Genomic DNA, 467,223 nt, shown 5'->3' with positions numbered 1-467,223 from the left:
TCCCAATAGATTTTGTGGTTGAAGTTGCTCTCCCCACCATATCTAAAACTCCCTGCTTATTCCACTGCCACCCTCCTGCAAGTCTTCGTGGCAGCTGTGAGTCGTGGTGGCGGCTGACAACTACAATTCCCAGGTACAACACAGAACCAGGAGACAATTCCCAAATTATCTTTGCTGAGAAATCAAATAAATCTTAACTCCACAGTAACTTGAGTTGAAGAATGAGTTTGCTCCAACCTGGTTTGCTACAATCATAAGGGATGTGAGACAATAACCCCGGGGAAACCTCTTGCTGTTTCCTGGAATGTGATTTCCACGAGGGCAGGATGATGTAATCTTGGTTAGTCTGAATTTAGAGAAAGCTAGGTACTACAGTTGTAGCCAAAAGACTCTCTCTCTCTCTCTCTCTCTCTCTCTCTCTCTCTCTCTATTTATATATTTGCAATTTGCTAATATGGCTAGGGTGCTGTCACTTATCATTTAGATTGTAAATTGCCACACACACCAACAACACAAAAGTATGAAAGGGCAAGTTGCTGCCCCAAAGAGTTAACAATCTAAAATTTGACACAGGTGATTTCAACATAAAACAATTCTGTTATTCCCGCTGTTGCAATCACATGGGTTAATGTTGACTATATGACTGACAGAGCTAACATTTTACCGAACTTCGCATTATGACTTCAATATCCTTTTTCCTGATTGGTTACAGACAAATAACCTAGAGCTGACTAAGTGAACTTGGAATTTTTGGCCGAGCTTGGACTCCCGTTAGCTATTTGGCTGCTATGCTGGGTTACCATATTTCAAAAAGCTTTTTTAGGAAAACCCCAAAACTGATGACTTGCCTAAGATCCAGGACAAAGCACCACTTTCGGAAGTCCCCACTGGACATCAATTCTGCCTTTGAAATTCCATTAATGTCTGGGATAATTCAGGTGTGTGCCAGCCCTGTGCTGTGCTTTTCTATTAAACAAGTGCTCCTCAAATTATAATTTTCTGCACTCCTTCAAGGATGACATCCACCAATCAGAGATGATGCCAGCTCTGACACTGCCCATCAGCTTTTCAGACTCCATGTGGAGTCTGGAGTCAGTCCTTCTAATCAGGGAATGTCAACACTAAAAAGTCTGCTGATAATCTCTTTGGTGGTGCAATAAATGCCCAGTTCTTTCCCCTTAATAAACTAAAGGATAATTATCATGATTTGCTGTGTCTCTTTTTTGAGGGGGAAATTATTATTGCTCCAAGGTCACGTTATCACTCCCATGGCATGCATATTATCACATCCTACAAGAGGCATATGGGATTATGTTAGCACAGCTGTACATCAAAAGGAACAGGAAAGACTTTGGTTTTCCATGCTGGAGGGAAGACATGATTTTCATTTGTGTTTAACAGGCCACTTCAGCTTCATAAATCCACAGATGGTGTTTTGGATGTGCATATCCTTATAGCTGCTTTTTGACAGGTCGGAGAAGCATGGATTAATGTATTTATCTAGAAGAAGTTATTTCCTCCCTCCTTAGTTAAATATGGCCCAATTAATTTTGCCACCACTTCATATAATGCTGCCATGTATCTGGGTATGTTTTAGCAAGCCCAAATGGGTTTTGTTTGTTCCTTTGTTAGTGCTAGTTGCTAACATCTTCTGTAAACGAAAAGGTGGAGAGATTTTCACTGAGCAGCTTACAGATTTTGAAAGTCAATTCTCGCTCAGCAGGGCTTTTGAGAGACTTGAGGGTAGAGAGGAACGAGAAATCAATCAACTGCTAAGGCACTATTATAACCGAAGTGTATCCTTGTTTAGCTAAAGAAAGACCCCATCTGCCATGATGCTTAAAAAACAAGGAAGGATCAGCTATTGAAACATTCCAAAGGTGTCAATCACATCCATCACTCTGCAGCTGACGTTGTGTGTGGGCCAAGGTGAACTTGTCTTCAAACCTAGCATGGCCCATGATTATTTTTTCTGGCCCAGCCTTTCCAATAGGCCTAGATATAGCTCCAGCTGCCTCTTCCTGCTTCTTTAGTTGCTCCTTTATTACCTTATATTCACCGGACCCAACCAGGATGGCTGTTTATTCTAGTTTACAGAGTACAGTCCACTGATTGAAATAATCCTCCATCTGAAGGGCTGTCCAGTCCAAGCCTGTTTTAAAGAGAAAGTACCGTAAGAGACTCTTGAGAGTCCCATTGACTGCAAGAAGATCAAACCTATCCATTCTTAAGGAAATCAGCCCTGAGTGCTCACTGGAAGGACAGGTCCTGAAGCCGAGGCTCCAATACTTTGGCCACCTCATGAGAAGAGAAGACTCCCTGGAAAAGACCCTGATGTTGGGAAAGATGGAGGGCACAAGGAGAAGGGGACGACAGAGGACGAGATGGTTGGACAGTGCTCTCGAAGCTACCAGCATGAGTTTGAAAAAACTGCGGGAGGCAGTGGAAGACAGGAGTGCCTGGCATGCTCTGGTCCATGGGGTCATGAAGAGTCGGACACAACTAAACAACTAAACAACTAAACAGCAACAACCGTAAGAGAGAAGAGCAGGGGTCTTGGAGTTGCACACAAACAGTTAGTACCTGGACAGCAGACTGAGAAGGCTCACATACAGTCTTCCCTACCATGTTGTGATATATTCCTGGTTAAATGATGATAATTATTTCCAAATCTGCACTGTGGAGAAAGCAGATAATCAGGGCCAGACTGCAACATGGGAAAAATCTTCTGTAGGACAGATACAGAAGAGAAAATGACAGGCCACCAGTGGTTGTCACTTAAGCTCCCAGTTAATGTAACTTCAGTAATCTGGACAATAATGCTTCCCTCTCCCAGGTCTTGAGTGGTAGTATACCCTCTAACATTTCTCTGATGAAAATAGGGACGTCCCGTTCCGTAATGATAATTTTACTATTTACCAGTATACCACACACATCTTATTGGATTGCCCCAGCACTCTGGGCAGCTACATAATAAAAGATTAAACATTTTAAAAACTTCCCTATACAGGATTGCCTTCAGATGGCTCAGGGGGTGGATAACTCCATACCCTCCAACATTTCTCCAATGAAAACAGGGACGTCCTAAGGAAAAGTGGGGCATTCCAGGGTCAAAACAGAAAACTTATCTAAATTAGGGGTGTCCCTAGAAAATAGAGATACTTGGGGGGGGTCTGTGGTAGGCCTGCACTTAACTTACAGACAACCCCACAACCTAAGACAGGTATTCATCAGAGTCAACAGGTCACAGAATAAATATACAGTGGTACCTCAGGTTACATACGCTTCAGGTTACATACACTTCAGGTTACAGACTCCGCTAACCCAGAAATAGTGCTTTAGGATGAGAACAGAAATCTGGCGGCGCGGCAGCAGCAGGAGGCCCCATTAGCTGAAGTGGTGCTTCAGGTTAAGAACAGTTTCAGGTTAAGAACGGACCTCTGGAACGAATTAAATACTTAACTTGAGGTACCACTGTACAGACATAGAGACTAGATCCTGTGGCAGACCCAGATGTGAACTCTGTCCCCAGGTCTACTCTGGCAAGACTATTGTAGGACTTTATAACGCCATCCACAACAACAGGGTTCGTTCATCTGCTCATCTTCTACTGGAATATATGGCACCATCTATCTATTGCAATATTTCTTCCTTCTTCAATGCTAACTACTAGTTTGTTTAGGCATAGCAGCGTAATCTAAACTTCTAGTAGGCTTAGGATTCAGTCCAAAGCCCTGGCTGGCAGTGGCAAGGGCTTGATGGAATGGTGTATCCATCAATGCTTTCATGGTCCTGCCCCTCACACTGGTCAGGGGTGGAACAAGGAAGTGAAGACTCATTTGTTGTACTACCTCCTAGGCTGGCTTAGCAAAGAGGCCCAGAGTGTGCTCATTGCTGTTACGTGACAGCAACAAGGTGGGCACAGGATCTATCAAATCCTGTGCCAGAATAGTTCACTCCCTCAAAATGCCCCATCACTGGTTACCACTGGTGGGGGCACTGCCAGCTGTAGCTTCTGCCTGCCCACAAATTGGTTGGTTGGGTGCACTGGGGTGCTCCTCACGAATGGGATTTCCTTGCTGACTGTGGAACTCCCCCAGTAGCAAAGGCCGACAGATCTGGCCCGTGCTGGGTAACAGGGCATCTCTGGCCCATCCAGACCCCCTTCAGCATGGTGAATCAGGTGTTTCAGTTGTTCTGTACAGGATTTATAGATTGCCTTGAAATCAACCATGTAACGTTTTACCATCACCTGCCTTCTCAATGAAACGCTGTATGTGTTCATATTTCATACAACATATGAGAGGATGAAGTAAGTGAAATATCAAATATTCATGATAGCAAATTCTTTTGATGTGTGTTTTAGGTGAAAGCGTCTTTGAGGCCTTGTTTGTTTTAACCGACTATAACAGAGTTCGTCTGCATAATGCAGCCTCAGGCAGTCCTGGGATTCTGTGGTTTTTAGAATCCCCTCCTGCCCTTTAACAAGTTATCATCAGGAAGTTTTGAAATACCCCTTCATTTTGAGAAAATTACAGAGTGCAAAGCACTAACTACGCCTCGCAATGTTGTATAACTGCTTTGTCAGCAGCACTGGAAGCAAAGCTGTAACCCTGTAATTTTTAAAAATTAGCATACCTTTTCCCTTTCTAGAAAAATACTATATCCTAGATTCCTTTTTCAACTCATGTTTCATTACAGTCATGCCATGTTAAATTTGATTATTTAAACAATTTCTAAGTCTCATTACACCTATTTCTAAGCATCACAATACCATGTCATAATTTCCCGCATTGGCCCGAATATAAGCCAAAAGGTTGAGAATATAAGCCACACTTTAACTTTTCATGGTCGGAATTTGGGGGGAAAGTGAGGCTTATATTCAGGCCAATACAGTATATAGCACTTTTCAGTCAATCATCAGAAAAAATATATTGGGAGAAGCCTTTATTTCCTCCTATTTTCTGAGTCTTTAGTATAGAAACATTTCACAACTCCATAAATATATGGAGAAATGAGAAATCTATGTCCTTCTAGATATTGATGATCTCCAATTCCCAGCAGCCTGCACAAAATGTTAGCCTACAAACGTCACCCACCAAAACCCATGAAATAACCCATGGTGGGGGAATTAAAGATCACATTTATTCTTCAGTGCAGCATCCATTCATTTAAGTGGCACACAGACAATGGATGCTCACAGTGCATTGAACCTCAAGTGAATAAGAGACGTAATATTATGGCCACTTTGGGTGTGCTGTGCAGGAGATTCTGTTGAATCTGCAAGTGCTAGCTATGAAATGCGTATGAAGACTCTCCCCACGATTTTCAATATTGAACTTGGAGTCATGTTTTCATGTTAAGTAGGCAGGGGTGGCCCAGCCCATTTTGCCACCTGAGGCAAAATGGGAAGTTGCTGCCTCCCCATCCCTTACCCCACAGAAGTCGGGGTCCTGTTGCTGCCACCTCTCCTTGCTTGTCTGGCAGAAGAAGAGGCGACTGCAGAACTTGGGAGCCGTTGCTGGAAAGGGAGGAGATCCAGCAGCAGCAAGAGCTCACGGAACCCGGCTGCTTCTCCTTCTACTCACTTCTCTGGCAAGAGTAGAGACGGGTGGCCTCAGCGGCAAGCAGGCACACTAGTGGGATTTTCCACCTTTAGATCCTGGTGGGATCCAACCGCTTGAGGCAATCACCTCAGCGTGCCTAATGTTGATGCCAGCTCTGTATATTAACTCGCCTGCAGATCACTTACTTAACAGAAAGTTGACATGTGCTTTTTTATTTTGGTATGATGTAATTGTACTCTTTGGGACGCGGGTGGAGCTGTGGGTTAAACCACAGACCCTAGGACTTGCCGATCAGAAGGTTGGTGGTTTGAATCCCCGCGACGGGGTGAGCTCCTGTTGCTCGGTCCCTGCTCCTGCCAACCTAGCAGTTCGAAAGCACGTCAAAGTGCAAGTAGATAAATAGGTACCGCTCCGGCGGGAAGGTAAACGGCATTTCTGTGCGCTGCTCTGGTTCGCCAGAAGCAGCTTAGTCATGCTTGCCACATGACCCGGAAGCTCATCTCCCTCGGCCAGTAAAGCGAGATGAGCGCCGCAACCCCAGAGTTAGTCACGACTGGACCTAATGGTCAGGGGTCCCTTTACCTTTACCTTTAATTGTACTCTTGCCAGGTTTGCCTAATTTAGCTCAAATCCCTTTTGTGTCCTCTTTGTGTGAGCAGAGAAGGTATGTTTGTGAAAGACACTCTCAGCTTCAGACCTCTTCATGGGCCTTGAGGTATCTGCTGGAAACATTGTTTTAGGCACAAAAGAAGAGGGCTTGACACACTTTTCACTGTGGTTTTGAAAAGGACTAAAAATAAAAGGTCCCTTGCACCCTTCAGCCTGATATCATACCACTCTTATCTTACCGAGTGAAACTTGAAAAGGTTGACTTGATGGTGAGAAAGCAGCTTTTCTTGCTACATATACCACAAAGTGTTTTAAAGTATAGTATTTGAAATGGTTGAGAGTGCCTGTTGCCACATGGAATTGTCTCTTCTGCTTGAGAGTCAGCTCCACCTATTCATGAAATTACTTTCCTTCAAATTCACTTGTTAAAGATTTGATCATCACAGGGTGAAGTAAAGGGTGCAGTTTGCTGAAAAAGGCACTATAAGTGTAAATGCCTGATAGGAAGGTTTTTTCATACCACACATTTAAAGCACAAACCCCACAATAATCCTGGGAGCTGTAGTTTGGCCCTCAGAGAGCTACATTACCCAAAATCCTTAATAAATTACAGTTCCCAGGAATTTTTGGCAGGGCTGGGGAAAGCTTGCTTTAAATGTGTAATTTATATACATATACAGTTTAGCATAGTTTAGCCTCACACATCACCAGGGCCTAAATGAAGAGCTTTTCTACATATCTGTAGCCTTGTCTGAATAGGTATCTGAAGCTGAGACCAAAACCAACGTCAGGTAATATTGCTGCATTAGTGTACATGTGAGAAATGTGGATGAGTGTTTATAAACTGTGAGACAAGTAAAGAATGCGGTGAGATAAAATGAGGGCACAGCAGGAAACATAGATAGGAAAGTGAGAAAATAACATAGGTGTAGAATTAGAAGTCATGCCGTTTTACAGAGGTTGATGATCTGAAACCTGCATTTCGTTCTAGCCTATCCTAGTTGCCCTAGTCGTCTCATCTCGGCTGGGTCAGTTTGTCCCAGTCCTCTCATCTCAAGGGGTAAGCTGGTTAACTCCTGGAATTCAAAATGCTGATACCTCAGCACAGTGTGAAGAAATAAGCCTATGTGTCCAGCAATGTGAGATGGGATCGTGGACACAGCGAAGGACATAAGCTGATATTTCTCCTAAATACGCCAAATGAAATAAAAGCCCAGAGGGAGAGGAGCAGACTTGACAACTAGTCTGAAGAACAAACAAAATATATTCGGTGTAGGCCTTATTTTAAGGAGGAAGAATGTTCCAGGTGGAAGGAAAGGCATGACTCCAGAAAGACCCAAGATTAATCTCAAGGGCATGTGGCACCCCTGTGAAGGCCTTCTCCTCTAATGATGTCAATAATGAAGACCTCCTTCATAATGATGTCAGCGGATGGACAAAGGCAGCTTCTCAGGTAACCCTTGTCACTTGTTATTGTCTCTTAAAATATACATTTAACGGTTGCGTGTGTGGGAAGATGAAGGGAGCTTTATTTATTTATTTATTTATTTTGCACTTTTCTGATAATCAAAAAGGGCATCTCTCTTTCTGCGAGCCACATGAGGGAGCTGTGGTATCTGAAAATGCAGATAGGTGAATTAAGGGGTGCCTTCTTCCAGTGAGAATTAAGCGCTTTTATTTCCTTTGATTTAGATGGCAGAGACACTTGCTTGAAATCAACAAAACTTATAAAACGCTGGAGACGTGTATCTGTTTACACTTGTATCAAAAGTGGCACATTTTTACAGACCCTGGTCCTTGTCCATATGCTGTGATCATGCCATGGTGACGCCTGTCTGTCACTTTAGAATATCTTTATCTGGGCCACAAGAATGGCTTCTCCATGCCATGAGCCTTCTCAAGTCGTGCCCTAGGAGGCCTCTCAAATACACAAACTTTGTCTGCTGGGAAAGAAAGGACCTCCCCTCTGATTTACACCTTCTAAAACTGCCTCCATGGTCTGAGCAAGGTGCTAACCGGTGTTATCTCTCTGCATAAGGACCTGGCAAACTCTGGGACCCCAAACTGTTTGGATGCCTTCTCCCCACCCAACTGTTCATTCAGCATAAAATGAAGTTTTCCCATTATGTCTCTCAAGAATCATCAAAAGATTATTGAGTCCCTTGCGTCTAGCAAGTCTGATGCTGTGTAATTACTAGTCTCTCTAAAGATAAGAGATCAGAAATGTTCGTTTGCATTGTTTGCCACCTCTGTTTAATCCATGGTCTGTTACTGATCTTAAATAAACCTTTCAATTTATAATTTGAACTCTAGTGGCCGCGAATTTTTACTTAAACCATGGATCTGCCCTATTCATGAACTGCAACAGCTTGTCTCTGCTACCGGTTTGGAAGGACAAGTAAGTAAATAAGTTGCAGATTGAGTCCTTCTTGCAGAGACAAGGAGGCCTGCCCATTTCCCTACTTTCAGTCCTCACTAGGCTGCTTCCCCCAAGCCTGTTAATACCTCCCCTCCTTTAGGTGGGTGGTACAATTAGCTACCTAAGTATCTACACCTGGAGAATGGATCTGCTATTAGTAATATTTAAAGGTTTTATGATGGTCATTAATTTTTTTGTGATGCAAAACTTTGGATTTAGTTATCTATGCCAGTAAATTGATTTGCACTCTTTTAAATAGACAAATTAAATAGTCAAAGTGCAAGTAGATAAATAGGTACTGCTCCGGCAGGAAGGTAAACGGCGTTTCCGTGCGCTGCTCTGGTTCGCCAGAAGCGGCTTAGTCATGCTGGACACATGACCTGGAAGCTGTACGCCGGCTCCCTCGGCCAATAAAGTGAGATGAACGCCACAACCCCAGAGTCATCCGCAGCTGGACCTAACGGTCAGGGGTCCCTTTACCTTTACCTAAATAGATCATAGGAGGTTCAGTAATTTTGAAGTTCTAGAAGCGTTAAGACCAATATGCTGGAAACAAGAGAAAAAACTACTAGCACAATAATTTCCATTTTCCTCCCAGCATATTAAAAGTAAAGGTAAAGGGACCCCTGACCATTAGGTCCAGTCGCAGATGACTCTGGGGTTGCGGCTCTCATCTCACTCCATAGGCCGAGGGAGCCGGCGTTTGTCCGCAAACAGCTTCCGGGTACTGATATTTAAATGTTAGCGCTATATGGTAGTATATTGTTCAAAAAGCCACCTTCCCAATACTCAATATGCACTGCCGTGTAAAAGGAACATCAGAAATTGGAACAGAAGGGGTACCATTATAACCAGTAAAACTAACATAATAAACCCCACGTTTGAATGGAGTCATCTAGGAACCTGTGCTGGAAAATGCAGCCAGTGGTGTTTGCCCATTATAACAATACAACCTTAGGTTGCAAGCATGCATCTTCCATTCAAACAGTAATGTGTTCACTGGTTGGCTTACTAAAAATGCACTTAGCCCTCAGTAGCATGAAGTGATTCATTTTTCATATAGACTTTTGTCTTATTAATAGTTAATAAGAATATGGATTCAAGCTACAGTTCTAAAAACACTCAATGAGTAAGATAGATGGGCTTTCCATTTTTATTCTGAAAGCCCACTTCAGATTAAAACAAGGCTCTAGATTTCTGAAAGATTCCCACTGCCAAAAGTGACCAGTTCTTTTCCGTGTAGTTCCTCTATAGTCACACAAGTATAGAGGGGAGATGAAAGAAAACGAGATTTTTAAAGATTTCTAGGTGCATGAATCAGATTTGTGTACACACTGAAAAAAACTATCAAGTCAGAATTTAGCGATGTGGCATTATTATTTACTTACACCCAAATCACAGTTGTTTCTTTCAGCTTTTCTTTTGGTAACTGAGAGATTTATGCACAGTGGAACAGCAACTGCAACAAAGAATGCACTTGTACATTAAGTAACACCTTTTAAATAAATAGCCACACTCTAAAGATACAAGACGTCTATCAATGTTGTTGGCATTGCACATGGGATGCATCTTACAACGCTGACAATTATAGGATTCCTCTTATTTGATATACTAATAAAAGGTCTTGCTTTTTAAAAGAGGAAGAGTGTTTTATGCAGGCTACATACAGCCAGCAGATAATTTATTAAAGATTTTCACAAGGCTTAATTAATTTATTGCTGTCATCTGCCCATTCCTTGAAAAATTAGTGTCTGGCTTTCTCATTCAAGGAGGCTGATAGGATTCATTATGCTGGATACTTCGTCTCTCAGTGTTATTCCAGGAAAAGCACTCAGCTAGAGGGTGTCTTTTTATAAGTAGAATCGGTGATCAACTATTCCAACAGTTAATGAGAACATATATTAGTGTTAAGTACCATCGGGATGTTATTCTTTTGTATATATGTATAAAATATATATGTTTAAACTCAAGTCATTGCATTGAAATGCTCCCAAATCTAGGTGCCCTCAGATAATAATTGCTACATATATCCACAACACAGCAGTACAAAGTGCCCTTTGTGTATGTACTGAATATTTCAAACCACTAACAAATCCTTTGCTAACTGCTACCTTATTACCGTATTGGCCCAAATATAAGCCACACCCGAATATAAGCCACACCTTTAAAATTGGAGGGGGGGGAAATACCCGAATATAACCCACCCCATTCCTCATTTTAACTTTTCATGGTCAGAATTTGGGGGGAAAGTGAGACGTATATTCAGGCTTCTCCCCCCCTCTGTTTTTTTAAATTTGCTTAGTAACATTATTTTATAGAATATTTATAATAACATTATTATAAATATTCTATAAAACAAAGAATACAGAACAAGATTCATTCATACTACAATGCCTAACTACATAGCATTAATATATATGGTTTCTGAAAAAAGGCTTACATAACAAAATCAATTCAAAGTACCATCCGGTTTACTTTTTTCTTTTTCTTTCCCCTCCCTCCCCACTCCAGCCCTCCCCGCCCCCTGTCAGGCCTTCCTTCTTCATATCTTTATCCATGTACACAGTCTGTTCATTCGAGTTTGTATGTTAGGGTTAGCTTCCCCTCTTTCTATCCAGTTCCTGTAAAATGCCCATTTATTTGTGATTCTTTGGCATTTATTTTCTCATCTATCCTCTACCACTATCTGTGTGAATATTTCTGTACGTATTCAAAAACATAATCATTCCATTTTTCCATATTCCATTTGGCATATTCAGGCTAATACGGTAATATCCGCTCACCCCCTCCCTTGGGTGGGCGGGGTTTGCGACACCAAGAGGCTCCTGGGACAGGTGAGCCACCCACCTTTGTTCCAGGGAGGCCATCGCCCTGCCCCCATCTTGGAAGGCCTATGGGCAGCTGGCTGGGGGTGGGGCAAGGGCCAGCATAAGGGGCCGATGCCCCTCAGCCCAGGCTTACTTACAACGAGGCATGCGATGGGGTGCGCGGATGCCCAAGCAAGCGGTGCAGATCTGCGAAGGCAGACCTGGAGGAGTATGCCCTAAGTCCGGCAACAACCATCCTATGGTTTGAACTCCTCCCTCAGAAGTGCTTTGATGGGCCACAAAACTCACCAGGGCCTCAGGGATTGGTGGGTGGCAGGGTCTAGTCCTTCTCCATAGGAGATGATGTTCAGCTGTAGGAATCTTGGCGGCGAGACCCTAGCTAGAGTCTCGGGTGGCAGTTTTAGGCCTTAACTATAGTCTTATCTGTGAGTCAGGGGCAGCATATTGATGCACCAGTGATTGCAGGGCCTGGTAAAGGGTTGATTGTGGGGGTCACTGGCCCTACAGCAGCGGCATATAGGTCAAACTCCCAGCTAGGTGAAGTGGGAGGGCATGTTGGGTACACGTGAGCTTTCCAGTCCCCTCCCACAACACCTGATTGCCCTGCGCACCTCAACCCATTGGGTATGAGAGATGCGCCTTCCAAGGCCTAAGCCAAGGTTCCTATACCTGAAAATAAATAAAGTTGTGGCCTAATTTAAACCCATGCATTGTTGTCATGTCTCATCTCTTGGGGGTGTGGAGGGCACCGGGGACAGGGTTTAGTGTGTGAGCTTACAATTGTCTTTACAGGACTATCAGAACACATGGAACTTTACAGAGCTTCTTATGGATGAACCAGGGGTAGCTAACATGGTGTGCCCTTCAGATGCCTTGGACTCCACTTCCCATCACCTCTCACCATTGGCAATGCTGGCTAGTGCTGGTGAGAGCTGGTGTCCACAACATCTGGAAAGTGCAACATTAGCCACGCTGGCATGGACAAATCCAAAGGATCTTCCTTTTGAATACTTTGAATAAAGAATGCACATGTTCTTTCAACTCAGCTGGCAACAAAATATATCATAAAAAGCACCTCTGATTTTATACACATATTTGCCATGATGAACATGTACTTTTCACTTTGCTATTGGTACCTAATAAAAAGCATCTCTGCGGAAGTAAACTTTGTATGGAGATTTAAATCACATGGGCTATACAATAAATGCACCTATATTATATTATCCTGTTAAATTTGATTTCATCTTATGCAGAAAATACAGTGTTATTGCAAAACCTATTCTGCCTTGTACAGTGTAATCCAAAGTACTCAAAAGTAAGTCCCATGGAGTTCAGCTAGGGATAGGACTGCAGTCTCAATTATACTGTATTTCCTTTTTACTGTGCTATCTAAATAGCTGACCATTAAGTCTCCACAGTAATTTACAGCCTAGCCATAAGCCAGACTGTGCCAGCCCACAAGTAGTTGGAAACTAGACACAAGATTACACTGATATCACAACAATACACAAGTATATGTTGGCACAAATGTCACTAAGTACCAGTCTTACAAATACCACTACAGTATTCATATTTAACATATATTTATATACTGACAACCATATCCCAATACGAGTGTTAACTTCGAAAGGGTGAACACTGGTACAAATCACAACAGATTTATAGATCAATTTATTAGATTGGGTAAGTTGTGCTACATGTAATGTCACAGAAATGTAGAAGAAATAAGTTATCTCTGGGCACTGTGTATTGCATCTTAGAAAATAAGCTTCTGTTCGGTTTCCATTCTTTTTATACGGCAGAAAGGTTTAATAAGTATATGAACCACTATATACTATGTACTATATTCTGAACAGGATACAACATGTATAAAGAAGGACCGCAGTTAGTAAAAAGGAAACTAGCCCATGAGATGTGACAGACTGTGACACTTACTCTAGGAGGAAACTTAAGAAGTCCTGCTGTCCAGTTTTAGATAATTATTGCCTCATTATCTCTTGCAGCCTCATTCATTCCCATTATGGTGTGTTTATGTGATTTGCATCAATGACTAGGCACAGACTATCCTGCTCTAGATTTTGCCTGCTGGCAGATGGACTTCCTTTTGTTACTTGTTAAGTAAGCAGGATTCCGGGGCAAATGAAGAGATTTGCATTGTCTGATGCTGGACCAAAAACGCTATCAAAAAACAAAGTTTGACTAGTGAGGCTTCAAGACAAACTTGGGTGTGGGTGGAACCAAAACACAACAATTTTCTGTCTCTCAGTGTATTTTAAATGAAAGCATTAATGAAGTGCCTTCCTGAGCCAGCATATGTAAAAATAGGTTTTCTGCAATAATCTTGCATGTGTCCTTAGAAGTTCTTCCCATCTTTGCCTCTGGTATTTAAAAGCCTAAATGCTCCTGGGACTTACTCTCTGTGATCCAAGCCACCGCAATGTGATTGCGTGGCATGTAAGTCAGAGATGACTTTAGTCTGAAGCCCTGAGCTTATTGACTCCTTCAAACATCTTGGAAGAAGATTACACCAATGTAATAATGTACAATCCTTCTGCAATCCTTAAGAGAGGGGAGGGAAATGGTTACTGTGGTTAATTCAGCCAAGCTGCCCTAGAGTCCAGATATAATCCAGAAACTAACATTTATCTCTGTTGCTCAAAGAAAGCTTCGACCTCTGGCATGTTCCCAAGCCTACTGTGAAACATGAATGTATACGTCACCCTAATGGCCATATATGGAACGTGGCTTCCGCTGTAACACACGAGGAACTCTGCTGAAAGTACTGCACAGTTAAGGTTTAATAAGTATATGAACCACTATATACTATGTACATCAGGCAGGAAAGCAAGCAAGAGATCCCAGAATGGCTGTCAAATTTCTGTCGTCATAGACAATTTGGCACTTTCAAATGTTTTTTTTTAATCATTTTTATTTGGTTTTACAAGTACAAAGTTATATACAAAAAAGAAAAGAAAAACATCCATATCCATATAAAGAGATTCCTCCAAATCTCAGGACTTTCTCCCACCTCCTCCATGGAGTCCCATTTTAAACATTTATTACTGCATATTCTTCCATACTCTGATTTTTATATCAAACCATATTATCCATGGTAATTGTTACACTATAAGTGAGATCAAAATCCTGCTAATGTTTCCATCTGCTTACAGCCGTCTCCTAACTAACTTATAAATTTTCCCCATTCTTTTATAAAGTTATTGTCCTCTTGATTTCTGAGTTTTCCATTCCGTTTTGCAATCTCGACATAGTCCATTAGCTTGGTTTGCCACTCCTCTCTGGTAGGGAAGGAACTTTGAAATAAATAAATGAATCTTCTTCTGCTTTAAATGAGTGATTCTCAATTAGCCAAGTATTGCAGACCCACTACTTTTCTAGGGTGAAGCTGTGAACTCAGTGGTGAAGCTGCATGCTCTGCTACGGGGTGGGTGGGGCGTAGAGCAGGCGGGGACCTGACGCACATCCCGGGGGCGTGCCGCCCGCAGGGGTGTGGTCACATTCTGGGGGCGTGACATGCCACCTGTGGGGGCATGGTGCACGGCGCGTGAGTGTCTGGGGGGGGGGGCGGCTGCCGCGATAGCACCCTACCGGAATAGTGGTGCCGGGGGCGATCTGCTCCCTCCACACTCCTGTTCCTCCGCCAGTGCGTGGACTGCTTACTTTTTAGAAAATGTTGTTATGTCTATGGTAGTTTTTGTTATGTGAATGGTGCCACACACACCCTGGGTGAGTTACGTTGACCCCTGGGGTCCGTAGACCACTGAATGGGAAACAATGCTTTAAATTATATGGACCGGGGCGGGGTGTGACTCAAAGCATGAGATGGGCTTCCTGGTGGAAGCACAAGGCAAAGCTCACTCCTGACTTCTCTGAACCCAGATTTCTTCCCACCACTAAGCCCTCTGGGATGGGAGCTGGTGGCAGCCGCGGTGGTACCTTGGGTTAAGTACTTAATTCGTTCCGGAGGTCCGTTCTTAACCTGAAACTGTTCTTAACCTGAAGCACCACTTTAGCTAATGGGGCCTCCTGCTGCCACCGCGCCGCCGGAGCACGATTTCTGTTCTCATCCTGAAGCAAAGTTCTTAACCCAAGGTACTATTTCTGGGTTAGCTGAGTCTGTAACCTGAAGCGTATGTAACCTGAAGCGTATGTAACCCGAAGTACCACTGTACATCTTGGGCTGGCCCATATCTGACTCCTAAACTTTCTATGGAATTTTAATGCTTTGTTTATATTAGAGAACCCTTGAGGTCTAATAAATTAAGTGTCAGACTAGCAGACCTGGGTCCACATCCCCACTCAGCTCACTGACCTTGGACGAGTTGCTATATCTCTCAGTGTAACCAAGGGCTGTTTTATTCTCAGAATAAAAGAGAGGGGGAGGCAAATGTTTGCCCTTGGAAGCTGCTTGGAGCAAATGCAGACTAAAAATGAAACACTGTACAAAAATACATAGTGAGAGAAAAACTCAAAAATACTCCTCTCCTGCAAAAATGAACAATTATTGACCTGATGTTCAGTCACTGCCAGAGCCAGCCTGAATAAAAATGTTATGAAAGGCTTGGTTGATTTTGCTTCTTATTGAGCAACAATAGCCAAATCCCAGCTGCTTTATGTGGGTCCGTGCTGCTTTAAATACACACTTTTGAGATCCACAGGCAAGAAGGGCCTCGCCTCCTATTCAGATTTCAGTCTACCGAGACTGTGCGTGCGTGTGTGTGTGTGTGTCCCCTCCACAAAGATGGGTGTGGTCACTTCGCATCGAGACTGTGGTCACATCAGAAGGGAAGCTGCCCGCATCTCAGGTTATATAGAGGGAGCGAAGCTGGGTGAGTGAGATTAACCCTTGAGCCCCGCTATCGCCTTCTAGCAGTTTCAACGCAACGTCTTGGTGGCAAGCGATTCAAGCAGGAACCAGCCTGAGGAACTGGGGCTTCCAAGCCAATACTGTAGAACAGAAACAATGCTCCGGCGGTCGCGCGGCAAGGTTGCAAAAGCGTGATCCCCAAACTAAGCAGCCTTCCCCCTCCCAGCCAGACAGCGGGGGGCTGAACTTTCCACGCCAGGATCAAGGGCTCTTGCAACACCTTATCTCTGCCTCGCACCCCTTCCCCCAGCAAAGCCCCGCTCACCATATGCTCCTGGGGCGAGAAACCGGGAGGAGGAGGAGAACCCCCCCCTCCTCTCGGCTCGCCGCTTCCCCTTTTGCAGCTGCTAGCAATAACCCTCCCTTCTCCTTCCTAGCGGCATCTCGCCCGGCAAAGCGGGCGCTTTAGGCGCGAGCCTGGGCAGGGTCCGCTCCTCGCTCACCCCGGGAGGCATCCGGGCAGCCTGGCCCGCTAAGCCCCGCCCTCCGCCCGCCTGTCATTGGGCAGCAGCCGAGGCGGCGCGGCCGCCATTGGCCGCGAGGGGTGTCGGCTCGGCGCAGGGGAGGGGCGGCAGAAGGAGAACCCGCGAGGCGCTTAGAAGCTCCCGGGCTGGCGGCTTAGTCTCTTGCCTGCGCGCGGCGGCTTCGGGTGGGCTGCGCGCCTTCGCCTGCATTCCCAGGCCAGCAGCTGCGGATAAGAGGCGGAGAGGGCGGCTGAGGCGGCGAAGGCGTGGTAGCAGCAGCGGCTGCGGCGGCGCAAGGGGCTTGGCTCCGGAGAGAGCGGGAAGGCGGAGAAGCCATTAGGGGGGAGCGAGAACTTTTGTTTCGGAGCTCTGAGCCGCCCCCTGCCCGAGTCCCGCCTGCTTGGCTCTCGCCGCGCTTGCAGCCGCAGGCGAAACTGCTGGCCCGCAGGCGAAATTTCGCTGCCTCGGTCCCGCGATGCTGCGAGCTGCCGTCCAGGCTCTGGCGCGGACTGAGTGAAGGGCAGCGGCCGCAGGAAGAAAAGAGCGAGGGATTTGCCGAGACTCGAGGGGAAGGGCTGGTCCCGGCTGCTTCGACGCCCAGCCTTTGGTTACTGCTGCTGCTGCTGCTGCCGCCGCGCCCCGGAGATGGTGCCTGCTCCGGGATTAGCCTAAAAGTCCCCCCCCCTTCTCTCTCTCGCCTTTCCAGCTACCATCGCCGGTAGATCTAGCTTGGGACGCGCGGCGAAGTCCTTCCTACCTCGAGGAAGATCTCTGCTGTAAGCGCCGCAATTACAAATTGTGCCGCGCGAAACTCTGCCAAGTGTTTTCCCTACCCTGAAAGAAGAACCGGGCGGATAATATGTCAACCCCGAGCAGATTCAAGAAGGACAAGGAGATCGTGGCTGAATATGAAAGTCAAGTGAAAGGTAAGAAGTCCGAGGTGGCCGTCGGGGGTGGGACTGGGAAGCCTCCTCCTCTTTCCTGACTCTCCTCTTGGTTTTTACCCTGCCTTAACTCCAATGCAAGGAGGCGAGCGCACATCTTTCCATTCCGAGTAATTGCCCCCCCCCCAAAAAAAACTGGCATCCTCAGATTATAACGGGGGTTATAATCCTGGCTAAATCCGATCCCCCCACGCCCCAACTGAAAGGGTGGGGGAAAGTCCACCTTTGTACTGCTCAGGCCACTCGCTGATTTGAGAGTGTGATAAATTGGTAGGCGAGTGTGTGTCATGGGGGATAAGCTTAAACCATTTTAGGTGATAAGTGTTCCAGCTGAAGACTCATCACAGAGTCATCTGGTTAATAGAGTCACAGTATCCAGTGTGGAAAGGGAAATGGGCTTGCACAGCAAGAGGGAAGCTGGGATTTGAATAGCCTTCTCCAGCCCCTCTCTTTCCAAGCCACAGTTAAACTGGAAGTGAGGACTCTTTTCTTTTTTTCTTTTTAAAAATACTGCTTGATTGCACAGTTTTAACAGCGTAGATTGCAATTGCTACACTTAATTTACTTCCAGGATGTCCTTTGATTTGGCAAAGGGAGGGTTGTAACTGATTGACAGCTCCCATGTATCTGGAATGGCTGGCTTAGACCATGCACCTTCTGTTTAATCAGTTACAAATGTTCGGTAGCCTTTTAAAAAGCAGTCTTTTAACAGTAGAAGCAATGCTACAACATCCTCCCTGCCTAAATTGTACATCAGTTCTGTTTCTCCGTGATTGCTTTTTTATTTTAATGTCACATCGGAAGACGGTGTTTATACAATCATACATAATATTTTAAGAGTTTCACTTTCCTGTTCTGTAGCTTCATTATATCTGCAGCTTCTGTTTTCTAGCACTTGGCAGCTTTTGAATAAAATGTCTCTTGGAAACAAACAAGTTCTTCCTTCTAGAAATATGCTAGTTCATGTTCCGTGCTGATTTAAGGTCTTCACTTCATTGGTTGAAAACTAATGTGGGCTATATTGGAGCATACAGATTAATTTGCTCCGGCGTGCGTACATAATAAAAGTTTATATTGCAATTTTGAGTTTGTCCATAGTAATGAAATACCCTTTGTATATGCAAATCCAACATGTGATGTCATCAGGAACTCCATTTCACATAGTGTCCTGTTGGCTTTGGTAGAACTCTGTTCATCTACACCAGGGTTTCCCAAAAGGGTCTCCAGCTGTTTTTGGACTACAGTTCCCATCATCCCTGACCACAGGTCCTGCTAGCTTGGGATGGTGGGAGTTGTAGTCCAAAAACAGCTGGAGACCCAAGTTTGGGAAACCTTGATCTCTACACTAAGGGTTCCCAGACAAGCAATTGTGTACCTATGCTATAGTTCCACCCTACTAGCTTTTTAATGTGGCGTAGCAGCCAAAAAAAGACCAGGCATGCATTGTCTGCTGTACAGTCACACGTGGCTTTGAAATGTATGACTGGCCTTCCAATTCTTTGCCAGAACTGTCTCAGAATCTTACGTGACTGTGTTCAGCTTGAAGGATGAGTGCCTAGCTGGCGCCTCCAGAGTATGGGGGTATGAAAACCCCACTTTCTTCAGATATGCAATTGCTGCACAGATTACTGAATCAGATCTTGAAGGAAAGCCGCCTTAAACAAAAAGTTTCAATAGGTGGCTTAATATCGCAACGCTAGGAGCTTATCTAGTTTCAGCTGGTAATTTAATCCAGGCCACTTCCACACTATGTATTTAAAACACTATTCTATTGCTTCAACAGTTGTGCCTTTCCCCGAAAGAGCTCTGGTACTGTAGTTTAAGGATGCTCAGAGTTGTTAGGATACTGTTTTACCCCTTGCCGAGTGGTTTAACCATCAATCTCTTTTCCTAGGGAACTCTGTAACACAAACTGCCTGGGAGTTCTTGTACAAGCCAAGTGCACCTCTGGGACATGACTATACTCTCAGCAGTGTACCATGGTACTGAGGAATTCAGTTGCTCGGCAGGGATATATGGGACACCTATCAGAACACAGATACAAAGTAGCAGTACTAGAATAGAAATAATTTAAATGGTTGTGTGTATTGCGTTGAAAACAAATTAAAACTTTAGTGGGAAAAGTATACATTATTCAGATGAAACAAACTTATGTACAGTTTAATGGGTTTTGTTTTTGCATTTGATAAATATGGGAAAGAAGAAAACGCTACAGAGGTACTAAATTCTCTGACAACTAATAACATCAAACTACCTAAACCACCAAATGATTTTTGGCTTGTGGATTCTGTGAGCATACTAGATTGAACAGATCATTGGGCAATTTTTAAAAAGAAAATATTCTGTTATGAGCAATACCAGACTTGATGTTGACTTGGCACATAAAGTCCTACACAACTTGGGTCCCAAGTACTTGATGCAGCACCTCTCCCAGCATCTGCTAGTCTGAGCTCCTAAGACCTGCAGGGGAGCCCTATCTGTGCTCCCATCAATGGCCATGATTTGTTTATGATGACGAGAAACTGGGCCTTCTCTGTTGTGGAACTCTTATTGTGGAACTCCTTTCCATTGAAGGTACAGTTGTGTCATCACTTCCAGGCTTGTGAAGTCAGAAGAAGACATTTCTTCCCCTGAAGGCTTGTGGGGAGAGTTTGACCCAAGGGCTGTTGGTCTGTGGTTTACAATTTTGTATTAGAATGGTTTTAATATGTTATGAATTTTATTGGAAATATTGCTTTGGGCCAAAGGGTGGTCTAGGAATGTATGTATATATTTAATACATTAATATACCAACCTTCCTCCCAAAGTAGGAATAAATAATAATAAAATAACCATACAAGGAAGAGGATTTGGGCTGTCATGTTTTTAGATAACTAGCTATATCGTTGAATTCAGGAATAAGAACAAACGTGGTAAATAAATTGGGCCAATTAAGTGGTTGCTGGGGCTGTTCTTTGCAGTACACTTTTAATAAACAACAACAGTCTCAAATGTGTAGTTTATCCCAGTGGAAATAATTATCCTATTTTTCCTCAGTTATTTTCCTTACAAAACACATGAAGAATAAGCTCCACTCACATGGCTGTAGCATGTCAACATGGCAGTCTAGTTTCCTTTTTCTTCTATTTGGCCACAAGAAGTGAGTAGACAAAATGAAGTGTTCAGTTTGCAGAAATAGCCTTTGTTAATAAAGAACTATGATGATAAATGCCATAGCTGGCAAGTGAGATATGTACAGTGATATTTTTCTGTGCCTTCAACTAAGGCAGGTGGAAATGTGTATCTTGATCCATGGTTGTGGTAGCCCCTGTTGGACCAGTTGGATATGTAGGGGTGTGCTTTGGGGATGGATGCCCACATCCTGAAGCTGTTGATTGTCTTTGGCTAGATGTGCATGATTGTAGCTGGGTCTAAGCCAAAGTATACAAGGCTGCCGTTGTATGCAGAATTAGGTATGGCATGCTGAACTCTGCACCCGAATGGGCGATCAGACTGGTAGTTTACCAAGTGCATTTTGCCATTCTGCTTCAAGTCAGTCATCTGTGTTTTTCCGTGTCCTGGTAAAACTTGAAAAGAATACTTCAAGAAGAGCAGCATGGAACCATTGTTAACATGTAACAATTTAATGATATTTAACCTTAATATATAAACAGAGTTCAAAGTCAGTCATTGTGTATGAGATCTACTAGTATAAGAATATGTAAAAGATTACCTGTGTTCCACAGTGTTCTACAGGGGCTGCTAGAGCTTGACTTCGTTCAAGTCTTGTATTTTGACTTATTGAAGAAACACCAAAATAATTAGCATGACACGTTGAGAGAATGTGCCTTGCATTTCATTAAAACTAGTTGGATAATTTAGTGAGAAGTTTCAGTTGGAGGACTGAATACAAGGAAATGCCATAGGTCACTGGTGTTTTATTAGTATTTTTTTAAAAAAATCTTAGGTTTTAACTGCAGACCGAGGCCTAGCCTAACCTATGGAGTACAAACTTTTATCTATTAATCTTTACAGGAACCCAGCAATTATACTTCTGAAGGCCAATTTATGCATTACAGCTGCCATTTGAAAGACGTTTCAGATTACTCCATGTGGCAGCTGTTGGCATATAACAAGCTGTATTTATTCAGTAATTCGAGGTGCTGATTTGGCAGTCTTCTCCAGGTCACTGCAAACTTCCTGAAAAAGAAAGGTTTGTAGTGAATATTGTTAAGTCTACATGGTGAAATGCTGTACTTCACATTTGGTAACTGCTGTTCAAGGCAGTATCTGTGTGGGTGACCATATAATGTACAAAACATCCCAATATTATAATACTGCTTCTGCATAGCAATTTCCTGTACTTCCTGAAGAAACAGGAATTATCTGGAAGAAACAGCAGCAGTGTAGTTTAGAAATACTTTTCTGACCATGCAGTCTGTACTTGCCATTGTAACCCATCCGGTATCCATTCCAGTCACAGTGCAGATGGTACAGGAGGCAGTGTAGACTCAACACAACATCGACGGGAAGGGATGGAACATTATCATCATTGTTGTTGTTTAGTCGTGTCCGACTCTTCGTGACCCCATGGACCAGAGCACGCCAGGCACTCCTGTCTTCCACTGCTTTCCGCAGTTTGGTCAAACTCATGTTGGTAGCTTTGAGAACACTGTCCAACCATCTCATGCTCTGTTGTCTCCTTGTGCCCTCAATCCTTCCCAACATCAGGGTCTGTTCCAGGGAGTCTTCTCTTTTCATGAGGTGGCCAAAGTATTGGAGCCTCAGCTTCAGGATCTGTCCTTCCAGTGAGCACTCAGGGCTGATTTCCTTAAGAATGGATAGGTTTGATCTTCTTGCAGTCCATCGGACTCTCAAGAGTCTCCTCCAGCACCATAATTCAAAAGCATCAATTCTTCGGCGATCAGCCTCCTTTATGGTCCAGCTCTCACTTACATACATCACCACTGGGAAAACCATAGCTTTAACTATATGGGTCTTTGTTGGCAATGTGATGTCTCTGCTTTTTAAGATGTTGTTTAGGTTTGTCATTGCTTTTCTCCCAAGAAGCAGGCGTCTTTTAATTTCGTGACTGCTGTCACCATCTGCAATGATCATGGAGCCCAAGAAATAATGCACATTATCATATGCACCATTAAATGAATTTGTTTAAATAGCTGGAGTTTGTCTAACAACAATGACCAGGTTCTTAGGTCAGAGGTGTGCGGTGCAGATGTTTCTTTTTCTGGATTTTCTCCAGATAAGTTGCTTATAATTGTGTCATCATTTCCAGGCCACTTCATGATATAGTGTTGTGAAACAAGAGAGATAGTGATTTGCCCATTTTGTCACCCGATGAATTACTGGCCATTGATTATCTGAACGGACTTGAGCTTCTATATACAAACCTAATATTCTAGTCATTGCACCATGATATTTCTCTCAAACACAAAACATCTACGTCTAAATTATAACGTCCAAAAGCTGCATTGCACAATTCTGAAAATTATGGAAGTGACATTAAAGTATATTGCTTTTTCTGATCTTGGAACGTTTAGTATTTGCCTAAGCCTCAGTGTAATAATTAATATTTACTTGAATCTTCCGTGCCCTACTTTTAAAAAGATTTTGTATTAGCTGCAGCTGTTTAGGAAAGAAGTTTTAGCAGAACAAATTATACAAAATCCATGCTATGTAACTGTCTTTTTCCAAGAATCTCAAAGTAGATGAAAATTTGTTTAAACTAGAAGAGAGCTATCATTTTTTCAGGGAAGAAAATAAAATTGTGGTACAGTTAAATTTGGTCAAATGTATCATGTGTGAGAAGGCAGAAAAAATCCATTTAAGTTTGCAATGGACAGTTTCACATGCAAACTTGAGAAAACCTGCAAATTTTCTCTATTCAATGAGGTGCAGGAGTTTGGTTCTGCTTGTCCCTCTGAATTGTATTAAGTAATGTGCCCATTCATTTAGGCTCCAGAAGAGGTTTGTGTGCCGCATTTCAAAATAGCACACTGGCCTTGTTCTTCTGTGATGCTAAACCATGGTTTGACCCTACATGCATGACTAAGAAGAAGCCTAACCAAAGCCTTGGGTCTGCATACTCCTCCTTACAACCCCCATGTGGCCAGCAGAAGGACATCACCAGTTCTTAGCTTCCATGGCTGTTGTGCTATATGATTTGGAAATCATGGTTTAAACCAAACTAGTTAGTTAAGCAAAGCAAGCCATGTAACCCATTGTTCTGAGTCAGTTTTAAACAATGATCTGTGGTTCATAGGACACACCAAGCCAGAATTTGTGGAAAGTGAAATTAAATGTGAGCAAAGTCCTCCTCCTGGCTGTGCAGCAGAAGACTCTGAGGTGGGAACGGGAAGGAGACTGAATTTTTGCTTAGGGTCCGTTCTGCTCATGCATGTTACACTATACAGTGGTACCTTGGTTCCTGAACTTAATCCGTTCTGGGAGTCTGTTCAACTCCCAAAACCATTTGAAAACCAAGGCACGGCTTCAGATTGGCTGCAGAAGCTTCCTGCACTCAAGCGGAAGCTGTGTCAGATGTTCGGCTTCCAAAAAACGTTTGCAAACCGGAACACTTACTTCTGGGTTTGTGGCGTTTGGGAGTTGATTTGTAAAGACAACTAAGCTGTTCGAGAACCAAGGTACCACTGTACAATTATTTAGTGTTGTGTGTAGCCACAGCCACTGGTCAGACATCAAACACTGAAGCTATCTTTCCCTATTCTTACTTTTGATTGTTTAAAAGGCAGTGCTGATATTTCACACTTGCTTTATATTATACTTCTTAAGCTTGCTTCTCAGAAGTAAACACATATTGTAGGGAGAACATTTGCTAACACTTATTGCAGAAGTGTGAAAGGGAGAGCTGTGAATTTCTTTATGGCTGTGTTTGGGTGAGAGACACAGCTGCTGTCTCAGACGTCCAGGGTCTCTGGCTTTTTTGCAGCAATAAAATTGTGCTTTATGTTTTCAGACAAATTTGTCCCAAGATATTTAGGATCTCTAGGTGACAGTTTTTGTTTGGCACAAAATTGTAACCAAAAATAACCAACTTGATTCTGTGGGTAGTATTGTGGCAAAAAATACGAATGAGGACAAATTTTTCCTTAATTGTTTGTAAGATGAAAATGAATGGCATCTTCAAACATGATTAAGCAAAACTTACATTTTAATAATCTTCCCCTTTTTTTGGAAGGGAAGCTAATTATTTTACCTTCTGGAGCACCCCAAGATAAAATTAGCATTTGGCTATCATACTAGCATTTTGCCACATAAACCACAGTAGACCCACACATTACATGTCTCCTAGTTATTCATGCCATAGTGAAAGAGAGTGGGAAAATGTTATTATATTCACACTTAGTGGATATAATGGTGTCATATGGTTGAGAAATACTGGGGAAGCAGTGGATATGCTGTGCAGCTCTGGAAAAACCTGGGTGATGCTGATATCACCCAGCCATACTGATCCATCATGTTTCGCTATAAGCAGTTGAACTGCCATCTACATGTAGAATGTGGCCAGTTTGGAGTATAAAAAGAGCGCTTGGGTCCAGTTCAGAGGTTTCAAATTGGAAATATTTCCTTGTGAACAAGTCACAGTGCCAAGGCTCACATGTTCAACCTTCCACTCTCTTCCTCTTTCAGAAGCAACAGGTCCCCTGCAACATCCAGGCTTGGGAAACTGTGTAAACTACCATTTGAGAACAAGCCAGTATCTGAATCAATGATTCCATATCCTGAACTGTTCTTGGACAGCACTTAAAGTGCAGTTTCCTAACTTTAAAACAGAAAGTGGATGCTTCCATCCTGGGTGTGCAAGAGAAGATGGGAAGTTTGAGCACCCAAGTCTTGCCATAGTTTATTCAGAAGGTAGGAAGTCATGTTTCCCCATTAAATCTGAATTGGGCCTCTATTTCCTCACTGTAGCTGACACACGTCACACTTTATAGACGTATTAATGAGAATTTTGGAACTAAGTTATGATGTTTTGGAACTATTATTAATAGTTTTGGAACTATTCCTGTTTCTAGCCGGCAGGATCCTTTGCTTTTGCCCACAAACATTGCTGACTGCAATTGCATGCACTTTATGTTGTGGGTGGATAGAGAAGAAGTGGTGTTACTGAGCTCAGTGATTAAAAGAGAATTTAAAGATGCCCTCTATAAAATTGTTGCAGGGAAGGCAGAAGTAGTAGTTTACAAGAAGAGTGCTGTAATTGAACTCTTTATGATGTGGCAGTTCTTGTAAACCATGTTTGGAATTACTACAAACACCGTCGGATTTGCCAGAAGATGATTTCCATGAAGTAATAATTGTAACTCTTTACATTTGGCCACAGTGGGGAAATAACGGGAGTACAGTAGATCCATGAATATTGTGTCTCCGGGCTCTTAAGCAGATGTAGTCTTTCTTCTAAAGCACTGCATATAATATCTATTAGCAGAGAGCATTGAGTTGGGAGTCTTGCTACTTTGACAGCATGTATATATGCTTCCAAATCACTGTTCACCAAAGATAATGCCATATATACTGGCTTAATACATATTTATTATGTTCTGTCTCTCATACCTGGATCCTAAACACAATGCTTTAGAAGTTTATCTATTACCTTCACTATAAATTACTCTTGTAATTTAATAATGCAGGTTCTATATTGTAAGCATTGCACAAACCAATAGAGTAAGCCCTGCCTATGTGCCTACTATGTAAACATTTCCAAATAAGTTTCTCTTGGAACTTGCGTTTCATACACCTCAACCCTGTTTCAGCATTCTTTGCTCCCATGTCGAGCGACGTAGGTTCATGAACAGCCCCACCCCTGTTGTTGTGCATTCCTTCCTTGACATCTCTGCATATGACTCGTGAGTATCCCTGAGAATGGACATTACAAGCTCCTTCTTTGGTATTTGGACATACAATGAAAGCATATGTTCCAGGGACACCTTCATGTATACGGTTATGCATGTAATAATAAAAATAATTATTATTATTTATACCCCGCCCATCTGGCTGGGTCCCCCCAACCACTCTGGGCGGCTTCCAACAAAACACGAAAATACAATAACCTATTTAACATTAAAAGCTTCCCTAAACAGGGCTGCCTTTAGATGTCTTCTAAAAGTTTGGTAGTTATTTTTCTCTTTGACATCTGGTGGGAGGGCGTTCCACAGGGCGGGTGCCACTATCGAGAAGGCCCTCTGCCTGGTTCCCTGTAACTTGGCTTCTCGCAGTGAGGGAACCGCCAGAAGGCCCTCGGCGCTGGACCTCAGTGTCCGGGCAGAATGATGGGGGTGGAGACGCTCCTTCAGGCATCCTGGACCAAGGCCATTTAGGGCTTTAAAGGTCAGCACCAACACTTTGAATTGTGCTTGGAAACGTACTGGGAGCCAGTGTAGGTCTTTCAAGACTGGTAAAGGCCTTCATGGAATCTGCAACCCTTCTTAAAAACACATTAGAAAGGGTATAAGAGAACAGGCCTTACCAACCTGGTGCCCTCAAAAGGCTTCTTTTTGACTGTGACGCCTTCCAGCCTCAGCCAGTGCATTGTGGGAAGTCGTGTCTAGATGCATATACCAGAGCATTAGAAATACTGTATGATTATAATGGCAGCTTGTTTGGGAAAGAGTTATAGGAACATCAGGCTCCACAGGAGATGCGCAGCTAGCTGAACTATAGCAGCATTCGGGTATTTCAGAATGTAGATAATGGGCACTCTAGAGCCTATACTAAAATTGTCTTGCGTTTTCGCATTTTTCCTCTGTTTCCTTCTTAATTTGAGATTTGACACACTTTCAAAAGACTGCTGTCACACACTTGTGGTTTAACAGATCAAGAAAGCTTATATTTTTATGCTATGTGAGCAAGAGCATTAGAGATGATAAAGAAACGATACATTTCGAACCCAGAGTGTCTCCCAGTGGAGCAGCGCGCACACACACATAAATATATATTTCTTGTGTGGCATTAGTTTAGAATTTCTGCCTAGCAGAAACTGGCTGAGCCAGGGCATGCTGACGTTTCATCATGAATGATTATTAGCCTGAAAGCTTAAATTCCCTTTCACTTACCAATGTCTTTATTATATATTAAGTTCCTGCAGCTCATCAAGAAATGTGTTTACATACTCTTTCAAGCTGATCACATTTGTATTTATGTATTGCATAGCTTACAGAAAGCTACCACAGTTCAAACACCATTTTTTTAGCACAGCTGTTCTGCTAATTAAAGAGCTGGTTATCTAGCACAGCATGTGCGTAGCTGAGTGTCCTGACTTCAGCTACCCGGAGTAGGGTAGCTTCTGCCCTGTACAAAGAGGGAACTTGCTCTGCGAGACCTTTTGCCCTTGCAATTGATTTTAATAATGTTAATGGGTCAATGTAGCCACAGTGGGTCAGAAGGTTAAAGTCAGTGAAACATTTGGTAAACGAGAATTCTCTAAATCTTTAATTCCCTTATGGACTGTGAAGCAGAATGCTAATAAGATAGTTCCAGAACGGCTTGGGGGAGATTAGTGACGGGACATGGAATATATAGGCTAAAGGCTGCCAACTAGAGTCTTGCTTAGGTCGGTAATAGATCAGAGGCTCACTGTATCACAGGATTTCACAGTTGTATTTTACAGGTTTATGGTTTTGCATTGGCTTTCATAGTCGTCTCTTTCTGCGCTCCAGTATCCCAGGCAAGTTTTTATCGTTCACAGTGCCCATATGTACATTGCTATGGTAGAATAATGATCAATCCCTCCGGCTGGATGAGTAGAGGGTTATGCATTCATGTATATACTTGCAAAGCAAGTATATTGAGAACAGAAGGCTTATGAACCAAGTGGATAATGGGCTTCTATTTGTAGATACATCTGCAAATTTGTGTTCCAGATACAAAGATGGGACAGCAAAGACTGGTTTACGGTAGAAATGGATTGAGCAGTCATTGTCACTTCTGCATATTTTCTTCTTAAGTCTGTTCTGTCCTATTCCTATGATTAAGAAAAATAGTTAAAATTAGCATTTAAACATGCCTTCCAGAACAGCTTATCACAAAATACACTTATTTTTATACGTTATTTGAATGTAGGTGTCATGAACTACCGACTATTGCTCCATGTGGGAAAGTTATCAGGTCAGAACTTTCGGATCGCAACATGGCTGCTTCTGGGCAGGCAGGAAAACACAAGTACTTTCTTGTTTCAATTGAGCCTTGCTTAAGCTCCAGTGAAGGGTGGGGAACCTCTGCTGCATGGGTCAAGCTGGGCCTACCATGTCTCCCCATTTGTCCCACCAGGCTATTTTCCCTAAATCACACACAGCTGCCCCACACCTGATGCCATATGTGATGTCAGGTATGGGGCAGGTACCAATGTGGCTACAAAGGAAAGCTCCTGATTGTTCCTACACTAGTAAGGCATGCTTCTGCTGCCCATCAGCTGATGGGTGTTGAAAGTGCATCTTCCTTCTATAGACCTGTGGTTTCCATTGCTCCTTCTAATCAGAATTGCTTTTCAGTTCCGAGCTGTCTCATGGTTCTTGACTCACCTAGGCTACTGCCCACGGCTCATGCCTGGCAGATAAGAGAACTGTGAATAGCTGGTGGTTAACAAGTTCTGGTTCTTACATTAAATTAATCAGAACAGCTCTTCAATTATGTTGCCAAAAAGCCACCCATGAATTAAGTGGGATTTACAGCTCTTACTCGCAGCGATTGGGCAATTATTCCAGAGGCTTGAGGCAATTGCAATTGAGGCCTGGCCCCTAAAAGCAGACTTATTTAAACTCCTGTAACAAAGATATACAGAGCATGTCCTCATCAAATTATCATAATGCGTCGGGAGAGATTGTATTTTAGGAATGTTGTATGTAGGCTATGGATTGCTTTAAAAGGGTAAACATGCACCTTGAATTGGGCCCAGAAGTTCACATCACAGTCAACTAGTGCAGCTGCTACACAAGTGACAGAATAAATAATCTCCTTCCAGTATGTGAGATTTAGCATTCTGTACCACCTGGGGATTGTACGTCATCTTCAAGGGGAGCCTCATGTCAAGAATATTGCTGTATTTGGTCCTTGATGTTACAGTAGCATGGATAAGATCAGTGTGTCAAGATCTCTGCTGGTAACACAAATGCAAGTGGTAAAAGGTGCCCGAAAACCATAGCCACTCTGATCTGAGCAGAATTCAGGAGCCACCCCCAAATTCCACACTATAGTCAGATGGGGAGATTACTACCACCTCATTTCAAACACTAGACAATAATATTTTCTTTCTGAGCATTGGAATTGCCCATCAGCGTTGCCTCCATCTTAATGATCCAATTTCAGTTTAACTTCATCCGCTGATCTAGATTTGTCATTTGCTCCTGAATGCTTATTTAATGAAAAGCACAGAAGCAAGTTTCATCCGGACTCTGATGACATTTCACTCAATGCTTCAGATTACTCAGTGGCTTCATAGAGATGCTAAACAACATCTCGCTGAATCTTCCAGAATATTGCATAATCTGTTCCCATAGACCTGTTTTCACAATATTTAAACAGCATTTACTTTCATGCGGAGGTAAAGGCCCTGCTCAGTCCTACAGTCTGTTCTCTTTTGCCATTTTGCACCCATAAGAGATTGTGGGTTATGTCTCAGTTCTGCTGCTATTTCAGCATACAGGTATGGGCATTCTACTTCCATATGTGTGTGTAAACAAGTTTCTAGTCCGTAGGCTTGCTACTATGTTCTTCACAAGGTCACATCTGTCAGACTGTTCTCAGCCACCTGTGGTCTCTGCTCTTGGGCCTAAGAACCACAACTCATCAGGTAGGATTGAGCACAGCCTATCCCTGCGAGATGAGCGCCGCAACCCCAGAGTCGGTCACGACTGGACCTAATGGTCAGGGGTCCCTTTACCTTTACCTTTATCCCTTCTAAACACCTGTTAACCATTCTCACACTCTTAACTTCGTTAATCCTTTCTTCTCTCTTCAGTTTGCCTAGTGATTTCTTTGCTGCATATAAACAGCCCCTCCGTGTCTCTATATTCTTCCACCCCCCACACCCCTTCAGCACACCTGGACTTCATTCCAAACAGCTGCCGTGGGCAAGAAGCCAAACTGTTTTGCTGTCATCCCCAGCTACATCATACTTGCATATATATATGTGTGTGTGTGTGTGTGTGTGTGTGTGTGTGTGTATATATATATATATGCCTGAAAGTTTACAGATGTTTCCTCATGAAGTGGCGTAAGCAGTCTTCCAGTGGAAGGAGGTGACACCACTGAGAACATCAAGGCCAAGACCTTGAAGATAAAGAAGGCATTCCCCATGACCAAACAGGCTGATCTCTGTTGGCAAGATGCTGGAAGATATCCGCACCCTCTCTGACTACAACATCCAGATGGAATCTGCCTTGTGCCTGCTTCTTCGTTTAAGAGGAGACATTTAAATTTGCTGCTTGCCACCCCAGTAAACTTCATTGCCTTAATTCCATACATGCGCCTATGTAGAGTATAATTCCTTACATAATTTTTTGGGTTTTTGTGCTCATCCTCTTGACAAGGGGAATCAATTGCAAATTTCAGTTGCATATTTCATGTGATTCTACACAAGTTATATAAGGCACAGAATATGCGTTGCCCTTTATAACCCAGCCTTCCTGACCTCAGAAGGAGGCTGAAGAAGACTTTTTGCGCAGGTCCAGGGACCTTGGGGCCACACAGGCTTCCCAGTGTTCACGTTCTGCCTCACAACCCTCTGCTCACCTACCACCAATGCCATCTGGTTGGGTTTCCCACACCAGGCCATTTGCCTCAAGATCCAGCTTTGCTTTTCCTGCTTTCTTTCCTTCTCAAGAAACATGGTTGTACCTACCTACACCAACCAGTGCTGTTCTTTCCCCCCTAGCCATGGAAATCCCATTCTGCCTCCTGTAGTGAAACACTACAAAGCAATTGTGTGATTTCCATATTGGCTGAAGCATGGTGTTCCCTTGAAATGTGTCACGTTACATTTTGTGACTTTTAATGAAATACTAAATAGAGCAAAAGATTTCTGTGACGGGCCTAGCCATACAAGTTTTTAAGCTGAACTACAATAAGGAAGATGAAACGTGGGGAAACCGTTTTGCTTATCTGCACATAACTGTTCGTATAAAATGCAAACCTACGAACCAACCAAAAAAGGCTGACATCTTGACATTTTAATCTTTTAAAACCTATGTAACATCAAGAGACCTACTTTTGCATTTACTGGAAGGTTTTTCACTGCTTCAAGAACAGCGCTATAAAATGGTTACAGATAAAAGCTTAAACTGCATGGAGCATAGTGGTCTATTACATAAACAAACACATGGCCATTCCTTTCCAGCTGCTGTCTGCAAATGTTAACAACATTCTGTCAGCTGCGTTGACTGTCTTTATTGCATAATCGGAATGCTTATGGCTCCATTAACACATGAAATGTCAATAGGGCCAGAACAAAAGTGTGCAACAATGAATGTGATGCAGAAAAGTTTTATGAAAAAAAGGACAAATAAGGAAATTTAAAAATATGTCGTGCTCATTAATGGAAATATATCAGTGACTTCATATAGCTAATCAGTGCATTATATGACTGCAGATATTGTCAAAACAGTCCATGGTGGTGTATATTTGGGGAAGGGCTGTAGCTCAGTGGTGGAGGAACTGCTATGCAGGCAGAATATCCCTCATTCAATTCTCAGCATTTCTCAGTAGGACTGAAAAAACCCAAAAACTCCTATCTGAAACCCTTGAGAGCTGCTACCAGCCAGTGTAGACAGTATTGGGTTAGATCAGGGTTTCGCAAACGTTCGTCTCTAGCTGTTTTTGGACTACAACTCCCATCATTCCTAGCAGGGTTGCCATCTTGAATAAAAGATTGTGGGGGCCCAGGTAAGCCCCACCCTCCATAATCGATCACATGACACAGTGCACACACATCATTTGAATGGGAATGCCCACAAACTTTGTGGGGCCCAGCCCCCTCAAATATTTTATTGTGGGAGCCTTGGCCCCAACATCCCCTAGGAGTTGGCTCCTATGAGTTCTAGCTAGCAGGACCAGTAGTCAGGGTTGATCAGAATTGTAGTCCAAAAACAGCTGGAGATCCATGTTTGGGAAACCCCGAACCAATGGTCTCATTCTCTGTACATAAGATTTGGAATCTGTTCTGTTTCCACATATTTGATACTCAATCTTAACCCCTTGAAGTGGGCTATCTGTCTTTGATGCCATAATTCCTTGGGTATTGTTGGTATAGTGCCGTAATTTGGAAATATGGTGATAAGAGACAGGTTAGCTTTCACAATTCTAGAAATGTTTCATTTTGGCAAGGAAGTCAGCAATGAGCTCTTTGATAAAATGTATTTAGCTTATAGATTACTGTGTCAACTAAACAACAGAAGTTTAGTTAGCCTTTTCTTGCCTCAGGAAAGTCTTGATCATGTCCTGCAAAATGCTTGCATTTTGTCTAAAGGTTGGGAATTGTGGTTTTCACTTTCCCAAAAGCCAGCAACCCATTGGTACATTTTTCTACACTGTAGAAATTTCATAAATAACCAGCTAATGAATTCAACAACCCTTTCCATTCAAAATAAAAAAATTCCTTCCAGTAGCACCTTAAAGACCAAATAAGTTAGTTCTTGGTATGAGCTTTCGTGTGCATGCACACTTCTTCAGATACATGCACACGAAAGCTCATACCAAGAACTTAGTTGGTCTTTAAGGTGCTACTGGAAGGATTTTTTTTTTTATTTTGACTATGGCAGACCAACACGGCTACCTATCTGTAACTGGAACCCTTTCCATTCAGTTTTCTTGATGTTAATGGCACCGGTTTTAATGTCATTTACCTGAGATGGGTAACAAGTATACTGTAATCATCAATTCCTTTTTTTACGTGCAGGGGATGTAACTTTTCCATCACTGTATTTCTCTTGTTTGGGCACTATAGCCAGAGGTTTAGTACAGATTGACAGCCTTGAAGAGTACATTACTTCATTTCCTTCTGCTTCTTTAATATTCAAAAAAGTAGAAAACATATTTGGCTTACAGAAAGAGTTAAGGCACTTAGAATTGCAAATTCACTCATGCACTAAAAAGTATGGAAATTGTAAGATACCCAAACTTAACTTTCATTTTATGTTAGCAGCAGGCATATTCTTAAATTGCTGTATTTTCTCACTTACAACATAATCTCCATGCTCCCACACTTCCTTGGCCTTTCAGCCCCAATATTTTTCCACCTTGAAAGCTCAGGACGCTATTGAGAAAGTGGCCATCCTCTACTTTGGATTAGCAATGATATTGGGATAGAGTCAAGATTAGTAGCTCCATGGAGAAATGGTTCCCAAAATTTCCCCCCACTTGACTAAGGGTCTTCACAGACCACCTAATGATTTTTCTGCCTGTCGTAGCAATTGTAATGTGCTATGCTATGATTTTAAAGTATATTTTTATTGCTTCTATTATTTATTATATTTTATTATTGAATTGTAGTTCGCATTCCATGCAGTTTAAGAAATAAGGAAGCAATAAAAATACAATTAAGTGGCAATATGGAATATTTAATGCAGACATGCCACGAACCACCTGAATAAAGCTCACGGACCACTGCTGGTTCATGGACCACAGTTTGGCAGCTCCTGCTTTAGAGGGCATCAGGTTTAGGGTTAAAAGAGCACTGGTGTGTCATCATGAGATGATGCACGTCAGCAAGTGAAAGGAGATGAGTGAGCCCCTTTATGACTAAACATGCATGGGATCAGCTTTTGCAGTAGCTGGGTTCTGATTTATTTTAAAATGAATATTTTAGAAGCCCAGCCAAGTACAGGAAGTCTGCACATTTGAGGTCCTAAACTTGAATACAGTGGTACCTTGGTTCTACAACTTAATTCATTTCGGAAGTCCGTTCGACTCCCGAAAAAGTTCAGAAATCAAGCCGCAGCTTCTGATTGGCTGCAGGAAATTCCAGCACTCAAGCGGAAGCCGCGTCGTACATTTGGATTCCAAAAAACGTTTGCAAACCGGAACACTTACTTCCAGGTTTGCAACATTCGGGAGCCGATTTGTTCGACGACTAAGCCGTTTGAGAACCAAGATACCACTGTAGTTACTTTGCTAGATTTTATTATGGTGAAACATGCACAAGAATCTGTAACTTAAAATAAGGTTTTTTCCATGAGATTGGTTGTCTAAACTAAATGTTTACAGTGGTACCTCAGGTTAAGTACTTAATTCGTTCTGGAGGTCCATTCTTAACCTGAAACTGCTCTTAACCTGAAGCACCACTTTAGCTAATGGGGGCTCCTGCTGCTGCCGCGCCGCCGGAGCACGATTTCTGTTCTCACCCTGAAGTAATGTTCTTAACCCGAGGTACTATTTCTGGGTTAGCAGAGTCTGTAACTTGAAGCGAATGTAACCTGAAGCGTATATAACCCTAGGTACCACTGTAATGCCAGCAGACGTAGGCTAAATTCAGCAGTTTATTCTGTTTTCCTGAGGTTTCCCTAGCCGTTAATCTTTGCATTATATTTGAGCTTTCACATGTCATAAAAACCCCTTCCAGAAATACAGTGGAATATCATGCACATTTAAGAGTCGTTTTCATTTAAGAGTCATATCAACAGAATTTTTCTGGAAGCAAATAACACAGAAATGAACACTGAACTTGAACTATATTCCACTATATTTTATGTTTTTTTAAAAAAAACTGTATCTGTCGCTTTTGTGCGGTTGTATTTTTTTTACTTTATTATTTGGTGGGTTGTGTTTCTTTTCTTTTTTTGCAGTATTGAAATATAAAGGCTGGGTATGAATCTTTTACTTGAATAAATAAATATTTAATATGACATTTAACTGTTTAAAGTATAACTCTCCATCCTAAGGCTGTCACTCTTAAAAGAGTAACTAAAGATACCGACTTTGCAAAGTTTGGGAATTCAAAAGATTCCGTAGGCTAGTTTGTTCACAATCAAATCTATAATGAAATGCTCTGCATAAAAATTATACAATTTTCTGTAATCTGGTAGCATAAATAAAAGTTGAAACTTTTGTATATTCTGTTAAGACTTGCACATGTGAGACAGACAAACAGGATGGAAGCAGAGATTGTACAAATCTGTCTGGAGATGAAAGTTAGTAAAGACCAACATCTGCCATGCTGTTACAATGATGTCTGCTGTTGCTTAAATTCAGGGTCAGGCCTGATGAGCCCCCTCTCTCTTTCATGTCCTGAATATATCTGTTTTCTTTACATTTTCAAAGGGCCTGAAAGTCTCAGCAGGAAAGAATGTGGTGGCATTGAATTCAAATTTATTATAGAAGCTGCAAGAATATATTCTGGAGTCACAGATGGTCACAGCAATTGTCCCCCCACCCAGCTTGCTACCAAAACTGCCATTCAAGTAAAACAAAACCTGTGACAGGAAAGGATATTTATTTGACCTAAAATTGGAATAAGTCTATTTGCTGTGTAGCCAACATTGTTAAAGACTTTGTGCCTGGGAAAAATGGCTTTTTGACAAATGTGTGCTTATTTCTAAATGCAGAGTTCCTCCTGAGGTGAATAATACTTTCTGACTAAGTGTGCAGTGGCTGTGTGGCAGTCTTTTTCATTCAGAGCGGAGATGACTGTTATACTAAGATATGTCTGGCTAAGATATGTTTCTTTCATAGCTTAAAACAGAATGTATATCTGTTCTTGAAAACTCATCAAAGGAAAATTTTTCATGAGATATACATTTACAGTTGTTCGGGTTCTTCGTCATGCACGTCTTGTTATTTGAATGATTATTTCAAATAGTGACTAAACTTGCATCATTATGTATTTTTTTATTGGCATTTAATGAAGCCTTACATGATATTGTGTGGGCTCAGGAGAGTTAGTACATTAACAGCACCAAAATTAACAGCATAAAACCAAAGTACAGTCATACCTCATGTTGCATCCGCTTCAGGTTGTGTTTTTTTGGGTTGCAGACTGCCAAAACCTGGAAGTACTGGAATGGGTTACTTCCGGGTTTTGGCAGTCGCTCATGCACACAATGTGCAGAAACGCCAAATTGCAACCCACGTGTGCGCAGACACGGGTTGCGAACGTGCATCCTGCATGGATCACGTTCGCAACCCGAGCGTCCACTGTATTTTAAAACAGCTGTACCCCAAAATGGCTACATGCAAGTCAGTAAAGAATCTGTAAAAGATATACGCTGGTGTGGACCCCGTGAAGGCTGATTTGCACATGCGTTGGTTTTGGCTGGATGTGAAAGCTGATTGAACCAAAAACCATTGGTTTTTTTAAGTGAGGTGAGCGAATATGAATGTTCTGTTAGTGGCCTTTGACTTGTGATGACTCATTCACACATGCAATTCAAGAGGTGAACATGCATATGTGAAATGGTTTTATGAATGGCAAAGGCATCCAGAGTAGCTAACCATCACAACAGAGAGAGGCTGTGATAGAAACAATTCCTTCAGTACTAATCCTTATTACAGGTTTCCAAGTTCAAGACTGACATCTCGCAAAGTCAATCTGCCAGATATTTGCAAGTACTGTAAGTGGTTTGGGCAGTAGCCAGTGTGCTGTTTCTGTAGTGTTTTGATAATTTTCTTTCACTGTTTACTTAAGTAAAGCTTCCAATGACTATGGGGTTGTTGTTGTTTTGGTGCTAACTGGATACCAAGTGAGGTAGAGGGTCATTTTCTTTCAACAAATGCATTTTCAGTTTTCTCTGCACTTGGACAAAAGCTCTTCTGACGGTAGCCATAAACAAAACAGTGCCAAAATATTGTTTTAGTTTATCTGCACAGGAGGCTTCATCTGTGACTTTTTGGAAATAAGCATGCTTCAGTACAAGGTGGAAGGATTTCAATGGCTACAGAATTTTTGTTCAGGCCTTCTCTTTCCAGGAGAAGGAAGACATATTTTCCCACAGAGATTGAACCTTATTTTCACTGTGTTTGTAAATTTCCCTTCCTGTTTTTGAGCTCATTGATGACTGCCTGTCACTATTTCTTTCTAAATGCTACTGTGTCTTAGATTTGGATCCTTCTTCTGCATACCATTGACTACTCTGTTTTAATGGTTTTTTTCTGGATATGGCTTGACGGGAAGGGGGGATTCAGAAGACACAAAGGCAGCCCAAAACTGGTGCCTAAGCTCTATGAAAAGAGGTATTCAGCAACGTGAGGCTATATTGTGTCTTGCATCCTCTGCACAGCTGCTTTGCAATGATAAGGAGGCAGTGATGTATTCATGCTGACCTTGTATCCAAAGAAGCCCTGTTCTGGAACTACTGAAAATAAGGAATAATTTCCTGTGACATGCTACTAATGTGGGCATTTAAAGGGGAATAGAATGAAAACCCGGTGCATGACACATACTGTGTCTAACTACACAGGATTTCCTGTGTTGGAAGGGAAGCTTTGTGGAAGTCACATTTTTCTTTTCCTCCTCTTAATTCATTCAGAAAAGCAGAGGTCAGCAGCATGAATGGATGTTGCTACTGTTGCTACTAAAAGCTTAATTCATCAATTGCTAATAGATGCAATGTGACACCAGCAGGATTGCAAGAGAGTATTGTTATATACCAGTATCTCTCTCTCTCTCTCTCTCTCTCTCTCTCTCTCTCTGTGTGTGTGTATCTTTATATAATAGAGCTGCTGCAGTTTGCATTATTACTGCTTTTCTAAAAGAACCAAACCCAAAACTTTTTGTAAAGGAATACTCTCTGTTGGGCTGAGGACTGTAAATATATTCTGTAGATGAATAGAGGTAGATAACTTGTAAGATTTGTTCAGCTGTGTTGCTTCATGTCTGTCCTGTGGAAAAGGCTGCGCAGAAATGCCATTTGTAATGCAAATCTTGGGTGTGTTCGTTCAGGGTGCACCTGTGGTCAGCAAAGAAACAAACACCCTATTGTGTATCAAAAGCCGTATAGATTTCTGCATGTCTTGCATGCAGTGCTACAGAGCTGAATCCTTGATACTGCCTGGAAAGCAAAAACATTTGTGACTTCCTCCTCCTAACATTAATAGCAGGGCTGGGTAACCTTTTTGGAGAGACAGAGCACATACATTGGTGGGTCGGGGCTGCACAAACAAAAACACACACACACCCTTTCCCCTGTATCACAAACAGAGAGAGATGCATTCCACACTGTTAACAAGATCACTGTCCTTTCTCTGCTCAACAGCAGGGAATAGCAATACCCCCAAAGTGTGATTTTATATCATGAAAGGGTAGTAAATTTGAATTAAATTAAGGGAACCATTTTTTTATTAGGCAAGCATGATTAATTTTGTGTGTTGAAGACTACTGTAATCTGCAACTTTTTCATACTTTGGCAGTCCATCTAACTTGGAAGAACAAGAGAAAGTGCTTTATAGCCATATGGGCACAGTTTTAAAAGCAAATAACTAAGAGCCTTCACAGATTAAATTATTTTCCTGGCTTGGTAAAATATTTCCGTTCTATCTTTCATCCTAGCATTATTTAGCACTAGCCGTAGCAAGTCAATGGTGAACTTGAGAGAGAGGATCTTGATTAGGAATCCTAACTGTATACCAGTCTCTGGTCCCTTTGCGACCTTCCAATCCACCCTGACCTAGAAGGGGGACTCCAATTAACGTGGACTTCCTAGCCTCTCTCTTTGGTGCAGGCATCCCCAAACTTGGCCCTCCAGCTGTTTTAGGACTACAGTTCCCATCATCCCTGACCCGATCCTGTTAGCTAGGGATCATGGGAGTTGTAGTCCCAAAACAGCTGGAGGGCCTGCTCTGGCGTTTGTCTGTTCCCTTTCCTATTTGTTGTGTCCTGCCTCCATCCCTTCCGCCTTTCTGTTTCATTCATAGGCATGTCCTTTTATTTTTCACTCCTGTGTTGGATCCTACTGCCTTAGAGATTTAACAAGGACTTGAACAGCTGTCCACATATAGCATGGGAATCTGCTTTCTACTGAGTCAGACCATTGGTCCATCCAGCTCAGTGGCTCTCTTGAGTTTTAGAAGGGACATTGCCAGTCCAACTTACAGATGCTGGAGATGTTCTTCCACTGAGATACGACACATTCCCCAGCTCTCAAGTGGAAGGCAGCTTGCACAAAAAGTCTTTTCTGTGCTCTCCTCCCCATCTGCAGCTTTCCATGCCTTTGGGCCAGAAAACCTTGTAGGTTGTGTCCTATGGGGCTGCCGTGGGAGCGGGGATTACCTGACTGTTGTAGGGAGGGATATTACACTCTGGTGGTGTAAGATCTCTCTGTCTAATTTCAGGGGTTTCCCACTGCAGCTCCATAAGACACAGTCACTGGCTGGGTGTAGTAGCTGTGGCGCTGTGATCTAAAGAAGAAGAAGAGGAGGAGGAGTTTGGACTTGGTATCTCGCCTTTCACTCCCCTTAAGAAGTCTCAAAGCGGCTAACAATCTCCTTTCCCTTCCTCACCAACAACAAACACTCTGAGGTGAGTGAGGCTGAGAGACTACAGAGAAGTATGACTGGCCCAAGGTCACCCAGCAGCTGCATGTGGAGGAGTGGGGAAGCGAACCTGGTTCACCAGATTACAAGTCCACCCTCTTAACCACTACACCACGCTGGCTCTAAACCACTGAGTCTCTTGGTTCGGTGGTTCAAACCTCTGCGACGTGGTGAGCTCTCATTGCTCTGTCCCAGCTCCTGCCAACCTAGCCGTTTGAAAGCACGGCAGTGCAAGTAGATAAATAGGTACCACTGTGGCAGGAAGGTAAACTGTGTTTCTGTGTGCTCTGGTTTGTGTCACGGTGTTTTGTTGTGCCAGTAGTGGAAAGTTGTCTGTGAACAAATGCTGGCTCCCTCAGCCTGAAAGCGAGATGAGCGCCACAACAGCACAGTCTCCTTTGACTGGACTTAACCTTCCAGGGGTCCTTTTTACCTTTTAGTAGCTGTGAAAGTATATTCCTCGCTGACCCCAGTGATGCTTTGTTGGGTGATGTTTCCTAGATGGTTTGGGGATACTTGTGTGGTACTTCTTAAGGATGTGCTTTTAAACAAAGCAATTATTCATTCACTGTTTTCTCGCTGACCTTTTCCTTAATAATTAATTCTGGGGGGGGGGGGGGACGACTGCCTAGTGTTTACTTGTTTTGAAAACAATAGAAAGAAATGATTTGCTAGCACCAAAGGGGGAAGGAGACCTAGTAGCCTTTGTTTATTCCCCTTTATAAGCTTCTTTAAAAATAGGAAAGTCACATTAGTTATGGAGATGCTTTCTGTGCAGCAAATAGTGAAAGAAACACTTTGAAACGAGTGGTAAAGGAAGCACAAAAGATTCCTTAAAGGAAACTCAGTGGCGTACCGTGGGTTGTCAGCACCCGGGGCAAGGCAAGTAATTTGACCCCCTAACCCATGGATTTGCGCCCCCTAACCCTAACCCCCAGATGTTGCGCCCGGTGCAGCCGGCCCCCCCTGCACCCCCCACGCTACGCCACTGAGGAAACTTAAGCATTTCTTTCCCTGTTTGGCAGCTCAAATGAAAGACAGGCAAGAGGGCGACGACTGTTTTCTATTTTCTATCGAGGTACAAGAATGATACCCTTGAACAAACTTTACGACTCATCTACCTTGTCAAAAATGGGAAAATGACATGGTTTGGTTCTTCTCTGACACAACTGTATTTATTACAAGCCCTGCTATAGTTTAATTAAGTCTCTGGGTATTTTCCCCATGCCTCTTCCTGTGTTCTTAGGGAAACAGATCTTGGCATAAACAGGGAGGGCTTGGGTGGAGGTTGGAATCCTTTATTCTAGTGAAATGGGAAATTCATTTCCCCCTCTGACTCCCTTGCATGGTCTGTAGTAAGAGGTTTGTGTACTGCCTAGTCTATAATCTTAACCCCCCCACACACATTTGGGGGCTTTACATGATAGTAAAGCAACATTTAAATTAAAGCTACATTTTTGTTTCTCATAAATTCAGTATCACCTGGCATCCTTTCAAGCCCTGTTTTTCAGGAGGTTAAAAAAAGCAGGTTACAGTGTGGAATGACAGAGCTTAGTATTTCTTTACCTCTTTTGCCCTGTGCAGCCTTTGGCTTGCTGATCCTATTCAAATAACCACAGAGTAATTCAACTTTCCCTAGCACTTAGTCTGTTTCAATCAAGGGAAATTCCTTAATCCAGATACAAACATATGAGCATCGACAGCTTGACACACAAATGGTTGTCTGTTTAGACTCTTTATTGTAGTTCCGTGAAAAATCTGTGAAAACCCAAGCTATGTTTGTGTTCCGAATGAATGCTTTCATTTCAGATGTCATTTGAGAGACAAAACTGGCTAACTTTGACAAAATTGAGTTTTTTGTTTTTTGCTACCTGCATGTCCATCTGAAATTCAATTTAAATTTTGAGTGTGGTTTTATGAACACTTGTTTGGGGGTCAGTCCCGTTAAAATAAACAGGACTTGCACCCGAATTTTAGGATTGGGCTGTACTATTTATTTTGGACAAAATGCTTGTTTCCTTGCTGAGCCTTCCTGCATTTAAAAATAATAATAGTGTCCCCCTTTTGAAAGTACAGTCCCTTCCCCCTTTTTAGGTGTTTCGGGTTCCAAACTCTCAGGTATTGGCAGCTGTTGCTTCTGTTTACCAATAGTATATACTTTTATTTGGTATATTTCAACCCTCCAAATAGTTAATGGTCAATAGTTATAAGGCATCAGGTCTTTGAAAAACCAAACTAAAGTCAAACAAATTCTACATATCAGTGCTTCAGTTTCTGAGGGGTGATATTTATCAAGTGATAACTGCAACTTTCACACAAAAGCTTGATTGTGTGAAATAGCTATCACAGATACCTATCTCGAATAGGTATCCAAATGTGACTATCAATGGAGAAACTATTTTATCTAAGTGATGATCACTTATCACTTGAACAACTCCTGTCCCACATGTTTGAGAATCTGCCCTGAGAACAATGAAGGTTCAAGAGGCTGATATTGGTATGGAACTAGTTTCAACAAGTTAACTGAAATAAATAATCCCATCGGGTTCTATGGGATTAAGATCAGGAATTTTGATGGGTAGTCTTGACAAGCACACAAACTAATCCTGAGCTTGTGTAAACGCCTTCAGTTTCAGCAGTGCAAGGTGGCTGTATATGATGAATCAGACCTATAAACCAGACAGTAAATCAGAATGTTTTTACAGAATGCATTGGAAACAAATAAGAGTTTTAACAGCCATGTTGAAATACTGGCACAAATTCAGCTTCCTGGTGCTAAATCTAATGAAAAACACAAGAATTATGTGATTTATTTTCCAGACAGCAGCATTGTAGGGGGTGAGGCTTGAGGTTGTCTTGCAGGACAGCTACCTTCTGAGCACTGAAAGTGATCTTAGCAACTATTTCCAGGGAAACAAATGAGACTGCAAAAATGCAAAGGCCTGGCAAGAACAATGAGAGAGATTCCGTCTTCTTTGTATTGCCTCAAGATCTATCAGTCTTTTCAGGACAGGATTGCTGAAATAGGGCACAATCCTCGTAGAAAAGATTTGCTGACCGAGAGTCTTGGTTCTGGTAATGCCAATGGAACTTGAGATATGCAGCTGGCATGACAGGCCATAGAATTGTAGGGTTGGAGGGGACCCTGAGGATCATCTAGTCCAACCCCCTGCAATGCGGGAATATGCAGCTGTCCCATACAGGGATTGAACCTGCAACCTTGGCATTATCAGCACCATGCTTTTACCAACTGAGCTAGATGCAGCCGTGGAAGTCCCACAGCATATTCTGCAAGACTCCAGTGGTGGACCCCTTCCTGCCAGTGAACGCAGTTGGTAGACCGAATGGGGAGATTTGATGGGCTCTGGGGCAATGGCCTCTCCTCTCTCCTTGCTTAGGTCCCCAGGATGTTGAAGGGTGCAGGCCTCTCTGGGTATTCAAGAGGCATGGGTGCTGCTGTCATAGAGAATGAGGCAGTTGGTTGACGTGAGGGGGGAGAAGGAGGGACAAAGAGGCATAGGATAGGCGTTTAGGTCTGTTGGGGTGCCTCTTTGCAGCGCTGGCCTATTGGGAAGCTTGAGAGGTTTGCCAAGGGAAGCTGTGAGCCCAAAGCACTGGCTAGTACATGCAGGAAGCAAGCAATTTGTCCACGAGTACTCCTCTTTATTGGCCCAGATATACCTGCGTAACCGGGGCCTTCTCTCTGATGGGATTTTCTACTCTGCTGTGGGTAAAACCTCAGCACCTAGGACTTGCCGATCGCATGGTCGGTGGTTCGAATCCCCGCGGCGGGGTGAGCTCCCTTCGTTCGGTTCCAGCTCCTGCCCACCTAGCAGTTCGAAAGCACCCTTAAGTGCAAGTAGATAAATAGGTACCGCTTTATAGCGGGAAGGTAAACGGCGTTTCCGTGTGCTGCGCTGGTGCAGGCTCACCAGAGCAGCTTCGTCACGCTGGCCACGTGACCCGGAAGTGTCTCCGGACAGCGCTGGCCCCTGGCCTCTTAAGCGAGATGGGCGCGCAACCCCAGAGTCGGACATGACTGGCCCGTACGGGCAAGGGGTACCTTTACCTTTTATTCTGACCAGGGTCCCCCTGTATGTGAAACATGGCCTGTTTACTTGGCTAGGGCTCCTTCCGGTGCTGCTGGCATTCATGGGTTCCTCTGGGATGGGGAAAGGCCCATGATGTGTCCGATAGCTGTCTGCTGCTGTGGTTGGCTGGCCAGGGACCTTGCAATGTGGGGTTTGCATTCCAGGATTTCCCTCTCTTGGAAAAGGTTTGTGTGGCTAAATTTCTCTCTACCCTTCGCCCTTGTGAGGCGTGAACATCCATTCCCTACTTCGCAACCATGTGCTGTGTCGCTTGAATAGATGCAGAGTTAGGCAGCACAACTGGTTCCCCCTCACTGGCTGACAAGCCGAGTGGGTTGCAGCGGGGCATTGCAACTCTGGTGTGTGCACCACTGAAATTTGAAAGACTATAGTCCACAGCTGCCTTGAGCCAATGGAGTCTGCTGCTGCTGCTGCTGCTGCTACTCTCTCTCTCTCTCTCTCTCTCTCTCTCTCTCTCTCTCTCTCTCGCCACCCTTGTTTCTTGTCCTGGTTGCCCCCTCCCTTGGCCATTTGGCAAAAAGATATTTTTCTTCCAGGGTCAGTCTTGAACCTTGTCATCCATCTCCCCCCCCCCCATAGGGCTGTGTGTGAACACTGTGCCCAGGAAACAATGTGGGTGTTGTGTTGTGTGTCTTCCCATTCCTTCCCTTGAGGTGTGGTATCATGGCACTTGAACCCTTTGGAGGAATTCCTGACGCCTGGCTTAGCCAGGGCAGCTGACAGGGTTGTGGTTCTCTGGCATTATTGTGTGTGTCGTAATGCAAGGGCCTGCTGTGTCATGAGTTGATTGGTTGCCTCCGCGTGGGGGTGGTATTTGGGGGTGGCATCACTAGTGCAGACTCTGATTGGTGTGCTATGGAAGTGTTTGCAGGGATGTTTTGAGTGTCCCTCTCATTACTCTGCCCTTTGGTGAGTGAATTTTCCTGGGCTGAGCACATGTTGAATTTGATTGCCATCCCACTAAGATAACAGTGGGGCTTCTTCATATACGGCATAATGCAAGTATAGGGTTGTGCATCCTCAGAATAATTCCTACAAAAATTGAAAACCGGGTGTCTGCCTTCAAAGCAAGAAATTAAGTTAGGTTTAAATACAGTGGTACCTTGGTTTGCATACGTCTTGGTTTGCTTATGTTTTGGATTACAAACACATAAAACCCGGAAGTACGTGTCCCGGTTTGCAACCTTTTTTTGGATTACAACCCTTTTTTGGGGGGGGGGATTACGAACAATTTTTTTTGGGAGGCCCCATTGGTGAAAGCGCACCTTGGGTTACAACCTGTTTTGGTTTACAACCAGACCTCCAGAACGGATTATGGTTGTAAACCAAGGTACCACTGTATACAAACATAATTTCAACAATTGGAAAATGTTTTATACAGTTTTGTTTCTTTGTAGACAAAAGATGATCAGTGCATATGCTTTTCCTGAATATTTAAGCCCCTTAATAAAGTTACGTGCCATCTATTATAATAAGTCAGGGTCCCGTTATCTTTACTAAATTGAACTATCAAGTTCATATAATGCATGTATGGAATTATGTTGGAGATTATTATTTTACATACCAGACAAGATGAGGACTTTGCATAGTACTGCTGAGTTAGCATGCTAATTAGTCAGTCAAAATAAATCAAAATAAACAATACAAACAGATGAATGTTCACAGCTCTTTCATTTGACCTTGGTTATGTGGCAGATGCTATAAAAATAAATGCTTGTGAATTCTTAAATTTAATGTTTAGCTGATTGCAGGCTATCAAATCCTCCCACGGTTTTCATGCTGCGACTGGCATGTCTAACAAATCTTTCCATTCTTGCGCTTTTGATAATCTCCTTTGACTGCCCACCCATAGCCCTATTGCCTTGGCCCTGGCAGAAATAGCCTAGCCCTCTTCTCTCATTTCTCCACTGAGTCTGCAAAAAGCACAATATCTTCGGCCTTTCTGTCACCCCGATGTCATTCCAACAGAATTTGTGCACAGCGCCTGCTCTCCTCTTCAGTCATCTTTAGCTCACATTGGAATAATACTGTGATGTCTTAGGGATGTTGCTTGTTTAAGGGGGGGGGGATGAAAAGTGTGTCAGTCACTGTGCTCAGGTTAGCTTTGAATGCTGCTGCTGCTGCTGTAGGTGTTCTGCTGGTTTCTGGACTTCTAAATAAGAATGAGCCAGAGAGAGGTTCAGGTCCATGGACACACTTACTTCCTTTTAAGACAGAGATGGGGAACTTGTGACATCATCTCTGATGAATGGTCATGTGGACTGGGCCTGATGAAGTCCAGCCACATGTCTGCAGAGCTACCATTCATCCCTGCCTTAGAGGTAGCGAAGTTATTTGGGGCCAGGGAGAGCAGCTCCTGATTAGGGATGGCTGGCCTATATGTGTGCCATGAGAAAAGTCCTAGAAGGAAACAGCATGGCATAAACCAGGCATAGGCAAACTCGGCCCTCCAGATGTTCTGGGACTACAACTCCCACCATCCCTAGCTAACAGGACCAGTGGTCAGGGATGATGGGAGTTGTAGTCTCAAAACATCCGGAGGGCCAAGTTTGCCTATGCCTGGTATAAATTGTGTAACATATACTTTATTATTTATTTAGCTATTACATTTATATACCACTTTTATCTTCCAAAGATCTCAAGGTGCTGTATATGGTTCTTTACCCCCATTTCATCCTCACAACAACTTGGAGAGGCAGGTTAGGCTAAGAGATGGTCACTGGCCCAAAATCGCCCAGTGAGCTTCACAGCTGAAGACTTGAACTCTGCTTTCTCAGGTCCTAGACCAACACACTAACCATTATGCCATTCTTTCACCACTGAGTTTCTTATACCTACCACCCTTTATCCTCAAAAGAACCAAAGCATGGTAGGTTGAGCTTAGTGACTGGCTCAAGGTCATTCGGTGAGCTTCACATGCAGAAGTTGGATGGCCATCTGTCATGGATGCTTTAGTTGAGATTCCTGCATTGCAGGGGATTGGACTATATCACCCGTTGGGGTCCCTTCCAACTCTACAATTGTATGATTCTATATCTTACGTTTAAGTCACATTGACTTCCTCTCGTTTTCCTTACCCTCATTATCACGGGTGCTTTCCTGAGTGTCAACATGGGTAGGTACCTGTCTTTTAGAAATGTGCACATCTGCCACAGCTGGCGTAGCCATACCCATTTAGATATACCTGCACCGTTATATGACCTGATTTGGATTTCTGCATCAGTGTATTAAGAGGATGGTCATAGTTGTCCTATTATATTTTTTTTATAAAACATGCTGCTATTGAGCTGTTTCTTTTGAAGGAAATATTGGAGCTTAATTTGCAAGCGCTTTTGCTCCATCTAAGCCAGCCTTTGCCAACCCAGTGTCCTTGTGAAGGCTGATACTTGTTTGGTATTCTAGAGTTGAGTTCTATAGCATTATGACTCATTGAATTATTGTTCTTCTCCTAAATTTATAGGATTTGTGGCATGTTTAAAGACTTCGTATCATGTCATTTATCAATTTTTATTTGCCAGGAAATGTTATGTAGAAAAGCTTCCATTACCTCACCTTGTTCTTATGATAATCCTTTTAAGTTAGCTGCTTATTTTACAAATTTGCATGTATCACAGGGCTTTTACTCAGTCCAGATTTAATGTGTTGCCTTCTCACCATTGCTTTGGCATAGATAATGCTGGTGTTCCTGTCTCCTTGAGGGCCTGTCCTTGTAACTCCAGGAACTGGAATCTGTGGGATATGTTCATTTGTTTTGTAATCCTTTACATTACAGCTTGTCAGCAAATGATTGCCCCTTAGCCAAGCTACCACAAAGGTCCTCTTCTTCGTATGTTAAATATTTGCTGGGAGATAAAATCCCATGGGTGTCATTAGTAGCAGCCAAATTTTATCAGTGGGAGTGAGAACAAGGAGGCAGTTAAGCATCTCGAACTGGAAGGATCATTTTGGGAGGCTCCTTAGGGGCATTTGCTATCTTGCATCTATGTCGACTTAAGCCAAAGGTATTTATGTTGATACCTTGCTTTTTTACTTTGCCCTGTACTTCTTATAATCATGATGCAGTTTTGGTCTTTATTCTGGTCTGTTGAACATAATAACTAGATAACAATGATGGATGGCTCAGTGGGTTAGAACATGGTGCTGATAATGCCAAGTTTGCAGGTTCGATCCCCAAATGGGAGGGATGCATATTCCTGCATTGCAGGGAGTTGAACTAGATGATCCTCAGGGCCCAACTCTAGAATTCTGTGACTCTATAATGACTTCTATTGTTGTTGTCCTTTAGTCGTTTAGTTATGTCTGACTCTTCGTGACCCCATGGACCAGAGCACGCCAGGCACTCCTGTCTTCCACTGCCTCCTGCAGTTTGGTCAAACTCATGTTGGTAGCTTCAAGAACACTCGAATGACTTCTATTACTTCCCATCATACTATTTCAGAGAATGTGGCAGTTTAGCTTTAACTTACATTAAAGTTTAAGCTTAACCAAGTCCCATATTTCATTCCATACCTAGTCCCCAAACGCTTAACACACTGCACAACCATTTTAAGACAATTACAGTTTTTGCCAAGTTATCCACAATGCAGCAGGAAACATACCTATTTCTGTTATGATCTCGTGGGTAAAGTGTATTATAAACCACATCCACAATGTGGCTTATTCTGTGGTTGTGCTTTGAATAATGCATACATGAAAATTAATTCCTGTTACCCAATAGTTTTGCTTCCTTTGTATATACAGAAGACCATATTCTTGTCTTTTAAGCATCCAATTGACCTTTGTTTTAGAGTTTCCATGCAGAAGCAGGTGGGTAGAATTCTTGTGTGCCCTATTTTAGTCTTCAGGTCAGGGGTGCCTTTTTATGTTAAAAGGATTCATGGGGGCATTGCATGTATGACATCTTACCTGCAGCATGTGGTGGTATGCATCTGAATTTTACTTCCTCAAGTCTGCCACACCCAGTTCTGCAAAATGTTTGCAAACCATACACATAGAGCAGATTCTGCTATCATAGCGGCAGGTTCTGAACCCTACTGTGTGTTGATTCCTAAACACATCTGCAGAGCATCTACACATGTTGCAGACATGCAAAAGAACATGCATATGGGATGAAGCCTCTGCCTGCCCAGAGTATTGTATTTCGTAGATGAAGGAGCACCAGTAACATCTGTAGAAGTCTATTTTACCAGAGGTCATAAACAAGCTGCCTTATCAATTGATGTGAACAGAGAAGCCTTCCTAAGTGAAGAATTGTGCTCATATGTGTTTTGTCTTCGGAGACAGTTACATATATCTTCTGGAACTAATATATATCTATTCAGCTATATTCCTCCAGAGGCCTGATGCAACATCACACTGGGACTCATAACACATTATGAGCTTCAGCAATACGAAAACACATAGTGTGTGTTTTATGGCTAAAAGGATCAAGCTTGTATTACAAATTTATGTCCAAAGGCAAGAAGCAATCTTCTTTTAGCTTCGTTAATGACATACCTCTTAGAGCAAACTGTTTTTATCATTTCCAATAAAAGGACATAAGTAATCATTAAAATAAGCCATTCAAGGAAAAGAAAACTTTAACCACATGGAGCTGGACTACAGCGTACCAAAATCCCATGGAACTTATAAAATGCTAATGGAAGTGAGACAGGAATTTAATGAGGCAATCATACAACTTGGATTGTACCGCCGGTGAGTCACCAAGGCATCAAGTAATGAGTTGATAATAACATTGAAACGATATTGGCATAGCAGCTACCGGCAGCAATGGACAAAATAGTTTTAAATGTTTTAATTGCTTTTAATTTGCAGCACCTTAAATGGGGGTTGTTGTTTTTTATAATATTATATTATTTCATTATCTGCTGCAAATGTTAAAGATGTTTTTATATATTTTAAGGTGTTTTAAAGGTGCTTTTATTGTTTACTTTGTTGTACCACCGTGAATGGTGGTTTTTATTTATGTATTTTTGTTTGTTCCATTTTGTTTTGTTTTGGGGGGGTGGACACTGAGTGGGGCGGGGATTGGTTTTGTTTGGGCATAATTGTTTTGGTTGTTTTGTTTTCTATTTGTAAATGGAGGTTAGTATGAGGCTTGGGATTGCGACCGTGGAGGGGCGAGGGAGGTATGGCGGTGGGGGCAGATGTTATAGGCGAAGGGGATCGAGATATGGATATGCTCGTACCCCTTCCAATCTGCGCCCCATCCCGAGAGACGAGGGTAGGGTGAGCAAGGATTACTCACCTCCTTCACTGGTGTTGTGCAATGCCAGGTCTATAGGCAACAAAACTGCTACCCTGCGAGATTTCTTTATCTCGCAGGGAGTTGACCTGGCTTGTGTGACGGAGACCTGGGTGCGCGAAGGGGTAACTGTTACCTTACGAGAGATGGCGCCCCCGGGTTTCTCCGTCCTCCACCAGTCACGGACTGTGGGCCGGGGGGGAGGGGTGGCAGTATTAATCCGGGAAGATTGTTCTTTCAGGGCTCTACCATCGCCATCGATCCCCGGCATTGAATGTGTTGGCCTAGTGTGGGGCTCCGAGGAGAGCTTGGCTGTCTGGCTGGTGTACCGGCCACCTAGCGCACCAGCAGCCACCCTGTCAGGCCTGCTGGAGGCGGTGGCCGGCTGGGCCTTGGAGTTCCCTAACCTATTGGTATTGGGAGACTTCAACTTCCACGCTGATGCCACTCCCTCCTCACAGGCTCTGGACCTGGTGTCTTCCATGGCGACACTAGGGCTCTCCCAGTTTGTTTCGGGCCCCACACATCAAGCAGGCCACACGCTGGATTTGATCTTTGGCGCCGGTATAGATGTGATCATGTCTCCTTCGATGAAGGTGCCATGGTCTGATCACTACGCTCTGAAAGCCAGGATTGACTTTCCACCCCCACCCTGCTTAGGTGGCGAGCCGATTTGGGCTCGCCCGCAGAGGCTGATGGACCCAGATAGATTCCGTCAAGCCTTGCGGGACCTTGCTCCCCCTGGCGACTCATTGACTGAGCTTGTTGAGGGCTGGAATACCCAGCTCCTGGCAGCCATCGATGAGATCGCACCTAAGCGCCCTCTGCGACCCCGCAGAAACCGGGCTCCCTGGTTTACCGAGGAGCTTCGGAAAATGAAGCGGGACCTCAGACGGCTAGAGCGAGTATGGCGGGGTGCCCGTGACGGAGCCTCAAGAACATCTTATAGGGTTTTTATGAAAACCTATGAGATGGCAGTGAAGGCTGCTAAGAAGTCTTACTTCTCGGCCTCCATTGCATCCGCTAGCTCTCGCCCGGCGCAATTATTTAGTATAATCCGGTCTTTAACGTCCCTTGAAGGACAGCCAAATTTAAATAACAATCTGACACACAGCTGTGAGGCATTTGCGAGCTTTTTTGCGGAGAAGGTCCTGTTGCTCCGCCATGACCTCCCTGCCAATTTGGATACAATAAAGGAACTGGAGGCCCCTCGTCTGTCCTCGGGTCCAGTATTGGACCACTTTGACCGGATATCTCCAGCCGATGTGGACAGATTCCTCCAAGCTGGAAAGCCCACCACCTGTCCTCTTGACCCGTGCCCGTCATGGCTGATTAGAGCGTGTCCAGACGAGGTGCGGGGCCCCCTGGGGGATATCATCAATTTGTCCCTTGGCACCGGGATATTCCCAGGGGAACTGAAGGAGGCGGTGGTGCGTCCGCTCTTAAAGAAAACATCATTAGATCCCTCAGATCTATCCAATTACCGCCCGGTCTCAAATCTTCCATTCCTGGGTAAGGTGATTGAGAGAGCGGTTGCTGAACAGCTTGGTAGGTTTCTGGATGAAACATCTGCTCTGGACCCATTCCAGTCCGGCTTCCGCGCTGGTCATGGGACCGAGACGGCTCTGGTCGCCCTAACAGATGATCTCCGCAGGCAGCTGGATCGAGGCGGGTCAGGGCTGCTGATTCTTCTAGATCTGTCAGCAGCCTTTGACATGGTCGATCACGAACTCCTGGACCACCGCCTTGCCGACGTGGGGATCCAGGGCACAGTCCTTCAATGGCTGCGCTCGTTTCTCTCTGGTCGGGGACAGAGGGTGGCGCTTGGGGGGGAATTGTCATCACGCCACTCCTTGGTGTGTGGAGTGCCTCAGGGTGCAATTCTCTCCCCGATGCTTTTTAACATCTTTATGCGCCCCCTCGCCCAGCTTGTCCGGAGTTTTGGGCTGGGTTGCCATCAGTATGCTGATGACACCCAACTCTATCTGTTGATGGATGGCCATCCTGACTCGGCCCCAGACACACTGACCAGATGTCTGGAAGCTGTGGCTGGATGGTTACGTGGGAGCCGGTTGAAGTTAAATCCTTCGAAGACAGAGGTCCTCTGGCTGGGGCGGGACGATATGGGATCGAGGGGGCAACTCCCATCTCTTGCGGGGGTGCAATTAGTGCCAGCACCGGCCGTTAAGAGTTTGGGTGTAATCTTCGATACCTCCCTCTCTATGGAGTCGCAGATTACAGCTATAACAAAGGCGGCATTTTTTCATCTCCGCCAAGCTAAGCAGTTGGCCCCTTATCTCTCTCGTCCTGACCTAGCCACTGTGATCCATGCGACGGTCACCTCCAGACTGGATTATTGTAACTCGCTCTACGTGGGGCTGCCCTTGAGACTGACCCAGAAACTCCAGCGGGTGCAGAATGCCGCGGCGAGACTCCTTATGGGGTCTTCGCTGCGAGAGCACATTCATCCGGTATTATACCAGCTGCACTGGCTCCCGGTGGAGTACAGGATCAGGTTTAAGGTGCTGGTTTTAACCTTTAAAGCCCTATACGGCCTAGGACCCTCGTACCTACGGGACCGCCTCTCCTGGTATGCCCCACAGAGAAACCTACGGTCTGCAAATAATAACATCCTCAAGGTCCCAGGCCTCAGAGAGGTTAGGCTGGCCTCAACTAGAGCCAGGGCCTTCTCGGCTGCAGCTCCAAACTGGTGGAATGCTCTGTCAAAAGAGACTAGGGCCCTGCGGGACCTGACATCTTTCCGCAGGGCCTGCAAGACAGAGTTGTTCCGCCAGGCCTTTGGTCAGGGCGCAGCCTGACTCCCTCCTCTGGCAACCTGCACATAATTCTGCTTAATTGGTTGCCATCAATTTGATTTAATTAATTTTTATAATGAAATATTTTTAGATTGTGTGATTATTTGACTGATTGTTTGATTGTTGTTAGCCGCCCTGAGCCCGGCTTTGGCTGGGGAGGGCGGGATATAAATAAAATTTATTATTATTATTATTATTTAAAGAGTGAGAGGAAAATCCAAACAGGAAGTTAGGTTACAGAAGTGTAAATTATTCCTCTGATTAACGGAGGAATAGAATTAAGGTTATCTGGGGCTATACTTTGCCTAGAGCACGGCAGTTATTGCAACTCAGGGTGGCTTTGCCATTAATTTTGCTCTTTTCTTTGCATGAAGCTTTCACTAGCTAAAAGTAGCCCCACAGCTGTTGTCTATGGGTACTGTAAAATGTGTGTTGGTTAAAGATAGATACGGTCTGCCATTTCTTATGAGCTTATCTCTGTAAGGTAGCGAACTGTGTGTGTGAAAAGCTAAGACTTGCAAGTGGGCTATGCTCAGAAAGGTGAAAGCTCTTTTTTTTTTTTTTGCTTTTTGTTTGTTAACCTGAAACAATTTGTATAATCTGGGGGGGGGGGATTTCCACTGCAGTGCTCTTGAGGGCAGAGATTCCCAAAATCAGAAACTTATCAGCTGTGAGTTGCAAAGCATGGTGAGAAGAGTTCCAGGTGATAATGGATTTATTTGCAGTTATGCAGTTTTACTTCTAATATTCCCAGTTTTTCAGGCACTAAATTGGAAAAATAAAAGGAATATATTATTCATTGACCTCAAGTCAATATTTGAAGATGAATGCCCACCTCTGTCTTTACTGATGTTGCTGTGAAAAGCAATTTTCACTTTCATTTTTTTATCAACTGTGGCTTGTTGTGTGATCAGAACCTTCTAAACTGTTGCCAGTCTTAACTATGATTTGTTTCAAATAATGAAACCTAAAACCATGGATTGATATTGTTGGCCCATCATGATAAACTGCAGTTAACCTTAAGTTTGAGAGGTTTACCATGAGTGCATCAGTCTTGGCCATTTTGCTCCTCCCTGTTAGCATGAAATGGAAACAAAGTACAATCACTTGCTTTAGGATTGTGTCCGAACTGGGAGTGGTGAATTGCTTCACTCCCAGCACCACAGTCTGTAACCAAGGTTTGTTCCTGGATTACTGGTTATGGTTTGTTAGACAAAAGAAATCACATACCCTCGTTTGGCCATAACACACTGCCAGGGATCATGGTTTCTTTCTTTCATGCTTCAGCAGACCCAAGAGCAAGAGAACCCAGATTGGCTTCTTTAATGTATAAAACACTATGGAATTCTGATTTGCTGTTGTTGTAAACAATATCTGTCCTTCTTCCCTTATGGGGTATCAAAGAGCCCGTATAGAGTCCTTAAGTGGGTTCCCTATCGGTAGGAGAAAATAACAGAGGCCAACCAGAGAATATTGAGAAGCAAAGCAGCTAGTAAGCCTGATCTTTAACAGGGTGCTCCCCTCACACGCAGGAGGATGGAGGAGGACCCAGAACAAAGGTGTTGCTTGCCCTTATATAGACATTTTAAATTCCCTGCCCTGGAGCTCAAGGCCACCCCTTCATACATCATACATACATCACAGAAGGGGTGTAACCCAAGACCACCCCCACAAACATCATACCTACATCACAGAAAAGGCAGTCTACAACAGAAATTTGAATGTTGTTTTTCCTGTCTGCCAGGTTATCTGATAATGCCTTATCTGATTGCCTTTCCTGGTAGTCTGGCCATTCCTTTGAGATGGTGATTAACCAATTCCTGAGACACTGGGAAGGTTCCCTCACCCGCTCCCTCCTTGCAGAGAAAACATTTGGTCAGTTTGGGAGTCAAAATAGTTTCAGAACGGTCTTCCTGTGCTGCTCCAGACGTGTGGTCCACATATCTATGTACATGCTTGGTTGGTACATTTATGAACATTATAATATATATAAGACCTTAATTTTATTATTATACTGTGATGTGTGAACTGGGCTGTTATGAAGCTGCAATGTTTCAACAAGCCACCGTTTGGTGCTTGTATGTAATGCTAAATGTGGTTAATAAAAAAAATGGAAATGAAAGCTTCCAATCTTCATGTTTGCAATGAAGGAGGGAAAGGAAGGGGGAGTATGCAAGCCCAAGACTCCCACAGTCTCATTCTCATCCCCATAATGGTTTATCATGATGTCTGATTGTCGACTCTTGTCTAATACTTCATAATAAACACATAAGAGAATAAAAATGAAGTTTGCAATATGTTATATTCTTATTTTGCTACCCCCCCTCTTACCCCATCCCCTTTCATTATCCTTCCTGATGGTACACAAGCTTGTTTTTTTGTTAAGGACAATGCTGTTTCCTTTTGACTCATGGACCATTTTGTTTTCAGTTGCAAAATACCCTGGCCTAAATCTAACACTTAAGTTAAGCTTGCTTTAGCACATTGAAATGTAGGCACTTACCCCCCCCCCCCCCGCCCACAATCCATTTGTTTATGCAGAGCAGAGTAATGGACATAATTGTTTGGTAGAACAGTCTAGTGAGCAGAGAGCGATAATAGAACATAGGAATCTGACTTCTAGTGAGTCAGACCATTGGCCCATCTGTAGCTCAGTATTCTTGTCTACCTCTAGCATCCAACAGATCCTCCAGACCAAACCTTAATTTCTGTGTGGCTATTCCTGAGCGCCCTTTCTTATTAGCTCATACTTCGTTCAAAGTCTCCTCAAGCCTCCATTGTGCTTTCGAGCTGGCCTCCTTAACTTTAGAGATGACTTGATTTACCTTTTTAAAAATAAATAAAACCGAATGCATCCAATAGGCAAATTGGACTGCTGGTGTATTAGCTTAATGGCCTACATGGGTGACTTGATAGTATAACTTGAGGATTAGTACATCTGTGTAGTATTTAGGAGGCTGCAGTTTTGTGGAATCGTATTTTTGTGGCATGTAATTAACAGTGGCGTGTCTTCAGTAGCGCAGCGAATGTTTTTAAAGGGTGCTTCCTTAAGACAGCATCTGGTGTAACCTATGAATTATGCACATTCGGCATATGGTGAATAGCAAGAGTATGGAGGGAATGATTAGACCTGTTATCATAGCAGTAGTTATATATTGCTTTTACATGTCTAGATAAAGAAGCTTCGCCATAGATCAAGACTGATGGTAGCCTCCAAATGCATAGCTAACATTTCATATGAATATTTAATGTCTGAAAGATCAGGTAGTGTTTTTTTTAATATCCTTTAGCTTTGAGCACAGTTCATGAAACGGTTGGGATGCGCTTTTTGAAGATTAAACGTTGCATTTTTTAAAGTTGCAGTGTTAAAAATATTTTTTGTTGTATTGTTTTCCTGATTTTTTTGGGGGGGGGGTTATTTTCAATCTGTGTTAAAGCCTATAGTTATAATCTAACTAAAACTGCAATCCAGATGGGGAGCTTTTAATCATGCAAGTTTTCATTTGCTGATTATTGTTAGGAATGGCCTTTTTAAGTGAAGAACTAAATGTTCTTAAATCAAGTTTTCACTTTTAAATAAAATGTTTGTTTATCTGTAATCCTGAAATATTGGAATAAGTTTGTTTATGGAGTAGGTTTTATAGCCCTGGAGAATAATAGTTTACATTGTTCATTTCATAATGGGTGATTACATATTTGTAATGTGTGCATGCTTGTGTTTGTTATTAAATGCAACAACTCATTTACCCAGTTTAATTGTTTTTGTTTTATGTATTGTTTTAAAATTAGTTCTGGAATTCTAGTGCAGCTGAGCTTCTGAAATACCTCTATAGTCCTGAGAGTGTGTTGGAAGATGGTGGGTTTTCCTAATGTGACACTGTGGAAGAAGATAAGAATATTTTCAGCGTTGAATTAATACTAAAATTCCCAAATGTATTCCAGTTTAGAGGGTTTTCTCTTTCTATTAATATGGCTATTCTTATTGCTGAACTCTGAGGAACTGGAAGCAAATAAGGAATGGGGAAAGATAGAATATATGAAAAGTATATGAATAATTATTAATCCCAAAAATGTTTTGAGCCCAAACACCATTGTATTCATTCGTATGAATATAGGTCCAGTTACCAAACAATGATTGGTTGAGTAGTCAGTTCTGCTTGTCCATGTTCAAAGCATAGGTCATTGCAGCTACAGTGGTACCTTGGGTTAAGTACTTAATTCGTTCTGGAGGTCCGTTCTTAACCTGAAACTGTTCTTAACCTGAAGCACCACTTTAGCTAATGGGGCCTCCTGCTGCTGCCGCGCCACAGGAGCACGATTTCTGTTCTCATCCTGAAGCAAGTTCTTAACCTGAGGTACTATTTCTGGGTTAGCGGAGTCTGTAACCTGAAGTGTATGTAACCCGAGGTACCACTGTACTTCTGTTTGTCTCAGCGGTTACATTTTATACAGTAAACGTATGCAAGGACAGTGGTGACTTGAAGGAAATAGTGCTGTTTCCTCTGCTGCAGTTTGAGATATACAAGTTTCTGATGTGGGGTGAGTTGGACAGGCCATCAAATATGTGATTGTCACACCAGGTGCCTGACTTTTAGCAATTCTGCTCTGCATTCAGCATTGAGATTTTCACTTCCAAAGCCCTCTGCTTTCCCCTTTGCTGCCTAAGAACTTCCTTGTGCAGATCCACAAAGCGAATTCTTTTATAGCATCACACTTTTCACATGTTGAATATGGCACTTGGAAATAAAAGGCGACTGGGGAAAAGGAAAAGTTTTCTGCAAACCGTTCAAAACGTTCCAACAAGAACAACCAGAATTGGGTATCATCTGTGTCAGCACAAATTAAATTTGGTGCAGATTCGTAGTAGCTCAGATTAGTATGATTTTTGGAATGAAGTCACGCACATGTACAAAGGCAAATAGTGTTGGGTATTTCTGTTGACTGGAGGGGTTTTTTGGGGGTGGGAGGGGAGCCGTAATCATTATGGGAATTAGTGTTGACCTGAGATATGAGGCAAACACAGCCATCTGATGAAGCAGATGAGGATTTGTGAAAATGCGCCGGAATGTGATAAAAAGGTAGTTAACTTGAATATTCCATAGGATTTAAAAGCCTGTACCCAATCTATCAAGAAGCTTTCCTGTGCAAGGCGAATAAATAAGGGGAAACAGACCGCTGTGCAGTTTGTTTTTCAGGATGAGAACGCACATATGCATATCAGATGCAGATGGGGATCAGAAGCTCTATGCTGTCATTCTTTTCCAAGTATTTAGTCATCATGTGGAAGGGCAGCAAGATCATGGCTGTCCCCGACTTCTTCCTCCGCAGGATTTCCTGTCATAAATATAGGGCTTACAATTGCACAGCCTTTTCTCACCTTTGTCCTAATGTGTGTTTAGAATTTGGTGGCAAGTCCAGCTGTTAAGTCCAGCCAGACATGATTCCGTAGCATTTTGAATACCTATCAGCCTTTGAAAGCTCCAAACATTTTGACCAAATTTGTGGAGAACATCTTTAACTAGGTTAAAAAGGTGTTTGCATTGAGATGCACATCTGGCTACAAAGGAAGGAAAGTAACATGTGGCCTTCCAGATGTTCCTAGACAACAGCTGCCACCATACCTGACCATTGGTCATGCTAGAATGGGCGGATGAGAATTAAGAGTCCAACAACATATGGAGGGTCATAAAGCACCCAATTCAAGCCTTGTTAGCACTGCATTCACTTCCGTCTTGTGTTACAGGATAAACATCAACTCTTTATCAGGTTAGAAACCACTGTTTCTGGCTTGGAGTCAGTAACATTGAAAATGCAAAGTTATGTGGAAATAATTCAGCATCTTGATATAATAATCACAAATAGATTTTTAAAATCGAGATCTCTGGGTGACAATTTGGGGAACAAATGTTATTTACAAATAAAAAACAGCTGTAGACAGTTCTTAAAATGAGCCGATACATATTTTATTGAGTTGTTTTATTTTCAAACAAGCAACAAAATCATTTTACAGACTATCCAACATTAGTTGTACTCAAAGTAGACCCATTGCAGTGAATGAACCTTACTAACTTAGGTACATTAATTTCAGTGGGTCTGCTCCAAGAAGGACATGATTGGATGCAACCCTATACAGTGGTACCTCAGGTTACATATGCTTCAGGTTACATACGCTTCAGGTTACAGACTCCACTAACCCAGAAATAGTACCTCGGGTTAAGAACTTTGCTTCAGGATGAGAACAGAAATTGTGCTCCGGCGGCATGGCGGCAGCAGGAGGAGGCCCCATTAGCTAAAGTGGTGCTTCAGGTTAAGAACAGTTTCAGGTTAAGTATGGACCTCCAGAACGAATTAAGTACTTAACCCGAGGTACCACTGTACATGTGTCCAGAATGACTCTTTTGATATTTAAAGCAGCCTTTCTTTATTTCCGTTCACAACACACACTCTTGTTCTGTGTAATAACCTTAGTTCCATCACATCATCTCAGTTGTTGAGAGTGCAGTTTCTGAGTCTGCAGGTGTAGACAGCTGCCAGAAACTCCTGCCTTTTAAAGTTTAGACAACGCAGCTTTCAAGAGCCAGGAGATGTTTGTTGTTTTTTAAACTAAAGGAAGCGTCTAGGACAGTTTTCATCTGTCCCTGTGACAGTCGATTTGAGTGCATAAGGGGAAAGGCTTCCCGTGTTCACTCTTGAAAGAGAAGAACAATGTAAACAGGTAACGCTAGATCTTGCAAATGTGTTTGTAGAACAGTAGAAGCACTTGAAAATGTGTTTTGCGGATCATTTACCGTATCTTTTGTTTTCTAAGTATTGAACTATGGCTCAATCAGTAGTATTATTTCTTGTGACTGTTCTTTATTTTGGAATGTATGTGTTAAAAAATATGTAAGAGGGCATGTTGCTTTTGAGGAGGTATCCAGAAAATGGGCATCTACTCAATCTTCAACCCTGGGTGGTATCTAAAGGACATTCAAATCAATACTTCTCCAAAACAAGGGCATGTCATGGATGCCTATGTAGTTGGTTCTTCTCACAAATACCATTTTTAGAAAGAAGGCAGGCCGTGACCTAGCTAAAGTTAAGCACCTCTTTGTACCCTAGATTTCAGTGGCAGAGACTCTGTTCACATTTAATGTCAGTGTTTGAAAAAGAAAAGGTTCTGACTTCCTTTGTCTCCTCAGCCTGGTCCTCGGACCCTTGTCAGCATAAAAGAGTCCACGAGAAGAGGGTCCTTGCAGAGTACTTTCTTCTTTTATTCTTAAAAGTCTTTATCTGCAAAACGACCAACCAACTGTACACACATCAACACTACCAGCTTTCACTAACCAACCAACCAACCAACCAACCAACCAACCAACTCACCACCACACCAACATTGACCACTCTATATATACAGGTACAATTAGGTGAAAGGTTGCATGAATCATTGTAGGCTGCTGACTCGTGCTGACTTAGTTCTTTTAGCATTAAAGAAACAGTGGCCAACTTTTAGCCGTGACATTTAATCTGAGTACTTGAGTGAGACAGGACGTGGGTGGCGCTGTGGTCTAAACCACAGAGCTTAGGGCTTGCCAATCAGAAGGTCAGCAGTTCGAATCCCGGCGACGGGGTGAGCTCCCGTTGCTCGGTCCCTGCTCCTGCCCACCTAGCAGTTCGAAAGCGTGTCAAGGTGCAAGTAGATAAATAGGTACCGCTCTGGCGGGAAGGTAAATGGTGTTTCCGTGTGCTGCTCTGGTTCGCCAGAAGCAGCTTAGTCATGCTGGCCACATGACCTGGAAGCTGTCTGCGGACAAACGCCGGCTCACTCGGCCTATAGAGCAAGATGAGCACGCAACCCCAGAGTCGTCCACAACTGGACCTAATGGTCAGGGGTCTCTTACTTGAGTGAGACAGTCTGAACACTCACTTTTCCTCTCATTCCCTTATATGTGCTTTGAGTTTCTCCCTGATTTACTATGGAGTGCAAGCCATAGTTTTCTATTGCATCTGAATTAGGAAACAGTGGTTTGCCCTTTTAGCCACAACTGGAAACCACAAATCAAAATGTGTTTTCCAGTTCTGGGTTGGTGACCATAATTTGCCTGTTCAAGAGTAAAGACAGTGGTTTCTGCTAAACAGGAAGCTAGGCAGAAAGCAATGCAGAAGCACAAACAGTGGTTTGGCGTTATATATGAATAGAGACAGAATTTAGTTTGTGCTTAATACTCATTGAAACAAATAGGTCTTCAAAGTGCATAACTTTGGTTGGGTTTTGCCCAAACATATTAATACATATTTCACGCTTCATTTATTTCTGCCTATGAACGCCTAGTTTGATTCCCTATTGCTTTTGCTTCCCTATTATATTTTGTTGTAAATTAGACACTTTTTTTAAAAAAAAGAAAACCTTTTTCCTCAATGACTCATAATTCAGTGGATTACTATTATATACTCCTCTTCCTAACACAAGAAGAGAGAAATCAAATGTGACCATGCCTCTTCCTTCCTTACAGTGGTGCTGGGGTTTTTTGTTTTGCTTTTTACAGCTTTTTTTTTCATATGATTGTGCTTTTCCTCAGTACTTAATCCCAATGACAGCTGCTGGGCCTCTCTGCGGGTTGTTTTCTAGCAGCACAAGACAAAACATTTTTTACAGAGACGCTTATTTCTTTGCACCTTAAAAAAAAAATCGATACAGGAGGCACATACGCTGCGTGACACCTTGCTCAGCCACATACCACTGAAAATAAAAGTGGGAAAGTTTGTTCTGTAGAAAATTGAGCAACACAAAGAGACTCTGCACAATCAGGATCTGATACCTATTGTGACAATGAATCGTTTCATTTTACTGTGCAGCATTCACTTTAACTCCAATTTTAGTGAGATTCGGGGCATTGGAACTCTAATTTCAGCTCTACAGAACCTGCTTAGTGCCGTCTTCAGTCAGTAGAGCATGAGACTCATAATCTCAAGGCTGTGGGTTCAAGCCCCACATCGGGCAAAAGATTCCTGCATTGCAGGGGATTGGACTAGATCAGGCATCCCCAACCTGCGACCCTCCAGATGTTTTGGCCTACAACTCCCATGATCCCTAGCTAACAGGACCAGTGGTTAGGGATGATGGAAATTGTAGCCCAAAACATCTGGAGGGCCGAAGGTTGGGGATGCCTGGACTAGATGATCCTTGTGGTCCCTTCCAACTCTACAATTCTATTATTCTTCCTCTCTTTCCTACCCCAACCAGCCATCCTATTAGCCTCCAAGAACAGCAGGTTTCTGTCTTAACCGTTTATTGTCCAATCCATAGCAATTCATTTTGAAGCTACAGATAAAAATATCACACTTGGGCAAGGCAGTATTATGGTCCCATGATACGAGGCAGCTGCTGTGCTCTGCTGAATATGGGCTGGATCAGGACAGTATTCAAAGCGGTACCCTCCATACATTGTGGACTACAATTCCCATTGACCTTGGCCAGCGTGGACACTGGGCATGGAAGCTGTAGTTTTTAACAACTGGCACATCCGGCATGTGTCTCGTTGGCTACATCCGGCATACTCCCAGCCACAAAGTAGGTGGCAAAATGAAACCTTTTTAAAGAGGAAATGACATATTGTCAGAGCTGCTTCAAGATCCTAGCTCACAGAGGATCACGCTAGCCAGCGATCATTAAGTAAAAGTCTTTATTGAGTTACAGTTTCCATTCCCAAGCTGCTGCGTGCAACTCTACGTCTAATGGCTAGATCGGCGAAGCTCCGTCTGAGTCTCCGCCCCTTGTGCACCAACTTAATATCCTAGCCCTGCTCCACCTTTTCCGCCTGACTGCTCTCCTCTGGGTCCCTCTGCCCCCCGGGGTCTCTTCCTTCCGGGATTCTTCTGACGCCGACCCCCCGGAACTCCCTGTCTCCTTGCGCCGGGCTTTAGGACCTGGCTCCCTTTCCTGGCTGCCTACTGCGTCACTTTCCTGTGCATTTGAACTTGGCGCGCGCGCCCAACCTTCCACTTTCCGTCTGACCGTTTCTTCGCTCCCCGATGGAGGTGTGGCCACTCCTGACTCGTGCCCTCCCCCCTGTTGTGAGCTGCCAGCGCTTGATCTCTGGCGCTCCTCCTCTTCCCTGCTCTCTGGCTGTGACGCTGGTCCCGATTTCCAACTGCTCTCCTCTGAGTCCCCTCTGGCTCTATCTTCCTGGGGTGTCCCCCTAGGCTCCCCCCTTGCCCTGACCACTGGTGCTCCTTTCTGTGAATCTTCTGATTCACTGGAAAGACTCGGAGATCTCGGGTCGTCGTCATCACTCATCTTTTCTTCTGCCTCCTCCCCCTCGCTCTCTGTTTCCTCCCTTGCCCTTGCCTCTGCTCCTGAACCCCTGACATCCATCCCCCCCTCGAAGCCCCCCGTTCCCCCCTCCCCTCCTTCCGGTGCGGGAACTGGGTGCTGCTGTGTCAGAGGGACGAACGTCGGATACAGTTCGCTTCCCGTGGCGGGCCTCCATCTGAAGTCTCCCGGTTCTGCCTCCCTGCTCTCGTCGACGACGGTCACCTCCGCTTACATCTCTGTGCCGCCGTGCTCGAAACCAGGGTCGTCCCCGAAAACGTCCATGTCCGTCTCTCCCTCACTTCCTCCTGGCGGCGTTGCTCGTCCTGGACCTTCCTGCCACTTCCTGCGCCACTGCTCCTCTGGTCTATCGTCCCACCAATACGAGGGTTCTGAGGCAGATCCCGAGGGTGATCCCTCCGGGGAACGGGCGTCTCGTATCGGGTCCTCGTCCGAGTCGAACCCCCGGAACATGCTGGCAGAAAGCGTTGGCGTGAAAAGCCAGTCGTCGAAAAATTCTGCTGGCATTGGTCTATGTGGGAAGAGGGCATGAAACTCGTCTTTGAGCAGAGGTTCGTCCAAGGCGTAGCCCGGCACCCAGCTGTTCGCACTGGCCGGGGTGCCCTCCTTGGCGAGAAAGTATTCTACCCCCTTCTTCCCCCCATCTGGAGTCCAAAATCTCCGTGACTTCGTTGATGCGTTCCTTCTGTGCCACTCCCGCGTGCCCGGTTCCTTCTCTGAGCGGACTCGGTGCCGTTCCAGGTTCCTGAAACCTGTGCGGTGCCTTGTAGGGGGTGAGCACCGATCTGTGGAACACCGGATGCATTCTGGAACCCTCCGGAAGCGCCAGCCTGAAAGCCACCGGGTTGACCTGCTCTTCGACTTGGTAGGGCCCCAGTTGCTTATGCCCCAGCTTCTTCTTGGCCAACGACCTGGCCGGCACTGCGTGGGCTGCTAACCAGACCCAGTCTCCCACATGGATCTCTTCGCCAACCCTTCTGTGTTTGTCCGCTTGCACCTTGTATGCATGTTTGGCCAGCTCCAGGTGTCGCCGCAGCTGATCGTGGACCTCCAACTCCGACGCGAACGCATCTGCTGTCTGCGGCTCCCCCTCCCCCATCCTTTCCAGTCCCGGGAAGGTTCTGGGGTGCCTCTCGTTGTTAGCGAAGAACGGCGTGACCCCCGTGGACACGTGCTTCGTGTTGTTGTAGGCAAACTCTGCAAGCGGCAGGTAATCCACCCACGTCACAGGCTGTTGATTCGCATAACATCTCAGGTACTGCTGCATGATGGCATTGACCCGCTCCGCCTGCCCGTTGGTCTGCGGGTGTCTCGCCGACGCCAGGTTGATCTTGACGTTCAGGAAGCCCATCAGCTTCTGCCAGAAATTCGAGATGAACTGTCGCCCCCGGTCGGACAGAATAGACCGTGGCAGACCGTGAACCTTGAACACGTGGTCTATGAACAGTTTGGCGGTTTGCTCCGCCGTGGCCACCTTGGCACACGGAATGAAATGTGCCATCTTGGAGAACAAGTCCACCACCACCAGCACGGCCGTCTTGCCCCTCGAGCTGGGCAGATCCGTGACAAAGTCCAGGGCCACCCTCTCCCATGGTTCGACCGGAGTTTGCAGCGGTTCCAACAGTCCGGCCGGTGGTTTGTGCACCGGTTTGGCCCTCTGGCAGGTGTCACACCTCGCCACGTAGTCCGCGACCTCCCCTCTCATTCCGGGCCACCAGAAGTCCCTGGCGACTAATTCCACCGTCTTCTCCTTGCCAAAGTGCCCGGCAGTGGGCGCGTCGTGCAGCTGCTGCAGTACCTTGGCGCGAAGTTCGTCTCCCGGCACGTAGATGGCCCCTTTACGAATGAGCAATCCATCTCGCAGCTGGAACTCGTCGGTCGCTGCCGTGCCCCTGTGCACCTCTGCCATCTTCGCTTGCGCGAAGGAGTCATCCTGCAACGCTCGCCGCACCGCCTCCAGGTCCACTGTTGCCGCAGTGCACGCCCACACTGTTGGTGCGAAGATGTGCATGGCGGCCGCTGGCTTGGCGTCCTCCAGATATTGTGGCTTACGAGAGAGAGCGTCCGCCATGATGTTGGTGTCCCCCGGGACATACTCTATTCGGAAGTTAAAGTTCGCAAAGAACTCAGCCCAACGTATCTGCCTTTGGTTCAGGAACTGTGCCGTGCGCCAGTGCTCCAGATTCTTGTGGTCCGTGCAGACCTGCACCGTGTGCTTGGCGCCGATCAGGAAGTGCCTCCATGCTTTGAATGCTGCATGAATGGCCAGCAACTCCCTGTCCCAGATGGTGTAGTTCTGTTCGGACTTGCTGAGCTTCCTGGAGTAAAACGCTCCCGGCCGCCAAACCCCCTGCGGGTCTTTCTGCAGCAGGACTGCTCCCACGGCTCTGTCCGAGGCGTCTGTCTCCACCCTCATCGGCCTGCTGGGGTCGACATGCAGCAGCTGCTCTTCCGACGCGAAGAGACGCTTGAGTGCCTGAAAGGACTGCTCCGCCTGCTCTGTCCAGATGAACTTCTTTTTTTTGGAGCTGAGCGTGTCCGTGATGGCCGCTGTCTGCATAGCGAAGCCTTTGATAAACTTGCGATAGAAGTTCGCGAAGCCGACAAACCGTTGGACCTCCTTCCGGTTGCGTGGGCTCTTCCAGTCCAACACCGCTCGAACCTTGGCGCTGTCCATGGCGAGCCCCTTGTCAGACAACTTGTAGCCCAGAAAATCCACCTCCGTCACGTCGAATTGGCACTTCTCCAGCTTGGCGTAGAGCCTATGCTGCTGTAGCCTGCTTAGCACTTCTTTGACGTGTCTGTCATGCTCCTGCTGCGTTTCCGAAAAGATCAGGATGTCATCTAAGAAACAGACGCACGTCTTGTAGAGGAGCCCCGCCAACACGTGATGCATGAACGCTTGAAAAACGTGGGAGCCATTTTGCAATCCAAAAGGCATAACTCTATATTCGTAGGTGCCCAGCGGCGTGAACATGGCTGTCTTCCACTCATCCCCTTCCCGCATGCGAATGAGGTTGTACGCCCCTCGCAGGTCTAACTTGGTGAACATGCTGCCCTTCCGTACCTTTGCGAGGAGGTCGTCGATTCGGGGCATGGGGAAGTCCGATGGCTTGGTCACACTGTTTAAGATGCGATAGTCCACCACAAGTCTTTTTTGGGGCGTGTCCCGCTTCTTAACAAAGAATACAGGACTGCCCCCCGCTGCCTTGGACTCCCGGATGAAACCGCGCTCCAAATTATGATCTATGAACTCTTTGAGTTCCTGCAGTTCGTCCTCAGACATGGAATACAGCTTCCCTTTAGGCAGCGCTGCCCCCGGCAGCAGGTCAATTTTGCAGTCATATGGTCTGTGGGGGGGTAGCCTGTCTGCCTCCTTCTCGCAGAAAACCTCCAAAAATTCTGCGTACTTGTGGGGAATCGCTTGCAGCGTGCCTAGCAGCAGCTGTGTCTCCTCTTCCTCTCCTTCCTGCCGGGGGACGATGCAGTGTTCAGCACAAAAGGAAGAGCCGAAGGTCAGCTGCCTCTGGTACCAAGCCAGCGTTGGGCTGTGCTTGTCCAGCCAACTCATGCCCAATACAATGGGCGTGTCCGATAGTTGAGTGACGTTGAAGCTGATGATTTCCTTGTGATTCCCAAGGCGCATCACCATTGGTGGCGTCTGCTTCACCACTTGCCCCCCTAGCAGCTCCCTGCCATCCACCGTGACCACCTGCAGGGGCAGCGTGGCCGGCAGCAACTGTATAGCGTGCCGGTCTACAAAGTCTTGCCCTATAAAGTCCGCATTGCTTCCCGAGTCAATGGTGAGCGGCACGTCCATGGTGATTCCATTGGGCAGCTGGAGCGATGCGGTGAGCCTCACTACTGGTTTGGGCGGGAGGGGGTCCATGGGCTGTGAAATCTCCGGGGACTTCTTCACTGACACGTCTGGCTGGGCCCCATTGCCTCTTCCTCCAGCCAGACATCGTCGTTTCCCTGCTGTGGTCCTCCTTGTTGCGTTGCTGCAGTTACCATTGCTGAGGCTGCAGTGTGCTTGTGGAGCCTCCGGGGACACTCTTTCGCCATATGCCCTGGATCCTCGCAGATGTAACACTTCCTGTTCCCTCTAGGAGGCTTCGCTTTCACTGTTAGCTAGGGCTCTGGCTGCTGATTGAGCCCTTGCACTTCCAACCTCCATAGGTTCCACTCCTCCTCCTGGCGGAGGCGTGGATTGCGCACGCGCTGCTTCTCTGGGAAGGAAGGAGGAGCCCCTGGCTGGTTCGCGCCCTCCACGCCCCTCGTCCCTGCTCCACGGACGTTCTTCCAACCGCACCCCCACGGCTAGCGCCCTCTGAACGATCTCCTGCATGGTCCGGGGTCTCTCCCCCCTCGCAATTTCATCTTTAACAGAGCCGTGCAATCCCTCCCAAAACAGGTCTCTTACAGGAGCCGAATCCCTGTCCCATTCCAGAGCACTGACCAAAGCGAAAAAGCGGGCATGATACTGCCTTACGCTGGCCCTCCCTTGTTTCAGTCCATGTATCTGCTGCCGAGCAAGATCCACGTCAATGCTTGATAAGAAACACCCATCCATCGCTTTAATAAAGGCATCCGCATTTTGGAGCGCCGGATCCTTATCCCTCCACAAATTGCGCAGCCATGCTTTAGCTTCCCCATGCAAATGGGACATGATGAACCCCACTTTCTCTTGCTCATCTCTAAAGTCTCTTTTCAGCAGTTCCAGTGCGCACATTACATCTGCTCTAAAGTTGGGGTACTGCTGCAGGTTCCCATCGAAGTGAGAGACCAGACCGCCTGTTCGTCTCGCCAACCCAATTCCCTCCTGTCTGGGTGTCAGTTGCCCGTGCTTCGTAAGCATGTCCAACCTGACCTGGAGATCCCTGCAGGCGGCAGCTGCCTCCTCCTCTCTCTTCCTGGATGCGAGAGCCTCGGCATTCAGTTGTGACACTGCTTTTCGGAGTTCCTCTATCTGCTGCTCAGCCGTCATGTTGTCTGCCGTTCGTGAGCTAGCTAGTAGGCACCTGCTTCTCTCCTCTCCTCGAGGCTGTAGATGCCCACAATTTTTGAGACGGAGCTTACTGTCAGAGCTGCTTCAAGATCCTAGCTCACAGAGGATCACGCTAGCCAGCGATCATTAAGTAAAAGTCTTTATTGAGTTACAGTTTCCATTCCCAAGCTGCTGCGTGCAACTCTACGTCTAATGGCTAGATCGGCGAAGCTCCGTCTGAGTCTCCGCCCCTTGTGCACCAACTTAATATCCTAGCCCTGCTCCACCTTTTCCGCCTGACTGCTCTCCTCTGGGTCCCTCTGCCCCCCGGGGTCTCTTCCTTCCGGGATTCTTCTGACGCCGACCCCCCGGAACTCCCTGTCTCCTTGCGCCGGGCTTTAGGACCTGGCTCCCTTTCCTGGCTGCCTACTGCGTCACTTTCCTGTGCATTTGAACTTGGCGCGCGCGCCCAACCTTCCACTTTCCGTCTGACCGTTTCTTCGCTCCCCGATGGAGGTGTGGCCACTCCTGACTCGTGCCCTCCCCCCTGTTGCGAGCTGCCAGCGCTTGATCTCTGGCGCTCCTCCTCTTCCCTGCTCTCTGGCTGTGACGCTGGTCCCGATTTCCAACTGCTCTCCTCTGAGTCCCCTCTGGCTCTATCTTCCTGGGGTGTCCCCCTAGGCTCCCCCCTTGCCCTGACCACTGGTGCTCCTTTCTGTGAATCTTCTGATTCACTGGAAAGACTCGGAGATCTCGGGTCGTCGTCATCACTCATCTTTTCTTCTGCCTCCTCCCCCTCGCTCTCTGTTTCCTCCCTTGCCCTTGCCTCTGCTCCTGAACCCCTGACACATATTAACACAGACACTGACAAATGCTCAATTACAGTGTTGTGCATGGAGAGACTTAACGAAAAACAAAACAGCCCTGTGATGTAATCCAACGCCGTACGCAAACAAAACACAACCTAGTAGGCACAAAGGTACTACAAGTACGTATGACAATGGCAGAGTCCGCAAGAGCCCACAGCTGACAACTCCCAGTCCCTAACAGACAGGAATTTAATTTTCTGGGGAGCATAACCAGAAGAAAGCATATGACTGGCAAACACAAAGGGTAGGAAGAACGGTTGTTCCTGTAGCCCTACACTATTGAGAGACAGGCTGCATGGAGAACCTACGAGAGTTCAAGTTCTGCTAGGGAAACCAATACTGTTGCATGGATATTAAAAGATACAGCGTTTTTATGAGAGTTTTTTTGGTGTGTTTTTTAGGAAGGAGGAAGCCTAGCTGCGTAAGCTATCCAGTTCCATGAGGGCTTAAGGCTTAGTGTCCAATGAAACCAAGGCAGGTCACAGTCAGAGGGCAGACAAGAGCAGAACCTTGGACGGTTCCAAGGGTTCTGTGCTGGCTGAAACGTTCTCTTTCTAAGGCAGCTACATGAAGATGTTGTCTCTGCAGGGAGTTATGGAAGTTGGCAAGGAGTGTGGTAGGATCTGCCTCTCAGGGAAATCTGGTTGGGTGGTGCAGGGAAATCATATTAAGAGGCACCTGGTAGTTCATAGGAACATAGGAAACTGCCTTGTGCTGAGTCAGACCACTGGTCCATCTCGCTTAATATTGTCTATGCTGACTGGCCCCAGCTCTCCAGGGTTTTGGACATTCCCAGTCCCACTTGAAGATTAAACATGGGACCTTCATCATGCCAAACAGATGCTCTACCACTGAAGTATGGAGCCCTGTTGAAAGTTCGGTAGGAAAGAGAACTGGAAGGGGAAACGGGAAGATTGTTCAAGTGAAGAAACATTGAGATCAGCAGCAATTCGGGTGACCACTGTGGCTTGACTTTTCTGTTCACCCAGTGACCAAGCCCCAGCCATCTTCAAATATCACATGTATAAAGCTTGTTTTACAATGCTCTAGAGCAGTGGTTTTCAACCAGTGTGCTGTGGCACCCTGCAGTGTCTTGAATGATAGTCAAGGGTGCCATGGGCAATACTGGCCAATGTGCTCCTTTCCTTCCCTTCCACCTGTTTTGCGGGGGGGGGGGGATATGTCCCAGTTTATTTTGATTATACACCAAGTAACCAGTTACAGTCATACCTCGGGTTGAATGCGCTTCGGGTTGAGCGTGTTCGAGTTGCACTTCACAGCAACCCGGAAGTAACGGAGCGCGCTACTTCTGGGTTTTGCTGCTTGCGCATGCGCAGACGCTCAAAATGACGTCATGCGCAGAAGTGGCGAAAAACGACGCGCGCAGACGTGCCATCACTAGTTACGTTTGCTTCTAGATACGAACGGGGCTCCGGAACGGATCCCGTTCGTATCCAGAGGTACCACTGTACATATTTTCTGATTGGATATGAAAGATGATTTTGAGAAGAAGAAACACGCATCTTTATACATAATATTAATTGAAATGACAAAGTTAAATTTGAATATTACAAATTCCCACTGTGGGCCTCTCTGGTACATTTCTGTGACAGAAAAATAAAAGCAAACTGGAATTGTCATAGAACTGTTGCATACAAGTAAAGTATTGTATATGATTGTTTTAAAAAGCTTTCTGGGTTTGGTGCCCCCCCCCCCAAGAATCTTTGGGCCCTCATGTACTGCGGGCCTTGGCTTTCAGCCTGAATAATGTAATACATGCCCCTTATCGCTTTGTGGCATTTTAAATAAGTACATTACCTAAGCAAATGGCTCTTACGGTAATCCAGATGAAACGTGACCGTGAGTGAATTACAACCAGCAAGTGAACAGAAATTTGGCATTCTAACTAAGCAGCTGCCAAGCTGTGTTCTCTCACACACACTTAAAAGGAAGAACAAGTGCAAATATTCAGGCTTTAGTGCCTGAGATATGGCAGAGCACTTTGGAATGATTAAACACAGGGTGAATGACAGTTCGAAAAACAAGGGGGTGGTTTCCTTCGTTCTGTGAAACAAATCATTTGACTTAAAAAAAATGCAGATGGAAAAGATCAAAAAATGCCTAGGAGCAGTGACAGGTTTATAAGCACTCTCTGCACCGAGCACTAAAATGACTGCCTCTTTAAGGAGGTCTCCTCACTCGGCTTAATAGTTACATGTCTTTGGCTTGCTGTTTTAGATAATGAAAATTCAACGAGGTCTATATTGGGCAATCAGCCAGTCTAAGTGCTTTTCTAAGTAATTGCTGATTATTTTAGTCTGTTAAAATTAAAGTATTTCAAAATGGGTGATATTGTGAGGATATTTTATGAGGGTACTGGCCCCCCCCAGCAGCTAGGTAGTAAAGACTGTTAGTGGTTTGGGAAATTATTTGCAACAGATTCAATAAAATCCATGGTTTTAAAAATGTGTAAAATCATGATTTTTCATTGGTGAACCAATCACACTGGCTAATGTGGGTTTTTATCCCAGAGATGATTCAGTGTGTTTCTTGGAACATGCTGCTGAAGATGTCTAAATGGTGACCGCGTGAGAGTAAAGACATGGCAATAAGCAAACTGATTCACAACCCCCCACTTTTAATTGTTCTCTGAAACCTGCTGCTTGGAGTGGGCAACCTCCCCTTCCTCATATACAAGGGCAAACTTTAGAACTGCATACATTTCTGAACTCCCACATGCTCACTGAATGTATGGAGGGGGAAGTGGGCCACACATATTACATCTCCACATTTTAGTATCCGTGTAAAAGGGACCTACTACATACATGCATACATGTGCAATTGGAGGAGCCCAACAAGTGCTCACTGGAAGGACAGATCCTGAAGCTGAGGCTCCAATACTTTGGCTACCTCATGAGAAGAGAAGACTCCCTGGAAAAGACCCTGGTGTTGGGAAAGATGGAGGGCACAAGGAGAAGGGGATGACAGAGGACAAGATGGTTGGATGGTGTTCTCGAAGCTACCAACATGAGTTTAACCAAACTGGGGGAGGCAGTGGAGGACAGAAGTGCCTGGCGTGCTCTGGTCCATGGGGTCACGAAGAGTCGGACACGACTAAATGACTAAACAACAATGCACAACTACTTGTGTAGGACCCTTTCAGTCTAATGCTAAATGCACAGGTGTTGGAGATGGGGTCATATGGCTTCTTGCTGCTTTCCCACACATTTTTCTTTTTTATTTGTGTGTGTGTGCGCGCACGCACACGCTTAGCCCTCCTTTGAATTTTTGATGCTTTCTCTCTTGTCAGTGGAAAAGCTGACAGATATTAGCAGGACACAAATATATTCTTCTTTTCTCATCTCATTGTCCATCTCCTATCCCTGGCTTAAAGAAAGGTGTATGCAGTCAATGTTCATTGCATTTTACGCTTGGATAATCTAAATCTCCTTCAAAGGCACGTTTTATTTTTAACATTCAGTAGAAGAATTTTAGCTGTGCAGGTTTCCAATAATTTATGAGGATATGAGTTGCACGTAACCTGAAACAGAGTCTGCATCACAAAATATGTCTGTGCTATGCAAGGTTGGAAATGACAGGGAGCAGAACGATCCTTCTGGCTAGGTGATCTCTCCGGAGTAGTCAGAATACCAAGGACACCTTCAATAAAGATGCCTGTTTCAGTTCATACATGCTCATAGGTGCACTTTAATTATAAATGCAGGGTGCCTGCAAATCAGAATTCACATCGATTGCATCAGTCTTGAGGAAGGTGACTTGGAAATTTAACAGTCATTTAATAAAGAATAAAGAGTGCATGGTGTGGCTAAGAGCCCATTCATACAAGCATCTGAGGTGATACAATTTTATGATAAACTTGCCTTTGATTAAGGAGTATTGCATATGACAAGGCTTGCTTTCATTCAGCACCAGACAGACAGGGAAGTATGTTGTCCTTTATCAATCTGGCTTCTAATGCAGGGTGAGAGTGTGTTAACCTTTCCCATGTCCGATTCTTTGTCGAATATGATGTCTCTTGCTTGAATAATCCAGTTGTTGCATATGTGGGAGGAATGGCACTCCAGCAAGTTGCACATGCAAATAAAACCAAGTGTGCTACTGCTTTTCTATTCATTTCTGCATTGTGTTATTGTGCCTTAGGTTGCAAATGGTGACTTTTGTATTTCTTTCTAGGTATAAAACAAATTTAAAATGTTTTAATAAAGCAAAACAAAGAGTGTCACTATGTAGCACCTTATGTTTTAAAAAAAATTGTCACAGTGTCATATGTTAACAGGGACAGGAGTGATTTATATTGTTCCAACTTGGACTCCGTGCTTTCATATATTCTGCGCTGTATCCTTTCGTACGGAGGCTGAACACGGCTGCCATTTCAAGAAAAGAATTCAGGTTGGCAATTACCTACCTAGGAAAGAGTGTTGGACGGTTAGTGCAGTATGCCTCTTTGAAGAAAAAGATGTGATGTGGGTGAGATGATTGAGGTTCAGTTTACTCCTCTTAATATTCCATTAGTTTTGCATTGACGTTTAACATCTTTTAGTTTATTCTTTAAAAAAAATATTCTTGCAAACTGCACATGAACAATACCTTATTTAGGCCACTGGTATGAGAGAAGAAGGGGGCAGCCTGTTGACCTCTACTTTGGGCGTTGTTCAGTGTCATAAAAACTCAAGTTCTGGATACTAATTCTTTCTTTTCCTGTGTATGCCATTAACTCCAGCACCCAAGGGGACATCCTCTCCTTCCTTTATAACAATGAAAGCTACATTTAATTAAATAGGCTCCTCAATCCAATTTAAGCTCCCTAGCAGTGGGAAGCTAGAATTAAGCACCTTCCCAACAATAATCAAAAGTGTTTCATCCTCTCACCAGCTCCTTTATCCTCTCAGCAGCCATTTTTCGACTGTCCAAACCTACCCTTCATGTTTCATTTTAGACTCTAAATGAGTTCAGAACCTAGCTTTCTGACTCAGAAACCACTCAAGTCTTGCAACATCTTTATTAAGTTAATAATACAGTACAGTATTTTATAATTCTGAAAGCATGGCAGATTTGTCAGCCCTAAATATTAAAAATAATTAGAGAAGGGCATGGTTTTATGCTGATTTCTTCCTAAGCAAATCTCACTACAGTTCCTGGGATTTCTGAGGAAGGGATTTGTGAGGAAGTTTAAAATAAAATACGTCTCAATTGCTTGTTATTGCCTTCTAAATGTGTGCTACAGTTCAGTTGTGCTTTCAAACTTAGCAAGCAAACTGTAATATTACAGGGGTTTTTTATTCTTTAAAAACAACACTACAGTTCTCATAAACAGCAATGAGCATCTAGAAGCCGCTAGTTTCTGCTGTAACGTGGCTCCTACACTTGTACTGTATTATCCAAATTGTGTACAGCTTTCTGCTTTGTTGGGGCAGAACTTATTATTAGTTTCCAAGGAAGCAGTTACATTGTGGTGCTTTGTTTTATTTTAACTTGGTTACAGTGGTGCCTTGGGTTAAGTACTTAATTTGTTCCAGAGCTCCGTTCTTAACCTGAAACTGTTCTTAACCTGAAGCACCACTTTAGCTAATGGGGCCTCCCGCTGCCACCGCGCCGCCGGAGCACGATTTCTGTTCTCTCTCTCTTTTTTTTAATAGATATTTATTGAGATTTTCAAAGATTATATATACACACAAACAAAACACAAACAGAAAACAAGTGTAATTTCAATCCCTTATTTTCTTATACCTTAGTTCGCTGACCTCCTCCTACCTCCCCTTTCTGTATTCCAATTTCCAATTATTTATTCAGCAAGTCCTCTCCCTTAATTTCATTTAGTTTTTGCCCTTTCTTTTCTTTTAACTTAAACATTACTGCTGAAAACCATTTGACTTTTAAACTTCTAAATTTGTATTTTGATAACCTTATTTTCATTTAGTATAATTCCTTTTTTATTTTTTATTTTTAAAAAACCAACTTTACATTATCCAAACTTAAACAACAATCTTATACATCGGTTCCTATTCTTGAAGCATTTTTTTCCCTAAGGTCGACCAAAATTCCCTTCCACGGATTTCCCAATTTACATACCAATAACAAACAAAATTGAAATGAAATATATTGTAATTATAAACCCTTTGGATTCCCAAATTCCACCCCCCCCCCTTTCCCGGTTTCAGCCCCCAATAGTATCCATCAGTCTTAATCTATTATCAGCCTGGAGATCTCACGTCCGAGGCACTTAATTGTCTCTCAATTCCTTTCTGCCGGTCTTTTTGATAGTCCTTGATATTAACCACCAAATCTTGAAAAGGTTCCGGCCCAACATAATCCATGTTTTTTCCAGCTAGGCCTCCATACTTAAGGATAAAGCTTATGGGGTGTTCCATTTCTTGTTTCTTGCTCCTTTCAAATCCAAAAGTCCCCAAAGCTCTAGCCTCCACCACGATTTCTGTTCTCATCCTGAAGCAAAGTTCTTAACCTGAAGCACTAGTTCTGGGTTAGCGGAGTCTGTAACCTGAAGCGTATGTAACCTGAGATACCACTGTACATATCTCCAGTCCTCAAAACAACATTTCTAAAAGATTCTGATTTCTTCCATGAGGTGATCTTAATTGTTCTCCTGCCCAGGGGTGGAGGAGGTGGGGTGCGGTGGGGGCGGGTCTCCCCAGGTGTCACCACTGAGGGGGGTGACAAAATGCTGGGTGGCACTCACCGCAGGGCCTGCAGTGTGCCCGAGCCATGCGTCTCTCCTGGGAGTGACGCAGTGGCTTGAGCGCCCGCAGGCTCCGCACTGCCCCAGGGCGGCTGAGTAGGAGGAGGCAGGCAGACTCCTCAGAGGCCCTGCGGAGCGTCCTGCCCCGGCTGGCCCTGCCCCTGGTTGCAGGGCACACACGCCACCCCATGTGCCCGATCAGCCTGCTCTGCCACTGCTCTGCCAGCAAAGCTGGAGGTATGCACAACTATAATGAGGTCAGCTCAATGTCTGAGTCCCCCAGTTCTCATTTCTTACATCAATAAAAGTTAAGTGTGTGTTTGAAAACAACAAGAGAGTTTTGTGGCACATCGGAAACCCAACAAATTTCTTGTGGCACAAACGTTTATGGGCTGAAGTCCACTTCATCAGATGCATGGAGTGTTACCCTAAGTGGCAGGTATGTTTGTGCATGGGTGGGCATGTGGGGGAACTGTAAGCAGTAGAGTCAGCAAAAAAAGTGAAAAAAGTACAGAGACAATTACATTAGAGCTTGACAGTGACCATTCACAGACGTTGGTAAACTAATTATCACATGTAGTGAGTAAAAAAACTGTTCTCCTGATTCAAACCACAGTCAGTAGAATTAAACTTCATGATAAATTGTAAATCAGCAGTTTCACAATGCAGTCTCCCTTTGAAGTTCCTTTATTCTGGGATGTCCATCTTACGGTCACTAACAGAGCATCCTGGGTGGTTGAAATGCTGCCCTACTAGTTTTTGAATACAGTATTGCTGCTTCTGATGTTGGATTTGTGTCTGTAAGATAATCATAGGGGGAAGTCTGTAACAGTGTGTTTGGCAGAACCATTTGCAAGTCCTTTAGGCTAGGAGATTGTCATCCCATGATAAAAGAAACCTTTAATCCAACATACCCATCCATGTGTGCATGGAGTTCAGTATGCACTTCTGCATATTTGAAAGTTTAGTCCAAGTCTCATGTCCTGGGAAAAACATAATTTGAACAAGAAGGAATCAGGGAGGGAGATAAGATGCACAAGTCCAACCCAATGCAAAAGCTATACTTTTGGATTAATGAGATAGAGATGGTGCATTAATTTTTTTTGTTTATCTTAATGTTGTGTTTTAATGCTGCACCCCACACTGGGACCTTAGGCTGTAGCAACGGAAACAAACAAATTAATACAATCTTTCCCATATGATACATCAGATGTCTACCTTCATCTCTGTCCCAAATCCTGGCAATGAAGCAATCCTGCATCGTGTTCAAGAGCTGTCTTGCTTCTTTCATATCAAAGGATTCACGAAACCTCAAAAATACCTAGGACTGTTGATGGATCCTCATTCTTCTGCACCTTAGATATTGTTTCTTGCCAGAGAAGGCTTTTCCCTCAAGGGAGAATGTCCCTCTGTATCCTGTGGCTTTTCAAGAAATACTCCTCTTTGATACACTTCCCCTCAAACCAGCTTCCATCTGATTTGAAAATGGAAGCCATGATTCTGTTGTGAACAGCGCATGTGCAGACGAAAGCTTTACTCAGAAGAAATCACTGGGTGAAGGCATCTCTGCTCCTGTTATGATGTGGCAGGAGAAAAAGCAACTGGGAAACCCACCACCTTGCAGAGTTTCCAGCTACTAGTGTGAACAAAACCCGATACATTATTCTGCCTTACGGTCCACAAAGAGTAGCTTTTCTAGCAATTAGGTTGAAATTCCATGCTGAACTTAAAGAAATCTGATGATAACAGCACCATGTATCAGATACCAGTGGCCTTATAGCTAATTTCTAACACTGGCCCTATACCCCCTCCAAAGCCACTCTTGGAGACCCTCTAGAATACTATGGGATGTGGTGGAGGCACTGCATGCAGGTAGGGGGAGGCATTTGGAACTGCCCCCCCCCATATTGTAAAGCCTCAGAGCAGCTCGCTCATAGAATTGATTGGCATTTATCCCAGGTAAGCATGCTTAGTATTGCAGCCTTAGGCTCCTGATTAAAAAAAAGATCATGACCCTAAACACATTTTACTTGGAAGCTGGTCCCACAGGTTGTAGTTAAAGGTTGCAGTCTGATAATCCAACACGAGGTGCAAGTCCCACTGTGTTTAATTGGGCTTTAAGGCTGCCTAGGCTTGCCACCTCAAGCACTGATTAAAACAACCCTGACTGAAGTGCTTAGGGAAGTTTTGCAAATCTGGTCTCACTAGTGCTTTATAGTGACTTTAATAATTTCTTAGCTTCCCTGATAATTTATTTTATACCTAGTGTCATTGCTCTGTCATTAAGACTGCTTTATGCAGTATGGTTTGTCTCGTCTCTTTGCCATTATTTACCCTTTTTATTTTAATTGTCTTTGGCAGTGTGCCTCAAATGCAGAGGATTTAGTATCTATCCCTTGGAGAGAATAGAACCACCAGCAAAATATGTTAAATATTTTAATAAATGTAAATCAATCTTACAGCACACCACTGCAGAGGAGTGGAAGATTGTCCTCCAAAATGCTCTTGTCAAAAGATTTGCAAGTGCTTGGTATTTTTAACAGTGCTACAAAAAAAAGGAGGGGGGGAGAGTCATTTGAAGGAGAGTTATTGAAGTAATTTTCTCTCCTGCTTTTAGAACTCTCAGAGCATAAGAGGGGTGATAGATAGATAGATATTAATTCTAAAGCACCTCACAACTGAAAGCAGATTGTCAAGTACATTTTGACTGCTCTCCTGTGTTTGCAAGGCATCTATTGCAATTCAGCCAAGTTAGCTGTAGGCAGAGGTTTCTACAGGGACTTGATTATAATACTGTAGTAGCTCTGCTTTTTCAGCTTTCCTTCCAACAGTTGTCAAGAGTTCTGATAGTTCTGACCTTGACGGGAGCCTAAGATATCTCTGGAGGATTGTGCTCTTATACGTTCGTCATATCCAAAAGTATATCTTCACTAGACAAAATAGGAGGCTACATTCTAGTCCACTATGTCTCTGAACACTGCTGATAGTGCATTATATCAAACCTACCTGAGTGCAGTGCAACCATTGTGAGATTAAGGAGGGAACAGAGTTTGTTAACCGGCATGGAAGCAGTGACTGTGAAAGGGTCCCTCCCTGTAGCATTATTCCTTCTCAAAGCATCATCTTACCTACTCCAGTTTCATTTCCAGTGTGAATGCGAGAGAGCAAAAACGTTGCTCTTTATTGATACCCAGGCTCTTGCCTCAAGCTGAGAATTTTAAGATAAATATGAAAGGATATTAGAATGCATCTCTGCATTGTTTGGGCAGTGACCCTTTGAAATCAAGACAGTGCAAGAGAAGATTCTGTTCCTTCCCTTGATTTGACCTCAGGTTCCCAGACCCCACCAGCCAAAGAGCAGAATACAGACTTTTCTGTGTGATCAACATGAAGGACAGATGTAATGCCAGCACTTAATTGCTGGCACAGATGGCCAGTTTCTGCAGGGGGGATGGTTCCCAAATTGTAACTCAGCATAGCCGCTGTGATGTTTCAGACCTACCAACTTGTGGGCAGGCAAAGTGCCATCAATTCAGATGCCTCTGGGTGTAGGCAGCCAAATGACTATCAGCTGTAATTATGAATAGCCAAGAACAACAACAATAAAAAACCCCAAAGGTTCCTGCAGCTACATGGAGCATTTTGGCACTCCTAATATACCTTAGTGAGTAGCATCTTAATATAGTCTAAGCAACCGTTTTGGATTTTGCATGCCAGGATCCATTTGGTTTTGTGGGATACAAGATCCATATTTAATTCAGAAGAGTAGCTGCATTTGTCTGCAGCAACAAAAATAAAAGTAGTTCTGTGGACCTCCAGCGACTGACTGGTTTACTTGGGCAAGTCCTTTCCATGGCCAACTCTACATAATAGATGGATGAAATGGGTTGAGAAGATAAGTATGTGTATAGTATATATAACTCAACCTCATATTTCAGCACACACCTGGTAGTCCAAGGCGACAAGAAACTGCATGCAGGTGAGTGAGTGAGCTGGCAGAGGAGGGATTGATCACTCTGTTCCGCCTCTGGGTACAGCATAGAAACCAAGTGGGCTACCAGAGGAGGGAAGCCCTCACCATGCCCAGAATAGAAATTCAAGGAGCTGCTGCATTGAGCAATGAAGTTGTCCATTCCTTATTTTGCAGCCTCCAGCAGGACAATACTTCTTCCTCCTGCCCTGCTTTTTCTTTTTTGCAGGCTAGTAACTTTTGTGGCCTTATTAGGCCAATGTACATATGGGTTGAAAACCAAGTTATCAAAATTAGAAAGATAATGTAGCAGTCTTTGTTTCAGGAGTACTAAATACAGTAGGTGTACCACATTCAGCTGAGAAACCTTTTGAAGCGAGAAAGCCACCAATAATCCTTATGCAGCCCCTCAGAAGTGGTGTCTGACTTGTTAGTGCTTACAGGCCCTGAGGTTTCCTGGACCATTTATTATAAAGGCAAGTTTGATGGTTGCTGGATCCAAATCCAGGACAAGAATTTGAATCTTTGCCACAAGGTGAAGTTGGTGAATACCACTACCACTACTAGCTGTGGCCTGAAGATGTAGGCCACAACAGTCCTAGAGACAAAGTAGGTCTTCAAAAACAACCAGTATCAGCAAGAAAGTGGTTCAGCCCTCCCCAAACTGGTATCTTCTACAGTAGATGTTTAGGAGCTAACAATCTGGTGCTAAAACATCTGGAGGGCACCAGGTTGGGAAACTCAATGCCTAGAATACTCCCTGCCTAGTTTGTGTGCTGACTGCTTTCAGACCATCAAACATGATAACTATCTTTGCCTCAGAATTACCAAGTCTGATTGACTTCCGGCAGTCCCTATTCCATATGTGTGATTCATTGCAGGACTGAAGCCACTTGTATTTAAATAGACGTGTAAGCTATTCAGCTAATAAGTTTTAGTTTTTGCCACCACATGAGACAATCTGGCAAATGAATGTGACAGAATTTAATCTACACACACAAACTAAACATGCATTTCTGTTCATGTTTACTCAGAAGTGATGGGCGTTGTGTTCAGTATCACTCCCAGATAAGTGTCTATAAGCGTGTATAGGGTTGCAGCATAAATATTAAGGTCCTAGAGGCAGAATGTGTGTCAGACTAGACTGGTTTGAGCTTGTATGTACGATGAATGAGCAAGCACACTTTACTGCTGCTTACCAGATGCCAAATGACTCTGCTATTACAAAATCTTTTGACAGATCCGCACAGTACAAGGAGATTCAGGTGCATCACACCGCTCTTGGAGAGCACCTAGTCATAGATGATAATTACTATGTAAACAACCACTCACAGCAAGCTGCTGTTGCTTTCAGGCTCTTAGAGGGTAGGAATACTCATAGGATTTTGTTTTGCTGGTAAGTGGACTGGTTGATGGGAATACAGTCGTCTTGGTGGAGTTAAACATAATTCTGGGTCCATAAAATCCCCATAGTAATTAGCAGTAATTTGGTGTTTACCGTTAGTAATAACAGGGCTCTGCAGTTTGCTTTTTGTTGTGTCAGCATTTAAAGAAAAACAGGTTGTCAGACCCCACCCCACCCCAAAACAATCACCTTATTTCAGCTGGTATATGTTTTTGTAAGCTAGCTCATTCATCGATTGTAAGCTAGCTCATTCATCGCTCATTCATCGATTATTTATTTTTATTTGATTACATTTATACTCCATCTTCCCTGCAAGGACCTGAAGGTGGCATGCAGTACATGGTTATTTCCTTCCTCGTTTTATCCTCACAACAACCCTGAGAGGTAGGTTAGGTGGAGAGACAGTGAGTGGTCTCCAAATAATTTCACTCAAGAGTACACCCCTTGAAATTAATGTGCATGGCTAAGTTAGCTCTGTTAAATTCAGTAGGTCTAAGTAAAACTTAGTTGGCTGCCACCCTGTGAACTTCATGGCAGAATGGGGATTTTTGGACACTGGTCTCCCAGTTCCTAGTGCAATAGGGGATATAAGAGAAGAGAAACCAAGGGAATGCTGTAATACTCCCATAGGAATGTCTTTCTCCAGGTGCACTGCAGGTTATAAACAATGCTTTCAGCACCTGCTGAGCAACTGGTCTGCTCAAATAACCTAAAACGAGAGTGCTGAAGGAGCTGCCTGAGCGAAATTCTGACTTAAGATTCAGAAAGCCAAAGATAAATCAGAACAATAAGGATGCACGGGAGACACGCAAGACAGGCATGCAGTGTTGAAAGGTGAGAGTAGGCAGAAGTATCAAGGGCAGGTGCCAAGCTAGGGATAAGCAGGGGAGGAGCTGGATCTGTTTCTGCGCACGCTGTTGATTAATACATTAATGAGTGTTACTCTGTGTTTCATCACTAAGTGACTTACAGCTGAATTGTGTCAGCTGCCTCCACAGAGAAATATTGTGCTTCAGGTGATGGCAGGTGATATGGGAAAGCTCTCTAGACTTTGGAACTACGAGCTGCTTTGCTCCTGGAAGTGTGACTGCTTGGTGTTTCAGTCATTGCAACATGCACATCTCAATTCACTCTAATCCCAGTTCACTCAATTCACTGAGGGCCTTCTGGCGGTTCCCTCACTGCGAGAAGTGAGGTTACAGGGAACCAGGCAGAGGGCCTTCTTGGTAGTAGCACCCACCCTATGGAACACCCTCCCCTCAGATGTCAAGGAAATAAAACAACTATCTGACTTTTAGAAGACATCTGGGCAGTCCTGTTTAGGGAAGTTTTTAATGTTCGATGTTTTATCGTGTTTTTAATATTCTGTTGGGAGCTGCCCAGAGTGGCTGGGGAAACCCAGCCAGATGGGCAGGGTATGTGTTTGTGTATATATATTATACACATATAATTAAGTTTGGACCAATGAGGCCAGTATCCACAGAGCTTGACAACAGTAGAGTGGGGGGGGGGAGAGATGGAGGAAAATAATTTGAGTCTTTAGTTTTATAATTTCTCCTCTACCCTGTTGGGTGTTTCAATTGTGTTTGAAAAGAAATGAAAAATAAAATATGTTTTAATGGCAACAGCATTCCTAATGGTTTAATTTTAGGTGGTCTCGTGTAATCAAAGACATACTTAGCACTCGGTTGCTACAGAAATATGAGTGCTAAATAAAGGTTTCCAGATGCTAATGTGTGTGTGCCAGATTTCAGGATGAAACTGTAGTGGGAACTGCAAAGCACGTGTTTGTTTTTCCCCCTTTCCAGTCTGTATAAAGGGGATAAATCCACCAAGTTCTCCTACTAGATGTATTTCATGCACTTCCAGGCCAAAGTAGATTGGAGCTGCCACCCGCTTCGTGTCTCGTTTCTCTTGCTTCCTTGTACGTACAGTGGTACCGTGGGTTAAGTACTTCATTCGTTCCAGAGGTCCGTTCTTAACCTGAAACTGTTCTTAACCTGAAGCACCACTTAGCTAATGGGGCCTCCTGCTTCCGCCGCGCCACTGGAGCACAATTTTTATTCTCATCCTGAAGCAACGTTCTTAACCCGAGGTACTATTTCTGGGTCAGTGGAGTCTGTAACCTGAATTTTATGTAACCTGAAGCATATGTAACCCGAGGTACCACTGTAATTACAAACAGCATGTGACATTCATTGCACTATGCATTCCTCTGCCCTCCTCTGCAAATGATATGAGGAAAGGAACCATGCAGTGCAATGGCATGTCACATGTTGTTTGTGTTAGATGTTATAAAGAAGTGAGGAAGAAGAGATGTGGAGCTCTGTGTCTCTTAAAACATCTAGTTGGCACTTGCTTGCACTTCTTCAGTACCAACCCATTTTTCTTAAGACCATAAACCACTCACCATTTGTTTATTATCATTTTAACCGAGCCTTTTTTCCATGATAGGACTCAAAAGGTATAGCTCAAAAGCACTAAAAACTACATAAAACAGAATCTGAAATTTCCTTTGAAAGCTGACAAAGAAAAAATAAAAATAACAACCATAATCCCCCCATCAAAAGTAAGAGATTTCCAGACCTATTCAAATATGAATAAAGCTTGAGAAGTGAACTCACTTGAAACCATTCTAGAATGAAACCAGTCCTGACTCCTGTGGGATAGAAATAAGAGTAAGTTCAACAAAAACCTCTGGGAGGGCTCTCCACAAATTGGGAGAACAAATTCTATTCCCCATAGCCACCAAACAAACTTCATTGGCTATGGTACTCAAAACAGGACTTTTGGGGATGACCAGAACACACAAGGGAATTTATAAAAAAATTCCTTCCAGTAGCACCTTAAAGACCAACTAAGTTAGTTCTTGGTATGAGCTTTCGTGTGCATGCACACTTCTTCAGATACACTGAAACAGAAGTTGCCAGATCCTTCTATATAGTGAGAAGGTGGGGAGGGGTATTACTCAGAAGGGTGGTGGGAATGGGAGATTGGCAGGTAGCTGAGATGAGCCTGTTGACGACTCTTAACGACTGCAATAGGTCTTACAGGAAAAGGCAAGGGGTGAGAAGGTGAGAAATGGCTTAGTCATGTATAATGAGATAAGAATCCAATGTCTTTGTTCAGACCAGGTCTCTCCATGGTTTTGAGTTTGGTAATGAGTTGCAATTCAGCAGCTTCTCTTTCCAGTCTAAGGGAATTTATGTTCATTTAAAAGATGTTCCTTAAAGTTTAAAACCAGCACTTTTAATCACGCCTGGGAACTAACTGGGAACCAGTGAGGTCTTTCTAACACAAATGCAACATGTTTCCTATGACCAGCCCCAGTTAACTTTTTCCCCCCTTGAGGCCATATTCTGAGTGCGCTAGCATATTATAATGTGATTCTTGCTCAGTGGTGTAATGTACAGTGTGGTAAAAGTATAATGCAGTGCCTTCATGATTTTATAAAATATTATTTGCAGGGAGGGTTGCTGCATTTATACTTAATTTGTCGCCTTCTGTGTGTTTCTTTCCAGAGATTCGAGCTCAGCTAATAGAGCAACAGAAATGTCTGGAGCAGCAGACGGAGATGAGGCTGCAACTTCTTCAAGACCTGCAAGATTTCTTTCGCAAAAAAGCGGAAATAGAGACTGAATATTCTCGCAATTTAGAAAAATTAGCAGAAAGGTTCATGGCGAAAACAAGAAGTACTAAGGACCATCAACAATACAAGTGAGCCAAGAAACCTTATACACGCAATAGCCCAGTTCAGCTATTGTAAAGTCTGATAAGCCCATGGTTCATTGGAGTGGGCACGAGCTATGTGCCTGCCCACCTGGCTTTGGCAAATATATCCTGGTTTCCTTTAAAGAAATAAATCAGTTTCTTATGATGTCATAGAATTGTAGAGTTGGAAGGGACCCAGAGAATCCTCTAGTCCAGCCCCTTGCAAAGCAGGAATCATAACTAAATAGTCTCTGGCAGATGGCCATCTAACCTCTGTTTAAAAACCTTAAGTGAAGGAGAGGTAGTTGGTTGTTCTATTACCAAACAGCTCTTGCTGTGAAAAAGTTCTTCTTAATGTTTAGCTGGAATCCCCAAATGAGGAAACTGTTTTAAGGGCTCCTTCCACTGTGAAATGAAGACTGTATTCTGGTTACATGTCCTAGTTTGGAGGGAGATTTTAAACCAGTGTCACAGGAAACCAGTTAAAGAAACCACAATCTATTGGGTAAAACCAGGCAGGCAAGGAGGAAGTGTGCAGGCATGTGACCTATGCTTAGTCCAATTGGATCAAGACCATGATATTTCAATGTTGTTTAAGTGCTTTTTTCTTGAAATGAAATTACTTGGGGATCAGTTGTTTTTTGTTGGAGGGAGGAGTCAGTTTTATATAGTATTAAAACAGCAGTATGCATTTATTTGTATTCTGATTTTTAATGTGTGTGATTACCATAGAATTGGTTGGTCCTCCTGATAACTCTGGGAGGTATCTGTGATTGTCATTTGAGAGAAGGAGATATGAGGTAGAAAGATAGTGACTGATGCCGTTCTGTGAGTTTATGATCACTAAACAATGATCCAAATACCGAATCCCCAAGGTTCCTGTCAGCCAGATCCACCCAACCATCTCTTGCACTAAGCTGGGCAAGGGGGTAGATTGGGCAGCTCAGCTGAGTAAGACAGCTGACTACCACCAATGCAGTAATGCAAACAAACATCCACTTCATCACACACATCTTTCCACCATCAAACATGTGGGCAGGGCAGGAGTGCCATCAGCAGGATGCCTGGCAGCAATAGTCAGTGGAAGGTGCCGAAATAGGGTGTTTCACAGGTGGAACTGATCTGGTCTGGGATGGTTGGCTCTCAAGTCAGTCACGCTGCCATTATTCATTGGCATGATGGCCAATCTGGGCCTGGTCACGGCAGCAGCTCAAGGCCGGGGCAGCTATGTTACTGCTTCTACTTCGGCAAATGTGGCAGTGGCCCTGTCACTCTCATAAAGCCCTGGCGGGGGTCATGGGTTTAAGTTTAGATTGCATCCTAAACACCATCTAACTGACTGTGTTAGCTGTATCTGCTGGCTATAATTTAGGTAGTACATAAATTTACAACATTTCCATTAACCAAAGCACTATTTCTGCAGTAATTCTATAGCCAGGTTGTTGGGAAGTGGTGTAGTGAATGGGACCATTAGTTCCCTCCATGAAATCAGAGTGTAGAAAGCAGAAGCATGAAACAATCGTGTGTCTTTTTGTGCGCCTTTTCATTCATACTATTAGTCTTTCCACCTGATGTGACCTGCTTTCCACAAAGAAGCGTGGTGACATCCTGTCCCCAAGATATGTCCTTGTTTCCAGTTGCACGCTACAATGTTCAACTGGAAGCATCGTACTTTGTTGTTTGGTGACTCTGCATGAATATGAATGATGCTGGCAAATGGAGTGTCATTTAAATGGTTATATCTTTAAAAATACATACCGTATTTTTCGCTCTATAGGACGCACTTTTTCCCCTTCAAAAATGAAGGGGAAATGTGTGTGCATCCTATGGAGCGAAGACGCCATAGCCCCACGACCCTCTCCCTGCTGGAGAGGTGAAGCGCGGCTATGGCAGGAGCCTCTTTAGCCGCGCGCTACCTCTCCAGCCGGGAGAGCGCGCGAGGGGCTAAAGAAGTCCCGCTTACCCTCTCCCAGCTGGAGAGGTGACACGCGGCTATTGCAGCAGCCTCTTTAGCCGCGCGCCACCTCTCCAGCTGGGAGAGTGCGCGCGGGGCTAAAGAAACCATAGAAGCTTTCCGCTGCTCCCTGACCTGCTCTTTGGGGCTGGTGGTGGGCTTCCCCCCGCCAGCCCCAAAGAGCAGGTCGAAAGGAACCTGAAGCCTGGAGAGCGAGAGGTGTCGGTGTGCACCGACCCCTCTCGCTCTCCAGGCTTCCAAGGTAGCCGCCTGAAGGCAACTGAACGCACCTTAAACGGCACCTTGTTTTAGAGGGGGAAAACAAGAGGGGGGAAATTCTCCCCCTCTCTGCGCAGAGCCTCCTGTCGCTTCGCTGAAGGGGCGCTGGGCAGAGAGGGGGAGAATTTTTTTTTTCTTTTTCTCCCCCCTCTAAAACAAGGTGCGTCCTATTGTCCAGTGCGTCCCCTTGGTGCGAAAAGTACGGTACTTTTGTTTTATTACTAATGTAATAGACAACCCCTGTCAAGTAAATCTGAGATTCTTAACATTTCCTGGTTGAGGACAACCATGAAAGATTAGAATCTCCACCACCCTTAAATATGCATTGTACTAATCCCTTTTGCAATCCTGCAGTCGCCCTGATGTCCACTGTCAGTGGTTGCTTAAAGAGTGTTAAGAAATTATTACTGCATATAGTAATACAATTCTGGATATGTTTCCTTAAGTTACCCATTCCTTAATGTACTTATACAGATAAATGGTTGTAATGTTCTTATTGATGCTGGTAGTAAATACAAATGATGTAAAATATCTGTACTCAACAGGAAAGACCAGAATCTGCTGTCTCCAGTAAATTGCTGGTATTTGCTCCTCAACCAAGTGAGACGGGAAAGCAAAGATCATGCAACCTTGAGTGATATCTACCTGAACAACGTCATCATGCGATTTATGCAGATAAGTGAAGATTCCACAAGGATGTTCAAGAAGGTATTGTATTTTGATCGCTCGGGTTTTATCTTGAAATCATAAAATTGTAAAGTTGGAAGGGAACCCGACGATCATCCAGTCAAACCCCCTGCGATGCAGGAATATGCAGCTGTCCCATCGAAACTGTAAGCTTGGTGTTGTCAGCACCACGCTGTAACCAACTGAGCTATCCAGGTAGTTTATGAGAGCAATCCTGGCCCCTAGATCCCAGCTGGAGGGAATCAGCATGGGGTTGGAGCCTGTGAGTAGCTGGGTGCTTCTATTCTAGAGGCCACATTTACACCCCTGGAAAGAAAGCTCCACAGGCACAGATCAATAATAATAATAGTAATAATAATATTTTATTAATACCTCGCCCTCCCCAGCCAAGACCGGGCTCAGGGCGGCTAACACCAGGTAAAACCAATTGATTAAAATACAACTTCTGCTGCTCCAGAGAAGCGGACACGGAGCAATGGGTCCAAACTACAAGAAAGAAGATTCCCCCTAAACATTAGGAAGAACTTCCTGACAGTAAGAGCTGTTCGACAGTGGAATTTGCTGCCAAGGAGTGTGGTGGAGTCTCCTTCTTTGGAGGTCTTTAAGCAGAGGCTTGACAACCATATGTCAGGAGTGCTCTGATGGTGTTTCCTACTTGGCAGGGGGTTGGACTCGATGGCCCTTGTGGTCTCTTCCAACTCTATGATTCTATGATTCTATGAACTTAAAAACAAGATTAAGTACAACATTAAAATGCAGCCTCATTTCAATAGAAACTGAAATCAAAAACTATTTGGGGATGAAAACGTTAAATCTTCACCAAGGCCAACTATCCAGACTGGTCCTACGTGGGCCAGAAAAAAGCCAGGGAAGTCCCCAAATAGGAGTTCCATCGCAGAAGGAGAAAGGAAAGAGGAAAGAGGGGAGGGGATCAAGTTGATTCCAAGCCAAAGGCCAGGCGGAACAACTCTGTCTTACGAGCTATCTACTGCTGTTAGCTTATCCAAACCTCCTTCGTTCCCTGCAAAGCCCAACCTGAATCTACCATACTTTTTTAAAAAACACACTGCAAAAAGATAGGCAAAACTTACTGTCTAAAAAAGAAATGTGTGGCTGGTGTTAGCTGACAGGGCTTAGGAAACCATCCACTACTTCACTCTCCCCCCAGTTTAAGAGTGCTATGCCATAAAGCAATTCTATACATGTTTCCTCAGAAGTAAGCCCTTCTGAGTTGAGTGAGACTTAATCCTAGGTAAACGTGTGTGGGATTGCAGCCTAAAATACAAAATTTTTCAATGAATACTGTGCAGGAGGATGTAATATCCTCCATTAGGGTATTACTGTCTCGCTGACAGCATTTCTTACTGTAAATGTAGACCATAAAGTGCTTTTCGTGATGAAGGTTTTTCTTAAATACAGGAAGGGTTAAAAATAAGCCCCACACTTTGTTATTAAGAGACGTATTTGTCGTCTTCACAATAGGGAGGGAAGTTCATAGATTGAACCTACCAAAGTAGAATAATACTCTATTCTTCTTAAACTACTTGAAAGAGATTCCATTTGTAGAGAATTGAGAAATAACTGGTTGAAGCAAGAAACCTCCATGCTGTGCTATAAGCTTACTGGCTGGGGCAACCCAGTCAGATGGGTGAGGTGCAAATTATTATTATTATTACTACTACTACTACTACTAGGGATGCGGGAGGCATTGTGGGTTAAACCACAGAGCCTAGGACTTGCCGATCAGAAGTTTGGCAGTTTGAATCCCCGCGACGTGGTGAGCTCCCGTGGCTTGGTCCCTGCTCCTGCCAACCTAGCATGTCAAAGTGCAAGTAGATAAATAGGTACCGCTCCGGCGGGAAGGTAAACAGCGTTTCTGTGCGCTGCTCTGGTTCGCCAGAAGTGGCTTAGTCATCCTGGCCACATGACCTGGAAGCTGTACGCTGGCTCCCTTGGCCAATAAAGTGAGATGAGCGCCACAACCCCAGAGTTGGTCACGACTGGACCTAATGGTCAGGGGTCCCTTTACCTTTACCTTTACCTTACTACTACTACTACTACTACAAGCTTCAGCTGCTCTTTCTTGTCCAGATGACAATATATTAAACTATTATGGGTTTTCTACAGTCTGTATATGTTGTCCTCAGGGCCAGACCAGACCAGATGGTAAATACACATTTTCTGATTTGATTATAAAATGGGTTGAGGGTGTGTGTGCCCATTTTTCACTAAATGGACCATGTGGTGGATGGGTGTGAACTCTCTCTTATGTCAACATAATCCTGCTGCTTGAAGAATGTACCCCCTCCCTCATTGCCGAGAGCCACTTTGGGAGACAATACTAGTCTGAAAAGAGGGATAAAAATATAATAAAATTATGTGGCAGAGTGAAATGCCTGAGGCAAAGAGAATGAATTGCTCTAAAATGGGGATCTTCAGTTCTGTGCTCCATTGCAGCTACACAACATAGTGAAGTACAACACTCTTCTTTGTATTCCAAAGAAAGAAGAAGATGAAACATATGTGCCCAGCCTCTCTGAATTTTATTTTATTTTATTTCTGTGTTATAATTAGGAGATACGGTAGTTAGCTATTAATTGTGTTTATTTCAAAACTTGCAGCAAGGTCAGAGGAACCTCTGTTTGCCATATCACAAGCTTAGATGCCTTCCAGCATGTTGCCTTTTATATTATTCTGTTTGCAAACTAAAGAAGTATTTTTAGATGATGGCATGTCCATCAGCCATATAACTATAGCCTAGTTTTTGAAGATATTTTTGGCTTTCCATTTTTATACAGAAGAGATGGCAGAGCAAGCACTGATTGGGCATTTCCAGTGGGCTTTCCAGCTGTCAGAAGATCAGCCTTTTAAAAATCCACCCTGCTTCTCCCTTCAGCTACATGTAAATTACTCCATAGCTGAAAGTCAGACTTACATTGCATGCGCCATCTGTCTGTACTCCACGTTTCTTGCCTTCCTGATTACGGTTTCCTAACAGCATTTGGAATATGTAATCCAATGCAAAATAATATTTACATGTCAAGAGCTGCAGTACTAGGCATTAAACATCAGGGCACTCAGTGGGATTTACTTCTGAGTAAGCATGCATAGGATTGTGGTATAAATCAGACAAAAAGTTACATTGCAGAATAGCTTTTAGTTCACACTTAATGCTGCTTATTTGCTTGTCAAGGAATCTAATGTTGTTCCTTGGCATGGAAGATAAAACAGCTATATAATCACTTCACATTTAATTTAATTAGAATAAGCTCTCCTTTCAATTAAGATGTTTACCACAGTTGCACTATTAATTCTATGTCAGTGATAAACATTTCTCTCTCTCTCTCTTTTTTAAAGGATTAATTAGATTAAATCTGTCTCTACTCTCTGATTAGGATCAGGGGGAAGAGAGAGACGTTCGTTCCATTTGCTGTCTTGCCAGGAATGCTGTGAGGTGTGCAGTGGCTATTGGATCCAGTTAGCTGGAAACACTGGCCTTTGTTTTTCATCATGAATGCCAAGTAGGTATTTGTGAAAGCTTTTTAGGCCATCTAAAAGTCAATAAAACTTTTTTTAAAAACTCAATTTCTCCTTCAGCTTTTAGGTCATGTACAAACTCAAGGAGATCTTAACTCAAAGGCAGTGTTACAGTGCAATGCATGTGATCTTTTGAATCTCTGCTGTGGGTATTGTTTGAGATTACTGGGCCCAGGAACTTGCTTTCATTGGTTAGAATTGAAATACACCTGCAAAAAGAAAAGCAGAGAAGGAAAAGGGTAGATGATGCTCAGAGTTAAAACTGTCTTGTCAGCAGGGCACAGGATCAGTGGTGCATTTTTTGATATGCCAAGCTTAAAGATAGGTGCTGTTCAGAGTCGTATTCAGAGAACTTGTATCTGTATTGAAGATGCTGTAAAAAAACACCCCAGAATAGCTTTTACTGTTTAGGTCAGGCATAGGCCAACTCGGCCCTCCAGATGTTTTGGGACTACAACTCCCATCATCCCTAGCTAACAGGACCAGTGGTCAGGGATGATGGGAATTGTAGTCTTAAAACATCTGGAGGGCCGAGTTTGCCCATGCCTGGTTTAGGTCATAGTGGCCTAGAAATCCGCTACGTGTAGTCTTTTTTTCCCACTGTCACGGACAAGAGAAAGGCTTCCAATATTAGATGCCTGGATTCCCAGATTTCCCATTTTGCTGTACTAGTGCCTTTGAATTGAAGTGACTCTCCAGGTTTTTGATATATTCAGCAACAGCTAGTGAACTGGGGGGCACAATATGGTCTTAGCTGCTACCACTTTTCTCACTGAGGGTGACCAGGGTGTTGGAAGACACTGGGAGTGGGTCACTGTGCAGGTGGCATGGCTGCTGCCTGGTACCCTTATTCCAAAGAGGCAGGGAGGCAGAGCGTCAGAAAGGTGCACATAAACATGACTTTGCATCTCGGGCTTCCTCTCTTCTCACATCCAAGCTGGGGACAGCCATTTCATCAGACTACTTACGTAGGAGCGATGGGAAGCAGGGCTCCCTCCATCTGAAAGACCAGCTCCGTCAGGCTCCACCCATCCCTGAAATGTGCCAGCTGGTCATTCTAGTATTATAATGACAGAAGATCTTAGACTGCGATCTTAACCCCACTTACCTGCTGAATTTTAATAGGACTTACTTCTGAGTAGACATGATTAAGAAGCAATGTCATTCCACTTAATTTACCAAGTATCAGTTTGCACTCAAACTCCTCAGTGCATTAATAAATGAAGCCAGTTACTGTTTTGACAGAAAATGTGTATTTTTTTATTACTAGATATTTTTAAAAAGAAATACAATGCAAACAGATTAATAAAATAGTGTAAACTCTGGGAAAATTAATTAGGAAGAATATAGTGGCCTTAATTTAATACAAGAAGATTGGTTTAATCTCCTTCAATGAAGTTTTAATATGAGTCATCTCTGTTAAATCCTTAAATGTATTCATTAGTGAAATTATCAATACAAGTAGGCATTCTATATCAGCAAGGTTTTTCTTTCTTTCTAAAAACACACTGAGTACCTCATAGAGTCTTGTCACATATTTGCCAAAGGAAAACAGTCATTTCCTTACATGCACACATCCTGCAGGGAGCTGTAGCCAACAGCCCTATGGACTATGGCACACCAATAAAATATAACACCAAATCCTACAATTTCAGCACAAATGTACATCATCATAGTTCCTACAAGTATGTATTCGTCTACTAAGCACTTTTTGTGGTGTTTGAACTATTTTGATCAGCAGACTTTTAGTGGCCTTGAACAAAAATGTCAGAGGGCTGGGTGTTCTCCACATATGCACAATGGAACCATTTAATAATTGGATACTGCCCATTTCTGCTTAAAAAAACCAGGACCAAGTTTAATGTAAAATCAATTGGCCTTCCTGTGGGAAGTACTAAAAGGTATAGGTTCGGGTTTCGGGGGTACAGGTACAAAAACGCAAAGTTAGGGCAAAAAGTAATGAAAGCTAAAAAAAAGGAGAGAATTACACTGAAAGTCAGGATAATGCAGAAGGCTTCATTTGGCCCCCTCTTTGTATGCTTTGGCACTGGTTTCAAGCCAGGCTTCTCAGCAACCTTTATAACCTTTGTACATGCTGCAAGTCTGCAAATAGAGAAACCCACACAATCAAAGATGTAATCATTAATTTGATTGCACATGCAAATGAGAATTGCTTGTTTCCAAAAGATTAAGTGAAGATAATGAGAGTGAGAAATTGTTTAATTCTTTATAAGGTGACATCTGGGTCTCCAATTAATAGCACAAAAAATGTAGTGTTTATAAGCTAGTCCCTCCATGTTGAATTGACTTGAAACTGCCTGTACGGATGGAAAAGCAGTTCTATGCAGTGTGGTGGAGGGGCACAGCAACAAGACTAGAGAGTGGAGAGTGTGAGAGGATTGTAAAGCAGCTAATTTCTAAGATCATGGAGAGCCAGGTTTAGGAACAATGTTGAAGAATGGTGTATTTTCAGGCAGCAGCAGAGTGTCCTAGGAGATTTAAATGCCCTTCCACTGATTCCAGGACACTCTCAGAACACTCTGCTGCTGACCTGAAAGTCAGCATTCTTCGGCGAAAGAACTTAAGCACTTTGTGCAACCTGCTAAACCAGAAGTCATCAGCAAGTTTGTTTAAATTTTCAGGCGTTTGCCTGAACACATAAATGCTTTGTGTGTGGACAGGGGCAGGACTGCACATGTAAGCATCACCCCCAACATCCTTGTGAATGTCATGCTACGTAGCATAGTGAAAATCTGCAGGGGACTTCCATTTGCCTTCACCTGAATGCAGGTAGACTCCCCTGTGTGCTCAGGGACCTGGCTTTATTTGTGTTTTCCAGCAGATGCAAATAGCAGCTGCCTGTAGGTCTTCCTTGAGCAACACAGAGACTATGGGGAGTATTCTGTGCACAGGGTTGCTGGGGGCAGTGCGTGCATATGTGCCCCTGCTGCCACCCACATGTCAAAAACCTCAAGTATGCAAGGCTGCACATGTTTATCATAAATAACATTACGTTCTTGAAAGCATTACAGTGGTGCCTCGCAAGACGAAAAGAATCCGTTCTGTGATTCTCTTCTTCGTCTAGCGGTTTTTTCGTCTTACGAAGCAAGCCCATTGACGGATTAGCGGATTAGTGCTATTAGCGGCTTATCTGCTGATCGGATCAGCTGATAAGCGGCTTAGCGGCTTAGGAAAAGGGGGGAGGGGAAAAAACCAGCAGGAACTCGCAAGACATTGTTGTCTTGCGAAGCAAGCCCATAGGAAATTCGTTTTGCGAAGCACCTCCAAAACAGAAAACTCTTTCGTCTAGCGAGTTTTCCGTCTTGCGAGGCATTCATCTTGCGGGGCACCACTGTACATGTATTGCTTTAGGCCTTAATATGAAGATGGGACGCGGGTGGCACTGTGGTCTAAACCACTGAGCTTCTTGGGCTTGCCAATGAGAAGGTCGGCGGTTCAAATCCCCGCGACGGGGTGAGCTCCCATTGCTCTGTCCCAGCTTCTGCCAACCTAGCAGTTCAAAGGCACCCCAGTGCAAGTAGATAAACAGATACCGCTGCGGCGGGAAAGTAAATAGCGTTTCTGTGTGCTCTGGTTTCCGTCACGGTGTTCTGTTGCGCCAGAAGCGGTTTAGTCATGCTGGCCATATGACCTGGAAAGCTGTCTGTGGACAAACGCCAGTTCCCTCAGCCTGAAAGCGAGATGAGCGCCGCAACCCCATAGTCACCTTTGACTGGACTTAACCGTCCAGGGGTCCTTTACCTTAATATGAAGATGGTTAGAAAGTAGACCAGGGTCCACTAGTGGAGCACTGGCCAGTTTCTAGTTGACTACACAACTCTGAGAGTCTTGTTAAAGATGCCAGGCTTGGTAGGCCTTGGTATGGTCCATCAAGGTATCTCTGTGTTCTTAGGCAAGAGTGACTTCTCAGGATCACATAACACAGAATGGTTAATTCTGACTGAGAAGAGATCCTGAGGCTGATGGAACACAAGCAGTCTAGGTTTTGCCCTTATTTTAAGTAGCTCACACAAAACTGCAGTGAGCCCACTACCGTCTTAGTAGATAGTGTGTGAGTTCCATTGGCTAACATTTAGTACTACTCATAGATAAAAGCAGGTTTGAATATAAAATGGCATCACCTGTGAATCTGTTAGATGCACAATCATTCTGTCTAATACAGCATATTTTTAATTTTCAAAAGGCTTATTACATCCTGAACTTTAGCCCTTCAGTTTGGCCCCTGTCTTCTAATTATGCTGTTCAGCTGTGTGAGAGCGTTTTTTCTCCAGCTGTTGTCTGCCAATGCATCACTGAATCATTAATATTTGGAACAGTGAAATGCTGTCAAGAGAAAATGCCAAGCTCTCCACTGCACAGCCCTTCAGATAATATGAGTGAATGGTATAAAAAGGCGCAACAGCAAATTTTGGTTGGGTTTGAAGTATGGCTGCACCCAGTGCTTTTTTTCTAGTAAGGTGTCGGTACTCACAACGACATCAGTGCCATACTTGAGTAACCCCTGGGGAAAAAGCCCTGTCTGCACCACATTTTCATCCTGAAACATTTCCAACAAAAATTTAAAAATACATTTTTTTTGGGGGGGGGAGCATCTTCTCCCTTGCTATGACTGTTGACAGCTCTTCTCAGCTACTGATTCCTCTCTGGGCTGCTGCTTAGTTTTTTCTCCAGTGTTCCTGGCTGCCCTGAGCGATAGCAGCCTTTTTAGAGATTGCTTAGAGATGTAATGGTATCACAGTGCCACATAGGCAATCAGGTTTAGCCTACAGGGTGATGTCACCAGGGGCCAAACAAAGCCTCAATGCCTTCACCCTGAATCAGCTTCAGGAAAAAGAAACGGCAGCCCATTGTTGAGCCAGTGCTGCCAACACTGGGCTGTTTTGCAGGGCTGTATGCAGTAGATTTATTTGCTTCGGAGTAGCAAAATGAAGACTGTTGGCTCAGTTGTCTTTCTAGCCGGTATGTATTCTCTTCCCTTACACCTGCCTGAAGAACAACTTCGCTCCCTTTCTCAAGGAGGCATAAAAGGTTATGTGTGTGTGTGTTTGCTCAAATTTTGTTCCCTGCAAAACTTCAGTAAAAAAAGTACCTCCCTAACCCTCTTGATTTGGTTCTAGTTTTAAGTGATTCTTCCTAATAATTTATTTTTAATTACAGAGCAAAGAGATTGCATTCCAGCTTCATGAGGATTTAATGAGGGTTCTTAATGAGCTTTATACGGTAAGCATATTGATTTGGCTTTGCTTGAAAGAATTGTTCATCGAAAATCCATTGTAACATGTTTGAATGTTTTTAATTGAGCTGACACGTCGTAGAAGAATATGGTGTGTTTCATTTGGTGACATCTTGACAAATAAGGCTGTTGAGGTGGTCTCAAAAGAGACATTCTTATGGGATTCTAATCATCTTCAAGACTCGTTGTTCCTTTGAAATCTGCCATATGCTTAACTGGACTTTGGATGGTGTCTTGAGTTCCCTAGGTATGCTTAGTACACTTAGGTGGTTCATTGTAATTTCACCTTTCCATCAATGTCATGAACCATGGTTTCTGAGTGTTCCTGGACTTAACCTTGCGTCTCCTCTCACCTGAAACATTGCTATGTCAGTCGGAGCTTTTCACTGACATACATGAATTCATAATATGGTTGCCTCTATCCTCCTTGCATGCAAGCAAATTCCTTTATTGCCCTCACCCCAGTTACTACTCTTGAGAGGGGACTTTTTGATATGAAGAGCTAAGCTTAAGCCTCTGAGGTTGGTGTACTCGTGCTCCCTGGCTTCTAATTGTTGTATGTCCTAATCTCATGGAAAAAACAGAGCGTTTTACAGTAAATGTAGTACATGGATCTGTATGAAAATTCTGAGCAAAACCCATGTTCAACAAATGAAAAAAATAAAACGCATGCCATTTGTTAGGGGTGCTGCTTCACTTGTGGTCTCATAGATGCTCGCTGTCCTAAGCCTTGCTCACTCCAGACTTAGGAAGCTGCCTTATACAGAGTCAGACCTTTTTTGGGCCCATCTAGCTCAGGATTGTCTACCCTGCCTGGCCATGGCTCTCCAGGTTCTCTGGAGATGCTGAGATTTGAACCTGGAGCCATCTGCATGCAAGGCAGGAGCTCTGCCTCTAAGCTATGGGCCACCCCATGTCTCATAGCAACCCCCCCTCCTTAAATAGTTCAAAAGAAAAGTTGTAAACAGTTGATAAATAAAATTGTGTTATTTCAGCAGGAAAAGATAATTTAATGTTTTGTTCCATAAAGCATATTATATTAGCCCTTTAGTAGAGTTCGGAGTAATTCCTTTTGATAATTTAGTATTGACTCCCCTTTTTATTGTTTTTATAATGTAAATAAGAATGTTTGTAAACAGTGCAAAATCAAGGTTAGCTGTGTAATTTAGAGTGGCTTCTGTGGTTTGTGGGTTACAGGTGTAATGAAATACAAGTCGAAATAAAAGCCTGCCATTATTCTCAGCTGAGTAAAACAGAGAAAAAGATTAACTATTTGCAGACTAAAATTCTATATTTGCCCTAACATAAACCTCTAAGTAGGTAGGTCTGATGTCCTTCAAGTTTTGCCACCACCACCATTTGGGGCAAATAAAGGAGACTGCCCACCTGTCTACCAGGTAGGGCAGCAGAGTTTGCTATTCCATCAGTGGTCCAAAACAGCAAAACAACAAGTGGGTGCTTCTAGAACACCCATGCCTAAAACACCACTCTTCCTTCGCCTAGAAATTTAAGTGTTGGAGCCCAGAGATGGGATCCTTTTGACAACGCATTTTATTTTTAACTGGTTTTAGTATACTTTAAATACGTAAATATGTTTTACCTTGTCTGAACATTTGGAGGCAAATTGATGTAAAGCTAAAATGAATAGTAAAATAAAACTCCAGCAGCTATTAATTTGTGCCTTTTGAGACATTCTATGTAGGCATATGTCCTACCAAGCAGTGTCTGTTGTTGATAAAGGGTTGTATCCAACTAAGTTCTCCTTGGACTAGACACATTGAAGTGAATGAACCTAAGTCACATCCATTAATTCTAGTGGGTCTACTCTCGAGTATGCCTAGCATTGGCTACAGCCCATGGATATTGGTAACAAAAGCCAGAAAATACTCAGAGCCCTGTTGGCACAGTGCCTTCGTAGTAATAGAAATTTGTTTCAAGTAAATGAAAGGTGAATATCTGTTTCTGCAGTACGTGGCCCCAGTGGTTTGCCCAGTTTCTTGTACTTGTTTGATGAAATGAACAGTTCCCAAAAGGACCTATTTTAAAATTTAAATGACTGGTTCCTGATTAGCATTCAGGTGTGCCATAGAACTGTGGAGTCACTTGGTGGAAAAAAAGGATTAAAGTTTTAAATCTACTGCAACAGAGTGAGGAGCAGAGATTTTTAATCTCAGTGCTGCCACAGTATAGTGGATTATTTTGTTCAAAGGTATCTGTAAAAGTAAGCATTTCTATGACATTAAAAAGTTACTCCACTTGAAAGTAGATAGAAGAATATACCAGTTTGAAATAGGAATATATTTATGGGAGGGCAAACTGGGGCAGTTGCCCAGAATGGCAAATTTGAGGAGGGAACAAGCTGATTTGCCATCACATAAATACCATATTTACTCAAATGTAATGTGCACCTTTTTTGGCCAAATTACATCGCAAAAATTAGGGTGCGCATTAGATTTGATGGCACATTAGATTTGCCTAAATACGGTACATCTGTGGCTGGGGGTTCCCTCTTCACACAACCAGGAGCAGGGGATAAAGGCTTTCAAGGCTTAGCATCACTCAACCCAGAATTGCACCTCGGCCATTATTGTTCTCCTGGCTCAACCATGCCAATGCATCAGAGCTGCATGGACTCTTCTGGAGCTTCAGAACAGGACAACAATGGGCAGCCATGCCATCACCTTGAGGTCTGTTTGTTGCCTATTCAGTGGCCTTATCAAGAGAGAGAGGAGGAAGGCTGGGGAGTGGGTGGCAGAGCATCAAAAATCAGCACTGACTGACCTCTTGTGGCCGCAAGCCTGCTGGCATGATTGGCATCCTGGGTGTGCTGTCACTTCCTCCACCTCCTGCTTGGTGGTTGCTTGGGCACAAGTCACGCCCACCCTCCTTTCTTTCCAGGCAGCCCTGTGGAGTCCACTGTGACTTAACAGTGTGTGTGGTTGGGGTTAAGTCAAGAGACCCTGCACATTCTGAAGAGCTGGGATCTGGAAGAAGGAGTAGACAAATGGAAGCAGCAAATTTCTTCTGCCCAGGGGCAGCAGACAACATTATGCACCACATTTTGGAAAGTAAATTACAAGGGGACTTAAAATCTGAAGAGAAGTCAGGCCAGCGTGCAGATAAAATAGCTTGTAAGAGTCTTGGTTGAATTATTTAAAGGGGACCAAATTAGCAAAATGGATTCTCTCAGATAGATGCATATTGTGTGGATTTCAGCTTAAACACAACCAGTGTCCATATTTCAGTCTAATACTTACTAGTTTTGGTGAATTTCACTACTATCTATAGAGATCTACCTTTTAGTATTTAGTGCAGCTCATTTGAATCCTGTTAATTTGTGGCACAGTGTTATATTGCAAGTGGTACTAATTGCTTCTTGCTCCACTTGTTGTTGCTATTTGGACTATTAACAACTCACTGCTTTAAAAATTGCACTGTGTTCTTTAGACTGTGCATTTCCCTTTGTGCCAGTTTTTTTCCCCCATTTTCAAAGACACAAGGCAGAGGCAGCTGGAAAACAAATCAAACTTTTGAGAATCAAGCCATAGTTGGTTAGTTTGTCTGTGGGACAACAACTAATAATAATAATAATAATAATAATAATAATAATAATAATAATAATAATAATAATAATATTTATTATTTATACCCCGCCCATCTGGCTGGGTTTCCCCAGCCACTCTGGGCGGCTTCCAAAAGAATATTAAAATACTGTGATACATCAAACATTAAAAGCTTCCCTAAACAGGGCTGCCTTCAGATGTCTTCTAAAAGTCTGGTAGTTGTTGTTCTCTTTGACATCTGGTGGGAGGGCATTCCACCAGATGTCAAAGAGAACAACTCATAGTAGCTTGATGAACAAACCATGGCTTAGTGACATGTGTGAACCAGTCCATTTGTCCATCTGTGGAATATGAGAACATAGCTAAAAATATGACTTCAGAATTTATAAATCAAGCAAAAGCTTCCACCCACCCCACCAAAAAAAAGCCAATAGGCAATATTATTAAATTTGTAAGACTTACCATTTGGTAAATGGGGTTAAACCGTGGTTTTTAAACTGTGTATAAGGCTTTCTAAAAAATTCAAAACAAAAGCAAACAATACACACAAAAAGAAAAGCCGGCATTAACAACAAAATAATATAAATACAACACAAGGAGCTTTTGGTGATAAAAAAGATAAAAAATCAGGAGTAAATTAACTATATAAAATTATGATATTATAAAAGGACTATAAAATAACAGCTTATATTATACAATGAAGGAAATAGAGGGAAAGAAAATGGTCTTGCCTGTTTTCAGATGCCTCCAAATAACAGCATACTTCGAAGGGATTTGCTACCTGTGTGACTGCATTGTCGTATATTTAATAAGTAACTCCTAAACAGGAATGAAATTGGAAGGCTCAGCCTTACTCATTACCACACAAAGTTTACGTGTCAGTTTCTCTGCGAGAGCAGTGAACATAACTTTCTTGAACCAGTTATCTAAGGCAGAGTTTCCCAACCGGGGGCCATGTGGGCCCTTGGGTGGCCCCAGTATATTCCAAGGAGGCCACGGGTGAAAATCACGTAAATGGGGAGCCCAAATGGGTCACAGGGCCCATTGGCAGCATTGGCCCAGCTCTGCAAGGCATGGAATGAAATCCATCCCAGGCCTAGCCGAGTGGGGTCACCTGGTGCTGCTGACTTGCATCTAGTACCGTATTTTTCGCCCTATAGGGCGCACTGGCCCATAGGGGACACCTCGTTTTTTGGGGGGGAAATGTATTAAAAAAAATTATTCCCCCCCCCAGCCGCAGGGCTGGGGTGGGGGAAGCCTGAGCTTTCCCCGACCCCAGCCCCCAGAACAGGCTGCCATCTGCAAGCCTTGCGAGCCCGACGGCAACTCCGGAGGGTGCCCCGTGTTTTGCGCTGCAGGCTGCTGCTCGCATGCCTTGCGCGTCCGGCGGCAACTTCGCCGGGCACGCAAGGCTTGCGGACACTCGCGCGAAGCACGGGGCGCTCTCCGGAGGGCGCCCTGTGCTTCGCGCTGCAGGCTGCTGCCCACACACCTTGCGCGCCCGGCAGCAACTCCGCCGGGCTCGCAAGGCTTGCGGAGAGCTTCCTGAAGCCTGGAGAGCAAGAGGGGTCGGTGCGTACCGACCCCTCTCACTCTCCAGGCTTCAGCGAAAGCCTGCATTCGCCCCATAGGACGCACACACATTTCCCCTTCATTTTTGGAGGGGGGAAAGTGCGTCCTATAGGGCGAAAAATATGGTAAATAACTAAGTATCTACTCATAAGAAGACTGCACTGAATTCAGTGGACCTTACTCCCAGGTAAGGATGTGTGGGGCTATAGTGTTTAATCTAGGCAGCCAGGAGTCCTCTGGGTGACAAGATCTTTTTGCACCAGGTCAGTAAGGACCGCTTGCTTTTTAAAATTCTCACATACATACAGAACTCCCTGTGCACTTTTTGGACTGTTTCTGTAGCTTTCCCCCTCTGCATCCGATAACTGGGGTCAAATAAGTGTTGTTTACTTTTTATAATACATGGAAGATGGAGCTCCCTTGGGAGGTTCTAGACTCTCCTTCCTTGGAGGTTTTTAAGCAGAGGCTGAATGACCATCTGTCACAGATGCTTTAGCTGAGATTCCTACATTGCAGGGGGTTGCACTAGAAAAATAACCCTCAGGGTCCATTCCAGCTCTGTGATTCTGTGTTCCTCTGATTCAACAATATTTCATTATGCACCTATTATTTTATGTATTTGTATTTTGTATAAATTGTATAAGTTATAGATAAAACATGTTCCATTTAAAAACAAAACATTTAAATAGCTACCATTCTGCTGGTAGAAAGGGGTGTATGGACATAGCCAGGATTTTTGTTAGGGCAGCAGGCTTTTGTTGGGGGGGGGGTTCAGAACCTCATATTTGTATTGACTTTTACTTACTGGGGGGCATCTGCCCCCCTTGGCTACACCCATGGGGGGCGCCACAGGAAGGAAACAATGTCGGAAGGGGATCACAGTCAGAAAAAGGTTGGGAAACACTGGTGTAAGGCATAGTATGAAGATTCTTTTCAGCCCTGAGTGATTGCTAATCAAGTAACTTCTAGAATATATACGATTAACTGCAGTGCCTTTATCAGTAATAGACAAAATACATAGTGTAGTGTCCAGGATCACATTCTTACCTGTAAGTATACTGATTTCTGTAATTACTTGTTTCCCAGACATTGGCACAACTTCACATGTGACAGTGAGATCCATGCTCTCTCACAGTGGTGATACTGATAGTTGCCTAATAGTTCTCCTTGCCTCAGTGCAGACTGAAATTTGAAGAAAAGCCATTTTAATGGGTCACGCGTTGACTACTTCCCCATGCCAGCAGCTCATTTTAGCCACCTCATTATTAGACAATGAATTGTCATATCACTGACATGAGAATTTAGTCACACACTTGCAATCAGTAAATAATGGATGTCATATGTTTAAGGAAAAAAGAACAGGTTAAAGGAGAAGAGGTCGCTGGAGTCTAGTGTGATTCCCACCTCCTGCCAACATGGTCTTGGAGCATGAAAAGCCTTTTTGATTTTGAAAAATATCTCCTTTTGCTGAAGGGTTCTTTACGCAGTTGAAAGTCTTGCGTCTTTCTGAAGCTCAAAAATCCCATCCTTTGAGATGGACTACAAAGTGATCTTGCAGCATGTTCAGTACAAAAGTAAAAAGCTAAATAGCATGTGAAGCATGCAAATGGAATGGAAAGTATCTCCAAAATCCACCTCTTCCTAAGAATATTTTAAAAAATATTCTTGGGCCCACAGGCCTTTTGCAGGATTTTAGTATTCTAAAAAGTGAACTGTGTCCCTTGACACAATTGATTTGAAAGGCTACTTTGTTTATATCTGTGTTCAAGCATACACTCTGATATGCATGTTCTTCAAGTCCATCCTCTCACTGCCGTCTTGCTTATTCATTCAATAGGAAAACACTTCAGTTTGGGGGCTTTATTTGAACTTGTGAAAGCAGAGCTACAACATGAAGCCAAGCACAGTGCATAGTAACTAGGCAAGATGTATTTCAGTGGATTTTATTTTCATTTAAATGCATTTAGTTTCACTGCTTTGACCTATGATCAGGCTTGAGACAGCGAACAAACAGCAGCAAATAAGCCTGGCCTGTAGCAGTTACACAAAAGGTCGTGTGGTTTTTTCAGGATGGGGAAAACAATCCAGAAAGCAGCCATGGCTTCCTCTAGGAGCAAACTCATGTGTTGGGAGCAGACAGAAAATGGAGCCAGGATGGGACCACTGCAAAAATAATAGGGATATATCGACATACTTAGGAGACTTCCAAGATATGCAGAACTACTACTACTACTACTACTACTACTACTACTACTACTACTATTAATGTGGCAGAACATGCACAAAAAAACCCTGCCCAATGTGGATTGAACATGCTGAGTAGCTACAGAATGGTTGACTGTTAATTGGAAAAGAAAAACAGATAACTGGAGGGCAATGGAAAGAGATGTTGGAATTTTGTAGTTGAGCTCCTTTTGCTTACAATACTTGCAGGTGGGCATGTGTGGTTGCAGAAACCCTGAACAAGAACACTCCTGCCAGGAGGTATGGAGCCCCTGCAGGATTTTCTTGGAAGTCTCATTTGTTGAAATTGTATTTATCACCCAAGGTCTGGAAACGATGGGATTGTTTTTCCTGAATAAATCATGCCCATAAATGTACTGGAGTGTATTTTATGGACTTTCTTTTTATCTTTTAAAGTAAGGCCTTGCATTTCCACGCATTTGATGTAGCCGTTCCTACTTTTAAGATTTCAAAACCTTTTCTGAAAAGGATAAAATATTGAGTTTTATTGTATAATTAACAAATTAAATATAGCAGGTACTTTCTTTTCATTTCACTATGCTCCTTATCTGTCAGGTGTTTTTTTTTTAATGATGTCTCTACCAGCTGCCTTATTTTACTTATTTACACAGTTTTGTCTCTCTCTTCAGCCAAATAGCTCCCAGAGGCAATTTTCATAAGTGTAATTTTGTAAGGGTTATTATACTTGCTTGGGCATTTTGAATTAAGGGGCAAAGTGTCCTTCTTATTTAAGCAGTCTGGGGTAATGATTCTCTACTAGAAGGGAACAACATAATGTTCAGGAGGGGAGGGAAAACTACTCACCTCTGTAAACTTAGAAAAATACTAGCTTCAGAGTAACAGACGCGAATGGCATGTAACTCATCTCTGTTAACCTGGTCATAGCTATGCAGTTCTTGCGATCAACCATGTATGCCTTGCTGATCAAGGTAGATAGTGAAGATACATAGGGAATTATTCTCTGAGCCCCACCATTATTAGGTTATTTCCTCATAAGCTGCTCAGGTGTTTGAGCTGGTGCCCATTTAGAGGTTTTATTTATCACTTGGATCTTTAAAAAAAATACTATGGCCTGCCCAGAGTCCAAAGACTAAAACAGGTAATAATTCATTTTCTCTAAGCTCACCTTTAACTTCTTCTGTCATAGGTCATGAAAACCTACCATATGTATCATACAGAAAGCATCAGTGCAGAAAGCAAACTAAAGGAAGCTGAAAAACAGGAAGAGAAGCAAATTGGCAGGTCGGGAGATCCTGTTTTTCACATTCGGATGGAGGACAGACACCAGAGACGCAGCTCTGTGAAGAAAATTGAAAAGATGAAGGAAAAAGTACATTTATCCATTAATACCACTTAATCATTTGAAGTTAGTGAATTGTAGTTCTAATATTCTTCTGAGATGGGGTCATAGATTTGTTGTAAGGATGGCCAGTCAACAGGAGGTGGACTTGGAACTCCCATTACTGCTTTTGTTGTTTTATATTATGATTAGATCTTAAATCTAAGGCAGAATGAAGCTAAGCGTACACAGTGGAGACTTGAAAATAGCAACATACAGGCATATTTTGGAAAGCAGCAGCAATTTAATACATACTGACCATGTAGTCAATTTGCTGTTACTTTTTGAACAACACTCATTCGTTTAGAATTTGCTAAGTGAGATAACCGGTGCGTTTTTACCATATTTTAATGCTATTCTTTCCCCTCAGCGTCAAGCAAAATATTCTGAAAACAAGCTGAAATCCATTAAAGCCAGAAATGAATATCTGCTAACCCTTGAAGCAACAAATGGCACTGTCTTCAAGTATTACATTCATGACCTTTCAGATCTGATTGATGTAAGTAGTTGGTATTCATGCAATTCTTACATGAAGGGGTCATAAAGCCTCTGAGCCCCCTACTCACTGCCCCCTTGGCCTTGACATGGTATGGGGGGTTTCCCTTTTCTCCCTTGACAAAGCTCACATTAATTCTGCTGGATCTAACTTGAACACAGATCCCTTGAAAACAGCTGTGTGCGTGTGTGTGCATGTACTTTCTCTTTTTCTGTCCCTCTGGGGCAAGACCTATCTAGAAGAGAGTGAAGTGACCAGTGGAGGCAGCTACTGTTCAAAAATCCAGATGTGCCCATGAGCCTAAAAAAATGTTTGATGCTAAAGTATCCTACTCTGATTAGAGCCAGGGGTTTGGAAGGACATAAGATAGTGGCCTGATTCACACATCACTTTAAAGCAGAGTTACACTAAATTACAGGGATGCAGGTGGCGCTGAGGGTTAAATTACAGTTTAAATGTGAACACACAGCATGCAGGTGCACACTGCTGAAATTGCAGGTGCTTCTCTTCTTCATGCTGTATTGGGAAGCAAGCCATTTTTTAAAAAAAAATAATTGGAGAAGCAGTTGTTTGTTGCTGAAGGGCATCCCTTAACATCTGGACGAAGTAATACTAACTAAAGTTCCATTAGATTATTATGAAGACCTACATTGGCTCCCAGTACGTTTCCAAGCACAAGTCAGAGTGTTGGTGCTGACCTTTAAAGCCCTAAGCGGCCTCGGTCCAGTATATCTGAAGGAGCGTCTCCACCCCCATCGTTCTGCCCGGACGCTGAGGTCCAGCGCCGAGGGCCTTCTGGCGGTTCCCTCCCTACGAGTGGTGAGGTTATAGGGAACCAGGCAGAGGGCCTTCTCGGTAGTGGCGCCCGCCCTGTGGAAAGCCCTCCCATCAGATGTCAAGGAAATAAACAACTATCCGACTTTTAGAAGACATCTGAAGGCATCCCTGTTTAGGAGAGTTTTTAATGTTTGATCTTTTATCGTGTTTTTAATATTCTGTTGGGAGCCGCCCAGAATGGCTGGGGAAACCCAGCCAGATGGGCGGGTTATAAATAATAAATTATTGTTATTATTATATTCAATGAATATTACCATTTGTGTGGGAAACACACAGTGTTTCCCTTATGCACAGGCACTGCAGGTCTATATGCTAACTCACTGTTATGATTAGGTTGACCATATCTCCTAAAGTTTTTCTTGTGATAATAGGCATGCATTATACGATGGGTAGCCCATTTTCATTAAATATCCTCATTCCTTATACAAGAATTACGTTTTTTAAAATAAAAAAACTGTTTAGAAGCATAAGATAAAGTTGGAATAACATAATGATCAATTGTAGTGCACAGTTCCATGTGATCCAACTTTTCTGTCTTCAAAATGTTATAATAAATTGTACTGTGGTAAAGATTAAATAACATTTGTCAAGCAAGCCCCATTGAAAGATAAAGAATTTTACTATGGATGGTTTCTCTTATTAAGTGCTTGTTTGTTCATTAGATAGTACTGCTGAAATTTGCTTTCTGCTTTTTTAAAAAACACAACTTCTTCTCCTTCATATTCTGTTAGTGTTGCGATCTTGGATATCATGCAAGCCTGAACAGAGCCTTAAGAACATATCTCTCTGCAGAGTATAACCTTGAAACCTCTCGACACGAGGGTCTGGACATCATTGAAAATGCTGTTGACAATTTGGAACCACGAAGTGACAAGCAGAGATTCATGGAGATGTATCCGACAGCCTTTTGCCCTCCAATGAGGTTTGAGTTCCAGCCCCATATGGGTGACGAGGTCAGTAGCTGTTGACTTTCCATAGACAGAAAAGGATAAAAATCCAAACAAAATTTTTGTTTGTGCCTGGATGAGCACTTCCCTCTGTTGTGAGCTATGATTTCCTTTTTGTTAGTGTCTAGCTTTTATCCACTCAAACAAAGGGTCTAGTTAGGGTAAAACGAGAGCCAACATTATCCATACAGACGCAAGAAGATCAGCAAACAAACTACACCAAGAGAATGTTTTGTGTAGAACTTAATTTGCCAGCTGCTCTAAACAAATCCCATGCCAAATGAACCCTTCATTACTGCGCATTGAAATCTGCCACAACATGGGTAAACTCTCTGCAGCTTGGCCAAGTAGCTTTCGGCATACAAACAGAGGAAAAGGAAAGTTGTTTTTATAGCACTCTTATGCTGCTCATGTTTCTCTAGAGCATCTCTGAGCATCTTCAAAAGTATGGTGAGACACTGCCTATTAACATACAACTTTTCAGAAACTTGGAGATGGTATTAGAACCATCTTCCTACAGTACACATGTCCATTTTTTGTGTCTTCCCATGGCCTTTAGTCAGACTCTATACCTGCAAATTTCCATGCTGCGTCAAGCGATGCTGGGAAAAAGATGAAACCAATATCCACAGCTTTATCCTGATTTCTGTTATAGATGTGTGAATATGTGGCTCTGTTGGGTGTTGCCTATGTGTCCATGGTGATTATTACTGTAAACTCCCCATCTGTCTAAAACAGTTCCACATGCCTAAAACAGTTCCATTTTACACATCCATGTGATTGCCGTCATTCCCGCTATTTCTTTTTCTTATATGGATTTCTCATAAACATATGTACAAACTAACACATAAACATACAGTAACAACCATACATCCCAGCAGGAGCCACTCTGCTGAGAGTCTGAGGGCATACTTTGCTGCCTCCATTGCATCCTCATCCAGCAGAGCTTTTCCGGGTTGTACGGGGCCTTTTACAGGCTGGCCCAAAGGAGGCGGTAGAACCAACGGTAGCTTGCTGTGACTTGTTTGCAGAGCATTTTGAGGATAAAATTGCTTGCATCCACCAAGACCTTGACTCTGCTGTTATAGCAGATGAATCTCATGGGGTGTCCAGAGCACAGTCTGGTCCTGTTGTGTTGGATGAGTTTCAGTTGGTAAGGCTCGAGGATGTGGACAAGGTGCTCGAATCCCTCAGGGCGACCACTTGTGCTCTAGATCCTTGCCACTCTTAGCTGATAAAAACCAGCAGGGAGGGAACAGCTAGCTGGGCCTGGGAGGTGATCAATGCCTCTTTACAAGAGGGGGTGGTCCCTGCCTGTTCGAAAGAGGCAGTGGCAAAACCACTCTTTAAGAAACCTTCCCTGGATTTGGATAACCTAACTACCTACTGATCAGTTGCTAATCTCCCTTTCCTGAGCAAGGTTCTGGAGTGAGTGGTCGCAGGCCAGATCCAGGTGCTTTTGGAAGAATCTGATTTTCTAGATCCATTTCAGTTGGGGTTTAGGCCCAGTTTTGGCACAGAAACTGCTTTGGTTGCCCAGTATGATGACCTCTGTTGAGAGAGAGACAAGGGAAACACGTCCCTGTTAATTCTTCGCAACGTCTCAGCAGCTTTGATACCATCAACAATGGTATCCTTCTGGAGCGACTGTCTGAACTAGGGGTGGTTGGCACTGCTTTGCAGTGGTTCCAGTTCTACTTGGATTGTTGTTCCCAGAGGGTGTTGCTTGGGGAATACTTTTCAGCCCCATGGACATTCAATGTGGGGTTCCACAGGGCTCAATCCTATACCCTATTTTGTTTAACATCTACATGAAACCTCTGGGTGGGGTTATCTGGAGGTTTGGAGTACGTTGTCTACAGTATGCTGATGACACGTAGCTATATTTCTCCTTTGCATCTGCAGGTGAAGCAGTGGAAGTGCTGGACCAGTGTCTTGCCTCAGTAATGGACTGGATGAGAGCCAACAAACAGACTCAATCCAGATAAGACTGAGGCACTGTTCATGGGTGGTTCCCTAGACCGGATGGGTGGGAGATCGCCTGCTCTTGATGAGTTACATTTCCTCTGAAGGAGGTTTATCACTTGGGGGTACTCCTGGATCCTTTGCTGTCGCTCAAGGCTCAGGTGGCCTCAGTGGCCCAGAGTTCCTTCCATCAGCTTTGGCTGGTGGCCCAGCTACACCCCTATCTCGACAGGGATAGCTTGACTACTGTTTTCTATGCTCTGGTAACCTCAATGTTAGATTACTGCAATGCGTTACACGTAGGGCTGCCTCTGGAGATGGTTCAGAAACTTCAGCTAGTGCAGAATTCAGGGGCCAGATTGCTCACCAGAGCAAGACAGTTTGAGCATATTACACCTATCCTGGTCCGACAAACACTGGCTACCAATTCATGTCAGGGCCTAATTCAAAGTGCTAGTTTTGACCTATAAAGCCTTAAGCGGCTCAACGACCGCCTCCTTCCATATGAACCTACCCAGACTCTGAGATCATCTTCTGAGGCCCTTATTCGTGTGCCGCCTCCTCAAGAGGTCTGGAGGGTAGCAACATGAGAAAGGGCCTTCTCTGTAATGGCTCCCCGTCTACAGAATGCTCTCCCAAGGGAAGTTCACCTGGCACCTTCATTATACACCTTTAGGTACCAAGCAAAAACGTTGCTTTTTAACCAGGTGTTTGGTTGATTTGATTGACATCCTATGCCCTTTTAAAATGTGCGGGGGTTTTTTGGGGGGTGTTATTGGGTTGTTGGATTTCTTTTGATTATGTATTTTGTGGTTTTATATTTTGATTTTATTCTGTGAACCTCCCTGAGACCTCCAGGTACAGGGCAGTATATAAATTCAGTAAATAATAATAACTAATTATAATACATGGAACAAAACCACTGACTGGACAGAACAACCCAGTGAAGACTAAGCATGTTCAGTGATGACTGACTGCTGAGGGAGTAAAGAAACACCAGGTGGGAAGTGGAATGCAGTGGCTCCCTGAACAGGGAGAACTTCACACTGCAACATTATGTTGCAGGTTCCATTAGTTTGGTTTGAATATTTATTGCCTTTAAGTAAGGCAGCATAATTTGCATCACTTATTTTATCCTTTGTCCTGACAATTGCTGAAGTGATCCATTGAATACAAGCAGAATCATAGATACATGTGTTGGTGAACTCCCCACCCCCAAATTTTTACCTAATCTCTTTGTTTGATATTTCATATTCAGGTTTCTCAGGTCAGTGTCCAGCAGCCAGTCCAAGGGGAACTCATGCTTAGGTATCAGCAGCTTCAGTCACGACTGGCCACATTGAAAATTGAAAATGAGGAGGTAAGATGGACTGCAATTCGTCAGGCAGAGCATTGACCCTCCACATAGTGTCTGACAAATATCAAGGCCTACTAACAATGACTCCAAGATTTTTGAAAATATTATATTTGGCACTGAGAAGGAGAACATCTATAGAGAGGCAGACCGTTGTTCCATATAGCTCAGTACTGCCTGCTCTGGCTGGCAGTGGCTCTCCAGGGTTTCAGGCAAGGGACCTCCCCAGCCTTACCTGGAGCTGCCAGGATCGAACCTGAGATCTTCCGCGTGCAAAGTGGATGTTTGTCCTTTGAGCCCAGGGGAAAACAAAACAAAACACCAGCATGGAAGGTTGAAGCGACTTTAGTGCCATGCTCAAAACATGCTTTGTTGGGGGCCAGATGCCATTGGAGGAAAGAAGATGCAGGTGGCATGTCCCCTTCACCACAGGGTGAATAAAGTAACACTCACTTAGGCAAGGGTACTGCTCAGGCTGACATGACCTTTTTCTTTCAAGGAAGCAGCCCTGAAAGGGGATGCGCTGGATCAAGTGGCTCTGAATCAGCTTCTGTTTCAGCAGATTGCTGCTTGCCCTGCCACCCAGAATACTCAGAGGGAGACTGTTGTAGCCCAGAGAGAGGCCAGATTGCCTGGCAGGCCCAGTTGGGCCCTTCAGAAACACCTGGCCCTGCACTTCTTTCAGGGCCAGTTTTTAAAAAAAGGGGGGGGGGGTTGACCAGCGCTGTTTCCCTTCCCTCCTTTTCATAGGACCCAGAGCAAAAAGGAGCAGCGCTTGGCAGCTCCATAGTAGGCTTCGTCTTCTGCATCTTCCTTCAGCAGCCTTCCCAGAAAGCTCACGGGACAGGGAGGGCCAGACCACAAGGGAGACATACGGAGGAGGTGCTGCCAGGGTGGTTTGGGGAGTCTCAAAAGGGTAAATTGCCCAGGGCCCACTGAGCACAGGCATATATAGGCTGTCAGGAACTAGTTTGTTTATTTTTTGCACTTATCTCATAAAATGCATTTAACTACTTTATTGCAAGGGGGAAAAAACCCTCACGAAAAAATCCCAACACAATAACATTATCAATAAAAACAGTTGAAAGCAGCTGTTTAAAACATTCAATAAAAAGAATTAAAATTGACGAAAAGATAAAAAAGAGAATAAAACACATGTCTGCAATCTAAATCTCCAGGTGGGCTTGCCTGAACAGTGAAGTGAAGGGGGCTGCCTGGTGTCGATAGGCATTCCATGTTTTGGCACTGCCATAGTAAAATACGGATTTCTTACTAATGCAAAACAAGTATTATGTAGCACCTGTAACAAGTACACTCAGCAGCTCCCTTCTTCCTACTGATGGTGGAACATAATTGGTCTGTTTTTCTGCTTGATGCTATGAAGTGCACCTTTTTAACTCCAGGTTAAGAAGACAACTGAAGCTACTTTACAGACAATACAAGATATGGTCACCATTGAGGACTATGACGTTTCTGAATGTTTCCAGCACAGTCGTTCAACAGAGTCTGTGAAGTCAACAGTTTCTGAGACCTACTTGAGCAAGCCTAGCATTGCGAAGAGAAGAGCGAACCAGCAGGAGACGGAACAGTTCTATTTCATGGTGTGTTGCCTGCTTTCCACGTGATACGCTCTCCCCAACCCCACCCCCAACGTTCTTGAAATGTAGATAGCACTTCTTCAGATGCGAAATGCATTGATCTGTGTCTTTGCAGAAATTCAGAGAGTATCTGGAGGGAAGTAATCTCATCACAAAGCTCCAAGCAAAGCATGATTTACTGCAGCGAACACTTGGAGAAGGTAAATGAATCGGAATAAACCTCAGAATAAATCTGCTAAAATATTTACAATGCGTATATTTAAACCCATGGTTCAGATGTAGCCAGAAGCCATGATTTTAAGCTATGTGAATGATCATGAGGCTCACATACTCCCTGCCCTTTTTCCTCTTTAGCAAATATGGGAAAGAGATTGAATGCGTCCGCTTCCTTTTTTGAAACTAACGACAGGTGCCCATGATATCTAAACTCAGGAAACTATGACTTGTTTAAACTACAGTTAGTATAAACAAGCCAGAATCAAACGATGGTTTCAGAACCTGGCTTGTCCTGAAACCATAGTAGATTAATCACAGAATCTATACTTCTGTTAGGAAATATTCAGGTTCCTTTTCCAGCAAACAAAAGCAAAGCAAAATATAAAACCCCAGACAGAGACCTGAAAGCCAGTTTATTTTACGTACTGGATTGTTTCAATTTGGCTTGTATTTTTGGTGGGTTGGGGGAGTACATGGCACTGTTTCAAAAAAAACCAAACAAAAAAAAAACCCCAGGCAGGGTGAATAGAACAGAAAATGGAGAAATCTTTCTTTGGCAGAATTAGACAGCCCACTGTGCAAGGTCATATGTGACCTATTTTGTGTGCGAGACATTCTAAATTATAACTCCTAGGAGTCTGGGTATCTCTGTCTCTTAATAGCATTACCTTGCATCTTCTGCTGCCGAATTTATTAACTACTTCCCTGTAGGCTGAAATAGTGCCTCATTATGAACAGAATGCATTATAAACTTTATCAGTTTGTTCATTATATTATTGAGAAAATGTGCCTTGCATTTTAAAGCGTGCTCCTTGTAGAGTAATTCTTGTAACATTGGGATTTCCTGTATTATCATGAATCACAGAAAATCTCTCTTTCATACTTTTCAGTGGGATTAATAATCAGGCTGTTGCAGGCTTGCAAAAACAAGTTTATAAATATCTGCTACCCATACGTGCCTGCCTATATTTTCTGCCCTCTGCATAGTCATATCCTCTGGCTTTCTCCGTAGCAGAGCTCAGGATCAGGCTGTAAGAATCACAAATATATATTAGCAGCTTTTAAGGCCAACCCCTTTGCTTGGTTCTGTGCTTTATTTTCCTCTCCCACCCCCTTGCAGATAATACCACGCTTATGAGAAAGTGGTGACATTTCCCTTTATGTGAAATCATAAATGTTATGAAACAGTCTGGATAGTTGTTTCTGAGCCCAATTAGCAACTTTGCACGCTAATGGAAGCCTTTATTTCAAAAGTGGGTCGAGTTGAGTTTTAGTGCAACTAGAACCATCCCATCCCTCAAAAGCACAGATAGATTTCTGTTTTCAAATCACCGTTTCATAACACATGTGCTAAACTTTTTCTGGCAGAAACTGCAGCAAATGCAAGAGTGAAAATTTATACTTTAAATGTTCTGCCACCCACGTGCCTTGATTGTGCTTGTTTAGAATAATATAGAACTAGCATCTGTTTGGTAAACGGGAACGCATTGAACTACAGATCTGTTTTATGCATGTGTGATTGAACTTCCTGTCCTAGGGTGAAAGCCAACATTTTCTGCTGCTGTGCATCCTCTTTGTTTCATGAGTGGCAGTGCTGCGGAACTGCTGTGCTGCGCCCCCTGAAATGCATGAAGGATGCATAGTAGCCGTGTTGGGCAGATGTGCACCAGGTGTTTATATTACGTAATATGCAGTTAAGCATTCTTATGCAGCACGCATTTAAATATTTACTCTCATAACTACATCTACATCTAAGGACGATGCATTTTTAAACTCTTCGGCCTTTGGCAATATGCCTTCCAGCCTTGCCAGCCCTTTCTCTTTATGTAAACTTTGAATAGCTCATTAAAATATGCAAGCCTTCAAGATTGCTTGAAATTTTGTTTCGTTTTACTTGCAAGCAAGCAAGCAAGCAAGCAAACAAACAAACTCTTTACTCCCATAAGACAGAAGCTTTAGTACAGCAGCTTCACATACCGGCTTTGCTTTTCGAACATTTTAACGCTGGAAGTGGGAAAACAGTTCCCTTGGCATGCAAGTATAACTCTTGCGCAGTTAAAAATAATTGAAGATTGAAGAGGAACTAGATGGTATATGTCTAGTTTAATAGAAAATCCACTTTTAGTTCCATTCGTTTTCAGATTATTGTTCCCTTATCTTTTAGGTCATAGAGCAGAATATATGACTACAAGGTAAGACAGTGAAACTTTTTTATGTGGTTTGTATTACAAAAAGCTGTAATGATAATAACGTTCACAAGCAGAGGAAATAAATGTTGTGGATGATGAATGCAATGTCGTTCCATACGTTTTCAAAAAGTAAATATGCACTATTAATGTTAGCACCTTCCTTGCATTCTTGTTACACCCACCATGAATATTAATACGCAAATCTTATTGAATTCCTTAACATCCTCTCAGATTTTGTGCTTTGTTACTATTTATCTTTTGCTTAATAAATCTATTCCCTTCTCTCAGACCACAAGTCTTCCTTCTAAATCTCAGAAATTCAATTTGTTTAATGGTGATTTGGAATCGTTCACCTTGATCCCCAAGCAACTCATTTCAACACCTTGCCATAATGGCCAAGGTCTGTTATACTATGCTGAGGCATACATGGCCTGGGGGTCTTATTTCCTAGCTGCTCAGTATAATGCTTCTTGGAGTCAGGACAAATATACCCACAATATATACACAGTGATGAAGGAATGCCAGAATTCTGAGGATGATTAGCATTTTCAGTCTATTAAAAGAAGGTAAAAAATTTTTGTCGGTATGCAACATTTTCTGATAAACATGTTGCTCAGTTTGACTCAAAAGACTATGTTACAACATGCTGGTTTGGAAAACCGAATGCTTGTATTGTTTTCAGTAATTCCTTATGCTACTTAAAGTACTGTTCTGTTTATTTTTTGACTGCTGTATTTACATCTTCATCCTGTGTTTCCCCCCCTGTTCTGATAACACTTATAGCCGAGGGCGAAGGAACTCCCACACAAGGCATCAGGTATAAGTCTATTAAATCGAACATTTACCATCTCTTGATTATTGGGGACTGTCTGCATTAAGAAATGAGAGGGGCATGTCACACTTTCCTGGTGTTTTTCTAGTGGGTCTCTAAATTAGAGAAATTAGCTATCCCTAATGTCTTGATGGAATCCACTTTATGCAATAAAAGGTGAAACCTCCCAGATCCATTGTACAGTGGTGCATCGCAAGACGAAAAGAATCCGTTCTGTGATTCTCTTCGTCTAGCGGTTTTTTCGTCTTGCGAAGCAAGCCCATTGACGGATTAGCGGATTAGTGCTATTAGCGGCTTTTAGCGCCTTATCAGCTGATCGGATCAGCTGATAAGCGGCTTAGAAAAAGGGGGGGAGGGAAAAAGCCAGCAGGAACTCGCAAGACATTGTCGTCTTGCGATGCAAGCCCATAGGAAATTCGTCTTGCGAAGCACCTCCAAAACGGAAAACTCTTTTGTCTAGTGAGTTTTCCGTCTTGCGAGGCATTCGTCTTGCGGGGCACCACTGTACCTCTTTTGCAGGTGTGCAGGAAGTTGACAGATGCAGGCTGGCTTTTGTTACCATTTCCTAAATGCCAGACCTGCCTACCTGTCCTCCCAGCACAGCACGGTAACTTGCTTTTTAAACCCAGTAAAGACTTACAAACAGCTTGTAGTAACACATAAAGCACTGCTACTTAGAATAAGCAAACAAAGGCCATGCTTTGTATATGGATCTTCTCACAGTTTATAAAATAAGCTATATATTTCTCATCATTCACAGCTGCGATTGGATCCAGGGTATGCATTTACTATGTGCTTTCTGGCCCATGTGTTCTTTTTATCCCTTTGTCATGGCAGCATGATGGACAGGTCATCTTTCCAAATAATATGGGATCCTTTTGAAATAAATGCGTACCCTGTTGAACTTTTAAGATCCATTGCTCTCAGTAGGTGCTGAACTTGACCGTAGCCGTTCTTCCAATCAGCTTTGTGGCTCATCAGCATGCCACATACACCTGTCATTCACACAGGGTCTGTACTGATTTCTTAACCAACTACAGTGGTGCCTCGCAAGACGAAATTAATCCGTTCCGCGAGTCTCTTCGTCTAGCGGTTTTTTCGTCTTGCGAAGCAACCCTATTAGTGGCTTAGCGGATTAGCGCTATTAGCGGTTTAGTGGCTATTAAAGGCTTAGCGGCTATTAAAGGCTTAGCGGATTAGCGGCTAAAAGGCTATTAGAAAAAGGGGGGGAAGCAAAAAAAAAATTGGAACACTGGCAAGACGTTTTCGTCTTGCAAAGCAAGCCCATAGGGAAAATCATCTTGCGAAGCAGCTCAAAAACGGAAAACCCTTTCGTCTAGCGGGTTTTCCGTCTTGCGAGGCATTCGTCTTGCGGGGCACCACTGTAATGCTAGTCCAAACAAGCTGGCAGGATCAGAAGGCATCATGCAAAAACTTGTGATGGCAACTCCAAAGTAGTTTGCTCCTTCCTAGTGTCACTTCTCTTATTTCCAGTTTGGTTCTATTTATCTGGAACCTGGAAGTGTCTGTAGTAAAGGAAATGAGCCTGTGTTCATTAATTACTCTGAGTGATTTGGCCTCTGTTTACAAAGACCCTAGGATTAATGTGCAGGGCTTCTTTTCACACAGAGATTCATTGTCTGCTCCCTTTGGGGTCCGTACAAGGTACAGGCACTCTATCAACATGCTAGCCATCAGAATCATGGAACTGGAAGAGATCCTGAGGGTCATCTAGTTCAACCCCCTTCAATGCAGGAATTTCAACCAAAGCATAATAGCAGGCATATGACTAGTCTCTAATACCCAGGAGGTAAAATTATCCTGGCCTTCTTGCACTAAAGTCAAAATCCAAACATTGTAAAAAACATTAGGAGACAATGGATGCGAAAACTATTAATCAGAAAAAGAGAGAGGATAATTGCTTTCCCCCATAGAGCTAGTGACAGAACACAGATATGCCTTCAGAATACTAACTATGTAGTTTTCATAGCAGCGGCAGGAGAACAGCTGTAGTAATACTCTGACAAATTGAGGCCAAATTATGTCTGGGCAGACCCTCCTGCATCTTGTTTGCTTCTTTGCTTGGATAACAAAATCGGCTGTGGGAGGCTGCAATTTGGGGTGAACTCATAGTGATTGGGGAAGGGGGTGGTGCTTAGTACTTCCTGGCATTTGCCCATTAAAAAAGCACACTGGGCTTTCCAGGGGTGGTGGAAAAACCCCAGGGATCACCTGTGAGAACATTTTTCTCATTAACAAAATGGTAAATGCATTATTTCAGTTCATGTCATCCCATAGTAACCTTGAGTAATGGATTCCTTCTTGTAGTTATTTCCTGTAAAGGGACTGAAAAATCTATGACAGCTTTTGTGATTGCATTGAATTAGGTAAATGTGAAATTTTAGCAAACCATTTCATAATGCCATGGAAATGCATTTAACGATACATTCATTTTAATCTTGAAATTTCTTACTGCAAACAATACCCTTGGGGTTGCTTTACATTCCTTGCATATTTCAGCTTTGCAAAGGTGAATGTGGTTTATATAAATTTCCTCTCTCCCTCCCTCTCTCTCTCTCCATATATATGCATTTATTAATTTTGTAAAACTATATGAGTTTGAGGCTGATTCCTAATAGTGATAATTCCTATTTGCAGAGATAATCTCTCTTATATTATTTGTGGTATATTTTGGGTGATTTTTCTTCCTTCATAGGACTCTGGGCAAGTAATCCCCCTCATTGTAGAAAGCTGCATCCGGTTTATCAACTTGTATGGTGAGTTCCAAAATTCAATTTTACTTAATCCTAGTTGGTGTTTCTTCAGAATATTGTGCTTATTAATAATTATGGTTTTTTCTGATGTTTAAGTCACTTTCTAATTACAGCCAGAGAAGGTTGTAAAGCTTTAATCCAGCATTAAGGAGGCTCACAGTATGGCAATGTGAGGAGCTCTAGAATAAAGCCTAGTGTGGAACAACACATTCATAAAACAACAGGGACAGTGAGGCTGTGGAAAGGCAGCAAAAAGAATGGAATTATGAATAGAATGTACACAGTATAATGGCAGAAGCAAAGAATGGGCAGGGGGAAAGGGTCAGGAGCAAGCTAAGAGAGGAAGTTGAGAGAGAGGAGGAGGGTACGGCTGCAGTCCTAACTCCACTTACTGAATTCAATAGGACTTACTTCTCAGTAGACATGGTGAGAATTGTGGCATTAGAAGTCAGAATTGTGTTTCAAAATGGTGTAAGCTGCTTTTTTTTAAAAAAAGAAACAAAACAGGTTATATGTCTAATAAATCAGTAACAAGTCAGTATTTCCTCCTGATTTGAAATAACTTGGTACCCAATTTAATGACGCATATTTCTTTCTTGCTCTTGTTTTTCAGGTCTCCAGCACCAGGGCATTTTCAGAGTATCTGGCTCCCAGGTGGAAGTCAATGATATTAAAAATTCATTTGAGAGAGGTAATTATATTTTCTGCCATGCATACATAATTGTATTTTGTTCCATTTTGGTAACGTGAGAGCCAGCGTTCTAAACCTTTTAACCACACAGAAATGCTTCCGTTCCTTGAAACTTAATCGTTAATGCACACAGTGGTGTGTCCTGATAAGCAAATATGCCGGACGGCGGCCCGTTTGACAGATTCTGCATCTCTGTCCTTGTGGGGGGCTGTTTCAGCAATACGGATGCTGTAATACCTTAGGGTAACGTGCAGATTACTGCAGAAGGAGTGTAAGCAGTTCATGGGTGCAACACATTCAGGTGGCAGCAGTTTAGTGTACTGGTTCAGCAAATCCAAAGCCAGCCATGGGCAAGGTATGGACTTTCTCTTAATGTCTTTCACACTCTGCTTAGGACTAGGGTCAAGTCCCACAAAGTGGCTTTCCAAGACATGACTTTTACTAGAATAAAAAAGATCCCATTCATAAATTCAGCATATGGTACACTCGTCCCAGGACTTAGCTAGAACCTTTCCAGCTTTTCAGCAACAAGGAGCTTTCAACAATAGCGAGAAGGGCTTCAGGCGTTTTATCTCCCATATGTATGCATACTGAAATGATAATATCGATTGTGAAAGTCAACATGGAAATTTAAGTGTGTGACCATGTCAGGATTTGAACCTTTGGGCTCCAGCAATTATCTTAGATACTGATAGAACTGTGAAAGTTACTTAAAAGTATAATAATGTGTGCCTTCTTTGGGGATATGGCTGCCCACATTTTAATTTACAGCCAGACATTTACAGATTGTTTTTTTCATTCACAATAGATCCATGGAGAAAAGTCAGTCCTTTAAATAAAATGAGGGGGGTGGGGAATCAGTTCAGGTCTCCAAATCAGGAATACACAAGAATCAAATCATGCTGAAACACTTATTTGTGGATTGTGTTTGCGCAACCATTTTTTTAAATTAATGAATTTGGCTAAGCCCTCCTTATTATTAAGGGTTATATGAAATGAAGTTGTCCCACTTGCACAAGGACTTCCCGCTTTTTCAGTGGAACTTAAACTGCCTCGCCTTCCTCTCTCCATTCCCCAAAACTTTCTTCAGACTCCCCAAACAGATTCAGGAAATATAGAGGGAGGGAGGATTCCATCGTGCAAGTGGAAGTCCTTGTACAAACTGTACATTTTAAATTATTACTGTGTCATGTGAGCAGCCAAAGACTTTAGTAATAATTGCTTCCAGTACCTTACATGTTAAGTGGCATGGGTAAATCTCTGTAAAATTGTCACCCACAAAACCTTACTTGTGTTGTAGTTTCCATGCCACGTCTTTCCTACACAGTTCATCTTTTACACATTAATATTAATACCACTTTATTCTTTTCACTTCTAGCTACTCTCTCCTTTCATGCACGTATGCCTCTTTTTCACTGCTGAAGCTTCAGGTCATGCACTCATCTGCTCACTTAAGGCAGCTACTCCCCCCCCCCCCAGCCAAAGCAAGTGACCGCCTTCGTTTCTCATTCGAACAGTTCCCACTGAAACATTCTGTGTTAAAAGGATCATTAGGAAAGAGATCAGGGACGCGGGTGGTGCTGTGGGTTAAACCACAGAGCCTAGGACTTGCCGATCAGAAGGTTGGTGGTTTGAATCCTTGCAATGGGGTGAGCGCCCGTTGCTGGGTCCCAGCTCCTGCCAACCTAGCAGTTCGAAAGCATGTCAAAGTGCAAGTAGATAAATAGGTACCGCTCCGACGGGAAGGTAAACAGTGTTTACGTGCGCTGCTCTGGTTCGCCAGAAGCGGCTTAGTCATGCTGGCCACATGACCCGGAAGCTGTACGCCAGCTCCCTCGGCCAATAAAGCGAGATGAGCGCCACAACCTCAGAGTCGGTCACGACTGGACCTAATGGTCAGGTGTCCCTTTACCTTAGGAAAGAGATCAGAAACAAAACTGCTCGTGTCATAGCATTGCAACCACTCTTGGAGAAACTATGTTCAATTCCTGTTGCCTTGTCTCAAAAGTATATATTGTAGAGCTCAAAAAGATACAGAAAAGGAGCAACAAAAAAGATCAAGGGAGTGGAGGAGCTTACGTGTTTTTATTTATTTAATCGAACAAAACTTTAGATGTTTACTCTAGTGAAATGCATATGCCGCTTAATCAAGAAATAAAACCGCTATGTGATTTGCTGATAATACAAAATATACGTTGGCTCTAAATTGTCAATAAAAAACAAAATTAAAATATGAAAAAACAGCGGTTTAAAAATACACATAATAGATTGAAATTACAGCTTAAAATGTTTGTCAACTTTATTTACATATCTGGGGCAGGCTTGCTGAAACAGAACAGTTTTTAGCAGGTGCCTCAAAGAATACACATAAGGCACCTAACTAAGTACCTATGAGGAAATATTACAGTGTTTGTCACTTAAAAAAAAAAGTCTAGGTATTAAATCAATATTAATTGTTGACTTTCTCAAATATCAGCTGCAGTGAAGTGCTAAGCATCTTGCTTTAGCTTTTAAAGCTACCTAAACTGAAAACAGTTACCCAGCCAACAACCTTTCAACTACTAGCATCCCTCTTTTAAACATATTTTACGGTCTGAAATCTCGATCTTTTCCACTGGGGAATGGCATTTAGAATCCATTTTTCTCATCACAATACACAGCAGTCCGCATGTTCTTGAAATCCTTTTAATTACTTTTTTCGGCGCTAAGAAAGATGTGCACCTTGAAGACATCTATATTTGCTTGGTATGTGACTTGATGAACAAATGGTTGTAAAGACTTACTTGACGCATTCTGCAATCCTCGTACCATTTTTCTCAAGTTTATTAGATCTTTATTTCTGTAGGACTAGTTTTGAGTAGGTGCAATAGTCCATAAACAGACCATATGGATTGAGTATTGCATGTCTGACCCAATAAACTTTTTTTCTCAGCGATGACTCAAGGCATGCCTAGCCTATGCAATTAAGAGGAATGTTTATTTTACTCTCTTGCATTCACTTTAATCGAAGATTGGACTTAACTAAACCAGTTATTATTTATTTAATACAGCTCAGGATCCTACTAGGTAGTAAAATGCTGTTCAGCTAGAATGCCTATATTAAGTATTTAACTTGATTTATTTTTGCAGGTGAAAATCCTTTGGCAGATGACCAAAGTAATCATGACATTAACTCAGTTGCTGGAGTACTGAAGCTCTATTTCCGAGGGCTGGAGAACCCTGTCTTTCCTAAGGAAAGATTTAATGATCTTATTTCTTGTGTCAGTAAGTTAAATTTGTTTTAACAGCTTGTAAAGTTACTTACTAATAAATGCACTAGCACCTCAGATGTCCCGCCAACCAATTTCCGTAAGACAGTTTGCTATCCTCTGCAGTTAATATATGTGTATTCATACATATTTCTGAATCTGCTCTCAATGTACCGTTGACCTTGTTGTAGCAGGCACACTGCCTTTCCAGAACACAGGAGATATAGTGAAATTCAGTGCTGCCCTTCTACAAACGTTTTGTTCGTGCAACTTTTTCCGCTTGCCCAATGGAAAACTTTCCCCTTGTCTCCCCCTGCATGCATCCTGACTCCCCCATAAGCCAATGGAGGGCATGTGAGGGTAGGAACTGGACCAGATTTAAGGTGAATAAATCATCTTAACAGGCTTGTGACCATAGCCAAGGTGTTTGAGAATCCTATGTATCTGCAGAAAAAGAGAATGACGGTTCCTTTGAGTGACAAGATGTTCTGGTCAGAAGGGAAGCAGAGTTTATTCCCCCAGTTTAGACTTATTCCAGATATGGGCAAAATACGCTAAAGAGTTTAATTGGCCATTTGCTACCAGCTGGAGCTTGATGAGATCAGCAATATTACAGTGGTACCTTGGGTTACATACGATTCAGGTTATATATGCTTCAGGTTACAGACTCCACTAACCTGGAAATAGTACTTTGGGTTAAGAACTTTGCTTCGGGATGAGAACAGAAATTGTGCTCCGGCAGCGCGGCGGCAGCTGGAGGCCCCATTAGCTAAAGTGGTGCTTCAGGTTAAGAACAGTTTCAGGTTAAGAACGGACCTCCGGAACGAATTAAGGACGTAACCAGAGGTACCACTGTAGTAGGAAATGTTAGAAATGATGCCCTAGAAATGAGCCAGCGTGGTGTAGTGGTTAAGAGCGGTAGTCTCGTAATCTGGGGAACCGGGTTCGCGTCTCCGCTCCTCCACATGCAGCTGCTGGGTGACCTTGGGCCAGTCACGCTTCTCTGAAGTCTCTCAGCCCCACTCACCTCACAGAGTGTTTGTTGTGGGGGAGGAAGGGAAAGGAGAATGTTAGCCACTTTGAGACTCCTTCAGGTAGTGATAAAGCGGGATATCAAATCCAAACTCCTCTTCTTCTTCTTCTTCTACATAGTGCTGTATACTGTACCGTCACATAGCCAATGATTTTACTTGTATGTTGTCTACTTGTATGTTGCAGGAATAGAAAATCTCTATGAGAGAGCTCTTCACATACGAAAACTCCTCCTGACTTTGCCCAGATCAGTCCTTATAGTGCTAAGATATCTTTTTGCTTTCCTCAATCAGTAAGTACATTAACTTCCGATCAGAAGCACTCTATTGATCTTTAATTCTCCTTCATTTTAACAGAGGAGAATATTTCAGTTGGCAGCAAAGCCATGATTTCCAAACAAACTGGAATAATTTTTACGCTGAACTGAGAGATCTCGCTGTAATAGGAATGACTTGAATGCAGCAGTTGTGCAAATGTAAAATGCATTGCCCAAAATATTTGCATAATTGAGGAGAAGAATAATAATAATTATTTGAAGCTTCAGTTGTAATAAACGCTCAAGTTATCCTCAACAGCTGCTTTAGGATGATATAGCAATATATGAATTCTCATTTCCATCACTATAGAAAGGAGATTGAAAACTGAAAGTTTGAAACAGCCCTTGAGAGTGTCAGGCTATATTTACATGAACAAAATGTAGTTTGGTTTCAATGCAGTTTTGGTTCAACTCCTGTGTCCTTGGCAGCACCAGGTGCAAGGTTTTCAAGGCTAGAAAACCTGTTGCGCCTGTTACATTTCTGCAAGTATTGTCTTCGAGCTGTAACTGTTCAGATACTGTTGAGTTGCAGCTCCTATCACTTCTCAACATTGGGCATCCCACCTGACGATCTCTGCTTTAGATCGGCTACCCCAGTGTAGTGTTACCCATGCATCTTCTCACCAATTATTCTCAGTCATTCAAGTAACCCATATATCTTCATGTCAGCCCATCACAAAAAGATCTTTTAATTAAATTGCTCTTACGGCGTTCCAGTGCAAGATTAAGCAACCCGCTTGTGGCGGGTGGGTTGAGTAATATTGTGTATGCAGCTTAAGCATGCGTTTTTGTTTCAGAAGGTCACATAACGATCCCAGAACCCTCCTCCTCTTCTTCTTCTTTCCCCTTTTTTAAAACAGCCTTTCGCAGTACAGCGATGAAAATATGATGGATCCGTATAACCTGGCCATTTGTTTTGGCCCAACATTGATGCCTGTTCCAGACATTCAAGAGCAAGTGTCGTGTCAGGCTCACGTGAACGAAATAATCAAAACTATCATCATTCACCATGAAACCATTTTTCCAGATTCTAAGGAGCTGGATGGTCCCGTTTATGAGAAATGTATGGCTGGTGATGAATACTGGTAAGCTCTTCCTTCTTTTGCCCAGGTCGGATTGCTTCAGTTTGGTATGAATGACTTTTAGTTTGTGAAAAGTTTCACCCCTGTTTACCATTATTTAAAAAAAGATATAGATGCCTGTAACTCACACCTGTCTTTTACTGAAATTTGCCCCCTGCCTGGCTCCAGATTCCTCCTTTTTGCAGTAAACAGTACAGTGGTACCTCGGGTTAAGTACTTAATTCGTTCTGGAGGTCCGTACTTAACCTGAAACTGTTCTTAACCTTAAGCACCTCTTTAGCTAATGAGGCCTCCTGCTGCCGCCGTGCCACCAGAGCCCGATTTCTGTTCTCATCCTGAAGCAAAGTTCTTAACCTGAAGCACTATTTCTGGCTTAGTGGAGTGTGTAACCTGAAGCGTATGTAAACACTGTACTTCCAGGGGCAACAAGCAGTCAGGAGGAAACAAGTGATAATGTGCTTTTCTTTTACTTTTTAATAATTTTATCTGGATAGGATTTTTGTTGCTCAAATGGATATTGTGCTGCGTTGTATATTTATGGTAAAAAGGAAATCCAAGTACATAAATATACAACACAGTTATCAGATATTTGCATGCTTGTATATTATTTACTTTTTTACGTGGAAACTAATTCAAGATCTCTTGATAGTAAGCTATCTTAAAAGTAAGCGGTTTTTGTGAACTGCGTGGAGGCTTTTGACAACCAGGCAGTATATAATTGAGCAAGTCTGCTTGTGGCCCACATGTTTTCCAGTCTGTCAGCTACGTGAAATTATGCCTAATATCATTTTAGTGGTTTTAAAAGCCAGTTGATTAAGGTCTACTTGACAGGGAAATGGTTCAGCATAAATGGCCATGTTACATAAAAGCAGATGTTTGTGCCTTTAGTAAAAGCATGCCAGTTTGGTCAGGTTTTGTGCGTTCCAGGAAGTCATTTTGAAGCAAACTGCCTTGTTATCTCTTCCTTAGTTTTAACACCATTTCATTATTTTTAAAAAATTAGTGCTTATGCTGCTGTTATTCTGTCTTTAATTATTTTATTGCAAGCTGCATTGAGGACCAATTTGTGGGAAAGATGACTACAAAGTGTCCTTTAGGGCTGAACAGATTTAGCATGATTGTTATTTGCATTAAAAATAAATAAGATCTTTTGGCTGGTTTTATTGAACATCAGCTACTCCCAGTTGGCCTATCTAGTGATAGTTAAAATAAAATTTCTCCCATCTATCTGAAAACAATTAGTAAGTTTTTATGGTACTTCGTTTTCAAGAAGCAATCTCTGAAATGGCAAAACATCATCAATTCATTCTTTTCCTGATAAATTCAGACAGCTAACCCTATCCCTGTCGCTTAAAGACCTGTCACTTAAAACAAGGTGGTGGGCTTTAAAATGAGAATAGCTGAAAATACATCAAATAAGAGCAATACTTTGTGACCCATACCATTTCCATATTGGAGCTTTTTCTGGTGCAGTTGGCCTTACACATTTTTAAAGTGTCATCAGTTCATCCCTTGTGGGTTTGAACATGAAATTGATGCCACAGAGGAAAATTGATTCTTTTTCCATTGTGATTTTCTGTCACTGAAGAGTGTTGAGATCAGGACACCAGGCGCCAGTATTCAGGGTCAAACTAGATGTTACACACAGATGCTTGTAACATTATCTTGACAGTCTTTTCTTTTTAAAAAAAATCTATAGTATCTTGAGGAAGGAGAGTTCAGAAACATCTGTTTTGGAGTAGGAAAATGACCATCAGGGAATGGATTAAAGATCTCTTTGCTTCCTCCTTTCCCTACAACCTCTTTTCTGCTCCCAGTTGCCTTCTTTGGAGACTGCTTTTGGATTTTAAACCCAGACTATTACACAGGTTTGCCTGTAACTAGGACTTCTAGTTTGTCTCTTTAGGCAGCATTCCATTAAGGCAACCTTTTGACCCTCCCCCCTTCATATGAGTAAAACATTATCCAGGTTATATAAAAGATAAAGGAACCCCTGACCATTAGGTCCAGTCGTGACCAACTCTGGGGTTGCGGCGCTCATCTCGCTTTATTGGCCGAGGGAGCTGGCGTACAGCTTCCAGGTCATGTGGCCAGCATGACTAAGCCGCTTCTGGCGAACCAGAGCAGCGCACAGAAACACCGTTTACCTTCCCGCCAGAGCGCTACCTATTTATCTACTTGCACTTTGATGTGCTTTCGAACTGCTAGGTTGGCAGGAGCAGGGCCCGAGCAATGGGAGATCACCCCGTCGCGGGGATTTGAACCGCCGACCCTCTGATCGGCAAGCTCTAGGCTCTGCGGTTTAACCCACAGCGCCATCCGCGTCCCTTACAAGTTATATAACACTATCCAATTTAAAAAGAAGATGATGATGTTGAGAGAGAGAGAGAAATAATACTAAGGAGATTATCTGACATCTAGATTAAAAAAGAAAAGAGGTAATAAAAGTGTTTCAAGATTCTAGGAGTGCTTTGTCTTAACTGAATATGTTAAGTAGTGTTTGCAGGAGCACGATGCTAATAATACGGCAGCTTAATTGATTTTTTGGTGATAAATGTGTCCATTCATAAGGTATTAATCCATATGGTGCTGTCTCAACAGTGATAGTCCTTATAGTGAACATGGTACCTTAGAAGAAGTGGACTTAGATGCTGGTACAGGACCACACACCAGTGAAGATGGTAGGCCCTTGTGTTCTTTGCCTTTCCCCCCTTCCATGTATATGTAATTGATGAAGGAAATGCTGCTTTCCTCATCACCTCTCCTTTTAAATGAAGAATCTCTGGCACAGTGTCTCCTTTCTTTTTTTTGTGTATTTCTTGCTTTTGTTGTTAACACTGATCTGCCTGTCATTGGCCAGCTGTTTCCTTGCTTCTTTCCTGCGTAACACAGTTAGAAGGAAGGTCAAGGGAAAGAATTCTGCATTTCAGCACAAATTTCTGGCTCGGTGTCACGTTCTAAGTGCCATTTTAAACTCTTTTGTGCACAGTGCTGTGGTTTGCGTTGCTGCTTTTAAGTAAATGCGGGGGGGGGGAGGAGTCAGCTGGGTCTCTAGAGGCCTGTTTCCTCCGGCATTAGCGCACCTGGCTCCAGGTGCGCATGAGCACTCAGGGCTTGGCTTGCTCCATCGTTTCATGGACCCAGACCTTCGCACTCATCTTCCTGCCCCTCCACTATTTCCAGAAAGACCATTAAAAAAGGTAAAAGACCCCTGACAGTTAAGTCCAGTCGCAGATGACTCTGGGGTTGCGGCACTCATCTCACTTTACTGGCCGAGGGAGCCGACATTTGTCTGCAGAGTTTTTCTGGGTCATGTGGCCAGCATGACTAAGCCGCTTCTGGCGAACTAGAACAGCGCACGAAAACGCTGTTTACCTTCCCATCACAGTGGTACCTATTTATCTACTTGCACTGGTGTGCTTTCAAACTTCTAGGTTGGCAGGAGCTGGGACCGAGCAATGGGAGCTCACCCCATCAAACCGCCAACCTTCTGATCGGCAAGCCCAGTGGTTTAGACCACAGCACCACCCACATCCCAGCAGAAAGACCATTAATCTTAGTTAACTCACAGGCCATACAGAGAACTTCACTTGAAGTCTTCCCTCTGGTCAGGGTTCTTTTCACCTCAGTTTCCTTACTGGCTTTACTGTGGGGTTTACCCTAAGTCGTCTTTCTGGTCAGGGACTCACCTCTTTTTGAGCCATCAATTGAAAGCCTGGCTTCAGATTCTGGGGGGGGGGGGGGTGTTGCTGTTGAAACTCCCCCTTGGGAGCTAGTATTAGTCCTGGGAAGGAAGGTGCCATTTGTGCATTTTGCTTTGGCTTATTAGCAGCTGGGAGGGGGGTCAGCTGGACCACAGTGGACAGGAAAGGGTTCTTTCCCCTCAAACCCCCCCCCCAAGAATCTGTTGTGGGCACCAGTCACACATCACAAGATTTAGCTTAATTCTATCAGCTGCAAAAGAGTGCTTTTTTCAAGCCTTATTTCAGCAGAGCGAAGGGTTGGGAGAGGAGACCCTGTGGGTACCAGGGAAGTCCTCTGCAAGCACATCAGCACTTAACAGTCACCATACTGGCAGCCTCCGAACTAGATATAAATATATATTTCACCAGCAATATCTGAGGCATTGTAGAATTTATTTTGCTCTAATTCGCATCAAATAGAATAGTTTACAGTATCCGTTTCCAGAGGAAATCTGAGTGAATTTCCTGAGGAAGCCCGAAACAGATGGATCATGGCTGATGTAGAATTCACACAAAAGAAATGCAATGTTTTTGTTGGAATACTATGCTATCTCCTCTGTATTTATAGATAGGTGAAGGAAATAAAAAAACGGGTCAAGGAAGTAGTTCTGTCATTGTAATTTCAAAGGAGCTGCAAAGGTGGAACTATTTTGTTCCTTGGTCTAACTGTATTCACACTGACTGAAGCTCACAAGACCTATTTTATCAAATCTCTATAAAAGGGTTTTGTAACTTGTGTTGGTGTTTTTTGTAAACACAGTTTACTCTATGGTCTTAACCCCTTCATGCTTTAATTAGAGTTAAGGGTATTGGCTACATGAGGTTGATTCATCATAGAATCATTATCCCGCAACTTGATGACAGTATTATCTGGATCTGAAGTTATTTTCTAAAACTGATTCTTCCAGGGAATCAAAACTCTGAAGGCAGCCCATAAAAGTATCATGCAGGATTGTTGGCGTCATTGTAAACAACTGATAGAAAATAGCACTTGTTCATTGTGCGACTGACCATTCCAAAAATCTTAAGTTTCTTGCAGATCCCAAGTCTTCTCTTTGTCCCTGTCACTTGAAATATTGTAAGGGCAAGAAAAAGGGCTCCGCAGATTCTATTGGGGCTTATTTTCTTGATCAACAGTCTGTCATTTCTGGATGTCTTTCTCTCTTCACCTTTGCTTGCATCCATTATGTGTTCCTTATGAGAAATTCTTCCTCCCGAGTACTGTCCCCCCCCCCACGGTCTAATAAATTGTGCTTCATCTTTTCTCCACAGAATGTGAACCAATAGAAGCTATTGCCAAGTTTGACTATGTTGGAAGATCTGCACGAGAGCTGTCTTTTAAAAAAGGGGCCTCCCTGCTCTTATATCATCGAGCTTCTGATGACTGGTGGGAAGGAAGACACAATGGAATTGATGGCCTTGTACCTCACCAATACATAGTGGTTCAAGATATGTAAGGAACAGCTATGTGGTGCATAGTATCCTAGAAGTTGTCATATGCCAAATCAGACGGGTCTAGTCAAGTACCGATGGTTGATTTGTAGACTTTATACAGGCCCCATAAACCAAAGCTGTGGGGTCGAGCCCCTGGAGTGGGGTTCCAGATAGCAGACAGCAGTGCTTGTGGAAGCTGGGACCCTAGGACAATTTCCTGCTGCCAAGAGCCAATCAGTGTTTGAGCATCATTTCCTCCTTTATCTCTTCATTCTCTCCCTCTCCCCTCTGGTAGCATATAGTGATATATTTTACTGTAATTTCTTATTGTGAACCATCCTGGACAGTGCTTTTTTGTTATTGCTGGTAAAGGTAAAGGGACCCCTGACCATCAGGTCCGGTCGTGGCCGACTCTGGGGTTGCGGCGCTCATCTCGCTTTATTGGCCGAGGGAGCCGGCGTACAGCTTCCGGGTCATGTGGCCAGCATGACTAAGCCACTTCTGGCAAACCAGAGCAGCACACAGAAATGCTGTTTACCTTCCCGCTGGAGCGGTACCTATTTATCTACTTGCACTTTGACATGCTTTTGAACTGCTAGTATTCATAACATAATAAAAGTGCTGTAGCTGGCTGCATAAAATGGCCGCCACAGGCAGCAAAAAAAGAGGAATGACTGTCCCTCTTACTGGTGAATATCATCACACACAAAAAACACTAAATATCGCAAAGTATATTTATATGAAGAGCAGTATAGAAATAACTTAAATTAGCAGAAACACTGCTTACAGCAGCTGTAATAATGGAAGAGGGCTGCTAAATCCAATATGGTGAGAATTCTTAGTTTTAACTGAAACCATCCTCACTTTTCAAGATCAAATTCTATGTCATTTGCAGCCCATAGGTTTTTTTGTATATGATTGCACTTTTCCTGTTTCTCTGCCTTTTTCAGAATTCTGTTTGAATAAAAATACAGCTCCCTCTTTGAGAAAGCATGCTTTCCAGCTCCTAAAAGTCTCAACATTGTTGTTAGGCTAATTGGAAGATACATTGCTTGCTTCCTTATTATGATACCTTCTCAGTTGCCATTTAGAAGGCAAAATGTCACTTAGGAGCATCTACAAAGCTGAAGCTAGAAGGCAAATTATAAAGAGAAGCTCAGCTGGGGGGATATTCTGGCCCCGCATTGCTTCTTTATTTTTCAGTTGCATTCCTGCTATTGGCCGACATTTGATTATATATCTACCTAATGCCTTTGAATATAATGGTTATAGTGGTTATTAACGAGAATGAGATGACTGAAAATGGAGAGGGGGAAGATCATGAACCACTCTTACTCTTTCCACCCAATAATAATTGGTTTCTCAAGAATTGTCACCTGTCTTTTCTGCTCAGGGATGATACATTTTCAGACACACTGAGCCAGAAAGCAGACAGTGAAGCCAGCAGTGGACCAGTAACAGAGGACAAGTCTTCCTCTAAGGATATGAACTCACCCACAGATCGTCAACCTGAAATATATTCCGGAAGGTAAATTGAACTGAGCACTCAGCATTAACTAAATACGTGGCGTTTATATTGCACTTGAGAACATTAAAAGCACACCACATGTGTTATTTTGGCAATCCGTGAAACAACTGTGTCAATTTTTCATTCATGGAGGTTTGAGGCATAAAATATAGCGTCTTGACAAAGATCATCCAGACCACAGGTTCCCAGACTTATTTGGCCTACTGCCCCCTTTTCAGAAAAAAAAATTGCTCAGCGCCCCGCTGCCAGCTCAGTCCAATCTGCCCCAGGGGCAGGGGTGGTGCCACAGCCCGCCTGCCATTGGCCAAATAGGTAGGCAAGCTGTGATCCACTTCCTGGGACTGGGTGCAGCTGAAAAGGGTTCACCCAAACCCAGGAAAGCCCCCCACCTTGACCGCCAGATCCAGGGGGAGACATTACCATCATCCCACAACAGTGCCTGACCTAATGGCCAGTGTCATTACACAGATGAAACCTATACAAATAGTTTTTCAAAATTTTATTAGCTTCTTTCTTTATGCTTCCACTGCCCCTTTATTATTATTCAACGCTGCACCCCAATTGCACCTGAGGCTACTACTGCCCCTCCCCCAGATCGATCCAGCACCCTCCAGGGGGCAGTATCGCCCACTCTGGGAAACACTGATCTAGACCTTCATAGGTGAGTTAATATTTGACCTGGTGGACTTCCTTCACAGCTCACACTCGCCACACCAACACATTTTGTTGGGCAACATGTATTGACAGGTATAATTCATACGTTCTTCGTTTCATTTCCTGTGTCTTCACTTTGCCTCTCTGTGCAGGCAGCGCAAGAGAACCGAACTCTCGCTTCCCGGCAGACGCCCTGGCAGAACCAGCGATGGACACTGTCCAGTTCATCAACCGCACAGCCATGCCAATTCATCGCTGGAGTTGGGCTCCCCCAGTATGACAAGCCACAGCGCTTCTCGTACTGCCCTTCAAAACCGCAGCCTCAATACGGATAGTCCAGAAAGGAGACGAAGGCCTGGTCATGGCAGCCTCACCAATATTAGTAGGCATGAATCCCTGAAGAAAATTGACAGCCCACCCATTAGAAGATCAACATCATCTGGCCAATACCCAGTTTTCAATGATCACAAACCACTTGACCCAGAGGCAATTGCTCAGGTGGGTCTTGTGAGTTAACATAGGAGTAGTTGCTTTCTCTACTACAGGGAATGTTAGTGTGAACTTTTGAGATAAATAAGCCTATAACCTCAATCTGGTGTCCTGGTGGCTGTGCTATTAGTGTTTATTTCTAGTTCCTTGATTGTGTTGTGTTCATATCAGCTTGGTAATGTGTGCAGGTGCACAAAAAGGGATGCCTCACCTCTGAGTTAATTCTGTGCTTTACATGATGGCTGGATATACTTAATGATAAAGGTGAGCAAGATAGAAGTTAGCCCTGAGACTCCTACTAATTCTCTTATTTTATCCATACTTGATTACTTCAGTGTATTTTTTGTTGGTATTCCTCAATTTCATCTTAAACTACAGATATCTGTTCTTCACTCTGCATTTCATCTAATCTTCCTTATCCATAATATGATCTTTGCACTACCTTTCCTTTTATTGTCATATTAATGTTAAATTCATGCTGTTTGCACCTTATATTTGGAACTCGGGAGATACTCACGTGGTCCAGTCTCTTCCACTCCTTAAAAATCAACTACAAAACATACATGTTTTCACATCCCTTTTTGAACCTTGGGGATTCTATTCAGCTAAGTCCTATTTGGAATAGACCCAATGAACCTAAGTTTTTCATGTTTATTAACTTCAGTGGGTGTACTCATGAATAGGCCCAGCATTGAATTCCAACCGGTTTGCCTTCATGGCGAAGAGCATTTATATAATATCAGTACTTCTTAAACTACTTTTTAAAGGTTGGAAAGTAGCAAGTCTGCACAGCAAATCCCAAATGACACATATTTCTTGCAGCGTGTCCACTTCTCTGTTGCCCAGGAGAAGCACTGTAGCACTCGTTCATCTAGCCCCAAGTATAGCGCTAAGGATAAAAACATAAGTATTTTTTACTATTATCTGAAAAATAGGTATTGTGCTTCAGATAAGCAGGAAACACCTGGTATTGTTCTTGCTTGCACCTTGCTGTGACTGAATAGTTCTACACATGGTGTTCTTGGTATTTTCTAAACATGTAGTTAGTTATTGAGGCATTCCTGCGCCTCAATAATACTGGTGCTTGGTTAATATGTTTACTCTCACATGAGAGAGAAAGAGATTTGGTTTCCACCATGATGTAGGGAGGAGGCGCAATGCAATGGCCCATGCCATCTTTGGTGTTCGGTATTTCATTAATCTTTAGCAAACTTGCTTCTTCCTTTGGAACAGGATATTGAAGAAACAATGAACACAGCTCTGAATGAACTCCGGGAACTGGAACGTCAAAGCTCTGCAAAACATGCCCCAGATGTAGTGCTGGATACCTTGGAACAAATGAAAAATTCCCCCTCCAGCACGGCCTCCACGGAATCCCTGAGCCCTCTCCACAGTGTCCTCTTAAGAAGCACCGAGCCTCAGATTCGGCGTAGCACCAGCTCTTCCAGTGATACTATGAGTACCTTCAAGCCCATGGTGGCACCCAGGATGGGGGTGCAACTGAAACCGCCTGCCCTTAGGCCAAAGCCCATCGTTCTTCCAAAAACAAACCCAACTGTGGGCCCTTCCTCTCCATCCCAAGGTCCAGCAGACAAGTCTTGCACAATGTGAAAATCAAGCAGTTTGTGTGGCAAGCGTGGAGTGAGCTACCAAAAGGATGGAGCGCTGATCAATGTCTTGTGTTCCATCACACCATTCGTTTCTAATTTATAACGGGAGAGGTTTTGTTTTTTGTAAAAAAATGTGTTTTTTTAGTGTAATGTCTCCAAGCTACCTACGTTAACATGGGTCCAATTTTTAAACTGGACAGTTAATTGTGTGTCGTTTTAAATCAACAGGAATACATGCTTTTACTTGAAAACTCCACGCTGCACCTTTTCTAATAAAAGCTTCACAGGTCACAGCCAGCATCCCGTGAGGTTCAATAAGTTACACTTACTCTAGTTTTTAGACTTATGAGTGGTCATTTGAAAGGGATTAATTAATGGATTTGTTTACTTCTATATTGTAATTGGCTCCAGTATTGATCAGATTTTTTATATGGGCTAAAAGTTTGTATCTTGAGGATTATATTAAGAAGTGAATCAGGAAAGACATTTCCTTCAAAATACTTTGTATGTGTGTTGGTAGGGTTAGTACTGCATATGGAGAATGTATTTGCATCTCACACCGACGTAGATGGCAGCTCTCTAAATCAAAGCTAAAGCCTGTTGTCAGAAATGCTATATAGAATAGTTTCTAATGGTTGCACTCAGGCTTGCTGCACTGCAATAAAGGTAGATTTTTAGCCACCAGTTCTTTCAGACAACTGTTCACACAAACAAATCACTACAAAAAATATGTTTACATTCCTATGAGCTGATTGTTTAGATGTCTCTGCAGATAGTCTTAGCTAATCAAATTATTTGTAACAAAACATTCCTAGAAAACCTACACTTTAAAGCTGCTGTATCCTTATGATTATGAAACACATTGGCCTGCACGTCACAGTAAGACATGGCTTATTGCTTTCCGTGAACAAGCAGTGTGCTAGCTTCTAGAGGTGGAAGAAACAAACCACAAGGCTTGACTCGAGCAAGAAACAAACCATGCGCGGTAAGCCAGGAACAAGTGGTAGTTAGTTCTTGCAATTTGTTTGTAGCTTGCCACTAGCTGTTTGTTTGCAAGAAACAAACCAGTGCGGGTTCATAAGACAAAGCCAAGTTTTGTGGTGTGTTACTCCTGGCTCCGAGAAGAGTAGGACAGATTGAACAGCATGCACTGGTATAAGGCTCGTTCATAGTAAGCCATGGTTTTATTGCTTCTTGTGGCAAGCGAAAGGGGCTACTGTGTACAAAAGAGTGTGCTGTTTCTCGAGTGTATTTATTCAGGTGAATTTTGATTTCTAAACTGGAATAACTCCTCTTGAGGTGAGAGGTTGTTCACAGGGCAAAGATCTCATTTTCTACTCTAGAATCTGAATAAAATCTATCAGAACCACTCCCCCCCCAACTAACATGTCATTACTTTTTTCATGTGTGTTTATGTGTGAGTGAAGCTATCAACTTGCATAGTGCTTCATCTTTGTTGTTATTGTTACATATGAACTAACAAGTGTTTTGCACAAACTTAACAGTAAGCTATATCATTTCCGTGAATGTTTTTACAAGGTCACCACCTCACTCCACAGGAGAATTTATCGTAGGTTACTAATCAGGCAAACACTTAACTAAAAACCGTGGGGGTACTAGACTGGAGTTGGGGGAAGGAATTGATTCAGCTGATACTTGTCTACATATGCAAAACTTGATCAAAATAAGGGGTTTCTTTTGTCACAGAACTTGTCACATTAGGAACTTGTCATTCTTCAAAATGAATGTTTTCATTTGGGTCCTTCCTACTATGCGGAATCAAACAGGAGGAGACTAGTTGTTAGGCAGAAAGAATTGCCTAAGGACATCGTAGCTACCATTGTTGTTTGGGACTGATTTACTCCCATTGCAGTTTGTTTACCAATTATATTTAGCTGAATGGGATTGCCAAATCACATGTAGCATGGACGTGGCAAAGACGTAAGTAGCTTTGCAAAGAAGTTGCCCACATGAACATCTGTGAGCCTGCCCTGCTCACACATCTCTGTTAGTTATTTGTGCCCCAAAATGGGGGAGAGACAAACATTTTCATCTCAGCTGATGAAACTGGGGGCTATTTACAAACCTAAATTGGAAACCAGATCTGGGTGGAATTCATAAATCTGAAAAACAAGATGAAAAAGAATTCACTTGGCGCTACAGTATATATAATGATTTTGTTTGCCACAGTAGACCATAGGAAATGTTACATTCACCAAAGCTGCCACTATCTAGAAAGGAACTCGATCCCATCTCCCTAGACTGCACCCTGGAAGCTTAACTAAGATCCTGGACTCTGTAGTGAGCTTTTAGCTAATGCTAATCATAGTGAAGTGTTGCCGTGGCCCCTGCAAGGCTAGGAATTATCTTTGTAGCGAGCCCAAATCTAGGACCTATGGGACAAACGGAAGCGTTGCCGTTCCTTTAAGTGCATTATAGCCTAGTGACTTTGTATTATTAATTAATAGGTTGTGTGGCAAAACTTAAGGTGGGTGCCTGTATCATGAAATTGCATAGGGAAACTCTGTACGTCTGAATAACTGTACCGGCCTCCATACTGCTTATATTAGAGATTGTTTAGTGGAGAAGGGAAAAAATATTAGAAACAGTGCATCCAGTGATTGCTTCTGCTTAGAACATTCACGCGAGTTAAATGTGTGTAGTTTGATGGTTTGTTATAGCTATTTGAAGTATAGTGAATGGATATTTAACAGGAAAGACTGATACAACTACAGGCTGTATAGTAAAAGGGTAACCGCCTGTGTACCTAATCGAATCAGTATTGTCCTTGACTGTCAGTTTGATAGATTGCAGTGCTGGTAGCTTCCTGCTTGTTGACTGTTACCTAATTGTGTCAATGTACATCTGTAGTATGTACATGTGAAAGTGCCTTTACATTTTTAGAGGAGCTTTAACTTTGCTCTTGTATTGTTGCAGTTCCATTTCATGTTCTGCTGCATTCCCATTGCATTCCTTCCATTCTCAGACAACAGGAGAGTTACAATTGCACAGTTTTAAAAGAAGAAAACGTACTGTTAAGCTGTTGTGACAATGCACTTTTATGTATAGTACTGTACATTTTGGCATGTACCATTACAGGCTTCAATATACATTCAGATTTGTTTCTCATAGTGTAACTTTATATAATAAATAAGGGTAGTTTTGTCTGTGTTTGTTTTGTTTTAATGATGTCTAATTATCAACATATTTCTGCATGTGCGTATCCTTGCACATGCCTTTTCTAGGCTCAGTGTTAATGAGGCCCAATTCCCTAAGTTCCAAGACACCTTTACAGGGTGATATTTACCTTTAGTGGAGGCAGCCTGGGAGTCTTATGGTGCTTGGAAATATCTCCTTTATTTACAAGTGTACAAGCCGAACAGGTAAGCAAGCAGTCATTCATGAAGGTAGCGCTGTTCCCAAAGCCAACAGCAAACCCAGACAGCCACAAAGTACGAAGACCATTTCTACCAGCCATTTAAAAAAAGGCTCAGAACTCATTTTATTCCTTGTCCAGATTCAAATCAAACAAACTCTCCTCTTTCAATTCCAGCTCATGAAAGCAACTGTAACACATTCAAGGATGCATAGTGGAAATGGTAGACAAAGAACACAGATGACTCCATATACATTTATCTTAAATGAGGAGTGTCTCGCACTGCCCAGGTATTTTTCAGAAAGCAAAATATACTGTGGTTTCTAAATAGTGTGATTTGTGAGTTAGGGCTTGTCATGCCAAATACCATGTGAAGTCACACCAAAGTGATGTCTGACGTTCAAAATGACACCTGGCATCCTAACAGTGATCAAATTTGCTCCACCTCAGGAACCCCTGTTTGATGACAATTTTCGATAGGTGGCAGAACTGTGCCAAAAAAAAAAAAAAGGAGAAGTCACACCAGAGTCATGTTTTGGTCCACCATCTTGATTCTAAAGGGCAGCTAGAGCCCGAAAATTCCCAAAGATGGCTGCCTCCACTATGGAAACTCTTGTGCCAAGCTTGGCAACACTCTCTAAAGAGGCAGCCAAAACTACAGAGAACAAATGGACAAGCCATTTTCCAAAATGTACAGTAGATTCATTTACTTATATATACTGCTTAATAACACAACTTCTGGTCGGTTCACAAAAATAACAAAGAACTATAATAAAGAATGAAACTGGAAAACTGCAATATAAAACAATAACAAACCCAAAACATTAAGATAGCAGCACATTAAAAAAATTAGGAACCCCTTCTCACCTCTCGTCCAAGGCACATTCTTTCACATCTACACAAACCGTACAATATCCAGTAGTCATCCAATATTACTTGCCCTATTCTATTTGCACACATTCACTCCAACTCTAGCGCCATTTTTGCTCTACAAAAAACGAGCTGCAGAAACAGTGGGAGACCAAATATTCACTGGCAGAGCCATAAAAATATATAAACAAATTCCTACCCATAGATCACGCAGATTACTGTCTATAACACTAGTGCATCTGGCTCTCACCCAAGCTATCTGCCATCCAAGACCCTCACCCAAGGAGGGGTGGAGCTGCAAGGAGTGCCTTCGAGGTGTTGACCACACACAAAAGGCACTCCACAAAAATCCCAATTTGAAGGTTATTTTTCTCTTCAAAACAGCTATGAGCCAATAATATTCTGACTTTCACTGGAATATTAAGGGGGAAATCATACCTTCTAGGGGACCTGCAAACATCCTTTTTATTCTGTGTTCATTATGATTTGTGCTCATGATGCTATTGGGTGGTTACACACAATCCCACTTTCAACACTGCTTGTGACATCAAGTTTTAGAGTGGTTCTGCTGTGTCAGTCGCAGCATATCCTGTAACTTCATGCTGAAATCCCATAACTTTTTTTTATAGCACAAATGTCCTGGTTTATTTTGTCCCGCTTCGGTTGAGCCATAGCCCCTCAGGACAGCAATAATGTGGTATCATTGGAGAAGCAGCACAGTACAAACTCAAGCAGAATGAATCCACCACTAACTAAAGCACTATTATTGTGTCAAGAACATGTCGCAGAATGCAGCTGCAATAAAACGCCAGTTTGAAGGGGCCAATAAGAAATGAACAGGGATATACCAAGTTTGAATTATTTGCATCTTCTGGAAGGAAATAATGCAGGAAAAGATATGCATGAAGGAGATACAGAATGCTAAGAGAGAAAACTTAATGCACTGCATTGCATTCTTTGCATTTCTTTTTATATAACATTGATGCCAAATCATGCATTTTGCATGGAGCTGTGTCTCCAGAAATAACCTCTTCAGCACGACAGAGTTACAAAGGGAGGTAGCTGCATATCTACCCTACTATTCAATGGTAAATCTTGATGTCGCAAAGGCACAACCCTTTTATCTCCTGCCTGTCTTGTTTTATCCCCATCACATCCCTTTTTGTACCTTAACAAGAAACCTGCTTCAATATTTAACTAATACAAATGTTCCTTATTATGGATGCAACAGCGTCAGGAAAATGTTAGGTAGGGTATGAATAAGGAATCCCTCTGAAGTGGTTTTGTTAAAGGAAAATATATCCCTGCTCAGCTGATTTACATCTACTTAACTTGGAGCAAACTTTGGAAAGTCTGCTATTTGCCATCACAAATAACACAGCACATGCCAACTGACTCATTCTATGGAGATGATAAGCTGAGGCCTGAGAAGCTTGTTCAGTTGTCTAAGGTAGTGAGGATTCAGCATATAACTGCCATGACCTGGGGTCAAATCCTGGTTAAGGGAGAGAGGAGTGATGCTTTGACCTTACTTCTCCCTTCTTGGGGTACCACAATCCTGTTGGCCAAGAAGCTGGCCCACAAAAAAACGATAAGCTTTTCTCCATAGTGATCATAAAATCATAGTGTCGTCACAGTTCTTAAGGGCTGTCACGTGGAAGAGGTAGCAAGCTTGTTTTCTCCTGCTCTGGATGGTAGGACTTGAAGCAATGGCTTCAAGTTACAAGAAAGGAGATCCCGAATAAACTTTTGGAAAAAGACTGTCTGACAGTTCCTTGGAGGTTTTTAAGCAGAGCTTGGATGGCCACCTGTCATGGATGCTTTAACTGAGATTCCTACATTGCAGGGGGTTGCACTAGTGACCTCTCAGGGATGCAAGGCTCTGCAGTGCATATGGAGGTCCTAGGCTACCTAGACGACAAGACCTCCCTCTCTGCCTAGCTGATGTGGTCCAAAGGAAAGCAGAGCAATGTGTCTGGCACTAGAGCTTGGCTGCAGGAGTTACTGGAAGAAGGCACCATCCAGCCTTCTTGGGGACTCCACTCCCCAAGGTATATTCCTTAGCCTTCGCTTCTCACAAAGATCTCTTGCAAGGCAGCAGGAGCATTAGATACATTTGAAACTTTGGAACAACGCTTTCTCATAGGAGTCTGTGCTCCGGGGAGTGGGACGGGAAGGGGAAACATAATGTCAAAACAAATTAAAAACAATTTAAAACTCTTTTACAAAACAAATTTAAAAACAATTTTTATTTTAAAAAATAGAATTAGTTTGCTCCATCTACTGCTGACTTCTGCCCCCACCCCAGTCGCAACAGGCACTAGTGAAGATGAATGAATATTTTAGACAAAGGGACAGGGAGGAAGGCTTGAATTTCCACAAAGTTGGGGGGGGGGAAAACACCCATATTTAGCAACTCTGTAAATGTGGAGTGCCAAGAAGTGTTGAATTTATCTCTGGGGTCCCTCCATTTCTTTGTGCAATTGGTACATTTCTACATTTTATGCCTAGGCTGCCTACGGCATATTTGATTACATTGAAAAATTGCCCGCCGTTTGCTGCCTTCAAATAAATTGATAAATGGATATATATACAGTACTTGCGCACCATGGCAACTAGTGCATCATTACCATAGTAACCAGTTGAATATCATTACCTTCTACAGCAAGTCCTGGTTGAGTGATACTGTAAGAAAAAAATCCTGAACAGACCAGCTCTCCGAAAGTGAGCATTCATAATTTCCCCATTTACTACGACGGTCCAATATTTCTGATTAACAACAGTAACACTTCAGTAGGAAGATTGCTTTCTTGATCTATCCCCGTGTCAAGACCAGGCTGACAGAAGAGGACCTGCTTCACGGTTTGCATTCTGTCCTCGATAAATCGGCCCATGGAATTATTAAGCGTGATCCATAAGCTGTCGAGCCTTACATTGAGGGAGGGAGACCAGGACACCTCAGAAACCTCGAAGAGTTGGGCGCTTTGAGGACAAAAATCAGTCATCTCCACCGCAAGCAAGATGCCACGATCGATGCCGTCAATCTAATGCCCCGTCAAGCCATGCATTGTAGGATCAGCTTCAGCTCTGCAGCCGGGTGGCACTGACAAGAGTATTTGTGAATTTGCACCCAATAACATGGCGCTTGGATGCTCGACCTTCATGGCTGATTAAAGGTAGCAAGACTGGGGGCGTTCAGGGTGTGGTGAATGAGTCATCGCATGAGTAGGTGGCTCTAAGCACCTTGGAAGAGGTGACAGTGTGGCCACGCCTGGGGAAAAAGCCACCTTGGACCTAATAGTATTTAGCAACTACCACTCTGTCACCAATTCCCCAGCCCAGGCTTACACAAATGACAATGGGCTAAAATAGCCCTATGAGGCTTGTGATTTGCTCTCTTGAAGCAGTCTGGTGGGTTAACGCTCCAATATAATTTCCCTGATGTAAATCAATTCCCTCCTCTATCATAAGTAACTATTAAATTCTACCCACATGAGGAAAACCTTGGTTCAGCAACTTGCCTTTTTATTATTATTATTCCCATCAGGGCTAAAAGCAGAGTGCAGAAATGACAATCAGGAAGGGAGTACAGACAGGAGGCTTAAGGACTCCTCTCCCAGCACCTCTACTCTGATCAGCACCAGAATCTAACTTTCCTTCCAGCCATCCCACCAGGTTGCTTTATAAGAGAGGGAATGGAGATCCACTCTGTGTGTGTGTGTGCGCGCGCACACACACCTTTAAATCTTTTACTTAATTCAAAAATGGAGAGAGGGGAATACTATATCCATTGTGTACATCCCCAAAGCTATTTATAGAGTTTCCCCATCAGTCCAGGCATGCAGTGACAATACAGTGGTACCTCAGGTTACATACGCTTCAGGTTACAAATGCTTCAGGTTACAGACTCTGCTAACCTAGAAATAGTGCTTCAGGTTAAGAAATTTGCTTCAGGATGAGAACAGAAATCAGGTTCCCGTGGCGCGGCGGCAGCAGGAGGCCCCATTAGCTAAAGCGGTGCTTCATGTTAAGAACAGTTTCAGATTAAGTACAGACCTCCGGAACGAATTAAGTACTTAACCTGAGGTACCACTGTAATGTGTGTCATCACATGGATCAACCCTATTCATGTGAAGAGCCTCATACTGCATTCTGGGCTTTTATAGTGAGAGCTAGACAGTGTGGTGTGCCTGAAAACCAGATGCATTGTGATTTTTTTAAGGTTTCTAATCCAGAATCTCCCCCTAGTGGCTTGCTTTCATTCACACAGTCAGCCCAGTGCTGTGCTTTCTTTTAAACACATACACACTGGGATTTGTCCCATCCAGCCCTAAACTACATTCTCTGGGGCTCCCCAACACAGATCCAGTAATCTGCTCCACAGGTGAACATGCAGGAATCCTTACACAAAGTCATACAGCTGCAGCCTGGGAGTAGTAAAGCTACACTGGAATTAGGAGAGGAACGAGAGGTACCAGCAACAAAATGTTGCAGCATACCAGTTCTCCAGGATTCCAGTCTCTCCATTCCATTCTGCCCTCTGCCAGCTTTCCATTCCCCACGCCAACCCTCACCCACCATTCTTGGTCCTTACTGGACTCTGTTTTTAGGGGGACATTACCCTGAGGCTTCCCCCACCCCAAGGTACTTCTGCAAGCATGCTGATACCTGCATGAGTGGAGATTAGGTTTGCAGTGGTTAAAATGTTGGACTTAAGACCTGAGTTCAGATCCCAGTTCACTGGGTGACTTTGGGCAAGTCATTGCCTCCCAGCCTAACATAAGTGTTGTAACAATAAAATTGGGAGGCATAAAACAATGTACACCACCCTAAGCTCATTACCATAGAGAAAGTGAATGGGGAAAATTTCTGCAGACACAAATGACATTGAAAGTGGGATCATGTATAACCACCCTGATACCACCCTGAGCACAAATAAACAGCCCTAAAAAAGCCCTTTAAAATGATGTCTGGAGGGGCTCATGGTGTGAAGAAATTTGCCATTGAATATGATAGGCAGGGGTCAGCAAACATTTTCAATAGGGGGCTGGTCCACTGTCCTTCAGACCTTGGAGCGGGCGGCTATATTTTGGGGGGGAAATAAAACATGAACAAATTCTTATGCCCCACAAATAACCCAGAGATGCGTTTTAAATAAAAGCACCCATTCTACTCATGTAAAATCCATGTGGGCAGGATTTTGAAGACAATTGGGCCGGATCCAACCCCCGGGCCTTAGTTTGCCTACCCATGTGATAGAGCATATTATTTGCCTGTAGAAAGCCTTGGTACTTGGTCTCTCCAGCTTTAAAAAAGGACCAGGTAGCAGGTAATGGAGAAAGCACATCTGAGACCCTAGAGCGACTGACGGACAGAGTAGACAATACCAGGGTAGGTGGACAAATAATCCGATCTAAGGAATCCAGCTCTAGAAGAGAGTCTGTAAAGCAGGGGGCTCCAAGCTTTGGGGGCCAGTGAGCACATGTGGAATTCTGATATAGGGCAGTGGGGGTGTGGCCTATCACAAAATGGCTGCCACAGGGGTGTGGCATAATGGCTTCAAAGTAGGCGAGGCTGAGCCAGTTCAAAGAACTGAGCAGGAAGAGGAGACAGCCTTTTATGCATTGTGGATTTTTAAAGCAGATGTTTAATGCCACCTTTCATGAGTGCCAAAGGAGGTACTGGCAGGCACACTGGTGCCCATAGGTGCCACACTGGTAAGGCAAAGCGAGTAACAAGAGGACTCCAATCTGCTTTATCAATCTCTCTCCTGTGGGTAGCAGCACAGAAACCGCTGCCAGTAAAATACAGTCCATTGACAATCAAATGGCATGAATTTTAGTCTCTCTGCCAGGATAGAGAACCTGTGGTGCTGCAAATGTTGTGGAGCTTCATTAGCTCTAGCCAGCATGGCCAATGTGCTGGTCGCAAGGAAAAAATAGGTATAAAAGGAGAAGTCTCTGGCTGCCAAGATTCAAGTTTAATACAATTACTCTTTGGTGAGAGAACCCCAGCAGAGGTTTAAAATCGCAAAATATGCAGCAAAGGAAAGAATAGAAACATAGATTAAGACATTAAAAATGTTCAAGGAAGTTCCAAAGTAGCCCTTCTTCCCCCAGCATTGGAGAATCCACGTTTCTTAAGTTTAAAATGGTTTACTTACAAACTCTCCAGCTAAGTTAGATTCATGTCCTTTTCCATGCAGTCTTCAGAAAAAGCTGAACAAGAAATAAAACTTGGCTAAGTTACAGTGCTGAAAGTTCCTAAATTATTAGTACAGGAACTCAAGCGGCTTGTGAAAGCCATGGGGTTATGCTGGAGCAACAAGCCTAGCCTCTTCATACACTGAGCTTCTTAGACAGACTGGAGGAAAACAAAGACTTGATTACCTAGTCCTTCCCAAGACGAGTTAAACCTGGCAGGACTGCTTACTCTATGACAGGCATCCCCAAACTTGGCCCTCCTGATGTTTTGGGACTACAACTCCCATCATCCCTAGGTAACATGACCAGTGGGCAGGGATGATGGGAATTGCAGTCCCAAAAAACATATGGAGGGTCAAGTTTGGGGATGCCTGATCTTAACCCCTTCATGCATTAATTAAACTTAAGCATGTTGGTTATATGAGGCTGGTTATCCCACACAGTGGTTATAGATAACAAAGGTTTTCAGTCCAACAACATCTGGAGGGCCATAGGATTCAATATAATAAAACACTTTGAAAACCATATACCTGAAAAGGCGGCTATCCATTTTGGAATTAACCCTTGAAGCCCATGAAGGCTGACAGGGAAGCAGTCAAAACTGGAGCTCTCCATCCCCTGCCTATCACTTTTGACATTTAGCTAGTAGGTTATGTAATGAAGTCAGATGATTCTGTGTCACTTTTATCTGCTACTTCTCATAAACAGCTCAAATATTTAATAGACTTTTTTTCAGTAAACAGTGCAGTTATTTTTCATGCTGCATGGAAAATCCTCAGTACTTCATGAGCAAATGGTGCACTCAGCATAGTGTCAAAAATTTAGCACCATTAAATATTTTATCTCTGTAGCCCTGAGCCACAGAAGAAGTGCAGATAGGCTGCACTTTCAAAATGCTAATTTGGGACAAAATAGTTTCAGCCTAAATGATAGAGAATAGCTAACTGATCCAAAAAATGCCAGAAAAAATTAGTTGTTGGACCAAGGATTTCCTAGCTAAGGTTTGAATAAAATTGTTTCTAAAATCTTGGGTCCATTTTAAAGTGGTTACAGTTGGGGACTGTAGGTAAGTCTTAGCTCAAGCTTCGTGGCCTTCAAAATATATGTAGGATTCATTAACAATTCACTTAAAATTAGGTTCTCAGCTCTCAAATTAAAGTGCACATGTTCAACTTGATATCCACTCTGACTGTAGTTTTGCTTATTGCATTGTATAGAAATCTAAGTCCGGGGTGAGGAACTTCTGGCCTGTGGGTCAAATATGGCCCAGGTGAAGCTCCAGTTTGGCCTGGAAAACCAAGCCCACCTGCTCCACACCTGACAGTAGGTGTGGGCAGGTACTGACATGAGTTCAAAGGAACAACCAGGAGCGTAAAGTGAGCTCCCCGTTGCTTTGCTGCAGCAAGGCAGCCACCCACTGACAGATGATAGGAGTGTGTCTTGCTCCAGGAACAGGAAGTAGTTTGTATCAACAAGAGTGCTAAAATGAAATATGGAGGAAACTCCTATTTGAAGGCTTGCTGGAAATACATCTTCAAAGAGCCTCATCGCCTGTCACAGAGAGAGTCCTGGAAGGCCCCCAAGGCTGAGGCTCTTCATCCCATACTAGATGTTGCCCTGGTGCCCACCACTTGCTGAAGCCTCTCATCAAACGTTTGTAAAATTAGCCATTTCTGATCCTTTCTACCCCAAATTCAACATGGGCCATCCTCCAACCTACCTTCCCCGAACTGCCAAGTTTCAAATCAGCCAACTGAACCATTGTCTAACTATAAGCCATAAAGCCAGTTCTTCCTCCACCAGGTATCTCATTATAGTGGTGGCATGTGGTTCAGACTCATCTCAACAGAGGGCCATGACTGTGACCCTGTAACACGGCATGCTTAACAAATGTTCCTAAAGCACACTGTGTATCATATATTGGCTGCTCAACTTTCAGAACTTTATGTTTTCAAAGTTGGGGCAGTGATGTGTGTGTGTGCTTTAAGGAGAAAACACTGAAAGTGAGAAGAGTATTAAAAATGTAAGAGTTGCAAGTGTACTTCTGGTAGAAAAATCTACTCCATCTTGAAGGCAGGCCTTTAACTAAAGTGACAAGATTATGGAATTTGAAATGTGAAAAGCTTTTAGGTTGCTATTCTGAGCAACTGAAGTGATTATAGAGCAGGTCGGAGCTTTATATATAGATATAGGGAGCTGGCTTGGACCTGTCAGCCCAATGATCCATCCTATCAATGAATCATCAGTTTTAGAGGGCTTCTCTAGCTTGTCTCCCAGGTATTTTTAACGAGAGGCACCAAAGTCTGGGACTGTGATACAGAGGGCAATGGTTCTTGAATGTAAAAACTGCAAAGGCTGAACTTTTTCCAGACTAAGCCAATTCTCTCCCCCCCCCTCCACTATGTATTGACTAATTCCCTTATTAAACCAACACCCGGGTAGATACATAGGTAGGTTTAGATAGATACATAGATACGGTGGAGTACAGGGTCAGATTTAAAGTGCTGGTTTTGACCTTTAAAGCCCTTCACGGCCTAGGACCCTCGTACCTACGGGACCGCCTCTTCTGGTATGCCCCACGGAGGATCTTAAGGTCCATAAATAGCAACACCCTAGTGGTCCCGAGCCCTAAGGAAGTTAGATTAGCTACAACCAGAGCCCAGGGCCTTTTCAACACTGGCTCCGGCCTGGTGGAACGCTCTGTCTCATGAGACCAGGGCCCTGCGGGATCTGATTTCTTTCCGCAGGGCCTGTAAGACAGAGTTGTTCCACCTGGCCTTTGGCTTAGAATCAGTTTGATTCCCTCCCCCTCTTTCTTTTTCCTTTCTCCTCCAGTGAAGAGGCTGCATCCTAATGTTTTAATGTCGTATTTTAATCTTGTTTCTTAAATTGTATTTTAATAAATTTGTTTTTATTATTGGTTGTTAGCCGTCCTGAGCCCGGTCTTGGCTGGGGAGGGCGGGGTATAAATAAAATTTATTAATTATTATTATTATTATTAGTAGTAGTAGTAGTAGTAGTAGATATGGCCTAGCCATCCTAGGTGGAGAAAGTGGATGGGGGGGAAAGTCCACCAGCCCACGCTGTTCTCTTAATACTAGAACTGAAGCTGAATGTTGGACGATTCAGGACAAACAAAATGATAAATTATGGAATTCACTCCTACAAGATGTAGTGATGGTCACCAAATTTTGAAGAGTATTAGATGAGCAACAAGGCCAGTTGTACTCAGGTGCTGCTTGCCAGCTTCCCACAGGCATCTAACTGGCCACAAGGAAAAAAGGGTGTTGTGCTAGGTTTTGGCCTGATCCAACAGGACTTTTTATACTCTCATGACAACTGGCAGATTTCTTCCAGATTGTAATGTGTTTTAGTAGACCTTGTTCTGCCTTGCCTGATAATCCTGCCTTTATGCTGCATTATCCTTTCTAAGCTGCTGTGCTCAAAATGTCATCAGATGCACAAACTTTGAAGATCGATGGCATGCTCATCACTGCCTTTCACTGCTGGTCACTGCACTACATCAAGAACGGCTGTCACTTTGAGGCAACACAAATGCACTTTTGTTGCCTAAACCCTTCCTTTATTATTTTCCTGATATCAAAATCAAGGCACTGACCAAAAACGCCTTGGATCATGTATGTTAGGGTCAAGGCTTAAGATCTTTTCCAAAACCAAACAAGTGGTAACTTCTATTTCAATAGCTGGACTCTTCTAGCTTCCATTGCAGCTAAGTACTTTTGCTTTCTCGCGATAATTTGAAGGAGTGAGACTGCATATGCATTCCGTAGAATTCTGAAGAGGAATTGTAGTTAATACACAGGTTTATTCCCAGTTGGAATGTAGTATTTGTTTTTAGTTTTCTGTGAGGTTCAGTGGCTTATTTATAAGATATAAAACAGAAAAGTGTGTATTGATGAAAACATATCTAGGAGGCAGGACCTGAGCGTGTTGCTAAGAGACAAAGGTTTTATTGCTTCACTATCCAGTTTTACAGACATTGGATCTAAATGCTTTGAAAATATAGCATACCTAGTGCTTTTTTTCTAGACAAAAAGGTGCTGGAATGCACCTCCCTCAGAAGACCCATCCCAGAGCCGAAAGAGGATCTATTTTGGGGTTGTGTGGGGTGTCTCCTCACTAGCCAGAGGCTTGTTGAGGCTGCTCAGTTGAGGCACAAAAAGGGAGCCTTCCAAACCTCAGCTGAGCAGCTTAACAAGTAGAAATGCACACCCTGCTGTCAGGGGCTGGACTGACCCTTCCTGAGAACAGGAGGACAGTATAGATTTAGATCAGTGGTTTGCCGAAGGGCATAGTTCAGAGGCTGCAGAGGGGAGAAGCTGGGAAATATTGGAAGTGGAACAGCAGGAAGAAGCACCAGGGGAGAGACAGCCGACAGACTCAGTGTCCTTGGAAAGCATTCCTGACCCTGCTTCTCCCAGGACCAGACGGGCGTTGAGAAGGTAGAACAGACAGCTCAGCAGCAGAAGGCTCAGATTAGCCGGCGCAGAACTGACGTAGATTAGGGGAGATGAAGCGGGGGGGGGGGAGAGATTACTTGGAATGACGCCATCATTGCAGAGATTACATCCCTTTACAGTGGTACCTCGGGTTACATACGCTTCAGGTTACAGACTCCGCTAACCCAGAAATAGTACCTCAGGTTAAGAACTTTGCTTCAGGTTGAGAACAGAAATCACCCCCCACTTCTGGAGCCAGCCAAGAAGTGCAGAAGAGTTCCAGCTGACAAAAAGCCCTGAGCATACCTGATGTGCATTTAACTGCATTGGAGACGGTCAATGCAATCGTCTCAAAAGCAACATCAAAGTGCTTACAATTAATGCAGCTGAATTGCACCTAGTGACACAACCAAAAGTAGTTCTTTCGGTAAGAAACGTTACCACAGTTCTTTTGCCGTTGTAAAGTTGTAAATAAAAGTATGTGATGCTTTTTAATGAAGCTCCCAGGTCACTCAAACCAAAATTATTTTAAAACCCATTTTACTTTTATACCATACCGAAAGTATACACAGGTGTACTTTCAACTGCTCTTTTGAAAACGGACAGTGATTTTAAATGCCAGTGCAAGGTCTGACTATTACTTTAACCTTCCATTTATATTGTTCTAAAGGCTATTGCTAATGCCATCAGTGTAATATGCATAGCTGTAATGGCGAGTAAAGAGAGTTGGAGACCACAACACTTAAACCATACCTGTCACAGGTGATCGAAGTCCCGGCAGGGGACGTCAGGACCGGGGGCAAGATGGCAGGGTGGGAGCAGGGACAGGGGTCCAGAAGCCAGGAGTCGGGAGCCAAGAGTCCGAGGGTCAGAGAGCCGGGAGTCAAGAAGCCAAGGGTCTGAGGGTCAGGAAGCAAGGAATCACGAAGTCAGGGGTCCAAGGATCAAGAAGCAGGGAATCAAGAAGCTGAGGTTCAAGGATCAGGAAGCAAGAAATCAAATGCAGCAAGGCAGGAAGTGTGGTGTTGTAGCAAAGAGCTGAAGGGAAATGCTGACCTTCGATCCCTTCCCAGCTCTTGCCACCAGGTGCTGTGAGTTACCAATTGGCCTCACCTGTGGGGCCGTGCCTTGCCTCTTCAGAACAAACTTAGGAAAGCCCCAGTCCTGCAAAGTCCTATTGGTCACAGGGCTTGTCTCCTGCACGCACACCTGACAATACCTGCACACTATATTCTCTGGTCCCCAAGGATCTTCCCAGACAACCAGTTTTTCAAAGAACAAATGTAGCACAGCTGATGTTCATTTGTTCTGCAGGACACAACTGTCTTTCCTTCAAGAAAGGGCTTCTGTTCAGGATATTGAATTATTGCAGCACTCAGCTGCAATATATCACCATTGGGAAAATGCAATTAAATCCACAGCCAGTGAGGCTTTTGCAATTTGAGGTGGTGTGTAGACGGTGGTTGCAGGAGTGTCATAGAAACCTACCGATAGATCCCATGGTATCAATAACAAAATTCCCCCTCTAGTCATACCGTGTCTTTATTTTATTGTTAATTTTCTCTGAAAGATATATGCTCTTTCTTCCCATACTGGAAAATTTATCTTTTCCTGGCACTGTTGCGTTGCAAAAAAATGAATGAATGTACTTCCATCTCAACCAAAGGAGATTGCAGAGAAGTTGAATGCATTGCTTTTGTCTTCACAGCAGAGGGTATAAGGCAGATCCCTTCCACAGAAAATGAGTTTTGAGGAACTCAGGCAAATGGTGGTGACAAGAGACAACATCCTAGGCCTTACTGACATTAAAACTGGTAAAACACTGGGTCTGGATAGCATCCAACCATACAAAATGGCTCATCTTCTAAGAAAAAAAGAAAAGTTCCTAAAATCTCCCTCCATACCCAAATATTCCAAAGTGGCCAACAGAGCCATGCCAGTGGTTTGCACAGTGTAATTATCTCTTCACGAGAGAGAAGTATGACTAACCTCTCGAAAGAGAAGAAAATAAAAAAGCCATGCATTAGTCAGGGCTTTTCCACACTTGCCATTTATGGTGCTGTAGCTGCGGTTGGATCCATTTTTAAGTGCATTTGGAGCTGATATTCTACACCTTTCATCACATGGTTGCTGTTTTTACAAAGTGAGTGCCTTTCCCCCACTCCCACACTAATGGCAGGTTGCACCCAAACCGAGAAAAGTTCTGTGGTTGTAGTCACACCCCTCCTTATCCTCCCTTGTGTCCTGCCAGCCACTAAATGTAGGATTTCTAAACACGTGCTAGTTTTCTTTGGATTTTTTGGTATATAATACCTTGTATTCTAGAATTCTAACCAATTATAAAAGGTTAGACAAGAGGAACTCTCTGTGTCTGCCTGAGCTACAGCTGATCCCTGAACTCCCTTCACTAGCTGACATCACGTCTCTGAATAGTTCACAAACTGACAGTTTGCACTGGTCAGAGGGAATGGCATGGAGCAGCTATCTCCAAAACCACACCGCACAAGCCCCCGCCCAGAAAGTGGGGTGGTGCCACACAAATGACAATACTGAGGATCCATTCTGAATCTTTTGCAAATGTTGGGATCTTTTCATTTCTAGAAGGGGGAAAAAAACATTTTGAGTACACTGTTCTGGAATAGTAGCTGAAGAACGGCAGCATGTGGCAGCATGCCAGAAAAGAAAAACCAGTTAACAATGCCTATATAAAAGCTAAGGTCATTGGTTAGGTACATAGCTGGCTTAGAAAGTAAGTTTAAGAAATTTGCATATCCTTAAATGCCCCAAGGCTGATTAATTTTTATTTCACGGCAGAGTTGTTGCTTCCTGGTGATGTTTTAATGCTTTCATGTATCTGTGTTAGCTTGATGGTTTAAACTGCTGTATTTGAGTTTGGATCCAAGGCTGTAAAAACTGAGTTCTGCATGTGCAATAGGACTTCTTCCTCTTGACCCCCTTGAAATGTATTCCTCTGCCCTGGCACTCTCCCTGAACCTGCTCTGGAGCCCCCAAACCTCCCAGAGCTGATGTAGGTGGCACTACTGGATACAAACCATAAGCTATTTTTACTATTAGCCACCTTGAGCTCTTTCAAGGAAAGATATGGGATATAATTTTTTTAAATAAATAATAACAAGTATATACAGCTTCCTATAGCATAACAACTAAGCATAAGAGTTAGAGAGAAAGGGATCTGTAAAGCCACTACCACAAGATGATGAAATAGGGCCTTATTTATGACTTATGGAATTCCAGACCAAGGTTTTACAGAGCTGAGAAAGAAAGGTATTTTTCCATTATGCATTTAATTTATTGCAATTATTTGCTTCAAGTTCCAACATTTTCCAGTGAATATGACCAAAGAATACTTTTAATATAGGCAATTGCTTTTGGTGGTGGGATTCATACTCCGTATTCCTATTCAAATCTGTTTCCAGCAAATGCTAAGTGACAGACCAGCAGCAGATAAAGTGCATTTAGGTAAAGGCAAACAAGTGTCATATAGACTTAAAAAAAATACAGCAGTTGAGCAAAACACCATCCTGATAGTTTTAGTGCACTACATTTGAGGAGTTTGCCACCTTCCAATTCAATTTTATATCATTCAAGCTATTCATTCCAAAAATGCTGAATATTAATATTAAACATTAAATACTTAATATTAAAATAGCTTCTATATTTAAAAAAATGACCAACATACACAAACAGGCATTTCTAGAAGCCTTAAAAGCCAGTTTCCTTGCATTCCAATAAACAATTTTAATAGCAAATCCTTTTATCCTTTGGATCCAGGCTTCAGACTTGCAAATGCTTTTGAGTTCTTAAGGGAATAGGAAGTTTCATTGAGAAAAGAGATAAAATGAGAGTCTCTCTCAGACTTCTTGGATTCAAAAATAACTACAATGGTAAAATGAGGTTCGGGGCGAGTCAAAAAGTATGTGCTTTGAACTTTGTCATCATAGAAATGGACCACCTTTTCCAAACTGTTGAGGTCAGAAGCCCTGTCAGACATAATCATGATGACATTGGGCCAGTGCATAACAGGCCTGTCACTGGGCAGAGATACTACTGCAGGATACTGATCAACACCTTTGGGGGCTTCTCTGTAGGAATGAGGATGATGGTAACCATGTCCCTGAAAGCTCTCTGATCCACGGTTGTCAAAGATTAAGGAAACGTTAACAGCATCGTATTTCCTGATAAAGCTGGAAATTTTCCCAAAATAATCAGGATTGGCTTTTGCAGTCAATGTCTTCATTTCAGATGGCGTCGTTTGCCGACTAAGTGCCTCATGAAAGTAAAAGCTAAATTTGGCAAGGAGGATATTCTTGAGTTTCATGAGCCACAGAAAAAGGTGTGGTGGTTGCACAGCCTTCTGAGACTGGCCGCCAAACAGGTGTTTCTTGGTTTCTCGTTGCTTCTCGAAAATCTGTCCCCAGGTCTGCAGCTTTGTGTGAGCATTGTGCAAATGGACCAAGGATGGGAGGAATTTCCACTCTGAGATCTGTGCCTGAGCCTTCAAAAGATGGGTAAGCACATCCGCTTCTAACTGGAAGCTACTTTCCAGAGGACTAAGGATTGGGTGATGAAATCTAGAGAAGGGAAGACATTTCGAGATGCATGAGATGCATTGCACAGAAAAGCTATTCTCTCAATCAGCCAGGAATCCAGAGAGAGTGTACAGTTCTAGAGCATGCTTGCCAAATGCTGTCCTTCCCGGAACACCATAGTACAAAACAGAATTGAAGAGCTTTGTCACTACTTCTAACAGGATTTTAAGATCTTGGCAACTCTGCATGTTACAATCATGTACCAGGTACGCTGAATAAGCAGTTCACCCGTGTTCCACTCACCAATGTATCAAAGTTGAGTATTTTCTATGCTTGTCTCCAAGGGGCACAACAGCCACATTCACACATCACAAGAAGCCATCAACCATGGTAAATCATGCCTGCTTCACTCCTCTTGGATCACATTGGCAGAAAGCAAACCATAATCCCCAGCTAGATGTTGTATTTGAACAAGGAACTATGGTTTGTTTCGCTCCTAAAAAACCATAATCTTAGCCAAGGTTTATTCTTGGCTTACTGATTATGGTTGTTGGGAGCAAAACAAAGCAGAGTCAGAACATTAAGCCAGAGATCATGGTTTGTTTCCTCCACACAGTAGGGGAGAGGACATAAACAGACCAGAAATGTATGTTCAAATGTATGTTCAGAAATGTATGTTAATTATAGCATACATGTGAAGTGGGCCAATACTTCCAAGTGTTGGATAATATATGATTTACTCCCAAATTCTGCAAAAAACAACAACCCTCCAACTCACCACAGAATACTTCACATTTGGATGAAACAGAAAACTTTGGTCAGAATAAGTTATACTAATTAAATTATATAAACATCCACTTGAAAGTGACCCACTACTCATTTCTACAAAATTTCAGCTCCAGTTGGTTCCAACGACCAGGTCAACAGCCATTTTATTGTTACTGCAAACTAGATAAAGAAGAAAAAGCACAGACCAGTGCTCAAATTGTTTCCTAATGAGAGGAACATTCCTGATATTGTGTCTGAAAAAATGTTGCCTACTTGGAGACAATGTGCCTTCAGTCCACCATATAAGACTCAGCTAACCAAGTTTAAATGAAGCAGAATTTAAACTGAATGCAAGCCTTGTCGGGGACATCTAGTGAAAAACTGTAATTCCAGAAAATTGCCAACTGAATGATGATGAAGAAGGCTGAATGACAAAACTTACACTGTCTCAGAAATGTGTACTAATTAAAAGCCTTACCACAGACACCATTACAAAGTCATTTCCACACCTGCTTTCTACACACACAAAAATGTCTACTCCTGACACTGGCAATTAAGAAATACAGATATGAAACCATATTTTTTTAAAAATTAAATTATGGGGAACTATTTAAAATTAATTTGTGGATGTTGCAGTTTAGAAAAATCATGATGATAAGGCTGAGAGGATGTGCTTATGTTTCATATACTTAAGGAAGGATCTCATGCTTCTCAATTTTGTACCAACCCTAAATCTGTGATTATGTTCTTAAATTTAGGCACTATGTATAAATTTGCAGGCTTCCTGAGCCCATTAAAAAAAAAAATTAAGGGGTAGGGGAAGATGAAAGTTAATGAAATTGTTGGATAGCAAACATGATAGAAACTGTGCCAGATCCCTGTTCCAACAGCTGGTCATCTAAAACACCAGGGTTGGGGGGAATTGCAGACACTTTGTTGGCATTGTTCATATATCTTAAACTCATTTTTTGCTAATATGTAAAATGGTATAAAGACTAAACCATTTGGATTCTGGACTGCTTTTACATTGACAAAGCTATAATGCAAATTTTCAATCCTTCTGCTTAAAATAAAAACATCAATGACATTAAAAGGACACACTGACCTTGAGCTGTACTTTTTAAGGATGGATTCCAAGATGTTTACCAGTTCCTTGGAGTTGATAAACTTTTGGGTGCTAAGGCTATACATTTTTTCATAGAAATCAGCAATTTCCATTCGAGCCTGAACAAAATAACAGAGCTGCTCAGACAGGTGAGAAAGCAGTTCTTCTAGGTGGGGGGCTGTTCCCCCCAATGCATTCCGACCCGTTGCCACCACCTTCTTCAGTTCATTATGCAGAGATGTATATATGGTTCGTATAGAGTCTTTTCGGCTGAAGAAAGACTGTCCACCTGTATTTTTTTGAAAAGAAGTATATATTACCGATACTATGGATGAAAAATGCACAAGACGAAACAATATGCCTCCGTAGTTAATTAGCAATTGCATGTTCAGCAGCAACAATGACTTGTAAGATATTTCATTAGTACATAATAGAAGTTTGCATTTTAGCAAGTTTAACCTCTAAAGGTAAAGGGACCCCTGACCATTAGGTCCATTTGTGACTGACTCTGGGGTTGCGACGCTCATCTCACTTTATTGGCCAAGGGAGCCGGCATACAGCTTCCGGGTCATGTGGCCAGCATGACTAAGCCGCTTCTGGCGAACCAGAGCAGCGCACGGAAATGCCATTTACCTTCCTGCTGGAGCGGTACCTATTTATCTACTTGCACTTTGACGTGCTTTTGAACTGCTAGGTTGGCAGGAACAGGGACCGAGCAACGGGAGCTCACCCTGTCGCGGGGATTCAAACCGCCGACCTTTTGATTGGCAGGCCCTAGGCTCTGTGGTTTAACCCACAGCGCCACCTGCGTCCCAGTTTAACCTCTACTTATTCCAAATTAATTTTTCATCAGGGGCCTTCTGCCACATTGCTTCACTGTCCATGCCTTGTTTTCAGAAAGGTCTAGATATTACTTCTAAGTTTGCTGGGAAGAATATACTCAACCTAGAAGTAACCTCTTCTCTAAGGATTTTACACAGCATTGCCATCATTAAATGTTAATAACTCATGCTGCTATTAATAGCTAGACTTTTGAATGTGTTTTTGACCAAACAACACGAAACACTTTTAAGTTTTTTAAACCCTGAAACGTGAAACGTACAGTCATGAATATACCAACATTCTAACTGCAAATCAGAATTCAAAGAGAACAGATGAACTCAAAGACCTGCTCATTAGTCCTTAAAAGCACACAAGCAAGTACATTTTAAATTATTTAAGATTAAGAAAGCTTAAGCATGTATTTTCCCAAGAGCCACATCACACCTCAAGAGAGTCACAAGACCCATTAAGGGAAGGAAGCAGAGTTAAGTAATCAAATGCAAAGAACATAGTGCATGAGAGTAATATAATTCTTATTTGTAACCAGCTGTGATTTTGAAAGCAAGGACTAAAAATCCCTACAAGATTCTTTAACTCTTTTCATGCTTTTATTTTTCCCACTCCAGCAAGTGCAAAATTCCTCTGCAACTCTTCTCTCATTTTGTCTCATGGCTTTTTTCAGAATATGAGACTTCAGGAAGGACTTATGCTTTTCTGGTTTTGGACAGTGCCTATTGGGTGATTTTATTAAACCGGTGTTACTGACAGTTCCATGCTACAACCTAGTTCTGCAAACATGAGCATTAGAAGAACCAGAAAACCCTAACAGGTTACTGATATCAGCACATTACCTGGACTGCCAGTGCCTTGTCAAAGAATGCTGTTTTAGTGTAGCTTTACAAATTTGAACAAGTTGCTCAATGATTTGAAAGTTAATCTGCAGCCTGTACGATGAAGGACCCATTCACCACCCTCTCCTTCCAAAGTCTATTAACTGGGACTCTTTCTATCACATTTAAATGGCCATTCCAGCACCCAAAATGATTCCTGCCCATTAGTTTCCATTCGGCCACAGACCACCTAACGCTGTTGCCTTCAAGTGGACAAAAAGCTGCCTTGCACACACACACCTTGCACAAATCAGATTTCTGTTCTAGCTAGCTCAGTAGTATTGCCTTAAAAAAGCTCAACAACTTTGGTTGGTCCTTGGGCCGGCTCTCACGGCCCTTCACTTCATCAAATCTGGCCCTCTTAGAAAAAAGTTTGGACACCACTGGCCTACATTAACTGGCAACATCTCTCCACCAGTGTTTCCAACTGAACCTAAGATCTAACTGCACGCAAAGCAGTTGCTCCAGCACTTGCTTTCACTATCAGGCTATATCAGAACAAAAAGCCGATGTATTTTGTTAAAAAAGGGGGCCCCCAATATTGTTATTATTGAATTCAGTTTATGCCGGGTAAGAAACGGGAACTATAATGGCAGGATGACAGGATTTATTGCTTGTGATGAACATTGGGAGTCTCAAGAAACTCTTCCATGAAACACATGCACCTTTGCCTGCAAATATACCTTTGATCTGTCCCTAGGTTTTGTTTGTTCTGCTGAACATCCCAAGGCTGTCATGGATATGGATGTCTAGAAAGGTGGGGGGGGGGGAGAGTGAAGTGCAGGAGGGGGATGACATGGGCCCAACCCCTCGGCATAGGAGCCAACTCCTAGGGGCCTAGGTCCCTTTGCCCCCCCCAAATAAAATACCTGAGTGACCTGGGGGGGCAGCCAAAGTTGATGGGCATTGCCATTCAAATGAGGTGCATGCGCCACGCCTTGTTTATGCAGGGATCATAGCTGTCAACCTTCCCTTTTTTTACAGGAAATTCCCTTATTCCAGCACCGTTTCCCACTGCTTCCCGCTGCTAACCCGGATTGTTAGATATCCCGCAGACTGTCCCCAGGACAGGTGAAGCTGCTGATCCCTTATTTCCGAGGCTCTCTGGGACAGGTGAGGCTGCTGATCCCTTATTTTCAAGGCTGCTGATCCCTTATTCTCAAATCTGAAAGTTGACAGCTATGGCAGGGATGCGGCTTATTATTCTTATGGGTTAAACCACAGAGCCTAGGACTTGCCGATCAGAAGGTCGGCGGTTCGAATCCCCACGACGGGGTGAGCTCCTGTTGCTCGGTCCCTGCTCCTGCCAACTTAGCAGTTCGAAAGCATGTCAAAGTGCAAGTAGTTAAATAGGTACCGCTCCAGCGGGAAGGTAAACTGCGTTTCCGTGCGCTGCTCTGGTCTGCCAGAAGCGGCTTAGTCATGACTGGACCTAATGGTCAGGGGTCCCTTTACCTTTACTTATACCCGGGGGTTTCAGGGCAGTTCACATAATACCTGCCCCCCACCCCGATATTTTATTCAAGTTGGCACCCCTGCCCCTCACTCAACATCTACACCTGGGGACCAACTGCTGGCGGGCCTGAGGAGAAGTTCCGCACGTCAAGGAAGAACTGCCCTTCTCTGTCAAGGGGAGACCTGCGCCTCAGTGGGATGGGGTGGCGGGGGTGGGGGGAGGAGAGAAGCAAAGTGGCCCCAAAGCAGCATCAGCGGCCCGGTCGGTACCTAGTTTCTGGCCCAGGAAGGTCATGCTGTGATAGGCCTTCTCGGCCGCGGCCAGGTGGGCCAAGCCGGCCAGCAGCGAAAGCCAGCTGGCGCCCGCGCTCTTGTTGGCCTCGCGCTCCTTCTCCACATTGTCCTTGGCCTTGTCGTAGGAGAAGATGCCCAGGTGCGAGAAGAAGGTCTCCAGCACCGCCTGCTCCACCGGCACCGGCGCGCCCAGAGGGGTAGCCTCCCCCATTCGCCCGCCGCCGCCGCCACGCGCACGGCAGCCACCTCTCCCGCGCCCCAACGCGGAGACATCCACAAACACACGCGCGCGCTCCCGCAGACATATACACCTAAAGGACAAGTCACGTGAGCCGGAGGGCGGCCATCATAACTCCCCCGCGCCCGCCCCTTCCCTATTCAAGAGCCAATCGGGCTGTAGGGAAGGGGCAGCGCCACGTGATCTATCAGGGAAGACAAAGGGCGGGGGAACCTGAGCGAGGCTGGTGAGGGGCGGGGACGAGGAATCAGGGGAGCGAATCCTGTTGCTTATTGAATCCAACAAATCGGCGGGGCGGGGACAAATTTGTTTCCAAAGGAGCGCAGCGAGGACAGAAGGGCTCAAGTCCTAGAGCGGCATGAGCTAACCTTGGCATGGGCCAACCTTGTACTACAGCTGCATGTTCACAGGAACATCGACGGTGGGGTTGGAACTCGTTCCTTCTCTGCTCATCCACTGATAATGGCCAGGTTTGGGGCGCAGTCAGGCTGGGGATTTGCCACCCATGCCCAAGACTGTATCAGGCTTCCTTTTTTATGCTACACTTACACAATAGTGGTACCTCGGGTTACATACGCTTCAGGTTACAGACTCCACTAACCCAGAAATATTACCTCGGGTTAATAACTTTGCTTCAGTATGAGAACAGAAATCATGCTCTGGCAGCGCAGCAGCAGCAGGAGGCCCCATTAGCTAAAGTGGTGCTTCAGGTTAAGAACAGTTTCAGGTTAAGAACAGACCTCCAGAACGAATTACCGTAAGTACTTAACCGGAGGTACCACTGTACTTCCAACTCAGCCCCCAGTTCTTTACCAAAAGACATGCCACCAGTCTGTTTTGCAGCTTTCTTAGTAGTCCTATATTTTTCTGGTAAAATCAAGATTATTGGTCAATTTGTCCTTGCTTCCTGTGTTTGGATTCTGAGAAAGAACTAAGAGGAAAGACATAAAGCCCCCCCCCCCCCGTTTTTGTTTTTTCATCTCTGGATAAATTTTCCAAACTTACAGTAGCAACATCAGGGGAAAGATGACTATCATGGTATCAGCATTGCATCTGTCCCGTAGCCTTTTAAGTCACCACCCGTCAGATGTTGTGCCTGCTTTCTGCAGTGATGGCTGTGCCATAGTTGCACAGTCAGCTATAACGTCACCAGCCCCGTATCTGGCATTTTGTGTAGCATAGCTTGGGAAAACGCCGTCAGCCAAAGATTCTCCACACCCACTATAGACACAACTTTTGTTCCTCACATTACCCTTCCCAATGTTTTCAACTATTTTTATAGTGAGTCTGTCAAGTCAAAATATTCAGCTCAGTCATAGGCCACACAAACTCTGGTGCAAATATGCAGGGACACTTTCAGCACCTGGCATAGTGGGCAATTTGGGGAGGCCTCTATGTCATGGCAGGATCCACTAGGCCTGGCATTCAACCCACCTACTTGCAGCCAACTAGTACCCTCCAGCTTCTGTACCTCATCTGCTGTTCCTAAGAACAAGGCAAGACTGCTTCTTTGTACACAGTTTGCACACTGGAGCAATAAATATGTGTAAGCTACACCCACCTAGCATTTTCCTGTGTTCATAATGGAAGTACTGTGTGTTCTTCTTTGCTAGTTTTGTTGAGTTTACATGTTAAGGAAGGTGACAGGCATAATAAAAAGTACAAAATGTAACTTTCTATATGTAGTTTCTATATCTGCCACAGACGTGTGCCTAGCAATTTAAGGTAGCAAATGGCTACTTGTAAGCAATAACAATTACCTGTTCCTCAGCAATCTCAGAAACTTTGCTCTTCTATCTTCAAAACTTAAAAGCAAGGCTCTTTCTGATAAGCTGACAAAGCCAGTCTGTGTATGGGTCTATCAGAGAGCATCCTGTTCTGTGAATGATACTCTAGATCCATCAACTCCCTTGTCCTTCCACAGATGCACAGCAGAGAGGTGGGAAGAGGATGACAGGCAGATGTGCAATTTCCCTCAACACTGTATTTGCAAGGTTGGGACAATTATGTTCCAGACGTAACAAAAATAATCAGAAGTTCAAAAAGAACTTTATTGAAACTCAGAGCAAATGAACCAAATCTGCATTTAGAAGAACGTGTTTGGTCTCTTGGTGGTGAAGCGCGGCTTATGTTGACAACGCAGAACTCTATGTGGCAGAGGGAACTTGATTTTGGAATCCTGTAGGAAAACAAAGCATTAGTAAATGTTCATTAGACACTAACTAGTAAAATTAATTCATGGCTACTATGTTTTAATAATTGACATTACTACACAAGAAAAATAGTTAGTAAAAATAAATTAACATCTTGGATGTTAATAGCAACAGGGATGCACCTTTCTAATCCCCACGCACATGTAATAAAGGCAGCATCCCAAAGCTGCTAAAAAGTCACTAGTGTAAAATGTCTTTTAGGTGTCCTTCAATATCAGATATCTTTCAGGCTCCATACCCTTTCTGATGGGACTACAAAAATATATAAATCCATTTTTCCCAGTAATATCATGGTACCACTTACATATCTGCACCAGAATCTGCATTGTGGTAAAAAAACGGCTGGGGGATGCACTGCACTAAAATTATATTTTTTTTTTATAATAAGCCAAAACCAAACAAACATCTGTATGTTTTAATCAGCAAAGAAGAAACAAAGACTGAATCCTTAGAGGACATTGTGCAAATGAACATTTTAAAGAACAAAACAAGGTGTGTATACATAATACTATAAATTTGAAACTAAGCAGCAAGAGGAGAAATAGGTTTTTCTTATTAAATAAAAGCATGTTGTTTCATGTTATATAACACAAAAGTATTTTTACAGTAAAAGAAAATGGGTCCATGCATGAGTATAATGCGATTTCCCTCCCTCATCTACAATCTGCACCCCCTCTTGTCCCAGAAATTGCTCTAGGAGGATGGGGGATTCTCTTGAGTGAAGATCTGCTCATGCAGACCCAGTATAGGCAATTTTACATGATTGAAATTTGATTTGGTTTAGTACTGTAGTTTTTTATTGACATCACTTTGATGAAGACTGTTCCATTCTCAACTTTGTAGAGATGTCAAAAGTACGCATTTAATCTACTTACATGGAACTGCTTGACAGCTGGTCTGCGGCACTTGTTAGCAGCGATCTCTTCAACTTTCATGATCTGAATTGAGTGAGCACGAGCTCTATGACGGGCTCCCATATCGCGATCTGTAATATGCCAGACAATTATGAACTATTCTAATAACATAAACAAGGTTGAGCCCTGTAACTATCTATACATACACAAATACACAATCTTTCTGTATTTATTTGTAGGACCTTCAATTTCACTTTCAAAGGCACAGCAGCTCTTGAAAGGCGACAAGGTACATTTAATATCTGCACACACGGCAAGAACATTTTATTATAAACAATGCTCTTTGGGTTTGTATGCAGTTTTAAATTTCAACACCAGTAACAATTTGTGGCTCTTCCATCATGTAATCTGTACATATGGATAGTCCTAAAGGACAGCCAAAGTTCCCAGTTGACAAAAAAAAAGTTAAAAGTAATTTTCACACAACAAATCACATGAATTAGGTGGCAGAGTACAGTTTATACAGTGTTTCTCAAACTTTGGTCCCCGGCTGTTGTTGGACTACAACTCCCATCATCCCTGATCACTGGTCCTGGAGCTAGGGGTGATGGGAGTTGTAGTCCGACAACAGCAGGTTGGTTTTGAGCCATGCTAACCTTTTCGTTGACCCAAACTAGGTCAAGATAAATCTGGCTATGAACAGATTAAAAGAATGAAACTTATCTTGACCTGGCTTGGGTCAATGAAAAGAATGCCAGACACATTATCCATATCTAAGACCCATCAAGAACAATGGAATGTGCATCAGTCCCAAACTTGTTTATGACTAGAGCACACAAAGCTGCAACTTATTTTTCAAAAAACCTTAAGAGCTGTATCCAACACTGCATGAACAAAATTCCACTTGTGCGGGACTTGTTTATTCTCCCCCCAGTGCACACCCCCCCAAAAAAAAATCAGCTCTGAGCGGGGGTCCCCCAACCATCAGGAGATAATTTTGAGGGAACAGGAGGTGCTGGGAGGGTCAGGAGATAAAGGTCTGTTGCACACATGGCTTCATATAAAATGCTTAGTCAATTTAGGTTGCATAACTAATCAAAATAAATGCAATGGATGACACAATAAAAACTTTGAATTATTTCCTCTTTTTCATTATCTTTCAATAGTGGTATTGAAAGGAAACCAAACATTCCAAAGGGTCTCTACTTACAGCACTGTGTAACAGCTCCAGCAGTTGTCAAATCCCTGTACTCCCTGTACATGTTATGAGTTCCACTACGAGAATCATAGCGCAGCCAGATACCGAAATTTTTCACCTTCAACGGAGACTTCTCAAAAACCTATGATTGCATTAATAACATTGTCAGAAAAATCACATTACAGACTACCAGTGCTTTATATAACAAGTGAACGAATCAACAAATGGATCAGAATGGAGAGATTTCATTGCTGTTAAATTTATATGGCAGGAATAGGGAACCTATTAACTTCCAGATGTTTTAGACTACAACTCCCATCAGCCATCATGGCCAATGTTCCAGGATGATAAACTGTTCAAAACTCCCATTGTTCTAGGCACATTTTGTGGCAGGAAATTTCATTAGTGCAAGCAGTTTCTGAGCTCTGGGAGCAGTACGGCGCCTAAGATTTCAGATTAAAACTGCAGAGTGGAAGCAAAGGAGGACATTTTTCTGACTCCCATTTTCCAGGTACTCTCTGAAGATTGGAGAAGAGACCCTCTTAAGAATATTAGGTGGTGGGAGGGGAAGGACCATGTGAAAAATGAACATAATATTTTAGCTGTTCATTCATTTTCAGCACTGTACTGTTATTAAAGAAGCATGCCTAGACATTCCATTGATGTACTCATAACCAAGGTTTAAGGTGCCATTTAGCTCCTATCTTTCATATCTGTGTTTCTAACACTGGGATGATGGGAGTTTTATTTCAGCAACATCTGGAGGGCTACAGATTCCTCATCTGTTATATGGTATATATGGCTTTCATTACTACAAAATGCTGCTGAGTACAAAGTACTGCTTTAAGTACTGTATGTGGATCATGCCTGGAACTAATATGCAGGCATCACAAAACAACCTAGTAAGAATGTAAAATTTCCTTGGTACAGCAAACCAATGTCTATCATCCCATACCACCTGGGATTTGACTACCCTATGTAAATTCTGCTGAAATCAAGAGATTGCTTTGGAGGTTTATAAGGAATATTTTTCTACGTCCTTGTCCTATGTCTACCCCTTTTAAAAACTGTAAAATGCCCAAAACATTACAGTAATACAGAATATCCTGCCAAATCCACACGCTACACCAATTAGATTCTTCAAAGAAGCAGTAGCATGTTACAGAGAAACACAGTAACATTAATTTTAAGTGTTTTCAAAATGGAGGGAAAGCATTTCAAGCTGCAATCCTAACTCCCACCTACCTGGAAGCCCTACTGCATTCAATAGGAGTTACTTCTGAGTAAGCATGATTAGGATTGCACTGACAATGAGCAGCGAAATACTCAGCAAACTTTTTGAGCCAACCTTCAGCACTTAAATACTTTTGACGAAGCCAAAAAAGCTAGACCAGACATTCTGAAAATTATTAATAAAGCACTGGTCAAATATATGTATGCGGAACCTTTGGCCCTCCAAATGCTGCTGAACTAGCATGGCCAATTGACAAGGATGGTAGGAGTTGTAATGCAGGAACATCTGGAGGGACAGAAGTTTCCCACAGGTGATATATACAAGCTAGGTACCTGGGAATGTTGGGTTAAGCAAATAAGCAAGCATTCCAACCACAAAATTAAACAGGTCTTTAAGATTTAAGTTTGTTTGTGGTCTTACCTGTCCACAGTACACAATTTCCCCAGAAGATTTCTTCATCTTCTTCAGCTGAGAGACAAAGTACCAGAAACGGGACTTTGCAACAACATGATTAGGAGCAAAGATGCGCATACGATAGAGAGGTGGTGTTGGGCACTTAGGAGTGGGGAGGCATCTCCCAACAACTTTGTACTCCCTCAGCTGAAAGAAAAAGATAGAGAAAACAAACATGAAAAATCCATACTGCTTTTAGAGCCAGGGTGTTTTTACCTGCAAGATGATTGTAAAAAATGAATTACTTGTGCAACGGTAAAGGTAAAGAGATCCCTGACCATTAGTTCCAGTCGTGACCGACCTCATCTTGCTTTATTGGCCCAGGGAGCCGGCATACAGCTTTCGGGTCATGTGGCCAGCACGGAAACACTGTTTACCTTCCCGCTGGAGTGGTACCTGTGTATCTACTTGCACTTTGACGTGCTTTTTAACTGCTAGGCTGGCAGGAGCAGGGACCGAGCAACGGGAGCTCACCCCATTGCGGAGATTCGAACCGCCAACCTTCTGATCAGCAAGTCCTAGGCTCTGTGGTTTAACTCACAGCGCCACCTGTGCAACGGTATCTTGACATTAATCATACTGAGCTCTGTACATTGTGCGCACACACATCGGCCCATCCCTGACATACAGGAAAAGCATATTTCAACTATCAGTAGTTTGCCCAGTTCAAAAGGTGCAGGAAGACCAGCCCCGACTGGAAACTGCATGTTCCCATGAGGGTGGAATGGAGGCGAGAGGAGTAGGCCTGATATAAAGGGGAAGCCTCCCCATTCCACGGCCTTGGAGTGGGGGGGGGGAACCATCCGCCTTAGGCGGGGCTTCTCAGCCAAGCGCGTCTCGCGGAGGCTCCACGCTGCGAGGAGCTGACGGCGCCAGGGCCGCCATATTGGGCGCTCGCTCGTGGCCAGACAAGGCCGAGGAAAGACCCACGGAAAGCCGCCTCCTCCCTGGGCCGCCCTCAGCTGCTTTCCCCCACCCTCGCCCGCTTTGCCTTATTAGAAGCGTCTGCCCGACACCCCCGCAAGCCCGCGAGACCGGCGCTTCGCTTACGGTGCCCGACGCCTTCATGGTGCTGCCTCTCTCGCGGCCACCCAGAAAAGGAAGGCCCGCATGCGCGAACACCCGCACGTCACCAACCCGACGCGACGCCCCGCCTTTCCGGGGAGCTGCCGCCCGCTTATTGGTTTCACGCGGAAGGCATTCTGAATGGGCGCGAGAAACGTCCGTCTCGAGACGGACCACGTCGCTTATTGGTCAGTTTTCCAACGGAATTGACGTGAACGGCCTCAAAGGGGGGGTATAGCTTGTGGTTCGCGGCGCGACAAAATCTACGTGAATGGCGTAGGTCTCTCATAGGCACGTCGCTGCAAATAAGGCAGCTGAAAGTTTAAATTCGGGTGCTTCTGTCATTCTGAAAGGATAAAATGATGGCGTTGCTATGCTTAGCAAATTTACAGCCCACCAGTTGCCTGTGTCCAAGGCAGGGCAGCTGCCACTCATGCCATAATCTGTAAATTGTGGCATGAGAAAAGCATCAATTCTGATGCTGGATCATCTTCCCCCTCCACTCCAGCCAGCAACAGTTATTCTCACACGTTTCGGAGAGGAAGATGCCATAGGTCTTGTATTCCCAGAGATCTTTTGAGGATCGTCACATGATGGAGCAGAAAATTATCCAGCACCCAGCAGGAATCAACAACCACCTCGTTAGAGATTGGCCTAGTGAAAATGCATTCTCAGTCCTCCATCAACAAAATTCAGAGTGATATACTTCTGCTTGACCTAGAACTCAATTGAAGCATAAATTCCCCTTTTCCTGGATTAGAGATGTTATAATCTCTACGCAGACCACATTGCAAGGCACTTTGCACCTCCCACCTGCCCTCATTTGAAATGTATATGCTCAATTGGATTTGACTTTAAATCTGTGGCACTTTTCCTGAATTTTCACTACTGACTGGGAAGATGGTAGCATAGGATAATCACTGCTAACAAAAATGCAACTGCATGGCTTGCAAGTATTACCATGAATATGCTTCTCTACATTTTAAGGCTTAATCTGCCCAAGAATTAACAGCCATCATAAATACATAGAGAGTCCAAAAGCGGTGGGTAAAAGGTAAGTAAAAATATTTTGAGTAAGTAAAAGTTTTAAACACAGCTGGAGAAGACGGAGAGATTAAGGAGAACATCCAGAAGGCAGCTTCTCACACAATTTAGAGGGTTTAGGAAGGGTTTAGGAAGGATGGGTAGAATTGTCAACTAATTTTGGGGGGGAAGGAGTTTAAGGGTGTTTGGAACCTGCCACCCACTGATGATGTAACTAGAATCTAGCGACTAGATCCTAGTCCATTGTTTGGATTAGCAGTAATTGATCAACACAGGAATTAGCAAGGTGACAGCATGTCTTTCAGAAGCCCAGAGACTCAGAAACAGTAACAACAACAGTAAACCCTCTGGATTACCCTGCAGTGAACTCTCCCATTAATATTTGCCCCAACTTTTCATTCACATGCTTTCCAACCACAGTTCAGAGAAGAACCAGCTTTTATACTAGTTTTAAGATTAAAACAGTGCAGCTTCTTGTTTGGAAATAAAGCCCCGTTGAAATCAGTGGGTCTTCTTTACGTAAACATAGGCTGCACTGTTGTGTTTTTCCTTCCACAGTGTTTAGCTGAGGATCTTCAGAATGTATTACAGTAAATGAATCTCATTTACAGAACTACAGTTCCCAGCGTCCCTTTGGGGGAAGCCATGATAGCTAAACAGAAATGTGTGCAGCGCTGGCATACCCCGAGAGCGTCCTCGGTTGTCAGCTCGCATGCGGTCGAGAGGAAGTAATGCAACCGGGCAGGCTTAAGTGGTGGTAGTCTGTTTAAATGACTTGTGGATCTCACACATGAAACCAAAATAGCCACTGATCCCAGTCGGAGCTTCAGGTTATTTGTGGCGATGACTGTCTCTTTTACGGACAAAAAAAACCAGCCTAAAACCTACAGGACATGCGGCGCTCTCGATCTCTGCGCGATGACTACAAGTCCCAGCATGCACTGCGCCCCGGAGAAAGCATTCCCCGCCCCACCCCGGCCTACCGCCCGATTGGTAGGAGCCAAAGCAAGCGTCGGGAAAAACCTGTTCCAGGGTTCAGGGCTTTCCCCTTGCTCTGGGTTATTACAGGGCGCACCGCGTGCCTGTTCAAAGGGTTTGCCGCGGGGCAGGCTGGGAGCTGTAGTCTCGCTGGGCTTGTGGCAGTTTCCCGGGCGGAAAGGGGGAGGTGGGCTACGCGGCGTCTCCCCGCAACCCAGCCAAGGCGCACAAGTGGCCCCGCGGCGGCGGACCTCGCACACTCTGCAGCGGGCTGCTCTTCCTCTGCCCGGCTCCCCTGCGGTTGTGGCGGCCTCTCGGGAGTGCGGGACGACGACGCCACCCCTCCCTGATGGAATAGCTGGGAAGGTAACCAAAGGGGGCGCGTGCTCGTTCCCGCGTGGCCCACCTGGTGGCCCCCAGGGCGCGCGGGGCTGGGGGGGGCGCCCTATTGGGGTGGGGGGGCGGGCCAGCAAAGGGGTGCGCTTGGCCCCGGCAGGCCCCTCGGGGGGGCGGTGGTGGGGTCGACCCGTCGGGCAGGTTCGGGGGCTGCGCTGCTCTTCCCAGTAGATGGGACCCCGCTTGAGGGATCCCTGTGGGTCCCACTCCTCGCCTTCGGGGTGGGGGTGGGGGATCCGGCTCTCTCAAATCCCCACTTGGCCAATGATCGTGCCTACTAGGGAACGTGTTGCGGGGGGTGGGGTGGGCTAATCTCTTTTTAGCGTGAAGGGGAAGAGGATGGTTTAAATAAGAAATAAAAGCAGTTCTGCACCCGAAGGCCTCTTGCACATGAACCCGTTGCGCAGCAGCTGCTGGGTTGGTACGGAGTGGGGCTCGGGCCGGTTTCTTAGCCCGATTGACTGGTTGGTAGCTAGTGAGAAGCATCAAGGGCAGGAATCGTTTTTTGTTTTGTTTTTTAAAAAGGGGTAATTAATTTGCATTAAGAATTGGTTCACACATGCCCATCCGTTGCTTGATGTTTCATCACTTTACAGCCATCCAAAAGCAATACTTCAGCTGACGCCAAACTTTCCCCCCCTTTGTTGTGCATCATAACGTGCGAGTCATTGCGTGATGGTGCAGTTGAGCTGTGAATGTGCTCGTAGGGATAGGAGTCAGTCAAGTGGGCTGCAATGGATTGAAATTAATAAACTGCAGTACTGTACCCTGAACAGTACACCTAAGATAAGCCTGTTAGTGTTCTGAACACACCCTTAAAACGCCTCTTTGCTCTCTGATAGCCCTAAATTAGTAATATTTGCATGTGTAAGAGTCACCACGTGGGACGCGGGTGGCGCTGGGGTAAAACCTCAGCGCCTAGGACTTGCCAATCGCATGGTCGGCGGTTCGAATCCCCGCGGCGGGGTGCGCTCCTGTCGTTCGGTCCCAGCACCTGCCAACCTAGCAGTTCGAAAGCACCCCCGGGTACAAGTAGATAAATAGGGACCGCTTTCCAGCGGGAAGGTAAACGGCGTTCAGTGTGCTGCGCTGGCTCGCCAGATGCAGCTGGTCACGCTGGCCACGTGACCCGGAAGTGTCTGCGGACAGCGCTGGCTCCCGGCCTCTAGAGTGAGATGAGCGCACAACCCTAGAGTCTGGCAAGACTGGCCCGTACGGGCAGGGGTACCTTTACCTTTAAGAGTCACCATAGATAGAAGCGTCATATCTCCTTGACTTCAGTAGTTTATAGTGATGACAGTTCACACCTACACCCCCCATCAAGTGTTGAAAGTGATGTCACATTACATAGGAGTATGTGTGACATTAATTCACCATCCCTTAATATAGCTACCTTGGGAAAACTGAATACTGTAGTAAGGAATGACAGCATTTTTACTTTTTAAATGATTCATTTATTTCTAGTCTAATCCATGATGTTGTAAATAAATAATGCAGAGGGAAAAGCTGTGAGTTTGGTTGTTTGGATAATAACAGCAAACAGGACCCAAAAGACACTAATAATGTAGCAGGAAGCAGCAACCAGATGTAGGCTGACACTTTCCCCCACCCTCCAGTCCCAAATACAGTTGCTACTGTGTAAGCCCCATTGACTACAGGAGGAATATAATAATAACAATTTATTATTTATACCCCGTCCATCTGGAATTACTTCTAAGGAAACAAGTACAGGATTGTGCTGTCAGTCTGATTGTGAACAATCCTTTAGGCTTTTGGTTCACTGTTTCTTTTCTTTTTCCCTAGGTCAGTTTAAATAAAGGGGAAATTAAAATTTGTTGCTTAGGAATCTTTCTATATGATGGTTAAAGTTGCTTCAGTGCAGGGGGGGTGTGTGACAGCTGTTTTGGGCCCTTGAGTACATCTGCAGTTAGGAGAAACCCACACAGACACCACACACTCACCCCACCCAAGCACACATTGCAACCTATTCTATAGGGTATAATGCTTCTTTCAAGCCTTATTCCATTGAGTGAAGTGGACCATTCAAGTGACTGGGAAGATCTCAGTGGGCACATGTTGGCAATCCTCGCTTTTAATGGAAGGTCTTGTGTCCCGCTTTATTTATCTGTGTGGGAACAGATATTTTTGATGTTGTTTGCACAGATTCACTCCTGAATTAAAATGACTGTGTCATGAGTCTGTCTAAAATGGATGTATTTTGTACTGTATTTTTAAAAAGGGGTGTCACTTATGAGTCCAGGAGTTAAAACCTTCTTGTTTTTCACTAGAAATCTTTGAACTTTTTGGTATAAATAAGGTGGATAATTCACACTTCTACTGAGGTGCATGTTCAAATTATTCAATCCTTTAAGGTCTTGTAGTCTTTACCAGGGCTTTGTATAGGAGTAGGTCTCTTTCCTCCCCTTAAGTCTGTAGAGGGAGTAAAATTACATATTGCACAAAATCCTGTGTGCTGCAAGAATTTCAGCACAGTGTCATACTGTCTTTTGCAAACATTAGATGCCCCAGGAGGCAGAGACCAGTGTTCCTTCTTTCCTACAATAACATGGGGAGGCCTAGTTCTTGCCCCATTCAACTTCAGTGTGCTTACTCAAGGAACAAAAGAGTGGCTCTCATTTTGAAGTAGCCTCTGACAGCCCAGAAAGGTTTTTGCTTAGAAATGGGAACACTGGGATGGCACTGATGGGTCTTACTAAGTAAGTCAAATAGTATAGATAGCAGGGCCCAAATATTCACATGTGCTTTCAAAAGGCAAAATATTATTTTATTGGGAAAAATGTCAGCCTTTTTTATCATGCCACCAGCATTCTAGCACTAAAATGAAAATGTGTCTTCTTTCGCTAATCATGCCAGACTCCTGGCTCCTTTCGGTCCCAGATAGCACAGCCAATGGATAGGGATGATAGGAATTGTAGCTAGCAGCTGAAGGACTAAAGGTTTCTAGAGGGTGGAAATCCATCAGATCAAAAACTAACTCCAGTACAGGATACTGGGTCACTATATCTTCTAAAAAATTTGAAGTAAAATGAAAACAACTTGGAATGCAACTCCATACCCATTGACTTGCTGAACCGAATCAAACTTCTGGATAAACATGTAGAGGAACTCACTGCTCATTTCGTGGAATCGCTATGAAGGGCAGAAAGCTTTCTTGTGATAAATCTTTATCTCCGGATGGCTAACCTGTGGAATTCTTTGATGCTGTTGGATTACAAGTCCAATTATTCCTGACCACTGGTCATACTGACTGGTACTTGATGGACAGGGGCCCACACAATGTAAGGATTTAAAACAGATGTCAACTTCACAAAATCCAAAAGATGTAGGCCAAGTGTGTTTTATATTGGGGAGCAACGAGTAGTTTCTAATGCAGTGGTATAAACGTCTAATGAAATTGTGAACAACTAGGTTGCTTTGTTACCTTCCAAATAAAACTGCGCAAAAAATGTCTTGCTCACATGGGTATCCAGATTTTGGCACATTGAAGTATATGTTTTTGTAAGCTGAAATGGGTTGATATAATGATTTCGCTTTTTGGAAACATTCCCAACCCCAAATTTTGATATGCAGCCTGAAGTATCTCATCTGCATGCAGCACTTGACGTAGACCAGGTTGCAGTTCCAGGTTTGTAGTTCCACACTTGTAGTTGAGCTTCTGAGCTCTGGTGACTTCCCATACTTCCCCATTTGAGCCTCAAAGAATCTGGCCCCAGGACGCCACAGACCTAGCAAGTGGCAGGACTTGTTTTAAATGATCATCTCTGTGACACTTCAGATGCACATTAAAGGCCATCCCACTCTAAATATAACTTTTCCAAAGCCCGTAAACCAGCACCAAGCAAGGGTGTGACTAACAATTGTTCTTCGGCTTGCTGCCTTGGGACCAGAGTGTCCTTTAGGAAACCTGATGAGTTGGTTGAAGATCCTGCAGCAGTGGAACAATGAACTGCTCCCCATATAACACAAACCTTTTCTTCATCTCTGCACCTTTCAGTTTATATGTACTGCACAGACAAACCACACAGCCCATTGTTGCCTTAGTAAAAATCTGAACCTGGCAGCCAGGCCATACCTTCATTTTTATTTTATTTTATTCAGGAAGAGAATTGTACAAGGAGGTTTGGTAACCCTTTAAAGATTTCTGTGGCAACATTATGGCAGCAAGTCTTTATTCTTTATTCTTTCTGGACTAAACTGCATACAGTCGTACCTTGGAAGTCAAACAGCTTAGTTCCCAAATGTTTTGACTCCTGAAAGTGACTGTTCTGGTTTGCGAACTATTTTTGGAAGCCGAACTCCCAACAGCCAATCAGAAGCCACGCTTTGGTTTTTCAAACGTTTGGAAGTCGAACGGACTTCCGGAATGGATTCCATTCAACTTCCAAGGTACGACTGTCTTATTTAATACAGAACACAGTTGCTGTGTTTATGACCTCTAACCGTCCTCCTTGCCCCAGAGCCTTCATCTCTCCCATTGTAGTTCAAGCTTTCATTTGGTTGTTGAGTTTATATACAAGAAGTTCTACAACAGGAGTGGGGATCCTGTGACCCTGTGGATGTTGCTGGATTTCAATTCCCATTGCCCTGCATCATCGGCCATGCTGGCGAGGACTAATCAGAGTTGGTGTGCAACAGCATCGGGAGAGCCACAGGTCCCTCTCCCCTGTTCGAATAAACAGGGCAGTTGCATTTCACATGGTTAGGCTTCAGCACCTGATACGAGAAAATAAGTAATTGTATTGATCGGCACCAGTGATTCAGACTCCTTGTTTTCTTGATTTGTTTTCTCTGCAGATGTATGCAGCTTCTGCTGTGGGTGAATGGGATAATCCTGTTAAAAATAGGGAAGCTGGAGCATAGCAGAAATGGATGAACAAGCTCTTCTGGGATTAAACCCGAATGCTGACTTAGACTTCAGGCAACGAGTAAGTTTAATTATACTTGTTTTCTCATAATCTATGTGACAACAGGTAGCTCACTGGACATGAGCATGATGTTGATTTCATCTTAGAGTAAATAGTCCAGACCCGCAGTCGAAGATTCCACTAGTTTGAAAGTGTATGAGATGTTTTTTTGAGGCTTCCACCCTCTGTTGATACCTAGTTTTTTTGAGAAGCATTGTCCATGTTATCACAGGTGTGGGCAGATTCCAGGTGTCTAGGATCTACTTTGTTCTAGACATCTGAGGTTCACCAACTGGGATTGGGTGCAAAATAGTGACTTGGGATATATAGCCAGATGTAGATTGGTGTTCAGAAGATGGAATCAGCTACCTGCTGCACCTCATGAGCCATACACTGGGATAACCTGCATATATAAGAACAAATACATATCCACATTAACAGCCAACCAGGGATCCTAACAGACAAATTGTGTGTGTGTGGAACCTTTTTGTTGCTGCTGTTCTTAAGCTGTTGGGACTCAGAATCCCTTGCCAATCTATGCAGTTCATCCAGTGATCAGCTAGTAGACCCCAGTCTTATTTTCTGTTCAGATATTTTGGGACTACAACTCCCATCATCCCTAGCTAACAGGACCAATGGTCAGGGATGATGGGAATTGTAGTCTCAAAACATCTGGAGGGCTGAGTTTGCCTGTGCCTGCTCTACCTCCTGTGCCTTGCCCACCCCAATTCATTTTTCTCAGTGGCTTCCTCCTCTCATCCTTCCCTCCAATTCCTTTTTCTTAGTAGTTGTCCCCTTTGTTTCCCTTTCCATAGGCAACTCTGTACTTGCAAAACTGGCATAATGTCGACATCATTTTTATCCTCCCCCACACCCCACCTTGCTTGATTTAAAGTTACAGAGAACTTTGTATTCAGGGTTGTGTCCAGGAAAGTTGTCCCGTGCCCAGTGCACAGAATTACCCGTGCAACAAGACTTCTCTCCCTCTCCTCACGTGCCCCCCGCATTCCACTTCATCTGCTCCAGAGGACTCTCCCATCCCAGATTGGGGTAAGATGCAGAGAGAGAGAGTGTGTGTGTCTTATAGTCCATGCACTAATGGGAAGACTTCATTGAGTCAACCCCATATGTTTACATTATTTTGGAGAAGATTCCTCAAGTGGCTACTCTAGCAACTTTCTTTACAGTTTCTGGAAACTTTACAGTATAAAGGAATTCATTCATTCTTTCATTCATTCATTTTAGGCATTGGCCTATTTTGAACAGCTGAAGATCTCTCCAGATGCTTGGCAAGTGTGTGCTGAAGCTTTAGCCCAAAGAATCTACAGGTAGATAATAAATAGTTTTGTTTTTTTACATTTAATCTGAGAATGTTCTGAAGTTATATCACCTTGACATAAGATTTATTTTATTTTATTGGTGATGCACATGTCTCTGTTTAAAGAACCAAGCAATTTCAGGGAGGTCACTAGACCAGATGAATTCGATGGGTGGCTTGTTGCTCCAGCTTAACGACTGGAACTAGACCCACCACAAAATAAGCCGGTAGCTGCCAGCAGAACAGCAGAACTATCAGGTAGCAGCTTCCAGTTTCCACATGCCCAGCTCCCCTAGACTTCATACAACTTGCAGCTCTCTAAAAAGGAATGATTTTGTAAGTGAAAGCGCAGGTGCTCAGGATGCTAAATACTGAATTTTAGGTTTGTTCAGTGTAGCCCTAGAATACACAGCCCACTGAAACTGGAATCACTGTGTCCCCACCCCAAGGGTTTAGTTTTCTGCCACGATACCAAATGGAATCTACCCACAAATCCTTGGTGCTTGTATCCAGTTTTCAGAATGCACCTTTCATGCCAAGTGACTATTACATACATTGTTTGATTGTGCATTGATTGTACCGTTCTTCTTTGTTTCAGCGACGATCACATCAAGTTCTTCTGCTTTCAAGTCCTGGAACATCAAATTAAATACAAGTGAGGCGGCATCTTTACATTTATAGAATTGCAGTAAACGGAAAGCGAATGTAGAGAAATTATAAGTGCTTACATTTCTAGTAGTTTATGTGTGTCATTTATTTTCTTCCTTGGATATTGAAACCCCCGATTTAATGCAGTTGTCTAATTTAGCTGCACTGAAATGGCCAAAGGTTCACTCTGTGCCACCCAAAGCGCTACTGAGGTTTTGTGCTGGACGGTTCGATGAAAAACCTTTGGGGCTCCTCCCTGACAATTGGGGTGGTTCCTGATGCCTGCATATTTTCCTGGAGGGTGCAAATTAACCCTTGTGTGGTTTCTTAGCACGTGGTACCTCCCACTAACTGAACATCAGCCAGCACACAAAGTTACGGCACAGATGATGCTGATGGGCTGCAGGTTCCAGGGTTTAAAATATACATATGCAAGTTGAATGTTGTGTTGTCCTGTGTTTCAGGTATTCCCAGTTGACTGAGGTACAACATCAGCTAATCAGGGAAACACTCATAGCATGGCTACAGGCCCAGGTAGGTTTCTTCACAGTTTGGTTACTAATATTGTATGCAAATATCTGCTTGCAGCTGTTCCCCAAAAATTTCCGATATATTCTTGCATATTTTGAACCTACTGCATCTTGAAATGTTGCTATAAAATGCTGGTTCCTTTCAGATGGTGAATTCTCAATCGGAGAAAACATTTATACGAAACAAAGCTGCACAAGTGTTTGCGTTGCTGTTTGTCACTGAATATCTCACGAAATGGCCCAAGTTTTTCTTTGATATCCTGTCTGTGGTGGGTCTCAATCCTCGAGGTGTGGACTTGTACCTTAGAATCCTTATGGCAGTCGATGCCGAACTGGTCGATAGGGATGTTGTTCATACATCAGAGGTAAGTTCCCTCCTTGCAATTCAAATGTACACTGTTCTATAAGTCCTGTTTTCCTAACTTGCCTTGCCTGCGAAAAGCATTTCTAAAAAAATGATTTCTGCTCTCATGGTGTTTTCTGTTCTGAAGTTTCTGTCTGCAGTTTAAGTAAACTTACAGTGCAATCTTACGCACGTCTAGTCAGAATTAAGTCCTATTGAGTTCAATAGGACAGCCCAGGTACGGCCTGACTCCTTTTGCTCCTCTTCAAACACAGAGGCCTTCTGATGAGACACTTTTGGTGGTCCCACATGCCCCTGAGGGCCAGCTGGCCTTTACCAGGGGCCAAGCCTTCAGTGTGGCAGGTCTTGTGGAATGCCTCGCCAATAGAGTTTCCAAGCAGAAGTCATGGCTGCTTGTTTTTAGACACCTTCTAAAAACCGTGTTATTTAGACAGACATTTCAAAGCAGAGATTCTTTGCCAGCCAGCTTTTCCACTTAACACTTTTTAAAAACAACCTTTTGGAATTCTTGCAGCCACTACCTCCATTTTTTGGTGTATAAGAAAGCAGTGAGGGTGTTACCCCCAAAGTTGGCATTTGATATTCCTTTTTAAAATCTTAAATGTTAGTGTCTAGACTGGCACCAGCATTTTCCCTTCCAAGACTGACAAACTTATTACATTTACAGGAAGCCCGCCGAAATACCTTATTAAAAGATGCTATGAGGGAGCAATGCATTCCAAGTTTGGTGGAATCATGGTACCAAATTTTACAAACGTACCAGTACACAAATTCAGAGTTGACATGTCAGTGCCTTGAAGTAGTTGGAGCTTACGTCTCTTGGATAGAATTGAGCCTGATCGCCAATGAAAGGTAACGTTTCTTTTGAATTAGGAACGCACAGACTAAACTCAATTTCTTAAATAAAATTTGGTTTAAAAAAAACCAAACACAATTCCAGAAGCAACAGTCTTGAAGTTCTTTGGGCATTATAGCCGGGTTATATTATTTCCTGTCCAAAACAAGCAATAGCAAATTGGTAAATGTAACTCAGATGTTTGCATCTACCGAGTAAAACTTTTGTGTATCCCTTTTAGATTTATAAACATGCTGCTAGGTCACATGTCTGTAGAGGTTCTACGGGAAGAAGCGTGTGACTGCTTGTTTGAAATTGTAAATAAAGGAATGGACCCAATTGATAAAACGAAACTGGTGGAGACGTTGTGTCAAGTGTTACAGTCGGCTGGCCTCTTCAGTGTTGACCAGGTGAGTTGCCTTCCGCAAAGAGAGAGAAAAAGCTTGTGCTGATTGTTGGGAAACTGCCAGGGAGATAACGTCCATCTGAGCCCCCAAGCCGGAGTTCTGGACGTGCATCGGCCTCCCGTAGTCACGCAGATCCAACAGTTAGCGACACGAAGCCTCTGGAAATTCCTAGCCACATTCCTAGGCTTGGTGCACACTGTTTATCAGCAGATAAAAGCACAGCCAAAAGCTTGCACCGCAGAAGAGCAAAAGAGCATATTTACAGACTTTATTTAGGACATGAACAGAACAAAGAAAACACGTCCATCTCAGTCAGCGTCTCTGACTCGACTCAAATCGAAAGGAAACAACAGCAGAACAAAAACATCCTGTGAATAGGACATGCGCAGACTCTGTGACTCCCCAAAGCCTGCTCCCTTTTAAGGTGGAACAGAAATATCCTAACACTGATAGTCCTGTGTTGTGGTAGCTTCGGCAGCTGCTGTGTGCGCAAGAAATAGGTAACATATATTTCTTTGCCAATGCTATCAGAAATCTAGTATGCTGCTGGTGGTTCTTCCCCTTATGCCAGTATAATTTGCTACTCTTCCCTCCCATCCCAAACTCTTATTTCTGTCTGAATGCTATCTTGTTTCCAAACTGATTCTCACCACCCCAATCGCACCTAGTCCTACTCATGTAGAGATTGGCAATTATATTTAATGCCAGTCATATAAATGTGCCAGCAAATGTGCATAGAGGGTGAGAGAGAAAGTCCTACTGGGTTGGTAGTTTCAGGGCTTCCATGCAAACTGTTGCTTGCATCATTAGCTGACCTCCAGCTGTTGTAGAGCTGAATAGGATTCTTCCATCTGACGGGAACATAAGGAAAGCCCTGCTAGACAAGACCAAAGGCCTCCCTAGCATCCTGTTTCCCAGAGCAGCCACCAAGATGTCTATGGTAGGTCCACAAGCAGGAAGTGAGGACAATAGTCTCATGCCATCGTTCCCTGGCAAGTGATATGTAGGGATATTCTGCCTCTGATCCTCAAGAAACATTTTTGGCACTTTCTGATAGCTTCCCTGCACACAATTGCTCAGAAATCCCACTAAGCTCAATGGAGCTTGCTCTCTAGAAGTGTGTTTAGGATTGCAGCATAAGTAAATATAATAAATACAATTATAAGTCTATCATAACCGTATCCATGTGTATGCCATTTTGGTTGATGTCATTAGAGGTTCAGGTAGATTAGTTGCTTTGGTGACGTAAACTAAAATTTTAATAATAATTTGATTAACCAACTCGACAGGAAGAAGATGTGGACTTTCTAGCCAGGTTCTCCAAACTGGTGAATGGGATGGGACAAGCACTGATAGCTAGTTGGACTAAACTTGTGAAAATTGGAGATATGAAGAATGCCCAGGATACTCTGCAAGCTATTGAAGCAAAAGTGGCCCTAATGTTGCAGCTTCTGGTTCATGAGGATGATGATATTTCTTCTAATATTATTGGGTTTTGTTACGACTATCTGCATATACTGAAGCAGGTAAATTGCTCTTCTTGTATGAAGGCTAACAGTAAAGCTTCATTTTGGAGGAGATGCAGCCTGGTGAAATCTTGTTCTCTGAAATATCTGATTTTTAAAAACCAAACAGATCTCCATGCTTTGTTTCCAAAAACCAATGACCAGTGTTAATATGCAGAAACGGCCTCAGTCCAGTATACCTGAAGGAGCGTCTCCATCCCCATTGTTCAGCCCGGAAACTGAGGTCCAGTGCCAAGGGCCTTGTGGCGGTTCCCTGACTGCGAGAAGCGAAGTTACAGGGAACCAGGCATGGGCGCTTCTCGGTTGTGGCACCCGCCCTGTGGAACACCCTCCCACCAGATGTCTAGGAAATAACTACCAGATTTTTAGAAGACATCTGAAGGCAGCCCTGTTTAGGGAAGCTTTTAATATCTGAAGGACTATTGTATTTTAATATTTTGTTGGAAGCCGCCCACAGTTGTTGTTGTTGTTATGATTAATAAATTGCTTGAGACACTTCAAAAGTAAAGTTTGTTCTTTCTTTTTGCAGCTTCCTATGCTTTCAGAACAGCAAAAAGCTAATGTAGAGGTAAGAGTAAGTAAAATATTTTCCCTCCAGAGCTTGTAACTGAAAAGAAAGATCTCTTCTGTCCTTTATCCCTCAAAACCTCATTATGTCTAAAATGTATTGGGCTCTATCCAGTGACGTCATCCTATTGCTTCAAGGACTTCTGCCTGCATAACAGCACCTCCTCTCCTCACCATGCTCCTTGTATCTGTTTCTGTTCTGGACATTCCCCATATCCTGTGAAGCAGATTTTGGAGAGAGTAGACAGGGAGAGGAAGTTTTGTTGCATAGGTGGAAGGAAGTCCTTTCATTAATGGGATTGCTTCGTTGGACACAACCCTTTGAATTGACTTATTTTCTTTTTAAAAGAGATGATGCAATGCATACTTCGTCTTTTTTTAAGTCGAGAGTTTGATGCTATCTGATCAACTGTTTTCCATTGCTACAGGCAATTATGTTGGCTGTTATGAAGAAACTAACCTATGATGAAGAATACAACTTTGAAAATGAGGTTAGCTGTCACATTTGGCAGGTTTTAGCTTTTCATGGTTTAGCTTTTCGAGAAGTGGGTCAATAATATCTTGGTAACTCTTGAGGAATTGTTTTAGTATTCAAATACGTGCCAATATAAACATTCCATATAGGGCAGGGAGAAGGGGACACTTTAGTTTCTAGGGACCACAGCGCCAAGCAGCAAACATGGACATGTGTTCTTAAAATGCATGTGTTTGAAGCTCTCTGCATGCGTCCTCATCTGCATGTGAAGCAGAAATCTTATTTTTATCAAACCCTGGTAGAAATGATGAGTGGGTGAGCTTTTTGTTCTTCTTCTCCTTGTGTCAGGCAGGCATAAGAAGCCAAAGCAGTGAGGAAGGGCCTTTGTCCATTCTAAGGCATAGCTCTTTTCTTTGTACAAATGCCTTTTTGAGTAGATTCAGCTGAAGTGAAACTCCTACCTTTATGGAGCCATGCTTTCCCCTAATACTACGCTAACCCCCTGAAGAAACTTGAGGATAAACAGCTACTGCCCCTTTTCTTTCTTTATGTTGAGAAGGCCCATCCAGTTTGGTGGTCTTCACAAAGACCAAAAGCAGCGTGAAACTAAATAAGGGCTCTTTGAATTTTGCAGCGGGGCGATGGTTCAGAGACTTAACTTCTGGTTAGTTTCCATGTGACCACTTGACGGTGGTGTGTGCAGCCTGACAAAAGTACTAACTCATCTGCAAACGTCCATGATTAGGAATGAATGACTCTTGCCAGTGTGAGAGAATATTATCACAAGTTAGTTAGCTAAACTCTTCATTGTTACACAAAGAAATTTTACGTCCCTGCAGTCAAAATGATCAGACGTATGTTTGTGTTTTATCTGTTCTTATTTTAAAAAATAACACCTTTGGTCCTGTTCATGCCAATACACACGTTGACAGGGTGAAGATGAAGCGATGTTTGTAGAATATCGGAAGCAACTTAAACTGTTGTTGGACAGACTTGCACAGGTTTCGCCTGAATTACTCCTGGTTTCCGTACGGAGGGTTTTTAACAGTACATTGCAGTAAGTTTTGTGTTAGCTTTGTTAAGTTTTTTTTTCTAGTCCATCGTGGTCATTTGTTGCTTTTTTTTTTTAAGCATCAAAAAATTAAGTTGGTATTTAAGAATCCCAGAGATTACTTGTCTTATCCATATTAAATGATACAGAGAAAATACTTGAATCTTTGTATGCTCCTTTGGAGCTTCTAGTCTCTGGTATCCAATATAATCTTATTAACACCTGGTAAGTCAGGATTCATTCGTTGGTGCTTAATTTGGCCATTGTGTCTCTCTATCAGTCTGTTCCAATCTGCGTGGGACGAATAAGTCATTCACTGTCAGATTGTGGCTATTTTGGGGTCTTTTTAAATGTGTGTGTGTGTGTGTGTGCATGCATATGCCTTACCTGGGCCTATTCTATTCTGTTTTATAGGAATTGGCAAACTAAGCCGTTTATGGAAGTGGAAGTCGCAATCAGGCTGCTGTATATGCTGGCTGAAGCTCTTCCAGTATCTCACGGGGCTCACTTTTCGGGTGATACAAAAGCCGGGGCTCTGCAGGACATGATGCGGACTGTAAGTACAAAACAAACTCAAGACACTTTTCCTTTTCAGCAAGCCTTTCTTCAGTCAAGGTGAATCATCCTTTTCTCCCTCTTGCAGCTGGTTACATCGGGTATTAGCACCTATCAGCATACATCAGTAACCCTGGAATTCTTTGAGACTGTGGTCAGATATGAAAAGTTTTTCTCCATTGAACCTCAGCACATTCCAAATGTTTTAGTAAGTCCATAGTAATTGCTTCCTTTTATTTTTTTAATGCGTGTTGCTTATCAGTAATGCTTCTACACCCCCTCCCCCTCCAGGCAGTTTTTTGTAAAAGGAGTTTGGGAAACGGTTTTACCTCTTTTCCCAATTTAGTACCCTTTTCCATCATGCAGTGTGGCTTAAAGCGATTGAACTCTTCCCATCTTTAATTGCAGATGGCCTTCTTGGATCACAGAGGTCTTCGCCATAGTAATCCAAAAGTGCGAAGCAGAGCAGCTTATCTTTTCTCCAGATTTGTCAAATCCCTCAAGTAAGTTGCTTGAAACCTAGAGACTTAATGGGAATATTTTCAGAAATAAAAGAGCTATTTCCCGCCGCCCAGGAAAATGAAGCTGCATAAGCATCATCATTCTTTACAGTGGTACCTCGGTTTAAGAACAGTCCGGTTTAAGAACGATTTGGTTTCCAAACTCTGCAAAACTAGAAATAGTGTCTTGGTTTGAGAACTTTACCTCGATCTAAGAATAGAATCCAAACGGTGGAAGGGCACCGGCGGCGGGAGGCCTCATTAGGGAAAGCGTGCCTTGGTTTAAGAACGGTTTTGGTTTAAGAACGGAGTTCCAGAACGGAATAAGTTCGTAAACCAAGGTACCACTGTATTTGCAAACCACTTTTCCATGGCCAGCCATGCTCAAGGCAGCTCACAACATCAAAAAGTTTACATAAGTTTATTCACTAGCAATGCCAAGGTGCAACAAAATATAAATAGTCATAATAAGCTTGGCACTTTGTGCAGAGTCTGGAGGACACTACAGAAGGATCTTTTCTAAACAAAAATAGAAATGAGGTTTACCGATCTTCAGCTTTGATTTTTATCTTCAAATACTGAGGCCATGAATTCAGGTTCTTGTTTTCTTGATGTGTTGTTAGAAATACTGTACACGACTGAAAATTTGAGTCTGGAGACTTATGGAAAAGTTCAGTAGTTAACCCACCTCTTCTAAATCAGTTCACTGTTACTCCAGGACATCAAAATTCTTGTTATGTGTTTTCCGTAAATGTGTTTCTATTAGGTTACAAGTTTAATTCTAAATAAACAAATTAAGCGTTTTTGGCTTAAGATTGCATTTACTGATGAACAACTCATTCCAATAAATAGAGAAGATTAGGGTACTTATTTTTCCCCATTGTACTCTTGCGTTACAAGATGTTACAACTTCTAAATTGATACTTTTAAAAATACTGTTCGACTGTCACAATTCAACACATCCATTACTGTAAAATGTTGTAAGCATCTTCCACTCCTGTGTTTCAGCAAACAAATGAACCCTTTTATTGAAGATGTACTGAACAGAATACAAGATCTGCTAGAACTTTCTCCACCTGTAAGTATTTCCTTTTGTCTTGAATGAAAAGGGCAAAGAGGCTGGGCCCATAACAGTGGGGAGGAAGGCAGGACAACATTATACATTCTGAATTGCTGTCAAAATATAGGAGGTGATGCAAATGTACACATGCTGTTTGCATGATTGTCAGGTAGTCAGGTTGCATATAGTCTGCAACTTACCAATGTATGCCTCGTTTGGGTTGTTCTTTAAATGATCTTGGCATGTGGCAAGTGCCGTATCTCATCTTAAGCGTAGGCTAGTGGTCTTGGACTGGCCAGAAGCGTTCTTCAAATTCCCATTTGACCACAAGGCTTACTAGGTAACCTGGCTTGTCGTTATTTCCCAGCCTTCAGAGGTTGTAAACATAAAGGAAGGGTGGTATTGATGATGTTTACTGCCCTAAGCTTTTTAGAGGAGAAATGGCAGAAGCACTCCATAGATACAATGTCAGATTATAGACTGGGTGTTATGGTTGTTCATGACCAGGGTTTCTAGAACCCTGGAGCTGCTTAAACCTTCCTTTGTTTACCAATACCCTTCTTATCATATAGCATAGCACTACCTATGGAGTAGCGGGTGGCGCTGTGGGTTAAACCACAGAACCTAGGACTTGCCGATCAGAAGGTCGGCAGTTCGAATCCCTGCGACGGGGTGAGCTCCCGTTTCTCGGTCCCTGCTCCTGCCAACCTAGCAGTTCGAAAGCACGTGAAAGTGCAAGTAGATAAATAGGTACTGCTCCAGCGGGAAGGTAAACGGCGTTTCCGTGCACTGCTCTGGTTCGCCAGAAGCGGCTTAGTCATGCTGGCCACATGACCCGGAAGCTGTACGCTGGCTCCCTCGGCCAATAAGGCGAGATGAGCGCCACAACCCCAGAGTCGGCCACGACCGGACCTAACGGTCAGGGGTCCCTTTACCTTTTTACCTATGGAGACTATTTCCCCACCTCCATTTTCCCAGGTTTTTGCCCCCCCCCCCGCCTTCACATCTCTAACTGCTTATTGTTTTGAGACAGATTCCCTAAATAGGATACAGTGTGCATTATTCAACTAACATGCAGAGATTTCCACTTGCGCAGTGAGACACCTCCCCTTCCCTCCTGTTAGGCATACCCCAAGCCTTCCCCATATCTGCTCCAGAAAGTTGGGACAACCCCTAGAACAGATTTTTTTTTGGGGGGGTGTCCAGTTGTGCAAGTGGAAATTCTTATGCTGATGGGAATCATTACTCAGCACTATTTTATATGCAATCCATGGAACCTGACCAGCTAAACAATTGTTTCTTCATTTAACAAGAAGTCCTTCAGAATGTAAATCTCTCATTGGTTCCTGGACCCATTTAGTATCTCTTACATTGGGAACTTCCAGTGCAGACCAGAGTGAATGTTGCATTGCAGACCCATAGACAGCCCCATAGGCGTTTGAGACTTTTGAGATCAACTTCACATTGTTGTGGCATGCAAAGTAGGTGGAATATACTATCAGAAGTGATTTATTTCCAAATAAGTAGCATCCATAGTGGTAACTCAGCCTCATGAAAGATTTGAGCAGTTTGGGGTAAGGTAGCGTGGAGTGTTGCTGTACAAATAGGTTGTTTTGTGTTTGTTTGTTTGTTTGTTTGTTTGTTTGTTTTTTAAAAAAGCTATTCTAAATTTCTGCAAGTAGAATTTAATAGGAAATATCTGAACATAAAGCTCTCCTTTGTTTTCTGGTTCCAGGAAAATGGCTACCAGGCTTTTTTAAGCAGTGATGACCAACTGTTCATTTATGAGACTGCTGGAGTACTAATAGTGAACAGTGACTACTCTGCAGAACGGAAGCAGGCATTAATGAGAAATCTTTTGACTCCTCTAATGGAGAAGTTTAAAGTGCTGTTAGAAAAACTTATGATGGCACAAGATGAGGATAGACAAATGGCATTAGCTGATTGTCTGAATCATGCTGTTGGCTTTGCAAGGTGGGAACAATATATAGTTTATTCAACACGCATACAGAGGTATAAGTTTAAAGAAGAGGTTTGTGGGCGGCTGTTTGCAAACTCCAATGTTAGCAGAGGTTCACATGTTTGCTAAAATCTAAGCTGGAGAGGGGGTTTCCCCTCCAGATATTTTCCTACCCTGTTATGGGAATAAAGCTTGGGAATCTGATTTGGTGGTGGAAGGAAGTCTCTTAAAAGTGCATCCCTCTGTGATTAGAAATACTGAGAGGTACAAAAATAAAAAGGCCTTGTGGAAACTGAATTCTGTTGCTCCCAAATCTGGAGAAAAAATACTTATGACTAAATATGTTGTTAATAAATATTTATATATCAGTTCCTTTGAGTAGTGTAGGATGTAGCCCAAAGAGCCTATTGGGCATAGATTTACAAAATTTCTTCAGAACAGTCCCTGTAAATTCAAAGTGCAGTTAAGTTTTAACTAAAACATGGCAATGATGATAAAAATTGTTTTAGCTGTTGCATCAGATTTGCTTTTAGTATTGGTCTGATTTGAGAATAGCATAGCTGAAATATTTTTAAATGGCTCATCCTAAGGATCTGCCTGCTGGTATATGGCAAAAACCTTGACTTCTTCTTCTTTTGCACAGCCGTACCAGCAAAGCTTTCAGCAACAAGCAGACAGTAAAACAATGTGGCTGCTCTGAAGTGTATCTGGACTGCCTGCAAACCTTTTTACCGGCTCTCAGCTGCCCCTTGCAGAAGGAAGTTCTCCGAAGCGGTGTCCGCACCTTCCTTCACCGAATGATTATTTGCTTAGAGGAGGAAGTTCTTCCGTTTATCCCTTCAGCCTCTGAACACATGCTCAAGGATTGTGAAGCAAAAGACCTTCAAGAGTTCATCCCTCTCATAAACCAGATCACAGCTAAGTTCAAGGTAGGCATCTCCCTTGATGTAAAAGGTGAGGAACTAAACTAAGTGTCTCTTGAGCCGGCCTACGAAGTGAGATCATCACCGGAGGCATTGCCCTGAGTGTTCTCACCATTTGAAGTTAGGTGGATGGTGGCAGTCAGAAGGGCCTTCTTGGTATGGTGCCCCAATTGTGGAATGCCTGGCACCTCCTGCAGCGTGTTTTCAGTGCCAAATACCCTTCCCCCCCCCCAGGCCTTTAGCAAATTTTATCGGTCTAGCGCCTGAATTTATCATTCATTTAGTGTCATTTGTTTTTTACCTGTCGGTTGTATTTGCAAGCTACCCTGGAAATATTTTGTATTGACGGGCACCAGTTACCTTTTAGAAACAAGACGTTTGAAAAGATACCTTCCAAAGCAGGATGTCTAATTGCAGGAAAGCCCAATTTTCTTTTCTTTTTAATCCCTCTATTAGAAAGTGGATTTTTTGGGAAAAGGAATTTGAAAAAGAGACTATTCAAGTGAGGGTATTCAAGTGTTAGTGGTAGATGCAGAATTCTAATATAATAGCTACAGTCAGTGATGCTGTGCAGTTGAGCCTTCAACTTTTTAAAAAACCTTGCTTCCTTCTTATAATGAGATTCTCTCCCTTGCTTGTGCAAACTGTAATTTGCTCCAAAATAGGGGACTGAAGCCCATTTCAGATCATATTTTAGTCCCCAGGTTGTGGGCAAACCATACATTACCCAGTTTGGTTTCAACAGCAAGCTATGAATTTAGTCAAACCATCGAAGGAAAGAGATGGGGTTCTCAACGGACCAGCCCAATGGGTTGGCTGCAGTTAATTCTCTGTAAAAGAGGAATAGATCTGCATCATCCAATTAGTTGCATGGTTGAAAGGGAAGGAATGTAAAGCAGTTTCCATAGGCTTTTCAACACTATATTTAATATAATGCCTTGTGAACATAAAGCGATAAATGATCTTGTGTGGCTTGTTTGGCTGGCTGAAAGTGCCATTCCACATGAGTAATTATAACTAAATTAGCTAACTTAAAACTAAGACTTGAGAATCGTTTGGCCATCATCATGGTGTCATCCAAAATAGCACTCTGTGTACAGTAGAAATCCATTCAAGCCCCGAATGTCTTTTGTGTGATAGTGCAGTTTTTGTATTTCAACTCCAGGAATCCCTGCTAAAAAGGCAGAGGAAGTTCTTAATGTAGATGCTCTCTGTTATCACAAAATCTGGACTTATCTTGGGAAGTTTGCATTGATCTAATAAGTTAGAGTTGAGAGAAGTAAACAATGTTAACCATTGTACATTTAGATATATAGCTTTACCGTTAGAACTTTGTATCTTTAATATGGAAGTATAATAAACTAAAGACAAGTTGCTTGCCTTTTTGTTTATGGTATGTTTTGCTCTTGCTCATCCATAAATTTAATTTTGTCAACTTATATATTCCCTGTCCCAATAGAACCAGGTCTCCCCATTTCTCCAACAAATGTTTATGCCTCTGCTGCGTGCTATTTTTGAAGTCCTGCACCGCCCAGCTGAAGAAAATGACCAATCTGCTTCATTAGAAAAGCAGATGTTACGAAGGAGTTACTTTGCCTTTTTGCAAACCGTCACTGGTAGTGGAATGAGCGAAGTCATAGCCAATCAGGGTAAGGCATGGCTCATGATGGGAGACTGGTTTTGTATCCGTATAATTCTTCTAGTATGGAAGTGTGGTTCTTTAGCAGTGAAAGAACTGTGTATTTCAGAAGTTCAGTTCTAGAAGGTTCTTAAAGTGAGTTGCTTAGATAAAATGCATATGGGTTGTATCTAACCAAGTCCATTTATTTCAGTAGATCTTTTCTGAGTACGCCTTAGGTCAGCTATAACCCTGTACAATTATTATGTGTGTTTTCCTTGGAGGGGAAATGCTTCGTAACACATGATTTATATATGGAAAACGAATTGGCCAGCTTCACACTTTGCTCTTGACAGACCAGAACAATTTGTTACTTATTGCCACTTCATTGGTTTGAATAAGATTTAATTGAGATTTCCTTCCTCTAGGTGCAGAGAATGTAGAACATGTGTTGTTCACCATCATCCAAGGAGCAGTTGATTACCCAGATCCTATTTCTCAGAAGACATGCTTTATTATTCTTTCAAAATTAGTGGAACTCTGGGGTAAGGTTGCCTTCATACCATAATGGCTTAAGTTTGATACCCATGGAAAAAAAAGATTTTCATTTTTTTGTGTTCCACCTTCAAGTGTTGCAGTAGTCACTGTGGGGATGTGTCCTTTTCTTCATACTGTGTGGTGCTTACCCTTGGTGATGAGAACCTGAGAAAAGTCTGAATATTCTGGTTTGGCTTTTTTAGGAGGCAAAGATGGACCTGTGGGTTTTGCTGACTTTGTCTACAAACACATTGTTCCTGCATGTTTCTTAGCACCTTCAAAGCAAACCTTTGACTTAGCAGATGCACAGACAGTATTGGTATGTATTCCGAAGCCTGACAACATTGGGAAATGAATGGCTAAATGTCCTGTAGGCACACCAAATTGGGCGGTGGGTGGCTCTCCTGAGGTCTTCTAAGATGCAGGAGCTCAGAGGAATCTGGAAAGCCTGTTCACAGAATATGGAAACCTTTGGGGCTTTTTTAAAAGAACTCCTATACATAAGAGGCAGTTGGAGCCAAGTGGCTTCTTGGTAAATCATGTCTCCATGGCTTGTACCCTGAATGCCGACATACAGAAGTAGTAGAATTCAGGGCCTCCGCTGGGTTCAGTCTGCCAAATGTAGATTGTTCAGAGCGCCTGATAAACTCCACAAGAAAATTCAGCAATCCTGAAATTTGGCAGCAAATTCCATCTGGCTTAGAATTCTGGCATCGGTAGAAATAGTTAGCCACTCTAGTAAGCTTAATGCTCTCTTGAAGAATGTGCAAAGCCCTGGCTTTATTTTGAAGCCTTTCTGCTGCTAACAAAGGTTACTTTTACAATGAACTATTAGCCCCAGAAAGTGTAAATGTAGCGTGTAATTCAAACTACCAAAATTCCAATACTCAAATGTTTGTGCTGAAGTATTTTTGTTTCATTTTTATAAGGCTTTATCCGAGTGTGCAGTGACACTAAAAACAATTCATCTCAAAAGGGTAAGGCTTTTGGAAATAGTGACTATTTTATTAATAGGCTTTTTTTACCTTGTCAAAAACACTGTTTCAGTTCACAGTTTGCAGGCTGCAGAAGGGAGGCTCCGTGGAGGGTGGATTTCCTGTTTTGGTTGAGTTTTCCCCTTAGTCTCTATTGGCTTGGTCATACTCCTGTATGAAATCCAGGAAGAAAATTCTGCAAGTAAACTTCCTGAATGTTGCTTTTAAAAATAAGTCACAGGAACAGGGTACTTGCACATTTCAGCTGAGTTTGCATTCCTTCTGGCTGCAAAAATACTGAGCCTCCTGATTAGTTAAAAATGTTTTGCCATTCTTGCAGCCTGTTTCCCCCCCCCAAAAAAAATGGTCATATGTCAGAGTTACGACAGTCTGTATATGCAAAGTGATAGGAGGGGTGTGGTGTTAGCTAACATAGGAACTTACACAGAGTTACATTTTTTTTTTAATGTTTGCTTTTCTTTAGCCTTTGTGGTGCCTTTTTGAATGTAGAAGTGATACTGGCCCACTTCAGACAATCATATTTTGATTTAATAAGCTGAGATATGAACAAGCTTTTTGCCCTCACATGCAGCCCCTTTGCTCAAGCCATGTTTACACTAGGAAGTTTCTAATTAGCCATTGTTTCCTGCTTAATCTGAAATAGAAAACTATAGTTCCCAGCTTTGGAACAAGTCAGGATCTTAAATCAACTTGGTTTAAGATCCCCCTCTTCCAGTTTTTGGCTACACTGGCCAAAGCCGATCTATGATCTTATTAACTGGATAAAAACCTGTAATGTGGAACAAGTTCAGATGATAAAATACCTAACTGCAAAAACACTGCTTGGATGTTCCTTTTTGTAGGGCCTTGAATGTATTCAGTATCTCCAACAAGAATATCTACCTTCGCTGCAGGTAGCTCCCGAAATAATACAGGTAAAACTTATTATTTGGCTGATGCATGAGATTGGATCTAACAGGACTAGTGAAGATTATATCCCATCTTCCTGGCAGCTCACAGTCCTCCTGCAGAAAAAAAAATCCCACAGTTCCCCTGAGGGGGGTGGGTTCCTGTTGAATGGGGTAGCATGCTAAGCTGAGGGGAAAGGTGTGGATCCCAAAAACCCTTGGAGCTAATCCAGTTCGGGTTTTCCAGTGTGTAACGACGTCTGTTATTTTCAAGCAAAACATACTGCAGTATGATTTGCTGGAGCAGATTATTAATCTGGTGCTCAAGGTGCACAGCGCATCTAATAGTTGAGGTAAAAGCGCATGACTGTTCTTGTCATTAGTCTATTCTAAACAGTAAGTGTCATTTACTTTCTAAAAGATGACTGAGAACTAACTTGTATCTGCAAGGTGTATTTTATATGCACCAGAGAAGTTACTTCTGCATACATTGTCTTGCTAAATGAGAACTGTGCTTGTTGAGGGTTTTATGCGGGGAGAAACAAACCCACCACCCGAATTTAAGGTTTCACAGAGCTAACACAGTTATCCTTGTGGTGATTCCCTAGCAAAGGATTGGTGGCATTGTCCTAATCACCATGGCTGAATACAGGTCCCTTTCCTCTCTGCCTCCCAACAGATGACTGATGCTATTTGCTACAAGCAGGTTTTTACTGAGGCACAGAGAGATCATTGCATGCAGGAGCCTGAACACACATAGTCACCTGCTTCCTCACACACAGATCTATAGATAGATCCCATTTCTAAATGGTTACATTTTCATTAGGATTGGAAACAATTTCCAGGTCAAATGGAAACAGTTTCCACATACAGCATTTTTATTGTTGGATCTTTCATTATTATTATTATTATTATTTTGAAAGGAACACATTCGTAGTTGCTGAAGAAAATAACCATGTTGCTTCAACATAACAGTGCAAACTATTTGCTCATTATTCTGGTGCTTTTCTTGTAGGAATTTTGTCAAGCACTTCAGCAGCCTGATGCTAAAGTTTTTAAAAATTACTTAAAGGTAAGTTAAATTTGCATCAGTATTCCATCTTTCACGGGTGAAGGCATTTTGTCATGGATTAAATAGGTCTTGCATGTATCTGCTTGCATTTACCATAAACTCTGAATGGGGGGGGGCTGCAGCCCTCCAGATGTTCTTCCGCTCCCATCTTCCCTGACCTGACTGGCTGGGGCTGGTGGGAGTCCCAACATCTGGGAGGCTATAGATTCTCCAACCCAGTATTAACTCTGAACAATACTGCTTGCTACAGGAAACTATTATTATACCAACATAGAAACCACCTTCATGCGTTAATAATGTGAAGGGAATCCACGTGAGTAAGGCGAAATGAGCCACATCCTTGAACAGATCTGGGCTGAGGTTGTAGCATTTCACCCCTTTCCATTTTATTCATCTTTTGAATATTTTAGGTGCGTGTTTTCAATTGATAGTTTCAATGTTTCTTTTCGCTCGGAGGTTTTCTTAGTCAAGCAGTATGCAAGTTTCATTAAATAACATTTTAGGTCGCGTTGGTTACCAATTTCATATGCAGCTTACAGTATTTTATATGACTTTCCAATTTAACTATGGCCAAGATAGCTATGTTGATGACTTGCCTTAAAAATAGCACGTGAGAAGTTGCTGAGGCATTTTATCAACTTATCTTGGAGGGTTGAAACCACCCTTAAGGCAAATAGCAGACAACAATAGCATCGTATCTATTTTCTGTCCAGGTGGGAGACTCCATTGCCAACTTAGTTACTGCTCTTCATGGTGTCTAAGAAATGAGTCCTATAAGCAGAAGCCTGCTGAAGGACTTCCACTAGCACAATGGGGCTTTCCTCCCCCCACATACCCCCAAAATGGTTTTGGGAGGTTGGGGGTAACTCCCAGTTCATGTGGGAAGGAGGGGGGAGATGGCCCTGTCTGGCAAGCTGCAATACTTTCACATTTCTGTAGTGCTTTGCTGAACTCCTCCCAGGGATTTGATAGTCTCTTTGGTAGCTGCAAATGGTGCCATTTAAACCTGATTTCTGCCACTGGCAACATACTTTTTTTATTCTTAGCTTAGTGGTACTGTTCTTCTACGCTTTCTTATTCTCTAAAACGATATTTACTTTCTTTTAAAAACAGGTATTCTTTCAAAGAGCAAAGCCCTAAGAGATCTACTGAAACCTTTGACTGTTTCCCCCTAATCAGGATCTCCAGATATTAATTTGTATGAATGCAAACTCCTGTGCCATTCAGGCTTACTTTTTCTTTTGGAAGACATTGCTCTGTGCTTCAATCAGTATGTGTATTAGCCTTTTGGTGTAAAAGTGCAAATGAAATGCCCTACATTGTGTTGGTTGATGCACATGCGGTGCGTGGGCAACATGTCTTGCCTGCCTGCCTACTCAAAAACACTCTGATAATTGTGTGCTGTAATTAGTACAGCAAAAACAAAAATCCTTTTTTATTTTGAAATTTAAATAAAAATGTATAAATTCCTTCCAAGCCCATAGGAATGGTTATAAATTGTGTACATTTTTAAATACTGAGTAAGATATTTGCATATTAGAAATGAAATTCATTTGTTCATGCACGGTGATATAAAATAAAGCAATCAAACTTGGTTTTGTAGATAATGTTTCATTGGAGCAGTCTTAATGCTGAAGTGTATGCTACAAAACAGTTATTAATGGATCAGATTTACAAGAAGATCTGGTTCTACATTTTTATACAGAAAAATAAATTTTATTCAATGAAATCCACAAGTTCTCATGAGTCATTGGTTGTTTTCTTGGCATCTGTGGTTAAATAATGGAAGGCTGTGTCTGCGCTGTACACTACATAGAATGGTCTTTTTGAGGGGTCTCACCCCCCCTAAAAAAAACTGAGCAGATCTTTGGTGTTGTTTACAAGTTTCTTGTACCCCTGGGGAAGTCTCAGCATAGGGCTCAATTGAGTTTTCTTCCATTATCCCTGACAATCCCTTGACCACACAAGTATAGGCACTGCAGTAACTTCGAGGGGGAAGTGGTCTACCTGAGATAGGTATATGAGAATGTCAAGCGATGGCTGGTGAACTGCAATGTGCCACATGCTTATCTCCATAAAATCCCATCTTGTAATTCTTAGAGGACAAACCACAGGATATGAGTGTAATAGTCCTTTCCTCCTTGAGTTGCCATGAAGATCTTCAGAGGCACACCATCTCTGATAACGGATGTACCATAATAGTCACCATGCCTAAAAGCCACTTTGTGATGTCGTAGTAGGTCATGGGTAGGCAAACTAAGGCCCGGGGGCCAGATCCAGCCCAATCACCTTCTAAATCCAGCCCGCGTATGGTCCGGGAATCAGCATGTTTTTACATCTCTGGGTTATTTGTGGGGCATAGGAATTTGTTCATTTCCCCCAAAAAAATATAGTCCGGCCCCCCACAAGGTCTGAGGGACAGTGGACCGGCCCCCTTCTGAAAAAGTTTGCTGACCCCTGTCATAGGTGATTACAAAATAAAGTTGTTATGGACATCACACTTTCTAAAGTACAAGTCCCCACTTTTTGTATCCTCATCATTGAGCTGCCCTTTTGAGACCCTATCAGTAGTTAGCATTGAACTGAGATTCCAATGTTTCGTGTTGTAACTGCCCGTGTTTCAGAACTTTGAAACAGCAGTGACAAGTGCATTAATACACTCCAGTGCTAGGTTTAATTTCAGCACTATTTAAAACGTTGGGCAAAATATTCCTGCATTCCAGAGAGTTGGACAAGATGACCCTCATGGTCCTTTCCAATTCTATCGATTCTACATATCGCTTGCCTTTCCACAAAACAAGTTTGCGAGCTCATTTGACATGCACACAGATGCTGCCTGCTAAGTTTTTGTCAGGCAGGTGAATTTGCTGAAATCTACGATTGCCTTCTTCGAGAAGCGTAAATAGTTCTGTTCCTGCTCATTTACTGGCAGTTTCTTTCATGTTAAAACAATCGGAAATATTGTTTGTGAATGCCTGTCACTTGCATCCAACTATATATCTGGTCTTTGCAAAACTTGCTCACAACATCTGCACTTTATGTCCTTCCACCCTGGCCAGCCCCTTCCATTTCTCCCTTAGACGCAATTCTGTTCTGAACTGCGCCCTGCAGTTCAAGCTATGGCAACTGCAGGGCTGACTTGCAGGCTTATCCATATGAGACATTGTTTGGGTAAGAACCCTGCACCTCATTGTGTATCTAAGTTGTTATCTCCTGCCCTTAAGCCTCCAAGGAACTCAGCAAGGCGTCCGTGAGGCCTCCTTTATCCTCACAACAACCCTATGAGGTAGGTTAGGCTGAGATCATGGGAGCCAACTTGTAGGGCCAAAGTCCCTTCACTCCCCCCCCAAAAAAAAATATTTGAGGGGGCTGGGTTGGCACCAAGTGGATGGCATAGCCATTCAAATGGTTTGTGTGCACCATGTCTTGCGATCAGTTGTGCAAAGGAAGAATGGATACAAAAACTTAAGAAATACAGTATGCAGAAATGGCAAAACGTACTGGAAGAATAAGAAATCAAGATAACAAAACGTTTTGTAAAAGAACGGAAACAGTTTACGTATTGAATATTTACAGATAAATTGTAAACAAGATAAAAACATTGGCAGGAACATTGTAATAACCTGCAGCTTCATAAGAGTACATATTTAAAGAAGATGAATAAATGAGAAAATTGAGTTATTTTGGATATGGAGAAGATTATTAAAAATAAATGTAAGGAACCACAGAAAGAGGGGGAAGGAAGTCAAGTTTGGAAATGTCAAAATGATGGTAAAATCAGTGAAATGTATAAATAAAGATTTTAAAAAAAGATTGTGCAGGGCTGCCCCCACCCCATTTTTTAAATTGAAGTTGGCTGACCCCAGGATGCACCGCCGAGAGCCTTCAGCAGCACAACATTTGCGAAAATGTCTCCGCCTCCCATTGAGCCCTTTGGGCCTGTCCTATTTCCACGAAGGCTGCAGCAGGGGCTGGGCGCGCCTTACTCCCGAGTAAACCTGCTTCCTGCCTCGCCCGGCAACAAGCAGGCAGGCAGGCAAGCGCGTGAGCCCCGGGACGTCCCCTCCTCGCCCGGGTCCTTTAGCACGGAGCTGCCCCGCCTCCGAAGCGTCAGGAAGCCGGAAGCAGGCGAGCGGGAGCCGGACGAGGGAGGCTGCTCGGCGGGCCGCGCCGATTGCGAGGAGAGCGGGGCTGCTTTGGCCGGGGGCTGCTTCCCGCGCTCGCCGTCGGAGGGGGCCTGTCGAGGGGACCCAGGTGAGGCGACGCGGGCCCCGGCGCGGGTGGAGGGGAGGGGCGCGCGCAGGGAAGAGGCGAAGCCGGCGGGGAACGTGGCTGCCTGGCTTTCGTTTTCGCCCAGGCGAGCGAATGACGAGGCTTCGGCCAGCCTTTCTGCAGGCCCGACGGCAGCGGGGATTTCCCGGCACTGCCCTGCTCTGGTGCAACCCTCCGGAGAGGGGCGCTTCAAAACAGAAGCGACCCCCGTGCACCGCACGCAGAGCGACCCGGGAGCCGGGTTCGAATCCTAGGCTGCCCGGAGTCTTTGCTCCTTTTGCCTTCTAAACATTTCGCCCTCTGAGCTGCGCAGTCTTCTCGACGTGCCCACCGAGGAGCGAGGCCCGAAGTGTGTGCATATCTAAAAGATCCAGGAGCCAAAATTTATAATTTGGCAGAATATTCGGACTATATGATATGTATTTGCAATATTTAATGTGATTGGATTGGACTGTTAAAATGGAAAATGTAATAAAAATTATTTAAAATAAATCAATAAATAAAAGATCCAGGAGCCTCTGTTGGGCATTGAGCCGGCAACCTTCCGCTTGTTCTCCTCCACCCGCCACCCCGCTGACAGGTGTCACATTGTAGCTCAATCGGTAGAGCATCAGACTCTTAGGGTGGTGGGTTTGAGCCCCACGTTGGGCAAGAATGATTCCTTCATTGCAGGGGGTTGGGCTAGATGACCCTTGGGACGCCTTCCAACTCTACAATTCCGTGATTCTTTCCTCCATCTCTTAACCGAGCACCCCAGATATTGTCCTCCTGCCCCTCGTGACCTAGCACTTACTAGGGTGTATTCACACAGTTACACATTTATAACAGGATCGCTTGTGTGCAGCAGCATTCGCCTTGGATCAATCACCAGAAAGGTTTTCTGTTTTCTGGAATGCAAACATAATATTTGACAGTGGAGATCCCCCTATGGGCTCAACTGTGAGGTATGTGATTTGCATATTTCTAATTGGAGAGCTTGTGTACAGAGAAGCGGCTTTCTCTGATTGCGCATGGAAGCGGAAGTTTCCTGTTGCCCGAGTGCAATCATAACATTTTGGCAGTAAAGATCATTTATGGGCTCAGCTGTGGAGCATTGGGTGATTTGCAAATCAGTGGCCAGCGTTACATAGTTCCATGACGGGTTTGTTGCCTTAGATTCAGCTTTCACCCTCTCACAAATAGACTTAGGCCACTCAATGTTAACTTTTCTTTTGTATATCTTAATGAAATAATCTAGAACCTGGTGTTGTTGCAGGACTCTTAACTCCCATTGTTCCAGGTTATTGCCTGGCACTGATGAGAGTTGTTGTTGTTGTTGTTGTTGTTGTTGTTTATTCAGCTTGTATACCGGCCTATACTTGCAGGTCTCAGGGTGGTTCACAATGTAAATTCGCAATATAAAATCACAAAACAGCTGGAGTGATGCAGGTTCCCCCCCCCCCATGGCAGGGGCCTGGTGTCAAAGACTTAAATCCTGTTTCTCCTTACTTGAGAGTAAGCCCCATGTGAATTCACCTGAGGTTCAAAATAAATATGCATATGATTGTGCTGATAGGCTCATTGGGTAGTCATGAGAATTAGCTTCTGTTCCATGAAAAGGTAAATATGATGACTTTGCTTCATCAGCTGGCTACAGAATGGGGAAGGAAGAATAAGGCTGCAGTAATGTACATATGTATGTATGTATGTATGTATGTATACATGCATGCATGTTTATGTGAAATTTCTTTCTCATCTATCCTTCAGGGAGCTCAAGGTAATGTACATTGTGTGTTCACTAAGCCCCATTTTATCTTCCTTGTGGGATAAATGAATGAAAATGAGTTTTATTCTTAGGGAAGGTATGGTGAGGATGACCATGCCTGCCTTAAGACCGATTCTGTGAACAAAGAGGTTCAAGGGGGGCCTCTTTGCAGAACTGTTTATCAGCGTGTTTTACAACCTGAGTTGTAAATGTCATACAGATTTATAGTTCAGAGGTGAGCCAGGATAACAAGGAGAAATAGCAGATGATAGTTTAAGCACTAGTACGCATGCTCAAATGCTTCATGAATATTATAAAACTCACCCCTATTGTAAAAACCTGCTAATTTGAATGGAAATGGGATATATGTTATTGGGATATATGAACATGTTTTACATGTTCAATTTAGGAGCAGACATGATGTAGTCGGATCGGGAAGCCTGTAAACTGCAATTTCTTAACCAATAGGAATTGTACTAGGGATATTGAACGGTCTTAAGGTATAAATTATCTGTGATGTGAACTGGAATGTGCAGTCCCCTCTTTCCAGCAGGAGCTGCTGGGGGGGCGGAGTTCTTTGCCCACAGTACTGTGTCGACCTACAATAAATCTGCTTATGCTTGATCGTGGTGTAGACTCCTTCTTTCAGAGGGAAATTTGAATCCCTCTGGGAAAGATCCCTGGGACAGATTTGTCCAACACTTGTGATGTAGGCTAGGTTGGTAGATTGCAACTTGTCAGCTGGAAATTCTTTGAAGGAGAAAGTGTGCTTTGAAGGTACGGTGTGTATTCAGCGGTGGTCTGATACTCTTAACTTCTATACCAAGCTGAATCTATGATGTCAAGGGGCATGCTTCTGAGCACATCTGCATAGAATTTCACCATATAGATTGTAAAGTTCTCTGCAAGTGGGCAGTAGTATAGTGGTGATTATTTATAGTAACAATACGCTAACCCTTCTATTATGTCAACTTTGATGAAGAAGGAAGTGCATCTTGAAAATCAATCAAATACATTTTTAAAAGGAGGAGGAGGAAGAGGTGTATCATAATGAACCGCAATTGCTGCTAAGCTATTTCAAATTGAAGCCATATAAGAAGGGGGGAAAAAACCTTTTTAGATTTATAAATCTCTGTAAATGCTTTTTAAAAAAGAAATCTGCAAGCTGCATTGCTAGAGACAGATGGCTGCAAGGACAAGGCCTGCCTGTCTCCAGCAGGAGATTGCATGCAAAGCTATAGATCAAGAAAGGGCTGAAAAGTCTGTGGCTGCTTTTACAGGAGACTAGAAAGAGCAGTCAATCAAAGTTCTACCTGTTGCACCTCTTTTCCCTGTTGGAGTTTAGTAAATATATTGCGGGATGCTTGCAGGAAGAAATCTTGTAAAACCTTTGGTTGAAGCAATAAAGAAAACATAAGGTTTATTACTCAGGGTAAATGTTAGCTCACACTTCAACTGACTTGAATTACGTAAATAAACTTGGAGGAGAACCATTAAGCTACCTAAACAGGACAGGTGGGGAGAAGCAAGCCAATCTACCCAAACATGGGTAGATTTTTTTCCTTCAGTCTCTGCTTTTCTGTTCTTCTCCTACGTCTTATCTCAGGGGTCAGCAACCTTTTATCAGCCGGGGGCCAGTCCACCGTCCCTCAGACCATGTGGTGGGCCGGACTATATTGGGGGGGGGGAATGAATGAATTCCTATGCCCCACAAATAACCCAGAGATGCATTTTAAATAAAAGCACACACTCTACTCATGTAAAACACGCTGATTCCCGGACCATCCACGGGCCGGATTGAGAAAGCGATTGGGCCGCATCTGGCCCCTGCGCCTTAGGTTGCCTACCTCTGACTTATCTCAATTGCTGATTCAGTGGTAACCATTCTTAAGACTTTCAGAGGCAGGATGGGCTGTGACTGTTCGATTAGCTAGCTTCAGCAAGCAAGGAGAACCATTGCCAATTCTCTCGTGTGTTCAGGGAGAAGGATCCATGTTGGAATTGCCTTGTCCCCATTCTCACTTTTGATAGGTTTCTGCAAGTGTTAAATCTCTATAAGCATCCCAGTCTGCTACTTGACACCTTGCAAATAATTATAGGTGTGCCGCTCTTGGCGCATAGAAGACAAAATGGGCAGAAAGCTGGAAAAGAAAATCAAAACAGATAGAAATAAAAGGAGCACTAGCATGGAAGGCTAGTTGTGAATATATCATAGGAAATGAATTAAGCTGGTAAGAAAGGATCAGAATGGAGTTAATATGAATGTAGTCTTGCTTTGGATTTTACATGGGCAGTTACAATATCAATACTGATATTGTGAAGCAATATTGTGATAATGTTTTGGATTGTGGATCTCATTGGTAACATAATTTCCATGGTCACTTGTACAGTTGTATCATCTTTTTGCAGACTTTACACTTAAATGTGAACAACTTGACTAATTTTGAAAACAAGTGTAGAAAATGATAAAGTTGACTAAATTTGAAAACAAATGTAGAAAATGATAAAAATCCCATGGGGACTGAAAACAACGCATAGAGTTCTGTTATTAGCCTCCATTTTATTCTGCATCCATATTCAGAAGTCAGAAATAAACCTTTCAAACTCCATTTCCAATAATAGGTTTGAACTAGAATTACTTCATCCTGTGGTTTCCAGGATTTCAGTGAAAAGGAATTTCTGAAACTATTCAGGCTAATCTTCCTAGGGTACTTCCCTTAGGTTTTGAATAAAACATGAAACTTTTGTCTACTGTCACATGCACTGTGGCGATTAACTCCAGAGTATCTATTTCCCTATTCAGGTCAAACAAGAATTGCCCAATCAGGAGCAAAAATGCAAAGCACTTCGAATTATCTCTGGCTTCTCTCGGACATTCTGGGACAAGGAGCTACTGCAAATGTTTTTCGTGGACGACACAAGGTTTGTATAGAGACAGAAGTTCTAGCTGTCTGCTGGAAACGCTTTTATACGATCCTAAAGTAGTCTCTGTTGTCATTGTAAAATTAAATGGGATGGGTTTTTTTCTCTTATGAAATGAATATACAATGAGCAGTGCAAATTACTGGAAATACAGGAGGCATGACTAAGAGGGTCTAATTATAATACCCTTTTCCCATGTAACTGCTTGGCTCATGAAATATAAAAGATTTACCATACTGTAGAGTATAAGAAAATCTTACTGGAGATAACTGAAATCACATCCCTTCTTAATCTGAAGGTAAAGTGCTAGTTAGTAATTAGCAAGTTATTCACACTGGAACCTTTAGAAAATGACATGTATTCCTTTTTTTGTTTGGGTATTGAAGTAACAGCCTTTAATCCAACATGGCATGAATGGATTTTCTTTCCTCCCACTGTAAACCCCCGCACTACCAAGTCTGCTCTGGAAGGGCCCCAGATCCTTCAGATTTTGGGGGATAGGGAAGGGAAATCCCATTCCGCAAGTGGAAATTTTATTCACTCATGTATGGACACCCTTGGATTCAACACATGCATTTTGAAGTTGTCTGTCATCTTTCATAGTTACCAAGTATTTAAAAACAAGCACAACCAAACTTCCCTTCCCCACTTCTCTCTCTTTTTCCCTTCCCACATGCCCCCCCCCAATCTTCTCTGGGTTTTTGCCCAATCCTCCTGAGGAAGGGGACATGGGTGGCGCTGTGGGTTAAACCACAGAGCCTAGGACTTGCCAATCAGAAGGTCGGCGGTTCAAATCCCTGCGACGGGGTGAGTTCCTGTTGCTCGGTCCCTGCTCCTGCCAACCTAGCAGTTCAAAAGCACATCATAGTGCAAGTAGATAAATAGGTACCGCTCTGGCAGGAAGGTAAATGGCGTTTCCGTGCACTGCTCTGGTTCGCCAGAAGTGGCTTAGTCATGCTGGCCACATGACCCGGAAGCTGTACGCCGGCTCCCTCGGCCAGTAAAGCGAGATGAGCGCTGCAACCTCAGAGACGGCCACGACTGGATCTACCTTTACCTGAGGAAAGAGAGCAGAAGTTCATTGTGGCCACAGAAATTGTTCCATGTGTGCATTGAGTTTGTTGGATACAACCCAAAGTGTAACCCCCCACATTATTTTTAAAGCAAACTCACCTCCATGTTTATTCAGAAGTAAATCCCACTGTGTTGAGGGTTTTTATTTTATTTTATTCATATGCATAGTATATTTTTATAGTTTTGTAATGAATGCAGGAACAAGGTTTTTATTCCCTAGTCAATTGTGTGAAATGCTTTTTCTTTCTTTTTTTAAATACTCTCTATTTGTTTTACAGAAAACAGGAGACTTGTATGCCGTAAAAGTGTTCAATAACTTTAGCTTCCTTCGTCCCGTGGATGTTCAGATGAGAGAGTTTGAAGTGTTGAAGAAATTGAATCACAAGAACATTGTCAAATTATTTGCCATAGAAGAAGAGGTATTTTTAAAAAACTCTATTGCTCTGGTAGCCTACTGACCATTGTCTTGTTATTTTATTTTGGGTTCCAGTGATCAGAATGCCTTTTCTTTGATTTGAGGTTCACGGGGACAGTGTATGATTTCTGATATGTTTTTGAACATTTATGAATGTGCCTTAGAACAGGTTGCATTGCATTATTGCATATGATGTATATAATTATGAAACACCTGTTTGATTTTTAATAATGGCCCTTCTTTTTTAAAAGTCTTCCCTTAACGACTGCATTCAGTACAGAATAGAATTGCTTTCAAATAATGCTTCCACATAATGGTGTGGCAGACACACATAAAGGAATTCATCCTTGAAGCTTTCCTTCTTAAAATTGCTCGTCATTCCTAATATCTGATGGCAATAACTAACATCAATTTCAGAAAAACTTCCAAGAAATGTGCATAGTCTCATTTGCTTTCTAAGGGGAATCAAGTATATTCTGGGCAGCCGAAAAGACTGAACTTTTGAGTGGTGGAGAAAAGATTGGACAAAAATCCTTGTAGGCAGTTTTCGATTTCTTCTCTCCTTGATTTTTAAAGACCATAAGTTGTAAATTACATTGATTTTATCTCTGCTCAAGATAATTTTATTTGCTTTTCTTTCTTAACCCATAGGAAAGGAACTTAGATCTTTCTTCTAGACTAACTGGGGGTCTGGCTAAACTTTTTGGCAGTGAAGATTTTTTGCTTTCTTTCTGGCACTGGGACTTGTTGCATGTTAACTTGCAAACCTTTCTTGTTTTTCTTTTCTAGACAACATCTAGACATAAAGTGCTTGTTATGGAATTTTGCCCATGTGGCAGTTTATATACAGTTTTAGAAGAGCCAGCTAATGCCTACGGGTTGCCAGAAGCAGAATTCTTAATTGTATTGAGAGATGTTGGTAGGTGGAAGTTGATTCCTTATGTACTTTAATGTCACATAATGGGCGTACCGTATTTTTCGCTCTATAAGACGCACTTTCCTCCCTCCTAAAAAGTAAGGGGAAATGTGTGTTTCTTATGGAGTGAATGCAGGCGGGAGGCTCTGCTCAACGCTCCCTTTAAAAAGCCGCGTGGAGCGTGAAGGGCTGCCTTTCTCCCTCCTTGGGGAAAAGCCCCCAGCGTGGCCAGCGGCGTAGCGTGGGTTGTCAGCACCTGGGGCAAGGCAAGTAATTTGCGCCCCCTAACCCCTAACCTGCCGCCGCTGCCAGCTTCTTGCTGCTGCCTGGTCTGGTCTGGTGTGGTTCTCTCCCGCGCTCAGCGCTGCGCTGGGCGGCCGCTGCACTGTCCCTCCCCCAGATAGTCCCTCGCTCTCTCTCCGCACCGCACGCCTGGCACACACACCCTCCACAGTGGGCGGCGACCCAGCGGCTCGGATCGGATTCGCACAGCCAGCACTGCAGTGAAAGAGAGTGAGTGAGCCAGGTAGGGGCAGAGAGCTGCGAGTGCGAGCGCGCGCCCCCCCAGATGTTGCGCCCGGTGCAGCCGGCCCCCCCTGCACCCCCCATGCTACGCCACTGCGCATGGCTATCCCAGAAGCCAGATCCCTCTTGCTGTCCTGGCTTCTGGGATTCAGAATATTTTTTTCCTTGTTTTCCTCCTCCCAAAAACTAGGTGCGTCTTTTGGTCTGGTGCATCTTACAGAGCGGAAAATACGTCTTCGAATGTTTAGCCTAGTTAGAACGTGTTTGCATTCAGATATGGAACCATAGGGTGGATGCAATCTCATTTAAGTTTGGTTTTGACGCATGCAGGTGTACTAAGCTACACAGGGGTAACTTTTGCTCTTAAATGTACACATGCCACTCCCATCTATTAGACTGTGGAGTGGATAAGCTAACAGGCAGTGGTCCTCCAAGAGTGCTCACAATTCCTTCCCTTAAGGAAGGCTGGTGTGCCAGTCGCATCCTTCTTGGAGAAAACAGACTGGACCACAGTGACACATATCTTAGTTACATCACGACTGGGCTACTGCAGTGCACTCTGCATGGAGCTTCTTTTTCAACAACAACAACAACAACAATAATAATAATAATAATACTTTATTATTTATACCCTGCCCATCTGGCTGGGTTTCCCCAGCCACTCTGGGCGGCTTCCAACAGAATATTAAAATACAGTAGTCTATTAAACGTTAAAAGCTTCCCTAAACAGCACTGCCTTCAGATGTCTTCTAAAAGTCTAGTAGTTTTTCTCTTTGACACCTGGTGGGAGGGCATTCCACAGGGCGGGTGCCACTACCGAGAAGGCCCTCTGCCTGGTTCCCTGTAACTTGGCTTCTCACAGCAAGGGAACTGCCAGAAGGCCCACGGCACTGGACCTCAGTGTCTGGGCAGAACGATGAGGGTGAAGACGCTCTTTCAGGTATACTGGACCAAGGCCGTTTAGGGCTTTAAAGGTCAGCACCAACACTTTGAATTGTGCTCGGAAACGTACTTTTGATCCATGTTTGGAATCTAAAGCTGGTCCAAATGGAGCAGTTAGAACATTGACTATAGAACTAGCTATCAGGATCCTGCTATTCAATTGGTGCAATTGTTTCATTGACTTTTGGTCTGATTCTATGCCCTATTCAAAGTTGCTGGTTATCACCATGGAAGCCCTAAGCAGGGCTCCTTCCATTCATGCTGTGGTGCAGCAGAAGCTCTCACTGGAGAGGAGGAGTAGGGTGGTATTTTTTGCTAATTTCTCTTTTCCCCATGTGCCACCCTTCATGCTGTTCCCGAGCTTTCCCCAACCTTACGGGGCAGATTTCCAATGGACTGCAGGGCAAAGGTGGGAAGAGAATCAGAAGAAATCCCTGTCTCCTCCCCTGCTGCTTCTGGGAAGCGAATGCCAAAAGTGGAACTCTGTTCAGTGGAACACTCCTTTCAGTGGAAACTCGTTTAGAATTTCAGCCGTCACATTTGCATGCTTTCTTTCAGTGCTTATAAATACAGATTTAGGGGAATAAATCCAATAAAAATATAAAATTTACATATATTTCTCTTCATTTTCCCGTGCATTTAAGTGGCTGGCATGAACCATCTTCGTGAGAATGGAATAGTGCACCGTGACATCAAGCCAGGCAATATCATGCGAGTTATAGGTGAAGATGGTCAATCTGTTTATAAATTGACAGATTTCGGGGCTGCTAGGGAGCTGGATGATGATGAACAATTTGTCTCCCTCTACGGTACAGAAGAATACTTGGTAAACCTACACACATTTTTTTTCCCTTAGCCTTTTTTGTGTAATCTGTTGATACTTGCAGCAAACATCTTAGCAACAGCCTGCATGGCTGCTAGCAGAGTCTGAGTTGTGAATTCATTGATCAGCAACATATTGTGATGGAGATGCGAGTGGGCGTCGGAGGAGGGAGGGAACAAAAGAGGGACAGAGGCCAGTTTTGTCCATGGCACACATTCAAAGGCACATTCAAGGGTAATGTCAACCTTTATTGAATGTAACAATTGGAAAGTTTGGACACTGTAAGGGTATCAGGGGGTTGCTCGAGAGCAATCAGGCAAATGCCTCCCTGGTCTGTCTTAAAGCCTTGTTATAGGTGCCAAAAAAACCTTCACCATGCAGAGCGCCACTATTCCGTGTCTTGCTCATTCACTGGCAGAATCTGAGAGTGGGCGGTCCTTAAACCTTCCCCAGCAGAGTAGTTTCTTGACGCCCAGTCTGCGCCTCCCCTCTCTGCGCAGAAGCCTACTGCGCAAGGAGGGCGTGGGTAATGGAGGACGTCTCTCCTCCCCTCTTTGCTCAGGCAAGGGGTCCTGGCACTGCCTTGCCTCCTCTGAGCCCTGAAGCTCCTCTCCACTGGAAGCGTGGTTACTCTCCTCTGCTGAGGAGGTGCTGCTTCCCACGATCTTTGGGGGCTCTCTGTAATCCATCTGGCTTTTCCCCTCTCGCCCCTGAGTCGATGGCAGTTCCCTGACAGACACGTAGTACGTTGTGCTGCTTGCTGATGAAGCAATTTATTCTAATATTGCTTCTCTTTATCCCTTACTCCTTTAGCATCCCGACATGTACGAACGAGCAGTATTGAGAAAAGAGCATCAGAAAAAATACGGGGCAACGGTTGATTTGTGGAGCATAGGGGTGACATTTTACCACGCTGCAACTGGAAGTTTACCCTTTCGGCCTTTCGAAGGGCCTCGTAGAAACAAGGAAGTGATGTAGGTAATTTAGAGGAAATGCTTTATCCACAAATTATGCTATCAAATAAAAAATAGAAAACGAATACGTAAGAATTGAGGGAATAAAAATCTTGTGTGATTTGGGTAAACTCTTGAATACCTAACACTGGCTTTACATGTACTGCCACTTCCTCATTTTTTACCAGTGAATTTGTTAAATTATTGTCAAATTACTTTGCTTTTTTGCAAACATGTAGAACTGGTTTTTTATTTTTATTCTAGTTGTGTTGAGAGCAGATTTGATGTGGCATCTTCATCAAAGCATGAGAACTGTGTTTGGAATATATGTGTTAACACCCTGCAGGAAATAACTTGCTAGAAGCCACATGGGCAACGTAGAGTGTGCTCTTGTGATTCAGCCCTGCTTGTCGGTTTTCCACAGGCATTTGGTTGGCCACTGTGAAAACAGGATGCTGGACTGAATAGGCCATTGGCCTGATCCAGCAGGCAAGCTCTCCTTATATTCTTACCTGGTTTCCAAAGTTGTGGCCATCAATTAAAAGAAGACAACTTAGGGCAGATCCACTTAGTAGCATCCCAAGTGGAAGTAGTTCCTGGCTTGGTTGCAGAAGAGCCAGCAAGAGACTTTGTAAAACATGGACATACCACAAGTGTGTCTCCTGAGATGCTATATTAGACCTTGTTGCAAACTTAAGCGCACCAAGGATTTCAGTTCTCTTTTGTCACGTAAGAATCTTCCACCAACTTGTGGGTTGGGCCTTCCCCTCACCCCTAGATCCAACCATACATTCAGCTTCCAGATGAAAACTTCCAAAAAGTGTCACTCATGGCAGCAACTCACTTGGCAACCTTAATATAATTTAAAGCCCTGAACTCATGCAGGATTTTCACATCCGCAGTGGCTGTCATTCAGAATTTGGGAGTGACATTTATGCAGTAGTCATGCCACTGAATTACACATTACAGTGGTACCTTGGGTTACATACGCTTCAGGTTACATACGCTTCAGGTTACACACTCCACTAACCCAGAAATAGTGCTTCAGGATGAGAACACAAATCGTGCTCTGGCGGCGCAGCAGCAGCAGCAGGAGGCCCCATTAGCTAAAGTGCTGCTTCAGGCTAAGAACAGTTTCAGGTCAAGAACGGACCTCCAGAACAAATTAAGTACTTAACCCGAGGTGCCACTGTATTGTGCCTTTTAGTATGAGAGAGAATATGGCAAATCATTAGCCATACCTGTGAATTGATCTGCTTTGAGTTCCAGCTCGCTTTAGCAAGTTAGAGAAAGCAAGCCAATGGATTGGATCCAGAGTTCTGCTTAGGGGAACTCGGCTTCAGGGATGCTCCTGTTGGAGTATGCTTTTCTTGCTGAGTCTTCCTTCCTTATGTACCACCCAATAAGCTGCTTCAAATGGTTATAGGGCTCTCTGGAAAGGTGAGGGAAGTGTCATTGGGGACTGCCTGGGGAAGAAGGACCTTGCAAAAATTTCTCAGGAAAGCTTTCTTCATCCACAGTTTTTAATGAAATATTTCTTTTTGTTTTACACAGATACTTAGTCCAATAAACATGTATTATTATTATTTAAATGCTAACGACTGATTGCTGTTTCTAATAACTCATAGTTTTGGTTCTGGAGGCATGTTCTATCCCCCCCCCCAAATATGAATTTGTCTCAAATCTTTATACAACAGAAGTTACTTCACATTCCTGAGAAAGGATTCTGGAAAACTCTTGTGTGCTGGAAATTTGCCTATTAACACAGTGTGGCCTATCCCTGAGCAGTAATCTGGTCCAAGGTCGCAAACAGATAATTCCTATTAAGATTATGATTAAGCTTTTAAAGAAATTCTTATGTTTTTAAATGACTGCACTTTACCCATTTAATATCCCAAAGGTACAAAATCATAACTGGAAAGCTTTCCGGTGCAATATCTGGAGTACAAAAAGCAGAAAATGGCCCCATTGAATGGAGTCGTGACATGCCTGTTTCCTGCAGTCTTTCAAAGTAAGTTCATCAAATTGCTGACTCACTTAAGTAACTGGATGCTGAGTGTATTTTCTCCCTCTGCTTTCCTTAGCTGATATCAGACGTATTTCACTTCATTTGTGTTGGTATTGGAAACCATTTTTGTGCATATATAACGTTTGCTTTCCCACACATGCTATTTTATTGCCACTGTTTTATTGCCCAAGGTTGTTATTTAGAAAGGTACCATGATCACTACAGATGGTGACAGCAGTCACGAAATTAAAAGATGCCTGCTCCTTGGGAGAAAGGTGATGGCAAACCTAGACAGCATTTTAAAAAGCAGAGACATCACCTTGCCAGCAAAGGTCCGTATAGTTAAAGCTATGGTTTTCCCAGTAGCGATGTATGGAAATGAGAGCTGGACCATAAAGAAGGCTGATCACCAAAGAATTGATGCTTTTGAATTATGGTGCTGGAGGAGACTCTTGAGAGTCCCATGGACTGCAAGAAGATCAAACCTCTCCACTCTTAAGGAAATCAGCCTTGAGTGCTCACTGGAAGGACAGATCGTGAAGCTGAGGCTCCAATACTTTGGCCACCTCATGAGAAGAGAAGACTCCCTGGAAAAGACCCTGATGTTGGGAAAGATGGAGGGCACAAGGAGAAGGGTATGACAGAGGACGAGATGGTTGGATAGTGTTCTCGAAGCTACCAACATGAGCTTGACCAAACTGTGGGAGGCAGTGGAAGACAGGAGTGCCTGGCAAGCTCTGGTCTATGGGGTCACGAAGAGTCGGACACGACTAAACGACTAAACAACAACAACAACATTAGAGCTCAGACAAATTGTTGTAGGTGAAACATAGATGTAAAGAAGAAGAGGAGTTTGGATTTGATACCCAGCTTTATCACTACCCTAAGGCGTTTCAAAGAAGATGCTAGCACTGAGCAAGGGGTTTGGACTAGGTCACCTCCAATAACTCTTTCAACTTCATGATCCTGATACCATATCTCTCTTTGATGTTGCTGCTAAGGATGCTAAGAAACAACTTCTTCTTGGAAACCCAAGGTTTTGGGGCTTTTTGTTCATTATGCTTCAGTTGTTGATGATATATCACTGCCCCAACTTGGAGCATGGTTAGACTCAATATGTCTGGCAGTAACCATGGTTCATTGCTTTAATCCTGGTTAAGATCCTAACTAGTGAAGCCAAGGTTCTGTTTGTACAGCTGAAGTCTCTTTTTTTCTAGCTTAGGAGCTGGGGAAACAGCTGTAACCATCTGTGCCTTATAAGGTACAGATGAAATGCTTAAATCAGCACAAACTGTGGCTTGCAAACCATAGTTTCACATCCTGGCTTGTGGCCCATCCTCATCCATGGTTCAGCTATTTAGTTGCAACACTTAACCAGGAAAGCAAAATGTATGGTCCACGTCGAGTTTTATTTGGAAGCTAAACCCATGAATTTCAATAGAACTTGCTTTCAAATAAGTGCCCTAAGGTTTGCTGCCTTAGAATTATAGTTTGCTTTCACATTTGAATCTGCTGGTGGATTTCCTTTTCTTTTCTGCCTTTGGGTTGTCGCTGCATATTCTGCAATACATTGCTCCCCCCTATTAAATTACTATGAGAAATTCCAGAAATGATCTACCCAAGTGAAGAATATTCTGTTGCAGTATAGGTGCAAATGCATTTCATGCATGAATCCTGCAGTATAATATAGTGTGATGGGCATGTGTTCAGCAAACGTCTCTCTTGTTGCTGCCACCAACTGTCCCACCGCTAACAGAAAATAGTTGACACCCTTCGCACTGTACAAAATACTGATTAATTAGATGATCTTTACCTAGCAAGCGTTGAGGAAATATCTCAGTGGGTAATGTCTTCCCTGCTTCATAGAGGATATGAGTAATCATTGACCAGTCGGATCCTAGGCAAGGCAGCCTAGAGAGTTTTATGCTGTTGGCAGTGCTGTTATACATACACAAAACCCAGCAGATTCAAGAGTGGGCAGAAGGAAAAGAAGGAATGTCGTACTTACTCAGAATTAAAAACAAATGTGTTTATTTTTCTATTTTAGGGGCCTGCAAGTACTACTCACACCCGTTCTTGCAAATATTCTTGAAGCAGATCAAGAGAAGTGTTGGGGATTTGATCAGTTTTTTGCAGAGACGAGCGATATACTCCACCGAATAATTATTCATGTTTTCTCTCTGCAACAAATGACTGCACACAAAATTTATATTCACATCCATAATAAGTAAGTATTTCAGCATTTTCATATCTTTATTCTTATGTGACATTTCAAACTGATAGGATCAGGTTACCTCTGAATAGAACAGTTTTGCTTATTAACTCTGAATTCTTTCTCCTTTCACTCTGTCTTTATTACTGCATTAGGAGCCATTTTTAAAATGTATTTTTTCTTCTTTTTAAACAGTGCTGCCATGTTTCATGATTTGGTCTACAAACAGACAAAAATAGCTTCAGTTAATCAAGAACTGATATATGAAGGCCGACGTTTAGTCCTAGAGCCCAGCAGATTGGCACAATCTTTCCCCAGAACCACTGAAGAAAATCCCATAATCGTCGTGAGCAGGGAGCCTGTGAAAATCACAGGATTACTCTATGACGAAAGTATGATGGAGTCTCTTGTTTTTTTCTTTTCTTTTTTAATGGCCGACTTATTTGAACTGAATTGTTATTACTTGATTTTATTATTATTATTTTAAACACGTTACTTTGTTGGATCCTGTTTCGAACATCAGCCCTCTATGTGACCAAATAAGTTACTTTTTAAAAAACTGTGAGCAAGTAATTGGTTTGCTGTCCTGGAAAATCATGTGAGGAAGGGTGGAATGGAAATTGTAAGAAATAAAGCAATCCTAATCATAATTTTTCTTTTATATTCTGAATTTGTTTGAGTGCTATTTGCTTATTTTTAAAAAAATACTTCTGTTCTAGTTCTGCTTCCAAAGGTCCATCAACGTTATGACTTAGATACTGATGCAAGCATGGCAAAAGTGAGTATCTCTTCATAATTGTGTCATGGAACCATTTCCTATAAGGGAGATACATGTATTGGTACTGAACTTGGATATGGCAGAACACCCGATAAGTCCCTGTTCTAGATGGAGTCTCCCCTTCAGCCCAAATATTCTACCCCAACTTTAATATACAGTATCCTGCCTACCAGGTAGTATCTTGAGTTCCTTGCTGCCTTTGTTACCCTTTGTCCCAGCCCAATATCCCAAAATCTCTAAAGAGTATGTGCTCCTTTTGCACCTCACAGATGTCTAGGAAGTCCAAACTGTAAAACTAAAGTTTAGAAACCTCAAACTTTAATTCTGTCTTGGTGATAAGTGTGTTGCTCAGTATTCCCACTTGCCTCAACGTACAACCTTTTCATGATTTAGCTTCCTAAAAATATGCTTCTTTTACTCCTACAGTTTTATCACAGTCTGTTTGCTTGTGACAAACTGTACTGTATGCTGCTCACACCTTTCTTTGGTCTTCCAGGCGGTTACAGGAGTTGTTTGTTACGCCTGCAGAGTTGCCCATGCTTTACTGCTGTACCAGGAACTGATGCGGAAGGGAATCAGATGGTTAATGTAAGTGGCGCTGTGATTTGCTTGATCGGGCAGAGTGAATCATTTCTCTGGCACTTACTGACCCCGGGTATTCCAAGTGCCAATTACAAAGGTGGAAAGCCCGAGAGATCTCTGCCCAACAACTGCCATGCACATCCAGCTATAGACAAACCTGAGCTGTAATAGAATTACTGTATTTTTTGCTGCATAAGACGCACCTGACCATAAGACACACCTAGCTTTTAGAGGAGGATGGGGGAAAGCCCTGTTTTCGGGGGGATCAGCTCACAGTTGTGCAGCTTCTTTTGCAAAGGGGAAAAGCCCCCTTTTTTGAGGATCAGCTCCACGTGGTTGAGCTTACTTTGCAAAGGGAAAAAAATCCTGTTTTTATGGGGTTCAACTCATAGTTCTGCAGCTTCTTTAGGAAAGGAAAGGGAGCCGTTTCTACAGTTTCCAGACAGATAATCTAATCAGCCAGTCACATGTCGCTGGGGAAACAAACAGCCTCTGTCTACAGAACATTCAACAATGGAGTCCTGGGCAAGGGGGCAGGGCCAGAAAGGGAGCCAGTGATCGACCACACATTCGCTCCGTAAGACGCACAGACATTTCCCCTTATTTTTAGGAGGAAAAAAGTGTGTCTTATGGAGCGAAAAATACGGTGTATCCTTTGGTGCTTCATAGGAGGTAGTTACAGCGTGACAGGCTTTCCTGTTCCTTGCAGTAAACTATTAACTTAAGTTTCTGTTAATCATCAAATTCCATCTACAAAAGCAATTCTTGTATGCAGGTTGATGGCGTTTTAAGCTTGTTTACTCAGAAGAGGACTATCGCCCGATTAAAAGTACTTAGAATTGTGGCCTTTGTTTACATGCAGCTGCCATTTTGCATGGAGGTTCCGTTCCCGGCTCCCCTGCGTACCAGCAGACCACGCCCTGCCCCATTATGCCCCATTCTGTCTCCGTTCTGCCCTCTCCTGGGTCCAAAAGGACCTGCAGGTTGGCAATCGTGCCAAAAATGGTCACCACCTGTTCTTAGAATATAGTACCTTTTCAGGAAGAAGTTGATGTTCATTACTTATCACTTACTTCATTTATGAATCATATCCTATGAGGCATACTGAAATGATTTACAATATACAGGGGTACCTCAGTTTTCAAATGTAATCCATTCTGGAAGACCGTTCGACTTCCAAAACGTTCAAAAACTGAGGCGCAAAGGGCAGCCTGCAAATTCAATAGAGAAAATTGGAAAAAAAACTCAGCGGAAGCCGTTTGACTTCCAAGGCGTGTTTGAAAACGGAAGCATTTACTTCCGGGTTTTCGGCGTTTGAAACGTACCACTGTAATAACATATAAAAACAGTTAAGACAACCAACAAGACGTTGAACGATGCATATTTATTTTCCATGGGTTGGTGGGAGTGTGTCAGTTTTTATATAGAGCAGACGTTTTCTATTGTAGCACGCGGCTAGCATATCCGGTATTTTTCATATCTGTGCTGACGCAGTTGGTCTTCATTCTAGCGAAATAATCAAAGAGGATTACAATGAAACGTTACACAAAAAGACAGAGGTGGTTATCAAGCTGGAATTTTGCAACAGAAACATAGAAAAAGCTGGGGAAATGTGAGTATATAAATGCTCTTTTTTAGAACGAATGCTGCAGGCTGGGAAGGTCTGCATTTCTCATGTCATTGGATAATATCCAGTCTTAGTCTTGTGGAACAGTGATGGGCATTTGCTACAGAATGCCTCCACCCTGCTCACTGGCTGATTTTGGACAGTCACTTAATCTAACCTACCTCGCAAGGATATGGGGGGCGGGCAAAGCATGTATGCCAGCTTGAGCTCCTTGGAAGAAAGGTGGGGTATAAATATAAAACATAAATAAAATAATTTTTGTTACCCTAAAATGTAGGTTAACTACATAAACTACTTTTAACTAGCCTTCAGCAAAACTGCTTTCAAGGTCTGCAGAAATATCTCCACGCACATTTAGTGCTCAATTGTATACCCAGGTCTCCCTATTTCAGGTGTTTGTAGATGTACTGTTCTGTTGGATCCAGAATAATTGTTTTTATTTTATTTTGGCATATCACCAAATAGGGTTTTTTATTTTTATTGTTAACGATTATTTGATCATGCTAAACAGATCTGTGGGCCGTTGTACGTAGGTTGACTTTGTGTGTCTTGTCTTCTGGCGAACAGATATCAAAATATGTATCAAAACAACCTGGCACCGTCAGAAGTGGATGAAATTTCAGACATACACTCCAAGCTGTTACGGGTAAGCATATTAACATTGCAGCATTACAGTACTTGAAATAAGGGTGTTTCTTGCAAATTCCTGGTATGTTTAGTGTTTTCCTGTAAAGGAAAACCACTTATTTTTTTAGCATGTTTGTTGAGCATGTTCATTAGCTGGTGGTATTTTCTTCATATGAATCTATTTAGTGTATGTGTTATTTCTTTCCAATTTGGATGTGAACAGTCGTGGGGAAATCGCTCAAATTTGTGGCTTGGTGTGTGTGTGTGTGTGTGTGTGTGTGTGTGTGTGTGTGTGTAGAAGTGGCATACGGCAGAATTCTTGTGGGGAAAATAGCGAGCCATGCTTTTTTCACATGCATGGATGTTCGCATGAAGAAACACGTCCCCCAAATGCGATGCTGAAGCAGTTTCACAACAGCACTGCAGGGAGATCAAACTAATACAGGTGTTGAGCATTAATGTGCTGGTGAAATATTCCAGTAAAGTTTATCGCACACCCTAAAAGCAAAAATAAAAAGATCTCTTTCAATGTAGATAACTTTCTATTTTTGTGTCAGTGGTGTTTTGTGTATATTTACAGTGACAACAATGTAGGGATGTTGCCTGTAAGCACAGATTCTTGGCAGCCAGTAGAAAGTCTCTCTTTCCTCCAATGCAAGGATGCTTAAAGTATGTTAAGGTGGACGTCTGTAAATTCTAGGAAATGTGGCTTGGCTTGCTGCTATTATGAGGTGTTGCAGGTTTCTGGCCAATTTTCAATCATTGAGACATTTTCAGCTATTCTAAAGTAACCAGGGTTTCTTTCTTTCTATATATACAGTCATACCTCAGATTGCGATTGCTGTGGGTTGCACGTTTTCGGGTTACGGACGCGCCGAACCCAGAAGTACCAGAACGGGTTACTTCCGGGTTTTACATAGCAGAAAGTTCAGCACAAAGCACTGGTCCAATGTGGATTTCCCTCTTTGGAAACCTGCCTGGACTTCAGATATCACCTTATTTGTATCTGCCCATTCTTCTAGTCTCCCAAGAAGGAGCCTGGCATATAGTTTGGAGGCTACATCTAACAAACTAATGGGTCTATAATTGGCAGGGTTTTTCTTATCACCCTTTTTATATTTTGGGGCAATTATACTCAACTTCCACCCTTCAGGTATGCAACCTGAGCTGTTAATGTATGAAAACAATTTTGCAAAAATGGGTGACCAGAAATCAGGTCTTATCTTATAGATCTCCATTGGGATCATGTCTTCTCCTGGAGCTTTATTAGCTAGTTGGCTTGCGATTAGCCTCTTAATCTGATTGGGCGTGACATCTGGCCATTCTGGCAGTTCTGATAACTGAGTATAGTAAACTTGTGGGGGTGGGTCAGGACAACTTCCGGGTTTTGGTGCTTGCGCATGCGCAGACGTGCCAAATCGCTCTTTGCGCATGTGCAGAAGCGCCAAATTGCATCATGTGCTTGTGGAGACGCGGCGCTGCGGGTTGCGAACGTGCCTCCCGCATGGATCACGTTCGCAACCCAAGGTTCCACTATAATTTTTATTTATTTTCCATTTAATTATATACATTCACATCATCATCCACTTTACTGCCCTGGCTCTTTAGAGCCTATTGACTTCCTTCCCTCCTGCCCCATGGCTTTCAAAATTAACCTTTATATCATTGCATTTTGTTCGTTTTCCAGTTCTAATTGCACTCATTACAAAATGACTCAAAATTTAAATAAATAAAGGTAGAAAATTTATCATTACAAGTCTTCAGACAACCCTGCTAGTGATGTTGATTGCTTGCAATAATCTTTCAAATATTGTATAAATTTACTCCAGTCCTTTTGGAATACTTGATCATGCTGGTTTCGGATTTTTCCTGTCAGCTTTGCCAGTTCTGCAAAGTCCATCATCTTCATCTGCCACTCTTATTTCATTGGTACTTCTTGTTGTTTCCATTTTGGGGCTAAAAGAATTCTTGCCACAGTTGTTGCATACATAAACAATCTTTTATCTTATATTTATAAAAGATAAAAAGGTTTCTTTCTATATATGTTCCAAAACTCAGCTTTCAGCAAATTTTTGCTGGGTAAAGCTGAATTTCTTGCATTCGTTCAGCTTTCAAGTTCGCGGGGAACAATAGAGAGCAGTCTTCAGGATATCAAAAGCAAACTCTGTCCGAATGGCCTGCTGTCTGATGGCTGGACCAACCAGGAAGGCACGCACCCAAAAGACAGAAAGTGAGTGGCATTTCAACGTAAAGTTCTTACTGTGCTTCGTTTTCAAGTTCATGCATACTGGCATGTGTTAAATGATTTATATCTTTACTTTTTCTCTCCTAGCCCAGAAAGGTTGCAAGTCCTACTGAGTTCCATTACAGAAATTTATTATCAGTTCAAAAAAGACAAAGCAGAACGCCGTAAGTAATTTTAGTTTATTTTTAGTTGAGTTAAGTTAAGAGGTACTGCAGATTTGCCTCTTTACCACCTGAGCTGCATATTTTAAGACCCACCCTATTTTTTGTGACTGTAAGTTGTGATTGTAAACTGTTTTTAATGTTTCATTTATTTTCAATTCTCATAGTTTAGGTTTAGGGTGAAGGGTGGGTAATAAATTAAAATGATAGTAATAATAAATAATAGTAATAACCAGTGCTTTTTTCCTGGGGGGCTGCCGGGGTACACGTACCCCTAAACATTTTGTGAATCTTAAGTTTGGCCTCATTGAGGGGCAGCATTTCAATATGAGAGTACCCTTAAACATTTATTTATTTTTTTAGAAAAAAGCTCTGGTAATAATAATGTTCCAAGTTAAAATGATCATGGCTAAGTATATGTGTACAGTGGTACCTCAGGTTACATACGCTTCAGGTTACAGACTCCGCTAACCCAGAAATAGTGCTTCAGGTTAAGAACTTTGCTTCAGGATGAGAACAGAAATCGGGCTCCGGCAGCGCAGCAGCAGCAGCAGCAGGAGGCTCCATTAGCTAAAGTGGTGCTTCAGGTTAAGAACAGTTTCAGGTTAAGAACGGACGTCTGGAATGAATTAAGTACTTAACCCGAGGTACCACTGTACAGTTGTTCCTTGGAAGTCGAACGGAATCTGTCCCAGCAGTCTGTTTGACTTCCAAAATGTTCAGAAATAAAAGCGCTGCTTCTAATTGGCTGCAGGAAGCTCCTGCAGCCAATCGGAAGCCGCAGGAGCCTCGTCAGACATTCGACTTCCAAAGAATGTTTGCAAACCGGAACACTCACTTCCAGACTTGTGGCATTCGGAATCCAAGGTACGACTGTATTTGACTTGATGGGGGGGTCATTGATTATAAAATCAATTTGTGTTTCAAACGGCGAGTAGAGAAAGCAATTCTGATCTGCCATTGCGCTGTCCAGAGGTCCATTTGTTCCCATGCAGGTCCTCCTGGTTCTCACTGGGTCTTCTCCCCCCCCCCCTGTTGATTGGCTTGAAATAATCATTCTTCTGTAGGCAGTAGAATTCATTGGGGTCCTTGTGTCCACACACAGACAGCTTCTCGAGTTTGCCCATGTGCCCTAGGACCCAAAAAACTTCATGACCCCTAGAGCATTACTTTTGCTATCCAATTTCATTTTATTCATTTATTTTCCTTAGGACTTCCATATAACGAGGAACAAATCCACAAATTCGACAAGTAAGTCTTTTTTAAAAATTCTACAAATATTTTGGGTGAGGTTCAGCATCACACCAGTGGACACAAAATAACAAAATGAAAAACCAATATCTTCCTTCCTTCCTTCCTTCCTTCCTTCCTTCCTTCCTTCCTTCCCATCTGGCTGGGTTTCACCAGCCACTCTGGGCGGCTCCCAACAGAATATTAAAAACACGATACAACATCAAACATTGAAAATTTCCCTAAACAGGGCTGCCTTCAAATGTCTTCTAAAAGTCAGATAGTTGTTTATTTCCTTGACATCTGATGGGAGGGCTTTCCACAGGGCGGGCGCCACTACCGAGAAGGCCCTCTGCCTAGTTCCCTGTAACCTCATTTCTTGCAGTGAGGGAACCACCAGAAGGCCCTCGGAGCTGGACCTCAGTGTCTGGGCAGAACAATGGGGGTGGATACACTCCTTCAGGTACACTGGACCAAGGCCATTTAGGGCTTTAAAGGTCAGCACCAACACTTTGAATTGTGTGCTCTACTGCATACTCTTTCTACCATGTTGTCCCTCTTCAGTGTGCAGAGATACTGTTTTTAAGGTCCAGGCTTGTTAGAGGAATGGAATATTTGGGAGCAATATGACAGTATGGTTCTTATTTCTGTGCTGCAGGCAGAAGCTTTTTCTACATGCTACAAAAGCCATGACCTTGTTCAAGGAAGAATGCGTCACCAAGTACGAAGTTTTCTTTGACAAGGCAGAGGACTGGATGAGGCAAGATTCTTTGTTTCGTGTATCATTGAACTCTCTCGTATTGACACAAAAACATGATTTTAAAACTGGTTTTCCTTTTCAGGAAGATGCTTCTTTTAAGAAAACAGTTAATGAATCTCAGAAAACTCTGCTTCGATATTGAGGAAGAGGTGTCGAAATATCAGGACTATGTAAATGAAGTAAGTGTTCTCCTTAATTACAGTCATACCTTGGTTTTCAAACAGTTTAGTTCTTGAACGTTTTGGCTCCCAAACGCCGCAAACCCAGAAGTGACTTCCTGTTTGCAAACTATTTTTGGAAGCCAAATGTCTGACGTGGCTTCCAATTGGCTGCAGAAGCCGCACTTTGGTTTCCAAACATTTTGGAAGTTGAATGGACTTCCGGAATGGATTCTGTTTGACTTCCAAGATAAGACTGTATAATTTGTCAGTATTTTAAAGAGGGATAGTCAAGAGAGGAATAAGTGCTTTGCAGAAACTCATAATAACCTGCACAGATTTCTTTCCCTTAAAATTTATTGCATACACAGGGTGTTCCAACATTGCTCCATTAACACTGTACAGTGGTGCCCCGCAAGACGAATGCCTCGCAAGACGAAAAACTCGCTAGACGAAAGGGTTTTGCGGTTTTTGAGCTGCTTCGCAAGACGAATTTCCCTATGGGCTTGCTTCGCAAGATGAAAACGTCTTGCAAGTTTGTTTCCTTTTTCTTAACACCGTTAATACAGTTGCGACTTGACTTCGAGGAGCAACTCATAGAACGCGGTGTGGTAGCCTTTTTTGAGGTTTTTGGTGATTTTTGAAGCTTTTCCAAAACTTTTCCGACACCGTGCTTTGCAAGACGAAAAATTCGCTAGACGAAGAAACTCGCGGAATGAATTAATTTCGTCTTGCGAGGCACCACTGTAATCCTATGCATGCTTATTCAGAAATAAGCCCTATGGAGTACAGTGGAGCTTGCTCCCAGGTAAATGTGCTTAGGATTGCAATATAAAATTACTAGAGCTCAACGGTTGTCTTACTGTGAGAAATGTATTAAGGAAGAGAACAATTATAAACATTTCAATTTAGAAAAGATTGACTCCATTCCAGATGTACCAAGCAATTTCTGCTGCCAGCTTTGATCATCTGTGGACAGGGGGAAGATTGCTTGGAGTTCATTGAAATTAGGCTCTAGGGCAGCGGTTCTCAACCTGTGGGTCCCCAGATGTTGTTGGACTACAACTCCCATCATCCCTGAACTCTGGCCTTGCTAGCTAGGGGTGATGGGAGTTGTAGTTCAACAACATCTGGGGACCCACAGGTTGAGAAAGGCTGACCTAGGGCCACAGGCCTCCCATCCCTAACATATAAGATCTCTTTCCAAAAAAACATTGCCCCCCCTTTTTATTAAGTCCACCAGAGGAGCATTGAAAAGCTAGACAGGATTTATTTGCCGCAGAACCCAGAACAATTCACTCTCTTTGATAACCAGAATGCCCAAAACTTGCCAATTCTTTAGATCTCTAAAAAAGCTTCGAGAACAAGAGGAAAATTAACATTGTATAGGTAATCCTTATTAGATGTTATATTTGTGCCTAAATACCTTCCCAGTTTAGATAGCCAGCTAATAGAACTCCTTTGTAGTGCAGTCTTCACAGTCCATAAATTCTGTTTTGTTAACATTGGACTTACTGTACATCTGGAAAGCTTACTAAATAGAGTTATGCAACTACAGACTTCAGGAATTGACTGATGAGGGTCCCGCAGTGCTGTCAGGGTAGCACTGTTAGTCAAGATGGGGTGAAGGGGGAGGCGCGGTTGGTCTTCTTAAGTCTCTTGGAGCAGGAGCACATGCTCTTTTCAACTCTTGGGTACCAAATATCATCCCTCGAACCCAGTGAGTATTTATTAGAAATATGTCTCCTGTTTTTTTCTTATTAAGATGGGCTTTGTGTATTTTATTACAGTTACAAGAAAATTTGCCCCAAAAGATGTTTGTGGCTTCCGGTGGGATCAAACATACAATTAACCCAGTTTATCCAAGTTCAAACACTTTGGTAGAAATGACTCTTGGGTAAGAATTTCTCACCTGGATGAATGCAATGCTTTTTAACCTGCTTTTCACAGAACTACTTTAAATGCCAAGCTTTTGTTAAGGTTGTTATTTTTTATTATTTGAACCCCACCCATCTGACTGGATTCCCCAGCCACTCTGGGCATAGTCACATTTGAAAGTTGACATCAAGCTTTATTAGTTGTTTTTTTTAACCCAGGGGTGGCTAATCTGTGCCCTTCCAGATGTTGTAGTCCAACTCCCATCATCCCTGACCATTGCACTGTTGGCTATTTGCAGTTTAGCTGCGCTGCAGAAAGCTTGCTGGGGAGACCACGCATTACGAGGAACTCAAAAATAACTTTAACAAGGTTTTAATAACAAAAACAAAAACTCCTTTTACATTAAATATATCAACAAGCATGACCCAACCACCAACCCATCCCCCGGGGTACTGAGAGAGCTAGGTGCTGCTCTTTATATACTATACCCAATTGCTGACACAGCTTAATTAACACAACTTAGCAGCACCTGCTATACTCCTTCACAGCTGTAAAACTGGGTCTCGTTATTGGAACATTATTGTGGAACAATAATGAACCTTCACATTTAAAGAAACCATTCAACATGCACATGCTGGCTGAGGCTGAAGGTACTAGTGGTCAAGCAACATCTGGAGGAGCAAGATGGCATGGTTCTAGAAAGAGTATAGCCACGCAACATTTGTGCTTCTTATTCTTGTATCAGCTGTTCTTATGGTGCTGCCATCACTAGCCCTGTTTGGTGCTTTTACAAAAATCCTTCATGGAGTAAGAATCGCATAAAGGAGAGTAGGGACAAGGGCAGTTGTTTCTTTCCTCTCCCTCTTCTCCAAACATCTGCCATGGGGAGACATTCCTACTCATGTAGGCAGTGTTGGAAAACGCCCTGGGGCCACCTGCAAGCCCACGGAACTCAAAGCCTCCTCTGATGTGTGCAGCACTGGAAAAGGCATCTCCCTTCTTCTCCAGGGTGCTCCAGCAACATATATCAGCTTGATATATGCACACTAATATTCTGGCATAACACAGTAAGAAGAATAAATCTACTATTTATTAACATATAGTGGTACCTCAGGTTTCATACGCTTCAGGTTACAGACTCCGCTAACCCAGAAATAGTGCTTCAGGTTAAGAACTTTGCTTCAGGGTGAGAACAGAAATCGTGCTCTGGCGGTGCGGCGGCAGCAGGAGGCTCCATTAGCTAAAGTGGTGCTTCAGGTTAAGAACAGTTTCAGGTTAAGAACGGACCTTCGGAACGAATTAAGTACTTAACCTGAGGTACCACTGTACTATATACAGACTACAGCATAATGGTATCTGTTCTCTCCAGTTCCGAGAGAACGACAAAAATGAAAGTACATTACAAAGTACATACAGGGGAAGAGAGATAAGGCTGTCTTCCGTTCCCACAGTCTTCTCAGACAGCAGTCACATCTGCAGCATCGGCTGCATGAAATACTAACAGTTGGCAGGGTGGATTTGATTTAAATCATTTTTTTAACAGAAAGACTCATTCTTGCTGGTATGATTTTAATATTTACAACCAGATGAAGGTTTTATTTTTGTAATAATAAATTTCTAGAGTAGTTTTTACAGTTACATCAAAAATTATTGATTTGGGTATACTATTAGAAATACATATAGACAGATAATTATGGAATTATTGTGAGGTTTAATAAGTTAACTGTTTATATTTGGACAACTTTTCTGCTGTACTTTATTGGAAGGAGAAAGGCAGCCCTGTTTAGGGAAGCTTTTAATGTTTGATGTATTTTAATATTCTTTTGGAAGCAACGCAGAGTGGCTGGGGAAGCCCAGCCAGATGGGCGGGGTATAAATAAATTATTATTATTATTATTATTATTATTATTATTATTATTATTATTATTATTATTATATTAAATACTTATTTCCTTAATAACAATAACATTATAGCATATATATCCATGTTTGTTAACTGATGTGGTTAAACAATTTAAAAAAAACTTAGACTTAGTTTTAGCACACAATAAAAACTTAAAACAAATCCTTATTTCCTGATGAATAGCCTTTGGACTATAATGTAACTTAAATAGAAAACTATATTTAGAAAGATTTCCCCTCCAAAAGCATTTTATTTTTAAAATCCAATTTAAATTTTTTTAAAAATATTTTTTAAAAAAAAAACAACTTAAAAAATCATTGATTTTTATCCTCCCTGCATTTCTTTTTTTTCTTTTAAACTTTCAGCATGAAGAAACTAAAAGAAGAAATGGAAGGTGTCGTTAAAGAGTTAGCCGAGAATAATCACCTTTTGGAAAGGTAAGTTGATGTTTTAAGGAACTTTGTTTGGCAGCAAGCATATTCGGTGAAGACGTAGCTGTGCATCTCTTTTGAGAATTTCTTGTGCACGTGAAGAGGGTTGGCCCACGGCTTGCAGGAGATCCATGCTTCAAAGCTGTGTCTTGTGTGCAACCAGAAGCAAAGGAGCCACTTCTGCCTGGTGCTTTCCCACCCTGCAGAGGCGCACGTGTGAATTCTGTGCAGAGACGCTGGTCGCTTGAGTGTTTCCCATGTAATTGCCATCCCACCAGGAGAGAGTTAGGAATGACCGATACAGTGGACCCTTCCACTGCACTCACACAAATGCATTCCTTGTGATGAAAGGCACGTGGGTGGTGCTGTGGTCTAAACCACTGTGCCTCTTGGGCTTGCCGATTGGAAAGTCGGCGGTTCAAATCCCCACGACAGGATGAGCTCCCGTTGCTTGGTCCCAGCTCATGCCAACCTAGCAGTTCGAAAGCACACCAGTGCAAGTAGATAAATAGGTACTGCTGTGGCAGGAAGGTAAACGGCAGGAAGGTTTCCGTGCACACTGGTTTCTGTCACAGTGTTCCATTGCACCAGAAGCTGTTTAGGCATGCTGGCCACATGACCTGGAAAGCTGTCTGTGGACAAACACTGGCTCCCTTGGCCTGAAAGCAAGATGAGCGCCGCAACCCCATAGTCGCCTTTGACTGGACTTAACCGTCCAGGGGTCCTTTACCTTTGTTTTTAAACTCCTTGTGTTCTTCCAGATGCACTCCTTGTGGTGCATCTTAAAGACTCATTCAATTCAAGCCTGTGGGCTCGATCCAGCCAAGTCAGTTGAACTCTGATCCCATAGAAATCGACAGAATGAGTTCATTCCACTGCACTGCAGCACAATCACTCCATACTGTGTACCAGAGACAGCATTAAATGCTATGATTGTGTTTTTTTGTTTAGGTTTGGTGCTTTGACGATGGATGGTGGCCCAAGGAATGTGGATTGTATTTAGCTGGACATTTACCACGACACAATCTGAATTTGCACAGAAAGAGCATTTATCCATTGAAAGAGTTTTCTGAACTTGGCATTCCCCCTCAGTATTTAATAAAAGCATGTAAATATGTACATAATGTATATAATAGAAAGTATATTTCTTTTGGTAACGTTACAAGTGGTCTTAACATTTGAACTAACATCAGAACTTTCCCCCGTGTGAAATAATGACAGCTGCATATTGTGGTGAGCACATCGACGCAATGCATTTGCTTCAAATGCTGTCCTTGCCTGTTTACTTGTGAATGTTGCTAGAGAGACTGGTCTTGGAAAAGCCCTACTTCATTTTTGTCAAGGAGATTGGGCTTCCCCTTAAGTCACCTGAATGCACAGTACCTCGTTTATGATCCTCTGAAATTGTTTCCTGCTGTCTTTCATTGTGAGCAGATGTCTCTTACAAAGTACAAAAAAAAGAGACAGGGAAAAGTGTGATTACCTCTTGAAAAAGTATCTCTCTTAACTAATGGTGAAGGAAATATTTTTGAGTTTGTAATCATGTTCAATTTGAGTATATATAATCTGCCAGATTTAAAAGCACATATAAATTGAATCTTCTATTTGCTAAATCAGCAGGTGACGGAAAAGCTGTAACATGTCTCAAAATCAATGAGCCTTGTTAATTAATTCTTACTGGCATTTTTTAAAAAAACCAAACAACATTCAATTTCAAAAGTAGCATTTACTTTCTTACATGCTAAACATTGAGTCTGGTGTGGACCATTTACTGCTTTCTAATCTTCGTCAGTTCTACTAAAGTAGGAGAATTCTTTCCTTTTTTTATTAAAGCTATTCTGAAGCGTTTGACACTGAGGTAAAACATTGGCACAGGTGTTTATGCAGTTGCCTTGGAAAAGGGGATCCCTGAAGAGTTGGCACTTTCCTCACTCACTGAAAGTGCCTTGGCCCAGTTTTGGGGAATCTTCCTTACAGCTCATCAACCTCATTCAGCACAGAGGCCCAAAATTTAGTTCAGCATTTGATAAGCTATCATGGGGAGGAGGTAGTAGAGAAGTGAGCTTCTGCTAGCTTCCTTACACTGTGTTTATTTATTTTTTAATTCAACATACATGCACACATACAAAAACAATCTAATCCAGTCTTACTGACTTTAGTGGAACTTATTTTCCAACTTGTCCAGAAAGTAAGGCTGCTGTTCTCAGCCAGAGTATTCTGGATAAGTTCTAGGAGAGACCCAATTGATCTGAGACTATTCTAGATTTCTGTGGCTTGAGGCCTTCGTAGGATACTTCATTTCTTTTAATCAAATTTCTAATCAACTCTACCTTCTGTCTCCTCCATTCTGACATGCCAAAATAGAAATAAAAATCATCCGTCTCTACATAGTCTCAAATGGATAAAGAAATATTATTTCACTGTTGCAGCTCTTATTTTCATTACCACGTTTCCAATAACCTAGTTGGAAGGACTACTGAAATCATAGGTAGTAAATCTATGTGAAATTTTGCTGCCTTATTGTATGTAAATGTCTATTCTGAAATGCTGAGATTATATTTCTGTAATGTGTTTACTTTATGCTATCGTTTTCTGTTTTACAGAATCATCATTTTGCATAATCGTGTTTACTCTATAACATAATTTTTGAAGGGAGGAAATGGAGAAGGGTCGATTTTTCTTCCATATACTGAAACCAGTTTTAAACGAATAGTGTAAATCATGGATGACAGCCTTTTATGTTGTTGAAGGCACCTCTGCCGCATTCTCCCATCCCTTCAGAGTTCCTTCCTTTCTATTAGTTTCATTTTATTTTATTTTTAAGGATTTTGCTATCTTTCTGTGAAGTTTCAGAATAACGGGGAGGGGCAGTGTTTTATTTGATTAAAATACTTTTTTAAAGCTTTTCTTCTGGGCTTTTTTTTTGGGGGGGGGGGTCCTCCCAGCTGCCCAAGAACAAATTGATAGCTTTCTATCATTTATGTTTATGTGCATACGACGCACTAAAATAAGAAACACCTTTATAGGACTGAGAATTCCAATCCGTGGTAGCCATGGTGAAAATTGAAGCAGTACAGTCTATTCCGGATTAATCTACATTGCTTTTGTCTCTGCCCCTGCTTACAGCCCCCAACAGATTACATTACAGGGTACGCAGCACTCAAGAGAAAAAAGGTCCTGTTCCCCCTTCCTCCATGTAAATTATTAAGATAAGTTGTAAACAATATGACATATACCAGCTTGCTTTTTTGTAGTGTTCAATATTTTGCCTTGTGTTTTCATATTAATTTGTAGAGGGAACTCTACCATTCTTAGTCTGTATAGTAATTCTATCGGCACCGGCTGTGGGTCTTGCGAAAATTCTCTTCAAATCAATGTACCACAAGTTAGGCAGCAGCATGAGAAATAAATCTCTTTTCACACTTCTAATTCATTGTCCTTGATATGATGAATTGCTGATCTTGGTACGTAAGCAATGTACATCATTGGACTTCAAGACTGGATACTCACAGTGTTACAGAACATTGTTAAGAGTGTGTGGAAGATAATGGGTTGAAAGAAATAATTTTTTAAAAAACAAGGTATGAGCAGGATGCTGAAGTTGGTTGCTAGTTCCCAGTTCCTTATTTGGTTGAAAGTTGAAACACTGAAAAAAGAAGAAAAGTTTATATGTTCTGAACTCTGAGTAAGTAAGTATGTCCCTGAATTGCAAAATAATATTTGGGATACCCTACATGATATATAGGGATGCAGGTGGCGCTGTGGTCTAAACCACAGAGCCTAGGGCTTGCTGATCAGAAGGTCAGCGGTTCAAATCCCCGCGACGGGGTGAGCTCCCATTGCTCGGTCCCTGCTCCTGCCAACCTAGCAGTTTGAAATTGAAAGCACGTCAAAGTGCAAGTAGATAAATAGGTACCGCTCCAGTGGGAAGGTAAACAGCATTTCCGTGCGCTGCTCTGGTTCGCCAGAAGCGGCTTAGTCATGCTGGCCACATGACCCGGAAGCTGTACTCTGGCTCCCTCGGCCAATAAAGCGAGATGAGCACCACAGCCTCAGAGTTGTCTGTGACTGGACCTAACAGTCAGGGGTCCCTTTACCTTTACCTTTTACATGTTATATATCTCCATGATCAGAGGACTCTCTCCTTTGAGCCCAACAGTAATTTTCTTCAGTCAACATCATGCTTGTGAAATGCTCATAAATGTGTGATTACATCATGCAACCATTTTTAAAAAAACAACAACAGGTAACTGGAGGTGGCCACTGCAAAATACAGCTGTTTCCACCACAAATTATATACCGACACAACCATGAAAATGTTATCTACAAGATGCCATTGAAATCTCACCTGGCCTAGAGCTGGCATATGGCACTATGAAACACATTTATGCAGATCAGCTATAGCCAAAATATGGGGGTGGGAGGAACTGGGGTTGCCCACTCCAATATTGCTTTGTGCCAGCACATATCATGCACCTGCGTTCAGGAGAGTGTCCTCTACAGGACTGCATGAGCTCCCATTCAGTCTAGGGCTTTCTTTGGGTGCATGGTCCAGTCAGACATTCCTGTGCATACCAACAATGGACAAATATGAAAGGAGAAATTTCAATGTAACCAGGGCTCCACACCAAAATATGGTTTAAAGGTAAAGGGACCCCTGACCATTAGGTCCAGCCGTGGCTGACTCTGGGGTTGCAGCGCTCATCTCACTTTATTGGCCGAGGGAGCCGGTGTATGGCTTCCGGGTCGTGTCCAGCATCACAAGCCGCTTCTGGCGAACCAGAGCAGTGCACGGAAACGCCGTTTACCTTCCTGCCAGAGCGGAACCTATTTATCTACTTGCACCTTGACGTGCTTTCGAACTGCTAGATTGGCAGGAGCAGGGACCGGGCAACGGGAGCTCGCCCCATCGCAGGGATTCGACCTTCCAGTCGGCAAGCCCTAGGCTCTCTGGTTTAACCCACAGCGCCACCCGCTTAGGTCAACACAAATAATAAAACCATGCATCTGGTAGGACAACGTTCCTCAACTGAGGACCATGTGGCTCCCTGAGGGACCCCAGGATATTCCACAGGTGAAAATCACTTAAATGGGGGGGCATGGCACAAGACTTGGGGGCCACAGAGGAAAGTAAGGAGTGAAGAAAATACAGAAGTGACCTAGAAAAGAAAACAGCCAAATTGTATTCCATTTTCTGATACTCGTTCTTTATCTTAGTCTCGCAGCTACAATATGACTGGGACAACATTTGTCTTTAACAAGTCTTGGGAACAAGTCTGCACGAACGTTGCCACATCCTACATTTTTTAACTCTCCAATTCCATCATAGAAATTCCAGTCATTTGTGTTTCCAATATTCTGCAAAAAAACAAAGGGATACCCAGTGTTTTAAGTTATCACTGAAAAAGTTTTTTTTTTAAAGTTGTACATTTCATTTTTAATTTAAGATAACGAATTTAAAAATATAAGAAGACACCTTTTCTAGATAAGACTAAAGTCTATTATCCTGTCTATTATCCATCAAGTCTATTATCCTGCTTTCACAGTGCAGAGTACGGATCTAGCCAAGAATTAAGATCTTAATTGAATAAACAACACATGAAGATACATCTCTCAGGGTATTATGGGACATACTCAGTATCTTAAATCATGATGGGGGGATTATAAGAAGTTTATGAGTTTAGTAAACAATCTAGCTGTTGAGATACAAAACTTCCCTAACTTTTATTATGTTTTCAGTGGTCCTTGGCTTCCCAGTTGCATTGAAATACTTTGCTCCGACATGCCTTCTGGCTTCCATGCAATATAGTGGAAACTAGGAAACAGTATTTCTGTTGGATATCTGTCTCTTATATTTAAACAGACACAGACAAAAGAATATCTGTGGAAATGTTTGCTTTGTCTTCTGGGACACATTGACACAGGAAATACAATCTATCAAGATTCAGACTGGAAAAAGGCAGTAAGTTAAAAATATCTGAAAGTGGGGGTCTAAATATCTTACATGTTTTAGTATGGAGGAGTGAAACATAAATATCTCCTGAAACATCAGTACTATGCACTGTGTTACACAAATGTTTTTAAGTCATTTTACAATTTTGATGCAACATCTTTGTTCCTATAACATTTTGTGTGCTGTTGTGTCTGGATTTAGCCAAGAAAATGTCAACTTAAACAAGATAGCTGGAGGCAATAAACTCTAAACAGGAGCAAATGTAAAAAATATGGGCATCCTTTTCAATTGGACACTGTTTTGTTTAATGAGAATAGTGTAATTATCTAAAAGCACAATGAAAATATAAGCATCACTGTTACACAGATTCATCATTCTTATCTATATATAAAAGCATGTCATTTATTTATAGACTTTCATTTTGAGGTGCCAAAAGTAAGCCACTATATATTTTATTCATTTGTTGGATTTCATTGTCAACAAAAGTGATTTGTTAGAGACTGAGCCTAAGACTGCATATTGGGAACTTTAGCATAGATACCGGCAGTACAGTTTAGAATCAGAAAAGGATTTCAAATAAACATGTTAGTAACAGAGCACCTCATTCTAAATAGTAACAATATCAAGGTATCTTTATAATTCATCACCCACTTCATAAGTTTGTGGGAAGAATGCTCTACTGATTTGATTAACGGATTTCTGTAAGGAAAACACCTGTTTAATGTTGGGATCATATATAACCTGAGAAAAATACTACAGGAAATGGTTTTTTAAACAGCATTTTTGTAAAGATACTGATGAATTCCTCTCACTGTACTACCATACAGTTTGGTTATAGTAATGTCACTGTATATAAAGATAGAGATCTCTAGTTTACTAAATGTAGATGAGAGGATTTAGGACCAACAGGTGGCCTTGAGACACGCTGGCTGAGGTTCTATTCACGGCGATCTTATGGGGTTGTGGGTATTTGAGGCTTTTTCCTTCCTTCCTGCACTTCTGTGCAGTTACCTCAAGAGCAGTCGGCTGACTTTAGCTATGGCAATAAGAAACGACTTCAACAAAACAATTAGAAGGATAGCACAGTTTTTTTATTGGTTCCCCAAATCACTGGGTAGCCCAAGGAGGAGAAAAATCAAGCTTCTTTGCACATCTTCTGGTAAGTTTATCTTTTCCTCTTCTCTGCAATGAACTTAAATTGAGAAGTTATGTATTCTTAACAAAACTAAAACCTTTTCTCCTGCAGTTTTGTGATGAGTGTTGTAGCAGAAAGAAATTAGTCTGTGTCAAGTTGCTTGAAGCACATCTAAGGGTCTGAGCAGGCCTACTAGAATTTTTACTCTTCAAACCAGCACGTTTCCACTGATAGATAGATAATAAGCAGCTTAATATTTTTTAAAAAATCTAAGCAGTGTACAACATGAACATTGTAACAATTTCATTAAAACAAAAATACAACAGTAAAGCTGTAGTATGGAAGCATATTAAAAAAACCAGGTTCAGCAAATTTATACAGAGAAAATTGACTGATCTTATGGATTAGGGAAAGCCTGGGCAAAAAGATATAATTATTTACAAGATGTCTGAAGTTGCTGCTTCACATATGGCAGAGAGAGAGAGAAAGAGAAAGAGAAGAGCTCCTCATTGAGTTTGAATAGAGACTTGAAAGCTGTTCTTTAGGGAACACTTGTGCCAAGCAGCAGTGGGTACATGGGCTCATCGTGCTCCTGTCTGAATTCTGATCATATGCATTATTTTGAGATATATTCTTAAAATATTGCTTTGGTGGATTAAGGCCACCTGCTCTAGCATTCAGCTTCACGTGGCAGCCAGCAAGATTCATATGGAAGCTAATAAGGAAGGAAGGAAGGAAGGAAGGAAGGAAGGAAGGAAGGAAGGAAGGAAGGAAGGAAGAAAGATATCTTCCAGCATCTTGGAACCAGGGATACATTGCTTCCACAAGCAATGGCCATTCCCGAGTTTGCCTAATCCTTTACTTGATCCATCTAAGTTTGTGGCTACCACCACATCTTTTGCGAGTCAATATCATTCATTATACATTTGGTCAACATAGCCTGTCCTGAACCTACTGTCAGGTGACCCCGGGTGCTATCATGAGAGAAGGAGACAAATGCCTTCCTCACTATGTTTTACGCGTTGTTAATAATTTTAGAAAACCCATTTATTTATGTATTAAACATATATCAAGCCTTTCCTCCCAAAGGAGCCCAGAGTGGGAAACACATCAGCATTAAAGCAAGAACAATTAAAAATAGCACAGCGATGCATTCAAAACATTCACATACGACGACATACAGCTAGTAATTTCAAGGTTGCAGGAGCAGAAAGGCTCAGTCATCAAACGCCTGGGTAAATGGGAATGTTTTCAAATTCTTTCTGACAGTTCATAAAGAAAAGTACAGATGCCCTTCACCAAGGGGGCAGGATTTGAAAAATGGGGAGCAGCCACCAAGAAGGCCCTGTCTTGGGTCAATGCCAACGAAGGGACACCACCAGCAGTAGCACCAACAGGGCCTCCCATGGCAATCGTAGAGCCTGAGATGGTTGGTATTGGGGAAGGCACTCTTTTAGGGTCTCATGCCATTTTAGGCTTTGCATGCTAGTAATAACACTTTCATTTGTGGTAGCTCCCTGGCAGCCACTGCAGTGCTTTCCGGACCAGTGATACATGCTTCTATCAGGCTGATCCACTTATCTGTCTAGCAGCTGTGTGCTAGCTACAGCCTCTGGACCATCTTAAAGGGCAGCCCCAGGGAGATCACACTGCAGCAATCCAGGCAGGAGGTCACCAGAGCACAGACAACTGAGGCCAGACTATCCCAGTCCAGGAATGGCAAAATATTCCTAGCCACAAAAGCAGCTTAAGATTCCAGTGACAAGTTAGAATCCAGGACTACTCCCAAACTACAAACCTATTCCTTCAGCAACCTCTTCCAGAACAGCCCCCCCCCTAATTCCTGGACATGGGAACAGCCCATTCACAGCACCTCCATTTTATCTGGATTCAGCCTCAGTGTCTTGGCTCCTGTCCAGCCCATCACTTCTTCCAGACAGTGGTCCAACACTTTCTCCGCCTCTCCTGATTCTGATGAAATGGAAAAACCAAGTTGTTTGTCACCAGAGTTTAAGAATTTACTGGATTCACATCTTCTCCCCTCTTGCCCACAGTGTCAAGCAATTTCTCCCACTATGAAATGGCACTGCATGTATGAAGTATTATACCATGCCCTAACTTGTTGTTGTTGTTATTCTGACTGGGTTGCCCCAACCACTCTAGGTGGCTCCCAACAAAATATTAAAATCGCAGTAAAAAATTCCCTGAACAGGGCTGACCTCAGATGTCTTCTAAAAGTCAAATAGTTATCTCTTTGACATCTGTTGGGAGGGCGTTCCACAGGGCAGGTGTCACTATCGTGAAGGCTCTCTGCCTGATTCCCTGTAACTTCACATCTCACAGTGAGGGGAGGCCCTCAGAGCTGGGCATCAGTACAGTGGCGTAGCGTGGGGGTGCAGGGGGGCTGGCCGCACCGGGCGCAACATCTGGGGGGGGGCGCGCTCGCACTCGCAGCTCTCTGCCCCCTGCTAAAATCCACGGGTTAGGGGGCGCAAATTACTTGCCTTGCCCCGGATGCTGACAACCCACGCTACGCCACTGCATCAGTATCCAGGCAGGATGATGGAGGTGGAGCCTCATGGCTCCGGCCCATGGCTCACCCGGTCCAGTGTCCTGTTCTCACAGTGGCCAATGAGACAACATCCATTTCTGACAGTGCTTCTGCAAAACACACCACTGTGGCGCAGTCCCAGAGCTCTTTTCCACTAAGAAACCCAACTAGGTAAAGGTAAAGGGACCCCTGACCATTAGGTCCAGGTCGTGGCTGACTCTGGGGTTGCGGCGCTCATCTCGCTTTATTGGCCGAGGGAGCCGGCATACAGCTTCCGGGTCATGTGGCCAGCATGATTAAGCCGCTTCTGGTGAACCAGAGCAGCGCATGGAAATGCCGTTTACCTTCCCGCCAGAGCGGTACCTATTTATCTACTTGCACTTTGACGTGCTTTCGAACTGCTAGGTTGGCAGGAGCAGGGACCGAGCAACGGGAGCTCACCCCGTTGCAGGGATTCGAACCGCCGACCTTCTGATTGGCAAGTCCTAGGCTCTGTGGTTTAACCCACAGCGCCACCCACATCCAGAAACCCAACTAGAAATGCGTTAATTGCCACCTTTCAGAGAGAAAATCTGAAGTGTCAAAGTGCGAGGCTACCTTCAGTGTGTGGTTCTCTTCCTAAGCAGACATGAACATTTTTCCAAGACTGCGCCGATGCAGTATTTATCTACCTAGCTTTTCTGTTTGTTGCTCTGAACACAGTCAATGCAAGTGGGACCTGCAATGTTATAGTGTCTTCCCCCATCCAATGGATATTATTGTTCCAGGTCTCCAGATAGCTGCAAGCCTTGAAGTGCTGTTCAGGTCTCTGGAGGGCAGGGAGATATTGAGGAGAGGGGGGGAACGTGCACCCTCTTTTTCTTTCCCAGCTCTGAGCCCTTTCCCTGTTTTGCTATCTAGAGATATAGTGTCAGAGGACTCAGGTTTGGGGCTGGCTGACAGTTCTGAACCTGGACGTTTTAATCACTATTGTGTGTCTGTGTTTGCCCTTGCAACTTATTTTGTTTACAGGAATACTGCAGGTTTCACAGAAACCATTGGGGCTTTATATCTCCTAAGAGTCACATGGGAAAGAAACTCTTTTAGCAAACCTGTTAAATCCGATAGCCAGTCTAAGACGTGCTTCAGACCCATTTTAATAAACAGAATTAAGCAAGCAGAATTAAGCTGCTTTGTTGTTGTGATGCTGTACACTCAGCACTAGGGGTCAGTAAATAATCACTGAAATAAATATACTAAAACCCACAGCAGAGTGATATCTGAGACAATCCAAAATGTGCCAAGCTTTCAAAACCTATTTGACCATAACTTCACCACAAGTCTGATTCAAGCACATACAGGGAAATATGGAGCAATGAGAATTCTGCCTTAATTTGGCAACTCCCATTTACAAAATGGCCTGTTCAATGCTTTCGACTTCAGGCAAGATGCATAAATGTTATTGAATTTGTGATAGAAAATGTAAGTGATATAAGGCTCTATTTCACCAGCTCACTCTTAGAGGGGGGTAAACAGCAGTCTACTGATTCCTGTTTTCCAATCTTATCCCCTGCTCCCTATCAAGAAATTATATACTTGCAAGATTCATTAGTTTTATTTACTGGACATTTTCTGTGTTTCACTCCCCTAAAGACATAGAAAAGGGAGGTGTCTGCAGCTATGGAATAAGTCAGTGACACAACTGTACTGGGATAAAACTCCACATAGCAAATTTGAAAGGTTTTCCCCATTGCTACTGGAATATCCTACTGGTAACATAGCATGTTATTGTTGCTGTTGTTACAATCATCATAATCATCATTAGTTATTCTGCAGCTTGTAAAGGAGCCCATCATGGAGTAAGAGATGTTAAAAACAGGGGTGGTAGAGATTATGTAGGCAAAAACTGTATCAGACAATATTATTAGGTAATGTCATCAAGCCCTGGCCTACCTGGCGGCAAGTCAGTTTGTCAAGTCCCCAGTCCAGGGTCAATCCACATATCCAAAGTCCAAAGCACAGTCCATAGCCGTCTGGGAGCATCCAAGCTGAGGTCCATCAACATGGGCAGTTGAGCAGACACAGCACCTCATCTCTGCTTCCTTTTAGTACTTTGCATGCAGATTGCAGCATCTGGGCTTGATAATAATAATAATAATAATAATAATAATAATAATAATAATAATAATAATTTATTTATTTATACCCCGCCCATCTGGCTGGGCTTCCCCAGCCACTCTGGGCAGCTTCCAAAAGAATGTTAAAATACTATAATACATCAAACATTAAAAGCTTCCCGAAACAGGGCTGCCTTCAGATGTCTTCTAAAAGCCTGGTAGTTGTTGTTCTCGTTGACATCTGCTGGGAGGGCGTTCCACAGGGCAGGTGCCACTACCGAGAAGGCCCTCAGCCTGGTTCCCTTTAACTTGGCTTCTCGCAGTGAGGGAACTGCCAGAAGGCCCTCGGTGCTGGACCTCAGTATCCCTCACCTGTCCTGAGTCTACTCCAGCTCCTCCCAGAGCTAGTGGCCAGCTAGGGAGCTGGGTTGTGGGCCCTTGCCTGCCCCAGCCTCCTAAAGCTTCTGTCCCACTGCTCCCTACGCCTCAGAGCATGCCATGTTTGTGGAGATAGGGGCCCCTCTGGCTCTGGTGACGGGTCCTGCTGCTCTGGTTCCTGTGCACCATCTCCTTGTCATCCTCCATCACCTGTGAGTACTTCCTACACCAACCTCTCCTTCCCCATTCCCAGCTTGTGTCCCTGTGTGTCCCAGTCCCGGCTCCACCGCACACAGGGATACTCTTCCTCCTCCTCCTCCCCGTTGTCCTGCCAGTTTATCACAGGTAAATTTCAAATCATTAAAAAGATGAGATATTCTAGAATCCAGATCCTAAAGAGACATTCTGTATTCTAAATCGATATTTAAAAATCCCCCCCCCAAATACAAAACTGTATGCATTCATATGCAAATACATTTTTCCCAATGGAATATTATAATCTCACTTTACTTTTTCTAACCAGAAAAAAATGTTCGCATCTGAATCTGAAGGCATTCCTATACTGTAGAAACTGAAAGCTGGCATAATAGATTCTTTTGCGATTCTCAATTTCGTCATCTCCGAGTTTTCTTGAGAGACAAATCCCATTCAAGGCTGCAGTGCTATCTTCACTTGCCTAAAAATTTGCCCCATTGAAACAGTGGGCCTTACTTCTGATTAAGCATGTATAGGGTTGCATTGTAAGGCTGCAACCAATGCATGCATATGTGTGTATGTGTGTGTAAATAAATCTTACTGACATCAGTGTGAATTGCTTCTGAGTAAATGTGCAGAAGTTCAGACTGCACATTTCAAATACAGGTGCGTTGATCATCCTTCTAGATTGGATCCTGGGCATGCAAGATGATGGTTTGAGGGTCACTCACAAAGGGTCAGTGTGTGTAGGTCATTGGCACCATACTCACACTACCAAACTGCCTGCATTGCCGAATATGATTGATTGTGAAATATGTGACTGAATCTAGGCACCCCTTTTGCCTGCTCCAACCAGTGACAAGCCTAGCCAGAAATTACAGCACCAGTCACATGTTTTGTGAAGGTGGCAAAGCCTTCCATCCGCACTTCATGATTGTTGGGGCACAGAGTTGTCTAGCGGAGCGGCAGATATAACATGGCTTCAAATGAAAATTTATTCAAGAGAGATATAAGAAAGGGGCACTGCCCATACCAAATCCGACGTGCTTATCCCTGTTTTGGTTCTGTGCAGACTTTAGCCTCCATTTACAAATGTTTATTTGGAAGTCAAATCAGCTAATTCAAATCAAGGTTTCAGCGTGTAGGGCTGAAAAATAAGTCTGGCAGAATATGGAAACTTCTCTTGAGCAGCAGCAGCCTGGTTGTTTTATGAGATCCAGCACAGCTCAATTATCTGCGTCTGCTTGTAGAGCATCTGTTAATCTGCTTGCCTACGCAGCCTTGTAGATGCTCTGTGATGGGAACAGCCATATACAAACTATCCAGCAAAATCAAGCTTGAGGTGAAGAAAAAGCAGAGAGCAGGTAGGTGGCAACTTAACGCAGTGAAAGAATCACACTGTTGCTGCAGGCAGATTATAAGGAACTACCATGACCACAAGTAATTTGTATGTTTTTCAGCTGTAAGCGTTATGCTAGTTCTCCTTGGATTCTAATTTTTATATATATATAAAGAAGACAAATTTAATTTGCCCTAGGGCAGAATCGAAAGTAATGTTTTGTCATGCAGCCCTTCATCGTTTGAAAATGGAAAGCTTAAAATATTGTTTTGTATCTATTTCTTATGTATTTTTCAGATGTGTTTTTAGAAACAAGCCAATACTGTAAATAAATAGCGAACTGATTTGTTATGTGCAGCACCAGCTGAATTGCCGAGGGAAAACTTTAATCTGATCAGAATGTCTTTATAAATATTTGGTAAAATTTTAGTGACACCAGCATGAGCCTGTGCTACCCTCCAGATCAGCATCTTTCAGATGTTATCAGGAAAAGAACAATGAGAAATTAAGACTGGACAAAGCTTGTTTTCAGAAGCAAATAATTTTTGTATTAGATTGATAAGTACTCTAGGAGTGGGCAGAATAATTCTTTAAAGGCTTTCACACACAGCTATCTTTTTCTCAGCTTTATGGTCTCTGTGGTTCTAGTACAGGCCTATACAACGTAGGTCCTGCAATGTCTATTTTGTTCACTCTCTGCCTTCTTATAGCTTCATCAAATACACTTTGCTGCCTTTCCTTATCCTGGCAAAAACACTGTAGACTTGCTCAAGCTCCTAACAAATGGGAATGCATCACTAACTGTGCATTGTTCCCACTCTCAGGGCCCAGCTGCAACTGCCAGGCCAAGCAGCAGCTGAGGGTGGGGTGGGGGTTATTGGGACTGCAACCGCTCTTAATGTAGCTCCCAGTTCAACCCTGATGGCTCCCCACTTGCTATTTATAATGGAAATAAATAGTAGCAAACAATACCACACAATGTAACATGTGGTTTGGCCCTTATTTGATTCAGAGGCATATGGTAGAACTTTTCCAGTCTGTCGTAGCCATTTTTGTGGCCTACCTGTATCTAAGATTTCCATCACTGGTGTGAATTTGTTTGACAGAGAAAATTTGCCAGTAAACACAGTGGAAGACAACTACTGAAACTTCAAATACAAAGCACAAATTGGACATATACAAGTTGGGTTTTTGTTTGTTTAAGTTGTGTTTCTAGGGTGTTTTTTATGACAACAGTCATAAGGAGTATTGGCATTGCTATTTTTGCTGCCCCTGGCAGCCATTTTGTACTGGCGCCCACAGACCTTTTATCAATACAGTGGTACCTCAGGTTACATACGCTTCAGGTTACACACTCTGCTGACCCAGAAATAGTGCTTCAGGTTAAGAACTTTGCTTCAGGATGAGAACAGAAATCATGCTCTGGCAGTGCGGCAGCAGCAGGAGGCCCCATTAGCTAAAGTGGTGCTTCAGGTTAAGAACAGTTTCAGCTTAAGAACGGACCTCCGGAACGAATTAAGTACTTAACCCGAGGTACCACTGTATATGATTATCAGTACCTCATTCCCTGCCCCAAAAGGCACAGTGCTCTTTAGTAGAAAGAAATTATTAGCCTCTTATGTGAACAACTTCAAAGATACTCAGATTGAGATTGATGGTGAGAATAAAAACAGCCATAGCATCACTAGTTTCCTAATGTGATTAGCCACCCTGCCTTTGCATATTGTTTAACCAAATCACAGCTTTTTAATTTGACTTCCCAAAATGTGTCAGCTCAATGATAAAAATAAATTAGTACTGTCAGGTGCTGTTGCGGTTGCTCGAGAGTAACCAGGCAGGACTCTGACCTGTCTTTTACAGGCTTTATTTTGGTGCAAACTATTTACAGTGAAAAGCGCCATAAGTTCATGTCTGGCTCAATCGCTAGCAGAATCCGGGAGTGGTCTGTTTTGTACCTCCCCCAACATAAAAGTTTTGTCACCCCCAGCCTTTTTCGCCCCTCCCTGCGCCTCAAACTACTGTGCATGATGGGCGACAGCAAGGGCGTGCCTCCTTCCTCTCCGGCTTGCTCAGGTGTTAAGGCTCTTCCTAGCATCCTCTGGTCCTTGCACCTCTTCTCCACTGGAGGTGGGGCTTTCCTCCTTGCTGGAAGAGGAACTGCTTCGCAAGATTTTCAGAGGCTCACTGTAACACAACTGCCCTTCTATCTCTTGCCTCTGGCAGTTCCCTGACAAGTACAAAATAAATGGGATGCCTAACAATGGTTATTCACAATCTCCAGCTATCATTACAGTGTTTGGGATCTTGCTCTGCCCCAGGCAACAGTGAAGACCACATGTATAGGCTGGTGTATTTCTACTGCTTCAAAAAGTCACTGTCCTAAAGGGCTTTTCTTTTCCTCAGGTTGGGCAGCCTCAGCATGATTTTCAGTTTCCACATGACTGGGAGTTTCAGTTTGGTTGTGGCCTAGTCTATATCCTTCTTGCCATAATATTTAAAACAGTCCAGTTCCATTGAGCCAAATGTACATGCCACAAAGCTCTATATATTTTCCTTACAAAATGCCTTGAAACCTTCAAGGCTGCCTCTAGCTTACCTTTATTGTTCCTATTCCCTCCCAGCAACTTCAGATCACAAGAAAACTTATATTGGTAACTGACACGTTGCTTGCAAGAATGGTGCCTGGGTCCCCCCCCCCCCACAACAATTTATTTACAGGCACAAGCCTCTGGCAAGACCCCAAAATTTTGTAAAACTACAGTAACTGTAATCACAAGGTTGCATTATTGTCCTATCCTGACCTTAGCAAGAGGACCATGGGGTGCAAGGTAGACTGGCCCTTGCAGCACCATAGAAAGCTCCAAGTGAGCTAAGTGCTCCCACACAGTCTAGGACTGGACTAAATACTTTTATGCCTCCAGAACCAGTTCTATGCCTCTTCCTTGAGGAGCAGAAGGCCTTAAAGGGGCAGGTCTCTGGCTTGGAGCCGAAAATTCCTCCTCATCTTAGACTACTCCCTCCAAACTTATCACATATGCTAACCAGACAACATGAGGCTGTGAGTCCATAGCATGAAGAGAGTTGGTTCTTCAAGGGATGCGGACTCTAAGGATGCAGACCCAATGCAAAGGTTTCTGGGTCAAGGATCCCCAATCTAATAGGATTTGGCACTGGCTTAATTATGATGCTGGGGCCTAGGCTGGTTAAGGCTGTTCTATGTCCAGTGTAGCTGATCCAACATAATTGACTGCCCCTCACTCTTCAGAATCAGAGCACAGGCTGCTGTTCAGGATAGGAATCTTGACAATTCTATGAATTCAAAGCAACATGAACAGCACTGATATGTTATCTAAATTGAGTCATGCCTTTTATGTTTCAGATTGCAAATACACATGCCATTCTCACTGTCAAGACTTGGTACATCTGGACTATACGCAGAATGGAAAACTGATGGAATGCGGCTCCGTACATGACACTGATGATGGGCAGGTAATGAATTTTATTCTCATATCATAAAGGGCACCTGCCTTCAAATCAAACAGTGCTTCTGTAAGGGAGTCATAGGGACCCACGGTTTAGAGGTTGTGTTCTTAGGTGAATACAGATGATCATGTGTCAACAAATTGGGCATTAATACCTTAAAGAAAACATTTAAGGTAAATATAACACAGACAGAAGTCAATCTGTTTCCCAGAGAACAGAGAAAATTTGACCCAGCTGATAAAGAGAAAGCTAGAAACTTACCAGTCATATTTGATTTTCCTGCGCAGAAGGGTAGAGGTGCATTTGTGATTTTTCAAACTCTGCTAGTTGTACCTAACTACAAAGGACAAATCGTCAGTGTTTTGTTTTGTTTTTTGCAACAATCCCAAGACACTTTCAAATATCAAATTCAAAATATTTAACCATTTGTTGTTGTTTAGTCGTTTAGTTGTGTCCGACTCTTCGTGACCCCATGGACCAGAGCATGCCAGGCACTTCTGTCTTCCACTGCCTCCCGCAGTTTGGTCAAACTCATGCTGGTAGCTTCGAGAACACTATCCAACCATCTCGTCCTCATCCAACCCCTTCTCCCTGTGCCCGCCATCTTTCCCAACATCAGGGTCTTTTCCAGGGAGTCTTCTCTTCTCATGAGGTGGCCAAAGTATTGGAGCCTCAGCTTCACGATCTGTCCTTCCAGTGAGCACTCAGGGCTGATTTCCTTAAGAGTGGAGAGGTTTGATCTTCTTGCAGTCCATGGGACTCTCAAGAGTCTCCTCCAGCACCATAATTCAAAAGCATCAATTCTTTGGCGATCAGCCTTCTTTATGGTCCAGCTCTCACTTCCATACATCACTACTGGGAAAACCATAGCTTTTACTATACAGACCTTTGTTGGCAAGGTGATGTCTCTACTTTTTAAGATGCTGTCTGGGTTTGTCATTGCTTTTCTCACAAGAAGCAGGCGTCTTTTAATTTCGTGGCTGCTGTCACCATCTGCAGTGATCATGGAGCCCAAGAAAGTAAAATCTCTCACTGCCTCCATTTCTTCCCCTTCTATTTGCCAGGAGGTGATGGGACCAGTGGCCATGATCTTCGTTTTTTTGATGTTGAGCTTCAGACCATATTTTGCGCTCTCCTCTTTCACCCTCAATAAAAGGCTCTTTAATTCCTCCTCACTTTCTGCCATCAAGATTGTGTCATCTGCATATCTGAGGTTGTTGATATTTCTTCGGGCAATCTTAATTCCGGCTAGGGATTAATCCAGCCCAGCCTTTCGCATGATGAATTCTGCATATAAGTTAAATAAGCACTTTAACCACTATGTAACCACAATTAGTTGTATTTCCCCAAATCAACAGATATGTTATCCTTTTTAAAAACTTTTAAATAGATCTTGTCTCAACTGCAACATTGTCTCAACTCAAGAGCCATTCATCTTTTCATTTTGTATCCAACCTGGGACAATTTTCTAATATATTAAAAATATCTTCTAATGATCTCCCAAGCAGGCTACTCATAAAAGCCATAGTTGCTTCCCTTCAGTCACTAGAGCAGCATTAGGTGCCCCAAAATCTCCAGAGTTTTATGCTGGGGTATGTGTTGTTTTTATTTCTTGTCATGCAGACCCAAGCAAATCAATGTGCTAAAATGTTCAGATGAACTTCTAATATTGCATGAACTATGATTGGTCCCCAGACAAGCGTGGCACAGTCCTAGAGCTATGCTGCCTAAATTCATTATAAATTCAGCTTGTATTTACATTCCGAATTTCCCACTACCATCATTCAAAGGTTTTATTTATAATACGTGTGGGGTTTCCCCCGCATGAAAATGCTAAAGGGTGTGAGCTGTGCACAATGCACAAATGCTACATTTCATGTGGTTTGGCCTTGTTCTGTGGCGGGTGAAAGCCGTCTCTCTCTTCTGTCCCTGCTCTGGCTTGTATGCACTCAATAGAGCCATTAACAGCTGGGAATAAACTTATGGGCATGGCTTTGGGCAGAGCTGGAATGCTGTCAAATAATTAGGGTGAATTGTGCCATACAAATGGAAGGCCTTTCTTATTAACTTACCAAATAATAATGTCTTCTTAAAACGTGCCACCCAGGCCACTAAGGAATTACTAATGCATTTTTTTTTAAAGAAAAGCTTCTTAGACTTTTGTCATGCATTCTTATTATGTATCATTTAGCATGAAACTGCAGCTAAAATATGTAGTGTCACTGAGTAATTGAAACTGAAGAATACCAATGATATGTTCCATGAAGATATCCATCTTTTTTTGGCCTTAGATGTATAATATTAATATTCTGTACATGGTCTATGTATGTATAGACAATGTATCTGGCTATTATAAGCTTTCCTGGTGCATCTTAAAATAGCTTATTGCATAGTTCTCTCCTTCAGCTGCTTCTTCCTTTGCAAAACCCACCCTTCTAAAGTCCTCCTTTCACATGAATATACATTTCAAAGGCACCCACGCTCATCCCCTGCTGAAAAAAGGCTCAGGTTTCCTAGAAGAGTCAGTGAGAGGTTTTGACATGGCAGGTGCAATTTTCGTGCCTCTGTAGAATGGACTCAGGTGACTATACACCGTCTGCAATGATGGCATGACAGTATGGTATTACCATAGCATAAGAACAATGGTGTGTCTTCCTGATCATCCATCATGGATAGACCTAAAGCGTCATTGTATAAAATGCATTTTCTAGGACACTCAGAATGGACACAATCTGGGCATTTCATTAGCAAACAGCTGTCAATGAAAGACAAGATGACACCATTCTGGACACCTCCAGAGAGCCTTTTCGTTTTGCATTCTTGATTATTTGTGCTCATGATGGTATCACGGTCCAGTTTTCTGTACTGTTTGTGCCTGCAAAAGTTATGGGGTAGGAATATTGCTTCATTTCTCTAGTCAGTGTATGTCCCCAAGCTTCTTGCTGAAACCCAAATCCTTTCATACCACAAAAAATGTTCCAGTGAGGTTTCATTCCACAATAATGCAGGTAATGTTGGGGAAACATCATGGAACAACTAATAGAATGGAATGACGTATGTATGGCCAGTCCAGTATAAATCCACAACTGATGCACTATTATTGTGTCAAGGACATGTTGGAGAATACGCCTGCAGAAAACGTGGAGGGCCTTTATAATCACCAAGGATTTATGTGTTGAAGCTATGCTAAAGAACTGTTTTCTTGAGAAGGTTTTGGTGTTTATGAACTATTTTAGAGTAAGACCGGAGTCTGAACATGTGCCGAGGGACCCACATTTTGACTCATTTGAAATGTTCATGTGTTTTTGCATTATCCACTTTAAAGTATTATAAATACAGTGGTACCTCAGGTTAAGTGCTTAATTCGTTCCAGAGGTCCGTTCTTAACCTGAAACTGTTTTTAACCTGAAGCACCACTTTAGCTAATGGGGCCTTCTGCTGCTGCCGTGCCGCCAGAGCCCGATTTCTATTCTTATCCTGAAGCAAAGTTCTTAACCTGAAGCACTATTTCTGGGTTAGCGGAGTGTGTAACCTGAAGCGTATGTAACCTGAGGTACCACTGTAGGAGAGATGATTTTCACCCATGGAATGAGCAGGAGCACCTTAGGATAGATAGATAGATAGATAGATAGATAGATAGATGTTGCTTGTTGAAAAGTATGATTTGTGGGAAATTAACATTTTGCTCTGTGCTGAGGTCATTGTTTGGATACTGTGCTTGTCAGCTTAGCAGCTGTTGGGAACCCGTTAGGGAAAGTTTGCCAATGTTTGTTTTTTTTTTGACCCACTGTAACAGGTGCTGATCATTCATTAGAGTGGGAATATGGAAGATGCCTTTTTCTTTCATAATACATTTTTGGAGGTATTAGGGCTGACTTGCTTGGAGAAAAAACTCTGTATATGTGAGCTCTTACAGATAGTGCTGAAGTAGGTCTGGATATTCCTCACTGTTGTTGTTGTTGTTGTTTGGTCAAACTCATGCTGGTAGCTTTGAGAACATACCCCAAAACATACTCCTCATACGACTTTGTTTCTTCACTTTACAATCTCAAATTTGGTTGTTCTTTGAAAACCTATTTTTCTCCCCCCCCCCCGCCCAGGTTACCGTAATTCCTTCTTTCTTGCAACCAAAAGGACATACAGTTCTACTTTTCCCCACAGCTTAGGATGATTTAGAAATAAGTAAGTCGCTATGAGGGTCCCTGGACTGAAAAGCAGGGTATAAATGCTTTAATAGGTAATAAAAATGTCATCTCTTAAGCGAAACATCTATTGTAGCCAGAATTTGGAGATGGATGCTTTCCTCTCATGCTGACAGCCAACATTCTGAAAGCAGATCTTGCTTTCCTCTCCATACCCAGAAGGATGGGTTTGCTGACAGCTGGCCTGGACGATTTGGAGAAAGTTGAGCTTGGCTCTCCATGCCCCATTGAAGCCTTAAGAATTGTTGGCATCTGCCCATCCCATTGTCAGCATTTTATGGAAAGAGTCTAATAGGTTAGGTTACAGCAGCTTGTGCAAAAGGAACGTTTCCTGATAATTCCCCACTCTGTGTTGCACTTGCATTTCCCTTAACACGTCTGCAGTTCTTGCTAGAATCTTAACTACTCCACTGCGCTTCAAAAATAAATAGAAAATCTCTCCAGCTACAGCCACGCGTGTCCCGTTCAGTATGTAGATAAATCTGCAATCCTATGTCCACTTACCTGAGAGTAAGCCCACTGAATATTGCTGCTGAGTAAATACTACAGTCGTACCTCATAAGTCGAACACCTTGCGAGTTGAACATTTTGGCTCATGAGTGCCACAAACCCGGAAGTGAATGTTCTGGTTTGTGAACGTTTTTTGGAACCCGAATGTCCAACGTGGGTTCTGCGGCTTCTGATTGGCTGCAGGAGCTTCCTGCAGCCAATCAGAAGCCGCGCCTTGGTTTCCAAACATTTTGGAAGTCGAACGGACTTCCGGAACGGATTCCGTTCAACTTCCGAGGTACAACTGTACATGCATTCTTCTATTTAAATCAAACAAGTACGGTAATAATAATTCTAAATCAAGGATTATCTATGGAGAAATGGTTGAAGGGGCCCTTGATCCCTTCTGGGATATTTAAAAGAAATGCTTTTTAATTGTCGTCATAATCTAGGTCTGTTTCCTGAGTATTCTGCTTTAATATTTAAATATTTCCTAACCCTTGCACCTGTTTTAAAACAAATGTACATATAAAATAACATGTCTGGGTATCCTTGCCTAAAGAAAAAAGATTTTAGCAGGTGCTGGGGGGGGGGAATACAGCAAAAGCATGCTGCAGTATTATGTTTAATTTCTCAGTAATTGATAACTCTGCTTACTTCTGGATGGTGAGTGCAAATGGCACTGAAATGTTTTTCAAGGACTAGGCATTTACTTTAAAATGTGTAATGTACTTCATATAGTAATGCAGTCTAATCATTATTGCTACTTGTATTTAGGTTCCGGTTTTTGAGCATTTGATTTACATGTTTGTTATTAGCCCTCTCGTTCCCAACACTTACCACCACAAGATGTCTGACTATGGGCCAGTCCAGTTGCTATCAGATACACGGATTCATTGTCCCTGAAATCTGTTCTGCAGGCAGTGATTGTTTCCCACCACAAGATGGCTGTCATTTTGGGGTTTATCAAATCCCAAAGGTTGGCCAAAGAAAGGAACTGTTTTTAGCAACAGCTCTTTATAGTTAGGTCTGGCATGTTCATTATGGCTGCTACTTCCAGCAATTATCTCCCTCTGACACTCTTTCTCCAATTGCCCTTTTTATGAAAATGCCCTACTCATATTTTGTTTTGGAAATTTATTCTTTTGCAGACTGCTTTGCATTACTAAACTTAAATGTGGTGCGATGACAGAATCTTCTCGGACCTTTGTATGGCTGTTCCATGTTGGAGATTATTCATAGTTTGTATAATAGATGTGTTTGCTGTGTGAGCAACATGCATTGAGCCACACAGAGTAGGGCTGGCGAAGCTGTGGTCCTCTTGACATTGGCCCCATCTGCATTATATATTCAAAGCAGTGTCATATCACAGCTAGGGCTTCTTCCAGAGCATCCTGGAAGCTGTAGATTGTGTGCCGATAGTTTTTAGGAGATCTGCAGCTCCTTAACAAACCACCGTTCCCAGGATTCTTTGGGGGGAAATGCAGATATTTAAAGTGGTATGGTACTGCTCTAAATGTATAGTACAGTCATATCTCAGGTTGAAGTTGCTTCAGGTTGAGCGCTTTCGGAACGTGTTACTTCCTGGTTTCGCAGCTTGCACATGCGCAGACGGTCAAAATGACGTCACACGCATGTGCGGAAGCGGTAAATCACAACCTGCGCACGCGCAGACGCGCAGTCACGGGTTGTGTTCGCTTTAGGATGCGAACGGGGCTCTGGAACGGATCCTGTTCGCATCCTGAGGTACCACTGTATATATAATAAAAGTTGGAAGGGACGCTGAGTGTTGAGTTGCAGGTTGACATAGCAGACAACACAGCAATTTCTCCAAAGCAGCTCTTTATTTTGTAAGCTGGAACAGAACTAAACTGAGGAGCTCAGTCAGCCTGCTTATATAGAGCTACAGAACAATTGTAACTGTTGCAACGTTCTAAAACTATCCAATCACTGAATGTCACTTTTCGATCCTTCATTTGCATACAAAACTATCCAATCACTGAACGTCACTTTTCGATCCTTCATTTGCATAACTATCTACAGTATCCCCCTGCTGGCCCAGGGTGAGAACTTCAGTACATAACACTGAGGGATCATCAAGTTCAGCAATGCAGGAATCCCATACAAGGATCGAACCTGCAACCTTGGTGTTATCAGCACCATGCTCTAACCAACTGTGCTATCAGCCCCAGCCAGCACAGGTGGTAGTCAGGTGATGATCCGAATTGTAGCCCAACAACATATGACGAGACACAGGTTCCCTTCCTGTGCCATAAAGTGTGAATGCGTGAGGCAACTCTCTATATATGTGAGGAAACACAGTGGACGTGTGCCAGAGAGCCACAGGTGCTTGATTGTCTGTTATGCAGTGTGATTCAGCACCTAGTTTTGCAGAACACCAATGTCCAGACTCCAGATTTTAAAAAACCAAAAGGTGTGGCATGTCTTACTCTAAGCCTATAGTCGAAGGCATCAAATACACAACATTGACAATGCTTTCCTTTGTTATTTGTGCAGTTATCACTGTGATTATTCTGTATGTGGTTTGTGATATAATTATGAGAAGCTCTCGAGTAAGGCAGCTGCTGAAAGAGTTTTAGGATCAGCATCCCGTGTCATAATTACAGATGTAGAATTAACTCTGGAGGTGAATACACAAACCTGCTTGTAGCAACAACTTCCCTGTTAACCAACAGAAACCACTATAAGAAAGATCTTTAATCAAAGCTAAGGGCTTCAGGCAGTTGAACCCTTACTTGGCTTAATATTGCGTGTCAAACATTTGACGCAGCTGCTGAAGGGAATTTCCAGACAACTAGATGTGTCACTTTTCACATGCCTTTCAGGGGGTTATTCCTCAAAAATAGAGGTATAATGTCAAATACACCCCCCCGACTTTCTTCTGTGTTGGAACTTAAGGTAGCACAAGTCTCCCAGGTGGTTCTCCATCCAGACTGTTAAATTTTAGGGACGGTAAAAATTCCTCTCCCCACTTCACAGGAAATTCAGTATTGACCTAGGACTTTTCACTGCCCCTGGAAGTTAAGAGGACATTTCAGTATTATGCATCGGGCTGTCAGGTGGCAATCCTAGACTAAACCAACAACATCTAGCTGACTAGCTACACCTAGTTCTAAGCATATTGTTAGCCTAGCCAAGCTCACTTTGGATATTGGGTGGAATACCAGTACTGTAGATAGGGTGGAATCCAACATCATTTTAATTTTATTATTTATTACATTTACCGGTATATCCCACCTTTATCTTCCAAGGATCTCAAGGTGATGTACATGGTTCTCTCTGTTTCATCCTCACAACACCCCTGTGAGGTAGGTTAGTCTAAGAGATGGTAAATGGCCCAACGTCACCCAGTCAGCTTCATGGCTGAGTGGGGATTTGAACCCTGCTCTCGCAGGACCTGGTCCAACACTCAGATTGTTCTGTCAGTGCAAGTATTTCCACTTGACAGATAGAACCATCTCCCCTCTCCTTCCCTGCTGTTCTGGGGGTTCTCCAAAGCTGATTTGGGGGAGGCATTGGGTGGAAAGAGGGGGGAAGCCCCATTACACTAGTGTGAATTTTTGTTCTGCCTCCCACTAGTGAACCAGGGTAAGGTAAAAGGTAAAGGACCCCTGGACGGTTAAGTCCAGTCAAAGGTGACAATGGGGTGGAACGCTCATCTTGCTTTCAGGCCAAGGGAGCCAGCGTTTGTCCACAGACAGCTTTCTGGGTCATGGGGCCAGCATGTGGCCGCTTCTGGCACAACGGGACACTGTGATGGAAGCCAGAGTGCACGGAAACACTGTTTACCTTTCCGCCACAGCGGTACCTATTTATCTATTTGTAGTGGTGTGCTTTCGAACTGCTAGGTCGGCAGGAGCTGGGACGGAGCAATGGGAGCTCACTCCGTCGCAGGGATTTGAACCGGCAGCCTTCTGACTGGCAAACCCAAGAGGCTCAGTGGTTTAGACCACAGCACTACCCGTGTCCCAGGGTAACTGAATGTGGCCCACGGACATTAAATTTGGTTATTTCAACTGTATAGTAATGAGCAGAAGAGATCCTGAAGCAGAAGTTCAAAACAAAGTAGCTTTGGTAGTGCACAGTTTGTGTTCTACCTGCTGTGATTGTGACAAGCCTCTGCAAAGTTAATGGAGTAAAATATGGGTGAAAAGGATAGCCCAGAAGAATGTAAACAAGCTTAACTAACATGCTTCTCAAGCTACAGGCATTGACCCTGAGCTTTGTTGATTTGATTTGCTCTGATCCAAACCATCTGCACTGAAAACAATTAAAAGCCTTCACATCTAAGAGTTTCCTTCCTCTTTTTAGAACATGTGCTGCATGTTGAAACACAGAGAGTGGCTATTAGTTAATATATTCCAGAATGGTATAGTACTGTAGTTGTCTGTAGCAGCAATGGCAGCAAAGGGTTTTGTGGCACCTTCAGGGTGAATGGATTATTGTGGTGGATGTATTTGTGGTCTAGAACTCAATTTATCCATTTGACAAGTGTTATATGCGTGCGCACACACACACACACACGGCGAAATGTAAACAGTGAGGCTATATAAAATTATAAAGATAGTAGTAGATCTGTGACATTTCCTAGTGTGACCAGTTGTATTTCCTTCCAGAGGCATGCACAGAATTACCACCTAAGAGAACAACCATATTGTGTCTGAGGAGCATTGAGCAGTTTTGTTCTGGCCATCACATCCACCTGACACGGCAGAAGGTGGAGAGGCAGTACTGTAAATCCACTTTTTTTTTTTTGGCTGTGCCAGCTCCATGCTCCTTAATAAATGCCTGCTTTTTCTTTTCATCACTTGCCAAGTAGTTACCCCTTGCAGCATGAAACTGACACGTTTGATTTTATCAGAAAAGGTAAATTCGTTGTAAGACTTGTAGGCGTATTTAGCCAGTTGCTTCAGTTTCCAGTATAGCATATCTGCCCTGTATTTACAGTACATTTCCATTTTCTTCTTAGCTGTTCAACACACTTCAAATGTGCAGTTCAAATGGAGTGCATCCGTGACCAAGTTTGGGAAAAATACTGGATAACGATGTTGGCAAAGGTATCTGAAGAAGTGTGCATGCACACAAAAGCTTGTACCCAGAACAAACTTAGTTGGTCTCCAAGGTGCTACTGGACAATTTTTTAATGTTGACAAATGTGAGCTGAGAAACACCTTCAGAGTACAGTGGTACCTCAGGTTACATACGCTTCAGGTTACATACGCTTCTGGTTACAGACTCCGCTAACCCAGAAATAGTGCTTCAGGTTAAGAACTTTGCTTCAGGATGAGAACAGAAATTGTGCTCCGGCGGCATGGCAGCAGCAGGAGGCCCCATTAGCTAAAGTGGTGCTTCAGGTTAAGAACAGTTTCAGGTTAAGAACGGACCTCCGGAACGAATTAAGTACTTAACCCGAGGTACGCCTGTATTTCATTTTGACTGCTGAGGTTCTTGCGCAGACACATACATCCCTGCTGAAAATAAGCACTTGAAAGGAGGATTACAATCCGATTCTTTTTCCGCACTTGGCTCTTGAAGCTTTCTCTTTTGAAGATGCTCTTTGCTTGTATTGATTTTCCATTTGATGGCTATCTTTTCAGCCTTTTTGTTCTCTGCCCCTCATCCTTTTATGGGAGTAAAGTAGGAATCTGAGCCATGTGTTCCAACCAGCCAACGGTTAACATATTCATTATCTGTTCAGTTTATTGACTTATTCACAGTATTTATATATCACTTTCAGGTGGGTTTTAAAAATTGTTTACTTAAGATTATTAGAATAAACATCAATATATTTTTTTAAAGTCACCACAGAATGAAAAACACAATTTGTTTATTTAAAAAACTCTGTTACTGCTTCTTTTCCACTCTCTTTGGGAAAAGATGGTCCTTCAGTTGCCTCTGAGGTGACAGTTGGGTGGGGAGGAGCCAATTTAGGGATCTGTGATGATGGCCACACCACTGGATTGGTGTGGATATTTTTTCCAAACATTACATCTCAGTCTTTTGTAATATTTGTAATTACATACTTGTACATTCCAATATTATAAATTGGGGGGCAGGGGCAGTAATAGCCAATCTTGCTGACATTATTTGACATTCACGCAAGCTTGAACAGGAAAAAGAATGGAGTTTCCCTCTTTCACAGAGACCTTACTGGTCAGATTTTCTGATGGCTCCCTCTTCATGTCGAGTCGCTTGTTTCAAGACAGATGCTGGGAATCAAATTGCAATTGCAGTGCAATAACAGGCTGGAATTCTCTTGGTGCTTGCAGGCATGCTGAGATTCCACGTTTGGGGTGCTATATTTAAACCACAAAGTATTATAGTTGTGTTTTTATTGCTGCAAGTCTTTTTATTTTATTTTACATGCCATTAGTGAGTGGGTTGGGAGATGGAAAGTCCCCTTTAAGTTCACTCCTCTACCAAATAAAGTTCACTAGAATAGAATTTATTATAGAGAGGTTTATGGATTTGTACTATGGAAAGAAGGAAGCTAAGGAAGGATGCATTTTTTACCACTAAATAATCCCATTCTTCCTGCCATGGAATAGAACTAACAATTGAGGAAAAACTCTTGGCACATTCTCAAGGTGCTCTGCCAACACAAGCTCTTTTGGAAGATGTAGAAGATTTTACATTCGAACATGCCTGTTTTTATTGAATTTATTATTTATTAAAATATGTATGACCTGCCATTTTATGCAAAATTTCCTCACTGTGACCCAATGAGTAAGAGCAAAGCACCTCCCTTTTCTTCCCTATCCTTATATTGTGCTCAGCACTAATGTCTCATAGCAAATGTAACTGATCTGTATAAAAGACTTTACAACCTGAAAAAAGAGATAATGCATGTACTTTTGTAAACCAAGTAAATCTTTAATTAAAATTATTTGGGGGGGGCAGCAGTGATGTTAATATAGAATAGAATGTCCCTATTTTCATCTGAGGATTGTTGGAGGGTATGTAGCTAAACATAAATATGTGTGACATGTTTAAATCAGATTAGTTCCTGCAGAACACACATAGAAAGAAATCAGAATTGTGACCAGTATTTTATAGGAAGAGAGGTTCTGGCTGCATGCATTCTTTTCTATGTGTGCCAATCACAGAGGAAGACTTTTTTCAGGCCTGTTGCTATCTGTCTTAAAGCAAAGAGATTGCTGAATATAAAATTAGGGTATCTATTTTCATCTAACAGATGTCAGAGGCTATGGAAAGACTTGATGATTGTCTCTCAGGTCAAAAGTGGTCCCAGTTCGTAGATGATTGAAAGAATTATCTCTAGGCAAGGACAAACCAACAGACAGGGTTGAGTCAGCAGTGGCTAGGATAGATTCCCCTGACAGAGGAAGGGCATTGCTTATCTGAGGTAGCCAGCTGCTATGACTAGGAGCTAAGCCATCTATGAGTGTACCTTGAGTCAGTGAGCAGGTTTCCTTTAACCGTCATATGTGTACAGTATATTTCTAAGTTAGAGCCATGATATTTTTACGAACAAAATTAATTATTGTGAAACTTGAGGGCTGTTTTAACTGTGTAAGTAAATCTCCTAGAGATACTTTGAATCATGCAACAAACAAACAAACAAACAAACAAACAAACAAACAAACAAACGTTACATAATTATGTATTTTTACATCCATCTCGCTACATAAATGTTTGCATTTCACAGGAACTCTCACAGTATGAAACATCTTGAACCATATGATTGATTTCTTCAGATTCATTGCTCTAATCTACTTTCCTAATTTGGCAGTGTGAAGGGAAGGTAAAGGTAAAAGGACCCTTGACCATTAGGTCCAGTCGTGGCCGACTCTGGAGTTGTGGCGCTCATCTCGCTTTATTGGCCGAGGGAGCCGGCGTACAGCTTCCGGGTCATGTGGCCAGCATGACTAAGCCGCTTCTGGTGAACCAGAGCAGCGCATGGAAACACCGTTTACCTTCCCGCCGGAGCGGTACCTATTTATCTACTTGCACTTTGACGTGCTTTCGAACTGCTAGGTTGGCAGGAGCAGGGACCGAGCAACGGGAGCTCACTCCGTTGCGGGGATTCAAACCGCTGACCTTCTGATCGGCAAGTCCTAACCTCTGTGGTTTAACCCACAGCGCCACCTGTGAAGGGAAGAGTTAAACATAAATATGTAGGAAAGGAAGATTGCCTATCAATGCACAGCTTATATAATGGCTACATTATAACAAGCCTAGAGTAAGTCAATTTTGTTCCAACTACCAATGTTTTTCAAGGCTCAATTCAGGTTTCTTGGCTTAGGCCTTCAAAGCCTGGGCCACGGTTTCTGAGGAAGCATCATCCTCTGGCATATGAATTTCTTTGAAATTTGCATTCAGTTTTGAGGGAGTGTTTATCATCTCTTCATTCTTTATTTTATCAGGCATTTTTATTCAGTGTCTATGATTATAGTTTCAAGATTGTGGGTTGCTAATATGCTTTTCTGATGCTCTTTTATATTACTACTGTTTTATATTTAGGATGGATTTAATTTGTTGTGACATATATTTCTAAGCTACCTTGTGTATGATTTATCATAGAACGGCTGGTATAAAAGTCAAAATAAATGGCAGGGGGAGATGTTATTTCAAAGGTGTTTGTATCCTCACAGATCTTACACAAGGAAGTAGACTCCGTTTAATAGAGAGAAGTTGTCAAACCTGTTTCTGTTTGTTTTCATGTGTTTTTATGACTCGGATGACCTTGTTCAGCACACTCCTGCTGAATTCAAACTCCATTGCTAACGTGTAATACTAGATATGCATTTACTGATATCCACTGATTCAGGAAGGGATTAAGCAAAGATTACTGCAATTTCATAAACAGAAACATTGTTTTTACATCAGTTTGATGGTTAGATGCGGTAATGTGAAGTTCAATTTAAACATCATTGTAACCTTATCTATTATCTGTAAAACTGTAAACTTTGGTTACAACCTTGTCAGAGATACGTTAGACTTTGCAGGGCTATCACAAATATTTTTAAGAAATAATATTGCTGATCCATGTTACAAATAATGTGAATGTCGCAGGTGGGAGAATTGAACACAGAGGTAGGCATGCTTAAGTACCTTGAAATCAATTGGCTTAAGCATGCCTCTGTGTTGGATGAAGGATGAGCCAAATAATTAGGAGCAGGGATTTTAGAGCAAGTGGGTGTCAGGATTTGACACAGGAGCCTGAGGGTGTTGTCAAGTGTCACAAAATTGCTTGTGTCTTGGACATCCTTCTTCCAGCTTTGTAGCATAGAAACCAATTGAAGAGTCAGAATGACTATCTACTGATAAGTAATCACAAGGAAATGCAGTTTAATCCTTAAATATGAGACTAAAAGGATGCAAAGGTTGAGTAATCAGCATTCTAAAAAAAAAGTACAGTAAAGAGCTTTGTTTTCTTTGCAATCTTCTACTAATTGATATGGTTATTGGAATAAATGCACTTCCTTTGGGTAATGGAAAATGATTTAGGACTTAATACAGAGGTCTGCACCCAGAAGTTTACTACTGATATATATTTAAAATGTGTTTGTCTTACCCAAATCTTCTGCCAGAAAGTACTCAAGAGTGGCTTACAGGAATTTAAAATATGCAGTGAATACATTGCAATCAAGCTTACAAATAAAACCAAAACAGTGCAACAAAACAATTAAAAGGCTTCCATAAGAAATCCTCGTTCAGGGAGGCGAGGAATCTAAAATTCAGACTTGCCAGCACTGTAATGCCAGCAAATGGTTTCAAACACTAATGAGCATACCCAGTAAGCTCTGGACACTGGGAATATGGCTCCGGTAACCATGGGAACCAGAAAACAAGGAGGGAGAGGCCAAGTAAAGCATAACCTAGGTTGATTTGCTGTAAGCTGCCAGAGATCTCCGCCTGCAAGACAGGAAAAAGGAGTTGCGGCAAACAAGATCAACACAGTAATCGGAAACTGTTACCTAGGAGTGCCAAAATCCAATTTGAGTGAGGGAAGCACAAGGCCTGGGAACTGACTGGGGAAAAGAGGAAGTCTTGAAGCTTAGAAAGAATGTGTCTCTCAAGGCTTCCCAGTGGTGCAGGAAAGAGGATATCACTGTATCCTCTGATGCGGGCAAGCATCATCTTCTTGGGTGCTAAGGTTGCCAATAATAATAATAATAATAATAATAATAATAATAATAATAATTCTTACCTGCCATATACTGAGGTCCCAAGATAGCTTGCAACAGCTTAAAAGTGCTGGGCAGGGTTCACCTAACGAACTGCATCAAGACTTTTCTACCTCTCCTCCCTCTGTGCTTCCCCATGACTCATGAAATTAACTCTGGGAGATTAAGGAGAACCCCCAAAACAGTGCAGGAGGCAGAGGAGGACTGGAAGGGGGTCATTGAAGCTGGGAAGCTGATATGCTTGTGCAGACAGCATGCTTATAATGCAGTGGAACCTTGGTTTTCGAATGGCTTAGTTCACCAAGAAATTGGCTCCTGAACGCCGAAAACCCGGAAGTGTTCTGGTTTTTGAACGTTTTTCGGAAGCCAAACATCCGACGTGGCTTCCACTTGAGTGCAGGAAGCTGCTGCAGCCAATTGGAAGCTGCACCTTGGTTTTTGAACATTTTGGAAGTTGAACGGACTTCTGGAACGGATTGCATTCAAGAACCAAGGTACCACTGTAGTACAATGTTGAAACACTGCTACACACACTCCATTCTCTGAGTGGCGAAAGACTTCAGCTGGTCCAACGCTTACCTCAGGTTTGGTTTCTCTGGGGTGAAGGTCTCTGGGTACTGCGGTGTCTTTTTGAAATATTGTCTTAATTACACATATATACAAAGACTTCTTACAGCATTAACACTCCAACAGATTTTGCTTTCCTGTTAGGTTTTTAGGAGAATCCTCAAAAGCATAGCTTTGGCCTACTGCTTCCCTGTTTCTAGGATGGCTTGGCTTCCAGCCAGGTGAGGGGAGGGGAAGAGACCTTCTGCCTCCTCCTGGAAGAATTGCTAGGTAGTTGCTTTTATGACAACACACCTTTATTTCACCTTTACACATGTAAAAATGGTGCTTAACAGGCTTGGCTTGGGCCATTAACTTAACAGAGACTGGTTTGTCCACTTTAGCCGTTCCTTCTATCACACACTCCCAGCTTACAGATATAAAACTAGAGGCTTAGAGAGGATTATATACCCAAAATATATCAAACCAGCCTCCCACCTCCTAATCTGAGCTCTTGAATTGGGCCTGGAGCGAACTGACAACTAATGCTACTGTTTTAAAATTTGGGTTCTGTGAGTTCTACATGGAAACCCAGCCAGTATTCTGGCTGCCATATTTTGGGACAGTTGAGAGTTCTGGGTCTTGTTCAAGGACAGCCACATGCACAGTTTGGATGAGAGGAAACCACCCATTTCTCCATTCACTGCAATTCCTCAATCCTTTCTGGAAATTTCAGTGATTAGTCTTGACTTCTCAGGTGAGAGGAGATCCCTGGTATTCCTAAAGAAGTTATTGCTTCCCCAGTTCTTCCAAGGAGTTTATTCCAAAATTCATAACTGTTGCACCTCCAGGGTGCCTTAGTGCTCTTTGTATGAAAAATTAAGCAAGTTTGCTTTTGTCAGATTGAATCCACTTTGCTGCCCTTCTCTCAAAATTGTTTCCCATTTATTTACCTAAACAATAGCTGTCAGTTTGAAAGTGAAAATAAAAAAAATTCCTTCCAGTAGCACCTTAAAGACCAACTAAGTTAGTTCTTTAAGGTGCTACTGGAAGGATTTTTTTTATTTTGACTATGGCAGACCAACATGGCTACCTATCTGTAGTTTGAAAGTGAACACTTCAAAGTCAACCCTGTTCACCATCTTTGCAACACTTCAACCTGACAATTAAGTTATAGATCCTGTTACATATATTCTGCTACCCTTCATGGTCTTTGAAACCTGCCATCATCAAGGTTTATTCTATCTTGAATAAACTTATATTTTACTGCAAGTTAAAGTCTGTGATGTCCATGCTAAACAGTATATGTTTAAGAGAGGGAGGAAGAGAAAGGTATTCAGTTTCATGTGGTTCCTGGAGATGTTAGAAGTAGATGTAGAAAATCATGTGCTTACATGCTGACTTGCTGGTGATAGTAAATACAAATTTAAATTGTTATAATTGCTTACAGTTATCTGTTAGAATTGTCACACATAATCCATATACCTTTCGAAGGCACTGGCTCATTTTGCACTCTTGCCAAGCCAGCTGATTTGTATCTTAAAACACCAGATGCTATGGTTAGTCATTTTTCCTAGACGGATAATTATCCTTCTACTTCCTTCCTTCAAACATTCACAGTATTAACTAAAACTTCTTGAAACATTTACAGTTCAAAGTGATTCATCAGGACTAAATACAGAGCACCACTAGATGTCTAAGGGTGTGTTTTAAATTCCCATTTTTGCCATGTTATTTGTCTTCTGATACAACATTTCATTAATTTTGTGCATTGAAAAAACTGGCTTTTGATTGGCTATCTGTAGAAACATACAGGAATCTTTATTCTAAAGATGAAATGTCATTCTAACGGTTCTGATCAGGTCTACTTATAAGTAGGTGGGCAGAACAATCCTAACTGGGACAAGGAAAGACAGGAACATCTGAGTCACCACGACACATATGAAGTTTGATCAGAAAGGAAAGTGGAGAGGCAGTTTTTAGCCATAGCTGAGGGTTCTGAAGAGCCATGTTTTGGATCCTCTGGGTCCAAACCCTCAAGCCACTGAAACAATAGAGACCCACCAGTAATGTTTCCCACCTGCAAGGGAGTAGTTTGGGTGTCTGCTTCTCATCATTGGCAGAGAGACAGCGCTACATCTTACCTCTCCCCAGCCAACAACATGGGGGCGGGTTAGGATTACTACCTTAGACAAAAAGTTGCATCAGAGAAATTGGTAGGAATGATTCAGTAAGTGCACATGGAGAAAGGGAAGTTCCCAGATTTAACTTGAGGCTTTGGAAATAAATAGGCAAGAGGAAGTTGAAAAGTCAATACATTTTACCCTTTCAAATAACTTTGCAGTAGCCGTTAGTTCAAATGCTGCTTTCCTGTATGTCTGAATTGCAGTTGTGGAAAATTAACCTAGGTCTGAAATAAAATGACTTGCATTTCCTAAAAACCTCCTTACAAAAAGGAGCCTCTCCTCACACAAGGAATTCATAGCACAAATGAACGGCTATTTACATTCCTGATACTTTACTAAAGGACCCATCAATTTTAGGTGTAAGAAAGCTACTTTTCTTCTTTTGTAATGTGATTTTGCCATTGTCTTATAGAGCAAGAGGCTCAAGGAATACTGTAACAAGTAGCAATTCTGGTTGTTGTTCATGAGCAAAGCATAAAGCCCCTGTGAAGTATATTGTCTGTCTCACACACTATAATTCAAAGTCCAATTAAAATTTTACAGCCAGCAGGCCAAACTCCATTTGCATACCTGGCCCATAATTTATAAAGAGCATGCTTTGGAACTCAGTGGTGGATAGAAAAAAGTGCTATGCTGTCCACCTGAAAAGTACCGTACTTACGCATAACTTGTACTATGAGGACACAGAGGATGATATTCTCTGCTTTACTGTGAAATTTGGCAGAAAGCTAACACAAAGCATTGATTCGTATATGCTCATTCCTTTGTTGATGCAGTTAAGTGTTTTGCCAGTAGCTTTAAAAAAATGCAAATAAAGACACTAAAGCGATATAACTTCAGGCATCTTAGCATGGTATTAGTTGTTACAAACCAGACAGTACAGTGTTCATATAACAACTGTTTTTGTTCTTTCTCCTTCCTTTTCATCCTGACAACATGCAATTAGATATTCAAAGTTATGGAAACACTGACTATGGAACTTTATTTGCAACTCAACTTTAGAACATATTCATACTTGCTTTGGCTTTGTGGAATTAATAACTGAGCATTTTTAAAATGCCTACCATGTTTGTGCTGTCTTTTTTTAAAGACTCAGATTATATTACTTTGCTGTATTATTTCAGCATTGTGTTTTTAACCATGTCCAAAATGTTCCAGGGAATGTACAGGTGGCAAACTCCTCATCTAAGGCTGCAGGAAACCTAGACTAAAAGACCCAATAAAGAGTCAGATTCACTTCAGCATAACCATGCTTACGATCAGGGTATTCTGTGGAAATCCTCTAACAGTTCAGAATTATGATTCGGCCACTTGGCAACAAATATCTACAGAAGTATTGCCTTTTATCTGAAGAGAGATTTGCTTCCCACCACCCCATAAGACACTCCCATGTCCACAACTTTACTAATTGTCCGTCTTGTGGGATAACCTGGTTTTAAAAACTGCTTGCGCGCGCACACCATGGACTGAACCTGTTCTGCCCCACCTGTTTAGTTTTGTTGACTATAGTGTCTTTTACATTAGGATATGGGTACTTATAATTGATTTTTGGGGACTTCTAACCTGCCTTTCACCATCTGCTCCCAGTTTGTGTAAGGTCATACCTCGGGTTGAAGTAGCTTTGGGATAAGTATTTTCAGGTTGCGCGCTGCAGCGACCCGGAAGTAACGGAGCGCATTACTTACGGGTTTCACCACTTGCGCATGCGCAGACGGTCAAAATGACGTCACGTGCATGCGCAGAAGTGGCGAATCGCGACCCAAGCATGGACGTGGGTTGCGTTCGCTTCTGGATGCGAACGGGGCTCTGGAACAGATCCCGTTCGCATCCAGAGGTACCACCTCAGGCTAAGTACTTAATTCGTTCCAGAGGTCCATTCTTAACCTGAAACTGTTCTTAACCTGAAGCACCACTTTAGCTAATGGGGCCTCCTGCTGCCACGGTGCCGCTAGAGCACGATTTCTGTTCTTATCCTGAAGCAAAGTTCTTAACCTGAAGAACTATTTCTGGGTTAGCGGAGTCTGTAACCAGAAGCGTATGTAACGCAAGGTACCACTGTACTAAAATCTCACCTAGTGTGCAGCCTGGTCTTTTTTTTGCATGTTTACTTGGAAGTCTGCATGGGGTGTACTCCAAAATGAGCCTGGGATTGCAGTCTTGATTGCTCCAGCTCCATGATATATCACCTTTTAAAATGTAAAGGTGTCACCCGCTTTGCTGACACCTGTGTGGTCCTTTGAGGCTCTGACACCAGTATTCTTCTGTGTGCTTTTGATACTTGTCAAGGCTTGGTGCCATTCAGAAAACCAGAGGTGCGTCGCGCCAGATTAAGTGACACCCGTTGTGTTCTCTTAAAAAAGAGTATCTGAAGAAGTGTGCATGCACACGAAAGCTCATACCAACAACAAACTAAGTTGGTCTCCAAGGAGCAACTGGAAGGATTTTTTTTTATTTTGTTTCTTAAAAGAGATGAGCTCTTCTGGAACTAAGGAGGTGCCCTTGACAATGAGGGCCATTTGCCAACCCTTGAAGCGCTTCTGCAAGAATGCGCGCCTATCAACACTCGCTATCTCCGACGGATATTAGCTCATGCAGCCGGCTGGGCCGAAACTTTGGCGGCGAGGTGCCCAGGAGCCAAACGGCGCTTGGGGAGGAGCACTAACTTATCTCCGCGGGAAGAAGCGCGGCCTCGTCTTTTCCGGCTCACCTGTTGCAAGGCGAGAGGGCGCAGTCCCCGCGCGCGAGCGAGCCAAGTTCCTGAGGGGAAAGGGAGGCGAGCCAGAAACTCCCGCCCAGCTTCAAGGCAGGTGGCGGCTCAGTCGCGGCCACTCGGGGGAAGGGAGGAGGAGGGAGGAAGGCCCGGCTAGCTGGCTGGCTGGCTGGGCGGGAGGCGGCGCTGCCTCCGCGGAAGCGCGTCCGAGAGGAGAGCCGGCTTCAGTGCGCCGCCGGCCAGGCTGCGGCGCGCAGCGACCACGGGACTTGTCCACCGCCGAGCTCCGGCCGGGCGGGTCTCCATGCGGTGGCGGCGGGGACGCCCGGGCCCCCCTGCTGCTGCTGCTGCACGGAGGGCGCGCCACGGGAACTAGCAGCATGAGCAGCGGCTACAGCAGCTGGGAAGAGTCCGAGTCGGAGGAGTTCTTCTTCACCGCCCGCACCTCCTTCTTCAGGAGCTGCCCCGCCAAAGCCAAGCCGAGTCTGCAAGTAAGCGAGCCGCCATCTCCCTCCTTTCGCCGGGCGGGAATCCTCCCCGTCCCGAGCAAGAGCGCCTTTGCCCTGGCCTGACCCGCAGCAGGCCGCGCCTTCCGCTGCGACCCCACGTGCTCTTCCCAGGCTCGCTCTCTGTCCCCGCGCCCCACGCCAAACTAAGTCCCAAGTTTCTGGGGAGCCCCTGGTGGCGCTTTCCCGGTTCCTTCCCCAAGTCCCAGCGGGATCTAGAGGGTGCCGGGTGCCGCTTCCGGATGATCGCAGAGGGAGCAGAGTCCAGGCAGCAGAAGCATTGGGGTGGGGGTGGGGGGGCTCGAGCCCCGAGGTTTCTCTCTGCACCCCCGCGCCAGGCTTTCGGTGAAACTGCACGTGTGGATTCCAGCCGTTGGGCTAGCTCGAGTAGTGTTGCTGCGACCTTTGAGGATGAAAAGCGTGCTTTTTCAGTAGATTCACTTCCTCGTGAGCCAGAACTTCTCCCGGCGGAAAAAAAAAATGATCTCCCATGATGCGACCGGGGAAAAGAGAAGTCTGATTGCTCATGCGTTATTCCTGAAACCGCATGGTCTTGCAGCCGCCACTCTCGTGCAAACCGTTGTAGGATTTCTGGGAAAGCGCATAAATAGAAAAAAAAACTGTAGTTCCCTGGGAGGTAACGGATTTTTTGCCTCGTCTTCTCAGCCCCACGCCGGCAATCATATTCATTAGAATTGTTTTTAACACACTAACGAAGCCTTAATTGGGATATAATCTTTCCTTCATAATGATGTGGAGGTTGTCTGTGTCTGCTCCTAAGTGGTTTTCAATATCCAGGGATTTTTAATAGTTAGAAAGTACTGTACAAATAGTTTTTAAAATTGCTGCACTTTATTTCTGTAACACTATATGCACCTGACACAGGTAGTTGTATTTAAATGGGAATTTACATGTAAAAGGCCTTCAGCTAACCAAAGCATTTAAAAGACTTTTACCCCAAACTCCATGCATGGAGTGTTTTACAAATATGATGCTAGCACACTATTCTAAACGTGTTGGAAAAAGAGTACATTTTTTAAAACACAAGTCAGTTGTGTGGATCACCTGCATGAGCAAGTGCTTCTCATACCTCAATGTTGCATTTAAATTTGGACATCATAAACTCCAGGGTTCTTTTTAGCGTCATCATGTGCAGGTTATTTTTTTCTCCTTCTCAAAATAATTTCAAGAATGCATGTCATGATTTAAAATGCAGTGGTGACAATGTGGTATTCTAGATGCTTTGATATTCTGTTAATACTGTAGACATTAATATTTTGCTATTAATTTCTTAAAGCTGTTAAACTAAGCTGAGTTGGCTGTGATCTTGTTAGAATTGCAGGGTTGCCATCTGACTCTCAGGGTGCCAGAGCTTTTGCATAGTGGAATGATAATGGAATAAGGTTCTGCCAAACTTTGTGTTAAAGTTTTGAAACAGCAGTTTCAGAGAGGATCAGGGTGACAGCAGCGGTTAAGAATTCAGCTAGTATTAATTCCTGGGCTTTATACATCCTAAGGTAAGGATAACCTTGTCATGTCAGTATGTAGATTGGCTTTGGCTATTCCCAAGTGGTTTTCAATATTTAGGGACTCTTAATAGTTGCTAGGAGATGGCTGCAGGCAACATGTTGCAGCAGTCCTTAATGATGTCAACAGGGCAGTGTTCAGGCTCCACTCCTGGCACTGATTCAGAAACACAGTCAGTGATTAAAAAGTGGGCAGGAATAGGCAGATAAGGAGTATGAGCAACACACTGCATTTAAGTTGTATGTGTCCTGAGTGTACATAGTGTTCTATAGAGTAACATAAGCAAGAGTGGTCCATCCTCCGAAGTAGCTCACATTCTGAATTTACCCTAGGACAGAAAGAAAGTTAGGAGGTTGATAGGAAGAAGCAAGGGTAACAAAGCAATGCAGTGCAGAAAAAGCAAAGAGGAAGAATAGCTGAGGATGAATGCTAGCAATTGCAATTATGGGGTTCATTTCTGCTGGGGATGAGGACTAAAGAATTAAGGCAAAGGTTTTGAAGACAAGAGCAGGCTGTGAGCTGTGATTTGGAAGAGAAAAGTGGCACCAAGCAGATCTCCTTGTAGGAAGCTCCAGGCATAAGACAAACTTTGGGCTACAATGGGTAGAATCACCAAAGAGGACAACAGGTGTTGTTGAGGGTGCCCAAGTTGGAGGAAAGAAAGATCAGGGGCAGAGACACAGTGGAAGAACAAGGAGTCTATGGGTGTGTAAGCTTTGTGAACTAGCAACACAGAATTCTGGTGAAACAAGTAGAAATATGAGAGGGACAAAGTGGATTTTACCAAAGATTATTTCTCTTTTAAAGAATTGTGCACTAAGCTGATCTTTTCCTATTCCTCTAAACTTGGCATTTGATGCACCTGTGGGAGAGAGTTCTGTGTCAATCGCTGGAACTCCCACTTTGACTAAAACATGTTGATACTCCACTAATCATGCAGAGAAAGTACAGCGGCCTTTAGTATTGTGTGGTTTGTTATAAAATCTTCAAAGCTGAGGATTTTGGTTTCTGTATATTATACTTCTCAGGTTAGAAGCCTCTCTTGACTGTCTAATGTGGCAGAAAAAGTAAAAACAATAACAAGAGTAAACATGAAGACCACATAAAACAATGTGAAATACTAGGAACAGAGAATACTGTACTATAAAACAGATTAAACCCATATGTAGCATTTAGAATCTAAAAGACCTAGGCCACCAAAATGACAGAGTGAGCTTTTCAGAGTGAGCTATGCTGATATTCTATACTTTCTTTGGTGCCTGACCTGAGTGATAAGGAGATTAGTGTCCTATCTTTAGTGTGATACCATATTGGAAGTGCTCTGAGCTCTTGCAAAACTGCTTTATAAATATCTATTAAGCCCTACAGTTAGTATTTGGCACAGATTGTTCATGTGGTCAGGAACTGGGGTCTAATAAACTGATTAACTTAGAATTCATGAGCATAATAAAGGTAAAGGGACCCCTGACCGTTGGGTCCAATTGCGGACGACTCTGGGGTTGTGGTGCTCGTCTCGCTTTATTGGCTGAGGGAGCTGGTGTACAGCTTCCGGGTCATGTGGCCAGCATGACTAAGCCGCTTCTGGCGAACCAGAGCAGTGCACGGAAACGCCATTTATCTTCCCGCTGAGTGGTACCTATTTATCTACTTGCACTTTGACGTGCTTTCGAACTGCTAGGTTGGCAGGAGCTGGGACCGAGCAACGGGAGCTCACCCCGTCGCGGGGATTCGAACCGCCTACCTTCTGATCGGCAAGTCCTAGGCTCTGTGGTTTAGACCACAGAGCCACCCACATCCCTTATGAGCATAATACTTCTTAAATATGTTGAGACCAGTGGAACCATCTGCTTCCTCATTACTTTTATAACCTCTCTTTTTTGTTTTGGGAAGTTTTTAAATGTTTAATGCTGTATTGTGTTTTTAATATTCAGTTGGGGGCCGCCCAGAGTGGCTGGGGAAACCCAGCCAGATGGGCAGGGTATAAATAAATTATATTATGATGATGATGATGATGATGATGATGATGATGATGATGATGATGTTAGGCCTAAGTGACAGTAACTGGTCACCAAGTTCACCCAGTTGCTTCATGGCTGGGTGGGGTTTTGAAACCTGGCTTTCCAGGTCCTGGCCCAACATTTTAACCTCTAAACCACACTATTTCCTAACACTGATTCTAGAACAAATATTTGAGGGTTGCTGGATTTCTGAAATAATGCTGCAGGGTGCTGGGAAACCTGTTACCTTGCATTTGAGGTTCAGTTCCTGAAAATCTGGAGTGGAGTTTTTTGTCGACATTAAAGTTTTTTCTATTGATTTCCTCATTTAGAAAGCTGATGAGTTTCCTGGTAAAGGTCAGGACTATGGTTGGAATTGCTTGTATATTGCCTCTCCTTCCTGTTATAGTCTCTGTTTCAGTTAGCTACTTTTGCTTTCATAGAAATCATAGGTCGTCTTGCATACAAATCAACAAGCTGTGAATTGTGCATCCCCTCAAACCACAGCTTGATTTCAGCTTGGTGGGGATTGTGGAAACCACAACTTGTGGGTTTGGGTGTAATGGCAAAGGGCATTCCATGGGGTTTTTTTTTTAAGTGTGTGCAAGGGGAGAAAGAAAGCAGAAATGTGTAAAGTGTAGAAGTCTGATTGATCCAGGGCTGAACTCTGGATTGGCACTTGTGTATTTGTGAAGCAACCCAAAGTATGTCATCTATGCCCTCATTAGATTTGAAAGCTGCTTACAAAAGCACACACCTTTGCATTGGTTTGGTAACCAGCGTTTATAATTAAAGACTTGGTTTGTTCTCACCCGATCAGGTGTATGGCTACATGATCCATACCTAGTGAGCCAGTCACATAATAGGTCATGTTCAACACACCAGTGCAAAATCTGTTGAAGGGGGATTGGCAGGGGGCATCTAGGGTGAACAGTGGCAGCAGCGCACATTGAATCATTCTGAGCATGTTGCCAAGTGAAAAGACCTTTGAGTCAAAATAGGCTCTGAGCTCCTCGCCTACCCAGGCCAGCAGCAGCAGCAGCAAACTTAGGTTGTGGATTGTTAGTTTCATGAAAAAAAATAATCACCTTGTTTTGAGTACATACAATGAATTGTTTTTGTATTGCTTAAGGTACACAGAAGGCAGGGAGTTGTAGGGGCTCGTTTGTTCTTAGTAAATAAGCAAGCATGCCTTGCTCCTGCAGTTTGCGTGCCTGCATTTTCCCTTTGGAGAAGGGGAGGGGCACATGGGCAATGAGGTCAAAGGAAGCAGCAAATATAAGTCTCTCCACCCATCTGCTAGCACTTTAGTTGTACTTGCAGAGTTGGCACTGCATATGGTTGGCATGTTTCCTTCTGTTTTATTTCCTGAGGCATCTCCCTCTTTCCTTCTCTTGGTCTTCTGAAGTTAAAACAAAGATAATTCTCAATTTAAGGCAGCTTGAGACTGGTATATTTTTCAGATTTGACCAAATAAAAGAGAGGCTATCTGTGTCTTGCGTGTAGGAATGATGTCATAATGACTATGCTCCCATTTCACATGCGTTTGGGCTTTATGCTTTCAGCATCTCAACATGCTATCCTTATATACTGTGTGGATTCACATTTAATAATATGGTATCCCACAGTTGAAGTAACCCAGTGTGTTTGTCCAAGTTATGGATGTTTTTACTAATTGAAATTGCATCTTTGTCCAAGAATTGTGTCAGATTTCCTGGTATGGACATTTAGTGTGGTACAGTGGTGCCTCGCAAGACAAAATTAATTCGTTCCGCGAGTTTTTTCGTCTAGCGAATTTTTCGTCTTGCGAAGCACGGTGTCGGAAAAGTTTTGGAAAAGCTTCAAAAATCACCAAAAACCTCAAAAAAGGCTACCACACCGCGTTCTATGAGTTGCTCCTCGAAGTCAAGTCGCAACTGTATTAACTGTGTTAAGAAAAAAGAAACAAACTTGCAAGACGTTTTCGTCTTGCGAGGCAAGCCCATAGGGAAATTCGTCTTGCGAAGCAGCTCAAAAACCGCAAAACCCTTTCGTCTAGCGAGTTTTTCGTCTTGCGAGGCATTCGTCTTGCGGGGCACCACTGTATTGCATTGTGTGTAGCCCTTTGGGGAGTTGGTTGCTTTGATGGCCTGGGACTCGGGCTCAGACTCGGAACTGGAGGAGTCTCAGTCCGCATTGGATCCTCTGCCTCAGGCGGCATCTGAACCGAGTCTGGGGCCTGATTCTGAAGAGTCCGAGTCTGCACAGGTTCCCCTGCAACAGGCAGCAACTGGGCCGAGTCAGGGGCCTGAGCCTGCCCTGGCTCCAGATGCGGGGATTACCTTGTTTCCCTCTGCTGGGCAATCACATGCAGCTGCTCCACTACAAGTTGGGTCAGGAGAGGCTGAGGCAGCCCCTGGGTCTAGTAACCCACCGACATCTCCAGAGCTACAGAGACTCAGGTCTGAGAGAAGGAGAGACCTGAGTACTCGCAGGAAGAGTGCCCGCCTTCCGGCGAGACAGAGAGGTGAGTCACCGGGGGATCAGGACTGGCCGTTACCCTGTCAGAGATAAAAGGCTGCCGGACCCCACCCCAGGTTGCGGGAGCAACATTGCTGCTTGCTGGAACCTGCCTGTCACCCTGTGCCTGACCTAGCCTGGTTTCCTGCCTTGGCCTGTTAGACTAACTCCTTGTGGAATCCTTGGATGCGGGACCAGACCTGGACCGTGTTGCTCAGGTTAACCCTCTGGCCCAGCACAGTTGCGGTGCAAAAGCTTAAATATTTAAGCATAGCATCTTGGCCAGGGGTAAACAACCTAAGGCCCATGGGCTACACCTATGGGGTTTTTAACTGATAATTTCTCTTCAAGGGCCCAAATTTGGCCCCGGAGCCTCCCACTGCTGTTACGTAACCATATCTTAGCTTGAGTACCTCATTTCTGTTGTGGATTTTTCACTGTGACAATTGATTGCACTGCATGCTTTTTCATCTTTCTTAGCTCCATTTGAATCCGGGTTTCAGATAAGATCACGAAAGTTTTGGTATCCCAGTGGAGCTCATTGCATTGCATATGAATAGACAGTTACACCAGGCACCTCTACTGGCAAGGCGGCATGCCTCTAAATACCAAGTTGCTGGGAATCATGTGTTCTGTTTGTGGGCACCTGGTTGGCCATGGTGAGAACAGGTTCCTGGGCTAGAATAGGCCTTTGGCCTATAAGATCCAGCAGAGATCTTATGTTCTTAACACCTTGATTTGTTCAGACAATTAAAATAGAATGCCGGTGTCTTTAAAAAGCTGCTAATCAGAGATTTTGGAATTCAGGCATGTGAAGAACTAATTTAAGGTTTCTGTTCCACGTGCAGTTGTTGACTTGGAATGGCAGATCACTGCAGCATATCACAAAACTGCTGTTGAGAATGTATGAGTTTGCAACGCTGCCTGGGGTTCTTTTTGTATTGAGAAACAAAAGCTCCAACACTCTGTATACATGCAGAACTAGTTGTGTGACAGTTGTGGATCTTGACTTGGCCTGTGGGAGTAGTAGTAATAATTTCCTTTTTTGAAATGGAATTATACAAATAATACATTTTAGAGCTCCTGTATGTTATCAATCAGTTTTAAATGGTTATACTTATAGTGCAGGGGCGGGGTTCTGTTCCTAAAAAAGTGTGTGTGTGTGTGTGTGTGTGTGTGTGTGTGTGTGTGTGTGTGTGTACCCTGAGTTCTGCAGTTCACAATTTTTGTCTACAGAAAGACACTGCAGTATCATTTTGGGATGGATAAAGCAAACCATATTAAGATAAAATAAAAAAGAGCCATTTATTGCTCTGTGGAAATTTCTGCTTCAAACTCCTGTTTCATTTTTCAAAGTAATGTCTCTAATACGTGTATTGGAAGAACAGGATCTAAAAATAGGATGGCACTTGCCATTATTTGTAATTAAGGATTATGGAAAATACTCTTACTTGAAGCCAAATAGAGAAGGCAAGTTCATTTTTCTAAATAAGAAATGAGTGACTCACATTGGATTAAAGCTGCATTGAAAGAGGTTGCTTTTTTAAAAAAAATGACTACAATAGTCATAGTTAGCAAAGTGGTACCTTTTTAGTAGAAGAAGCTAAGTAAATTTTAGGGACAGACTCTCATCAGGATTTGGACTGGGATTTTGTCAAGTTGCTGTTGATCAACATGATTATTATTATTATTATTCATTAGCAAGGTTTTTTTTAAAGTTTTTTTTTGCTAAAATGTAGAATGAACTCTAGACTGCTGGGAAAGTTTTCAGGAGAATAATTTTGTATGCTTGCTGTTGGTATAAGTGCTAAAATTACTATCACTAGCGCTTCTACATATTTCCACTCTGAGATATCCGCAGTACCGTAATTGTTTTAAGCTTGGCAGAATACTGTTTACATTCCATTTGCTCTTGCAGCACTTTTTCTGTGTTTTGATTAAAAATGCATTTTTTCTCTATACACAATCCCTTTTCTGATTGTACTGGTATATCTGCTCTTTTAAAGTTGTGATCCCTGGTGTGTATTAGAACCTAATAGTACAACAAAATCTGAAGATGTTTTACTGCTCAGAAATAATGCTATCAGTGGGATTGCTCCATTATCAATAGGCAAGTGTAGGGTTCAAAACACCCATTGTTCTAATCTAAGCACATTTTGCAACAGGGAATTTCATTAGTGCTAGCGGTTTCTGAGCTCTGGGCGAAGTACTGTGCCTAAGATTTTAGTTTAAAACTGCAGAGTGGAAGATGTCAGGGTCGATCCTGGCGCGCAGGCATCTTTACTTGGTTGCAAGTGATTGATAGCCAGGTGCAAAATGTGCTTGGCACTTGACTAATTTCAAACACTGGCATGGTCATTGGTCCAAGATTCTTGAATTGATACATCTGGAGAGTACCTGGTTGTGGAAGGTTAGTTTAGGGGGTGTTGGTGATGAGACAGAAGGATGGCATTGTGTTTGGTAATAGTATAAAACAGGCATAGGCAAACTCAACCCTCCAGATGTTTTGGGATTACAACTCCCATCATCCCTAGCTAACAGGACCAGTGGTCAAGGATGATGGGAGTTGTAGTCCCAAAACATCTGGAGGGCTGAGTTTGCCTATGCCTGGTATAGAACAATCTTCTTATGTTACCATTGAAAGAGTGAATGTGAACTTCTACATGGGTTCCGCCCTCCCTTGAGATGGATAAACTGAATGTGGAAATTAATCGATAGTCCTTGGTGGTATAAAAAAGAGTTGTGGGTAATGTTTTCTGGGTGCTTCTGTCCCAAGACCTTAAAATTCCAACAGCATACTTTTTATTCTGATTTCTCAGTAGATCATACAGTATTTTTGAAATCACATTATGATTTTGAGGTGCTGGTTGAATAATACGAAGTGAGCACACAAGGCTGGATGAATGGAATTCTCAGCTGATCAGCTAAGAATGGTCACACACTTCCTGACATGCTCAGAATTGTTTGCTAAAAATGGAACACTCTCAAGGTACAGAGTCAAGATCCATGGCCGGTAGAGAGAAAATGTTAATGCTGTGTTGGAATTAACCACAATTATCAGATTGAACTTCCTAGTGCAAAAGTGTTCACTAGTGGCAATGTATGCAATGGAATGCTAGATCAGATGGAACAGAACTATCTCACCTGGGGCTCAGCCAGCTGAGCTAAGACAAGGGTTAAGTCCCCAGGGAGGGACCAGAGAGGGGGGACTTAGGCTGGATGCTAAGACTAAGTCATGTGACCTGATGACCTGGCATATAACACTACAGTAGTACCTCCAGTTGCAGACAGGATCCCGAGGTTATCGCAACCGGAGGTGCCTGTTCTGCGCATGTGGCAGCACGGTAGAGTGGTTCTGCGCATGTGCACAGTGCAGTAGATTGGTCCTGCGCATGCGCGCATGGCGAAACCTGTAAAAATACTTCTGGGTTTGCCGCGTGTGTATCCCGAAGGATCTGTAACCAGAGGTGCGCGTAAGTAGAGGTACCACTGTATTTTAAAAGCTAATTTTCTCCCTGCCAGGCTTAGGCAGAGCAGCAGGTTAGGATCTGGTGAAACTTTGCACCGGCTTTTCGTGCATAGGATTGCTACCTAAGTTGCTGACATCTAATTTGAAATTCATTGTAAAAGAGCAGTAGCACCTATGATTTAGAAAAAAAATAGTGAGAAGATACAAAGCAAAGATAATGACGGAAAGAAATTAAAAACTAATATTTAAAACTCCACTGTGCTTTAAACCAGTATATCTGGATATATTGTTGAGAACTGATTATTTTGATTGGTGGAAAGAATATTCTTGTTTTATCAAATCTTGATAAATGGTTACTGGGTGGTGGTTGTTTTTTTTTAAAGACTCTTTTATTATTCCACTCAGGGCAGAATAGTGTTGTACTGTTGTGAACTTTATGGCATTTTTACCTTGAAATCTAACAAAATTGTCTTAAAGGATGGGTGGAGCAGCCAATGTCCCTGTGGCTGTGATTTCCTGAGCTTACAAACAGGGAAGCTGCTGTTCAAAAAGGAAGAAAGTGTTTGAACCTTGAATTACAAAGTCAACGCACATTATTCCCTGCACTCTTAAGAACAAAGCCACTCTCGCTGTGCTTCCTGATGGCCTCTTTCCGGAGCTAGTAGAATAACTTGTTTATTTACAATCTGATCCAGTGGCTTGCGTCCAAAAAGCAATGTGTGTGCACGCGCATGTGTGGGTTTGTTTTTCTCCCAGTGCAGTCCAAAGAGCATCATTTTTCGTTCAAGGTGAGTTAAATGCATCCAATTGCTGCTTATTTGGCAACGCAGGTTTCATTCCTGCTGGTGCCTGTAAATACTATTTAAAGCTGATATTTTAAACCCCCCCAATTTATTTAAAAGTATTTCTAATCCTCCCTGCATTGCAAAGGGACCCTAAGATTGGCAGCAAGGCGGGGGCTAAGTAATGCAGCCCTTGGGGGGGGGGACGACCCAGACACCACATGGTTGGTACCAGAGCAGATACAGGGAGAAGATTACTGGAAATCAGAATCCCAGGTAAATGAGGCAGGAATCACACACAGTGATTTCAGCTCAGGATTGGTGCATTATTCTCACTGTGCATGATGACTTGAGCAGAGGTAGCGTTTTTCAGCCCCTTTTGTATTTTCCAAAATACAGTGGTACCTCGGGTTAAGTACTTAATTCGTTCCAGAGGTCCGTTCTTAACCTGAAACTGTATTTAACCTGAAGCACCACTTTAGCTAATGGGGCCTTCTGCTGCTGCCGCACCGCCGGAGCACGATTTTTGTCCTCATCCTAAAGCAAAGTTCTTAACCCAAGGTACTATTTCTGGGTTAGCGGAGTCTGTAACCTGAAGCGTATGTAACCTGAAGCGTATGTAACCTGAGGTACCACTGTACAAGCTAAAAAAGAAAATACAGTGGTACCTCGGGTTACATATGCTTCAGGTTACATACGCTTCAGGTTACAGACTGCGCTAACCCAGAAATAGTACCTCCGGTTAAGAACTTTGCTTCAGGATGAGAACAGAAATCGGACTCCGGCAGCGCAGCAGCAGCAGCAGCAGGAGGCCCCATTAGCTAAAGTGGTGCTTCAGGTTAAGAACAGTTTCAGGTTAAGAACGGACCTCTGGAACGAATTAAGTACATAACCAGAGATACCACTGTAGAGTACAACTTAGAGCATGTTGACATTGTCATAGTTGCATAACAACGGTACGCAGAGAAGAAAAGCTTGTATCAGGATCTGTGCATGATCACAGGGATTGTTTCAGATGAGCACCGTTGTTTTCAGGGTGGTAGTCTGAGGAAACATGGGACTCTCAAGAGGGGAAGTTGATGTTCTTGCTTAGAGATGCGCCATGTATGGTTTTGTAAGCAATAGGTGAGTGTGCAGGGCTGGGCGATACCTGGTTTTCAGTGTCGCGATATATCTCCAGCTTAAACATCTTGATATGCCGATATATCACGATGTCTGAAATAAGGGTGGAGCTATGTGGAGGCATTGGCTGACTTCACGATTTTTCCCGCATTGTGCGCACCCCCCATGATTTGTAATATATGGCTAGGTCAAAAACTATGAAACTATATGGACTTCAGACAATATTCTGTATGGATATATCACCCAGCCCTATTAGTGTGCTATGGCAGTGTTAGTAGGGTGTCTCATTGAAAAACATAGAAGGACATCTGGGCCTGCTGCAGCCAAACTGGATCTCCTCTCTTCCCGTGATGGGAAGGAAAGATGTTGGCTATTCTGTTTTGTGGGCATTTGGCTCCTGGTGTATCTTCTGTACTTCATAAATGTTAGCTGCTTTGAGGACTCTGGTAAAAAAGCAGGATGTGAATGTACTAAGTCAGTAAACATCCTTGTGAAAGTCTCAAGTGTTGTGCTGCACCTCAGCCAATGTGGTTTAGTGGATAGTGTTGGGGGGTTCATTGCTTCGTTTGGGGGGCAGGTCTCTCTCAGACACCGCTATCTTAAAATGTCTGCTACCCTGAATCTTAGTAAAATGTGATGAAAACACTTTCAGAGTTCTAGTAAATTATTTCTTTACATACCAAGTTCCAAGTTTTCTCATTCTTTTTACAAACTGACACAAGGTCACATGGGCCTGTATGAAAAGTATATTTCATCAAAACAAAACCCTTTATTCCATTGTAAATGGATGGGTAACCTGCTGTGCCTTTTGCTGTAAATCAAGTGCCAGGAATCTAAATGCTATTCTTGCAGCTTCAAACTTTAAACAACCTACTCTGTTTAGAACTGGGTTGTGTGCCAGCAGTTAAAGCACAACCATATAGGGTATGGCAGAACTTGTGGTTTTGGAGTGAGAGCATGATAAACGTGATCAGTTACTTTAGTATCACAAGTACATATAAGTCTCTTGTATTCCTACTCTCTCTCACATACACAGGCACACACAAATAAATTGTGTTATATTTTTGGCTCTTTTATGGTTTGGTTTTCTGCAGTAGCAGAAACTTGCATGCTAGTTTGCACGAAAGAAGGAGCAATACCAGCCGACTGGCCTTCCCACAGGGTCACAAAGCTAGCTTGCACATAAACAGGTTTTGATAACTGACGTGTGTGCGTGCGCTCGTGCGTGCGTGCATGGTAGGGCTGGGGGATACCTGGTTTTCAACATTGTGATATATCACCAGCTAAACATCGTGAAATACCACTATACAGTGGTACCTCGGGTTACATACGCTTCAGGTTACATACGCTTCAGGAATAGTGCTTCAGGTTAAGAACTTTGCTTCAGGATGAGAACAGAAATTGTGCTCTGGCGGCGCGGCGGAAGCAGGAGGCCCCATTAGCTAAAGTGGTGCTTCAGGTTAAGAACAGTTTCAGGTTAAGAACGGACCTCTGGAACAAATTACCGTATTTTTTGCACCATAACACTCACTTTTTTCCTCCTATAAAGTAAGGGGAAATGTCTGTGCGTGTAATGGAGGGAATGCCTACGGGTGGCATGCCTACGGATTTTCCTCCTCTAAAAACTACGTGCGTGTTATGGTCTGCTGCGTGTTATAGAGTGAAAAATACGGTAAGTACTTAACCTGAGGTACTACTGTATCGCGATGTCTGAAATATGGACGGAGGTTTGTAGAGGCATCAGGCATGGTTTGGCTTCACATTTTTCCCCACATTGTGATTTTTGCTGGCGCCTGCTCTTGTGATTCGCTGCTCCCTGCAGGAGGCAGGGGACAACTGAGCCACCAGAGTTAACAGGGGCTGCAGGAATTGAGAGCATTGGCTGGCTTATTTGGTTTTCCCACGTTTTTATTTTTGTATGGGACATGCACACGCATATTCACAATATATTGCCAGGTTAAAAATCATGAAACCGATATCTCAATATAGACTTCAAACTGGTTATGGATTATATATATTGATGTATTGCCCAGTTGTAGTGTATGTGTGTGTTTAATAGAAACATACTGATTGATTTATGCTGTTAGAAGTCACCTTAGCTTTATCCCCTTTTTATCTTCTAAAGATGTCAGGCAAAAGATGGTCAGGGTTGCCGAAGATGTGACCACATATGATATTTATAGTGGTGAAAGCTTTGAGAGTATGTTAACGCCCTTATTCATCAATTGCTGGATAATCAGAGCTTTTGGTATTCTCATAATTTCATGTCCCTAATGCTTTTTTTTTGGGGGGGGGACGCGGGTGGCCCTGTGGGTTAAACCACAGAGCCTAGGACTTGCTGATCAGAAGGTTCAAATCCCCGTGATGGGGTGAGCTCCCGTTGCTTGGTCCCTGCTCCTGCCAACCTAGCAGTTCGAAAGCACATCAAAGTACAAGTAGATAAATAGGTACCGCTCCGGCGGGAAGATAAACAGCATTTCCATACGCTGCTCTGGTTCTCCAGAAGCGGCTTAGTCATGCTGGCCACATGACCCGGAATCTGTACGCCGGCTCCCTCGGCCAATAAAGCGAGATGAGCGCCGCAACCCCAGAGTCAGCCATGACTGGACCTAATGGTCAGGGGCCCCTTTAGCTTTTAATGCTTTTTAGATTCACCTGCTCAGTTGGTTAGAGCATGCCAAGGTTGCAGGTTTGATCCCTGTATAGGACAGCTGCTTGTTCCTCCATTGCTTGGGTTTGGACTAGATGATCCTCCACAATTCTATGATTCTTTGATAGGGTCTTGATACACACCCAGCAGCTTAAGTGTAAACTTTCTGTCTGAGGGAGCAAAGGCCTAGTAACCATTCCTGGGTATGTTCTGAGTATTTTGATCCTGTGTTAGATACGCCTGACGAGACGACTTTCAAGTGAAGGCAATTAAATAGAGGTTTCAGTTCACTAAAGTTGAGAGCTGCAATAATTTCAGGCTATATATGGTGTGTTCGTGCAAATAATGGAAGTGTATTAATAGCACCAGTTTTCCATATAGGTTGAGAGCAAATGCCCTTTGAAAGATATCCTGCGCTTAAGGAACATATTTGTATTGGACTGTAAAAATCAATATGCCACTTGGAGAAAGCTGTTTTGGGAGAATAACTTATTTTTTTTACAACAAGGTTAAAACTAACCAATGGAAATCTATTACGGCAGGGGTGTCAAACTCAAATTCATCGGGGGGCCGCATCATCAGTTTGGTCACCCTCAAAGGGCCGGTTCGAGTTCGAGTGTCTTCAAAGCCCATGACACCTTTTAACAGCTTGATTAAGTAATGCAGAGCTTCTGGCTCATGGAACACTACACCTTGATTTCATTTGAATACATATATGAATATAAAAATTGTTTCCTGTTTGGCTTGGTGTTTAAGTTACACAAAATGTGCAGGTTTTAATTTTTCTCATTCCCCAAATTTTAATCGAGCATTTGTTTGGATTTTTTCCCCTTTGCTACCTACCCTAAACCTTTGAGGAGGGCGGGAACTGATGGCCGGACCCTGTAATAACATTGAGGAAAAAATTGCATGGTGTGTAAATACCCTAAAAAATAAACCAATTCCTTATCAGCTTTTTTTCCATATATAAATTTTTGCAATGGCACCCTGCGGAAGCAGCGCCTGACGTTATTTACAAAACATGCACTTGCGTATCGAATTTGCTTTTGAATCGCGAATCCCCAGAGGCAGAGGATGCTGTTCATTGGGCAGCGCGGAAACGCGCCTAAAGAAATAAAGAAAAGAAAAGCAAAAGCACGCCGCCCCGAGTATTCACAGGGTGCGCTTCCGAAACACAAGCGCGCTCTTGGTCTCCCTCTCTCCAACGCGCATGAAGCCGGCTCTGCCCTTCTCTACGTTCCACCTCGCGCACGCGCGCTGGGCTCCCGCCAGGACTTATTTCACCCCGGCGAGCCCGAAAAGAAGTTGAGAGCAGCAGCAGCGGCCTCCCATATCCAACCCCGCCCTCGCCGTGTCAAATAAGTCTCGGCTAGGTAGCTGGAGGAGGGGGAGGCCTGCGCCTGCGCAGAAAGGACCCAAGGCGCCCTGTGCGCGCGCCGTAGCCCAAGCTTCCCTCACAGATATATATAGACCAGACTACACGGGCCACATGATGAGGTCTGGCGGGCCGGATTCGGCCCGCGGGCCTTGTGTTTGACACCCGTGTATTACGGGCTAAGCTCTCCCCCATTAAATAGTAGCTCTTCACATTGCTTTTTGGTTATTTGCTGGCCATGGTCAAAGTGGGGTGAGGAAAATATACCCTTCCTCGTTTAAGGATTAATCTTCATTTCAAGAATGGTTCAGTTGGGGTGCTTGTCTGTTAAAGGTTTTCCCCCCCTGTCAATTCCTTGAGAACCATTTTTTAAACGTCTTCAGTTTGTGTCCAAGGAACTTAGGGGCATTTTACTCTCACGCCAAGTTTGAGCAGGTTTGCTCACCCTGTGAGCTTTATAGCTAAACGGGGATTAGAACTGGGCATTAGGAATTCTGTCTCTTCTTCTCCCTGCCCCACAATTTCCAGTTACTTCTGTACCACATTAGCTCTCTGCCTAACAGCTGTCACCCAACGTTAAATGATTCAAAGTAAATCATTCGCTACATGCTCAAACTCTGCATGGCTTTGGAGAGACGAATCATGAAATAAGATACCCCAGCAATAATTTTTTTTTGCATTCAAATAGTGGACAAGTGAACACAATTGCATTTGGGCATGCTTTGTTTCAAAGTGGTTCTCTTAAGTGCACCACTTTTGCTGGTGCTTTGTATTCTGCAATGTGAATATTGCAGTACATTGATTTCAGATTTCTTTGGGTGAGACAGAAGAGTTTCCCCTTACCATTTCTGCATCTTGTCCAAAGCCCATTAATTCATTTTCTAGTCTGGTAGGGAGTCAGACAACATGGAAACATGATGATTAGATATGTGAGTGACTTGTTCCTCCACTCTCTGGGTAGGAATCCATTGGTGTCCATGGGCTTGTGATTCATTTGGATGCTTCCTTTTAACCAACTAGCAAGGGAGGCATATTTTGCTGATTTCTCTCTGCAGAAAATCTCAGGAGCTGATTTTCAGGGATGCTAGGGAATTCAGGGGAGTGAAGGAATCTGCGGAATGCCTGCTATATGGTCCTTTTGTGAGCATAAGGGCATCAATCCGATTCCACTTGCTGCCTGCTCCTAAGCCATTCATTGAAAGCTAAAGGTTGATACCACTATATACATTGGTCGTGTGTGGAATGTGACAGTCGCATCCACACCAGACCTTCAAAGCGCTACTATACCACTTTAAGAGCCACGGACAATTATGGGAACTGTAGTCTACTGATCTCATAGATGTCCCAGCACCCATCAGAAACTACCACTTCCAACAATTCTCTATGACTCCAGTGACACAATAGTGCTTTAAATGCATGGTAGATATGTGACCTAATATGGAACACATACATTTACAATAAAACTTTTGTACATCAGCTCTCGTTTTTAAAACCTTTAGTTCAGTAGCTAGAAATGCTCAATAAATATTAAGTAGTAGTATACAGTATACATTTTTGGTATCTTTAAAACTGTCAAATCTCTTTTGCTTTAGGATGTTCAGAAAGAGCGAGAAGCTCACACGTATCTTACCAAAGAAGCAATCAATGAAAAAGTCCAGACGTACAATTCAGATGTCACTGACAAGCTAAAGATGACATTGGTAAGACTTTGTGTAAAGTTTTTTTTTTAAAATTTAGTTTCGGTAGTTTAAAGGGGTGCATGGCGGCAACATCAAATCACTACTGTCTGCTTTGAGTGTATGGGCTTGGACAAAAAATACTTATTATCATATATTACTTATTTCATTTTTTTCACATTCTATGTATTTGTACTTAAAATATTCCTAAACACTATATAGCAGAATGGTGCTACCTTATTGGTTTGCAGTCAAAGAGAGGAAAATGAAAACAGGCAAATTCAGCATATGCCTTAGTTAAATCCAGCAGTGTCATGGGACTACCTCTGAAGGATCTTCAAAAGTTCCAGTTGATTTAGGATGCAGGAGCAAGGATGCTAGTGGGTACTTGCCCTTGGGATCATATGAGACCTGTTCTGCAAGAGCTGCACATTGCCAGTTTGTTTCTGGGCACAAGTCAATGTTTTGAAAATTAACTATTTAAAGCCCTACAACAGGGGCAGAGAATGGGTTCTGGCTGGCAGGCCAAATCCTGAGCTCCCTTACCCTTCTCAGGGCCATTTTGACAGGCCCTAACAATCAAGGTAGAGACGCAGGTGGCACTGTGGGTTAAACCACAGAGCCTAGGACTTGCCGATCAGAAGGTCGGCAGTTCGAATCCCCGTGATGGGGTGAGCTCCCGTTGCTCGGTCCCTGCTCCTGCCCATCTGGCAGTTCGAAAGCACATCAAAAGTACAAGTAGATAAATAGGTACCACTCCGGTGGGAAGGTAAACGGCATTTTCATGCGCTGCTCTGGTTCGCCAGAAGTGGCTTAGTCATGCTGGCCACATGAGCTAGAAGCTGTACGCCGGCTCTCTCGGCCAATAAAGCGAGATGAGCGCCGCAACCCCAGAGTCGGCCACGACTGGGCCTAATGGTCAGGGGTCCCTTTACCTTTAACAATCAAGGTATTTAACAAACAGGCCATACTTTGAGAGCAAACTCTGCTTTGTGTAAGGATAGGTAGTGCAGCAGAGCTCAGCAGGCCTTGCTGTAGGCTCCAGTCAGCTGATCGGCATTCATGGCAAGCTCACTCACAGAGGAATATCTTTTGTATTGCCAGCTTGAATTCAAAGGAGGAATCTGGGGTATGCTTCTAGTTTTTCTTCCTTTTAGCTGTGGCTTGAAATTCCCCTGTGCTTGACATCATAGATGCTATCAAGCATAGGAAAGATGTTTGTGATTTGTGTCTCTCCAAGACCTGGTGGAACTAATTTGATCTGCGGCCTGGCAGTTCCCCACCTTTGCCCTAAAAGGCTTGGGCCCAGGTTACCTAAAGAGCACGCTGCCTTAACATCTGGTGGAGGGGCCTTCTCTACGTTTCATCTATGATGGAAGCAGAGTTGAGTGTGACTTTCAATGGCTGCATTCCATTTTATATCCGCTTGCCCCACAAAACCTGGGTGGCTCCTTTTCTTGCTGGCTAGTAAAGACTTAAAAAGAAATTATATGCCAGACTTTTGCCAGACGTGGCAGGATGGCAGATAAGTCTCCCCCAGCTCCTCTGAGTTGGTTTTCATGTTATCGTAGAATAATAGAATCATAGAATTGGAAGGGACCCTGAGGATTTTCCAGCCCAACTCCCTGCAGTACAGGAATATACAGCTGTTCCACATGGGGATCAAACTTGCAACTCAAACTCAGCACCGTGCTCTAGCCAACTGAGCTATGTCTGCATCCGTTTGCGTTGTGTTGGGGTTTTTATGTTGATTTTGTTGAGACATTGTGATGTGGAAGCATTAGAAAAGTAGGGGGGGGGAAGCAAAAATGGATGTACGGAACTGTATCTGATCCTTGAGCTTCTGGTTATTTTGAAAGAACCAACCCTATAGTTTTTGTGTGTATTCTAGCACTCCAGCGGAGTATACACCGGCTTCATCAAAGTTCAGATGGAACTGTGCAGACCCATCACGGTACGGGCTCCTGCGAGTCCCGGGAAGCATGTCAACAACAACTCGGAGACAGCTTTTTGCTTGCCTAACGGCTACACAAATACCCTTCACATCAGCAGCACTAACACTGTTCGTGAAGTTATTGAAGCTTTGCTCAAGAAGTTCATGGTGGCTGATAACCCTGCCAAGTTTGCGCTTTATAAACGTTGTCACAAGGAAGATCAAGGTATGCTTCTAAATCTTCTGAATGATCATATGGTCACTCTGTACTCTTAAGACTTGGGGAAGAGGACTCCCCGGTTTGAAGTCCCATCTAGCAGAGGGTTTCAACCATTTTGGGTCCACGGCTCCCTTGACCAACTCCATTCTTTCTGCGGCACCCCTGTGGGGCTCAGGAGCCCAGTTTTGTCACCCCTTGCCTGCACAGCCGCCAGCCCTTCAGCCCTTTTCGAACACACTCCCTTGTGGAGTGTTCCCTCAGCCTCGTCTCCTCTCCTCTCTCCTTAGGAGTCGTCTGGGCAGTTGCAGCTGCCACCCCTGGTCTCTGAGCTGCCCCTCCCCTGACCCAAAGAGAGGTGCCTTCTCCCACTGCCCCACAGGGGCCTGGGAAGCAACCCCTGGCCAGCCCTAGAAGCACCATTCACCTGTGGAACTTGTAGCCAGGGCTGCTGCAACAAAAAGCTGTGCAAGCCTTGGGGAGGCAGAGATGCAAGAAGGCATCAGAGGAAGGAGGGGGGGACAGAGTTGCTGGTGGCACCCCTGACCATCATTCAAGGCACCCCAGGGGGCCATGGCACACTGGTTGAAAACCACTGCCATCTAGTGGTAGCGGTTTCATAATTTCTCACCTCCCAATATATTGTGAACCCTTACGTGTGTGCGCGCGCTATGCAAAAATCACAATGTGGGAAAAACCATGAAGCCAGCCCATGTCTGATGCCTCTACAAAACTCCATCCTTACTTCAGACACTGTGATATATCAGTTTATCACAATGTTTAGCTGGTGATATATCACAATGTTGAAAACCAAGTATCACCTGGCCCTATTGAGGAGCACTAGTGTGTGTTGGGAAATACTTAGATTTATTCAGCTTGATGGATTTTACTGCGGAGGGCTGTAGTAGATAAGAAGTCACAGCAAAAAGGTGAGTGCTTTCTACTAAGGCAAAATCATCATTAGGTACACAACCCATAGATTCACTCCAAACACTGTTTAGATCCAGCCACATTGCACTACTGTATAAGACGACCTGTTTACATCTAAATACTAGGCCTACTAAACACAACATGCACTTGTATCATGTTTTGAAAATACAGTACCATTTTTCTGTTTAGGTGGTGTACGAATTGAAAAAGCACATAAACAATATTGTCTAATAAAATTGCGTACATTTGCTACAAGATTCTTAAACGAGCAAGCAAGGGAGCCATAAACCAGAACCATAAAAGGCATAAAGAACTGAGTCGGCCTTTCTTATCTTCCTTCTGAAACTGCATAAATGTTCTTGTTTTTGAAAAAGGCTCTGGAAACGGTTCTTGCTACCCTTGCTGTTGGGCCACCACTAAGAAGGCTATCTTCTCTGAATGCTAAATTGCTTCACAGGCCAAACAGAAGAAACAAGATTTCATTCCAGTGCTTAGGAATGTTCATCTGGCAAAAGTGGTCCTTTAGATATACTTGAGTCTTAGCTGTAAAATAAAGTGGTTGTGTTTTTTTTACCACAAGTTGCAGGAAACTGATTGCATATACACTTGTCAGTTTTGTGTATTCTGAATATGTTTAAGTTTGGGTGTTTTGCTTAGGGTCTCCTTTTCTGCTTTAGCAGTTGTCATTGTTGCTGTGCCTCACGTAATGAACTTTGCTCATAATTCTCAGTTTGTGCAGCAACATTTGAGGTGGGGGGGGCGGGTCTTTTGTGTGTATGTTGATCTAGTTCTAGTCCTAGTTCAGCAGAAATTCTGTATGCATATTTACTCCCCACCCCTTTTAATCTCACACTTTTTTCAGTGTATATGTGCAAGCTCTCAGAAATTGAACATCCCCTTTATTTGCGGTTGGTGGCAGGCCCAAGGACAGACATGCTGAGTTTTGTTCTGCGTGAGCATGAAACTGGAGAGTTTTTGGTAAGTTGGCAGCTCTGTTTATCGCATCAAACAGCTTGGAGGGATTTTTGAGGGTTTTCAAGTCCTACTTTTTTCCATTGCCAGGATTTTGGGCTATTTCCCAATTGATGTTTGTCAACTGTACTACTCTCAGGCTCTTTTGTAGGCCAGAGAAGGACCTCTTTAAATTACAGACTGGATTTTAACTGGTATGAAAAGATTTTTTTAATCATCTACATGCTTTTGTAATCCCCTTTCCCCTCCACAGTGGGAAGCCTTTAGTGTTCCTGAACTACAGAACTTCTTGCGTATACTGGACAAGGAAGAAGATGAGCAGCTGCAAATCTTACAAAGACGCTATGCAGCATACAGAGACAAACTTGAAGAAGCCCTTGGTGGAGTCTGGAAACCAGGTTAAAATGGGGCCAAAGAACACTCAGGAAAAATACAAATTACCAAATATTGCATAGCATGCCAACCCCAAGAGCAAGAGTACCTGTGTCATTAAAACATATGACCTTTTTTGTTATCAAAGAGGCGGTTCTGTAAATTTGACATACTTTTACATCTTGCAGGTAGCAGCAAAGGGAATTTGCAATATTTGCAGACCTCTGTTGTATGCGTACTTCACGAGTCTTTTCAAGATTGCATCATGCTAATTGTGATTGTATGATGAATCTGTTTTCAAAGACCCCGTGAAACACGAGACATTATGTGCTTTAATTATAATTTGTAGCTTTTAAAACTTAAAGGGGTGTGCAAGTTAGATTTTATTATAAATCTCAGCTCAGTTTAGAATAAGGATTAGCACACTATTTGATACCAAAATTGATTTTTGCACTACCTTTCTTCTGATATTTTTGAAATACGTATTATTTTTATTTGTAGAAGGGATGAGCAATTGTGTCCCAAATGTTATTGCAGAAGGTGTTGAAGTAGTCTGAGCTGGAGAAGGTAGAGGGGAAGTAGAAAAGAAGGTGAGAGAGGAGAGAAGTGAGAATGTTGGAACAGGAGAAAAGTTGGTTAGTGTGTTGTAAAGACGGTTGAGTGTTTATGCTGATTAGTATTACTGAAATTAATATATTCAGATGCTATTATTGAGAGAGAATTTACTAAATATAATAAAAGCTGAATTGCATGGAGGCTGTGTGTGACCAGCAACACACTTTAGTCACAGTCTTGCATGTGCTGTTAAAATACACTCAGATTCTTGGTTGAGGTTTTCATGAGTAAAAACAGCTTTTAAGGAATTAATCCACAACTGTTGCAATGCTGAAAGGTGCAGTTGCCTTGATCTCACCACAAAAATTTGTACCTTTGCGTAGAAAGAGGCAAAATAGTGCCATTCTCCTGGTTTTATTGAAAAACTCAAGGAAGAAAGAAAATCCTTCTGAATTAAGTAGGCAAGGAGGGAAAGTAGCTTTGCGCTGTGAGAAACTTGAGCTATCTCTGGTTTGGTTTCTGTGTTTAAACTATACAAGTTTTGAAAAACAGGCTAGGATTCTGTATGCTGCTGAACCATGGTAAATAATTGGAAGAGGAAGAATTTTGTGTTTTGACTGTAACTGCATTTTCCCCCAGAACTATTTTTATCTAAAGTATGTAAGGTGTAAATGAAATCAAAGAAATGGGTGTGCAATTCAAACCTTTATATAAATGTATCAAATGACTTTCAAGTTTATATTTGCGGCCACCCAGAGGAAAAAAAGATATTGGTTTGGAGTGACTTAATTTATATAATTTAAGGAATTGTGAGCAGCAACCATTCCCCCTCCCTTTGAATTATTTGGGCATTAATTTTGAAATTTCTGAGTAATATCTGCCAGTTGCTGACACCTGGTGGGGATTATATGCAACTCCAAGACATATGTTCTCTTGGATAAGTGTGCCTTTTATTGTTTTTAAAACTTTGGCTGCTTATTCCCCTCAAAATATTGAGCTTTGAGGGAGAGGTTCTAATCTCAGACTTGCCAAGACAATCTTGATATATTAAATGGTTAGCAATAACTTAAAAGTAGAATTAGGTATCAATCAAAGGCATATCTTGCTGGAGTTTTTATTATTATTTCATGTGTAATACTGTAGTGCTTTGTGTGTGTCGTACTGTTTTTTACCGGAGACCTAATCAAGAGTTACATAGGGTAGTGGGTGCAGGTTATGCGTTGAACATCAGTTTTGGAATTATTTTTCTACAAAGGCTATGTGTCACATTATCGGAAAGGTTTAGGTGTTAACTGCTTCTATGTGCCAGCCACCCAGAAGCCTTTGCCCTTTGTTGAGGGAAGTGTTAACATTTAAGTGCTTCTTATGGCACACATGTTGGCCAGTTGTGTGCAAGGGTATATACCCTGCTAGGAACACACCATTAACTGGCAGAGTGTGTACACTTTGCGCACAGTGGCGCAATCCTCTTAGCAAAATGCATCAAACATGGCTTCTGCATAAAGCATTGTCACAGAAAGAGATTTTTCACTTAGAGCAGAGCCGAAAGTTAATCACTGAGCCCTTTCTGCTAAAATTAGGGGGGCAGGGGGTAGCGCCACCCCGCAAAAAACAACAACGGTGGTGACCCCCCACTCACTTTTTTTGCTCCTTCCGCTGCATTTTCATTTATTTTTCCCATTTCTGAGTGCTGTTGCTTTGTTTCAAAATGGCAGCTTTTTTTTTACAGCGGTTCTCAACCTGTGGGTCCCCAGATGATGTTGGACTACAACTCCCATCATCCCTGAGCTCTGGCCTTGCTAGCTAGGGGTGATGGGAGTTGTAGTTCAACTTCTGGGGACCCACAGGTTGAGAAAGGCCTCACCTGCCTTGAAGCCAGATCGGAGTGACGGCAGGAGGGCCCTGCTTGCTGCTTCCACTCTGGTTGTCTTCCTGGGTTAAGAAGTCAGTGGAGTAAGGGAAGAAAGCTCCATTTCCCACCCCCGTTTTGGCCTCAGAATGGACACCATCAGAGCTAGGAAGCAGAATATCCTATATGCAGTGGAAGAAATGCCATTGGCAAGTCAGGAGAAAACCCCACCCTTGTTTGTGTTCGTATTCTCATGTGCACAGTTCCAAAATGGCTGCCCAACTTGGATGTGGTAAACTGGGGAAGAGGAGTGCATTTTGGCTTAGCTCTTTGCTCATGCCTTGCATCTGGGAGCAGCTGAATTCTAAACTGGCCTTTGGAGTCACTTAATTATATTGAAACTCATAAAAAGTTGATGTTTGGAATTTTAATATTAATCAGGTTGCTCGAAATTTAAATACTGTATTTCAGTCTAGAAATGACAATCTACAAGTATGTGAATCTTAATTATTATTATTTTTACTTGAACTTTGTGTTTTCCTTACCCCTACATCTTCTCTTGGTGTGTTTTATGAACTGCAGGAATAACAAAATTTCTATTCCAAGCAGTCTCGAGCTGAAAACACACTGGTTATTACAGGTGTTTTGTTTTTGTTTGTTTTTTTAAAAACCAAAGCTTCAAAGAATAGGTCAACATTGATCCAAAGGTAGGGGTTTTTTTGGTTTTTTGTTGGCTTTAATTTTGTTTTCTTGTCAGGTTCTTAATCTGTCAAAGATGCATTGCAAACTGTTTTATGTTTTGACTTTGGTAGTAGCTGACTGGAGGGTGATGTGGAAAACACTGAAAAAAGGTTTTCTTTTTTTAAAAAACAAACTTGTACTATTTATTTTGAATTTTTTTTTAATAGGGAAGCCTTAATGATTCCCTCTGAAGTTGTTATAGCAAGTTGTAATTCCATCATTAAAGCTGAAGTTGACACCGATATGGATGCTTTCATTGTTTAATTATTGGTTTAAGTTTATAGTACTTCCAACTACAAGATAAAGGCAACACTCTTTGCTAACTTGATGGGACTTCGCAACAGCAGTATCCTGAATCAGCACCAGGCATCTGACACCAGCTAAATTTCCCTCAATATCTCCAAGGGTGAGGGGTACAATATTTACATTATTTTTGTTGTTTTTACAGTTATACTTCCACATGCCAGAGATGGATAGTGACTTTCCCAGGACACAAAATTCTGCTATGTTCAAGGATAAGAAAAAGCAAACCATTTGTTCATGTTCCAGCAATCGGGAAAATTCCTTGCAAATTCAAATCACGCATCCTAGTAAAGGCATAACCAAGCCTGCAGCAAGTATTCTTCAGCTTAGGGATGGCAGGTGCTTAACACATTAAGCAGCTATGGCCCATTAGAATCTGAGAGAGTTGTCATACTGTAGACATTGCCCATTATCACAACCCTTTATACTTTGAGAAACTGCAGGGCCTGCATTTATCCAAAATTGTTTTTCAGGGCTCTTAACATGATGGTATAACATCTAACGAAAACTTAACCACAGACCTCCTTCATTGGTTATAAAAGATTCATCATTGCTGTTGGAGTCTTTAGAGCTTTATTAAGTGAGAGCAATCCAACTGAAGCTGGAGTTCTGTTACAAAAGCGAAGCAAATGAATGATAAAGTGATTTCTCGTAGAAGTCATCATGAAAAAGAACACATGACATTCTGTATAGTTTCTTTATTCAAATCTCACTTCAGAAACCACGGAGCAGGCCCAGAATTTTCAGTAGCTTGGGATCTCTCTCTGCATTAAATGTTACTATCATAAGATAATTTGTAGTGCTAATTTGGGTTTTTCCTAAGGTTTCTTTATAGGTAAAGCAACCAACTTCCACTGGGGTGGTCATGGGTGTTGAGGTTTCCCCTCCCCTATTTAACAAAGATATTTTATTTATTGAAGTGTTTATGCTATTTATTATGCATAGCTATTCATGCCCTGGTTACAACCACATTAGACTACTTTCACGTGCGCTAAATGTTGTCTTTTAAGGATGATCTGGAAGCTTTAACTCGGGGGTCAGCAAACATTTTCAGCAGGGGGCGAATCCACTGTCCCTCAGACCTTGGGGGCCGGACTATATTTTGAAGAAGAAAAAAGAACGAATTCCTTTGCCCCACAAATAACCCAGAGATGCATTTTAAATAAAAGCACACATTCTACTCATGTAAAAACACGCCGATTCCCGGACTGTCCGCTGGCTGGATTTAGAAGGCGATTGGGCTGGATCCGGCCCCCGGGCCTTAGTTGCCTACCCATGCTTTAACTCATAGAAAACAGCTGCTGAGTTACATGTGCAGGCTAAACAATACCTTTTTCAGAGGAACATACAGGACATATTCTACACCACCTCTTCTGCTTTCAAAGAGCCAATGAAAGTGTTGATTGTTCCCTTTAAAGCCTTAAATAAGACCAGGTTATTAGGAGGAGGCGGCCCAATTAGCTAAAGTGGTGCTTCAGGTTAAGAACAGTTTCAGGTTAAGAACGGACCTCCGGAACGAATTAGGTACTTAACCCGAGGTACCACTATGGAACATAAGGCCCAATAAAACAGATGAAGTGTTAATTGTGCTTGTGTTTATGGAAGGTTCTTAAAAGCACTACAAAGGGAGTCGCAACTGTGCCAATGGCCACAGAGTGCAGCACTTGTGTAATTTCAACACGCAGTGGTCTTGTGTAGTGGGGTGTCCTGCCTCTTGCTGCCAAGTGGTGTGTATACTTCAGAACATTATGTGGATGCAGGATGTGGTGGTGTTTTTTACAGAATTTTAAGCTGTTCCTCACAAAGCTAAATCAATGTGTTGTGATCACCAAACAGATACGTCACTCAACAATTCAGATGTGTGTGCCTTTAATTTCAGTTCATCACAAACAATTATTTTTGTTGTACATAAATTTAATTACTGAAAAGTGCAGCAATAATACAGGGTCATTCAAAGGGCACTTTCTAAAAAAATTGCTATGATTCATGAGTAAGAAAACTAGCATACATAGTTGTCATACAGCAACACTTAAAGGAAAACTGAACAGAAAATGCCATGGTTTTGAGCAGCATTATAAACAACATTTTACTAGAGGTTTTTTGTTTTTGTTTTGTACTGATCAGGATGGATTTGGTGGTGTGGGGCCTAAGTACAAAAAAAGACCTACTTAGTACAAGCACTTGTAAAACCCTAGCAATTACATGCAGTGACTGTCTATTTGGTGAGTTACATATGAACAGACAGCCTTCCAGAATAACTTGCCTTTTAAAAGAACTTGCATTTTGGCCAAGAGTTGTTTTTTTAGCAGAAACTTCTGAGATGATAGGGCAGTGCTGTAAAACGTTAACGAGCCCTGAAAAAAATTGATAGGTTCTGTTAATTGAGCTAGAAGTTGTTTTTTCTCTGCACAAGAGAGGTGAGCTGTGGGGAAAAAAATCTAATTAAAACTCCACCAGTCAACACTGGGCTGCTGCTCACAATATATAGCAGCTATGCAATGTCATGAGTAACTGTGTGCAAATTGGCTTGCCAGGCAGATTCATTTTCTACTGCATAGTTTGCTCCCACATCACTGCCAAGCAGCTCTCAGTTTAGCAATGTGAATGTTACCGTCACGTTTTCTTTAAAAATAATACTGTGTAAGGCCTCTGTTGGTATCCAACAGTTGGACGACAGCGTCTTCATCATAAAGTGCAAACAGACAACAATAGCTAGACTCTTACAGAAAGAAGTGATTAGATCTGTGTGTGGGGCTGTGTACTTTTAGGTAAATGCTTAGGCGCAAAGACTGGTTAAAAGTAGGTTTCTAGTGGTCCTTTCATTCTTATGATTCCACTTGGCATCAAATTCAAAGCAGCCTGTCTTTCCCATGCCAACATTGTGCATTGAGACATGATCGGACTGCCTCTCCCTGACACCCCCAAAGCTCCCCCAATCCCCACCCAGAGCAAATTTTGGGGTTGTATAGGGATCTGCAGGTGGAGGAAAAGGGAAAGTCCAGTTTGCGTGAACTAAAATCAATTGCACAAGTTGTGGTTTGTTTGCTTTTTAACAGAAGATATGCAGCTTTGGATAGGATAGTTAGAAGTTAACACATTTAAGACATTTTGAGATGCAAGCTCACTGTTCTGAAAGAAAATCATAGTAAGAACCTAAAGAAATAACAAAACAAGTAAAATCTTTCCATTCTATGTTTTACAAGATCCCAAGTTTCTTCCTGAATTGCTATTGTATATTACCTGGTTCATAAGTGCCTTGTGAGGATTCAACTGGTGAATTTCATAGTATTAAATATACCAAACTACTACTAAGTTGTTTCACTCATTCTGTATGGTTAGTTTCGATAGCATGAACATTGTTTAAGACATGCAGTACAGAATCTTCTGCTCATACCAAGTAAAACACCTTAACTCTTAAATGTTTCTTAAAGTCAGGGGTGGCAAACCGGTGGCCTGCCAGATACCACTGAACTTCCATCATTCCCGACTGATGAATGTGATGGCTGGGACTGATGGGAATTGGGAGTCCAACAATCTCAAGGTGATTACAGGCTCCCACCCCTACTCTCAAGTCCACACCAACAGAATATTACAAATGAATATATTGGAAGTTAACCTTAATATGGTATAGGAGCTTGCTACTAAAATATGTTGGAACCCATTCTGATCCACTCTAGCTAGAGGTATTAAATGCAGACGGGGAGACAAGAGTAATCTTTCTCAATGTTATGTATGACAAACAGAAAATAAAAAACACGTAATATATTTAACTGCAGCAGAACTGACATGTTTCTAGCTCTGATTTAAATCATTGAAGTTGATGAGCAATGCCCCCCTGCTGGTTTTCAGAAGTGTTTAAATTGGCTGGAGCAACAGCCTGAATCTCTGAAGCAATTTCCTTTCATGCTCTCCCCCCCCCCCCGCCACTTCCAGGATGACTCAAGCCACCTTCTCACCTTATTCCTCCTTGACCCTGCTGCTCTTTATGTGACCTCAGCCTTTATCATCTGACACAGCATATGTCCAACTAGGCCATTCATATAAAAGAGGTCCATTTAGATTTGTTGCTCCTATCTATTGTTAAGTGGATACGATTGGGACAAAACTGTTTGGGGGCGTTGTGTTGCCCAAGTGTTTAAGGAGATATGCCCTTTGGGTGATAAGTCAGCCAACTGAAGAGAACTGGTCTGGTATTCAAGCAAATCTCGATAACAGCTAGCAAAATAGTCTGATCGGCTTAATATTAAATAAAAATAGGGCCAAACATTCAACAAGTGCTAACAATATATTTCACAGGCATAGGCCAATCGAGAATAAGAAGCGTCAATTCTGGGCATCAAATAAATATGACTTGCAGTTTTCTGGCATAAAGGGCTAACACAGCAAGCATTATATCCTAAAGCAACTTTCTCAGATGAGGCACTGGAAATACTCTCCTCTGTATATATTGCTACATTGGGACGTCAGATTCTATTGTACTTTTGAGAATGCACATTTTCCAGTTAAAATATCACTCTTAAATTAGTGGCTCCCATACAAAATAAATGGCACATTCAGCGCATTTCCTATCTTTTTTGGGGGGGGGGGGTGTCTCTCTCCACTTAGTGGTTTACTTGGTTCTGATCTGAAAAGAGAGTTGATTAATACATATTGAGACAATCTAACAGGCACATACATTCTAACCAGCAATTCCAGACGAGTCCTGAAAGGCTGAGAAGAAAAACAATGGCAACCTCCCTGGTTAAAACTTGACTAGACTTCTAAACACAACCCAGAAGCATGATGCATCTTCTTAAAAAGCTTAGCCGGTAGTGCTGTAGGGAGGCAATATATAACCTCTGCCTACAGGGCAGGCCCAGGATGACCCTGCTACCCCTCCCCAAAAAAACTTACATCAGGATCAGCTCTCAAAGGTAAGCAGTTAACACAGTTTCCACCTGAGGTCTTTCACATAACACCAAACAAATTGAGATTCCTGGCCACAAGTCAACATTGTACTTCAGGGTGCCATTTTCAGATTGATGTGGTAATCAGATTTTGAGGGAACTAGACCAATCATGTCTGTTTGCACGTATTGCACAAAATAACCAACTGGGGAGGTCATCTTCTCCAAACAGAGTCTGCCAATCATGCCTTTCAGATGTAGTCATAGTGGATTCAGCAGATATTCTGCAGTCACTTTGAAGAAATGTTAACAAAACAGGCTAGTCACTGCAGCTACAGGGACCGTGTAAAAAGTCTGCGAACCTGAGTCCCATGATTGCTGAACATCAGGTGTGGGTTGAACTTGTATCTGCAGGGAAAGGGGTGAGTTTGGGAGAGGAGGAGGGGAAAACAAGTGCTTTCAAGTCAAGTCTGGTATTTACAGTTTTTAAAAATATCAGCATTCTATGTGTGTTACAGAATCTCTTACTGATCTTTTCCTCGAGAGAAACCTCTGCTGTATTAGTTACATTACATGCATGCAAGAACCCCGTACTCCATTAAAATGAATGGCGGCTATACAGATGCTGCGTTTAGTTGAACACAGTATTTTCAAAGAAGCAACTGTTTCCGTTGTTTAGTTCCAAGCTCTAAAGTGTTTGAAGCAGCGGCTAACAAGCAAGCTGCAGGAAGCGGTTTGATATATATAAGCTTTAAAGACTTCGTGGTTAGGCCCAGATGAGCGGTTTCTTTTAAAGCCTGTGGCTTGGACCAAGGAAAACCTCCTTCCCCCGCAACCCCCCCCCCCCAAATCCTCTCTAGAGAATCAGGTTGGGTGCAAGTAAGGGGAGGAAAAATGAGAAACCTTTTATTCAAGATAAATGATCTTAGTATTCAGGTCTCAGGGGTGTGTGTGTGTGTATATATATGTGTGTGTGTGTATTTCTTTACCGCTTTATATTTTTAATAAAAATCTCAATGTGGTTTAAGGTAAAGGTAAAGGGACCCATGACCATTAGGTCCAGTCATGGCCGACTCTGGGGTTGTGGCGCTCATCTCGCTTTATTGGCTGAGGGAGCCGGCGTACAGCTTCTGGGTCATGTGGCCAGCATGACTAAGCCGCTTCTGGTGAACCAGAGCAGCACACTGAAACGCCGTTTACCTTCCCGCCGGAGCGGTACCTATTTATCTACTTGCACTTTGATGTGCTTTCAAACTGCTAGGTTGGCAGGAGCAGGGACCGAGCAACGGGAGCTCACCCCATTGCGGGGATTTGAACCACCAACCTTCTGATCAGCAAGTCCTAGGCTCTGTGGTTTAACCCATAGGCAAAGTGGTTTACAGCATATTAAATCAATAAAGCATTAGCCGGGTGATGTTCCTCCAGCCTCATGAGGAGCCTCTTTAGTGGAACTGGCGAGTATGGACCATGCCCCCTAGCCCAGGTGGAAAGGGCCTTTCGGGGAGCAGCCTTCACGCCTCACTGCAGGGCGATGTTCCTTTGTTGGATATCCTTCACTATTAAAAGGACTTGCCTCACTTGCAAGAATTCCGATTTAAAACCTTGTAACTGAATTTTACTTACAGTAACTCAAAGACCAAGAGGGAAGGTCTATGTGCCTGAACTGTTCAAAAACAGTTGCAAAGTTATATAATGACTGAAGTAGGTCACTAAGTGCAGGCTTACCCTGGATCAAAGACCCCTGGTGTGCGGCAAGTTGCTCCAGAACAGGACTGCAACATCATTAGCCTATAGTTCATCTTTTCTAAAATTTCTTGATCTATTGTTTTTGCTATGTTGGTAATCTGGTGCGGGTCTGCAGTCAAATTGTAAACTTCGACAAACACCTGCATTAAAAAAAAAAAAGATACGACAGGCTAAATAATATGGAACTAAGGATTTATAGCCAGAGATACTACGATGAAGATTGCTATTACATCATAACATGGTCTATTACAGTGGTACCTCGGGTTACAGACACTTCAGGTTACAGACTCTGCAAACCCAGAAATAGTACCTCGCGTTAAGAACTTTGCTTCAGTATGAGAACAGAAATCACGCGGCAGCAGGAGGCCCCATTAGCTAAAGTGGTACCTCAGGTTAAGAACAGTTTCAGGTTAAGAACAGACCTCCAGAACGAATTAAATTCTTAACCCGAGGTACCACTGTAGATGCCACATAGATAAATCCATTTGTCGATCCCATCCTGTAGCTCCTTTTGTGGGAGCGATACATCTGAACTTCAGCTTGGTTTGTGCGACAGTAAGCAGAAACCAAATCTCTTTCTCATCGTCTTCTAGTTTCACCACTCATCGTGGATCACCCTCACGATAACTGGGAGGCGCTGTCAAGTGAGATGGCCGCCCTCTTCCACCGAGCACGCAAGCTTTGGGAGGGAGGCACATGGGGCGGGGAGAGAGGGAGGGGGACACCTGCCTAGCCTGCCAGGTCAGCTGAATCAACCCTGATGATCTATGGGGTGACAGATGTCGCTTCATGAGCAAGTGTTCATGCAGCCAACATCTTCCTAATGGGATTTAAATTTCGCTTCTAAAGGGAGAGGTAGGTCACTAAAATCCTCTCAAAGCCAATTGTCCCAGATCTTTTTACAGACCTGTGTTCCCTCCTCAGTGTTCAAGCTGCCTGCCTCGTTTCAATTTACGATGCTACCGGTTCATCAAACCTTAGGTTTTACATTCGTCATTAACAACTACTGCTAGAGCCGCACCTGTTAGAACAAGAACCGTACTCTGATGCTTGGCCCCAGCCTTGTTTTTCGTACATCCCTTGCGGCATGTAGCAAACAGCACCTTACCCACTGTTTGCTCACGCCAGCAGTGAGATACAGCTGAGGGTACAATCCAGAGCAGGCTATGCACGCAGGTCTCTTTTCTCCTAGTATTAAAATTACTGCCTCTTTAAAGCCAAACAGAACAGTATTCACTGTCAATGCAGGTAAGGAGTAACATGCCAAAAACCCATTTCTAGCCATTACACAGTTACCTGGTGTGTGATTGCTCTGCACAAAAGGAAATACTAAACTTCTGCACCAATGTTATAGGAACTACTTATACCAAAAGCAACTGAAAATATAACCATGTCCACTAGGATGTGGGGTATATATAACATGGGTTGAGAAATAAGAATGGAGAGTCTTCCCTCTGAAGAATCTAACTAGAAACTGAGAGTGACAGTCAGAAGAGGGAATAAGGGATTGATTGCTGTAGGAAGAGAACTTCTTTTATAACGACAACACAGTATAACAGTATTCTATTAAAACTGATAGTTTCTTAAGCTGTGACCTGTTGTCAAGATGGCAATTCTCTGTCACGCAGTGCTGTCATATTCTTTACACATCTCTACCAGCTTCATTTGGCTAAACTCACACAGCTTTTTCTACGTATCTTTTCATTGCAAGATTCTGCTTGTAAAAGAAAACTTTCAGAGTTCTTGAGCCGACACTGAGTTTACTTCAGAAGACAGAAGGTAAGTGCTGGACTAGCAAGATTATAGGTAAAGGACCCCTGGACGGTTAAGTCCAGTCAAAGGCAACTGGGGTTGTGGCACTCATCTGTCTTTCAGGGCAAGGGAGCCGGCATTTGTCCACAGACAGCTTTCCAGGTCATGTGGCCAGCATAACTAAATCGCTTCTGGCGCAGTGGAACACTGTGATGGAAACCAGAGCGCATGGAAATGCTGTTTACCTTCCCACCGCAGCAGTACCTATTTATCTACTTGCAGTTTGTGCTTTCAAACTGCTAGGTTGGCAGGAGCCAGAACAGAGCATCGGGAGCTCACCCTGTCACGGCGATTCGAACCGCAAAATTATATACCCCTACTAACGGTTGCTTCCTGCATTGCATTTGACTGACACAGGGATAAATTCTTACAGGAGTGGGTTGTGATTCCCTTTGTCAAAGTTCACCTAAGTATTTAATGAGTTAGAATTGTCGTTTGGGGTCAGAAGCAGCCCCGGGAGTCTTGCTAACTGCATAACTGAAACGAAAGTTACAAACCCAAAATGAACAGGATGATTAAATATAGATATCTGAACCAGCTGTCTGGTGAGGGAGCTTTCAGGTCAAATGGGAAATAGCTGATCACACTAAATTTAACCTACTTGGTTAACCAGGTTCTGGGATTTGCATAAATAACTCCTAGAACTGTTATTCCCATCTGCACAGAATAAATACATCAGGAGTTGAAGTTAACATGGTACTGCAAAAATAAAAATAAAAAACAACCCAAAAAACAGAACAATTACCTCACGATCATCGAATTCACAGTACTGCAGATCCCATGAAGAAGAGAGTGTTCTTACACATGCATATGTATTGTTGTATGCATCTTCACAGACACAATCTGGAAAACAATGCTATAAAAACAAAAGTTCTGTTACAATGCGGCACACATCCATTGTTAAACATGAACAATACAGAGCACTGACAGTGGACAGTGACGTATGTTAAGACCCAGCCCACAGACTGTCCTAGATGCAACTTGCAAATCTGCCTTTAAACTCCTCCTTTTTGGAGGCCCATGTACAAGATGCCACTCCTAATCTTTCCACACAAACCCTCGGCGACCCCATGCTTCTCAACATTCTTCAGGTAAGGATTCTAAAAGCAAATGGAAGAAAACAGAACTACGTACGGTGACACCAGGTCCAAGAGCAGGGCAGGTAGGATCACTACTGTTGTGTCCTTCTCCTTGGTACTCAACCAAAACATCTGATCTCCAGGTCACATTTGCATCTCCTCTCTAAAATAAAGCAAATGTCAACAACTGTGTGGGTCAGACCGAGTAGAATGGAAGCGTCATAAAACAAAAAGAGCTTTTAGCCTTCTGGACTGTGGAGACTAAGCCTGAAACTTGTAGCAGCAGCAGAGACTAAGTATAAACATGAAGAAGGCCTCAGTCCTTGCACTCTATAGTTTCATGACTGAAAGCTGACGTCATCTTCAGTATCTGATGTTAGAGATTGAAGAACCGCTGAGAAACAATTTATATGAAGTTTTACACTGCTGAAGTGTCCCTTAAATGCACTAGGTGCTCTCCACCAGATTCACAATAAAAATGGCACAAATGTGTGAGGTACAACTACAGAGCTCAGAGATGCTATGCCAGGCATAGGTAAACTCGGCCCTTCAGATGTTTTTGGCCTACAACTCCCATCATCCCTAGCTAACAGGACCAGTGGTCAAGGATGATGGGAATTGTAGTCCTAAAAATATCTGGAGGGATGAATTTGCCTATGCCTGTGCTATGCTAAGTTTGCATGTTATAAACATGCATCGTTCTTTTCTTTTAGCTCCTCTGGAACTTATCACAAAGCGTTTTGCTTCGTTTCCCTTTTTTTGCTACTAGAAACAACCTTACACTATATACAACAATGTTTCACATCAAATACAACTGATCTGCAGAAAGGACTTTATGATATGAAAATAGAGATGATGTGTGCAATTTGTAACCCAAGAAAAATAAAGACATTTTTTTTTAAAAAAAAAGATACAGGCAAGCTGCATCAGTACTCAAATTATTTCACAATATGTTTAATCAGTAAATTTGGTTGTGTTCAATAAATATACACTCCGATTTGCTTTACACCAGGTTGTATTATTTTTTTGTCCATCTAGCTCGATATCAGCTATTCTATGCCTTTCAGACACTGTTCTTTCACATCACTTGCTGCCTGATCCTTCCGTTTTAGTGGGTGTCTGCATACAGAAGATCCTGGGTTCAAATTCTGTGCTCTACCACTGAAGCTATCACTCCTACCAATACCAACAGCAAGGGATGTGTGAAAATACCTACAAGGTAGAGGAGATTACGACTGCTGAACATCATAATCTAGAGTGGAAGAACAATCACTGAAGAACAATGTTTAGAGCAGTTACCAGAATACCTAATAATAATAACCCCACCAATGTACTTACCAGTAGTGGTAATAGTGACATCCCATCCATCTGTGTTTTATTTAGATCATAGCCTGCAATATCTAAAATAGTAGGACCCAAATCAACGTTTGCCACAAGCATCTAGAAGGAAACATAAAAAAAATTATGGATTTTCCTATTATGGTCCAAGTGGAAACATGCACGTTTTCAGGGTCCAAGCATATTGGTGCAAGCATGTTAGTCTACACTTGCTTCTGTCACATAAACAGACTTCCACTGTGCTCTGAAAAGCTGGGGGAACGTATTGCTAAAGCTCTGGGTAAGCAGTTTAAACAGTACTTGCCATTTCCTCCTGCCAGCTTTCTGCATGCACTGACTGAGCTGCCAACTCAGAACATCTTCCATTTAAAGCTAGGACTATAGTTGATACCTGCCTTCTGCTATTAAATGGCAATTATTTGTTATTAACATTTGCTTTACAACAAAAAGGGTACAAGAAAATACAATGATCATTTCTGTGTAATAACCAATTCTTATCCGAGCCATCCCTCATATTCTCCCCTCTAATCTTGCACGAGAACTTCTAAGAACTTCCATCCCACTGCATTCCATAAGCAAGACAAAAGAGCAAAAAGGAAGACAGAGGGGAAAACATGAAAGGTGTCCACATTCTAATATACACACCTTGACTATTATTTTTATTAATGTGTTACCTTATGGCCAACTGTGCTAATCTATGATTTGGGACCAGTTATTTATTTAATGTGAACACATGTTTAAAAGGGTGTCTGCAGAAGCAACGAAGCGCCATCTCTAGGGTGAGTCCTGGTCCATCTTCCAGTTTTCTAGACATCATTAGAATACTTTTCACACCCTTTATGTAGTTGCAACATAGTTGATGCTACCACTAATGACGCCATTATTGTGAAGTGGTGGCCATAGAGGTAATCATGCAACTTCTTTACTCCAGCCACGACCTCCCTGTCAATGATCCCTATCTTTAAGTCTGAACAAAATGCTTGTTTAACCTAGAGGTAGGCTGTCTGAATTGTGCATTGCTTTGTAATGATTTGTTGGGTCTCTGGACCATAATAAAGATTGATTGATTGAGTTGCAACATAATATTTAGAGAAGGCCAGTAAACAACCAAATTTATCCAGTCCCTCGTGTGACTAAGAACTGCCAATGCCTAGGCAAGAAGCTTTGTAACAACTCAACACACACACAATATTAAATCACACAGGCTTGTAGCTGCTGTTGCTTCTTTGCAAGTCCGATTCAGAAGCAGTAGGTTTCTTCTTTGTAGGTTTTTGACTATTCCATTCTACACAACTGCAGGCTTTACCACTCACTTCTCTTTGCATATTCTGTTTCCGCTTCTCAACATTTTCTCTCTCTTTCCAATGTCACTCATACTTAATTCTTTTCCCAGTTCACACAATGAATATTCTGGAACCAGGCTGCTTTCAAACAACATGGTCGCAGGTATTTGCACTTATTGTAAGTGTAACTTTACCTTGTTCGTTTGGTTGGGTTTGATTCCTGGTCCTCGCACCAACAGTGGAACTTTAATGTCAAACTCGTAGAGCTGTCGTTTGTCAATAGGCAATGAAAACTGACCTAAGGAACATGCAGAACAGAAATTCTATATATTGGCATTGACAGCTTTTGTTATTTTATCCCAGGGAGGGGCTAACCTTTGGCCTTCTAGATGTTGATAGAATACAACTCCTACCTTCTCTGACTATTGACCATGCTGGCTGAGGCTGGTAAGAGTTTGAGTCTAATAATATTTGGTGGGTCACAGTTTAGCCACTTCTGCTTTATCCCTCTTGTTGTTTGTTCAATCCCCAGCTGGTCTGCATTTATTCATTAGGGAAACGCTTTATTTTCGGTCACCCCTATATTGTTTTTAGCTTAGAGCTAAATTCCAGGAAGTGACCACAAAGAGAGAACATAGGACTAAGATGTTTGGATGCCAATCGTTTCCAAAGCTAAAAATTAGCATCACTTCTCCCACTTATCTGAAGCAGTTTCAAATGCATGCATAAAAGTTTACAGCCTTTAAATATATTTATATATAACTAAAACACACCCACCTGTATGAAAGCCATTGTCTGAAGTGTAAAAAATGTATGTATTATCCAACTCTTCATGAGATTCCAGCCTCTTCACCAGTTTTTCAATCAGATCATCCACTGACAGAAGTGTCTGCCATCTGCAAGCAAACAGGAAAGTTTAAGTGTGTTAAATGTATGAGGGTATGTGCATGCAAATGTGAAGTGGAGTATGAGTTTCATAACTCAAAGCAGACTTTCTTATATATTTTTAAATTTTAAAGCCCTCCTGTTTTCTATTCTAAAAAGGTCCTGCATCTATCAATACCTTGATCTAGTTTGTTTGATAATGAGAACCACCATTTTCATGGGATGCAAATTCAAGCAAGTGTCTGAAAATTCTGCAAGACTCACAACTTTGGGAGGGGTGTAAACGCATCAGCTGGGTACTAAGGTACTATTTAACAGCTCACTGCAAGTTTGGCTTATTCCAGAGGCAGCTGGTTGCAATGGGCAGAAAAGGAAGCAACCCCTTAAGAGCCAGAGAGAGAAAGTGTTTTTTTTTGTCTCTCGCATCTGCACACATAACTAATTCACTACCTCTTTTTCTGCCCCCTGTTCTCTGAAATCTATTCTGGTCAACAGAAAGTGAAACCCGATGTGCTGTGCATGCATTTTGCCCCAGGTGGCACAACCCTACCCTCTCCAGAAAAAAATATATTAAAAGCACTACCATTGAAAAGATAACCTTCAGTAAGGCTAATATGAACCAATGTTTCCCCTCTTAGCCTCCTTTTTGAATGACTTTCAATACCTAGCCAATCGCAGCCCTCCAAAACAGTAATTTGCATGAAAGTTAAGTATCCATAACCATTATTCACAACCAACCCACTTTTAGCAGCGTCTTAACATTCTTTGACCATTGAGCCATTGCCTGGCTGCACAGGTGGACCCACAAGACTCACTCTCAGGCACGCATGTGAAGAAGATCAGAAGTGACCACAGGGAGCCGCTGAGAAAGGCCTTAGCAAGGGAGAAATCCCTTCTCTGCTCAGGGCTTTTACTTAAGGCTCTCTTGACTCACAAGCGCTGCAGCCATTTAGAGGCACAGCTTCCACCCCCAACAAGGGAAGGTGTTGACTGTGGATCTGTGGCACAAAGGACTATTACATACAGGGGACTATTCCTGATCCCAGCTGCTCGCTCACTAATGGTTAAGAGGTGGCTATGCCTTCTTAACTGTGCTATGTGATAGGAGCTTCATCTCTCAACACACAGCAGAGAAACATTCCTATCTGCTCATGGGGAAAGGAAACTTTCTCCCTGCTCTGCCCTCATCAACAGACCCTCTGATTACTGTGCTAATCAATGAGATAGGGGTTTCCTTTTTCGCAAAGCATAATAATCCCCAGCCACTCAGGGCAGCTTCCAGCACATATAAAAACCATAATAAAACACCAAACATTAGAAACAATTTCTTCCTTCCCAGGCTGTCTTTCTTCCTCCCTCCCTTTGATCACATGTTTGAGAAATATACGAGAGAGAGAAGAGGGTAGGAGTCGAGTGTATGTGAGTGCATGCCAGCAACAAGAGAGAAGGGCTGAGCGCATGCCAGTGTAACATGAGAGCGTATTTCAGCGTCAGGTGAGATTAGCCAGGTGTGCATGTGCCTGTGTTCCATGTCTTTAAGCTATCTCTCTCTCTGCTTCACCACCTTCAATGGTCACCAGTCACTTCTGCTTATCCCTTTCAGCAGCTACTTAAAATCAACAGCTGTTCTCTGGTACAGAAGGTATGTAAAGACACCAGCTTTTTAAAGGAATCTTTGGTGAGGAAAAGGTGGAGAGGCAGATGTGACATTCGTGTAACCAAACCTTCGGCCAACTGCAGTTTATTTCATAACCCAAAGCAAGAATATATCGTGTAGATTTTCAAAGATAACTACACACACACACACACACACACACACACACATATATTGTGTGTGTGTGTGTGTGTGTGTGTGTGTGTGTGTGTGTATATATATATATATATATATATATATATATATATAGTGTGCTCCGTTTCAGTTTTGCAAGAAATCCCATTCAAAAAAATATTAGTATACGTTTCCTACCTTTTCCTAAAAGCGTCATCTAGAAATTGTATTGATGAATTAGTCATTGGTGTCTTTGCTTGCCTGATGAGCCAATGTTTGTCCTATAAAACATATTATCAACATTTGTTACTTTAGATTTACCCACCGCCTCATGCCAAAGACTTAGGGTGAAGAACAATTTAAAGCATATAAAAAAGGGAACAAACTAAGATTCAGTTTAAAAGCCAACAATGATATTACTTTATCTGGATTGCCTTTTGATAGGATGGACCAAGGTTGGGTTTAACCGACATAATTTTCAGTTTGTGATCAACATTTTACCCACCTCAAGTCACTGGGATTTGGAATGACAGACACAAAAAACCCAAACTATTCCAGTTCAGATAACATGTACAATCCTATCCATGTCTACTCTGAAGTAAATCCGATTGAGTTCAATGGCACTTACTCATTGATAAGTGGATATAGGATTGTAGTCTTAACAGTTGGAACTATTTCCTTTTAGCTTTCTTGGTGTCATAAATTTCATGGAACTTTTGTCTTATAAAGATGGTGTCATATTTGGCATTTGATCAAGCTCACTGGTTAATTATTTCGTAATAATTTCGTTAGAAACCAATATAACATTAGCAGCACAATTTTCCAAAATGATACGGGATATAATCCATTTGGTGCCTTTGTGCTCATGGAAAGATTTTTGTTCGATTGGATAGGTCTGCTAACAGAAGAGAAAGGAAAGTGATTTTTGACAATTCATCCTTCCCCGTGCAGCCAGATACCACCTTTCACCCTGTTCTGGAGGGTCCCCCAACTTTCTGGAGCCAATTTTCAAGGTGCGCTGGGGCAGCTGGGAGAGGGGGAAATAGGCAACATAGCCTCTTATCCTTTCCCATTAACAGATGACTCTATTCATGGACTCTGCAGTCAGTTTCCTATTGCTATGTACGCAAGCTTCTCCTAAAATGGAATCTAACAAGGTTTTGTTTTAATGAAAACATACTGCCAGAACACAAGATGCTCTTGGGCCACAAGGAGGAAAGAGAACGTTTGAGAGATTGTTCAGACTTTAAAAAACAAACAGGACCTTGAACTGGAGAAGTAGAAAAACAGATAACAGTAAGCGCTGATGAAATCTCCTTCATAATTCTCATCCAATGAGGCTGAGAGCTGCATTGCCTTCACCTTTACTCAGAAACAGCACAAATAGCTCCAGTCTAATCTGGGTTGACAACGTGAATGACTATTTTTTGAAAAGAACTGTGCGTCATTGCTTGCCTAACCACGTTCCAACGCATTTTACTATACAGTAGAACACAGCCTGTTCAAGATAGGAGCCTATGCAGCAACAGCAACTGAAGGACAAATAGTTTTAAGGCACTTTGATGAGTAATGTAACAGAAGTGGGAGTTAGAATCTTAGCTGCATTAGATTGGTGCTGACTATACATTCACCACTGTGAACACAGTACTCCTAGGCACCATTTTATTGATATAAATTCCTGAGACCACTACTTAGCAATCTTCAAGCCACAGATGCAACAACGTCAGATTCTGAAGATCTAGATGCCTAAATTTCCTCTCTCTCTCTCTCTCTCTCTCTCTCTGTGTGTGTGTGTGTGTGTGTGTGTGTGTGTGTGTAGGCTGATTGGTCACTAAAGCACTCTCTGAAGCTCCATTAGAAATGACAATGATTCTGGCAGAGTTTCATTATAAGTTAGAAAGGCAAATAGAGGATGCTTGAATACTTTCATCTTGAGTCAGAAGACTGAAAAGGACCTATTGATTTTAAATAGTGCCAACCCTATAGACACTTGTTAAAACAACAACAACAACAACTAAGCTCATTTCCAAAGAACAGACAACTAATCACAAGAGTACAATTCACGCATTTAGAGGCGATATAAGGGCTGCACATATTGAAGGATACAAACAGGAAACTAAACAAAATTACGAACGGCAGAGGAGCTGACTTAGCCTAAACACTCATCACACTTGCCAAAAATTTCTGTATTTTGTAGAGAAATCAAGTTCACCCCCTGTAGACCCACAACTTCCACCTGTGTACTTTTATGCCTTGACCACATGGCAGGTTCTCATGACAGATTCCCATGGTGATCAGCTGTTTTAAAAGCTCAAATGAAGATTAATTCATTATATCTAGTAATCGCTAATTAACACATTTGTAGTAGATAATCCATACCTTTCCATGGATATTGAAATTACTGTTTCTTGGAGCACTGACATTCTGAAAGCTTTTCTTGTACTGAGGAGCAGCTATCCAAGGTGAGTGGGGTGCAGGAGTTGCTATCATCATGAAGAACGGCTCAAAGTTGGATTTATATTCCAGAAAATCCAAGGACATGTTGGCCTGAAAACCAAAAAAAATTGTTAACTTAAAGCTAATTCTATTTTCTCCTGCCAACCTAGCAGTTCAAAAGCACGTCAAAGTGCAAGTAGAAAAATAGGTACCACTCTGGCAGGAAGGTAAACGGCGTTTCCGTGCGCTGCTCTGGTTCACCAGAAGCGGCTTAGTCATGCTGGCCACATGACCCGGAAGCTGTACGCCGGCTCCCTTGGCCAATAAAGCAAGATGAGCGCCACAACCCCAGAGTCAGTCATGACTGGACCTAATGGTCAGGTACCTTTTTAATTTTATTTTAATGCTGTCCAAGTTATCAGATACAGATTCTCTCAAGAGTCTCCAAAATTACAAATCCCTGTTGCACTGGAAGAGTTACATGTATTTCAACTGTTCCTTTCTTTTGTATTTTCCTTTGAGCAGAAGTTAAATTCTATGTGAGAGGCAGGGCATATTTATTTCTTATTTTATCAAAGTAAGTACCAGAGTTCTTTAGGTCTAACATGTGATGCCATGCTAGTGTCCAGACACAAAAAGGAGGAAAATCTGATAAAACACCATTGCTTCAAACTTATGCTATCCCACTATGGGCAGCCATTCTTGTCCAACAATGCATTGCTAATATTTTAGGAAGTTGCCTTATACCAATGGTCAGACCATTGGTCCATGTTGGACTGTATTGCCTACTCTGCAGTCCTGCATTGCAGGGAACTGGACTAAATGAGCCTTGGAATCCCTTTCAGCTCTACAATTCTATGATTCTATCACTGGCAGTAGTGATGTATGGAAGTGAGAGCTGGACCATAAAGAAGGCTGATCGCCAAAGAATTGATGCTTTTGAATTATGGTGCTGGAGGAGACTCGAGAGTCCCATGGACTGCAAGAAGATCAAACCTCTCCATTCTTAAGGAAATCAGCCTTGAGTGCTCACTGGAAGGACAGATCCTGAAGCTGAGGCTCCAATACTTTGGCCACCTCATGAGAAGAGAAGACTCCCTGGAAAAGACCCTCATGTTGGGAAAGATTGAGGGCACAAGGAGAAGGGGACAACAGAGGACGAGATGGTTGGACAGTGTTCTTGAAGCTACCAGCATGAGTTTGATCAAACTGCGGGAGGCGGTGGAAGACAGGAGTGCCTGGCGTGCTCTGGCCCATGGGGTCACGAAGAGTCGGACACAACTAAACGACTAAACAACAACAAATCACTGGCAGCAGCCCTCCGGGATTTCAGATGGGGATCTCTCCCAGCAACTACATGGAGATGCTGAAGATTAAATATGGAATCTTTCCTATGTTAAATGGGCTCTGCAACTGAGCCACACCCCAATCCCAAAGACCGTAGCATGGAACACGAAGGGTTTGGTATTGTAAAAACATTTAGTGCACATGTTTTTGAGCATTGCTAAAAATAAAATCATCTTTGTAACACAGGTTGGTCATCCCGTTTAACTGTGACCTTTAATCTCATTATAATTTAATCTTATTATCACAGCTCTGCATTTCAACCTTCTCTTGCTTTTTCAACTGTCATCCTGGTAGCTATTAACAAACTGGTTACTCGGGCATAACTAGTTTGAGGACTTGTCCTGGGTTCAAAATGGTTGACCAAAATAACTGAATGACAATTAAACCTAACAAGGCTTACAATTTTTTAAAAATATATATAAAATTTTCTATTACCTCACGGTTATCAATTAAAAACAACAACCTGTGTTATAGCTGGGCAGTTTTGGTGCCTTTCTAGAAAGTACATTTAAGGTACATTTAAATGCTTTGCGCTGTAGGACACCAAGTGTTCATTTACACTCAGGATTTTACCTTTGCTTCAGAATTATACTAGGAGTTCGACCCGATATAGTCTTGGAAACAAGCAAGAATTCATCTTGCTAGACACCTAATTGCTGAGAAATCCTTACCAGTACATCTGTCAGGTAATCAACGCTGTAGTTCTCACCATGCCTCCGTGCTTTTCCATTTACTGAAAGTGTGTAATTATAATACTTGGAATTTTTTTCCTGCGGAAGAAAACAAAAGCCACTTTATATATTCAAAAGGAGACATCCAAGGGGTTTGTTGTTAGAATGTTACTTGTCCCCAGTCACAATGAGATAAATTTAAATCCCAGTAAGACTTACCAAACTAACACACTGGTAATAAATAAATAAAGAATCATATGGTGCAGGGCTTAAAATGCTTCACATACCTTCTCAGTAATCTTGCAACTCTGTACAACAGAACTAGGCCTATATTGCACATGGAGGGGCTGAGAGGGAAAATCATGGCATGCCTAAGGCTACCTCGTGAGTCTGTGGCTAACATGGCATTTGAGTCGAGAGAACTTTCTCTGTTAAACTCCCACTAGTGGCCACCATGCTACAACTCCTCTTCTGGGAATTCTACTGCAGTGATTGATCAGTTTACTTGTTTCAGGGTTAGTGTTTCTTCTTCTTCTAAACTCCTTAATACAGTGGTACCTCGGGTTACATACGCTTCGGGTTACATACGCTTCAGGTTACAGACTTCGCTAACCCAGAAATAGTGCTTCAGGTTAAGAACTTTGCTTCAGGATGAGAACAGAAATCGTGCTCCGGCGGCGCAGTGGCAGCAGGAGGCCCCATTAGCTAAAGTGGTGCTTCAGGTTAAGAACAGTTTCAGGTTAAGAATGGACCTCCGGAACGAATTAAGTACTTAACCTGAAGCACTGTATTATGAAGTACAGGTATGCAGATGGTCTGCTAGAATGATGGCAGGAATAAAAGGCCAATGTTAAAGGCTGCAAGGTTCCGTGTTAATTATTTTTATTTCTGAAGGGCCCCCATCGTTTCAGTTTCAAGAATTAAGAGCTTGCGATATTATACGATGGTGAAACATATAAAGCGAACTGTAGATATTTAACAGACACTTACCAATGCATACCAAAAACTCCATCCAGGAGGAACATGACCGATTCCTCCTGCATCTTCTGCTCCATACTGCAAATGAAAAGAATCCAATATTAAGCAAGTCATTGGTATTATAATTATCCCAACCAGAAAGCCTTCACCTGACCCAGCCTTTCTCAACCTTGGGTCCCCAGAAGTTGTTGGACTACAACACCCATCATCCCTAGCTATCAGGATGAGGGGTCAGAGAAGATGGGAGCTGTAGTCCAACAACATACGTGGACTCAAGGTTGAGAAAGGCTGATCTAACCTATGGATGGCTATTGCCTGAGGATCTGAGTAGGGTTCCAAATTCATCTTATCCTGGGAATCATGGGTATGGGGAGGGATTGCTTACGGTTGCAAGTTCACTCATACAGAAAATGGGTTGTGTCCCATTAGTATAAGGACTTCAGCCTGTGCGACAAGACTTCCTCTCTTCTTCCTTCATTCCAGGACAAAACTGCTCTAGAAAGTTTGGTGGGGGCACACAAAGAGTGAAGAGGGGGGAAGAAGTCTTGTGGCACCACAGGTGGCTAATGCAGCAACCCAGCCTTTGTTTAGTTGCAAGAGGGCCTTCAATTTATTACACTGGCTCTTGTAGATCTTGTACATGATACACTAACTGTGCCTGATCACACCGTGCTAGATGGCACCAGCTCTATCACAGAGCTTTACCACTAAAAGCAGATCCATTTGCTTGGAAAAAGGCATTTCTGGTGAAACAGCCACCTAAGAGTGCTTACATGTGGGAGCTGTAATGCAAATGTTTCAGAGCAGACATCTGTATGCAATAAAAGTCAGCTTTACTATACTTAACAAACTACTCCTGCTCACTGCATATCCTAACCTCCCTTTCACACAAATTGCTGCTTTTGAGTTTTTTTAGTAAAGTCTCGATACACGCACAAGCATTTTAAGACTGATCATTCATGCAAGATATATATGCACAGTACACACAAAACTGTACCTCGTTCAAGTATTTCCCAGCAAAGAACGTCTGGTAGCCACACATGGACTTGAGGATGGCAGGAAAGGTAAATGGTTCCTGAATCTTCTGCCAGGATTTGCTACTGCAGTTTCCCTCCAGTGTGTTATTGACAACATGGTGGTTGTGTGGATATTTTCCTGTCAAGATGCTTGCTCTACTGGGACAGCACAATGCACTGGGCACATACTGAAGAAGATAAAAGAACATGGGGAGAAAATAAGTTGCATGTTGTCAGAAATATCTACAATATAATTAATAACATTCAAGATTTTTGTCTATAAAATGTTTAGTATGCAAATCCCTTAAAATCTTTACACTATTCACCTGAAACTAACCTGCAAGCAAATTAGAAAGATCTGTATCTTATTGGCAGGGAGCAAATAAATGGTTACTTGCCTAGCTGTAAGAGCAATAAATTTCCTGCCTCTTCAACTTAATTTCTAAATTGCCCAAGGTAGCATACAGCAGCCTCATAAAAAGCAATCATTTGAATAGTTGATTGTTTCATCAGCCCTTTGGCCTCACTTACTGAGAAGGCTTTTCAAAGACAGCCCCATGTAGCGGGTGTTAGACTACCGTATCATTGATATATTCAAGATGGCAGTTTCTTGTAGATGTTATATAGCATAAGCCAAACATCAAGATGTCAAGTAGCAATCCACACACCCCTTTGCACTCAAAAGGGTGGGAACCACCAGAAATCTGCTTCCAAATCTCATACCTGCCTAACAGTTGAAAAGGATACCATGGTTGATGGGCACTGAGGAATCCGGCAAAATCAAAAGGAAGATACTTTTCAACGAGAACCTGGGCAAATTTTCTACCAGGGTGATCAAAGCTGTTTTAGTCCAGAAACCACGTGATGAGTTAGACTGAAATGGACCCAGAAAAGCTTCGAATTGGGTTGCCACCATGCACGCTGAAATATCCTGCCCCAGAATGTGATGCTTCAAAGTGTAGTTGACTAGAATGGTAGGGCTTTTTCATAACAACCTCTTCCTTTAAACTCAGTGTCATTACACCTCTCCTAGGGAGATATTCAGTCTCTTCTACCCAGTCCACCCCAGGGCTGGCCACCTTAAACCAGCCATGCAGCGCAAGGATCACAATGCAAGTAACTGACCCAACCCCTTCTGGACTCCTGTGCACATCTTCAGGCTGCAGAAACTGAAAGTAATCTAACTAAAGCTGACCAAGACTCAAAAATCAGGTATCAACCTTTGTTTATAGTTAAAGTATCACCACAGCCATTCCTGACAGCAGGAAGCTGGCTCTAGCATATAGATACAGGTTGTCCATCATTAAAGTAAAGATGATCAAGTAGACTTTGAAACAGATGGCAATCAGAGATCCTAACATGGCAATGCTGAATCCCAACTAGGAGCTGACAGAGCACTCTGTTGCATTTCCACCTAGAAAACAAACCAGGATTCTGGGAAGCATTATGCTGTCCCTCTGGTTGAAAACAAAAGATGGAAAACATAGAGCAATACCAGAGAAGACTAAGGTGGCATCATCAGCCATTTTCTGTACTTTGTAGCACTCAGGTGGTAACCCCGTCTGAGAATGACTCTTCTTCATAAGAAAGATGCTCCAACTCCCAGTTGACTTAAAATTGCTATCTAAGAAACAGCAAAAGTCACCACCTGAATGATATACCATGGAGAAACAGTGGAGCACCAAGGTAACAGTTCTGCCAGGTCTCTCTATGCCTTTAATAAACAATGTGTTGATTTATCCCTTGGGTCCATTTCTTCTTCCCTTTTTAGGTTTCCTTGTGAGAACGATACAATAAACTCAGCGGTAAAAATGGCAGTATTTTCAACAGCACAGCCTGATTCGGTACTTACTGCATTTGAGAAGGTTATCCCCATCTCTGCAATAAGAGCATTGGTCTTTTTCAGCGGTGTCTGAAAGAAAGGAAATACATGTAAAGACCTACAACTATAAGATGACTCCACAGGAAGATTGAGGTGTTTATGCTTGCAAACCTGAACACACAAGAAGGGAATAAGCCCCACTGAACACAGTAGGCTTTACTTTGACTAAATAGACAGAGGACTGCACTTGTTACTTAATGGGGCTTGTTACTTAAGTAAATAACTTCAATGCTGGACTTGCTACTTAAGTAACCAATTTCAATGATTGCTAACACCCAATACCAACTTCAAGAGTACCAAAACAAATTCTAGCTGTTAGTGTTTCATTTATTATTATACTAAAAGGAAACTTTCAGGCTTGCAACTTAAAAGGGAAACCAGCACTTATTGCTAAATACAGTATGAGCAATACTGTAGCTTATGTACTAAACACATCTCTGTCCAAATACCCATGGCTACTTACAACAATGCATTAAAAAATATAAAAACAAACAAATTAAATAAGCTCAACAGTGTTCTTTCCCAAAAGGAAGCAAAACAAAGCACCACAGATGGGCATAGAATCACAGAACTGTTGAGTTAGAAGGGACCCCAGGGTCATCTAGCCCAACCCCCTGCAATGCAGGAATCTCAGCTAAAGCATCCATGACAGATGGCCTTCCAACCTCTGCTTAAGAACCTCCAAGGAAGGAGAGACCACAACCTTCCGAGAGCAGGTGATGAGCAAGTTTGTGAGCAAGTGAGTAGGAACTTAAACGTCTTACCAGCTCTTTAAAAAGCCCCCGCCCCTTCGTTCTAGAATCCAGCAATTACCGTATTTTTCGCTCTGTAAGAGGCACTTTTCCCTTCCTAAAAAGTAATGGGAAATGTGTGTGCGTCGTATGGAGTGAATGCAGGCGGGAGGCTCTGCTCAGCGCTCCCTTTAAAGAGCCACATGGAGCGTGTGTGCGGCTCTTGGGGGCTTTTCCCTGAGGAAGGAGAAGGGCTGCCCTTCTCCCTCCTCGGGGAAAAGGCCCCAAGAGCCTCACACACACTCTGCGCGCTCTTTAAAGGGAGCGTGGCTCTTGGGGGAGCCTTAGCCATGTGAACCTCTCCTGGGCAGGGGATGAAGGCTTCCCTTGCCCGGGAGAGGCTGCGCGTGGCCAAGCAAGAAGCCAGGACAGCCAGTGGGTGAGTCTTATGGTCTGGTGCGTCTTACAGAGCGAAAAATACAGTACTTCTACACGGTTCCATAGCTCATAGATACTCTCCCTCTTATTCTGAAGGTCTTGCCTGTGGATGCCGGGTTTGTGGCCCGTGTGTGTGTGTGTCTTCGTTTGTTTTTAATTATAAATGGCCCACCTGTGAAGGGCCTTTCCCAATGTGGGTGTGTTCATGTATGCCCTGTGTCTCTCTAAGAGAGCAATTCCCGTGGGCAAAAATTTAGAAGTTTGTGGTTGTGTGAAGTTTGTGGTCGTGAAGTACATGAGTCTGTGTGAGAGATTTAAGTGTTTGGGGGCTGTATGTGTGCAGTGAGTACACAGGAGAGACAATGGTGTGGCCATTTTGTGTGTTTTTCTTGAACCTGGGGAATGGTCCCTGTTATTAGATAGCAAGAGCATTATTGTGAGTGTTGCGAGAGAGAAATCAATCACAACCAGCAGGACACAGGTGACTTCCTGCAGCAAGTATGAGGTTGTCTGATGCAGAAATGGCCCCACCTCTATTTTGAGTTATGCTTTGCCCGCCCCCGCCCCCCATCAACAGAAGAAATGGCAGCCCTTTTGTGACTGGCACCCACAGCACTGTCTTAAAAGCCAAAATGTGCCTAGTGGTCTGATGGGGAAAGCACCAGAAGAAGAAAACGGTGATGGCCATTTTTGAGGCCTAGTCTAACAAAAAGTTAGCTTTGCCCATGTAAAAAAGGCCAAGGAGTGTATTGCTTCACGTTCTTGCTGAATCCTTCTAACAAGGAAGAACATTCCTACACCCAGTGCTATTTCACTAATGGAAGTGACACACTGTTGTAACCTGTTCAACACATTTCCATAATTGGAAACAAACAAACAAACAAACCAACAAACCCCAGATCATTTCTCAAATGTACAAAATTCTGTTTCACTGAATAGGCTCACAGTGTGTTCTTATGCAACCTATGATAAATGCATTAGCTTAATTGGCAAAGAGAATGGTCAGTTTACACAACCTGGCCATAAGGAATGTGCAGGCAAAACCTGAACATGTTGATTCTCCGATGGAGATGATCCAGTTGTGTACTTCCACTGCCACACCCAACATTAACTTCTAGTAAACCACCACATGCCCCCTCTTTCTCGGCATTTCTGGGAGGGAAAACCAAAGGTCGACCATCCTGCACCACATATCAGATGCACACAACCAATTCTCCCCAGTTCTGGAGCCAAAAGACGCAACAGGCCTTTCCTGAACTACTTCACACCCAAGGGCCTTTCTGGCACACTTCCCCATTACAGAATAGTGGGGCTTCTTCTCTTACAAGCATGAGAAAGCCAAGCTATATTGGCCTTCACACCTTGGTTAACCCTCCACCCCAGTGGATTCAAACTGCTCCTTGGGCATTCCAGCCTTGCCAATGCAACCCTATGACTCAATTTGTTCCCTGGAGTTCACGCCTGCCTGCACAGGATCGCAGCCTTAGCCTGGCTTCTAATCGGATGGCACCAGGGCCGGATTTAGGTTTGATGAGGCCCTAAGCTACTGAAGGTAACGTGGCCCTCTATTTGTCCAGCTGCCCTTTGTCAACAAAGAATTGTCGCTGTTTTTTTGTGTTGAATATATGCTATATGGTAATTTATGGACCTAATAGGTCCACTCTCCCCAAGAGAGTGAGGCCCTAAGCTATAGCTTGTTTAGCTTATACGTAAATCAGGCACTGGATGGCACCAAGAGGTTGAAAAAATATTTTTTTGGTGGGTGGGGTAAGACCCCAGGTAAGCCCCGCCCTGCACAACCGATCACATGATGCAGTGCATGCACACCACTCGAATGGCAATGCCCATCAACTTTGGAGGGGCCCGGCCCCCTCTTATATTTTATTGGGGGGGGGGCGAAGGAGCCTCAGCTCCCTAGGAGTTGGCTCCTCTGGCACCGAGGAGATAAGCAGGCTCCCCTCCCCTTCGCTACGTCGAGGGTTGGGAGAAGGGCAAGCCTCCTTCTTCTCCAAAGCCGGCCGTAGCCATTTCCCTCCCGGCTCTTCGGCCTCTTCTCTCCCACTGCAGAGACCCCTCTCTCCCCCTCTTTTCCGCGTGCGCAGGCCCCCAATCCACAAACACCCCCCTCTCCGCCCCCGCCCACCACTTCCCAAGGGAGGCGCGGCGTTACCATTCCGCCCAGATAGGTGTCCTGGTCGTCGGTCAGGATCAGCACCACATTCGGCTTCCGCGCCCGGGCGGAGGCCAAAGCGAGGGCCGACGACAAAAGCAGGAAACGGAGAGTCCAGGCAGAAGCAGCGGCAGCGGCGGCGCGCGCCATCCTTGCAGCGGGGCTGGAGCGCGGAGGGGGAGAGGCGAGCCGGGCTGGACTGTCACGAGAGAGAGGCGCGCGCGCTTCCCCGTTCCTTTCTCCCCGCCCCCTTTTTTAAGTACGCCGAGAAGAGGCCGATGGAAGCGAAAGGAGCCCCTGCCACGTGACCCAGAGGCCTCCTGCGGCGCTTCCGCGGCGGCGGCGCCGGTGACGACAGGCCACAAGCCCCGCCCACTGGCCATTTGCTGCTCCCGCCTCTTGGCCGCCGAGCTTGAGTCGCAGAATGGCAGAGCTATTAAGCGACCCCTTGCAACGCTGGAAGCAAAAGTCTCTCTTTTTATATAAAATATACTAAATAAAATAAAAATCCTTCCAGTAGCACCTTAGAGACCAACTAAGTTAGTTATTGGTATGAGCTTTCGCACACTTCTTCAGATACCTTCTTTCTATATATACAGTATACAGAGCTAGATAAATGGCAGCTATGTGAAGATAGGGATGCGGGTGGCACTGTGGGTAAAACCTCAGCGCCTAGGACTTGCCGATCGCATGGTCGGCGGTTCGAATCCCCGCAGCGGGGTGCGCTCCCGCTCCTCGGTCCCAGCGCCTGCCAACGTAGCAGTTCGAAAGCACCCCCGGGTACAAGTAGATAAATAGGGACCGCTTACCAGCGGGAAGGTAAACGGCGTTTCCGTGTGCGGCTCTGGCTTGCCAGAGCAGTTTCATCACGCTGGCCACGTGACCCAGAAGTGTCTGCGGACAGCGCTGGCTCCCGGCCTCTAGAGTGAGATGAGCGCACAACCCTAGAGTCTGTCAAGACTGGCCCGTACGGGCAGGGGTACCTTTACCTTTATGTCGGTGGGTCAGATCCCTGTGACGGGGTGAGCTCCCGTTGCTCGGTCCCTGCTCCTGCCAACCTAGCAGTTTGAAAGCATGTCACAGTGCAAGTAGATAAATAGGTACTGCTCCGGTGGGAATGTAAACGGCGTTTCCGTGCGCTGCTCTGGTTCGCCAGAAGCGGCTTAGTCATGATGGCCACATGACCCAGAAGCTGTACACCGGCTCCCTCAGCCAGTAAAGCGAGATGAGCACCGCAACCCCAGAGTCAACCACGTCTGGACCTAATAGTCAGGGGTCCCTTTACCTTTACCTATGTGAAGATTAAAAAATATGTCCCCCCCCCGTGACTACAAAAGCATCATTGCTGATTTCCAACAGTGCAATCCTATGGATGACTACACAGAAATAAGCGCTACTTACTTAAGCGGGGCTTTGGAGGTTGCTTCTGAGTAGACAGGGTTGGCTGTTGGTCATTAATTGATACTGCTAGCATTGAGAGATAGGCCCGAAACAACACTTTGAAAGCGGCACTGTGCACGGCTTACTAGAATAAGGCTAAATGAAAAAGACAGGAATGGTTCAAAAAGGTAAACACTGCGAACAGCTGCCTGCAATGTTTCTGCTCATTTGGTGCATTTAGGGCAGCCATTTTGTCACACATAAACAGCACAATTATCTCTGACAGTCAGAAAGCTTAGCAAACACTTAATTTATTGTGCTCAGACTTGGCTGGAAGCCCCAGCTTCTGATCTTGACATTGCCCAAGCAATCCTTAAAATGTGCAGTGCTGGCTGTGGTTGAAGTGAAGTTGTCTGAAGATGTTGAGGCGCCCTCTGCTGCCTGAAGAGTCAGCACCAAAATAAGATTTGGGAGGCCGCCAAGGTGAGACAGGCTGTTATCCTAAACACATTTTCTAGGGAGGGAGCTCTAGACATTGCTTACTTTGGATATGGTAGGACTTGCTTCAAAATAATTGTGCCACACATACCGGAAGGGGTGACACAGAAGAGGATTATCAAATCATGACCTGTGTGGAGAAAGTGGGTGGAACTAATTTTTCTCTCCCTTTAATACAAGGGTCGGAAACTACTGTAGATCCAGCCAAAAGGCTGAATACAGAACTGGCCTGTTCTCCATGGGGCACTTTGACACTTCAGCATTACACCTAGTGTGCTCCTGATTCTCCCTTTCCAGTTGCAGCAACTCAGCACTTTCTGAATGTGGCAACAGAAAAGGTGCTGATTCAAAAAGCACTGGATTCTGCCAGAGGCTGCAAAGGAAGACTCAAGAGCACACCTAGAACATGATCTTAGTTCTTCCTTTTCAACTTGATGCTGCAGTTCAAGTTGCAGTCATATGATGGTCACATGGACATAGTTTGAACCAAATCATGCCTCAGACCAAGTGTACCGGCTTGATGGGTCTAATCTGGGTCAAAGGCTCACCTCCACTGCTATTATGCCAGAACTTGGGGCCACCCAATAAAACAGTATTGGAGGATTCAGGATAAAAAAAAGAGAGAGAGCCTTTTTAACACAGTACATAATTTATGGAATTTGTTGCTACAAGGCAAGCCAATAGCCACCAACTTAAAATGGTATTCGCCAAATCCATGGAGAATAAGGTAATCAATACAATACAAATCTTTATTAGATAGCATAATCAATAGCTTTTACTCACGACTGAATCTTCAGGTTCAGAGATAGCACTGAGCCACAGAGCTGTTGCCTTCAGGTCCTGTTTGTGGGATCCCAGAGGAACTGGTTAGCCTGGACAAGGTGAAACATTTGTCTAATCCAGCAGGGCTCTCCCTATGTTTATTAGTGATTAGTATGTCATCCAGCTTGGCAAGGAAGGCTATTAATACTCCTATGATGACGGAACTGAGGTCAAAAGAGATAACTTCAGTGTCACATGTGAATTAAGGATGGCAGGACATTTTAGCAGAAATCTGCCTTAATAACTGGCCCATACTCCCAAAAGAAACACAGTTAAGATTCTTTGGGAATGGTCATGCAGGACAATATTCACCAGGCATAGCTTAAAAAAAATAAAAATCAGTACAGCACTGTGATGGAGGAGCTGTGCTTGTGAAACTTCAGCATCACTGTTAACTTTTGAGAATGACAGCCTTACTCATCAGATACATGAACTATTATTGTCCGTTAGCATACTAATAATAAACAGTGATAGCAGAAGTCTAACCATATTTACTCAGAACTAAGTCCTATTCAATTCAACGGGGTTCCCAAGGAAGTGGAGTTAGGATTGCAGCGTCTCACACACACACACACACACACACACACACACACACACACACACACACTTTGGGCAGTTTTGCCACTGTTTTCTGATCCTGTTTTGATGGGACAGCTTTTAACTTTTTAACTGAGACAGTTCTATGAGACAAACACCATGACCATTCATACCAGCAGGAAGGAGCAGTAACACGATCATCCTGGGTTTTGCTGTACTAATTTGCTAATATTTCCAGGGATGCCAACTTGAATAAAATATGGGGGCAGTCAGGTAAGCCCCATCCCAAATAATTGATCACAAGGCACACACGCAGACTTTGAATGGCAATGCCCAAAAACTTGGAGGGGGGGGGGAGCCCAGCCCTCTCAAATATTTTACAGTATTGGGTGGGACTTCGGCTCCTTGGATTTGGCTCCTATGCTTTGCTCTAAATTCCAGAAGAAAGATGGAGGCAGGCAACGACGACCTCCAGCTGTGTTGCACTTGGACCCCTCACGTCCCTGCGACCACCTGTCATCACCTGTATCTTGTGGGAAGGATCCGGGCGGATGCTTTCCTAGTCAGTCCAAACTCTTTATTGCACTTTCTTTCCTATAATTTTTATTAAATTTTCTGTTTCACATTTTAGAATAATCATTTAAACAACCTTAAAATATCAACGACTCCCCTTCTCCTCTTTCCATGGTTCATTTTGCATAGCATAAATCCCTGCATATTTTACATAAACTAAACCATTCAGTATTCCATTATTACATCCACCAAAACTTATTTACACTGTTGAATTTATCTTAATGTTGCCAACGTTTTCAGATGTACACAATTTCCCCCATATATTCAATAAACGTTTTCCTATCTTCTTTAAGGGATGCGGGTGGTGCTGTGGGTTAAAACCACAGATCATAGGGCTTGCTAATCAGAAGGTCGGTGGTTCGAATCCCTGCGATGGGGTGAGCTCCTGTTGCTTGGTCCCTGGTCCTGCCAACCTAGCAGTTCGAAAGCATGCCAGTGCAAGTAGATAAATAGGTACCTTTCCAGCGGGAAGGTAAACAGTGTTTCTGTGTGCTGCTCTGGTTCTCCAAAAGCAGCTTAGTTATGCTGGCCACATGACCCGGAAGCTGTATGCCGGCTCCCTCGGCCAATAAAGCAAGATGAGTGCCACAACCCCAGAGTCGGCCACGACTGGACATAATGGTCAGGGGTCCCTTTACCCTTTACCTTACCTTCTCTAAACGTATGTTCTCGTTCTCTTATTCTGTGTTAAGTCTGCAGTCTGGAAGCTGTGCATATTCCATCCGCTTAAGTTGCCATTCTTTGCTCGATTTCCATTTTTGGGCTAACAAAACAGGGGCCGCAGTGTACAGTAGTGGCATATATAAATAACCTTTCTTGCGCTTTCAAAACACGTGCTTGAACCTGACTTTCAGCCACCTTGGTAGGATTTTGACCCTGAATGCTGGGATGCCAACACTGGCGACCCAACAAGAAACACAACCACAAAAACGGACTGGAACCCTAAACTGACAAAACCAAACTCGACGACCACTTCCTCCGTAAGCCATTTCTTTCTCTGGGAAGTTCGCGCCAGAGCGGTGACTTGGGGAGACCCCATTGGCTGGCGGCGGCGGCGGCAGGTGCACCGCGCGGAGGAGCTTGGAAGCCACAGACCCGCAGCGCGCAACAGGACGGCGCGTTCCATTCTCCAGGGGACACCGACGAATGTGACCTGCGCAAAGCCTCCTTTGCAAAAGAGAGTTTCTTTTTCCCCTCCTCTTCCCTCCACCCCCCTCGCCTCGAGGACAATGGGCCAGACCCGGAACTCTGGCCCTGGGATTTGCCACAGGGCGCGCGCCACCCTCAGTCGCCTGGCAGAGGCGCGAGCCAGCGCAGCGAGGCTGCTCCTGCCTGGGCGAGGGAATGGAGCTCGCCGAGGTGGACCTGGGCGACCCCGGGGAGCAACCGGGCCGGGCCAGGGTGTGCAGCAGCGCGGACAGCCCGGCGGAGGAGGAAGAAGAAGAAGAAGGGGAGGAAAGCGAGGAGGCGCTGTCGCGCAGCCGCGCCTCGTCGCTGGTGAACGGCCTCCTGACCGAGCTGTACAGCGTGGGGCGCGCCCGCCATCGCGACAGCGTGGACAGCTCCACCGAGGCGTCCGCCGGCTCCGACGCCTTCCCCGGCGGCAGGGGCAGCAGCGCCGAGTCCCGCTTCCTGCAGGAGCTGCGGCTAAGGCCCGGCCAGCGGCACCAGAGGACGTACCTGGCGCAGAAAGGTAAAAGGGTCGGGCAAGGATGGACCCTGCGGGGGGGGGGAGGTTCCCACCGCCGGAGAAGGAGTTTCCTGCTTCTTCCTCCTGGCAGGCAGAAAGTCAACAGGTGAAGATGTCCTGCTCTGCATCTCCGTGGTGCGGGCGGGGAATTCTGCAATGCACCGGTCGGCTTTCTTTTTATTTGTATTTATTTCTGTTTATTTCACTGCCAGGAAAGTGAAAAGAGTTGGCAAAGTTGTCCTTGCAGGATGACTTTGTTACTCATATATTCCAAGCAGTTCCATTTTTCTAGAAAAAATGCACGATCTTCTCCCTTGTTCTCTTGGAATGGCAGTGGCGCCCACCTGAAAGGTGCCGGAGCTCCTGTCAGCTCCAGCTGAAAAAAAGCCTTGATTAAGATATACTGGGCTCTGAGTGTGCACCTGTTGCATTCATCCCCATCCCTCTTCTTCAACTGAATTAGGACTTTGCTGCTCAAGACTTCCCTCTCTTCCTATTTGTCCTTAGGATTTTTCAGACTGTGTCTCAGATCTGCTTCCATGGCCCAATTTTTAAAATCCTGTTTACTTTCAGCTAAGCAAACAATCTTCTTTCTTTTCTTTACTCATCATTCTTTGGAGCCCTTTTTCATGTTTGCTTTCCCCTAAAAACACTAGAGGGTGCACATTTCACAAACTTACCTTCCATGCAGGTTTATGACAGATTGTTAGTGGAAAAGGATACTCCCAGCTCATGTTTCCTGCTGCCTTTTCCGTTGACAAGTCTTGCTGAAGTTGTGCTGTTGTTGTATGCTAAAACTGGGACCTAAATTTGCGCTGCAGCCACTTTAGCTACTGTACATTCAATCAAGGATGACCACAGAATAGCTGTGGATGATGAAGAAAGCAAAATAAGGGAAGAAAGTCAAGAAAGAACAGGGAGGAATCAACCTATCAATTGCTTTTCTTAATGTCCTGAATACTGATGTTAAGTAAATATTTACCAGCAGGGATGATCTTACGCCTTGACTGTAAATGGCTATGACATCCTTGCTTGCAATTTTGGCCTGGGTTGTTAAACTGAAACTTTTATCGCTCTTTGTGCTCATCTTAGGTGTTTAGATGTTAATACTAGGTGTATAGCATCACGTTTTTTCTTACCTCAACAGGTTACATATGTCTCTGTTTCTCTGTCATCTCATACCCTCACCTTCTCTGTTTATACCTCTTACAGTCCCGCATAAGCTCTCTAAGGAAGATTTCCAGCTTCTGTTTTTCAGCAGGGCAAAGTAGATCTATACTTAATCAGCAACAAACTTGGCGCTTTTGTTCAGCTAGAGAAGCTAATACGCTAAAACAGTTTACAGAGATTTCTAATACAAATTTATGCTGACCTAATACTCTAAAAAAAGGGATGCGGGTGGCGCTGTGGGTTAAACCACAGAGCCTAGGACTTGCTAATCAGAAGGTCGGCAGTTTGAATCCCCACGACGGGGTGAGCTCCCATTGCTCGGTCCCTGCTCCTGCCAACCTAGCAGTTCGAAAGCACGTCAAAGTGCAAGTAGATAAATAGGTACCGCTCTGGTGGGAAGGTAAACGGCGTTTCCGTGCGCTGCTCTGGTTTGCCAGAAGCGGCTTAGTCATGCTGGCCACATGACCCGGAAGCTGTACGCAGGCCCCCTTGGCCAATAAGGCGAGATGAGCACCACAACCCCAGAGTCGGCCACGACTGGACCTAATGGTCAGGGGTCTCTTTACCTTTAACAATCAAGGTGACCCAACAAGCCATACTTTGAGAGCAAACTCTGCTTTGTGTAAGGATCGGTAGTGCAGCAGACTGGACCTAATGGTCAGGGGTCCCTTTACCTTTTTAATACTCTAAAGGAGATAGTTCTAGGAAGGGGTAACACCTGTTTCCTCTGCAACAGCAATTAAACAGGCCAATATGGCTTTCATAATTGTTTCCTAATTCGGCTAGGTTCTGAGTAAGATGTTATGATGTACCATCTCTTTTGCTTTGGTCCCGAAGCACTAACTGTTTGTGGACAGTTAGCCATAGCTTCTGTTGGGCCGTCCCATCACTCTGAGGGGAGGGATTGAGAGAAGGGCTCAAGCCTGTCTTGGGCCTTTGCGCTAGGATTCCTAATTTAAGGCTTGGGAGCCCCCAACAGTCCCCATGGGGCATCTGAACCTGGCTCGTTTGCTCATTGGCTCAGATAGTTATACTGTGTGGTGTTAATAATTCCAAGGTTACGAATTCAATTGCTGTGAGAGCCATACAATTTTTTAAAGAAGGCTACTCTTTCAACAAGGGACACGGGTGGCGCTGTGGGTTAAACCACAGAGCCTAGGACTTGCCGATCAGAAGGTCAGCGGTTCGAATCCCCGCGACGGGGTGAGCTCCCGTTGTTCAGTCCCTGTTCCTGCCAACCTAGCAGTTCGAAAGCACGTCCAAGTGCAAGTAGATAAATAGGTACCGCTCCGGCGGGAAGGTAAACGGTGTTTCCGTGCACTGCTCTGGTTCACCAGAAGCAGCTTAGTCATGCTGGCCACATGACCCGGAAGCTGTACGCCAGCTCCCTTGGCCAATAAAGCAAGATGAGCGCCGCAACTCCAGAGTCGGTCACGACTGGACCTAATGGTCAGGGGTCCCTTTTTACTCTTTCAATAGTAGTAGTCCAAGCTGAAAATGTGGCCTTTTAAAAGATACCTGTGCAGCAACGCCAGGAGACCAGGATTGCCTTGGAGAGATGCTGCCAGTCAGAGTGGACAGTACTGGGTTGGGTAGAGACACAATCTGCCTCATATGCTTATATGACGCTGCCTCTGAGTAAGATCATATGTCACTTTAGCCTAGTATTGCCTACTCTGATCTGTTAATAGCTTTATTATGGACAGTAGCTTCCTAAAATCATATTTATTTTCTTGTCCTGCGTGTGCATACCTATAACAGGAATTAATAGCTTGCAGTTGGTCATTACCTTACAGATGTTTTGTCCTGATTACTGGTGATGTGTGGCACTCCTGGTTCATTTGTAGGCCCCTTAGAAAATACTGCCATGATAAGAGTTAATAACTAATGTGATCTACCAGCTACTATGACAACTAAATGTTGATCTGTTGAACTAATTTTATTTTAAAAATAAAAAAAATATTGGTCAAAGTAACATCTTTCTGCAACATGCCAAACTCTGATCCACAGATTCTCAGCTTGCCTGCTTTCCCCTTCTCTCCACATAAGAAGTAGCTAGTGGTCTACCTTTCCACTTGCTTAAAGCTTTCATCTCTTCCCTCCCTGCCTTGTCTTCATTTTAGGTACTGTATTTTTAGATTTGTAAGTCTATCTATCAACCTTTCATAACCTGCTCATGGAGCCTTTTCAGCCGGAAAGAGTGGGATTCTAATATTTGATGGCTTTGTGTTCTCAGCCTGCTGTATTTACAATATGGGCAGCATAATGGTGACCTACCTTATAGGCTCAACTGACCTACCTTATAGGCTCAAGCTTATAGGCTCAACTCAACCGAGACAGCCTGTGTGAAACACTTTGAACACTGAAAAAGCATTATATAAATATTATGATCATTCTCTCAGTGGGTGTGTTCAATCAAGTTTTCCCATAGCACCTGAAATTCTACCTCTGGTTTTCTTTCTCTGGTCATCAGCACCAGTTGTGTAGGATAAGTACTCTTTTTAATAAGTCCCCTGTCATTACATTGAAAGTTATCCCAGTACTGAATTTTTAAAGGGCCATTTCAGTGAGGTCCATACTACAATGTCTGTTAACATCACAATACAGTTCCTACGTTCTGCATGCAGATAACATCCCTGTTGAATGCCATTCTCCCTGTTCTCTGCTGCGTTCTTTCTCAAAGGGTTGTCCACTGTTACTGATTACAGATATAACCTTCTTTATTTGTTTTAGCTAATTTCATGAATGGCAAGCAGCTGTTAACTTCAATGCTGATTTCTTTTACCTGCTTTTGCCCACTAGAGGGTGCACGCTGTGTAAATAAAATTGCTGTTTTAAAGATTACAATTTTCTTTGCAGGTGAATTTATGTTCAAAGATCTCTAAACAATCTAAGAAGCTAAGTTACCAGCAAACCATATATATTAAATATTTGCAGCTAATGAAAAATACAGTATGGGCTTTTTACAAAGTCCTTATGATGCCAAATGAACTTGCCATGGGGAAAGAATAGGAAATGAAATATGCATGTATGTATTACATTTATATCCCATCTTTCCCCTAAGGAGCTCAGTGTGATTTACATGGTTCTTCTTCCTCCCAATTTTATACACACAACAACCCTGTGAGATAGGTTAGACTGAGAGTGAATGACTGGCTCAAGGTAAGCTTCATGGCTGAGCGAGGATTTGAATTTTGGTCTCCCAGGTCTTAATCTAACACTGTAATTCTACACCAAACTGGCTTACTTGAGTCAAATGTTGCCAATAACTAAATGCTTCTGAAGGAGATACTTATAGTATACAGTGGTGCCCCGCAAGACGAATGCCTCGCAAGACGGAAAACTCGCTAGACAAAAGAGTTTTCCGTTTTGGAGGTGCTTCGCAAAACGAATTTCCTATGGGCTTGCTTCGCAAGACGACAATGTCTTGCGAGTTCCTGTTGGGTTTTTCCCCTCCCCCCCTTTTTCTAAGCCGCTAAGGCGCTTATCAGTTGATCCGATCAGCAGATAAGCCGCTAAAAGCCGCTAATCGCGCTAATCCGCTAATCCTTCAATGGGCTTGCTTCGCAAGATGAAAAAACCGCTAGACGAAGAGAATCACAGAATGGATTATTTTCGTCTTGCGAGGCACCACTGTACTAAGGAGCCTGAAAAAATTAGTAAAATAATGGTAATAATTTGGAAAACATGTTCTCAAGTTCATGGGTATATAAAACTGCAGATGAAATTCTTACGCGGTTGTGATTATTGTCTCTTAATAATTCAATTATTTTACTGATTTCTGTTGCTTTAATTTGTGGATTTACTCCTATATATATTACCATGGGCAAAGTATTGACCTAATAATAAATAACTTGTTATCCATCATTTACTGTAAATTCTTAAGGTGTAACACAACATGAACTCTTTGAGTGTATGCATTTATAGCAGTGGTGAGGGAAATTTTGCGCCTCCTGATATTGCTGTACTCCAGCAGCCATCTTCCCTGATAGTTGGGCGCACAGGCTGAGGCTGATGGGAATTTGACTCCAAAAAAGGGCCACCGACTTTCCACCCCCAGTTTACAGGATAAGAACCTTTAGGGGCGAAACCCCTGGTGCTTTCCATAGGGAAAAATGTGTTCTCAAGTCACAGGTTTCACCCAGCAGGCTAATTCTATTCTCTGTTTGTTGACAGATACCAATGAGTTGACAACCATAATACGCGAGCTGAATTACAGAATTTGTGTTCAGTCAGCAAAATTGCTTCGCCTTCTGAAACAAAAGGACAGGCTTTTGCACAAAGTGCAGAAGAACTGTGATATTGTAACAGCCTGTTTGCAAGCAGTTTCCCAGAAGCGGCGTAAGTACCCTTGTGTGTTTGTGTGTTGTCATCTAGGCGCTCTGTAAGCTTATTTTGAAATGCCATTTTACTGTTCTAGTATTTTGAAAATGCTGTTTAGCACAGGGGAAAAAATATTTTTGGTTTCTATAAACATATATATAAGGGAAGGAGACAGGCAAGTGCTGTTCTGAGATGAAGGTTTCTTCTATTTGTTTTTGCAGGCTCTGTAGTGTACAGTGGTGCCTCACAAGACGAAAATAATTCGTTCCGCGAGTCTTTTCGTCTTGCGATGTTTTTCGTCTTGCGAAGCACGGTCCGTCGCAACTGCGCCTCTTCAAGCGGCTTTAAGAAAAAAGCGCAAGACGTTTTCGTCTTGCGAAGCAAGCCCATAGGGAAATTCATCTAGCGAAGCAACGCAAAACCGAAAAACCCTTTCGTCTAGTGAGTTTTTTGTCTTGCGAGGCATTCGTCTTGCGGGGCACCACTGTATTGTTTATAAAGGAACCAATACTTGAACAGGAGTTTTTTTCATTTTCAGCTTTTAAAAAGGAATTTTAAAATTTAGGTCAGATTCTTATACTTGAGAACTTCTTAGGTCTGCATCCAAACCATACTTACTAGGAAGTAAACCCACTGAACATAATGAGACATGCTTCCAAGTTAACATGCATAGGAGTACAAAGGTCAGCAAATTTTTTCAGCAGGGGGCTGGTCCACCGTCTCTCAGACCATGTGGTGGGCTGGACTATATTTTTTTATATATAACCCAGAGATGCATTTTAAATAAAAGGACACATTCTACTCATGTAAAAACACTCTGATTCCTGGACTGTCTGTGGGCTGGATTTAGAAGGCGATTGGGCTACCCAAGGAGTAGATTATAAGTTTTATTTTTTTTAAAGACATTTTGGCCCTCCCTTTCAAGATATAATTCTCAAGACAGCTTGTGCCATAATAGAAAAACCATGAATGATAAAAGAATGTAAACCAACTATATAAAACAACAAATTCAGCAATACCAATATTTTCACGGGCCTTTTAAAGTTTTTAACATTAATAGCCTAGGAAAGAAAAATATTAGCTTTGCTGTCAAAAAAAAAAAAAAAGGAGGTATGCATTTAAAGGAGACACGGTCCAGTCATAAAATGAATTTCATGTATAAGGTGAAATTCAGTAATGGTGAACCTTTCTTTGTCCCAGTGACATGCTGGCAAAGAGTTCAGGCTGTGCTTCAAAATCAGCAGGACAGAAATGATTTAATTGTGGCTACGTAGATTGTGCCCACACATAGTTCTGAGAGTTTCAGACATACGGCACCAAACTTTAAAAGGCCTGAAGTACAACCATCTGACCTCAGTTACACAATTCCCTTATAAAAACTGAAAATGCAAAACCTCCTGTGCATTTGTCTTATGAATTCACGTACCATTTGGTGGGCCTCACAAAGCAGTTTACAGAAGATCAGTAAACCCCAGACGTGTTACAGTAAGGCAGAAAAGACAAAAGGAGGACGTTCTTTTACTTCTCTGTTTCCTTCATAGCAAAATGGTTCTTCAGAAACTCCTGTAGTGGCAGCTTAGGGAAGGAGGGATTGCCACTGAGAGCCACAGCTAGTATGCACACTTAATTAGCCTTTTTACATGTTTTAATTGAGTGATATTGTGTATAAAATGTATCACAGGTTGTTCTTCAGAATTTTTCTAAAGCTAACTTTTTTTTGTCTTGTATCTTTTTTTTTATTAACATGCAGCATGGCAGTTTGTTATATTCAGGTACAGTAAATGAGATGGCATGAACACTGCACTAAAATGAGCTTTTACATGCATGCATTATATATATATATATATATATATATATATATATATATATATATATATAAAAAAAAAAGTTCTACAAGGGACTTGTCTTGTTTTGATGTATGCATCTTCATGTTCTGTCTCTCTGAGTGGAGAGCCAGACGAAGTTTTCTACATCCGAGTAAAGTAGCTGCTTAGAATCACGTGCAACATTCTCTCCCACTCAGGAAATGTTTCATGGGAAGGTGGTTCTGGCAGCTAAGTTAACACACCATGCACTGTTGCACAATGCACACATGCACTGTTGGGTCAAGGGAAGCAAGCCCACTTGTTCCATGGGTCTGCCTTTTCTCCATATAATAAAGACACTGTGAAATGCTGCTGCTGGGGCTTTGAAGCTTGTGGCAGCTGTGTTCACTCTATCCTTCTGCATTCCTATGGCAGTAAGGATGAGGAGAAACTGCATCTGCTAGGCTGCTATATCCAGGGATCTGCAGAAATATCAGTGGAACTTCTGTGTCTTCTCTCGTTTGTCCATAAGCCGGAAGCCACTGAGGCTGCTTTATCCCAGGATCTCACAGAAGCAAGTAGCCTCATGGCATCAGTAACAACTACCACGGCATAGCCTGACCCCTAAGTCCACCTGCTTCCACTATTGTGATACTATTGGGTTCTGAGACCTCTCAGGACTGGCAACCACAGGCTTCATTTAACTGGCTGATGACAGCTTGATGGGCAGGTGTTTTCAGTCTGAGAGTTAGATTCCATCAGGTCAACCAGTGGTGGTGGTAGTGGGCTGGAGGAAAGGGTGGAGCGGCTGATGCAACTCTTAACTTTTGCACAGTGGGCTACCTTCCACCCATGCAATAGTCGGAGGTTTCTGCAGAATTGTAGATTCATCCATTTCTAGTCTAGAGGGCTGCATTTTGCCCCTGAGCCTGCGGCTTCCATCCCTATACTAGAAGACTGAAGGAGTGACAGTGAAGATGAGCTGGTCAGCAGTATTAACAAGACTGATGAAATGTTTCCCAGCTCTTAATATGGGTAGCAATGTACTTTCCAAGGCGGAGGGAAACCTTTCTCTATTTCAGCAGAAGAGACCCTGATAGTGTGACATTGTGCAATAGGTACAAAATGGCCACCTGGTATACTTGGTCTCTGGTGTATTTGTTAATGATTTGTGGAGTGAGTCAATTATGGACATTATATGCAAGTCGGTCATGACCTTTTGGCAGGCCTTCAGTGTCACTGTACTGAACAGGTTTGCTAGCCCCTTGTTCAAGGGATTTCTGTGCCGGTGCCGAAGAGGTTGACAAAGCAGTACCTTGGACAATGTGACCTTAACCTTGAAACTGGAGTTATAAAGTCTGGCTAGAACCCAGAGAGCTAGTATAGTATTCTTGGCTGGATGTGCAAGAGGGCTTGGATGTTTTGTTTTGAACGCTAGCTCTCCCTTTCCTGACCCATTCCATCATTTAAAATTCACAAGCAGTTTGTAGGAAAAACTAATTATGCTTTCTTTGGCTCCTTCCCTCGCCTTTGAAGTAGATCCAGTGGTTCAAACATCTCCTGTTCCTTGCATATTACTTACAGTAGCTGGCTTTTATGACTTGCCACCCAACAGCTTGAACATTAAATTGGAGACAGTAGCTTTCTTTTCACAAATTTGGTTATGCGTTCTTTGTGTGTGGGCGAAACGAAGATTCCTACCCCTCCTACACAAATTCTGTAACTCGTACTCAGTTCATGTCACATTCTCCATCGTTCACAGCATGACCTAAATGGGAAGAAAAATATTTGAAAGACTGGTGGATCAAATGCATTAATTAAAAAATGCAGCACGAAGTGTGTATTTTTAGACATGACGGCACCAAGACTGCTAGGAATTAGACAATCTGTTCTGTTTGAACTGGAACAATTTTGCTGTGATAGTTTTTGCCTCCTGCGATAAAGTTGCAGTATTGCTGTATTTCCTTGATACGAGGCAGGGCTTTGGAGACAAAATATATTTTTATTTATTTTATTTAACAATATGAATATGCCACTTAATCATCAAAAACTCTTAAGCTCTGATAAAAGGCTATTTTCATACCTAATTGTGGTTCACAGGGGAATTTCTGGGCAGAGAGGTCATAATTGGAGAGGGAAGGGCTAATCCTCTACCCCAGGTCAGGAAAATGCCCTCCTCTCACAATGAGGCTTGGGGAACAACTTATTTCCTCCCATCAAGCCCAATAGCTGTTTCAACCATAGAGCTGCATTCCCTCTTGACAAATTCTCCAGGGGCAAGAATCTGTCAGCGATGGTGACCAAAGCAGGCATGATCAGCCACACAAATGTATCCATGAACTGCACGCTGTGATAGTAGAAAGCACTTCCATTTCTGCAAGGCAACCAACCCCATTTTCTGTCATCCTCCCCAGCCGTTACAGTCCTGTACGCCATACTCCAGATGTGGGGAACCTCTGACCGGCATGCCATTGTTGGCCCATAAGTTGCTACAGTTCCTGAAACTTTGATTTTCAGCACTAAGGACATGAAATGTACTTTGCAGAGATGGAAAGCAACTTGCACAGTTCTTATATTAGATCTCATTATATCTTTTTCATGGACAGCACATAACACTGTTTCGTTTATTAGACTTGGATAGTAAACCTTTATTGCATCTGACATAGCTGTCTGGACTGATTACGCTAGTCAATAGCATGCTAAAGTGCAGTTTTATATGAGCTGTTAAGCAAATAATTATATTTAGGGAAGAGGGGGGAGGGAATCTTTCAAAGGTGGGATTAATAATGCATTGCATACTCTGCAGATAATGTGTTAAAACAGTTTGCAAATAGGATATGTGGAAATAGAGATGATTTCCCCCCGCCCTCCCGCATACCATGTTCCTTCCCTGCCTCTGTTGAGTAGTTTTTCCTGAAAACAACCTGGATCTAATTGCTTAGAATAGCTTTTGAAAGCTAGTCAAAATACATTTCCTTTAACTAACCTAAGTTCCTGGGTTTCAGGGTGACAGAGCACTATTCAGGGTACGCACCCAAGGGTGGTGCATACAACTTGAGAAGTAAACTGTCCAAACGACTGCTGGTCAACAAGTAATTCTTAGGCCTGGTTTACGTGTTATGATTGCTGTTGTGTAGAACAAGCTTTTCACTGCTGTATGCACGGTGAGCTGTTCATGCGCCACAGCTTAGACAAAGTTTTGACTCTTTACACTGTTGCAAGGAGCAATTTAAGTGGTGTCTACATGGCACCCATCCTGTGTAGATGGGCATTTTGTTTGTGGAGAGCAGAGTGAGAGAAGCATATGGGAGGCGCATGATTAATAGCCAACTTCTGCAGGGACTAATGTTGTGCTTTGCTTAGAAATCGTCACACTTGGAAGCAGAAAGGGGGCTTAAAAATGATATTTCCCCCCTCGAATTTTATATCCTGCCTTTCCTTTGACATAGAAACTGAGGTGGCAAAGCTGTGGTTCCCTGGAGGCCACCCACCCCAGCCCCTGACTAGATCCAAATGGCGGCTTAGCTTCAGCAAGATGGTGGCTTTGTGCACCTTCAGACCATACTCTGAGACCATATCCCCACCAGCACTTCAAAAGAAACTTAGAATTATTCTATCCCTTTCCTTGCCCTAACAAGCTTACGTTCATAGTCTTTTGCTCTTGTTTGCTGCCCTGGGCTGCTTTGGGAGAGCAGTATAAAAATCTTATAAATAGGCCAATATGGACTCTAGAACATTTAATTTGATTAGGGGCTCTGATGCTGGGCCCAGTAAACCAAACATATCTTTAGGCTTGATGCAAATTTATATATAAATCTGGAAAGGTGGAGGAGACCTGCTGGCTATATTTATTATCTGAATATCTTCAGTGTATGTTTTGAGGCTACAGTGGTACCTTGGGTTACATCCGCTTCAGGTTACAGACTCCGCTAACCTAGAAATATTACCTCGGGTTAAGAACTTTGCTTCAGGATGAGAACGGAAATCGTGCTCTGGTGGTGCGGCAGCAGCAGGAGGCCCCATTAGCTAAAGTGGTGCTTCAGGTTAAGGACAGTTTCAGGTTAAGAACGGACCTCCGGAACGAATTAAGTACTTAACCCGAGGTACCACTGTACTTTTGATCAATGACATATTTTCATGAAAGCCATTTCCAGTACTTTTAATGGGTGGTTATGATAGCAATTTCTTTTTTATTTTGTACAGTTTTGGGGCTGGTTCAAAGACTTCTGTATAAAAACATGTAAAAGAAAGCAATCATTTATACTTGAGTTTTGGTCATCCTCTTATAAGAAGAATATATAGCCTTTGTAATAAAAATTAACAACGCACTTACATATGAATAGCAATGAGTGGCTTTTCAAGGAACAATCCCAGTCAAAACAAAAGCCACAATTAACTATATTCTATGTACATTTTATTATGTGTACAGTTGATTTATTGTTCAACTTGGTGTGATAGGACCTTTTATTTATCTCATACAATATGATAGCATCATAAACATCTTGTACTGGGAAGCTTAGTTACTCATTTATTTTACAGGCTTGCAGAAAGTGTTGTGCCAGAGAATAAAGCTGCCTTGGTGCTCTTTGGTGCATATGTGTTCTTTGTGTATGTAGGACAAAAAAGGGCAACTGTTTGCTGTACTTAATTACTACACCTGCTTTTTACCACGGGTAATGAATTGACTATCCTGAACAAGAAAAACAAATACTTGCTGTCGCTGAGGAATAGGGAGCAGTTGTGTTAATACAACAAAAAGCACCCGCTATATTTCTGTTTGAAAGAGCCTAGCTAAATCCTGTTAGAAAGCGTAGCAATTAGCCAGTCTCTTTTGTTGTTGTTGTTGAAAGGTTGAAATGAATTGTGTTGCTCTTTTCAGGTTAGGAGTATCACCTTGATATGACTGACAGATCCAGTCTGGCATTCTGCAGCTTACGATGGTTATAATGAAAAAAAAATGTTTTGAACCAGGGTGTGCAAATTGTTCAGTGTCAGTACACTGCACAGAAGAGAGGCTATGATGGATTCGGATAGGTAGCTACAGGCACCGTAAGATGTGGTGGTGATTCATTTGAATGTTCTTGTCCCCCTGCACCCATGACAGATAATGACTTACCAAGCAATAGAACATTTATCTTCAAACCTTTTCAGATCTGGAACACACTTTTATTATGTATGTATGTGGTGTGATGGCCACACCAGAATTTCACCTTGGAGTTGTTGATTCACCATGTCAACCACCATCTCATGTGGTTTTCTGAATCCACATTAAGGAGTGCATAAACCACAGAGTCTAGGATTTGCGGATCAGAAGGTCAGCGGTTCGAATCCCCGCGACAGGGTGAGCTCCCGTTGCTCGGTCCCTGCTCCTGCCAACCTAGCAGTTTGAAAGCATGTCAAAGTCAAGTAGATAAATAGGGACCACTCCGGCGGGAAGGTAAACAGCGTTTCCGTGTGCTGCTCTGGTTCACCAGAAGTGGCTTAGTCATGCTGGCCACATGACCCGGAAGCTGTCTGCGGACAAACGCCGGCTTCCTCGGCCTATAGAGCGAGATGAGCGAGCAACCCCAGAGTCAGTCACGACTGGCCCTCTAATGGTCAGGGGTACCTTTACCTTTACCTTTACAATACCAGCGGCACATATTACAGGAAAAACTCGATGTAAGCTGTGTGAATTTGCTCCAGCGAGCTATACTAGATTGAAGAAATTAAACTTTCACAAAGCTTTATATTTTTATTCAGTTTGGTACAAAGCAATAATAAATGGTGTGTGTGTGTGTGTGGGGGGGTTATTTCCTCCCTTCCTCTTCTCCCCCTCCTTTTCCTATCAACATCCTTGTTAAGGAAAAACATTTCTCCAGGCATAGGCATATGTATGCCAGGTTTCTGTGTTATCAATAGAAAATGATATAAATGGATGCCATATTTCAGTAAAATTGCCTGAGTCCTGGGTGTTATCTAATGCATTTATATGTTTAATCAACATATCAGGGCTATTGTCCATACCTTTTCCCTCCACTGTGAGGTGTAGATGGGCCAGTTCTGTGCAATGAGTTGTCAGGCTGCTGCGAAGCAGGAATGTTGCAAGTTCTTTATGGTGCAAATCCCTCTGGTCCTTGGTAAATCCAACTGCGCTGAGCTTTGTATTGTTTCTGAAAGGAAAATAATGTCCATATGCATATCAAACAGTGAGGGGGTATGTAGTGCAGCCCAAGGTTTCCTGCTTCAGCTCTGGCAGAAGTCTTGACCTTAAAGTGACTCTTGAATGTGTCCGACATTCCTTCAGTTATTACACGTTACTGCCGCAGATATAATTTAATATTGAAAATAGATGCCGATAGTGTTCACTAGCACAGAGGATGGACTCTTAAAAGAGGGGGAAGTGCAGATGGAAAGGCCCTGGGAACTTTCAATTTCTCTTTTCTATAGATTTCGTTGGCATATAATACATGCAAAGCGTCTTCTGCTATAACATATTCCATCCCATTGTGGCACATATGGTGCCTTCTGTGCAAAGGGGGTAACACAAGCCGCCTTATGTTCAGCAAGTAGACTGAAACCTAAACTGGAAGCGCCCCCCCCATTTCAATGTTTTTAAGGATGCTGCAAAGAAAAGCACAGCTCATCTTAATCAACAATGGGAGAGACACGTTGTCATAGGAGCCAATGCACACCATTTGAATGGCAATGCTCATTAGTTGGGGGGGGGGGCTTCCTGATTATGTGGGCCAGGGCTCCCCTGCTCCCCTGCCCATATTTATTCAAGTTGGCACTCCTTGTTGTTGCTGTGCGTGCCTAAGCAGATGCCCACCACTCTTCTGCAGCTCCCTCAGGACAGGCTGTGCAAACCGGACGGATTGCAGCCTGCCTTAGTGTCGTCGTCAGCTTTATATATATATATATATATATATTTAAAGACGCTCTATAGATGCTGCTGGCATCCCTGTCGACTCGCGTTTATTTTTAACCCGAGCTGCTTCCTAGCAGGCGGTGCCGGAGGAGGAACCGCCGCCCGGTTCGGCCCCCCCCCCCCGCGCGCCCGTGATGCTGCTGCTGCGCTTGTGGGCGGGAGCAGCCCTTTCTCTCCCTCTCCCTTCTCCCTCGCCTCGCCTTTGCCTTCTTCTCTGCACTGCAGATGCCCCCTCCAGCCGGGAGGGAAGCGCGCCGGCCGCCTCTCGCCCCCGCGGCGCCCTCCTCCTCCTCCGTCCCCGCCATCATGCCTCCCCCACGCCTGGCCCTGCTCGCCGCCTGGCGCGTTTAAGGCTCTCCCCCAGGCGCCCCGTCGACAAGAGACGGCTCGCCCGGAGCCCGGCAGGCCCGAGCATTGCGTCACCGGCTGGGAAAGCCGCGCGCTGCACCTGCAGCCCCGCCGGCTGCTGAGCTGAGGCGAGCGCGGCGGATGCTTGGTCTGCGGCCCGGGGTCAGCCATGAGGCAGGACAGGCTGGCGAGCTCGCTGCGCCGCGGGGGACGCTGCCTCAAGCGCCAGAGCACCGGCGGGGGCGGCGGCGGGGTGGGCACCATCCTCAGCAACGTCTTGAAGAAGCGCAGCTGCATCTCGCGCACCGCGCCTCGTCTCCTCTGCACCTTGGAGCCGGGTAAGGGCTGCCTGCTTGTTTGGCGCGCCCTGGAGGCCCTCGCTTTTCCCGCCTTTGTTTAAAAAAGCGGCCGCCGCGGGGAGGAGGGCATGTGGCGAGGGTTTTTAGCCGGGCTTAACCCGGGCAGGCTTTAATCGCTTAAGCTGCTGGGGGAAGGGGGGGGGGCGGCCGCTGGCGACAGGGAGCTGCGTGCGAGGAGATGCCCGGCGCTGCTCCTTCCAGACGCTCCCCAGAGACGCCGGAGGGGCGCAGATGGAACCCTCGGGTAGGAAGCGCGCCCTCCGCCCGGGGCAATGGGCTTTCGGGCTGGCTGGGGAGGCTCCGGAGGGCGAGGCTCTGGCGCCACCTTGGGCGGGGAGCGCGGATGGCTGCGGCTTGAGGAGAGCTCCTCCGGGCCTGGCATTGGCAAACGGGGCCAGAGGGAAACTGCGCCTCTGGAGCTGCGAGGCAGCCCACCGATTCCGAGCCCCTAGCAGGGGATCTCGTCGGGGCATCTCGGAAGGATGGTGTAGAGCCGTCCAGCCCAGAGATGTCCCCTGTGAACGTCCTGTGAGCCAGGACGTCGGGTTGGTTGAAGGGTAGAGCGTCCCTTCGCTCCATCTGTTTTTCCACCTGACTCCTCCAGCACACGTGACTCTTTAGCACAGTGTCTTTGTTCTGGTGGCAATTCTTAGGTTTATGCTTAGAGTACCTATGCTGCACTTTGAAGACCAGGCTTATGGCAATGCAGAAGAATGGTTGAGGGTGAAGTGCGCTGATGCCCGGCCATCTGTGGTCCTTTAGGGTATGGAGAAATAACTAGAATGGGGAGTATAGGCAACCTCGGGAGGTATCTGAGAGGTATAAGAAGACTAATCCTCTCTCTCTAGTGTGTATATTTATATAGAATCACAGAATTGTAGAGTTGGAAGAGACCCTGAGGGTTTTCTAGTCGAAACCCCTGAAATGCAGGAATATGCAGCTGTCCCATACTGGGATTGAACCTGCAACCTTGGCATTATCAGCAGCCTGCTCTAACCAGCTGAGCTATCCAGGTGCTTGGAAGCATTGCAGGCAGGGCAGGGCTGCTGAAAGCAGCGATTTAATTCTTGTTGGAAATTAAAATCTCAGTATTCAGACAAACCCAACTTTGTTGCCTGGCTGAAGCGAAGACACATTTGTGGAGGGTACAAGGAGCTTGATGCAGATGCGTCAACAACCTTGCATCAAATGCAAACAAATTCCCTAGTAGTGATGACCTCACCTGTAGGGCCTGTATTGGAAAGACTGTTAAAGCTTCAGGGCTCCTTTGGTTATATTATATTGAAGTACTGTAGTTGGTGTGTGTAACACTATTTTGTTCCTAGTTCAATATGGTTGTTTGAAATTTAGAAGGAATGGTTGTGTGATTGATTTGAGAAGTTGTCGTGTCTGGCCACCCTTTCATTTCCTAGTAATTGTCTTGTAACAGAAGCAAAGCCAGTATCTCCAAAAGTTGCAGTCTTTTTAAATTTCTCCATGTCTAAGGTGTCATGAGTTTGTTGTTATAACATCAGATGACATTTCAGCACCTTAGCTTTGGACAGCAGCACTCTACCATGTGGGGAAAGAGCCCTTTATAATGTATGTACTGTGGTACCTCTGGATGCAAACGGGATCTGTTCCGGAGCCCTGTTTGCACCCAGAAGCGAATGCAACCCGCATCTGCGCATGCGTGGGTCGCGATCCGATGCTTCTGCGCATGCACGTGATGTCATTTTGACCATCTGCGTATGCGTGAGCGGCGAAACCCGGAAGTAACACGCTCTGTTACTTCTGGGTCACCGCAGCGCACAATCCGAAAATACTTATCCCAAAGCTACTTCAACCCGAGGTATGACTGTACATAGTACACAGTGCACAGCTTGTGCACGAAACTGGTTTCTTCTTGCACAAGGGCTGCATAAAAGCAGATGGCCTATTGTCCTTAAGGCGAGTTTGACAAATCAGACTTCAATGAAGAAAGGGCATGAAACAATTCACTATGATCCGTATGATTCCTTGGAAGTAAATATTGATTAAATATGTAGCTAATTTGTTACTTGGCTACAACTGGATACAAATGGAAAGCTAATTTTGAAAGGTTGGAAGTTTCTTTGGATGTCAGTATTGCAAATGTAGACTACTATGTAGATTACTAAAGGTATTTGTGAGATTTTTCAGTTTAATTATCCTAATTATATGTCTCACCATTTTTTAAAAGCTACGGGTGCAGTTCTATTTTTTTTTTATAAAATTTTTATTGGTTTTACAACATTTTTAAGAAAAACAAACAAACACAAAAAGTGACAGACATACATGTATAGTTTCAAACATATTTTCATAAACCTCTTTTCTTGAACTTCCCCATACCCCCCCTCTCTGCATCCCAATGTCCATAATTCAACAAGCAACTCCCAGTTGTTACTTTCTAATCTCTGTCATCTTAGTCTCTTTTATAGTCTAACCTTGTATCCCTGTACCCTTTTGCTTCTGGAAACCACAACATTTTAGCATTCATTAAGTTTATAGTAGTCCTTAAGATAACTTTTAAATTTTCTCCATTCTTCTTCCACCGTCTCTTTTCGTTGATCACGGATTCTGCCTGTCATCTCGGCCAGTGTCATATAGTCCATCACTTTCATCTGCCATTCTTCCAGAGTGGGTAAATCTTGTGTCTTCCAATACTTTGCGATAAGTATTCTTGCTGCTGTTGTGGCATACATAAAGAAAGTTCTATCTTTCTTTGTCACCAATTGGCCGACAATGCCCAAGAGGAAGGCCTCTGGTTTTTTAGAAAAGGTACATTTAAGTACCTTTTTCATTTCATTATAGATCATTTCCCAAAAGGCCTTTATCTTCGGGCATGTCCACCAAAGGTGATAGAAAGTACCTTCAGTCTCTTTACACTTCCAACATTTATTGTCGGGCAAATGATAGATTTTTGCCAGTTTGACTGGGGTCATGTACCACCTGTAAACCATCTTCATAATGTTTTCCTTTAAGGCATTACATGCCGTAAATTTAATACCGGTGTTCCATAACCATTCCCAGTCAGCTGACATAATGTTATGTCCAACATCCTGAGCCCACTTAATCATAGCCGATTTAACTGTTTCATCCTGTGTGTTCCATTTCAACAACAAGTTGTACATTCTAGATAAATTCTTAGTATTGGGTTCTAACAGTTCAGTCTCTAGTTTTGATTTTTCCACCTGGAAACCGATTTTCCTATCCTGTTTAAAAAATTCCATTATTTGGCGATATTGGAACCAATTTTCTACTTTATGCTTCAATTTCTCCTGACTTTGTAGTTTGAATTTATCTCCATCCTGTTCTAAGATCTCCCAATACTTCGGCCATCCGACCTCCATATTGAGTTTCTTCACTGCTTTAGCCTCCACTGGTGACACCCATCTAGGGGTTTTATTTTCCAATAGATCTTTATATCTTATCCAAACATTAAATAATGCTTTTCTAACAATGTGATTTTTAAAGGCGCTGTTAACTTTATCATACCAAAGATATGCATGCCAACCGAAAGCATTATTGAAACCTTCCAGATCCAAGATGTCCGTGTTCTCGAGGAGCATCCATTCTTTCAGCCAGCAAAAAGCTGCTGCCTCATAATACAATTTTAGGTCCGGCAGGGCAAAACCCCCTCTTTCTTTAGCGTCAGTCAATATTTTAAATTTAATTCGGGGCTTTTTGCCCTGCCAGACAAATTTCGAGATGTCTTTGTGCCACCTCTTAAAACATTCCATCTTGTCAAGAATCTGCAAGGTCTGGAACAAAAATAACATTCTAGGCAATACATTCATTTTAATTACTGCAATTCGGCCTAACATTGACAGTTTCAAATTTGACCATATTTCTAGATCTTTTTTAATTTCTGACCAACATTTTTCATAGTTGTCCTTATACAAATTCGCATTCTTAGATGTTAAATAAACCCCTAGGTATTTCACCTTCTTGACCACAGTCAAACCTGTTTCCTCTTGAAATTTCTCCTTTTCCATATCTGTTAGATTTTTCCCTAAAACTTTAGTTTTTTGCTTATTCAACTTAAATCCAGCTACCTGGCCAAATTGTTGTATTATTTCTAGGACCTTTTTCGTACTAGTGTTTGGCTCTTGCAAAGTCAATACTAGGTCATCTGCATACGCTCTTAACTTATACTGTTTAGCTCCGACCTGCACACCTTTGACCTGCTGGTCATTTCTTATCATGTTCAGTAACACCTCCAGAACTGAAATAAAAAGTAATGGGGAAATTGGGCACCCCTGTCGTGTTCCTTTTTCTATCTTAAGTTCCTCAGTCACAACATTATTTACAATCAGTTTAGCTTTTTGTTCAGAATATATTGCAGCCATACCATTCTCAAAACCCTGGCCTACCCCCATCCCATGAAGATTCTTCCTCATAAAACTCCAAGAAATATTATCAAAGGCTTTCTCCGCATCCACAAAGATCAATACTGCTTTAGTGTTTATATTCACCTCTAGCTTTTCCAAAATGTCTATTACATTCCTTACATTATCTGCTAGGTGTCTATTAGGGAGAAAGCCTGCTTGGTCTCTATGAATCTTCTCCATCAAGACTCTTTTAAATCTTTTTGCCAAAATGTCTGCAAAAATTTTGTAATCCACATTAAGCAGTGATATTGGGCGGTAGTTCTTAAGTTGGGTCTTTTCAGTCTCTGACTTTGGTATGAGTGAAATATATGCCTCTTTCCACGATTCAGGTGCCCTTTTTCCCTCAAGAATCTCATTACAAACTTCTCTTAGTGGTTGAGTCAGCCATTCCTTCAGCGATTTGTAGTATCTGGAAGTCAGTCCATCTGGTCCCGGAGATTTGCCCAATTGCATATTCTGAATGGCAGCCTCTATCTCTTGATCTGAGATTCTCTGGTTCAAATCCATCTTACTTTGATGAGAGATGTTTCGTAGTCCATATCTTCCAAGGAATTTATCTATATCTTCTTCATTTTGCGGGCCTTGAGTGTAAAGTTTTTTAAAATAACTTAAAAAGCAATTTCTAATTTCATTGGGTTTAGATATGTTCTTTCCATCCACCTCTAGGCTTGTAACTGTATTTAATTTCTGCCTTTTCTTCAGTTGCCAAGCCAAAAGTTTACCACATTTATTTGCTGATTCAAAAGTCTTTTGCTTCATTTGCTTTATCTTCCATTCAATCTCTTGGTTCATCAATTCCATATATTGTGTTTGATATAACTTGATCTCTCTTAAGATGTCCTGAGACTTTGGTTTTGTTCTTAATTTCCTCTCTCCTTCCTTTATCATTTCCAAAATCTTCTCTTTTTTCTCAGTTTGTTTTTTCCTCTTTATTGAATTTTGTTGAATCAAAAATCCTCTCATAACAGCTTTACTTGCATCCCAGATCACTCTTTTCTCCACGTCGGTCCTCAAATTTATTTCAGTTCTATATCCACTTAATAGAGTAAGCTCCGTTGAACTTGATGAAATTTTCTTTTGAGTAACGTACCGTATTTTTTGCCCTATAGGATGCACCGGCCCATAGGACGCACCTAGATTGGGGGGGGGATAAAGGAAAAATGTTTTATTCCCCCCGGCGTGGGGCTGGGGCGGGGGAAGCCCGAGCTTCCCCTGACCCCAGCCCCCAGAACGGGTCCCGGGAGCGCAAGCAGCTCTGCGGAACCTTCGGGAGCCCGGCACAGCTTCGCACCGGGCTCTGGAGGGTTGCGCAGAGCTTCCTGAAGCCTGGAGAGCGAGAGGGGTCGGTGCGCACCGACCCCTCTCGCTCTCCAGGCTTCAGCGAAAGCCTGTATTCGCCCCATAGGACGCACACACATTTCCCCTTCATTTTTGGAGGGGAAAAAGTGCGTCCTATAGGGCGAAAAATACGGTATATGGAATTGCACTGTACATGGCTGATCTGGATGAAAATGAGTATCTAAATATTACTTTGTTTTATGAAATTTGGATATATTTTTTAATGGCACTACTTGGAGAAGGCTACAGATTGAACCTGGTACCTTCTGCATGCAAAGCCGATGCTATGCTTCAGAGCTGTGGCTCTTAGTCTTCTCACCTTCCTATCCAGCCCTCCCTTCTGCTCTGTCAAGTTTCATTAGCTCCTGTGAATAAGGGAGCTAAACACAGACATCTTGATTGCCGAACTGTCCTAGGGTACTCATTGTTAATGGCAAAGTGGGGGTGGGGGAGGAAAGCTCTGGTGAACCCTAAGTGTTTCCCTCCATGTGTAGGTGCTGTACCCACCTATTTTTGCCTAATGTGCTTTTACCTGTTTTCTAGAGTTGTCTCTGACCCAGAGTAAATACCCAGTTTTGTATGTGAAAAATTGTATCATTACCATACGTTGATTTAGATATTTGGGGACATTCACATGCCACAATTATCTGATAATTTTCTTCTTTAATCGCTAAACCAATATTTTAGTAATTGGTTTCTTTGTTTTTTTATTTTACTGCATAGGAGTTGACACCAAGTTGAAATTTACACTTGAGCCATCTTTAGGTCAGAATGGCTTTCAACAGGTAATTTATTATTTTTATTCATCTATAAGTTGCAAAAGGTCTTCTGAATGCATGGACAAATATTTATTTAAAATCTGCACTGGCCTGTGAAGTGGGAGTGTTATCCAAATGAGCCTATACAGTAATCACTTCCATTGCAATTGTACTTGTTACTAGTGGTGTTTTGATACCTCAACAGTTTCATTTTCTGTGACAACAGATTGTTCTATACGGCTAAGAAGCTAAAAGGATTAAAGTCCATTGCATTATTATTATTTTTGTGATTTATAGAATATGAATGAATAATTAAACAGCAGATTAGTTTTTCCTCTCCATGTTGATCATGTCTATTTGGGTAACCGGGTATTTAAGTACTTGGTACTTAAGTTCATGGTAAATATATTAAATTGATAATGTGTTGCTTGCCCAATTATGTTTCTGAACTGGAATAATCTGTCTCAGTGGTTATTTTTTAGTGGCACGATGCTCTCAAAGCAGTGGCTAGGCTGCCAACAGGAATACCAAAGGAGTGGAGGAGAAAGGTGAGGAAAGCTATAACCTTCTGTGTCGTGTGAATTTCAATGAGCATAACTTTCATTATTGGATAAACATCTACATGTTCCTTCTAGATTTAAGAATGAACATAGAGGTATTCTTTAGTGACCAGATTCATCTGAAGTTTCTAGTGTAAATTCAAAAAAGAAAAAGAAAAAAAGAAACCCAATCTTTGTGCCACTGCTCATAACTTTGACAGATGATTTAATGCCTCAAGCTTGGCACTGGTGAAGTTATCTCAATTCCTGGTGACTGATAGCTGTGAATTAGGCCAGTTGCTTTGTGAAGAGATAACTGCATGTAAAAAGAGTGGAGTCACTGCCTTCTTCTCCTTCAGGCTACTGCTCAGCAAGTAAAGCCGATTCCTGGCCCAACTTTACATCCTATGGAACAGGGCCAGACTTAGTAATGCTTAGATTATACCCATTGAAATCAAGGTAGCTTAAGATAGTCAGGACTAAGTTAAGCCCCGTTGATTTAAGCGAGTCTGTTCTTAGCATGAGTAAGTGTGGATCCAACTCTATACCTTTGTATATTCTGCTGCGTGCACTACGTAAAAACACACAATTTCCCAATCTTCTTCCTACATCTGCATTGTGGGAGAGAACTGCTCGTATGAGCATGGTACGTTATGCAATATATAGGTGAGCTGTGCCTTTGAATTGGTACCATGAAATAATATGCAGTCTGCAGAGATGCAGTGATTTTGTATAACTAAAAGGATTGCACTCAATGTTCAGGTATTGGTCCAATAACTTTGAAAGCAGCGCCTTAGCAACTGCCTGGGGCGAGCTTTTTTTAATATAAGAATGCCCAAAGTTGCTGAACTGCATCGCCAGTACTGCCAACCAACTCCTGTGCCGCCTTGAAGCTCCAATGCCGCCCTCCAATGCCCACCCCCAGTGACGCCATGCGGTCCCCTGCAGTGCCCAGGGCAGCCTTCTCCTGTCTTGCTATGCTACTGTTTGAAAGCTTGTTTGCATAGTGCTTCAGACTGATATGAACTTGTTGATTAGCTTTACTTATTTATAAACTATTCAAAGGAGGGATGACTCACAATTATTTTGTGGGGGTGGGGAATCTCTTTTGGGTGTGGGGTATAAATAATAAAATCATTATTTTTTATTATTTAAGGTCTGGCTCACCTTGGCAGATCATTACTTAAGGAGCATAGCAATTGACTGGGATAAAACAATGCGCTTCACTTTCAATGACAGAAGCAATCCTGACGATGATTCCATGGGTATTCAGATTGTAAAGGTACTTTAAGCAATTTTAATTAGTTTATTCTTTATGGCTGTATATGTCCCTGCTTCTTTTCCTGAAAGTTATGTTTATATTATCAACGTGCAAGGAAATTATTTCTTTGCCCATTGTTCAAATAGATCAATGGGAACTGGTAACAGCTAGGAAGATTAATGAACTGTTAAACTTTTAATAATAAGACTGAGCTCTTCACCACTTCCAAAAGGAGGTTCTGTTTACCATGGAAGCTTCCAAAATGGCAAAAGGGAGCTTAGAATAAAGATTGGTCCAAAATGGCAAAAGGGAGCTTAGAATAAAGATTGGTCCTAAAATACTCCTTTATTAGCATTACTTTTTGAATTATTATGCTCATTGGAAATTATTCCCCCCCCCCCCCCGTGTATTTCTAGAAACATATATGTCTTAGTCTTGTCAGTTCCACATTTCAAGGCCACCTTCCACTTGCAAAGTAGCCTATTATCATGTGTGAACTACTCCCTACCATGATGTTGTTCAAGGAAGCTTCTCATATTATCTACCTGACCCCTGACCTTTTAAATATACTGCAGCATGATCTGAATGTAGAATTGCTTCATGGGTATCAGGTAGCCCTTGGTATGAATTCCACATTACAGGAGACAATGTGGTGTATTGATTAAATCGTCAGGCTATGAACTGAGAGGCCAAGGTTGAACTCCCCTCTCAGCCATGAAGCTTTACTGGGTGACCTAGGGTCAGTCGCTACCTCTCAGCCTAACCTACCTCACAGGGTTGTTGTGTGTGGGGGGAATCAAATGAGGAATGTATGCCACCTCGAGCTCCTAAAGGTGGGATTTAAATGCAATAAAATAAAAATTTCCACAGTGAGCAATCCACGACTGTGGCGATCACACAGGGTCCCCGGACGTTTAACGGTCTATTGATCCCTGTGCCACCACTGTGCTCGCTTCCCCGCTGCCACCAACCTGTTACTCTCGGGTAAAACACTGAGTCCAGACAGTTGTTAAAATTGAACCAAATAAACAAGTTTATTTTATAAGCATTAACAAGTTTATGGTTTCTCAGAAAATATTCCTGCCAGTTTCTTAACTTTAGTTTCTTTACTGGCCTATACCTTCCTAATACAGTGGTACCTCGGGTTAAGTACTTAATTTGTTCCGGAGGTCCGTTCTTAACCTGAAACTCTCTCTCCCCGCCCTATTTCTGTGTTCTGATAACTGTATTTCTTATTGATCTGCTTATATAGAATGGAACAGGGTTGCATCCAACTAAGTTTTATTCAAAATAGACCCATGAAATTAATGGAACTAATTTAGTCTTGTCCATTAATTTCAACAAGTCTAACTGACATTGAAAACAAGCTATTGCAATGAATAAAAACATCAACATCTGATCGTGCCAGCATCTGATCCTGTCTTAACAAATATGAAGAAAGAGCTGGTGTAGTGACAAAAGTAACCTGCAACTCTACAGATCTTGTTGGACTACAGCTCCCATCATCCATGGCTGTCTGGTGCTGATGGGAGTAATGTATGCTTTATGCACATTCAAGGTCCTAGGGCGCACCAATAAAAATTAAGAGAGGGAAGGGCTCCTGGGCAGAATGAAATAAAATGGAAGAATGTGCTGTGTGAGTTGATTATGCATTGAGTAACCTAAAGGATTCTAAGCAACGAAGTCCTTGCTTATACCACCGCCTTGTGGTTGCCAATCAGTGGTGAGAAGGTATTTCTTCAGCAGCAATAAGCAGTTTGGAATAGTATCTGGAGGCTCTTGGGTGAGAGGCGGGGGCGGGGGAGAAGCACAAAGTGGAAACCAAAGTTTGCCTGTATGTTTGGCACACAAACCAAAATTTGGGTTCTAAACAACAGTCAGCACACCCCTGCAGTGTAAAATAACAGTGGGGAGGGGGGCAGTTGAGTGACCCAACGGTCAATTCCTATGTACAGTGTAACAAAGGAAAAACGACAATGACAAAAATGAGCGTATAGGTTGGAATTCACACTAAGGCACAACAGAATATTCCTCCCTTTCCTCCTCTGTGCATCCCTATGTCTTTTGTAGAGGTTCTCCCACAGAGAGCACAGGACCAAAAGAATGGCAGGGAAGTCCTGTTATTTAAGCAGAAGTCATTCCGGTCATGCAATTATATAGTGCATATTTTTCTAGAATTTTACATGTGGCTTTTGAAAGAGCAGCAGTGTCTACTCAGGATGTGGGGTTGTTGTATCTAATGTTTGTCATACTCCGAGTAAACCCACTGAATTTATTGGCCGTGGCTCACTTAATTTTACTGGGTTTGCACTGAGAAGAACTTAGTTAAATGCAACGCATAACTTGTGCGCTCATGCGCATGGAGGCTAGTGCACTGTACATGCTCACTGGAACTTCTCCGCTGGTTCCAGAAGAAACAAATTCTGTAATTAGAATTTTCTGCGTTTCCTTCAAATAGTGAACTTTTAAAATTGCAGTAGTTTAACATTTTGAATTGCCGCTTAACATCATCCGCTTCACTCCGATTTTCATTCTGCTCTTTTATAAGCCTTTGTTTGATTTAAAGGCATGCTTTTAAAGAGACAGATGGGACTTTGCAAGCTATCTGAAACCTCCCTTTGAATGTTAAAATTTACAGCTTGCCTGATAAAATGCACCTGTTCAGTGTTTGTTTCAATATGGCTAGAAAGCGCATTGCCTTCTGTTCCAGGAATATCTTAATTTCTTAAAATGTTGTTATGAATGTTAGCTTCAGAATGCTGCTGCCTGTTGCCTTCACCCCAGGATGGTATTTATTCCAATATACCAGCATGTTAACTTGGGAACTAGGAGACAAAAGGATTAAGCAGCAGGCTTTATATTACTGTTGCTCCTGCCCAATATGATATTGACTGGTGTTTCTAATTTTCCATTTAAGAAATAATCCACTTACTGCACAATGATTATTTTGTTTCTATTTTATATTGACCGGTGGTAATTGCTTATTCAGTTAGCCTCCTTGAGCGTGTCAGTAGATAAAGGGTGTGGATACTGAATCTACTAAATTACTTCATATTGGAATTGGACATTTGCAGATTCCGTTCCATCATGCAAAGTCAATTTAATTCAGGAAATAAAAACAGGGCTGACGTTAGAGTGTGTGCTTGAATTTAACAATGTAAAAGCCCTAAAGGGAGCTTCTGCTGAGACCTTATTCCCTGTTTCCCTCCCACTTTCTTTAGGATCTTCATCGAACTGGATGCAGTTCTTACTGTGGCCAGGAGGCAGAGCAAGACAGAGTGGTATTAAAACGTGTTTTACTGGCTTACGCCAGGTGGAATAAATCTGTAGGATATTGTCAAGGCTTTAACATTCTGGCTGCCCTCATTCTTGAAGTAATGGAAGGCAACGAGGGAGATGCTTTAAAAGTGAGTAATGTTACTGAGCAAGGTGTTTTTTTTCTACCTGTATTTTGAAAATTTTCTGTCAGAATAGTTCGGCAGTGGAGATGAAGTCCCCCGAAGCAGGGTGTGTGTGTGTTTTACACAGGAATGCAAGGGATTTTGAGTTAAGTCCAGTCAAAGGCGATTATGGGGTTGCAGGGCACATCTTGCTTTCAGGCCGAGGGAGCCGGCGTTTGCCCACAGACAGTCTTCCGGGTCATGTGGCCAGCATGACTAAACCGCTTCTGGCGCAATGGAACACCGTGACGGAAACCAGAGCGCACAGAAATGCCGTTTACCTTCCCATTGCAGTGGTACCTATTTATCTACTTGCACTTTTTGGTGTGCTTTCGAACTGCTAGGTTGGCAGGAGCTGGGACAGAGCAACAGAAGCTAACCCCGTCGTGGGGATTCGAACCACCGACCTTCTGATTGGCAAGCTCAAGAGGCTCAGTGGTTTAGACCAGCCTTCCTCAACCTGTGGATCCCCAGATGTGGTTGAACTACAACTCCCATCACCCCTAGCTAGCAAGGCCAGAGCTCAGGGATGATGGGAGTTGTAGGCCAACAACATCTGGGGACCCACAGGTTGAGAACCGCTGGTTTAGACCACAGCACCACCTGCTTCCCTTTATCTTTACCTTGAATACAAGTAGATAGAGAATTGCATGGAAATAATTCGTATTCAGCCACAGTGATTCCACGGGACCCTTACTAGCTGCTAGCCTTTTCTGCTTTGTTTTCAGATTATGATTTACTTAATTGATAAAGTGCTGCCTGACAGCTATTTTGTCAATAACCTCCGAGCGCTATCTGTCGACATGGCTGTGTTCCGAGACCTCCTGAGAATGAAACTTCCTGAGCTGTCTCAGCATTTGGATACTCTGCAAAGAGCTGCCAACAGGGAAAGTGGAGGTAGATGCCTGCACAGATGCCTTCCAATTGTTTTCTTTGTTAGTTTTCTGTTTCTTTGCTCCTATAACATTTCTTTGCCCTGGGAGCCTTTAGAACGCATCTGATCACGAGGCTAAAAAATATATTAGCCTGTTTAAAACTTAACAAATGTTTGAGGTGAAACTTATTATTATTATTATTATTATTATTATTTATTAAATTTGTATACCCATCCTTCATCTGAAGGTGGTCCACAACATAAATATACATAACGAGAACACAAAATACGTAATGAAAACAGAACAAAACAAAACCAATAACATTCCCCGGACAAACACATTTAAAATGACGTAGAATGTTGATCAGCCAAAAGTCTGGTTAAAGAGAGAAGTTTTTGCCTGGTGCCTAGTGATATGTAATGTAGGTGCCAGGGGAGCCTCCCCAAAGATAGCATTTTACATGTGGGGAGCCACCACAGAAAAGGCCCTTTCTTGTGCTGCCATGCTCTGGGTCTCTCATGGACGAAGGGCCTCAGATGATTATCACAGGGCCCTCATATATTTTTTTGTATCAGATTTTTTAAAAAATAGCAAACATGATCATAGTGATAATATTAATAATTGTTCCAGTTGGGGTTACTGGTTTGAGATAGAATATGTTCTTTGCTGCTGTGTTAATTTACATTTTTAAGGTATCTCCTGCATTTTTTCTTAAATGCTAAATTATGACTGAACTGCTTCAGAAAGACTTCTTGTCTTGAAAAGCAGCATAAGAAAGTTCAATAAATAATTGATCATCGTTGCAGAGTTAAAAGATGCTAAGAGAGTGCTGGGCAATTGGACAAACCATTCCATTGAAAATTGGGATACTACGGAGTTTGACATGGAAATACTGATACCTAATCCCACTTACTTGTTGTATTCGGGCGTTGCTTGCAGGCTTCCCATAAGCATCTCGTTGGCCACTGTGAGACTAGGATGAAGCAGGGTTCTTTTTATGTAAAAGAAGAGATGGGTTGATGGAAGTAGAAATGCAAGTGTAACAGAGTTTATTGTTACACTCCTGATCCAATCACCTCCCACACCGCTGTTCAGTTTATGATACCAATTCAGAAGGCTTGGGGGTAAAAATCCTACCAGATTCCGACATTCGTAAAAGCTGAGCAGTTCCATAGAGGAATGTTACTAGGATATTATCAATTGTGTTTGGCTTCCTTGGATCTATGGCAAGCCGAAAAATGAATGAAATGGAATCATTTGTTGTTACTGCAGTTCTGTATTTTTCTTCCTTACGGGTTGTGTTAAGATAAACACTTTCAGGGAATAGCTGTGGATCTGTTCTGTTTTTTTGTGTTTCAGGCGGTTACGAACCCCCACTCACGAACGTCTTCACTATGCAGTGGTTCCTGACCTTGTTTGCTACATGCCTTCCTAACCATACAGTTCTAAAAATCTGGGATTCTGTGTTCTTCGAAGGGTCGGAAATTATACTGAGAGTAGCGCTGGCTATTTGGGCAAAGCTGGGAGAGTAAGTATACTTTCAGCCTACGCCTAAAGGAAATGATACTGAATAGTTGTTTGGAGGGTTGGAAGTACTATATGAAATGGTATTGAAGTTCTGACAATGATGCCCATTCTTTTTTCCTTCTCCATCCCAGTTGACCCATATAGCGTGCCTTGCGATCCAACTATGTTACATACAGTTCAGTTGTGGGTTGGTGGTGGTTAGGCAGCAGCTGACATTGCTCCTAAAACATATCCCAGAAGTTGAATGGCCCTCCTTAGTGATTGATATACAGTCATACCTTGGTTCTCAAACAGAATGCATTCTGGGAGTATGTTCAACTCCCGGAACCGTTAGAAAATCAAGGCGCTGCTTCCGATTGGCTGCAGGAGCGTCCTGCAGCCAATCGGAAGCTGCTGAAGCAGCGCTGGACAATCGGCTTCCGAAAATCGTTCGAAAACCAGAATGCTCACTTCCGGGTTTCGATCATTCGGGAGCCAATTTGTTCAGGAGCCAAGGTACAACTGTAACTGGATCATGTACAACATTACATTTACCATACTGGTCCGAATAAAAGCAGCACTTTTTTCCAAATTCCGCCTGTGCAGAATATAAGTGTGGCTTATATTCGCGACCTTACATGGCACAGCTCCCCCCTTGTCAAGTGCAAGTAGATAAACAGGTACTGCTCCGGCAGGAAGGTAAACTGCATTTCCGTGCACTGCTCTGGTTCGCCAGAAGCGGCTTAGTCATGCTGGACACATGACCCGGAAAAACTGTCTGCGGACAAACGCCAGCTCCCTCAGCTAGTAAAGTGAGATGAGCGTGCAACCCCAGAGTCGTCCGTGACTGGACCTAATGGTCAGGGGTAACTTTACCTTTAATGGGAATATTATGGGGTTCGATCCAGACCTTGCTGCAGCCAGTGGAGAGGTATCTTTGCTAGTTGCAACCAGCACTACTTCTGACACTGTTTGATGGGGTGGGAGGGAGCCTTCTGTTGAATCAGAAGCCTTGCATGGAGGGAGGATTCCTGTCCACAAAAGGCGACCTGGATCCAACCCGCAAAATTTACACAGGCTTTTTGTCCAGGAGAGGCGCCCTCTAACTGAAGAGCTCACTATTTGCCAGGTTCCCCTCCCTCAAATGCAACTCTTGGTGTCCTCCTCCCCAAAATCAGCTCCAGAGATTTGAGGGACCCTGCAGAAGAGGCAAGGGGGAATCGGCAACAGTCCCTTCCCCTCCTCTTCCATTAGCAGAGGTGTCTGCTGGATCAAAAGCCCTTTTGTTGAGTACAAGGGAGTTAATTGAATTCCACCCAGAGTGTTTGCAGCTCTTAATGAAAGTCTAAGAAACACCCTGGTAATTGAATAAACTAATTATATTCAAAGGATTATTTTTTTAAAAGAAGTGTGTTTATTTTGGGACAAGTTCTAACAAATATTCTAGTGGCTGTCAAGAACAGTTGATTAAAAAAGCTAATAGCAAGGGCTTTAGGAATCATTTCCATCTCTTGTGAAGTACTTAAAAAAGCTTTCTGAAATAAAGTACTAAGACACATAAATTCAGATTTATGCTTTAAATAATAATAATAATAATACTTGGAACAACTCATTTCTTTTCCCAGTTAGTTACATTCAAAACAAAAAGACCCAGTCCTTTCGTGAACAAGTTTTTGTCATTGACTTCAAGGGTAATTGCAAGCAGAAGCCTGCTAGTTCAGCTGGAAAATGTTTTGCTGGATTGCATTATTGCTTCTGATCTCCTCTTCTGATGCCCACATATTTTGCTTTCCTGAAGAGCCAGTTTAGATGCAAAAGCTGTCCCTGAAATAAGACAAAAAACTAATTAAGTGCTACTTTCTAAATGCAATTAACACTAATCATGATTTAAAATTTTTCCATAATAAGCAAACAGTTTTCATTTGACTTCGTCTTTCAAAGAACAATTAGATTTTTATTTTATGTCCCATGAGCAGAATTTGCTCATGAGATGTTCCTGTTGCTAGAGTAGGGTAGGCAATTCTTGGTGATTTCCCAGTTCACCCCTGAAAGTCTGCTCTGAAAGGATCAAGAACGGTGTGGGAGGTTTGTGGAGGGCTGTAGAAGGAAGGGGAAAGCTGTGAACATTGCCCTCTGACTTCTCCTTACAGTTGTTGGAACCTCTGCTGGATTAGACTTCCTTCTATACAAGGAAGGAGCCCTTCTTTTCAAGGATGGGCAACTCAGAATCCAAGCCAAAGGCTACTTCTCCAGCTTGACATATATTGTTAAGACCCAAGAATAAACACTGAGCAGTGCAGTACAGTGGTGACTTGCAAAACGAAAAGAATCCGTTCTGTGAGTCTCTTCGTCTAGCGGTTTTTTCGTCTTGCGAAGCAAGCCCATTGACGGATTAGCAGATTAGCGCTATTAGCGGCTTTTAGCGGCTTTTAGCAGCTTTTAGCGGCTGATCGGCTTAGCAGATAAGCGGATAAGTGGCTTAGCGGCTTAGAAAAAGGGTGGGGAAAGGGAAAAAAACCCGCAGGAACTCGCAAGACATTTTCATCTTGCGAAGCAAGCCCATAGGAGATTCGTTTTGCGAAGCACCTCCAAAACGGAAAACTCTTTCGTCTAGCGAGTTTTCCGTCTTGCGAGGCATTCGTCTTGCGGGGCACCACTGTATAGCTGCAGTGAGGTATCCACAAATGGTACCTCTGTTAGGCATTACCATTATCTTCTCATATTTAATGCATTCCTACCTTTCCCTACTTCCATCTTCTAGCCTGAAAGCAACTCTCAGTGGTAGCTAATTGAGAGAGATATTTGTTCAGAGCCCCCAATGACTTCCATAACTGAGTGGAGGTATGAACCTATATTTCTCAGCAACAAGCCCAATGCTCTGGTTCCCAGAATATAAGGCAGAATAATGGATAATTCATTTCCTGCACTGTGGTGTTGGGAACCAAAAGGACACAGTTTCAGGCACTGCATATTTGCAGAAAACTGAATGTCAAATAGTTTCAAGACCATATAAGTTCTTTCAGATATTCTAGAGCACTGGTCTTTAACCGCTGAATTGCAACCCACTCTGGATGAATCCCTGGCCGGAATTAAGATTGCCAGGGGAAAAAATCAACAACCTCAGATATGCAGATGACACAACATTGATGGCAGAAAGTGAGGAGGAATTAAAGAACCTTTTAATGAGGGTGAAAGAGGAGAGCGCAAAATATGGTCTGAAGCTCAACATCATGGCCACTGGGCCCATCACCTCCTGGCAGATAGAAGGGGAAGAAATGGAGGCAGTGAGAGATTTTACTTTCTTGGGCTCCATGATCACTGCAGATGGTGACAGCAGCCACGAAATTAAAAGACGCCGCCTGCTTCTTGGGAGAAAAGTAATGACAAACCTAGACAGTATCTTAAAAAGCAGAGACATCACCTTGCCAACAAAGGTCCGTATAGTTAAAGCTATGGTTTTCCCAGTAGTGATGTATGGAAGTGAGAGCTGGACCATAAAGAAGGCTGATTGCCGAAGAATTGATGCTTTTGAATTATGGTGCTGGAGGAGACTCTTGAGAGTCCCATGGACTGAAAGAAGATCAAACCTATCCATTCTTAAGGAAATCAGCCCTGAGTGCTCACTGGAAGGACAGATCCTGAAGCTGAGACTCCAATATTTTGGCCACCTCATGAGAAGAGAAGACTCCCTGGAAAAGACCCTGATGTTGGGAAAGATGGAGGGCACAAGGAGAAGGGGATGACAGAAGACGAGATGGTTGGATAGTGTTCTTGAAGCTACCAGCATGAGTTTGACTAAACTGCGGGAGGCAGTGGAAGACAGAAGTGCCTGGCGTGCTCTGGTCCATGGGATCACGAAGAGTCGGACACGACTAAACGACTAAACAACAACAACAAAAGTAGGTTACAGCTTGATTCCAGGTGGATCACAACAGGTGCACCACCACCATTTACTTCTTAAGGGTATATGAAATATGGTGCCACAGTTTCTTTTGCAGCATCCTGCAGTTCAGAGTCTCTTGTTTCCATTTATATAGATATTATTTAGTTTGTAATCCAGGGAGGTAACAGTATATTGAAAACATAGTACCAGACTATTGAACCGTTGTCTATGTTTTTATACTTGAATATCTTTGGCTACTGAAATAGTTTTGCATTGCTTCTAGAAAATACTCAGGTTTAAAACTGAGTGCTCAGGTGGAAAGGTTACATCCACCTCGGGTCCTCCTCTAATACAAGGACACAAAGATAAATTATGATGATCAAAGCCAACCTGATATTTATTTCAAATAGATCTTTGTCAGGGTCTGCTGTTGCTTATCTTCAGAAGCTCATGGTGAGATTGCAGTTTTCAGAGTTAAACTGGCAATCTGAAATAGAAGATGCTGCATGAATTCTAAGTCATGATCATTTTCATTCCTTTGAGGCACACGGACTGTTGTCTTGAATCACTATCTTGTTGTCCTTTCTTTGACCTCTCAAGAGTACCCTAAAGAGTTCAACTGTCTACAGATCAATCACATGCTTACTAAGAAAACACCACATTGAAGGGGGGAAATAATCATTCCTCTGTGGAAGTCTAAAGAAGGGCAGGAAAGCTTCAAAAGCAGCTCTCATCAAACTGGAACTGTGCAAATATTAAACAACTATGTCTCTAAAGTGTTCTATCTAAATTTTATCTAGGATGTACATGTGTAGAGACAACTGTCTAGCCTCTCCTTTAAATTGAATGGTTACTACCCTTTCCTTTGGAAATTTCCCAGGAATGTTTTTGGGACCCATTTACTGGCCTGCTGCTTAATAACAGATGGTTCCCTTGCTGATGTAGAGATTAAACAAAATTTCACAAAACATTGACAAGTTGCATAGACACTGCAATAAGGAAATAACTGAACGGAAACAGGACTAGTCCTTTCCTTCCTACACTTAAGGTTGAAGTCCTATCAAACATTTGGTAACACTTCCCTCTCCTTTCCCTTTGCTCTGTGTGCTGAAATTGCTTCCTACTCCCAGCATAGTTAGTCAGTGTGATCATAGTTCATCGTAGATGGCTGGCTTTTAAAGAGCGATTGCTCTAATTCTAAACTACAAAATGGTTTGAATCACTTTCAGTTGGATTACTGAATTAGAATCTGCTTTTTTTCTTCTTACCGTGTTAGTTCAAATTTTATAAGTGTTCTGTTTTTTATGATTTTGAGCTGCTTTGAGAAAAGTGGCGTAAGAAATAATGTAAATAAATAATTGCCACAGCCGGAATTAAGATTGCTGGAAGAAATATCAACAACCTCAGATATGCAGATGACACAGCCTTGATGGCATAAAGTGAGGAGGAATTAAAGAACCTTTTATTGAGGGTGAAAGAGGAGAGCGCAAAATATGGTCTGAAGCTCAACATAAAAAAACACGAAGATCATGGCCACTGGTCCCATCACCTCCTGGCAAATAGAAGGAGAAGAAATGGAGGCAGTGAGAGATTTTACTTTCTTGGGCTCCATGATCACTGCAGATGGTGACAGCAGCCACGAAATTAAGAGACGCCTGCTTCTTGGGAGGAAAGCAATGACAAACCTAGACAGCATCTTAAAAAGTAGAGACATCACCTTGCCAACAAAGGTCTGTATAGTAAAAGCTATGGTTTTCCCAGTAGTGATGTATGGAAGTGAGAGCTGGACCATAAAGAAGGCTGATCGCCGAACAATTGATGCTTTTGAATTATGGTGCTGGAGGAGACTCTTGAGAGTCCCATGGACTGCAAGAAGATCAAACCTATCCATTCTTAAGGAAATCAGCCCTGAGTGCTCACTGGAAGGACAGATCGTGAAGCTGAGGCTCCAATACTTTGGCCACCTCATGAGAAGAGAAGACTCCCTGGAAAAGACCCTGATGTTGGGAAAGATGGAGGGCACAAGGAGAAGGGGACGACAGAGGACGAGATGGTTGGATAGTGTCTTCGAAGCTACAAACATGAGTCTGACCAAACTGCGGGAGGCAGTGGAAGACAGAAGTGCCTGGCGTGCTCTGGTCCATGGAGTCACGAAGAGTTGGACACGACTAAAAAACTAAACAACAACAACAACAAAATCACACACAAATAGGGTGCTTCGTTGGACGACTCATTCCCCTGAACACTGGGATACTTTCAAGTGTGACAAAGAAATAGTGTTGTATTTTCACTTTTTATGTTTGCATGATGCTGAAACACAGATTAATAGCCTGTTCTCTAATTAGAGCTATTTGTGGATATCTGTCTACTAATATCACTAGTGTTAAGCTGTTTATAGCTGTTTATGTGTGTCCCCCTCTCCAAATAACTGATTACACACTCTATATTTACTCAGAAATATAACATGTTGTTTAGATAATGGAAATGTTTGTGTTGCGATGCAGGCAGATAGATTGTTGTGAAACTGCGGATGAATTCTATGGCACCATGGGAAAGTTAACCCAAGAGATGCTGGAAGGCGACCTGATTGATAGCAATGAACTCATGCAGGTTAGTAAGTATGAACTACATTAAGGTGAAACTAGGGTGGAATAAAGGGACGTGGGTGGTGCTGTGGGTTAAACCACAGAGCCTAGGACTTGCTGATCAGAAGGTCGGTGGTTCGAATCTCCGCGATGGGGTGAGCTCCTGTTGCTCGGTCCCTGCTCCTGCCAACCTAGCAGTTTGAAAGCACGTCAAAGTGTAAGTAGATAAATAGGTACCGCTGCGGCGAGAAGGTAAATAGCGTTTCTGTGCGCTGCTCAGGTTCGCCAGAAGCGGCTTGGTCATGCTGGCCACATGACCCGGAAGCTGTACGCTGGCTCCCTCGGCCAATAAAGTGAGATGAGCGTCGCAATCCTAGAGTCGGTCACGACTGGACCTAATGGTCAGGGGTCCCTTTACCTTTACCTTTAGGGTGGAATAATCTTGCTGTGGTTGGACAAAGCTCACGTTTTTTCAAGGTATTAAAAATATCCAAAAGGGACGCTGTAGCTCAGTGGTAGAATATCTTCCCTGCATGCAAAGGTTTTCATATTCAGCCCCTGGCATCTTCTGTTAGGACTGAGAAAGACTCCTTTATAGAGCTGCTGCCAGTAAGCAAATATAGTATGAGCTAGAAGGTCTGACCCTGTATAAGGCAGCTTCCTGGGTTCCTGTGTTCAGAAAAGGAAGAAAAAAACAGTTCAAAAATTATAAAGTGTTCTCTGAAATCTAATTGAAGCAGAGTGTTCTATTACTGTTAATAACAAGTCAACCTTGTACAGTTCGCTTTTCATCCAACTTTGGCAAGAACTTTAAAGACAGGGAAAGAACCTTATGAATAATGCAAATGTGCTGTACTTTTAAAATACAAAGCAGTGGCTGCCCACATAGCTCTCGAAATAGGTTTGTACAATACTGAGAAGAGTGCAATGAATGTCAGTATCAAACTGCTTCCTTCTCTCTTATAAATTGCATTTCAGTGATTGGTTTGATGTGTGAATTCAAGATATGGGGCAATATTCAACTAAGTTTTACTCATGGCAGACTCGTTGAAATTATTGAGCTTATGTCAGCCATGTTCACCGATTTCAAGGGCTCTGCTCTGTGAAAAGCTTAGTTGAACTGCATTTGTCATAATAAAGCTGTTCCAGCTCAGAGAGGTTCCGGGTTTACAAAGGTATGAGTCATTGTGGTATAGTGGTCAGAGTGCTGGAATTGAACCCAAGAGACCATGGTTTCAATCCCCACTCAGCCATAAAGCTCCAGTGGGTGACCTTGGGCCAGTTTCACTCTCTCAGCCTACATCACAAGGTTGTTCTGAGGATACAGATGGAGAGAAGGAGAGCCATGGTACTACCTTGAGCTCCTTGGAAGAAAGATGGGATAGAAATGTAACAATAAGGAGTAAGCATGGACCAATGGTACCAAATAGTATGGGAAACAGCCCTACTAGAAAAATTAACCAATAAACTGAAACTGACACGGGGACAAACAGAAGAAGATGCCTTTACCCTGGTATGGCTCCTCTTTATCACATACACAGCCCAACAAGACAATGACAATAATCCACCAACAGCATACAAATCAATATGGATAACCTGATCCAAAACACCCACCCACACATGAAAACAAAGATCACCACAGCCAATCACAAACAAACAACTACACCCGAGGCCAACCCCAACCTCTCTCACCACCCAAGGAACACAAGTGAACAGCACAAGCAATGCTGACACCAAACCCTACATACATTAAGCATAACAGAAACATTACCACCCTACCCCACCCCCACCCATCTTCCCTCCCTCCACCCCTTCTTTTTTCCCCTCCCCTAATGTCTCAACAAATGAAACAGATTTGTAAAAATGTTACATGGGAAAAATATGAGAGACATTACATTTACTTCTGTAAAACAATAAAATCTTTAATAATAATAAAAAAGAAATGTAACAATAATAGGCAGATAGCATTGTAAGATAGCCCACCAAGATGCTTAATAAATCACCTATTTTTTGCTGTTTTGGGGAGGATTTTTTTTAAAAAGGAAGGTACAATATATGGCTGTAGTGTTATGTTCAGCTTGGTGGGCTGTGAATATTGGTTCCCCCACCCACCCAGAAGTAGCCATATCAGTCTGTTGCAGCTAAAAGAGAAGGGGACAGGAACGTGTAGCTCTGTTTATAACCTAAACCTCTGGAAATTAGCACCATGCAGAAAAATAATAATGGTACAATTTCATTCAGAGGTTTCATATGGAACAGATTTCTATTGACGTAAAGGGTATAAATGATTTTCAGGTTCTGCTGCAATTCTTCTCCCAAAGGATAGCATTGTAGGAATATAGTAATGATGCGGGTGAAAGTGATCAAACTCCAATGGGGGGGAGAGATGTGGGGGCTAGGGTCTGTTCCCACGCTTGCCAGGTGTTGTGCAGACTCGCAAAATGGAAGAGGTGTTTTATATTGTTGGAGTTTTTGTGCACACTTCTGACTGAGGCAAAAGGAATCTCATCTCCAGAAGGGCTTAATGTTTCATTGCTTGCACTGCATCAGGGCAATGTGGTGTCCCGTTTCCCCACCACCACCTTCAGGCAAGAAGCACTCCCAGAGAGTGCATATGGCAGCACTTCTTTTTTGGCAAAGCAGACGTTTGTGATTATTTCCACCCTTTGTTCACTTTCTTGCTTTTGTGTCACGGTAGCAATAAAGAATTCTTCCAACATCTGTTAGTTCATAATTTCTGTTTGGAGTGGGTGCAGAGAGGACAGAAGTTGCAGTTTGGCAACATCCACAGGACCATAGATCAACCACACTTGCAGCAGAGATGGTTTAAATTTGCGCACACTGCCTTGAAAACAAATGCCTTAGAATGCATCGAATGCTTGCATTTGTGCGAGTTTCGCATGCATGTCCTTGTTATCTTTTCTGCCTGATTCAAACAGTTCTCTTACGTTTCCAGCGAGACAGTCATCTTATTTCCTGCAGGAAATGTATGCTCCATCACAAAAAAGCAAACCTTTCACCTTTCATTTCAGTACATGAGGAAATATATTGCCTAATCCTGCAGCCATCCTTTATTTGAGTTATGGACAGTTGCTTTGAAAAATTAAAGGAAAAGGCACTGATTTTAAAAGCTTGTCTCTTTCTTTTTGCCCCCTAGACTGTTTATTCTATGGCCCAGTTCCCTTTCCCACAACTAGCAGAATTACGGGAGAAATATACATACAACATTACTCCTTTTCCTGCCTCAGTGAAATCAGCTTCAGGGTAAGTCTGTCTTCACCTCTTGCCAGTACCATATATTGTAATCCAGGCAAGATCTGTATATAAAAGGGACAAACGTAGATGATTATGTATCTTGAGCCGGGTGAACTGTTCAGTTTATTATAGATGCATTTGCAAGTCCAGGTCAGCAATGTGTCTGTGTGCTTTCCTTTTGCAGATGGCTGGGAAAAAATAGAGACAGCGATGAGGAGAACGACCTTGACGATGAAGATTCCATAGCTAGTGTCATTGGTTGCCTTGGGCCATTCAGTGGGTTTCTAGCCCCAGAACTACAGAAGTATCAAAAGCAATTCAAAGGTAAAGAATGTAAACATTACAGCATCACCATAGGAGCCTCTTTCCCCCATGGGTTTATCTTGCAGTTCTGCTATGTAGTTTAGAGGCTGGCAGATTACCATCCCTGGGCATCAGCCTTTAATCAAATGCTCGAAGGACAAACCATGCCATTCCGTGGCCTATGAGAGGTGGGTGTAGGAGCATTTGATTAATATGGCCCATTCCATTTTTATCTGTATTAGATTTAAAATGGTTTTTATATATGTTTTTATTACTGATTTTTTAAATAGTTGAGTCACATTAGGCTGTTTCATAGGAAGTGCTTCATAGGTGAAATATAGCTGTCTCTTTGGTGCTGATCACAGTACAATCAAACCTCGGCTCCTCAACAGCTCCATTTTCGAACAGTTTGGCTCCCAAACACCAAAAACCTGGAAGTAAATGCTCTAGTTTTTGAACATTTTTCAGAAGCCGAATGTCCGGCGCAGCTTCTTCTGAGTGCAGGAAGCTCCTGCAACCAACAGGAAGCTGCGATTCAGTTGTTGAAAGTTTCAGAAGCCAAATGGGCTTCCGGAACAGATTATGTCCGACAACTATGGTTTGACGGTACGATAGAATGGTATTTTATCTCAGATATAATGCGATGGGGCTCACAACTGAGCAATTAGAGAGCAGTGTATCCCTTCCTTAACTATGTTCTGTTCCCCACCCCCATGATGGCTTGCTGTGTACTTTTGAGAACAGCGTTTCTAAGTAATATTCAAAGTCACATCAAGATGAATATATGGTAATTTTTTTGTTGATAGTTCCTGAGGGTTTAAGTACAGGCCGGTAACAGTTTCATGTTGACTACTGCTGATCTTTTGAGATTTTAAATTTGTCAGCCGTTTAAATGCAAGTACAGACAATGCCAGGTTATTGAAATCCTCTGCTCATGTAAGGCAGGGATGGGGAACCTGTGCCCCCCAGGTGATTTTTGGATTGCGGCTACCTTCATCCCCAACCAGCAGTGGCAGTGGTTAGGGGATAATGAGAGTTTATAGTCCAAACAGCATCTGGAGGGCTACAGTTTTTCCTCCCCTGATTTAAGGACGGTGGGGTTGCCATTATGTAATACATTCTGATGTGTTTCTCATGCTCTCTTCCTACTATGCATAGATCATAATGAAGAGCAGAGTCTAGGTTCCAGCAATATTGCAGAGCTAAGCCCTGGAGCAATAGATGCCTGTCGGAGCGAATACCACGCCGCTTTTAACAGTATGATGATGGAACGTATGACCACAGACATTAATGCGCTGAAAAGGCAGTATTCACGGATAAAGAAGAAACAGCAGCAACAGGTCCATCAGGTGTACATCAGAGCAGGTAAATCACTTGTGTTTGGAAGCGCAAGTTAGCTTCAGCTACGTGCATCAGAAAGCAAATCATGTTTTTGTGTATTCATTTATATATAGAAGACGAAAAGAATGAAATAGTTGGAAGGATCTCATCTGACTAAAGAGCATGTCACTTATAAAGACGATGTTGATCTTTGTTTTTCTTTTGTTAGGGTCTGAAGATGATGACCCTGGGATTATGTTAGATCCCAGGGACCAGCCGAATAATGGTATTTAAAGATATCTATGCTAATCTTGGATACAATATTGGTTTCTCTGATTTTACTAACAGCTCTGGCATCCTTGGACTTGGGGTGAAATGTTCTGAATTCCCAATTGGATGGACAGTGATTTGGCATCAGAACTATCAACAAATTACAAGATTATATATGAATTGGCTGGACTTAGACTAAATACGTTTCAATGCTGATTTAGCATAAAGTGCACATACAGTCACTGCTGATCAGTAAATACCCTTTGTGACAGTATTATCTGTGGGATGAACCATTTGGAAACTGAACTTTCACTTTACTGCTAGAGATGGGTCTTGCCTCCTAACAGTGATGAGGTAATATGAGGAATCTTATCCCACACCTGACAGTACGGCCTACCTGTCCCAGGCTGGATTTTCAGCTCCATCTTTCATAGGAAATACCCCATGAAATGCAATTTTGAAAATCTAAGAAACATAGTATGCACACAACAGCCATGTGGCAAAACCAAATTGATGAAGGTTTTCATTTCCCAGGATTGCCAAAGCCCCTTTTCACTAACCTTAATCAATTGTCTTGTATATATCCTTTAGCACTCTCTCTCTCGTTACTCTCTGTGACTGGATATTCTGCTGGGAAATGGTCTGTCTTGCTTACCATATTAAATTGTTGAATGTTCTTTCTATGAAATGGAGTATTTACCCAGCTGCTTGGTTATAGACACCTTTGTGTGGTCGTCAGGACGAGGCAGAGGCAGAAGGCGGAGTCTAGCATGCTATTCACATGATTTAGTAGTTAAACTAAATCAACCCATAGTATCTAATCCATCAATTTATTCATCTGTTGTGTATGTGTATAGCTTCGTAATATATTTAATTTCACATTCTTGCTTTCTTTGGTCTTTATTGCCTTGAAAAGAAGGCTTGGGTTAGGATCTTCATTTTTATTTGCTTGGGATAGGTGTTAGAGAAATTTGTAAAGAGTATCACTGCTGCTCAGTTAAACATATCGGAACTGTAACTTCAGTAGTAGAGTCACATAATCCTGACTGAAACTCTGGAGAGACACTGCCAGTTAGTGTAAGTGCTGAACTAGATGAATCAAGAGCCTGATTTGGTATTTGTAGCTTCCTATGTACCAGATGTTGGGACGCGGGTGGCACTGTGGGTTAAACCACAGAGCCTAGGACTTGCCGATCAGAAGGTCGGTGGTTCAAATCCCCGCGACGGGGTGAGCTCCCGTTGCTCGGTCCCTGCTCCTGCCAACCTAGCAGTTCAAAAGCACGTCAAAGTGCAAGTAGATAAATAGGTACTGCTCCGGCGGGAAGGTAAACGGCGTTTCCGTGCGCTGCTCTGGTTTGCCTGAAGCGGCTTAGTCATGCTGGCCACATGACCTGGAAGCTGTGCGCCGGCTCCCTCGGCCAATAAAGCAAGATGAGTGCCGCAACCCCAGAGTCGGCCACGACTGGACATAATGGTCAGGGGCCCCTTTACCTTTTATGTACCAGATGTTTTCCCTTTAAAAGTAAACAAGTCCTACTTACCGAATGGCTTTCTTAGTTTTGAATCAACATTTTCCTTGCTTTCTTCAGGCTGCTAGATGCTCTGTTTCTTGTTGCATTTCCCCCCCAGTCAATAGAAACAATGGAGCCTGCTATTAAGAAAGAGAGAGACATGAGAAGCACATGGTCAAATATCTGAGCCAGTTTTGGATTGGAAAATGCAGTGTATAGCAGGGATAGAAGGATCTTTCAACTTGTGTTCTCTCAGTTACTCATTTTTCTATTCTTAAATCACGTCCTCTACATTTCTGTAGCAATCTGATTCATGAAAACTGATCAACATTTTAATGCAAATTTCTCCTAATGAACACATTTTCATATTCGGTTTTGACCAATGCACACATTTTCGCAAGACATTTCCCCTCATATAATGCATTTTATGTCATTTTCACTGATGCATATTAATGTTCATGTGCACTTTCCCCTAATGTAATGCATTTTTAAAATAAAGGTTGATTGGAGAACACCACCACAAAATTCAGTTAAGTGCTAATTTTGAGGGATAGCTGTGTTTCTGTTCTCATATAATTTTCCTGAAAGTGCTAATTTGATAGATCTGCATTTAATTGCAAACTTAATTTAATTTCTCCCCCACCCGTATGTGTGCGTGTTTGTGTATCAGACTGGCAGGGGCGCCGACTTATAAAAAACATTGGGGGAGCCCGCGAAAGCTCATGAATAATAAATAAGCTCATGAATATGCAGATAAAGTGGCGCCGCCTCCTCATGAGCGAATAGGGGAGAGCGTGCTGCGCATATTAATCAGCTCCGAAGGAAATTGGGTGGAGCTTTTGCTCGGGAGGGAGGGCAGGAGGCATGCAGCCCGACCCTGTGCATTTTGGGCTGGGGGAGGGGCGGCGGTGGCGCTCTGCTGGAGGGGTGCCCGAGATTATTGGGGGGGCAGAGCCCCCCCAAACGAATTTTTGAGGGGGCTCGGGCCCCCTCAGGCCCCATGGAGTTGGCGCCTATGCAGACTGGTCAGGTTTGCTTTAATGTTTGATCATTTGCCTTGCCTCATTCAATAGCGTGCTTCTTAAATGTTTGTTTTCTTCAGATAAAGGACCAGTTACTAGTCTTCTGCCCTCTCAAGTGAACCATTCTCCAGTGATCAACCACCTTCTGCTAGGAAAGAAGATAAAGCCGACTAACAGGTCTTCCAAAAATGCTATTATTCACGTTCCAAATCATGCAGGAGGCAAGATGTCCCCTAGTCCCCACGAAGATCTTAAAACAAAGCTCAACTCTCCTTGGCGCACTCACATTAGGGTGCATCGGAAGAATGTAGCAAGAGCCAAAGGCCAGCTGGGCTATGGAGATACAATAGGGTTAATAGAAGAACAGAACGAAGGTGTGAAAACCAGTAGCCCCAATGGGAAAGAAGAGGCTCCAAGCAAATCTGAATCTATGGAAATCGAAGGCAGTGATTCAGATGCCCGGACTGCTGAAGGACAGTCTCCTGAACCAAGTTACAAAGATGCCAATGCCAACGTCAACGTATCAGCTGTTCAGCTGAAGCTCGAAGCCCTGGAACTTACCCAAAATGACAATGATGATGTTGAATCAGTATCGACTTCGTTCTGTCAAACACCTCTATCCGAGTTCCCGAATTCGCCCAGTGACAGTGGGACAGTGGCAAAATCTCCCCAAGCTGCCACTACTAAACCACAGGTCTTCAGTCCTTTTCCCAGTGTCAAACCTCTCAGAAAATCAGCTGCGGCCAGAAACCTAGGATTGTATGGTCCAACCGAGAGAACCCCAACTGTACATTTCCCACAGATGAGCAGAAGCTTTAACAAGCCTGCAAGTGGTAACAGTGGGTCAAAAAAACGATGATGTATATATATCGCTGGCACATCGTCATTATCATCTCAGTTTTTATTACGTGTGTGTTCGTTGTTCTGAAGGAGTTTCTGAATAATTTCATTTCTCAATTGAAATAAGGAAGATAAGTCGCAACTGGAACATAAACTGTATGATCAAAGATCTGTCTTTTTTATATATATAACGTGGAGTAGTGAAAGCACACAGTGCCACATACAGTTTTCATGTTCAAAAAATGAACATTGAATTTCAGCAATGAGAAGCTGTAACACGGCATTCGGTAGTACAGTGGTAGGACAGTTTTCCTCCTGTCAGTTCATCAAGAAGACTACCGCCTTTTATGGTTCAGTGGCTAATTATCAGAGCCTTGTAGCTGCCTCAATGAAGTACACTGAACTTCAAAATTTCAGGCAGATTAAAATATTTTTTAAAAAAACTGCTTCTGTATAATATATACGGAATATATTTGAGCAGCTGACACATTAGCTGTGTTTTAGCATTTTCCACTCGAATGCCACTGGTGTTACCTCCTTTAATTATTTTTGATATAATAATTACCACCTTAGGTCAGGTAAAAAGGGAAGTTGAAATGCTTTCTATGACTCGATCGTGGCTCCCTAAATGATGACCTTCAGTGAGTCATGGGACTGTTGGAATATATATTTAAATCTGTTAGTTAATTTATCACTCAAATTCCTAGAAGTATCTGGCATTAAAGACAAATCTTCCTTAGCCTTTTTGATAAGGTTAAGTCACTTTTCATGTTAACTGCTGGGCAGTGTTGTTCCACAGTGTATGTTAATTCCCTAATGTGTCAGCTTCCCGGCTGAGGAAAATTTATGGCTGTATCCTGATGATGTAAGATCGTCTTTAGTGTACTACTTAACTTTTTTCGGCCAGTGAAAGTTTTAGCAGTTTCCTGCAGATCTTGTCCCTTGCTTCTACATTTGAAGTGATATGATCTATGCCTAACAAGCTTCAAGAGATTAGAGGTGGTTATCACTATGGTGTATTATCATGTAAACAATTGTTAAAATTCCAAAACTTGACAGTCAGTATGGAGAAAGGGGTCTCCTGTTTCTCGGTCTCCAAAACACTGTGCAATCCCCCACCCCCTTTCTAAAACATAGAATACTGCTGTGTAATAGTTTCAGTGTTCAGTGGGAATTAGTGAACAAACTAACTGTGTAGGCTTGGGGAAATTACAAACTCTGAAACAGTTTTAGATTTGTAAAATGAAGAGTAGGAGCCTACCTCACAGGACAAATGTAAGGACTATAAGTGCTGTGCAAAGTTAAGTGCAATGAAAAATAGCACGTGCTGCCATAACAACAAGAGTCATTCTAGGGCAGTGTTTCCCAACCGGTGTTCCGCGGCACACTAGTGTGCCGTGAGACACCGGCTGGTGTGCCGTGGGAGGGAGGCGGGCGAGTCGGGCGCCTAGGAGAGAACAAAACCAAGTGAGCAGCGCGCGAGAGGGAAGCGACCCGAAAAAGAAGCGCGTTCGGAGTCCGGAGGCACTTTTGGGGCTGCGTACGAAGGGAGGGGGGGCACGGACGGCGGAAGGGGGCGGGGTGCGGTTGCAGAAACCCGCCAATGCTTCCACCTCATTGGGAAAGGGAAGGGGTTGGGCCACCTAAAACTCTCCGCCGGGGCCACATCCTGCCTCCCAGCCCCCTTTCCTCCACCCACGGAGGGAGGGATGTTTTTAACACACACACACCCCCCGCTCACAACCCTTTGGTAGCGTTTCTCCAATCTGAGGCGAGCGCCCGCCGACGCCCCCTTCCCCTGCTCAGTCGCGCAAAAACCGAAGTCTCCTCCCTACCCCTTATTCCCTCAAACCCCGTTTCCATAAGGGGGGGGGAATAACCCCTTCCGTCGCGCGCAAAGCCCAGCTCCCTCCGCCCTTCGCGGTCTCCTCAGCACTTCAGCCAGCCGTTTACACTCTCGGAGCCACTGGGCAAAACTCGCTCTCAGAAGCGCGCGCGCGCAGAGAGAAAGAGAGAGGGAAACAAAGTTAACTTGTGGGGAGAGAGAAAGAGCGAGCGGGAGCTAACTTGTGTCCAAAGGCAGATACAAAGTAGCCCCCCCCCCGCCCCGAAGGCGACCTCTCTTGCTCTGCTCCTCTGGGGTGGGGAAACCAACTCCACCACGCGGAGCAGCCCCGAGGCGGGGAATTTCGCCCCTTCGTAATGTATGCATGTAAATGAGGCGGGCGCAAGGGGTGGGCGCGGAGAGGAACTCGCGCCTCTGAGGCCGCCGCCTCCTTCTCCTCCTCCTCCGCCCCCCCCCTCAAACCCAGGCGGCGGCGGCGGCAGGAGGCAGCAGCGGCAATAACAGAAGCAGCTGCGCTGACAACAACACGTGTTCGCTCGGGCACCATGGAATTCGAGGAGCTGGGGATTCGGGAGGAGTGCGGCGTGTTCGGGTGCATCGCCTCCGGCCTGTGGCCCACGGAGCTGGACGTGCCCCATGTGATCACGCTGGGGCTAGTGGGGCTGCAGCACAGGTAGGGGACACGGCGGTGGGGGGGGAGACGGTCTGGGGAAGCGGGGGGAGGGTGGGTTGCTTGCGAGACAGCGGAGGAGGAGGAGGCCGGCATGTCCGGGCAGCAGCAGCAACAGCAGCAGCAGCAACTCCCGGCGACGGCTCCTCCTCCGCCCGCTATCGCCGCCACCAGCACAACAGCCGCCGCCGCCTCAGCTGCCGCCGTCCCTCAGTCCCTCGCTCTGCTGCCTCCTCCCACCCCGGCAAGGGGAAGGGAAAAAACTTTCACTTTTGTGCGTCCCTCCCGGCGTGACGCTGCGCGCTGACGTCACGGGGCGGGGCTTTAATGGTGGTGTGCCGCGAGATTTTTTTCCGGTAAACAGGTGTGCCGTTGCCCAAAAACGTTTGGGAAACACTGTTCTAGGGTAATAGACAGAAGTCCATTATCTACAGAAGATGCTGTCTATATCTATCCTGTTCACAATAGCTGTGAGCATTAAGCCCAGGTGCTTGAAGGAAGAGTACACTGATGATGAATCAATCCTACTTACAATTTGTGGAGTTCTCAATTTGTGGAGCTCCCAAGTCTACACAGTCTTCCATTATCCTTTAGTTGAAGTTCTCTGAATGGGATGCATCTCATCCTGCAATCCACAGTTGGTTCAGGAAATGTATAACAACAAGAATCCTCCAGGCTTCTCTAAGTAATAGCTCTTAGGCTGCAGTCCTGAACAGACTTACCTGGAAAGTAGGTCCAGTTGAACGCAGTAGAACTTAACTTCTGAATAGACACAAATAAAGGATCAGTGCAGAATCTAAAGTATCGTGCACCTAGATTGCTAACAAGTTTTGGTTTTCCCATGATTTCTGAGCAGCAGTCTACATGCTTCACAGCAAGCCAATTATGAACCTGAGGAAGGCTCAAAAACAAAATCAGTTTGTGATATGGCGCTAGGTGGGCGTACTTTTAAAAAGAAAAATCAAAAATCCTACTGTGTTGGCTTGTCCAATGTACTTCTTTGGGCCTCAGCTGCTGATTCTCCAGTATCATATAAAAGGCATAGGATTTGGCCCTCAAAACACTGACGCAAAACCAATTTGGATTCCAACTTTATTTTGCAAACCTGTAGTTTCCTACCCTGAAAGACAATTATGTCCTTCGCCGTGTGAATTTTTCAGAGCTAATATTTTGTCCACATTAAATATTTCTGTAAAAACGATTTCCCCCTATTCCTAAAGGAGTAATGAAAGCAGCTAAAAACTAAGCTAAAATTATATCCAAGGTTATCAATTTGCAAACCCATAAAACATTTTGAAATTGCTTGACACCCCATTTACTCCAATGGAAAGCACTAGAGGGAATCTTATTTGGGATCTACCCTGTGCATGCACACAAGGCATTTCAGAGCTGTCTGACGCTGAGGTCAGTGTCTTATGTGGAATTCTGCATGGGTACTAGAGCCCTCCCCTGTCTCTGCACATCAATAGGAACAGCTAGTTTTGGCATGGTGTATCTACCTTTACATTATTATGATAGGTAGTTCTGGACTCATCATTGTTGCCACCTGAGTGATGCCGGTAAGAAACTGAAATAACTTACTGGGTCTGTCTGCCTTTTGTGCGCTGTGATTTAAGATACTTTGGTGTTAAACTTTGTATCTTTGATGTATACAATGTACTATAGATATTGTAACATTATAAATATATACAGGATAATATATACAGGATGTATGAAATGGTGTCTTTGTCGGAGAAGTTTTATCTGTGTTTGTGTCCGAGTCTAATGGGTATAGTTGATGCCATATTCTGTCTTGTAGATTAAATAGGACTTACCAATAATGCATTTTAAATAATAATAATGAGTTGCTTCCAATTTCTTGCAGTAAGGCAGGGTTTCCAAATCTCAAATATTTCTAACAAAACAAAAATGCACAGCCCATGATTATCCATGCTGTGTGCATGATCTGCAAATGATCTCTTGTAGATAAATAATTGAATCAGGATGCCTTTCTAGTATACAGAATACACTAGATGATATGATATTGTAAAAACAACAACACCCTAATTACTGTGCCTGTGATGAAATAGAAACCAGTTCCTTTGCAATGCTCTCAACAACTTTAGAGTCTCATGAGCACATTATAAGAATGCACTGAAATGAATCATCCGTGCAACTTGTTCAGAGGTGATCCTTGTGAGCTGATAAGCTGTGTGTGGGGGGGAAGTATCACTGTTGGTCAAAGCAAATGGTTGTGTACAGTTCCTTCTGTTGTGTCAAAGAAAGTAATGTCATGTACAACAATATGATAAAATTCATACACACAGAGAGAGTTAATTAGAAGTACTTCAAATTAATCCAAATGGATGTTGTATGTTCACATGCAACTTGTGGCTCTAGCTGCCATAAGTGAAGCTATGCAGAGCATAGTTCTGCACAGTTATCACATTGCAGCCAATACTTCAGGATCCCCTTCCCCCCATTTCTGTGTTTTGTTTCTGTTTCATAATGTGCTTATACGTGTTGCAGGTTTGCTTGCATCTTGTATGTCATCCTTCAAGGTTTGTTTTAATTGTTATACTATTTGTGTGGTACAGGAATGCAGCAAATGATAACAAATACACCAGTCAGTTGATAAAATGTTCAGTTTGGGGAATTTAAGAGTGTGGACTTCAATGTGATTCTTTTAATTTGAAGGGGAAACTGTCTCATCTTTGAATTAGTACATTTGTTCACGCAATTATATTAATGGTGATACGTGCACACCAACTCTTGAGTGTTTAGTGCAGATAGTTGATAATAGATCAAAGCCTGATATACAGTAAAACAGTTTATGTATATACTAATCAATTGCCTCGTATCCAAAATTAGCTGCATGGTGTGAGCAGTCTGGGTGGAGGGCTTTGATAGTGCAAGGACCTGTCAAGTGTGTAGTGCATCTGAATGCATTCTGCATATTACACTCCTTTCTTCATTCCCGATCCACTGCTGCAAATGGACCCTGTTTTGACTACACCTTGCCTCTTAGGAAGTTGTGTTGTGGGACGTCTGGAAGCGATGCCTTGGTATGCATGTACAGTATTCTGGAATTTATTGCTCTTTCAACTGAAGCTGCCAAGAGCACTTGCAGCCATTTTACGTCGTTATGACCATTGTCAGTAAAATCAAAGCCTGCAAAAATAATAAAAGTAGAGTTATAAAGCTAGCTTCTGGAAAAAGCACTGGAAAAAAATAGTTTTCCATATGGACTTGGTACCTGGCAAACCATCATGGAGAAGCTGTTCGGAGCTGGAGTGTCATGACAGAGAAAGTCCTGTCTTAACCCACCTTGCTAATGGTAGCAACAGAACGAGAAGGCTTTCATTAGGAAAGTGTTCCGTAACTTTTTCTGCTATGACACCCCAACTCTGAATACCCTCCCCAGGATGGTTTGCCTGGGTACAGGTCCATTATATTTTAGGCTTCAGATGAAAATGGACCAGGAGCCAATGTAGTACAGTCGTACCTTGGAAATTGAATGGAATCCGTTCCGGAAGTCTGTTCAACTTCCAAAACGTTCGGAAACCAAAGCACAGCTTCTGATCGGCTGCAAAAGGCTCCTGCAGCAAATTGGAAGCCGCGGAAGCTTGTGAGATGTTTGGCTTTCAAAAATAGTTTGCAAACTGGAACAGTCACTTCTGGGTTTGCGGCGTTCGGGAGCCAAAATGTTCAAGAACTAAGCTGTTCGAAAACCAAGGTACAACTGTACTTTTAAAACTGGTGTTTTGTGTTCTATTCTCTTGCTCCTAGTTAATCATTTTGCTTCTATATTTTGAATGAACTCCAGTTTTTAATTGTCCTAGTTAAATGGAGTTCATTCAAAATATTGCCACCCCTCCCGTTACCTCTAGTATTATCAAGCAGTTAACGTTAACTACCATATTTTCTCAGCTCAATTCATGACAGTCAGAGCTGTATGAGAAATCATTCAGAGCTTTATTGTGCATGCATTCAATATGGGAAGCGTGCTCTTCTACTACAGTGGTACCTCGCAAGACGAACGCCTCGCAAGACGGAAAACCCGCTAGACAAAAGGGTTTTCCGTTTTGGAGGCGCTTCGCAAGACGAATTTCCCTATGGGCTTGCTTCGCAAGACGACAGCCCATAGGGAAATATCCGGGACAGCGGGGAAGCGCAGCGCTTCTTCCCCACTGTCCTCGGACCTCCTCCGAAGCCGGGCGGTGGGGCGGGAACGCCTCCTCCCGCCGCCGCCGGGCTTCGGAACGATGCTCCGAAGCCGGGCGGCGGGGAGGGAACACCTGCCCCCGCCGCCCGGCTTCGAAGCATCGTTACGAAGCCAGGCGGCGGGGCGGGAACACCTGCCCCCGCCGCCCGGCTTCGGAGCATCGTTACGAAGCCGGGCGGCGGGGAGGGAACACCTGCCCCTGCCGCCTGGCTTCGGAGCATCGTTCCGAAGCCGGGCGGCGGGGAGGGAACACCTTCTGAAGGCGGGCGGGGGGCGAAAGTCTTTGTTCCCCCCTGCCTGCCTTCCCGGGAGAGCGGAGAAACACAGCGCGTTTCTCCGCTGTCCCGGAGGGCTTTTGAAGGCAGGCGGGGGGAGCAAAGACTTTCGCCCCCCGCCTGCCTTCAGAAGAGGTCCTGGACCTCTTCTGAAGGCGGGCGGGCGGCGAAAGTCTTTGCTCCCCCCTGCCTGCCTGTCCCGGAGGGCTTTTGAAGGCAGGCGGGGGGAGCAAAGACTTTCGCCCCCCGCCCGCCTTCAGAAGAGGTCCAGGACCTCTTCTGAAGGCTGGCGGGGGGCAAAAGTCTTTGTCCCCCCTCCCTGCCTTCCCAGGGGCTTTTAAATCGCCCCGGACAGCGGAGAAGTCCTCCGCTGTCCCGGGGCGATTTTAAAATGCCGCCCGCCAGCATTTTAAGATCGCCCGGACAGGGGAGAAGTCCTCCGCTGTCCCGGGGTTTTTTAAAATGCTGGGGGTGGGAAGAAAAGCCCTTGTCCCCCCCCCAGCCTTCAGAAGAGTCTGTCCCCGGACCTGGTCTGAAGGCGGTTTCCCTAGGAACGCATTAATTGATTTTCAATGCATTCCTATGGGAAACCGTGCATCGCAAGACGAAAAACTCGCAAGACGAAGAGACTTGCGGAACGAATTAATTTCGTCTTGCGAGGCACCACTGTATTTCTAAATCAAACTATCTATGCAGCCTGCATCTTTATAGACCTTCCCCCCAAAAAAGGTTTCCAAAGATACAGAAGTAAAGCAGAATTCTGTTGTTTAGGGGGCAGAAGCAATCGTTAGTGGGGGAAAAATAATTTCCCACTTGATCACTAGATGCCACTATTGGTCTACACACAAACCACTTTGCAGTTGCAGAATGCTGATGTTTGTTTGCAGAGATATAATGGAAGCTCCAAGAACATTTTCTATATGAGTTTAATCTATCTCAGGTGTATTCATGTGCTGCTATGAAAAGAGCTGGCTATCTTGAAAATTACCATACATTGTTCATTCCTTCGTCTTTAATGGAAACAGTACGGCGAGACATTCCTTTGTATTGGATTCAAATGTGTTGGAGTGAAGGTGTTGGCTTCACTGTTCATGCAAACTTTTTAAAGGACCTCACAAAATATTTGGGGGGGGGGATATCATTCCATTGAGGCTGCAGGTTGTTGTGTTGCATGCTAAACACTTGTGGAGTGTGTGCGCTACATTTTTCAAAAAAAAATTAAAACTGTTGTAGCTCCAGCAATGTAGTTCTTTAAACAAGAAAGAAGAAACTGTTATTGTCTACCCAAACTCCAAACATGCAATTAAAGTGCCTTCCACACTAGATTATTAGCTCCTAAAACTGGGTAGTAAAGATCATTTTCACTTTGAGAAACCTGCTTAGGCTGGGTGACGAGCAGTATTAGGCAGCTCAAGCTGCTTCTAATAATAATTGTAGCAATGGAAAAAGCTTAACTTTCTCTTCCACTACATCCTTCTTCGTTAGACACTGCAGACTTTCTGCCAATTGACAGTACTCTGATGGGCTAAAGTAGATACCTTAAACACATTTAGTGGTGAGTAAGCCCCATTGCCATAATAGGGCATGTCAAAGTAAATACACATAGGATTGTACTGTCAGTCTACGGTATTTTCCTTTAAAAACCTTGTAGCGTAATCCTAAGCACGTTTACTCAGCTGTAAGCACTGAGATCAACAAGATTTTAACAATGTAATCCTAACACTTGCTTCCTCTGAAGTAAATGCCACTGATTTCTGAGAGTGGGAAACACAGACAGACCTGACTAATGGAATGTGCACTTTTTCAAGATTTGGAATCATAGAATTGCACAGTTGGAAGGGACCATGGGTCATCTAGTCCAACCCACTGCATTTCAATGGGGCTTATTCCCCATAAGTATGCATAGGATTGCAAACTAAATTATAGAATTGCAGCTATAATCTCAGCCACAAGGACTAATAATACATATAATAATTCACCGTTTTATTATATATTCTGTCTTATCTGCAGTGACACCTGCAATATTTAAGAACATTAAACTATTTTGACACACAAGAACCTAGCATTGGAACAAAACTGATCCATTGATTTCATTGAGTCTACTCAGCGCAACACTTGGCTGGATGCACAACCCAATTAAAAGCATCACCATAGCTCTGTAAGAAGTCACCAAATAAAAACCCCTTACAGTTTTGCCTAGAAATGTTTCTGGGCTTGGCCCCACATGGCTTTCTTAGGTAGGTGTTCCACAGCTGCAAAGCTACTGCCAAGGGCCAGGTAGATGCCTTATTCACTTACCAACCCTGACAGATGGTGAAATCCTTTTTGGGATGGCTGTTCTGACATTAAAGGAGCATAGGGTTGCCATATTTCAAAAAGTGAAAATCCGGACACAATAGCTGTTGAGGTTTTTTTGTGGGGGGTGGGGGTGGTAAGCAGGCAAAGTTGTCAAGCTTTTGTTTTTAAAGAGTTTTGCGCTGTGGGTTAAACCACAGAGCCTAGGGCTTGCCGATCAGAAGGTCGGTGGTTCGAATCCCCGCGACGGGGTGAGCTCCCGTTGCTCAGTCCCAGCTCCTGCCAACCTAGCAGTTCGAAAGCACATCAAAGTGCAAGTAGATAAATAGGCACCACTCCAGCGGGAAGGTAAACTGTGTTTCCGTGCACTGCTCTGGTTTGCCAGAAGTGGCTTAGTCATGCTGGCCACATGACCCGGAAGCTTTACGCCGGCTCCCTCGGCCAATAAAGCGAGATGAGCGCCGCAACCCCAGAGTTGGCCACGACTGGACTTAATGGTCAGGGGTCCCTTTACCTTTTTATAGCCTAGAGGTTAAGATCAGTAGCCCGAACAGGACCAGCGCTAGACCATGGTGGTAAAGGATGCAAGCAATTGAGTGCAGGTTTGGATCTACACAACCTTGCAAAGACCCCTTATAGAAATAGATAAGAACTGGAAAACCGCACACATTTTTTCCGCAGCGCAGAGGCAGTGGGTTTCTACTGCAGAAAAAGCATGAAAGTAGCAAAACGAAGGCCCTGCTTTCCTGCATGTGGTCTGTGTAAGTGAAGATATTTGAGAAAGCACCAGATAGTGAATTCAAGGAAATGGAATTTACTTCCATGTGTAATCATTCTCAGATTCTCTCTCTCGGTCTCCCCGCATCCCAAACCCCCCACCCCAGATGAGTCAGTATCTCTTTTAATGTTCCAGAGTGCCTTGGTGAAACACAGTGTTTATCTAAGTTCCCCATCCAAATCGGGGGGCCTCCCCCACCAAACCAGAATGGCTCAGCCACGGATGTGATCTGTTCTATAATAAATGAAATGTCGAGCTGACACACTTGCAGAAACCACACCAAGATGAGAAGTGACTTCTCGCCTACTCCACCCAATACAAAAATGTCCGACCTATTATTCTAGTATATTTTTACCATATGTATGTGTGCCTGTATCTTTTGCTGCTGCCTGTTATTGCCATCTGTGATTCAGGCTGAGAGCAATAATATGCACTCTCTTATGTCAGTGGGTTGGTGGGAGCGTGGAAAAGAAATTAACATGTGGCCAGTTGCTAAATCTAGAGACACGGGGACATATGTATTTGTGCCTCGTTCCTTCTTTTTTCTTGCTCTGTGCCTGCGGACAACCCTACCGTTAGGCAGAGTTGAGGCAGCCGCCTCAGGCGGCAGGTTTGGGGTATCATGAAAGGGCAGTGCATTGTTAGTTAATGTGTTATCATTGTATTTTGCATTGTAGCATTGCAGGGGAGAGACGGTTGTGCTCGTGGGATAGAGAGGTGACATGATAAAAGTAGGCATGGCGCCGAGAAAATGGATAGAGGGACGTTGTTCTCTTCTCTGACAACGCTAGAACTTGCGAACATCTAATGAAGCTGAATGTTGGACAGACAAAAGAAAGTACGTCACTTAAGTAAACGACAGAATTCACTCCCAGAAGAGGCAGTGATGCCCACCAACATGGATGCTTTAAAAGAGAATTGGAGAAATCCATGGAGCATAAGACTGTCAAAGGCTGCTAGCCATGACGGTTATTCTCCCTTCACTGTTGGGGCAATATGCTTTTGAATGCCAATTTCTGGGACTTAAGGAGAGAGTGCTTTTGTGCTTGGGTCCTTCTTATTTATACCCCGCCCATCTGGCTGGGTTTCCCCAGCCACTCTGGGCGGCTTCCAACAAAACACTAAAATACAATAACCTATTAAACATTAGAAGCTTCTCTAAACAGGGCTGCCTTCAGATGTCTTCTAAAAGTCTGGTAGTTGTTGTTCTCTTTGACATCTAGCGGGAGGGCGTTCCACAGGGCGGGTGCCACTACCGAGAAGGCCCTCTGCCTGGTTCCCTGTAACTTGGCTTCTCGCAGTGAGGGAACCACCAGAAGGCCCTCGGTGCTGGACCTCAGTGTCCGGGCAGAACGATGGAGGTGGAGACGCTCCTTCAGGTATACTGGGCCTGATCCGTCAGGTTCTTTTTAGTTTCTGCCTCAGGTGGCAGAATGTCTTAGGCTGTCCTTGTTGTCTATGCCTACATCACCACATGCCAAACAAAACAAAGCGTGCAATTTAAAATCTGTTCCTTTGTATATGTATCCCCTCAAAATTTAATTTCAGGGACCATTTAAAGTAGTATAAACAAGCCCTTATTTATGCTCCCATAACAGTATTCTCAACATTGGAAAGACTGAGATAGCTATTGTTACCACTAACTTGCTATTATGCTACTTGGACTTAATGTTTGTGATCCTGTCTCCTTTTTCACAGATGGTAGGCAGGTCTATGGATCCAGGGGCATGTGAGACGAGCAGAAACATCATGCCCACATCCATGGGGGAGGAGCCATAGCTAAGCATAAGAGCACATGCTTTTTACCTCATTGTATTTTCAGGCAGGGCTGTGAAATACTTTGTCCTGAAAGCTGAGAAGGCCACTGCCAGCCAATTAATGAAATACAGTGGTGCCTCGCAAGACGAAATTAATTCGTTCCGCAAGTCTCTTCGTCTTGCGAGTTTTTCGTCTTGCGATGCACGGTTTCCCATAGGAATGCATTGAAAATCAATTAATGCGTTCCTAGGGAAACCGCCTTCAGGTCCGGGGACAGTCTGTCCCCCGACCTCTTCTGAAGGCTGGGGGGGGGGACAAGGGCTTTTCTTCCCACCCCCAGCATTTTAAAAAACCCCGGGACAGCGGAGGACTTCTCCGCTGTCCGGGGCGATTTAAAAGCCCCTGGGAAGGCAGGCAGGGGGGACAAAGACTTTTGCCCCCCGCCAGCCTTCAGAAGAGGTCCTGGACCTCTTCTGAAGGCGGGCGGGGGGCGAAAGTCTTTGCTCCCCCCCGCCTGCCTTCAAAAGCCCTCCGGGACAGGCAGGCAGGGGGGAGCAAAGACTTTTGCGTGGAGAAGCGATCTCCCCGCAGCCCCTTGCTTCAAAAGAAGTCTGGGGACAGCGGGGAAGAAGCGATCTTCTCCCTGCAGCCCCAGGTCCGGGGACAGCGGGAAGAAGCTTCCCGCTGTCCCCGGACCTGGGGCTGTGGGGAGAAGATCACTTCTCCCCGCCGCCCCTTGCTTCAAAAGAGGTCCGGGGACAGCGGGAAGCGCTTCCCGCTGTCCCCGGACCTGGGGCTGCGGGGAGAAGATCGCATCTTCCCCACTGTCCCCAGACCTCTTTTGAAGCAAGGGGCTGCGGGGAGATCGCTTCTCCACGCCGCCCCTTGCTTCAAAAGAGGTCCGGGGACAGTGGGAAGACCCGCTGTCCCCGGAGCTTGCGGGGCAAGCTTCGTTTTGCGAAGCAAGCCCATAGGGAAATTCGTCTTGCGAGGCAACTCGAAAACGAAAAAACCTTTCGTTTTTCGAGTTTTTCGAGGCGTTCGTCTTGCGGGGTACCACTGTATCGTGTCTAGATTGCACACGCACTATACCTTTAAAGCACATTATAAGCACACTTTCGGCCCTCAAAGTATACTGGGCATTGCAATTTATCCCTCACAGAATTGCCATTCCTAGCATCCCTTAACAAACAACAGTGCCCAGAATTCTTTGAGGGGGGAAACGTGCCTCAAACGTGCTTTAAATGTATAGTGCGTACACAGCCCTAGGTGGTCTGACTTGGCATAAAGGAACGTCCTGTGACGCTATAGAACCCAGAGTTAAACAAACCCACCCAAAGGGTAAGTTGTTCTTGAGTTAGTGCTTCAGTTTTAAAGTTTTAGTTGTGAGAGCTTCAAGCTAGAAAGTAGCATTGGGGTAGTTGCCTAAGCTCCAAGTGTCCCGATTTTCCAGGGACAGTCCCGGAATTAGGAAAGCCATCCTGGCTTCTGATTTGATCCTGGAATGGCCCTATTTCCTTCATCTGTGCTGCCGCCACTGAACTCGGGGGAGAGGATGAGCTGGCACTTGTCCCAATCAACGACAATGGTTGCTGCAGCGGCTGCGAGGCAGCATCCTGTTGCCTCTTCCTGGCCACTGCTACCGGCCTCCTCCCTTGGGCTGCTCATAGCTGCTGTTGGAGACTAGGTGAGGAGAATGAGAGCCTGCCACACCCCTGAGCCCCAGTCCCAAGCGACACACTGGCTCTGAGGGGCGGGCAGGGGAGCCTTGGGCGTGAAAAAAGGGGAGCAGAGCGCAAACCATCTTGATTATTAAAAAGAAAAATGCTTTGTGCACCCACGTCTAATTTTGCCTCTTTCTATGGGGAGTGTGTGTGTTTTGTAAATCTAGGTAAAGGTAAAGGGACCCCTGACCATTAGGTCCAGTCATGGCTGACTCTTGGGTTGCGGCGCTCATCTCGCTTTACAGGCCGAGGGAGCCGGTGTACAGCTTCTGGGTCATGTGGCCAGCATGACTAAGCTGCTTCTGGCGAACTAGAGCAGCGCACGGAAACCCCATTTACCTTCCTGCTGGAGCGGTACCTATTTATCTACTTGCACTTTGACGTGCTTTCGAACTGCTAGGTTGGCAGGAGCAGGGACTGAGCAAGGGGAGCTCACCCTGTTGCGGGGATTCGAACCACCGACCTTCTGATCAGCAAGCCCTAGGCTCTGTGGTTTAACCCACAGCACCACCCGCGTCCCACTTGTAAATCTACCAAAGAATTAAAAAAATAAAACCAGGATTAAGGGGTTTTCTCAGGACGTTGGAGGGTATGTGCGCTGTGTCCCATTGATGAAGTGGTAGCGGCACTCACCCTTCTTTTGATAGAAAATGCTCTGTTGGGGGGGGGGGACACACACACAAAAATGTGGGGAGGGTCGAGCAGAGTCATTGGATGGGGAATGAGAAATGTCCTGAGGAACTGGGGAGGGCCTGTCGTTGTTGCAATGCAGTGTGGGAAAAAGTGCTCAGCAAATGTGGTTCTAGGGACACACATTTTGGATGCCCCAAATGAATGAGCTCAGAAACATAGCACAGTGGCATGTCATCTAGGCCTCCCAAGCCTCTGACGTTAGCCGCCTCTGGTTTAGATTACAGTATAGTTCTTTTCTGAGCCAGTTCACATTGTGGCAGAACCAACTGTACTTCCATTTCCATAAAGCTACAGGGAGAGATGTCCTTGTTGCATACCGAAGAGCCATGAACTCGGAGGAAGTAAAGATTTAATGAGATGAATAGGGAATTGGCTGTGAAATACAAACAGGGTTTTCGCCGGCCAGGTGTGTAATTCTCAGATCCAAAACTTCCCCTTGGAAAAATAGCAATCATTAAAATGGCATGCTCTTGTGAGTAATTTAAAGATTGCCAATGTACAAAGTTAAATGCACAAAAAAGGAGGTGTGTGTGTCTGTGGGGGAGCCCTTTCATGTTCTTATTTCCTAGCACAATTCAAAGAGAGATTTAAAAAACTATACACAGTGTTGATCTTGCTATATTAAGCTTCATATGGCATTGCCATATAAAGAGGAGTTGTAGTTTTTGATCAGAATATCAGACTCAGATGAAAAGCAACAAGGCTGCATGTGAGAGCACGAGATTAGGAGATGGTGCTCTATATTTTCATGACTAAAACAAAATGCTTCTATTTGGCCCCATCTTTCCACCACAAACCATTGTGAAAGGAAATCGTCTTATGCCAACCACTTGCCATGACTTCAACACAAAACAATCTCATTTTCTTTTATGTACACATGCCTCTGGTATTCAGTGGATTATGCTTCTGACTAGAATCCAAGTATTTGTGCAGTTTAGTGCAAATTCCTGATGTGATTCAATATTTCACAATGGCATCAAAGGAAAATTCCCCAGTTAATGATTCCTCCCAATTAATAGGGAGATGGGAATTGCCCTAAAAGGCTACTGCAAATAATGGGCACCGAACAGACGGCAAAGATCAGATAGGCTTAAGACAGAGGAGGTAGCCTGATTCAAAGGCCTAGGGCAGGAAAAGGGGAATGAATTATAAACAAAGGCTACCACTGATTGTTAAAAGTAAAGGCTGTCATTAATGAAAATTTTAAAAATTCCTTGTTATATACGAGAGCCAAAATGCTCCCCATATAAGTGTGTTCTTCAGCTTCAATCTCTCTGTTTTAAAATTCCTTCCTTTTACACCTCAAGGTAAATACTCATACCCCCCCCCCCCCAATTAATCAGTGGAATATCTTGCTGAATATCTTGCTGCTTCTTTCTACATTTCAGTTTATTATCATCAATCGTGATTGGATTTCTGTTTGAGCATGTGGGCTGCTTATTTTAATATACAGTGGTACCTCGGGTTACATAGGCTTCAGGTTACATACGCTTCAGGTTACAGACTCCACTAACCCAGAAATAGTGCCTCAGGTTAAGAACTTTGCTTCAGGATGAGAACAGAAATCGTGCTCTGGCGGCGCGGTGGCAGCAGGAGGCCCCATTAGCTAAAGTGGTGCTTCAGGTTAAGAACAGTTTCAGGTTAAGAACGGACCTCCAGAACGATTAAGTACTTAACCCGAGATACCACTGTATATGTTTATATCAGGACTGATGAACTATTCTTATTGTCAATGTTGGCTTTTGTTGTTGTTGTTGTTTTCATTCAAAGAGAGAGAGGAAACCCCCCCTTATTAATATGGGTAAATGCTGTGAGGAGAACCCCTCCACTATATTGTAGGTGACTGAAATGGTGATCCTGTGTACACTTGGGACTTACTTCTGAGTAGTCAGCGGTACAGGAGATACACAGAACTGAATCTGGGATCTACTGCATTCAAAAGATACTCTGGAGCCATTGCCTTTTACTTGTAGCAGAAACAAGTCCACCAAAGCTTATACCATAATGTATGTCCTAATCTTCAAAGTGCCAAAAGAATCTTTGGTGCCTTATTTTTTTACTGCTCCCCATTGTTGGAAAAACCACAACCCAGTTGTTGCTCATATTTATCCCATACATAACAGCGACACACACAGGTTAGGTAGAGGAATAAAAAGAAACATGGCACGTTATATATTAGCAAAGCTGCAGGTGAATTTTGGGTTGTATACTAAGTATAAGAATCGATTGAAGCCCAAAATGAAGAACCTATTGACAGCCAATAGTATAGTATCATCAGTGGTTGGAGGAGATGTAACTCTGAAACTCCCATTCCACATTGAGAACAATATACATATAAAAAAATAAAATGACCCATTAACAGAAGAGCCAGTCACAACTGGGGAGATATTCAGGGGAATAATAGAACCATAGAATTGTAGAGTTGGAAGGGACCACAGGGTCTTCAAGTCCAGCCCCCTACAATTCAGGAGTCTTTCACCCAATGTGGAGCTTGATGCTGAGATTAAGACTCTTGTGTTCTACTGACTGAAAAAGGGATGGTTTTCTAACCAGATTTTGATAGACATGTTTTTACTCAGCTGAAATCCAAAAACACTGCATTGGACTTTCTGAAAACTGAGAGTGATTCCACAACCTTGAAAGGAAGAAGATCAGCTTATTAGCCAGTACATGTAGTTGTCACATGTTTTCAGTTACGTTAAGCTCTGAGGGTAGCCGGGGCTCCTTCTTCCCCACATCAAAAGAGATCCTGTTTCATATTATGGAGACGAACCTGATATGGAATGATAGATCTAATGGGATTTCACTCCCCCCCCCCACACTAAGATAGTGAAAATGAATTCCTAGTAAGTTTCGCATTGTTCAAGTGCCAATCTTGGGCACTGCAGTGATGACAGGTGCAGCGACTTGAGGGAATCTCCATTGGAATGATTAAGCCCAATGGCATTTGCCAAATTGTATGTGTGTCTTTTGAGTTCTTTTAACCCTTGCCGTGGTAGCTACTGTAAGCATACTGTTCACATACATAATTTCTTCCTGAGGCATGAAGCAAGCAGCAAAATATTCACTGTTACCACCATAGGGTGGCTAGGGGCAAAAGAGGACCAGGTTCCTGGACCTTAAAAAAAAGGCCATCTTGTTATTTTTTTAGTAAAATAAATTCCAACAAAACCAGTCATTTTAAGAAAAAACGAGTGATGACACGGCCAGATAACTGAATTGTTGAATTATTAAAATAATAATTTATTATTTATCCCCTGCCCACCTGCTGGGTTTCCCCAGCCACTCTGGGTGGCTTCCAGCAGAATAATAATAATAATAATAATAATAATAATAATAATAATAAAGCAACAAAACATCAAACATTAAAAACTTCCCTAAACAGGACTGCCTTCAGATGTCTTCTAAAAGTCAGATAGTTGTTTATTTCCTTGACATCTGATGGGAGGGAGTTCCATAGAGCGGGCGCCACTATTGAGAAGGCCCTCTGCCTGCTTCCCTGCAACTTTGCTTCTCACAGTGAGGGAACTGCCAAAAGGCCCTCAGAGCTGGACCTCAGTGTCCGGGCTGAACGATGGGTTGAGGCCATTTCGGATTAAGAGAGCTCAGACAGTAAACTGCCCTGATAACTATGCCTCCATCACCAAGAGTTCAGAAACCACTGTGCCAGCACAGTGGCTCAGGATATCAACTGCATGAATTACTGTGCCTGTCCTTCGGAGGTATGTAAAGCATTAGGACCGTGTCTTATCTTATGCCTAGCCATGTATCAGAACCTTGCTGTGACCGCTGGTTTGCATACCCTGCAAACCAAGTGACAGCAGCCACGAAATTAAAAGACGCCTGCTTCTTGGGAGAAAAGCAATGGCAAACCTAGACAGCATTTTAAAAAGCAGAGACATCACCTTGCCAACAAAGGTCCGTATAGTTAAAGCTATGGTTTTCCCAGTAGTGATATATGGAAGTGAAAGCTGGACCATAAAGAAGGCTGGTCGCCGAAGAATTGATGCTTTTGAATTATGGTGCTGGAGGAGACTCTTGAGAGTCCCATGGACTGCAAGAAGATCAGTCGTATCCATTCTTAAAGAAATCACCCCGGGGGGCTCACTGGAAGGACAGATCCTGAAGCTGAGGCTCCAATACTTTGGCCACTTCATGAAAAGAGAAGACTCCCTGGAAAAGACCCTGATGTTGGGAAAGATGGGGAGGGCACAAGGGGACGACAGAGGACGAGATGGTTGGACAGTGTTCTCGAAGCTACCAGCATGAGTCTGACCAAACTGCGGGAGGCCGTGGAAGACAGGAGTGCCTGGCGTGCTCTGGTCCATGGGGTCACAAAGAGTCGGACACGACTAAACGACTAAGCAACAACAACACAACAAAAGAGAGTTCTGGAATAAAGCTTTCAACACCAAGAATTCGGATTCTGAGCCTGATAGTGGGAGCCAGGAAAATAAGTTAACCTACAAAAGTTTGCAGAGTGAAAGTTTCTTGCAGCCTTGTCTGTCTTGCAGTCACCTGCTCTCCCTCCCTCTCTGGAGGGTCCGTCCTGAAAAATATGAGACAGAACATGAGGCAGGAAGGATAAATCCAGAATCAGACTTGGCTCCTAAGAGCGCTTAAGGCACTTCACCAAAGGCACATTTCTGGTCCTCTCCTCTCCCCAGCAGCCCCTCCCATCCTGATGGGAAATTTTCTTTCCATAAACTTCCTCAAGTTAATTTAAAGTAGGTTTTAAACCTTGATGTTGATCCTGGATCACCCTGGGATAGAATTTCCCCCTTGGCAGAATTAGCATGCCACAATTTTGCCACAGTATTGGGAAAGGAAGTGAGAGCTTTATGAGAAGTAGCATCTGCTACTTCACTTAACATTTCCCACTCTTTAATAATATTTGGGCAATCCCGTATCACATGTCAATACTCATTTTCCCCCCTGCATGCATCTCCACCATAAATCTCTTGCTATAATCTATCTCAGCCCTTTGTAGTTCAAGCAGCACCAAGACGATTCTTCTCACCACCATTAAAGCGGAAAATATTTCCGCTTGTGCCTTTTTGTTGCTAGTTCCGTTCCGCATAGCTGCAAATGTTTATCGCATTTCTTTCCTGCAGAATGTGGCCAGATTTTAATCCCAGTTGAATTTATGAGACTCCTCACCACCCTTAAAAGTAAAAAGGTCTGAACATTTTTATGATCTAAGAACAACCTTCTTTGCTCCGATTCATATAGCAGATGTGATATTTGTAACACTCCATTTCTTGGGTGTGCAGCAAATTTCCTGTTGGTGCCAATGGGCATCTTATGAAAGAAGTACCGTACTTTCCACTGAGCTTTCATGGAGTTAGAAAAATATAAGAGGTTCCTCTGACAAACAGAGATAAACTTCCATACAGCCTATAGAAAGGTACGAACATGTATAAACAAATCATGAATTTCAATAGCAGGCATGGAAAGTTTGCTCTACAGTCAATAAACTGGTCAGATAGAAGAAATAAATTTTATTAATCCTGTTTATCATGAAACACTTCATCAGACTTACAACGAAACTTAACAAAAACGGTTCTAGTGCTCTCGGGTTTTGTTTTTAGTGCCAAGCGACATTCCAATGTATTTTGGGGGAAATAAAATGTTCCAAAACTAAACCAAAGTGTAGAGTCAAAAGAAGTCTGCTTTCCTGGATCAGTTTTTGTTTGAAAAACAAAAACATGGGGCATTTTTCTACTAATACATTAAGATTGGCCAGCACACACACGCACAAATGCACAACAAAACTCAATAAATTTATTGAGGTTTATTTATTTATTTATTTATTGTCCCAGGCTCTTGCGGGTTCACAAAAAACAACACTCTATATATGTGCTTAAATTTGAATCACTGGAATGGTTTTTCATGGGCTCCACCCCCTCACCCCCACTCCCGGTATATTAAGATGGGCTATGACAAAAAACTATATCAATGACAAAGTCAATACACTTCTTGAGGTAACTACTTTAGTCCCAGGTACTTTCTGTAAATTTTTTCAGCTAGAGGTTGAAATTGGGGGACATTGTTGTTGTAATTACATTTATATCTTGCCCCCCGTTTCCTTTAAGGAGCTTGCAGTGGGATGCATGGTTATTCTCTTGCACATTTTCTCCTCATAACATCCCTATGATGTTAGAATGAGTGGTGGAAGACTGGCCCAAAGTCATTCTAGTGAGCTTCATGGATGAATAGGGATTTGAAACCCAATCTCCCTGGTTTATCTATTTATTTGGACATTTCATATACTGCTTATATTTAAACAATACACCCAGTAGTTTACAATATATGTATTGTAATAAACAATACAATTTCTTTACTGGAAGCAGAGTGGGACACAGAAAATGTTCCACATTACCTGTGTTTTGTACATGCTCCTACTTAAATTCTCATTTCTTCACGTTCCATATAACGTTTCCATCTGCAGAATGTCTTTTGGAATAATTCCCACAATTGCATACATCCTACAAGGGGAAATATTTTGTCAGAATGGGTCTGCAACGTAATTCGCTGAATGGTGATGATGATGATGTAACGCTCATGGCCGTTTCTTTGAAGAAGCTGCATGGTGACAGATTCAGATATTGACCCCTTACAGAAACTCTTAGTACCAAAACCTTTTACGCAGTAAGGGCAGATTAGGGGGTCAAGGACAGTCCATGTAGCAGCAGAGGCGAAGGGTTCTGGGGCTCAAGAGGAGCAGCCAAAAGCTTCTTTCTCCCCAGTTTTTGTTGTTGTTTAGTCGTTTAGTTGCGTCCGACTCTTCGTGACCCCATGGACCAGAGCACGCCAGGCACTTCTGTCTTCCACTGCCTCCCGCTGTTTGGTCAAACTCATGCTGGTAGCTTTGAGAACACTGTCCAACCATCTCATCCTCTGTCGTCCCCTTCTCCATCTGCCCTCCATCTTTCCCAACATCAGGGGCTTTTCCAGGGAGTCTTCTCTTCTCATGGGGTGGCCAAAGTATTGGAGCCTCAGCTTCAGGATCTGTCCTTGCAGTGAGCACTCAGGGCTGATTTCCTTCAGAATGGAGAGGTTTGATCTTCTTGCAGTTCATGGGACTCTCAAGAGTCTCCTCCAGCACCATAATTCAAAGGCAGTTGCCTCACTCTGCTCACTGCTAGCCACTCTCAAGAATCTGCCTCACCTTAGGAGGCCATGCCAACTGTCTGCCTTGGGCTCACTCGGACTTCCTGCAGGGAAGGGGAACTAGAAATTCCACTTAAAATTCCAGCCCGACTTGCCTCTGTGATTGACAACTCTGAGGAATTCCAGATGGCCCCGTCCACGCTTTTGAACAGATCGTTTGATCTCATTTGAATTTCCTCCTTGGTTCACCTGTTCCATGTTTATTGAATGGAGACCGAGCAGGTGGGCATATCAAGCTTCTTGCCATCGGGTTAAAATGGCTTACAGGAAATTGGTATACACAGCTGGAATAACTATAAATGGAATGATTCAGGATTTATGAGCAAGTGAAGAGATACGGAGTTTAATTACGCAAATTACAATGCAAAACAAAAAACCCACTCATGGCTGTTTGTAATGATATTATCAACCCCCAAACAACCTTATTTATCTGCAATGTATATGCATTAAATATTTCATAAACTATGAAGTTTTAACATGGCTACGTCCTTTGATCTAAAAAATGTACCTTGTAATTCTTACAAAGACAGAAGAGTCAGTGCAACGTATTAGATTCCATCCACACCTATTTCACATTAATACTGCTTTCTTTTCCCTGTTGAAGTTTTATGAAATCTGTCTTTTGGTTGTTCTCTGTAAGCTCTGAGAAAAATAAGCACTTGATCACCTGGAAATTTGTTTTAAAAGGTTGCATCAAATCATACTGAAGAAACAATAGCAGAAAACCACGGAAGTGCACTTAAAACTTTATTATCCGGCCAACCACAAAACAAAACGGTGTTTTGAGCTCACTGGATGTCTGTCCAGCAGAACTTTTTTTAAATATACAAAAAACGCTTGATTAGTTGCCAATATTAGGCTGCAATCCTAACCCCATGTGCCGGGAAGCAAGCCCTAGTGACTTATTTCTGTCGGTTGCAAAGAAAAATAGGTATATGAAAAGGACAATTCCTGGATACCAAGATCCAAGTTTGGGGGCAAGTACTCATTGACGACAGAGGGACGCGGGTGGCGCTGTAGTCTAAACCACAGAGCCTAGGGCTTGCCAATCAGAAGGTCGACGGTTCAAATCCCTGCAACGGGGTGAGCTCCTGTTGTTCAGTCCCAGCTCCTGCCAACCTGGCAGTTTGAAAGAACATCAAAGTGTGAGTACATAAATAGGTACCGCTTCAGCGGGAACGTAAATGCTGTTACCATGCGCTGCTCTGGTTCGCCAGAAGCGGCTTAGTCATGCTGGCCACATGACCTGGAAGCTGTCTGCAGACAAACGCCGGCTCCCTCGGCCTATAGAGCAAGATGAGAGTGCAACCCCAGAGTCAGTCACAACTGGACCTAATGGTCAAGGGTACCTTTACCTTTATACTCATTGGCGACAGCTGCCCAGCAGAGATTTAAAGTCACAAAATGGGCAGTAAAGTAAATAGCAGTTTTGATTTACTCAGTTGGAGCTATCCAGAAGGGTCTTAAGACAGCAGTCCTTTGGGACTCCACTGAAATGCAAGGAAGTTCATCAAGAGCAAAACTGCTGGGCAGCACCCATTCATTTCAGCAATTCTTGTTCTAAACTAGCTTACAATTGTGGTATGGGCTTTACCCTTTTACTACAATTTCTCCGTCTCTCTCTAAAGCATAATTGAACATATATTGGAGATGTGTCCCCCTACTGAGACTGCTAAAGTAAATTGTCTGAAATGTCAGCATTACTTAACCCTAGGAAAATAACAATAATAAAGGATCTTGAAATATAAGCAAACCACACGGCTGCATTTTGTTGTGTCAATTACTCTTTGCCAAACTGGGACATGAGCATGTAGAACTGTCTGCTGCAGTTTAACATAAATGTAGACTTTCATTATCCTGCCCTCATCTGTCTAAATTCACTTTGTGGACTGTTTAGTCCACGAGTTATTTACAGAGCAACCTTATGCACATCTGCTTAGAAGTAAAGTCCCATTGACTTTTATGGGCCAAGGAAGTACTATAGGGCTTGTAATTTTATTTTGGGGCTCAATCCAACCAAGTCCCATTGACCTCAACCCCTAGGAGTTGGTGCCCTCACCCAAGGCAAATACATAAGCCAGTTGGATTGGCAGTTGAATCTTACTCCAATACCAATGGAAGTATATTTCACTGCACTTGAGGGAAGCCAGCTATTGTTGGGGGTACAGGGCAGGCTACATGGAACTCACAGCTCTGTCCCCTGCCCTGCCCTCAGCAACTACCGCCTGAGGCAGCTGCTTCACTCTGGCTCATCCTAGGGCTGGGCCTGCCAGCCCCAAGGGAAAAGAAATGTCCCTGTTGCCCTTTAAGAGAGCTCTTAAAATGTTTTTTTTTTTTTGTTTGACCTGCTTTTAATTAATTGTCACATTTTGATTAATTGCTACTGTTCGTTTTAAAAGAGCCATAGCATGGTTTTAATCTGCGGTTTTATATATTATTGAAAGAGAGGCTGTTATAACTCTCTTGTATTCTATCATACACTGCTTTGTGAGGTCATTGTGCCCTGAAACGCAGTTTTACAAACCCTCTTTAACAAAATAAATATAAACATATTTATTGAATGAAACCAGTCTTTTCCATAGCCCCCAACTCAACGCCCGTTCCCTTCCATTTTTGGCAGGGTGATGATCCCTCACATCTGCTTTCCCACAAACCTTTAGGTGTTGTTCTTCAGATTCCTTATCCACTGCAGCTGGAGGAAAATTTGCCTGCTCCTGGCCTTAGATGCCAAGTTGGTGGGCTGACAAAGTAGCTATAGAATTTCTGACTAGAAAGTACTGTTAGCATCAGTTACTTGTGAAAGGGTCCCTAAAACATTGTAGTGTTTGCAGGCTCTAACAGCAGACACCCCAGACAGCTTATTTATTGAACATTCATCCTGATCGGCTTGTACAAAGTTCACATGGAGAGGTTTGATTGTGGCTGTGTACACAGCATACCTCTAAAATGCACATTCTTCCCTCAAAGAATTCTGGGCACTGTAGTTAACCCCTCACAGAGTTAAAAGTCATAGCAACCCTTAACAGATTTCCTCTGCCTAGAATTCTCTGAGGGAAGAACTGTGCTTTGGATGTGCAACAATCCTGTGTATTGTTGGCACCTCGAGAGACAATGGAGTGTGCCTCCGGGGGTGAAGTCAAACCGCTGTGTTAGCAGCACTGAAGTGACTTCCCCAGGCCGCAAGCCTAGGGCAGTATGTAGGGAGTGTCCTGCGCTGCCCAGTCGACAGCACTCGTCTCTTGGCCTTCCAAAGGAAAGCGGAGCAATACGTTTGGCACCAGCTTGGCTGCAGGAGTTGCTGGAAGGAGGCATATAAGGCACCATCCAACCATCTTAAAAAGAGAATGTCTCAGACCTTGGTAGAAATGTATTTATTCACTGATTCCACTCTTCCTTTGTGGAAGGCAGAGCAGGTGACTCCCATGCAGCCTGTTAAAGAGCCGCTTTGTTTTAGTCAACTTTTAGCTGTCAATTTTTCCCTTTTCTTGCGAGGAATCCTATTCGGAATAAGGGAATTTCCCTTTAAAAAAGGGAAACGTTGACAGCTATGTCCATCATGGAGGGCACGTGTTGTGGTGAGATCACCAGAAACTGCCTCCTTGTTGTGGGGCGGGACCATTCGGATGGCCACAACACCCCATTGGTTGGCCCTCTGTTGCTGGGGCAGAAATTTGGTCAGTTGGGTTGGCTATTGGCTGCTGAGGGGCTACTTAAGCTGCTGCACGTCGCTGGAGAGTTTCACTTTCTTGCGATGTGCAGCGGATCATCCTCCCTCCTCTCCCTATATTTAGGGCGGTTCTTATGGCCTTGCTATGCCTGTCTAGGGGCCGTCTGTTTTGGAGCAGGGGCCTGATAGGAATTTTGCCATTTGGCTGATTGGCTGGTGCTGCTTGGTTTTTGCCTACCGTGTAGCGAATCGTCACAACTTTGTAAGGTTGGCGGTTAGGCATTTGGTTCAGTGTTTTGGGGAGGGGACGTGGTTGGCTGTGCCTGCCTCTCCATTGCTGCTGCTAGGGAATTCCGTTAAAGGAATCCAGGGCTCGCCTTGCTTTTGTCCGAACCCTGTCAAGCGGCTGGGGCCACGCCAGAGCCCCTGGGAGCATCTGGGGTGAGCTGTGAGATCAAAGGAGTTTTCGCTCCCCCAGGATGCTTTCCCTTACTGACATACGGTGGTGCCCAGTGTCAGTCCTGTTCCTGCCACTGTGCAGGTTCAGGTAGTCTGGAACCAATGCCTAAGCAACCACTCACATGCTGTAATCAATAAAGTTGTGGCCAAAATTTAATGCCAAAAACCTTAAACTAAAATCTGTGTCTGTTGTGTCTTCATTTGCTGGTGGTTTGGGAGGTCTTCTCACGCAGTGTAATATAATTGTGTGGTCATCCTTGGACCATTTTTTTTGGTTTGCAAATTTGCAGGATAAAACTCAGCTAAAGAGAAAGTACCCGGAGCAAACTATTTTTTCCTTGCTTGCTTTCAAGCTGCATTCGAGCACTTGTGAAACTGCAGTTTCCATGCCAAAGGAATGGTTTGCCAAAGGAATTGCCTCAGCGTCCTGTCAAAATCGTAGTAATTCGGGCTTTTCTCTGTGCTCATTTTAATTAGCAACATAATTTTAGTCTTGGCAGGGAAGCCAGCATCTTCTATTTTCTCAGCAGAACTGCTTCACTCACCCCACTCCCTGAATTAAATCTCCAACACTTATTTCGATGTCAAGGTAGAATACTGACTTTTGTCCTGAGTTTATCGCTGGCCTGTGCTTGGTCTGCCCTGGGCTGAAGTTTGATTGCAGCCGACCTGCTGCAGTGCCTGCCTTGGAAACATCTGGGGATAAGTATAAACAGCGCTGGAAAGCGTGTTTGCACAGTTCAAGGTGTCCCACTTTGAAGAGGGGCAGATGTTCCTGAGAACAGCTAATGAGGCACACAAATATTTAGAGATGGAAGTTCTGAGCTAATCCCATTGTTGGCGCTTGCGGCTTCCAGGCAGGGGCTGGGTTGCTCACTCCACTCCTTCCACGGCCTTTATCTTTTCTGTCCTGGCCCAAGCTACAACTGTGTATATTGGGGGAGCTTATTTCCCAACTGCTTTGGGTGGGCTTTTTTCCTTGGTGCTCTTTCCCCACCCCCCAACAGCTTGTGGGGTGGTGGTGGGGAGAAAGGCCATTGAAAGAGCTTGAGGATATTGATATTATTTAGTTACTGAATTTATATCCCGCCCTTCCTCTCCAAAGACCCTGAGCATAGCTTTCTGAGTTAGCTGAAAGCAGGGCTGTGAAACCTTGGGCCCAATAGCTTGATAATTTTTTTGTTTCTTTATTAAACCTCTATACCACCCTTCAGCTGAAGATCACAGGGCAGTTGGCAATATAAATATGGCCCACCAGACCTCTGGCCCTCAGAATACCCCCCACCACTCCCGACATTGACCTTGATTTGCACCCCAAGTGTTTCTCCCTTGAACTCTGGTGCTTGTTGCAGGGGAACCTGTGCAGACTGGGGCTCTTCAGAATCAGGCCCCAGACTTGGTTCAGATGCCGCCTGAGGCAGAGGATCCAGTGCGGACCGAGACTCCTCCGGTTCCGAGCCCAAGCCCGAGTCCCAGGCCATCACACAGGAAATGTATCCCATTCCGGTAGCTTAAAAGCTATTAAAATAATATCCAATTTCTAGGAGCTCTCTTTCTGAGGTCACATCCACCCAGTGCTGGATTTATGTATAAACAAACTATAGCTTAGGGCCCCACTCTCTTTGCCCCCTCCCCAATTTAAAGGGGAAAAAAACCCTGTATGTACATTTCCAAAATATAATATTAAAAACAAATAAAACAAAACCTTCATACAGCAACAGTGTTTTGTGTTGTGTAGGTGTAGGCGTCTATGATGTAAGTAATTGGCCCCACCTGCTTGCCTGCTCCCTAAAATATCACTGGTTAGATACCTATTAGGTCCATAAATTACCATATAGCATATATTCAACACTAAAAAACAGCGACAATTTGTTGTTGACAAAGGACAGCTGGACATATAAAGGGCCCCATCACCTTCAGTAGCTCAGGGCCTCATCAAACCTAAATCCGGCCCTGCTCCCAACCTTCATTTAAAGCTGTGGTTCCCAACATGGGGGCACATGTCTCACAAGGGGGCAAGTTGATTTTTAAGGGGGGCAATTTGGAAGCACGTTTAGACCAAGTTAATAGCCTTTCAGGCTTCCTCCACGTGAATACGAGTTCACTTTTTGAATAATAAGAATTATAAGTCACGGGGGGAGGGGCTGGGGGGGCATCAGGATTTTAGAGATGCTTAGGTGGGGCATGGCCAAAAGAAGGTTGGGAACCACTGATTTAAAGCCTTTGCATACCACTTTCACAGCCATGGCTCCTCCCCTCCTAATCCTGTGAGCTGTAGTTTCTTCAGCGTGCTGGGAGGCAGCTCCCGGCCCCTTTCGCAAACCACAGTTCCCAGTGTTCTTTAGGGAAGCAACAAGAGTCATGATCCCAAATGAGAATTCTGATCTGGCTTGCATTAAAGAGACCTGATTGCACCAAGGTGGCTTAGGAGAGAGAGAGTGTGCTTCATCTGGCTTTGCTTTCCTGGATTCTCTTTGTCGCATTGGCAAAAGAAAGTTGGTGGTGTGGCGCTGCAACTGCCTGCCGCGATTCCATCTCCCTGCCTGTGTGTCCCATCCAGCAGTCTCCTACTTTTGTGCATCTGTTCTTGAAAGCAGATGCTCAGGACAGAATGTACCCCCTCTGCCCAACAGTTTCCTGATCTAGCTGGGGACTTGACAGTGATGTTGACGTTTCCCATGTCTCTCTCAGGGACTGTGCTGAGGAGGGCTGCATAGATGAGGGCTGCACAGATCAGGAATGGTGGGAGCCTCCCCCTGCTCCTGATCAGGATCCTGAATCTTCCCAGAAGCAGTGGGACAGTATAGATTTGGAACAGTATAGATGTGGAGCAGAGAGACATAGTTGGGAGCAGAAGACAAAAGTTGGGAAGAACTGGATGGTAAACAGCGAGGAGAAGAAGAACCGGGAGAGAGAGAGTTAACAGACTCCATTTCACTGGAAAGTGTCCAGCCAATCAGTCCAAGGCAGGCATAGGCAAATTCGGCCCTCCAAATGTTTTGGGACTACAACTCCCATCATCCCTGACCACTGGTCCTCTTAGCTAGGGATGATGGGAGTTGTAGTCCCAAAACATCTGGAGGGCTGAGTTTGCCTATGCCTGGTCCAAGGCCACGGAGATTAGATAAAGTAGCTGCACAGAAGGCACAGTGGTTGCAAGATCAGGTTGCAAGATGAGGGAGTGACAAGGATGACTCGGGGGAAAGTGGGTGTAAACCTTAATTGGGAGCACCTTTACTCTGAGAAACGATTCTTTGTTCTGTCGCTGTGATCATTAAATCTCTTTAAATGGTAAGAGACTATTTTTGCTTGGTTCTGCTTATCCACGGCCAAAGAGAGGGAAGAAGCCGCTTCCCGGAAGCCTGACAGTCTCATTTATGCATTTTGACATGTAAGTAGTATATAATTTATTAGGACTACTATGCAAATCACTGAGATATCTACCACAAGATCCTGGTCCTTTTGTCCCTGACATAGCCCTGCCTACATTGCCTCTTCGACACAATTCTCTCTTTTTTTTAATGAAGTTTTATTAACACTTTTCAGAATATAATAAAAGGACAAGTTGATCTAGACAAAGAATAATGAAAAGAAAGAAAATATGAAAAGAGACAGAAGAGATGGAAGAATACAAGATCCTCTCTCACAAATATATCTTAACTTTTGTCCCATACAGAAAAATATGTGTCCTCCTCCCAGCTCTTACCTGGGGGCACCCCTGTTTTCTCCCAGCCTCTCACCCTAAGAGATGTCCCCTTCCCTGTCTCTCACACAGGGTCCTTCAGACTGTACAACACCATCACATGCATGTAATTCTTACCCAAATACAGCAAGAAACAATATTAAGAGAAATGTTAATAGAACAACACCTCTTCTACTCAGTTCTTAAAGGCATAGGAGTCCTGTCTGTTGCATCTATTCACCCTAGTAGCACTGAGACTGTTCTCTTTACAGTATAGTGTTTTTTTTACCCCCAAGAAATGCCAAATCCTTTGAGAAGAATGGGGAGAGCGGGCGATGCTATTTCATTAAAGGAAATCTTGATGGCTCCAAAACGATAACTTTAATTCGAGTCTGCCAAAAAGGCTATCATCTTAAACATTCCAGGCATGTTTTGGGTTCTTATTCTGGGAAGAGTTCGGTTGATCTGAGTGGAAGAGAGCAATTACATTCCCCCACGGACTCCGCCAACCAACACTGTCATTAAAAAAAATGGGACAAAATTTTGTTTACCATCTGAGGCCACACTCAAAGCTTTGCAGCGTATATTGTAGTAGATATCTATTTTTGTACTAAAATAAAAAAGCTCTTACCACAAAACATGTTTTCACATTTTGTATACGACACCGTGACAGACTCCTAGTCTTCTTTATTTCACTCTCTCTTTGCCCTGTCAAACCCAAGGAGGTTGAACTAAACACCAGCAGAGAAGAATGGAAGTTGGACTCAGATAAACGTACAATTTTTTTGCCATCTGATAAAAGTTCGCGAAACTACAAAGGTATACCCTCCAACATACCCTCTGATGAAATAGGGACGTTCTACCATACCCTCCAACATCAGAACAATTTTTTTCTCTTGATTAGCAAGGGACTTTTTTGAGCATATGCGCTGCTGAGTACCATACAGAAGATTCAGAACACAATTGTGTTTCCCCCCCAGCAAAATTCTCCACCCAAAATATTCTTAATGGATAGATCACAAAGAGGGCTGGAGAAAACTTTGTTCTGTTCTCGTTCTTGCACACACACACACACACACACACACACACACACACAGCCATAACATTCCTATCCAGGCAGAATAAATCCTTCAGCAGCATTCTTTATCCATGGTTGTTTGATGTAGTTCCAGCAACTTCAAACACAAGAACCATCCAGACTGCTTAAAGTCAAAATGGCTGAGATTCCACTGTCAAGGGAACCGGCAATTGCGACAATGCAGCCTGCCTGACTGTCATGAGTAAAGTTGGAAGGGAAATGCGTCCAGCACAAACTAGCTATAGAGGCTCCCTCCCTGGCCCTTCTGCTTTTCAGCGGGCCTTGAGGCATCTTTTGTAAATCTGTTACCAACTAAACAAGAGAGAAAGAAGGGCGCAGGGCGGTGGGGCAAAGGGGGAGGGGAGACACCCTGAATAGCTTTACCGCTGTGTGAAAAGCAACGTAATGGGAACAGGAGCTCAGCGCAAGACCCACAAGTAAACTTCAAGGAGGGTCTGAATAAGAGGCTGAAAACAACAGCACGGTTTTGTGGAGGGGGTTTGGCTGCACTGAAGGATTTCACAGCCCTCGTTTTCAGCGCTGGAACTGCCTCACGACTTCCATATGCCTGGAGGCCTAGCTAGTTCCTGAAGTAAACCTAAAGGCCAACTGCCCTCCAACATCTTGAGTCCCCAAACTGGGACCTGCATCTTCCCACCGTGAGTCACATGACCCACGCGAGATCACGGAGCCCCAAAGACTTGGGGGTTTTTCTGGGCCAAGCTCACACGGCACCCAAAAATGTGCATTTTGGGGTGTCACATGAGATTGCAGCACTGGAAAAAAACTTTTTTTGGGGGGGGAGAACACTTTTTGGGATGAGAACTTGGTGCAAAATTTCGCATGAGAAAATGGGTTGTTGTGGCCCCCCCACTTTTGGGGTATGCTGCTCAGGCAATTTAGAGGCAGATCCCATCATAAAAGCAACATTGTCCTGAAAACAAGACAAGGATCATTCATCTCTACATGACTTCCCTCTCTCAACCAACTCCCACAACCAGAGAGACAAACCACTGGGCACAGGCCACCAGCTCCAGCCACTCTGGGCTTTGTGGTCCTCTGCACCCGTGAATGTACCACCTTGCTAAATTCTTGAGCATTTTTCCACACTATCCAGCAGGCAAATCACTGAAGAAATGAAGGACAAACAAAAGGCTTGTTTGTGGCATAACCCTACTGCCAATTATTTCTCCCACTGTTGTGAATAACTGCTGGAACTGGAGATTATGGCTTAAGTTGCATCCTTGGCATTATCATAATCGACAATGGAAAATACGTAGTGTTTTTTCAAGTGTACCAAGATCTTCACATTACTTCAGTACAGCAGTTGTTGACGTCCATCTGTCTCAAGAGACAATGGCGCGTGCCTTTGGGGAGGAAGTCAAACTGCGCCAAAGTGACCTCCCCAGGGTGCAAGCCTGGGCAGTATGGATGGAGGTATTGGGCTGCCTAGGCAACAAGATCCCCCTCTTGGCCTCTCTGATTTGGTCCAAAGAAAAGCACATGCGTTGGGCACCAGCTTGGCTACAGAAGTTGCTGGAAGGAGGCGTATAATCTTCACATTTTAAAACTTGATATTTTATGTGATCTTTCATACAATGCAAAAGCCGCTTCTGGAAATCTAGTGGAATCTAGCTGAAACTTAGTGCTTATTGCTATCTTAATTGTTTCCAGGGGAAAAAATCATCATTGGCAGCTCTGTTATCTCAATCACAGGAACTTTGAATTGAAATTTCCCCAAGGTGTACACAAACACATCACTGCCACTCATGTGTTGACATTTGGGGTGGCACATGGCTCTTTCCTGCCACTGAAAATTTAGCATGCCATGGTAGTGATCAAATAGATACAGTTCTATCATGCAACAGGCACTGCTGCGTGAAGGGAATGTTAGAAATCGGAACAGATGTGCTAGCATTATAACCAGGAACACTAACGCAATAAATCCCACGCTTGAATTCCTAATCATAATCTAACCTCTGTGTAAGCTATGTGCAAGCAAATCAGCATGAATGCTTATTGCCCCCCCAAAAGGAATAGCGAGATGTGGAGAAAGAGGAAAGATGACAAATCTCAGATAAACTTCTCAGCACCATCAGAGTTAGAAAATATCCAGTTTAAGACCTTGTTGAAAACTGAATAGGTTGTACTTATTACATGTGGTTGCACTGGTCCAATAATGTCAAAAAAATGGCAGCGTAGTGAATATATTGCAATACTCTCTGATTTTGTTTGTGGTTTAGCCATCACACTTTCCAGGGTCTAGTTAAGTGATTTACTGTACAGCTTAATGCCTTTCAGCTGTCAGTCAGATAAAAGAGATCCCCAGGAGCAAGCTGCCAATGAAGAAAAAAAAGCTAATATTTTTCCAAGCGCAGACTTAGGAGAACAGTGGAAAACCCAGTTTGGCAGAAGACATAAGACGGATCACATTATGCTCTTCACGCCACACATAGCACACAGAACCAAAAAAAGAGAAAGGTCTGCCTGTTATTCTCAGACTTCCTTCCTACCCACCTAGGGATGGGAGGGAAATGTGATTCAGCTTGCATTTAAAGACCTATCTAGCTCACGATTTCTGAACCAAAACTCAGGTATCCATTGAAGTTTGCAGTTCTCCAACCAGATAATGTGTACAACATGCATATATGGGGGTAAAATGCCCCTAAAATGCATATATTGGCAGAAATGCTGTAGCCGGTGGTAGGGCATCTCATTGGCTTGGCATGCAGTCGCAATCGCCAGCATCTCCACATAGGGCTAGGAGATGCCCCTTGCCTGAAACGCTGGAGGGCTGCTGCCAGCCAGTGTAGACATTATCAAGCTAAAGTCAGAATTATATGACTTGATAGAAAACAGCTTCCCGAGTTCTCTGTTCCCTATGAAAGGGGCAATTATTTTAGGGGCAATTGCTTTGCAAAAAATAAATAAAAATGCTTTGCACACAGACATGCGAATGTCGGGACAAATTTGCACTCAAAGCAGTTGAACTTTCGCTATGATTTTTCTAAAGGATAGCAAATTGATGTGGAAATATAGACAGCTAAACTTAAGCTTGGGATAATTAGAAACACAGGAAGATGGAAACTGACAGCTCTGTCCATCCTTTTACCCCACCTCAGTCTTAACTGAGAGCCAGTGTGGTGTAGTGGTTAAGAGCGGTGGACTCGTAATCTGGTGAACCAGGTTCGCTTCCCCACTCCTCCACATGCAGCTGCTGGGTGACCTTGGGCTAGTGACACTTCTCTGAAATTTCTCAGCCTCACTCACCTCACAGAGTGTTTGCTGTGGGGGAGGAAGGGAAAGGAGAATGTTAGCCGCTTTGAGACTCCTTTGGGTAGTGATAAAGTGGGATATCAAATGCAAACTCTTCTTCTTCTTCTTCTTCTTCTTCTTCTTCTTCTTCTTCTTCTTCTTCTTCTTCTTCTTCTTCTTCTTCTTCTTCGAACTGCTGTTTGTGCTCATTCTGCACCCAGCACTCGAGCCCAGACCAATAGGCGGAGGCCAGGATAGCGCCTCCTCGCATTCCAAATACAGAAGCTGAAGAGACTGGCAGCTGAATCTGACTTCAGCACTGGCAGCGGGACAGCATCCTCCAGCACACCTGTGGGCAGCAGGCTACCTTAGGAGGTGTAGGACAGGCTTGTGTGGCTCCCAGAGCTTTGTGCTCTTTGTTGCGCAGAGTGACATCAGCTCCAGCAAGTCCCTCTCTGTCTTCCTATAGCACGTATCCAGAGAAAACTCTGCCCCACTGGTCCTCTCCATTCCAACCGGTTTCCATTACGCTTGCTATATCCATGCTTTACTTTGAAACCAAGCACTTCCTGGCTCTGAGGTTTCTGCCATTAGCATATAAACACCTACAGACAGTATTTCTTTCCCAATGTCTCTGGCATGTTGTGCATATTGCCCTGCGGCACTTCCACGTCTTCAGCAAATACCCACAAAAGCAAACAAAAAATTAAGCAGAGATAAATGTATCCAGCTATACCTTTTCCAAGACTGTTTCTCTAACGAAGTCCATGTTTCTCTGTTGGCATCCCTCACTTCAGTTTCAGGAGAGTGTGGGTCCGTTTGTGGTCTTCTCTCTGCTTTTTCCTCCTGTGCTCTCCATCACTTTCCCACTTGTTCCAATTCTCTTCAAATGGTTCAGCCCTTGTTGTTGTTGTTTAGTCGTTTAGTCGTGTCCGACTCTTCGTGACCCCATGGACCAGAGCACGCCAGGCACTCCTGTCTTCCACTGCCTCCCGCAGTTTGGCCAAACTCATGCTGGTAGCTTCGCAAACACTATCCAACCATCTCGTCCTCTGTCATCCCCTTCTCCTTGTGCCCTCCATCTTTCCCAACATCAGGGTCTTTTCCAGGGAGTCTTCTCTTCTCATGAGGTGGCCAAAATATTGGAGTCTCAGCTTCAGGATCTGTCCTTCCAGTGAGCACTCAGGGCTGATTTCCTTAAGAATGGAGAGGTTTGATCTTCTTGCAGTCCATGGGACTCTCAAGAGTCTCCTCCAGCACCATAATTCAAAACATCAATTCTTCAGCGATCAGCCTTCTTTGTGGTCCAGCTTTCACTTCCATACTTCACTACTGGTAAAACCATAGCTTTTACTATACGGACCTTTGTTGGCAAGATGATGTCTCTACTTTTAAAGATGCTGTCTAGGTTTGTCATTGCTTTTCTCCCAAGAAGCAGGCGTCTTTTAATTTCGTGGCTGCTGTCACCATCTGCAGTGGTCATGGAGCCCAAGAAAGTAAAATCTCTCACTGCCTCCATTTCTTCCCCTTCTATCTGCCAGGAGGTGATGGGACCAGTGGCCATGATGTTGAGCTTCAGACCATATTTTGCACTCTCCTCTTTCACCCTCATTAAAAGGTTCTTTAATTCTTCCTCACTTTCTGCCATCAATGTTGTGTCATCTGCATATCTGAGGTTGTTGATATTTCTTCCGGCGATCTTAATTCCAGCTAGGGATACATCCACCCTAGGACCCTCCAAATATATTTGGACTCCCACCAGTCCCAGCCAGCTTGGCCAATCATGAGGGATGATGGGAGTTGTAGTCAAGCAGTGTCTGGAGGGCCCCAGGCTACTTAGGGGTACCATCTACTGAGTTCGCTCAGTGACATTTCATTCCACACTCCAGTCTTGAACGCTTTTTCCTGACATGCTCACTGACAGCATCATTCTTCCTGGCAGGTACAAGCTCTCCTTTTATACAGCATTTACACACTTGACATTGAGTTACTGCACACCCTAGAATGTAAGGCCTAGTCAGGGTTTCCCAAACTTGGGTCTCCAGCTGTTGTTGGACTACAACTCCCATCATCCCTAGCTAGCAGGACCAGTGGTCAGGGATGATGGGAATTGTAGTCCAAAAAAACAGTTTGGTAAACCCTGGCCTAGATGATAGCTCAGGTGATTCAAATAGTACATTACATTTAGTGAGAAGAATCATGAGTTGACGGCGTGGTCAGTTTCAGAGAATTAAGGAGATTTCTCCTTACCTCATGCCCAGATTCATTTCCATATGGCCTTTTGCTGTTGCCTAGAATTCAGCAACAAGATGCTGACAGCATCTCTTTTTAGTTACATCCACGTCTTTGACTTTAATTATTTACCTCTGCTTTTGCTAATTAAAAAGAACCCCAGAGGGGCCGCATAAGGAACAAATAATGTTTTGTTACAAAAGCAAGGGCAATCAAAAACAAATGGCACGATGAGCTCTGATTAAAGTTTCCATTAGGATAGTGTGCCTCCCATTTGCTCTTCTGTTTTTGAAGATTCCTTTTTAAAAAGCCAAAACCTCTTGAAATGAGTAGGCAGAGTTCAGAGCTAAAATTTCAGTCTCTTCCTCGTGTTAAATGAGGATATTTCCTAGCCACTTAGCGAGTGAACATTTGTCCAAATATTTAATAAGCCATGTGCTCTGTCCTTGTCTTTTCTCCGCTTAATGCGTGTCTCCCTTTGATTTAGATGTTTGTTTTTTCATTTGCTGCCAGAGAAAATTGATTGGTCCTTCTCAAGCAAAACAGAACTGTCTGAGTGATCAAAAGGAGTTTCAGTCTAAATACAAAGAAATAAACTGTTTTCGTATTGTTTCTCAAATCCCCAAGATACTATGCAGGCTTAGCATAGCTCATCTCTCTTGGTCTGTGGGTGGTCTCAAGAGATACTCCAACAAGTTTTGGTGGAAAGGAAAGACATCACCCGCAGAAAGACAGAGCAAAAGAATTTGTGACTCGAGTACTGAATGTGTTCCCTTAATGAGCTGCAAAGTCTTGGACTGAGTTTCCCCTCCATAAACAGAAAAAAGCCTTTCCCATGTTTTTATAGAGTCTGTTCATGCACCTATCATGCCACTATCTAGTCATTTACTGAAGTCCCCCCTACACTTGTGTTAACAATAGATTGTGCAATATATAATACATATACAGTACTTTAAAAAGCAAACAAATGCAACTTCAAAAGCCTGCTGTCTCTGAAGTAAAGGAACAGTCTCTCTCTCTCTCTCTCTCTCTCTCTCTCTCTCTCTCTCTCTCTGTGTGTGTGTGTGTGTGTGTGATAGAGAGAGAGACAGACAGACAGACAGACAGACTTCCTGCAAGTGTGGTGGGTGTGTCCATACTACCTGTGCAATGGCTTCTGAACTAGCAGAGGTGTCCACTAATCAAGCAGAAGGGGAAGATGGTTTTTGCCAGTTCCATGATCCTCCTGCACTCCATCTGTTCCAGGGGCCTGCCATAGTAGCGTGGATAGGGCGCAAGAGGCTGCAGCGGGGAAGGAGAACTGGCCAAAATGGCCTCTCCAAAATGGACGTCTCTGCTAGAACAGATATCACCCCATAATGCACTCCACCTATTGACCCATTTACAACAGTAGCCACATAGAATGAACTATAGCACAAAATCTATGTTAGACCACTGCCGTGTTTGTTATTTGTTTCATATAATTCGATAGATCTCGGTAAACTTACAAATTGTAATGCAGGAGTTTAAATATGTGCTGTTCCATAAAACCTCCCCACAATCTGCTGGAATCCTGCTACTGTGGACACAGATTTTTGGAATAGTTTGATGTCTAAGCCTAGCTGAGCAATGATTCCCCACTAGTGGCTAAGATCCCAGCAGTGGCTCATGGGAGCTTTGTGGCGAGATTACTCAACTGCCAGCGTTAGGAAGCCTAGAAATGAGGAAGCTTTTAGGCAAAAACATAGGACTGACTCACCGGCCTCAAACAAACCTAACAATTTGAGAGTTCATAGTATAGCAGTTTGGAAACCATTGATGCAGTCCACCAACGATGTTTGTTCCAGAGTACTCTGAGAAAGTGTTGTCAAGAACAGATGGTGGTGTTGGCTGCAGAATTCATGTTAATGGTTTAATTCTCTGATAGTGGAAGCGGAAACAAGGGGCTCAATAATGTGTTTTAGTGTGAGGTCATAAACCTCATGGCTTTTCAGCCATAGACCATGGGGCATTTTCTCCTCCCCTCTTCTATGACAGATAGTTAGTCTTTGGTGTATAGGTATCCATTGTCACTTGCGTGCCACTTCTTGGAACTACCAACACATAGTCCTTTCTATGAAAACCACAGGGTACATACACACTGTGCGATAATGTGCATTCAGTGTTGGATGCCGGCACCTTTTGGGGGTGCCGTACTGTCAGGGGTTTAGGAGCAGAGGCACGGGCAAGGGAGGAGACAGAGAGCGAAGGGGAGGAGGCAGAAGAAAAGATGAGTGATGACGACGACCCGAGATCTCCCAGTCTTTCCAGTGAATCAGAGGATTCACAGAAAGGAGCACCAGTGGCCAGGGCAAGGGGGGAGTCTAGGGGAGCACCCCAGGAAGATAGAGCCAGAGGGGACTCAGGGGGGAGCAGCTGGAAATCGGGACCAGCGTCACCGCCAGGAAGCAGGGAAGAGAAAGGGAGCCAGGGGGGAAGCGCTGGCAGCTCACCACAGGAGGGAGGGCATGAGTCAGGAGTGGCCACGCCTCCATCGGGGAGCGAAGAAACGGTTAAGAGGAAAGTGGAAGGTTGGGCGCGCGCGCCAAGTTCAAATGCAGAGGAAGGCGGCGCAGTAAGCAGCCCCGAAAGGGAACCAGGTCCTAAAGCCCGGCGCAAGGAGGCAGGAGGGTCCGGGTCAGCGTCAGAAGAATCCCGGAAGGAAGAAGCCCCGGGGGGTAGAGGGACCCAGAGGAGGACAGTCAGGCGGAAAAGGTGGAGCAAGGCTAGGATATTAAGTTGGTGCACACGGGGCGGAGACTCAGACGGAGCTTCGCCGATCTAGCTACTAGACGTAGAGTTTGCGCGCAGCAGCGTGAGAATGGAAACTGTAATTCAATAAAGACTTTTACTTAATGATCGCTGGCTAGCGTGATCCTCTGTGAGCTAGGATCTTCAAGCAGCTCTGACAGTAAGCTCCGTCTCCTTCGTTGTGGGCATCTACAGCCTCGAGGAGGGGAGAGAAACAGGTGCCTACTAGCGAGCTCACGAACGGCAGACGACATGACGGCTGAGCAGCAGATAGAGGACCTCAGAAAAGCAGTGGCACAACTGAACGCCGAGGTTCTCGCATCCAGGAAGAGAGAGGAGGAGGCAGCTGCCGCCTGCAGGGATCTCCAGGTCAGGTTAGACGTGCTGACAAAGCAGACACCCCGGCAGGAGGGAATTGGGTTGGCGAGACGGACAGGCGGGCTAGTCTCTCACTTCGATGGGAACCTGCAACAGTATCCCAACTTTAGAGCCGACGTACTGTGCGCACTGCAACTGCTGCATAAAGACTTTAGAGATGAACAAGAGAGAGTGGGGTTCATCATGTCCCATCTGCATGGGGATGCGAAAGCATGGCTACGCAATTTATGGAGAGATAAGGATCCGGCGCTCCAGAATGCGGATGCCTTTATTAAAGCGATGGATGGGTGCTTTTTATCAAGTATTGACGTGGATCTTGCACGGAAGGAGGTGCATGGGCTGAGACAAGGGAGGGCCAGCGTCAGGCAGTATCATGCCCGCTTTTTCGCCTTGGTCAGTGCCCTGGAATGGGACAGAGATTCGGCTCCGGTAAGAGACCTCTTTTGGGAGGGGCTGCACAACTCGATTAAAGATGAGATCGCGAGGGGGGAGAGACCCCGAACCACCCAGGAGGTCGTTCAGAGGGCACTGGCAGTGGGGGTGAGGCTGGAAGGACGTCCGTGGAGCAGGGAAGAAGGGCGTGGAGGGCGCGAACCAGCCGGGGGCCCCTCCTTCCTTCCCAGAGAAGCAGCGCGGGCGCAATCCACGCCTCCGCCAGGAGGAGGAGCCGAACCTATGGAGGTTGGAGGTGCAAGGGCTCAGTCAGCAACCAGAGCCCTAGCACCGGCAGCAGTGAAAGCGAAGCCTCCTAGAGGGAACAGGAAGTGTTACGTCTGTGAGGAACCAGGGCATATGGCAAAAGAGTGTCCCCAGAGGCCCCACAAGCTCACTGCAGCCTCGGCAATGGTGACTGCAGCAACGCAGCAAGCAGGACCACAGCAGGGAAACGACGATGTCTGGCTGGAGGAAGAGGCACTGGGGCCCAGCCAGACGTGTTAGTGACGCAGTCCCCAGAGATTTTACAGCCCGTGAACCCCCTCCCGCCCAAACCAGTAGTGAGGCTCACAGCATCTCTCCAGCTGCCCAATGGAATCACCATAGACGTGCCAATCACCATCGACTCAGGCAGCAATGCGGACTTTATAGGACAGGACTTTGTCGACAGGCACGCTGTGCAGTTGCTGCCGGCCACACTGCCCCTGCAGGTTGTCACGGTGGATGGCAGGGAGCTGCTCGGGGGGCAAGTGGTGAAGCAGACGCCACCAATGGTGATGCGACTTGGGAATCACAGAGAAATCATCAGCTTCAACGTCACTCAACTATCTGACACGCCCGTTGTATTGGGCATGAGTTGGCTGGACAAGCACAGCCCAACGATGGCTTGGTACCAGAGGCAGCTGACCTTCGGCTCTTCCTTTTGTGCTGAACACTGCATAGTGCCCAGGCAGGAAGGAGAGGAAGAGGAGTCACAGCTGCTGCTAGGCACGCTGCAAGCGATTCCCCACAAGTACGCTGAATTTTTGGAAGTTTTCTGCGAGAAGGAGGCAGACAGGCTACCCCCTCACAGACCATATGACTGCAAAATTGACCTGCTGCCGGGGGCGGCGCTGCCTAAAGGGAAACTGTATTCCATGTCAGAGGACGAACTGCAAGAACTCAAGGAGTTCATTGATCATAATTTGCAGCGCGGCTTCATCCGGGAGTCCAAGGCAGTGGGGGGCAGTCCCGTATTCTTTGTTAAGAAGCGGGACACGCCCCAAAAGAGACTCGTAGTGGATTACAGGATTTTGAACAGTGTGACTAGGCCATCGGACTTCCCCATGCCCCGAATTGACGACCTCCTCGCGAAGGTACGGAAGGGCAGAGTGTTCACCAAGTTGGACCTGCGGGGGGCGTACAACCTCATTCGCATGCGGGAGGGTGATGAGTGGAAGACAGCCATGTTCACGCCCCTGGGGACCTACGAATATAGAGTTATGCCTTTTGGATTGCAAAATGGCTCCCACGTTTTTCAAGCATTTATGCATCACGTGTTGGCGGGACTGCTCTACAAGACGTGCGTCTGTTTCTTAGATGACATCCTGATCTTTTCGGAGTCGCAGCAGGAGCATGACAAGCACGTCAAGGAAGTGCTGAGCAGGCTAAAGCAACATAGGCTCTACGCCAAGCTGGAGAAGTGCCAATTTGACGTGACGGAGGTGGATTTTCTGGGCTACAAGCTGTCTGACAAGGGGCTCGCCATGGACAGCGCCAAGGTTCGAGCGGTGTTGGATTGGAAGAGCCCGCGCAACCGGAAGGAGGTCCAACGGTTTGTCGGCTTCGCGAACTTCTATCGCAAGTTTATCAAGGGCTTCGCGATGCAGACGGCGGCCATCACTGACACGCTTAGCTCCAAGAAAAAGAAGTTCATTTGGACAGAGCAGGCGGAGCAGTCCTTTCAGGCACTCAAGCGTCTCTTCGCGTCGGAAGAGCAGCTGCTTCATGTCAACCCCAGCAAGCCGATGAGGGTGGAGACAGACGCTTCGGACAGAGCCGTGGGGGCGGTCCTGCTGCAGAAAGACCCGCAGGGGGTGTGGCGACCGGGAGCGTTTTACTCCAGGAAGCTCAGCAAGTCCGAGCAGAACTACACCATATGGGACAGGGAGTTGCTGGCAATTCATGCAGCGTTCAAGGCGTGGAGGCACTTTCTGATCGGCGCCAAGCACACGGTGCAGGTTTGCACGGACCACAAGAATCTAGAGCACTGGCGCACGGCACAGTTCCTGAACCAGAGGCAGATACGTTGGGCTGAGTTCTTTGCGAACTTCGACTTCCGAATAGAGTATGTCCCGGGGGACACCAACATCATGGCAGACGCTCTCTCCCGTAAGCCACAGTATCTGGAGGACGCAACACCAGCGGCCGCCATGCACATCTTCGCACCGACAGTGTGGGCGTGCGCCGCGGCGACCGTGGACCTAGAGGCGGTACGGCGAGCGTTGCAGGGGGACTCCTTCGCACAAGCAAAGATGGCAGAGGTGCAAAGGGGCAAGGCAGCGGCCGACGGTTTCCAGCTAAGAGATGGATTGCTCATCCGTAAAGGGGCCATCTACGTGCCGGGAGACGAACTTCGAGCCAAGGTGCTGCAGCAGCTGCACGACGCGCCCACGGCCGGGCACTTTGGCAAGGAGAAGACGGTGGAATTAGTAGCCAGGGATTTCTGGTGGCCTGGAATGAGAGGGGAGGTCGCAGACTACGTGGCGAGGTGTGACACCTGCCAGAGGGCCAAACCAGTGCACAAACCGCCGGCCGGACTGTTGGAGCCGCTGCAAACTCCGGTAGAACCTTGGGAAAGGGTGGCCCTGGACTTTGTCACGGATCTGCCCAGCTCAAGGGGCAAGACGGCAGTGCTGGTGGTGGTGGACCTGTTTTCCAAGATGGCGCATTTCATTCCGTGTGCTAAGGTGGCCACGGCGGAGCAAACCGCCAAACTGTTCATAGACCACGTGTTCAAGGTTCACGGTCTGCCACGGTCTATTCTGTCCGACCGCGGGCGGCAGTTCATCTCGAACTTCTGGCAGAAGCTGATGGGCTTCCTGAACGTCAAGATCAACCTGGCGTCGGCGAGACACCCGCAGACCAACGGGCAAGCGGAGCGGGTCAATGCCATCATGCAGCAGTACCTGAGATGTTATGCAAATCAACAGCCTGCGACGTGGGTGGATTACCTGCCGCTTGCAGAGTTCGCCTACAACAACACGAAGCACGTATCCACGGGGGTCACGCCGTTCTTCGCCAACAACGGGAGGCACCCCAGAACCTTCCCGGGACTGGAAAGAATGGGGGAGGGGGAGCCGCAGACAGCAGATGCGTTCGCGTCGGAGCTGCAGGAAGTCCACGATCAGCTGAGGCGCCACCTGGAGCTGGCCAAGCACGCATACAAGGTACAAGCAGACAAGCACAGAAGGGTTGGAGAAGAGCTCCACGTGGGAGACTGGGTTTGGTTAGCGGCCCACGCAGTGCCGGCCAGGTCGTTGGCCAAGAAGAAACTAGGGCATAAACAACTGGGGCCCTACCAAGTCGAAGAGCAGGTCAACCCGGTAGCTTTCAGACTGGCACTTCCGGAGGGTTCCAGAATGCATCCGGTATTCCACAGATCGGTGCTCACTCCCTACAAGGCACCGCACAGGTTCCAGGAACCCGGAACGGCGCCGAGTCCGGCCAGAGACAGAACAGGACACGCGGGAGCGGCACAGAAGGAACGCATCAACGAAGTCACGGAGATTTTGGACTCCAGATGGGGGGAAGAGGGGGTAGAATACTTTCTCGCCAAGGAGGGCACCCCGGCCAGTGCGAACAGCTGGGTGCCGGGATACGCCTTAGACGAACCTCTGCTCAAAGACGAGTTTCATGCCCTCTTCCCACATAGACCTATGCCAGCAGACTTTTTCGACGACTGGCTTTTCACACCCACGCTTTCGGCCAGCACGTTCCGGGGGTTCGACTCGGACGAGGAACCAACGCGAGACGTCCGTTCCCCGGAGGGGTCACCCTCGGGATCTGTCTCAGAACCCTCGTATTGGTGGGACGATAGGCCAGAGGAGCAGTTCCGCAGAAAGTGGCTGGACTGCTCAGGACGAGCAACGCCGCCAGGAGGAAGTGAGGGAGAGACGGACATGGACATTTTCGGGGACGACCCTGGTTTCGAGCACGGCGGCACAGAGATGGAAGCGGAGGTGACCGTCGTCGACGAGAGCAGGGAGGAAGTCCCGGAAGAGTTCAGATGGAGGCCCGCCACGGGAAGCGACCGATATCCGACGTTCGTCCCTTTGCAACAGCAGCCCCCAGCTCCAGCACCGGAAGGAGGGGAGGGGGGACTGGGGGGCTTCGAGGGGGGGATGGATGTCAGGGGTTTAGGAGCAGAGGCACGGGCAAGGGAGGAGACAGAGAGCGAAGGGGAGGAGGCAGAAGAAAAGATGAGTGATGACGACGACCCGAGATCTCCCAGTCTTTCCAGTGAATCAGAGGATTCACAGAAAGGAGCACCAGTGGCCAGGGCAAGGGGGGAGTCTAGGGGAGCACCCCAGGAAGATAGAGCCAGAGGGGACTCAGGGGGGAGCAGCTGGAAATCGGGACCAGCGTCACCGCCAGGAAGCAGGGAAGAGAAAGGGAGCCAGGGGGGAAGCGCTGGCAGCTCACCACAGGAGGGAGGGCATGAGTCAGGAGTGGCCACGCCTCCATCGGGGAGCGAAGAAACGGTTAAGAGGAAAGTGGAAGGTTGGGCGCGCGCGCCAAGTTCAAATGCAGAGGAAGGCGGCGCAGTAAGCAGCCCCGAAAGGGAACCAGGTCCTAAAGCCCGGCGCAAGGAGGCAGGAGGGTCCGGGTCAGCGTCAGAAGAATCCCGGAAGGAAGAAGCCCCGGGGGGTAGAGGGACCCAGAGGAGGACAGTCAGGCGGAAAAGGTGGAGCAAGGCTAGGATATTAAGTTGGTGCACACGGGGCGGAGACTCAGACGGAGCTTCGCCGATCTAGCTACTAGACGTAGAGTTTGCGCGCAGCAGCGTGAGAATGGAAACTGTAATTCAATAAAGACTTTTACTTAATGATCGCTGGCTAGCGTGATCCTCTGTGAGCTAGGATCTTCAAGCAGCTCTGACACGTACGCACAGTGTCATCCCCAGTGTTGCCCCTGTCCCACACTGTTAACTGAAGTTCATTCTGCTGGGGGGGGGGATATAATACATTTTGTACCAAGAATGCACTGCTCAAGTACCTGCTGTTTACTTGCTTTCTCAGGTAACCTCCTACTCATGTTGCAGAGCTGTGCCACTGTATTTACCTTGCCTATAAATGAAATAGGCAAAATAGGAAGCGGTATGGTACAGTGGTGTAGCGTGGGTTGCCAGTGCCCATGACCATGCAGAGGAGAGGGAAACGGACAAGAGTATGTATACACATTCAACTCCACATTCCCCAGGATATTGCAGCTGCAGGGGTAAGGAAAGAAGAGTCACTCCAATGTCTGGAGAGCTCACTTCCTGGTTTGCATGGAGAAGCCGTTTTCAATGGAGCACAGCAACGGAAGCACGTAGCTGTATTCAGTGCTATTTTTCTATAAAAAGAGATGATGGAACTCACCATGTGCACCTCCCTTGTTCTCGCAGAATGACAATGACACCCACCTGAGAGGTGCTGGAACTGAGCTCCAGTGGAAGAAACCATGGCTGTATTGAGGCAGCACCAGGTGTTGACATTTTGCACACCTAACAAATGTTCTCCCAGGGCAGGGGTCTGCAACCCGCGGCTCCGGAGCCGCATGTGGCTCTTTTACATCTTTGCTGCGGCTCCGGGGCAGATACTAGCGAGGGGAAGAGGCGCATTGTGCGCCCCGACACTCCTCACTGTGGCGGGCGCTGTACTGGCTGTGACATCGCATGGGGCGGTGTGTGCGTTAGTCACGCACCGTCCCAACGTCACCTTCCCGCCCGCTGTCAGATCGTGGCTCCGGAGATATATTTGTTTTAAATGTCTCAATGGTTTTGTGGCTCCCAGTTGTTGTTTTTTCTTCGGAAACGGGTCCAAGTGGCTCTTTTTGTCTTAAAGGTTGCAGACCCCTGTCCCAGGGCAATCATCCCTGTGCCTGAATACACCTAAGAAGATTTGAAAAATAGGGAGTCTATTGTAATAATGAACTACTCTGGCCCCCAATAATTATGACTAACTTGTTCCATTGGTTTCAGTGGACCACCTATGACTCTATACTATACAGGTATTCTTGGAAATATTCCCCAATTAGTTCAATTGGTCTTATTTCCTTGTAAGGCTGGAAACCTGTGCAGAGAATCTCAGCCTTACTCAAGGCTAACTGGGAGCAGGAACCGCCATCTCAAAATACAGAAACAGGATGCATGGATGCCTTTATTGCACAGGTGTAAATGCTTTCCACATAACTTCAAAAACATAAGCCTTAACAAGGAGGGGGGGGAAATTGCCTTATGGTATCTGTTAGAAGCTCAGTCTGGCAGCTCATCAGTTATAAAAGAGAACAAGACATTAAAATAAACAGAAAAAGAGCTGCTGGATAATCATGACTCAGAACAAACCAGAGCACAAATCGCTCATACAGTAGCCAAGATTGCTCCATAAAATGTGGCAGCCAACTCTCTGGGAAGGGAAAGGAATGCCAAGCCTCAGTTCCACCAGTGCCAAGTGTTAAGTAGCCATGTTAAGAACCACCATGTTAGAATGCAGAATGCCAGATGCAGAGCAGTGAATTCTGTGGCAAAAGTGATGCTCATCCTGTGAGGCTCAGTTCAAATATATGCAGGCAGATTGAGGTCCGGGTTTGTGGATTCCTCAGCAAAGTGCCCTGTGTTCAGCCCTAAATTGTTTCAATTGGCAACCCAATGGGTCTAACTGGTGGTAGTGGCAGAGGTCATAAGTACTTCAGTGGAGCTATCCTTTACATTTCTCACCACATAGCATCATCCCAGGGCAGTGTGGGAAATAAAAATGGTGGATCATCCAGGAACCCAATGCAGAAAAACAAAACAACAAAAGTTTGAAGGAAAGCCCAAACAGGCATCAGTGATAAGTCCTGCCAAGACACAAGGACTTTTGTTCAGGTATGATGCCGATGTCAGGCCTATATCCATATTCACAGTCCAAGCCCCAATTTCATTCAAATCCACTCAACCTCTCACCAAAGCCGTGAGTTCACAGAGTGGTCTTAGAGAAGTCACTGCCCGCTCTTCCAATACTGACTGCTATTTAGGAATAAAAATGTTGACCTATTTTACAGGATTCTATTTGAATGTTCTTATGTGAAGTCTTTGGCCACATCTTCACCCCACATTTTAAAAGCACTTTAAACCTCATGGTTTCCCCCAAATAATCCTGGGAACTGTAGTTTGTTAAGGCTGCTGAGAGTTGTTGGAAACCCCTATTCCCTTCGCAGAATTGCAATTCTCAGAGCGGTTTACCAATCGATTCCCCTTTCCCTGGGAACTCTGGGAAATGCAGCTCTGTGAGGGGAAAGGAGTTCCCCAAGAACCCAGAACAAATGGCAGTTATATGACAGGATTAGAGAACCTCAACCTCGTGGCTTCCCATACCATGCTCCTCAACAGCCTTACTCTGCTATCTCCTCAAGTACTTTTGTTTTGTTTTGAAAGTTTTATTGAACTAGCTGGAGCAGGGGTAGACTTTGATAATATGGCATCCTGAGTGAGGACAAAATTTGCCCTGCCCCCAAATATTTCTTAGTCTCATGCCTCCCTCCCTCTCATGCCTTGCCTTCTGTTCTGTGCAGTGCTGAATTTATGTATAAGCTAAACAAGCTATAGCTTAGGGTGCCCCCCCCCTAAAAAAAATTAAAGGAAAAAGAAACTGGATGTACATTTCCAAAATATAAGATAAAAAAACCCAAACCTACATACAGCAACAGTGTTTTGTGTTGTGTAGGCTCCTATGAGTAATGGGCACAGCCTGCTAGCCTGCTCCCTAGTGATATTTTTATCACTAGTTTGCTCATTTCTATATATAGGGTGCCTACATTCTGCATGGACTGGTTGCATGGCAAGATGGGCAAATGGCTTTAGATACCTGTTAGGTCCACAAATTACCATATAGCATATATTCAACACAAAAAACAGCGGCAATTTGTTGTTGACAAAGGACAGCTGGACATATAAAGGGCCCCATTACCTTCAGTAGCTTAGGGCCTCGTCAAACCTACATCCGGCCCTGATTTTGTGCATGCTCTCAAGTACATTACATCTGACTGGGGCGTAACTTTGAGTAGCTAAAAAAAGGGTTTAAAAAGCCCCTTGCATCCCCTTGGTTTGGCACCCTGTGAGGAGGAACTGGCCACACCACCCTTAAACTGGCACTGACTGGAAGTGCTGGACTGGGTAGGGAGACCTGGATTGCCAACCTTCCCTGCCACACAAACTCACCTCAGAGCTCCCGTGTCCATCAGTGTCTCACCAAAATTTTTATTTCATTCAGAATAGGGACCTTATGGCAAATATAAAATATGCTGGTTTTGTTTTGTTTTCATTTCAATGAGTGTCCCATTGTGCTGTGTGATCATATCCTTTTCCATGGTATGGAAGTGTATGGAGAGTTCTCCTCATTTATTGCAAATCTAAATACAAAAATATCCTCCCCGCATATGGTAGGTACAGTAGCACTTTGCAAACAAATGTAATTTAATTTTGCACGAGAGTCTTATATTTTTTGTTCCTAAAATGTCTCTGGGCAAATTGGCACTATGGTACCATAATGTACAAGAAAAGACATTTTTGAGAATGTACGTGAGAATGTTTTTTTGTTTTAGTTTTAAGCCCCACTCTCTTCTATATATAGCCAGCCTATTACAATCATTGGATGATGCCCACCAGGAAACACAGTGGTACCTCGGGTTAAGAACTTAATTCGTTTCGGAGGTCCGTTCTTAACCTGAAACTGTTCTTAACCTGAAGCACCACTTTAGCTAATGGGGCCTCCTGCTGCCGCCGCGCCGCCGGAGCACGATTTCTGTTCTCATCCTGAAGCAAAGTTCTTAACCAGAGGTACTATTTCTGGGTTAGCGGAGTCTGTAACCTGAAGCGTATGTAACCTGAAGCGTATGTAACCCGAGGTACCACTGTACAGTGAGATAGCTGTTTATATCAAGTTGTTTTGACAAAGCATCACAATGGAGAAACAGGCCCTTTTAATTGCTCTGTTGTACTAAAAAATCATACAAAGGCTGTTATCATTCTTTTCGGGTTCGATCACCCAGTGTAAGTTAGTTGCACTTAATGGGTTTTTTAGTTCTGGCTAGTTTTGCATATTGATTTCAGTAATTTCATGAGCATATGACTTACTTGCTTTGGATCCAACCCCTTGTATTTACCCAGTAGTAACACTGACTTGTCTAAACTTATCCAAAGACCTTTATGATCTTTCTCCATCCAAATAAACAAATTTGCTTCCAGATTTGCTCTGTCTGTTGCGCCGCATAGTTGCTTAGCCAAAAAAGTTGGACAAGTTCCATGTGTTCAGTTAAAGGGGTGAGGGTGAGGCGCTTCTCTGTTGATATTTGCTGCCACTTACTTTCCAAGCAGCTAAACCAAATAGGTAAATAAACAGAACTTTTGGAATAATTTTAATATTACTCTAATTGTTAGATTTATCTACTTATTTAAATTGTTTACAGCTGCAATTGAAGGCAAGATCCTGCTCTCCAGGTAACATATAGTAAAATAACCTCCCACCTTGAAGAAAAACACATCATAATCAATTTTTAAAAAACAGCAGCAGCAGCAGCAAGATACTGCTGGATGCTAGCTGGTGTGGATTATTGGTATATTATATATGAAAATCTCTAATATACTGTATTAGATTTCTGGGGTTTCCCTGACTCTTTTTTCTTTTCTTTTTTAAAATTAGAAATAGTCATTTTGATGCTGTGATGCTACTTTGACAACTGCTGCAAACATGCCCACCAATTCGGCTGTTCACAGAGCCAGAGAGCAATGGCTCATAACTGGAATTTCCTGGCACACTCTTGCACCAATGTGAGGCAACCAAGGCTAACTGGACCACCTTTCAGATGCTAATGAGGAATAGGTTGGCACATCTTCCACGTTAATAAAATGTCTTGGCGACTCTTCAAAAATTTGTAGCCCTGCTCCTACCTGGACTAGTCAGATCTATAAAATCCACAGAACTATCTAGACATTTCATAGGTCTATGGTGCTACTGAGACTATAAATCTATAGGGGTTTTGTTTTTTTTAATCTATAAGTCAGGGCAAGTCATATTGGGCAATTAAACATGGTGGGCAACCATCATGAGTGGCACCTGAGCATGGCTTCCATTCAAAAAGCATGAGCTCTGCCTGCACACAGCTCAAATGACTCTGGGGCATGACACGGAGGGTGATGAGTGGCAGCCTGGAGAGAAGGGAAGTGGTAGTGTTGCTGCCCCTGCAGACAGTGGTGAGCAGGACAGGTGTCCTGCACTGGTTGGAGGGGGTGTTGGGAGTGGAGCAGCCAGGCAGAGGGGATATGTGTGATGGCAGGCAGGGGATCTGCCTTGGTTGGGTGGGTGACCCACCCATGGTGCAGGGCTGTGCGTCTCTTGAAGTTCGGCAATGACCATCCCGGGGGAAAAACCTGCTCTTTAGTGCTCATTCGGAGCTAACAGGAATCTGAGTTTCCCCCGGATTGCCATTTGTTCTGATATAGCACTAAAGAGTGGGTTTCCCTTGGAAGGGAGTGGGGCAAGGGGAAAACTCATTGGACCTGTTATGTACTGAAGTTCTCACCCTGGGCCAGCAGGGGGATACTGTAGATAGTTTTCACTCAGGTCCACATATGCAAATAAGGAACTGAAAGTGACGTTCAGTGATTGGATAGTTACAGAAAGTTGTTGCTGTTGCGTTGTAGTGGAGCTCTATATAAGCAGGCTGGCTGAACCCTTCAGTTCAGTTCTGTTCTGGCCTGTGAATAAACAAGAGCTGTCTGAAGAATCGCTGTGTCGTCTGATATGTTCACCCACAACTTAACAGGACCCATGCTTAGAAAGCATGGGTCAAGCGGGTAACTGCTAGGACTTGTGCTTTCTAGGCACAGCACATGTGGAAGTGTGGATGAGCCCTGTGTATATACACACACACACACACACACACACACACACTTTACAATTTGTTATGTGCTGTAAGCTGCCCAGAGTGGCTGGGGAAACCCAGCCAGATGGGCGGGGAATAAATAACAAAATCATCATCATCATTGTCCCAGCATAAGAGGTGGTGTTGGATCCTTGTGGTGGGGCAAGCTCTCCCCTTGCACCATGCCACAATCTGAGCACTGTGAGGCCTAGTATCTTAGAACCACAGAGTGAGAAGGGCCTTGTAAGCCATCCCACGCAACTCTTTTCTTGATGGAGAAGTTCCTGAGCTACAGTATCCTCCGACAGTTATAAGGTCAGGGCATCTCCTTCAGATAAGATTTCAAGCATCTCAACACACACAAAACTAAAGCAGCATCTTTATTTCATACATAACAATCAGTATAAAAATGTTTATTACATAAGAGCTGTTTTGTGTACACAATATATTATATTGCTATAAGCCGATGCAAAGACTGTGCTCATACTTCATAGTTCCACTTTGTTTCCAATATATTATATTGTTTCAATGCCACAACTACACCGTATTCAATAGAGCATGCTGCAGAAATGGGAATTGGCTTTAAATTAAAAAAAGCTTTTGCCTTTATTAAACGGAACATGTAAGACTGCATCGTGCCAAAATAAAAAATAAAAAATTGGTGTTTTTTTTTAAGGTATGTAGACACAAATCCAGGAAAAACTGTGGGTTCCAGGCCAGCGTTTTCAAAATCTCTCCCCAATTTTGGATAATCAATTTGTTCTGAGGAATTTCTTACAAGGAAAGGGGGGGGGGAACCTCCAAGTCAATAAAGAATTGAAATATAGTACAAAAAAGAAACCGGTCCAAAAATCACTGAAAACAAGAAGCCTATATAACTGTGCTAGAGAAGTAAAACTTAAAAGGAATAGTAAATATCAGCTCAGTGGTTTATAACGAAGCTAGTAAAATTCAGGCCAGTAATCTTAAAATGTAATGAACAGCGTTTTAACATTCAACACATGAAAGGTTAATGAAGGCTATGAACTTTGTGTAACATAAAACGTTTCAGATGTTGGAGTTCACCAGATATAATTGGATTCAGGGGGCGCTTGCTTCTCCTCGGCCCTTTTCGGTGAAGGCGTGTATTGCCTGTGCTTGGTGCCTGTGGGCCTCAGGCCATTTGTCAGGTTGGCTCCGTACCCTGAAAAACAAACCAGTTCAAGAGTGAGGAAACTACAAATGCAGCCCCCCCCCCTTTCTCTGTGAATGTTTCACATGGAAATTTCAATATGGACTTTGTGCCGGACTTCACACAGTACTACCATGAGACAAACATTTATTTCCGAAAGGCGATTTTTCTTGTTATATTTATGGATCTGCCTTGACATGTGTACCCTGCAGTAAGGTAAAGGTAAAGGGATCCCTGACCATTAGGTCCAGTTGTGGCCGACTCTGGGGTTGTGGTGCTCATCTCGCTTTACTGGCCGAGGGAGCCGGCGTACAGCTTCCGGGTCATGTGGCCAGCATGACTAAGCCGCTTCTGGCGAACCAGAACAGCGCACGGAAACGCCGTTTACCTTCCCACCGGAGCGGTACCTATTTATTTAATTGCACTTTGATGTGCTTTCGAACTGCTAGGTTGGCAGGAACAGGGACCGAGCAACGGGAGCTCACCCCGTCGCGGGGATTCAAACTGCCGACCTTCTGATTGGCAAGCCCAAGAGGCTCAGTGGTTTAACCCACAATGCCACTCGCGTCCCTGTACCCTGCAGTACTTGGTCACAAATCTACAGACAAGTAATCAAGAGGCAATTTGCTTGATTACCGCATTGGCCTGAATATAAGCCTCGCTTTCCCCCCAAATTCTGACCGTGAAAAGTTAAAGTGCAACTTATGTTCACGACCTTACGGTATGCAGCCAGGAGCGCGGGGCAAACAGCGCCAGGAGTGCGGCAAAGCAGTGCCTGTCCCGTGCATAGGCCCCCGTCCTCTCCCCCAAGGCTGGGAAGGGAGAGAGTGAAGAAGGGAAAAGGCCATCGGCAATGCAGCGCAGCTCTCCCCCCCCCTCAATATGCAGCCAGGAGCAGAGAGGAATGGAGTGGCTGACATTTGGGTATTTTTCTTTTTTCTCCCCCCCCCCTCCAATTTTAAAGGTGCAGCTTATATTCTTGTGCGGCTTATATTTGGGTCAATACAATATTCTACAGGGGTGCCAACTAGAATAAAATATTGGGGGACCCCAGGTCAGCCCCTCCCTGCATAATCAATCACATGATTGATTATCACTGCAATGCGCTCAAATGCACCTTTGTGGTTTTTTTGTTTAAAGATTTTTTTATTGATACAACAAGAAAAAAGAAACAAACACAAATGCCAAATTACACACAGGAATAGCTATAGACACACAATTTTCTTAGCAAACAATATAACATATATTGGTCTTAGCACCAAAGGCCCAACCTCCCGTCTATTCCATATTTCAATTTCATGATACTTATTGCCAATACACAAATGCACCTTTGAAGGTGACCCGGAAACTACAACTAATCCAGAATGCGGCAGCTTGACTGGCGACTGAGAGTGGCCGCTGAGACCACATAACACCGGTCTTGAAAGACCTACACTGGCTCCCAGTACATTTCCGAGCACAATTCAAAGTGTTGGTACTGACCTTTAAAGCCCTAAACGGCCTCGGTCCAGTATACCTGAAGGAGCGTCTCCACCCCCATCATTTTGCCCGGACACTGAGGTCCAGCGCCGAGGGCTTTCTGGCGGTTCCCTCACTGCGAGAAGCCAAGCTAAGGGAACCAGGCAGAGGGCCTTCTCGGTAGTGGCACCTGCCCTGTGGAATGCCCTCCCACCAGATGTCAAAGAGAACAACAACTACCAGACTTTTAGAAGACATCTGAAGGCAGGCCTGTTTAGGGAAGCTTTTAATGTTTGATGCATTACTGCATTTTGATACTTTGTTGGAAACTGACCAGAGTGGCTGGGGAAGCCCAGCCAGATAGGCGGGGTATAAATAATAAATTAATATTATTATATTATTATTATGTGTCACCCCCACCCATTTGAATGGCAAAGTCCATCAACTTTGGGAGGCCCCAGCCCCCTCAGTTGGCTCCTATGACTCCCTATAACTGTGGTAGCCATCTTTGTTATTGGGATTAACTCCCATCACCCCTGAGCTTTGGCAGGGGCTGATGGGCGCCGGAGTCCAACAATGTCTGGAGGGTACCATGCAGGATATTCCTGATCTATATGGTGCCAGCAACACCAGCTGATTCCCTGAGTGGATTCTGGTAAAGTAAAGGAAGACGTAATCTTAAAATTGGGCTTTGAATGGTGGAGGGGTACCTCCCTATGGCTGCTTAGCATGGCACAGGAAAAAGACAAAAAGACAATGAGACAACTAATGAATTGCTCTTAATAGATGATCTCAGGAGACTAATGTTTAAACTGTAGTGTATTTATTATATTTTTATCTTCTCCCACTTTATCCTCACAACCTGTGAGGTTAGTTAGCCAGAGAGAGAGAGAGAAAGAGAGAGAGAGGTCCGCTGCAAGCTCACATAAAAAGCAGAAATTATCAGGTAAGGAAATGGGTGGATTAAGTGCTGTCTAAGCGCAGCCAGAGCCTGCTAAATCATCTTGGATCTGAGTACACAGTGCCTAGTAGCAACCCTGTGCGATGGGATCGGTGGGGAAAGGATGTCAATAAACCCATACCACACAGATTGCATATTTTATGGAGGCGACGAGTCATATTTTGTCCATGCCACTTACTTTTATTGCAGTGCCTTCCATGCCAGCCTTCTCGACACTGGCATGTGTTAGGTTCAATACAGATCCCATACGATCCACAACCAGGTTCACAAACAGCTGCAATAAGACACCTACAGTTAATATCGAAAGCAAGTGTTTCCTTTAGTTTTAGGATCTTTCACAGCAGCACACTAACGCATACCCACTCTTGAGCATGAAGGTTACAAAACCCCGAATCTGCTGCAAAAGCTTTTTGAGGAAAAGGTTGAGTTGACTGAGCACTTACGCTTTGAACAGAGATCTCCTTGGTAGCCTTTGGAACACTTGCATTTATTTTTACCGGTACATTTGCCTCCATTTCTACACGGCTGGTGGCATTTGCCTAGAAATGATTAAAAAAAAAAAAAGGATGATAGCACTGCCTTTATTGCCTTAATTACAGATTTAACAGCAGTTATTACCTATGAGATGCAAATGGGACCACCACTGTGATCAGCAAATACTGACATCCCATACTCAATAGACTTTTGTACCCAGAATATAGGCTTGGCTTGCACATTGTATTTATACCACAGCTTAGCAGGAGTGTGAGGGCTCCAAGAAAAGAGATCATGGCTGCTTTGCTCTTCCCCAGGTCATTCAGCATCTATATGCCCTTACCCCATGACTTCTGTATCCTTAGTAAACACCAATCCATAAACCAACAAACCAGACACCAGGCAGCCCAGTGTTGTGAAACCTAAAGCTCGTTTTGGCTGCCTGTACCATCTTTTGGGAGTTAGGAACCTCAAGAAGAATCTTTTCAGTCTGCTGAAAATGGCATAAAATCAGGACTCACTGATTTCACACTGATCCCCCTCAAGTCCTGCTGGACAAATACATTTTCCTGGATAAAAACATGTTCCTCCATTGAAGCAGGTCGTTGTGCAGTTTGCTGGGGAAGACAAAGCAAAAGTATGAGACTGGATAGGTAGGCTTTCACCACCAGAAATGGATAGCTTTGGTAAGGTGCAACAAAGTTTGGGGTCTTTTCAAAAGCCAATTAAACCAGCCTCAGCGAAGGCGGAGCACTATTCCTAGCACCAAAAATTATATTTTCCTGCCATCACAGTTATGGCTCTGATTAACAGTTCGTTCAAGGCTGTCCTTTTATTGAACATGGCAGTTTCTTGCACGTGAAAGAGATGCTGTACCTCCAAATCCACATTTGAGTGCATTTGGTGCTAGGAATGGTGCTCAGCCTTCGCTGAGACTGGCATCCTAAAGGGCAAACGACAAGAAAAATGAAACTGTCCCAGAATCATTGGGGCACATTCTAAGGTTAAGCTTTGCTGAGACTCAGGTAGGATGTGCTAATCAGTTATGGTTTCTCTCAGTTTTTCATTTTTTATTTCAGTTCTCCATGTTTCTCCATCAGTTTGAGATTATTTCTTTTAAAGTCCTCATGAAAATTCAGCAGGATTTTAATGCGAATTTCTCCTAATATACACATTTTTGTATGCAATCTTGTTCCCCAACTATACTGCATTTTTTGTATGTCATTTTCATGAACATATGCATTTTAATGCACATTTTTTCTCAGTATATGCATTTTTTTTTCAGGCTAGAGCACAGTATCGCTAAAATCAAAGAAGCGCAGATTTCGAAAAATGGCCGTGTTTCCAGCTCACATATTGTTTCAGAAAGTGTGGGTTGGGCAGAGCTGCCTTTAAATGCTAACTGAATCAAATTCCTCCCCGTCCCTAGACTGTCAGCTAGGCTGTCCTGTCTGCTCTTTACTTTTCCTGCTCAAATTTTCTTGTTTGCAGTTCTCCTAATTAACTGGAGGTGATTTTTTTTTTTAAAAAAAAATCTGCTGTGAAAGCTTTGGTGGCTTAGCCTACTGAGTGAATGGTTAAAGCTCACAGGTCTCGTTGTAATCCTTTTTTTAAAGCATACCTTTGTCGCAGTTGATGCCATAGAAACCAGGTGGGCAAATACACAATCCAGGCATGACACAGAGTCCACCATTCATGCAGTGCGGAGTACACAGAGCTGAATGGAGAGAATCAACACTATAGTGAGATGTTGGCACTGATGCAGAGAGGAAAAACCTTCAAAGCATAAAGCACATTTTATCTTGCAACTCATACGACTCCTTAAGATGAACTGCCTCTTCTGCAGGCAAAATGAATTCAGCCTGAAATCGGGTGTAATAAAACCCTTGAGCTTTGATTTTCAGACACCTGTCTCTGCAAATTACATTTTAAAATGATAATATTAATTTGTGTTGAAGATTTTTCTTAGTTTGCAAAAATACACGCATTGTCGCTTTTTTCACATTGCGTTTTCTACAGATCAGTTACGTTTGTTGTGAGACATTAGTGTTGCATGCAGTATTAGGTTGGGAAGAAAAGAGGGGGAAAGCGGGGAATGGTGATTGGGGTGGGGTGGCAATGCTTTTTTCTACTTAGCATACGTGTGGGGTCAGCGTCACTTGTGTGGGTTCTCTTTCTATTTGCTTGTTATATTTCCTTGGTGGTGAGAGAGGTTGGGGGTAGCCTAGTGTTAAGTTGTGTGTGAACATATCAGACGACACAGCGATTCTTCAAACAGCTCTTGTTTATTCACAGGCCAGAACAGAACAGAACTGAAGGGTTCAGCCAGCCTGCTTATATAGAGCTCCAGTACAACGCAACTGTAACAACTTTCTGTAACTATCTAATCACTGAACGTCACTTTCAATCCCTTATTTGCATATTTGGACCTGAGTGAAAACTATCTACAGTATCCCCCTGCTGGCCCAGGGTGAGAACTTCAGCACATGACACCTAGGGTGTGGTTGGTTGTCTTTGGTTGGCTGTAGAGAAATTTGTTTATGTGTGTGAGTGTGTGAGGAGGCAGCCATATTGATTCGTATGCTGTCATTTTAGGCATCATGCTGCCATGGAAGAAAACTATGGGCTATATCCAATGTTAGCTGCTCGCTAACGCGAAGGCTAACAGGTGAGTTTTAATGTCGCTCCACAGGGGAATCCAGTGCAGCAAGTTTGCCAGCGGAAACTCATTGCTCAACAGATGGCACCGTTTACCGTGCAACCAAGTTACTCTCAACCTGCTTGTGCATTTTATTGTGTGACTATGTCTTGCAGGCACAAAACCTTTCACCAGAGGAACAAGTATACCACTAATTGACTTTAACTTAGCACTGCATTGGCTATAAACTGGTAAATTCATACTCTCCGACAGCAAAATCTGGTACATCATCTTCCTGGGTGTCACCTCATTTTCCTCACTGGACATTTAGGGAGCCATGATTTCGCACCACAATTTGTTTTTTTGGGGGGGGGGCACAGAGCCGCAAAACATGCGTTTTAGGATGCTGCACGAGATCACAGCCCACCCAAAAGCACTTTTTCATGGGGGAAATTGCACCGTGAAATTGAGCAAGATTACAGCTCCCCAAATGGCTGCTGTTCCCTTGTGAGAGAGAAACAGAACCTCCCATTCCTCCCCCCGCCCCGGACACTTGCGGGTTGTGTAAATTTGCTCATCCTTGTGCCTAAACACAACCACACCCAGGCATTCACTGAATGTGCGAAATGGCAGGAGAGACTACTGGGCCCCCATTGCATAGATACCAATGGGCTGTGAAGAAGAGACCTTTCTCATTATTATCACAAAGACCATCTATCTGGAATTTTTAGCTATGATTCCTGGGCCCTTCCAACTCTACAATTCGATTATTCCCTATAGTTGCTGGGAATCGTGGTCAGTGAGTGTGGGCTGGTTTGGGGCAAGTGTAGTAGGTGTGATTCTACTTCCCCCTTCTGGCATGCAAATAACGTGTGAGGGAGTATGTGGGTCCAGCCAGGTTGCCCTGAGTCTATAGTGACATGGGCCTGGGCGTGGTTAATCTTTTCATTTTCATTTCATTTACATATTTACACCCTGCTTACAGTCTCAAAGGCAAACCACTTCAACCTCGAATAATGATGGAAGAATAACTCTAGGTGCATGAGTGCTTCACCTAAAATAAATAAATATCGAGATACCCAGAAATGCCTGCCAAAAGCAAAACAGGGACAAATTACAGGCAGGGATTTACAAGGCACAGATCTGAGGAAATCCGAACTGATTCTGGCAAACAGGGCCCGCTGGAAAGGAGAAAAGGCTATTGCGCTCTCTCTCCCAGGCAGGCTGTGCCTCTGCACAGATGGAGACGCTTTCATGATCAAATTGGGACATTCTCTTCAGTAACAATAGCCGAGTAAAATAACTGTGGTACTTTTACAGCTAGTGTTCATTAGCAACAGCCTTTTACTTAATGTTTTGCCAGATGGACGCTCATTCAGTTGTTGGTCAGTCCTGTTCCGTCCTTTAAACCATTCAGCGGAGACTTCTTTATCTTTTTGTATAAACAATCTATGTTTTCTGAGAAGCCACAGCTCGTAAAATATTTTTCTTATGCGTTTAGATTTAATTTTTGGAAGCGGCCTAAGCCACATCTGAAAATCTCTACAAAACAATATTTTGAAAGGCAGCGTCTGCTTGGCTGTTCTCGCAGTGTAAATAAAAGCGCATGAAATAATTGAAGCCTTTCGATTACCTTTTTCGCAGTGAGGACCATAAAATCCATCTGGACATTCGCATACATGCCTTTCATTGCAAAACCCGCCGTTCCTGCATCCTCCAGGACATTCAGCTTCAAAGGAGATGGTAATAATTATTGGATGAATTGAATATGTGTTGTGTGAACAGTCTGATTACAGTCTGAGGTAAGAGCATCATAGTTTGTGGAGATGGAGCAGTGGGAGATGCCCAGGAAGTTAATCCCGGTGTCCAAATGATGGACATTTTGGTAGTATACATTGACTGAGATGCTCAAATAAAATGTACAAGAAAACTAGATACTGTATTCACAGGCTCGGATCCTGAGGCAGCAATCCTAAAGGAGGAGAACTGAAGGCAAATGAGCTGCCACACCCAACACCCTGCTGGGCTCTTTGACAGGGTAGAAGTGAAAGGAGAGTAGTGTTATAAAAAAAAATCCCTTTCCCCGGCTTTTATTTTCCCTTTAATGATTCTCCTCACACTGCAATGTCCTGATCCATTCCCTTTTTGCCCCACCAGTGTAGGAGCTCAGATATTGATGAGGCTAGGGCCAGTGGTGGGCTTTCAAACTGTGCAACACCAAAATTTGGGTGCCCCCTGCTTCTCACCTTCTGCTCTAAGTCATTGCTGTGGCACCTCCTGTGGCAACCCTCTCAGCCTGGTGCCCAGTGTGGGGGAACTGGTTGCACTTCCCTAAATTTGCATCTGCTAGAGCCAGAGATGTTTCCATGGAATAGGATATACAAAGTCAGATTACTCTCAAAGAGAGAGGTCTGATATATCCTATTGCTCCGGCAGGGCCCACCTGCCCATGAGGTGAACTGAGGCAGTCACCTCAAGTGGTGTAACACTAAGAGGCAGTGCCCCTGAAGGTACCACAGCTTCCCCACCATCTCCAGTGGTGAGGAGAAGTGGTGGTAGCAGCGGCGGCAGCTTCTGGCGAGATTTCACCAAAATCTCACGAGATGTTGCTGGAACCCACCGCTGCCTTTGGGGGAGGGGTGGAGTGGAGGTACCTTCCTATGAAGCCTCTGGCTGCTCCTGACCTCCTGAGATGCCCTCCTAAAGACCGTAGAATTGTAGAACTGAGGAACTTTCCCCCTTCCCTCCCTCATCCCTGTAACCCTCCCCAAAAAACCTCTCATCCTCATCTGTATTCATAGTAGAAATTGCGTCTCAGCTTGTTTCTAGTCTGACAAATGTGACCCGCTATTCCCCAGGTGTGTGAGGACAATGACAAGACAGACAAACTTCCCTTCCAAGGGCAGGTTCTGGTTACCTTGCTGACATGTCTTAAAGAAGATGGCGTTCTGTGGCGTTTGGAGTATGGTATTGCCTTCCGAATTCATGATAATGACCGTCACCTCAAATGCCGCCACGCCATCTTGTTTCCCAAGGCAGGGAAATCCAACCTGGACAACTAAAAAAAAGGGAAGGGGACAAAGTGCGAAGAAAATAAAAGATGGTCTTACTGATTCTCTGTGAAATCTGGAAATTTTTTTAAAAAGACATTCCACACCAATGACAATCTACCGATAAATAAGCAAAACAAGCACAGTACTATGATCATATTGCAAAAGTGCTACAATAGGTGCTAATGATTAAATTATCTCGTCCAATGCACTGTGGTACCATGGTGATTTTTGAGTCAAACAAGCTGCATCTACACAGTTCATGGAACTTCTGTCTCCGTCCGTCGCCCATCTAATTGTGCCAAGGGATGTCAGTTATCAACAAGACATGTGAGGGTAGTGGCACTGCTTTTAGGCACTGTTTTTGTGGCACTTATGTGCTGCTTATGTACACCTAACCAGTGTCAGAAACAGGTATGGGTCTGATCAAGGAGAGCTTTCCTTGTGTTCTTATGACTGCCTTGTGCACCAAATGTGAGCAAACCTTGGAAGCTACAATCAATAGGGTAACCCTATAACTGGATAACTGGATTCTTGCTGCCCACCATTAAATTATTCTGAGTTCATATTCCCATTCTTAAAATAAAGAAATGGACCGGTCAAGTCTCCTTTTAAAAATAATATTTTCAACAACACTGACAAAATTCTTCACACTCTGCACTCATTGAGTGAATGATCTTAGCCTTCCATGTCGGAACATTTCCAATCTTGTTTGCAGCTGGGACTTGTCTTTGGCTGTGGCTGACAGATCATTTTCTTTTGCTCTGAGTGATGCTTAAAGAGAATTGGTCAGGGCTGCAACATAAGATCCTTCCTATGTCCCCGGATATCCAGGCAGCTCTGTCACATGTGGATATAGATATTTTCTAAAGTACAGTCCTATACGTAGCAGAAGAAAGTTCCATTGAGTTCAATGGAATATACTCCCATTGAAGTTTGCAACTTTAGTTTCTTCAGTGCAACCATGGTTGCAGGGCAATGGTTTGAAGATGCAGGATGCAGCCACTGGCGGTAGAAGAAGAGTGCGGGGGGAGCACACCACCCCCGGCAGCGCGATCCTGGTGGGGTGCCATCACAGCTCCCCCCCCCGCCCACGCTGGACACTATGCCCCTGCAGGCAGCATGCCACGCCCCTGGGACGCATGCCAGCCCCCCGCCCCCCCCGGTGCCAGAGCATGAAACTCCGCCATTGGATGCAGCAAACCTTGCTAAAACTAAGCAGGTCTGACCAGTCTGACACCAGGATGGTACACAGCCTAGAAATCCTTTGTATGACGCCCTGGGTTGCATCATGGAAAAATAAATAAATGCAGTAACATAATCCACACTTTGTTTTAAATGTAAATCTCAATGTAACAACAACAACAACAATTTTATTATTTATACCCTGCCCACTCTGGGCGGCTCCCAACAGAACACTAAAAACAGAATAAAACTTCAAACATTAAAAACTTCTCTAAACAGGGCTGCCTTCAGATGTCTACTAAAAGTCAGATAGTTGCTTATTTCCTTGACATCTGATGGGAGGGTATTCCACAGGGCGGGCACCACTACCGAGAAGGCCTTTTGCCTGGTTCCCTGCAACCTCACTTCTCGCAGTGAGGGAACTTCCACAATGTTAATAGAGAAGAAGCACCAGTGAAGTCTAAATGTTTCTATTTGTACTCGTTGTTGTTTAGTCGTTTAGTCGCGTCCAACTCTTCGTGACCCCAAGGACCAGAGAACGCCAGGCACTCCTGTCTTCCACTGCCTCCCGCACTTTGGTCAAACTCATGCTGGTAGCTTCAAGAACACTGCCCAACCATCTCGTCCTCTGTTGTCCCCTTCTCCTTGTGCCCTCCATCTTTCCCAACATCTTTTCCAGGGTCTTTGAGGTGGCCAAAGTATTGGAGCCTCAGCTTCAGGACCTGTCTTTCCAGTGAGCACTCAGGGCTGATTTCCTTCAGAATGGAGAGGTTTGATCTTCTTGCAGTCCATGGGACTCTGAAGAGACTCCTCCAGCACCATAATTCAAAAGCGTCAATTCTTTGGCGATCAGCCTTCTTTATGGTCCAGCTCTCACTTCCATACATCACTACTGGGAAAACCATAGCTTTAACTATACGGACCTTTGTTGGCAAGGTGATGTCTCTGCTTTTTATATCTTTTAGCAAAAAAAAGGCTACGTTAAGCAATAGTTCTGTCATTTCCCCAAGGAATTGGAGAGAAAAACTATAAAAGATACCGGTTTAAACCAAAGGTGTTAAGTGTTCTAAATGCAACAAATAGATGGGGATGGCTGCCTTTAATGCAAACTTTCTTTTAACTACAAAGAGCCAATGGAAGGCAGTAAATCTGGAGTATTTTAATGAGGAGAAAAGCCTGGTAACCCCAAAGCCTTGGAATGCTGTTTTGTGGTTGTTTCATTTGAACGCTGCTTGAGATTAATAGTGACATTTATCTGCTTTCTTTATGACCAGCTTCTCATTGATGCTTTTTGGAACTGCACCTATTAGGTTCCCCTCCCTCCGTACAGCACATTTTGAGGATTTTACTGCAAAATACTCTGCTAATAAAGATATTCTGCTAGTAAACACCAGTCTATTTTTTTGGGGGGGGGTGATCAGCTCACTGTTTCTGCAAACAAATACTAATCGCAAACAGACACAATAGCATCATCATACGAAACATAAACCGTTCTTCATTATAGATGCTGTTTTGTATCAGTTCCATGTCATACTTTTATTTGGCTCAAAGGAGCCATGAGGTAAAGTGGTCATAGCTGTCAAATTCTTGGGTGTTTCTTTTCCACTCACAGGCCACAGAAAACGTTATTTGCTGAGCTGCCTTGTTTCAGAATAACCGGCTCCGCTGAGACCTGAATTACTAATGTGTCATGTTGATGCACACACATACATTTCAAACTCAGCTTACTGAATAATACTACTGCAAGCCATATGTATTAACTTAGCGGGCGCTTATTATTCAGCGCAGCCTGTAAGTATATTTGTATGTCTGCACATGCTCGCCATATGGAAACAAAGTCTACATCTCCAAAGCAGTCTTGGAACTTAAGTCACCAGAACTACAATTATAGCGAGCCTACTTTCATTCCATTCAGACCTCCCAAAAGGAGAGGAACCCAAGGAGCCCCTTTCCAAGACTGGACGAGGAAGAGAGCTGAGACTGAGCATTCCAAAATGGTCAGTTGCTGAAGCAACTTCAGAACGCACAAAACCTGATCCTTCCACAAGTCTTGCCCGATTTGCATGGGAAATTGTGTTTCACAGCTCCGTGATTTTGCTGCTCTGCAGGCCTGAAGCTCGCTCACTCCTTCTTTCATCCCTTTCAGATGTGGAACATGAGATAACTTTGACAGCAAAAGTTCAAGAGCTTTTGCGGTTACCAAGCTATCAGATCATCTGACACAAACAAGTTTGTGGGGGCTGATGCAGCAATGGCAAAAGACCTTTCCCATATGTATCTCTCTCAATAACTTGCAATTTGGGGGAAACGTGCAGTCTACACAAACAAACCAGCACTTTGTCCATGCATCCATGCACTGTATGGATGCATGCAATGGTTGCAACACCAAGTTAATGGCTTGCTCATGGGGAAAGGGCTCTGGCAGATCCGACATCAGGCACAGACCTTTCCCAGAATCCCAGACACAAACATTTGCAACTGGAGGCAGTTCCCACATTCAGCTGAGAGCCATTAAGTGATATAAATCATGGAGCGATGCAGTTTTAAGCGATAAACATGTATGTGTGAATCAGCCCTTGTGGGATGGCCACCAAGAGGGAATCTGCCAGATTCCTCCTGAGGGGGCAACAATTCTATGTAGCAGCTGCAACGTATGAGATTCGAGATATAGGTTGTCTCCATTGCAGATACAGTTTTGGCCTCAGTGCAAGACGCATTGTAGCCTCTGCGCATGGCAACTTCGCAGAAGCATAGCCAGTATTGCACTAGTGCAGTCTGCAGGTTATGTGCCTAACCAGTATTGCTGTTGTATTTTTGTATTTCATTTTAGATCTTGTTGTGATTTATGTGGAAATTGTTCGATTTGGTTGTGTAATTTTTAAAAAATGTTTTATTCATTGCTTATGACTCCTTTTGTTTTGTTGTAGTTACATATTTTATCCATGTTCTATGCCGCCTTGAGCATGGTTTGAACCAGAGCCAGATTTAAGTTTGATGAGGTCCTAAGCTACTGAAGGTAATGGGGCCCTTTATATGTCCAGCTGTCCTTTGTCAACAACAAATTGTCCCTGTTTTTTGTGTTGAATATGTGCTATATGGTAATTTATGGACCTAATGGGTATCTAAATCCATTTGCACATAACAAATAGGAGCCTACACAACACAAAATACTGTTGCTGTATGTAGGTTTTTTATCTTATATTTTGGAAATGTACATCCAGGTTTTTTCCCCCTTTAATTTCTTTTGGGGGGGGGGCCAAGAGAGTGGGGCCCTAAGCTATAGTTTGTTTAGCTTATACATAAATCTGGCACAGGATTGAACTGGGGAAAGATGGCATGCAAATAAAATTATGTCTGTTTGTGTGTATTTCCCTCCATTCACTTGCTCTGCCTGCTGTTGACAGTGTGATCATTTGTTTTTCTTACAAAAATACTATACAGTAAGAAAACTAAACTTTTCCCTTGAGCACTTCTCTCCCCCTGCCCCCGGGCCCATGAAGAACCTTATTAGTTGCCAAAGTTTACTCGTTACTGCCTTTTTAAAGTTTGAGGTCTTTGCCACCTGGCAATTAAATACTTAATCTCTAATTTTGAAACACACACACACACACACACACACACACACACACACCCTTTTCAGTCTGGTACATCAGTAAAGTGGATAGAAACCACCTTGAAAACCATTTTGCTCCCGTCATCGTTCATGTCCGCTGACTGGAACCACCAACTGTTATTTGGCTACTGCTACGGAGATGCCGAAAGCTTATAATAGTAACGCCTTTGTAAGCATTGAGAGTAGGAGTCACATTTAACATACATATATTTTATGCTTTGCACTTTGGACTGGCTTTTGCTAGACTGCACCCATTAGCAATACTAACAAGGTTAGCTTGTACAGAGAAAATACATAAAAGATGCTATTCATTAGCTGTTTCAGAGGAGAAGTTACATTCTCTTGATCACATATTATTTATTCAGAATAAATATTCAGCATTATGGCAAACCTTTCCCCTAACAGATCAGTTTGACGTATAATATTATTTTTTATTCATTATGAACCGTAAAATTACCATATTTACTCGAATGTAATGCACACCTTTTTTGGCCAAATTAGGGTGTGCATTAGATTTGATGGTGCATTAGATGTAAGTAAATATGGTATTTCCTTGCAACCCCCCCCCCCATCTTTGAACTCATAAATGCATACAGATCCACAAACCTGATGCCTGGTGAGGTATTGTTCCAAGCAGAGGCATGTTCACAGTTGGGTCAGCCATTATGCCTTTATCCAATGAGCGCAAGGACAGGAATTCATAAAAGTATTCAGCCTGCAAGAAAATTAATGCATAAGAGAGGTTAATTTTTATCGCATTGGGCTATCTGTTCTTCATGTTCATCTAAGGTGAGCAATACAACTAATGCTTGCAATCATATGTATCAACGAGTAAGCTCCAATGAACATAGGAAGACTTACCTCTGAGTAATAGAACTGGAGATTGAACATTGGCTTGGATTTTTGGCTATTTACAGATATTGTAATTTATTTATTTATTTGCATTTCTACTGTTTTGTTTTCTTTAAAAAAAAATCCACACATTTAAAGTAAGAGTACAAAGGAACAGAATAACACTTACACGAAGGAAACTACTCTGTTCACCACAAATTATATTCAGCCAAGTCCTTCCCAGACTAGACCCTTTGAAATCAACAAACCTAAGTTAGTCATGTTGGTCATGAATGTTCTGTTAAGTGAACTTGTAATGTCAGTGGAGATATCAATCCTCAGTTGTTGTTGTTTTTGGTAGATCTGAAACAGATACTTGAAGAGTCTTAAGAGACTGAGGGGTCCACCACTGCATCTGTAGCCTCATGCCAGCCGGGGCAGAAGGCAGGGACAGATAAATCAGCCGGGAGCTGTGCAGCAGGGCCCAAATCAAGTCCTAAGCCATCCAGTGGGGCCAGCTCAGAATCCAGCAGATCCCAGGCAGACTCAACCCTCCCTATCCCCCCCCAAATGTCATTTTGCCATTCATATATTGAATAAAGTACTTCAAAATTTTAACGAGACATTTCCTTCCTCAAATTTTTTTTTTCATTCACCCTTCATTGTTGTTATTTTGGTAGGGATCAAATAAGAAATCTGATAAGCTGACAACTGTCAGAGGCTGCAATCCAAATCCCTTGTGCTGGGCAGTAGCAGCACTATAATAAAACAGGGTGGAGCACAGCAGGGGCGAAGTATATTTCTAAGGTAAAGGTAAAAGTAGAGGACTCCTGGACGGTTAACTCCAGTCAAAGGTGACTATGGGGTTGGGGCGCTCATCTCGCTTTCAGGCCGAGGGAGCCGGCGTTTGTCCACAGATAGCTTTCTGGGTCATGTGGCCAGCATGAATAAACCACTTCTGGCACAACAGGACACTGTGACGGAAACCAGAGTGCACGGAAACACCATTTACCTTCCCGCCACAGCGGTACCTATTTATCTACTTGCACTGGTTTGCTTTTGAACTGCTAGGTTGTCAGGAGCTGGGACAGAGCAACGGGAGCTCACCCCGTCGTGGGGATTCGAACCGCCGACCTTCTGATCAGCAAGCCCAAGAGGCTCAGTGGGTTAGAACACAGCGCCACTTGTGTCCCTATAGTATATTTCTAGGACCCAGGTGGTCGAGAAAGAAAACAAGGGCAAATGTTAACGACAGGAGTTCAGAAATGAGGGGAAAGCTCATTGTTTGGTGTGGCACTCTGGTAAAGGAGAACTAGACAGGACAGGGGTGTCCCTTTGTGCAGCCCTGCAGGCTTCTACCCATGAAGCTACGCTGCCCCAGAGCTCCTATTCCACCAAATGTTGGGTGGGAAGAAATGCTGCTAATGGGGTGCCTGCTGCTGGCAGTACACGTCTAAACAGGACATTCTGGGGGTGGGGATGGGGAGGGTTGAGTCTGCTTGGGATCTGCTGGATTGTGAGCTGGCCCCACTGGCACCATTGGATGGCTTTGGACCCAATTCTGGCCCTGCTGCACAGCTCCCGACTGATTTACCTGTCCCTGCCTTCTGCCCAAGCTGGCATGAGTCTACAGACGCAATGGTGGACCCCTCTTAAGCCCCTCTGCTTCCTGGCTGGTGTGTGGATTGCAGTGAAAATGTCACCAAATGCCAACTATTAAGTACTGTTGAATTTCAACCATCAGATATTAAATACTGGTTGATGTCCCACCAAGTCATGCTCAGAATGGCTGAAGTCCACCGATTTTAATATGTCTACTCTAAGTATAATCATCAGTTATTGAAATACCAGATATTCAATATCTGGTGAATAGTTGGCAAGCAAACTGCAGAGGGATTAAAAAAACTATACGGTGGTACCTCAGGTTAAGTACTTAATTCGTTCCGGAGGTCCGTTCTTAACCTGAAACTATTCTTAACCTGAAGCACCACTTTAGCTAATGGGGCCTCCCGCTGCCGCCACGCCGCCGGAGCACGATTTCTGTTCTCATCCTGAAGCAAAGTTCTTAACCTGAGGTACTATTTCTGGGTTAGCGGAGTCTGTAACCTGAAGCCTCTGTAACCTGAAGCGTATGTAACCTGAGGTACCGCCGTACAGAAAAATTGGCACATATTGAAGTGGAAAAGGGAAATAGAAAAATAAAATCTGTCAACTGTCCCTCACTCAAAAGATCTACTCTTTTGCCCCTATGCGTAGCACTGAAGCCCTTAAACCTTTTGGTACTTGGTAAGCAAGTGAAAATTTGCCTAATGGAGGCAGAATGCTCCACTCAGTAAAGGACATTTGAGAGAAATACAGTGCAGAATAGGAAGGTAGCAAAACAGGAGATAAGAGGTGAAAACTACAGCTAAATTTCAGGGTAGGTTTTAATACAAGGCATGCAGTTTTTCCATGCAATGTGGAATAAGCAAACTATCCAAATGGTCTGTACAACTTTGTTTATGAACACTTGTTTTAAAAACAAAATAGTCTGCTCAGAAGAAAAATAATTGTTTTGTTTCCTGTCGATCCCTACGAAGCCATGGCATCAGAGCTACGGCCGTACTGTCTGCTTCTCATTGTTTCAGCTTTGATGTTTTAATTATATCAAAACCCAGGTTATAATGGGCTTTGTGATTAAAACAATGTGTTCTTCATAGTTTGAAAACAACAATTGGTGAGTCAAACCAGCAGCTCTCTCCATCTTAGCGCTGCTTTCCACTGTGCAATTCTGCCGTAGCATTTTGGAAGGTAGCTGGGAGACCCGACATAGAATAGGCGAAGATCCGAGCTGAGTCATTCTTAAGGGAGAGCCATGGGACTCATACTACGTTGCCAAGCTTATCTGTACAACAACCCTGTGAGGTATGTTACACTGAGAGCTAGGGTAACAGGATGATGAGTTTCAAGGCTGAGTGGGGATTTGAATCCAGGTCTCTGTAGTCCTAGTAGTCCTAAGGGAATGCAGCCCTCAACAGAAAAAAAGTTTGCCTACCTCTGTAGCTTGGGCTGGTGGGTGATCTCAGCAATTGCTTTATTCCACACTTGTGGTTATTGCTTCCTAGCTGTAAGAGGAATGGTGCAAGAATCTTCCTGCTCCAGACTATGGGCAATAGATTATGTCCACCTGAGAGGCCTGTATTGCAGATCAGGAGATGCTGTTTTCTGGATATACCCACAGCCACCCGCTATTCCTTTCAGGCCAGTTGAGACTGTATGCACTACAGATGTCTACAAGCAGGTTTGAGATGTTGTTGGGAATTAGTGCCATGCCTACTGATATCACAGTATTGAAGCCACCCTACTCACACTGCCTCACAGAGTTTTCATTCTACACAATTCTTAAGATAGAGGAACGTCGGAAGCTGCCTTATAATGAGTTAGACCATTAGCTAAGCAGCGTCTGCACTGACTGGTGGCATCTCTGGAGGGTTTCCCGACAGGGATTTCCCCCAGTCCTACCTGGAGCTGCCGGGACTTGGACCTGGGATCTCTGCTTGCAAAGCAGATTGTCAGTCCCTGAGCTATGGCCCTTGAAAAATAAAGGAGATTGTAAGAAGTTGCTTCCTCCATCAAAGTTTGTAGGTTTCTCACACACAATTAAACTATCACTTCTTTTGCACATTCCAGATTTTCTTCCGACTAGGTGCTCCAATAAAACAGTAAAAGAGGGAAAGAAAAGACTCATAGGTACACAGAACATTTTTTTTCTGGGAGCGTACCAAATTGCAGTTTTATTTTGAAGAACAAAAATACAAATAGAGATTTTATTCTGGAAGGCAGGAGAGATCATTTTGGGGGATTGCAGCTGGGAAGTAGTTCATTACTAAACAAGCACATGCCTGTCTACACAGACGGAGTCCCATTTATTACCACAGGGCTTACTCCCAGTACCACAGGGCTTACTCCCAGGCAAATACAGCCTTAAGGATTGCAGCCTTAAGCCAGCAATGTTACTCGAAGAAGATGATGTACAAAACCCAAAGGATGGATTCTCACCTATTTATTTATACTTTTTCTCTGCTGCGGAGAAAAACAAATCATGTCAAGCCTGCTGCAATTTTCGTTTCATTTGCAAGATTAAAGGGAACGAGCCTTTGGGGCAAAATAAATAAACACGTCTTTAGAACCGTGTGTAAATATACAGGTTTCCGAGTGGCATCGCTGTAAATTAAAAATGTATACTTAAAGATTTTCATCTGTCAGAGACAGAAGTTTACCTGATGTGATGAGAGAAGAGTTCACAGCCGATGGAGAGGATCCCCGACCCCTTTGAATGGTAGGAAGCACGAATTGAACATGCAAGGTCATTTTGGCCATGCTTCAAACTAGGGAGGCCTTTGTTCTTAAGGCTCAGAAGACAGCTTTGAAGTTTGGGATAAAACTCCTCTAGCACACCATTACCAAAGAACAACCTTTTGATTATGATCTCATGAAAGTATAATCAATAACTTACATAAGTGAAAAGTGTGGCTAGAAGCAAAGGTTTTGTAATTGGACCTTTATTGGTTCCACGTGCTGCCCTACAGCTCGCTCCCTTGCACTGCTTTATAATAAATATCTACCTCCCAGCCCCTGCATTTTAAAAAAAACTCTCTTTAAAATGATGAAACTTCAGCAGCTACTGTCAGCCTTGAACATATCCAGGCCATAAGTGCAAGGCGCTTTTTAAAGATGTGAAATACCCTTGTCAAAATCTAACCTAGAATAGATAAATAAAAAGCAAAATGTGGGTACCGTATTTTTTGCTCTATAAGACTCACTTTTCCCCTCCTAAAAAGTAAGGGGAAATGTGTGTGTGTCTTATGGAGCGAATGCAGGCTGCGCAGCTATCCCAGAAGCCAGAACAGCAAGAGGGATTGCTGCTTTCACTGTGCAGCGATCCCTCTTGCTGTTCTGGCTTCTGAGATTCAGAATATTTTTTTTCTTGTTTTCCTCCTCCAAAAACTAGGTGCATTTTGTGGTCTGGTGCGTCTTATAGAGCGAAAAATACGGTATTTTCTCCCAAACATTGGCCATGTATTATGTCACTGAAGAGGTGCTCTTCTTTTGTGAACAGACATTTTGATAGTTATTATGGGCATGATCCAGTCCACCACGAGCACAGCACCCATGCATGGAGGATTCTGTTGCCTCAGCAGAGCCTCCCTTTTCTCTTTCCTCCACCTACAGGTAGACAGACAGCATTGGTCATCCATCTAATAAGGGAGCAATGGCAGGTAGCTCAGCGGGGGGAGGAAGTGGCGGATGGAGCAGTGCAATATGGGAAATGGAGTCAAAAACATGAACCAGAGGTAAAGTATTCATGTTAGGGTGGAAAAGAGCAGAGAAAACAGGGAGATGAAGGATGATGGACCAGGGAGACAAGGAGAGGGAGGCTGAAGAAAGGTAGCAAATCTTGAGATCCAGAGAGCTACATGCTATTTTGCAACTGAGTTTCAAGCCTGCACCCAAATCAAAGGAGGCTGCATATGTTAGACTAGTGGAGAGGTTAAGAGCTATTTTTGAGAAGTTGTTCATCTCTTCCTTCTCTTTCGACACCTTTTCTCAACTATGCCCTGTTTCGTTTTTCTTGTTTACTGTTGCCGCCATGGTCTTAGACAGCACTGATTCAATCCACACTGCCAGTTGAGGTGGTAGCTGCTCTTGCTGTAATTTTAATCCTTCCCCAAGTAATAGGAATGATAAACTTGATCAGCTCGCCTCCATTACTCTGAAAGCTAATGAGCAATCACCATTTCACACACCCAAACAACACCCTGAACTCAGCTAGCAATAATGTGAATCTGTCCAGCCACACAGACAGAAGAGCCTTTCTTTCATGGGAACCTGTCCTTCTGCCTTACTTCATCTACACCTATGGTGCAATTCTGTGGTGATTTAAGAGGGTTTTCTCCATTGTCTATGACTCAATGAGTATTTCTTTCATGATACTAACCAGTGCATCAGCACACAGCCACAATCTTCCCTGCACACTGCCATTGACTGCACTGACTACACAACAAACGTGAATTCTGAATGGATGTCTTCCAGATAGGTGTTCATCATTATGCGGGTGATACCCAGCTCTACCTCTCTTTCATATCAGAACCACTGAAGGCGGTGAAGGTCCTGTGTGAGAGTCTGGAGGCGGTTGGAGGATGGATGGTGGCTAACAGACTGAGGTTGAACCCTGACAAGACACAAGTACTGTTTTTGGGGGACAGGAGGCGGGCAGGTGTGGAGGACTCCCTGGTTCAGAATGGGGTAACTGTGCCCCTGAAGGACCAGGTGCACAGCCTGGGAGTCATTTTGGACTCACAGCTGTGTCCAGAGCAGCTCCATCTGGTATGCAGGCTGAGACCCTATCTGCCCCCGGACCGTCTCGCCAGAGTGGTGCATGCTCTAGTCATCTCCCGCTTGGACTACTGCAATGTGCTCTACGTGGGGCTACCTTTGAAGGTGACCCGGAAACTACAACTAATCCAGAATGCGGCAGCTAGGCTGGTGGCTGGGAGCAGCCGCCAAGACCATATAACACCAGTCTCGAAAGACCTACATTAGCTCCCAGTATGTTTCTGAGCACAATTCAAAGTGTTGGTGCTGACCTTTAAAGCCCTAAACAGCTTTGGCCCAGTATACCTTAAGGAGCGTCTCCACCCCCATCGTTTAGCCCGGACACTGAGGTCCAGCTCTGAGGGCCTTCTGGCAGTTCCCTCACTGCGAGAAGCAAAGTTAAAGGGAACCAGGCAGGGGGCCTTCTCAGTTGTGGCACCTGCCCTGTGGAATGCCCTCCCACCAGATTTCAAGGAAATGAACAACTATCTGACTTTTAGAAGACATCTGAAGGCAGCCCTGTTTAGGGAAGTTTTTAATGACTGATGTTTTAATGTATTTTTAATCTTTTGTTGGAAGCCAACCAGAGTTGCTGGGGAAACCCAACCAGATGGGTGGGGTATAAGTAATAAATTGTTGTTGTTTTGATTCGGTTTTTACAGACAGTGTTTCAGCCACCACACTGAAACTGAGGTAATCATTAATCAACATCAATTACCACATAGTCTCAGTTATGCAAAGTATGATGCCACACACAGCCTCCAAAAGAATACTTTTGTCATAGTTAAAAAGACCAGCAAAGGAGACTCTGTCATTATTGGGAACCAAACCTGACTACATACAGGAGGATGAGGAGAAGCTCTTCACCACATTTTACAGGGCCCTGTCCCCAAGAGTAACTGAGGGAACTCCACAATGTCCTTCTACATTCTACACAGGACAAATCTGACATCAGAAATGACAACATTCATTCTCCAGTGGCGGAACATTTCAACCTTTTCAAAGATTCTGCAAGTGACATTAAAGTGGCCATCCTGGAACAAAGAAACTTCAAAAGGGAACTGCTAAATGAAACCACTGAATTACAATGCACACAGGGGTTTAGTGCTATCACATGCAGACAGAACTGAGGCAAAGGATTTTCAGCATATTGTGTTAACAGATCGATCATGATAAACTGGTAGATCGTGGGGTGTTCCTGGTAGATCCTTGGCCCCTCAGTGATCTCCCCTCACCCCAAAAAGGGGGGGACACAACTGTGGTTTCCTTAAAAAAGCTCAACCATTTTGCCTTTCCCAAAAATGCTCGACAACTTTGGTCCCTCCAACGACAATGGGTAGATCACTGCCAGTTTTTTTATACTGTAAGTAAATCACAGTCTATTGGGAGTTGTATGTCCCTGGTCTATGGCATCAATAACGGGTGGCGCTGTGGGTTAAACCCCAGAGCCTAGGGCTTGCCGATCAGAAGGTCAGTGGTTTGAATCCCCGCGATGGGGTGAGTTCCCGTTGCTCGGTCCCTGCTCCTGCCAACCTAGCAGTTCGAAAGCACGAAGTGCAAGTAGATAAAGCGGTACCGCTCCGGCGAGAAGGTAAACGGCTCTGGTTCGCCAGAAGCGGCTTAGTCATGCTGGCCACATGACCCGGAAGCTTTACGTTGGCTCCCTTAGCCACTAAAGTGAGATGAGCGCCGCAACCTCAGAGTCTCAGAGCAACTGGACCTAACGATCAGGGGTCCCTTTACCTTTAAGTATCTAATTATCACTGTTTGTACTACTGAGTATTTCACCCTAACCATGCATGCATATACAGTACCTGCAACTCAGGATAATGTTTCATACATCTGATAAAGAGGACAGTAATCCACAAAAGCTTGTGTCATAGCAAATGTGTTAAGACTTTAAGGTGTCACAAGGCTCTTTGTTGTTTAGGATAGCTGTAGTCAGCACTCAAGAAACATGATTGTGTGAAGTGGCTCTTAGAGCAGAGATAGGCAAGCAATTGTTGTTGATCTAAAGCTCTCACCACTGCCAGCCAGTATTGCCCAATGGTCAGGAATTTGAGCAGTTACAGCAGAGTAACATCTGGAGAGCCACATGTTCCCCATCCTTGCCTTCAAGGCAACAATCCCATAAGCCAGCCTCCCCCCCCCCCGGCTAAATATAATAGTCAAGTCCAGAAACAAGCTGCGTTTCAGCAAATGATCTCAAAGATGGAAAAAGCCTGTTTCTCAAGGTGAAAACTCCAGACATGGAGGAATGAATGTGCGTTTGAAAAGGAAGACCATTTATTTCGTGCCAAAAAAAGAACTTTTGAAATATGCCAACTAGTCTGGATACTGCATGTTTCTGTCTGATTGCGAGTCGGAAGAAAATTGAGGGGAGGATATGGTGACTCAAAATCATTGCAAGCTCCTCAGCCTTTCGTGAGACTTTCATAGAATCATAGAATCATAGAGTTGGAAGAGACCACAAGGGCCATCGAGTCCAACCCCCTGCCAAGCAGAACTTTAAAGAGCTTCTGATAGCGCTAGAAGACTGAAAGGACCTGTGAGTAAATATGCACTGAAGTGTAATCCTTTTCATGAATGGCTAGATGAAAACCTGCCCTATTCTAGGATACTACATTCCATTCCCCTGCCTCCTTCCACCCTTGCCAGTTTTCTGGTCTTCCCCAACATTCAGCCAGCATTCCATGCCCCCTGAGCATCCTCACTGAACTATTTTGAGGTTTCCACCAAAGAGGGGCAGTTCTGAAGATGCCTTGTTGTTGTTGTTGTTGTTTAGTCATTTAGTCGTGTCCGACTCTTCGCGACCCCATGGACCAGAGCACGCCAGGCACTCCTGTCTTCCACTGCTTCCCGCAGTTTGGTCAAACTCATGCTAGTAGCTTGGAGAACACTATCCAACCATCTCATCCTCTGTTGTCCCCTTCTCCTTGTGCCCTCCATCTTTCCCAGCATCATGGTCTTTTCCAGGGAGTCTTCTCTTCTCATGAGGTGGCCAAAGTATTGGAGCCTCAGCTTCAGGATCTGTCCTTCCAGTGAGCACTCAGGGCTGATTTCCTTCAGAATGGAGAGGTTTGATCTTCTTGCAGTCCATGGGACTCTCAAGAGTCTCCTCCAGCACCATAATTCAAAAGCATCAATTCTTTGGCGATCAGCCTTCTTTATGGTCCAGCTCTCACTTCCATACATCACTACTGGGAAAACCATAGCTTTAACTCTGCAGGCCTTTGTTGGCAAGGTGATGTCTCTACTTTTTAAGATGATGCTGTCTAGGTTTGTCATTGGAAGATGCCTTACTTTGGCGTTTTTCCAAGCCTGCTGGCGTTTCCATTCCCTTGTGCATGGATGTTGCCATTTTGGCTGCAAAAGAATGGGCAGTTGGAGAACAGAGATCACGGTTAGTATATATTATGGAGCTTTCTGAATGTTGTGGGATTGCAACTCCCATCAGCCACAAGCTCACTTGATTGGAGAACAGCTATGAGTGTTGAAAATGGAGTCAGACTGCAGAAATAAGTTGATGTTTATCTGAAGCCCCCTGCCCCATTCCTCCCCTGCCCTGCCTGCTGCTTGACTGATCTGTGAAAAGGCAGGTTTGTGGGCCATGAAATATTGGACAGTGGGCCAGAAAAAGCCCAGGGAACAAAGACCATACCTTCTGAACAGGAAATAGAGAAAAGCCATTGAAATCATGGAGTTTGAGGAAGGAACATGCAGGGATCGAACCTGCAACCTTGACGTTATCAGCACTACACTTTTACCAAATATGCTATCCATGCAGGGCAGGTTTCTTAGTGACTGTGCATAATGACTGGAGAATTTGCACATTGCCTGGAGAATTCAGCAGATATAATAGGCACATTCCCCAAGGCCTGCCAGAGGTTATGCATTTTCACCAGGAAATGTGCAAAATTCCTTTTTTGAGGAAGGGGTTTTTTTGCACATTCTCTATGAGGTCTGGTGAGTGTGTACAATGGATAGTTGTGATGCACATTACACACTCAATTTGCACCCCCCAAACTATATATAGTATGGGGTTTTTTATATATGCACATGTACACACAGTGGGAAATGCAAATATTGGGACCAAGGAATGTTCCAGTTATTGCTATACTGAGTGTTCACTATCCTTCCCTTGTATACATTTGTGCTTTGCATGGAATTGCCAGGGAGGGAAGCTGTAAAGATTTAAGGAGGACATTATTATGAAGAGGTGTTTGGGGTATTTTTTAAAGCGCTAAATAAACTATGCACTTGGGAAAACAGCAAAAGTTCTATGCATTTGTCTTCGATACATTCATCATAAACGCTACTTTACTATCATTCTTATAGACTATCGATATTTGAACACAAAAAGTCAGTTTAGGGTTCTTGTAAACATCCAAATAACTAAAAACATGTAACAAGCTACCATTTGACAAATCTACATGGATGGGGTTTTGTTTTTTAAATAGAACTATATTTATTCTCTGTTTATTTAAGATGATGAAACAGTGGTTCTTGTCTGACTCAAGCTTGGAGTTTTTGATGTATATACTTTAATCCATGTGGTATACATTCTGCAGATGAAATGTGCAGGAGATCAAACTCCATTATCACAGCCCACGACTATGAGAGGGCAGGGGGGTGAATTGTTAGGATTACTGGGTAGTAAACCATAAATTACCCCACTAAACCCATAGCGGAGGGGGTGGATTTTGAAATGGCAACTAGACTGGCACTGCCTTTTCTCTCTTGGTACCTAGTCTTCAGAACTCTTTTGACAATAAGATAGTAGTCCTTAGCGTATCTTGGGATGCAAATTCAAGAGGGGCTTATGCAAATATGTTTAGGATTAATTGCTGGTATCCAAGTTATAATATCCATCTTATGTGGCTCACACTATATTGCTCCTGTTTAGTCTTTGCACTAAGTGTGCGATGTTAACTATAAGCTTCAATTGTGCTACAACTACTATTCATTTTCCATTGTGTGATTTGTAACATTCGCACACCTGCTATCAGAGGAAGTACTGTACAGCAGAGTACAATTTTACAAAATGCTATTACAAACTATTTTTAAAATGGGTATATGCTGGGGAGGAAATCATTTGAAAACTGAATGGATTTTCTCTCTCAAAAAACTTTGACAAATGAAGGGAAAAGAACCTACAATCACATAAAGAAAAACTGCAAAACAACAAAAACAAAAAACCAAAGCAAACATTTTGCATTTAGTATTTCTAAGTGAGGTACATAAAAAATAAATCATATGGAAAATGAAGTACTAAAACTGAACATAAACCAAACACTATCATGAAATGCCTGCTGGAATAAGAAAATATTTTCCTTGTGCCTGAAAGTCATCACAGATTAATATAGAAATGAGCTTGAATGGGTTTGTGAATCAACACATTCAAAATTTACACAGAACAGAGGTAGACTGATCCTCCATCTCTACAGAAGTCACTTATGGTTGCCATGGCAGCTGTAAGCAGGTGACCTCCTATGTGCCACACAATGAGTACCACAAGAAGTCACCTCAGCAGGTTAGCCTAACGGCCTCTTGGTACTTTGGAAAGTTGCATGCGTAATAATAATAATAATAATAATAATAATAATAATAATAATAATAATAATAAATACCCCACCCATCTGGCTGGGCTTCCCCAGCCACTCTAGGCGGCTTCCAACAAAACACTAAAATACAATAAAAGCTTCCCTAAACAGGGCTGCCTTCAGATGTCTTCTAAAAGTTTGGTAGTTATTTTTCTCTTTGACATCTGGTGGGAGGATGTTCCACAGGGCGGGTGCCACTAGCGAGAAGGCCCTCTGCCTGGTTCCCTGTAACTTGGCTTCTCACAAAGAGGGAACCGCCAGAAGGCCCTTGGCGCTGGACCTCAGTGTCTGGGCAGAACGATGTGCTAATGCAATGATGCACCTTGGTCTGCCATTGGTATTAAAGAGGGAATTGTGTCTGCAGCATATGAAAAAGCACAGGAGGCTGTGTTCAATGTGGCAGCCACACCACTTCTCACTTGCGCCGGTGTGGCTATCCCTCATACCATTCACTCCCGTGGCTGCAAGCCTTGAAATCTAAATGTTGCCAAACCAAGAAAAGCAAATACACCCTCCCCACCGCCCGGTTTACAGCGCTTTCCCCCATTGGTTTGGGAAATGCGGCCACCAAAAAATGCCTAAATCTCACTGAAGCCGGTATTTGCCAAAAGTTTATGTTACCGTGAAGAAGAGGGTGGGGAGAAGAAGAGGAGAGTAATTCTGCAGTTTACAGATATGCCATGTAAATGACTGTGCGAACCAGATGTAGCTTACAAGGTACCTAGTAACTCATCTCTGCTGAGCAATAAAGCTTTTCTGGCAAAAGTTTGAGAAATTTACTGCTGTTTTCTGTCAGCAGCTACAACAGATGGCGGGCACATGCCTGCCTTGCTAAATGAAGTGGGATCTCTACAGCACGGTGCTTTGATCTCTGGTGGCAGGTCCACAACACCGAGATGCAAAATACCACAGCAGAAGCACAATCTAAATATTAGAGGTTCAGAGCTTCACTTTTGATACAAAGACCCTCGTTTCTTTCTTCCCTTTTTAATTGTGTCCATAAGCATGTTCACATTCCACGTTGCCGCTCAAGTATGGAAGTCAGAGAAGATTTTTTTCCTCTCCCTGTCTGGTGACAGGAAAGCGGCGAACATACCATTCAGGCACAACTGCCCCCGTCATAACTGTCTGTGTGTAGCTGCCCGAGTTGGCTGTTGGATAAACGGTGGCAGAAAAATGCAAGAAATAAATATGAAACATTGTTATGGACGAAAGGGTGGCTTCAGAAAGGACGGACTCCTGCGCCAAATCCACTCAAGGAAGATGGTGGCCTATGTTCGTTCACACTTTCTTTGGAACAAATATTTGAACTGAAGCCCACTGCCACACTTTTGTTTAAATGTTAACAGCACCTTGGATGAAATTTTCAAAAATGGAGAGGGGGACCAACGGCCTCTTGTGCCAACAGTGCATTATAATAAACAATCCCTTTACCTTTGTGAAGGAGGCTAGGATAAAAGGGGTCGACCGTGGCAGTCAAAATTCCTTTCTTCTCCTCAAACTGATTTCTGATCCAAATAATGTACACATCCATAGAAACTCAGGTTGGGCGACATTTGTTACACACTTGTTGAAAGAGTTGGGTTTGTTTAGCCTAGGTAAGAAAAGATCGGTGGCAAGTATGATCGCTGCCTTCAAGTATCTGATGGGCTGTCAAAAAGAAGATGTAACAGATGTATTCTCTGTTGCTTCAGAGGTCAGAACTGGAACCAATGGATGGAAACAACAGAGAAGCAGATATTAATAGAAAGTCCTCATTTAGGGTGGAAGGATCTGTCCATTTTGGATCTCTCCTATAATTTTAAATACACCTAAACTGACAAATGTCTCAACTGTATTATCTTCAGTGGTTTGCTGTCAGTGGACTAGGGGGACTAGGCCAGTCCCCTAAATATTCCTGGTAAATTAGAGAATTAAAGTATTAAAGTCTGGCCTTTTTTAAATTTATGTATGCCACTACTGCGGCCCGTGTTTTGTTAGCCCCAAAATGGAAAGCAGGCGAGGCCCCAACCAAAGAAGAGTGGCAACGTAAGTTGACAGAATATGCGCAGCTTGCAGACTTAACATATAGAATAAGAGAACAAGAAGAACATACGTTTAGAGAAGACTGGAAAACATCTATTGAATATATGGGAAATAACTGTGTACAGCTGAAAAGGCTGGCAGCATTAAGATAAATTCCAACAGTGTAACTAAGTTTTGATGGATGTAACAATGGATTACTGAATGGTATAGTTTTTGTAAAATACGCAGGGATTTATGATATGCAAAATGAACCATGGAAAGAGAAGAAGGGAAGTCATTGATATCTTAAGGATGTAAAAATGAGTACTTTAAATTGTAAAACAGAAAAATTAATAAAAATTATATATATATATATACAGTGGTACCTTGGGTTAAGTACTTAATTCGTTCCGGAGGTGTGTTCTTAAATTGTTCTTACCTGAAGCACCACTTTAGCTAATGGGGTCTCCTGCTGCTGCCGCGTCGCCAGAGCACGATTTTTGTTCTCATCCTGAAGCAAAGTTCTTAACCTGAAGCACTATTTCTGGGTTAGCGGAGTGTGTAACCTGAAGCGTATGTAACCTGAAGCGTATGTAACCCGAGGTACCACTGTATATAAAACAAAGTCTGGCTCCTCCTTCCCAAAACTCAGGAAGCTTCTGCCCAGCTTAGGGACTGAGTCGAAGAACTCTCTCGTCACCTTCCCAAAGCCCGCCCTGCTTTGGGAAGCTGGCAGGAGGGCTCCTGCATCCTGTCAGAGACCTGGTGCCTCCTCCCCAAAACCTAGTTTAGGGAGGGCAGCACTATGCCCATGTACGTGCCGTTGGCCCCCCACATTCACCTCTGGCCCTAACTGGCGCCTCTGGCCCTAATTGTTTCCCTACGAGAGATTTCACCGCATGCTACTGATTATCTTCCTTGGATGAAAAAGTGAGAGGGGCTTTGCAGCAAACAGAGGCTCATGCTCTTGACGCAGGGACAGGGAGCTCCCCAGGCTGGTAGGAACAGACGCCTGCAGGAGACAGGGTGTGCTCTTTTCCTCCCAGTACGGCTAAGCCCAAGACAGTTCAAGCTTGAGTCGGGGCACCTGAGTGATGTTTGTGGTTGGGCAGTCAGACCGATACCTCAAATATATACAGTGGTACCTCAGGTTAAGTACTTAACCTGAAACTGTTCTTAAACGGAAGTACCACTTTAGCTAATGGGGCCTCCGCACCGCCGCCGCATGATTTCTGTTCTCATCCTGAAGCAAAGTTCTTAACCTGAGGTAATATTTCTGGGTTAGCGGAGTCTGTAACCTGAAGCGTATGTATGTACCACTGTAGTCAAGAAGAGAGAGGTATTCCATTCACCCCGCACCTATATCTATTCCAGATGTTCATTTGATTAAGAGATGGGGAACCTTAGGCCTGGAGGCCAAATGTAGTCCTACAGGCCTCACTACCTGACCACAAGAGCACCCCTTAGGCCAGGATATTTCCTTTGGGGACTCACCTGTCCAGCTCTGCATTCTCTTAAACCCAGCCAACAAGAACATTGCAAGTACTGGGATCCAGTGACTGAGAGAGAAGCTAGCGGCAGTAGGTCACACTTGAAGGAGGTGTCATTATCTGTCTCTACAACGGGAACTTCAGATCATATTTCTAACCACGTTTAATGGAACTCTTTGAAATAAACACCATCCCTGAAGTAACTTGGCCAATTATCTGCAATAAGCAAAATCATACATGAGAAAAACTATCATTCAAAAAGCTTCAGAATTCTAAGAATAAGCAAGAATTGCAGCCAGTAAAATAGATGATTGAACTCGTGTAGCTTCATAAGTAGGATCAAACAGTATATAGAGTCATAGAATAATAGAATTGTAGATTTGTAGTTCAATGCATTGTAGTTCAATGCAGGAATCTCAACTACTGTAAAGACATCCAGTCTCTGCTTAAAAAAAGAGTCCACCACCTTCTGGGGGGGGGGGTTCCTTTCCACAGTTAAACAGCTTTTACTGCCAGACATTTCTTCCTAATGTTCAGCCAGAATCTCCTTTCTTGTAACTTGAATCCATTGGTTTGGGGGTCCTACCCTCTGGAACAGGAGAAAACAAGCTTGCTCCATCTTCCATGTGACAGCCCTTTAGATATTTGAGGATGGCTGTCATATCTCCTCTCAGTCTCCTTTATTCAGACTAAACATACCCAACTCCCTCATTAGGCTTGGTTTCCAGACTCTTTAGCATTTTGGTTGCCCCTCTCTGCACAAGCTACTAAGGAGCCAATGTGAATACTAGAAAAATTGGAAACTAGAAAACTAAAAGTATCTTCTCAAAGATGAACTGAACATGTAACAGACTTCTAAACTTTCACGTGGGATCTTAAAGGAGGAGCAAAAGTAGAAACTAGTTCCCTGAATCGCATACACAATATCAAAAACGGCACAATAAATAACACAACAATTTCAGTGATTCTACCCCAATCTTTACTCATCACAGAATCCTTCTGAAGCAGTAATTACCGTATTTTTCGCCCCATAAGACGCACCGGCCCATAAGACGCACCTAGATTTTAGGGGGGGAAATGAAGGAAAAAATTTTTATTTCCCCCCCGGGTGCGCTGCGCTACACCAGGAGCTTGGGGCGTGCGGAGCTCAGCGCGCCCCAAGCTTCTGCGTGCCGGCAAGGTCTCCGCTAGCGTGGGAGAGCCGGCGCCTCTCCCAGGGCTAGCGGACCCCTGCGCTAATCCAGAAGCTTGGGGCGTGCTGAGGTCAGCGCGCCCCAAGCTTCTGCATGCCGGCAAGCAGTCCGCTGCTGCCCCAAGCCTCCCGCACCCGGCAGGAGGTCCCGCCGGGTGCGCAAGGCTTGGGGCGGCAGCGGACTGCTTGCCGGCATGCAGAAGCTTGGGGCGCGCTGACCTCAGCACGCCCCAAGCTTCTAGGTGCGCGCAAGCAGTCCGCTGCCGCCCCAAGCCTTGCACACCCTGCCTTCAGGGCGCCCGACGCTCCGAGAAGCAGGCTGCTATCCGCAGCCTAGGCATCCCTGCGGGACCTCCCACAGGGCTGCCTGGGCGGCGGAATTGTTCCCGAAGTGTCGGGCGCTCTGCCTTCAGGGCGCCCGACGCTCCGAGAAGCAGGCTGCTATCCGCAGCCTAGGCAACCCTGTGGGACCTCCCACAGGGCTGCCTAGGCTGCGGATATCTTCCTGAAGCCTGGAGAGCGAGAGGGGTCGGTGCGCACCGACCCCTCTCGCTCTTCAAGCTTCAGCGAAAGCCTGCATTCGCCCCATAAGACGCACCCAGATTTTCCCTTCATTTTTGGAGGGGAAAAAGTGCGTCTTATGGGGCGAAAAATACGGTAATAGGTTTTTCACTGCAGTCTAGCTACCAAAGTATAACCGTACCAGATTAACAATTCAAAACATGAGGGCCTGATAGCTTCACCACAAAATTTTACAATAAATTTAAAGAGTAGTTAAAAACAAGTAGAATAAATGAATTACTTAACCTAAAAATCAAAGACAGACGCGTAGATAGTAGAAACGATTCACATTACCCCGCGCCTATCATCTAATATCACTCATCAACCAGGACTTTAAAATATGGACAATTATCACTGGAAAACTTAAAGAATAATATACCATATGGACTAAGACCAAGCATGCTTTATTAAAAACAGAAAGACTTATAAATTGTATCGCGATGGCCCCATTTGCATCACGAGCAATTTCGGGTGACAAAAAAACACACCTTTGATTGAGTGGAATGCGGTTTTCGATACAGAACCTAGGACTAATTTAATCATAGAATTGTAGAGTTGAAAAGGACCCCAAGGTTTGTCTAATCCAACCCCCTGCAATGTAGGAATCACAGCTAAGGAATCCCTAAGAGATAGCCGTCCAACCTTTGCTTAAAAGCCTGCAATGAAGAGGAGTCCACAAACCCACTGATGTAGCCTGTTCCCTTGCCAAACAGCTCTCACTGCCAGAAAGCTCTCCATCATGTTAAGGCAGAATCTCCTTTCTTGAAATTCGAATCCTTTGGTTTGGATCCTAACCTCTGCACCAGCAGAAAACAAACTTGCTCCATCCTCCATGTGACAGCCCTTCAGATATTTGAAAATGGCTCGAATAATAATAATAATAATTAATTTATACCCCGCCCATCTGAGATATCACATCTCCTTCTTCTCTTCTTATGGCTAAGCATACCCAACTCCCTCAACCATTCCTCATAAGGCTTCTTTTCCAGATCCTTTAGAATCTTAGTCACTCTGCTCTGCACATGTTTCAGATTGTCCATATCCTTATTTTAAACAGTGGTGCCCAGAACTGGACACAGTAACTCTGTTTTTAAATTATCCCTCCCCAGTTCATTACTCAAGCACCCCAATTACGTCAACATATCAAGTAACATTATATTGAAAGTATTTTGTAGTGCTTGTCTGATAGTATCAGAAAATGATTAATCAAACAACGCATTTTTATTCAGTCTCCATTGTAATAATGTTGTAATGTTACTCAGTCTCTTAATGTTATTTGCCTTTGAACTTAATAAAAATGGAAAATAGGACAGTGGCATTTTAGGGGGAACTTCTCAGAGCTAATATAGTTTAAACCACAGTGTTCAGTACGTAAGGCTATAGTCAACAGCACTAAAGCCCTGAATTATCACTGCTTATCTTTGTAATATTTAAGACGTGAATAAAAAAACCTCATCACAAAGTATGAGAGGTTTTTTTCAGTTTCACATCAAAAAATTATTTTATCAATCTACAGGTGGATTATCAATGGTCATGTAATCACAATGATCTTGTTATTCCGCTGGAAGGTTAACGGTACTCTTTCAAATTTGGCACATTGTTACCCATTTGATAACTAAATGCAGCCACCTTCATGAAAAGCCAGTGATAAAGAACTGTGTTATCAACCCTAATACTAAAAGACTGGTCCAGAAAATGTTTGGTTTTCTATCTGACAAAAATAACTGGATCACAAGCAAACATCTTTGCCGAAAAAATGTGGGAAAGACCCAAAGAGTCTAAGCTTTATGTGAAAACAAGAATGGAATTGATTGCTCAATAATGTGCCATCAGCATTAATAATGACAAACCAGAGGAAAACTGTTTTAAAATATCTACCAGTGGCACCTCATTCTGTGTAAACGAAGCAAAATGTATCACTCAGCCTCAGATTTATGCTGGTGACGGCAAGCATCAAAGGCAGATTGCATGCATATTTTTTGGTCAAATTTTTTCTACTATTATACAAGAGGTTACAAGTTACCATTTTATACCCAGTCTCAAAGTGGCTCTTCTGTGTTATTTAAAAACCAAAATTTTACAAGCCGGTGCACCTTTTGTGTTATGTTTAACCATTAGTAGCTATGGACAATATTAGAAAGCATGAGAGAATAATTAAAGAAAGTTTGGGAAACTGCTTTGTTAACAAAACCTCCATTCTTCTCCATGGCCAGGTGAAACATATAAAATTCACGACAACAATTTGACTGAAGAAATGGTCTTTATTGTAAATTACTGGAACAACAAATTTCAGGACAATTTACAACTGTTTGTCTTTTCTTTCCTGTGTTTTGATGACCTTGCCTTTTACATAACTATTTTTCATATTTCTCTATGCTAGCATCAATCTGATCAAACTCACATGATCTCTGTGCCCAACATTTTCTATTTTCCATTGCCAAACTCTCACTTTTAAAGAGTTACTGTATTCATATATGTGAGTATATTTTTCTGTTTCTACTGCTTACACTCTGAGATCCTGTAAATTTTCTGCATTTTTGAAATAATATAAATATATTTAAAATTATTTATAAAAATAGAAAATGAAACCTACAAACTAACACAACAAATTATAGCAACGTTCAAACAGGCAGGGAGATTAAACTGCTCTCGTTTAAGAGCTTGGGAAAACAGAAAATGTTTTCGACTGGTCCCTAAATTATAATCATGAGAGCATCGGGCGGGCATGGCTCAAGTGATAACTCATAAACCTTTCTGCAAGGTTTTATTACAATTAAGTGGTATGTAAATGGGATGCAGGTGGCGCTGTGGGTTAAACCACAGAGCCTAGGACTTGCTGATCAGAAGGTTGGCAGTTCGAATCCCCACTACGGGGTGAGCTCCCGTTGCTCGGTCCCAGCTCCTGCCAACCTAGCAGTTCAAAAGCACGTCAAAGTGCAAGTAGATAAATAGGTACCACTCCGGCGGGAAGGTAAACGGTGTTTCCGTGTGCTGCTCTGGTTCGCCAGAAGCAGCTTAGTCATGCTAGCCACATGACCTGGAAGCTGTACACTGGCTCCCTCAGCCAATAAAGCGAGATGAGCACCGCAACCCCAGAGTCGGTCATGACTGGACCTAAAGGTCAGGGGTCCCTTTACCTTTACCTAAATGTTGTGAAATAAAGAAAGAGCACAAAGTAGGGCTCCTTCTCAACAGACTTCTAAGGGTCCTCACCAGATTGTGGAAATGAAGCAGAAAAATACTCATTTGTGGGAAACTTAGAAGTGTGATAGCAATGACCCTAGACAGCAGTCTCATTCAGAGGTTAGGGGAGCAGCTTTAGTGCAGTGGGGAGAACATCTGCTTGGCATGTAGAATTCAATTCCCAGCATCTTGAGATAGGCTGGAAAGGACTCCTGCCTGCCACCCTGGAGAGCTGCAGCTAGTTATAGAATTGTAGAGTCGGAAGGGACCAGAGGATCATCAGCTCCAGCATCTTGCGATGCACGAAAATGTAGCTGTCCCATACGGGGATTGAACCTGCAGCCTTGGTGTTATTAGCACCATGCCCTACCCAACTGAGCTACCTCAATGGCCATTTGGCCTCACTCCTGGCACTCTGTGTGCTAAGAGACCCTCTCCTGGCATTTGCATGGATAGCTGTGCATGCAAATATCTTCCCTGCAGACATTTATGCTATGTGCGCAGATGGCAGGGACATGGCTTCCCAGTATCATGGCATGGGGGGGGGGGTAGCAGCTCAACATGGCATGGCTTCCATGTTGCACAAAACACTAGAGCGCAAAGGAGAAGCAAGAAATATTGTCCAGGAGAGCAATTACGTCTGCAACAAGTATCTGAAATTGCCAGAAATGGCTCGTGCTTTTCAACGCTCACAAAAAATGAACAGGAATCGAGGCAGTCCCAAAATAAACGTGCTGTTCCTCAGCCTAGCTAGTCTTCATCTCATGCTCTTGTGTGTCCAAGACCACTGACATGTGAATCCATTGAATTAACTTGATGGACATTTGGCAAGGGATCCACATGAAAAGTGAGTTTAGAGCAGAACATTATAGAAGAACTATGAGAATTATGTCACACCCTGTTGAAATGGATGGTGATATCAGAATGCATGAAAGCTCACTGAGATGGTTGCTCATTTGCTTTAGAGGAATCATAAAAGCATGAGAGTGCTTAAAAGGGAAGGAGATGAATGCATTTCTTCATTAAGGGGGAAAAAAGGATCAGCCAATCTTATGTGCATCCCATTTAAATAATGTCCTGCTTCTTGAGCTGATTCTCAATTAGCTCCAGAGCCAAGCTGCAACCCTAAACACATTTAGGAAAGAGCAGGTCTCACTGAACACAGTGAGGCTTACCTCTGAGTAAATGTGCATAAGATTACAGTGCATGTTAGCCATGCTTTAGATGCACTTGAAATCAGTGAGACTTCCATTAAGCACAACTAGCTTCCCCCATTGATATCAATAGATCAGAAGTGTTACTAACTTAACATGGATCCAACCATTGCAAACAACATGCTTATTAATTGTTTGGACGATTTCTTCTTTTTTTTATTCCACCTGAAAAATACGTGTCTATTCCCAGAATTTTCCCCAGTGCCCTGAAGGCTTTTATGCAGATTCACCATATGTTGTCATGATGTCAAACTGCACATGTGCGTGTTCATACCAGGCATTCCTACACAATTTGTAGAGGTTTGCTGGGTGTACAGATGCCAGCGCCCCAATCATTTGCAAACAGTGCTTTGCAAATTTGCCTGGGCAGAGTAGTTGTCTCATAGTACCTCCCTTGGTACAAACACATCGAATGCATAGTAAAAGTTGAAGGTCTTCATTTTATCTATGGGTGCCATATTGAAGCCACATGCGGACAGGTAACAGCACTGAAATCTAAGAGCTAGCGCAACGTAGCGAGTAAGGTCACAATTCTATGCGTGCTTTTTCCTGCAAGTAATCCCCACTGAAGACAGTGGGGCTTGCTTTCGATTGGTGGAACAGACTCCCATGAGTGGTGATAGATCCTCTTTCCTTGGAGACTTTTAAGCAGAGGTTGGGTGGCCATCTGTTATGGATGCTTTAGCTGAGATTCCTACATTGCCCCATCGGGGGCTAAGATTGTATGATTAAACATGCATGGGTAGGATGGTGCAGTATGTGACTGAAGCAGCAAGGGCTTCAAAGCTTGCCTCTGCCACTCGCTAGATAGCTTTAAGCAAGGCACTTTTTCTCAGCTCCAAGCTCAGATCTGTAATGGTGGGTAGCAACAGGCTTCATAAGTCCAATAATTAGCACATCTACCTCAGTAGCGCTTATCCTAACTGGCCACCTCTACCTGAAGCTGTGCAGTCTGCCCCCCATCCTGATTTATTACAGGCAACTTGCAAATATGATTAATATTACTTAAATGAAGGGCCAGTAATGATGTACGGAAGTGAGAGCTGGACCATAAAGAAGGCTGATCGCTGAAGAATTGATGCTTTTGAATTATGGTGCCAGAGGAGACTCTTGAGAGCCCCATGGACTGCAAGAAGATCAAACCTATCCATTCTTAAGGAAATCAGCCCTGAGTGCTCACTGGAAGGACAGATCCTGAAGCTGAGGCTCCAATACTTTGGCCACCTCATGAGAAGAGAAGACTCCCTGGAAAAGACCCTGATGTTGGGAAAGATGGAGGACACAAAGAAGAAGGGGATGACAGAGGACGAGATGGTTGGGCAGTGTTCTCAAAGCTACCAGCATGAGTCTGACCAAACTGTGGGAGGCAGTGGAAGACAGGAGTGCCTGGCGTGCTCTGGTCCATGGGGTCACGAAGAGTCGGGCATGACTAAACGACTAAACAACAACAACATGAAGGGTCTTGTGCACTGGAAAAGCACCTTATGAATGGCAAATGTAATTGTTAAATGCTTCCAAGAATGGAGTGTTATATAAAGCATAAGATCAGTTATCTTACAAAGCTCTGGGTCGCTGAGTATTTTGTCTGCTAAACATTCTAGTTGTGTGTGTGTGTGTGTCATGTTTTCAGCACCTTTCCATATACACCTGATAGTTTCTGAATGAGATTGTGAGCTATTTTCCACTTTAGGAACAAAGTTTCATAGAAGATGGAGAGGAAGAGAGAGAGAGAACACTGTATACTTGTGCGTGTCATAGATGTGATTTATTAATATTTCTTATGACAGGTGATTCAAGGAACCACTTTGTAGTGACTTTTTGGCACATCACTGAAATATTTTCCGCGAATATTTTCATAAACTAAATATTTGCTCTGGTTAAACATGTAGCTCTTCTCCCCTCACCGGTCAGAAGTTGCGCTCCTCTTTGCCAACTTTTCCCAATCCCAGACTCTACCTACCCTTCCAGTTGCTTGCCAGGTGAAATTCATAGAGTGAATATTGACCGGGATGGCAGGCATCCTTTGCTGGGCTTTCCTGAAATCGTGGGTGAAGGGGGCCATCTTCCCCTCAGAAACAATAAGAATATCCTCTTCAAAGCCTGTAAAACAAAACCAATTAACTCAAAACAGGTGGGAGATTAATCGTAATGGAGGATGAAAAGCAAATGTTTTTTTTCCCCCGCTGAAGCTTTTGCAGACAGGCAAGCAAGACTCCTGTGGGGAGGGGGGGGGCGCTTCTGAAATTTCCTACACGGAAAGCACTTCTGTGGAGGGAAAAGGGGGCAAACCTTATGCAGATCGCCAGGCGTGACAACGGATGCACACATATCTTCGCGTACACAGGCAAGGAAGCCGCAATTGGCCACAGCACACTGGCGCTCTGCAACAAGTCCATGTGAGTGGGAGAACCGTGACAATGCGTACATGTGGCTTTGATTGTGAAAGCATGGGGCTGCTTTCGGTGCGGGGGGGGGGGGGAGAGATGCACTCCTGCAATCATCGCACATGATCTAGTTGCTCTCCCGCCCCCCGCCCCCCGTTTCTCCTTGAGCTGCACAGAAGTGCTTTACCGTGCAGAAAATGTGGCACAGATGAAGAGGCCCTGAGATTTCTCCCTCTTCCGCCCCTTCCCTTTTTTTCCAGGGCACATATAAGAACTGGAACATTTAAAGAATTCGGACCAAGCTCATGGGCTGCTGCTTCTCTCCCCCCCCCCCCAACTTACAGCAGAAAAATGCTAATCCATTCAAACTGAAGGCCGACATCCTATGCACATTTATGGGGGAGTAAATCCCACTTAATACAGTGGAAATTAATCAGACCTACCAGACGGGCAGAGGGCAATTTAGCCCCCTTAGAACCAGACAGAGGGCCTTCTCAGTAGTTGCGCCCGCCCTGTGGAACGCCCTCCCTTCAGATGTGAAGGAAATAAGCAGCTATCTTCTCTTTAAAAGACATCTGAAGGCAGCCCTGTTTAGGGAAGTTTTTAATATTTAATGCTGCATTGTTTTTAACACTTGATTGGGAGCTGCCCAGAGTGGCTGGGTAAACTCAGCCAGATGGGCGGGGTATAAATAAATAAATAAATAAATAAATAATAATATTTATTATTATTTATAATAATAATAATTTATAAATAATTATAAATAATAATATAATTAATAATAATAATAATAATAATAATAATAGTTTGTGATGGCTGCCTTAGCTTCATTTCCAGAACTTTGTTTAGGAGAGACAGATTGGGCTAAACTTTGGAGGTGGGTGGGTGAATCAGGAGGGGACTGACAGGTTTCATTAAGGTCCCCCACTCACTTTCTCCTTCATCGTTCCAGCACTGCCTTGCTTCCAAGTAAACTGAGCATAGGATTGCTCTGCAAACAGACACGGACGGCAAGTGGCACTGGACAGACCTATGTCCAGCTTTAATGTGAACGGATGAAGCTGGCATCAAATTAGGCAGACTTACGACGCTTCCAGATGAGAGTGTTTATGGTGAGATCGCAGAATGGAAGGAACCACCCCCAGGGTCATCTAATCCAGCCCCCTGCAATGCAGGAATCTTTTGCCCAATGCGGGATTCGAACCCACAACTCTGGGATTAAGAGTCTCAGGCTCCACTGATGGAACTGCAAGACCAACGCTCCTCCTCGCAGCCTCCGCACCATGGGCGTGGCGGGGAGGGGGCAGGCAGGGGGACGGCTGCACTCCCCTAAACCAAGCAAATAAATAAAAATAATTCTTAAAGCAGAAATTGCAGAAAGAGATCGACAATTTTTTTCCTGAGCACTTGCAGTCAAAAGAAAGTAATTCAAAACAACTGTTGTGGAGGCCATTCATTCTGAATCTGCTAGACGGAGCCACGCAGAGGATGGTGGCAGGTGGGTGTCCGTCCGTCCGTCCCCCCAAACATAAATCCCGGCTACGTCCATTCCTGCGTTTGGCGTTCATGTGAATGGACGAAACCGGCATCCGATCAAGCAAACTTTCGCAGCTTCCAGACTGGGGGGTGTTTATGGCGAGGTCATAGAACGAGAGAGTAGGAAGAGACCCCATCGGGTCATCTAGTCTGACCCCGCTGCAACGCAGGAAAAACTCCGCTGCAACGAAGGAAAAACTTTTTTTTTTGCTCAACGCGGGGCTTGAAACCCCCCACCCTGAGACGAAGAATCTCAGGCTTCGTTCCTCCTCGCATACCACGTCCTGGCACCCTAATGCCACCCCCCAGGCTCTCATTTCACTTTCCCCCCATGAAAAACCCCATGACTTTATTGGTGCTGCTAATGAACCCGATTGCCAGCAGCAGCAGCAACAACAACAACAATAATTTATTACTGTTGCCCATCTAACAACCTGATGTCTTTTCAGTTGCCACAAAACTGTTGCGTGGAGGGGGACCCCGTGGCTGTGTTCCCCCCAATCCGCGTGGGCGCGGGGCTCCTCCCGCCGGGCGCCTTACCTATGAGCACGCGGGCTTGGTGCGCGTCGATCCACAGGTAGAGCGTGTCCTCCTGGCGCGGGGCGGCGCGCGCAGGCGGCGGGCTCCCCAGGCACAGCCACAGCCAGAGCGCCCAGCACAAGGCGCCGCCGCCGCCGCCGCTTCCCCTCCTTCCCCCGGCCATGCGGACGGGCAAAGTCCTGCTTCGGAGAGCTGCTGGCGCGCTGCTCGCTCTGTCCTCCTTACAACACACGCAAGCGAGCGAGCGAGCGCTTCTCTCAGCGCCGAGGCGGGCTGCTTGCTTGCTTTCGCCTGCTCCTGCTGCTGCTGCCCGAGGTGAGTTTGCCTCTTGGCAGGCGCCGCAGTTGTGAGCGGGACTCCTACGAGAGGGGGACGTGCCCTTGTGGGGGAGAGCGAAGTGCGGGGAGGGGGGACGGCGGATGGGAGCGGTGGCGCTCAGCTCCGCCAGGGGGCGCCGTGGCACCGAGGACGGAGAAGCGACTCTGGCCAGGGCGAGGTATAGAATCATAGAACGATCCCCTCCAACAGGAAAATAGGGGCATCCTATTCCAAAGTGAGGAGGAATGAAAGAACCTTTTAATGAGGGTGAAAGAGGAGAGCGCAAAATATGGTCTGAAGCTCAACATCAAAAAAACGAAGATCATGGCCACTGGTCCCATCACCTCCTGGCAAATAGAAGGGGATGAAATGGAGGCAGTGAGAGATTTTACTTTCTTGGGCTCCATGATCACTGCAGATGGTGACAGCAGCCACGAAATTAAAAGACGCCTGCTTCTTGGGAGAAAAGCAATGACAAACCTAGACCTTAAAAAGCAGAGACATCACCTTGCCAACAAAGGTCCCTTTAGTTAAAGCTATGGTTTTCCCAATAGTGATGTATGGAAGTGAGAGCTGGACCATAAAGAAGGCTGATCGCCGAAGAATTGATGCTTTTTGAATTATGGTGCTGGAGGAGACTCTTGAGAGTCCCATGGACTGCAAGAAGATCAAACCTATCCATTCTGAATGAAATCAGCCCTCACTGGAAGGACAGATCCTGAAGCTGAGGCTCCAGTACTTTGGCCACCTCATGAGAAGAGAAGACTCCCTGGAAAAGACTCTGATGTTGGGAAAGATGGAGGGCACAAGGAGAAGGGGAGGACAGAGGATGAGATGGTTGGACAGTGTTCTCGAAGCTACCAGCATGAGTTTGACCACACTGCGGGAGGCAGTGGAAGACAGGAGTGCCTGGCGTGCTCTGGTCCATGGGGTCACGAAGAGTCGGACCGGGAGGGCTTCTGTAAATCCAGGACTGTCCCTGGGAAATAGGGACACTTGGAGGGTCTGGAGAATTGTAGGGACCTCAGGGGCCATCTAGTGTCTAAGAGCAATCCCTGGGTGGGCTCGAACCACCAACCTTCTGGGGTTAACAGCCAGATGTACTGAGCCATTGTTGCCCTGGATAAATACAATATTACCATAATAAAGTTTCCTCGGGCCATAACATAAATTGTATTTTAGTGTTTTGTTGGAAGCCGCCATTAGTGGCTGGGGAAACCCAGCCAGATGGGCGGGGTATAAATAATAAATAGTGGTGGTGGTGATGATGATGATTATAAAGACATCGTGCTTCCACCACCCCTCCTCCCGCAACGCGTACTTGCAGGCTTCTCTAAATAAGTCGTGCTCGGAGATGCAGACCCGTTAAAATCCATGCCCTTAGGCGAATTCCTTTTATTTCAATGGGTCGGGTCCGGAGTATAACATCTTCTCCACCCCCGGCAGTTGGGAAGGGGAGGGGGACACCTCGCGGACGCAACAGGGAGCTGGAGCTTCCACGAGGAAGTTTAAAGCCGCTCGTGACAGGTGTCAATAATCAGGGCCATTCCGGCAGTCGCTGGGGCTGCGGATTGTCCCTAGGCTTGGAGGGAGAGTTTGTCACTGCATCGTCCAGATTTTCAGGTGCTCTGCGAGCGCAAGCAGTTTGGGCTTTTCCTCCATCAACTCTCCTAAGTCTGCCCTGGAAGGCTGGAACCCCAGAACAGATTTTAAGGAGGCGCAGGAAGCAGACAGACGAATCCCATTGCACAGCCCTAAGGATACCGACCTTGATTTTTCGCATACATTAAGTAGTTGACAAATGGATGCTCTGGTACATGCCATTATTTAACAGGCGTTTATGCATGCTTAACTGCTGTTGGTGTAACGTGGCCCTCTAGTGGTTTATATTCCCAATAACACATTCTGAAGACAATTACTACAATCTTACGCACCTATTGAGTCTCAGCCACGATCAAATAAAGCTGTTTCATGACTATCTTACTCATCAGTAGATATCTTGCATTTCCTCCCCACCCACCTTAAGAATGCTGCAGACTTTTAAACATCTAACCATGGGGTTTTCTTTTTAGCATAAGATGCTGGTCTAGATGGAAAATCACTCTTGTTTATAAGGAAAGTCTCGTCTGAGCCAGCTACAGTTTGTAGCATTGAAAGGGAAGCATTTTTATGAACATGTACACCCACACCCCTAGAATTCTTAGACGGACTACTATAATATATTTCCCTTGCTCAGTGTCTACATATTCTGTCTTAATCATCCACTAAAATATGTGTCTCTTGCAATAACGCCACATCAGCTTTTAAGTATTTTTCGTTTAGAGAGCACCTGTTACCTTTTCCTAGGAGAAGCGATGCAACATTTAATGTAACAAAATTTAAAGTAATAATAAATCTATTACTGTAGCGATAAAGTATCTGTCAACTGCATGTGTAGAATATCTTATGACTGTCGCACACTGCAACATACTTAACATCTCCTAATGCCCAGGCATATAACACAGCTGCTGAAAATCTATATAAATCATAAGTGAAAAGGCATGTAATTAGATACTTGTGGACAGTCAAACTAAACGGGGGGTGCTGCCCCAAAATTTCACACATGCGCCCGCAATGAAGTGCTACTGGGTAGTCACGCTGGTGTTTTGAAAGATAAACAACAGAGAGACCAGCTAGACTGGTAAAGAGAAAGCGATTTATATGCATTGTATGTGAGATACAACATTGTGCTACCAGATGGAGATGTAGAGTCTCATTTTTCTCTACCTGTTTTCCCTGTTTAAATTTACAATGCTTTGAACTGAAATGCTTCTTTAATGTGTCTAGATCCAGCCAGAGTCTCCTGGCATCTTAAAACCTATTATTTGTTGGTTTTAATTTCTTTATCTATGAATGAACTTGTTAGCTGCCTGCTGCACAAAAGGTTTTCTGAATTACCTTCATCATATGTAAGAGAATAAGCATGAGTAAAAATATATAATAAAAGCATATTGATATAAAACATATGTACGCCAAAACACAGGCAATTCATTACACACACACACACACACACACACACACACACACACACACACGAAGCAGCCCCCAATCCCAGCAAAAAATGGGTAGTAAAGGACTCCTAGATGGTTAAGTCCAGTCAAAGGCGACTATGGAGTGCAGCACTCATCTCACTTTCAGGCTGAGGGAGCAAACTGTGCTGGTCTCGGGGTGGTTACTGTGTGGCGTGGTCTGAATCCGGTCCTGGGTCAAGGGTCTGGAGACTGTCTGTCAGGGGCGAAGCGGGATCCAAGGCAAGGAGCCGGGCGTGGTCAGGAACTCCAGAAGAGCAGGTCAGGGTGCTGGCAGGAACAGGTTTCCAGCGATGTTGCTCCCACAACCTGGGACTGGGCTGACTGGCCTTTATCTCCTCTGGGCCCTACGGCGGTCCTGGCCCACAGGTGACTCGCCTCTCCTGGCCTTAAGGCGAGCACTCCTCCTGAGAGAGCTTAGTTCCCCCCACCTCTCTGCCCTGAGCCTCTGCAGCTCAGGAGAGGCTGGAGGGTTACTGGACCCAGAGGCAGCCTCACCTTCCCCTAACAGGACTGGGAGAGGAGCACCTGTAGGCAATGGGTCCTCAATCACCCCCGGAGCCAGAGTGGATTCATCTGGTGTCTGCTCCTGAGGATCCGGCACAGGTGCAGGCCCTTCAGATTCAAGCCCCTGCCCCGGCTCAGCTGGCCCTGGAGGCGGGGACTCCTGTGCAGGCTGGGATTCATCTGGTTCAGCCTCTGAATCAGATTCCCAGGCCATCACAGAGCCAGTGTATGTCCACAGACAGCTTTCTGGGTCATGTGGCCAGCATGAATAAACCACTTCTGGCACAATGGGACACTGTGACAGAAACCAGAGCGCACGGAAACACCATTTACCTTCCCGCCACAGTGGTACCTATTTATCTACTTGCACTGGTGTGCTTTTGAACTGCTGGGTTGGCAGGAGCTGGGCGAGAGCAATGGGAGCTCACCCCGTTGCGGGGGTTCGAACCGCCAACCTTCTGATCAGCAAGCCCAAGAGGCACTGGCGGAGGAAGAAGAGTGGGGGGGGAGCGCACCGCTTCTGGCAGCGCAATCCTAGTGGGGTGCCATCACAGCTGCCCCCCTGCCCACGCTGGGCGCCACACCCCTGCAGGTAGCGTGCCCCATCCCCAGGACACGCACCCTGCCACCATGCCCCTGCAGGTGTCAGCTTTGCCTTTGAGCCGCTGCCGACAACTGGGCTCAACCTCTTCAGCCCTGACTGGGCCAGGTGAGCTGGGAAAGCACTTCCAGAGACCTTCCACTGCAGGGAGCAGGTCTAAGTGCAATGGACTCACAACTTTGAGCTGTGAGCACCAAACTCAGTTCCAAAGTCAGCGGAGCACAGCAGAGTATGAACTACACGAACGACGGCTCTGAAGCATAACTTCTTTATTCTTTTACAACTACTGCAAAACTAAAATAAACTAACTAAAAGCTATCGGAGGCTACCGGACTGCATGAGTGTTACAGTTGTTTAAGCAGTCATCTTATCTCTACACAGATAACACTCAGACTCTTTTTGAGTCAGGCTGGAGCGGAAGAAGCGATGAGCAGATTCCGCCCCCTCCTTTCTGGAAACATTGTCAGTAGATTCTTGCAATGGGAGGGGTGAAATATCCACAGCGGGTGGCGCGCCACGCCCCCGGGAAGCACGCCAGCCTCGCCCCAACTTGCTCTCTGCCACTGAAGCTCCGCCACTACCAAGAGGCTCAGTGGTTTAGACCACAGTGCCTGCACCCACTCCCTGCTCCCAGCACAACCAATAGGAAACACAATTGTTGTAGTCAATCAAAAGCTTGGAGCGGGGGGGGGGGCGGACTTTTTTTTTTTAACCTGCCACTCAAAAGACATCACCAAAGGCCCCAGGTGAAGCTCTCTCACTCCACAAATGGGGAGCCACAATTGCAAAGGCCACATCCTGGAACAGTTCAGTCCTCAGAGCCCGAATCTCAGGGGCATGGGCTCAAGCATCATGTTGGGCAAAATATTTCTGCATTGCAGGGGGTTGGACTAGATGCCTGTGTGGTCCTTTCTAACTCTGTGATTCTATGAGTGGATCCTTTGTTATTATTCCCCAAGCATCCTTCAAAGCAGGAATCCAGAGAATGCCTTCATTAAGATCTAATGGTCTAAGAAGGTTCATATAGGCAAATTAAGGCTCGGGGGCAGGATCTGGCTCAATCGCCTTCTAAATCCGGCCTGTGGACTGTCCAGGAATCAGCGTGTTTTTACATGAGTAGAATGTGTGCTTTTATTTAAAATGCACCTCTGGGTTATTTGTGGGGCACAGGAATTCATACATTTTCTCCCCCCCCCCATATAGTCCGGCCCCCCTCAAGGCCTGAGGGACAGTGGACTGGCCCCCTGCTGAAAATGTTTGCTGACCCCTGATACAGTATAGGCTAACAAATTTGTAAGCCTTTGAAGTGGCAAAGCACTCTTTGTTGTTTTCAGAAATCTTATGTCCTACGAAGTTCTATCTTTGCAACAGCCCTGTGAGGTAGGTTAGACTGAGAGTCACCTAGGTTTCAAAACGTCACATGCTTGGAGAGTTTTCCGCCTGCTATTGTTGCTGTCAGTGTTGCCCAATCAAAACGTATCACCACAAATCTGGTTTCCTCCTTCAACATCATGTACATCTGAAAGTATGGTAGGTGGGGAGACAACCTCTCTCACCATTTTATGATAAACAGGGCAGTTATTTGGGTGGGTGAGTTCAGAGGGCTAGTAGACACCAGAGCAGTGGCGTAGCGTGGGTTGTCAGCACCCGGGGCAAGGCAAGTAATTTGCGCCCCCTAACCCTTGGATTTGCGCCCCCTAACCCGTGGATTTCCGCCCCCTAACCCTAACCCACAGATGTTGCGCCCAGTGCGGCCGGCCCCCCCTGCACCCCCCACGCTATGCCACTGCACCAGAGGAAGCCCTCAAAGGTGTTACTGCGCCACGCTGGCAACCCAACCTCTATCCCCTCATTGCATTCCTTCTTCAAATACCGGGTACTTTTTGTTGCTAAGACACAGCAACTTGCCCAAGCTTTGATCGGAGCTTAATTCAGATTGGTCGTATTTCTTGCCTGCTGCCATTGTTTTTTTAACAATGTTGTAAAATGTGTTCTAGTCTCTACGTTTGCTTCTGAAGACCAAACACTGGGAGCAGGAGAAAACAGTGCAACTGTGCGTTGTTCCAATTATGATGTCAGCCACTTGGAAACAGAGACTGAGAAGGGAGACATACATTATAAAGTAGTAAAATAAAAAAAGATCTTCTCCGTTTCAGCTGTTAAAAAAACACAAAAGGTTGCTACTGCACTTGAGCTTCCCATCTAGCCGACATATGATTTCTACAAGCAGCTGCCTATAGGGATCGCAGCTGCAATCCAGATGTGGGTGTCAGTGAGTGTTTTCCCTGTCAGCATCCACAAGTGAAATGCCTCGAGTGCACTGGACTTGTGACTTGGGTTTCAATCCCTTGCTTAGCTGTGTAGCTCACTTTGGGTGGCCTTGAATCAGCCCTATCCTCTCAGCCTAACCTACGGTATCTGACAGGGTCATTGTTAGGATAAAAACGAGAGACGCCTACATATTTCACTCTGAACTCTTTTTGTGGAAGAGCAGTCTGGAAATCTAACAAATAAAATGCTCTCCCTAAACCCCCAAGCTGTTTCTGGATTGACTCCTTCCTTCCCCCTGGGTTGTCCTAACCCTGTTTTGCCTTCTGGGCTAGGCCAAACAGAGGCCCTCTGCTTTCCCTGGAGCAACTAAAAAGGCCTTGAGAAAATATGCCGCCTCTGAGGGGGAAAATGTAAACGAAAAAGGTGGGAAGGGAGATTGAATTTAGTTTCTTGGTTCACCAATGTCTGCTGTCCTTCAAAACTTTGAGGCTTTGCTTGCTAGGCATCATGACCAGTTAGAAGTGGATAGAGAAATGAGAGACACTGCTGTGATCATTTCCTTGACTGGGCCTGATAATTCAGTTCACTCATCATGTTGATTTTTAATGGGTCCGTGCAAACAACATAAGGTTCCTAAGATTCAGGGACAAACTAACAGCATCGGTTGCAATGGCTGACTTGTGGAAATGCCTTTTTTCAAAAAAAAGTTTTGAAAAATATATCGAATCTGCCATCAGCTCACCATCGCCATCTAGTGTCACATTTGGATAATGCACTTAAAACACACTTAAAACATTATACAGTATATGCAGCTGTATAGCTGAGTCCTTTCTGTGTTTGTCCTCTGCAGGGTCTCCAACTGTTTTTGGACCACAACTTCCACCATCTCTAGCTAGCAGGACCAGCATCAGGAATGATGGGAATTGTAGTCCAAATACAGCTGGAGACCCAAATTTGGGAAACCTTGCTCTACTATACCATTGGTGTACATTGGTGCCCCCTGGTGAGGAAACAGATAAGCATGGTAAGTGTATAGGAAAATTGGTTGTTGCACCAGCTCTGTTAGTCTGTTGCAGCAAAACAACCAAGGATCTCATAGCATCTTAAAGAATAATTTACCATGTTGCAAGAAACCACTCATCAGGAACAGAAAGTGTTATCCTCAGTTGACAGCTTTCATGCTAACAATGTAGTCAAGTGACACATTAAAATTTACATCTATGCACAAAGACCATCCACAGTTGTAATCACTGGTGGTAATGCAATACCTTAACACTAAGTTAATTACCATTAAGAAACGATTATCATAGCTGCTAGAACTGAACCTGATGAGTGAGTTGCAATTTCACATTTTTCACACTGGAGTTTCTCTTTGAAGATATTTTGTTCAAGCACAGCCATTTCCAGCAGCAGAACGGAAAATCTTCTGTTTCTGAAGCAAGGTTTCGGATGGGATTTCATTCAGCCCAAGTCCCAAACTGTCTTCAGATCTCTGGGGAACAACCTGGCTGGCATTCAAGCAGAGAAGAGAGCCGGCTGCTGTGGACATAGGAGGCTTCTGTTCTCTCTCAACAAGTTGGGGGGGATTTCTGGCTTGTATTTTGCAACTGCTCTCTCTGCTCAACATTTCTCTTCTTTTCAGGGTGTTGGGGTTTACGGTGTAGGGCTACAAGCAAAGAATGCAAGTCACCCTGGGCTGAGGAAGGGTTTCTGAAAAACACGCTATTGGGAACTTCAAGTTAGAGCCGTATTCTGGACAGGGTTATCAAATGCCATGATGATGGCTAAATGGAATGGGGTTTTCACATGTAGGGAGCCAGCCAAGCCCCAGATCTGCCAGGATGAACTGAGTTTGGAATAGATTGGATCGCTGGCTGAGTCTGAGCTCAGTCGGGCAGAGAGAGACATCCACCTGTTGCAAACTCTGCTCCGCTGCGTCATGTGACCTAGCAACCCAGTAGAAGTTACAAAAAGGCTGATGTAAGTCAAACTCCATTTTAAAGGGTTGTTTTCCCTCCAAAAGGCTGGGTGGGACTGAATTAGCTGGCAGCAGCCACACTCCTGATAGGAGTTTGAAACAGGGGTAAGTTACACTGGCATAAATTGCCCTGGCATAAGTTACACTGGCTTCCTGCAGCTTAGTGTTGTATTTTAGTGTTTTGTTGGAAGCCGCCCAGAGTGGCTGGAGAAACCCAGCCAGATGGGTGGGGTATAAATAAATAAATTATTATTATTATTGTTATTATTATTGTTATTGTTATTGTTATTAGATTGCTCTGCCCAGGGCAGTATATCTGCCACAGAGTATCTGGTTGCCAACAATTAAGAAGGATCTCCACAAGTGACTGGCTGCTGTGGAACTGAGATGGACGTCTGCTCTGACCCATCAGGACTTCTCTTATATGCTTAGCCTCTGCAATAGGCTCTCTTGTGGTATCCTCACTGCCTCCCAAAAGTGATCTTCCCCTTCACTTGCTCAACCCCCTCACCTCCATCAGCTATGTGCCAGTGCAGGAGAGTCTTCTTCTTCTTTGGCGATCACTCGTAGCTGAGTAAGTTTGTCTTCCACGAACATGGTCTTAATGGTATGTCCGTAAGTGACTGTGGAGGCCAGTTCTGGATCCACACATCCTTCCACAGTGGGGACATAGCTTTCTGGGCAGGAGTTGTTCACGGTGAGGGTTTGCCAAGCGTGCCTTCCTCTTAGCACCTTTCTCCCTTTCATCCTGAGTTCAAGCGTCTTCAAAGCCCACAACACCTTTGGTAAAGGCTGTTCTCCAATTGGAGCGCTCACAGGCCAGTGTTTCCCAGTTATTGGTGTTAATACTATATTTTTTAAGATTTGCCTTGAGAGAGTCTTCCAACCTCTTTGTTGACCACCGGCATTACGCTTTCCATTTTTAAGTTTGGAATAGAGTAGTTGCATTGGAAGATGATAATCAGCCATCCAAACAACATGACCAGTCCAACAAAGTTGATGTTGAAGAATCATTGCTTTTGACACTGATGATCTTTGCTTCTTCCACTACACTGGCGTTCATTCTCCTGTCTTCCCAAGTGATGTGTAAAATTTTTCGGAGACACCATTGATGGATCTTCTGAGGAGTTGGAGATGGCCTTTATAAGTGGTCTGCAAGCTGCTGGAAGGAATGTAAGTGATGAAGAGGGGCACTGAAGGCATTGAATCTCAGATTGCCTATGCTATGGTTGCAGTGCCACTCCTTTACGGGGATGTTGCGGCTGCTGCCAGAGGCTGGGCGAGTGGCTTGAATGTCCTTTCCCATGTGGTAGCCCTGCTAATGACAGAGGTTCTCTAGGCTAGCCTTACCCAACCTTGAGCCCAAGTGTAGGTGAACTACAGCTCCTGTCAACTCCGGCAGCATGGCTAATGGTCAGGATGATGGAAGTTGAAGTCCAAAGGCATCTGGGGACCAAGGGTTGGAGAAGGCTGCTCTATGCTCTGGTTGCTTGCCCTTTGACCTAAGGTGGCTTAGAACAGCAGCATGACAGCCACAGAAGTATATGGTAAACAAATTAAGGAGTCGGTCTCCAAATGCATGTGGGTCACGGGGTATGAAAAGGCTAAACACTGTTGCTTAAGCCATTGATGTGGTATGTCAAGGAATGTTGATCACCCACCCACCAGGAAAGGATGAAATGCATGTGTCTGGGCTAGCTGCAAAGCCAAAGTTTATTCTGAACTTAATGCCTGTTGAGAGCCAGTGTGGTTTAGTGGCTACAGTGTCTGACTAGGACCTGGGAGACCAGGGTTCATAATCCCCACTTGACCACAAAGCTCACTTCGTGACCTTGGGCCAGGCACTGCCTCTTAGTCTAACCCACCTCACAGAGTTTTTGTAGGGATTAAATTGGGGGGGGGGAGAACCATTATGCCACCTCAAGCTCGTTGGAGAGAAAGGTAGGATATAAAAGCAAGCAAGCAAACAAATAAATGTCACCAGCTGCATTTTCACATAATTTGTCTTATATATAAAAAAGGTAAATTATTTTAGAAATGGGACTTACAGCAAAACACTGCTGTGCGCAGTGCTTTTGTTTAGACTACTCCATTACACAGGCACACACACAGAGCGAGTCAGCATCATTCCATGCGCGCTGAGTCTGCTGTTCTGGAGAATTTTTTACTTGAGATTTCCCCACCCTACTTTCTTGAAGTCTCCTTGAGGCTGCTAGCACCTCCCTCTTGACACCTCCCATTTGGGTGACATTAGCCAAACTCATTGGAGATCATGGTTAGTATATATACAATTCAAGAACTTCCCAGAACCGTGACAGACACCCTCTTAGAAAAAAGCAAACATTTCTCTCAAATGTATTTTATTCATATGCAAATCTGTGGATTTAACTGATGGATGGATCAATTCCTGAATGAAAGCTCCTATGCTGAGCTAAGATTTCTGCAAACAGTGACAGCCCAATATCTGTTATTAGCATTTTCAAAGCAGCACACAAATGCCCAAACCCAGACCTGCTTAGCTCCAGCAAGGTGGAAGCCTCATATATCTTCAGGAGATATCCTGAGACCTAGTAGCTAATATAGATTTATAAACAATGCATCCTATTCTTATTCCTTCTTGTGGCTGCTCTTTCTCAGATCAGGAAAACAGAAAGCTTTGCAGACATGGAGTAATCTCCGATCACTGCATAAAAGAGGACTATTCACAACTGCCATGTAACAACAGCATCATGGAACTGGATGACTTGCTTCTTGACAAGAGTGCTGATTCTTGGGTGCTGTGCATAATCTAAACTAGGAAACAAACAAATAAATTAGATTAAATATCTGGGCTGAGTGGGGTAGGAAGCTAATTTTGGTGGCTGCTGCATGTTATGTAAAATAAATGTAGGGCATAATTTATTTTTTCTCTTGCTAACCAAAGCTTGCTTCCCATCCTCCTTTTCCAACTGGCATGGGAGAAAGGCCTTAAAAATGGGCTATGGAATGCAGTCTTTGTCCCTCCCATCAGGATCCATTCCATCCCTCATTTACCATCTACACTGTTACTCATGAGTAAGCTAAAAAGCCTTCTTGTAAGTAATTAGCATAGGGTTGGACAGAGTCACAGCAGTCCCTCTTATTTTTAACCTGCTTCACCCATATGCCTTATTCCCCACCTTCTCTTTTTTAAAAAAGGGTCACAGTCTCTGAGCATGTGGATACCTCCATTTCCGAATTTGGTTCCAACATCCTATTGGCATTCGCTAGGAATAATGTTCATTATTAGAAGGAATGTGGCAAAGTTCACCACTTGGAAGCAGGACATGGAGCCCATACAAAATGACTGGAAATTATCTCAGGTGAACTGGAGGAACTCAGTTTTGTATCATCATGTCAAGCCCTAAAGGAGTATTTTATCACACTTTTAGGGGATGACCGAGTAGTTAAATGCACACTGGGGTCACTTGCTATTTGGTCATGGTAAAGGAGCTGGTAGCACCAGCCACTGTGGTGAGAACAAATAGCACCTTGAAGCAAACCCATTTTTGGAGGGAGGTTTTGGATCTGGTTGCATTATGGTCACGCGAATAACGTTTTGAGTTGGGCATCCCACTGCAAAAGCTGTTACAGGATGCAGGATATGAAGCTGCTAAACGTCTTTTACAGCTGTTCCTTTAAAGAATACAGAGAGAGCTCTTCAGTTCAGGACGTTAGGATTTCCCCCACACGTGTAGGGTGGCCCCAAAACTGAATTACAGCCTTTCTCCGTTTGGACTTGGTGCCCTTTGTACTGGAAGGGAGCGTTTGCTTATTAAGTTGCTATTCCAGCCACATGGAACAAAAACGTCCCTAATAAGGAAGACACGTGTATGTGTGTGTAACACTGTGTGCTTTTACATGGCACGCCTCATGCTTGTACTTTGGGGTCGTGATGGGAGTTTGCAGTCTCTCTGTCCCAGAGAGAGATCTTGAATTTAAGAAGCCCACACAACCCGCCTCCCTCCCTGGCGGGCAGAGCGGCGCTTCCAGGGTGACGGGCGGGTCTAGGCCACAGTCTAGTGCGCACGCGTCAGTTCCGGCCGGCGGGGACCAAAGGGATAAAACAAAAACCCTGAAGCTTCCCACACCTATCGCTTCCTTGTTCTGATTAGACTTCCCCAAGCCAAGCAAGTGCGGATTGGTACCTGGGTGAAGGAAGCTTTCAAAGAATTCCCAGCACAGTTGCACACTGTGTGTGCAAATATACTGACGGCCATATCCAAACATGGAGCAATATTTAAATCTGCATCTCGCCCTTCCTGCCAAATGAGCCCAGTAAGCGCACTTTCAGGTGGGCACAGGATCGCAGCGCCAGGAGGATCTATGTTTGATACTTGAAGCAATGGTTTTATACGAGGGTGAAACTGGTTGAAGTCCGCAGGGCTTCCACTGGGAAGCCTGGTGCCTTTCAAAGTTGGCAG

General features: G+C 43.7%; 9 protein-coding genes and 1 long non-coding RNA gene across 20 annotated transcripts; 5 read left to right on the top strand and 5 right to left on the bottom strand.

Moving 5' to 3' along the window:
* The first annotated feature begins 16,199 nt into the window (after nucleotides 1–16,199).
* On the top strand, nucleotides 16,200–137,962 carry SRGAP1 (SLIT-ROBO Rho GTPase activating protein 1). 3 transcript variants are annotated; one of them, XM_081211493.1, is made up of 23 exons: nucleotides 16,200–16,270; nucleotides 17,479–17,698; nucleotides 85,138–85,333; nucleotides 88,106–88,268; nucleotides 96,963–97,025; nucleotides 105,565–105,747; nucleotides 106,127–106,255; nucleotides 107,821–108,042; nucleotides 111,260–111,361; nucleotides 112,759–112,956; nucleotides 113,069–113,153; nucleotides 115,334–115,361; nucleotides 116,142–116,175; nucleotides 118,907–118,967; nucleotides 119,578–119,655; nucleotides 122,785–122,919; nucleotides 124,122–124,227; nucleotides 125,112–125,336; nucleotides 127,935–128,014; nucleotides 130,349–130,529; nucleotides 131,904–132,038; nucleotides 132,845–133,190; nucleotides 134,415–137,962. In XM_081211493.1, exons 2-23 carry the CDS (start codon nucleotides 17,632–17,634, stop codon nucleotides 134,790–134,792), a joined length of 3,195 nt encoding a protein of 1,064 aa, XP_081067619.1. In that variant the 5' UTR covers nucleotides 16,200–16,270; nucleotides 17,479–17,631; the 3' UTR covers nucleotides 134,793–137,962. The 3 variants fall into 3 exon arrangements, with proteins under 3 accessions (XP_081067619.1, XP_081067618.1, XP_081067620.1); XM_081211492.1 differs by lacking the exon at nucleotides 16,200–16,270 and having other exon boundaries at nucleotides 16,897–17,698; XM_081211494.1 differs by lacking the exons at nucleotides 16,200–16,270; nucleotides 17,479–17,698; nucleotides 85,138–85,333; nucleotides 88,106–88,268; nucleotides 96,963–97,025 and adding an exon at nucleotides 102,229–102,436.
* On the bottom strand, nucleotides 102,443–145,257 carry LOC308596665. 4 transcript variants are annotated; one of them, XR_014012625.1, is made up of 4 exons: nucleotides 145,201–145,257; nucleotides 114,133–114,198; nucleotides 105,580–105,715; nucleotides 103,369–104,336 (listed from the first exon to the last, which is right to left on the bottom strand). It is a non-coding gene; the product is annotated as an uncharacterized lncRNA (long non-coding RNA). The 4 variants fall into 4 exon arrangements; XR_014012626.1 differs by lacking the exon at nucleotides 145,201–145,257 and adding an exon at nucleotides 138,580–138,624; XR_014012627.1 differs by lacking the exons at nucleotides 103,369–104,336; nucleotides 114,133–114,198; nucleotides 145,201–145,257 and adding exons at nucleotides 102,443–103,355; nucleotides 111,229–111,346.
* A 7,731-nt stretch (nucleotides 145,258–152,988) lies between these two features.
* KICS2 (KICSTOR subunit 2) lies at nucleotides 152,989–159,945 on the bottom strand. Its single transcript, XM_081211748.1, has 3 exons — nucleotides 159,561–159,945; nucleotides 156,124–156,412; nucleotides 152,989–154,292 (listed from the first exon to the last, which is right to left on the bottom strand). Exons 1-3 carry the CDS (start codon nucleotides 159,793–159,795, stop codon nucleotides 153,476–153,478), a joined length of 1,341 nt encoding a protein of 446 aa, XP_081067874.1. The 5' UTR covers nucleotides 159,796–159,945; the 3' UTR covers nucleotides 152,989–153,475.
* Nucleotides 159,946–161,852: 1,907 nt separating this feature from the next.
* RPL18A (ribosomal protein L18a) lies at nucleotides 161,853–166,983 on the bottom strand. Its single transcript, XM_081211161.1, has 5 exons — nucleotides 166,825–166,983; nucleotides 165,742–165,921; nucleotides 164,100–164,229; nucleotides 162,911–163,020; nucleotides 161,853–162,001 (listed from the first exon to the last, which is right to left on the bottom strand). The coding sequence occupies exons 1-5, from the start codon at nucleotides 166,840–166,842 to the stop codon at nucleotides 161,909–161,911; spliced, it is 531 nt and encodes a 176-aa protein (XP_081067287.1). The 5' UTR covers nucleotides 166,843–166,983; the 3' UTR covers nucleotides 161,853–161,908.
* Nucleotides 166,984–168,938: 1,955 nt separating this feature from the next.
* Nucleotides 168,939–193,746, top strand: XPOT (exportin for tRNA). Its single transcript, XM_081211512.1, has 25 exons — nucleotides 168,939–169,227; nucleotides 174,073–174,203; nucleotides 175,428–175,510; nucleotides 176,099–176,155; nucleotides 176,613–176,682; nucleotides 176,825–177,043; nucleotides 177,710–177,894; nucleotides 178,119–178,287; nucleotides 179,574–179,810; nucleotides 180,340–180,378; nucleotides 180,806–180,868; nucleotides 181,785–181,909; nucleotides 182,318–182,459; nucleotides 182,547–182,666; nucleotides 182,867–182,961; nucleotides 183,967–184,036; nucleotides 185,754–185,992; nucleotides 186,622–186,907; nucleotides 188,361–188,550; nucleotides 188,948–189,064; nucleotides 189,260–189,375; nucleotides 189,986–190,033; nucleotides 190,894–190,965; nucleotides 191,954–192,010; nucleotides 193,124–193,746. Exons 2-25 carry the CDS (start codon nucleotides 174,144–174,146, stop codon nucleotides 193,148–193,150), a joined length of 2,886 nt encoding a protein of 961 aa, XP_081067638.1. The 5' UTR covers nucleotides 168,939–169,227; nucleotides 174,073–174,143; the 3' UTR covers nucleotides 193,151–193,746.
* Nucleotides 193,747–196,110: 2,364 nt separating this feature from the next.
* Nucleotides 196,111–226,625, top strand: TBK1 (TANK binding kinase 1). The gene is made up of 21 exons (XM_081211540.1): nucleotides 196,111–196,264; nucleotides 200,830–200,948; nucleotides 202,301–202,441; nucleotides 203,227–203,356; nucleotides 205,465–205,646; nucleotides 206,457–206,617; nucleotides 208,497–208,607; nucleotides 210,652–210,831; nucleotides 211,012–211,208; nucleotides 211,536–211,594; nucleotides 212,091–212,182; nucleotides 213,687–213,788; nucleotides 214,371–214,449; nucleotides 216,539–216,660; nucleotides 216,763–216,839; nucleotides 218,048–218,087; nucleotides 218,725–218,826; nucleotides 218,909–219,005; nucleotides 220,775–220,881; nucleotides 223,131–223,202; nucleotides 224,148–226,625. The coding sequence occupies exons 2-21, from the start codon at nucleotides 200,862–200,864 to the stop codon at nucleotides 224,197–224,199; spliced, it is 2,190 nt and encodes a 729-aa protein (XP_081067666.1). The 5' UTR covers nucleotides 196,111–196,264; nucleotides 200,830–200,861; the 3' UTR covers nucleotides 224,200–226,625.
* A 3,463-nt stretch (nucleotides 226,626–230,088) lies between these two features.
* Nucleotides 230,089–286,045, top strand: RASSF3 (Ras association domain family member 3). 3 transcript variants are annotated; one of them, XM_081211822.1, is made up of 6 exons: nucleotides 230,089–230,308; nucleotides 240,223–240,332; nucleotides 278,151–278,258; nucleotides 280,126–280,393; nucleotides 282,177–282,292; nucleotides 282,540–286,045. In XM_081211822.1, the coding sequence occupies exons 1-6, from the start codon at nucleotides 230,104–230,106 to the stop codon at nucleotides 282,687–282,689; spliced, it is 957 nt and encodes a 318-aa protein (XP_081067948.1). In that variant the 5' UTR covers nucleotides 230,089–230,103; the 3' UTR covers nucleotides 282,690–286,045. The 3 variants fall into 3 exon arrangements, with proteins under 3 accessions (XP_081067948.1, XP_081067949.1, XP_081067950.1); XM_081211823.1 differs by lacking the exon at nucleotides 230,089–230,308 and adding an exon at nucleotides 236,787–236,868; XM_081211824.1 differs by lacking the exons at nucleotides 230,089–230,308; nucleotides 240,223–240,332 and adding an exon at nucleotides 260,837–261,122.
* A 4,327-nt stretch (nucleotides 286,046–290,372) lies between these two features.
* Nucleotides 290,373–312,865, bottom strand: GNS (glucosamine (N-acetyl)-6-sulfatase). The gene is made up of 14 exons (XM_081211687.1): nucleotides 312,572–312,865; nucleotides 309,203–309,262; nucleotides 307,332–307,538; nucleotides 306,347–306,412; nucleotides 305,357–305,455; nucleotides 303,282–303,449; nucleotides 301,101–301,183; nucleotides 299,027–299,145; nucleotides 298,444–298,547; nucleotides 296,967–297,068; nucleotides 295,684–295,791; nucleotides 295,295–295,405; nucleotides 292,717–292,877; nucleotides 290,373–291,399 (listed from the first exon to the last, which is right to left on the bottom strand). Exons 1-14 carry the CDS (start codon nucleotides 312,719–312,721, stop codon nucleotides 291,324–291,326), a joined length of 1,614 nt encoding a protein of 537 aa, XP_081067813.1. The 5' UTR covers nucleotides 312,722–312,865; the 3' UTR covers nucleotides 290,373–291,323.
* Nucleotides 312,866–317,630: 4,765 nt separating this feature from the next.
* TBC1D30 (TBC1 domain family member 30) lies at nucleotides 317,631–363,437 on the top strand. Of its 4 annotated transcripts, XM_081211527.1 has the most exons (14): nucleotides 317,631–318,074; nucleotides 323,418–323,582; nucleotides 339,439–339,500; nucleotides 339,956–340,021; nucleotides 341,169–341,294; nucleotides 344,495–344,680; nucleotides 345,442–345,610; nucleotides 346,948–347,116; nucleotides 353,482–353,587; nucleotides 356,720–356,826; nucleotides 357,002–357,141; nucleotides 358,279–358,485; nucleotides 358,670–358,726; nucleotides 361,324–363,437. In XM_081211527.1, the coding sequence occupies exons 1-14, from the start codon at nucleotides 317,726–317,728 to the stop codon at nucleotides 362,100–362,102; spliced, it is 2,688 nt and encodes an 895-aa protein (XP_081067653.1). In that variant the 5' UTR covers nucleotides 317,631–317,725; the 3' UTR covers nucleotides 362,103–363,437. The 4 variants fall into 4 exon arrangements, with proteins under 4 accessions (XP_081067653.1, XP_081067654.1, XP_081067655.1 ...); XM_081211528.1 differs by lacking the exon at nucleotides 358,670–358,726 and having other exon boundaries at nucleotides 317,632–318,074; XM_081211529.1 differs by lacking the exons at nucleotides 317,631–318,074; nucleotides 323,418–323,582 and adding an exon at nucleotides 332,439–332,965.
* A 49,526-nt stretch (nucleotides 363,438–412,963) lies between these two features.
* WIF1 (WNT inhibitory factor 1) lies at nucleotides 412,964–454,252 on the bottom strand. Its single transcript, XM_081211787.1, has 10 exons — nucleotides 454,039–454,252; nucleotides 451,539–451,678; nucleotides 427,753–427,861; nucleotides 422,216–422,356; nucleotides 420,932–421,027; nucleotides 418,282–418,377; nucleotides 417,182–417,277; nucleotides 416,630–416,725; nucleotides 416,365–416,460; nucleotides 412,964–413,779 (listed from the first exon to the last, which is right to left on the bottom strand). The coding sequence occupies exons 1-10, from the start codon at nucleotides 454,199–454,201 to the stop codon at nucleotides 413,658–413,660; spliced, it is 1,155 nt and encodes a 384-aa protein (XP_081067913.1). The 5' UTR covers nucleotides 454,202–454,252; the 3' UTR covers nucleotides 412,964–413,657.
* Nucleotides 454,253–467,223: the final 12,971 nt, after the last annotated feature.

Source organism: Podarcis bocagei (assembly GCF_964188305.1).
Source record: "Podarcis bocagei genome assembly, chromosome: 10".
NCBI classification, from domain to species: domain Eukaryota; kingdom Metazoa; phylum Chordata; class Lepidosauria; order Squamata; family Lacertidae; genus Podarcis; species Podarcis bocagei.
The sequence above is the reverse complement of the archived record's forward strand: the minus strand, read 5'-3'. Positions and strand labels throughout refer to the sequence as shown.

What these genes read in the sequence shown, in the direction of transcription:
- TBC1D30 (XM_081211527.1), top strand. Translation starts at nt 317,726, where the DNA reads ATGGAGCTCGCCGAGGTGGACCTGGGCGACCCCGGGGAGCAACCGGGC. An exon ending in CAAAGGAGTGGAGGAGAAAG is followed by an intron (nt 340,022 to 341,168) that starts GTGAGGAAAGCT and finishes TTATTATTTAAG; the next exon opens with GTCTGGCTCACCTTGGCAGA. An exon ending in TCAGGTGTACATCAGAGCAG is followed by an intron (nt 358,486 to 358,669) that starts GTAAATCACTTG and finishes TTCTTTTGTTAG; the next exon opens with GGTCTGAAGATGATGACCCT.
- SRGAP1 (XM_081211493.1), top strand. Translation starts at nt 17,632, where the DNA reads ATGTCAACCCCGAGCAGATTCAAGAAGGACAAGGAGATCGTGGCTGAA. An exon ending in TTCTTAATGAGCTTTATACG is followed by an intron (nt 97,026 to 105,564) that starts GTAAGCATATTG and finishes CTTCTGTCATAG; the next exon opens with GTCATGAAAACCTACCATAT. An exon ending in ACCCAGAGGCAATTGCTCAG is followed by an intron (nt 133,191 to 134,414) that starts GTGGGTCTTGTG and finishes CCTTTGGAACAG; the next exon opens with GATATTGAAGAAACAATGAA.
- RASSF3 (XM_081211822.1), top strand. Translation starts at nt 230,104, where the DNA reads ATGGGGTTGTGGGTATTTGAGGCTTTTTCCTTCCTTCCTGCACTTCTG. An exon ending in GCTTCTTTGCACATCTTCTG is followed by an intron (nt 230,309 to 240,222) that starts GTAAGTTTATCT and finishes TTTATGTTTCAG; the next exon opens with ATTGCAAATACACATGCCAT. An exon ending in ACAAGCTAAAGATGACATTG is followed by an intron (nt 278,259 to 280,125) that starts GTAAGACTTTGT and finishes TGTGTATTCTAG; the next exon opens with CACTCCAGCGGAGTATACAC.
- XPOT (XM_081211512.1), top strand. Translation starts at nt 174,144, where the DNA reads ATGGATGAACAAGCTCTTCTGGGATTAAACCCGAATGCTGACTTAGAC. An exon ending in AAACAATTCATCTCAAAAGG is followed by an intron (nt 190,034 to 190,893) that starts GTAAGGCTTTTG and finishes TCCTTTTTGTAG; the next exon opens with GGCCTTGAATGTATTCAGTA. An exon ending in TAGCTCCCGAAATAATACAG is followed by an intron (nt 190,966 to 191,953) that starts GTAAAACTTATT and finishes CTTTTCTTGTAG; the next exon opens with GAATTTTGTCAAGCACTTCA.
- RPL18A (XM_081211161.1), bottom strand. An exon ending in AAATTGTGTACTGTGGACAG is followed by an intron (nt 164,230 to 165,741) that starts GTAAGACCACAA and finishes ATGCAATCATAG; the next exon opens with GTTTTTGAGAAGTCTCCGTT. An exon ending in CAGCTGTCAAGCAGTTCCAT is followed by an intron (nt 162,002 to 162,910) that starts GTAAGTAGATTA and finishes GTTTTCCTACAG; the next exon opens with GATTCCAAAATCAAGTTCCC.
- GNS (XM_081211687.1), bottom strand. Translation starts at nt 312,721, where the DNA reads ATGGCGCGCGCCGCCGCTGCCGCTGCTTCTGCCTGGACTCTCCGTTTC. An exon ending in AGACAATGGCTTTCATACAG is followed by an intron (nt 298,548 to 299,026) that starts GTGGGTGTGTTT and finishes CATGTTCCTTAG; the next exon opens with GTCAGTTTTCATTGCCTATT. An exon ending in AACCCAACCAAACGAACAAG is followed by an intron (nt 297,069 to 298,443) that starts GTAAAGTTACAC and finishes GTTTCCTTCTAG; the next exon opens with ATGCTTGTGGCAAACGTTGA.
- TBK1 (XM_081211540.1), top strand. Translation starts at nt 200,862, where the DNA reads ATGCAAAGCACTTCGAATTATCTCTGGCTTCTCTCGGACATTCTGGGA. An exon ending in ACGGTACAGAAGAATACTTG is followed by an intron (nt 205,647 to 206,456) that starts GTAAACCTACAC and finishes TTACTCCTTTAG; the next exon opens with CATCCCGACATGTACGAACG. An exon ending in AAGGCAGAGGACTGGATGAG is followed by an intron (nt 218,827 to 218,908) that starts GCAAGATTCTTT and finishes TTTCCTTTTCAG; the next exon opens with GAAGATGCTTCTTTTAAGAA.
- KICS2 (XM_081211748.1), bottom strand. Translation starts at nt 159,795, where the DNA reads ATGGGGGAGGCTACCCCTCTGGGCGCGCCGGTGCCGGTGGAGCAGGCG. An exon ending in CTTCCTGGGCCAGAAACTAG is followed by an intron (nt 156,413 to 159,560) that starts GTACCGACCGGG and finishes AAAAAAATACAG; the next exon opens with GTGGACAGTCTTTCTTCAGC. An exon ending in CTTAAAAAGTACAGCTCAAG is followed by an intron (nt 154,293 to 156,123) that starts GTCAGTGTGTCC and finishes TCCCTTCTCTAG; the next exon opens with ATTTCATCACCCAATCCTTA.
- WIF1 (XM_081211787.1), bottom strand. Translation starts at nt 454,201, where the DNA reads ATGGCCGGGGGAAGGAGGGGAAGCGGCGGCGGCGGCGGCGCCTTGTGC. An exon ending in CCAAGCCCGCGTGCTCATAG is followed by an intron (nt 451,679 to 454,038) that starts GTAAGGCGCCCG and finishes TTTGTTTTACAG; the next exon opens with GCTTTGAAGAGGATATTCTT. An exon ending in AATACCTCACCAGGCATCAG is followed by an intron (nt 422,357 to 427,752) that starts GTTTGTGGATCT and finishes CCTTTTTTTTAG; the next exon opens with TTGTCCAGGTTGGATTTCCC.